This window comes from Taudactylus pleione, unplaced genomic scaffold (genome assembly GCF_031769625.1).
Source record: "Taudactylus pleione unplaced genomic scaffold, aTauple2 ptg000502l, whole genome shotgun sequence".
In the NCBI taxonomy this organism is placed as follows: Eukaryota; Metazoa; Chordata; class Amphibia; order Anura; family Myobatrachidae; genus Taudactylus; species Taudactylus pleione.
Window position 1 is genome coordinate 6,689,239 of NW_028284904.1, and position 530,762 is coordinate 7,220,000.

Consider the following 530,762-nt stretch of genomic DNA (forward strand, 5'->3'; position numbering starts at 1 on the left):
ACAACGCCACCAATATTGTGCGGGCATTACATCTGGGCAAATTCCAGCACGTCCCATGTTTTGCTCACACAATAAACTTGGTGGTGCAGAATTTTCTGAAAAGCGACAGGGGCGTGCAGGAGACGCTTTGGGTGGCCCGAAAAATTTCTGGCCACTTTCGCCATTCAGCGACTGCGTGCCGAAGACTGGAGCGCCAGCAAACACTCTTGAACCTGCCCCGCCATCACCTGAAGCAAGAGGTTGTGACGCGGTGGAACTCAACCCTCTATATGCTTCAGAGGATGGAGGAGCAGCAAAAGGCCATACAAGCCTATACATCCACCTATGACATAGGCAAAGGAGGGGGTATGCACCTGACTCAAGCGCAGTGGAGAATGATTTCCGTGTTGTGCAAGGTTCTTCAGCCCTTCGAACTTGCCACACGTGAAGTCAGTTCAGACACTGCCAGCTTGAGTCAGGTCATTCCCCTCATCAGGCTTTTGCAGAAGCAGCTGGAGAAAGTGAAGGAGGAGCTAAGACGGAGCGATTCCGCTCGGCATGTGGGACTTGTGGATGAAGCCCTTCATTCGCTTTGCCAGGATTCCAGGGTGGTCAATCTGTTGAAATCAGACCACTACATTTTGGCCACCGTGCTCGATCCTAGGTTTAAAGCCTATGTGGTGTCTCTCTTTCCGGCCGACACAAGCCTGCAGAGGTGCAAAGACCTGCTGGTGAACACACTGTCAGCTGAAGCGGAACGTGACACGTCAACGGCTCCTTCTTCATTTTCTCCCGCAACTGGGGCTGCCAGGAAAAAACTTAGGTATCCTAAGCAACCCGCTGGCGGTGATGCAGGGCAGGCAGGACCAAGTTTGGACATCTGGTCCGGACTGAAGGACCTGGCAACAATTTCTGACATGTCTACTGTCACTGCATATGATACTGTCACCATTGACAGAATGGTGGAGGATTACATCGGTGACAGCATCCAAGTAGGCATGTCAGACAGTCCATACCTGTACTGGCAGGAAAAAGAGGCAATTTGGAGGCCCCTGTACAAACTGGCTCTATTTTACCTGAGTTGCCCCCCCTCCAGTGTGTACTCCGAAAGAGTGTTTAGTGCAGCCGGGAACCTTGTCAGCGAAAGGCGTAGGAGGTTGCTTCCACAGAATGTGGAGAAGATGATGTTCATCAAAATGAATTATCAGCTCTTCCAGGGAGACCAGCCTCCAGAAGGTACAGAGGGACCTGTGGTGGTGGATTCAAGTGGGGACGAGTTAATACTTTGTGAGGATGAGGATGTACACACTGAAGAGGGTGAGGAATCGGTGGATGAGGAGGATGAGGATGACATCTTGCCTCCGTAGAGCCAGTTTGTGCAGGGACACATTAATTGCCAGCTTGTTTTGTGGGGGCCCAAACGAACCAATCATTTCAGCCACAGTTGTGTGGCAGACCCTGGCGCTGAAATGATTGATTTGTTAAAGTGTGCATGTCCTGTTTATACAACATAAGGGTGGGTGGGAGGGCCCAAGGACAATTCCATCTTGCACCTCTTTTTTTCTTTGCATTATGTACAGTTTGGGGCCTAGTTTTTCTAACTGCCATCCTGCCTGCCACTGCAGTGTCACTCCTAGATGGGTCACGTGTTTGTGCCGCCCACTCGTGTCGCTTAGCATAGTCATCCAGCTACCTCGGTGCAACCTTTTGGACATAAAAACACTATTGTGAGGTGTGAGGTGTTCAGAATAGACTGGAAATGAGTGGAAATTAAGGTTATTGAGGTTAATAATAGCATAGGAGCAGAAAAACCTACAAATTCTGTGATTTTAGCTGTTTTTATGCTTTTTTTCAAAAAAATACAGATCCAAAACACAAAACCCAGAACCCAAAACACGGAAGGGTGGTTTTGGCAAAACCAATCCAGATCCAAAACACGAAGAAAGATCCAGATCCAAAACCAAAACACAAAACACGAAAAGTGGCCGGTGCACACCCCTACTATGTATATCAGGGATTCTCCCTGACAATGAGGGAAAGTTGGCAAGTATGGGTTGTAAGGGGGTAGCAAACAGATCCTCATATGCACACAGCAGAGTGGAGGGCTGTGTAGGTGACACAGAAGCATCACTCGCCTTCCTCACACCCCTTCCAAATCTGCCAGATATGTAACAGAGGTTTGGGCTAGAACTGAGGGCACATAAACTTCTAGTCAGGGATAGAGGGGTTTAATAACGTTAAATATATTTGTTTATTGTTTACAGTAAGTAGGCAGATGTGATAAGGTGAGAGGTAAGGGGCGTGTTATGTGATAGGGTGTGGGGAATCTGATGTTGTAAATCTGCCTCTTTGAATTTGTTCTGCGACAAGGGAAGTGCAGTTCTTGGCAGATCTGTTTTTTGATTGTTTTCTGACCTTTTATTTTTCTTTATTTCATACTTCTTTCCTCTTTCCCTACTCTAGCTCTATCCCTACCCTAGCTCTCCCTACTATAGCTCTGTAGTTGTATATAACAAAATGCACCGTCCCCAACATGCACACTCTGTGCCCGCCTGTTTGTCAGACGGTACCGGGTCCGGCGCGCCATATGTGGGCCCCCCTGCACAGCCGAGCCTGCCCTCCCAGCGGTCTGGAGGGTCAGGCGCGGTCTCCTCACCTGCGTTGAGTGCTGCGGGGGCATGGCCGTGGCGGTGCAGTGAGCGCACTCACCAATTGCCGCCGCATGCCCTTTGTCCCTCGGTGCTCGCCAGTATTAGCACAACTAGGGACCGGGGCCAACGGGGATCAGAAGTGGCCAGAAAACTACAGCACCTACTGGAGTCTCATGCACGAGTTCCATCCCTTGTCCCCGGTGGCCGCCCAGCTCGGGTCGGCTGATGTCCAGGGGCAAGGGCGATGAAAAAGGCCACATAAGCGTGCAGGCCTGACGCCTGTCATGGCGCCGGCTTGCACGCAGGCCAGTGTAGAGCCAGATGGGTGGTGGAGATTAAGTGGGCGGAGCCAGTGTCGGCATAGTGACAGGCAGGTTAATCCTCCCCCTCTTGTGCTGCCCTCTTTTAATAATGGTAATAGCGATTCAGACATGGGTTCCCCCATGTCTGTGGCCACCAGCTCCTCCAGGCCTGGGGTGTGGCAACTGCGCAGGCGATTGCTATGTATGCAGGGTCTGTGGCACCTGGGAGTGCTCCCTTGTTGGACACTGGTGCCATTGCCGGACTGCTGGTGTCTGTAGTAGGTGCACTGACGCTGCTTTTGACCCAGCAGCCTGGAAACTCTGCTGACACTGGAGGCCCTTCTGCATCGGCTTGGCCCTCTGGTGCAGCAGTTAGGCAGAATTTGCGGACTCTCCCTCTCTCCTATGCCCGCAGCTCCCTCTGTCCCTTTCGCTTCCTCTGCTGTCTCCCTTCCTCAGCCCAATCAGGCTGCGGACACAGTCAGTGCACACAATGCTGCCTCAGTCTCTTATTTTACAGACGACAGTCTGGAGGAGGTACCAGTGGTCACAGCCCTGTCCAGAAGCGTGGTGGCTGACATTATAGCTAACGCAGGTACTGGAGTCACCGATGCCATTGTCGGTCCTTCCGGTGAGAGTGCCAGTTCATCTGACTGCGGGTCTAGTTCCATTTCCTCCTCCTCTTCAAGCGATAGTTCGCAAAAGGCTAGGCATAAAAGGGCATGGAGATATTCACTCGCGTCGTCGAAGGCATTCTAGCAAACGGTCCTCAGGGAGTAGTACCAGTGTAGATAGAGAAGCAGGTCCTGAGGATGTGGTACACTGTGCTAATACAGCAGTCACTTGAGGTATGCTTACCAGGGTTAAGGAGCGAATCAAAAAAGGGCGCTACGTGGACATGTTCACCCTTACAGCTACGGCAAAAAAAGCTCTTGCGACCGCAAAGGCAAAAGAGGGTATTGGGCTGGAGGCCTATAAGTCCTACACTAATCGGATATCTGGGGTTTGTGTGTTTTCGGCTTGCTATCTTAAAACAAGGCCTTCCGGGTACCTTAACATGATTCGGCATTTGCACCTGATACACGGCCTATTCAAGTCATCACGGGGTACGGCGTGGCATCAATATGATGAGGAGTTTCATCACAAACTGGATCGGGTCAGGGTCATGGACCTGGGTTGTAAAGATGTTGAGGTGTGGATGGAGGTGACGCAACATACACGCGTCGTTTCTGCTCAGTTCTCTGGGTGGCCAGTTCAACCCTCATCCCCCTCAGCACCAAGGACAGCCAGTGAAGGGCAGAACAAGTGTAAGTGTTACGCGTACAATATTGGGAATTGTACCCTGGGAAACAGGTGTCGTTTTAGACACCAGTGCCTCCGCTGCGGCACAACACACCCCAGTAAGAACTGCTCCCGTAGGCCAGGAGGGGCTCAGGACACCGCCACAACACCCACTGCCAATCGGGCAGGGGGTGTGAATTTTAAGTAGAGCAGCAAGTCCCATCCGTCTGGATGCCATGGGAAAATGGCTGGACTGGTATCCTGTGTGTGATGATGGCACTTTTTTGAGTAAGGGCTTTGCAGGGGGGTTTTCGCTTCCAATCATTCGGTCTATGGGTTCCAGGTCCCCTAGGAATTTACGCTCGGCCTACGATTTGTCTTATGTTCTTAAGGACAAGGTTATGAAGGAGGTCTGGCTGGGTCGCATGATTGGGCCTTTCATGCAACTTCCGATACCTGATCTTGTCCTCTCACCTGTGGGTGTTGTCCCCAAGAAAGCCCCGGGGAGTTGCCGTTTAATTCAGCACCTGTCACATCCGTCAGGTAATTCGGTTAATGATGCCATAGAAGTTTAGGTCTGCCGCGTGCAGTACCAGTCCTTCGACTCTGCATTAGCATTAGTTCACACAGCAGGCCGGGGTTATTTGATGGAAAAAGTGGACATTAAGTCCGCTTTCAGATTGTTGCCCCTGCATACTGAATCATTTCATTTCATGGGTTTCCAGTTGCCAGATGGTTATTACCTGGACAAATGTCTTCCTATGGGATGTTTAGTTTCCTGTTCATTCTTCGAGCATTTCGGTTCCTTTCTCCATTGGTGTGTCGCAGTGGGGTCTGGGGAGATGAGCATAGCAAATTACTTGGACGACTCCTTGTGCGTGGGTCCAACCAGTTCGGATCACTGCAATTGCCTCCTTTTTTCATTGCAAGCACTCTTCGCGGAATTTGGGGTTCCTATTGTGAACGACAAGACTGAAGGCCCCGCTACTAAGTTGGTTTTCTTGGGTATTGAAATTGATACCTTGGAGGGTTTTTGCCGGCTGCTACCGGACAAGGTGCATCGCTTGCAGGATGCAAACTCCTCCTAGCGTTGGCAGGGGGGAAAGGTAACACTTCGTCAAGGTCAATCCTTGCTTGGACTGTTTAACTTTGCGTGTCGCATTAACCCGATGGGGAAGATTTTTTGTAGCAAGCTACAGAAGGCCTTGGTAGGACTGCGACAACCGCACCATTTTCTGCGGCTGTCTTGCTGAATTAAAACTGGACCTGGTGGTTTGGGAGACCTTTCTGGGCGATTTCAACGGAGTGCATGTCTGGCCTGCGGTGCCTCAGCCTAATGCTTGCCTGTAGCTCTTCACGGATGCTGCAGGATCCTCAGGTTTTGGATCTTTTTTGGGTGGTGATTGGTGTTTTTCGGCTTGGTCGTCGGAATGGGTGCAGGCAGGACTGACCAAGAACTTGATCCTGCTGGAACTGTTTCCCATAGTGGTGGCATTGGAGCTATGGTGTCATCGGTTGCATGACCGTTGCATCGTGTTTTGGTGCGATAACCTGGGAGTAATACATGCGATCAATAACCAAAGATTGTCATCACTACCAGTGCTGTGTCTCCTTGCTTGGCTAGTCCTGCGTGCTTTACAATTTAACATACTGTTTACAGCCCATCTTGTGGCGGGGATTTTCGTGAATTTGCACCGTACATGGCATTGAGTGGTGAGCCTAGTCCATTTCATTGTTGGCAGATCATCAAACCGGAATGGAAGATCTTGCACGTCTGTCCGTGGTCCCATGGATGTTGACTGCCTACCAGACATCTTGGCAACAGTGGGAGATCTTTTTTCAAGGATGGTGTTCATCAGGTAGATCTCATTATGCTAATATGGTCGCTTTTGTATAGTCTTTATTGAATTCCTGCAGGTCGCAGGCTTATGTTGCCCAGAGACTTGCCGGGATTTAATTTTTTCTGCGTATGGCGGGACAGAGAGACATCACTAAGGGTTTTGTAATACAAAAGGCCCTTAGGGGTTGGTCTCGCACCATTCCTACCATGGATGATCATCAGCGTCGTCCTATTGGTCCTAATTTGTTAGCGTATCAATGTGACAGGTCATTTGTTTCACGCAGTTCGAGGTTCTTTTATTTCACCTCGCTTTTGTGATGTCCTTTCACAGGGCTTTTTGCATCAGCAAACTGGTCATAGCTTCGCATCACGCTCAACCCCCTCTGCTTTGTTCCCACATTCTGCTGCGCAATATGATGTTGTGCATTCTAAGACCGATCAGATGGGTAGGGGTCACCGGGTGTCCCTGGAGTTCTGTCCTGATGACAGGATTTCTGCGGTTCACTTGGCCTCCGGGGGTTTGGCTCATGCATGAGGACGGATCTCCTCTGACTAAATTCCAATTTCAATCAGTCTTCCATCGCTGCATACGGCAGCTCGGGCTTTCCCCTTCGGAGTACGGTATCCATTCTTTTAGAATGGGTGCCGCAATTTTTGCGGCCTCTTCGGGTCTTTTTCCACAGGAGATCCAGGCTCTCGGAAGATGGAAATCCAATGCCTACTGAAGATATGTTTGTGTGGAACCATAAATTGTTATACTTTATTCGTTTTGACTTGAGTGCCTTGGCCAACTCGTCGCCTTTCCGGTGGGGGTCCCGAGAGATTTTGCACTGTTTTTTGCCCTGCTTTGGACATTGATTGGTTAGCTTAAAGTAACATTAATAGTGAATAAATAAAAGAAGATATAAAAGGAAAATGTTTACAATAGAAAAGATCCAGCAGGTTTTTTGTAGGTTTTCACCTCGGGTCAAGTCTTCCTCCCGATCCTCCTTTTATGATTTGACATGTTTCATATATACGCATCTATTATATTTCTGTATATTTACAGGTTTCCAGGACGCTAGGCCCATTTGTTGTATTGGTCACTCTTTTATATTTTGGGCTGGGCAGTCTCGCTTTGCAACAGATGCCTCGGTGTTCCCTCGTTGGGAAGCTTTGTTGCGCAGCTTACACAGGTCAGTGGCTGAATTCGGAGCCCCTAAGTGTTAATTATTCATCTCGGAGGCAATGATTTGGTTCAGCAAACTTCTTTAGAGCTGCGCCACGCGATTGTTCGCGACTTGAGGGAGGTGGTTCGGCTATAGCCTGACTGCCTGTTGGTATGGTCCTCTATCATCGCCATGCTTTCCTGGTGCTATTGTTATGATAGTGTGGCTTTGGACAGGTCCAGGAGGAAAGTGAACAAATGGGGGGCTAGGCATGTGCTGGAGTGGGGAGGGCTAGTGGTGCATCATCCTTTAATTCGGATCCAAGATGCCCATCTTTTTCGTAGGGATGGTGTACATCTCACTGAGGAGGGTCATTTTTTTGTTTCTGGAAGGCATATTTGCGGTATTAATGGGTTTGGTTAGTTAGTATGAGAACCGTTGTGGCGGGAAAGACCGGCAATATTGAAGCGTCCATCTTGCGGCAATAATAGCGGTGCGCACCCTTTCAATGCACTGATTAGGCTGATTTCACCCTATTGGGGTCAGTGGCACATCTCGACCGAGCAGGATGAATAGTGCATTGGTATGGGTGTTGGTCACTTGCTCTGAAAGGGATAGTTGGCCCTTGCAAGTTTATTAAGATCACACTTGCCCTTGTCTGGGATAGTTGGCCCTCACAAGTTGTGATATACTTTTGGCCTAAGACAAGTGGATGCTAGTTGTTTGCCATTCTTTCTCCTGCCACCATACCTACCATTGTAACTAAATAAAGCTGACTAGTTAATTTAAAAGGCATAACTTGGTCTTGTGTGTTTATTTTAGTTAAGTTTAGTTTAAGTTTATGGGTCACATTTATCATCTGATGATAGAAAGTTTATTCATATTCGGCACACTTCCTACCAGGTCTATAGTTTTGTCCCAGACTAAGCGTAGCATGGGCCCATTTATCGTGATATTAGCGCCCATGACAGCATTGCAGTATGAGATAATAGCGCCCAAATGTATTAAATAGCATAGACAGTGTGCGATGCCTTTGGTGTGAAGTGACCACATCAGTGTTCTCATCCCTCCTCCATCGATTCTACTGCGCATGAGCAACCTACAGGCCACGCCTGTGCAGCTAATGCCATCTTCACATCGGAGATATCTGCTGTAGTCCCTCCTTGACACATTGGGGTGATATTTAATATTTGCAGGTATCCCCTGAAAATGTGTGTTTCCTGGGAATATGTCACAAATATTTAATGATAAATAGGCTTCTATGGGGCCTATTCATCAACACTAAATTCATGTTTTTAAGGACATTTTCCTTAAATAACGTTATTTTAGTATTCATGATGACACTTAGCACAGGAGATATCACTGATATCTCCTTGCTAAGCTCCTATGCATTAATTTCCACACTCCCCATACATTATTATGGGGATATTTAAATTATGGTATTCATCAAATTCCGAAAATTATGAATTTTCGGAATTTGATGGAGGTACTATCAGCCACTGTGAGGTGGCGAATAGCAGGTGAAACTTACCTGCTTCCAGCTGGACAGGTCTCCCGGCGTCTCCCTCCGGCGCTCTGGTGCTTCCTCTGGCTCTGGAGGCTGGTCGGACACTGTGTTTTCTAATCTGTACTGTGGTCTGCTGGGAGACCACATGGCAGACCAGTAGGACGGAGCCGGGGGCTGCTGTGCGGACAGGTAAGTCGGGGGGAGGTGAGCGGAGGGGAGAAGGGGAAGGGGGGTACACAAAATTACCACAGCACTAAGTAGTGCTGCGCATGCGCTGGGTTTACAATTGTAACAGCGCATGCGCAGCACGGATTCCAGCTGCGGTAATGCAGTGTAGTGAGGGAAACTATTTCCCGAAAAGCTGTCATCGCAAAAATGACAGCTTTTTGCAATAGCTACTTATGGAGAGGAGGAATGATGAATTCCTCCTGTAATTAGGTAGAACTCCATGCGATTTCTAAACCTAATTACCTCCATCGATTTTTATGTGTTAATGAATAGGCCCCTATGTGCCTTCTGGCCGTGTGCTGTGTCTTCATAGTGTAAAATACTGCCAGACTAAATACTGATCAGTGACAGTCCGGAATAAGCTAATGATTACAATGTATTACTTGTCTGATGCTTATATCAGGGCTGGAGCGCAGAAAACACTGTAAATATCATCCAAACATTAATCTTGTATTTCAATTTATTATTTATTGACTAGAAAGTTCAGCCATTGATTTGTTTTACTACTCACCAAAATATATAGGCTATTATATAATCTAAAATAAAAGCTGCTATTTTCACACAGTTCTGTAATGATCCCTGAAAAATTTTCATCCTGATCGGGTGCATCTTCCTATTCCTGGTCACTTATATCACATAGCATGGATTCCCATAGACCAGGGATGGGGAACCTGAGGCCCGGGGGCCGTATAAGGCCCCCAAAATCATTTGTTCTGTTCCTCTGAGTTTTTTTTCTGATAACCACATCTGGCTATCAGGGTGTCTAGAATGGCACTAGAATCTCTGCAGCAGTGCCATCTGGAGCATCCTTAAGTTGCTTCAGTAGGTCAAATCACTGCCCTTATAGTTCGAGCATCACTTTTATCACCGGCGAAAGTGGCCCGACCCCATGTGACATCACATGAAGGGGGCATGGCCTGCACCGGGCCCACAAATAATATTATATATATCAAAATGGCCCTTGGCAGAAAAAAGGTTCCCCACCCCTGCCATAGACTGCTGCAGGTTTATGAGCAGGAAAATGGTTCCCTTCTACAGTATGTGTCAGTCTTTTAATATCATTTTTGGGTTGTATGGAGGCCTCATACTTGTGCTCTTGTTTTAATCTGTTGAGTTTCTGCTAAGGTAAAGTTCAACCCCATTTTAGGGCCATATAAAGCAGTATATTACCAGGGCCAGTCATTACCAGGGGCAATCATTACCAGGGACAGTCATTATCAGGGACAGTCATTACCAGGGGCAATCATTACTAGAGATGTGCGCCAACCCCCGTGTTTTGGTTTTTTGATCTAGATTTTTTTCTTAAAAAATCATAAAAACAGCTAAAATCACATAAAATGGGTCTGTTTTTGTTCCTACAGTATTATTAACTTCAAATATTTTTTTCATCCAGTTTAGGCCCAAAATTTGCACCAAGCTAGCTGGCTGACTGAGCTAAGCGGCAGCAGTGGGCGGCACAAACACGTGGCAGTTCAACTTCCAACATGGCACATCAGGAAACAAATGTTTTAATTATTCAAGAGAGGCCTGAGGGACTGAGGGAGTGAGGGAGTTGGAGTATGTATGTAAAAAAATATTATACTTATTCACATCAGTCCTTGCCCCAGAAGAATCCTTGAGCTCCATGCCTGCTGCTTCTGGGAGTGTATTTTCTCATCCCAGAAGGGGACCAGGAAGACTTCTAGTAGTGCTTTCCAAAACTATTGACTATTAAATAATCCTTTGCAAAGCTTACACATGAAAAAGCATTTCCCAACCTGTACAGGGACATTAAAAAAAACATAGTTAGTTAGTAGCCTCCAAACTGCCACTCAACCAGCACAGATATGTGGACAATGCAAGATTTAAGATTAATGGGTAAATTTTTACAAGTGAGTATTAGAAGTGATGTTGCCCATAGCAACCAATCAGATTCTACTTAACATTTACCTAGCACTTTCTAGAAGTTAATAGTTAGAATATGATTGGTTGCTATGGGTAAGCAACTTCACTTCTAAAACTTACTTCTAAAAACTCTCACTTTAGTAAATTAAATTTACCCCTTAAGGTCTTACATTCTTGAGAATCCTGCGCCAACTTCTGCTGCTAGGAGTTGATTTTCATCCCAGAAGAGGACCAGAAAGACTTCTAGTAGTGCTTTCCAAAACAATTGACTGTAAAATAATACTTTGCAAGCTTCCACATGAACATTTCCCAACCTACACAAGGGCATTAAAAATAAACATAGTTAGTTAGTAGCCTTCAAACTGCCTTTATTCCCATTGTCCACTTAACCAGAGCAGATATGTGGACAAGTGGAACAGAGCAGCAAATGCAACATTTCAGATTTAAAGTTTAATTTTTACGTTGTGTATTTCTTGAGAATTATTTAGTGCCATGCCTGCTGCTAGGAGTGGATTTTCATCCCAGAAGGGATGAAGACATTATTTCGTATTCACAATGGACACATCTGAAGAGATGTTCTGTAAATGACTACTGGCAGGACAAAGAGGCAATTTGGAGGCCCTTACACAAAACTGCCTTTTCTTTACTTGAGCTGCCCACCTTCCAGTGTGTACTCAGAAAGAGTTTTCAGCACAGCCGGGAACCTTGTCAGTAATCAGCCAGAGACTGCTTCCCCAAAATGGAAAAGATGATGTCCATCAAAATGAACTACAAATTCTACGAGAAAGACCTTTACCATCAATTACGTGCAAATATTATAGAGGCACTTGTAATGGTGGATTCCAGCAAAGACAAATTAATATTGTGTGAAGAAGATGATGTATACATCACTCAAGCATATATCGTCATCCCATCCTGTGTTGTGTATAAATTACAGCTGCGCTCCCTGTTAGGGGATTCATTGTCCACTTTAGTGGATGTGAACTCCATTTTAGTCCATATCATCACCACACCCCATACACATCTTCTGACCTGGTCTACAGGAGGAGCAGCTGCACTCTGGAATACGGTTGCATGGAGTTGGCCCTCTGACTCGCTCAAATTCTGGTAGAGGTGCCATGTGTAGGGACTGGGAGTAGGGACACTATAATCAGAGTACGTAGTTTTAGCTGCTTTATTCTATGTTTTAAACCATATCCTATATTTTCACCTTTTGAAAATGTTTATGCAAATCTCAGCTGAGGCGTTTGTGATGTCATGGCTAATGCATACACACAAACAGAAAAAAAAACACATTGATTGATTCATTTCTTTTGTTGGCACTTGGGAGGGAGAGCACCCCTGAATGAGGCAGCAGCCCCTTGATAAATGACACAGGCAGCACCCCTGCACAGACACGTTGCTGGTGATAAGTGTGGCTGACGCACACATACACAAAAAACACATTGATTTATTTATTTTTTTTGTCACTTGGGGGGAGAGCACCCCTGAACGAGGCAGCAGCCCTTTGATAAATGACACAGGGAGCACCCCTGTGCAGCTACGTTGCTGATAGGTATGGCTAACATACACACACACACACACAGAAAATGTGTAATTTTATTTTTTTTGCACTTGGGGGGGGAGAGCACCCCTGATGGACAGAGCACCCTCTGGACAACACAGGAGCACCCCTTAAGGACTGCAGTGACACAGCTCTTAGTATCAGTGGAGTAACTTCATTCCAGGTGCCCAGAGGCATGATAAATGTTGGTGCCCCCAAATTAAAATGTACCACCCCCCAGTACCTATGCCAGCCCCAGCTGCCGCCGCCCCCCTATATAGTTCCCCCAGTAGTGGTCCCCCTATGCAGTGCCCTCAGTAGAGGTCCCCCTATGTAGTGCCTGCCTATGTAGTGCCCCCCAGTAATGGTCCCCCTATGCAGTTCCTCCTGTAGAGGTCCCCCTATGCAGTGCCCCCAATAGTAAGGCCCCTGTAGTGCCCCCAATAGTAAGGCCCCTGTAGTGTATGATTCCCCCAGTAGTAATGTCCCCATATGATGCCCCCAGTAGTAAGGCCCCTGTAATGCCCCCATATGATGCCCCCAGTAGTAAGCCCCCTGTAATAAGTCCCCAGTAGTAAGCCCCCTGTAATGCCTCCAGTAGTGAGCCCCCTGTAATGCCTCCAGTAGTGAGCCCCCTGTAATGCCCCCAGTAGTAAGCCCCCTGTAGTGAGCCCACTGTAGTTGTCCCCAGTAGTGAGCCCCCTGTAATGCCCCCAGTAGTGAGCCTCCTGTAGCTGCCCCCAGTAGTGAGCCCCTTGTAGTTGCCCCCATTAGTGAGCCCCCTGTAATTCCCCCAGTAGTGAGCCCCTTGTAGCTGCCCCCAGTAGTGAGGCCCCTGTAATTCCCCCAGTAGTGAGCCCCTTGTAGCTGCCGCATGGTAGTAAGCCCCCTGTAGCTGCCCCCAGTGGTGAGGCCCCAGTAGTGAGCCCCCTGTAGTTGAGCCCCCTGTAGTGAGCCCCCTGTAGTTGCCCCCAGTAGTGAGCTCCCTGTAGCTGCCCCCAGTAGTGAGCCCCCTGTAGTTGCCCCTTGCACGCACACATGCAAAAAAAATATACCTTAAACCCTGCTCCAGTGCTGCTGCCATCTGTCCCCGGCACCCGCTCCTCAGCACTATGGGAGTGACGTCACTCCCATAGTGCACTGCAGGACCTGGAAGACGGCATAAGCTCCGTCCTCCGGCTGTAACCGGGGGTTTGAATAGGAGCAGGGCACCAACTGGTAACACACTCAGCGGGCGACCGGACCCCCTGCACCCTCTGTAGTTACACCATTGGGGGAGGAGCGTTGATCAACAGCGTTCCTTCACCATGCAGCTTCGGGGGACAATGTGGAGCCAGGTGCCCCCTTCAGGGCTGGCGCCCGGCGGCAAGTGAATCCATTGTCTCCCGGAGTTCCGCCACTGCCTAGTATATAGAGTAACACAGCCCTTATGTACAACAGGCACAGCACAGCCCAGCACAGCAGCCAGCCCTAGTATATGGATAAGACGGAGTGGACAACAGCCAGCCAGCCCCTATGACAAGTGACAACAGCGAGCCAGCCCCTATGCAGTATGGATATTAAGCAGCCAGCCACTGACAAGTGACAACAGTAGCCAGCCCCTTAAACTAGGGCGTGCGCCGGCCTATTTTCGTGTTTTGTGTTTTGGTTTTGGATCTGGATCTTTCTTCGTGTTTTGGATCTGGATTGGTTTTGCCAAAACCACCCTTCCGTGTTTTGGGTTCTGGGTTTTGTGTTTTGGATCTGTATTTTTTTTTTAAAAAGCATAAAAACAGCTAAAATCACTGAATTTGTGGGTTTTTCTGCTCCTATGCTATTATTAACCTCAATAACCTTAATTTCCACTAATTTCCAGTCTATTCTGAACACCTCACAATAGTGTTTTTATGTCCAAAAGGTTGCACCTTGGTAGCTGGATGACTATGCTAAGCGACACGAGTGGCCGGCACAAACACGTGGCCCATCTAGGAGAGACACTGCAGTGGCAGACAGGATGGCAGTTCGAAAAACTAGGCCCCAAACAGTACATAATGCAAAGAAAAAAAAGAGGTGCAAGATGGAATTGTCCTTGGGCCCTCCCACCCACCCTTATGTTGTATAAACAGGACATGCACACTTTAACAAACCAATCATTTCAGCGCCAGGGTCTGCCACACGACTGTGGCTGAAATGATTGGTTCGTTTGGGCCCCCACAAAACAAGCTGGCAATTAATCTGTCCCTGCACAAACTGGCTCAACGGAGGCAAGATGTCGTCCTCATCCTCCTGATCCACCGATTCCTCACCCTCTTCAGTGTTATGTACATCCTCACAGAGTATTAACTCGTCCCCGCTTGAATCCACCTCTGTACGTTCTGGAGGCTGGTCTCCCTGGAAGATTTGATAATTCGTTTTTCTGAACATCATCTCCACGTTTTGTGGAAGCATACTCCTACGCCTTTCGCTGACAAGATTCCCAGCTGCACTAAACACTCTTTCGGAGTACACACTGGAGGGGGGGCAACTTAAATAAAATAGAGCCAGTTTGTGCAGGGGCCTCCAAATTGCCTCTTTTTCCTGCCAGTTCAGGTACGGACTGTCTGACATGCCTACTTGGATGCTGTCACCGATGTAATCCTAAACCATTCTGTCAATGGTGACAGCATCATATGCAGTGACAGTAGACATGTCAGAAATTTTTGCCAGGTCCTTCAGTCCGGACCAGATGTCCAAACTTGGTCCTGCCTGCCCTGCATCACCGCCAGTGGGTTGCTTAGGATACCTAAGCTGTTTCCTGGCAGCCCCAGTTGCGGGAGAAAATGTAGAAGGAGCTGTTGACATGTCACGTTCCACTTCAGCTCACAGTGTTCTCACCAGCAGGTCTTCGCACCTCTGCAGGCTTGTGTCGGCCGGAAAGAGAGACACCACATAGGCTTTAAACCTAGGATCGAGCACGGTGGCCAAAATGTAGTGGTCTGTTTTCAACAGATTGACCACCCTGGAATCCTGGCAAAGCGAATGAGGGGCTTCATCTACAAGTCCCACATGTTGAGCAGAATCGCTCCGTCTTAGCTCCTCCTTCACTTTCTCCAACTGATTCTGCAAAAGCCTGATGAGGGGAATGACCTGACTCAAGCTGGCAGTGTCTCAACTGACTTCACGTGTGGCAAGTTCGAAGGGCTGGAGAACCTTGCACATCACGGAAATCATTTTCCACTGCACTTGAGGCAGGTGCATACCCCCTCCTTTGCCTATGTCATAGGTGGATGTATAGGCTTGAATGGCCTTTTGCTGCTCCTCCATCCTCTGAAGCATATAGAGAGTTGAGTTCCACCGCGTCACAACCTCTTGCTTCAGGTGATGGTGGGGCAGTTTCAAGAGTGTTTGCTGGTGCTCGAGTCTTCGGAACGCAGTCGCTGAATGGCGAAAGTGGCCAGAAACTTTTCGGGCCACCCAAAGCATCTCTTGCATGCTCCTGTTGTTTTTCAGAAAATTCTGCACCACCAAATTTATTGTGTGAGCAAAACATGGGAAGTGCTGGAATTTGCCCTGATGTAATGCCCGCACAATATTGGCGGCATTGTCAGAGATATCACAAATCCCCAGGAGAGTCTAAGTGGGGTAAGCCACTAGGCGATGATTTCCCTCAGTTTCTCTAAGAGGTTGTCGGCGACGTGCCTCTTACTGAAACCGGTGATACACAGCGTAGCCTGCCTTGGAACGAGCTGGCGTTTCTGAGATGCTGCTACTGGTGACGCTGCTGTTGTTGCTGCGTAAGGTGATACATTTACCCAGTGGGCTGTCACAGTCATATAGTCCTTAGTCTGTCCTGTTCCACTTGTCCACATGTCCGAGGTTAAGAGGACATTGGGTACAACCAAATTTTTTAGGACACTGAGGACACTTTTTCTGACTTTTCAGTACATTCTTGGTATCGCCTGCCTAGTGAAGTGGAATCTAGGTGGGATTTGGTACCGGGGACATACTACCTCCATCAATTGTCTAAATCCCACTGCACTAATGGCGGATACTGGACGCACGTCTAACACCAACACAGCAGTCAAGGCCTCAGTTATCCATTTTGCTTCAGGATGACTGCTGTCATACTTCATCCTCCTCGCTAAGAGCTGTTGGAGGGTCAATTGTTTAGTAAGAGTAGTGGTGCTCCTTCTTCCTCTCTGGGATGAAGAACAACTCCCAGCAGCAACAGTAGCAGTGGCAGGAGTAGGCGTAGCAATGCAGGATTCTCCGGAGGAATCCCAGATAGGAGAATCAGTCATGTCATGGCCTGCAGGGCTACTTCCGATCCTGACTAAGGAGGAAATTGATGAGAAGGGAGTTGACAGTGTGGTTTGCAGGCACTTGGATACAACAGGAAAAAGGGATATAGGTGTCCCTGGACTGCTTACAGTCTTAGCCAAAGTTTCTGAACTTGACAGTAACTTTTTATGAACGCGCTGCAGGTGACGTATAAGGGAGGATGTTCCTAGCTGGTTAACGCCCCTACCCCTACTTATTTCACCTTTACATAGGGTACATTTGACAAAACAGTTGTTGTCTGGATTTGGATAGAAATATTGCCAGACCAAAGAGGTGGAATGTTTGGTCTTCTGCCCAGGCATGACCGTGTTGGGCTTTTTCATCCCACGGACAACAACTGTCTCCCCCGGAGCCTCATTTAAACCACCTCACCATCAGAATCCTCCTCGTCAACTTCCTCCTCAGCGCCAGCTACACCAATATCTTCATCCTGTTGTACTTCAACAGTGACATCTTCAATTTGCATATCAGCAAGTGGACTGTGGGTGCTCCTTCCAGCACTTGCAGAGGGCGTGCAAATGGTGGAAAGAGCCACCTCTTCCCGTCCAGTGTTGGGAAGGTCAGGCATCGCAACTGTCGACACACTTGGACTCTCCTTGGGGATTTGTGATATCTTAGAATTAGAAAGCACATTTCTTTGCTGTGCTTTTGCCAGCTTAACTTGTTTGATTTTTATGGTGGGAGGAGGGCTTCCATCGTCATGTGAAGCTAAACCACTAGTAATGAACATAGGGGAATACCTTAGCCGTTCCTTGCCACTCCGTGTCGTAAATGGCATATGGGCAAGTTTACGTTTCTCCTCAGATGATTTAAATGCTTTTTTTAAGAACTTTGTCCTTTGGGATTTTATATGCCCTCTACTATGACATTGGGCATCGGCCTTGGCAGATGATGTTGATGGCATGTTATCGTCTATGTCATGACTAGTGACAGCAGCTTCAGCACTAGGAGGAAGTGGTTCTTCATCTTTCCCTATATTATTTTTATCAGAGAAAGTTTGGTCCTCCATTTATGTTATATTGATATATACGTGCGGCTAAGGTGCACACAAACACAGAAAATATATATATTTTTTTGTTCTAGTGTACTTTGGGGGTTACACCACCCTTTAACGGACAGACGCACGCTTGGCGCTACTGGGATGCACGTACAGTGCACACAATTCACAAACACTGAAAAAAATATATTATTTATTTGGAGTGCACTTTGGGGGTTACAGCACCCTTTAACGGACGAGCCATCTGGCCCTTTACTTATGACACAGGCGCACGCTTGGCACTGTTGCTTTGAGGATGCACATACAGTGCACACAATTCACAAACACAGAAGAAAAAAAATATTATTTATTTGGAGTGCACTTTGGGGGTTACAGCACCCTTTAACAGACGAGTCACCCGTCCCTTTACTTATGACACAGGAGCACGCTTGGTGCTACTTTGTTGATGCATGTCTGGCTTCTGCGCACACAATTCACAAACACAGAAAAGAAAATATATATTAACACAGAAAAAATATATATTCTTTTGCACTTGGGGGGAGCACCCCTGAAGGACAGAGCACACCCTGGGCAACACTACAGCACCCCTTTAGGACTGGGACACTGCACAACACAGCCCAGCCAGCCCCTATAGACTTTGGAGTGGACACAGCCCCTATGGACAACTGATGGCACAACACAGCCCAGCCAGCCCCTATGGACAACAAACTGCAAAACACAGCCCAACCAGCTGACATCACGTCACTGCCCTCATGGTTTAAAGCTTGTTTGTGGGCCTGTCAATTCACTAAGAACCGGTAACATCCACTTGATAACAGTTTTATCACACTAAGGGGGGGAGGTATATCAAATCTTGAGGGGGCAGCCTGCTGAGGCTGCATTGGAGAGTGGGCATACAGCTCCCTATATTTTCTGTGATCAGCCTGTGGTTTATTCAGACACACAGGCTGATCATAGTTGCAAGCTTCTGAAATTATTTCATTAGTACATTTGAACAGATCACATTTCCCATTACAAGTTTGGTAATTGCGATCTTCTTACTAAAAGAATACAAATTTAATTGCTTGGAGGAGTTTTTTTTTTTTTTACAAAAGCTCTTTGATACATTTGTATAAAACTAAAATAATGTAAAAAAAGGGTGTGAAAACACCCGTTTTCACATTATTTTAGTATACATTGATAAGTATACAACTTAGGGGTAAATTTACTAAATTTAAATCTACTAATTTACTAAAGTGAGAGTTTTTAGAAGTGAGTTTTAAAAGTGATGTTGCCCATAGCAACCAATCAGATTCTACTTAATATTTCACTAGCACCTTCTAGAAGATAATAGCTAGAATCTGATTGGTTGCTATGGGCAACATCACTTTTAAAACTCACTTCTAAAAACTCTCACTTTAGTAAATTTACCCCTTAGTGTTGAACTGAAGTGCCACAATATCCTCTTTTTTTTTGTTTGTATATTTGAGGAATATCAAACGTTGATTATAATTATTGTTAGCTGCTGGTAAGCAATATTTATTATTTTGTGGATATTGGAATAATTGGCACCTGGAATAGTTTTCCTTCGTCATGAACCTAATTTGCCCAAAACATGCCCCAATAGGACAGACCCCACCACTGCAGGCCATGGACAATCAGAACTGTGCAGCAAACAATGGCTTTATTGTGGACTAGACCATAACAAATAATTAGATATCCAATTACCTGGCTTCTTCATCTGCTGGTAGAGGATTCCATATACTGGAGGAAATAAAATTGCACAACAATATAAAAATAAATGACAAATCTTCCCAGAGCTGCAGACAAAACATTATTAGGATATCAGAGGCTTAACTAGTCCATACACTAATGAGTTAGACTGACTCATTATTAATCCGCCAGATGCAGGCCCATTAATATCGCAGGGCCCGGTGCAATGCACCGGCGGCACCGTCACTAGATCCGTCCCTGAGAAGGGGGCACCCGCAATCAAACGCGGTAAGGAGTGAACCCGGGGTTAACAGCACTGAAGTTATGCCGCTGCCTGTCATAGCTTAACAGGTGCAGCAACAGTGGATACTGGATAGCAGCAGAGTGGGGAGAGCACCTCTCCAGCTGGGCGCCTCCCTGCCTTGCATACTCAGCTGAGCACAACGCGCCAGCCCTGAGTGCAGCATCTTGTATCTGGAGTCGGGTAGCGAGGCAAATGAAGCTTACCTGCACCAGGATCGGTGAGCGGTGAGCTCCTTCTCTGTAACCAGTCAGCTAATCTGTGCAGTCAGCTGAAGTCCTGGCCGGCACCTCAGCTGACCGAACAGATCAGCTGACCATGGGTCACAGAGAAGGAGCTCACTGATCACCAATCCTTGGGTGCAGTGGGCAGGAAAGTTTATTTTAATATTTTCTATCATTTAACTATTTATACTCTCTGTGATGAGCTTATTGCAGAGCACAACGGAGCATGGGGCACAGGGGCACTGATGATCAGTCTGCACATGCAGAGATCAGCATATTTGTGTGAACTATTTTCCCCTCCTTGCACTTTTAGTTTAGTTCGCATAGCATTTTGGGGCACAATTCCGGCAGTGATGTCGGCTGTCACAGATCACTGCAGGGGGGTCCGGTGACTCAGAGGAGATCTGTTCTGCACTTTTGTAGAACTGATCTCCTCTGCAAAAGCTGGGGGACGCAGCAGGGCAGTGTGGTCTCATGTGATGCGACCTTGTCAGAGGAAACACTTTTGGCTCCAGTCGCGTTATATGCAATGTCACCAGTTAAATGGTTCAGGTGGATAAAGTTGAATCTGCCAATGATATAACCAAAGTTGCTAAATGTCCCTATTTTCTAATTTATGGAAAAATCTTTTTTTATACACCATTTTGGTGAAACTCTTATCCTACATTCTTATTTTATGGTTTATATAAGAAGAATATTTATTGAAGAAGGATATTTAAAACGTAAAAACAGACATTAGCAAATGAGGAAGCATGAACATTATGGTGATTGTAGTTCTCCAAGATCCACAGAGACAGATCCAGTATGACTGCATCAAACTATATATAGTTTATAGTGATTAATATTGTACATTTCTAATTACAGTACCGTTAGCAAAGAAAACTATTGCGGCCACGTCATAGTGATCCCATTTAGGCTCCAGAGTGGAAACAAAGAACAAATATGTATAATGATTGAATGTGACGAGGCTCTCTTTCTGAACGCTGCGTTGGAATACAATGGCACCGTAAATGTTCTATATAATGGTGACCATGCTAAAAATTTTCAATGCAAGGAATTTACAGTAAGTGCTTTTCGATTCACATTTTAACATGCATGCAACCCACAGATCCTGGGCAGCTTTATTCTTACACTGCAACATACTTGTGATATGGGGTAGTTACGGCACTTCTTGGGGCCACAGGTGTGTATTCCCTTGCCAATATTTTAATTCCAAGATATGCAAAATAAAAATAAATGATAGAATATAGTGTAATACTGTGGTGGTATTTTCTTTTATCTTAAAATTTCGATGTATACTCACCCTTTAAAGGTGATTCTTGCGCATTGGACACTATTGACACCGTGGTCCTACAGTGATTGCGCTATGCAACGTTGGACCTCCTGTCGTGGTCCTCAATAGCTTTATATGGAGAGATAAACGTAACAAGCTTCCATAGTGTGGATCAGTATACCCATATCAAGTTAGTATTATAAATACATTATGCTCACCTTGAATGGGATATGTTATATGCTTTGGACATTCATTTTAACATCCGGATGTCCGTCGGTAGTATGCTCCCGGTTTTTTGGATTGTAGCCCAAAAATAATTAATTGACAGCTTGTTGAGCCTACTTAAAAGGACATTAAAACAGAAAATATCAAGGGAAAATTTGAACCTGCATAATTGGAGTTTGGCGCTCCCCAAGATCATCATCCCATACATATATATGATGGCTGCAGTGGGAGTAATGGCACCATGAGGGCCCATCCAATTAACTTTTTAATCCACCAGCTGTATGATATTGAACAATTGTATACACTTTGTACCATAAAGAGATTCATTTACATCACTTTTCCCTTCTCTCACCACCCGTGTTGCTGAGGAACCCTACCCATCAATCAGAGCTGTAAAAGGACATTTTAGTAACCTCAGGGAACACTGTCCATTTTTCTTGGTGGGAATAATGGTAGACACTCCCAGAGCACACATGGCCAACCTACTGTTAATAGCGAAAACCAACCAGGTTTTGTCTTTTCAAATATTTGAAATATTTCAATCCTAGCAGATAAATTGCCGAAATCTTGTAGCTGCCTGCAACTCACAGACTATTAAACTTAACCCACAGGCTCTTTGAGTGCAGAAGTGTGGGTCGCAACAACCTTCCCCAACACTAGCCAGTAATGCCCCATGGGGAAGAGGTGGGACAATCTCATGTATCCATGGAGTCCTCGATGTTGCAATTCAACACAAATCGCATCATTGGCTGCCTGTACCGCCCACTTCACTCAGGAAGTGGGCAGCTGCGGCAAGGTGGTGGGTGGCTATGGGAGACTCGCCCACTTCTGGAGAGAATGCAATTATGCATCAGCCCACACACACATTACACTAACACTTTTGCAAACATAACTTTGATCAATAGTACATACAGTACAATAAGGTGGCTAGTCCCAAGAGATCTGACAGCTAGAGTATCAGGAAGTACAGCAAAGTCTGTAAAAAAAAAAAGGACTAAATAAAGGACACCTGGTATTCCCACATCTGCGGGCATCATAATAATCAGAGTGACAAACTGGCCCCGAGCGACTGCTTACTCACATTTGAGTTGCCTCCTAACTCAACTTTGCACCTGGCATAGTGGCACATGCTGCACCACCCTTAGGTACAGCCCAGCACTACCATCAGCTAGCCAACTTTCAGTGTCTGCTTTTATCCATTCCTGTTCCCACATCATAGCACCACTCTTGTAACCTCACTAACAGATGATCACATGATCAGTATAAATCTGAGATGAGGTTGTTCGCTTTTTGAATCTTGGGATATATGGATGAGCAGTATTTTAATATTAATTCCTAAATATGTGCAGATCTTCCTGAAAACCCAACTGAACAATTACAGTGCAGGTCAATGTATACATGTATTTCCATTGCATGAAAGTACACTAAAAGCTTGTATACACATTACATGCACGTACCAGATGACTTTGTACTTACAGTATGTTTATTGTCTTAATATTTGAAAATGCCAAGAACAAAATGAAGCTAAACATGGTCTTTACTACCTCTACGCAGGTGCCCACAGTTGAGTCACCACAATTAGTCTTTCTGTCATTTTCTGCTAAAGGAACAACAGTTGCTAAAACGGAACGCAGCACTCTAACCATTGACAATCTGCCGGATGTCTGCACTGTCCAGATGGAGAAACCCATTTACAAACCAGGGGACACCGGTGAGTGACTACTGAGCAATCAGTCAAAGTGCTCCAATATCTCTGAATGCTATGGGTCAGGAGAGACTCAAGCACCAGACCTGGCAGAAGAGGCTGTAATGTGACTGTTTAGGTGGCTAAACATGGTACGATATTTTAACTGTTATTGTCATTTCCGACCAATTGATACGACAAATCGTTTACAATCTGCCGTGTGTAGTCAGATCTTTATGAATCATAGGGGTAAATTTTATAAAATGAGGGTTTTTAGAAGTGGAGATGTTACCCACAGCAACCAATCAGATTCTACTTAACATTTATCTAGCACCTTCCTAGAAAATAATAGTTAGAATCTGATTGGTTGCTATGGGCAACAACTCCACTTCTAAACACTATCACTTTAGAAATTTACTCCATCATCTTTGAATACCAGGGTAATGTTACAGTGCAAGTAGCAGCCATTGAAGTATCATTACTCCAAAGAGAACAGACTATCTGACCCTCTTATAGTTACTGCAGTGTGTGCCTTCCTGAAGCTGTAGAGAGATATAAAGCAGTGAGAGTATTGTCTCACTCTATTAGAGTACCAAGAATGGGGAGGATGGCTGAGATTGAATGTGTCAGTAGGGATATGGGTTCTCGTGTGTGTCTCACTCATAGCGGCATATTCAATTGGGTGCGAGGTTTATCAAGGTAAAAAACATCGTGCCCCTCGCGCCCAATTTTGGAATACCCACGGTATCCAATTTTGAAAAAGTGGTCGCGGGGTTATCCGCTCTGAAAACCCTGCGCCGCGTAAAAAAAAATTCAGCACTTACCTGCCTGGGGATCTCCGCAGCTCTCGGTGGCCTCCCCTCTATCTTCTCACTGGAGAGGGGGCTGCCTTGAGTTCTGGGTGCTGCTGGGAGGCTCCAGGGGCTGGTGGGAGGGGCAAGGGCTGCTGGGAGATGCAAGGCCGGTGCTTCCATTTGGCAGCCTTAGGCAGCTGCCTAAGGGTGCCGGGCTCTGATGGGCAGCCCATTGAGGCTGCCTTCTACAGTGGGCATGGTCTTGTCTCTCCCCACCGGAAGCCATTTCACCCGGTAATGGCTGCAGTGCTTACCCAGCGGTGGGCACCCGTCAACACCCTCCCCCCTTCATGCAGCTAGACTAAGAGCCGCAGGAAGAGCTGTAGCCTGCAGCACCTAGTCAAGTTACGGTGACATCACTCTAGTACCGGCATGAGATGTTCCTTCTCCGCCCAGTGCGGTGTCTCTGGCAGTGCTCTCACCCGACCTGTAACTCGGACTTCCCTTGCTTCCTCCCCCGGCGGTGACGACGAGTCGGAGCAGTGCCTGCGCAGTTAGGTCTAGACTATACTGCTCTGATGGACCTGTGATGTCACACCCATGCGACCCGGCCTGAAAGGGGGAGGGGCGGGGATGCTAACGGGGGACCAAAAGTGTGGTGAGGGTGGTTTATTATATATATATATATATATATATATAAAATGGCTGGGGGTGAGGGGGGTTTATTAAATATATATATAATGGCTGGGGGTGAGGGGGGTTTATTAAATATTAGGGGTGTGCACCGGGCACTTTTCGTGTTTTGGTTTTGGATCTGGATCTTTCTTCGTGTTTTGGATCTGGACTGGTTTTGCCAAAACCACCCTTCCGTGTTTTGGTTTCTGGTTTTTGTGTTTTGGATCTGTATTTTTTTTTAAAAAAGCATAAAAACAGCTAAAATCACAGAATTTGTGTGTTTTTCTGCTCCTATGCTATTATTAACCTCAATAACCTTAATTTCCACTCATTTCCAGTGTATTCTGAACACCTCACACCTCACAATAGTGTTTTATATCCAAAAGGTTGCACCGAGGTAGCTGGATGATTATGCTAAGAGATACGAGTGGGCGGCACAAACACGTGGTCCATCTAGGAGTGACACTGCAGTGGCAGACAGGATGGCAGTTTGAAAAACTAGGCCCCAAACAGTACATAATTCAATGAAAAAAAAGAGGTGCAAGATGGAATTGTCCGTGGGCCCTCCCACCCACCCTTATTTTGTATAAAAAGGACATGCACACTTTAACAAACCAAATATTTCAGCGCCAGGGTCTGCCACACGACTGTGGCTGAAATGATTGGCTCGTTTGGGCCCTCACCCTCTTCAGTGTTGTGTACATCCTCATCCTCACAGAGTATTAATTTGTCCCCACTGGAATCCACAACCACAGGTCCCTCTGTACGTTCTGGAGGCTGGTCTCCCTGGAAGAGTTGATAATTCATTTTATGAACATCATCTTCTCCACATTTTGTGGAAGCAACCTCCTACGCCTTTCGCTGACAAGGTTCCCGGCTGCACTAAACATTCTTTCTGAGTACACACTGGAGGGGGGGCAACTCAGGTAAAATAGAGCCAGTTTGTACAGGGACCTCCAAATTGCTTCTTTTTCCTGCCAGTACAGGTACGGACTGTCTGACATGCCTACTTGGATGCTGTCACCGATGTAATCCTTTAACAGACAGACGCATGCTTGTCGCTGCTGCTTTAAGGATGCAGGTGCGGCTACAGCCCACACATTTCACAAAGACAGAAAAAAAAGAATTTTTTTATTGTTTGTGGAGCGCACTTTGAGGGTTACACCACCCTTTAACAGACAGACGCACGCTTGTCGCTGCTGCTTTGAGAATGCAAGTGCGGCTACAGCCCACACAATTCACAAAGACAGAAAAAAATGAAGAATTTTTTTATTGTTTGTGGAGTGCACTTTGAGGGTTACACCACCCTTTAACAGACAGACGCATGCTTGTCGCTGCTGCTTTAAGGATGCAGGTGCGGCTACAGCCCACACATTTCACAAAGAGAAAAAAAAAGAAGAATTTTTTTATTGTTTGTGGAACGCACTTTGAGGGTTACACCACCCTTTAACAGACAGATGCACGCTTGTTGCTGCTGCTTTGAGGATGCAGGTGGAATCTAGACAGGATTTGGAACCGTGGACACACTACCTCCATCAATTGTCTAAATCCCACTGCACTAATGGCGGATACTGGATGCACGTCTAACACCAACATAGCACTCAAGGCCTCAGTTATACGTTTTGCTTCAGGATGACTGCTGTCGTACTTCATCCTCATCGCTAGGGACTGTTGGAGGGTCAATTGTTTAGTAAAAGTGGTGGTGTTCCTACTTCCTCTCTGGGATGATGAACAACTCCCAGCAGCAGCAACAGCACTAGGAGGAAGTGGTTCTTGATCTTTCCCTATTTTATTTTTATCGGATAAAGTTTGATCCTCCATTTATGTTATATTGATATAGACGTGCGGCTAAGGCGCACACAAACACAGAAAATATTTTTTTATTTTTGCTGGAGAGTAGTGCACTTTGTGGGTAACACCACCCTTTAAGAAATGAGCCAGCCGGCTCTTTACTTATGGGACACAGGCGCACGCTTGGTGCTGCTCCTTTGTTTATGCACGTGCAGCCACAGTGCACACAATTCACAAACACAGAAAATATTTATTTATTTGGTTTGGAGTGTACTTTGGGGTTTACAGCACCCTTTAACGGTCAAGCCAGCTGGCCCTTTACTTATGACACAGGCGCACGCTTGGCACTACTTTGTTGATGCACGTGCGGCTACTGCGCACACAATTCACAAACACAGAAAATATTTTTTTATTTGATTTGGAGTGTACTTTGGGGGTTACAGCACCCTTTAACGGTCAAGCCAGCCGGCCCTTTACTTATGACACAGGCGCACGCTTGGCACTACTTTGTTGATGCACGTGCGGCTACTGCGCACACAATTCACAAACACAAAAAATATTTTTTTATTTGGTTTGGAGTGTACTTTGGGGGTTACAGCGCCCTTTAATTGTCAAGCCAGCCGGCCCTTTACTTATGACACAGGCGCACGCTTGGCACTACTTTGTTGATGCACGCGCGGCCACTGCGCACACAATTTACAAACACAGAAAATAATTTTTTATTTGGTTTGGAGTGTACTTTGGGGGTCACAGCACCCTTTAACGGTCAAACCAGCTGGCCCTTTACTTATGACACAGGCGCACGCTTGGCACTACTTTGTTGATGCACGTGCGGCTGCTGCGCACACAATTGACAAACACAGAAAAAATATTTTTTTTTAGCACTTGGGGGGAGCACCCCTGATGGACAGAGCACCCCCTGGACAACACTACAGCACCCCTTTAGGACTGGGACACTGCACAGGATTTTGGAGTTGACACAGCCCCTATAGACAACTGACTGCACAACACAGTCCAGCCAGCCCCTATGGACTTTGAAGTAGTGGACACAGCCCCTATGGACAACAGCAGCACAGCGCAGCACAGCACAGCACAACACTGCTCTGCACAACCCAGCCAGCCCTAACTCCCACCCTCCCTCTTCACTGTCCACAGCCGAGTGAGAAAATTGCACTGACGCGGGTACCTTATATAGGATCCAAAACCCGCGAGACCCGGAAGGTGGGATGATGACGTTTTGCCTCGATTTCCGATCTGTCTGGCGGGAAAAGTCGAGCCTGACTCGGATCGGCCTCGGATCGGGGGAGCTCGGGGGGGTTCGGATTTCAGAAATCCAAACCCGCTCACCCCTATTAAATATATATATATATATAATGGCTGGGGCTGAGGGGGGTTTATTAAATATATCTTAAAATGGCTGGGGGTGGGGGGTTTATTAAATATATCTTAAAATGATTGGGGGTGACGGGGGTTTATTATATATATCTTAAAATGGTTGGGGGTGAGAGGGGTTTATTAAATATATTTTAAAATGGTTGGGGGTGAGGGTGGTTTATTATATATATATATATATATATATATATAATGGCTGGGGGATGAGGGGGTTGTATTATATATATCTTAAAATGGCTGGGGGTGAGAGGGGTTTATTAAATATATCTTAAAATGGTTGGGGGTGAGGGGGGTTTATTATATATATCTTAAAATGGCTGAGGGTGAGAGGGGTTTATTTAATATATCTTAAAATGGCTGGGGGTGAGGGGGGTTTATTAAATATATATATAATGGCTGGGGGTGAGGGGGGTTTATTAAATATATCTTAAAATGGTTGGGGGTGAGGGGAGTTTATTATATATATCTTAAAATGGCTGGGGGAGAGAGGGGTTTATTAAATAAATATTTTAAAATGGTTGGGGGTGAGGGGGGTTTATTATATATATCTTAAAATGGCTGGCGGTGAGAGGGGTTTATTAAATATATCTTAAAATGGCTGGGGGTGAGGGGGGTTTATTAAATATATATATATAATGGCTGGGGGTGAGGGGAGTTTATTAAATATATCTTAAATTGGCTGGGGGTGAGAGGTGTTTTTTAAATATATCTTAAAATGGCTGGGGGTGAGGAGGGTTTATTAAATATATCTTAAAATGGCTTGGGATGAGGGGGGTTTATTAAATATATATAATGGCTGGGGGTGAGAGGGGTTTATTAAATATATATAATAGCTGGGGGTGAGAGGATCATTAAATATATAAGGGCTGGGAGTGAGGGGGGATCATTAAAAATAAATGGCTGGGGGTGAGGGGATCATTAAATATAAATGGCTGGGGGCGAGGGGATCATTAAATATATTCTGGCTGGGGGTGAGGGGGGTCATTAAATATATAATGGCTGGGAGTATCATTAAATATGGAATTGGTATGAAATACCGGCGGCCGCCTTGCCACCATTCTCATTAGCGACAGCGGCAGCCCGAAAAATGCAGAGTTCCCGCCAGCGCTGGAAATCCCGATCGTCCCTAGGTAAGTATTGACTAACCTAACTAACCCCTCTAACCCTAACCCCCCTTAGGGGTACCGAACCCTAACGTCCCCCCAAAGTGCCTAACCTTAATCCCCCCTCTAAGTGCCTAACCCTAACCCCCCCTTCCCCACTGACTAAACCTAAGTTCCCCCCGGGGGTGCCTAACCCTAAGTCCTAAGGGGGGGTGCCTAACCCTAACCCTCCCTCCCCCTAGCCTAACCCTAAACCTCCAGGTGGGGTGCCTAACCCTAAGTACCCCCAGGTTCCTAAACCTAACCCTCTCCTCCGCGTCTGTGCGCTCGCTGTGCCCGGCATCCCTTCGATCGGGATGCCGGGTGCCGGTGTCCAGGCATCGGGAAAATGACCGGCATCTAGATATAGACGCCGGTCATTTAACCCACACCGGGAGAATGCAGTCGGGAAGCCGGCTGTCTGTATTACGGCAGCCGGCTTCCCGACTGCATACCTTAAATATAAATGGCTGGGGTTGAGGGGATGATTAAATATTTAAGGCTGGCTAATTATATAGATATATATATTGGGGTGTGCAGCGGCCACTTTTCGTGTTTTGTGTTTTGGTTTTGGATCTGGATCTTCCTTCGTGTTTTGGATCTGGACTGGTTTTGCCAAAACCACCCTTCCATGTTTTGGGTTCTGGGTTTTGTGTTTTGGATCTTTATTTTTTTTTTAAAAAGCATAAAAACAGCTAAAATCACAGAATTTGTGGGTTTTTATGCTCCTATTCAATTATTAACCTCAATAACCTTCATTTCCACTCATTTCCAGTCTATTCTGAACACCTCAAACGTCACAATATTGTTTTTATGGCCAAAAGATTGCACCGAGGTAGCTGGATGACTATGCTAAGCGACACGAGTGGGCGGCACAAACACATGGCCCATCTAGGAGTGACACTGCAGTGGCAGACAGGATGGCAGTTTGAAAAACTAGGCCCCAAACAGTACATACTGCAAAGAAAAAAAAGAGGTGCAAGATGGAATTGTCCTTGGGATATGGTTGTATAAATAGGACATGCACACTTTAACAAACCAATCATTTCAGCACCAGGGTCTGCCACATGACTGTGGCTGAAATGATTGGTTCGTTTGGGCCCCCACTAAAAAAGCTGGCAATTAATGTGTCCCTGCACAAACTGGCTCTACGGAGGCAAGATGTCGTCCTCATCCTCCTCATCCACCGATTCCTTGGATAAAACAGGAAAAAGGGATTTAGGTGTCCCTGGACTGCTTACGGTCTTAGCCAAAGTTTCTAAACTTGACAGTAACTTTTTATGAACGCGCTGCAGGTGCCGTATAAGGGAGGATGTTCCTAGGTGGTTAACGTCCCTACCCCTACTTATTTCACCTTTACATATGGTACATATGGCAAGACAGTTGTCCGGATTTGGATAGAAATATTGCCAGAACAAAGAGGTGGAATGTTTGGTCTTCTGCCCAGGCATGACCGTGTTGGGCTTTTTCATCCCACGGACAACAACTGTCTCCCCCGGAGCCTGATTTAAACAAACCACATCACCATCAGAATCCTCCTCGCCAACTTCCTCCTCAGCACCAGCTACACCAGTATCCTTATCCTGTTGGACTTCAACAGTGACATCTTTAATTTGCATATCAGCAAGTGGACTGTGGGTGCTCCTTTCAGCACTTGCAGGGGGTGTGCAAATGGTGGAAAGAGCCACCTCTTCCCGTTCAGTGCTGGGAAGGTCAGGCATTGCAACCGCCACTACACTTGGACTCTCCTTGGGGATTTGTGATATCTTCTTAGAACGCACAGTTGTTTGCTGTGCTTTTGCCAGCTTAACTCGTTTGATTTTTTTAGCGGGAGGAGGGCTTCCATCGTCATGTGAAGCTGAACCACTAGTCATGAACATAGTTAAAGACCTTAGCCGTTCCTTACCACTCCGTGTCATAAATGGCATATTGGCAAGTTTACGTTTCTCTTCAGATGATTTAAATGTTTTTTTTAAGGTCATTTTCCTGAACTTTGTCATTTGGGATTGTATGTGCCCTGTGATAAGATCACTGGTAAAGTGGTCTGTGACAGGGACATTTATCCAAGATTCCTGTCCTATGTGTTTAAAATCCCCAGGAGAAAGTCTGCAGTGTAGCAGGCTTGAGTCTCGGTTTTTTGAAAAGCCGGTTTGGGACTTGGGGGTTGTGGGTGAGAGGAGAGGGAGGGCTCCACCCACGGCCACTCCAGGTTTTGGTTCTCGCAGCCTGGTAACAGGCTTGTTAGTTTTCCACCTGAGAGTGGCCAATATAAGCCTAGTTTGTTTAGGGCTGATTGTCTCACCTGGGAGAGCAGACAGGGAGTTTGCTCAGAGACACTTGAAAACCTAACTGTAAGTGTTGTGCTGTGCCCTTGTTGCAGGTGAGGGCATTAGGCCCTGCCAGGTTCTGGTAGTGAGGGAACTACCTGTGAAGTTAGTGCCCCGACAGGGCTAGGATTTTTGTTTATGTTTTCTTTATGTTGTTTCTGACATTGTACAATAAAGACTGGCGCCGACCAGCTTGTACTTGCATCCTGTCTGGCGTACTGTTTCCCAGCTGCTGTTTGTGAAAGGAAGGAGTCCTCTACCCAGGAGAGGGACCCCCTAACCTAACTGTGTCACAATATGGTGGAGAATGCGGGCACCCACACACACTGAAGTTGCAGCGAGAGGAAAACTTTCCGTTTAAAAATTAAAGGGACAGACACCCAATTTGTGAGTGTGGGAATAACACTGTGTCCTTGGAGTCCCATAGGGGAGACGTCAGCCAATGCTCAGAGAGGCAAGGTTCAGCATCCAACCTACACCCCAGGACAAAATGGAGGACATTATTAAGGCCTTGCTTCAAGCTACAGCAGCTCAGCAGGAGACAAACAAAATTCATCAGGAATCTACCAGAGCTCAGCAGGAATCTACCAGAGCTCAGCAGGAGACTAACAGACTTCAACAGGTCGCCATTGAGGAAACCCGCCTGGCCTTAGCGGAAAACAGCCAGGCCATAAGAGAGGTGGAACAGCACCTGGTCGCCCGGACCAGAGATGTTAATACTGGTCCTCCCACCACCACTCACTCCGTACGAGCCAGTCACTTCCTCCAAAAGATGACTTCGGGCGATGATGTGGAGGCCTATCTCACCACATTTGAAAGAACGGCCAAAAGGGAGAGTTGGCCCAAGGAGCAGTGGGCAAGTCTGGTGGCACCTTTTTTGTCTGGGGAGCCACAAAAAGCATATTTCGACTTATGCCTGGCTGATGCCAAGGACTATAAAAAACTAAAACAGGAGATCCTAACTCGCTTGGGAGTCACCACCTTTGTTCGTGCCCAACGGGTCCACCGCTGGGAGTTCCATATGGACAAGCCTCCACGTTCACAGATGCATGACCTCGTCCATCTGTCCTCAAAATGGCTACAGCCCGAGGCGCTGATGGGGACCACAGATCGTGGAAAGGGTCGTGATGGACCGGTACCTGCGATCGTTACCTGTGACTCTGCGCAAGTGGGTGAGCCATGCAGACCCTAAGTCCGCGGACCAGTTGGTTGAGCTGATGGAGAGGTATGTGGCGGCAGAGGAGCTGAGGAGTATGTCCCACCGAGCCCCGATGGCGCACCGGCGAACTCCCACAGACACTGGTAAGACTGTTCCAGGGGAGAAGGGTGCTGGGCGGTGCGATGTACCTAAGACTGAGGGTGTAGAACCTGGAGACAGGCCTGCCAGGCCAGGAAGGTTCTTGCCCCGTAAACGACTAGACATTAATATGATTCAGTGTTTCCGGTGTGGTGACTTCGGCCATATTTCCGCTAATTGTTCACTTACAAATGAACCTATGCAATTTGATACTGCTCATGTCTACCGCAGGGGGTCTTTCTTTGCACAGACAGCCTGTACGGCTGACTGGCAGGCTGAGACTGATAAGCACATGTGTGTACTCACTGTAGATGGCAACCGAGTAGAGGCACTGTTAGACTCTGGTAGCTTGGTGACACTTATAAAAGCTGAGCTGGTGAACCCCTTGAGGCATACAGGGAAAACTGTTGGTGTGACCTGCATACATGGGGATACTCGATATTATGTTACTGCCGAGGTGAACATTGAGACACCATGTGGCTCTGCTATAGTTTCTGTGGGTTTGGTGCCTGGTCTGATGTGCGATGCAATATTTGGGAGAGACTTTGCTCACTTCTGGAAATTGTGGGAAAGCCGTTTTGTTCCAGAAGTGAACAACCCCGGTCCACTTCAGAAGGTTGTCGATATAGTGGAGGAGGGAGTTTCTTCTGAGTCAGAGTTATTCCCTTTTCCTACTATGGTTGGCGAACTAGAGAATGTGGAGCGTGATGGTGGCCCGCCAACTGATGTGCCTCCCATAGAGGTGGGAAGTGTTGTTGGGCCAGTGGATCGTCTGCCTGATTTAGAGGTCAGAAGAGAGGTCTTTGCCATGGAGCAGTTGAATGACCCTACTTTGGTAAAAGCCAGGGAGAATGTAAAAGTAGTTGATGGTAAACCCGTAGACCCTGATTGTCCTTTGTCCTATCCCCACATGGCAATGTATCAGGATTTGTTATATCAGGTGACTAAGAAGGGGGAAGATATTGTGGAACAACTTATAGTTCCCAAAGCCTACAGAAGAACAGTGTTGGATCTGGCCCATGGTCATATAACGGCAGGCAATCAAGGGGTAGAGAAAACCACTGAGCGAATAATGCAGAGGTTTTTCTGGCCCGGGCTTCATAAAGACGTATCTGACTTTTGCGCATCCTGCCCTGAGTGTCAGTATCATGCTCCCAGACCATGTTTTAAGGGTCCACTAGTTCCTTTGCCTATTATAGAGGTGCCAATAGTGAGAGAGCACGTGAAACAGGCTCAACAGGCACAGCAGAGGGTATACAACCACAATGCTCTGTTACGCAGCTTTGCTCCTGGGGACAGAGTGTTAGTGTTGGTTCCCACTGTGGAAAATAAACTTTTGGCTAAATGGCAAGGCCCCTTTGAGATTTTAGAAAGAGTGGGACAGGTCAATTACAAAGCTGGTTTGGGACCTGGGGGTTGTGGGTGAGAGGAGAGGGAGGGCTCCACCCACGGCCACTCCAGGTTTTGGTTCTCGCAGCCTGGTAACAGGCTTGTTAGTTTTCCACCTGAGAGTGGCCAATATAAGCCTAGTTTGTTTAGGGCTGATTGTCTCACCTGGGAGAGCAGACAGGGAGTTTGCTCAGAGACACTTGAAAACCTAACTGTAAGTGTTGTGCTGTGCCCTTGTTGCTGGTGAGGGCATTTGGCCCTGCCAGGTTCTTGTAGTGAGGGAACTACCTGTGAAGTTAGTGCCCAAACAGGGCTAGGATTTTTGTTTATGTTTTCTTTATGTTGTTTCTGACATTGTACAATAAACACTGGTGCCGACCAGCTTGTACTTGCATCCAGTCTGGCGTACTGTTTCCCAGCTGCTGTGTGTGAAATGAAGGAGTCCTCTACCCAGGAGAGGGACTCCCTAACCTAACTGTGTCACAGCCCTCTACTATGACATTTGGCATCGGCCTTGGCAGACGACGTTGATGGCATGTTATCGTCTATGTCATGACTAGTGGCAGCATCTTCAGCACTAGGGGGAAGTGGTTCTTGATCTTTCCCTATTTTATTTTTATCGGAGAAAGTTTGGTCCTCCATTTATGTTATATTGATTTGATATATACGTGTGGCTAAGACGCACACAAACATAGAAAATATTTTTTTATTTTTGCTGGAGAGTAGTGCACTTTGTGGGTTACAACACCCTCTAAGAAATGAGCCAGCCATCCCTTTACTTATGGGACACAGGCGCACGCTTGGCACTGCTCCTTTGTTGATGCACGTGCAGCTATAGCCCACACAATTCACAAACACAGAAAATATTTTTTTATTTTGTTTGGAGTGCCCTTTGGGGGTTACAGCACCCTTTACCGGTCAATCCAGCTGGCCCTTTATTTATGGGACACAGGGGCACGCTTGACACTACTTTGTTGATGCACTTGCGGCTACTGCACACACAATTCACAAACACAGAACATTTTTTTTTATTTAGTTTGGAGTGCCCTTTGGGGGTTAAAGCACCCTTTAGCGGTCAATCCAGCCGGCCCTTTATTTATGGCACACGTGCGCACACTTCGCACTACTTTGTTGATACACGTGCGGATACTGCGCACACAATTCACAAACACAAAAAAATATTTTTTTTTATTTTATTTGGAGTGACCTTTGGGGGTTACAGCACCCTTTAGCGGTCAATCCAGCCGGCCCTTTATTTATGGGACACAGGCGCACGCTTCGCACTATTTTGTTGATGCACGTGCGGCTACTGCGCACACAATTCACAAACACAAAAAAATATATTTTTTTATTTGTTTGGAGTGCCCTTTGGGGGTTACAGCACCCTTTAATGGACAAGCCAGCCGGCCTTTTACTTATGGGACACAGGCGCACGTTTGGCGCTGCTCCTTTGTTGATGCACGTGCAGCCACAGTGCACACAATTCACAAACACAGGAAAAAAAATATTTTTTTGCACTTGGGGGGAGCACCCCTGATGGACAGAGCTCCCCCTGGACAACACTACAGCACCCCTTTAGGACTGGGACACTGCACAGGACTTTGGAGTGGACACAGCCCCTATGGACAACTGACTGCACAACACAGTCCAGCCAGCCCCTATGGACTTTGAAGTAGTGGACACAGCCCCTAAGGACAACAGCAGCACAGCACAGCACTACACTACACTACACAGCCCAGCCAGCCCTAACTCCCACCCTCCCTCTTCACTGTCCACAGCTGAGTGAGAAAATGGAGCTGACGCGGGTACCTTATATAGGATCCAAAACCCGCGAGACCCGTAAGGCGGGATGATGATGTCTTGCCTCGATTTCAGATCCGAGTCAGGCGGGAAAAGTATATCTCTGTATATATATATATATATATATATTAGGGATGTGCAGGCTCGGATAGGTTCGAGTTTGCACGTGGAGTTCGGATTTTTCCCTCCAAAAAAACGGAACTCAGAACGAGGCAAAACGTCATCTTACATGGACGAACATCATCATTCCTGGTCTTTTGTCCAGGAATGATGATGTTCGTCCATGTAAGATGTAATTTTGCCTCGTTCTGAGTTCCGTTTTTTTGGAGGGAAAAATCCGAACTCCACGTGCAAACTCGAACCTATCCGAGCCTGCACATCCCTAATATATATATAAAGTCAGAAATCCACTGCACTCGCCACTCCTAGATTTGGGGTGCAGACCTGCACTCGCCATTCCCAGGACTGGGGTGCAAGTGGCCTGTGACCACATTGCTTAAATAAATAAAAACAGAAAACCCAGCACTCACCACGTTTAAACACTCACAATGATGTATAAATAAGTAAATAAATAATGGGGATTTGGTTCATGGATTGATCAATGCATTTAAGCCCGCAGCCCACATCACGGGACCCCACTTTCTGCAGGTCCTACACTATCCGTCTCACTGATGGAAACCTGGTAGCTGCTATCATATAGTTTAGACTGAAAAAATGTTACCTGGTTTAAAGCTCACCTGCCAGCTAATGACTTTTAAAGGTAAGGCAGTCACCTGACATAGCTTCTATCACACTACCAAAAAGACAGCAGACACAGGATAATATAAATGAGTTTGCACATGGGTTGCATGAGAAAGCTATGATCACAAAAGGTTAATAAAAATTAACCGCATAAACAAAGTCAGAAATCCACTACACTCGCCACTCCTAGATTTGGGGTGCAGACCTGCACTCGCCATTCCCAGGTCTGGGGTGCAAGTGGCCTGTGACCACATTGCTTAAATAAATAAAAACAGAAAACCCAGCACTCACCATGTTTAAACACCCACAATGATGTATAAAAAAGTAAATAAATAATGGGGATTTGGTTCATGGATTGATCAATGCATTTAAGCCCGCAGCCCACATCACGGCAGGATGATGACGTTTTGCCTCGATTTCAGATCCGAGTCAGGCGGGAAAAGTCGAGCCTGACTCCGATCGGCCTCGGATCGGGGGGGATCGGGGGGGGTTCGGATTTCAGAAATCTGAACCCGCTCACCCCTAATATATATATATATGTGTGTGTGTATATATACAGTATATCTCTGTATATATATATATATATATATATATATATATATAATATGCACCTGCAGTGCTGGTAGAACCAGCAGTGCTACCTCATTGAAGTGTGGGGGTAGGATGCGTCCACAGCCAGAGGAGGTGGTGCAGAGGGCCCCCCTCTCTTAAGTGCCCTGGGCCCCCCGAAGGCTTAATCTGGCCCTGCCGCCATGATGCCATATAATTTGCACTTTCGAGCGGATATTGGACATTAGAGCGACCCTATGGTTGCTCAGAATATCAGATGGTATATGGCCATGGAACAGCGTCTTTCGACCAACATGCCCACCGTTGACAGTCACTCCCCCAGTCACCGCCCAGGAATGACTATCGGAGTTGCATGGATCGCCATCCAATTCGAATCTGTTTTCCCTGGTGGTAACCATTAGAACATATGCACAGTGCATGTGCAGACGCCCAGTGTTTTAAATGTGTCCACCTCTGAATCGGGCTCTATCTATCTATCCTGCCTGTGTCCCCTGACTACACTAGAGACTGTCTGGGTGTACCTTGAAATGTCGCGCATAATGTTTTTTTACATTTTTATTTTTAGGAGGGGGTGTTTCTCCATTTAACATAGCGGCTTTGAAACATTTAATACCACACCTCCACACTCACCTGAGAGGCTAAAATGTGTGTGTGTGTGTATGTTTTGGCGGGGGGGGGTAGGCAGAAGTTTTGCCTAGGGTGGCGAGAAACCTTGCACCAGCCCTGGGGAGATGTAGTTCTCCCATTCCGGGGGGGCCACACATACACTGGGGGGGCCACACAAACCGGTGGTCACACATGCACACACTCATACACACACATTCACTCATACACACTTACAAACAGTAATAAACACTCACACACACTGATATACTGAGGGGGGGTACTGGGTGGGTACTGCCGGTGTTTTTTCCTAAAATTACCTATTTTAGAAAAAAAATCACACTTGCTCTGGGGTGAAAAAAAAACTCCCGGTGCGTAAAAAAAGAAAAAATCCGCAGCCATTTGAATAGCAAAAAACTCGCACCTGCAGGAAAAAGCTTGCAGGTGCGGGTTTTTTTTGCTATTCTCGCACCCAATTGAATATGCCCCATAGTGCTTCCACTGTGCCGTGAAAGGGTAATGGCGGTAACTGACAGTCCAGTCTCAGCCACCGCAGAAAAACATTTAAAACTATTAGCACATTGACAATTGGGGTTGGCTCAATTTACCAGGAAAGATCGAATTTTTTATTTTTATTAAATTAATATGTGAAGCAAAATATAAACATATTTCTGACAAGCTTTTTTAACCACTTAACTGGTGCAGTCACATGGTGTCATACATAGGTGTCTGGGTTCCTGTACAGGGTCTGGCGGCATCACCTTATTACATCTGTGTCTCCGCTTGCCACCTGTGGCATCCCTGAGACCTGTGGTCACTCATATGTAAACTTGCAGCTCCTGCTGTTCTGTATCATGGGCTCTGCTTTCTTGGAAAGTATCACATGATGAGCCTTAACAAACTTGTCTCCAGCAACTCCGGTCACATTGTGTGTGTGCAGGTGTTGATACTGCAGAGTTATGTAGACTCACACTATGAACAGCCCAGTTACTTAACCAGTGGTGTTGGTTTTTTGAAGGATAGTAGTACAGCCGTACTCACTGTTACATGTAACACTGGTACTAGAGTGGAGCTTGACCGAAGTGGGGTTCTATACAGCTCACCAGCCAGTGTGTTACTGTATATGCTGCAAATGGGTAGTGGTGTAGGGATCTGAAACAGCTTTATATGCAGGCATTAACCAGGTCTTTCAGAGCTAAGTAGGAGACATACTTTTCCTACTGTGTCACTCTCCACAGTACAGAAAAGATGGCCCCTATACATGCTCAGTAGTGAGCTTGGTGGCCAAATTGGGAGAGGACATGAAGCCTCCCTGAAGAACAGGAACACTGGTCTGTGCAGCAGCACACTCCTCTTTCAACAACCAGCCTACCATTCTAAGGGTGCCCAATTTAAACCAGCAACTGCTCATTGACAGTACAACTTCTCTCCCTGAAGATCAGTTTTGCATAACTGCATTCTGTGTCAGTTACCTGCTTCAGTATTTGCTTGGCAGCTGAGTCATTAGCAGATTTTTGCAAGTCCAATGCAAACAGGATCGCACCAGTGACGGGCATTTCGTTCATCTCTGAATCAGGCCCTCAGACCATACATGCCTACCCTCCACGATTTCACGCAAGGCTCCTGATTTTTCGGGTAAGCCCCCGCACCCCCGAAAGGGTAGGCACTTTTCCCACATTCTGCCCACTTCCTAGTGAAGTGGGCAGAATGGGGAGGATATTAAAGGGGATCGGCTGTTCTGAGCATTGGGGGCGGGGCCTAATGACACGATTATATGAGAATCACATCATTTAGCCCCACCCCCTATTTTAATTATGCATAATCGTGGTGAATTCCATCACAGGGCGGGGCTTAATGATGCAATCCCACCAGCCCCGCCCCCAAATCCGCCTACCTGCTTCACCTCCCCGGGGAGGAAGATTTATTAGTTGGCAAGTATGCCTCAGACTCATGGGAGCAATTCCAAGAATAGGGATGATGTCATACACCCTTAAAATACACATAGCGGATAAATAGACGCACTTGTGTCGTACTTGCCGACAGTCTGGCTGCCCGTTCATCATCTCGGCACTGTCCATGGTTCACAATGCCTAGATTACCGACATTGTGCAGCAGGGGGCGGGACCACAATGTGAATCACATTTTCCATTCCCTCCGGACCGCAACGATCAACAGGGAAGCTTGGTAGATGCCCAGTACTACAGAAATAAAAGTAACCTCACAAGAAACCATATACTGTATACTGTAATGTATAATTCAATTATGCATTTCTAGATCAACCAGCTTTTTTCATTATTCTATTCCGCACAATATACTGTATCCTCCACCAATATACCGTGTGACAGTGATGCTCCTTCAGTCACCAGACAATTTTACAAAACTTGGCGTCGGGTGCTGGTTTGCACCAGGTGACTTTATAGATTAAAGCCCCATCTTCATGTTCATTGATCCTAATGCTAATATGGATAGCCAGGAAATTAATTACTGCAAGCATGAAAATCATTTTCACTTATTAATCTTGTTCATTATTATAATTTAGAACCTATCAGTCCTGCATTAGTCCTTCTTGGGAATATGAATGTATTACGCTACGTATGAACTGTTACTGTATTGTGCTTTCCCCGCAGTGCGATGTAGACTGGTTTGTTTAACTAATGAACTGAAGACTGTTGATTACGTCGTAAGTAACTATTATCTGATTATTCTTCAATGCAGAGAAAAGTACTTTGTGTTTTAGCTAATACGTCCCCTCTGCATTGAGTGAGTGGAAACATTTATATAAAGACTAATAAAAAATGACAAAGTTAGGGTTAAAGAGATTTCTTTATTTCTCCTTGATAAATAGTTATTAATTATGGGGTATATCTCAGTTATAGCTTTCCTATGCATTATTGCGGTGGCTGAGGGTCTGATCCAAAGTTGTACACTAACGCTGCCGCCACCGCAAATGTGTGCGCAGCTGCAGTGCAAAAATATGCAAATATTGCAGCCGCCGGAAGATGTATTGTGACACCCACCTGCGACTTTCCAAATCTGAGCATCTGCGTGAAATGTCACCTGGTCGTAGATCTTTTGATTGTTGCCGTCCTGAGTAACCCTATGGTCCCGCAGAATGGCTGTGGAAACTGAGCCATAATTATTGGGTACGCGATCACAGTCACATGCTGTAAAAATACCTTGAAATGGTTGTGACATGCTTGTGTTCTTTGCCGCCACTCCCCGTTACCTCCCCCAAACGCTCCCTGCCTGTAAATCACACTCTGAGTAATTGGTTGCTGCGAGTGATAATGTACCTTGACGCTTTCGCAATGTGACTTAGGTGCATGTGCAGATTGTCGTTTACTGCTCAACTGCTCAACTATCGCAAAAATATCGGCATTGCATACACATGTGAAGTCTCGGCAGCACTGGCTGTGTTCCCTGCTGCCGGTCAGTATTTTTGTGCTGTATAGCTCCCAAAAACATGTTGTGTTTGGTCCTATTTCATAAATAGACCTTTTAAGTTGTTGAGAAACAAACGACATCTCATATGACACTGGCTGTTAAGTATAAGTTACCTGTCACGTATTTGCTTGAGTAATGTCATTGCGATGCACTTTATTATTATTATTATTATTATTATTATTATTATTATTATTATTATTATTATTACATAGTTTTGCTCTGTTACATACTTTGGATACACTTTTATCCACAGATAATTTATTTTGTTGCTTCCATGGGTAATGAAAAAAAAATAATAAAAAAATAAAATTAATAATAATAATAATAATAATAATAATAATAATAATAATATTGCCTACATAATATAAAGGTGCCAGTTAAACACTAGACCCAAAGCCAGATTTATAGGACAATGTATTTAAAAACGTTTACAAAAAAACATGAACAATACAATACTGTACATTGAAAGTTGTCTGTTAAACATCTAATTAGTTTTGTATAGTGTGAAAATGGAAATTATTACTGTGTCTTTGGCTCTATATTGGGGTCCATATTTGTGTCCTGTGTAATAATTTTGGCTTTTTATTTTGCAGGTCACAAACATCAGCTTTATGGTAAGATAATAAAAATGTTTCATAGCTGATACTACTATGGGGGGAATGCAATCAGCTGTGACAATTTACCATGATCCCCCGTCTCTATGCAATTAGCCTCGAAGGCAGCCCCAGGGGCTGCAATTAAGTGAGATTTTTTTCAAGTCTGAATAGGCATAAAAAGAAATCCCCAATAAATAACCTGTTTTCGGGTGCCGCAACCATGATAAAACATAGGTCCGGGAACTTGTCCCAGATTCTGTGCGTTATCAGTTAATTTACTAGGCATTGGGATGCCCATTGCTGCCTCCTCATATACGTCTGATGACCTGTAACAGTGTAAACATCGGTAACATCGATGCTGATCGAGCAGTCACACAGCTTGTTAGTGAAGTCTGACATGTCTCAAACACTGCGTCTGTCCTGACTCGCTGAGTGCTCTTGTGCTGCAAGGATATTGCAATAGCTAATTTATGCATGCCCATGAGACGGCATTTAAATGGTCCCGACAGGCCTGCGTTTGCCTAGCCCCCCCACCCCACATTACCTCCCTCCTAAAGCTGACTACCTGTCACTTGCTTTGCGAGATAATCCTCTGTGCGAGCACGATCACAATACAATTGCTGCACGTGCGCAGTGCGGCATTTACACATGCGCAATGGCTAACAGTCACTCAATCTGCGTAAATATCAGCATTGCGTGAATCTCAGAATCAGACCCCATGTCTAAAATAAAAATAATTTTGGAAAATGCTGCCAGGACAGCTAAGAGCGTTATGTATTTGATAGCAAAAAAAAGGCAGACGCTCTAAAGCAAACAATAGAAGCTTTGTACTATCAATAAATTAATCTTGGGGTTATAGCACATATAGAAATCAGCTCATCTATGACTTATATATGACCTGCAGGAGCCGTCTGGTGCTTGTATAGCCCAGGTACAGAATCCAGAGACAAAGAATGGCGTTGTTGAAGTGGAATTCGTTCTCGCACTTCACGCAAATCCTGGATATTACCAGATCAAGTTTGAAAAAAAAAAAGGTTCTCCCTACAACCAGTGGCTTCAGGTGGAGATAGACAGTACGTCCTAATTACATCACTCGTGTAACTGATATACAGTATGTACTGTAGGTATGATCGGGGGCATTTATCAAAGCTCTAGCACAGGATATACCAACTGCTCTCAGTACTAAATAAAGGGATATTACCATGGTGATGCTAACTGATACTTGTCCCGATGATAGAAAGCTCTCTGAAACTCTTTAATGGATTTAAAACTTAATAAAATGACACAAAAAAACACATATTTTATGCCTAATGACTTCAGAGACAGTCCCTGCCCCCGGACATAGCTACTGCACCCAGAGAGGAGATGGAAAAAGTAGGTACAAATGTTCTTATCCCCTTAAAATACACAGGCAATACTGACTACAGTATTGTTATATGTACTGTACCCGGAATTTTGGTGGAAAAGGGGTATAATTAGACCCCTTTTACATCGGAGCTAAAACCCGGGTTTTTGGAGGGTTAACCCGGGCAGCTCCCTGGTGTAAAAGGGGAGAAGGTTGGATCGCCGGGTCGAGTGACCCGGCAATCCAACCCAGGTAAATAGCAGGGTTTAACACGGGCGTAACCTGTGAAACCCTGCTGTGAGAACAGCGCACTCCGGGTCACGATGACCTGGAGTGCGCTGCTAGCCAGCCGATTGGTCCGGCTTCAGTGGCGCTTGGAGATGACATGATCTCCGAGCGACCACTTTCACTCCGGAAAAGCCGGGTCTATGCAGACCCGACTGCGGTGTGAGCGACGCCGACTCGGGAATATCCCAAGTCGGCGCCGGCAAAATTCCGGGTCTGATCTGGATAGGAACTTTGTTGCAACTCCGGGTCAGACCAGGAATTTAGGAGGAAAAGGGGTAGAAGTTGTGCTAAAAGTAAGCTAAAGAGGGTAAATCTGCACCTCAGGTAATCCTCAGGGGTTAGTGTCATCACTGAACTTAAATAAAACTTAATATTAGCTTCCACAACAGGCTTCTATCCACTTGGGAGAGTTAAACATTAACCCCTCACTGCTGAAGTTTTGTCACCCCTGTGCAGAGGCTTTTTTCTGATGTTAGCACTCATTGCATTCCAACATCAGTATCACAGATTTTTTAAGGTAGTACCAACACGGCTTATACACTACCTTTTTTTTTTACACTTTATATTTTAGGAAACTACCATTATTCTTTTTGCTCATTCTAAAACAACAGATAAAATTCAACAAAAGTGAAAAATATATATATATTTTAAAATTAAATTTCAACTAAAAAAGATGTGGATATACCCAACTAAATGCGTTGACGATAGCACCTGCTAACTTTTACATCACATTTGGGAAAAAAGAGCACCAGCCCTTGTGTCACTTTGATTGCCGCTGCACGGAATTATCTCCCTATTGCGGCAGCAGCTGACATAGCGGTTACTAAGAAGATTAGTGTCCTTCCACCAATATATGGAAAATGTCTATTTTCTGTACGGCAGAGTAATATTGTCAGGACCTGGGGGGGGGGGGGAGTTGGACTCAGGATGGAATCAGGAGTCGAAGCAGGAACGGTCTTGTTAAACTGAAATGCAGCTGGTTTAATGGGAGTAATTAGATTCATGGAATTAAACAAATATATATATATACTGTAACAAAAGTCCATGGGTGACCTGAGGATAATATCTGGCAGGAATTAATAGTCCAATTGCTGTGGAACTGCCAAACAAGAGTCTGATAATAAAATAGATCCAATAGAAGCAGAGAATCAGGTGTCTGGTAATGAATAAGTCCAATTGATGTGAGACAGAGAAACGGGTGCTTGGTAATGAGCTGACAGGGAAGAAATTCCAATAGAGGTATGCTGAGGATCAGAGGTCTGTAAACTGCAGTGGGTTCTCCGTGCGTGCGGCTGGTCAGTAACCAGTGGAGGGTGAGACGTGGGGGTATAGCTGGTGCAGGAATCCTGGGAACTGCCTGGAATGCTGACAGGGAGCAAACGAGACACTGCTGAGACTGCAATATACCAAGGATAGGGAGCACAGGGAACTCTCACACAGCAAGGCTGAGAACATATTGCACTGGCAACTAGAGGGTGTGCTGAACACCCTTAAGTACTAGAGATGAGCGGTTCGGATTCTATGGAATCCGAACCGCTCCGAACATAGCGGATCCGAGTCCACCTGAACCCTGTTTGGGTGTTCACCGCCTGACTTGGATCCCCGTTCGGGGCCGAACGGCGGCTGCCTGATGTCGGATTCTCGCTAGAGAATCCGACATCAGGGCTCCTATTGTGTAGGGCAGACCGCTGTGATAGATGTCTGCCCCACAGAGACACAAACACAGCCACCAGCGGCAACTGTGTTTGTTACAGCAGCCGATAAGAGTCACACAGACTCTCATTGGCTGCTGCACGGACGGAGCCGGCTGGAGCTCACTCATGAGCTCCGTCTTCCGGCTCCCTCCTCAGCGTGTGACAGCAGAGCGGACGGCGCGAGAGTGGGGATTCAGGTAAGTTTTTTTTTTCATGTGTGTAAGGGCCGGGGGCGCTACTGGGGGGGGTCTGCGACTGGGGGGTCTGCTACTGGGGGTGCGGGGGGGCATTACTACTGGGGGGGCCTGCTACTGGGGAGGTCTGCTACTGGGGGGGCCATACTACTGAGGGGCCATACTACTGGGGGGGCCTGCTACTGGGGAGGTCTGCTACTGGGGGGGCCATACTACTGGGGGGGACCTACTACTGGGGGGGCCTGCTACTGGGGGGGCCTACTACTGGGGGGGCCTGCTACTGGGGCAGCCTACTACTGGGGGCCATACTACTGGGGGGCCATACTACTGGGGGGCCTGCTACTGGGGCAGCCTACTACTGGGAGGACAATACTACTGGGGGGCCTACTACTGGGGGTGCCTGCTACTGGGGCAGCCTACTACTGGGGGCCATACTACTGGGGGGCCATACTACTGGGGGGCCTGCTACTGGGGCAGCCTACTACTGGGAGGACAATACTACTGGGGGGCCTACTACTGGGGGTGCCTACTACTGGGGCGGCCTACTACTGGGGGGGCCATACTACTGGGAGGGCCTACTACTGGGGGGGCCTGCTACTGGGGCAGCCTGCTACTGGGGCGGCCTGCTATTGGGGCAGCCTACTACTGGGGGGGCCTGCTACTGGGGGCCATACTGGTGGGCCTACTACTAGGGGGGCCTACTACTGGGGGGCCTACTACTGGGGGTCATACTACTGGGGCCCTGCTTATTGGGGCATACTACTGGGGGGGCATACTACTGGGGGCCAGCTAATGGGTGGCATACTACTAGGGGGGCATACTACTGGGGGGCATTCTACTGGGGGGCATACTACTAATAGGGGCACTGCATAGGGGACCCTACTACTAAGGGGACTGCATAGTTGGCACCACTGCTGTGGGCATTGTGTAAGTGACACCACTACTGTGGGCATTGTATAAAAGGGTCACTACTGTGAGCATTGTGTAAAAGGGGCACTACTGTGTGTCGTAACATAAATAAGAGACACTACTTTATGGTGTAATGTGAATCAGGCCCTATGTGTGGTGTAATGTGAATAAGATTGTGCACTGTAACTCCTTGGGCCGTAGCCCACTATGTAAACAAGTACTGTGACTCTGCTGGCCGTACCTCACTGGGTGGGTGCACTACTTTTCATTTCTGCCACTGCTGTGTGGCAATGTGTCATAGATGTGCTTTATACTGTGGCGTCTGTGTCGTTGTGCTGCTGCTTTGTTGCTTAGTAGCCAGTCAGCTCACTGCAACCTTTGGCCAATAATGTTGAAAACAATATTATAAGCTGTGAGGTGGTCTAAATTGACTGGAAATTAATGTTATTGAGGTTAATAATACTCTAGGAAGAAAAAAAAGACCAATTTATGTGATTTTAGCTTTTTTTGTCAATTCTTAAAAAAAAATCCAAATCCAAATCCGAAGCCAGTCACCGCAGTTTGGCAAATCCAAATCCAAATCCAAAGCTGGACGACGAATTAGAACCAAATCCAAATCCGGCAAAAATGGTCCGGTGCACATCCCTATTAAGTACCATGGGAAGGTGCAAGATAGGCTGCTGAGAGTCACATGCAGAGCTCCAACCTGATTGGCCCATTCAGATCACATGCCCATAACCAAGATGGTGGCGCCCAGCAGTCTGCAGCATGGAGAAGCTGCCAGTCTTACCTGTAACAGCATGGCCTGTTCCCCCAGGACCTCCTCACGCCAACCTCCAAAAACAAGCAACCCCACCGGTAGGACCGCGCCAGAGTGCTCGCACAGGCAGAGACCGCGAGTCAGCAGATAAGGATGCTCTGGTCGTGACAAATATTGTCAAATGAACAACAGACAATAGCTAGTAGTGGGCCACGTAACTTGAAAGAAAGGCTCCCAGGTTTGGTACCCACATGGTTGTAGGTGTCATTATGGGGGTGATAGTCACAAGTGATAACCAGATAATAAATATGAGGGACCCATCATTTAAAAGAGGGACCCCCCCCTTCTTTCTAAAATGGGTTCCTCTTAACATGGGCATAACTACCATAGGTGCATGGGGTGCAGATACTTTGGGGCCCAGAGCTGAGGGAGACCATCTTCCTTGTCAAAGTTACACATGCTATATACATTTTTTTACCATTGGGTGGTACATAGGGGCCCTTAAAAACTTTTGCTATGGGGCCATCAAATACTTAGTTATACCCCTGCCCCTTAATTATTGGTAGCCTGCTTGTAACAGATCTTCACCCATGCCTGAACTACATCATGTTTCTGTAGTGTAGGGGATTAAAGTCGGGTGATCCGTGTGATCACCAGCCACTAACTTTTAAGTGGGTACACCGTTTAAAAGATGTGATTCCCCACTTTAAAATCAGGGTAATCCCATCTGTCTCCATTAGATGGTGAAGGAGATAGAGGGACTTAGAGTCCCCACCTTCACCATCTTCAGTGATGGCACTTCTGGATCTGGCAGCACAGACAACTCTCACAAAGCTCCCGACGTAAAATTAGTTAATGCCCGGGTGCCTACTTAATCAACGGCCAAGCAATAAGGAGCCCTTTTCTGGGAATGGTGGCTTGGCAGCCAGTTTCCTGTGGTTTTTAGTTTTATAATCCAACAGTTTGTACCTGGCCAAAAGTGAGCCAAGGAGCAGTAAATTAACAATATTGCCATTTTATAAATGTACCTCTTGGAGGTAATTACTTAAACAGAAAAAGGAAAAGAGCCAGTCTGCTGTCTGTACATATTCCCACGTCATCACAAGGCCTCTCACTTTTCTTTCATTCAATTAAATGGAAAACTACGAAAGTGAATTCTATGAATTACTGAACCCTCTTTGTCTCTCTCGGTTAAACTTTAACAGGACTTCTGATTTTATTTCAGTGCTACCAAGGTTTGACTCAAGTGTCAGTTGTCCTAGTACGTTATCTATTGTGGAGAAAACGGCAAAGATCAATGTATCAGCTCAGTGAGTAAGATTCAAGTTTATTGGCAACACACCCATAAACCCACACACCCACATAACCACACACTCATACTTACCTACTCTCATGTAATGTCCAGAAGACTCTACAATCTCGTGTGGCTCTCCTGGCTTTGTATGGCCCCACCTGACTGCCCCATGCCCCAGCACCGCCAACCTGGCTGCACCAAGTCCTTGCACCTCCCACCTGGCTGCACCACATCCCCTCCACCTCCCAGCTGGCTGCACCATCCCCCCATACCTTCCACCTGGCTGCACCATGCCCCCGCACCTCCCAGCTGGCTGCACCATGCCCCCATACCTCCCAGCTGGCTGCACCATGCCTCCGTACCTCCCAGCTGGCTCCACCATGCCCCCGTACCTCCCAGCTGGCTGCACCATGCCCCTGCACCTCCCAGCTGGCTGCACCATGCCCCCGTACCTCCCTGCTGGCTGCACCATCCTCCGTACCTCCCAGCTGGCTGCACCATACCTCCGTACCTCCCAGCTGGCTGCACCATCCCCTCATACCTTCCACCTGGCTGCACTATGCCCCCGCACCTCCCAGCAGGCTGCACCATGCCCCCGTACCTCCCAGCAGGCTGCACCATGCCCCCGGACCTCCCAGCTGGCTGCACCATGCCCCTGTACATCCCACCTGGCTGCCCCTCCCGAAAGGGGTTGCTGAAATACCAGCAAGTATTCAAGCATTTTGAGGGAGGGTTCAAGCGGGCATGATAACACTTTACAAAATGTTTAGAAGCATAGAAATCAGGTTCAATGTATATAATTTTCTATGATAAAAATGTGTTCTATTATATATCAGAAATTCATCCCTGACTATGGGGTCTATTTATTAAGGTGTTTAATGCCAAAAACCTTTTGTGGAACGGGGCATTTAGTTAACACTTTATCGTATGTCACTGCTACAGTTTCTGTTTACATTACCCTGAAACTACATCCCTGAATAGCAGTGATAATGCAGGTTCATTGCTATGCAGACTCCAGTCATCATCGTCAACTTGATGATGATTGCTGCTATTTTAATTGAAAGAAGTCAAATACGGTATCATTACTGTTACTGTATATAGCGCCACCATATTACGCAGCGCTGTACAGAAATTACTTGTCATTTACATCAGTCCTTGCCCCTTTGGAGTTTACAGTCTAACATACATACATTCAGAGGGTTAATTTTGGTCAGAAGCCTACTTACCTAACAGTGTGTTTTTTGGAGCATGGGAGAAAACCCACGCTAACACGGGGAGGAAACTCAACTTCCATATTAATATGGATCTGGTTGGGAATTGAACTCGTGACACCAGCCCTGTGAGGCAGCAGCGCTAAACACTGTGCCACCATGCTGTCCATAAGTTAAAGATACACTGCTCAAAAAAATAAAGGGAACACTTAAACAACACAATGTAACTCCAAGTCATTCACACTTCTGTGAAATCAAACTGTCCACTTAGGAAGCAACATTGATTGACAATCAATTTCGCATGCTGTTGTTCAAATTGAATAGACAACAGGTGGAAATTATAGGCAATTAGTAAGACACCCCCAATAAAGGAGTGGTTCTGCAGGTGGTGACCACAGACCACTTCTCTGTTCCTATGCTTTTTGGCTGATGTTTTGGTCGCTTTTGAAGCTGGTGATGCTTTTACTCTAGTGGTAGCATGAGACGGAGTCTACAACCCACACAAGTGGCTCAGGTAGTGCAGCTCATCCAGGATGGCACATCAATGGAAGCTGTGGCAAGAAGGTTTGCTGTGTCTATCAGCGTAGTGTCCAGAGCATGGTGGCGCTACCAAGAGACAGGTCAGTACATCAGGAGACGTGGAGGAGGCCGTAGAAGGGCAACAACCCAGCAGCAGGACCGCTACCTCCGCCTTTGTGCAAGGAGAAACAGGAGGAGCACTGCCAGAGCCCTGCAAAATGACCTCCAGCAGGCCACAAATGTGCATGTGTCTGCAAAAACGGTCAGAAACAGACTCCATGAGGGTGGTATGAGGGCCCGACGTCCACAGGTGGGGGCTGTGCTTACAGCCCAACACCGTGCAGGACGTTTGGCATTTGCCAGAGAACACCAAGATTGGCAAATTCGCCACTGGCGCCCTGTGCTCTTCACAGATGAAAGCAGGTTCACACTGAGCACATGTGACAGACGTGACAGAGTGTCGTGACATCAAGGAGAACGTTCTGCTGCCTGCAACATCCTCCAGCATGACCGGTTTAGCAGTGTGTCAGTAATGGTGTAGGGTGGCATTTCTTTGGGGGGCCACACAGCCCTCCATGTGCTCACTAGAGGTAGCCTGATTGCCATTAGGTACCCAGATGAGATCCTCAGACCCCTTGTGAGACCATATTCTGGTGCGGTTGGCCCTGGGTTCCTCCTAATGCAAGACAATGCTAGACCTCATGTGGCTCGAGTGTGTGAGCAGTTCCTGCAAGATGAAGGCATTGATGCTATGGACTGGACCGCCTGTTCCCCAGACCTGAATTCAATTGAGCACATCTGGGACGTCATGTCTCGCTCCATCCTCCAACGCCACGTTGCACCACAGACTGTCCAGGAGTTAGCAGATGCTTTAGTCCAGGTCTGGGAGGAGATCCATCAGGAGTCCATCTGCCACCTCATCAGGAGCATGCCCAGGCATTGTAGGGAGGTCATACAGGCACGTGGAGGCCACACACACTACTGAGCCTCAGTTTGACTTGTTTTAAGAACATTACATCAAAGTTGGAGCAGCCTGTAGTGTGTTTTTCCACTTTAATTTTGAGTGTGGCTCCAAAACCAGACCTCCATGGGTTAATAAATTTGATTTCCAATTATAATTTTTGTGTGATTTTGGTGTCAGCACATTCAACTATGTAAAGAACAAAGTATTTAATAAGAATATTTCATTCATTCAGATCTAGGATGTGTTATTTTAGTCTTTCCTTTATTTTTTTGAGCAGTGTATTTAGCATGTATTCCTGTTTGCACAATTGCAGAACACAAAGAGCATAGTGTTCCTCCAAAATAAATTGCAAGCAGCACTGGGCATGCTGTCATAGGTAGGTAACCTGCAGTGTGTGGGGTCCCTCTGTTATAATGTCTGCCAACCCTAGCCTGATAAGCATGGGGCTGAGCTTGTTTCTACTGAAGCACTAATGGGTGTTTGGTTTATAAATAGATAAAATAGCCATTATTTTCCTAAAGTGCTACTGGTCCTAGCCAAGGTTTTGTAGGTGATGGTGAGAAATCTGAATGGCATAGTATAGGTAATGCACTGCATTTACATACATATTTATTCTGCCTACATGCTGTGTGCAGACAATAAACACACTTTAAATGGTATGCATAGTCTTTAACCCATTTTCTTTCAGATATATATATAATAAGCCAGTACCAGGCAATGTCATAATGAGGTGCTGCAGAAGACCCCAATATACCTATGGTAGAGCGAGAAACTGTTACAGGGGACTGGAAGAAATTTGTTTGGATTCCACTGGAGAGGTGATTATATTAAGGGAAGAAAATTACATTCTATGAGTATGATTTATATTTGTTGTTTTATACATTTTCAATAAAACTGGTAAAAAAATAGATGAAAACTATTCGGAGCAGTCAAAGAAGAATTCCAATTATACATTTATCCTCACCGTTCAAACATGGAGATAGGGATAGAAGAGCATTACTATTTGCTGATCTTAGGGCCTGATTCAGACCCGCTCGCTAAGATGTGGATGCACGCTATTGGTGATTGTCGCCCATCTGCGCATGCGTCTAAATATGTATATGCAAACCAGTCATTGCGGCCGGGAATCATGTGCTCGTAGTACGCAGACTGGACGCTACTTTGAGTGACAGTGCCATTTGTGGGTGGTAACAGGGGAAGGTGCTTGTGAACGGGGGAGTGGATGTGTGAACGCAGGCACGTCAGCATCAAAACAGAGTTTAATGGGTGTGCATAATTAGCAAAGTAGCGTCATTGTACATGTCACTGGGTTGTTTTTTAGCCAGCAATGATTGCAATGTTGCGGTGGGGTGGGGTCTACCTCAAGCGCTGCGTGCAGCTCCGATGGCACTCGATGTTCACGATTAATCACACACTTCCTGCACATGACGTGTGCTAAGTAAGAGAAATGGGCGTCTTTATTACGGCGTGCGTTTGCACTGCCATCGCTCTCTAAGACATAGAAGGCGTCCTTACACCAGACAGTGCGATCACGGCATTTGCATACCTGGCCCCTTTTGGCAGCGAGAGAGCGCAGCTTAGCGTCCATGTCTGAATGAGCTCCTTAGCCCACTAGTGCCTCTGGAATGGTACCTTGTGAATGTAAGCACTCGGATACTTATTATCCTGAGAGCACTGGCTGGAAGATGTCACCACCATCTCCCCATGGATTAAACACCAAAATTAACTGAGGTGTCATACTGGACAGAGTAGAAGGGAGGAATATTTGGATACTGTCCTTCTACCATTTTGCTGCAGTAGTTGAGGGAGCATGGGTGTAGCTATAGTGTGTGGAGGGCGTGCCATTGCTATGGGGCTCAGAGGCTTAGGGGGGCCCAGATTTAGGTTATATAGTTGAATACCAATTTCCTGGATTTGCCTGCTAAGCAGTCGGGTCCGACCTGTTGCCCAGACTGCATGGGGAGACATTCTATTTTCAGTGAGAGATTTGTGTAGTTGATGTTATAATGCTTAGGGGGGCACTGTAATGTAATGTGACATAAACTAAACTGGGGGGCACTGTAATGTGGCATAATCTGACCTGCTCATAGTAATATGGTATAATATGAACTGGAGGGTACTATAATGTGCCCTCCAGGTACCGCCGAGGAACACCCATGTTTGTGCACTGCCAGTCTATTTTAAGTGACTCTGGGCCTGATTTAGCAGGGGACACAGGGAAGCCTTTCACACAGATTCCTGATCGTGAATCGGTGCGTGCACCGGAGTCACACTGGTCTGCGATATCGCTTGCAGTTCGGCAGCAGACTGTCAGTGATTGACAGTCTGCTGCCATTTTGGGGTGGGGAGGGGGCGGTGAAAGCCTCTGTTTCCCAAAATGGAGGCATGCTGCCACCATTGTGGGGGTGTGACGAGTCCAGGATTTCCTGGCCCCATGGGTCACTTAGCCAACCGATGGCATCGTGTCACGGCCAGGGTATTTCAGCATGGCGCTAGGCGAGTGTTACCTGTGAGGTCATTGTGGCGCGGGCTGTCTGGTGGCGGAGCTGGTGTCTGGCAGGGGGCTTTGGCTGCGCGCGTTGTCGTGCGTGCCTGTTGTCACTCTGCGCTGGTAAGGCCTGGCGGCGTCTCCGTTCCATTTGGCATGGGCGCCGCCATCTTGCCTTCTGGCCATGTGATGCGGCTGGCCAATCCTGGTGAGTCACATGTTCCCTCCGGCCAGTAACAGCACGGCATGGGGTATTTAGGAAGGGTCAGTGCCTTCCTTCCTTGCCAGTGCAACGTGTTCTCTGTGCTTTCCTGTTCCTGTGAATTCGCTGTCTGCCAGTCTGCCTGTCAGCTCCTAGCTCCCACTGGACTACCCCGCTTCCTCCATCACCCTTGCCCATACCTGAGTGCCTGAGCCTGCTGACATCCTGCCCTTCAGTTCACTACCTGCAAACCTGGCTTGTTTATTTTCAGTTCACTATCTGCAAACCTGGCTTGATTATTTTCAGTTTCACTACCTGCACACCTGGACAGCTCTAATTGTTTCTATTTGGACATTAACCCTTTTGCTCCCACCACAGAACTCTTGTGCACATTTATATATTCCTGGACTTTTATTTACTGCCACATTATATGTCTACTCAAGCACTTATTAAAGATCCTAGTTTTATTTTCAAATCTGCTTCTGTGATCGCTCCTGCTACCACCCCGGGTCCACAAACAACCCAGAACATCACACATCGCAGATGATCGGCTGTTGCGTTCTAGAATGTGACTCGGATCAGTAATGCATGCAGGAAGTATGATGCCTCCTGCTACATTACCATATTAGACCCATCACAGCTGCTACCATGTTAGCATCTGCGATAGCTAGTGTTTACACAGCTGAATCAGGCCCTCTATTCGCAACAGCGGTTTCTGTGTACACTCTGTAGAATACATGCGCCGGTGGAGTTTCCAGGACTTTTCGCACATGCACAATAGCCAATAATTGTTCAACTGCACAAACATCGACATTACATCCACCTCTGAATTAGGCCCAATATATAGTGCAGACACTCGTCTCGCTTCTTCTGCAAAACCCCTGAGATGTCACTAAATTACCCCTATGGTTGTAATAGGATGTAGCTATGAGGTTGGTGGTCGCGATGCCGCTGGTCTCAATACCGACATCAAAATCCCGACAAGGAACTTAAGATAGGCGTCAAAATACTGATGCCGGAACGATGAAGGATGCCAGCCCAACAAGGTAGGTCCGGGGTGCACTTAGCGTTAGCCGCAGGGGGGGGGAAGGATAGGTTTAGGGAGAGTAGTGGGGTCAGGGTTAGGTAATTTTTTGGAGGAGGATAGGGTTAGGCACACCTAGGGGGTGGATGGTTATGATTAGGCACCACTAGGGGTGCTAGGCTTAGACACTAAGGGCAGACTTAGGGTTAGGTACCCCTAGGCGGGATGGTTAGGGTTAGGCACTAAGGGGGAGGGATAGGTTTAGGCATGAAGTTGGGGGTTATGTTTAGCACTAATGGAGAGGGTTATGGTTAGGGTGCAGGGTAGGGAGGGTAAGGTATAGGCTACAAGAAGGGAAGGTTAAGGTTAGGGGGCGAGGGTAAGTATACTTACCTGACCCCTGTTGGGATACCAACCATCAGGATGCCGCTGTCGGTATTCTGACAGGAGGCATCCCGACAGCCGGCATTACATACCCATTCCGGTTGGAAAATTACATTTTCTTTCTTGTACAGCAGCAGGGAACTTCACAGTAAGGAAAGTGCAACTTTGTGACAGGTGTAAGCAGTTTTTTGTATTTGGAGACGTGTTGTGTTCAGTTCCCAAAAGAAAATCCTAGCAGGAAATCTGAGGGTATAGTGACGCATTTCACATCATCATGGCTGATTGTGGATATTACATGTCATCTCAGCTTTCCACTTATATAAATAAGGTGACAGAACCTTTTGGTGGCTTGCAATGTACATGTAGTTTACAATATAAGACATACTTTCCTATTATGCCAAAAAGTACAGAAATGTTACATTTTTAAAGTACAAACTCTCATATTTCTATATCCCTACAGCTGGATGCTAATGGTTCTTACAGCAACAGGATGCCCCTGGATATCTTTATACTGCAGTTATCTGGACTTGACAACAGCATTAATTGTGATATCACTGTGGAAGAAAAGCGAACAGGTACTAATATGCACATATGTATTTATGGACAACAAATTAATTTCACTCTTACCATCTTGTTAGATCTTAACTATGTCACATTTCATGGGGAAATTCCCCTGTGTGTGTCTAAAACTGTAAGTACACAAGCACCACAGAATAAAGTGAACTGAAGGCTTTACTGAGCACACACAGGGGAGTGCAAGATGAAACAAGTTATAAGTGGGCTAACAAACAGGTAAACTCTGTAGCAGATAGCTCACTGTAACATTAAGCCCATGGATCAGTGAAGTGGAGTACACAGGAAACACTGGGATGTAGCAGGTAACTCACAGTAGTATAATGTCCATGAATCGGTGAAGTGCAGCACATTGATGCTCTGGCAAGGAGGACACTGTTGAGCAGGTTTAACTTAGCAAGTCACAGGTGCAGCCACAGCTGCTAAATCAATAAATAACACTAAGGGGCATATTTATTACAATCTGCATCTCAGAGAGTTGTGATAAATTTGCCCAAATTTGCATTGCAATATTTGAATACATCGCAAGAATCTATCAAATATTGTATGCAGGGACATAGCTTGTGAGAAAGCTATGTTCCTGTGAATCTCTCCTCTACACTTCTCAGGGTACTTCTTGCAATATACCCCCCTGCGAAATTTTACTTGTGATACTAAAATAAAACACCCATTTTCACCTAATTTTAGTAAAAATAATATAGATAAATATGCCCCTAAGTCGATAATGTGCTGGAAGCACCACCAGTGAAAAGCAGCACTAGTGGTAGGATGTGGTACTGCAATTGTGACAAACTACTGTAATTATGTCATTTTAATGGACCAGTGTTTGTTCTTTTAACATAAACATATACTTTGATGACAGAAACAACTAATTAGTCTGTATCTTTTGTAATATCTAGCAAGTGAGAAATGTAAACTTAAGTCAGAGACAAGCAGAGGACATACTCTAGCAGGGAGTAGTACTAAGTATAACAATCACCGCAGGCAGCTAATCAGAGTAGAGTTATGTCTCCCTTTCTTGCAGGTTTGCTTCCAACAAACTTATCAAATAAGACAAGGTAGTGAAGCAATGTTAGTACCACTTGTGGATGTTTTAAGATGTGTCAGTCAGGAATGAATACACCTGTGTTCCAGCAAGGAGATGTGTGCTTCTACCTACCCCCCATGACTACCTCTACTTGTCCCCTATACCTGTCTCTGCCTGTTCACCATATGTGTCCCCACATGCACACTCTGCTCACCCCATGTGTGACTTTACTCATCCCCCAAGTGTGCCTCTGCTCATACATATATGCACTTCATCCTGGTCATCTACCCTACTTTCTATTTGTGTCTCTTTCCCCCCTTTCTGCCTCCAACTCTCTCATATGTGCCTCTGTCCACCATCCCATGTGTGTATTCATACAGCCCTCATATGTGTCTCTGCCTGCCCCCCATGTGTGCTTCTGCCAACCTTTCCATATGTGCCTTCACCTCTTTCTCATATATGCCTCTGCCCATACACCCCCACGTGTGTCCAAGCTCGCCTTCCCATATGTGTAACCATACAGCCCTCATATGTGTCTCTGCATGCCCCCATGGGTGCTTATGCCAACCTTTCTATATGTGCCTTCACCCCTTTCTAATATACATGCCTTTGCCCATACACCCCCAAGCCTGCCTTCCCATACGTGTAACCATATAGCCCTTATTTGTGTCTCTACCCGCCCCCCAGGGCTGGCATCAGAAATTGTGGGGTCCAGGACTGACATAATAAGAAGAAACAACCCACCCTTCCCCTCCCATCCCCATCTTCCTTACCTACAGTATATGGTGGTTTCTCTGCAATGAGGAACCTCTGGTGAAATTGATCTTCACTGGGCAGATGGTGACTTCAGTTTGTATCCAATAATCATGTAGGAGATCACATGGTCCAGAAGTTGCCTGTTTGCATAGGAATATAACCAGTGTCATCATTATATAATAGAGGTTCAACCAGCTAATACAAAGTAACAAAAGTGTTGGTGCAAAATGTGAACTTCCCTGATTAAACAATTGTATATAATTAAACCGTACTTAATAATTTGGTATTACATTTGTATCAGTACTATGGTTTCTTTAGAATGTGTGCCTTAATCCTTCAGCCTCATTGCCCTGTGGGCCTGATTCAGACCCGGTCGCAAGCGCTTACTGCTCGCAACCAGGTCGAAAGTTGCCCACTGGGCATGTGCACGACAGAGCCGGCTCCGTCGTGCGCATGTGCGAGACTCAGCTAGCGAAGGGCGCTCTGTCGCTCCGGGTCTCGCACCAAAGGGGGAGAGCTGTTCATGGTGATTGACAGCTTGCCCCGTTTGGTAGGCGGGCAGGGGGGGTGGCTGGCCAAACGGAGGCGTTCCTTAAGGAACACCTGCCATTTGGGGGAGTGGCCCCACTGACATCACTATTTACAGCCGGAAGCTCACTGGGGCTTGCGGCAACGAGACCCTACCGCAAGGGTCTCATCGCAAGCCCGATGGTCGGGATGGTCTTGACCATCGCGACCATCAACCTGGCCACTCGCAATAGCTGTGGGTGGTCACCCACAGCTATGCGAGCGGCCAGGAGGCCGCACGAAGAAAGAAAAATAACACGCCCTGATTCAGAGCGAGTGTTCTGTCACATTAATGTATTGTCGACATTCTAGTGATTATGAACATGTTCGCTTTTTTATCCATTTTTGAATGTTGACATTTTTCTTGTAGACCTTATGTCCATGTCAAAATTCTTACCAAATACCTATTTCATGATATGTATGGCTTGGCATATACTGTAGGCAGAATTACACTATTTGTATGGTGAATATAGGCAAAATTACACTATTTGTAGGGTGCATATAGGCGGAATTACACTATTTGTATGGTACATATAGGCAGAAGTACACTATTTGTATGGTACATATAGGCAGAATTACACTGTGTATGCTGCATATAGGCGGAATTACGCTATTTGTATATTGCATATAGGCGGAATTACACTGTGTATGGTGCATATAGGTGGAATTACACTATTTGTACTGTGCATATAGGTGGAATTACACTATTTGTATGGTGCATATATGTGGAATTACTCTATTTGTATGGTGCATATAGGCAGAATTACACTATTTGTACGGTGCATTTAGGTGAAATTACACTATTTGTATGGTGCATAAAGGTGGAATTACACTGTGTATGGTGCATATAGGTGGAATTACACTATTTGTATGGTGCATATAGGCGGAATTACACAATGTATGGTGCATATAGGTGAAATGACACTGTTTGTATGGTGCATTTAGGTGGAATTACACTATTTGTATGGTGAATACAGGTGGAATTACACTATTTGTATGGTGCATATAGGCGGAATTACACTATTTGTATGGTGCATATAGGTGGAATTACACTATTTGTATGGTGCATATAGGTGGAATTATACTATTTGTACGGTGCATATAGGCGGAATGACACTATTTGTATGGTGCATATAGGTGGAATTACACAGTGTATGGTGCATATAGGTGGAATTACACTATTTGTATGGTGCATATAGGCAGAATTACACTATTTGTATGGTGTATATAGGTGGAATTACACTATTTGTACGGTGCATAAAGGCGAGTATGGTGTATATAGGCGGAATAACACTATTTGTATGGTGCATGTAGGTGGAATTACACTATTTGTATGGTGCATACAGGTGGAATTACACTATTTGTACGGTGCATATAGGTGGAATTACACAATTTGTATGGTGCATATAGGTGGAATTACACTATTTGTATGGTGCATATAGGCGGAATTACACTATTTGTATGGTGCATATAGGTGGAATTACACTATTTGTATAGTGCATATAGGTGGAAATACACTATTTGTACGGTGCATATAGGTGGAATTGCACTAATTGTATGGTGCATATAGGTGGACTTACACTGTGTATGCTGCATATAGGCGGAATTACACTATTTGTATGGTGCATATAGGCGGAATTACACTATTTGTATGGTGCATATAGGTGGATTTACACTATTTGTATGGTGCATATAGGCGGAATTACACTGTGTATGGTGCATATAGGTGGAATTACACTATACGTATGGTGGATATAGGCGGAATTACACTATTTGTAAGGTGCATTAGGTGGAATTACACTATTTGAATGGTGCATATAGGCTGAATTACACTATGTGTATGGTGCATATAGGCGGGATTACGCTATTTGTATTGTGCATATAAGCAGAATTACGCTATTTTTATGGTGCATATAGGTGGAATTGCACATTGTCTATGTTGTATATAGGTGGAATTACACTATTTGTATGGTGCATATAGACGGAATTACACTATTTCTACTTTGCATATAGGTGGAATTACAATATTTGTATGGTGTCTATAGGCGGGATTACACTATTTGAATGTTCCATATAGGCGGAATTACACTATTTGTATGTTGCATATAGGTGGAATGTTTATGGTGCATATAGGATGAATGTGTATTGTGCATATAGGCGGAATTACACTATTTGTATGGTGCATATAGACGGAATTACACTATTTCTACTTTGCATATAGGTGGAATTACAATATTTGTATGGTGCCTATAGGCGGGATTACACTATTTGAATGTTCCATATAGGCGGAATTACACTATTTGTATGTTGCATATAGGCGGAATTACACTATTTGTACATTGCATATAGATGGAATTACACTATTTCTATGGTGCATATAGGTGGAATTACACTATTTATATGGTGTATATAGTTGGAATTATACTATTTGTACGGTGCATATAGGCAGAATTACACTGTGTATGGTGCATATCGGTGGAATTACACTATTTGTATGGTGCATAAAGGCGTAATTACACTATTTGTATGGTGCATATAGGCGGAATTACACTGTTTGTGGTGCATTTAGGCGGAATTACACTATATGTATGATGGATATAGGCGGAATTACACTATTTGTATTGTGCATATAGGTGGATTTACACTATTTGTATGGTGCATATAAGCGGAATTACACTATTTGTATGGTGCATATAGGTGGAATTACAATATGTATATGGTGCATATAGGCAGAATTACACTTTGTGTATGGTGCATATAGGCGGGCTTACACTATTTGTATGGTGTATATAGGTGGAATGTGTATGGTGCATATAGGTGGAATGTGTATGGTGCATATAGGAGGAATTACACTATTTGTACGGTGTATATAGGCGGAATTACACTATTTGTAAGGTGCAATTACAATATTTGTTTGGTGCATATAGGTGGAATTACACTATTTGCATGGTGCATATAGGTGTAATTACACTATTTATAGGGTGCATATAGGTGGAATTACACTATTTGTATGGTGCATATAGGCAGGATTACACTATTTGTATGTTGCATACAGGTGGAATTACACTATTTGTACATGTCATATAGATGGAATTGCACTATTTGTATGGTGCATATAGGTGGAATTACACTATGTATATGGTGCATATAGGCAGAATTACACTATTTCTATGGTGCATCTAGGTGGAATTACACTATTTGTATGGTGCACATAGGTGGAATGTGTATGGTGCATATAGGTGGAATTACACTATTTGTATGGTGCATATAGGCAGGATTACACTATTTCTATGGTGCATATAGATGGAATGTGTATGGTGCATATAGGATGAATGTGTATTGTGCATATAGGCGGAATTACACTATTTGTATGGTACATATAGGCAGAATTACACTGTGTATGCTGCATATAGGCGGAATTACGCTATTTGTATATTGCATATAGGCGGAATTACACTGTGTATGGTGCATATAGGTGGAATTACACTATTTGTACTGTGCATATAGGTGGAATTACACTATTTGTATGGTGCATATATGTGGAATTACTCTATTTGTATGGTGCATATAGGCAGAATTACACTATTTGTACGGTGCATTTAGGTGGAATTACACTATTTGTATGGTGCATAAAGGTGGAATTACACTGTGTATGGTGCATATAGGTGGAATTACACTATTTGTATGGTGCATATAGGCGGAATTACACAATGTATGGTGCATATAGGTGGAATGACACTGTTTGTATGGTGCATTTAGGTGGAATTACACTATTTGTATGGTGAATACAGGTGGAATTACACTATTTGTATGGTGCATATAGGCGGAATTACACTATTTGTATGGTGCATATAGGTGGAATTACACTATTTGTATGGTGCATATAGGTGGAATTATACTATTTGTACGGTGCATATAGGCGGAATGACACTATTTGTATGGTGCATATAGGTGGAATTACACAGTGTATGGTGCATATAGGTGGAATTACACTATTTGTATGGTGCATATAGGCAGAATTACACTATTTGTATGGTGTATATAGGTGGAATTACACTATTTGTACGGTGCATAAAGGCGAGTATGGTGCATATAGGCGGAATAACACTATTTGTATGGTGCATGTAGGTGGAATTACACTATTTGTATGGTGCATACAGGTGGAATTACACTATTTGTACGGTGCATATAGGTGGAATTACACAATTTGTATGGTGCATATAGGTGGAATTACAATATTTGTATGGTGCATATAGGCGGAATTACACTATTTGTATGGTGCATATAGGTGGAATTACACTATTTGTATAGTGCATATAGGTGGAAATACACTATTTGTACGGTGCATGTAGGTGGAATTGCACTAATTGTATGGTGCATATAGGTGGACTTACACTGTGTATGCTGCATATAGGCGGAATTACACTATTTGTATGGTGCATATAGGCGGAATTACACTATTTGTATGGTGCATATAGGTGGATTTACACTATTTGTATGGTGCATATAGGCGGAATTACACTGTGTATGGTGCATATAGGTGGAATTACACTATACGTATGGTGGATATAGGCGGAATTACACTATTTGTAAGGTGCATTAGGTGGAATTACACTATTTGAATGGTGCATATAGGCTGAATTACACTATGTGTATGGTGCATATAGGCGGGATTACGCTATTTGTATTGTGCATATAAGCAGAATTACACTATTTTTATGGTGCATATAGGTGGAATTGCACATTGTCTATGTTGTATATAGGTGGAATTACACTATTTATATGGTGCATATAGACGGAATTACACTATTTCTACTTTGCATATAGGTGGAATTACAATATTTGTATGGTGCCTATAGGCGGGATTACACTATTTGAATGTTCCATATAGGCGGAATTACACTATTTTTATGTTGCATATAGGTGGAATGTTTATGGTGCATATAGGATGAATGTGTATTGTGCATATAGGCGGAATTACACTATTTGTATGGTGCATATAGACGGAATTACACTATTTCTACTTTGCATATAGGTGGAATTACAATATTTGTATGGTGCCTATAGGCGGGATTACACTATTTGAATGTTCCATATAGGCGGAATTACACTATTTGTATGTTGCATATAGGCGGAATTACACTATTTGTACATTGCATATAGATGGAATTACACTATTTCTATGGTGCATATAGGTGGAATTACACTATTTATATGGTGTATATAGTTGGAATTATACTATTTGTACGGTGCATATAGGCAGAATTACACTGTGTATGGTGCATATCGGTGGAACTACACTATTTGTATGGTGCATATAGGCGTAATTACACTATTTGTATGGTGCATATAGGCGGAATTACACTGTTTGTGGTGCATTTAGGCGGAATTACACTATATGTATGATGGATATAGGCGGAATTACACTATTTGTATTGTGCATATAGGTGGATTTACACTATTTGTATGGTGCATATAAGCGGAATTACACTATTTGTATGGTGCATATAGGTGGAATTACACTATGTATATGGTGCATATAGGCAGAATTACACTTTGTGTATGGTGCATATAGGCGGGCTTACACTATTTGTATGGTGTATATAGGTGGAATGTGTATGGTGCATATAGGTGGAATGTGTATAGTGCATATAGGAGGAATTACACTATTTGTACAGTGTATATAGGCGGAATTACACTATTTGTAAGGTGCAATTACACTATTTGTTTGGTGCATATAGGTGGAATTACACTATTTGCATGGTGCATATAGGTGTAATTACACTATTTATAGGGTGCATATAGGTGGAATTACACTATGTGTATGGTGCATATAGGCAGGATTACACTATTTGTATGTTGCATACAGGTGGAATTACACTATTTGTACATGTCATATAGATGGAATTGCACTATTTGTATGGTGCATATAGGTGGAATTACACTATGTATATGGTGCATATAGGCAGAATTACACTATTTCTATGGTGCATCTAGGTGGAATTACACTATTTGTATGGTGCACATAGGTGGAATGTGTATGGTGCATATAGGTGGAATTACACTATTTGTATGGTGCATATAGGCAGGATTACACTATTTCTATGGTGCATATAGATGGAATGTGTATGGTGCATATAGGATGAATGTGTATTGTGCATATAGGCGGAATTACACTATTTGTATGGTGCATATAGGCGGATTTACACTATTTCTACTTTGCATATAGGTGGAATTACAATATTTGTATGGTGCATATAGGCGGGATTACACTATTTGAATGTTCCATATAGGCGGAATTACACTATTTGTATGGTGCATATATGTGGAATTACTCTATTTGTATGGTGCATATAGGCAGAATTACACTATTTGTACGGTGCATTTAGGAGGAATTACACTATTTGTATGGTGCATAAAGGTGGAATTACACTGTGTATGGTGCATATAGGTGGAATTACACTATTTGTATGGTGCATATAGGCGGAATTACACAATGTATGGTGCATATAGGTGGAATGACACTGTTTGTATGGTGCATTTAGGTGGAATAACACTATTTGTATGGTGAATACAGGTGGAATTACACTATTTGTATGGTGCATATAGGCGGAATTACACTATTTGTATGGTGCATATAGGTGGAATTACACTATTTGTATTGTGCATATAGGTGGAATTACACTATTTGTACGGTGCATAAAGGCGAGTATGGTGCATATAGGCGGAATAACACTATTTGTATGGTGCATGTAGGTGGAATTACACTATTTGTATGGTGCATACAGGTGGAATTACACTATTTGTAGGGTGCATATAGGTGGAATTACACAATTTGTATGGTGCATATAGGTGGAATTACACTATTTGTATGGTGCATATAGGCGGAATTACACTATTTGTATGGTGCATATAGGTGGAATTACACTATTTGTATAGTGCATATAGGTGGAAATACACTATTTGTATGGTGCATATAGGTGGAATTGCACTAATTGTATGGTGCATATAGGTGGACTTACACTGTGTATGCTGCATATAGGCGGAATTACACTATTTGTATGGTGCATATAGGTGGAATTACACTATTTGTATGGTGCATATAGGCAGAATTAAACTATTTGTATGGTGCATATAGGCGGAATTACACTATTTGTATGGTGCATATAGGCGGAATTACACTGTGTATGGTGCATATAGGTGGAATTACACTATATGTATGGTGGATATAGGCGGAATTACACTATTTGTAAGGTGCATTAGGTGGAATTACACTATTTGAATGGTGCATATAGGCTGAATTACACTATGTGTATGGTGCATATAGGCGGGATTACGCTATTTGTATTGTGAATATAAGCGGAATTACGCTATTTTTATGGTGCATATAGGTCGAATTGCAAATTGTCTATGTTGTATATAGGTGGAATTACACTATTTGTATGGTGCATATAGGCGGAATTACACTATTTGTATGGTGCATATAGGTGGATTTACACTATTTGTATGGTACATATAGGCGGAATTACACTATTTGTATGGTGCATATAGGTGGAATTACACTATTTGTATGGTGCATATAGGCAGAATTAAACTATTTGTATGGTGCATATAGGCGGAATTACACTATTTGTATGGTGCATATAGGCGGAATTACACTGTGTATGGTGCATATAGGTGGAATTACACTATATGTATGGTGGATATAGGCGGAATTACACTATTTGTAAGGTGCATTAGGTGGAATTACACTATTTGAATGGTGCATATAGGCTGAATTACACTATGTGTATGGTGCATATAGGCGGGATTACGCTATTTGTATTGTGCATATAAGCGGAATTACGCTATTTTTATGGTGCATATAGGTGGAATTGCAAATTGTCTATGTTGTATATAGGTGGAATTACACTATTTGTATGGTGCATATAGACGGAATTACACTATTTCTATGGTGCATATAGGTGGAATTACACTATTTTTATGGTGTATATAGTTGGAATTATACTATTTGTAAGGTGCATATAGGCAGAATTACACTGTGTATGGTGCATATCGGTGGAATTACACTATTTGCATGGTGCATATAGGTGTAATTACACTATTTATAGGGTGCATATAGGTGGAATTACACTATTTGTATGGTGCATATAGGCAGGATTACACTATTTGTATGTTGCATACAGGTGGAAATACACTATTTGTACATAGCATATAGATGGAATTAAACTATTTGTATGGTGCATATAGGTGGAATTACACTATGTATATGGTGCATATAGGCAGAATTACACTATTTCTATGGTGCATCTAGGTGGAATTACACTATTTGTATGCTGCACATAGGTGGAATGTGTATGGTGCATATAGGTGGAATTACACTATTTGTATGGTGCATATAGGTGGAATTACATTATTTGTATGGTGCATATAGGAGGCATTACACTATTTGTATGGTGCATATAGGTGGAATAACACTATTTGTATGGTACATATAGGCGGAGTTACACTATTTGTATGGTGCATATAGGTGGAATTACACTATTTGTATAGTGCATGCATATAGGCGGAATTACACTATTTGTAAGGTGCATATAGACGGAATCACACTAGTTGTATAGTGCATATTGGCGGAATTACACTATTTGTATGGTGCATATAGGTGGAATTACACTATTTGTACGGTGCATATAGGTGGAATTAACTATTTGTATGGTGCGTATAGGTGGAATTACACTGTGTATGGTGCATATAGGTGGAATTACACTATTTGTATGGTGCATATAGGTGGAATTACACTATTTGTATGGTGCATATAGGCGGATTTACACTATTTGTATGGTGCATTTAGGTGGAATTACACTATTTGTATGGTGCATATAGACAGGATTGCACTGTGTATTGTGCATATAGGTGGAGTTACACTATGTGTATGGTGCATATAAGTGGAATTACACTATTTGTATGGTGCATATAGGCGGAATTACACTGTGTACGATGAATATTGTGGAATTACACTATTTGTACGGTGCATATTGGCGGAATTACACTATTTGTATGATGCATATAGGCGGAATTACAGTATTTGTATGGTGCATATAGGCGGAATTACAATATTTGTATGGTGCATGCATATAGGCGGAATTACACTATTTGTATAGAGCATATAGGCGGAATTACACTATTTGTAAGGTGCATATAGGTGGAATTACACTATTTGTAAGGTGCATATATGTGGAATTACACTATTTGTACTGTGCATATAGGTGGGATTACACTATTTGCATGGTGCATATAGGTGTAATTACACTATTTATAGGGTGCATATAGGTGGAATTACACTATTTGTATGGTGCATATAGGTGTAATTACACTATAGGGTGCATATAGGCGGAATTACACTATTTGTATGGTGCATATAGGCGGAATTACACTATTTCTACTTTACATATAGGTGGAATTACAATATTTGTATGGTGCATATAGGCGGGATTACACTATTTGAATGTTCCATATAGGCGGAATTCCACTATTTGTATGTTGCATATAGGCAGAATTACACTATTTGTACATTGCATATAGATGGAATTACATTATTTCTATGGTGCATATAGGTGGAATTACACTATTTTTATGGTGTATATAGTTGGAATTATACTATTTGTACGGTGCATATAGGCAGAATTACACTGTGCATGGTGCATATCGGTGGAATTACACTATTTGCATGGTGCATATAGGTGTAATTACACTATTTATAGGGTGCATATAGGTGGAATTACACTATTTGTATGGTGCATATAGGCAGGATTACACTATTTGTATGTTGCATACAGGTGGAAATACACTATTTGTACATAGCATATAGATGGAATTACACTATTTGTATGGTGCATATAGGTGGAATTGCACTATGTATATGGTGCATATAGGCAGAATTACACTATTTCTATGGTGCATCTAGGTGGAATTACACTATTTGTATGCTGCACATAGGTGGAATGTGTATGGTGCATATAGGTGGAATTACACTATTTGTATGGTGCATATAGGTGGAATTACATTATTTGTATGGTGCATATAGGAGGCATTACACTATTTGTATGGTGCATATAGGTGGAATAACACTATTTGAATGGTACATATAGGCGGAGTTACACTATTTGTATGGTGCATATAGGTGGAATTACACTATTTGTATAGTGCATGCATATAGGCGGAATTACACTATTTGTAAGGTGCATATAGACGGAATCACACTAGTTGTATAGTGCATATTGGCGGAATTACACTATTTGTATGGTGCATATAGGTTTAATTACACTATTTGTACGGTGCATATAGGTGGAATTAACTATTTGTATGGTGCGTATAGGTGGAATTACACTGTGTATGGTGCATATAGGTGGAATTACACTATTTGTATGGTGCATATAGGTGGAATTACACTATTTGTATTGTGCATATAGGCGGATTTACACTATTTTTATGGTGCATTTAGGTGTAATTACACTATTTGTATGGTGCATATAGACAGGATTGCACTGTGTATTGTGCATATAGGTGGAGTTACACTATGTGTATGGTGCATATAAGTGGAATTACACTATTTGTATGGTGCATATAGGCGGAATTACACTGTGTACGATGAATATTGTGGAATTACACTATTTGTACGGTGCATATTGGCGGAATTACACTATTTGTATGATGCATATAGGCGGAATTACACTATTTGTATGGTGCATATAGGCGGAATTACAATATTTGTATGGTGCATGCATATAGGTGGAATTACACTATTTGTATAGAGCATATAGGCGGAATTACACTATTTGTAAGGTGCATATATATGTGGAATTACACTATTTGTAAGGTGCATATATGTGGAATTACACTATTTGTACTGTGCATATAGGTGGGATTACACTATTTGCATGGTGCATATAGGTGTAATTACACTATTTATAGGGTGCATATAGGTGGAATTACACTATTTGTATGGTGCATATAGGTGTAATTACACTATAGGGTGCATATAGGCGGAATTACACTATTTGTATGGTGCATATAGGCGGAATAACACTATTTCTACTTTGCATATAGGTGGAATTACAATATTTGTATGGTGCATATAGGCGGGATTACACTATTTGAATGTTCCATATAGGCGGAATTACACTATTTGTATGTTGCATATAGGCAGAATTACACTATTTGTACATTGCATATAGATGGAATTACACTATTTCTATGGTGCATATAGGTGGAATTACACTATTTTTATGGTGTATATAGTTGGAATTATACTATTTGTACGGTGCATATAGGCAGAATTACACTGTGTATGGTGCATATCGGTGGAATTACACTATTTGCATGGTGCATATAGGTGTAATTACACTATTTATAGGGTGCATATAGGTGGAATTACACTATTTGTATGGTGCATACAGGCAGGATTACACTATTTGTATGTTGCATACAGGTGGAATTACACTATTTGTACATATCATATAGATGGAATTGCACTATTTGTATGGTGCATATAGGTGGAATTACACTATGTATATGGTGCATATAGGCAGAATTACACTATTTCTATGGTGCATCTAGGTGGAATTACACTATTTGTATGGTGCACATAGGTGGAATGTGTATGGTGCATATAGGTGGAATTACACTATTTGTATGGTGCATATAGGCAGGATTACACTATTTCTATGGTGCATATAGATAGAATGTGTATGGTGCATATAGGATGAATGTGTATTGTGCATATAGGCGGAATTACACTATTTGTATGGTGCATATAGGCGGATTTACACTATTTCTACTTTGCATATAGGTGGAATTACAATATTTGTATGGTGCATATAGGCGGGATTACACTATTTGAATGTTCCATATAGGCGGAATTACACTATTTGTATTGTGCATGTATGTGGAATTACTCTATTTGTATGGTGCATATAAGCAGAATTACACTATTTGTACGGTGCATTTAGGAGGAATTACACTATTTGTATGGTGCATAAAGGTGGAATTACACTTTGTATGGTGCATATAGGTGGAATTACACTATTTGTATGGTGCATATAGGCGGAATTACACAATGTATGGTGCATATAGGTGGAATGACACTGTTTGTATGGTGCATTTAGGTGGAATTACACTATTTGTATGGTGAATACAGGTGGAATTACACTATTTGTATGGTGCATATAGGCGGAATTACACTATTTGTATGGTGCATATAGGTGGAATTATATTATTTGTACGGTGCATATAGGCAGAATGACACTATTTGTATGGTGCATATATGTGGAATTACACAGTGTATGGTGCATATAGGTGGAATTACACTATTTGTATGGTGCATATAGGCAGAATTACACTATTTGTATGGTGTATATAGGTGGAATTACACTATTTGTACGGTGCATAAAGGCGAGTATGGTGCATATAGGCGGAATAACACTATTTGTATGGTGCATACAGGTGGAATTACACTATTTGTAGGGTGCATATAGGTGGAATTACACAATTTGTATGGTGCATATAGGTGGAATTACACTATTTGTATGGTGCATATAGGTGGAATTACACTATTTGTATGGTGCATATAGGTGGAATTACACTATTTGTACAGTGCATATAGGTGGAAATACACTATTTGTACGGTGCATATAGGTGGAATTGCACTAATTGTATGGTGCATATAGGTGTACTTACACTGTGTATGCTGCATATAGGCGGAATTACACTATTTGTATGGTGCATATAGGCGGAATTACACTATTTGTATGGTGCATATAGGTGGATTTACACTATTTGTATGGTACATATAGGCGGAATTACACTATTTGCATGGTGCATATAGGTGGAATTACACTATTTGTATGGTGCATATAGGCAGAATTAAACTATTTGTATGGTGCATATAGGCGGAATTACACTATTTGTATGGTGCATATAGGCGGAATTACACTGTGTATGGTGCATATAGGTGGAATTACACTATATGTATGGTGGATATAGGCGGAATTACACTATTTGTAAGGTGCATTAGGTGGAATTACACTATTTGAATGGTGCATATAGGCTGAATTACACTATGTGTATGGTGCATATAGGCGGGATTACGCTATTTGTATTGTGCATATAAGCGGAATTACGCTATTTTTATGGTGCATATAGGTGGAATTGCAAATTGTCTATGTTGTATATAGGTGGAATTACACTATTTGTATGGTGCATATAGACGGAATTACACTATTTCTACTTTGCATATAGGTGGAATTACAATATTTGTATGGTGCCTATAGGCGGGATTACACTATTTGAATGTTCCATATAGGCGGCATTACACTATTTGTATGCTGCATATAGGTGGAATGTTTATGGTGCATATAGGATGAATGTGTATTGTGCATATAGGCGGAATTACACTATTTGTATGGTGCATATAGACGGAATTACACTATTTCTACTTTGCATATAGGTGGAATTACAATATTTGCATGGTGCCTATAGGCAGGATTACACTATTTGAATGTTCCATATAGGCGGAATTACACTATTTGTATGTTGCATATAGGCGGAATTACACTATTTGTACATTGCATATAGATGGAATTACACTATTTCTATGGTGCATATAGGTGGAATTACACTATTTATATGGTGTATATAGTTGGAATTATACTATTTGTACGGTGCATATAGGCAGAATTACACTGTGTATGGTGCATATCGGTGGAATTACACTATTTGTATGGTGCATATAGGCGTAATTACACTATTTGTATGGTGCATATAGGCGGAATTACACTGTTTGTGGTGCATTTAGGCGGAATTACACTATATGTATGATGGATATAGGCGGAATTACACTATTTGTATTGTGCATATAGGTAGATTTACACTATTTGTATGGTGCATATAAGCGGAATTACACTATTTGTATGGTGCATATAGGTGGAATTACACTATGTATATGGTGCATATAGGCAGAATTACACTTTGTGTATGGTGCATATAGGCGGGCTTACACTATTTGTATGGTGTATATAGGTGGAATGTGTATGGTGCATATAGGTGGAATGTGTATGGTGCATATAGGAGGAATTACACTATTTGTACGGTGCATATAGGCGGAATTACACTATTTGTAAGGTGCAATTACACTATTTGTTTGGTGCATATAGGTGGAATTACACTATTTGCATGGTGCATATAGGTGTAATTACACTATTTATAGGGTGCATATAGGTGGAATTACACTATTTGTTTGGTGCATATAGGCAGGATTACACTATTTGTATGTTGCATACAGGTGGAATTACACTATTTGTACATAGCATATAGATGGAATTACACTATTTGTATGGTGCATATAGGTGGAATTACACTATGTATATGGTGCATATAGGCAGAATTACACTATTTCTATGGGGCATCTAGGTGGAATTACACTATTTGTATGGTGCACTTAGGTGGAATGTGTATGGTGCATATAGGTGGAATTACACTATTTGTATGGTGCATATAGGCAGGATTACAATATTTCTATGGTGCATATAGGTGGAATGTGTATGGTACATATAGGATGAATGTGTATTGTGCATATAGGCGGGCTTACACTATTTGTATGGTGTATATAGGTGGAATGTGTATGGTGCATATAGGTGGAATGTGTATGGTGCATATTGGAGGAATTACACTATTTGTACAGTGCATATAGGCGGAATTACACTATTTGTAAGGTGCAATTACACTATTTGTATGGTGCATATAGGTGGAATTACACTATTTGCATGGTGCATATAGGTGTAATTACACTATTTATAGGGTGCATATAGGTGGAATTACACTATTTGCATGGTGCATATAGGTGTAATTACACTATTTATAGGGTGCATATAGGCGGAATTACACTATTTCTACTTTGCATATAGGTGGAATTACAATATTTGTATGGTGCATATAGGCGGGATTACACTATTTGAATGTTCCATATAGGCGGAATTCCACTATTTGTATGTTGCATATAGGCAGAATTACACTATTTGTACATTGCATATAGATGGAATTACATTATTTCTATGGTGCATATAGGTGGAATTACACTATTTTTATGGTGTATATAGTTGGAATTATACTATTTGTACGGTGCATATAGGCAGAATTACACTGTGCATGGTGCATATCGGTGGAATTACACTATTTGCATGGTGCATATAGGTGTAATTACACTATTTATAGGGTGCATATAGGTGGAATTACACTATTTGTATGGTGCATATAGGCAGGATTACACTATTTGTATGTTGCATACAGGTGGAAATACACTATTTGTACATAGCATATAGATGGAATTACACTATTTGTATGGTGCATATAGGTGGAATTGCACTATGTATATGGTGCATATAGGCAGAATTACACTATTTCTATGGTGCATCTAGGTGGAATTACACTATTTGTATGCTGCACATAGGTGGAATGTGTATGGTGCATATAGGTGGAATTACACTATTTGTATGGTGCATATAGGTGGAATTACATTATTTGTATGGTGCATATAGGAGGCATTACACTATTTGTATGGTGCATATAGGTGGAATAACACTATTTGAATGGTACATATAGGCGGAGTTACACTATTTGTATGGTGCATATAGGTGGAATTACACTATTTGTATAGTGCATGCATATAGGCGGAATTACACTATTTGTAAGGTGCATATAGACGGAATCACACTAGTTGTATAGTGCATATTGGCGGAATTACACTATTTGTATGGTGCATATAGGTTTAATTACACTATTTGTACGGTGCATATAGGTGGAATTAACTATTTGTATGGTGCGTATAGGTGGAATTACACTGTGTATGGTGCATATAGGTGGAATTACACTATTTGTATGGTGCATATAGGTGGAATTACACTATTTGTATTGTGCATATAGGCGGATTTACACTATTTGTATGGTGCATTTAGGTGTAATTACACTATTTGTATGGTGCATATAGACAGGATTGCACTGTGTATTGTGCATATAGGTGGAGTTACACTATGTGTATGGTGCATATAAGTGGAATTACACTATTTGTATGGTGCATATAGGCGGAATTACACTGTGTACGATGAATATTGTGGAATTACACTATTTGTACGGTGCATATTGGCGGAATTACACTATTTGTATGATGCATATAGGCGGAATTACACTATTTGTATGGTGCATATAGGCGGAATTACAATATTTGTATGGTGCATGCATATAGGTGGAATTACACTATTTGTATAGAGCATATAGGCGGAATTACACTATTTGTAAGGTGCATATATATGTGGAATTACACTATTTGTAAGGTGCATATATGTGGAATTACACTATTTGTACTGTGCATATAGGTGGGATTACACTATTTGCATGGTGCATATAGGTGTAATTACACTATTTATAGGGTGCATATAGGTGGAATTACACTATTTGTATGGTGCATATAGGTGTAATTACACTATAGGGTGCATAAAGGCGGAATTACACTATTTGTATGGTGCATATAGGCGGAATAACACTATTTCTACTTTGCATATAGGTGGAATTACAATATTTGTATGGTGCATATAGGCGGGATTACACTATTTGAATGTTCCATATAGGCGGAATTACACTATTTGTATGTTGCATATAGGCAGAATTACACTATTTGTACATTGCATATAGATGGAATTACACTATTTCTATGGTGCATATAGGTGGAATTACACTATTTTTATGGTGTATATAGTTGGAATTATACTATTTGTACGGTGCATATAGGCAGAATTACACTGTGTATGGTGCATATCGGTGGAATTACACTATTTGCATGGTGCATATAGGTGTAATTACACTATTTATAGGGTGCATATAGGTGGAATTACACTATTTGTATGGTGCATACAGGCAGGATTACACTATTTGTATGTTGCATACAGGTGGAATTACACTATTTGTACATATCATATAGATGGAATTGCACTATTTGTATGGTGCATATAGGTGGAATTACACTATGTATATGGTGCATATAGGCAGAATTACACTATTTCTATGGTGCATCTAGGTGGAATTACACTATTTGTATGGTGCACATAGGTGGAATGTGTATGGTGCATATAGGTGGAATTACACTATTTGTATGGTGCATATAGGCAGGATTACACTATTTCTATGGTGCATATAGATAGAATGTGTATGGTGCATATAGGATGAATGTGTATTGTGCATATAGGCGGAATTACACTATTTGTATGGTGCATATAGGCGGATTTACACTATTTCTACTTTGCATATAGGTGGAATTACAATATTTGTATGGTGCATATAGGCGGGATTACACTATTTGAATGTTCCATATAGGCGGAATTACACTATTTGTATTGTGCATATATGTGGAATTACTCTATTTGTATGGTGCATATAAGCAGAATTACACTATTTGTACGGTGCATTTAGGAGGAATTACACTATTTGTATGGTGCATAAAGGTGGAATTACACTGTGTATGGTGCATATAGGTGGAATTACACTATTTGTATGGTGCATATAGGCGGAATTACACAATGTATGGTGCATATAGGTGGAATGACACTGTTTGTATGGTGCATTTAGGTGGAATTACACTATTTGTATGGTGAATACAGGTGGAATTACACTATTTGTATGGTGCATATAGGCGGAATTACACTATTTGTATGGTGCATATAGGTGGAATTATATTATTTGTACGGTGCATATAGGCAGAATGACACTATTTGTATGGTGCATATATGTGGAATTACACAGTGTATGGTGCATATAGGTGGAATTACACTATTTGTATGGTGCATATAGGCAGAATTACACTATTTGTATGGTGTATATAGGTGGAATTACACTATTTGTACGGTGCATAAAGGCGAGTATGGTGCATATAGGCGGAATAACACTATTTGTATGGTGCATACAGGTGGAATTACACTATTTGTAGGGTGCATATAGGTGGAATTACACAATTTGTATGGTGCATATAGGTGGAATTACACTATTTGTATGGTGCATATAGGTGGAATTACACTATTTGTATGGTGCATATAGGTGGAATTACACTATTTGTACAGTGCATATAGGTGGAAATACACTATTTGTACGGTGCATATAGGTGGAATTGCACTAATTGTATGGTGCATATAGGTGTACTTACACTGTGTATGCTGCATATAGGCGGAATTACACTATTTGTATGGTGCATATAGGCGGAATTACACTATTTGTATGGTGCATATAGGTGGATTTACACTATTTGTATGGTACATATAGGCGGAATTACACTATTTGCATGGTGCATATAGGTGGAATTACACTATTTGTATGGTGCATATAGGCAGAATTAAACTATTTGTATGGTGCATATAGGCGGAATTACACTATTTGTATGGTGCATATAGGCGGAATTACACTGTGTATGGTGCATATAGGTGGAATTACACTATATGTATGGTGGATATAGGCGGAATTACACTATTTGTAAGGTGCATTAGGTGGAATTACACTATTTGAATGGTGCATATAGGCTGAATTACACTATGTGTATGGTGCATATAGGCGGGATTACGCTATTTGTATTGTGCATATAAGCGGAATTACGCTATTTTTATGGTGCATATAGGTGGAATTGCAAATTGTCTATGTTGTATATAGGTGGAATTACACTATTTGTATGGTGCATATAGACGGAATTACACTATTTCTACTTTGCATATAGGTGGAATTACAATATTTGTATGGTGCCTATAGGCGGGATTACACTATTTGAATGTTCCATATAGGCGGCATTACACTATTTGTATGCTGCATATAGGTGGAATGTTTATGGTGCATATAGGATGAATGTGTATTGTGCATATAGGCGGAATTACACTATTTGTATGGTGCATATAGACGGAATTACACTATTTCTACTTTGCATATAGGTGGAATTACAATATTTGCATGGTGCCTATAGGCGGGATTACACTATTTGAATGTTCCATATAGGCGGAATTACACTATTTGTATGTTGCATATAGGCGGAATTACACTATTTGTACATTGCATATAGATGGAATTACACTATTTCTATGGTGCATATAGGTGGAATTACACTATTTATATGGTGTATATAGTTGGAATTATACTATTTGTACGGTGCATATAGGCAGAATTACACTGTGTATGGTGCATATCGGTGGAATTACACTATTTGTATGGTGCATATAGGCGTAATTACACTATTTGTATGGTGCATATAGGCGGAATTACACTGTTTGTGGTGCATTTAGGCGGAATTACACTATATGTATGATGGATATAGGCGGAATTACACTATTTGTATTGTGCATATAGGTAGATTTACACTATTTGTATGGTGCATATAAGCGGAATTACACTATTTGTATGGTGCATATAGGTGGAATTACACTATGTATATGGTGCATATAGGCAGAATTACACTTTGTGTATGGTGCATATAGGCGGGCTTACACTATTTGTATGGTGTATATAGGTGGAATGTGTATGGTGCATATAGGTGGAATGTGTATGGTGCATATAGGAGGAATTACACTATTTGTACGGTGCATATAGGCGGAATTACACTATTTGTAAGGTGCAATTACACTATTTGTTTGGTGCATATAGGTGGAATTACACTATTTGCATGGTGCATATAGGTGTAATTACACTATTTATAGGGTGCATATAGGTGGAATTACACTATTTGTTTGGTGCATATAGGCAGGATTACACTATTTGTATGTTGCATACAGGTGGAATTACACTATTTGTACATAGCATATAGATGGAATTACACTATTTGTATGGTGCATATAGGTGGAATTACACTATGTATATGGTGCATATAGGCAGAATTACACTATTTCTATGGGGCATCTAGGTGGAATTACACTATTTGTATGGTGCACTTAGGTGGAATGTGTATGGTGCATATAGGTGGAATTACACTATTTGTATGGTGCATATAGGCAGGATTACACTATTTCTATGGTGCATATAGGTGGAATGTGTATGGTACATATAGGATGAATGTGTATTGTGCATATAGGCGGGCTTACACTATTTGTATGGTGTATATAGGTGGAATGTGTATGGTGCATATAGGTGGAATGTGTATGGTGCATATTGGAGGAATTACACTATTTGTACAGTGCATATAGGCGGAATTACACTATTTGTAAGGTGCAATTACACTATTTGTATGGTGCATATAGGTGGAATTACACTATTTGCATGGTGCATATAGGTGTAATTACACTATTTATAGGGTGCATATAGGTGGAATTACACTATTTGCATGGTGCATATAGGTGTAATTACACTATTTATAGGGTGCATATAGGCGGAATTACACTATTTCTACTTTGCATATAGGTGGAATTACAATATTTGTATGGTGCATATAGGCGGGATTACACTATTTGAATGTTCCATATAGGCGGAATTACACTATTTGTATGTTGCATATAGGCGGAATTACACTATTTGTACATTGCATATAGATGGAATTACACTATTTCTATGGTGCATATAGGTGGAATTACACTATTTTTATGTTGTATATAGTTGGAATTATACTATTTGTAAGGTGCATATAGGCAGAATTACACTGTGTATGGTGCATATCGGTGGAATTACACTATTTGCATGGTGCATATAGGTGTAATTACTCTATTTATAGGGTGCATATAGGTGGAATTACACTATTTGTATGGTGCATATAGGCAGGATTACACTATTTGTATGTTGCATACAGGTGGAAATACACTATTTGTACATAGCATATAGATGGAATTACACTATTTGTATCGTGCATATAGGTGGAATTACACTATGTATATTGTGCATATAGGCAGAATTACACTATTTCTATGGTGCATCTAGGTGGAATTACACTATTTGTATGCTGCACATAGGTGGAATGTGTATGGTGCATATTGGAGGAATTACACTATTTGTACAGTGCATATAGGCGGAATTACACTATTTGTAAGGTGCAATTACACTATTTGTATGGTGCATATAGGTGGAATTACACTATTTGCATGGTGCATATAGGTGTAATTACACTATTTATAGGGTGCATATAGGTGGAATTACACTATTTGCATGGTGCATATAGGTGTAATTACACTATTTATAGGGTGCATATAGGCGGAATTACACTATTTCTACTTTGCATATAGGTGGAATTACAATATTTGTATGGTGCATATAGGCGGGATTACACTATTTGAATGTTCCATATAGGCGGAATTACACTATTTGTATGTTGCATATAGGCGGAATTACACTATTTGTACATTGCATATAGATAGAATTACACTATTTCTATGGTGCATATAGGTGGAATTACACTATTTTTATGGTGTATATAGTTGGAATTATACTATTTGTAAGGTGCATATAGGCAGAATTACACTGTGTATGGTGCATATCGGTGGAATTACACTATTTGCATGGTGCATATAGGTGTAATTACTCTATTTATAGGGTGCATATAGGTGGAATTACACTATTTGTATGGTGCATATAGGCAGGATTACACTATTTGTATGTTGCATACAGGTGGAAATACACTATTTGTACATAGCATATAGATGGAATTACACTATTTGTATCGTGCATATAGGTGGAATTAAACTATGTATATTGTGCATATAGGCAGAATTACACTATTTCTATGGTGCATCTAGGTGGAATTACACTATTTGTATGCTGCACATAGGTGGAATGTGTATGGTGCATATAGGTGGAATTACACTATTTGTATGGTGCATATAGGTGGAATTACATTATTTGTATGGTGCATATAGGAGGCATTACACTATTTGTATGGTGCATATAGGTGGAATTACACTATTTGTATAGTGCATGCATATAGGCGGAATTACACTATTTGTAAGGTGCATATAGACGGAATCACACTAGTTGTATAGTGCATATTGGCGGAATTACACTATTTGTATGGTGCATATAGGTGGAATTACACTATTTGTACGGTGCATATAGGTGGAATTAACTATTTGTATGGTGCGTATAGGTGGAATTACACTGTGTATGGTGCATATAGGTGGAATTACACTATTTGTATGGTGCATATAGGTGGAATTACACTATTTGTATGGTGCATATAGGCGGATTTACACTATTTGTATGGTGCATTTAGGTGGAATTACACTATTTGTATGGTGCATATAGACAGGATTGCACTGTGTATTGTGCATATAGGTGGAGTTACACTATGTGTATGGTGCATATAAGTGGAATTACACTATTTGTATGGTGCATATAGGCGGAATTACACTGTGTACGATGAATATTGTGGAATTACACTATTTGTACGGTGCATATTGGCGGAATTACACTATTTGTATGATGCATATAGGCGGAATTACACTATTTGTATGGTGCATATAGGCGGAATTACACTATTTGTATAGAGCATATAGGCGGAATTACACTATTTGTAAGGAACATATAGGTGGAATTACACTATTTGTAAGGTGCATATATGTGGAATTACACTATTTGTACTGTGCATATAGGTGGGATTACACTATTTGCATGGTGCATATAGGTGTAATTACACTATTTATAGGGTGCATATAGGTGGAATTACACTATTTGTATGGTGCATATAGGTGTAATTACACTATAGGGTGCATATAGGCGGAATTACACTATTTGTATGGTGCATATAGGCGGAATTACACTATTTCTACTTTGCATATAGGTGGAATTACAATATTTGTATGGTGCATATAGGCGGGATTACACTATTTGAATGTTCCATATAGGCGGAATTACACTATTTGTATGTTGCATATAGGCAGAATTACACTATTTGTACATTGCATATAGATGGAATTACACTATCTCTATAGTGCATATAGGTGGAATTACACTATTTTTATGGTGTATATAGTTGGAATTATACTATTTGTACGGTGCATATAGGCAGAATTACACTGTGTATGGTGCATATCGGTGGAATTACACTATTTGCATGGTGCATATAGGTGTAATTACACTATTTATAGGGTGCATATAGGTGGAATTACACTATTTGTATGGTGCATATAGGCAGGATTACACTATTTGTATGTTGCACACAGGTGGAAATACACTATTTGTACATAGCATATAGATGGAATTACACTATTTGTATAGTGCATATAGGTGGAATTACACTATGCATATGGTGCATATAGGCAGAATTACACTATTTCTATGGTGCATCTAGGTGGAATTACACTATTTGTATGCTGCACATAGGTGGAATGTGTATGGTGCATATAGGTGGAATTACACTATTTGTATGGTGCATATAGGTGGAATTACATTATTTGTATGGTGCATATAGGAGGCATTACACTATTTGTATGGTGCATATAGGTGGAATAACACTATTTGTATGGTACATATAGGCAGAGTTACACTATTTGTATGGTGCATATAGGTGGAATTACACTATTTGTATAGTGCATGCATATAGGCGGAATTACACTATTTGTAAGGTGCATATAGACGGAATCACACTAGTTGTATAGTGCATTTTGGCGGAATTACACTATTTGTATGGTGCATATAGGTGGAATTACACTATTTGTACGGTGCATATAGGTGGAATTAACTATTTGTATGGTGCGTATAGGTGGAATTACACTGTGTATGGTGCATATAGGTGGAATTACACTATTTGTATGGTGCATATAGGTGGAATTACACTATTTGTATGGTGCATATAGGCGGATTTACACTATTTGTATGGTGCATTTAGGTGGAATTACACTATTTGTATGGTGCATATAGACAGGATTGCACTGTGTATTGTGCATATAGGTGGAGTTACACTATGTGTATGGTGCATATAAGTGGAATTACACTATTTGTATGGTGCATATAGGCGGAATTACACTGTGTACGATGAATATTGTGGAATTACACTATTTGTACGGTGCATATTGGCGTAATTACACTATTTGTATGATGCATATAGGCGGAATTACACTATTTGTATGGTGCATATAGGCGGAATTACAATATTTGTATGGTGCATGCATATAGGCGGAATTACACTATTTGTATAGAGCATATAGGCGGAATTACACTATTTGTAAGGTGCATATAGGTGGAATTACACTATTTGTAAGGTGCATATATGTGGAATTACACTATTTGTACTGTGCATATAGGTGGGATTACACTATTTGTATGGTGCATATAGGTGGCATGTGTATGGTGCATATAGGTGGAATGTGTATGGTGCATATACGTGGAATTACACTATTTCTATGGTGCATATAGGCGGAATTACACTATGTATATGGTGCCTATAGGTGGGATTACATTATTTGTACGGTGCATATAGGTAGAATTACACTATTTCTATGGTGCATATAGGTGGAATCACACTATGTGTATGGTGCATAGAGGCGGAATTATACTATTTGTATGGTGCATATAGGTACATATGCATTGTGTATGGTGCATTTAGGTGGAATTACACTATTTGTATGGTGCATATAGGTGGAATTGCACTATTTGTATGGTGCATATAGGCGGAATTACACTATTTGTATGGTGCATATAGGGGAAATTACACTATTTGTATGGTGCATATATGTGGAATTACACTATTTGAATGGTGCATATAGGTGGAATTACACTATGTGTTTGGTGCATATAGGCGGGATTACTCTATATGTATGGTGCATATAGGTGGAATGTGTATGGTGCATATAGGCAGAATTACACTATGTGTATGGTGCATATAGGTGGAATTACACTATTTCTTTGGTGCATATAAGTGGAATTACACTATGTGTTGTCAAAACTGGATTATTAGCTGAGACAAGATCAGTTTAAAATTCAAGTGTGCGCGACGCCATCTTGCAAATGGCAGCTAGACTCCATTTTAGAAACAAGAATCTGCAAGACGCCATTTTATGTCCAGCGTCATTTCAAGTTACACACAACTCAGGTGCTAAGAACAGATGGCAATGTTTTTGTTAATCTACCAAGGGCAACTGGAAGAACAAGCTTTCTGAGTAAAAGTAAATAGAATAGACAATGGGTATTTTTACATACAAATTGGGAATCCCTGGATGCAGATAAAGTATAGTTGTGGCAATTGTAATATAATCCAGGCATTGATCTACACAATTGGATTTGTCTGAATCCTAAACAGGGCTTAGCCCCACACACAGACAGGATGGCCACAACTTCACAGCTTGATTCACAGTTCACACAAGAATCTGGGAGAACAAAAGAGGTTTTTTTTCCTTTGAACACAGGACAGGTGGGGGCCTGCTGACAGAGGGCATGTGGAACTACAACCGTCAGCAATCCACACTGCTGGATGTTCACTTCTTGTATGAGAAATTATGCACTTAAATCTCACCCATTAATAACTAGCGTCCTTATATCAAACCCTGAATACCCACACATTACATATTCACACATAAGGTTCAATAAGCTCTATAGTGTATGATTTAAGTTGGTTCAGTTAGTTAAATGCTGAGAAATATAGATATTTGATAACTAAGGTATTATACATGCTTAGCAATTCGTGTTTAGAGTTGTTCTGATGCGCATTCTTTTTACAGTATTCCGGTGTTATCAGTGAGGAGATCGCATCATGCATTCTCGAGTTATGCATCGCAGAGCCTACAAGCAACAAAATGTATATTTTAGGAACAGCTGTTAGGATGTTGCAGGGGGCGTGAAGAGGAAGATTCCCAGCTGTTAGAGGCAGGGAGAATCTGTTTGAACCAGCCTGTTAAATGTGCTGTAACAGATGCTTCTCCCCTGGGAACCAATGATATCAGCAACAGACTTCCCTATTGTCCTGTTTATTCTGGGGGGGTATAAATATGAGTGCACGAATGCTGGTTCCCAGTCTTCATGCTGAACGCTGTATGACTAGGGGACTCTTGCTGATGCCTATCTCCGGGTCTGGAAGCGCCTGCATATGTATACTGTACTTGGGGTCTGTATAATTTCCTTTTGCACCTAAATTGTGTATCTCGCTCTCTTTCTGTGTCTCTCTCTCTGTGTCTCTCTCTCTGTCTGTGTCTCTCTCTGTCTGTGTCTCTCTATGTCTGTGTCTCTCTCTCTCTGTGTCTCTCTCTCTCTATGTGCCTCTCTCTCTCTGTGTGCCTCTCTCTCTCTCTGTGTTTCTCTCTGTGTCTCTCTCTCTCTCTGTCTCTGTGTCTCTCTCTCTGTGTCTCTCTCTCTGTCTGTGTCTCTCTCTCTGTCTGTGTATCTCTGTCTCTGTCTGTGTTTCTCTCTCTCTGTGTCTCTCTCTGTCTATGTGTCTCTCTCTCTGTGTCTCTCTGTCTGTGTCTCTCTCTCTCTGTGTCTCTCTTTCTCTGTGTCTCTCTGTCTTTCTCTATCTCTGTGTCTCTCATTGTATTTTGAAGTTTAATCATGTATATGTATATCAACTGAACCTTGCGACTTTATGATTTATTTGCGCTTATTGTACACACATCATAGCGTGTAACTGACTGTACTTTTACTTGAATAATACTTTGTGCTTCGGAACCACATGTTCTGAGTCTGATGTCTCTATTTATTGTATGACTGCGTACGCAAATTAGCGTCATCCTTAGAGGTTTATAGGAAGGGTTTTAGAAGGTACAGGTAGGGGTATATAGAGGTTCATGTTAATATCAACATATTGGGGCTCATTGAGTGAAGTCACTTACCTGCTCACACAGTACATACGTCTATCGATATTTCAGCAAAGGGTGGAGTGGCCACATGCAGGGTTTGCCTGCAACCGCTTTGTTCTTAAAGGTCGCTATCCATCTCCATGTGAATCAAGAAAGCTGACTAGAATCCAGGGACAAGAGAGGAAAAAGTTTGTTTTCCTCTGTTGATAGAACCTTATGTTTAAAGGGGTGTCGCAGTACTGAGTACGCGGCTAAGTCACCGGTTTGCGCATAGCAAAGATGCACTTTTGCGTGTGCAGTTAAAAAGTCATTATACGGTTGTGTGGTAGTAGCATTATTTTTTATGTGGCTGGTCACACAATAGCATATACGTACTTCCGGTTGTGCTGCCATGGTGTTTAAACAAACCCATTGAGGTTTACATTTTTTCTATTACCAATATCTGGGTTAACGTGTATTTTTCTGCGCAGGAAAAAAGTGTGTAACAGTGAATATTTGTTGAACAAAGTTAAGGGTATCATATGATCCTTAAAGGCTAGGTGCAAGGATTAGTCTAGCCACTCAGTAAGCAGCTTTACCGTTCTATACACAGTAGCAGGTGTAGAGAGGTGCGTGAGAGTAGCCGACATATAAACTCTCATAGGTGTGGAAGTTGCCTTACTAAATCTTATCCGGGTGTGGAAGTTGCCTTTTTCAAATCTTATCCAGGTGTGGAAGTTGCCTTACTAAATCTTATCCATGTGTGTGGGCGCCACCGACTTAAATCGTCCACAGGTAAGTGAAAGTGTCTTGATTGTCTTTCACCGATCTAAATCTTTATTGAAAAGCGTAGGAGTTGTCTCAGAATGGGAGCCACACAAACAGTAGAGATGTTAGGCAATGATGTGCTGTTAATGTAGGCGCCAATCTGATCGGCTCATCGTATCATGCATACCAAGTACGGTACTTATGCAATAAGGTATTGTGATTTATGGTTTAATATGACGAGGAAGAGTGTTAGACTGTTTCCCAGAATTGGTAGTTTTGATAAAAATGTGATAGACAATGTCCGGGATCACATCAGTTTGATGCTCTCCCGAGTGAAAAAGGTTAAATATGTTTAAAACTGTGGCAGCATGAAGGGGATGCGTGGCTTAACAATGTGCAAATGATGCAAACTAGTGTCGTGAGCACATTGCCAGAAAATACATCCGCGATGCTGAATTGCAATACGGGCAAGCCGCAAAATGGCACGCATTTGCGGCAAGGTAGCGTCGTGGAGAGTTTTGCCAGCAGTTCACGGTCACCTCCCCCACCCTATGTGGATGGAGGTGCAAGTACAGTTACCAAAAATACCCATAAAAATGTTACAAGCAACTTGTACCCTCTCTTAAGCAACTATAAAGAAAATGTTCATGATGATGAGCCTATTGTAATGTCTGCCATTTCCCATGCTGTGCAGATGATAGATGCTGCATCACCACAATCACGGGTGGTGCCGCCATCTCCATCGGTAACAGCAAGGGAAGTGTTAACACACTCTGCACCAGTAGAGGAAGTTGTTAATACCATATGTAGCAGCAGCAGATTAAACCCCCTGCCAGGTAACCAGGTCAGAGGTAGCAACGCTACTGGTCTGCATCCCATTCGGACAATAACTGTTCCAAATGGAAATGCAGACGCGAACGGTGTAGTGCCCATGAGGGAAGTAGTAATGTATTTTCCTTGGACAAGAGCAGAACTAAATTCCATCATAAATTATTTCCCCGATCCCAAAAAGGAATTAGCCAAATGTCAAAGATTTTTGAAAAATTTGGGTATTTCACATGAGCCCACTAATAAAGATTGGCGTGTGGTGTTAATGGCCTGTCTGCCACACAATACCAACGTGACAAAATTTATCACGGATTGTGTATTGGATGGTGACGTTCCCTTAACAGACCAAGTAAACCAAGGTAACATTTCCCGCATTGTAACTCAATTGGGTATATATTTTCCAGTAGTAGTTAACTGGAACAAATTTTCACCATTAAGCAGAAAGAGAGTGAGACTGCAGAAGATTGTTGCGAACAGGCTCTGCAGGCTATCACCCAGTACACTGGGATAGAGGCTATTAAAGATAGCACTCACCAACGGGGGATGATAGTCACAGTACTTGTGGACAGTCTGAAAGAGAGTTTAAAAACTCGGGTTCAGACCTCACAGCCTGGCTGGCGGGGACTCACAATAGATACCCTCATAGAAACCGCCATTGAACATGATAAAAACATCTCCAAAAAGAGAGAAGCCCAGAGCGAAAAACTAATGGCTGTCAGTATCCAAGCTCTGGAAGGAATGACAATAACATCACAGCCAACCGACACACCTGCACCCACACACACACCTACACCTGAACAATTACACGTCCTCACCAATCCCACACCACAGCAAACACATCCTTACCCCACATATCATACACAACCACAGGTCCCATACTCATATCCCTCACAATATCCTTACCCTCCCTATCCTTACCCATACTCTCTTGCTTAAATCTCACAACAATGAATCCACCCCGTTCAAAATTATGTTTTAACTGTCACAAAGTGGGACACGTAAGTAAGAACTGCAAAGTGAAGAACACCACACAGGAACACGGGTTTCCCATGGGTTCATAGGTAACCCCAGTATCTTCTCCCAGGCCTTATATGACTGCTTACAATCTTTTTCAACCTGCCAATGTATCTGTTCTAATGTAAAATGTGGACGATTTATTGTTGTATTTTAGGTCATGTTTAAATGATATTAAACTGTTGTGCTTTATCTCCCACTCATACGACGCAAGGTTGCTAAGGATAAACGGCAGCCATGCCAGGCTGAGGTCGACTACTCGGAATACTATCTAACCCAGTGGCACAGGCATTATTTAGAGCAGTAGCTATTAATAACAAGATTTAATTGCAGGAACCTGTATGCAGATACTATATCCCTAGAATTATTAAAAATGATAGGGGGACTTATTTTACAGGTGACGTTTCCAGGAACATGTGTGAGATGATGGGTAACAACACTAAGATTATCCCAGACTGTCTTTTCCTTTATTTGCCCCCCCTTTGAGATACTGTTTAAACAGGCAGCCTCATGTGAAAATCTGATAATGAGGTTACTGTACAGGGTCTCACGAAGAAGAATGAGAATAACCGAAATTGAAAGTGTTATTAACTAACATGTCTAATGCAACCTGTCATGATGTCAAATCTGGAAGAATTTGTTATGATCCAAATTTTTTTTAGCTCAGGTTGTTTGACTGATCGATGGAAAGGTCCGTATCTGACGATACAACATCCTCAAAGGGTGGCTGGGGAAGATACGTGGGTCCATTCCACTCTCTATAGGGAGGTTAACCAACCAGTGGAGATACAAGGCAGAGACAAGGCCGATAATGTGGACCTGTCGATTGCGAGCTTGTGCCGGAAGGATTAAAAAGGTGACGGTGAGATACCTGAGCTAAAGAAATGTGTAGATCAGTGCTTTCAGCAATGGAGTGGTCTGCTGTGGTCATCCTAGTTCTTTATCTTTCCAGAGTTTTGTCATGATGATCTGTTTGTGGATACTCAGTGTCTGTGATGGAGGACCGATTGAGGAAATGGGAGCTGATGGCAGTGCTGATGGAGTGGAGTCAGGAGGAGTGCAATGCCAATCAGGGGAGTGCCTGACCAATTTTAGTATTGTAATTTTTATGTTATTTGGGAAGAGTAGTCCCAGAAGTTATGACCCTCACACATGTTGAAATGCTGGGTATACATAAAATCACACCATCACCATATCTTCACACACAATATGAACACAGAGACAAAATAAATATGGTACCTGGTGATATACATAAAGCCACTCAGTTAATCAGTGAGACAACTGGCTTTCAAGTTCTGGTTGCATTGGACCCCACCAGGATCGCTCGGGGTACATTACATTTTAGATATATCCAGGAACTTGCTAAATTAATAGCTAATATCACCGAGATGTACGATGACACATTCAGGTATACAGGGAGAAAATTGCAAGCGTACAAGAAAGAACTGGTGCAACACAGGCTAGTGTTGAATTATTTAACTGCTGTTACTGGAGGGTATTGCATAACACTGGCCACCCAATTTGGAGTAAAATGTTGCACCTATGTCACCAATGATACCAGCGACCCAAAGGAGGTGATAGACCGGAAAATGGATGAAATTCTGCAGCTAAAGTGGGAATTTCGCATGAACCATAAAGCTTCAGTGGCTGAAATAGGGGAGAAGATAGAAACCTGGGTTTCATGGCTAAACCCAGTGAAATGGTTCTCAGGTCTAGGGGAATGGGTCCAGGAAGTGATCGCCAGTGTAGGCAAATTCTTAATCCTTATACTGATTGTCATCATAATAATTGGCATATGCGTCCAGTGTGTTCCTATTGTGTTGAAGTGTGGAAAATGTAAAACAGAGTGAAACGAAAGAATGAAACTATGATGGTGGTCAGTAATGACAATATGTATACCGAGGTAAATATAGAACTGCATTACAACCCTGAACTAGGAAATACAATCATTTGATGTATTATATTTAGACATGCATAGAATGTATTATTGAAATGTTATTCATAGAACACCTCAGATAATGTAAAGTCTCAATTCCCCTTCAAGACTGCTTTTATAAGACTGGTGCATTTCCACACCTTTCACATGATCTTTCAAGATCCGTGGTGTGCGTATAATAGTACTTTTATGTCCCCACCCAGAGACACATTATTGATGGACTAAGAACCACCTTGTGCCATCCCATACTAACACCAAAATAATATGTAAATGTAAGCCTAAATTAAATTCTAATAGCAGATTGTTATAGCATGTTGTTCGCTATCAAAGGGTGGACTGTCAAAACTGGATTACTGGCTGAGGCAAGATCAGTTTAAAATTGAAGAGTGCGCAACGCCATCTTGCAAATGGCAGCTAGACTCCATTTTGGAAACAAGAATCTGCAAGACGCCATTTTATGACCAGCGTCATTTCAAGTTACAACTCAGGTGCTCAGAACAGATGGCAATGTTTTTGTTAATCTACCAAGGGCAACTGGAAGAACAAGCTTTCTGAGTAAAAGTAAATAGAATAGACAATGGGTATTTTTACATACAAATTGGGAATCCCTGGATGCAGATAAAGTATAGTTGTGGCAATTGTAATATAATCCAATCATTGATCTACACAATTGGATTTGTCTGAATCCTAAACAGGGCTTAGCCCCACACACAGACAGGATGGCCACAACTTCACAGCTTGATTCACAGTTCACACAAGAGTCTGGGAGAACAAAAGAGGTTTTTTTTCCTTTGAACACAGGACAGGTGGGGGCCTGCTGACAGAGGGCATGTGGAACTACAACCGTCAGCAATCCACACTGCTGGATGTTCACTTCGTGTATGATAAAATTATGCACTTAAATCTCACCCATTAATAACTAGCGTCCTTATATCAAACCCTGAATACCCACACATTACATATTCACACATAAGGTTCAATAAGCTCTATAGTGTATGATTTAAGTTGGTTCAGTTAGTTAAATGCTGAGAAATATAGATATTTGATAACTAAGGTATTATAAATGCTTAGCAAGTCGTGTTTAGAGTTGTTCAGATGCGCATTCTTTTTACAGTATTCCGGTGTTATCAGTGAGGAGATCGCATCATGCATTCTCGAGTTATGCATCGCAGAGCCTACAAGCAACAAAATGTATATTTTAGGAACAGCTGTTAGGATGTTGCAGGGGGCGTGAAGAGGAAGATCCCAGCTATTAGAGGCAGGGAGAATCTGTTTGAACCAGCCTGTTAAATGTGCTGTAACAGATGCTTCTCCCCTGGGAACCAATGATATCAGCAACAGACTTCCCTATTGTCCTGTTTATTCTGGGGGGGTATAAATATGAGTGCACGAACGCTGGTTCCCAGTCTTCATGCTGAACGCTGTATGACTAGGGGTCTCTTGCTGATGCCTATCTCCGGGTCCGGAAGCGCCTGCATATGTATACTGTACTTGGGGTCTGTATAATTTCCTTTTGCGCCTAAATTGTGTCTCTCTCTTTTTTCTGTGTCTCTGTGTCTCTCTCTGTGTCTTTCTCTCTGTGTCTCTCTCTGTGTCTCTATCTCTGTGTGCCTCTCTCTCTCTGTGTGCCTCTCTCTCTCTCTCTCTTTGTCTCTGTGTCTCTCTCTGTGTCTCTCTCTCTCTCTCTGTCTCTCTCTCTCTCTCTCTATCTCACTGTGTCTCTTTCTCTGTCTGTGTCTCTCTCTCTCTGTCTGTATATCTCTGTCTCTCTCTGTGTTTCTCTCTCTCTGTGTCTCTCTGTGTCTCTCTCTGTGTGTCTCTCTCTGTGTGTCTCTCTCTGTGTGTCTCTCTCTCTGTGTGTCTCTGTGTCTCTCTGTCTGTGTCTCTCTCTCTCTGCTTCTCTTTCTCTGTGTCTCTCTGTCTCTCTCTCTGTGTCTCTCATTGTATTTTGAAGTTTAATCATGCATATGTATATCAACTGAACCTTGCGACTGTATGATTTATTTGCGCTTATTGTACACAGATCATAGCGTGTAACTGACTGTACTTTTACTTGAATTATACTTTGTGCTTCGGAACCACATGTTCTGAGTCTGGAGTCTCTATTTATTGTATGACTGCGTACGCAAATTAGCGTCATCCTTAGAGGTTTATAGGAAGGGTTTTAGAAGGTACAGGCAGGGGTATATAGAGGTTCATTTTAATATCAACAGTGTATGGTGCATATAGGCGGAATTACACTATTTGTATGGTGCATATAGGCGGGATTACGCTATTTGTATGGTGCATATAGGTGGAATTACACTATTTGTACGGTGCATATAGGGGAAATTACACTATTTGTATGTTGCATATAAACAGGATTACGCTATTTGTATGGTGCATATAGGTGGGATTACACTATTTGTATGGTGCATATAGGCGGGATTACACTATGTGGTGCATATAGGTGGGATTACACTATTTGTATTGTGTATATAGGTGGGATTACGCTATTTGTATGGTCCATGTAGGTGAGATTACACTATTTGTATGGTGCATATAGGCGGGATTACGCTATTTGTATGGTGCATATAGGCGGGATTACGCTATTTGTATGGTGCATATAGGCGGGATTACGCTATTTGTATGGTGCATATAGGTGAGATTACACTATTTGTATGGTGCATTTCTTTTAATCCAATTATTTAGGCTCATTTTGCTGCCAACTGGTAAACTTTGTAAAACCTTAACATATTATAAACAGATGACCCAAAGCAGCACCACACCCCTATCTGTTCCCCACCATAACAAACACTGATCTCATCGTTATTATCCTACGCCTTGCATGATGCTGTAACCCATAACGACAAGACATTATACTTATTGTAGTATGAGTTACACTACATCATGGGGTAGTAACACCTGATTGATTTCCCAATGCTTTTATCATTTATTATAATACTGACTTATACAATGTGTGTCATGTTTTCCCTCTGGTCCTCTCTCTCTTTCCCAGGGATCCTGGTTAAAAAATCCTGCTATATGTTGGTAACCAGCCAGCCCATTAATGTCCAGATTGAATATACCCCTTCTAACCAGTATTACAAGCGTGGCCTCGATTTACACTGCTCAGTGAGTAAATACCACACATGTTATACCAGTCTGGTCTTCTATTAAGTTACACATATTGCAAATTACAATTGCAATGAAAGAAAAGTGATAAACTCTTTGTTATATAATTTAATTTATAGGACCCCATTTAACAACATATTTTATTACCAGCAGAATATTTTTTGTAGTATCACAGAGATACTAACGAGTATCCCATTGGTATTCAACATTACTTACCCCTCCGGCTAGGTTCAGCAATGCCCCCCTCCTCGGAGGCACCCTCCGCTCTGTTACTGGCAGCCTACCACTGCCAGAGACATCGAATCTGCACATGACGCTCTCACCTGTCAGGGACCCGTCACTGCCTGTATGGTTTTGCTGAAGCCAGAAAGGTTGTTGCCGGGTCTCTACTACCGGCAATGGGGACTGTATAGCTCTTGCTATCTATAGAAAGAGTAAGCGATACAGTGAAAAACAGTGGTAAACTCAGTTTACCACAGTTTGTTAAATATTGAAAGGAGGACATAACCCTTTTTGCGAGCGCTAAAGGGGTTATGTTTCATTAAATGGGGCCCTTAGTACAGGCTTGCCTACCCTCCAGATTTGGCCGGGAGCCTCCCGATTTTCGGGTGCTGCTCCCGGCCCCCCCGGAAAGGCAGGCAAGCCTCCCGACTTTCCCCAACCCTCCCGACCTCCCCTCAGAATACATTAGAAATCCCCGCAGCAGGGGGGGGCGGTGACGCGATTCACGCTGAATTGCGTCATCGTGGCCCAGCCCACTGCTTCACAGTGCCAAAAATAAAGGCATTGTGAAGAGGGGGCAGGGCCACGATGACATAATCACACGGCCCCATCCCCGGATCCGCCCCCATCGTGTCACAGATGTCCGGACACGGCCCCCGCTGTTATCCGACAATCAGCTCCCTCCCGGAAGCAGGGGGCTGATTGTCGGCAAGTATGTGTTAGTATGATGTTTATTTTCATAAGGAGAATTTAGTTGCATCATTGCATGATGTCTTTTCTTTGAGAACAAAGCGATCAGCACATACAGATCAGTTCTCTTACACTTAGGGATAAATTTACTAAGAATCGTGTCTGGTGGAGATTGCAATCTCAGGTGAGTTTAACCATTTTCACCAACTCGGAAATGTACTGAAGGCAAACTCAGGAGTTATTTCTCTATTTAGACTGAAAATTTCGGGTGAGAATGCAATCTGTAAAAAAAATAGTAAAGAGCGACATGACACACACACCATAGAAAGTAAAAGTATATTATATATCTAACACACTCATGCAAACAGTACTTACCTTCTGCCAGATGTTCCCGTCCCCTTCTCCATTAGGAATACAATGGTTTACCTGTAAAAATAAATCCAATACTCACCTACTTCCTGGTGTGGGATATGTCCCCTTCTCCAGTAGGCTCCATGGGTCTTCTTAAAACAAAAAAACGAGTACCACGGACCATATCGGACATGTAGAGATGCATCTGTGAACACATACATCTCTGCCCGGTCAATGATGGAGACCGCGTGGCTTCTGTCAGTAGCCGGGCCCACCAGCCAATCTACAGTTAGCTGCCGCTGATTGGATGTGACCCTCGTGGCAGTCGATTGACAACCATGAGGGTCACAGTCAATCAGCGGCCATAAACTTTAAAAATAAAATATTTTCATAAGGCGTCCATAACTTTATTGCAATTAAAACACAATATATAACAGCTTACACTAACTTATACTAAAAAGAAAGACAGGACACGGACTGCTTTGGTTAAATGGTCATAACTCACTTTCATTAAGGGTATTACCCTGAATTATACTTTCATTATTGAATTTAATTTATTGGGAGGCAAAGAAGAATGCTACAACCAATCAGCTCCAGCCATATGATCTTAGCCAATATTAGTGAACGACTGATACGCCCCCATGTGGCCATTGTGACCAATATTAGGGAGCTACTGAAACGCCCCCCCTGTGATCATTGTAAGCTAAGCTGCGAAGACTCACAACCCCTATGATATTGCATAGTACGAGCGTGTCCGCAGAGACAGGGACCCGAAGTCCTCCCACAGAGGTAGGCCATATTACGACCATTTAAAGGATATGTGCTCCACAACGAATATTCTTACACTTTACGTGGCCGCTGGATGGTAGCACCTTCTCGCCACCGCCAGGTTCCAAAGAACCGCAGCCTGCCACCCAAACCAAAACACTAGACCACATCCAAACAGGAAAAAACATCACCCAAAAACACCTAACCCCAAATCTGATAAATGCACCCCATCAGGGCGAAAAAATGGAGCCTGTTCCAAACGTAAACTTGGGCACCGAACCACCAAACCACCTTACCTGGAGACAAAACGACAAACAGCCTTGTTAATCATCCTGCGAGCCTTATCCAAAGCCAACAGGTCCCTCGAACCCCTCCATACATGGCGAGGGATAATTTCCGACCAAACCAAGTGCACCTCAGGCCACCGGGACTGAACGGCGCACAAATCAGCCTGCATCTGCAAGATCAGATCTATACCCTTAGACTGCCCCACATCATTGCCTCCGAGGTGAATCCCAAGCCATGCCGGGCGCATCTCCTGCTGAAACAAGTATTCCAAGAGAGCTGGCCACCGCATGTCCCTGACTCCAAACCACTGAACCTGACTCTCCCCTAACAACAGGGATGCCCTTTTTGCCATCGCATGCCTTTCAGCCCAATAAATAAATGAATGGCCCACAAGCCACACTTGCTCAGAAGACATGGGCATAGCTGTAAAAGAGCAAAAAGAACTAAAACGTCAGTAATGGAACATTATATGAAGAGGATAGAGTGGTAACTTAGGAGGAGGATGTTAGTAACAATGCCCAGATGAAGGAGAAAATTCAAAAAAACCTCCTTTTATATTTTTTGTTTTCCATGAGCCGTGTATAATAAGACAATTGAATTACGGACCTTTTTTTTTGGAGGAAAAATTAAAAAATCCCTTCACATCCTCAATTTTTGAATGCTAGCTATTCAAAAACTGGCAGGTAAACTACGTTTCTGGGTGAGAAAAACACAACTTAAAGCTTATCACATCTAACATATGATTTATAGGCGGACGACCTCCATCTCCCAATCGCTTGAATGACAGATGGAGGCAACCCGCTAGCCGCTGCACAAGTAGCCGTGCCAATACAGAAAGATTGAGTACCGTAATGCACAACATCCAAACCCAGCTGACCCAAACAGCACTTAAACACAGCAGCAAACTGAAACTTAGTCAGAGGGGAGGAGTCAGCATGTAATAACCATTGCGAGCCAACTGACGGGCGCAGACCCGCATATATCCCAGCCAAGCGCAAAGGGCAAATCTCAGAATTAGTATGAGGCTTGATAGTAACCCAACGCCCCCGCCCTAACTGATCATTTTTAGAATGGTGAATTCTGCACAGGATAGCCCCGGCCTGGATTACCACATTCTTAAATAATAGCCCGGAATCAGCAGAACTCTTACTAGACACCACAAGCTCACTGATCCAGAATGCGCCAAATAAGCCAGCGCAAACGCTAATTGGAACAAAAAAGATTCAAATTCGGAAGAAGTAGTCAACAAAACTACCCCTACCAGACGCTGCAGCAGTGCCAGATCTATTGGCCGGCGAGAATCAGCTACCATGGGACTATTTCTAGCCCAACCCTTAAGGGCCTTAGACAGCACAAAAGACTTTGTGGGATCATGACCGCCGTGAAGGCAAGAGAAAAAGGCAATACCCGCAAGGGCGGAAGCCATGGCCACCTTAGATCGGCCCCTCTGATAATGGTCCCACACAAACTCAACTAAGCGCTGATCTACAGACTTACCCTCAGCAGGATACCTAACCCGATAAGCCTCCCAGTCGAGCCAAGCTGCCTCGTAAACCCGCAAGGTTGACGGAGCCAGGGACCTCCGGGCCAGACCAATTAATCCGGCTCGACAATCTGCTTGACAGAAGACGGACAAGTCATCCCAATCGGATTAGCCTCAGGGGCCAACATCCGAAACCTATCAAATTGAAAGCGGGATAGTGAATCCGCTATCCCGTTTTCAATGCCCAGGATGTGCCACGCCCTAAAGACAATATTTGCCTTCAAACATCTCAAAACTAAAAACCTTAAAAGATGCAGTGCCATAGGAGAAGAAGAACGCTGATTATTAATAGCGTGCACCACGCCCAGGTTGTCACACCAAAAATTATGCTCCGGTTAGACAACTTGTCAGCCCACAAATCGACAGCCACTATTATTGGAAAAAGTTCCAACAACAACAGGCTGTACTGCAAGCCACGAGATAACCATTATGCAGGCCATGGGGCGGCGCACCAGTCCCCCTGAAAAAATGCTCCGAAGCCAGTTGAACCTGCAGCATCGGTGAACAACTGCATTTCAGCATTGTCGACCGGCTGCAATGGCAAAATCAACTTCAAATTGAAATCCAACAAAAACAAAGCCCACACTCGGAGGTCATCTAGGATTTCCCTGGAAAGGCAGACACTAAAATGCGGGTTGGAGACCCCTGCAATGGCCCACTCCAGTTTACGGCAAAACACCCTCCCCATCGGAATGATCCGGCACGCAAAATGAAATGAACCGAGGACCGACTGAACCTGGCGCAATTTAACCCGCCGTTAATCTAAGCAACATTGAAGCTGACCTAGCAATCGCTGCACCTTATCGGCCGGCAACTGGCAGCACCCAGCAACTGTGTCCACTTCGATACCTAGGTAAGACAAGCAAGAGGTCGGACCCTCCATCTTATCTGTGGCAACCGGCACACTGAGTACCCGAAAAGGGCCTGCACAGAAAACAAAACGTCCCCACAAACTGTGCCATCAGATGTGCCGACGAACAAAAAGTCATCCAAATAATGTGCGATGCCTGCATGGCCAGTACCAGCCTGGATACCCCAATGCAAGAAAGTGCTAAACTTTTCAAAATAAGCACACAAGATGGCACAGCCCATGGGGAGGCACCTGTCAACAAAAAATTGGCCATCTAACTTAAAACCCATAAAACGTAGGAACTCAGGGTGTAACGGTAGCAGGCGGAAAGCAGATTCCACGTCCAATTTTGCCATCAAAGCCCCAGGACCAAAACCCCTAATCATCGCGAGCGCCTCATCAAAAAACTGGTACTGAACCTGGCAAAGCGAGTGGGGGATCGCATCGTTCACAAATCCCCCATGAGGGTACGATAAATGCTGGATCAAATGGTATTTACCCTGGACTTTTTGGGGCATGACTCCAAGAGGAGAAATGCATAGATCCTGCAAAGGAGGTGAGGGAAAAGGCCCGGACATACGGCCTAAAGCCACTTCAGCAAGGACTTTCTATCGTGCCACATGGGGAAGCTCTCTGGCCGAACGCAAATTCCGGGAGGAGACTACATGCAAAGCACCAGCTACGGGTAACCGGAAACCTAAACTAAAACCATCCAGCACAAATTGGGAATCCTCCCGCAAAGGATACCAGCCCATTTATCTAACTCATCTAGTGCCACCGGAGAATAGGCCTTACTTGTCAAATCCGGTAACATCAGACTTGTCCCCTGAACCGCCCTTTGATCCTGACTTACAGTCTTTGGCAGGGTGACTGTCATTACATATGCGGCAGGAGTGACGAAAACGACACCCTGACCCCCGGGGACACCGAGAATCATTATAAGCAAAACACTTCCCCTTACCGAGCACGCTCACACCAGCACGCAAAGGGAGGGAAGCCTTCCTACCCTGTGCCCCTTCTGCAGGCGCTTTAGCCTCCTGGGTAACAGCTAACCAGACCTCAACGTCCTTATGGCCCAGAGGCATAACCAGCTGACCATCCAGCTTCCTACGAAACTGTTTGTTGTAATCTCTCCAAACAAAGCCCTTGGATTTGACAAAAATATTGTGCACCAAATGAATATACTTAATTACATTATGGTGCTCTGTTGGGTGTGTTTCGAGGTAGCAGGCCGAAAAAAACAGTATACCGCTAAGCCAGTGTTGAAAGCCACGGCAATAGTCCTCGCTGCCACCCCCAGGTTTTTTGGCTTTGTCTAAAGCTTTCTTCATGTCATCCGTTAGAGAAAAAACATCCACAAACTTACCCTTGCAAATCTTGTCCCTAACTTGCTTTCTCAAACCCCTGTCCACTGCCGCATTGGCACAGTGAACCATACCAGCATCCTCAACAGGAGCTACAATAGCAACTGGAGCTGACTGACGCTAAGCTGCTTTCCTAACCAAACGCTGCGCAACCAGTTTAGCTAATTTATGCAGGCGCGGTGGAGAACTATACGAGGAGCTACTATCACTAAACTCTAAAGATTCTGTATCAAACAGCAAAGACGGGACAGCAGACTCACCACCAGCCAGTCCCGACAACCCGCCACCGACAGCGTCAGGCACTGCTACATCAGGGGCAATGATCACGTCACCTGTAGCAGGACCAACCACAGCGCTTCCACTCGAGATCCCAGCACCACCAGAAGCCATCACGGGAGCACTAGGCGAAACACTGTGCCGAGACATAGATGATGTTAAATCTCTGGACACCCCAGCGGGGGTACTATGAACTGTCACTGGGGGAAACACCATGACAGGGGGAGAAGGAGGTAAAGGGGGAGGGGCAGCGCAAGCCGCACTGTGAGAAGGCACTGGTGGGTGTAGGGTGGGACCCTGTGGGGGAGCAAAATGCTGTGACCAAGATGGGGTGGAGGCAAATACCCGGAAAAACTGGGCACAGGGTAATGAGGGGAAGGGTAAGGCTGGGCAAAAGAGGGGTGCCAGTAAGGAAAAGGGGCCCCCGCTGGAGAATAAAAGGGGGGAGGGGAACCTTGGCCAGGAAAAGGAGGGAAAATAGATGGTTGGGAAACTGTAGGATAAACAGGGGAGGACCATGCAGGGATGGAAGTAGCAGTTGAAAAAGCGGGGAAAGAAGGATGGGCAGCTGAAAGGGGGAAGGGAGGGAGGGCAGAAACAGGCTGGGGCTGAAGGCTGGAAAACAATGAGGGGGGGAGATAGAGCGAGGGAGCTGCCCCCCAATGGAAAATGTGGGGTGCTGAGGGAAGGAACCCCCAGCAAAATTGACCCCCAAGGATACGGGGGCTGACATGTGGTGCAATGGGGCGGGGCCAGGGGGCAAAATGCCACTCGTGCCGGGGGGGGTAAGGCAGCGCTAGAAGCGCAGTAAACTGGGCCCCCCGCAGCTTGATACAGCATCGCAGGGGGGGCACCCGGCAGCGAGTGGCTGGGGAAGGCCTGAAGCAGTGGGAGCCGTGGGAGGGAGTGCCGAGAAGAGGAAGCCCGCGGGCGCCGGAAGTAACGCCGCACCCGCGGGAGCATGCTGGGAGGATGCCGGAGCAAGCGGCGACCTCGCAGGAGACGGGGACTGCTCGCCCGAGTGTGGAGAGGAGCTGGAAAGAGGACGCGGGCAGGGAGCAGCGGGGGGCGTGGTCAAGCACCAGGCAATGGAAGAAGATGCCTCGGCCGTGCTCAGCAGTGAAGGTAAGCTGAGGCGGCGCCGGGTAGAGAAAGGAGCCAGGGCTGGGGAATCCATGAATTGAGGGGGGATGGGGGGGCGGAGCGCTTAGGTCGGGGCATGAAACGGGGGACAACTGGGGGGAGGGAGAGATGGAAAAAGGGGGGTGCGGGGGAGAAGAGAAAAGGTTTGGAAATATAAAAATGGGAGAAGCAAAGGAGGAAAAGAAAAGACACAAGGGACATACACAGGAGAAAACAACAGGCAGGGAGGATATAGCAGACAGGAGGATACAACAAGCAGGGAGGATATAGCAGACAGGAGGATACAACAAGCAGGGAGGATATAGCAGACAGGAGGATACAACAAGCAGGGAGAATACCACAGACAGGGGGGGGTACAAGTATGAATGTCACCGGATACAGGTCCAGGGATGGCACCAAGGGACAAACACCGTCCAGAAAAGGAAGTTGCTGGTCGTACACCAGCCTTATAAAGTTCACCAAGCCACTCCCATGAGCTCCCACATGGTCAGCGACCAACCAACCATGATAGCCCCCCCAAACTACTCTACCTAGCAACTGCTGACAAATTCCAACCAATTACAAAAAACTAAGGACTCTTATATAGATTTAAACTTAATCAGTTCTCATCTCTTCATAACACCTGCTGCAATCCTAAAACACCTGTCCCATCCATACAGTCCCCCAAAATAGCTGTCCCAGTACTTTAGGCACATTTAACTTTATCGCCCCAAAATTGACATGACTTTTTTGGGGGGTATTTTCGTAAATTTTTAAAGTTTATTTTGCCATAATTGTTGTCCTAAGGCTTCTGGATCAATTCCCACCATTTTTAGCCCAAAATAGGGATTTTGCACTTCTTTTCTCCTGCCTTTGGGTGGAGAAACTTTTTCGCCTGTTTTAGCCTATGGAGTTTTGTCACATGTGAAAACGTACCGGAATTGAATAGGACGATACTTTGGAAAGTGGCGAAAACATCGCATCGGCAAAACTTTTTCGAGGATCACGGCTTTTCGCCTCTTATTGAATACGGGCCTCAGTGTTGATAGTCACTAGTTTTCTGGTGCAATATTTGTATTGTACACTGCACATAGCACACACGCTACTAATTGTTCCTCTGGACAGTAATACTATATATGGGTGCACAGTGATATGACACATGGATGCACAGTAATATGACACATGGATGCATAGTGATATGACACATGGATTCACAGTGATATGATACACGGATGTACAGTGATATGACACACGGATGCACAATGATATGATACACAGATGCACAGTGATATGACACATGGATGCACAATGATATGATACACAGATGCACAGTGATATGATACATGGATGCAAAGTGATATGATACACAGATGCACAGTGATGTGATACATGGATGCACAGTGATATGACACAGTAAAGTGTTTCCTGTTCCTGATAACGCAGTGTTTTTGTGTTCCAGGCTAGGCTAACAAATGAGAAAGCAGAACCATTGGGTGGAAGAATAATTACTGTAGAGGTCGATGGAAAGTTTATTAAGACCGCAACAACAGATGCCGATGGGAGGGCCAACTGCGGAATAGAAACCTCATCCTACTTTAAACCGAATATTACTATCCGTGTACGTATACTATCCATACCTAAGATAACTTTTATCAATCAATGGAATTTCCGCTGTTTAAACAGTCTAATGTCTCTCTGCTATCTTTATGTAGCATTACTGTAGGAAATGATGTGTGCAGGTGTTGATATTGCAGAGTTATATAGGCACACACCAGCGGATGACTCACACTATGAACAGCCTAGTTACTTAACCAGTGGTGATGATTTATTGAAAGGTAGCAGTTACAGCTGTACTCACTGTTACATGTACACCGGTAATCAGGGCCGTTTCTTGGGGGTTCGACCAGTGCGGTTGAACAGGGGCGCCACCCATAGAGGGCGCACACCTCCCCAACATCCCGATTTGAAGTGTCCCACGGGTGGTCAAATTGGGAGGTTGGGCACCCCCACCGCTGCAGCTGTGTGGCGGCATCCATTCAGTGTCGGGAGAGGGCTGGGGGAAGCCCAGCTAGTGATGGAGTACTGGGCTTACCCCCAGCCTGACATTACATGGGAGGTGTGCCATGCGGGCACGCCCCCAAATAATGTAATTTAGCAGGTGTGGCCTATGATAATTAGGCCACACCCCCATTACCGGTCGCTATTACCGCGTCTGGCACAGTGCGCGGCTAACCCTGGAGCTGGCCCTGCTGGTAATGGAGCGAAGCTCGAGCAGAACAGGTTCTTACTGTATACAGCTCCCCAGCCAGTGAGTGTTAGGTGCTTGCAGGTAGTGGTGCAGGATCAGCTTTATGCAGGTATAGACTAGGGTCTCTCACATGGAGCTAAGCAGGAGACTTGTTTCCCACCTTGTCATTCTACACAGTACTAATATGGCTGCAGTCACATTGGCAGAAGCACATAAGGTTGGAGGATGGACCTCCCAACAGACTCTGGGTCCTAGTGCCCAGCATTTATGCATAATAAGTCTTACTTATGGCGTGTACACACGGTACGTTAAAAATGCACGATATGAACGATATTGATCATATCATTATCATTCATATCGTACATTTTTGGATCCCTTCCAACCCTCCAATGACTTACGATGCGCGGGCACATATGGACGATAAAAATATAATTCATCGCCCGTGCATGCAGGCCAATCTGGTCGATATCGGCCATCGTTGGCGGGTTGGTGGTGTGCTGTATGTTCGATATCGATCATCCAGGACACTGGGAGGGTGCAGGTCGATCAGTCAGGGATATCGTTATCGCTGACTGATCTTACTGTGTATACGCACCATTAAATTATATTTTTACCTACAGTACAAGATCACTTTACTAGTTTGCACATGCCTTCTCCAACTCTTACTAAATGCAATGCTTTCATTGGCTTTCGCATAGATTTATTGTTCAATTATTTTATATCACCACCAGAATTGTTTATTTTTGCTACACTTGAATGCAATAAAAAATTGTTCTGTTGTTTTCTGTTGCGTCCAATACACAGCTGTGTTGTAGCGAAGGTCAACAGTCCAATGCTGGTACTTTTATATACTGTAAACCTAGGGTCTTATTCAGATATGTTTTGGCTCAAGTTTCTTTTTTTTAATGCACACGCATGAATGTTTGAGACCACGGCTGCAATGGACAATGGGGTCTTGGACAATAGGCGTGCAGTAGCGGGCAGTCAGCATGCAGTCAAAATACAGTAATGGGCATATTCACTTGGGCATGATATTTAGAGAGGTAATAAATCTTGTGCCCAATTTTGGATTACTTCAGGTATGTGCGCTCCCCCAATACCCGCGATATCCAATAAAAGTGGTTGCAGAGTTTTCAGAGCTAGAAACCCTGCGGCGTGTAAAAAAAAAAAAAGACACTTACTTGCCCGGGGGTGTTGTGGTCTCCGCAGCTCCCGGTGGCCTCCGCTCCATCTTGTCAATGGGTAGGGGGCTTCTGGGAGGCTCCCAGGGTGCTGGGAGGGGCCTACTGGGAGATGTAGTTATCCCTGCATCTGCCTCCGTGGGGGAGGGGGGGTCACACACACATGTTCACTTGCACACACTCACTCACATACTTATATACACCGACACAACATACTTACACACACTGCTGCTGCAGGAGACTGGGTCCTAATGCTGGAGGCAGAAGACAGGTGAGTATTATTGAATAATTAAGCAATTGGAAGTTTTCAATTAGCTCAATTAGTCATTAGGAGGGGTTCCACTGGGGTCCCAGAGCATTTCCCAACCATTTATCCTAAAATTATGGATTTTAGGAAAAATTGGTTGTGCTCTGGATGAGCGCAAAAAAAAACTCCTGGCGCTCAAAAAATAAAAAACCCAGCACCTAATTGATTTGCAAAAATCCTGCACCCAGGTGTGGGATTTTTGCTATTCTTTCGCCCAATTGAATATGCCCCTAAGGGTTATATTTACTAAAGGTTGTTTTTTAGCGCTCTCAATTTAACAAACTGACCATTTACTAAAGGCAAAACCAATGGAAAACCAAAGAAATTAGCAGACTGTAGAATACTTTATAATATCAAATCAACAATTGTTTTTCTTACATAGACTAGAATAGGATATACAGATTTACTAATGTTGGTTTTAAAAAGATCAAAAACTAACCGCAAATCGACGGGAAAATGGGGTACATTGCGTTTCTCCAGGTGTGATACCTCCCAGTTTCATCAGAAGGCATCATCTGATGAAACCGGGAGGTTTTACACCCGGAGAAACGCATCAAGGATACTCTGGACCGTTGCCAAGTCCTATTACTATATCAACATTAGGAATATACCTGCTAGCTAATCTGCCTGATCACCTCTGCTGATCTATGGGTCTCCGCTCAACCTCGGATACCTGCCATTGGCGGCCGCTACACCCAAATCTCACCTGCAGTCCAACACCGCTGCTGGGGATAATACAGGGACAAAACCAGCGTGGACAATGAGAGTGCCTAGAGCGATGTAAGTGCTACTGATGGGACATTGCTATTACTGGCGTTTCCAGTTACCGGTTATTTGATAACATACAGTAGATACATTCCGGCTTTTCATGGAGCACCAGCGGTCAGTGTAATTTCCTTGCAGAAATATTGGTCATGAACATCATTGGAGTGGTATTAATGAACAACTAAAAAGGACACCAGACTATCCTTTCTAAATTGAAGTATGCCCTTTTATTTACCACCTGACCAACTGCCACTTTGGATCTTAGTGTTGCAAACCACAAACGTTACTGTGTCTCCATTTGCAACATATGTGTTTCTGATAACAGAATCTGATTAAAACCTGTGGGACTCTCTGCAATACCTACACGAACAGGTGGAATACCTGATGAACGTTTTAGAGCTATATACTCATATATTGTTGATTCTATGCACCTATGCTGAGAATTATTCTTTAAGTTTATTGATTGTATTTTGTGGGAACATAATATTGGTCTTTTAGATGTGCATTGTTTATACATGAAATTACAAATAAATGTTTTAAATGAGTCATCTAACTACTTCTGGCTAAGCGCTGCACTTCTTCATTTTATTGTTGCATTATTTAGTGGGGGGCAGATGTACGGTATGTGGAGGCTATTACATAATTTCTACACACAATACCCCATAATGACAATGTGTAAAAAGTTTTTTGGGAGATTTTTGCAAATTTAGTTAAAAAAAACAACTGAGAAATCACATGTACAAAATAATTCACAGCCTTTGCCATGAAGCTAAAAATTTCTACTGATCATCCTTGAGATGTTCCTACAGCTTAATTGGAGTCCACCTGTGGTAAAATCAGTTGATTGGACATGAAAGTCATACACCTGTCTATATAAGGTCCCACACTTGACAGTGCATGTCAGAGCACAAACCAAGCATGAAGTCCAAGGAATTGTCTGTAGCCCTCGAGACAGGATTGTCTCGAGGCACAAATCTGGGGAAGGGTACAGAATATATCTGCTGCTTTGAAGGTCCCAATGAGCACAGTGGCCTCCATCATCTGTAAATGGGTGATTGTTGGAGAAGGGCCCTAGTCAGGGAGGTGACCAAGAACCCGATGGGCATTCTGTCAGAGCTACAGCATTCCTCTGTGGAGAGAGGAGAACCTTCCAGAAGGACAACCATCTCTGCAGCAATCCACCGATCAGACCTGTATGGTAGAGTGGCCAGACGGAAGCCACTCCAGAGTAAAATGCACATGGCAGCCCGCCTGGAGTTTGCCAAAATGCACCTGAAGGACTCTCAGACAATGAGAAACAAAATTATCTGGTCTGATTAGACAAAGATTGAACTCTTTGGCATGAATGGCAGGCGTTATGTTTGGAGGAAACCAGGCACCGCTCATCACCAGGCCAATACCATCCCTACAGTGAAGCATGGTGGTGGCAGCATCATGCTGTGGGGATGTTTTTCAGCAGCAGGATCAGGGAGACTAGTCAGGATAGAGGGAAAGATGAATGCAGCAATGTACAGAGACAACCTGGATGAAAACCTACTCCAGAGTGCTCTTGACCTCAGACTGAGGAGATGGTTCATCTTTCAGCAGGACAATGACCCTAAGCACCAGTGGCGTTTCTAGAGGGGAACGGTCCGGTGTGCAGTCTCCGACACGGGCCCCCTCCTCTCTGCCCGGCGGCTAGCAGCGCACTGAGCTGTGTGCGGCCAGCGCGGGAGTTATAGACTATGGGCACTAGAGTGCACCCAGAGTCTATAGAGGATAAGCTGGTCACCGGGAAAATGGCTGCGGTGGCCATTTTCCCTGTACTGCGTATGCGCAAATGATGGGAAAATGGTCGTGGCGACCATTTTCCAGTCGTTTTACAGTGCAGGACCCCCGCGCTGTCGTGGGACTCTGGAGAGGTAAGTAATAATATTGGTGCAGGGTGTGCGGTGCGGGACCCCCCTGGATCCAGGGGCCCGTGTTCCCCACACACCCAGCACCCATTATAGATACGCCCCTGCTAAGCACAGAGCCAAGATATCAAAGGTGTGGCTTCAGGACAAATCTGTGAATGTCCTTGAGTGGCCCAGCCAGAGCCCAGACTTGAATCTGATTGAACATCTCTGGAGAGATCTGAAAATGCCTGTGCACCGACGCTTCCCATCCAACCTGATGGAGCTTGATAGGTGCTGCAAAGAGGAATGGGGCAAAACTGCCCAAAGATAGGTGTACCAAGCTTGTGGCATCATATTCAAAGAGACTTGAGGCTGTAATTGCTGCCAAAGGTGCATCAACAAAGTATTGAGCAAAGGATGTGAATACTTATGTACATGTGATATTTTTATTTTTTTTTTTAGTTAAAATTGCAATAATATCAAAAAAACTTTGTACACGTTGTCATTATGAGGTATTGTGTGTAGAATTTTGAGGACAAAAATTAATTTATTCCATTTTGGAATAAGGCTGTAACATAACACAATGTGGAAAAAGTGAAGCGCTGTGAATACTTTCCGGATGTATTGTATGTTAGATTAGCTTTCATGTGTTTATTTGTTTTCTCTGTCTCTTCTGCAGGTTAGTTACCAGGATAATGACCAGTGTTACACGAATGACTACTACGGTGTCGATTATCCACATGCTGAACTCTTTGTATATCGGTTTTACTCTCAGTCTAATAGCTTCTTGCAAATAAAGGCTCCCCCTGGACAACTGAGCTGTTTCCAAAACCACAGCATTGAGATGGAATACATAGTGAGAGGAATGGAAGTGGAGGAACCCACCACTAAATCCTTCTATTACATTGTAAGTGTGACAGAACCAGAGGAATACAGGAGACACAAGGGATGACCTACAGTCAGGGACGTAGAGAGCCGCCCCGGGCCCCATTTCTAGTGACCTAATCATGGGAGGCGTGACCTAATCACGGGAGGCGTGGTCATGCCACTTTGGAAAACATTTTCCAAAAACCCTAACTTACTTTGTGGTGCTGCATGCTGGGAGAGGGTGTTGCTATGAGCCCCTCAGCCCACTGGAAATCGTGGCAGGGGTGCAATCAGTGTGATCGTTCCCCCCCATAGACAGAGGAGAGGAGACTGCTTCTGCTGCACAGTGGCAGCAGTGAGCAGTGCCAAGGGTCTCCCACTGCAGCCCAGCACATAGTAGCATATGCTGGGCTGCTGAAGGGCCCCTCCAACAAGCGTCGGCCTGGGTAATTAGTACGCAAACCCCCCCACCCCTCTTGGCGCCCCTGCATACAGTCATGCATTGTCCCATACAGAGCAGATGTCACACGCTGCCCTGGAGACCCCAGAATCAGACCCCATTGCTTAACTTTGCGGGCACTGACCCGCGCTGTCTTCCGGCTCCCGCGCTGTGCGCTGCTTCCTTCTCTCTCTGGCCGGTCTCCGCTGTCCTCTGGAGGGTCCCGCTGCTCTGCTGCTCCCATGCTGGCTCCTGCTGGTCACTGGTCCCAGCTGACTTCTTCTGAGAAGCGCTGTCCTCTGGTCCATGGGCACAGCCATCTTGGATTGCCCATGTGACTCCACTACCACCAATGAGGAGTCTTCTCCTTCTCTCACAGCCTGTCAGCTCCCAGCGACCACTATAAAAGGTTCCCCAATGCTGACACAAGTTGCCAGTGCAACTAGTTTCCTAGATTACTAGTGAGCTTTCCCACTGTGCTCCAGTCGCTCCACGTAGCTTCCCTGCTAAAAACATCTCCCCACGGCTATCCAGCCCCTCCATGTAGCCACCCAGCTACCAACGTCTCCGCACGGCTACCCAGCCGCTCCACATAGACACCCAGCTACCAACGTTTACACACGGCTACCCAGCCGTTCCACGTAGCTACCCAGATACCTACGTCTCCACACGGCTACCCAGCTGATCCATGAAGCCACCCAACTACCAATGTCTCCACACGGCTACCCTGCCACTCCACGTAGCCACACAGCTACCAACGTCTACCCACAGCTATCCAGCCGCTCCACGTAGCCACCCAGCTACCAACTTCTACCCACGGCTATCCAGCCACTCCACGTAGCCACCCAGCTACCAATGTCTCCACACGGCTACCCAGCCACTCCACGTAGCCACCCAACTACCAATGTCTCCACACGGCTACCCAGCCACTCCACGTAGCCACCCAGCTACCAACGTCTCCACATGGCTCTCCAGCCGCTCCACGTAGCCACCCAGCTACCAATGTCTCCACATGGCTACCCAGCCGCTCCACGTAGCTACCCAGCTACCAACATCTCCACATGGCTACCCAGCCGCTCCACGTAGCCACACAGCTACCAACGTCTACCCACAGCTATCCAGCCACTCCACGTAGCCACCCAGCTACCAACGTCTACCCACGGCTATCCAGCCGCTCCACGTAGCTTCCCAGCTCCTAACGTCCACTCAAGGCTATCCACTCTTCCAAGTGGCTCCCAAGCTAGCATGCTACTTCTATATTACTCAAACTCCCTCTCATGCGGAGGAACTTTATTAAACCAAGTCTCCTCCAGCGAGCGTCTGCGCCAAGTAGTGCAGGTACAAGACCTAGTCTGGATACACAGCCTTTAAATCCCACGATTGTGACAGTTTACACTGGCCGGATGGACTCGGCAAGTGGTCAAGGATCTGGGGTAGATCCCATTGCAGGATGTACTATCTTGTCTGGAAAGATAGGAGACCTCTCAGGCCCAGGCGATCCAGTTCATCCAAGATATGTCATCACGCTTGGACAACATTCAGTCCTTATTGGCTCATCCCGCTCCCACTGGCTCCCAAGCCGCCTCTCCTCCTGTGGTGTCACCTGCTCCCCTGCTTCTACCTCCTGCTCATCTTCAGCTTTCCCCTCCGTGCAAGTTCGATGGCAACCCCAAATTATGCAGGTTTTTTTTAAACCAATGCAAAATCCAGTTCGAGCTACAATCCGCCAATTTTCCGACAGCCAGAACCAGAGTGGCATATATCATCTCTCTGCTCTCTGGCCAAGCACTCGACTGGGTCTTACCCCTTTGGGAAAAGTCGGATCCTCTGCTCTCCAACTACTCCGAATTTATTTCCACATTTCGCAAGATCTTTGATGAACCTGGAAGAACCACTTCCGCATCAGCTGATATTCTATGCCTCCATCAGGGTAGCAGGACCGTCGGTCAATATGTAGTCCAGTTCCAAACTCTGGCCTCTGAACTCAATTGGAATGAGGATGCTCTCATCGCTGCTTTCTGGAGTGGCCTTTCAGAAAGACTCAAAGATGACCTAGCTTCCCGTGACCTTCCAAACAACTTGGAAGATTTAATTTCCCTTTGCAACAAGGTGGATCTTCGTCACAGGGAGCGTGCCTTGGAAAGAGGCAGACTTGATCGCAGAAGGCCATGTCCAGCTTCCCGTTTACCCTCTCCTCCTATGGGTGAAGAACCCATGCAGGTCAACCGCTCTCGTCTATCGGCTGAGGAGTGACAGAAAAGGCAGAGACAGAACCTCTGTATGTACTGCGGATCTCCTCAACATTTAGTTAGATCCTGTCCCATCCGTCCAATTCGTCCGGGAAATGACTCCTCCTAACTTATGACAGAGAGGTTAAGATAGGAGTTGCCATCGAATCACATAGGAAGTCTGATTCCACCATCCAGGCTCAGTTAAAGCTTCCTCGAGGTTCCAAAGCTGTATTAACTCTTCTGGATTCTGGATCAGCAGAGAACTTTGTCACTACGGACTTTGCTCAGAAACATCAAATCCCCATAGAAGAGTTGCCTAGAGTCATCACTTTAACCGCCATCGATGGTAGTCGCATTACTAGTGGAACCATCACCCATCGTACAGCACTACTTAGACTTACCATTGGGGTGCTTCATACCGAACAACTGTCCTTCCTAGTGATTCCCAAAGCCTCTCATTCTTTAGTCCTCGGGCTACCCTGGCTACGGAGACATTCACCACAAATTGACTGGACCACCATGCAAATAACCTCTTGGGGTTCCAATTGTTTCAAAGGCTGCCTTCAGTGGGTAGTACCTGTCTGATCTTCCATCATACAGGATTCTACAGACCTACCCAAAGCTTATGATGGGTTTTTGGACGTCTTCAGCAAACAGAGCGCAGATCTATTACCTCCCCATCGTGATTGGGACTGTCCCATAGATCTGATTCACGGGAAGAATCCTCCTAGAGGCCGAACCTACCCTCTATCTCTCCCTGAGACTCAAGCCATGTCGGAGTACATTAAGGAAAACTTAAGTAAATGCTTCATTCGACCTTCCACGTCTCCAGTCGGGGCTGGATTTTTCTTCGTAAAAAAGAAAGACGGTGGGCTGCGCCCGTGTATAGACTACCGGGGTCTTAATGAAATAACTATTAGGAATCGCTGCCCTCTTCCTCTCATAACATAGTTATTCGATAGAGTCAAGGGAGCCACAGTTTTTACCAAACTCGATCTAAGAGGGGCCTATAATTTAATTCATATCCGTCCAGGCGATGAATGGAAAACGGCCTTCAACACAAGGGATGGGCACTACAAATATCTCGTTATGCCCTTCGGCCTCTGTAATGCTCCAGCTGTCTTCCAGTTTTTCGTCAACTAAATCTTCCGTGTTCTTTTGTACAAGTCCGTGGTCGTTTACTTGGATGACATTTAGATTTTTTCTCAAGACCTCCAAACTCATCGAGACCAGGTGAAAGAAGTCCTTCTGAGATTGCGGTCCAATCAACTTTTTTGCAAATTAGAGAAGTGTCTGTTTGAAGTCTCAAGTGTACCATTCCTGGGGTACATTATCTCTGGAACAGGCCTTCAAATGGATTCTTCAAAATTATAAGCCATTCTTGAATGGCCTCTTCCTTCTTCCTTAAAATCCATACAAAGGTTCCTAGGATTTGCCAACTATTATCGCAAGTTTGTGAAAGTTTTTCAACACTGGTAGCTCCTATTACAGCCCTTACCCATAAGGGAGCAGATCCAACTAAGTGGCCCGTCGAAGCTACCTCAGCATTTCAACTCCTTAAGCAAGCCTTCATCTCCGCTCCCATCTTAAAGCAACCGGATTCCCCCGGCCATTTATCCTGGAGGTGGATGCATCCTCCGAAGGTGTCGGTGCTGTGCTCTCCCAGCGGGTTGAAGATGAAAAACTTCATCCCTGTGGTTTCTTTTCCCAGAAGTTTTTGCCTGCAGAAAAGAACTACACCATCAGAGATCAAGAGTTACTCGCCATGAAACTAGCCCTCGAAGAATGGCGATATCTTCTAGAAGGAGCTCACTACCCCATTACTATTTTTACAGACTACAAGAACCTGCTTTATCTTAAATCTGAAAATTGCTTGAACCCTCGTCAAGCCCAGTGGGCCATGTTTTTCTCCAGATTTAACTTCAAACTCTCCTATCGTCCCGGCTCACAAAACTCAAAGCCGATGCACTCTCCCATTCCATGACGAGCGACCCTGATCTACCCATGGAACAGCCCCAACCAATTCTGAATCCAGCTTTCTTCGCCTCTACCAAATTATCTTCTATACCCCCGGTTGGGAAGACTTTCGTCGCTCCAGAACTCCGCAAGAGGTTACTGCATTGGGCCCATGCTTCCCGGTTCTCTGGTCACTTGGGTATGGATAAAACCCTTGAGTTCATACAGCGGTCCTATTGGTGGCCTTCGATGAAAAAGGACGTCAGGTCTTATGTGTCGTCATGCATCAAATGTGCCCAACACAAAATACCTCGGCGGCTTCCACACGGTCAACTCCAGCCTCTTGCAATTCCATTTAAGCCATGGACTCACCTCTCTATGGATTTCATCTCTGATCTTCCTCCATCTCAGGGCCACAACAAAATTTGGGTTATCGTGGATTGCTTTTCTAAAATGGCTCATTTTGTACCTCTTACTGGGCTTCCGTCTGCACCTCTACTCGCCCAGAGTTTTATAAAAGAGATCTTCAAGCTCCACGGCCTTCCTCAAGAGATCATCTCCGACAGGGGAGTACAGTTTGTAGCGAAGTTCTGGAGGTCACTCTGCTCAGCCCTTCAAATAAAACTCAAATTTTCTACTGCTTATCATCCCCAGACCAATGGTCAGACTGAAAGAGTCAATCAAGACCTGGAACAATTCCTGCGCACTTTTGTCTCCTCCTCCCAAGATGACTGGATTGAACTTCTTCCTTGGGCTGAATTTGCTCACAATAATCATTCTCACACGTCCACCAACTCAACTCCTTTTTTTACAGTTTTTGGTCATCATCCTCGAGTGCCAGATTTCCCTCTTCTTCCAACATTAGATGTGCCCGCGGCCAAGATGTCTCCTCAAAGGTTCTCCAAAATCTGGGAAAAGGTTCGTTCCTCTCTGACTAAAACCTCAGCCCGGTACAAGAGATTTGCTGACCGCCAAAGACGAGCGGTTCCCAATTTCCAACCTGGGGATATGGTCTGGCTCTCTACCCGAAACCTAAGACTCCGAATTCCCTCAATGAAATTTGCCCTGCGGTACATTGGTCCATTCCCAATCGTCAAAGTCTTGAATCCTGTGGCCTACAAGCTAAAACTTCCTCCATTTCTTCGCATTCCAAGTTCTTTCCATATTACTCTTCTAAAACCACTGGTCTTAAACCGATTTCAGAAGGTCCTTCCCAAAGTTTCTAGTGTTCAAACACAACAAGGAGAGGAGTTCGAAGTTGACAGAATCTTAGATTCCCCTTGTCGATACAATCGTCTTCAATACCTCATCGACTGGAAAAATTATGGTCTGGAAGAACGAATCTGGATAAATGCCTCCGATGTCCATGCGCCCAGTCTGGTCAAAGCGTTCCATATGAAATTTCCTCATAAACTAAGGAAGTGTCTGGTGGCCACTCATGAAGAAGGGGGTACAGTCACACGCCACCCTGGAGACCCCAGAATCAGACCACGTCACTTACCTTTGTGGGCGCTGACCCGTGCTGTCTTCCGGCTCCCAAGCTGTGCGCTGCTTCCTTCTCTCTCTGGCTGGTCTCCGCTGTCCTCTGGAGGGTCCCGCTGCTCTGCTGCTCCCACGCTGGCTCCTGCTGGTCACTGGTACCCGCTGACTTCTTCTGAGATGCGCTGTCCTCCGGTCCATGGGCGCGGCCATCTTGGATTGCCCATGTGACTCCACTACCACCAATGAGGAGTCTTCTCCTTCTCTCTCAGCCTGTCAGCTCCCAGCATCCACTATAAAAGGTTCCCCAATGCTGACACAAGTTGCCAGTGCAACTAGTTTCCTAGATTACTAGTGAGCTTTCCCACTGTGCTCCAGTCGCTCCACGTAGCTTCCCAGCTACCGACATCTCCCCACGGCTATAAAGCCGCTCCATGTAGCCACCCAGCTACCAATGACTCCACACGGCTACCCAGCTGCTCCACATAGCCACCCAGCTACCAACGTCTCCACACGGCTACCCCGCCACTCCACGTAGCCACCCAGCTACCAACGTCTCCGCACGGCTACCAAGCCACTCCACGAAGCAACCCAGCTACCAACATCTCCACACGGCTACCCAGCCACTCCACGTAGCTACCCAGCTACCAACGTCTACACATGGCTACCCAGCCGCTCCATGTAGCCACCCAGCTACCAACTTCTACCCACGGCTATCCAGCCGCTCCACGTAGCCACCCAGCTACCAACGTCTCCGCACGGCTACCCAGCTGCTCCACGTAGCCACCCAGCTACCAATGTCTCCACACAGCTACCCAGCCGCACCACGTAGCCACCCAGCTACCAACGTCTACACACGGCTCTCCAGCCGCTCCACGTAACCACCCAGCTACCAACATCTCCACATGGCTACCCAGTCGCTCCACATAGCCACCCAGCTACCAACATTTCCACACGGTTACCCAGCCGCTCGACGTAGCCACCCAGCTACCAACGTCTACCCACGGCTATCCAGCCGCTCCATGTAGCCACCCAGCTACCAACGTCTACCCATGGCTATCCAGCAGCTCCATGTTGCTTCCCAGCTCCTAACGTCCACTCAAGGCTATCCACTCTTCCAAGTGGCTCCCAAGCTATCACGCTACTTCTGTATTACTCAAACTCCCTCTCATGCGGAGGAACTTTATTAAACCAAGTCTCCTCCAGCGAGCGTCTGCTCCAAGTAGTGCAGGTCCAAGACCCAGTCCGGAAACACAGCCTTTAAATCCCACAATTGTGACAGCAGATGTCTTTGCTTTACAAAGAAAATGGATCTCAGACTGCACACTCTGGACATATATATATATATATAATTGGAGGTGCTACCTGTGGAGACCATTGATATATACACAAAGAAGAAATACAGGTGCACAACTCCAAATTAACTGATTATATATAAATAAATACTTTTTGCAGTAAATACAATAGAGGTTTTTGGCATAATCTTGGCCAAGGTTATGGGCCTGCCCACCATATCTGGATTTGAGCCCTAGTATGTGAGGGACCTGCCCAACAATAGGTTACCCAGATATGGAGGGCAGGCCCATAACCTTGGCCAAGATTATGCCAAAAACCTCTATTGTATTTACTGCAAAAAGTATTTATTCAGAGTTGCTTACCTTTGAAGATCTCTTCCTGGGAGAAGCCTGGGTAAGAGAAGCAGGAGGGAGGCAATGGGGGGTGGGGCCTGATGATTCACATCATTAAGCCCTTCCCCCTCGTGGTAAAATTGCCGCGATTGGCTACAATTTGCATAGGGGGCGGGGCTAAATGTCATGATTCATGTAGAATCACGTTTTAAGCCTCGCCCCCTACACGGAGACCCGCGATCATCGTGGGTATTCTTCTCATTCTGCCCACTTCACTAGGAAGTGGGCAGAATGCAGGAGAAATGCCTACCCTTCCGGGGGTGCAGGGGGAAACCTGAAAAATTGGGAGCCTCCCATGAAAACCGGGAGATTAGGCATGTATGTATTTATTTATATATAATCAGTTAATTTGGAGTTGTGCACTTGTGTTTCTTCTTTGTGCAGATATCTTTGGTGTCAGCACGGCTGCCAAGAGCCGGGCCCAGGCAAAGGGGCGTGGCTTAATAGTGAGAGGCATGGCCATGTCCTCTTAACAAAAAACTACATAGTTGCAGCGGTGCTGCACTGGGGAGGGGGGCGCTGTGAGCCCGTCAGCCAATGCACAAATCCAGGTGGTGGGGCGCGATCAGGATGACCCTACCCCCACAGGCAGAGGAGACTGCTGCTGGCCTCTGAAACAGTATATTAGGGATTTAGAACACAGCAATGTTTCCAGACACACCCATGACATATGAAAAAGAAACACTATTGGTGTTGCGCTAATAATTAATAAACAGCAACCAGATATGGCAGAAATAAAGGATTCAAAACACCAAAAATAGCATGAAAATGGTCAATATTTATACAATATTTATAATCGTATGACAATAAAACATGTGCTAAATATTATTATTCAAATACATATAAAAAATGTCCCAATTGGGATCTAATTAATAGAACTGACTATGGTGATAACCACATAGGACTGTCTTAGTGTAAGGCATACAAGCTCACCTGATTGTAATCTAAGAAAAATGAATAGATGAAGTAAGTGAGACAGTTAGGTCCACAGTTTTCACTTGAAAAGCACAAGCATAGAAAGATGCTATCCTCTGAAGGTACTGTCCGAAACTTCTCTATATTCAAGACACCAAATATAATTTAAGGGATAATGGGGTAGATGTATGAAGCCCAGAAGCGGTATCAGCGCACGTTTTGTGCGCTGATATCGCTTCTCCCTGATGTATGGTCGGGGGTCCTGGCGGCAAATGACAGGGGCGCTGTGCACCCCTGTCATTATCGGCGCTGCTATCTACAAGATAGGGCCTGATTCGGAGCGAGCGCTCACTTTTTGTGAGTGGCTCTGAATCAGGCCCTGAGCCCATAGATCTAACACATTAGAACTTATGTTGAGCAGCTGGATTTGAGCTTACAGTATTTACTTTCAAACATCTCATATATAGTATATGGTGTTGATGAGAAGACAACACGAGGGTCAGCTTACCAAACCTGCATCCGTGCCATCGTATTGCCCGGGCATTCTTAGAACAGAAGCTGCTGGCGTCTGGTGAGCGCTGCAGCTATATTACATATCCCGTATAGGAAGTATTAGCAGTACTGATGCTTTGGAAACAACTGGTTGCTTATGAGTAAGTTCTCTTTATAGGTGAAAGGAAGGAAAGGCATTGTGGTGTACGGTCACCAGGAAGTTGTGCTGACAAACAGTGAGTACATTTTATGGAAACTTAGAGCTGCAAGTTACCACCAAGGGCACAGAGTTAGTACAGTATAGATGTTTTCTGAGTTTGCACTGCGCTAGGACATGGTTATATACCATACATGACAGTAACGAGACATATTAAACTCCCCATCATCTGATATGAGCTCCCTCCTACCAACATGAGTAAAACATCTTAACACTTTAACCCTAATGAAATAAAGACATGGAGACTAACTGAAGGGGAAATAAAGGTCAGCTTTATTGAATTATAAATGATTTAACTATTTAACCTACTATTTAGGTTTTAACTAAGTAAAGGTAGAAGAAGGAAAGAATTAGGGGTGTGCACCGGACACTTTTCGTGTTTTGTGTTTTGGTTTTGGATCTGGATCTTTCTTCGTGTTTTGGATCTGGATTGGTTTTGCCAAAACCACCCTTCCGTGTTTTGGGTTCTGGGTTTTGTGTTTTGGATCTGGATTTTTTCTTAAAAAATAAAAAAAAAACGCTAAAATCACATAAATGGGCCTTTTTTTGTTCCTACGCTATTAATAACCCCAATAACATTAATTTCCACTCATTTCCACTCTATTCTGAACACCTCACACCTCACAATATTGTTTTTAGGCCAAAAGGTTGTACCGAGGAAGCTGGATGACTATGCTAAGCGACACAAGGGGGCGGCACAAACACGTGGCCCATCTAGGAGTGGCACTGCAGTGGCAGACAGGAAGCCAATCAGCGTTATGGTGCCCATTTGCATGTAGCACGAACCCGGGAGATCCGTGCTACATGCATCTGTGTGATTGGCACAGAGCAATGACAGGTCCGTGAGACCCGTCTGTGCTGCTGTGGTAAAAAAAAAAAAAAAAAACCTGTGTAAAAAAAGAAAAAAATGGCGTGCACCCCCCCAAAAAAGAGCAACCAGCCCCGGGCATTAGTAACCCAGTGCTGGGTGTGCTTAAATACAGGGGACAAATGACGTAGGGGTCCCCTGTACTTAAGCACAACCAGCACCGGGCTAGTCAGAACCAGCGCTGGTTGCCAAAATACGGGGGACAAACGACGTAGGGGTCCCCTGTATTCTGCGCAACCAGCTCTGGGCTCTGATCCGGTCCTGGTTCTGGAAATATAGGGGACAAAAAATGAGTAGGGTTCCCCTGTATGTTCCAGAACCAGCACTGGACTTTTTCTAGCGGGGGGCTGATGCCACAGCCAGGGGAGCCCTTTCACCGGGCCCCCCAGCCGCAGCATCAACCCTGACCGCTAGTCAGCCCAGGCCGGGGATCCCTGGAGAGCTGGGGACCCCCCCAATAAAGGGGTCACCCTCTCCAGGGCACCCCAGGCCCAGGCTGATAGCCCGGGGCTATCCCCGCCACCCCTGGTGGCGGTGGGTGGCGGGTTGATTGTGTGGTGTGGTGTAAATAAAGAATATCAAACATTGTCTTTACAAGTAGAACTGCAAGTCCCAGCTAGCCTGCCCCGCATGCTGGTACTTGGAGAACCACAAGTACCAGCATGCAGGGCATTAAGGGCCCACTAGTACCTGTAGTTCACCTGTAAAAAAAATGTTTAAAAAAACACAGGACACACACACCGTGACAGTATAAGTTTATTAAACATACATAGACACACACACATGTACACATACTCACCTATGTAACCTGTAGCATCGGTCCACTTGTCCGGTAAAGTATCCCTAGGGGACCTGTGAAAAAAAACATACTCACCATCTCCTATGCGAGGTTCTGTCCTCTTCGTTCCAAAGTAGGCATCCCCGGACTTGGCAAAAAAAAAAAAACGAAAACGTGATCCACGAACTTAGTACCGTTCTATAGAACGGTACTTCCCGAATGAGAGCTTAGCGGCGGGGTATCACCATGGAAACCCCGCTGCTAAGCGTTCATTGGCTGAGAGAGGTCATCTCCCGTCTCTCAGCCAATGAACGGCTCCCTCCATTGTAGTCAATGGTGGGAACCGCAGGGTAAACTTTAATAACCTTGCGGCTCCCAGCATTGACTACAATGGAGGGAGCCGTTCATTGGCTGAGAGAGACGGGAGATGGCCTCTCTCAGCCAATGAACGCTTAGCAGCGGGGTTTCCATGGTGATACCCCGCCGCTAAGCTCTCATTCGGGAAGTACCGTTCTATAGAACGGTACTAAGTTCGTGGATCGCGTTTTCGTTTTTTTTTTTTTGCCAAGTCCGGGGATGCCTACTTTGGAACGAAGAGGACAGAACCTCGCATAGGAGATGGTGAGTATGTTTTTTTTCACAGGTCCCCTATGGATACTTTACCGGACAAGTGGACCAATGCTACAGGGTTACATAGGTGAGTATGTGTACATGTGTGTGTGTGTGTGTGTGTGTATGTATGTTTAATAAACTTATACTGTCACGGTGTGTGTGTCCTGTGTTTTTTTTAAACATTTTTTTACAGGTGAACTACAGGTACTAGTGGGCCCTTAATGCCCTGCATGCTGGTACTTGTGGTTCTCCAAGTACCAGCATGCGGGGCAGGCTTGCTGGGACTTGCAGTTCTACTTGTAAAGACAATGTTTGATATTCTTTATTTACACCACACCACACAATCAACCCGCCACCCACCGCCACCAGGGGTGGCGGGGATAGCCCCGGGCTATCAGCCTGGGCCAGGGGTGCCCTGGAGAGGGTGACCCCTTTATTGGGGGGGTCCCCAGCTCTCCAGGGATCCCCGGCCTGGGCTGACTAGCGGTCAGGGCTGATGCTGCGGCTGGGGGGCCCGGTGAAAGGGCTCCCCTGGCTGTGGCATCAGCCCCCCGCTAGAAAAAGTCCAGTGCTGGTTCTGGAACATACAGGGGAACCCTACTCATTTTTTTCCCCTGTATTTCCAGAACCAGGACCGGATCAGAGCCCAGAGCTGGTTGCGCAGAATACGGGGGACCCCTACGTCGTTTGTCCCCCGTATTTTGGCAACCAGCTCTGGTTCTGACTAGCCCGGTGCTGGTTGTGTTTAAGTACAGGGGACCCCTATGTCGTTTGTCCCCTGTATTTAAGCACACCCAGCACTGGGTCACTAATGCCCGGGGCTGGTTGCTCTTTTTTGGGGGGGGGGGCACGCCATTTTTTTCTCTTTTTACACAGGTTTTTTTTTTTTTATTTACCACAGTAGCACAGACGGGTCTCACGGACCCGTTAGTGCTCTGTGTCAATGACACAGATGCAAGTAGCACGGATCTCCTGGTCCGTGCGTGCATCTGTGTCATTGAAATACACAGCAGCACAGACGGGTCTCACTGACCCATCTGTGCTCTGTGTCACTGTCAATCACACAGATGCATGTAGCACGGATCTCACGAGTCCGTGCTACATGCAAATGAGCACCATAATGCTGATTGGCTGAGAGCCGTGACAGACGGCTCTGTCAGCCAATCAGCACTTTGCCCATTAAAGGCAAAGGCATTTTTTTTTAAATGGCCGCTCGAGGCAAAACCTCGAGATCCGACAGCAGATCTCGAGGTTTTGCCTCGGGAGAGGGATCCGGGGCAGACAGGGAGATCCGAGCTTGGGCTCGGATCGCCCCGGATCCCCGAAGTTCGGGTGGGTTCGGTTCTCAGGGAACCGAACCCGCTCATCCCTAGAAAGAATAGACATAGTATGGTGGCGCAGAAAGAACGGCCCCACTAAGCAATATCACTATCTGCACACTCATTCAGATCTTCCAAATTGGAGGCGAGAAGCCAGCCCATTACCATCCTCAAGGTATCCAGCTCCCACCCCAATAACACAACATAAGGCCCACCTGGTTAGGTGGTTGCTGCTGACACCTATTGAATCCTACTAATTGTTACCCAATTGCTTAAACCTGAAATGATCGCTGTCCAGACAGTAATTGTGGTTCCAAAGCACAAAAATTCTTATTGCATCAAAAAGAAAATTACACGCTTCAATCTAGCACAATTAGCGCAAAGAAAAGGTTACAAGGTTACAGCCGATACATACGCTAGTGCACTGGTCCCAGTTCCCGGCATCAATCCAGGAAACCTCCGTCACCATTCGCAAAGAAAGAATGACTGCCGGGCTGGCTGGGAGCACTAGCATATACTGTATATCCTAACATAGATTGGTCCTAGACAATAGCAATGAGTTGGCATAATTCCATTGGTTCTTGGTCTTGGTCACTTTGGTACAGTGCAGGTCATAGGTCAGTTCATCCTGAGTCACCAGAAGAAAGTTCATCCCACCGGAGACCCTTTGTGTAACTTTCCCGCCTAGGAACAAGTCTAAACTGGCTACGATAACACATTTACAGACATTAATTCTAAATCATCACTTTCTATAATACGCAGTTTGCGAATGCATCATGCGATCCATCCACCGATGTTACCAGAGGTCTGCGGAGACAAGGGGATTTAGAATAATAAAAAACATGACAGGTCCACTATGTTCTAAACCTTGGATCTTAAAAACAGTCATTTTGTAACATGCTTGCTGAGCGAATAAAACCCCTAATAATAACCTTAGCGCTGTGGAACCTCTTTAGTATTGTGTGTATGAGTGTGTGTGAGAATGGAGAGAAATTACGCTAGTGTGCGATGTGTGTTTACAAGTCTGTGGTGCATTAAATGAAATGTTCTTGGCAGGAATGTTTGATTTATATGTATTAAAAAATGTCAGTGTGTGTTTTGTAAGGACTTTTAACGGTGTTCTATTACGTAGGTAATGCACAATGCTAAATAGCAATATTGCGCTGTACATAATAGAACTGTGTGGGATTTGCAAAATGGTGCTGTGCTACCATTCGCAAAATGGCATTGATATTGATTTAACAGATTCTGTCTTAGCCAATCATCCGGCTTCACCAGTCCACCCTTTGATAGCAAACCAAGTGCTATCACAACCTGTCCTGAATCTATTTAGCCATGCATGGTAATGTACTGTTTAGTGTTATATATGGTATGACACAGTTTGGTCATTTGAACTGTTAAATAATGCGTCTCTGGCAGGGACATAAGGCAGCCCCTTATCCGCACACCGCATGGACTCTAAGGGGAGGACCAATGAGGAAAGATGTGGGGATGCATCAATCCTATAAGAGCAAGCCTTGAAGGGGGAATGAGACTACATTATCTAGGATGTTAAAATAACACTAAGAATACATCAATGCATGACCAAACTTGATCCATATTCCATCACCTGATGGTACACTAATTCAGGGTTGTAATACAGTTCTTCCTTTACATTGATATCCATACTACCATGACTGACCACCATCATTATTTCTGTTTTGCTATTTGCTTTTGTACGCTTTCCACACTTCAGTACAGCAGGAACACACATGACACATAAGCCAATTACTAAGATAACAAACAGTATATGGATCAGGAACTTGCCTATGCTTGCAACCATCTCCTGGACTCACTCTACTAGACCAGAGAACCATTTCACAGGGTTCAACCACGAGAACCACTCTTCTACCTTTTCTTCTACTTCAGCCACTGAGGCATTATGGTTCTTCCGAAATTCCCATTTCAGCTGCAGAATTGCATCCATTTTCTGGTCTATCACCTCCTTGGGGTCACTAGTGTTATTGGTGACAATGTGCAGCACTTGACACCAAATTGGGTGGCCAGAGTCACACAGTATCCACCAGTAACAGCTGTTAAATAATTCAACACCAGCCTGTGCTGCATAAGTTCTTTCTTGTAGGCCTGTAACTCCTTACCTGTGTACCTAAACGTGTCATCATACATCTCGGTGATATTATCTATCAATTTGGCAAGATCTCGTATATATCTAAAATTTAAAGTACCCTGAGCGATCCTGGTGGGATCCAATGCTACTAAAACTTGAAAGCCAGTTGTTTCACTAGTCAACTGTCTGGCTCTATGTACATCACCAGGTATCATGTTTCTTTTGTCGTTGTGTTCATACTATACATGAAGATATGGGGATGGTGTGTTATTATGGATATCAAGCATTTTGCCATGTGTAAGTGTCATAACCTCTGGGAATACCCTTCCTAGGTAACATAACCCTTCTGAACTCAGAGAGAGCCACTTATACACCTTCCTTCCACATATAAAATAAACATTGTTTGGGAGAACGTATGGGATTGTATGCTGCATAATCATTAAACACATCTCTCTAGCAAATAATCCGACTCAGGTTATCCCATTTGTCTAATACATGTTTCTGGTTGTATAACCTCAGCACAGTACCCTTCCTATACCCTACCAACCATCTCCTGGGTGACACCACATGTATACCTATACTGGGAGTGTTTTCCACTTAATTTAATTGTGCATAACAGTTCATAATTCATGGGTTCTTTATCAGCTCTGAGTGAAAAGGTAATTGTCTGGTTTTTCCCAGTCACCTCCCAACTCCCTGGTTTGTTGGAGTTGGTGACATTCAAACACAAAAGTGATTTATCAACTTGGTACTGGTGGAGTTTAAAATGGGGTTGTTTGGACATAAGAAATTTTCCATCCAGCGGCTTCCCTTTTTGCAGTTCTAAAACCTCAGAGACATTTAATGGAAATGGTACTAACCCTACATTATGCTGTCCCTAAGGCAAGTGAGAGGACACCCAACAGTCAGTTTGGTTTAAAACTTTGCCCACCATGGTATGATAATCCTCTAAAGGATGCCCACCCCCATACGGGTTATACATAGGCTGGCACCATCGGATGCATCTCTCATCGACTAGGGACCCACAAAACTCACAAATACAATATTCCTCAGATGATAACCCTTCACACTGTCTCCGAGTTTCCAGGCTAACAGTTCTTTTCTCAACCCCTGAACTAAGGGCCTTATTCAGAGCCGGACGCTCTGACCAGAGCACTCGCTCTGAATCAGGGCTGGCCTAGCTTAAAATGGAGCGGCCTCCTGGCCGCTCGCATAGCAGTGGGTTACCACCCACAGCTTATGCGAGTGGCCAAAAAGATGGTCGCGATGGTCAAGACCATTGTGAACATCGGGCTTGCGATGAGACCCTGCGGTAGGGTCTCGCTGCCGCAAGCCCAGGAGTGTTTTTGGCTTTATCAGAGCCAAAAGCACTCCCACTGACATGACTAGTGATGTCAGTGAGGCTGGACCCAGATGGTAGGCATTCCCATGGGAATGCCTCCGTCTGGGCAGCCACGCCCCTGCAACACCCACCAAAGGGGGCGTGCTGTCACTCACCATCGACAGCATGCCCCCTTTGGTGCGAGACCCCGAGTGACGGTTTCTCCGTCGCTCGCCGGGTCTCGCGCATGCGCATGACGGAGGTGCCTCCGTCATGCGCATGCACATTTGGGTAACATTGACCCGCTTGCGAGCGTACAGTGCTCGCGAGTGGGTCTGAATGAGACCCTAAGTTCAACCATAGTTGGCCCTGATAACCATATCGTATCCTCCTCCGACTCCATCCTGTCGATACTGCTGTCAGCCTCTCCCTCCATTATCTGTCCTTCAACACAGAAACGAGACATCCCGAAACACATCAGCAAAAGTAGAACTCTGTGGAATAAGGGACAAATGAACACAGTTACCAACTCAATTTCTTAAAATGAAGAAAAACCCTGCACTTGTTTTGGACTCAGGTGCTGTCACTGCAGTCTTTAGGTTTCCCGGAACAGGCTCTCGATTGACAGGTCTGTATTATCTGTCTCAACTCCGCCTTGCACCTCCTTCGGATAGCCGACTTTCCTGCAGTGCGTGAAATGGACCCACGTATCTCTCTCCGCATCCTTTAGAGATGTTGTACTCATTATCAGCACCTGGTATGGACATTCCCACCGATCAGTCAAACACCCTGAACGTAAGAAATTTTGTATCATTACATAATCTTCAGGTTCAACATCATGACAACATGTTTCAGGCATGTCAGTCAATAACAATTTTAATTTCTGTTGCTGCGATTTTAACTGCTTGCTCATTTTTATAAGATACTGCACAGTGACCTCGTTGTTATTCTTTAAATCATCCTATGGACTTATAATTAAATGAGGTTGCCTACCAAACAGTATCTCAAAGAGGGACAGATTTAGAGGCGGCCTGGGGGTGGTCCTGATACTATGAAGGACTAGCGGCAAAGCTTCCAGCCACCCCAAGCCAGTTTCAACCACGATTTTACTTAGTTTGTTTTTAATAGTGCCGTTCACTCTCTCCACATTTGCACTGGCTTGTCGTCGATATGGGGTGTGAAGTTTATTATTAATACCCATCAACTTACACATGTTCTGGAAGACATCACCTGTGAAATGAGTACCCCTATGACTCTCAATAATTCTAGGGATACCGTATCTGCATACAAACTCCTGTACAATCTTTTTAGCAGTGAATGCAGCAGTATTATTGGCAGCTGGATATGCCTCTACCCAGTTAGAAAACACATCTGTACAAACTAATACATACTTAAGGTTCCTGCAGGGTGGTAATTGGATGAAATCAATTTGTATTACCTGAAAAGGTCCATCTGTTGGAGGGATGTAAGATGGCTCGGTTGGTAATGTTTTCCCAACATTTTTCCTCAAACAGGACATAGCAAAATAATCGGTAACATCGGACGCATACGTACAGTTAAGGCAGGATCAGTCCTCACTCAGGAATTGCTCACTTCAGCGCACGCTATGAGGCCTCTGGGTGTGTATGGTTTTGCAGTGGCGTTGAAACACACTGGCACACCTGTGTTCCCCGTCATCACCCACAAACGACACTTCCTGACAATCACTCTGCAATGGGTCTGCGTAGTCACTGCAATTGCAATCCCGATCGCAGCGTCTAGTTCGCTCACATGCACTGCGATGCGTCTGCATGTGCAGAGGGATATAATCGACCGATTACGTGCATATTAGCAACTGCGATCCTTGCAAATTCAGGCCCTAAGTTTAGTTGTATCAGGATCTGACCCTCATTGGCCACTTAACAGGTATTCCCAATGTTTTTCTGCTTTTTATGTGTGTCTGATATTACAGGGTCGGGGACTTTAACAATTACAATCTCAGTACTTTGACTACTCCCCAGATCAAATAACCATGATGTCATTGTAATTATTAGCCTCAGGTGTACGTCATCCATTCAATTACTGGACTGATTGAGGATTAGTGATTGGTAACAGGCGCTTTATGAGGTGTTCAGCGGCCCTTAAACATTATAGCATTCAGCCTGTCTGATTGTTGGTCTCGCTCTAAAGCTGTGTACACATTTGCCCGACCAAGCGCCAATCACACTGACCACGCACCTGATTTGGTAAACTATACTCATACACACTTAATAATTGGCAACTCTATATGTCTGGCCAGACATCACACGTTGTGATGTCAGTGCCGTTTGTCCCTTGCGGCCAGTGTACTGTTGGTTCGTGGTTTGCCCGTACACACATGCAGATGTACTGATATACAGTATCTGCATTCCCATCTTGATAAGAGAATGAAGTACTGTAACATCTCTGGATGAGCCATATTGGAGAATGCACATTTAAGCTATTACATTCTGACACTCCCCTCGCTATAATCTTCTCCTTTTTACACAGACTCAGAAAAATGAAGCTCTCATGTAGCTATCTGTAAGAAAGGTGAGGTTAGACACATATAAGAACATTATCATAACAAATACCTTTGGTTTGGCCTCGACAGGTACATCAGCAAGACTCATCACACTGACAGCATAGACCTTGTCAACAGTCTTTTGACTCACAAACTTTTGACTGTTGTCACTGTGACGACTCTAGATATCTTTTGTACTTTTGACTCCCACATCTTGCAAGTTTTTCCTACATTGGACTTACGCTCACACTAATCAGTCTTTGACTATGGCTCACAAATATCTAATTGTTCTTTAAATGCAGTATTTAAAGGGCCTCATTCAGCTTGGATCGCAGGTCTGTGTTCGCACGCACCCAGTAAGTTTGCGGTCTGCGCATGTGTATGCACCGTGTGCGAACCGGCCACTGCGATCGCGAATGTGAACGCAATGGATACGCAGTGGCACGGAGAAATGACTAAAAGTAAGTGCCGTTTTGCCCTTCTGTTCCAAGGGAGGTGTCTGTCCTCCCTGAGCTCACCTTAGGACACCTGCGTTATGGTTTGACATGTGTACCGTGTTTAAACGCCATTACAGGGGCATGCATAATTAAGCCCCTGCCCAGTAGCCAAGCATGATCCACTTTACTGATTTTGAATCCAACTTGCGTCTTCTGTTTTTTGGTGACATATGACATAAGCAGTACTTCAAAAGTTTCTTAGATATTTCACACTTGGTTTTCTCATTGCCAAGGCTTCAATAGGTGTTATATCTTTTAGGGCAACTGTGCGAGAATGTTTTTTAAGTTAAACTGCTGTGGACACGGCTCCCACACAAAATTTGTTTCCGGTATCCTTCAGCATACATGTACTCTCTTAACTAGTGTATGGTTTGCTTATTCACTAACACCGTTTTGCTCAGGAGTATAGACAATGGTCAATTGATGTTCTATTCCTTATTTTCTCAAGAATTGTTCCACCTCTCTGTTCAGATATTCTCCACTGTTATCAGATCTCAGCATTTTGAGTCTGTGGCAAGTTTGGTCTTCTAGAAGTCTCTTGTAATCTACGATTTTCTGTGTTACTTATTTTATGAAGTGCACATATATCATTCTTGTGAATTCATCTATAAATTTCATGAGATATCTGTATTCACTAACTGACTTTACCGTACTTCCACTGGATCACACATACTGTATCTGAATGTACTATCTCAAGTGGTGCTGTAGCTCTGCTTGTTGACTTAGGAAATGGCTGACAACTCTGGTAACCAAATATGCAGCTTTTACAGGAATGCATTTATCATGTAGACCATGACCATCAACCTGTGACCATCCTGCTCTGTGGCTTTTGACCACTGTCATGTAAAAGGTGACAAAGATTTCTATGCCAGACATTCCATTGACTGTGACTCATCATTGCGTAGCAGAGCTGTGTATCATAGACATACAACTGCTGACACCTTGTACTATAGCGATAATTGTCCCACTTTTGTTTTGCACAGTGTATTTGAACTCTGTGACCTCTCTTTTCTAGGACACTTATGGAGATAAGATTTTTCTTATTTCTGGGACACAAAATACATTTTGTGACATTTGTTCTGGATCCTATTCTCAAGCAAGATTTAATTATCCCAACTTTTGTGGCTGTCAATTTTTGATTGCCATTTCCTTTGTGTCATAGGGCAATGAGTCATTACAGACTACCCTTGCAGGCTCAGCTGATAGTACAGGATAACAAGATAGCAGGCTTAGTTTGCAGAGCAGTCCAAGATAGCTGGCTTGGTTTGCACAGCAGGATAACAAGATAGCTGGCTTGGTTTGCACAGCAGGATAACAAGACAGCTGGCATGACTCACAGTGCAGTATAACCAGTTAGCAGGTAATCAGGCTGCATGATCACAGACTAGCCAGTGTGGAATATGCTATACAGACCTCAGGCAGAGAGCGACACCAGAGGCAGGGAGGAGGAATTGCATGGATCATAACACTGATTGTGATAGGGCCACACTCAGCTTGGTGAACCACTCCTTATTGGAGCTGAAATGTCTTGTTGCACCTGAATCAATATACTAACAATCCTTTCTGTAGCTATCTGTAACACTAAGGGCTGACTCATCTTTGTCAATACATTTCTGCACCGGATTCAATTGTCCTTGCTTACAGTTAATGGCTTAGTGACCTACAGATGCATCCACTTACATCATTGCCATGCGGCTACATATACTATGCTATGGCATGCACTGTAATCACACCATGCAATCCTATGGGGTCGCAGGTGCACATAACCATTCACGTGTGCGAGACTCATACCATGTGTGGTGCGATTTACTGCACAAACAGCAAAGATGTAACTGGGCATATCTGGATTTTGTGACAATTATAACACTTGAACTGAAGGTGTGCAATTGAAAAATGGGTGTGGTCTTGCAGGGAAGGGGCATGGGCTCACAACGCATAGGGTATCAGTAGCGCCTTAAAATGCAGAGAGCATTCCAGTGAGCGCCCTATAATGCAGAGAGTGTCACAGTGGGTACCATATAGTGTAGAGAACATCAGTGACCCACATATAAGTTATAACACATAATATGAATACATGCCTCACACACTTATACATGGAAAGGGGTGTGTGACACGGGGTTAGGGAGAGGGGTCTTGGGTGTGTGACTGTAGAATAGACAGAGAGGAGGGGGTGGGGACTCAGGGGAAGATGCTGGTCTGGGTCTCGAGCAGTCTAGTGACATGTAGATCAAGGATAAGTAGGGGAGGATACCCCTCCTCTCCTCCAGCTGGGCCACCTCCTCTTTAAATACAGCTCATGGACGGCCACAGACTACTGCAATAATGAGTCAGTTTGACTCATTATTAGTACTTCCCAGCTGCGGGCACCTTCATTGTTGAACCACCAATAGTTCTGCTCCTGTGGCTGTTGCTGTTTATTTGTCATCTACTTGTACACCAACATTCATTACCTGCTGAGAGACAGAGATCATCCGGTCTATATAATAACTCATACGTAATTTACTGCTGCCTTCATGTAACTTTGGCAGTCTATATAATAGCAAGATGTCACCACACATGCTCAGTAGTAACTCTGTTGGCCATCTTGGTAAGGGAATGTAGCATCATCCCTGGAGGAGCCATATAGAAGAATGTGCAGTAATGTTCTCCCATTCTAACACATTTGCCTTGCCCTTGGATTGTCCTTCAGTAGCATTACCACAGTGTTATACTGTTATCTCACTGTATACAGTTTTTTTTTTATATTTTTCATATGGTCTCAAAAAAAAGAAAAACCGATGTTATTATCTGTACCAGAATCTTGAAAACTTTTACTTCCTCGTACATAAGACCTGGGAGAGCCAGTGAGCAGATAACGCTCCAGGGAAATGGAGGCTATACATGTGGACCAGATGATTGCTTACACAACAGCTGAGCATAGTCATCATAACCATGGTGCCGAGGGGGGTGGGAGAGTGGCTACTATTTACCAGAGCCCGGGCTTGCCAGAGGGGCCCGGTGCCGCACTCTCTTCCTTCTTTCCCTCCCTCACAACACCTCACTGAACGGAACATTGTTGCGTGCACTACTAGCCACCACCCAGGAAAGCCCATCACTTCTCTGCCACATTTCTAATACCGTCTGATCGCACACTCTGTGTAATGTATGCACCGTTGGGGTTCTCAAATATGTTCACGCATGTGCTGTAGCAGAACATCGCTAAACTGTTAACATCGGCACTGTGTGCACCTCTGAATCAGGCCTTAAGCCTCTGTAAACAGGGTCAGAGAACTGGTGCCATCTTCTGGGGTAGATGGCAGTGTGCAGCAGCTGAGAAATGACACAAAGTCCTTTGGTCTGGTGCAACTGGCCTCAGCCAGTTTTATTATGCAGCAAAACAAATAAACAGAAATAAACACCTTGCCATCTGGCACTAACTAAACACAAAAATTATCCTAGCTCACTAATAAAACAAAGTACAAAAAGTTTTTACCAGACAGAGTTCACCTGGTTTCAGTAACCTGTTTCTCTCACAGAGACTCAAAAACTCTCCTTTCCCCAGGCAGTCTCCCAAATGATCAGTCTGACAGCCTTAAGACAAACATACACAGCGGCAAGCCCTAAATAGCCTCCTGTGAGGCAAAAAAGACCAAAAATCAGTACTTGGCCTAATGGATGTAGAACCCGCCCTCTCTTCTCACATTCAACCCCAGGACCCTAATCCGGTTCTTACCAAAAACTCAACAGCTCTCAGCTGAACCAACAATACTCCTGGGGTTTTAAGACACATATGTGAGAAATCTTGTGCAAATATACCTGCCTTCCATCACTATACCAGCATACCTCCCAACATTTAGGTATCATGATTAGGGACAGTTTGCTCGCGGAAGGTGCGCAAGTCCGTAAAGGTGGTGGGGCTTTCGGGAAAATGGGTGGAGTCTATGGAAGACGGAGTTTCCCCCGTTTACATCACTGTGGGGGTGTGCCCAGCACTCTTCGAGATGCTGGGCTGCCCCCTGGCTCTCCGTACACAAGTGAACAGATGCCGTGCACATGCGATCTGTTCTTCTCCTGCTTATCCGCTGCTCTGCTATGGGACAGTCCCGCTGGATGTGGGACAGTTGGGAGGTATGTACCAGTGATCTTGTCACACCTCGTTCATCACCTCCAACACTGACTTTTTATTTCCAGCAAAGGCATATGGAGTATATGTACAGCTATCCATCTCTCTCTTTTTATTAATAGATGAAATATTATTGCTTATATAGAGCCTAACTGGATAATATAGGCAATATATATTTCATCTATTAATAATTGCTTCTACCAACAAGCTTATAACTTTTAAAGAAAGTTCAAAGGATACAAGTGAAATGTGCAAATAATTATTTTATTATTTATTAAGTGGCTGGAGAATATGGAATTTTAACTTTCTACTAGGGGTGTGCACCGGCCACTTTTCGTGTTTTGTATTTTGGTTTAGGATCTGGATCTTTCTTCGTGTTTTGGATCTTGATTGGTTTTGCCAAAACCACCCTTCTGTGTTTTGGGTTCTCGGTTTTGTGTTTTGGATCTGTATTTTTTTTTTAAAAAAGCATAAAAACAGCTAAAATCACAGAATTTGTGGGTTTTTCTGCTCCTATGCTATTATTAACCTCAATAACCTTAATTTCCACTCATTTCCAGTCTATTCTGAACACCTCACACCTCACAATAGTGTTTTTATGTCCAAAAGGTTGCACCGAGGTAGCTGGATGACTATGCTAAGCGACACGAGTGGGCGGCACAAACACGTGGCCCATCTAGGAGTGATACTGCAGTGGCAGACAGGATGGCAGTTTGAAAAACTAGGCCCCAAACTGTACATAATGCAAATGCAAAGAAAAAAAAGAGGTGCAAGATGAAATTGTCCTTGGGCCCTCCCACCCACCCTTATGTTGTATAAACAGTACATGCACACTTTAACAAACCAATCATTTCAGCGCCAGGGTCTGCCACATGACTGTGGCTGAAATGATTGGTTCGTTTGGGCCCCCACAAAACAAGCTGGCAATTAATCTGTCCCTGCACATACTGGCTCTACGGAGGCAAGATGTCGTCCTCATCCTCCTCATCCACCGATTCCTCACCCTCTTCAGTGTTGTGTACATCCTCATCCTCACAGAGTATTAACTCGTCCCCGCTGGAATCCACCACCACAGGTCTCTCTGTACGTTCTGGAGGCTGGTCTCCCTGGAAGAGTTGATAATTCATTTTTATGAACATCATCTTCTCCACATTTTGTGGAAGCAACCTCCTACGCCTTTCGCTGACAAGGTTCCCGGCTGCACTAAACACTCTTTCGGAGTACACACTGGAGGGGGGGCAACTCAGGTAAAATAGAGCCAGTTTGTACAGGGGCCTCCAAATTGCCTCTTTTTCCTGCCAGTACAGGTACGGACTGTCTGACATGCCTACTTGGATGCTGTCACTGATGTAATCCTCCACCATTCTGTCAATGGTGACAGTATCATATGCAGTGACAGTAGACATGTCAGAAATTGTTGCCAGGTCCTTCAGTCCGGACCAGATGTCCAAACTTGGTCATGCCTGCCCTGCATCACCGCCAGCGGGTTGCTTAGGATACCTAAGTTTTTTCCTGGCAGCCCCAGTTGCGGGAGAAAATGAAGAAGGAGCTGTTGACGTGTCACGTTCCGCTTCAGCAGACAGTGTTTTCACCAGCAGGTCTTTGCACCTCTGCAGGCTTGTGTCTGCCGGAAAGAGAGACACCACATAGGCTTTAAACCTAGGATCGAGCACGGTGGCCAAAATGTAGTGGTCTGATTTCAACAGATTGACCACCCTGGAATCCTGGCAAAGCGAATGAAGGGCTTCATCCACAAGTCCCACATGCCGAGCGGAATCACTCCGTCTTAGCTCCTCCTTCACTTTCTCCAGCTGCTTTTGCAAGAGCCTGATGAGGGGAATGACCTGACTCAAGCTGGCAGTGTCTGAACTGACTTCACGTGTGGCAAGGTCGAAGGGCTGGAGAACCTTGCACAACACGGAAATCATTCTCCACTGCGCTTGAGTCAGGTGCATACCCCCTCCTTTGCCTATGTCATAGGTGGATGTATAGGCTTGAATGGCCTTTTGCTGCTCCTCCATCCTCTGAAGCATATAGAGGGTTGAGTTCCACCGCGTCACAACTTCTTGCTTGAGGTGATGGTGGGGCAGGTTCAAGAGTGTTTGCTGGTGCTCCAGTCTTCGGCATGCAGTCGCTGAATGGCGAAAGTGGGCAGAAATTTTTCGGGCCACCCAAAGCGTCTCCTGCACGCCCCTGTCGCTTTTCAGAAAATTCTGCACCACCAAGTTTATTGTGTGAGCAAAACATGGGACATGCTGGAATTTGCCCAGATGTAATGCCCTCCCAATATTGGTGGCGTTGTCAGATTTCACAAATCCCCAGGGGAGTCTAAGTGGGGTAAGCCACTGGGTGATGATTTCCCTCAGTTTCTCTAAGAGGTTGTCGGCGGTGTGCCTCTTACTGAAAACCGGTGATACACAGTGTAGCCTGCCTTGGAATGAGCTGGGGTTTCTGAGATGCTGCTACTGGTGACGCTGCTGCTGTTGCTGCGCAAGGTGATACATCTGCCCAGTGGGCTGTCACAGTCATATAGTCCTCAGTCTGCCCTGTTCCACTTGTCCACATGTCCATGGTTAATTGGGCATTGGGTACAATGGCATTTTTCATGTCACTGAGGACACTTTTTCTGTCGTTTCTGTACAGTCTCGGTATTGCCTGCCTAGTGAAGTGGAATCTAGACGGGATTTGGAACCGGGGACACACTACCTCCATCAATTGTCTAAATCCCACTGCACTAATGGCGGATACCGGAAGCACGTCTAACACCAACATAGCAGTCAAGGCCTCAGTTATACGTTTTGCTTCAGGATGACAGCTGTCGTACTTAAAGGACTGTTGGAGGGTCAATTGTTTAGTAAAAGTAGTGGTGTTCCTACTTCCTCTCTGGGATGATGAACGACTCCCAGCAGCAGCAACAGCAGCAGCGGCAGCAGGAGGCGTAGCAATGCAGGATCCTCCGGAGGAATCCGGGATAGGAGAGTCAGTCATGCCAGTGACATGGCCTGCAGCACTACTTCCGATCCTGACTAAGGAGGAAATTGATGAGGAAGGAGTTGACGGTGTGGTTTGCAGGCACTTGGATACAACAGGACAACGGGATTTAGGTGTCCCTGGACTGCTTATGGTCTTAGCCAAAGTTTCTGAACTTGACAGTAACTTTTAATGAACGCGCTGCAGGTGCCGTATAAGGGAGGATGTTCCCAGGTGGTTAACGTCCCTACCCCTACTTATTTCACCTTTACATATGGTACATATGGCAAGACAGTTGTTGTCCGGATTTGGATAGAAATATTGCCAGACCAAAGAGGTGGAATGTTTGGTCTTCTGCCCAGGCATGACCGTGATGGGCTTTTTCATCCCACGGACAACAACTGTCTCCCCGGGAGCCTGATTTAAACAAACCACATCACCATCAGAATCCTCCTCGCCAACTTCCTCCTCAGCGCCAGCTACACCAGTATTCTCATCCTGTTGTACTTCAACAGTGACATCTTCAATTTGCATATCAGCAAGTGGACTGTGGGTGCTCCTTTCAGCACTTGCAGGGGGCCTGCAAATGGTGGAAAGAGCCACCTCTTCCCGTCCAGTGCTGGGAAGGTCAGGCATCGCAACCACCACCACACTTGGACTCTCCTTGGGGATTTGTGATATCTTCTTAGAATGCACAGTTCTTCGCTGTGCTTTTGCCAGCTTAACTCTTTTAATTTTTTTAGTGGGAGGAGGGCTTCCATCGTCATGTGAAGCTGAACCACTAGTCATGAACATAGGGAAAGACCTTAGCCATTCCTTGCCACTCTGTGTCGTAAATGGCATATTGGCAAGTTTACGTTTCTCTTCAGATGATTTAAATGTTTTTTTCAAGGTCATTTTCCTGAACTTTGTCATTTGGGATTGTATGTGCCCTCTACTATGACATTGGGCATCGGCCTTGGCAGATGACTTTGATGGCATGTTATCGTCTATGTCATGACTAGTGGCAGCAGCTTCAGCACTAGGAGGAAGTGGTTCTTGATCTTTCCCTATTTTATTTTTATCGGAGAAAGTTTGGTACTCCATTTATGTTATATTGATATATACGTGCGGCAAAGGCGCACACAAACACAGAAAATATTTTTTTATTTTTGTTGGAGACTAGTGCACTTTGTGGGTTACACCACCCTTTAAGAAATGAGCCAGCCGGCCCTTTACTTATGGGACACAGGCGCACGCTTGGCGCTGCTCCTTTGTTGATGCACATGCAGCCACAGTGCACACAATTCACAAACACAGAAATATATATTTTATTTTGTTTGGAGTGCCTTTGGGGGTTACAGCACCCTTTAACGGACGAGCCAGCCGGCCTTTTACTTATGGGACACAGGCGTACGCTTGGCGCTGCTCCTTTGTTGATGCACGTGCAGCCACAGTGCACACAATTCACAAACACAGAAATTTTTTTTTATTTTGTTTGGAGTGCCCTTTCGGGGTTACAGCACCCTTTAGCAGTCAATCCAGCCGGCCCTTTATTTATGGGACACAGGCGCACGCTTGGCACTACTTTGTTGATGCACGTGCGGCCACAGTGCACACAATTCACAAACACAGAAATTTATTTTTTATTTTGTTTGGAGTGCCCTTTGGGGGGTTACAGCACCCTTTAGTGGTCAATCCAGCCGGCCCTTTATTTATGGGACACAGGCGCATGCTTGGCACTACTTTGTTGATGCACGTGCGGCCACAGTGCACACAATTCACAAACAAAGAAATATATTTTTTTATTTTGTTTGGAGTGCCCTTTGGGGGTTACAGCACACTTTAGCGGTCAATCCAGCTGGCCCTTTATTTATGGGACACAGGCGCACGCTTGGCACTACTTTGTTGATGCACGTGCGGCTACTGCGCACACAATTCACAAACACAAAAAAATATATATTTTTATTTTGTTTGGAGTGCCCTTTGGGGGTTACAGCACCCTTTAGTGGTCAATCCAGCCGGCCCTTTATTTATGGGACACAGGCGCATGCTTGGCACTACTTTGTTGATGCACGTGCGGCCACAGTGCACACAATTCACAAACACAGAAATATATTTTTTTATTTTGTTTGGAGTGCCCTTTGGGGGTCACAGCACCCTTTAGCGGTCAATCCAGCCGGCCCTTTATTTATGGGACACAGGCGCACGCTTGGCACTTCTTTGTTGATGCACGTGCGGCTACTGCGCACACAATTCACAAACACAAAAAAATATATTTTTTTATTTTGTTTGGAGTGCCCTTTGGGGGTTACAGCACCTTTTACTGCAATAATGAGTCAGTTTGACTCATTATTAGTACTTCCCAGCTGCGGGCACCTTCATTGTTGAACCACCAATAGTTCTGCTCCTGTGGCTGTTGCTATTTATTTGTCATCTACTTGTACACCAACATTCATTACCTGCTGAGAGACAGAGATCATCCGGTCTATATAATAACTCATACGTAATTTACTGCTGCCTTCATGTAACTTTGGCAGTCTATATAATAGCAAGATGTCACCACACATGCTCAGTAGTAACTCTGTTGGCCATCTTGGTAAGGGAATGTAGCATCATCCCTGGAGGAGCCATATAGAAGAATGTGCAGTAATGTTCTCCCATTCTAACACATTTGCCTTGCCCTTGGATTGTCCTTCAGTAGCATTACCACAGTGTTATACTGTTATCTCACTGTATACAGTTTTTTTTTTATATTTTTCATATGGTCTCAAAAAAAAGAAAAACCGATGTTATTATCTGTACCAGAATCTTGAAAACTTTTACTTCCTCGTACATAAGACCTGGGAGAGCCAGTGAGCAGATAACGCTCCAGGGAAATGGAGGCTATACATGTGGACCAGATGATTGCTTACACAACAGCTGAGCATAGTCATCATAACCATGGTGCCGAGGGGGGTGGGAGAGTGGCTACTATTTACCAGAGCCCGGGCTTGCCAGAGGGGCCCGGTGCCGCACTCTCTTCCTTCTTTCCCTCCCTCACAACACCTCACTGAACGGAACATTGTTGCGTGCACTACTAGCCACCACCCAGGAAAGCCCATCACTTCTCTGCCACATTTCTAATACCGTCTGATCGCACACTCTGTGTAATGTATGCACCGTTGGGGTTCTCAAATATGTTCACGCATGTGCTGTAGCAGAACATCGCTAAACTGTTAACATCGGCACTGTGTGCACCTCTGAATCAGGCCTTAAGCCTCTGTAAACAGGGTCAGAGAACTGGTGCCATCTTCTGGGGTAGATGGCAGTGTGCAGCAGCTGAGAAATGACACAAAGTCCTTTGGTCTGGTGCAACTGGCCTCAGCCAGTTTTATTATGCAGCAAAACAAATAAACAGAAATAAACACCTTGCCATCTGGCACTAACTAAACACAAAAATTATCCTAGCTCACTAATAAAACAAAGTACAAAAAGTTTTTACCAGACAGAGTTCACCTGGTTTCAGTAACCTGTTTCTCTCACAGAGACTCAAAAACTCTCCTTTCCCCAGGCAGTCTCCCAAATGATCAGTCTGACAGCCTTAAGACAAACATACACAGCGGCAAGCCCTAAATAGCCTCCTGTGAGGCAAAAAAGACCAAAAATCAGTACTTGGCCTAATGGATGTAGAACCCGCCCTCTCTTCTCACATTCAACCCCAGGACCCTAATCCGGTTCTTACCAAAAACTCAACAGCTCTCAGCTGAACCAACAATACTCCTGGGGTTTTAAGACACATATGTGAGAAATCTTGTGCAAATATACCTGCCTTCCATCACTATACCAGCATACCTCCCAACATTTAGGTATCATGATTAGGGACAGTTTGCTCGCGGAAGGTGCGCAAGTCCGTAAAGGTGGTGGGGCTTTCGGGAAAATGGGTGGAGTCTATGGAAGACGGAGTTTCCCCCGTTTACATCACTGTGGGGGTGTGCCCAGCACTCTTCGAGATGCTGGGCTGCCCCCTGGCTCTCCGTACACAAGTGAACAGATGCCGTGCACATGCGATCTGTTCTTCTCCTGCTTATCCGCTGCTCTGCTATGGGACAGTCCCGCTGGATGTGGGACAGTTGGGAGGTATGTACCAGTGATCTTGTCACACCTCGTTCATCACCTCCAACACTGACTTTTTATTTCCAGCAAAGGCATATGGAGTATATGTACAGCTATCCATCTCTCTCTTTTTATTAATAGATGAAATATTATTGCTTATATAGAGCCTAACTGGATAATATAGGCAATATATATTTCATCTATTAATAATTGCTTCTACCAACAAGCTTATAACTTTTAAAGAAAGTTCAAAGGATACAAGTGAAATGTGCAAATAATTATTTTATTATTTATTAAGTGGCTGGAGAATATGGAATTTTAACTTTCTACTAGGGGTGTGCACCGGCCACTTTTCGTGTTTTGTATTTTGGTTTAGGATCTGGATCTTTCTTCGTGTTTTGGATCTTGATTGGTTTTGCCAAAACCACCCTTCTGTGTTTTGGGTTCTCGGTTTTGTGTTTTGGATCTGTATTTTTTTTTTAAAAAAGCATAAAAACAGCTAAAATCACAGAATGTGTGGGTTTTTCTGCTCCTATGCTATTATTAACCTCAATAACCTTAATTTCCACTCATTTCCAGTCTATTCTGAACACCTCACACCTCACAATAGTGTTTTTATGTCCAAAAGGTTGCACCGAGGTAGCTGGATGACTATGCTAAGCGACACGAGTGGGCGGCACAAACACGTGGCCCATCTAGGAGTGATACTGCAGTGGCAGACAGGATGGCAGTTTGAAAAACTAGGCCCCAAACTGTACATAATGCAAATGCAAAGAAAAAAAAGAGGTGCAAGATGAAATTGTCCTTGGGCCCTCCCACCCACCCTTATGTTGTATAAACAGTACATGCACACTTTAACAAACCAATCATTTCAGCGCCAGGGTCTGCCACATGACTGTGGCTGAAATGATTGGTTCGTTTGGGCCCCCACAAAACAAGCTGGCAATTAATCTGTCCCTGCACATACTGGCTCTACGGAGGCAAGATGTCGTCCTCATCCTCCTCATCCACCGATTCCTCACCCTCTTCAGTGTTGTGTACATCCTCATCCTCACAGAGTATTAACTCGTCCCCGCTGGAATCCACCACCACAGGTCTCTCTGTACGTTCTGGAGGCTGGTCTCCCTGGAAGAGTTGATAATTCATTTTTATGAACATCATCTTCTCCACATTTTGTGGAAGCAACCTCCTACGCCTTTCGCTGACAAGGTTCCCGGCTGCACTAAACACTCTTTCGGAGTACACACTGGAGGGGGGGCAACTCAGGTAAAATAGAGCCAGTTTGTACAGGGGCCTCCAAATTGCCTCTTTTTCCTGCCAGTACAGGTACGGACTGTCTGACATGCCTACTTGGATGCTGTCACTGATGTAATCCTCCACCATTCTGTCAATGGTGACAGTATCATATGCAGTGACAGTAGACATGTCAGAAATTGTTGCCAGGTCCTTCAGTCCGGACCAGATGTCCAAACTTGGTCATGCCTGCCCTGCATCACCGCCAGCGGGTTGCTTAGGATACCTAAGTTTTTTCCTGGCAGCCCCAGTTGCGGGAGAAAATGAAGAAGGAGCTGTTGACGTGTCACGTTCCGCTTCAGCAGACAGTGTTTTCACCAGCAGGTCTTTGCACCTCTGCAGGCTTGTGTCTGCCGGAAAGAGAGACACCACATAGGCTTTAAACCTAGGATCGAGCACGGTGGCCAAAATGTAGTGGTCTGATTTCAACAGATTGACCACCCTGGAATCCTGGCAAAGCGAATGAAGGGCTTCATCCACAAGTCCCACATGCCGAGCGGAATCACTCCGTCTTAGCTCCTCCTTCACTTTCTCCAGCTGCTTTTGCAAGAGCCTGATGAGGGGAATGACCTGACTCAAGCTGGCAGTGTCTGAACTGACTTCACGTGTGGCAAGGTCGAAGGGCTGGAGAACCTTGCACAACACGGAAATCATTCTCCACTGCGCTTGAGTCAGGTGCATACCCCCTCCTTTGCCTATGTCATAGGTGGATGTATAGGCTTGAATGGCCTTTTGCTGCTCCTCCATCCTCTGAAGCATATAGAGGGTTGAGTTCCACCGCGTCACAACTTCTTGCTTGAGGTGATGGTGGGGCAGGTTCAAGAGTGTTTGCTGGTGCTCCAGTCTTCGGCATGCAGTCGCTGAATGGCGAAAGTGGGCAGAAATTTTTCGGGCCACCCAAAGCGTCTCCTGCACGCCCCTGTCGCTTTTCAGAAAATTCTGCACCACCAAGTTTATTGTGTGAGCAAAACATGGGACATGCTGGAATTTGCCCAGATGTAATGCCTTCCCAATATTGGTGGCGTTGTCAGATTTCTCAAATCCCCAGGGGAGTCTAAGTGGGGTAAGCCACTGGGTGATGATTTCCCTCAGTTTCTCTAAGAGGTTGTCGGCGGTGTGCCTCTTACTGAAAACCGGTGATACACAGTGTAGCCTGCCTTGGAATGAGCTGGGGTTTCTGAGATGCTGCTACTGGTGACGCTGCTGCTGTTGCTGCGCAAGGTGATACATCTGCCCAGTGGGCTGTCACAGTCATATAGTCCTCAGTCTGCCCTGTTCCACTTGTCCACATGTCCATGGTTAATTGGGCATTGGGTACAATGGCATTTTTCATGTCACTGAGGACACTTTTTCTGTCGTTTCTGTACAGTCTCGGTATTGCCTGCCTAGTGAAGTGGAATCTAGACGGGATTTGGAACCGGGGACACACTACCTCCATCAATTGTCTAAATCCCACTGCACTAATGGCGGATACCGGAAGCACGTCTAACACCAACATAGCAGTCAAGGCCTCAGTTATACGTTTTGCTTCAGGATGACAGCTGTCGTACTTAAAGGACTGTTGGAGGGTCAATTGTTTAGTAAAAGTAGTGGTGTTCCTACTTCCTCTCTGGGATGATGAACGACTCCCAGCAGCAGCAACAGCAGCAGCGGCAGCAGGAGGCGTAGCAATGCAGGATCCTCCGGAGGAATCCGGGATAGGAGAGTCAGTCATGCCAGTGACATGGCCTGCAGCACTACTTCCGATCCTGACTAAGGAGGAAATTGATGAGGAAGGAGTTGACGGTGTGGTTTGCAGGCACTTGGATACAACAGGACAACGGGATTTAGGTGTCCCTGGACTGCTTATGGTCTTAGCCAAAGTTTCTGAACTTGACAGTAACTTTTAATGAACGCGCTGCAGGTGCCGTATAAGGGAGGATGTTCCCAGGTGGTTAACGTCCCTACCCCTACTTATTTCACCTTTACATATGGTACATATGGCAAGACAGTTGTTGTCCGGATTTGGATAGAAATATTGCCAGACCAAAGAGGTGGAATGTTTGGTCTTCTGCCCAGGCATGACCGTGATGGGCTTTTTCATCCCACGGACAACAACTGTCTCCCCGGGAGCCTGATTTAAACAAACCACATCACCATCAGAATCCTCCTCGCCAACTTCCTCCTCAGCGCCAGCTACACCAGTATTCTCATCCTGTTGTACTTCAACAGTGACATCTTCAATTTGCATATCAGCAAGTGGACTGTGGGTGCTCCTTTCAGCACTTGCAGGGGGCCTGCAAATGGTGGAAAGAGCCACCTCTTCCCGTCCAGTGCTGGGAAGGTCAGGCATCGCAACCACCACCACACTTGGACTCTCCTTGGGGATTTGTGATATCTTCTTAGAATGCACAGTTCTTCGCTGTGCTTTTGCCAGCTTAACTCTTTTAATTTTTTTAGTGGGAGGAGGGCTTCCATCGTCATGTGAAGCTGAACCACTAGTCATGAACATAGGGAAAGACCTTAGCCATTCCTTGCCACTCTGTGTCGTAAATGGCATATTGGCAAGTTTACGTTTCTCTTCAGATGATTTAAATGTTTTTTTCAAGGTCATTTTCCTGAACTTTGTCATTTGGGATTGTATGTGCCCTCTACTATGACATTGGGCATCGGCCTTGGCAGATGACTTTGATGGCATGTTATCGTCTATGTCATGACTAGTGGCAGCAGCTTCAGCACTAGGAGGAAGTGGTTCTTGATCTTTCCCTATTTTATTTTTATCGGAGAAAGTTTGGTACTCCATTTATGTTATATTGATATATACGTGCGGCAAAGGCGCACACAAACACAGAAAATATTTTTTTATTTTTGTTGGAGACTAGTGCACTTTGTGGGTTACACCACCCTTTAAGAAATGAGCCAGCCGGCCCTTTACTTATGGGACACAGGCGCACGCTTGGCGCTGCTCCTTTGTTGATGCACATGCAGCCACAGTGCACACAATTCACAAACACAGAAATATATATTTTATTTTGTTTGGAGTGCCTTTGGGGGTTACAGCACCCTTTAACGGACGAGCCAGCCGGCCTTTTACTTATGGGACACAGGCGTACGCTTGGCGCTGCTCCTTTGTTGATGCACGTGCAGCCACAGTGCACACAATTCACAAACACAGAAATTTTTTTTTATTTTGTTTGGAGTGCCCTTTCGGGGTTACAGCACCCTTTAGCAGTCAATCCAGCCGGCCCTTTATTTATGGGACACAGGCGCACGCTTGGCACTACTTTGTTGATGCACGTGCGGCCACAGTGCACACAATTCACAAACACAGAAATTTATTTTTTATTTTGTTTGGAGTGCCCTTTGGGGGGTTACAGCACCCTTTAGTGGTCAATCCAGCCGGCCCTTTATTTATGGGACACAGGCGCATGCTTGGCACTACTTTGTTGATGCACGTGCGGCCACAGTGCACACAATTCACAAACAAAGAAATATATTTTTTTATTTTGTTTGGAGTGCCCTTTGGGGGTTACAGCACACTTTAGCGGTCAATCCAGCTGGCCCTTTATTTATGGGACACAGGCGCACGCTTGGCACTACTTTGTTGATGCACGTGCGGCTACTGCGCACACAATTCACAAACACAAAAAAATATATATTTTTATTTTGTTTGGAGTGCCCTTTGGGGGTTACAGCACCCTTTAGTGGTCAATCCAGCCGGCCCTTTATTTATGGGACACAGGCGCATGCTTGGCACTACTTTGTTGATGCACGTGCGGCCACAGTGCACACAATTCACAAACACAGAAATATATTTTTTTATTTTGTTTGGAGTGCCCTTTGGGGGTCACAGCACCCTTTAGCGGTCAATCCAGCCGGCCCTTTATTTATGGGACACAGGCGCACGCTTGGCACTTCTTTGTTGATGCACGTGCGGCTACTGCGCACACAATTCACAAACACAAAAAAATATATTTTTTTATTTTGTTTGGAGTGCCCTTTGGGGGTTACAGCACCTTTTAGTGGTCAATCCAGCTGGCCCCTACTTTCTACTAAACATTATCAAAAATCGGATGACCAATAACCGATTGATAAGTTAATATATGCTGTTGTGGTATTAATAAATAAGTTTTATGTGATAAATTGATGTTTATTATATATAGTTGTACTATTAACAAATAATTTCCATATGTTATTATATGTGGTTTATTTACAATGGTGATGAATTTTAGATGTTGGATAGCGCAATAAGTGCTTAAATAAATGGATTATTATTCCTACTAGCTGAAGAACGCTTCTTTTTTTTAGGTTAAATTGACTTGAAAGTGTGTTATTTTCAATACACACAGGGGGTCATTCAGACCCACTCGCGAGTGGCTGGAGGCTCGCAAGCGGGTCGATGTTCCCCCACTGCGCAAGCACACGATGGAGGGAGCTCCGTCGTGCGCATGCACGAGACCCGGCGAGCGACGGGCTCTCCATCGCTCTGGGTCTCGCACCAAAGGGGGCGTGCTGTCGATGTTGATTGACAGCACGCCCCCTTTGGTGGGCATGCCGCGGGCGTGCCTGCCAGACGAAGGCGTTCCTATGGGAACGCCTACCGTCTGAAGCCGGCCCCACTGACATCACTAGTGATGTCAGTGGGAGTGATTTTGGCTCTGAAAGAGCCAAAATCACTCCAGGGCTTGCGGCAGCGAGACTTTACCGCAGGGTCTCCATCGCAAGCCTGATGGTCGCGATGGTCAAGACCATCGCGACCATCATCATGGACGCTCGCATATGCTGTGGGTGTTCACCCACAGCTATGTGAGCGGCCAGGAGGCCGCTCCATTTTCAAGGAGGGCCCTGATTCAGAGCGTTCAGCTCTGAATTAGGCCCACAGACCCATTTGGCCCTTCCCTATTTTCATAGCAGCCTTCTGGGAAATGTAGTTTCTCTCACTGAAATGCTTAGTACTGAGGCAAAGGTAAAGTAGTCCCTGGGTGCTGAGGACCAGCTGCAGTATCCCCAGGGGTTACATAAAAACAAAAACATTTTGCTGCTAGACAGAATTCAACAACAATACAAGTTCAACTTCAAATACATGATAGAAAATGGAAATGCATTTATTACTTATTCATTCAGAAATATAATAACATTTTGGAGTATTCTTTCATTTCTAATTAAAGGTGATTTACACTACAGGATCGGCCATGTGTTGTGTGTGTAATAATCTTTTCATCCTTACAGATATGAAGGGCTCTTATATCGTTACAATCTCTGCAAACGGCCAACTCGCACCCAACGCTAATCTAATGGTGTTCACAAAGGTGGATAATGAACTCATTGCAGATAGTCTGTCCCTGGACATGCAGCCATGTTTTGACAATAAGGTAAGTGCAATCTTTTTTTTTTGACAGTGTTTCAGGCATCCCAACTTAATTAATCTGCTCAGCAGCGCTCCTCACAGTGACTAGGGACATGTATCAAGCCTTGAGGGGGATAAATTGGAGAAGTTCTCCAAAACAACCAATCAGCTTTTATCACTTATCTAGCACAGTCTTTGAAATGACAGTTACAAGGTGATTGGCTCCTTTGGCCAATTATTCCACTTTATCTTTCTCCAATGCTTGATACTGTGCATCTCCCCATGCCCATGTAAGCAGGTGTGACATCTCCTCCTCACACTCATGCCTTACATGCAGCTGAGATCCTTCCAGTAGGGTTGATGCTGAGTTGGACAGGATTGCACCTGGAAAAATATGCAAATTTGTTCTGCACATGTGTATGAAAAAGACATCCATTATCCCCTAGTGGCAGCAGGTCATCACAGCAGGGGGCAAGGAGGCAGCATAGGTGGGTGGTGCAGGGGAGTGGCAGCTTATTTGCATATTCGCAGACCACCCCCAAGATACAATGCTGAGATTATCGACATTGTAAAGCAGGAGTAGAGCTGCAATGATGCGATGCAGGGCAAATTGCGTCATTCAGGGGCAAACACAGGATTTTTATTGGGTGGTTTCTATATAATGTATGTATGTATATATATATATATATATATATATATATATATATGTACACACATATATACATATACACACATATATATATATATATATATATATATATATTCCATAGACAAAAAACCTTATGGTTTCATATGTCCCATTGAGGCTGCTTAGACATGATCTGAAAATTCACAAAACCTATTGATGTTATGACACTCAAACTTCAAAAAGCAATGAAATTACGATCATTAAGGCTGACACCTTAATGGACGTGTTCCTTGCGCAATACAGATATGGTATGCCATCACACCCTGTGGTTAACTGCAGATTCAGCACTCTCACAGAATGAGATTGCAGTCACTTACAAAATGGTGGAGCTGATAATTTACAGAATTGTGTGCTCATTGGAATACACACATGCAGTCTATGCAACTGAGGTCAAAGCAGTTATGTGGCTCCCACATCCCACTCAGTGCCCACAATCTTCCCATTTGATCAATAAAAAAAATCTCACTGGCTTCCAACATCCTTATCACTGCATACATTTATCTAATTTAGATAACATCTTCAGCTCCCTTATTTTTAAAATTATCATGCTCTGTCTATGAACACTTTCTTCCCCTATATGCCTCCATGCTGCTATATATTCCCCAATCCCTACTGCTGTGTGGTTTCCCAACTGTGATAGTCTGTGTTCCCTCATCCGCACCAATGTTTTTCAACAGCCGCACCGTCCTGCATCCGTGCCTTCTCCATAGCCACGTTGCGGTATTTCTCTCATCTGTGGCACTCTTTGTTCCTCCATCTGCACTACTCTGATCCCCCCAACCATGCAACTCTGTCTCCCCCCACCACCCGCACCACTCTGTCTTCCTCCCCATCCACACCAATCTCTCTTCCCCAATCCCTACTTCTGTGTGGTCTCCAAACTATGGTAGTCTGTGTTCTCTCATCCGCACCAATCTGCCTTTCTCCATCTGCACCGCCTTACATCCGTGCCACTCTGTTTCCTTCTGCACCACTGCCTTCCCATAACCCACGCCACTGTCTTACTTTCCTCTGTGGCACTCTTTCTTTCTCCATCTGCACCACTCTGTCCCCCCCAACTGTGCAATTCTGGCTCCTCCCCCCACCTGCACTAATCTGTCTTCCTACCAATCCACACTAATCTGTCTTCCCCAATCCCTACTGTTGTGTGTTCTCCTATTTGTGCTAGTCTGTATTCCCTTATCTGCACCAATCTGTCTTTACCCATCTGCACTGCTCTGTCTTCCCATGTCCATGCCACTCTCTTCCCCCATCCACGTCGCTGTCCCCCCAAACCGTGCCACTCTGTTTCCCCCCATCCGCACCACTGTTTTCCACCCATCTGCATTACTTTGGCAACTCCCCTCTGTACTGCTTAACCTTCTCTCCTCTACACACCTTTGTGTCTCACCTATCCATGCTAGTGTGTCTCCTCCCCCCATCCACACCACTTTAATCCCATCTGCACAGCTCTATTTTCTGCTTTGACCTCAGTTGCATAGACTGCATGTGTGTATTCCATTGAGCACACAATTCTGTGAATTAGCAGCTCCACCATTTTGTAAGTGACAGCAATCTCATTCTGTGAGAGTGCTGAATTTGCAGTTAACCACAGGGTGTGATGGCATACCATATCTGTATTGCGCAAGGAACATGTCCATTAAGGCGTCAGCCTTAATGATCATAATTTCATTGCTTTTTGAAGTTTGAGTGTCAGAAAATCAATAGGCTTTGTGAATTTTCAGATCATATCTAAGCAGCCTTAATGGGACATATGAAACCGTAAGGTTTTTTGTCTATGGAATTTCTTAGCTTTTTTAAAATTTATTAACTATCAGGGTTTGGATGAGCAAACTGGGCCACCTGCAGGGGAGAAGGGCAACACAATGGTACACTAACGCAGATGGAAGAGGGGACAGCACACAGGAGGTTGGTTTGGGAGGTTCAGAGTGCGAGACGGCTGTAGGCATGGGGGGTAGCAGCAGAAGCGGTTGTGCAGAGCAGTGGCAGCGGTGCAGTGCAAAGGGGGCATCAGTGGGCGACAGAGGGCTCATTGGTAGTGCGTATGCACCTGAGAAAATCAAATCAATAAGTCATAGATGCACGAATGCAGCAGTGAGATCCATCTATGCATCTGTTAAAAATTTAATTTGTAAAAAAAAAAAAGTGTAGCCCCGCCCCCTAAAAGACAACCAGCAGCGGGCTTTGGAGCCGCAGTGCTGGTTGTGCTACATACAGGGGACAAATGACGTAGGGGTCCCCCGTATTAAGAACAACCAGCACCGGGCTTTTCAGAACCTTTCCTGGTTGCCTAAATACGGGGGACAAATGACGTAGGGGTCCCCTGTATTTAGAGCAACCAGTACAGGGCTCTGAGCTGGTTCTGGAAATACAGGGGGAAAAAATGCATAGGACCCCCCTGTATTTCCCAGAACCAGCACCAGACTTCTTCTAGCAAGGGGGTGATGACACAGCCAGGGGAGCCCTTTCAACGGGTCTCCCAGCCGCAGCATCACCCTTGACCGCTAGTCAGCCCAGGCTGGGGATCCATGGGGAGATGGGGACCCCCCAATAAAGAGTTCCCCCTCCTCAGGGCACCCTAGGCCCAGGCTGATAGCCCGGGGCTATCCCCAGCACTCCTGGGCGGTGGGTGCTGGGTTGATTATGTCAAGTGTGGTGATATGAAAATATAACTATTGGCTTTTACTGTGGAACTACATTTCTCAGCAAGCCTCCTCCGCATGCTGGTACTTGGAGAACCACAAGTACCAGCATGCGGGGCATTACGAGCGTGCTGGTTGCTGTAGTTCCACAACAAAAGCAATATTAATAAAACACACCATAGAAAAGTACAATTTTATTAAAACATACATGCACACACACATGCACACACTATCTCACATACTTACCTAGTATCCCTGAAGCCAATCTGTCCTCTTCTCCAGTAGAGGGGAAAAGGGGAGAAGGAGTTGTATCCGCACAGAAAAGATATTAGTATGTATCCAAATTTCGTTTTACCAACATTTACAAAGAATTATTAATGTCCAAGGCAACTTGGATCCTGAAATAACTCGTGCTGGCGGTGCTCCCCAGAGCCAAAATACACTTGTATTCAAAAGGAGAGAGAAAAGAAAGCTCTTTTTGTGGGGCACTCTTATATATGATCAATGTCGTAATAAAAAATGTAACTTTTATTATAATCCTTTAAAATAAATTCCCAAGATGTATATACAATTTATGTACTGTGTAAGGCGCTGCGGAACCTTTGTGGCGCCTTATAAATAAAGGATAATAATAATAATAATAATAATAATAATACAAACAACACAAATAAAGTCAAAGCTCGTGTGTTACAAGGTAATCATACTGTGTATTATGGAGACTGTAATAAATTCTAGAGCATATGAGGTAGAAATATAGCATCTAGTATGTACTACAAGGGTCCAGTAAGTCTAGAACCCTCCTCTAGATTATTACAGTTTAATTCCATAAGGTTACCCTACACACAAAAAATTATGAAAAACTTTTTTTTAGATAATGGCGAAGGGCGAAAATATTGTGGAAAATAATGTGGAACACTCTTGCCTAGTGTTTATAGGTCTCAGATGTGCAACCCTATATTGGGTACGTGGGGTAAATATTTGGCTCAACATTAATAGCTGTTATGAGAACATTGATATATAGGACATCGCATATGGTTATACATGCCCATGTCAGACCAATATATGGTGATGTAGTATATGTCCCACACACTAGTTTATCTGTATATGTGATTATAGTTGTATATTATACTAGTGTCCTTGGAAAGGAAATGGAAGATGACACAAATGCTATATATCACCTCTCACTGGAGAAAACGTTGTGAAATAATACTGAGTATCACATAGAGCCAGATCTTCTCAGCAATATATTCCTAGGGATATATATGTGTGGAGATAGAAAAATAAATAAAAAAAAAAACACACAGACCGACAGACAAACAACATCCAATGTTTTATAATATTATGTAATGAGTAGAGCTAAGCATCACTAGCCACACACTATTTGTCAGCGTCTGATTTTGTCTTTACATATGTGACAATAAGCCCATAAGTGCATCCACCTTGATATTACTTTATACAGAGTTTATGCAGGCATAAATATCTAAATGCAGTCACGCTGTCTCTAATCAATGTGTTAATACAATACCCTCATATCTCCACATCATAAAGGAGAAACAGAGAGGCAGCAGACTGTGTCACAATATAAGGCACAGACACGGAGGTCTGAGGGGTGTGATACTGTATTACCCTTCAGTAGACATCCAGATGAAGAGAATTGGTCGGCGTGTGCACCAGCCGAACCATGATCTTGGGTGTCCTTGGACGCGCATTTCGCCTGTTATGGGCTTGTTCACCATTCTCCAGTAGGTAATCCAAAGGTGTACCTGTAATAAAGATTCCATACTCACCTCCTCCTGTGCGTAGATCTGTCCTCTTTGTTCCAAAGTAGGCAAATCCTGGGTCTTTGCAAAATAAAAAAACAAATTACCCGGTCCGATGGACATTAGTAGTGTCCTCTAAGGACACTATTACCTGAATGACAGCTACGATTTGGGGGATTTTCTTTATTTACACACAGGGGTAGGAGGTACAGGGTGACACACAGGGGTAGGGGGTCCAGGGTGACACACACACACATAAGGGTATGGGGTACAGGTTGACACACACACACACAGGGGTAGGGGGTCCAGGGTGACACACACACACACAGGGGTAGGGGGTACAGAGTGAAACACACAGGGGTAGGGGGTACAGGGTGACACACACAGGAGTAGGGGGTACAGGGTGGCACACACAGGGGTAGGGGGTAAAGGGTGACACACAAACACAGGGGTAGGTGGTACAGGGTGACACACACAGGGGTAGGGGGTACAAGCTGACACACACACAGTGGAAGGGGGTACAGGGTTACACACACACAGGGGTAGGGGGTACAAGGTGACACACACAGGGGTAGGGGGTACAGGGTGACACACTCACAGGAGTAGGGGGTACAGGGTGACACACACACAGGGGTAGGGGTTACAAGGTCACACACACACTGGGGTAGGGGGTACAGGGTGACACACACAGGGGTAGGAGGTACAGGGTGACACACACACACAGGGGTAGCGGGTAAAGGGTTACACACACACAGAGGTAGGGGGTACAGGGTGACACACACACAGGGGAAGGGGGTACAGGGTGACACACACAGGGGTAGGGGTACAGGGTGACACACACATAGGAGTAGGTAGTACAGGGTGACACATATAGGGTTAGGGGGTACAGGGTGACACACACATAGGAGTAGGGGGTACAGGGTGACACGCACTGGTGTAGGGGGTACAGGGTGACACACACACAGGGGTAGGGGGTACATGGTGACACACACAGGGGTAGGGGGTACATGTTGACACACACAGGAATTTGGGGTACATGGTGACACACACAGAAGTAGGGGGTACAGAGTGACACACACACAGGGATAGGGGGAACATGTTGACACACACAGGGGTAGGGGGTACAAGGTGTCACACACAGGGGTAGGGGGTACAGGGTGACACACACACAGGGGTAGGGGGTTCAAAGTGACATACACACAGCGGCAAGGGGTACAGGGTGACACACACAGGGGCAGGGGGTACAGGGTGACACACACACACAGGGGTAGGGGGTACAAAGTGACACACACACAGGGGTAGGGGGTACAGGGTGACACACACACAGTGGTATGGGGTACAGGGTGACACACACACACAGGGGTAGGGGGTACAGGGTTGCACACACAGGGGTAGGGGGTACAGGGTGACACACACAGGGGTAGGGGGTACAGGGTGACACACACAGGTGTAGGGGGTACAGTGCTTTTCGTCCACCCACCGCTCTTTTCTCCGATCCCCTCGGGGGGAGTTGCAGGGTGTTGGTGAGGGAGGCCCGCAGACCCAGGGACAGGCCCATTGCAAAGAAGAAACAAACAAACAAAAAAAACCCATAGTTTACAAAACACCCTGCGCTACCCTGGCTGTTAAACACTTAGCTACCCCCACCCACCCACCGCTGCAGCCCAAGTGTGCTACCGGCTACATATGATCTCCCCGCCCGCCTGCCTCCCCTGCTGCCACTGTTGAACCACCATCTCTGAGCCCCCAGTGGCTGCTTCCCAGCCCCCCTGCCCCTGGTTCACACTTACCTGTGCCTGGACCGGCAATCCGCGATCCTCTGACCAGACAATATTTTGAAGACTGCTGTCAGCTGAGATGCAGTAAAGCACCGGCCGGCACTTTCCTGCATCTCAGGTGACTGCAGCATCAGCTGATCGTCTGGTTAGAGGAGATCAGCGCTAGGACTCCGGTACAGGTTACTCTGAACCAGGGGAAGCAGCCACAGCAGTAGGGGATGTGGAGGGGGGGTCAGAGGAGGTGGGCAGTGGTGGGGGGGGCTGAGGTTTCAGAGCTGGCACACTCGGGTAGAGGTGGCGGTAGCAGTGGGGGGAATGCTTTAGCTCTGGGGGAGATGAGGGAGCAGCAGCAGTGGCGGGGGCACATGCGCAGTCACCTTATCACTGCCTGAGAGGACACCATGGGATACTGTCATGAGAGGACACCACGTGGATTTGTGCCCTGGAGCGGGAAGCCAAGCTCTGCTTCACACCATATGGCGGCTGCTGGCACTGCTGGGGGGAGGGCGGCTCAGATCTCTGGCATCACCTGCTCTCTCCCCAGATACAGGGTCCTCTGTGGGCAGCGCTCCGGGGTCACTAAGCAGGGGTGCTGGGCTCCTGTGGCCCCTGGCGGGGAGCGGTGGGGGCCCTTTTCTCAGCTCTCCGGCCCTTCAGACCTGGCCCTGTATAGCCCCGGGGAGTCCGCTGTCATCTCCTCCAGGAAAAATCGGCATCAGGGGAGGAAGCATCTATTCCAGCTATAGGGCAGCCATGTTTGTACACCCATGTGAAGCCACAGTACATACACCACCTGCTGGAGGCTCCTACTGCGGCTGCGCAACAAGTTGAAAAGTCCTATCTGTATAATGGCGCATTCTTGAGGTAAAAGTTTAAAAACTGTAACTTTCTAATTTACCTGAACCCCAAAAGCACATAACCTGGCACAATAGCTACCTCATAGAATAAACCCCAAGTCTAAATTCCACCCCTACCTTGAGTTTTGCCTTCCCAAAAAGCCCCCATAGACTCCAACAGAAAAGGGTTCCTATATTCAGAAAGAACTGATAGTTGGAGCTTAAGATTACTCCCAAATCCTAATTTTTTATGTTTATGCCCTGAAATTTGGCATGCAGCACTGTGCGACAGTTCTTCCCGCCCCTACCAAATTTCAGATTCATCCCTCCTAGAGTTTTTGAGGTGCAGCCCTGCCCCCCTCCAGAATTCTCTATGGAGAAATCTGTTTTTTTTAGATGTAGCCTTAATACAGTATAAGGGCACAACTGTATATATATATTGTGATAGGATCGCTGGTAAAGTGGTCTGTGACAGGGACATTTCTCCCAGATTCCTGTCTCATGTGTTTTAAACCCCCAGGAGAAAGTCTGCAGTGTAGCAGGCTTGAGTCTCAGCTTTTTCAAAAGCCGGTTTGGGACCTGGGGGTTGTGGGTGAGAGGAGAGGGAGGGCTACACCCACGGCCACTCCTGGTTTTGGTTCTCTTAGCCTGGTAACAGGCTTATTAGGGCTTCCACCTGAGAGTGGCGAAGATAAGCCTAATTTGTTGAGGGCTGATTGTCTCACCTGGGAGAGCAGACAGGGAGTTTGCTCAGAGACACTTGGAAACCTAACTGTGAGTGTTGTGCTGTGCTCTTGTTGCTGGTGAGGGCATTTGGCCCTGCCAGGTTCTGGTAGTGAGGGAACTACCTGTGAAGTTAGTGCCCCGACAGGGCTAGGATTTATGTTTATGTTTTCTTTATGTTATTTCTGACATTGTACAATAAAGACTGGCGCCGACCAGCTTGTACTTGCATCCAGACTGGTGTGCTGCTTCCCTGCTGCTGTGGGTGTGTGTAAGAAAGGAGTCAGAGTTATTCCCTTTTTCTACTATGATTGGCGAACTAGAGAATGCGGAGCGTGACGGTGGCCCGCCAACTGATGTGCCTCCCATTGAGATGGGACGTGTTGTTGGGCCAGTTGATCGTCTGCCTGATTTAGAGGTCAGAAGAGAGGTCTTTGCCGTGGAGCAGTTGAATGACCCTGCTTTGGTAAAAACCAGGGTGAATGTAGTAAAAGTAGTTGATGGTAAACCCGTAGACCCTGATAGTCTTTGTCCTATCCCCACATGGCAATGTGTCAGGATTTGTTATATCAGGTGACTAAGAAGGGGGAAGATGTTGTGGAACAGGCTCAACAGGCACAGCAGAGGGTATACAACCGCAATGCCCGGTTACGCAGCTTTGCTCCTGGGGACAGAGTGTTAGTGTTGGTTCCCACTGTGGAAAATAAACTTTTGGCTAAATGGCAAGGGCCCTTTGAAATCTTAAAAGAGTGGGACAGGTCAATTACAAAGTTCACCAGCCGGGGAAAAGAAAGCCGGAACAGATATACCATATAAATCTGTTAAAGCCCTGGAAAGATAAAACGGTACTGTCGGCCGTCCGAGCCCCTCCAGTAAGTCCAGGGCCCTTAGTTCCCGAAGTGACAGTGGCAAAAACCCTGTCGGCAATTCAACAACAAGAGGTCAAGGAGTTTCTGGTCAGAAATAGGGTGCTGTTCTCTGACGTACCTGGGAAAACCTCGGTCGTTAAACATGACATCATCACTGACCCAGGGGTTAAAGTGAATCTAAAGCCCTATAGGTTACCAGAAGCACCAAGAGAATCGGTGTCGAAAGAAATTAAAAATATGCTAGAGTTAGGGGTTATTGAAGTATCACATAGTGAATGGTCAAGTCCCATTGTGTTGATTCCAAAGCCCGACGGGAGTGTGCATTTCTGCAATGACTTCCGAAAGTTGAACAGTTTTTCAAAATTCGATGCCTACCCGTTGCCACAGTGGAGAAGGAGGCGTTGGCCATAAAGTGGGCGTTAGAGGCTCTCAGGTACTACTTGGTTGGTAGAAAGTTCAAATTGATCACTGACCATGCCCTTTGAAGTGGATGTCCGAAAATAAGGACAGTAATGCGAGAATTACAAGATGGTTCTTGGCATTACAAACTTTTAAATTTTCAGTGGAACACAGGCCAGGGGGCCTGTTGTTTAATGCAGACGCATTGTCACACGTTCATTGTTTGCTGGCTTCAGTTGTTCCGCCCCATAGGTCGAAACAAAGGGTGGGGATATGTGATAGGATCACTGGTAAAGTGGTCTGTGACAGGGACATTTATCCCAGATTCCTGTCTCATGTGTTTTAAATCCCCAGGAGAAATTCTGCAGTGTAGCAGGCTTGAGTCTCGGCTTTTGAAAAGCCGGTTTGGGACCTGGGGGTTGTGGGTGAGAAGAGTGGGAGGGCTCCACCCACAGCCACTCCAGGTTTTGGTTCTCTTAGCCTGGTAACAGGCTTATTAGGGCTTCCACCTGAGAGTGGTGAAGATAAGCCTAATGTGTTGAGGGCTGATTGTCTCACCTGGGAGAGCAGACAGGGAGTTTGCTCAGAGACACTTGGAAACCTAACTGTGAGTGTTGTGCTGTGCTCTTGTTGCTGGTGAGGGCATTAGGCCCTGCCAGGTTCTGGTAGTGAGGGAACTACCTGTGAAGTTAGTGCCCCGACAGGGCTAGGATTTATGTTTATGTTTTCTTTATGTTATTTCTGACATTGTACAATAAAGACTGGCGCCGACCAGCTTGTACTTGCATCCAGACTGGTATGCTGCTTCCCTGCTGCTGTGGGTGTGTGTAAGAAAGGAGTCCTTCTACCCAGGAGAGGGATCCCCTACCTTGACTGTGTCACAATATATACACACAAACATATGTCCCACATACCTTACACACACAAACATGTGTCACATACATTACAAAAAACCTTACCTTGCAGTAGATCTGATAGGGACAGGGTCTAGCAGGCTGGCAGCATGTTCTTTAGCCCTGCCCCCTCACGGCAAATGTAATCCAGAGGGGGGCGGGGCCAAATTACTAGAATCTAATTAAATCGCTGCATATTGGCTCCGCCTCATCCATATTGACCCGTGAATCGCGGACGGGGCTTATGAACATGTTGCCTGCACTCCAGTCTGTCAGGGGGGGTTTCTTGGTACTCAGAAACCCCCCCTGTGTGTGCTACTGTCATTGGTTTCTCTCTGGACTGTCAACTTTCACCAGGTTAGTGAGGGGAAGTGGGGAAGAGCGGCGGTGAGTTGTGGGGGTGGATGGGGTAAAGTCCGGTAGACTTGCCCTCTCTTGTTGGCGGCTTGGAGCTCCACATGATTTTCGGGAGCCTCCTGGGTGTACCGGTATAGAGAGTAGGCAAGTATGGATTAATGGATTAGTGTAAAGGATTGTCCTACACAGATATAATCTTAATATTCTTTATTATTCATGTTTTGTATTTTGTTTTTTTTCCTTTACTCCAAAGCTCTCTGAGAGATTCGCTCAATCCTGACACTTGCGGTTGCTTGTAACTAAAAAGACGAAATGGTACAGTAGATGGAAGGAAAGGGAGTTTGATGATGGCCGAGCACATTAAGGGGGCATTCAGGAAACTGCCAATAGGGATGCAAAGCTGTGTCTGCAATGATGGCACTAGCAAGATGCTGTGCCTGTATTACAAGGTTTTGTGAGGGTATTATAGCAAGAGTTTTATTTTTGTTTTTCGGTACATGGGAAAGAAAGTTGTACTGAAGCGGGAAATGCAGCATCCTAAACACTGCAATGCAAAAGCACGCATACTGAATTACGAATGCAAATGTGCATGGACACATAGTCTAGTTTGGGTTTCATTTGTACATGCATTTACTTGTCATCCGCAGTATCTAAACGCCATCGGATAATTGTCTAAGGGTGGAAATGTCTTCTGAACTACTGTTCATAAAGTATTATACTGGAAGAAAAATAGATGCTTGAAATTCAGAGTTCTCGGTGTGGGTGCAGTTGAGATATTATTTGCTACAGCATAAGTGTGAAAAATCCTGGACACCCCTAGGGTGAATGCGTACCACTGAGTGAATGCAGAGACTGCTGTTGCATTGGGAATCGCTCCAATTTCAGCTGGCAGAGGAAAGCTATGGGCGTTCCTGTGTGGTGTCTGGGAGGTGGGCTGAAGTGAACATAAAACATGGCTGTCTCCTGGGCGTGTTATGGGAGTGTTATGTGGGTGTCAGACCATCCGTGGATGTGGCTGTGTTCATGGTCACCCAATAGTACCCCCAAATCAAAGCATGCTATACAGTAGTGCCCCTTACTCACATTACACTGCATAGTGTCACGCCACACAGTAGTTACCCAGATACTGACACTGCTATGTGATTCTATCCCCTGTCCGCAAGCTGCACTGCCCTTCCCAGCTAGAGCCCTTGGCAAGTGTCATCCTGGCCAAGGGGTAGATACACCCCTGGGCACTGTCAGTATTACCAGACCACTTCAATTCCTGATGTATGGGTTAATTACACAATCCATAGTTGGTATAACTTTCTATTACTGGTAACTGCCATTACAGAGAAAAAGGCTACTGATCCTTTTCCTAATTACAGTATGATGCAACTCTGCATCAATTAACAAGACAATTAGTAAGCCCCAACCATTTCTCATAATATTACAGTATCAACACAACTCTTCTCAGGGCCGTAGCTAGGGTAGTGCGGCCGGTGACATCTCACAGGCCACCACAGGTCAGGGGCGCTGTTTGGGCCTGGTTAATTTCTTTTTATTATCATTCTTGCTTGTAGCTTCCTCTTATTTCATCCCCAGCATCTCCTGGCCTCTCCTATCTCTTTCCTGGCCCTTCCCCATGAAGCCATGGCCCTTTATGGGGCGGTATTATGTCCCTTTGAAAAATGAGGGGGGCGCCAATGCTCTTTCTGGCACGAGGCACCAAAAAGTCTAGTTACGGCTCTGACTCTTCTACACAGACTAGAGACCCGGCCTCCATCAGGGTGTAGGGGGGATACCGGTGTATGGGGTCCAGCTGGTGCTGATGATCATAGCTGCAAGCTGCTCCTTATTCACAGGCAAATGCCTTCCTGTGAATAAGCATCAGTTTTCAGGTCCAGGATTATCTACTTCAGTGTTGCTCTGTCAGATTGTGATCATTGGAGCAGGCTCAGATTAGACATGTACTCCTCTTCTCCCCGCAAATTAGTCAACCGCGGCTCACACACTGCAATCTGCCACTCAATAGCCAAGCCCTCTCCAAAGCACTCAAGGTGGCTCTCCATGTGACTAATGGCAGCAGAATCTTGTTGACATTGCTCTCCTTCTCACTCGACTGGTCGCTGATCATGTTCACTACCGCCTTACCGTGGTGGCACCACCTGGTCGCGCCCCCCCTTGGCAAGATATGCCCTGGCCTGCACAGAGGCCATGTTTAGAGAATTTTCAGAAGCAGACACTGCGCAAGTCATAGGGTGTCATAAGATTATGGGCCTCATTTAGTAACGAGTTTTATCACCAAAACGAGTGATAAATGTCACAACATATGATAAATGGTGCTCCAGCCAATCAGCTCCCAACTGTCAACTGCTAGAAAAATAACATTTGCTTATTACCTTCGCAGCTACTCTGCAAAATCGCACATCCGCGCATGCTAGTGCGCACCTCTGAATCCAGCCCAATGCTCCAGTATAGATATTTGGCAAAACAAGTGTAAAAGCACTGATAGAGGCTTGTAAATATTCTGTACAAGGAATAAGGGGGAGATGTATTAACGCCGATATCGCCGATGCAGTACATCCCCCCTGACTTCGCATACATACTGCATTTCATTACCACGGTATGTACCAAGGATTTCGCAAAGGACAGCTCTCTCGATGAGAGCTGTCCTTTGCGATGCTGCCAGGCAGAGGGACTTCCAGGTTTAACACCCAGGACGTGGGCCGCTGGGGCTCATGGGAGGGATCCGTTCGGATCCCTCCCAGCCCCGAGCGTCACGTTAAGAAGCCCTGGTAGGTCTTTATCTGCTGTGAATATCCTCTGTCCTAAATCTGAGATGAGAAAGATCTACAGGACATGAGCAATACAGTCTATTATGTGTTGTGGTGGAGTGGGTTTACTATTTAATTTTTTACTTTCTATAATTTTTTTTTTTAGGTTTCTTTGAGAGTCGATAAACCTGTTGTGGCTCCTGGTTCCGAAATTGAGTTCCATATAGAGGCTGCTCCAGCTTCATTGTGTTTCCAAAGAGTGATTGATGCCAAATTAAAGATACTAAATTTGTATGACCCCTTCAACCCTACTGCTGTAAGTGTCTCTAGCAGAATAAAGCTGGATAGGTTGTGTCTACAGTACACAGGGCTCCCAAGAGCTGTGTCGGGCTGGGTGAAGGGGCGTGGACTAATCATGGGACATGTGACCACGCCCCCTTAAGAAAACAAAAGGAAAGAAATACTGTTGCAGTGCGACAAAGTGGCGTGGCACGCTGTGGAGGGGGTGCTGCGAGCCCCCTTAGCCCACTGCAGGAAGGGTCTGTAGAAAATAGACACCTCCTTGCTGCATCTGCGATCCCAGCGCTGCGACCGCAGCCTGGCCAGGTCCCGGTCACTTGCGAGGCCAGGGAATCTGCCAGCCACCACTTGGCCGGGTCCAAACCATCATTGTGTATTATCTCTTTCGTGAGCAAGTGTCCTCTCATCTTGTTAGTTTTTTATGTTGTGAAATTTTACAAGCACTGGTCATGGAAAAGTTCTTCTGATAATCTTTGACTGCGTGTATGATGCTTGAACAAAGAAACATATTCTGCAACATTATAGTAATGTTCAGACTTCAATATAATGATCTTGGGGGGAGGGGACATCACTTTGATTATTAAAGTTATGCAGAGCAAAAATGTAGTGTAATCTATGACAAAATCTGATTGGTTGTTATGGCTTTCCATATAGTACATGTACCTTGTATAGGCTATAAACAGAAGTCTAACTATATAGTATGTACGGTTGTTATTGAAATAGAGTATAAATAGTATCCAGCTAGATCGACAATGTAAAGGCCGACAGTCAATGTATATCAACATGTGGTCGACATGTAATCGTCGACAGGGACAAAAGGTGGACAGATACAAAAGGTTGACTGATAAATGGTCGACAGTGCCAACAGGTTCAAATGGTTGACAACACAAAACTGGTCAATACTTTTCTTTATGGTTTTTCATTAGGATAGGCTCTTGGGGGCAGAGGTGTAGCTAGCAGCCATGGTGCCCGGCGCAAGGGTATGTCATGCCACCCCCTCACCTGTACTGAATTAGGGGTCAACATGTAGGGGTATATAGAAATATGTTTTATATATATATATATATATATATATATATATATATATATATATACATACATACATACATACACACCAAAAGTATCAGCAGCACTCCTGGACTTATATGAATAATCAATATAGTTTATTGCATGTCTGTTAGTATAAGTGAAGGCACACTGGCATAAATGTGATTTACACATCAAGTGCCGGTTCAGAATTGGACTGTGTGTGTGTGTATATAATATGTGTATATATATATATATATATATATATATATATATATATATATATATTTAAAGTCAGAAATCCACTGCACTCGCCACTCCCAGATTTGGGGTGCAGACCTGCACTCACCATTCCCAGGCATGGGGTGCAAGTGGCTTGTGACCACATTGCTTAAATAAATAAAAACAGAAACCTCAGCACTCAACAATGTTAAATCACTCACAATAATATATAAATAAATAATGTGGTTTGGTTCATGGATTGATCAATGCATTTAAGCCTGCAGCCCTCATCACGGGACCGCATTTTTCTGCAGGTCCTACACTAACTGTCATATTTATGGAAACCTTATAGCTGCTATCACAGAGTTTAAACTGAAATGGCGAGTGCAGTGGATTTCTGACTTTGTATATTTGGTTAATTTTTAATTAACCTTTTGTGGTCATAGCTTTCTCATGCACCCTTTTGCAAACTCATTTATAACAATCTGTGTCAGCTGCCTTTTTGGTAGTGTGATAAAAGCTATGGCCCTCATTCAGAGCCGTTCGTTAACCGTAGTACGCTCGTTGCGTTCCGATGTTGACTAACCGCGCATGCGTCGGTGTTACACTGCGCATGTGCGTACGGCAGATTGCGAGCTTTTTTTGACTCGTTCGTAAAATAGCGTGCAGGAAGTGACATGTCAAATGTGATTGACAGAACAGGGTGTTTTTGGGTGTTGACGGGGGTGGAGATGGAAAAACGCAGGCGTGGCGAGGCGTTTTTGGGGCGTACATACATTAGCAGATGCGAACGGAAAATGTGTTCGTACCGACTCATACGTCACTGGATGATCCTCTTTCCCTTCAAAATGCTCGCACAGCTTAGGGTCTGGATTACTCGACCACATTGGCGATGGCCTTCTCCTCCGTCCCGGCACTCCACGATGTAGCATCGATTAATCGTGGGTGGTCAGAAAAGCAATTAGTGTTGGATTGAAAACCGGCTTGGTATGTGTTTTGAAATCAGTTTTTTGGGTTAGCACAAAAGCGTACGTAGGTGGAAATCATAGCTGCTAATGTCAGGATTACACAATCAATTTGCGTACATTTGTGGGGGTTTATTTTGGCCTCAATTTGTTGGATTTGGCCTATTGTAACAATAATGTCATCATGTTTTTTTAGATTTTCCCATTTTCTTTTGGCCAGGTGAATTTGCATCGTTATGTAAATTTTTAAACGTTCCTTAAAGAGCCCTTTTTTTAATTCATGTAAAATGTGGTTTTTCCACATTTTTGCCTTGTGGGCCAGGATTAAATGTAACCCATTTTGACAATAATGTCAGAATACAATTTCAAACTTTTTTGGGAATTTTATTGCTCCAACAAAAAATAAAAAAAACAACAGATTTTACAAAAATATTTTTTGCAGTGTTCATTCCCAAAGTTAAAATAATTGTGCCAACATAAAAGATTTTGGAAACGTAAAACACAAAATTAAAAACAATTCACAAGAAAGGAGAGGGAAGTTTTGGCCAGAAAGGAATATGAGGCAAGCACAGAAGGAGTGTGGGAAAAGTAACCATTGCTGTCACCGTTTTTTCACCCGTTTGGCTGGGGGAGGGAGGGCGCCAGACCGGGTCCGGGATGTCATCGGGCTGGCCTGTCCAGAGGCAGATGTTGTGGCCTCTGGACTAGGCACAGGGCTAGGCACATTTGGAGGATTGGCTGATGTTGTGCCAGAGGTGGAGGATCCCGATGTTCCGGCAGGAAGGGAGGTCGGCTCCACCATGTGCTGGCGAACGAGCTGATCCAGGGCATTGGCGATGCGGATGTTGAACCTGGTATTTTCCGCCAGGGCCTGACCAATGGTCACGTTGGCCGCAGCATTTTGCTCCAGGGCCTCAGCCACCCATACCAGACTGGCGTCCATCCTCTGCAGAATCTCTGTATGGAAATCCGATTTTAAATTGAGTTCTGTGAGGAGGGACACTGCCTGCGAGGGGGATTGCCCTGGACTGTCTTCTGCAGGGTCCTCAGCCGGATGTACTGGTTCCTCCCCTGCAGAGCCAGCAGAAATACAGCGGCCAAGGCTCCCCTCTGGAGAAGACTCATCCGCCTGTGTCTCTGTTGGAAAAATGAGAAAAGACTCACATTAGAATCTACATATTGGTCCAATAACATTTCAGAGTTGGTGACATCACAATATTTACCTTGGACAACATGAGGAGCTGCAAAGTCTGGCATGTCCGTATCCATGTTGGACACGCCAAACACCTCCACAGCCTGCACACACCCCTGTGCCAGCTCTTCTAAATCATTCAACTCCAATGACACAGGGGTGGGACCCCCACCTGTCCCCTTTGCATGCCTAGCCCTGTCTGCCAGTTTTTGTTTCAGGCGATATTTGAAGTCTTGCCATCTGTGGGTGAAAAAGTAGACATTATTCATGCATTCTTTCCCCAAGTTTTTTTGGGTGGTCAAGTTTTTACTTACCGCCGTTTGACATCCCGGGCTAGACGGACATAATCACCCACCCTATTGACAGCAACGGCTACCTCATCCCACATTCTCCACTTCTGGCTTGTACTCATATTCCTGTCTGCCTGTGGCAGGATGTCCACACACTTCTGAACCAAAACCTCCATCTCCTTTCTTGTGAATTGTGGCTGCCTTTTCTTTTTTCCAGCTTTGGCCGGAATACTGGGCCCAGCAGCCTCTTCCATGTCATCCTCCTCACCTATTTGTTTAAATTTTGAGAATTGTAAACTTCACAACTTCCACTATATTATTTTTCAAATTAATCATTGTTTACAAATGCCTGAAATACTTACCGCCAGACTGTTGCCCATTAGTTTCCCTGGTCTGTAGCCATGTCTTAACTTAAAACAAGAAATACACCAGAATTTTGGGTTGGGCTCGTGACGTATTTATACATGCGTCCGTATTTTGCGGCCGCATCATTGATTGTGCGTTCCTATGATCCCTCCTTAATTTGTGCCGGAAACTAAACACTATTTATGGCTTTGGGCGTCTCGAGCCGAGGTGGCGTTTTTGGATTGTTGGAGGTTACCTTGGTCGGAGTTTCTTGTTGCCGGATTTTGGAGTTGGCGTTGTTGGGAGTTTATTTTGTTTGCTATATTTGCGTTTTTATTTTCCGTTCGCATTTTTTCTTGTGTTTTTTTTTTGCTCGTTTCTTGATTTGGTAAGTTTTTGGAAGTCTAACTTTGGTTCAATTTGTGTCTCCTTCTTTTTCTGATTTTTCTAACGTTTTTTTTGCGTAATTTCATCTCTGTTAGGTTTTTATTTGGCTCTGCCCCAAAGACCTTTTGATCGGGAATCTTATATATTAGCGCATTTTTATCTGTTTGTATAGTGACTTGTATTTGCGAACTAATTAGCGCATTTTTATCTGTTTGTATAGTGACTTGTATTTGCGAACTAATTAGCGCATTTTTAAATGCTTATTCATCCTGTTAAATTGTTTGTGTTTTCCCTTTAGCATTTGTTGCTTACATTTGGCCCCAATTTGACGTACTGTGCGCAATGTCGTTTTGCTCTTTGGCCAAATGTGTGTTTCTCCCCTTTTATGTTTTGTTTTGCACCAAATTTTAAAACATAAATGCACAGACTAAACTGTTTTATTTTAATATTGTGAATATTTACAGTTTGCACGTATCATGACAATACCCCGGCATGTAAGCAGCAATGGAGGGTATCATCAAGCTAAGTTGTTTTTTTTTATTTTGGGGTGGGTAAAAAGCCTTACATTCAAATCTTGCCATTTCAGGTTGATCTGGGTCGGATTGTTCTGGCCATGCTCCCGGAAGCCGACCAACCTCAATCTCATCCCAGGAGTAGGCATCGTAGGCGTGCAAGGCCCCAGATATTTCGAACACGTGTCACCCTTTTTGGAATGCCCGATGATGAGGTTTTAAGACGCTACCGTCTTCCTCCCCAAATCATCATAGACTCTCTCTCATTAATAGAGAGTGATCTTGAGCGGCAAATTGACAGTCCTACAGCAATACCACCATTTACGCAATTTATGTCAGTGTTACATTTCTGTGCCTCAGGATCGTTTCAAACAACGGTGGGAATAGTGGCGGGCATCTCACAATCCTCCTTTTCCCGGATCCTGAGGGCAGTGATGGAGGCACTTTTCAAGCACCTCCATCATTTTATTCAAATGCCTTTGGATATGGGTGCCCTTAGTGTGGCCAAGGCCAATTTTTACCAAATAGCTGGCTTCCCACACATCATAGGGGTTGTGGATGGTACTCACATACCACTTCAGCCTCCAGCACGGCTGGAGGCCATATTTCGCAACCGTAAACACTATCACTCCCTGAATGTAATGGTGGTATGTGATGCCTCCCTCCAGATCCTGTCCCTGAATGCAAAATTACCAGGAAGTGCACATGACTCATTCGTCATCCGGCAATCAGGGATATGGCACAAATTAACCAACCTACAAGCTGGTGATGCGTGGCTTCTGGGTAAGTGGAGACCTTTAGTACATAACAATGTTAAGCTTGATACACAGTGATCCTGATGTTGTCTATTCTTTTTCACAGGAGACAGTGGCTACCCTTGCATGCCCTGGCTGCTCACTCCTTATTTGGCTCCCATACCAGGCCCACAAAGTGAGTTTAATGCCGTTCTTACAGCCACAAGGCAAGTGGTGGAGCACTGTATCGGCCTCTTAAAAGGCCAATTCAGATGCCTCCACTGCTCTGGTGGCGAGCTCATGTATTTGCCGGATATGGTTTCGAAAATTGTGGTCCTGTGTGGGATATTTCACAACATCGCCATAAGGAGTGGTGTCCCAATGCAGCCAGAGGATGCCTTACCTGAGGATGGCCCCCCCGAGGTTGGTCGGAGGTCAGTATGTGGGGAGGCCATACGCGATGATGTGGTGGCCAGATATTTTAGGTAATTATTGTCAAAACAACAGTGTTTATACCCAATGTGGTACGGTTTGTTTGAGAACATCTATTTTTTTATTAATTTTTTCCCCATCTTCTGTTTGTTTGCATAATCTTTGGCACTCCCACGATGACTACTTCCTGCTACCCTTCAAAAACCTTTATGTGGAAACTTGTGGAATATATTATGTAACCCATATTGCAATGCCATATTTGTGGAATCATGTTGGAATGGTCCTTCGTCAACCAGTTCTTTATTTGTTGTGTGTTTGTTTCAAGTTTTTGGTATGTTGTGTATTTATGATTATCAGTGTGTGTTTTGTTTGTGAGTGACCACTTTGTTTTTTTATTTATGTTGTGAATAAATTTATTGAGAGTGTAATTTGGTTCCTTTTTTTGCACGTTAGAAGCAAGTGTAACCAGGCTCACACACGTTACATTTGCCTAAGGGGTAACCCAGTAATGAAGCAAGTTGAGCTAAAATGTAATATGTTTTCGGGGTACAAACCAACACACCAAGGAATCCTGTACAATCAGTTGGCTTTGTAATATCGGCCTAAGCAGCTTGCCCACCAAATAGGAACCTGTAAAATGTAGTAAAATATAATTTGGCCAACACCAAAAAAGGAAAATGACATTGGCACTGGTAGGTGTTTCTTGTGCCTGTTTGCCTTCAAAATACAACACACAATCTTAGTGAGAATAATTGCCAATCCTTGCTACTTATGTCAGTGTAAAGAATCTTGGATTTACAAAAAACGCATGAGACAGAACGTTAATTAGAAATGATTAATTTATAAACATTTGGAAAAATAATCAACAAAAATCTACTTCCTAAGGAGGACCGACAGATGGTCAAGGACCAGCAGCAGACCGGTGATTTGCTCCCGCATACGGGCCACACAGTCGCCGATTTCCTCCCGATGCCTCTGTTCCTCTGTGGGTTAGAAAAGTGTGGGGATTAATACATCAATAATGAACCCACATTCAAAAACAACACAAAACAAGCAAACCAAAAATTTAAATATTGTAAAAAAAAGCATCATTACACCGATAAAACCCAGCACCCCAAAATGGTGTAGGACAAAAATACAAGGCCAAAAAAAAGATTCCCACAGGAGTGATATGTGTATGGTGAAATCAGCAGGAACAGGTAAAGACAACCCCAAAAATCTCAAAAAGTCTACAAAAACTCCAAAAAAAAGGGGAAGACACATGATTACATATAAACAGTTTGTGGTGCCAAAAAATCAAAAGCCAAAACATACCGTTCACCAAAACACCAGATCGAGAAGCCACTCCCTCGACCTCCTCGGAGGTGGCTCCATTCCCCAAACCTATGGGCAGGGTGTTGGCAGATTCCGGGGAGGGGGTATTTGGTGGAGGGGTGGTTGGAGGAGAGGGGAATTGGGATGGAGGGGAAGGAGCCCCGAAATCTCCGCAACAGGGTCTTGCCAGGCTGGGGAGGAGGGGGTAATGGAGGAATTGGGGGTTGGCGAAAGTGGCCGTGACCGGTGTCTTGTGTGATGATGACGCCGTAGTCTTTGCTGTGCCCCTAAAAGATGTGATAAAAATTGTGGTTAGTTTCAACATAAATCCCAAAAAAACACTATTTTAAGACAACACAAATAGGAAAACATGGCCATGCAGATATGAGTACAATGAATAAATAGTCAGACATGAAAACATGCACACGCAGATATGAGTTCAATGAATAAATAGTCAGACATGAAAACATGGCAATGCAGATATGAGTACAATGAATAACTAGGACAGACATGAAAACATGCACACGCATTTAGGGCCACCAAGATAAACATGAAAACCACAGTCCATAAAACTTACTTTCCGCGATCTGCATGCGAAAGCATGCCAGCAAGCAGGGCGTCCGCCGGTGCAGGTCCGACCACCTGCGCTCCAGCTGGCCGATATGTCGGCGTGAGCCGAAGGAGCGCAGGCAGCGACGTACCTCCGCATATGCGGAACGCTTTTGGTGATTGGTGATGGGTGGAGGCTGGCTGGTGATCCGCCTATCCATCACCTCCGTTAGCACCAGCAGCTCGCGCCTGGTGAATGCGGCGGCTCTCATGATGGCAATGGTGTATTTTTAAAAATTTATTTTTAATAAAGCACCCAAAAAAATTTTGATTGGCTAATGTATTTTGATAATTAACAGGACCAATTCTATTGGTTAGGGTATGAGTCATGTGTTCGACAGGGCCACAAATCTCTTGAGAGTTATGATAGGCTTGATGCAGTGACATGCGTAAGCAAATTTAAATAAAGAAATGAACCCCGGGAAATATGCGGGGATCAAAACAAATAGAACAATTGTTTAATTGGGGCTAACATGTATTTTGACCAATAAAAGCGAAGGTTTAAGCCGTACGTATTCTGCGGGTAAACACAAACACGGACAAGATTAAAGTTTATTGCATTGTGTTGAAAAAAAAAACAATTAAGCTAATTGATACATTGATTGGCATGATACGATTGAGGGAGGTAGGCAGAATAAACGAGCAGGTAATCGGAATCGGACAGGCCCACTTCCGGTTTGTACTTGTGCGTGCGTTCCCTTCAAGCCATTTCGGGGATGTACGCTCGCTATTTGGCACGCTCGTTAGTTAGAGGAGGGGTCTGTTGAGTTTATGGAGGATTTTTATCTGCGTTCGAAAATACAAGCGAGTGCTTGAATTTACATATTTTTTTACGAACGCCGAACGTACGTACGCCTACTTGCGTCCGGGTCTGAATCAGGGCCAATGTTTGGTGACTGCCTTGCCTTTAAAAGCCATTAGCTGGCAGGTGAGCCTTAAACCAGGTAAAAAATTTCAGTTTAAACTCTGTGATGCAGCTACCAGGTTTCCATAAATATGACAGATAGATTTCTGAAGAGAAATTGGGTCCCATGATGAGGGCTGCAGGCTTAAATGCATTGATCGATCCATGAACCAAAACCCCATTATTTATTTATATATTATTGTGGGTGATTTAACAATGGTGAGTGCTGAGTTTTCTGTTTATACATTGATACCTAAAAGCTGTGCGAGGCACTTGTAGAGAGACAGCACACAGAACAGACCAAGGGGTATATTGACTAAAAAGTTTAATATATAATTTTAAGGCAGTTAACATCTAATGAAATGGAATCAAATTGAAATTTAATTTTACTTTTCAAATCCCACATTTACTAAAATTAAATTTTGAGTTCAATTCTAAAATCAAATTCGATTTTGATCGATTTGGACTAGGAATCGCTTACTTGGTTTTCAATGTAGAATTCAAAATCAAATTTAATATGACACATAAAATTGAACACAACATCCCCAAATAATAGACCTGTTTCAGCTTTGCATGAGTAGCCTGAGCAGGTGCACGTTACACAGAAGCATGCATAGATCAGTGAGATCCGTGCATGCTTCTATGTGTGTAAAAATGGAGAAAAAGTGATAAAAAAAAAACATTATGCGTGGTCCCCACCTAAAAGCACAACCAGCAACGGGCTTTTCTGAGCCGGTACTGGTTGTGAAAATACAGGGGAAAAAGACACATTGTGGTCCCCCATATTTTCATTAACCACAACCAGGCTCAGTAAGCCAGTCCTGGTTGTGGAAATACGGGGGACAAAATGAGCAGGGATTCCCCGTATTAGCCACAACCAGCACTGTACTCTTTCTACCAGGGGTGTAATTCCACAGCCTTAGGACCTGCTTCACGGAGTCCCCCAGCCAAAGCATTAACACCCCATGCTAGTCAGCCCAGGCCAAGGATCACTGGGGAGTTGGGGACCCCCCAATAAAGGGGTTCCTCCTCCCCAGGGCACCCCATGCCTGGAATGATAGCCCAGAGCTATCCCCAGCACCCCTGAGCAGCGGGTGCCTGGTTGATTGTGTCAAAAATAGCTTAAATAATATTGTCCTTTATAGGGGAACTATAGGTCCCAGCAAGCCTCCCCAGCATGCTGGTACTTGGAGAAGCACAAGGGGCATTAAGGGCCCACTGGTACCTCTAGTTCACCTGCAAAAGAAATATAAAAAAAGACCAGACATACACCGAAGGTTTTATTTTACTACACATGCACTCTCTCACTCAGCCTACATACTTACCTTGTCCCTAGCGCTGGTCTGTCCTCTTGTTCAGTAGAATCCTGATTGGGACATGTTATAAAAAAAAAAAAACATATTCACCTACCCTTTGGTTCTGGTCCTCTTCCTTCCATCTAGGCATCCTTGTTCTTAATATAACAACCTGAAATAACGCAGGGTTACTAGAAAAGCTGAAAGCTCGACCCCCAGATGAATTTCGGGAGATTCTAGGTACTGTTAATAGACCTTCATCAATGGATCGCAGTAATCGAGTGGGACGGTAAAGAATCAGAAGCTGCTTTAGGTACCTTGGGCATGGTCATGTAGGACTTTGTAAGTTAGTAAGCCAATCTTGAAATCAATTCGCCATCTGACAGGCAGTCAGTGAAGGGAGTAGAGAGTGGTTGTTATGTGGCTGGAATGGGGCTGGTTAGCTAATAGCCTGGCAGCTGCGTTTTGTACCATCTGCAAGTGGTGCATTTCTTTTTCTGGGAGTCCAAGGTAGAGGGGGTTGCAGTAGTCTAGGCATGATGATATAAATGCATGTATGACTTTAGGCAGATCTTCTGAGGGAATTAAGTGCTTGATTCTTGCAATGTTCCTCAGATGAAAGAATGAGGAATTGATTGTGGCTGATACCTGATGTTTATGTGTCAAGCCACTATCCAGGACAACACCAAGATTCCGGACATGTTCAGTGTTTTGTAATTCTGATCCCCCAAGCGTAAGTCCTGTTGGTTGGCTATTCTGTAGCCCTGACTTGTGACCTATCCTAAGGACCTCTCTTTTCTTAGGGTTCAGTTGCAGCCAACTGGCACTCATCCACCCCTGAAGCTCAGCTAGGCAGCCATTTAGGGTTGTTATGGGGTCCTTTGTACCTGGAGCAAAGGACAGGTACAGTTGTGTATCATCTGCATAGCAGTGGTAGACCAGGCCATGACGTCTGATTATTTCACTCAATGGTAGCATGTATACTACAAAAAGAATGGGAGATAGTATAGAACCGTGTGGGACACCACATGGAAGTGGCACTGGTGATGAAGAGTTTACTCCAGAAGAAACTCTCTGTGACCAGCCGGTCAGAAAGGATTTGAACCAGCTAAGGACTGTGCCAGAAATTTTTCAGGTGCTCAAAGTTTTGACACATTTTCTCCCCTGAATGAGGTGGGTATAAGAGTGTGTTTTGGGGTTCTTAACTACAGATGCTAGTGACCGCACAGGATATTTATTACATCTTGGAGGGACATAAAATGGAGAAGTTGATTATATCAAACAATCAGCATCTGTCATTTTGCAGGCTGCACTAGTAAAATGACAGTTGGAAGCTGATTGGTTACTACTGTATGAGCAACATCTCCACTTGACTTCTCTCCAAGATTTGTTGAGAGACAGAGAGAGACACAGACAGAGACAAACAGAGACAGAGGACCTCATTCAGAGTTGATCGCTTGCTGCAAGTGATCGCTCTAAATGAGGTCGGCCGCTTACTTTTTTAAGTGCTGCCTCCTGGTCGAACGCTAAGCTGTTTGTTACCAACCACAGCTCTAGCGACCGACCAGGGTGATGGTCGCGACGGTGAAGACCATCGTGACCATCTGGGCTTGCGACGAGACCCTAAGGTTGGGTCTCATCAACCGCAAGCCCCAGGGAGCTTCCTGCTCTGATCGAACAGGAAGCTCCCCACTGACATCACTGCTGATGTCAGTGGGGCTGCCCCCAAACGGCAAGCGTTGCGTTGGGAATGCCTTCATATGGCCAGGCATGCCCCCTGCTCGCCTCCCAAATGGGGCGAACTGTAATTCACCATCGACAACTCGCCCCATTTGCTGCGAGACCCCTAGCGACAGAGCACCCATTGCTAGCCGGGTCTTGCGCATGCGCATGACGGTGCCGGCTCCGTCGTGCACATGCCCAGTGGGGCAACATCGATCCAGTTGCGAGCGCTCAGCACTTGCGACTAGGTCTGAATGACCCCCAGAGAGAGACAGAGAGAAAGAGAGAGGGAGAGAGACTGTGTTGCCAACTGGATTAACAAGGCTTGGGTCACAGATAAGAAAGTTGCAGAGTGAGAGGGGAAAGAGTAAAGGAGTCTATTTACTAAGCCTTGGATGGAGATAAAGTGAACGGAGATAAAGTACCAGCCAATCAGCTCCTAACTGCCATGTCAGGCTGCATTTAAAAAATGACAGGTAGGAGCTGATTGGCTGGTACTTTAACTCTATCCACTTTACCCCTCCAAGGCTTAGTAATAGCCCCCAAAGTTACTCATATTGTATTTACACATGATCCATCGTGGCACAAAACTCTACTTTCATAACATACTCACCCAGTCTTGTGTGACAGAGAGAAGGGACTGCACTAAGGGCCTGATTCAGACCCGCCCGTAAGCGGCCGCTCGTTCGCTCTGAGCGATGGTCTCACAACTGCGCATGCATATGGTTCGCAATGCACGTGCGCAAACCAGTCATTGCGTTCAGAAATTGTGTGCTCGTAATACACAGAGGGGCCGCTATTTTGAGTGACAGAATGTGGCGTTTTTGGGTGGTAACAGGGGAAGGTGCTTGAGAACGGGGGAGTGGAGATTCGAACGCAGAAGTGCCCGACTGTCAAAACGGAGTTTAATGGGAGTGCATAATTAGCAAAGGAGCGTCATCGACCACATCACTTGGTTGTCTTTTAGCCTGAACTGCTCGCAGTGATTGTGGGAAGTAAGGCCTACCTCAAGCGCTGCGAGCAGTTCAGATGCCTCTCGATGTTCCCGATTAATCTAATAAATACCGGAGATGATGTGTGTTGCGAACGGCAAAGGGGCGTCTTTAAAAATAGCAAGCGCAATTAGCGGCCGCTCGCTCAGACATAGAGGTGTCCTCACACGGCAAAGAGCAAGCGCTCAATTTAAATATCCGGCCCCTTTTTGAATGCGAGCAGCCGCTAATTAATAATAATAGTATCGTAAAGGATAGCTCTTGCGATAAGAGCTGCCCTTTGCGAAGCAACTGACGTCGGGTTTGGGGGTGTCCGTGTGATTCCGCTCCCTTCAAGTCCCGGGAACTTCCTACTAGTGACCTCTGCAAGAAGTCCCAGGCTCCTCCTCCTCCTCCTTCCTGCACCCAGAAGATTAGGAGGAGGAGGCGGTGGAGGACCCAGGAGGAGCACGGGCCAGCGACCAGGAGACTCAGGTAAGTGGGGCCCAGGGCCAGGTGACTGCGGTGCGGCGAGGCGGCGACGAAGCGTCAAGTGTAGGATGCCGTAAGAAGCCCATAGGCTTCTATAGGGTAAAGCCAGGCTTTTCTGGTGTTACCCTCTGCACCAATAATAGGGCAGCCGGGGCTTAGTACATATGAAAACAGGGTTTTTACCGCATTTTTCCTTTAGTACATCCCGGCCCTAGGGCTCTATTTATTTACTTTATCTTGACTAAAATAAAGTGAAAAAGGGTGTTTTCACACCCTTTTCACATTATTTTAGTATCACCTATAATTATTACAGGGCAATTTGAGTAGAATTCGTAAAATTCTACTCCAACCCCTAAGTATCACTTATTTTTAGTAAGCAGATCACATTTCCCATAATTGTAATGGGAACTGTGATCCGACCAGAGTTACTAAAAATAAAATGTGAAAAAATATCGGGGAAAGCCCTGTGATAATAACGCCAGGTGGCGTTGTCCAGGGTCTCCCCCGGTTACCGGCCTCCTGCCCTGCTGTAACAGGGAGAGAAGAGCCGGGAGTCGGTCCCAGTAATCAGCTGTGTGGTCTAAACAGACCGCAAGCTGATTACTGTAAAAAAAAGATTACAAAAAAATAGTAAAAAAAAAATTCACTTACCTGACTCCAGGGACCGGTGATCGGGCCTCCGGTGATGACTCCCCTCCGGTCAGCTGGTCTACCATGGTGCTGCCCGTTCATCAGGTGATTGGGTCCCAGTGCAGTATGGGAGATCACCTGACCGGAGGAATGGAAAACATCACCGGAGGCCCGGAACATGCAGGTAAGTGTAATTAAGGGAGGGGGGTCGCGGGGGGTCCTTGATCGCAGGGGCGGGGCTTAGCGCCGGGGGGTGGTAGCAGCCGCGACCGGTCGGCTCATGTGTGGGCACTTAATCCTGGTATATCAGCAAAAATACCGTGATAAGGCTCCGAAGGGGATTTTGCAGGGACAGAGCTTTATCGCAAGCTCTGTCCCTCTAAGGGATTTGTAGTAAATCCCTGTGATATTGCCTGAATTCACTCGGTAATATCACACTACAATTGGCATTCAGTATGCGGATTGTAGTAAATAGAGCCCATAGTGAGAATGATCCATTTTAATTTATTTTCTTCTATTTTTTTCAATATGAGACAATGATGTACTGCCTGGTGAGTAGGCACAAGAGAGTTTGTAAGGTATAAATGCATGTACAGTAACTTGTATTTATCCGCATTACAGATGTATGATATGTTCAGACGTTATGAATATGGTTACCAATCTGGTGAATTTAATTTTGACAAGCCAAACTACCCCTGTGAGGATCCAAACAATGTATACTATTGCCATGGACTGTACTTACGGCCTGCTAGCAGCCCAACAGATGGAGACTCTTACAATTACTTCAGGGTAAGTACAGGGAGATGCTGACTATAGCACTGTATGGGGATACATCTGTGTTTTACGGTATGTTACATTATTTGCATGGATATGCCACAATTGTGTTAATAAAAGGTACATATTATGATAACTCTTCCGCTATTCTCTTCACCACCTTGGGCTACCTTTTCCATGTCAGTTATTTTTTTAAATACTATGGTGCATATTTATTAATTAGCATTTTTTATCTCTAATAATTATAATTTCTTAATGCCGCTTATTGCGGCAATAACATAATTAAGGATCAACAGCATCTACAGTATTTAAAAACATCCAGGGACAGGGATTCCAGAATAGACCATCTTCAATGTGTTAGAAGTAAAGTGATCACTAATGTGCTATTGAGCATGCGTGGTCACCAGACTGCACGTGTGCGAGTGGACATTGCTTTGGAGTAATCCTTTAGATTCCTCTCCCGTTAAATTGTGCAGAATGTAGTTCATAGGCTACAATGGCTAACAGCATATAAAGACAACTGGGGCCAAGTAAGTTGACACTTTAGCAGCCCCCATAGAAACCTCCGATATCTGCTGCCATCCTCCCTATATACAGCAATGCTTAATATGTACTGGTGACCCCCGAAAACGGGATTGTTGGAGGATATCCTGTAACTATTTTTGATATATATTCCCCAATGGGGCCTATTTACGAAAAATCCCATTGAATACGGCCCGAATATTAACAGTCATACCTAAATATACTGTATCTCAGCGGTTTGGAATGGATTTGTAGGCATTAGAGATACCAGGACATGGGGTCCTATAGGCATTAGAGCTACCGGGCCATGGGGTCCGATAGGCATTAGATCTACTGGGACATGGGCTTCCATAGGCATTAGAGCTACTGGGACATGGGCTTCGATAGGCATTAGAGTTACCCGGACATGTGCTCCAATATGCATTAGAGCTACCAGGCCATGGGGTCCGATAGGCATTAGAGCTACTGGGACATGTGCTCAAATAGGCATTAGAGCTAATGGGGTATGTGCTCTGCTAGGCATTAGAGCTACTGGGACATGGGCTCCAATAGGCATTAGAGCTACTGGAACATGGGCTCTGATACGTATTAGAGCTACCGGGACATGGACTCTGATAGGCATTAGAGCTACTGTACCAGGACATGGGCTCAAATAGGCATTAGAGCTAATGGGATATGTGTTTTGATAAGCATTAGAGCTATTGTACCAGGACATGGACTCAAATAGGCATTAGAGCTACTAGGACATGGGCTCTGATAGGTATTAGCGTTACTGTAACAGGACATGGGCTCGGATAGGCATTAGAGCTACTGTACCAGGACATGGGCTCGGATAGGCATTAGAGCTACTGGGACATGGGCTCTGATAGGCATTAGCGCTACAGTAACAGGACATGGGCTCGGATAGGCATTAGCGCTACTGGGACATGGGCTCGGATAGGCATTAGCGCTACTAGGACATGGGCTCTGGTAGGCATTAGAGCTACTAGGACATGGGCTCTGATAGGCATTAGAGCTACTGTAACAGGACATGGGCTTGGATAGGCATTAGAGCTACTGTAACAGGACATGGGCTCGGATAGGCATTAGAGCTACTAGGACATGGGCTCTGATAGGTATTAGCGCTACTGTAACAGGACATGGGCTCTGATAGGTGTTAGCGCTACTGTAACAGAACATGGGCTTGGATAGGCATTAGAGCTACTGTAACAGGACATGGGCTCTGATAGGCATTAGAGCTACTAGGACATGGGCTCGTATAGGCATTAGAGCTACTGTACCAATACATGGGCTCTGATAGGTATTAGCGCTACTGTACCAGGACATGGGCTCGTATAGGCATTAGAGCTACTGTAACAGGACATGGGCTCTGATAGGTATTAGCGCTACTGTACCAGGACATGGGTTCGTATAGGCATTAGAGCTACTAGGACATGGGCTCGTATAGGCATTAGAGCTACTAGGACATGGGCTCGTATAGGTATTAGAGCTACTAGGACATGGGCTCATATAGGCATCAGAGCTACTAGGACATGGGCTCGGATAGGCATTAGAGCTACTAGGACATGGGCTCAGATAGGCATTAGAGCTACTAGGACATGGGCTCTGATAGGTAGTAACACTACAGAGACATGGGTTTCTATAGGCATTCGCTAACACTGACAAGCTGTTAGAGCTAATCAGAGCTTGTTCAATAGCCCCATAGCAGCAATCCCAATAGATAATTATGTGGATGGCTGCAGTGAGCGCTGTTAATTAGAAAACAGGAGATTGTGTTCTAGCCTTGCTATATAGCTCTGATACTTCCTCATTACATATGTAAAAGCAGCCATTTCCATGTGTTTCAAGCATAAAGAGACAAATGCAAGTGCACACTGTAACTATGCTGAACCTAATAATATAACTGCTAAATAGCATCAAAGAGGTTCTTAGCATAATAATGGCCATAATTATGGGCCTGCCCACCATGTCCAGATGACCTCTATCAGGCAGGTCCCTAACACTCCTATGGAACAATTATAGACCAACCCAGCAGAACCGCCCCATGGCATCACACTAGTGTGAGATTTAAAGTGAGGGTTAAAGAATACTAACGAAAGCCTATGTGTTAAGTCCTACATAAGTAGGAGGTTATAATAAAAAGTGTATAAAGTGCTACATATATAAATAACAAACTAAAGAAGTGAAAAGGTGTACATTATGATGCCATGAAACAGTCCAGCCACACCAGCCCAGAGACACCCGCACACCAATACCAGTCCCAAAACTGACACAGCATATAAATAATAGGTCTTACCCTCAGTGTGCCTCATGTGCAGTCTTGGGGTGCAAGGACTACTTGCTAATTAAAAACACCCAGGAACAGGTGGGAGGGGTGCTAATCGAGGTGGAAGGAGTCTCGTCCTTCCAGTGTACATACTTTATACACTTTTTATTATAACCTCCTACTTATGTAGGACTTAACACATAGGCTTTCTTCAGTATTCTTTAACCCTCACTTTAAATCTCACGCTAGTGTGATGCCATGGGGCAGTTCTGCTGGATTGGTCTGGGGGGTCCCGTGCCCTATAATTGTTCCATAGGAGTGTTAGGGACCTGCCTGATAGAGGTCACCTGGACGCGGTGAGCAGGCCCATCATTATGGCCATTATTATGCAAAGAACCTCTTTGATGCTATTTAGCAGTTATATTATTAGGTTCAGCATGGTTAGAGTGTGCACTTGCATTTGTCTCTTTATGCTTGCAGCACTACAAGTCTCAGCAGGTAGCACCTCACATTTTGCTTAGGGTGTGCAATCTAGGGCCCCTCCCCCTATGTATTTCCATGTGTTTTAAAGACAGAATTTCATTGATAAATAAGGCCTCAAAAGAAAACTAACTGCTTGTCTCTCTTAGAAGTACAGTGGCCCTGCACAGTAGTTCCTAATGAATATATTGTATGTATATAAATAAATTGAAAACGGCATTGCAAATACATTTGAAATATAAAAATACCTGTGTTGGTCGGCTTGGCAGAGTACAGATGGGAACAATATCTGCAAGCTGCGCCTACATTCTGTGGAGTATTCGCTACGTGTCGTCCAAAGTGGCCCTTCCCAACCTCATTCCAGTCCCTTTTTCCATTTGAGCTGCGTTCTGTCCTATTGAAGTTGAAGGTGGATTAAGGGTCTGGTTTAGAGAAGGACGCTAACGTGATTGCAGCAGCGATTTCACACGAACAGCAGCTGCTAAAATATATTAACAGTTCCAGAGCTTACCCGGGAATAAGGACGCCCATTGCTGCCTTCTCGTGCCAGCGTAAAAATTGGTAACATTGACGCACATCGACCAGCCATGCAGCACTTGTGGCTGGTCTGACCAGTCTGAAATACAGCGGCTCTCCTGACACACAGAGAGCTGCATAAGATATTGCAATGGCTAAATGATGTACACCCATGTAACGGCATTTAAACGGTTAGACATGCCTGTGTGTTTCTAACCAACCAACCCATTACCTTCCCCAAATGCTGACTACCTGCCTTTCACTTTGCAAATGGGTTCTCCATGCGGTATGTAGTCAGGAAGCCATCGGTCGAAGTGCCGACCGCCAGCTTCCCGACAGTGTAATCCCGCATGGGACTAATGATAGGCATCTAAATACCGATGCCTATCATCAGCCCCACACCGAAATCCTTATGGCCGGCATACTGATCGTAAGTAAGCCGGGCATCGGGTGGATAGCCGCAGGGGGAACGAGGGTCAGGGACCCCCCGGGAGGAGGTTAGGATTAGGCACCCCCCGGGAGGTTTAGGTTTAGGGTACCGTGAGGGAGGCTTAGGTTTAGGCACAAGGGGGAGAGGTTAGGGTTAGGCACCCCTAAGGAAGGGTTAGGGTTAGGGGTGGGAGAGGGTTAGGAATAGCCTTAATTCTTAACTTATCAGGAGCTCCATCTGCCGGCCTCCCGGCGTCAGTATTTCATCTGCCAGGCTCACGTCCAGTGGTATAACTTACCGATTCCCTCCATACTTGCGACTTTGACACATTCACAATAGCAAATTGCTCGTCTGTGTAAATTCGCCTTTGCATACATCTCTGAATCAGGCCATAAATGCCCTTGTGCACACATCCTAAAGCAGATGTAGCTCATGCTAGTACATAGAGTCTGAGTGAAACAAATTTGTACTTCTAATTATAACCAAATGCATTACCATGAGTTAAAGTTGTGGTACTAAATACTGTATAATCTTGTAGTGACTTCACATCTTTCAACTATGGTAATCCCAAATTCCGCCTTTGAAGTATGCCACAGAAAGTTGTGTGGGTGGGGTGCAGCTGGTGGCATAATACTGGTCAAGGAGCCCCCGCACTGTTCTTCATAGCTGCCAAATGGGGGAGGGCGGACTGCAGGTCTAGAGGGTGTGGCCAGACATGAGGAACATGGCCCCTCCCCATTGGATGCCCTGTTTGCATTGGCAAATGCCAATGAGGGCTTGGGGTGCGCCATTCTGGGGTCGTGGTTGCGCCTCCCTGGCTGGCCTGTGCCCCAGAGAGGTACAGCCCAGATACTTTGCACACTTATTAGCTTGTTCATTGTACAGTATCAGGGAAATTTTATGAAATACTTTGCTTTATCTTTCTGATGTCCTTTCATGATTTTAGCCATGTCTTTACATCAACACAACAGTTATTTATTTTGTTGCACTGTAGTATGATACATATGTGTTGTGGTTGGATACAGTTAAATCAATAGAGTAACTTTGGGCTCTATTTATTAACATTATTTTTACTAAAATAAAGTGAAAAAGGGTGTTTTCACACCCTTTTCACATTATTTTAGTTTCACTTGTAGTTATTACAGGGCAATTGGAGTAGAATTAGTAAAATTCTACTCCAACCCCCAGTATCACTTATTTTTAGTAAAGCAGATCGCATTTCCCATAACTGTAATGGGAAATGTGATCCGACCACAGTTACTAAAAATAAATTGTAAAAAAATACCGGGGGAAGCCCTGTAATAATAACGCCACCTGGAGGTGGCGTTATCCAGGGTCTCTCCCGGTTACCGGGCTCCCACTCTGCTCTAACGGGGAGAGCAGAGGCGGGAGCCGGTACCAGTAATCAGCTATGTGGTCTAAGCAGACCGCAAGCTGAATACTGTAAAAAAAAAGTAAAAAAAAATTAAACATTTTTTTTTTACTTTCCTGAATCCAGGGACCGGTGATCGGGTCTCCGGTGATGGCTCCTCTCCGGTCAGCTGGTATCCCACAGTGCACTGGGGACCGGTCATCAGGTGATCGGGTCCCAGTGCAGTATGGGAGATCACCTGATCGGGAAGCCCGGAGAAGATCACCGGAGGCCAGGAGGATGCAGGTAAGTGTAATGAAGGGAGGGGGGGTCGCGGGGCGGCCGCGGCGGGGGAGGGGGGGGTCGCGGGGGTCCGCGATCGCGGGGGGCGGGGCTTAGCGCCGGGGGCGGGGCTTAGCGTCGGTGGGCTCTTAGTCGCGGTATTTTTTCCGAAAATACCGCGACTAGAGTGCGGATTGGATTCGCAGGGACAGAGCTTTATCGCAAGCTCTGTCCCTGCAAGGGATTTATAGTAAATCCCTGTGATATTGCCTGAATTCGCAATGCGAATTCACTCGGTAATATCACACTACAATCCGCATTCAATATGCGGATTGTAGTAAATAGAGCCCTTTGTGAGGTACACTATTCTAGGTAAACTATAAAAGAACAATGACATTGCATGGTGATATAAATGACTGAGATGACAGAAAAAAAGTAACATTTATCAGATGCTATACACAAGCTAATAAAGTAAATTCATCTAAAAGGTGAAAAACTGCTTTAATATACTTGCCAGCAATGTAAAATTGAAGCAATTGTATAGAGTGGTGATAACCCTTCTTTTTTGCTGATTTTGCTGAAATAAGGGGTTATCGCTGCTTCTCTAAAGTATATTCTAAGGTTGTCCATGGAGAAATCAGATATGTGGTTTCTCTTAATATCGTTGCCGCCATAGCTGCTTATGATGAAAGGGTCAGTTTTTTGTGTCATCAATGGTCCATGTTCATGTGCATTTCGCTTGTATTGATGTCTTCAGTGGTGTAACTAGGCTAATTAGCGCCCTGGCCATGGTTGAAAATGGCGCGTCCCCCCAACTGTGTGGGTCATGTCGTCTCTCCCTTCACCCATCTGCGGGAGCCAGAAGTCTTGGCTCAGGCCTGCTGCGAGATCTGAACTCCGATTTAAGAACTGAATCTCAAGTTTTGGATTGCATGTAAACAGGTCAAAATTACGTAATTTTTGCTGTTTTTATTAATTTATTATGGATTTTTATTGATTTTAAAGGGATTTAAAGGGGGTGGTGACGGGGGAGTGGTCGGAGAAATGTTGGTGTGCCTGTCCGTTGGAATGTCGTTGCATGGGCGTGCATAAATTAGCCACAGCGATATGCAGCTTGAGTACTCGCTGTGTGCGACGAGACTTGCAATTTCTGAGACAGGTCAGAGCTGCTGTAATTCTGTGTGATGGGCCGATGTTACTCGATGTTACCGATGTGTACACAGGACTGCAAGGTCTTACGAATGTGAGAAAGCGGTAGTAGACGTCTCTATGCTGGCTGAGCTGTGGCTGATGTTACATACTGTATGTATACACAGAACTGCGAGGTATTACAGATGTGAGATAGCAGTAGTGGGTGTCTCTATGCTGGCTGAGCTGTGGCTGATGTTACTGATGTATACACAGGACTGTGAGGTATTACAGATGTGAGATAGCAGTAGTGGTCGACTCTATGCTGGCTGAGCTGTGGCTGATGTTACAGATGTATACACAGGACTGTGAGGTATTACAGATGTGAGATAGCAGTAGTGGTCGACTCTATGCTGGCTGAGCTGTGGCTGATGTTACAGATGTATACACAGGACTGTGAGGTATTACAGATGTGAGATAGCAGTAGTGGGCGTCTCTATGCTGACTGTGCTGTGGCTGATGTTACAGATGTATACACAGGACTGTGAGCTATTATAGATGTGAGAAAGCGGTAGTGGGTGTCTATATGCTGGCTGAGCTGTGGCTGATGTTACAGATGTATACACAGGACTGTGAGGTATTACAGATGTGAGATAGCAGTAGTAGGTGTCTCTGTGGTGGCTGAGCTATGGCTGATGTTACAGATGTATACACAGGACAGTGAGGTATTAGAGATGTGAGAAAGCGGTAGTGGGTGTCTCTATGCTGGCTGAGCTGTGGCTGATGTTACAGATGTATACACAGGACTGTGAGGTATTAGAGATGTGATATAGTAGTAGTGGGTGTCTCTATGCTGGCTGAGCTGTGGCTGATGTTACAGATGTAAACACAGGACTGTGAGTTATTGCGAATGTGAGAAAGTGGTAGAGGGCGTCTGTATGCTGGCTGAGCGGTTGCAAACATTAGCATATTGATCTGCGTGCGTAATCGCAGCTGCGATTGCAATAGCCATCCGTAATGAATCTGGCCCAATGTCCAGCGCAGGTAGTTAGAGACAGGTATTTGTAGCGGCAGGTGCGTTTTAAGAGAGGAGGGGGCCCGTGTGCAGCCTCTGTTTGGGCCCCCTCCTCTCCGTCAACGGCTCTGCGTGGGACTGAGCGCTGTAGATTCTGGCTTCATGCAAGAATCTACAGCGTATGCGCGGGTTTCCGGGAAAATGGTGCCCGTGCCTACTTTCCCGGGGACATCTTTTCTGCGCATGCGCAAAACACTGGGAAAATGGCCACCGCCATTTTCCCAGTGTGTGTTTGCTGCTCTGCAGCACCAGTCCGGCGCTGTGGAGCAGAACTTCGGGAATCGGCAGAGGGGTAAGTATTATTACCTATGGGTGCAGGGGGTGAGGTGTGGGCCCGTGTGCACCACACACCTTGAACCCATAATAAAGACGCCTATGTATAGCGGGTTGGGTATGAAATCCCGGCTATTGGGTTGCCGCAGGTCACAATACCGACAGCAGCATCCCAATAGCCAGAATCCCGACACCCATTAGAAGATGAGGTAAGTTTCTCCCTAACCCCTATACCAACCCTCCCTCCCCGGTGCCTAACCATAACCTAACCCTTTAGTGCCTAAACCTAACCTCCCCCTCCCCGCTCCCTAAACCCAACACCTCCTCCCCAGTGCCTAAACCTAACGTCCCTCTTAGTGCCTAAACCTAACCTCCCCCTCCTCACACCCTAAACCTAACACCCCCTCCTCGGTGCCTAACTCTAACCTACTCCCCTAGTGCCTAAACCTAACCTCCCCACACCCTAATCCTAACCCTCCCTCCTCGATGCCTAGCCCTAATCTTCCCCCTGATGCCTAACCCTCCCCCTAATACCTAACCCTGCTAACTAACTCTAACCTCCCCCTAACACCCCAATACTTACCTTTGGGGTGCCAGCGATCGGGATACGGGTGCCGGGATCCCGACCTGTCAGGATTTCGGCATCGCTATGCTGACTATATCCCTTTATAGCACAAAAAAATGGTATTGTATTATTCACTTCTGAAAAGCAGGGACAATACCAGGTACAAATCATTAAAACATGACTGTGCCTGGATATTAGAGACAGCTGTTTACTGCAGTACCTGCAAGAGCTAGAAATCTGCCCGTCTTCAGTACACCTAGGATGTTTGATGGTAGCATCATTTTAAATGTAATTTGAATATTTAATATCTCTAAATATTTCATACTAGTATTTTGGACAGAGTATATTTCTATTGAGCAATGTGATTCTATAAGTATTTAAGTTAAACAGTTGACTAAACTAAAACCTACATTTTCTGTGAAATTAAACACCCCCGTCTCCTCTTTGCATTGCAGTCCCTTAGTATAGTCTGTGCGACAGATCTCCGTGTGCAGAAGCTGGTTGTGTGCGGTGAGCAGACTGAACCGATCATCCAACCTTTAATTTCCACAATGCAATTTAAATCCGGTAAGATCATCTTCTGCTACAAAGATTGAGGCTCATCCTATGAAATCAAACATGCTAATATGTCAGGAACTCGGTATTTAAGATTAGACTGTGACCATGAGGTTGACAATTATAGTACAACTACAAACAAAAAGAGCCCCTTGTGAATATTTACCAGATACAAAGGGGCATATGTATCAATCTTTTAATAGTTGTTATTACCTTAATTTCTCATTGTTTTAGTTTCACATAAATGTATCACAGGGTTTTTAGAGGAGATTTCATAAAAATCTCCTCCATGCCCTAAAATTTGCATTTCAGATAGGACACAGGATACATGCAGAAAGAAAATAAATGCTTATAATAGAAAATAAATAAAATAAAACTTTACTGTACCCAGGGATCTCTGATCAGTGGGCTGCTGTTGTGGGAAGTAGTCGGGAAGCCGATGGACGGAATCCTGACCGCCGGCTTCCCGACTGTCTAATCCCGGCAACGGATAAATGACAGGCATCAAAATCCCGACGCCTGTCATTTTACCTACGCCTGGAGCCTGACACCCGGCATCCCGTTTGAAGGTAAGCCGGGCGCAGACAGCCACCGGGGGGGTTAGGTTAGGGTACTTAGGGTTAGGCACCCCACTGGGAGAGTTAGGTTCCAGCTAGGGGAAGGGGGGAAGGGGTTAGGCACCAATGGGGGGAGGTTAGGGTTAGGCACCCCCCCCGGAAGACTTAGGTTTTGCACTGGGGAGGAGGTTAGGGTTAGGCACCCCTAAGGGAGGGTTAGGATTAGGGGGGGGAGATTAGGGTTACTTACCTTAAACACCGTTCGGGATTTTCACCCATGTCGGGCTGCCATGAGCGGCGGTAAATCATACCGATCCCGCTGTTGTACCCCATTAATTTAAGCTGTGTTGTCAGCTGAGGTACAGTGAATGTCCTGATCACACAGATCAGCTGAAGCAGCCAGCCAATCAGGATCCCTGTGTGTTTTATTTTATTTATTTTCTATTATAGACATGTATTTTCCTTCTGCATGCAGCCTGTGTCCTATCACTCACAGGCTGTATGTTATGTCTGCACTCTGCACTTCATTACTGGGCATGTGCAGCAATGTGCCCCGGGAAGTGAATACTGTCACTATGGCAGAAGCCTTATGCGGACACATCGCTGGGGCAGAGCTATCTCACAGTCTCTGTCCTGCCACCTTTATTATTATACATTCCTGTAACAATATTAAATGTTGCGTTATTAATAGGTATTATTGGATCACAATCGCATTTAAAATGCAAATTTTGATAAATATGCCCGAACATCATATCATTTCCAAATATAATATTGTTCTTCATTAGTCTAATAGTAGGTTTTTGTGACATGCCCTTGCACTGGATCACGGCAAGCTTGTTGTATCAGGTGTTACTGTAGAAACAAGAGGTGCACAAGCAGCAATAAAGGTCATGTGACCCATAGCAACCAATTAGACATTTGCGTTCTTTTTTAAAAAATTAATGAGAAAGATGACATCATCTGGTTGGTTGAAATGGGAAAAAAAACACTTTCTTTCACAGTTAGTTTTGAATTATGTTATTATATTAGTTATTTCAACATTTTTAGTGCGTTATACTATATGTTTGAGCTATGTAGAAGTTATAGTGAACAAATAGCAAACAAGTAGATCTCTAACTGTGTCTGCAAGTCTTAGATCTTTTTTTTCTAATTTAGACCATCACTATCACCTATTAGTTTAAAATCAGTTTCTCCCACCACTAAAATCAACACAACAACACTGCTATTTACCATGGAAGACTTGTCCAAAAGTCCTAGAACAAACAGCTGGTGGGATCATTACAGTATATGCTGTGGCCAACAGCCTCCCTGTATCCCATCACTCTATAATACTACGTAATCTATTCACTGATTATTATTCTGTAGTTACATAGAACCACTTTATCATGTAGCACTGATTATTATTGTGTAGTTACATAGCACCACTTTATCATGTAGCACTGATTATTATTGTGTAGTTACATAGAACCACTTTATCATGTAGCACTGATTATTATTGTGTAGTTACATAGAACCACTTTATCATGTAGCACTGATTATTATTGTGTAGTTACATAGAACCACTTTATCATGTAGCACTGATTATTATTGTGTAGTTACATAGCACCACTTTATCATGTAGCACTGATTATTATTGTGTAGTTACATAGCACCACTTTATCATGTAGTACTGATTATTATTGTGTAGTTACATAGAACCACTTTATCATGTAGCACTGATTATTATTGTGTAGTTACATAGCACCACTTTATCATGTAGCACTGATTATTATTGTGTAGTTACATAGAACCACTTTATCATGTAGCACTGATTATTATTGTGTAGTTACATAGCACCACTTTATCATGTAGCACTGATTATTATTGTGTAGTTACATAGAACCACTTTATCATGTAGCACTGATTATTATTGTGTAGTTACATAGCACCACTTTATCATGTAGCACTGATTATTATTGTGTAGTTACATAGCACCACTTTATCATGTAGCACTGATTATTATTGTGTAGTTACATAGAACCACTTTATCATGTAGCACTGATTATTATTGTGTAGTTACATAGAACCACTTTATCATGTAGCACTGATTATTATTGTGTAGTTACATAGAACCACATTATCATGTAGCACTGATTATTATTGTGTAGTTACATAGCACCACTTTATCATGTAGCACTGATTATTATTGTGTAGTTACATAGAACCACTTTATCATGTAGCACTGATTATTATTGTGTAGTTACATAGAAACACTTTATCATGTAGCACTGATTATTATTGTGTAGTTACATAGAACCACTTTATCATGTAGCACTGATTATTATTGTGCAGTTACATAGCACCACTTTATCATGTAGCACTGATTATTATTGTGTAGTTACATAGCACCACTTTATCATGTAGCACTGATTATTATTGTGTAGTTACATAGAACCACTTTATCATGTAGCAGTGATTATTATTGTGTAGTTACATAGCACCACTTTATCATGTAGCACTGATTATTATTGTGTAGTTACATAGCACCACTTTATCATGTAGCACTGATTATTATTGTGTAGTTACATAGCACCACTTTATCATGTAGCACTGATTATTATTGTGTAGTTACATAGCACCACTTTATCATGTAGCACTGATTATTATTGTGTAGTTACATAGAACCACTTTATCTTGTAGCACTGATTATTATTGTGCAGTTACATAGAACCACTTTATCATGTAGCACTGATTATTATTGTGTAGTTACATAGCACCACTTTATCATGTAGCACTGATTATTATTGTGTAGTTACATAGAACCACTTTATCATGTAGCACTGATTATTATTGTGTAGTTACATAGAACCACTTTATCATGTAGCACTGATTATTATTGTGTAGTTACATAGAACCACTTTATCATGTAGCACTGATTATTATTGTGCAGTTACATAGAACCACTTTATCATGTAGCTCTGATTATTATTGTGTAGTTACATAGCACCACTTTATCATGTAGCACTGATTATTATTGTGTAGTTACATAGAACCACTTTATCATGTAGCTCTGAACACAGAACTATAGAATTGAAACATTTCTAACTGCGCTCTGCCCTTTTCTGGTATTTATGTATTGTATAAGTACAGATGACTGAGAGGCTTTATTAGGACTGATCATAATTTATTCATGTGTTACGTTAGACAAGTGTTCTCAAATGGTATTAGTACTTAAAAATCAGCATTAGATAATGTACATTGTGTTCTCATGTTGCCATGACTACACAGTGTACAATTTAGTGTCAAACAGATGCCAAATCAACAATAGGAAAGTTCTGGCTGTGGTGTATCCACAGTTAGTGTAACTGTCTAATGTCCTAATATAGTCTCTGCAGGTACCTTACAGTAAATCTAGAACGCAGTTAGAAACGTTTCAATTCTGTACTTCTAGGTCAGGGGCGACCTACTCTATACTGCAGCACACCATTAAGCTGGCCACAGACATAGCAATATCCCTTGAAAACTCTCCTCGGCAGCTCTGCACACGATTTGGTGTTTGCAGTGTCCAATCTTCAAACGATCCATCGTGCATTCAGACTTTTCTCCAGTGCATTTGTATCCCAGATTGGCAGATCTGCCCTACAGCAGGGCAGATCTGACAATGCGATGTACGACCAGCAGGGACGAGCATCGCATCGTGATCGTGAGTGGGGACTCACGATTTTCTCACGATTTGGCCATATTTTACACGATCTGTCGTTCCAATGCGTCGGAATCGGTCAGATCTGGTAAAATATCGCTATGCGTGTTGCCAGCTTTAGACTTCGATGCAGTGTGCAGGGCTCCCCACTTTATCTACATTGAACACAGAAGGGCCAGTTCACATCACTCTCACCCCACTCGCCCTGTAGGGGGCGCAGCCAATATGCAGAGATTCTATAAGAATTGTGTCATTTTGGCTCGGCCCCCCCTCTTTATAGACCCACAATTTACATCGTGGATTGTAAGAGATTGGTTGGTCCACGGTAATGGAGGGGGTGTGTAACCAATTTCAGGGGCTATGCTCTATCAGATGTCTTCTGCATAAACTGGGAACCAAGCGGGTAGTGTCCACAACATCTAGTGGTTGTGGTTATTCAAGAGAGAGGCTTTGACCAAGGTACTTTGTACACCCTTACAGGGCACATCAACTTGTGCTACAGTATAAATGCCACACTTAGCAGACCACTAATTTCCAATACTGTATGTTGGTAGTGCAGTCGCTAGAAATGTGCATTGGCTGGGGCACATTCACTTCTTACTTTTTCCTGGGGAAGAACTTGGATGATTGCATGCACCTGGAAAAGCAGTTGGCTCACAAATGGGTGCACTTGAGCCATTGAAAAAGATGGTTGGGCGTATGATACATTTATTTGTGGTTGGGAAATGTGACATCTTTTTCATTTTTCTGCAGATGCAGTTGGAGCTTCTGGAAGTAGTAAGTAAACCAATATTATATAAAATAAACCTAATGGAACTTTATTGTTATCATGAATAACAACAATAGCAAATAATAGGGTGGTGGGACAGAAGCCCAAAGCCGAGGCTGGTGCTGCAAACCAGTTGCTTAACTGTTACCTCCCTTCTGAACTTGAACATTTTAGCTGGTGCGCCCAATGCAGCCCTGCTGTGCAAATGACACAGAGCGAAAATAACATATGATACCAGCAGCTTCTACCATATTACAAATAGGGAGCTAAGGAGCCCGTACATCAGCAACATACTTGTCTACTCTTCTGGAAGTTGCGGGAGACACCCTATTTGTCGTGTAGCTCCCTCCACCCCCAGAAGAGTGGTCGGATCTCTTGCATCCTGTCCAGTTCCTACTGGGCAAAATGGAGGCGATAAAAACTTTAATTTCAAGTCCGTATAAAGAGGGCCGGGCTAAAATGGCACAAAACCGCATCATTTAGACCCGCCCCCTCTTCACGGACCAGCAAATTCTATCTTTTTTTCTGCATTGGGGGCGGGCCTAATTACATCAGAGCCTGGTGCTGCCCCCAGAAGTAGCAAACTGCATCTATTCTCTGGAGAGGAGTTTAAAAAAGTAAGTAAGTATGATCAGCAATTACAAAAAAAAAAGATTCACAGATTCCATGATTTTTCCCCAATTTAAAGATTTCCCAATCCACCGATCTGCACCCATACTGTACATTGCAGATATTTTTCAGTGATTTGCAGATCATTTTCAGGAATGACAGATCTGCCAATCTTGTAAGACTCATCACCTAATATATATAAGTCACCTATTGGTTTTATTAATACACCTTGATACTAAACCTGAACACTAGAAATAACGACACTGAGACAGTAAATTGGATTAAAGGGGTCGCAGCCAATGACTTTATTGATCATATCAGAATTAATAATTATTATTATTATGGTGGCAGAAAAAGGCAGCGCTACCTCCCAATAGATACATTTTAATAATGTGGGGCAGATCGCCGCCCTAGCGCAAACTGGGTTAGGCAGTACCACCTCCCTCCAATTGGCCTAGCAATAGCCCCCCATAAGATGGAGACCAGGTCCCCCCCTGAGGTAGTGACCAACTCACCGCTCTCAGTGGGGAAATGCCACCGAACCACTCTTGCATCCAAATAGGCTGCCGAGGAGCGCTGCTTTGCGAAGTGCTGCACCACCTTCTGTTGAGAATTATCATATTGCAATTAAAATTCCAACCACATTAAACAATATACAAACCATAGAAGAGCCGGATGGGTGAGAGGGGATCCAAAACTGGAAAGAGGGAGAATGCTCTTTGAATTGCCTATTTATATACCTAAATAAAGCCCCTCCCATTAACTACAAACAGAAAATGGCAGCTGCTCAATCAATCTGGCAGTACTCTACAGGTGCATGAAAGGGAGGGGTCATACCAAGTAGAAAAAAGTGGGGGATTTTAACCCCCTATTGTTCCTCAGCACACTGAATTGTCCCTGCAACAATACATGAAGACTATATGGTGATAGAAGTTCAGAGATATTAGTTGCATGCATATGCAAATCCATGGGAAGCTGCTAGGCCACATCAAGGCTTCTCTGTTACTAGCAGTTCCTAACACTAAGGGGTTCATGTCGGGGGCAAAGTGCACCCCAAAAAACATCCAGCCCAGGACACCCCCAAGGCATCACATGAAAAAAGGAAGAAGGGTGAGAGTGAAGTGTAAAGTATAGATGTGTAAGACTAATTAATAATTGTTGAAAAATATTTAATATATATGTGAAAAAATTACATGAATCAAAAACAAACATTAAAGGTGATATGAAAAGTAACTATGTGTATTAAGTGGTGATGCCCTGAGGAGGCGCAGCTAGAGTAGCCCCGGGGACCCTACGTCCAAACGATCACCCCAAAGGTAATATATTTACCAATTAACCTCCCATTAACTATCTTATAAGCTAAAGATGCCTGGCTGACATATAATTCCACTCTGCTAGCAACAAACATTGGGCCTGATTCAGACCCACTCGCGAGCAGCTGTCCGCTCGCAAGTGGGTCGATGGTCTGCACTGAGCATGCGCACGATGGAGGGAGCTCCGTCGTGCGCATGCGCCAGACACGACGAGCGAAGGACTTTCCTTCGCTCGTTGTGTCCGATCAAAGGGGGCGTGCTGTCAATGTTGATTGACAGCACGCCCCCTTTGGTGGGCGTGCCGGGGGCGTGCCTCCCTGACGGGGGCGTTCCCACGGGAACGCCTCCCGTCAGAAGCCGGCACACTGACATCACTCGTGATGTCAGTGGGAGTGATTTTGGCTCTGATAGAGCCAAAATCACTCCGGAGCTTGCGGTTGAAAACCTCAACCGCAGGCTCCGGCTCGCAATTTCGATGGTCGCGATGGTCATGACCATCGCGGCCATCAAAATGCACGCTCGTATAGCCTGTGGGTGGTGACCCACAGCTATACGAGCGTCCAGGAGGACGCTCCATGAAAATGGAGCCCGACCCTCATTCAGAATGTGCGCTCTGCTCAGAGCGTACGGCTCTGAATGAGGGCCATTATCCCTTACCAAACCGTGCCAAATATTCCTTAAAAAACTATATACTTGTATATCATCAGACTTTTAAAGTCTTCATATACTTTAAAGTCCCTTAGTCAGCTCAGGCAGATAATAATCCCAATCCTTTCCATCTTTAGCATATTCTTTAAAGTTTTGTTAAACCTCTACATTAATCCATCAGTCTGAGGGTGATACACAGAGGTCCTCATCTGAGTACGCTTAAACAGGTGGCACAACTGCTTCATGATTCTTGGCATAAATGGGGTACCCTGATCCATAAGGATTTCTTTAGGCATTACCACTCTGCTAAAGACACATACAAGTTCCCTGGCAATTGTCTTTGTTTCCATATAGCGCAATATTGTTGCTTCCTGGTATCTGGTAGCATAATCCAAAATAAACTGATGACCCTGGGCAGACTTTATTGGAGGTCCAACCAAATCCATAGCTATTCTCTCAAACGGGACCTCAATAATGGGTAATGGGACAAGCATACTTCTATAATGTGCCTGTGAGCATCATACTGACACTCATGGCAGGATGCACAATATTTAGATACATCTTTATGGACCCCTGGCCAGAAAACTAGAGCAAGAATCTCTTAGAGTGTTTTTCTATCTCTAGATATCCTGAAGGTTGGTGACCATGAGCCAGGTCTAACACCGTTCTTCTATATGTCTAAGGAACTATCAATTGTTCCACAATAACTTTTACTTTCCCTCTAGCCTTTACCAGAGTAGGATCTTTTAACTGTTCTGAGGCAAAAATATATTTTCTCTCTTCAAGATCAGGCATACAGTCAACTGGTTCAACAACATTGTATGCTTCCGCAGGAGGTACATCATTCTGTGCCCCACTGCTGCTCTCATCATTTTCTGACTCCCCAATCATGCTTGGAAAAGGGAACATTTCAGTTTTGGGGAACATTCCTACTGCCACTGTATCTGTAACATAATCAAAAGGGTCTGAGTTATTTACATCTGTAACCAACCGGGTTCCCTATAGCTTCCAGGAGTGGGAAACTTCTCTTCCCAATATAACATCAAATATCAAAGAAGGAACTAATCCCACAATGACTACAGGGGGACCACACTGTGTTTCTATATTCACTTCAGCAGTATCATAATACTGACAGCCATATTCAATTTGGAGCGAAAAGTTCGTGCTGGACTTTTTGCTCCACATCAGAGATTTTCCTGGGATAAAGTATCGGGCGCGCGCCCTCTTTATCCCGGTATTCAATGTATAAGCTACAAAAACGGGACCCGGCGAAGTAGGATCGGCGAAAAAAAATGGGATTTACTTGGAATAAATTGTAGGACCCCCCTAAAGCTGTCCAGACATGGGGGATTACTATGGTTAGCCCCTTTTTTGCCTGCAATAGAAAGTCAGAGTTTTAAATAGCCGCGACATGTGGTTTTTCCCCGACATTGAAGAAGTGATGCAGAAGAGCACTTAGGTTATTTTTTAAATTTTTAAGTGGTCCCATCAAATTTGGGGTACATGAAAATGGGTACTAGCATATTTTTAAGTCCCTAAAGTGTTTTTTAAAAAATTCAGCAAAAATGCACCTGCCGCTAATAATCTATTCTAGAAAACAACTGCTGCATATTTGCAGAATAGCCCTGAACCTATTTCCCTATTTTTAAATATTTTTTTTCCTTTTTTTTTTTTACCCCAAATTTTGAAATTATTTTTTTGGGGTGTCCCTAATTTTTTTTTTTTTTACTTTTTTTGACACAGTTTATTTTGAAATGGCATACCCAGGGGTGCAGGCTATTTTTTTTAAGCCTGCACCCCTAAACCCCATTTCTGCACTTTTTTTCGCCATGTAAAACTTGGTGAAAAGTTATCCCCGTTTTTTTTCAAAGACTTTTCGCACCTGCGAAAAGTATCTGAAACTGAATACGGGGATAATTGACATCGGCGACAATGCCGAACTTTTCGCTCCAAATTGAATACCCCTGTGAGTATCCGCATGTATACAGGTTACACCAACATTTGTCTCCTGTATGCAAATAATGCGATCATTCTTTGCGGCGTAAGGATGCCCTCTATGTCTTAGCGAGCTACAGCATGAAGCGTACGCTAGTATATAAAGACGCCCCTTTGCCACTCGCAACACATGTCATCTCCGGGAAATGAAGGATTAATCTTGAACATCTGGAGCCATCGGAGCTGCTAGTATCCCTTGGGGTTGCCTTTCCCTGCCACAAGCACTGCGATCAGAGTGGCGTGAAATACAGGCAGGTCACATGTTCAATTACGCTACTTTGCTAATTATGCACAGCCAATAAACTCCGTTCTGATGTTCAGACATGCCTGCGTTCGCACATTCCCTCCCCCATTCACAAGCACTTTCCCCTGTTACCACCCACAAACGGCACTGTCACTCAAAGTAGCGTCCTGTCTGTGTACTACGAGCGCTCGATTGCACATCGCAGACACTAGTTTGCGCACGCGCACTGCAACTTATACGCATGCGCAGATGTGCGATTATCGGCAAGAGCGAGGGAACGCAGCTTAGCGACCGGGGCTGAATCAGGCCCTAATTACCAAGCCCAGGATTGATGGAGTGGCCTGGTGGGGGCCTGGGTCCGCCAACTCACCTGTCAGCATTAGTCTGTGTCTCCTCAACCCAGCACAAGCTGCTGTGTGCTCAGCTGTTGTGGGACCATGGAGGCTGCTCCTATGGTGCCAAGATTCCATCTTATCCAGGGAACCAAAATGTTTAGTTACATCTATACTGAGTGCTTGTGTAATGGTGCTGCAATGCAAGTAATACTGTACATAACCTAGGCCCACCTCCAATGCACTTACAGTGCACTTATTAGTCTCTAACTTTTAGTATTTGCATCTTAGAAATATTATTGACTACAATAAGGGATAGTATTATCCTTTAAAATAATTTTAAACTGAATTATTAAAGCCCCTTATTTTCTATTCTTATTACATTCAGATGGGGCTGTCAAAGTTCAGAGCAAGTTTGATGAGTCTTTTGCGTGGAAATCAGTAATGACAGGGTAAGTCTATACACCAAATAATATATTATGCAGTGCTGAAGTTTAGCGGGTATGTTCTTGCAGCAGCATGAAAATTGTGTTATATTGGGTTTATTTTATTTTTTTGCTTTTTGTGTGCTTTGTTTTAAGCAGGAGTGTATTTAGATCTGATGCTCCCCTAGACAATATAAGTGATCACACTGTACTCTATATCTGGGTTTCTCAAATCCAGCCATTGGCACACACTAAAAGTTCACGTTTTCCACATCTCCTTGCTGGTGCACAGGTGAATTCATCACTGATACATTTTAAAAGATCCACAGGAGGTTCTAATTATTTCACTTGTAATTCTGTGAGGATACTTGGAAAACATGCAATGTTATACCCCCTTTATACTTTCATGGTTGGTCACATATGGGATTTTGTGCACGCGTCCATCCCGGCTGAGATCCCTTTCAGACTAGTGGCCTGACCCGGCAATAATGCTGGGTCAGTGAGGTCACCACTGTCACTCACTGAGCGGGTGCTTAGAGATGAAATCATCTCCATGTGCCTGCTCTTCCAACGCAGTCAATAGGACCTGGGTCGCATCAACCCAGCTTACCAGTTCACATTGCATCACGAGCCAGGTTGAACCTGTGTTCAACCCTTCTCGTAACCAGGGATGAAATGCTGGGTCACAGGACCTGATTTTATTTCAACCGTCCCCTTTTACACTGTACAGTAGCCTGGGTTATTGCAGCTAGTGTGAAAGGGGTATCTGTGTGTCCTGGGGCCTGGATTTGAGAAGCATTTAGGTTAAAGGGGGTAATTCAGCATTGCAGTTGTCGGGAATCTGTGCGTGTGCTGGACCCGTTTTGCAAATGTATGGAACAGGTTCCAGGTGAACGCACGCAGCCCCTGCTATGCCTCAACCTGATTGACAGGCAGAGACATTTTAGTGCGGGGGTAAGCACTGCTGGCATTCCTGGAACGAGTGTGTCGGCCCCATTTCCAGGGAGTGGCAAGGCCAGGGACTGCATCCATGGATGACCCAGAAGCCCCTCCAACATGCGCAGAAGGACACGCGTGAGGCGGTGGTTGCTGGGAGGAATCCGATCAGATCCCTCTTACAGAACTCTGCAGAAAGAAGCCCATAGGTTTCTATGAGTAATGCCATGAGGAAGAAGGCATTACCCACTGCAATCACTTGGCATTAGGGGTGTGCACCGGCCACTTTTCGTTTTTTGTGTTTTGGTTTTGGATCTGGATCTTTCTTCGTGTTTTGGATCTGGATTGGTTTTGCGAAAACCACCCTTCCGTGTTTTTGGTTCTGGGTTTTGTGTTTTGGATCTGTATTTTTTTTTTAAAAAGCATAAAAACAGCTAAAATCACAGAATTTGTGGGTTTTTCTGCTCCTATGCTATTATTAACCTCAATAACCTTAATTTCCACTCATTTCCAGTCTATTCTGAACACCTCACACCTCACAATAGTGTTTTTATGTCCAAAAGGTTGCACCGAGGTAGCTGGATGACTATGCTAAGCGACAGGACTGGCCGGCACAAACACGTGACCCATCTAGGAGTGATACTGCAGTGGCAGACAGGATGGCAGTTTGAAAAACTAGGCCGCAAACAGTACATAATGCAAAGAAAAAAAAGAGGTGCAAGATGGAATTGTCCTTGGGCCCTCCCACCCACCCTTATGTTGTATAAACAGGACATGCACACTTTAACAAACCAATCATTTCAGCGCCAGGGTCTGCCACACGTCTGTGGCTGAAATAATTGGTTCATTTGGGCCCCCACAAAACAAGCTGGCAATTAATGTGTCCCTGCACAAACTGGCTCCACGGAGGCAAGATGTCGTCCTCATCCTCCTCATTCACCGATTCCTCACCCTCTTCAGTGTTGTGTACATCCTCATACTCAGAGAGTATTAATTCGTCCCTGCTGGAATCCACAACCACAGGTCCCTCTGTACATTCTGGAGGCTGGTCTCCCTGGAAGAGTTGATAATTCATTTTATGAACATCATCTTCTACACATTTTGTGGAAGCAACCTCCTACGCCTTTCGCTGACAAGGTTTCCGGCTGCACTAAACACTCTTTCGGAGTACACACTGGAGGGGGGGCAACTCAGGTAAAATAGAGCCAGTTTGTACAGGGGCCTCCAAATTGCCTCTTTTTCCTGACAGTACAGGTACGGACTGTCTGATATACCTACTTGGATGCTGTCACTGATGTAATCCTTTAACAGACAGACGCACGCTTGTCGCTGCTGATTTGAGGATGCAGGTGTGGCTACAGCCCACACAATTCACAAAGACAGAAAAAAAAAGATTTTTTTTATTGTTTGTGGAGCACACTTTGAGGGTTACACCACCCTTTAACAGACAGATGCATGCTTGTAGCTGCTGCTTTGAGGATGCAGGTGCGGCTACAGCCCACACAATTCACAAAGACAGAACATTTTTTTTTTTTTATTGTTTGTGGAGAGCACTTTGAGAGTTACACCACCCTTTAACAGACAGACGCACGCTTGTCACTGCTGCTTTGAGGATGCAGGTGCGGCTACAGCCCACATAATTCACAAAGACAGAAAAAAAAGAAGAATTTTTTTATTGCTTGTGGAGCACACTTTGAGGGTTACACCACCCTCTAACAGACAGACGCTCGCTTGTCGCTGCTGCTTTGAGGATGCAGGTGGAATCTAGAAAATGATGAGAGCAGCAGTGGGGCACACTACCTCCATCAATTGTCTAAATCCCACTGCACTAATGGCGGATACTGGATGCACGTCTAACACCAACATAGCAGTCAAGGCCTCAGTTATACGTTTTGCTTCAGGATGACTGCTGTCGTACTTCATCCTCCTCGCTAAGGACTGTTGGAGGGTAAATTGTTTAGTAAAAGTAGTGGTGTTCCTACTTCCTCTCTGGAATGATGAACAACTCCCAGCAGCAGCAACAACACTAGGAGGAAGTGGTTCTTGATCTTTCCCTATTTTATTTTTATCGGAGAAAGTTTGGTCCTCCATTTATGTTATATTGATATATATGTGCGGCTAAGGCGCACACAAACACAGAAAATATTTTTTTATTTTTGTTGGAGACTAGTGCACTTTGTGGGTTATATCACCCTTTAAGAAATGAGCCAGCCGGCCCTTTGCTTTTGGGACACAGGCGCACGCTTGGCGCTGCTCCTTTGTTGATGCACGTGCAGCCACAGTGCACACAATTCACAAACATAGAAAATATTTTTTTATTTTGTTTGGAGTGCACTTTGGTGGTTACAGCACCCTTTAATGGACATGCCAGCTGGCCTTTTACTTATGGGACACAGGCGCACGCATGGCGCTGCTCCTTTGTTGATGCACGTGCAGCCACAGTGCACACAATTCACAAACACAGAAAATATTTTTTTATTTTGTTTGGAGTGTACTTTGCACCCTTTAACGGTCAAGCCAGCCGGCCCTTTACTTATGACACAGGTGCACGCTTGGCACTACTTTGTTAATGCACGTGCGGCTACTGCGCACACAATTCACAAACACAGAAAATATTTTTTTATTTGGTTTGGAGTGTACTTTGGGGGTTACAGCACCCTTTAATGGACATGCCAGCTGGCCTTTTACTTATGGGACACAGGCGCACGCATGGCGCTGCTCCTTTGATGATGCACATGCATGCACAGTGCACACAATTCACAAACACAGAAAATATTTTTTTATTTGGTTTGGAGTGTACTTTGGGGGTTACAGCACCCTTTAATGGACATGCCAGCTGGCCTTTTACTTATGGGACACAGGCACACGCATGGCACTGCTCCTTTGATGATGCACATGCATGCACAGTGCACACAATTCACAAACACAGAAAATATTTTTTTATTTGGTTTGGAGTGTACTTTGGGGGTTACAGCACCCTTTAACGGTCAAGCCAGCCGGCCCTTTACTTATGACACAGGCGCACGCTTGGCACTACTTTGTTGATGCACATGTGGCTACTGCGCACACAATTCACAAAAACAGAAAAAATAATTTTTTTTTTAGCACTTGGGGAGAGCACCCCTGATGGACAGAGCACCCCCTGGACAACACTATAGCACTCCTTTAGGACTGGGACACAGCACAGGACTTTGGAGTGGACACAGCCCCTAGGACAACTGACTGCACAACACAGTCCAGCCAGCCCCTATGGACTTTGAAGTAGTGGACACAGCCCCTTAGGACAACAGCAGCACAGCGCAGCACAGCACAGCACAACACTACTTTGCACTACACTGCACTACACTACACAGCCCAGCCAGCCCTAACTCCCACCCTCCCTTTTCACTGTCCACAGCCGAGTGAGAAAATGGCGCAGACGCGGGTACCTTATATAGGATCCAAAACCTGCGAGACCCGGAAGGCGGGATGATGACGTTTTGCCTCGATTTCAGATCCGAGTCAGGGGGGAAAAGTCGAGCCTGACTCAGATCGGAATCGGATGGGGGGGGCTCGGGGGGGGTTCGGATTTCAGAAATCCGAACCCGCTCACCCCTACTTGGCATATATAAGAAATACGGTAAAACCAACATTTTCAGGGTTTATCTGCATTTCTCACCTTGCTGCATCCCGCCCACTGATACTTGGGTGGAGGCACTAGTTAGTAACCTAAGTTCCCTATATTGAGGTTAGAGGGGGGTTATAATAATACTGTAATAAAAGCAAAGTGCGTTTTGCATTTAATATCACTGCCTTTTTAAATCCTGCGGCCAAAACCGTCAACATATAGGAGCAGCTTTTTCTACACGGTTTCCACCTTTAGAATTTACACAGACACTCACATTTCCCATATTCTGGTTCCGTAGTCAGCCAAATAAAATTCCCAGATAGATGGCATTCATGTGCCTTAAGTACTGTGGACAAATACCGGGTAAGGTCACCAGTTTGAGCAGAGAGGTGGAGGTCTATCAGGTCTGTATCCTCCTCAATACCAACGCATTTCGTGACAACCCTTTATCAATTTCTCCATAACGCTTCTTTTTGAATCTATAGACTGTTCATCTGATCTACATTGGACTAAGAGGCGCCAGATAAAGACTCTCTCACCTTTTGTTGTATTCTATACTTTTCATTGGCTGTACTAGTGATAATCTTTTAAATGAATAACATTTGCAAATTGACTTAATATTTTATATCCTGTGTTTGTACCACCTGTAGCTCAGATGGAAGAGCAGAAATAACAGCGACACTCCCAGACAGTATTACCGTGTGGGACGCCGATACGTTTTGTACATCGGAAGAAGCTGGTTTTGGCATGACCATCCAGCCTACCAGCACCACTGCAATCGAGAAATTTAAATTCTTCTTGGAGTTTGAGGCACCTGATATTGTTGCCAGAGAAGAAGAGGTCGCTATAACTATTAAAATTGTTTACAACTATAAGCACTGCTTGAATGTGAGTAACACTGCGTCCATCATCGACTGCAAGGGTTCCCAACCACAGTCCTCAAGGCACACTAACAGTCCAGGTTGAGCACAGGTGACTTAATTAGTACCTTAGTTATTTTGATTTAACCATCTGTGCTGAAGCATGGATACACTAAAACCAGGACTGTTAGTGTGCCTTGATGACCGAGGTTGGGAATCATTGATCTACTGTTTTATAGATCCGAATACTTCAATACGTTTGAGGACAGATAACCACCCTGTTTAGTGATGGAATATTGCTAGCTCACCAGGGGTTAAAGGAGAGGAGGGGGCGTAGCCAGAAAAGTGCCCATCAAAATAGCAGCCTATGGCAGTAATAAGGGGCAAGGCCCCTACTATTCATTATAAATAGTCTGGAGGGGAGCAATCTTCCTCTTTTCCAGTTTTTGAACCAGGCTGGGCTGAGTATCACAGTTTCTGATTTATTTTGCTGTCATCTGCTCCACTGTATTCTTGCTAGCTGTAACTTTACTAACCTCTTCCACATCCAGCCTTACCCCAGTGTAGCAGCACCTTTCTGCTCACTCCCCCCTCCCTGCTTACAACCCCAGCATTCCCCCCTCCACCATGCCCCGGCACACCCTGTTCCAACCACCGTGTTCTTTTCAACCCCAGCGCTCACTCCTCCACCATGATCCAGCACTGCTGTCCCCCCCCCACTCCCTTCCACACTGCTTATTACCACCTTACTGGTAGCTGAGTCCCCTCCAGGCGAGACACACGTCTCCGGCAGCCCGCGAGCCCACACCTTCCCCCTGGCGCGTGCCTTCCTTTTCTCCTGGTGCGCGCGCCCGGTCCTCAGGCTCTCCGCATCCCCTCCTTCACCCAGCCTGGCCGACGAGGGGGCTTCAGAGGCCGGATGCTCACCCTCCGCGGGCCGCACCTGTCTCCACCCCCTGCATGTGCCGGGAACCACGGTGCTGCGAGTCCCTTTCACTGGCGCCATCACACGTGGGGGCTTCATAAGTCACTTGGGCACCCCCCGCCGGGCCGCGCATCTCCCCCAGTTACAGCTCCTGCCGGGCTATATGCCACAGCCTGGCCCTGCCCACGAAACCCCAGCAGCCATTTTAGCCTCTGTTCAGCAGCAGAGAGCGCCCTGTTGGCCTCTGCTGTTTAATCACCATCCCCCACCGCATTAAAGCACTGTCTGCCCCCCTTCACTGCAACACAGTTTTTGCCCCAGGGGCCAGGCCTTTTGGTCCCTCGGGACCCTTGGCATGCCGCTGGGTCCTCTAAAACCCAATCAACCCAGCCAGCCCCCTCTCCCCCAGACTGACATAACGTCAATGCGGACAGTTATGCTATCATGCAGCCACTACCAGCCCCCACCCATTGCAGCATACTGGTTAATCATGCAGCATCAGTCCCCCCCTTCAGCCACCCTGCATTCCAGCGCAGTTACATACACCCCCCACTATGGTCCTGCTACCATTGTTCCGCCATCTGTATCAGCTGAAAGAGGTCATGCCCCATGCTTCCACCTCACGTGTTTTATTTCAAGTCCTCAGGTTATTGTCTTGAATTCTACCAAACTTCCACATGAGGGATCTTCTGCTGTCCAGGATGGTCAGATGGCGACTAAAGTCATGGTGTGTGCACCGCGCAGGCTTTATCCACTGGATCAAGTGAGCATATTGTTATCTTTTTATTCAGCATTTTACTCTTCTTTGCTGTGTATAGTGATTCTTCCACATACACCGTAGGCACAGTTTAAGGGGTGTTTGCGCAAACGCTTAAGGGTAAGCATGAAAGCCAAAAGAGATCTAATTCTATATTAGCACCTAGGGTCCTGGTTGCAGCGGGGGATGGGGTCCATTGTGCAAATGCAGCTCAGCTTAGGTGATTTGCGGTGTGCAATTGTTATACTCACATGTACTCTGGTTTCAGGAAGCAGCTTAGGTAAAGCAAGTTGGTGGGCATGTTTGCCAGTACGGCAGATGCTAAATGTAGGAACGGCAACAAGATTGGCGTAGTGGTTAGCATTCCTGCCTCACAGTACCGAGGGTTCAGGTTTGAATCCCAACAAGGTCCTATCTACGTGGAGTTTGTACGTTCTCTCTGTTTGTTTCGGACGAAGGCCTTGTTAGCATTTTGGGGTCGGTTACAGTCAGTCATCCCTGATTTGGTTAGCCGGCTTGTTCGTATTCGCAGTTTCATTTCGGGATCCAACAATGTGGAGTTTTTTGGTTGAAGGTTACTCGGCAGTCCTGCATATCTATGGGTTTTCTCATTGGCCTGGAGGCAGTACCATCCAGCTGGTCCAAGTACCTCAAGTAACGGGCGCGGTGAAGGCTATGCGTTAATTAATGCCCAGTGTAATAGAAAGTTGTACGTAGGTGCATGCTGTATGGTGACGGCCATCGGACAGAATATAGCTGCATTGGTGGTACAGGAGTGGGTCATGGGGATATCAGAACGAATAGCGAGGGGGTATTACATAATGTTAGGTGGTTGTGAATTTGGGTTTTCGTTTGTTTTTAACACACACTATATATGTCGTATTCCCAACGGAACCGTCAACCCATACGCAATAACCCAGGATTTGATAGGAGTAGTTTGGTAGCAGAGGTTGGGGCACATGTGTGGCCCTTTATCATCTTGCACTTCGCCATTGGGGTTTGTACCTATGATGGTGATGGGCAAGTTTAGATTTATTCTGCAGCTTTTCTACCCAGAACGATGATCCATCAAGGACGCGTTAGTTCGGCAGTTTGCCATGAATTTTATCAATCCTCGAGCAAGGAACTGGAAGGGGTGCAAAGTCTTTGGAACGAGCTCACCTAAATAAAAATATATATAATAAAAAAGTGGGAATATCGTATACTTTTTGTTTATTGCCGCTTTCTCGCCGTATCTTTTCTGTGTTCGGGAATTTTGAGTCGCTGGAAATTATTCTGTGGATAAGTTCTTTCCAGTGTCAAATGTGGCAGCTCAATTTAGCAATGGTGCGGGCAAGCACGTGCATGTCAGGGCAGACCAAGGCTTAGGTTGCTTAATTGGTAGTGGGGGCACTCGGTGATTTTTTAGCTAGCAAGAATTACTTTTTCTTTACAGGCGGTTTGTATCGATTCTAGGTGTACCGATTTCTCGCAACGTAACTGAAGTTTCTGTTTGAACGTTCGTCCTATCCGGGGATAGATATCGACAATTTGGTACAGTAGGTCTTTTCCGATTGCCTTTGGTTTAAAGTTGGTGAATTGGGGAATTATTGTGGAAGCGTCTCTAAAGCAATTGCAATAGTTTTTTAGGATAAGAACGTTGATTGTAGAGTAATACCCATGGGCAGGAAATTGGCATCATTTGCACCGCTCCATAGCCAGGGGTTAAAATTTCACCATTTTCGCTTGTCTCAGGACTTGTGGGAGGTCCAGCATGTTTGGTGGTTTATGTTACGGGAGTTCACTGGAGTTAGAATAGACTACCTGCTCAGGTTGACAATTACAGGTTTCATTTGTTTAAGGATGCGTCTAGCTCCATAGTTTATGGGAAGTTGTCGGTGGGGACAGTGCGCGAGAATTTGGCAGGAAACATGTATGTGGTAAGATATAGCTGCCAGTATGCATTTTTTCACAGTTGTAGCCAAAAAATCCGAGCTACCAGGCTCGGCAGCAGTAGGATTAGGTTATGCAGCGATATTTAGGTAGTTCATGCTATCAAAATTTACAGGGCTGAGGACCTCATTCAAAGTTGGTCTTTGCGGCCGCACGGTCGTACGCCACCGATGTTCGCTGAACTGCGCATGCGTAAAGTTCGCAATGCGCGTGCGTAAACTAGCTGCTACAATCAGAAATGTCTCTCTCCTTGAACACAGCCAGGTCGGTAGTTTGAGTGACAGAATGAGGCGTTTGTGGGTGGTAACAGGGGAAGGTGCTTGAAAACGGAGGAGTGGAGATCCAAACGCAAGCGTGCCTAATTATGCGAACGGCGTTTTATGGGAGTGCATAATTAACAAAGTAGTGTCATGGCACATGTGACATGGGTGGTTTGTACACTGACCTGATCGTAGTGCTTAAGAGAGGGTATGGTCAACCTTAAGCTCTACGACCAGCTCCGATGGTTCCCGATGGTCTAGATTAATCCTTATATGCCTGGAGATGACGTGTAATGCGTACGAGAAGGGGGCGTATTTTTTTCTCTTCTGGCCGCTTCCTCCCCTTGGTCGGCCAGCTAACGATCCGATCTTAAGGACGCAACATGCGAGTGTATCATTTGCATATCCGGCCCCTTTTCCCGTACGACCGTGCGGCCGCAACGACCGACTCTGAATGAGGTCCTGAGTTCCTTCCGGCTTTGCGTTTTTTGTTTAGGCGTTTTATCACCTGGTTGTGTGTTTGAGCCCGAGCATATATGTGTAGGGCACGTCACTTTTCGGGAGTGGAATACGGGGCAAAAGATGTACTTGTCTCATGGTTCATGGATTGGGTTTCGGGGGCTGGCCTTCCCCCTTTTTTTGCTGAGATACACGGCTTACTCTGGTCCTGTTAATATCGGCTAGTAGTTTTGTTTTGACGTCCTTGGCTCCGCGTACACTGTAGATTTAGTTGACGGCTCGTTATGTTATAAAGGGTTTCTTGGCTTACGAGGGTAAAGGAGGTTCGCCAATCCAGGCATACCTGTTTGAATCGTTTGGAAATGGCACGAGCTAAGTCGTTGCGGTGCATTCACGTCGGCAGCTCAGTTTAGCATTTTCATATTTCGCAAAGTTTCCTGGTACGCCGGTGGTGAGCTGATGGTTTTTTATTAGATAAGGTAGAGAGAGGTCAGGAGTGTAGCGCCTTGTTCTAAATGATTTCATGAAGTCCTATTGAGCTATCAATTTTAAAGGATCCGTTAGTCACAGGGTCGAGTATCGCAGTGGCTTAGTAAGAGGCACAACTTTTTAATTTGACATTGTGGTTTGCTTATTTAGGGATCGTTATAATTGGTGGGTTGTTTCTCAAAGAAGATGAGTTAGACATCAACGATTTGTTGTTTGAGAAGGAAGTTTTCAGTAAAACCTATATTTGTGTCTTATTCATGGATTGTTAAACTGTTCGGTTTGCTAAAGGGCACTGGACCTCTATTCCAGCTAAAGCTCACCCTTTCACCAAACCTAGTCGGCTTGGCCGTACGTTTAATGGGTTACGGTCCCCAGACAGTGCATGCTGGCTCATCCACACCACTCAGACGACATTATCTAGGTTTTACTTCACAAAGGTTTTTTCACAACTTTTGCTGCTTTAGAATTGCCGCTAGATCAGTTTGGCACATATTTTCCAGGATTGGGGTGGCAATCTGCATGGCAGCTGCATGTGCTTCCGTTGACGCCTTAAAACATTTACGTCAATGGTAGTAGTCGGCCTACTGGTAATAGTTGCACGGCGATAAGTTGCATAGTTAGTAGCGCTTCTTGCGAGTTTGTTGGGAAACCCAAGGGCCTTATGCCTACTGCCGCTAGAGATTTTGAAGGGCTTTTCAGCTTTTGCCCTCAAAAGAGATTTTGCTGTTTTTCACCTTCATATGGGTCCCCCAACTATTGTTTTCCTTCCCTTGGCTAGGCTGTTTTTCTATAAATTGTATTGGCCTATCCAGGCGTGATGAACCTTTATTGCAGGTTTATAAGAATGCTAGCGGTCGAGTGTGGGTCATAGGACATTCATGTATCTATTGGACTTATGAGCATCCTTTAGCATTTCAGGCCCCACATTTATTAGGTACTAAAAAGACTCAGTGGTTAATTTTTAGGGGCAAGCAATGAGGTAGCCTTTATTAGATGTTTATGGACAGCAATAGCCAGGTTTGGGCCCCCGATTTGAGGGCAAGGATCTAGGTACTGGCAATTGCATTGCAATTATACTTGCTATTAGGAAGGACTTGCAAATAGTATATTAGAGATGGCCAGCAGTAGGGTAGGCTGGCATGTAATATCTAGTCCGGTCACTAACGGATGGATGGTTACATTGGCACCTTCAATTGCCTTACAAGGAGAGGATTTTTATAGGATCAATGGGTTACACCTCACGGGCACAGGTCTAGAGTCTTGCATTAGTAACATTCCTGTCTTCCTTGGTGTGCAATTATTTCTTGATGGGTGTCGGTGCTCGGCTCTTTGAACTGAGCTTTGGCGGTAAGCAGTGCTCCTGGGCAGCCTATTATAGTGTAATAGTGCCTGGGTAGCACTTGCCTTTTGATAGAGGCGAGTGGTCATTTACCTTAGGGAGGGACTGGGCCATCATCTTAGGGAGGGGCCAATACTATGCCAAATAAGGGTGAATGGTATTTCCTCAGACCAGTTTGTGCCGGGCGGGGATCCGCCTTTTATTTATTTAGTCACATATAATTGTCGGGCTGTGGCCTTTGGAGCACTGCTTTTTACTGCCACCATCTTTCTAATTACAAATTGATCAATAAATTCTGGCTGTGTCCTCTTTTGAATCCACATAGGTATTTGTGTGGTTATTTCTAGTTAGTAGTTAAGTGAGTGAATTAGCACAATGTAAGATTCAAACAATGGGTTGCTTATGTCTAAAGTATGGCTGCTAATTATACCTGTCAATTGGGAGGTTAAAGGCCAGATTCAGAGGTGGACGCTATAGCAGCCATGACTATGTTTTTTTTACGCAGCGTGACTGCGTCTTTATGCTAATCTGGCAGCAAAAGGATTTCGTCCTTAATGCCCACCAACTACTGTGCTAATCCACCACTGTGCCTACAAAGACCCACCACCAGTTACACCTTCGGAATTGTACCAGCCTCTCTTGGCGGTAACCATAGTGGCGCATGCGCAGTGCGGCTCGGACGCATGTGCAGATGGAATACATTGGCCACTGGCGTGCAGCATCAATGGTACATGCTCCTCAGAACCAGGCCCTAAGGGTGACGTGGTGCCATGCACACCGCCAATGCTCAATGCAGACATTTTTGTCATTAAGCAGCGGGGATGGGGTCAAGATGATACAATTCACAGTAAATCGCAGCACCTTTATAGGTTTATGGATCACACAGAAGTGAACAACAGAAAAGGTGCAATGCTATGTTTATTACACAGTATAAACAATAACAGAAGATACCTTTAAAGCACGTTTGAGGGGTAAACTTTACCGTGGTGTTCCCAACAGCAATAGAGATGTTAGGTCGGTAACTACTCTACTGCTGGCTGTGGGGAATATTATTAACTTAGGGCCTGATGGACGCTAATGCGGTCGCAGCTGCGATTTCGTACGCATCGAAAATATGGTTATGGTTGCAAAGCTTACCCGAGCACAGGATTGCGCCCACTGCTGCCTTCTCATATGTGCACGCAGAAGTGAACAACAGAAAAGGTGCAATGCTATGTTTATTACACAGTATAAACAATAACAGAAGATACCTTTAAAGCACGTTTGAGGGGTAAACTTTACCGTGGTGTTCCCAACAGCAATAGAGATGTTAGGTCGGTAACTACTCTACTGCTGGCTGTGGGGAATATTATTAACTTAGGGCCTGATGGACGCTAATGCGGTCGCAGCTGCGATTTCGTACGCATCGAAAATATGGTTATGGTTGCAAAGCTTACCCGAGCACAGGATTGCGCCCACTGCTGCCTTCTCATATGTGCACGACATCACTTATGTGCATAAATATCGGTAACATTGACGCACATCGTGCAGCAATTTTATGTACGCCAATGTAACAGCGTTCAATCAGACAGACACACCTGCGTTTTTTAGACCACGCCCCCCCTCACCACCCCCCAAATGCTGTCAGCCGGTCATTCACTTTGCATCAGATTTATCTGTCCATCCATACTCACAATGCAATCACTGCACGCACGCAGTGCAGCTTAAACGCATGTGCAATGGCCAGCAATCGCTCAATCTGCGTCCGTAATCGCCACTGCCTCCAGCTCTGAATCAGGCCCTTAATTCAATAAGACTCAGATGGTGAGAGGTCTGGAGAGGATAGGAATATTTAGTTAATGGAGATTCTGGTGGTCATCCAGACCCGTTCGCAAGCGCCAATGCGCTCGCAACCCGGTCGATGTTCCCAACAGAGCATGCGCACGACGGAGCCGGTGGGTAGGCCCATAACCTTGGCCAAGATTATGCTAAAAACCTCTATTGATTCAAAATTTTATTGAATTTATATATAATCAAGGAGTTGTGCACCTGAGATTTGTCTGTGTTTGACCTGGGAAATGTGTCAGTGAGTAATGAATACACCTGTGCACCTGCTGGGTGACCTGGGAAATGTGTCAGTGAGTAATGAATACATCTGTGCACCTGCTGGGTGACCTGGGAAATGTATCAGTGAGTAATGAATACACCTGTGCACCTGATGGGTGAACTGGGAAATGTGTCAGTGAGTAATGAATACACCTGTGCACCTGCTGGGTGACCTGGGAAATGTGTCAGTAAGTAATGAATACACCTGTGCACCTGCTGGGTGACCTGGGAAATGTATCAGTGAGTAATGAATACACCTGTGCACCTGATGGGTGAACTGGGAAATGTGTCAGTGAGTAATGAATACACCTGTGCACCTGATGGGTGACCTGGGAAATGTGTCAGTAAGTAATGAATACACCTGTGCACCTGCTGGGTGACCTGGGAAATGTATCAGTGAGTAATGAATACACCTGTGCACCTGATGGGTGAACTGGGAAATGTGTCAGTGAGTAATGAATACACCTGTGCACCTGCTGGGTGACCTGGGAAATGTATCAGTGAGTAATGAATACACCTGTGCACCTGATGGGTGACCTGGGAAATGTGTCAGTGAGTAATGAATACACCTGTGCACCTGATGGGTGACCTGGGAAATGTGTCAGTGAGTAATGAATACACCTGTGCGCCTGCTGGGTGACTTGGGAAATGTGTCAGTGAGTAATGAATACACCTGTGCACCTGATGGGTGACCTGGGAAATGTGTCAGTGAGTAATGAATACACCTGTGCACCTGATGGGTGACCTGGGAAATGTGTCAGTGAGTAATGAATACACCTGTGCTCCTGATGGGTGTCCTGGGAAATGTGTCAGTGAGTAATGAATACACCTGTGCACCTGCTGGGTGACCTGGGAAATGTGTCAGTGAGTAATGAATACACCTGTGCACTTGCTGGGTGACCTGGGAAATGTATCAGTGAGTAATGAATACACCTGTGCACCTGATGGGTGTCCTGGGAAATGTGTCAGTGAGTAATGAATACACCTGTGCACCTGCTGGGTGACCTGGGAAATGTGTCAGTGAGTAATGAATACACCTGTGCACTTGCTGGGTGACTTGGGAAATGTGTCAGTGAGTAATGAATACACCTGTGCACCTGCTAGGTGACCTTTTACATTTATATGTGAGTAATGAATACATCTGTGCACCTGCAGGGTGACCTGGAAAACGTGACCTGTGTGGGGTCCGGAGGACCGAGTTTGAGAGCCACTGTCCTAATGTTTAACTAATGGAGCTTAGAAAAGCTTGGTAAATGGGGCATAGAAACCTATGGTTACTATATTGTGACTAAACTGGCAATTGTAAAGACGGGTACCTTAGCAAATAATTCTGTTCCCGCTGCGGCACCCCTTAGTTAAATACCCATGATGTTCAAAATGTCCAACTTGTTTTGGATTTGATAAAGAGGCCCCTAAGGGGCCTCTTTAAAATAAAAAAAAAGAATATATGGTTTTTTTTAACAAGGTGCCAGGACAAGGAGCGTGGCTCTGTCCCCTGACACCCATGAAGCTACGCCCCCCGGTTCTGAACATAGAACAGGGATCACCATCGGTTGGTGAAACCATCGATGGTCATCCATAGCATAGCTGGTAAGCATCGATCGTCACTTGTTATTTTGCCATCGATGATGACCATACCGATGGCCATCCCTATCTCCATCTACTCCTGCTATTTGTCTGAGCAGGCGGGGAGATAGGTCTGGGCATGATCACTGGATTGTTCCATATGGTAACTGTTCTAATCTTAATAACATAAACATGTATTGGTTACAGCAATATTGCATATGGACAGTGGCGTCCCTCCCCACGGTGACACCCGGTGCGGGGAGGGATGCCTTGAGCGCGGCGGAGCCCGCACTCCGCCGAAAAGGGGGCGTGGCCTCGACTTAGGCGGGGGCGTGGCTTCGCGTCCCGAGACAGACAGTACTTAGTTATCAATGGGGGTGCCGGAGGTGCGGGCAGTGCAGGCTCCCTCTCTGTGACAGGGGCCGAGTGCTGCACATGATGTTACAGTGCAGCACTCGCCTCCTGTCACTGAGGTGAAGCCTGCACCTTGGTGTCACCCCTCGGCGGGTGACACCAGGGTGCGGCCCGCACCCCCCGCAACCCCCTTCTGACGCCACTGCATATGGAGATGCTATTTTATATATTTCTGAATACACACATAAGGGTAAATGCAAGTTGGGGTCATCTATGAGTTTTCACTGTGAGTGCTAAAGTAAATGTGGCTGCCAGTCAACCTCTGTCTTTCTGTGCGCTCATTCGCCAAACCCAACAACAGATCTCTATGTAATCTGTCTCACGCAGTCTAAAGCCGGGTACACACTGGACGACTTGCAAATGATGCAAAATCGTCAACAATTTCCCAAATGATCTAGTGCATACACACTGTGCAATCTAACAAGCGACCAAATGATATATCTTCCATTGTTTGGTGGTTAAATCGTTAACTATTTAATGTAGCCATATCGCCTGGTCGTTCGGTAGTGCGTATAGACTGCACGATAAAAGGGGAATCGTTAATAAGACTGATAGATCTTCCTGCATGTACAATAGATCTGAAGATGCCACGAATGACACCGAGGGAGCGCGCATAGTGTGTACACACTTGACGATTTCAACGATTTGTCGTTCCGATGAGTTGGAATCGGTCAAAATATTGTCTAGTATGCAGGGGCTTTAAGAGCCAAATGGCCAGATCTAGGGCCCCATTTACTAACGAAAAATAACCCCTTTAGCGCTCGCTAAAGGAGTTTATACCATCTTTCTGTATTTAGTATACAGCGGTAATCTTAGATTACCGCTGTTATTACAACATTGCTCTCGACATCTATCAGATGGCGAGAGCGATGCGGGCCCCATTGCCGGCAGCGGAGACCCCATGGTGCCTTTCCGGCTTCAGCGAGGCCTTCCAGGTACTGCAGGGTCCCCGTGTCATGCACATGCGCAGACGGACCATTGCGCATTTTATGTTGCCTACTGTAGCTTTCCTTCTCCAACCAGCTGACATTCTGTGTGTGTGTTCATAGGTCACCATTCTCACTAATTTCATGGACTTCCAGCATACCTATAAGCCTGAGAACCTAGATGAAGATGGGCAGCTACTTATATGCCCAGGGGAAAATGCCGTTCTGAATTTTACCTTCACTTTTAAGACACTTGGTAAGTATATGTGATTACTATGTTTATTACTGTGTGCCTATCAGCTACGTAGTGCTTGAAACCATTCTAACCAAGTCGACACTCCTGTTAATCAACTTTCACCTAAATGTCCTTCAAAGGCTTTGTCAATCTCACGGTCTTGGCTGGAGTAGTTAAAACTTCCGATAAGTGTGGTGGACTGAGTGACACCTCTCAAAAGCTCCTCAATTACACCATCACGCGAAGACTTCTTGTAGAGGTGAGAATCCGTCTCATTGTATCATGAAGCATTACTAGCGAAACATTACAGAGGACCTGTCTACAGTAGTTGTTCTTTGAAGGTATAGAAGCTCTCTAAATTTGCCCAGCAGGGGAATAATTAAGGAGCACACTGCGGCCCAAATGTACGTAGCAGCCTGCTAGCTGCAGGCACTAGTGTGATTTCGACAATTAAGATTTAAAGAGGCAATAATTTGAAATCCAAAACCAGCGTGTTATTTTTTCTTTTATATAATTGCCACTTTAAATCGAGTGACTAAGGGCCTGATTCAGAGGCGCTCGGTATTTGCGAGTGCTCGCTCTGAATCAGGGTGTTTTTTTTTTCCCGCCTCCAGGCAGCTTTTGCGTGCATTCTGGTGATGGTCACGATTATCGCGACCATCAGGCTTGTGTCGAGACCCTTGTGGTAGGGTCTCGCCTACAGCAAGCCTGAGTGGACTTCCTGCTCTAATAGAGCAGGAAGCCCACTACTGACATCACTGGTGATGTCAGTAGGGTCACCCACAAACGCCTCTGTTTGTGCATCCACCCCCCCAACCTGCCTACAAATTGGGGCGAGCTGTCGATCAGCCGCCCCGTTTTGTAGCGAGTCCCGGAGCGAGTGAAATCCTCACTCGCTGTGGGGCTCGTGGCACGCACAATGGCCCACCACCGACATCCAAGGTACAGGTTGAGGCTCCCATATCCAAATATTGCGAAATACGGAATATTTTTAGCATGACTGAGATAGTGAAAACTTTGATTTTTGATGGTTCACTGTACACAAACTTTGTTTAAGGCACAAAATTATTAACAATAAAGCATAAAATGACTTATAGGCTGTGTGTATAAGGTGTATATTACACACAAATGAATTTCATGTATGTACGCAACTTTGTTTGAGCCACAAAATTATTGAAAATACTGTATAAAATTACCTGCAGGCTGTGTGTATAAGGTGTACATAACACATAAATGCATTCTGTGTTTAGATTTGGGCCGTATTCCTAAAACATTTCAATATGGTATGTAATTATTCCAAAATACGGAATATTCCGATATCCAAAATACCCCTGGTCCCAAGCATTTTGGATGTGGGAGAGTCAACCTGTACTGTAAATTAAACAATTTGAAAATACTTACACAATATGGCAGTTATGTTTGCATTGTAATATCCAGTTTAAGTAAAACCTTTGTTTAGGAATTAAAATATATAAAAAAAAATCACTATATATAAAATGTATTGCTTGAATGTAAATACCTTATCTCTGTGATTTCTCTGCAAGCCTGAGGGAAGGAAGAGAGAAGTCACTTTCACCTACCTGGCCTCTGTAACAGGAGGTAAGAATACAACTAAGGACAATTCTGATAATTCTAGTAACTGATGGCGTAACCAATAGCACTCTCTGATTTCTCTAGTACACTTTAGGAAATGAAAGCAAATATCTGATTGGCATACAGTATGTGGTATACCGGCACCTTTTTCAGTTGCAGTAGCTGTGCTGCTGTTTTCATTCCTGTGCCCCCCTGTATACCGTATCTCCTAATCTCACACAGATGTGCAACACTTAACATTTTCACTGCCAATTCAGCAGATATATATCTTCTATTTGTATTGATAAATGAGTTTTTAAACATTATAGGGATATAAGAAAGGAAAAATATGAGTGTGCTGCAATGAAATCATCAATACTGTTAAAATAAAATTATTATGTATCGGCCTATTGCTGACAGACTCAGACAATTACAGTATAATATTTGTCTAATGGTGCGTATACACGGTACGACTTTTATGAGCGATTTGAACAATATCGCTCATATCGTTATCGTTCACTTTTTTGCAGTCACCAACCTGACGACGACCAACGATGCGCGTTCCCGCATGAACGATAACGATCTCTATGGTCTTTCATGCATGCAGGCCAACTTGGACAATTTTGTAAAGATTTGCCTGTAAAAAGATAGCTTCACTGACTTATACATCATAGATATCTATCAGTGTGTACTAGGGGTGAGCGGGTTCGGATTTCTGAAATCCGAACCCCCCCGAGCCCCCCCGATCCGAGTCCGATCCGAGTCAGGCTCGACTTTTCCCGCCTGACTCGGATCTGAAATCGAGGCAAAACGTCATCATCCCGCCTTCCGAGTCTCGCGGGTTTTGGATCCTATATAAGGTACCCGCGTCGGCGCCATTTTCTCACTCGGCTGTGGACAGTGAAGAGGGAGGGTGGGAGTTAGGGCTGTGTAGTGTAGTGTAGTGTAGTGTAGTGCTGCTGTTGTCCACTACTTCAAAGTCCATAGGGGCTGGCTGTGTTGTGCTGTGCTGCTGTTGTTAATAGGGGCTGTGTCCACTACTTCAAAGTCCATAGGGGCTGGCTGGACTGTGTTGTGCAGTCAGTTCTCCATAGGGGCTGTGTCCACTCCAAAGTCCTGTGCAGTGTCCCAGTCCTAAAGGAGAGCTGTAGTGTTGTCCAGGGGGTGCTCTGTCCATCAGGGGCGCTCCCCCCAAGTGCTAAAAAAATAATATATTTTCTGTGTTTGTGAATTGTGTGCGCAGTAGCCGCACGTGCATCAACAAAGTAGTGCCAAGCGTGCGCCTGTGTCATAAGTAAAGGGCCGGCTGGCTTGACCGTTAAAGGGTGCTGTAACCCCCGAAAGTACACTCCAGTCCAAACCAAAAAAAAATTATTTTCTGTGTTTGTGAATTGTGTGCGCAGTAGCCGCACGTGCATCAACAAAGTAGTGCCAAGCGTGCGCCTGTGTCATAAGTAAAGGGCCGGCTGGCTTGACCGTTAAGGGTGCTGTAACCCCCGAAAGTACACTCCAGTCCAAACCAAAAAAAAAATTATTTTCTGTGTTTGTGAATTGTGTGCGCAGTAGCCGCACGTGCATCAACAAAGTAGTGCCAAGCGTGCGCCTGTGTCATAAGTAAAGGGCCGGCTGGCTTGACCGTTAAGGGTGCTGTAACCCCCGAAAGTACACTCCAGTCCAAACCAAAAAAAAAATTATTTTCTGTGTTTGTGAATTGTGTGCGCAGTAGCCGCACGTGCATCAACAAAGTAGTGCCAAGCGTGCGCCTGTGTCATAAGTAAAGGGCCGGCTGGCTTGACCGTTAAGGGTGCTGTAACCCCCGAAAGTACACTCCAGTCCAAACCAAAAAAAAAATTATTTTCTGTGTTTGTGAATTGTGTGCGCAGTAGCCGCACGTGCATCAACAAAGTAGTGCCAAGCGTGCACCTGTGTCATAAGTAAAGGGCCGGCTGGCTTGACCGTTAAGGGTGCTGTAACCCCCGAAAGTACACTCCAGTCCAAACCAAAAAAAAAATTATTTTCTGTGTTTGTGAATTGTGTGCGCAGTAGCCGCACGTGCATCAACAAAGTAGAGCCAAGCGTGCGCCTGTGTCATAAGTAAAGGGCCGGATGGCTTGACCGTTAAAGGGTGCTGTAACCCCCGAAAGTACACTCCAGTCCAAACCAAAAAAAAATTATTTTCTGTGTTTGTGAATTGTGTGCGCAGTAGCCGCACGTGCATCAACAAAGTAGTGCCAAGCGTGCGCCTGTATCATAAGTAAAGGGCCGGCTGGCTTGACCGTTAAGGGTGCTGTAACCCCCGAAAGTACACTCCAGTCCAAACCAAAAAAAAAATATTTTCTGTGTTTGTGAATTGTGTGCGCAGTAGCCGCACGTGCATCAACAAAGTAGTGCCAAGCGTGCGCCTGTGTCATAAGTAAAGGGCCGGCTGGCTTGACCGTTAAAGGGTGCTGTAACCCACAAAGTACACTCCAGTCCAAACCAAAAAAAAAATTATTTTCTGTGTTTGTGAATTGTGTGCGCAGTAGCCGCACGTGCATCAACAAAGTAGTGCCAAGCGTGCGCCTGTGTCATAAGTAAAGGGCCGGCTGGCTTGACCGTTAAAGGGTGCTGTAACCCCCAAAGTACACTCCAGTCCAAACCAAAAAAAATATTATTTTCTGTGTTTGTGAATTGTGTGCGCAGTAGCCGCACGTGCATCAACAAAGTAGTGCCAAGCGTGCGCCTGTGTCATAAGTAAAGGGCCGGCTGGCTTGACCGTTAAGGGTGCTGTAACCCCCGAAAGTACACTCCAGTCCAAACCAAAAAAAAATTATTTTCTGTGTTTGTGAATTGTGTGCGCAGTAGCCGCACGTGCATCAACAAAGTAGTGCCAAGAGTGCGCCTGTGTCATAAGTAAAGGGCCGGCTGGCTTGACCGTTAAAGGGTGCTGTAACCCACAAAGTACACTCCAGTCCAAACCAAAAAAAAAATTATTTTCTGTGTTTAGCCGCACGTATATATCAAATCGATATAACAGAAATGGAGGACCAAACTTTCTCCGATAAAAATAAAATAGAGAAAGATCAAGAACCACTTCCTCCTAGTGCTGAAGCTGCTGCCACTAGTCATGACATAGACGATAACATGCCATCAACGTCGTCTGCCAAGGCCGATGCCCAATGTCATAGTAGAGGGCACATACAATCCCAAATGGCAAAGTTCAGGAAAATGACCTTGAAAAAGACATTTAAATCAGCTGAAGAGAAACGTAAACTTGCCAATATGCCATTTACGACACGGAGTGGCAAGGAACGGCTAAGGTCGATCCCTAGTATGTTCATGACTAGTGGTTCAGCTTCACATGACGATGGAAGCCCTCCTCCCACTAAAAAAATCAAAAGAGTTAAGCTGGCAAAAGCACAGCGAAGAACTGTGCTTTCTAAGAAGATATCACAAATCCCCAAGGAGAGTCCAAGTGTGGTGGTGGTTGCGATGCCTGACCTTCCCAGCACTGGACGGGAAGAGGTGGCTCTTTCCACCATTTGCACGCCCCCTGCAAGTGCTGAAAGGAGCACCCACAGTCCACTTGCTGATATGCAAATTGAAGATGTCACTGTTGAAGTACAACAGGATGAGGATACTGGTGTAGCTGGCGCTGAGGAGGAAGTTGGCGAGGAGGATTCTGATGGTGATGTGGTTTGTTTAAATCAGGCTCCGGGGGAGACAGTTGTTGTCCGTGGGATGAAAAAGCCCATCACGGTCATGCCTGGGCAGAAGACCAAACATTCCACCTCTTTGGTCTGGCAATATTTCTATCCAAATCCGGACAACAACTGTCTTGCCATATGTACCATATGTAAAGGTGAAATAAGTAGGGGTAGGGACGTCAACCACCTAGGAACATCCTCCCTAATACGGCACCTGCAGCGCGTTCATAAAAAGTTACTGTCAAGTTCAGAAACTTTGGCTAAGACCGTAAGCAGTCCAGGGACACCTAAATCCCGTTGTCCTGTTGTATCCAAGCGCCTGCAAACCACACCGTCAACTCCCTCCTCGTCAATTTCCTCCTTAGTCAGGATCGGAAGTAGTCCTGCAGGCCATGTCACTGGCATGACTGACTCTCCTATCCGGGATTCCTCTGGAGGATCCTGCATTGCTACGCCTACTGCTGCCGCTGCTGCTGTTGCTGCTGCTGGGAGTCGTTCATCATCCCAGAGAGGAAGTAGGAACACCACTACTTTTACTAAACAATTGACCCTCCAACAGTCCTTAGCGAGGAGGATGAAGTACGACAGCAGTCATCCTGAAGCAAAACGTATAACTGAGGCCTTGACTGCTATGTTGGTGTTAGACGTGCGTCCGGTATCCGCCATTAGTGCAGTGGGATTTAGACAATTGATGGAGGTAGTGTGTCCCCGGTTCCAAATCCCGTCTAGATTCCACTTCACTAGGCAGGCGATACCGAGACTGTACAGAAACATCAGAAAAAGTGTCCTGAAAAATGCCGTTGTATACAATGTCCACTTAACCACGGACATGTGGACAAGTGGAACAGGGCAGACTAAGGACTATATGACTGTGACAGCCCACTGGGTAGATTTATCACCTTACGCAGCAACAGTAGCAGCGTCACCAGTAGCAGCATCTCAGAAACGCCAGCTCGTTACAAGGCAGGCTACGCTGTGTATCACCGGTTTCAGTAAGAGGCACACCGCCGACAACCTCTTAGAGAAACTGAGGGAAATCATCGCCCAGTGGCTTACCCCACTTAGACTCTCCTGGGGATTTGTGATATCTGACAACGCCACCAATATTGTGTGGGCATTACATCTGGGCAAATTCCAGCACGTCCCATGTTTTGCTCACACAATAAACTTGGTGGTGCAGAATTTTCTGAAAAGCGACAGGGGCGTGCAGGAGACGCTTTGGGTGGCCCGAAAAATTTCTGGACACTTTCGCCATTCAGCGACTGCGTGCCAAAGACTGGAGCGCCAGCAAACACTCTTGAACCTGCCCCGCCATCACCTGAAGCAAGAGGTTGTGACGCGGTGGAACTCAACCCTCTATATGCTTCAGAGGATGGAGGAGCAGCAAAAGGCCATACAAGCCTATACATCCACCTATGACATAGGCAAAGGAGGGGGTATGCACCTGACTCAAGCGCAGTGGAGAATGATTTCCGTGTTGTGCAAGGTTCTCCAGCCCTTCGAACTTGCCACACGTGAAGTCAGTTCAGACACAGCCAGCTTGAGTCAGGTCATTCCCCTCATCAGGCTTTTGCAGAAGCAGCTGGAGAAAGTGAAGGAGGAGCTAAGATGGAGCGATTCTGCTCGTCATGTGGGACTTGTGGATGAAGCCCTTCATTCGCTTTGCCAGGATTCCAGGGTGGTCAATCTGTTGAAATCAGACCACTACATTTTGGCCACCGTGCTTGATCCTAGGTTTAAAGCCTATGTGGTGTCTCTCTTTCCGGCCGACACAAGCCTGCAGAGGTGCAAAGACCTGCTGGTGAACACACTGTCAGCTGAAGCGGAACGTGACACGTCAACGGCTCCTTCTTCATTTTCTCCCGCAACTGGGGCTGCCAGGAAAAAACTTAGGTATCCTAAGCAACCCGCTGGCGGTGATGCAGGGCAGGCAGGACCAAGTTTGGACATCTGGTCCGGACTGAAGGACCTGGCAACAATTTTTGACATGTCTACTGTCACTGCATATGATACTGTCACCATTGACAGAATGGTGGAGGATTACATCGGTGACAGCATCCAAGTAGGCATGTCAGACAGTCCATACCTGTACTGGCAGGAAAAAGAGGCAATTTGGAGGCCCCTGTACAAGCTGGCTCTATTTTACCTGAGTTGCCCCCCCTCCAGTGTGTACTCCGAAAGAGTGTTTAGTGCAGCCGGGAACCTTGTCAGCGAAAGGCGTAGGAGGTTGCTTCCACAGAATGTGGAGAAGATGATGTTCATCAAAATGAATTATCAGCTCTTCCAGGGAGACCAGCCTCCAGAAGGTACAGAGGGACCTGTGGTGGTGGATTCAAGTGGGGACGAGTTAATACTTTGTGAGGATGAGGATGTACACACTGAAGAGGGTGAGGAATCGGTGGATGAGGAGGATGAGGATGACATCTTGCCTCCGTAGAGCCAGTTTGTGCAGGGACACATTAATTGCCAGCTTGTTTTGTGGGGGCCCAAACGAACCAATCATTTCAGCCACAGTTGTGTGGCAGACCCTGGCGCTGAAATGATTGATTTGTTAAAGTGTGCATGTCCTGTTTATACAACATAAGGGTGGGTGGGAGGGCCCAAGGACAATTCCATCTTGCACTTCTTTTTTTTCTTTGCATTATGTACAGTTTGGGGCCTAGTTTTTCTAACTGCCATCCTGTCTGCCACTGCAGTGTCACTCCTAGATGGGTCACGTGTTTGTGCCGCCCACTCGTGTCGCTTAGCATAGTCATCCAGCTACCTCGGTGCAACCTTTTGGACATGAAAACACTATTGTGAGGTGTGAGGTGTTCAGAATAGACTGGAAATGAGTGGAAATTAAGGTTATTGAGGTTAATAATAGCATAGGAGCAGAGAAACCAACAAATTCTGTGATTTTAGCTGTTTTTATGCTTTTTAAAAAAAAAATACAGATCCAAAACACAAAACCCAGAACCCAAAACACGGAAGGGTGGTTTTGGCAAAACCAATCCAGATCCAAAACACGAAGAAAGATCCAGATCCAAAACCAAAACACAAAACACGAAAAGTGGCCGGTGCACACCCCTAGTGTGTACACCTATTGTCTATCATAGATATCTATCAGTGTGTACACCTAATGTCTATCTTAGATATCTATCAGTGTGTGCACCCTATGTCTATCATAGATATCTATCAGTGTGTACACCTATTGTCTATCATAGATATATATCAGTGTGTGTACACCCAATGTCTATCATAGATATCTATAAGTGTGTACACCTAATGTCTATCATACATATCTATCAGTGTGTACACCTAATGTCTATCATAGATATCTATAAGTGTGTACACATAATGTCTATCATACATATCTATCAGTGTGTACACCTATTGTCTATCTTAGATATCTATCAGTGTGTACACCTATTGTCTATCATAGATATCTATCAGTGTGTACACCTATTGTCTATCATAGATATCTATCAGTGTGTACACCTAATGTCTATCTTAGATATCTATCAGTGTGTACACCCAATGTCTATCATACATATCTATCAGTGTGTACACCTATTGTCTATCATAGATATCTATCAGTGTGTACACCTAATGTCTATCATAGATATCTATCAGTGTGTACACCCAATGTCTATCATAGATATCTATCAGTGTGTACACCCAATGTCTGTCATAGATATCTATCAGTGTGCACACCTAATGTCTATCATACATATCTATCAGTGTGCACACCCAATGTCTATCATAGATATCTATCAGTGTGTACACCTATTGTCTATCATACATATCTATCAGTGTGCACACCTAATGTCTATCATAGATATCTATCAGTGTGTACACCTAATGTCTATCATAGATATCTATAAGTGTGTACACCTAATGTCTATCATAGATATCTATCAGTGTGCACACCCAATGTCTATCATAGAAATCTATCAGTGTGTACACCTATTGTCTATCATAGATATCCATCAGTGTATACACCTATTGTCTATCATACATATCTATCAGTGTGTACACCTGTTGTCTATCATAGATATCTATCAGTGTGTACACCCAATGTCTATCATAGATCTCTATCAGTGTGTACACCCAAAGTCTATCATAGATCTCTAACAGTGTGTACAACCAAAATCGTTTGACCTGCACTACAGAAAATTGGAGGGAGATCTATCAACGATATCATTCGTTGTTCAAGTTGTTCCGTGTGTACGCACCATAAGGCAGAGATGGGACAGAAAATGAAAGTGGAGCGGTACGGAGGTAGGACAGAGGACAGGGGTCAAGGATGGAGGAGTGAAAGTGGGCGGAGCAGGGAAGGCCCATCGTAGGACGGGTTCACATCTGGTGGTATATAATAATGTTGTATATAGTATATGCTTTGTAGAAATTAGGGGTGAGCGGGTTCGGATTTCTGAAATCCGAACCCCCCCCCAGCACCCCCTATCTGAGGCCAATCCGAGCCAGGCTCGACTTTTCCCGCCTGACTCGGATCTGAAATCGAGGCAAAACGTCATCATCCCGCCTTCCGAGTCTCGCGTGTTTTGGATTCTATATAAGGTACCCGCGTCGGCGCCATTTTCTGACTCGGCTGTTGACAGTGAAGAGGGAGGGTGGGAGTTAGGGCTGGCTGGGCTGTGTAGTGTAGTGTAGTGCAGTGTAGTGTTGTGCTGTGCTGCTGTTTTCCATAGGGGCTGTGTCCACTCATCCAAAGTCCATAGGGGCTGGCTGTGTTGTGCTGTGCTGCTGTTGTCCATAGGGGCTGTGTCCACTCCTCCAAAGTCCTTAGGGGCTGGCTGGACTGTGTTGTGCAGTCAGTTGTCCATAGGGGCTGTGTCCACTCCAAAGTCCTGTGCAGTGTCCCAGTCCTAAAGGGGTGCTGTAGTGTTGTCCAGGGGGTGCTCTGTCCATCAGGGGTGCTCTCCCCAAGTGCAAAAAAAATTAATATTTTTTCTGTGTTTGTGAATTGTGTGCGCAGTAGCCACACGTGCATCAACAAAGTAGCGCCAAGCGTGTGCCTGTGTCATAGGTAAAGGGCCGGATGGCTTGACCGTTAAAAGCTGCTGTAACCCCCAAAGTGCACTCCAAAAAAAATAAAAAAATATATTTTTTTGTGTTTGTGAATTGTGTGTGCAATAGCTGCATGTGCATCAACAAAGTAGCGCCAAGCGTGCGCCTATGTCATAGGTAAAGGGTCAGCTGGCTTGACCGTTAAAAGGTGCTGTAACCCCCAAGGTGCACTCCAAACCAAATAAAAAAATATTTTCTGTGTTTGAGAATTGTGTGCACTGTGGCTGCATGTGCATCAACAAAGGAGCAGCGCCAAGCGTGCGACTGTGTCCCATAAGTAAAGGGCCGGCTGGCTTGTCCACTAAAGGGTGGTGTAACCCTCAAAGTGCGCTCCACAAAAAATTTTAAATTCTCCTTTTATTTCTGTCTTTGTGAATTGTGTGGGCTGTAGCTGCACCTGCATCCTCAAAGCAGCAGCGACAAGCGTGCGTCTGTCTGTTAAAGGGTGGTGTAACCCCCAAAGTGCACTCCAACAAAAATAAAATATTTTCTTCTGTGTTTGTTAATTGTCTGCACTGTACGTGCATCCTCAAAGCAGCAGCGCCAAGCGTGCGTCTGTCTGTTAAAGGGTAGTGTAACCACCAAAGTGCACTCCAACAAAAATAAAACATTTTCTTCTGTGTTTGTGAATTGTGTGGGCTGTAGCTGCACCTGCATCCTCAAAGCAGCAGCGACAAGCGTGCGTCTGTCTGTTAAAGGGTGGTGTAACCCCCAAAGTGCACTCCAACAAAAATAAAATATTTTCTTCTGTATTTGTGAATTGTCTGCACTGTACGTGCATCCTCAAAGCAGCAGCACCAAGCGTGCGTCTGTCTGTTAAAGGGTAGTGTAACCACCAAAGTGCACTCCAACAAAAATAAAACATTTTCTTCTGTGTTTGTGAATTGTCTGCAGTGTACGTGCATCCTCAAAGCAGCAGCACCAAGCGTGCATCTCTCTGTTAAAGGGTGGTGTAACCCTCAAAGTGTGCTCCACAAAGAATAAAAAATTCTTCTTTTTTTGTCGTTATGAATTGTGTGCACTGTGGCTGCACGTGCATCAACAAAGGAGCAGTGCCAAGTATGCGCCTGTGTCCCATAAGTAAAGAGCCGGCTGGCTCATTTCTTAAAGGGTGGTGTAACCCACAAAGTGCACTAGTCTCCAACAAAAATAAAATGTTATTTTCTGTGTTTGTGTGCGCCTTAGCCGCACGTATATATCAATATAACATAAATGGAGGACCAAACTTTCTCCTATAAAAATGAAATAGGGAAAGATCAAGAACCACTTCCTCCTAGTGCTGTTGCTGCTGCCACTAGTCATGACATAGACGATAACATGCCATCAAGGTCGTCTGCCATGGCCGATGCCCAATGTCATAGTAGAGGGCATATACAATCCCAAATGACAAAGTTCAGGAAAATGACCTTAAAAAAAACATTTAAATCATCTGAAGAGAAACGTAAACTTGCCAATATGCCATTTACGACACAGAGTGGCAGGAACGGCTAAGGTCTTTCCCTATGTTCATGACTAGTAGTCCAGCTTCACATGACGATGGAAGCCCTCCTCCCGCTAAAAAAATCAAACGAGTTAAGCTGGCAAAAGCACAGCGAAGAACTGTGCGTTCTACGAAGATATCACAAATCCCCAAGGAGAGTCCAAATGAAATGGCGGTTGCGATGCCTGACCTTCCCAGCACTGGACGGGAAGAGGTGGCTCTTTCCACCATTTGCACGCCCCCTGCAAGTGCTGAAAGGAGCACCCACAGTCCACTTGCTGATATGCAAATTGAAGATGTCACTGTTGAAGTACAACAGGATGAGGATACTGGTGTAGCTGGTGCTGAGGAGGAAGTTGGTGAGGAGGATTCTAATTGTGATGTGGTTTGTTTAAATCAGGCTCCAGGGGAGACAGTTGTTGTCCGTGGGATGAAAAGGCCCATCACAGTCATTCCTGGGCAGAAGACCAAACATTCCTCCTCTTTGGTCTGGCAATATTTCTATCTAAATCCGGACAACAACTGTCTTGCCATATGTACCATATGTAAAGGTGAAATAAGTAGGCGTAGGGACGTTAATCACCTAGGAACATCCTCCCTTATACGGCACCTGCAGCGCGTTCATAAAAAGTTACTGTCAAGTTCAGAAACTTTGGCTAAGACCGTAAGCAGTCCAGTGACACCTAAATCCCGTTGTCCTGTTGTATCCAAGCGCCTGCAAACCACACCGTCAACTCCCTCCTCGTCAATTTCCTCCTTAGTCAGGATCTTGCCTCCGTAGAGCCAGTTTGTGCAGGGACAGATTAATTGCCAGCTTGTTTTGTGGGGGCCCAAACGAACCAATAATTTCAGCCACAGTTGTGTGGCAGTCCCTGGCGCTGAAATGATTGGTTTGTTAAAGTATGCATGTCCTGTTTATACAACATAAGGGTGGGTGGGAGGGCCCAAGGACAATTCCATCTTGCACCTCTTTTTTTTCTTTGCATTATGTACAGTTTGAGGCCTAGTTTTTCAAACTGCCATCCTGTCTGCCACTGCAGTATCACTCCTAGATGGGTCTCGTGTTTGTGCCGCCCACTCGTGTCGCTTAGCATAGTCATCCAGCTACCACGGTGCAACCTTTTGGACATAAAAACACTATTGTGAGGTGTGAGGTGTTCAGAATAGACTGGAAATGAGTGGAAATTAAGGTTATTGAGGTTAATAATAGCATAGGAGCAGAAAAACCCACAAATTCTGTGATTTTAGCTGTTTTTATGCTTTTTAAAAAAAAAAATACAGATCCAAAACACAAAACCCAGAACCCAAAACACGGAAGGGTGGTTTTGGCAAAACCAGTCCAGATCCAAAACACGAAGAAAGATCCAGATCCAAAACCAAAACACAAAACACGAAAAGTGGCCAGTGCACACCCGTAGTAGCAATGTTCTTGACAAATAAGAAAGGTTTTATTTTATGAAACAGTCTACATTACAGTACTCGATACATTTAAACAAACTAACAATGACCTCAGTGCTCTTAGCTGCACAGGTTCCAATGCTGTCAGCGAATCAAATTTCTACTCTTTCCGCTGCGCTTGGTTCTGCATAACTGCGCCTGCCATTATCTCTCAAACAGCACATGTGAGCAGTTCTTTCCCTTCTCCAGCTCTCTATTGTCTCCCAGCTCTCTCTCTCTCTCTCTCTTCTTCACACTTGGGGAATATTTACTGATATTTGCTGCTGGGGGTACTGGCTATTTCCGATTGGAAAATTAGACCTGCTAAACTGTCAGAACAATTTTATGTTGCGCCCTCCCTCCTCAACATAAAGTCGTTCCGATGCCCCTTTTTTCACCCCATAACTGTGGCTTCTGTGATTGACCTCTACTTTTATATGGATGGAGCAGTTTTAAAGAAATCTAAAAGTACAGTGGCTCAGGCCAATCACAGCAGCTACAGCTCTTGGACGGGAAGCCGATCATAGTTCCTGTGGATGTACCGTATTCACAATTTAAACCTAAACTAGGGATGTGCGCCGAGTCCCGTGTTTTGGTTTTGGATCTGGATCTCCCCTGGTTTTGGATCTGGATTGGTTTTGACAAAACCTTACCTCCGTGTTTTGTTTTCGGGTTTTGGTTTTGGATCTGGATTTTTTCTTAGAAAATAAAAAAAACAGCTAAAATCACATAAAATGGGCCTTTTTTTGTTCCTACTGTATTAATAACCTCAATAACATTTATTTCCACTCGTTTCCAGTCAATTTTGACCACCTCACAGCTCACAATATTGATTTTTTTTTCATCTAGTTAAAGGGCCAAAAGGTTGCATCCAGCTTGCTAGCTCAAAACTGATTGATATAATTATTAATAGAGTTGAGGACTGTGCAAAGATGATGGTTGGGATACCCTTGAGGATTGAAGAATTGATACAGTAGTTGATAGTTGGTGCATCCCCTGACTGTAAAATTGATAACAAATTAATTATTATTTATTTTATTTATTTATTAACAGTTTCTTATATAGTGCAGCAAATTCCATTGCTCTTTACAATTTGAATCCACTTTAACATTATACTGGGTTGTAAAAAACATATATACATAAAAGACATACATAAGGGTAAGAGGGCCCTGCTCGCAAGCTTACAATCTCTAGGGTAGGTGCTACATATTGCAAATTGGTCCAGCCCGATCGCAGATGTTCTTGGCAGGCTGTATAATCCAATCACACTGGAAAGTTGGCCCAGGGTTAGGAGGATGTAAAATTGAAGAAATAGAAGATGTGATAGGTGTTTACTATAAGAAGAGAGTTAGATAGGGAGCTATAAAAGGTTAGGTGGGTGGTCCTGGAATCTGATGTGCTTGTCTAAAGAGGTGAGTTTTCAGAGAACACTTGAATATTTGGAAACTAGTGGAAAGTCTTATTGTGCATGGGAGGGCATTCCACAGGGTGGGTGCAGCCCAAACAAAGTCCTGTAACCGTGCATGGGAACAAGTAATGCGGGGGGATGAGAGACGCAGATCTTGTGCAGAGCGGAGATGTCGGGTTGGAAGATAATTTGAGATAAGTGTAGAGATGTATCTTGGTGTGGTTTGGTTAATAGCTTTGTGTGAGTGTAAGTATTTTACATTGAATACGGTAGAAGACCGGCAGCCAATGGAGGGACTGACAGAGTGGATCAGCAGACACTGAACATTTGGTGAGAAAGATCAACCTCGCAGCTGCATTCAAAATGCATTGTAGTGGGGAGAGCCTGTTTTTGGGAAGACCAATAAGGAGACTATTGCAATAGTCAATGCGGGAAATAATGAGTGCATGTATTAGAGTTTTTGCGTAAGATATAGTCAAATTTTGGCTATGTTTTTTAGATGTATGTAACAGGATTTAGAGACAGATACAATGTGGGGAACAAAAAACAGTTCAGAGTCAAGGATGACACCTAGGGAGCGAGCTTGTGGCGTGTGGTTGATTGTCGAGTTGTCAACAGTAATAGAGATATCAAGTTGGTAATTACTGCTGGCCGGTGGAAATATAATTAATTTTGTTTTGGATATATTAAGTTTGAGGTGGCGAGATGACATCCAAGATGAAATGGCAGAGAGACATTCAGTGGCACGGACCAGCACAGATGGTGACAAATCTGGGGACAATAGGTAAATTTGAGTATCATCCACGTACAGATGATACTTAAAACCAGTTTGCCAAGAGAGGTGGTATATATTGAGAAAAGCAGAGGACCTAATACTGAACCTTGTAGTACTCCAACTGATAGAGGTAGCGAAGTGGAGGTAGAATCAGAAAGGCAAACAGTGAAAGAGCTATTAGATAGGTAGGATGAGAACCAAGAAAGGGCTGTGTCTTGAATACCTAGGGATTGTAGTGTTTGTATGAGAAGAGTGTGGTCAACAGTGTCAAAGGCAGCATCGAGATCTAGAAGAATTAGAAGTGAATAATGGCCTTTAGCCTTGGCAGTGACCAGATCATTTACTACCTTAGTCACTGCTCTGTCAGTGGAGTGTTGAGACCGAAAACTTGACTGAAGTGGGTCCAATAAGTTGTGGGCATTAAGAAAGTTTGTGACGCAAGTGTAGGCAAGTCTTTCCAGTAGCTTGGAGAGGCAAGGTAGCTGGGAGATAGGATGGTAATTTGAGAGAGAGTTATGGTCAGAATTTTGTTTTCTCAAAATGGGAGTGATCACTGAATGCTTGAACAGTGATGGAAAGATACCAGTAGAAAAATAGAGATTACAAATTTTAGTTAAGTGTCGAATGAGCACAGGAGACAGAGCTTTACTGATTTGTGAGGGTATATGATCAAGAGGAGAGGTAGAGTAGGAGGATGAGGAGTGTAGATACTTCATCTTCATTAGTAGGGTCAAATGATGAGAATGTGCCACTGGGTTCTGGTAGGGAATTGAGCAGGTCACTGGTTGAGGAAGATCATACCATTTCATTTCGGATATTATCAATCTTGTTCTTAAAATAGGAAGCAAGATCTTGTGCACTGATAGTAGCAGTTGGGTTCAGTGATGGAGGGTTAAGAAGTGATTTAAGTGTATTAAAAAGCCGCTTGGGGCTAGAGGCTTGGGCAGAGATAACAGATTGGAAATATGTCTGTTTGGCATTATCCAGTGCATTATGATACGATTAGTAGATCATCTTATATGTGAGGAAGTCACTTGGAGTATGAGACTTTCGCCACTGATGTTCTACTTTACGTGAGAGTTTTTGTAGGTGTCTTGTGAATTTGGAATGCCACGGTTGACATCTAAGTCTACGTGGAATGTGATGGGTAGCTGGAGCTACTTCATCGAGGGCCAGTTCTATGGTCTGGTTCAAATGTGATACAGCAGTCTCAGGAGAAGTGAAATTAGAAATGGGTAAGAGTGATTTTTGCAGAGAGGTGGATAGTTGTTCAAAATTAATAGCATTAATATTTCTGCAGGTTTGAGGAGGTTTGGGTGATTTGTTTGGCATTGAGGTTGACATAATGGAGTAGAGTGTTTAGGTGATAAGGTAATGATCTGAGAGATTAAAAACAATTCATTGGTGCAGCCCCTGGATGTAATATTTATAAATAAATTAAAAAACAATTCATTGGTGCAGCCACAGGCTGAAAAATGAATAATAAATATAAATTCATTGGTGCAGCCCCTAGCTGTAAAATTGATAATAAATTAATAAAAAAAAAATCATTGGTTCCTAAACCAACCATAACATTAATTTAAAATGTCAGGCAGCAATGCCCCAACCAGCACATAATGGAAAAGAAAAAGGTGCAAGATGGAATAGTCCTTGGGCCCTCCCACCAACCCTTATGTTGTATACGAAACAGGACATTCACAGTTTAACAAACCAATAATTTCATCGACAAGGACTGCCAATTGTGGCTGAAATTATTGGTTTGATTGGACCCCCATAAAACAAGCTGCCAATGTGCATTGGACATGGAAATGAAAATGATCCCATACACAAACTGGCTTTACATTACAAGTTGCTGTCGTCCTCATCATCCCCATCAGTGTGTACATCCTCTTCTTCACACAATATTAATTTGTCCCTGTTGAAATCCATAGGCGCCTCTGTAATTTTTTTGATGTAATTGTTGGTAGAGGTCTTCCTCGTGGAATTTGTAATTCATTTTTATTGAACATCATCTTTTCCACATTTTGAGGAAGTAAACTACGCCGATCACTGACAAGGTTGCCAGCTGCACTGAAAACTTTCAGAGTACACACTGGAGGGTGGGCAACTTAAGTAATGCAAAGCCAGTTTGTGTCTGGGACTCCAAATTGCCTCTTTTTCCTGCCAGTACTGAAAGGGACTGTCTGACATGGCTATTAGGATGTTATCTCTGAAATAGTCCTCCACCATTCTGTGAATGGAGATTGTATCACACATAGTCACGGTAGACATGTCACTAGTAGGCAGTTCTGTCAGGCCCAACCAGATTTCATTTTTTGCTGAACGATCTGCATGACCAGCAGGCATTATATAAGGAAAATTTAGTTTTTTCCTGGCAGCTGCAGAAACTGAAGGAGGAGATGATGGCGTTTCACATGCGGCTGCAGCTGACAATTTTTTTTACATAATCTTTTCCACATTTTGAGGAAGTAACCTCCTACGCCGATCACTGATAAGGTTGCCAGTTGCACTGAAAACTCTTTCGGAGTACACACTGGAGGGTGGGTAACTTAAGTAATGCAAAGCCAGTTTGTGTATGGGACTCCAAATTGCCTTTTTTTCCTGCCAGTAGTGAAAGGGACTGTCTGACATGTCTATTAGGATGTTATCTCTGAAATAGTCCTCCACCATTCTGTGAATGGAGACCGTATCACACATAGTCACGGTAGAAGACATGTCACTAGTAGGCAGTTCTCTCAGGCCCAACCAGATGTCATTTTTTGGTGACTGATCTGCATGACCAGCAGGCATTCTGTAAGGAAAATGTTGTCTTTTCCTGGCAGCTGTTGAAACTGAAGGAGGAGATAAAGGCGTTTCGCATGCTGCTGCAGCTGACAATTTTTTGACCAACAGCTCTTTGCATAGTTTTAGATTTCAGTCTGTTGGAAAAAAATCACAAGGTAGGACTTTAACCTAGGATCTAGAATGGTGGCCAAATATATATTTTTCAGATTTCAATAGATTGATGAGTCTTGGATCCTGGTGAAGTGAATCAAGGGCTTGATCCAGTCCCACATACCTTGCACAATCGATATGTTTCAGCTCCTACTTCAGTTTCTCCAGCTTGCAAAAGTCTGATGAGGGGAATGACCTGACTCAAGCTGGCAGTGTCTGAACTAACTTCATGTGTGGCAAGTTGCAAGGGTTTGAGAACCTTGCACAACACGGAAATTATTCTCCACTGCGTTTGAGTAAGGTGCATCCCCCCTCCATGGCCTATGTCATACTCCATTGTATAGCCCTGGATGGCCTTTTGCTGTTCCTCCATCCGTTGAAGTATATATATTTTTCAGATTTCAATAGATTGATGAGTCTTGGATCCTGGTGAAGTGAATCAAGGGCTTGATCCAGTCCCACATACCTTGCGCAATCGATATGTTTCAGCTCCTCCTTCAGTTTCTCCAGCTTGCAAAAGTCTGATGAGGGGAATGACCTGACTCAAGCTGGCAGTGTCTGAACTAACTTCACGTGTGGCAAGTTGCAAGGGTTTGAGAACCTTGCACAACACGGAAATTATTCTCCACTGCGTTTGAGTAAGGTGCATCCCCCCTCCACGGCCTATGTCATACTCCATTGTATAGCCCTGGATGGCCTTTTGCTGTTCCTCCATCCGTTGAAGTATATAGAGCATAGAATTCCACTGAGTTACTACCTCTTGCTTCAGCTGATGGCAGGGCAAATTTAACAGTACCTGCTGGTCATGCAATCTTCAACAAGTGGTTGCTGACTATCTAAAATGTCTGGATATTTTGTGGGCCACCGAAAGCATCTCCTGCATGCCCCTGTAATATTTTTAAAATGTTGAACCAGAGTTGCACTACAGTATATAACTTGTAGGACTTACCTAGAATTGCGCACAATTCTAGGTAAGTCCTACAAGTTATATACTGTAGTGCAACTTTGGTTCATTTTTGGGGTGTGGGTCCCCCTGGATTGCTTTGGTTGATCTGGTTCAGGGCACCGCATTATAACACATTTTTCTTTTATAACACATTTTAAGCCTTAATCCTGGTTGATAATCTAGTAGCGCACCTGTGAAATTTATAGCTGCTTCTGTTGTTACTATTCGAAATAGTGTAAAAGAGGTTAATGCAAGAAACGCTTTTTTTTTTTTTTTTGGATTTGTATTTATTAATTACTATTGATACCTGCTGGTCCACAAAAAAATAAAAAAATAATCAAACTGCAAACCAAACGAACAAATAAAAAGGAGGTATGTAAATACTTAAATAAAATAAAAAAGAAGATAAAGAAGAAGAAAATTAGTTACTTTGACTAGAAATGAAGATGAAATAAAAATAAAATCAAACAACAAAAACGAAATGTAGCTAGTGCAAAATTAAATGAAAATGATAAAATACCAGTGATATTTGAGCATTAATGTTTACACTCCTTTTGTGGGAATGATAGGTGCCCGCTGCTTTGGTGCTTTTTTGGTGCTTTTTTGGACTTCTACAAGGACATCATTTAATTGCAAATCTATATTGAAAAATTCTTCAGAGTTTATATTTCTATATTTGTGCGTAATATCTGACATGGTGCAGGGTGGTGCAGCTGGATTATTTGTGTATATTAACTATACACTGCAAAAATAGTCCTGGTTGATAATCTAGTAGCGCAACTGTGAAATTTATAGCTGCTTCTGTTGTCACTATTCGAAATAGTGTAAAAGAGGTTAATGCAAGAAACGCTTTTTTTTTGGGATTTGTATGTTCTAATTACTATTGATACCTGCTGGTCCACAGAAAAATAAATAAATAAATAATCAAACTGCAAACCAAACGAACAATTAAAAAGGAGGTATGTAAATACTTAAATGAAATAAAAAAGAAGATAAAAAGAAGAAAAAGAAGAAGAAAATGAGCCCAGACCACTACACAAGCCACCAGCTACCTTTCATCAATAGAGCCAGAGGCCAGAAAGATTGCCGGAGGCACAGCGGAGATCGCTGCATGCTGAGCTGCAATCCCTGCTAACAGACTGGGTACAGTCTGCTGACAGCAGAGTGGGAGCGAGTACAGCATCAAGCAGCACATGTTCACCAACAACAAAGGACAACGCCGCTTTTAGGAAGATAGGGACAGTTACCCGTTTGCACTGTACCAAAGCAGCAGGCACCTATCATTCCCACAAAAGGAGTGTAAACATTAATGCTCAAATATCACTGGTATTTTATCATTTTCATTTAATTTTGCACTAGCTACATTTCGTTTTTGTTGTTTGATTTTATTTTTATTTCATCTTCATTTCTAGTCAAAGTAACTCATTTTCTTCTTTTTCTTCTTTTTTATCTTCTTTTTTATTTTATTTAAGTATTTACATACCTCCTTTTTATTTGTTCGTTTGGTTTGCAGTTTGATTATTTATTTGTTTATTTTTCTGTGGATCAGCAGGTATCAATAGTAATTAGTACATACAAATCCCCCCCCCCCAAAAAAAAGCGCTTCTTGCATTAACCACATTTTAACCCTTCCCTGTTTGTTTATTATACATGTACTTCACTTTTTTATTTTCATTCTTTATATGCAACTGTGGCTGCTATTAACTATCTCTTTTACACTTCACTTTTCTTACGATGGCGGTGCCCTGGAGCGGCTTGGCTGGGCCAGTTTGGGGGTGTCCTGCACTCTAGATTTGAAACCTAGTATGTTAGGGACCTACCCTAAAGAGGGTACCTGGATATGGTGGGTAGGCCCATAACCTAGGCCATGATTATGCTAAAAACCTCTATTGATTGCAAAATTTTATTGCATTTATATATTATCAAAAATTTGGAGTTGTGCACCTGAGATTTGTCTGTTTCTGTATCATAAATAAAGGCCAAGGCCTTATCCTTTCCTTGCCACTTCGTGTAGTGAATGGCATATTGCCAATTTTTTGTTTATCTAAAAGCAACTTGCCTTTCAATTGTTTTTTCTTTACTACAGTAAAAGTAGCTTTCCCATATCCATGATGTGACTTAAACCCTTGGGCATGGTCCTTCATAGAGGACGAGGAAGTTGACGGCCTTGCATTATCATTATGACTGCTGGAGGCAGCTACAACATTTGGTTCTTGGCCTTGCTCTCCTGTCATGTCATAGCCCTCCATATTTTCTGCGGTCTTGAAGCAGTGTCACAAGCACCAATAGTGTAGCCAAGGTGTGGTTACAAAATTCACACTCGTGCAGTCGTGTGCACACAGAAAAAAAATAGACAAAAGACACAATTTATTTGTTTTGTTTTTTTCGGATCCAGAACTTTGGCCCAGAGCACAGATTGATGACGACTGGAGGCTTGTGTTGCTGTATCTTGTGTGGCTAAGCCTAACATGCACACACAGAAGAAAAATAGACAAAAGACACCATTTTTTTTTCGGGCCCAGAGCACAGATTGATGTCGACTGGAGTCGGGCAGCACTAGGTTGCATTGCTGTATCTTGTGTGGCTAAGCCTAACACGCACACACAGAAAAAAAATAAAAAGACAATATATATATATATTTATTTTTTCGGTTCCAAAACTTGGGCCCAGATGGATGCAGCAGACAACACAGCACCAGCCCAGATTGATCAGCACCAGCCCAGATGGATCAGCAACAGCCCAGATGGACACAGCAGACAGCACAGCACCAGCCCAGATGGATCAGCACCAGCCCAGATGGATCAGCAACAGCCCAGACGCATCAGCACCAGCCCAGATGGACACAGCAGACAGCACAGCAGTGACAGCACCAGGTGGATCAGCAGTGCACCAGCCCTGGACACAGCAGACAGCACAGCACGGCACCAGCACCAGCACAGGTAAGTACTACCTCTCCCAGCCCTACACTACCCACCCTCCCTGTTCAGTCTCCACAGCCGGAGTGAAATGGTTGCCGCCACGTGGTCCCTTATATACATAAAGACGAAACCTTGCGAGCCGCGAGATTTCGTCTCTATGGTTTTGCCTCATTTTGAGATCTGGGACCGGCGGGGGAACCAAACGCTTGTTCGTTTTTCACCCTGGATGTCAAAATTCGGGTGGGTTCGGATCTTTGAGATCCGAACCTGCTCATCTCTAACCTAAACTCATTGGCTGCAACTCTGCATGCTCCATATTATTGATCAAATCACTGTTTCATAGGCTTTCATGAGTGACCTAAAACAGCTGCCGTTAGCTCCTGTTAAACCATGTGTGTCCGGGGCTGCCTCCCTTAGAGCCCGAGTAGCATACTGAGGTCACAGTGGTATCCAAAATGCATTTGGTATGGATTCCCAGCTGCCGCATGACCGGCAGTGCGAATCCCCGGCAGCGGCAGCCAGAAAAAATAGCAGAGCCCGGCAGCAGAAGACCGACAGCGCTGGAAATCCCGATCGTCGGAAGGTAAGTATTCTCTATAGTATACTAACCCCCTAACCCTAACCCTCCTTAGGGGTGCCTAACCCTAAACTCCCCCCCAAGTGCCTAACCCTAACCTCCCCCCTCTAAGTGCCTAACCCTAACCCCCCTTCCCCGCTGCCTAAACATAAATCCCAGGGGGTGTGCCTAACCCTAACCTCCCCCCGGGGGTGCCTAACCCTAACCCTTCCTCCCCCTAACCTAACCCTCCCAGGGGGTGCCTAACCCTAAATCCCCCCCGGGTAGCCTAAACCTAACCTTCCCCCCTGCAGCTGTCCGCTTGCAGTGCCCGGCATCCCTTTGATCAGGATGCCGGGCGCCGGTGTGCCGGCATCTGGAAAATGACAGGCATCTGGATTATAGTCGCCTGTCATTTAACCCTAGCCGGGATTACGGATTCTAGATGCCGGCGGTCGGGATTGCGACCGCCGGCATCTTAAACGTATCCCTCCTAAACATCCCCTAGTCACATGTGATGTTACTACAGTCATACAAAGTTGAATAATAAATGATGAAAAACCTTTTATGAATAGTCACCTACAGCCTACACATAGCTTCATTACTCCTGCCTCCATAACAACACCTTACTGACCTGATATTAGGCTACATACCTCTAATGATTTAATTATTATTTACTTTTATTTATAAGGCACCACAAAGTGTCCTCAGCACCCTGCATTTCACAGTAACAGAGTATAAGTAAAATGCACTTTGCTTACAATCTCTTTAAAAGCATTTTAAGGGGCCTATCCATTAGCAGATGTTTTCTGAGAGATGAAAGACAAAAGATGTCTTTTGAAAATTCTGGTGGCTGTGCTGAACGATATCTCTCATGTACATGACAGATTTTGGCGAACGATGACATAATATCATTCAGGGAGTGGAATTTTTTTAAAAATTGTATGAATATTCATTGAAAATATCGTTCGTCATTCATTGTTTACCGCATATAAACTGCCCGATATTTCTAATATCTGGCAGCGATATGTGATAATTGACCAACATGTTGGAGAGATGAAAGATCCAATTTATCAGCCATGGGGGTGCGCATCTGTCATCGTTCATGGCCTATCCATAGCAGATAAATTGAATGATATATCGTTCAATCGTTCAATTTATCTGCTAATGGATAGGCCCCTTAAGCCTTATCGGTAGTTATTACAAATGAACAATGCAATTAGTCATGGCTAGACATATTTTTCCAAATATTGATTAGTTAAGGAATTGTGAATAAACTTTCAAACTAAATAACAGACATTTTAGTAATGTAATGATAAAATAATATTTTTATGGTGAAATGCGTAGGTCCCAAACTATGGTTTATCCGCTTTTCTGTATCTATCTGCACAGTTCAGTAGATGTTGCTGTAGTTGGTGGCTCTTTTTCAGCAACTACAACAAAACATATTAGAACATGATCCTTTCTATTTTGTGCCACTGGTAGCTGGTTGTATTTAATGATGTCCCGTAACGTCTGTCAATCAATAAGATAACAGAGATACATTGTATCTAGCTTTGGCTATAAAAACTTTCTGATTGTAACTGCATTTGTAAAAATTTAAAGGATATGAGTTACTATCAATGCCACTATGGATTTCCATTAACGGAACTGCTAATAAGTGCATTATTCAAGGTATATATTTATCCCTAGTAGGAATTCACTTTTAGTATCCATGGAACAGAGGTTTTATTAATTAACGGATTGATCAGCTTTAATAGTATTGGTGATTAGAGCACACAGCTGGTGTTCAGTCTTAAATCGTTTTATATGTACATGCTGCCAACATTTTATTGATTCACTGTAGTGAATACATTGCTACAATTGTTTCAATTTATATGCTACTTATATATGTGTCAATAAATTCACTATTGATTATTGGTGTGTCTCCTGGGTCCACTCAGACTTTTATGCGCTGTCTCATTTTTCTGTAATATGTCTGTTTACTAAGCCTTGGATGGAGATAAAGTGGATAGAGGTAAAGTACCAGCCAATCAGTTCCTAACTGCCATTTTTCAAACATAGCATGGCAGTTAGGATCTGATTGGCTGGTACTTTATCTCCATTCACTTTTTCTCCTTCCAAGGCTTAGTAAATAGACCCCACAATATTCTGATTAGCGATGTGCACGGACCCCCGGTGTTTTGGTTCTAAATCATCATCGTGTTTTGGTTTTGGCAAAACCACCCTCAAGTCTTTTGGTACAGTTTTGGATTTTTTAAAACATTGATCAAAATGGCTAAAATCTGTTTCTGTACCTATAGTATTATTAACATCAATAACATTAATTTCCAGTCATGTCCAGTCAGTTTTGACCAATTTTGGCAGCTGAAAGCACGAGGGAGGGACTTACATGCCATCCAAAACATGCGAGATACGGTTTTTAGATCTGAGATTCAACTTGCGGGAAGACCTGACTTGGGACTTGGTTCGACTCGAAACTCCAAAGTTCGGGTGTTTTCGGTTTTTAGCAGAACCAAACCATCATCTCTAATTATTATGTATTATTATTATTATTATTATTATTATTATTATTATTATTATTATTGGAATTGTTGTTGTAATAATTATTATTATTATTATAATTATTATTATTTTAACAGATTCAGTCAGTGAGACAAAAATCAACATACCGCGCCCAGACAATTTGGTGCCGGGCGTAACTACAGTGACCATACAAGTTGTGGGTGAGTTTGTTTCATTGTTCTTTAGGCACTTTCAAAACTAATACTATATACGTTTGTGATGACGGAGCACGTATTTATCTGAATTTTGTAGGAAAATCGCTAATGAAGAAAATTTTTGCCATTTTATATAGTTTATAATATATACATCATGCAGTAACCCATAACAAGCAATCCAGCATTTGATTTCATTGTCTTTATTGCACCAGATCACTTAATAGACACGTTGTGGATGATTTAATAAAGAGCAGTTGGATTTTTGGGGGCTACATGTGCAGTTTTTATAATGTTTGGTCTAATTATGGCAAAACTGCACATGAAACCGATTTATTGCAAAGTGCCAGTTCTGAAACTGCTTATAAAATATCACGTTAGCAGTACAGCATCGAGCTGCAGTTTTTTTTAGACGTGATTCGTATAAACAACTTTGCTTAAATCGTACGTTTCCGCTATCCCGTCTGTCAGAACAGAAGAGGGTAAAAAATCATTTAATGAATAATAGTCAATGTTAATAAATAAGGAGTCAATATAAAATTATTTTATTATTGGGCAATATCACTGAAATATTTTGTTACTGCGACAATATAAATGTATTATTTTATTATTGGGCAATATCACTGTATTATTTTGTTACTGTGACAATATAAATGTATTATTTTATTATTGGGCAATATCACTGTATTATTTTGTTACTGCGACAATATAAATGTATTATTTTAATATAGAGGCAATTTAAATCTATATATTTTTTTTATTATGGAGGCAAAAACTATTTATGTATGACCGGGCAACACTTAATATTTTCTGATGTGTCAAACATTTCGGACCTTATTCAGAGCCTCGTGCAACGCTGATGTACTTAGAGTCGTGCGATATTTTGCAACTGCGCATTAGCGGAAATTCTCTAAAAACTCGTGTAGCGCATGCATTACATGGAGTTTACGCACAAAGACGCTGTTGTGATTGTGACGCGCGGTATCAGACGTATCTTGGAAAACTGCTGGGCGTTCCCGGGGCGATGACTGGGCGGTCGCTATTTATTCAGGCGTGCAAAAATGGACATGTAGTGTGAGTGCCATGGGCGTGTCCCTAAAGTGTTTGTGTATCCAGACGCTTCATTGCTCACACTGAAGATGGAAAATCTGCACTGGCCATGGGGACTGGTACAAGTCTAAAGAGGTGCCAGGCGGTATTGCAGGGTCTACAGGTGCTCATAGTGGGCGTCTCAGGCCTTGCACATTTAGACGCACGGATGTACACCGGGGGAAGGGCTTTGTTGCTGCATTTGCATAAAGCCGCAGACGACGACTACCGAAAGACACAGCGCGGTCGCGTCTGCATTTACTTCTGAATCAGGCTCTTATAGTACACACTTGTAGCACTACAAGTGCAAGCATGCACTTGCACCTATGTATTTTTTTTTTTGTGCCCAAAAAGTATACACCAAACATTTAATATTATAATGGGGGAATATTTACTAAAATAGTAGGAGTTTTTAGAATTGGAGATGTTGCTCATAGCAACCAATCAGAATCTAGCTATTATCTTCTAGAAGGTGCTAGATAAATGTTAAGCAGAATCTGATTGGTTGCTATGGGCAACATCTCCAATCATAAAAACCCTCACCATAGTAAATATACCCCTTCGTCTTCCTGCAAACATTCTTGGATTGAACTTGGTAATAATAGCTTAGAAAGATGTACATGTAAGTGCATCCTATAAAATGCTCATAAACTATAGTGTCAAAAGAAAGCTCTGTCCGGGAAAAAATAACTCAGCGTTTGCTGGGATAGTGTTAAAAAAACCTATTCTTTTAAAAAAAAAACCACCTACTGTAGCCAGAAAATACAGAAATTAGTGAGGATTCCGGAGGGACCATTTTGGCATAAACCCCTGGAAATAAAAGGGTTGATATGTGAAAACAGACGTACGCATGTGTTAATACGAGGACCGTCATGCCATGGTTACATGTTATTCCTGTATTGTGCCTCTCTCTCTCACATGCAGGTGATGTTGTAGGGATTTCAGTGAAGAACTTGGACAACCTGATGGAACTGCCAATTGGTTGCTGTGCACAGAATCTGGCAGCTCTTTCTCCCACTGTAGACCTATTGGAATACATGAACTTCACAGGACAATTAACTGATGAACTTTTGGAAAAAGCAAAAAATAAAATGGCTCAAAGTAAGAAAAACCTCTCTGATATTTACACTGTAACCAGCATAAAATGTGACATAGAAACTCCAACCTGCGCTACTTAGCTTGAATAACTACCAGAGCTGGATTTATAGTGAACACTGCACTAGACATTATGGGGCTTATTTTCCATCGGACACAACCAGAGTAGCAAAATGCATCTAAATGTTTTCTTAGCACATTTTTGCTACCTATTCAGTCACAGATTCTGTCCCCTTTGCAAGTCTGTAGCTACAGCTCCCTCCCCTGCACGTACCTGGGTGTGATCCGGCTGAAGTATAACTGCTAGACATCATATTACACAGTGGAAAAAACATTAGTTATTACAGTTACTGTATTGGCCGGATAGTACAGATAATAGGCACCCAAGTGTGTTAGAGCATTGAAATGCTACTGTAAGTGAAGCACAAGCAAATAGGCCATTTTTATAGGACACTTCAAATATATATGTGCAGGCATCTCCTTCCCCAATTCAGAATGAGTCATTATTTTGTTGTGCAAAAAGTGTGTGGACTGTAATGTAAACTGACTTTTAAATCACTGTTGCAGCCATTTTAGTGATGTTGCATAAATGGGAGTGTTTTCAGCGTGTGTGACCAATCAAACTCAGTCACCACCCATTGTGCAACTTACACCAGGGTTATAGCAATCACAAATCAGACCCCTCCAAGCAACTACGTTGTGACTTTTCTCCATCCATTTTAGTTACACATACAGTCAGGTCCATAAATATTGGGACATTGACAGAATTTTCATATTTTGGCCTCTATTCACCACCACAATGGCTTTGAAATGAAACAAACAAGATGTGCTTTAACTGCAGACTTTCAGATTTAATTTGAGAGAAATTACATCCAAATCAGGTGAGCGGTGTAGGAATTACAACGGTTTCTATATGTGCCTCCCACTTTTTAAGGGGCCAAAAGTAATGGGACAAACTAAACAATCTTAAATATAACTTTCACTTTTTAATACTTTGTTGCAAATCCTTTGCAGGCAATTACAGCCTGAAGTCTGGAACGCATAGACATCACCAGACGCTGGGTTTCATCCCTGGTGATGCTCTGCCAGGCCTCTACTGCAAATGTCTTCAGTTCCTGCTTGCTCTTGGGGCATTTTCCCTTCAGTTTTGTCTTCATCAAGTGAAATGCATGCTCAATCGGATTCAGGTCAGGGGATTGACTTGGCCATTGCATAACATTCCACTTTTTAGCCTTAAAAAACTCTTTGTTTGCTTTTGCAGTATGCTTCGGGTCATTGTCCATCTGTACTGTGAAGCGCCGTGCAATGAGTTCTGAAGTATTTGACTGAATATGAGCATATAATATTGCCCAAAACACTTCAGAATTAATTCTGCTGCTTTTGTCAGCAGTCACATCATCAATAAATACAAGGGAACCAGTTCCATTGGCAGCCATACATGCCCACTGATGAGGTGGTATGTTTTGGATCATGAGCAGTTCCTTTCCTTCTCTTCTCTTCCCATCACTCTGGTACAAGTTGATCTTTGCCTCATCTGTCCATAGGATGTTGTTCCAGAACTGTAATGGCTTTTTTAGATGTTGTTTGGCAAACTCTAATCTGGTCTTCCTGTTTTTGTGGCTCACCAATGGTTTGCATCTTGTGGTGAACCCTCTATAGTCACTCTTGTGAAGTCTTCTCTTGATTGTTGACTTTGACACATATACATCTACCTCCTGGAGAGTGTTCTTGATTTGGCCAACAGTTGTGAAGGGGTTTTTCTTCACCAGGGAAATAATTATTTTGTCATCCACCACAGTTGTTTTCCGTGGTCTTCCGGGTCTTTTGGTGTTGCTGAGCTCTCCGGTGCGTTCTTTCTTTTTAAGAATGTTCCAAACAGTTGATTTGGCCACACCTAATGTTTTTGCTATCTCTCTGATGGGTTTGTTTTGATTTTTCAGCCTAATGATGGCTTGCTTCACTGATAGTGACAGCTCTTTGGATCTCATATTGAGAGTTGATAGCAACTGATTCCAAATGCAAATGTCACACCTAGAATCAACTCCAGACCTTTTACCTGCTTAATTGATAATGAAATAATGAGGTAATAGTTCACACCTGTCCATGAAATAGCTTTTGAGTTGATAGTCCCATTACTTTTGGTCCCTTAAAAAGTGGGAGGCATATATTGAAACTGTTGTAATTCCTACACCGTTCACCCGATTTGGATGTAATTACCCTCAAATTAAATCTGAAAGTCTGCAGTTAAAGCACATCTTGTTTGTTTCATTTCAAAACCATTGTGGTGGTGAATAGAGGCCAAAATATGAAAATTCTGTAAATGTCCCAATATTTATGGAACTGACTGTAGGTAATACATGCCAAGTCCACATCTTTACTGTACTTTGGCTTCAGCTGCACACCATCTGCCTGTATCAGCCCATTCCATTCCTATTCCAAGCCCCTAAGTCGTACACAGTCTTATGTAGGGCATATAGCTGAAAAAAAACTGAGCATTGCAAAAAGAAAAGTATAACTTGTATCCAAAAAATGTTTATTATCCATTACCTATCCCTCTATCTATAGAGTATTTTCTTATAAAAAGCACTAGACTTCAGGTAATCTGCTGAGAGGCTTGTCTTAGCCTCCCTGCCCCCCTGCAGTATAATGCTGTCATTCTCTGGAGAATTGGGCGAGAACCTTCAGAGTTGTATGCTCTCCTGGTAGTCCAAAATTTGTGAGTCTCTTGTACATTTTGTTAGAGGAGGCAAAAATGCTTGTAGTCAATCATCTTATACCCATACAGCAAAATTGTATGCAATGACACAAGGATCAGATAGTCTGTGCCCAGGGTCTCTCTAAGGGTTCCAGTCACCCTATGCTAATATACTCTCAGAGCCCCCACCAATGTTTATGTTTGGAGTCATACAGCAGGCATGTTATGGACTTATATACAGTTTAGAAGCATTCCAGAGATTGATATACAATACAGAGAGCATTCCACAAATTCCACACAATACAGAGAACATTGAAGAGATTGAGGTATAATACAGAGAGCATTCCATAAACTGCCATACAAAACAGGGAGGTATTCCAGAGACAGCCCTATAATAGAGAGCATTTCAGAGATGGATATACAGTACAGAGAACATTACAGAGACAGTTGTATAACAGATGGCATTTCAGAGAATTATATTCAATACAGAAAACATTCCATTGACCCCAATACAACACATAACATTCCAGACATTGCTATACAATAGTAAGAGCATTCAAGAGTCTGATTTACAATACAGTTATCATTTCAGAGATCAGTTTTCAATATAGAAAGCATTCCATTGGCCCTAATACAATACAGAACATGCCTTAGATTTATTTACAATAGGAAGAGCATTCCAAAGTTTGCAGTACAGTACAGTGAGCATCTCAGATCATTATACAATACAGAGAACATTCTATACATGAATCCATCAATTAGTACCCTGGCATTACATTAGCTATTAGAAAGCAAATCAAAGGTGCAGCCAAGGTTCAGTCCTGATAATCATCTCAACAGCAGTGCCCTCCAAGTCCTTTTGCCCTAGGTTGCAGCCTGATCAGCCTATTGGTTGATCAGGTACTAGTTATTGCTTTAATTTCAAAGTTATGGAAGTTAGCCTAAGTGGATTTTCAATAAAACAAGACCTTGCCCGTGACATCTCATAATTCATGTGGGCTAATATATATATATATATATATATATATATTTATATATACATATATATATATATATATATATATTTATATATATATATATATATATATATATATATAGTATATACGCCTGTTGGGCACGGTGGCCCAGCATTTAATTTAATAAGATGGCAAGTTAAAAAATTTATAAAGAAATAATAGCCCCACTAGTAAAGGCGCAAACAGTGAGTGACCCAGATTTATCAATGAGTGATATCCTTGTATTCAGTTGTTACTAATCTTAAATACTGCTCCAACCAATCGGCTCCTAACTGTCATGTATTTGAAAAATGACAGTTAGGAGCTGATTGGTTGGAACACCATTGAAGATTAGTAACAAGTGATAACAAGAATATCACTCGTTCATAAATCTGGGCCACTGTGCTGGTGTCTCAAGTTCATAACTGAAAATCAGCTCCTTGTGACTTCTGGCGAGCTATGTGGCCTTAGCACGAAAGACTAGAGTGTAAGCTCATCTGGCCAGAGCCACTGCTTCTAACAAACTGTGTATAATAATTATTGCTCTTTTTACATACTGTATATACTTTTCTATGGGCCTGATTCATTACCGATCACAACTGCGAATATGCACGCAATCAGCCGATTGTTGCATTCGGCTAAAGCGTACGCATCACAGTGTTCACGCAGACCCATTGCAGAGTGACTGACAGGAAGTGAGCATTTGGGGGTGTTGACGGGGGGTGGTCAGCGAAACGCACGTGTGCCAGTGCCCTGTAACGCAATTACAGGGGTGTGCATAAATTAGTCACTGCAATGGCATACGCAGCTTGGGCTTTTCACTTCGTACCGTAAGTTTAGCAATTGTGCGTGAGGCTCTTATTTTGTTTTTTCTTGTTACATGCTGGATAAGACTGCAGAGTGTTACTTAGAACAGCTGCTTAATTCAGTCCATGAGTGTCACTACCTTTATATAGGGATATTCAGCGCCCATTGTTTTTAGTGATATTCTGGATTAGCATATTTTAGCAGTGAGACTGTGTGCGTAATTGCAGCTGAGATCGCAGTTACGATCCGTAATGAATCAGGCCCCTATGTATTATACTTTTCTATGTTATTTTGTCATTTATATGTATTTCTATTTGACACTGTTAGATTATTATAAATATTTGCATGATAAAATAAAGATCGTTTTGTACTGTATAAAATATAATTTCAAAAATACATTATGCAGTCCTGTAGTAAGTACAGGTCCATATGCAAACAACCCCCATACTTTATTAATGTAAATAATGGTCTTCTCTATTTATAGGTTATGGCAGACATATGGCGTGCAGGAGGTCGGGTGGATGGTTCTCTGTGTACTTTAGGACAGATGTCAGGAATTCTTGGTAAGGGCAGAGTGAAAGTATCAGAGTAATGCCAGTATACTGCTGCAAAGGATATGCAAATATTATCCCATTGTGTTTTAGGTCAATAGTGTTAGCAATAAATACCATGGCCGGTCTGGCTGCCTGAAGGCCTGGATGAGCGGCTCCGCCTCCTGGTGCTCTGCTTGGCTTGCATGCTGAGACGGGGTGTGATGGTTAGTCATGCCCCCATGATGCGTAGCCATGCCCACATGATGTGTGGCCACGTCCTTGTGATGTGTGGCCATTCCCTAATGATGCATGGCCAGTCCCTTGTGATGTGTGGCCACGCCCTTGTGATGTGTGGTCATTTCCCCATGATGCATGGCCAGGCCCTTGTTATGTGTGGCCATTCCCCAATGATGCATGGCCAAGCCCTTGTGATGCATGGCCATGTCCCTATGATGCTCTAGGGACAGCCTTGTTGGAGTATCCATTGATGGTTACCATCGAAAGGACCATCAGTAGTTACCATCGGTGAACCATCAATGGTTTGCACTATCTCTAGGGCCACCTCTGCTCAGGGATGCCAGGATGAGGGCCAATTAAATAATGGGGATGGGACTTAGCGGCCACTGAGAGGCAGGGCTAATCTCAGAGGGAAAAAAAAGTAATCAGCTCCCAGTCATCCATTAATGACAGAGAACCATTGCTTCTCTGCCATCGATGTGGAAACTAGTCAACAACAACCAGCCACCATCAATTTTTAAAACATTAACGGTCGATGGCCATCTCTATGATGCACGGTCTTGTCCCTTTCCCCCATGAACATACGCGCCTTTGCGTACAAAAAATGCCGGGTCCGATTCTTACCTCCAGTCAGTCCCTAATAACATCACATCAGCTGTATGAACTTCAATCATAATGAAGTGCAATTGTCCCCGTTCTTTATCTGCACCAGTTTCATAGGACAAATAGATAAACAAGAAATAAAATAGGAACAGCGCTGAGTTCATACAGAATGGTATACAGCATAAGTAACAATGATGTGCTTAATGCTAATAGAGAATATTGCTGCAGATATGATAAAATAAATACAGTTTTATCATATCATTCCTATTCAATAAATAAAATGCACAGAGAAAATGATAAAGAATATAAAGATGCTGTAATGTTATAAACCAATGAATGTGAACACAAATTGATACATGGGAGGAAAAGTGCATCCACCAGCCGGGACTATAGCTAATTGCGGCATGTATCTAATTCACTAAAGGGGAGATGCACTAAGCCTTGGGGATAGCTAAAGTGGTAAAGTAGCAACCTCTCAGCTCATAACTGTCATGTTAAAGGCTGTGTTTGAAAAATGACAGTTAGCAGCTGATTGGTTGGTACTTTATCTCTCTACTTTATATTTCTCTCCAAGGAATAGTACATTGTCTAAATAGATTCAATAATACTTACTTAAAAAGCAGCATGATGAATAATGCATGTCCTAGAACCCTTCAAAGCTGCATATGATGCGCTGGTGGAATGTGATAAAAAGATATTAAGTAGCTCAAACACAGAGGCCTAATTCAGAGACATATGTAATAGTGAGTTTTACGTAGATTGAGCTGTTGTTTGCATTTGCACATGTGCATTAGCCGCATTGCCACACGCTGCGATTGGTTTGCGATTACGCACTCACAGAGGATCCATTTGCACAGTAAGTGACAGCCAGTCAGCATTTGGGGGAAGTAACTGGGGGCGGGGTTAATAAAACGCAGACGTGTCTGGTCATTTAAACGGCGGTATATAGGCGTGCATAAATTAGCTCTAGCGATCTCCTATGCTGCGTGCGAGCCTTCTACACGTCAGGAGAGCTCCAGTGTTTGCAGCTGTTAGACCTGCCGCAAGAGCTAGATGGCTGGTCAATGGGCGTTGATGTTAATGATGTTTATGCTGGTAAGCCACGTCGTAGGCAGATGAGAAGGCAGCGGTACTCGGGTGATCTTTGGAACCATTAGTACATTTTCTCAGTTGCGTTCCGATTGAAATTGCAGCTGCGATCACATTACCATCTGTCTCTGAATAATGCCCAGAGCCTTGTGCTGTATAATAACAGCAGATGGAATCACGTCAGATTCATTAAGATACTAACGTTCTGCACACTGATGTCTCCATATACTGACCCCTGCAGTTTTTCTATCTGATAATGGGCTTCTGTGTGAGCGGTCATGTGTCTGTGCACATAGCCACGTTCCCTGACACTACCATAAGACAGATCATCTCCTTACATTCACTAAGACACCTTCCTGTCACCCCTCAGGAGCGCACAATATATTTTTAATACGCTTCTCCCTGCACGCTCCTGAAATTAGAGCTGTGACTCTCCAGGGATAGAATTGGGATCAGGGCCGGATTATAGGCAGGGCGACAGGGGCGGTCGTCCAGGGGCCCCCACACATAGGAGGCCCCCACACCCTGTCCCCTGCCACTACTGCCCTTCCAATCCTAAAACCAGCGGAGTACAGCATTTAGCTGTCTCCGCCCAGGTCCTCCTCGGCAGTCACCGGTGACTGCAGGCGGGCAGCGATCACTGACCACTTTGGATCAGAGCGCAGCGCTGCTTCGGAAAGCGGGCAGGCTGCGCGGTGAGGCTGTGCGGCACTGCAGGCGTGACGTCAAAGGTCGCGCTGCGCAGCCCCACGCCAGCTGCATCTGAAGACCGCGGATGTGAAAATACAGGACCTGCAGCTGCTGCCCCGGGTCTGCTGCTGTGTGATTGCCCTGGTGTGGAGTCAAATAATGTTTTTTTTATATGTGTGGTGGTGCTACTGATTGTGGGGTTGGGCAGGCACAATATTATATATATATATATATATATATATATATATTATACACCCACTGTGTATGTGTTGTGTGTGTGTGTGTGTGTGTATATATATAATATATATATATATATATATATATATATATATATATATATATATTTAGTGTGTATGTGTTGTGTGTATATGTATGTATGTGTATATATATATATATATATATATATAGTGTATGTATATACTGTATATGTGTGTATAATGTGTGTGTGTGTATATATATATATATATATATATATATATATGAATAAATTGGATCAGTGATAGGGCCTCCGGTCAAGTTTATTGTCCAGGGGCCCCCACAGACCTTAATCCGGCCCTGATCGGGATGCATACACAGTAGCAGAAAAACTGCTTCACTACATCTGACTTCGGTAGTGTGCACATTCCCGTGTGTGGCTGTGACCATTCCAATAATCTGGTCGGCTACAAGATGTGCCACCTACTGACACATTGTGGGGTTGCAGGAGTTGATTACAGAGTAGTATATGTACAGTAATAGCCTGCGAGTTGCAAGCAGCTGAGAGATGTTGGCGATTTACAGTAGCTACTAGATTTCAAGCGACAATTGTTCAAAAGGCAAAAACCAACCCGGTTTTATATTTGAGAGAATTGGTGCTTAATATCTAGCAGCCAAATCACCAACATCTCACGGCTGTCTGTAACTTGCAGCTTATTACATACCCCCGTATATGACAAGGTGCTGAGACCACCTTAATTATACATACAGTATCTCTGTAAATTGACAGAATATAAATTGTATCTCAATATCAGATGAAGATACAAACTCTAATTTGTCTGAATGCATTAAGTAGCTATGATATTGCATAGTGTCAGTTGTTATACTTATTTAGAATTAGCATTGCTACAATGTATATACTGTAGGCTTACTGAATATTTTATCATTTTTATCTTTCTTTTAGGCTGGACATTTCCACGTTCCAGGCAATGTGCAAAATACAGAAATACACTTATGTTGATCCCAAAATTTTCACAGAATTAGTTCGTGTACTGTCAAATCTACAGAATCTGACCTCTGGCTGCATAAACCCTATTGGATGCCCATTTACCAATCAGGTGACTATGGCATGGATACCACTAGGCATTGTGTACATGTTTTATTTGCTAGTAACATTCACAAATGGAAATGTCCCAATTTCAGGATCATGTCAGAACAGGAGTCATTAGAGATACTGGGGCTGGTTCTGAGTTAGATGGATCTCTGCACGGGCGCAAATGGCGAGTTCTTGTATATAGCGCCTGCGCAGTTGTGATTTTATGCATCTTTGCAAATGTCCATTCATTGTTGCCGTGGTTACTAGGGTTAACAATTTATTGAAACACTAACCTTCATTTGCTAGGAAAAGGTATAAAACCACTCATACAGTCACATTTACCTATTGTGCATTCATTCCTTCTTCTGGGCAGTTATACTTCCCCTGTCCCTACTGCAGGTACAGAATCTGTTGCACACTTAGGGGCATATCCAAATGCAGGTGATATTTAAAAAAAAACTCCAATATAATTGCCTGCAAGAAAATCAGCCGTGGTAATGCCTACAGAAATACATGCTACTTTTTTCTCACATCCTAAGAGCAAGTAACATTTTTACTAAAATCATTATTTTAAGGAAAAATTGTCAGGTCTTGCTTCAGAACGCCTAAGACATCCGTCCCCCTAATGGCTACTTAAGCAATTTTCACTAACTTGTGAAAAAAGACTGAGGAGCGATATGAGTGAGCCGTGCTATTATAGGGCAGGTAGTGTATGTCCTGGGAGAGCGGGCGCACTGGCCTATGTCCGGGGGAAATACGGTAAGTTGGTTTAGCCTATGCTCGGTGATGTCATGACTGTCACCAGCACTCAGATAAATCATAAAAATAATTGTTACAGCGAGACAAAAGACTAAATGTTTCTTAATGCAAAATTGTGCTCACATTAAGTAATTGCTACAGTATTTATTAATATAAAGGTGGATATATACATATATATATATATATATATGTATATATATATATATATATATATATATATATAGTGGTCACAAGGAGGCACTGTGCAGACTTTTTTCAAAATAAAACAATGTCATTTATTCCATTCCTACAGCGTTTCGGGGTGACCCCCCGTCTTCAGGGACAAGCAATACAGACTGACACATTACATACACAAATATATACACGACACACATGCAATTAAAACACCATTATCATACTAACCTGTGACACGCTGCCGCCTGAGGATCCGCTTCCTGCTCCGGCTCGTGTGTCCGTCACGTACCCGGTGACGTCATCGGTAGCGCGGCACAGGGAAATGATGTATGCTCTCTGTTGCCAAGCAACATGAGTACTACAAAAACAAAATTCAACAAACAAGTTAAAAACAACGGCACTGTGTGACTGTTATTCTTAGCATAGTGAAGAAAAAACACTGTATATACAACTTAACTACAACAACAAACCATCAATGTGATACCATATATTCTACCAACAGCAGACTTTATCACTACTGATGATGTTACAGAAAAAATATCAGACAAATTTGTAATGTGTCAGTCTGTATTGCTTGTCCCTGAAGACGGGGGGTCACCCCGAAACGCCGTAGGAATGGAATAAAGGACATTGTTTTATTTTGAAAAAAATCTGCAGAGTGCCTCCTTGTGACCACTATTTATATAAGGGATTCATCTCCCTGGATGGGCACCGCAGCAGGACATCAGTCATTAACCTTTGGAGTGCCGGACACATTGGGCTATATATATATATATATATATATATATATATATTACATTTAGACTAACAATACATTTGAATGCATACTGTACATGCTTATTCCAATGTACATTGCATACGTGTATGTTCATAAATGAAATATAATCGTGTAGTAAAGAGTAATAACACATACATGAGTGGTTACAGCCTGACAGGGCTTTGGCTCTCATGCCTTTTAGCACCCCCATTGTATGATGCTACCAAATCTTTTGGTGCACAAGGCAGCTACATACAGTATGCTGCCTATCCTTTGTCCCAGCCAGGGAAGCGGCTGGCGGCATTGATACCCCAAGGTCTCGGGCTGAGCCCCATGAACACAGTATGCTGGTTATAATATTTTGTCTTGTTTTTTTCTCATAGGCTAGGATAAATGATGTGTACCGCTTCACAGCTACTGTAGTACTAATATTGTCGGAATGCCCTTCAATCAGCATTGGGGTAAGTAATTAATTTATTCCACTGCATCCAGATCATAACCGGATCCTACTAGCAGACACACTGTAGAGGAATTCTCTGTCGCTGACACCTTGGGCCATATTCATTTAGTTTCACACCAGCAATACTTTTCCGCCTGCCGGACTTTTCGCCTATATCGCGTGTTTTGGACACGAAAACTTTTAGTGTGCGCCCCCGCTATTCGCTGTATTCAATTGCAAAGGACGTAAAAACTTCCCGTAGTGTCCCGGCGAAACTCAAACATGCGAAAAGTGCTGTCAAAGATGGAGTAATCAGCCAAACACCCCCAAAAAGATGCACTAAAATTGGGGATCAGTATAGATGTCCCCGAATAGCCCCCCTGAAGCTATTTGGGGTACTTAAGTGCTGTCAATTGCCTCTAATTAGCATCTTTGCACAAGTGGTGAAGAATAGCATTAAGCAGTATTTTTTGGAGAAAATAAGTAGTCCTGTCAAATTTGGGGTACTTGAAAATGGGTGCAAGCATGGTTTAAATTTGCTAAAGTGAAGTTTTAAGTGATGTAAAAAATGCACCTGCAATCAAAAAAACACCTACCCCTACTTGCAGACCCCCCAAAAGACTATTTTGCTACTTCTTATGTGTGTACCCCCACTTTGTACTTTTTCGCCCCCATTTTCAAAGTAATTTTTTGGGGAGTTCCTTTTTTTTTTTGACACAGTTATCCTTTGGGAGGCTGCCCCAAGGGTGCAGAGTGTTTTCCGCACCTTTGCACCTCAAAAAACAATTCTCCATTTTTTTCCGCCTGCTATTCATAGGCAAAACTTTTTTGTGTATGCGAAAAGTCTTTGCAGTTGAATACGGCAAAAACTTTCCGCCTGGAGAAATAACATCATCTGTGATACTTATTAACGGATTCCGACTTTTCGCCACTAATTGAATGCGGCCCTTTGTGTGTTAAAAGCGCCGATTGAATGGCTGCTGCAGTTATTCGACCAGTACTCTCATTACACAGATGTCAGCAAGGAGACATTCACAAATATCCTCAAAAACCTGGTCTCCTTTACTGACATGCAGGGAAGCCAGAATCTCAGCAGCTACAGGGGATCCCGTCACTTAAATACCAGTTATTTTACTAGTCCTCAGTAGGGAGGATTAATCTTTCAATATTTAGTATTGCAATATATTTTTGAAAGTTTTTGTGTTCATTTACTGTATGCATATGGTTTGTTACTTTGGAGGATAAAGTACCAACCAATCAGCCCCTATCATTTTTCAAACACAGCCTGTAACATAGCAGTTAGATGCTGATTGGTTACTGCTTTACCTCTCTCCAAAATTTGTTAAATCCCCCCTTAAATTTTTATAAGCCTGTTTATCTTTCTTCTAGGCAACAGTGGTAAATAGCGCCTTACAGTGTCTTGAAGCTATCGATTTTGAAGGACAGGATACGTGTACCCAAGCTTACATATTCCATGTTGCAGCTATAAATAAACAGTCGGACAAGTGTGAAAGCATGTTTGCTATATTAAAGGGAAAAGTCATCATAGAAGGTATTATTCATGGCTCTTTCTGTGATATTAATATAGTTTGATCCAAAGGGAGCAAAGTATAAGTAATTACAAAGCCCATTTCAAATAGGATATAGAGTCATCACATTTGAATTTATTTAATTCATTTGATAGCAAATACAGTATATAAAGGTAGAGGCGGAGTTTGCAGATGTTCAGATATTCTTTCAGGTGCCAGAACAAACTGATGATAAACATTCAGGACCCTTTATAAAGCTTGTACAGCTTGATAAAGGGTCCTGAGCAGACCCGAATCATTCCTGTTTCTTGCACCAAATAAACTAGTTAATGCATAAACTGTATCCAAAGTGCTGTACCTTTCTGCATATATATTTGTGCCAAAATAAATATACACACACTTTTCACACTTTGTATGTGAATGAATGTTGAAGAACAGAGGGCTGGAATAAGCCTGATGGCTATTAAACTGCAAGGTCATTACAGGCAGTGTGTTAAATGACATATTGACGTTGTGGTTCCAATTTGGGGTGGAAATGTTGTTACCATTTTATTGTACTATAGCTGTAGGGAGTAGGGATCTTGGGGTGGGTCTTGTTAGTTTATAATGGGTCGCTGGCTTCAGATCAGCCTCTTTGTTTCCTGAAATTTTATGCCTCTACCTAACTCCCCTTTATGTAGTTTGTCACATTGTCAGCTTATTGAGCGGTTGATAGGAAAAAATAGAAGTCCAATAGCCATCTTACTGAATTGATGAGGTTATCTACCCTTAAATAAACTGAGCAGGTTGACTTCACTGTGTTGGGGTCAGCAGCACCTGTGTGTGCCTTGCACAATATATTGGTATAGAAGTATTTCAGATTAAATTGAGGAGGTTTGTAAGCCTCGGATAAAAGTTCCGTTCCATGGAAATTTGCATCACTCAATTCACTGTCAGCAGATCACATTCTAATGTGGGAATAGTCCCCCAGGAAGGATACTCTGGTTGCACGATTGGCCAAGATTGGTTGGGTAGACACTCAAGGCACAAGATGCCTGAGAACTTAGTGCATGATGGGGTGGCTTCCGACCAATCAGGGACAGTTGGATGAGGTCCTTCATGGACTGTTGGGTGTTAGAGATCACAGAATGTCATTTACCTCAAGGGTCTCCACCCAGGAGATTTTTCTCCACTGCCCTTCCAAAGGAAGACATAAAGAGAGCAGCTTTTGATCTCTTCTCTCAGATGGGGTGATTGTACCAGTACCAGGGGATCTGCTGGTTTTACTAAAACCTCTTCTTGGGTCAGAAGCTGGACAGGTCGCTTTGGTCCATCTTCAGCCTCAGAGCCCTCGAAGCAAAGGCTTTTGGTTGATTGGTTCAAGATGGAATATATGAGATCTATGATATGTGGCATGGAGGTCAAAAATATTTTGGCCTCCATAATGAGGCCAAAATATATCTCCACATCCCTATATGGGAGAGACATAATTTGCTCCTCATATTCACTGTAGGGGGTCTTGCACCAGCTCTGCAATTTTTAACTAAACTCATTATAGTAATGGTGTCAATGTTATGGAAGATGGGTATTACAATTGTACCCTACTTAGATGATCTCTTGGTAAAAGCAGACTCTCCTCCCTTGCTGCGCAGTCACTTTGACTAGACAGTTCAATACTTGCAGGAACATAGTTGGATTCTGAATTTCAAGAAGTTTCATCTGGTGTCCTGTCAAAGCATGCTGTACCTGGGTTTGATCTTTAACACCAATCTTTAGAGGCTCTTCTTTCCAGAATATAAGGTCTGTTCCCTTTAGAGTTTGGTCCAAAAGGTGCTGGCCTTTGATTGCTCATTGGTTCTATTGTGCATTAAATTGATGTTGAAGATGTTTTTTACCTTCAAGACAATACTATACACCTTGTTCTACTCCCCGGAGTTTCCCTGGGAAATTCTGAAGGGTTGGTTAGGGTCCAACGATCATCTGGCCTAACAGCTACTCACTTTCTCTCTGAGTACTTGTCTTGCCTGCAGTGGTGGCTGGTCATGGAGAATCTTAGCATGGACAGGTCTCTGCCCTCTTCATCCTGGGTCCTTGTGACCATGTATGCCAGTCTTCTGGGTTGGGGCATTGACTTTATACCTTCACCTGTAGGGACTTTGGACCCACATAAGCCCACCCTTCCCATAAATCTTCTAGAGCTCTTTGCCATATTCTTTGCTCTGTCCAGTGCTCAGTCTGTTCTCCGGGCAAACCAGTCAGGATGTAAGCAGACAAATATGAAGGGGGCACCCAGACTGCCAGTGTAATAGTTGAAGCTGATTAGATACTGGTGGAGTGGAGTCATCCGTGTTGGTGATCTAGTCTGTGTCCAAACTCGCAGTAAACAATTAAGAACAAGATCCTGCTGGGGAAGTGATATCTTCACCCAGAGGTCTCCCCTAGCATAATAAGCTGTGTGGCTGCCAGAGGTGAATCTAATGGCCTCTTTCCACAACTGCATTGTTCCCACAATTTGTGCCCAGTCCAGGGACATGAGAGCCTTTGAGATTAATGCCATGACTGTTTTTGGTCTTGGGTATCTCTTTTCTCAGTTGCCAATGTTGCCTCGCATGGCCAAGAGAATCAGGACACAGGGAATGCTGGTTATCCTAGTGGCTCTAATTTGGCCCCAGTAGTCCTGGTACACAGATGTCCTAAAATTACTTTAGTTCCTGGTTCAGGTCTTCCCTTGCATCCAGATATATTGCAAAAGGGTCCATGCCTACACCAGGACATTCCTCAGTTGGCTTTAATGGCATGGCTATTGAAGCCAGTCTCTTAAAGGCTAAGGTGTTTTCTTACAATATGGTGCAGACAATGCAGGCCATAAACCTGTGTTGGCCTGGAACCACCACAGGCTGTGGAAGATCTACATTTTGTGGTGAGAGAAACAGGGGTACCATACTTACTTTTTGTCTTTCACATTTCTTTGCTTTCTTTCAGGTTGTTTTGGAGATTGGCCTCCACTGGGGTTATCTCATGATGCAGTTCTCAGCGCTGTTCCTTTGTTTAGCAGTTGGCCCTTATTCCAGAAGTTTGTACTCTTTTGAAGAGCATTTTGCATGTTCACGCATCTTTGTTCTTCCCATGGCTCCATTGGATCTAAACATGGTTCAATCTTCTCTTACAGGGCAACAGTCAAGCCCTTGGACACTCTTGAGCTGAAGGTTTTGACAAGACTTCACAGATGAACTCATGCACTGGCCTGGTGGGTCTCCAAATTTGGAGCCTTGTCTTGCAATGAACCTTTCATTGTCTTGCATGAGGATTGGGCAGTATTACATATAGTTCCATTGTTCCAAATGAAAGTTGTGTCGACTATCCACATCAATCAGGAAATTAGTCTTCCTGTATTTTGGCTTTCTTCTTCCTCTGAGGACATTGGCTTTTTGGATGTGGCCCGGTCCCTTTGTCTGTATTTGAATGGGACTTCCTCAGTTAGGTGGATGGATTCTCTACCGGTACTTTATGATGTGTGTAAACATGATTGGCCAGTGGGAAACAGACTATTGTGCAGTGGATCTGCTCTGTTATCCTCCAGACTTTCCCCAGTGCAGGGCAGATAGCTCTGGCGTGCTCTAGCAGGGCAGTGAGTGCTTCTTGAATTGCATGGAATAGGGCCTCTGTGGGGCAGTTGTGCCAGGTGGCCAACTAGTCCCCTGCTCACACTTTTACCAAATTATACTGGTTTCAGGTGTTTGCTTCAAGGGATACCAGTTTCAGACGGAAGGTTCTGTCTTCATGTTGTTTGAGCGTTCCCTCCTCTGAGGGTGGCTATTGAATGTACAGTGTTCCCCAGATTGGATGCAAGAGATTCCACCGGGGAAATACTATATTCCCTCCCTTACTCTCAGTTTAGTGTTTGTTGATTGGTTCATGCTGGTTTACAAGTTCCATTACATTGTTTACCTTAGGTTTAGGTCTATTTTGATGATGTACTGATGAGCAGGGGTTGCAAAAGTGAGGAGATTATGTATGAAAGTTATAGTAGTCTAATAAGTACCAGCTCCTTTGAACCCCTCTAGCAACCTATGGTGAGCAAAGAAAGGGATCAATGGTAAGTACAAAAATACTGTTTTTGTATCTTGTGTTTTTGTTTTTTAAAACCGAAATAAAAAACATTTTGAATCCTATTGGGAGATAAGTGCAAAATAAATAACATTTATTATTATTATTATTATTATTATTATTATTATTATTATTAATCCCAAATCTAATTTTCACACCCACAGGTGGCATGGCTCACTGGCAATGTGACTCCACCTCAGAGAATGTGGTTGTCACAGTGAACATATTTTTGGCCATCATGAAGTGTTTTGAACTGACTCAGGAAATAAAGGACTTGCTTGGACAGATAGCCATATACTTGACTTCACGGATGAACTCATATGGTGGTTTCCTGTCCTCACAGGTACTCAAGGGCTATGCAATATATATATATATATATATATATATCTTATGTTTATTATTACTTATCACTTCATTCTAATAACAACTTATTCTCTTTCTACCAGGATACAGTAGAAGCTATTAATGGACTGACTCATTATGGGCGACTGCTAAACTATAAGAATGCTGAAGTTGACATGTACTATGAAGATGTACTAATTGCCCATTTAACTGTCAAAGAAGAAAACAAATTCCTGGTCCGGTCAGAGCAGTATAATGGTAGTCTAAATGGGACTTTCATAATATACGTCGGTGGGAATGGAAATACTCTGGTACAGGTGAGACTTCCCAGGGACGTTAATGATACATTCAGGGCTGTCATCAGGAATTGTGGGGCCCGGGACTGACTAAATAGGCAGGGCCCCTGGGCCCCCCTCCCCCTGCTACCACCAAGTCATGACTTACCTTATTGCCTTGAATAATGCTCCTTCTGGCTTCTTCACCCCTCACGCGCTGCGGCTCCTCTGACTTCTTCCATTCAGCGACGTGTCATGAAATTACGGGCGCCGACTCCAAAGGGGAAAAAAATTATTGAACAAAACTAGGGGCAAAAGCAGGAGGGGGTGGGGGTGGGGGTGGGGTGTCTAATGTGTATATATGTATAATATATACAGTATATATAAATATATACATAACATGCATTTATTATATATAACACATATATTCACATTATCACATAAATACACAATAGCACATATACAGTATACACAATAACACATATATGCACACTAACATACATATATCCGCACATATACAGTATACACAATAACACATATATGCACACTAACATACATATATCCACACAAACACATACATACACATATATCCACACTAACATACATGCATACACATTTATCCACACCAATATATACATAATAGCATACATACACATATATACACTTTAACACATACATACACACATACCGACACATACATATGCTAAAACACATACATACTACTTACACTTCTGATGCAGGTTGCTAATGGGGGCGTACACCTGCATTATTAGGCCGCATTAGCTCCGCCTCCATTGCGATCGTAGCGTGAGACTGAACTCAGGGAAATCGGCCCATGGTTGTTGCGGGAGTGGGTAGTGCAGGGCTGGGCTGTGCAGCGGTGGTAGGAGCGGCCACGGGCCCCCTCCCATTCTGCAGTGTCCGGGCCCGGGACTCTAGTCCTGGCAGTCCCCCCTGATGGCGGCCCTGGATACATTCATACTGTACGTGAATGCGGAAGCTTTCCAATAATCCAATAAGATCCCATTTGTCCAGCCCTTTTCTCTGGCCCCATAACAAAAGCACTTCCATGACTGATAGATAATTTTGTCTTGTACTCAAGATTGTGAATATGCGTAAAAAGACGGAGGCTTTGATGGCACAATGAAATATGCTAGTCACTGAGGGATTGGAGCTATCTATAGATGTGGTTAAGTGGGTCCACCGTCTGTAAAATTAAAAATAAAACACAGAGAACAGACTAAGGAGCCGACAAAAGTGATGAGTTAATAACGTGCACATGGCTTGGGGGTGACACTGTCACTGCCCCATGGCACCTGCATTTGGCTTGCAAGGTGCCTGTAACAGTTCCCAGAAATCAATAGCTCTGCTGCAGAGCCGTCTGGAGACTGTAGAGCCATCAGAAGCATCCTAAGTACACTATGGGCCGTGCTCTACGTCCTAGTGCCGATGGCCCCGTCCTCTTGGTGTGATGTCATGATTGGTTTGGGGCTCAGGACTGGCATCTCTCAGCCTAGAGCCCTGCTCCAGCCATTTGTCTAAGATTGTACAAACTAGGGATGTGCGCCGGACCATTTTTGCCGGATTTGGATTTGGATTTGGTTCTAATTCGTCGTCCGGCTTTGGATTTGGATTTGGATTTGCCAAACTGCGGTGACTGGCTTTGGATTTGGATTTGGATTTGGATTTGGATTTTTTTACAAAAATTGACAAAAAAAGCTAAAATCACATAAATTGGTCTTTTTTTTCATCCTAGAGTATTATTAACCTCAATAACATTAATTTCCAGTCAATTTAGACCATATCACAGCTTATAATATTGTTTTCAACATTATTGGCCAAAGGTTGCAGTGAGCTGACTGGTTACTAAGCGACAAAGCAGCGGCACAACGACACAGACACCACAGTATAAAGCACATTATGACACATTGCCACACAGCAGTGGCAGAAATGAAAAGTAGTGCACCCACCCAGTGGGGTACGGCCAGCAGAGTCACAGTACTTGTTTACAAAGTGGGCTACGGCCCTAGGAGTCACAGTGCACAATCTTATTAGCATTACACCGCACATAGGGCCTGATTCACATTACACCATAAAGTAGTGTCTCTTATTTATGTTACGACACACAGTAGTGCCCCTTTTACACAATGCCCACAGTAGTGACCCTTTTACACAATGCCCACAGTAGCGGTGTCCCTTACACAATGTCCCCCAGCAGTGGTGCCCCCTATGCAGTCCCCTTAGTAGTACGGTCCACTATGCAGTGCCCCCAGTTGAATGCTCCCCAGTAGTATGCCCCCCATTAGCAGGCCCCCCCAGTAGTATGTCCCCCATTAGCAGGCCCCCCCAGTAGTATGCCCCCCATTAGCATGCCACCCAGTAGTATGCCCCCCAGTAGTATGGCTCCCCCAGTAGTAGGCTGCCCCAGTAGCAGGCCCCCCCAGTAGTAGGCTGCTCCAGTAGTAGCCCCCCCTGTAGTATGGGCCCCCCCTGTAGTATGGCCCCCCCTGTAGTAGGCCCCCCCAGTAGTATGGCCCCCCCCAGTAGCAGGCCCCTCAGTAGTATGGCCCTCCCAGTAGCAGACCCCCCCCAGTAGTATAGCCCCCCCCAGTAGCAGGCCCCTCTGTAGTATGGCCCCCCCAGTAGTATAGCCCTGCCCAGTAGCAGACCCCCCCCAGTAGTGCAGACCCCCCCAGTAGTATAGCCCCCCCCCAGTAGCAGGCCCCTCTGTAGTATGGCCCCCCAATAGTGCAGATCCCCCCCAGTAGTATGGCCCCCCCAGTAGCAGACCCCCCCCCAGTAGTATAGCCCCCCCCAGTAGCAGGCCCCTCTGTAGTATGGCCCCCCCAGTAGTATTGCCTCCCCCAGTAGCAGACCCCCCCCCAGTAGTGCAGACCCCCCCCCAGTAGTATAGCCCCCCCAGTAGCAGGCCCCTCTGTAGTATGGCCCCCCCAGTAGTATAGCCCCCCCCCCAGTAGCAGACCCCCCCAGTAGTGCAGACCCCCCCCCCAGTAGCGCCCTCGGACCTTTGACAAGTAAAAAAAAAACAAAAAAAAACTTACCTGTATCCCCGCTCCCGCGCCGTCCGCTCTGTCACACGCTGAGGAGGGAGCCGGAAGACGGAGCTCATGTGTGAGCTCCAGCCGGCTCCCTCCGTGCAGCAGCCAATGAGAGTCTGTGTGACTCTCATTGGCTGCTGTAACAAACACACAGCTGCCGCTGGCGGCTGTGTGTCTGTGTCTGTGTAGGGCAGAGCGCTATCACTGCGCTCTGCCCTACACGCGAGGAGACCTGATGTCGGATTCTCTAGTGAGAATCCGACATCAGGCGGCCGCCGTTCGGCCCCGAACGGGGATCCGAGTCAGGCGGTGAACACCCGAACAGGGTTCGGGTGGACTCGGATCCCCAATGTTCGGAGCGGTTCGGATTCCACAGAATCCGAACCGCTCATCTCTAGTACAAACCCTTGCTAACCCCCCTAAAAGAAAACTTACTCAAAACTATATAATATATATATAATTCAAATCAGTTTCAGGTATTTAGAATTAGAATTTAGAATACTGTTTATTCATATTAGGCCTAGTTATCTAATAGGAACTCACAGCTGAATACTGGTGGTAGACTAAAGCACAAGCAAACAGTTAAAGTCGCAATAATATGATCCAATAACCATCATCACACACTATGGAGATTATAACTCTCACCCCTGTACGTCATGGTCGTCAACAGAGTGCCTGCCCCCTTCACAAATTATATGCCTGAGGTATCCACACATCTCATGCAGGTAATATCTTTCAATTAAAATGCTCCACAGTGCACACGGCCAGACATGCGATAATGGCTACTGTTTGCTGCTCTTTACTGCCCTGATAAGCACAGACCAAGGCAACACAAATCATCAAAACATATAACACAAATAGGAAAATGAGTCACACGGGAGGAATTTTAATTCATGAAAAGAGGCCTAAATCCTCCCTCTTGTCTCTAAATTAAACTATAAAGGCCCACATCTTTCCCCTAGCTATGGGCCGGCTATCCAAATTAACCCAAACCCCTAATTCTCCCCATCAACAAGTGACATCCCATATCTGCCCGGCAACAAGTGACATACCCTATGCTTACTGGCTTAATTTTATTGTCAGCACAGACGGTGTAATGGTAGCATTACTGCCTCACAGCACTGAGGGCCTGATTCAGAGCCGCTCGTAAGTGGCCACTTGTTCGCTCCGAGCAATGTTCGCACATCTGCGCATGCGTATGGGTTGTAATGCGCATGCGCCAACCAGTCAGTGCGGTCAGAAATCGTGTGCTCGCAAAATAGCGAATGCCTGCTAATTTGAGTGACAGGATGAGGCGTTTGTGGGTGGTAACAGGGGAAGATGCTTGAAAACGGGGAGTGGAGATCCGAACGCAGGCGTGCCAAACGGCCAAAACGGGCATTTTAAGGGTGTGCATAATTAACAAAGCAGCGTCATCGACCACGTCACTTGTTGTCTTTTAACCTGAACTGCTCACATGATTGCGGTAGGAAAATGCTACCACAAGAATAGCGAACAGGTCATACGCCTTTCGTTGTACTCGATTAGTCAAATAAATAGCGGAGATGACGTATGATGCGAGCGGCCAAGGGGCATGTTTACAAAATAGCGAGCGCATGTTTCGGACGCTCGCTCAGACATAGAGGCATCAACAGACCACAAAGAGCGAGCGCTCAATTTAAATAGCCAGCCCCTTTTTCTGAACAAGCGTCCGCAAATAGCGTCCGGCTCTGAATCAGGCCCTGAGGTCGTTGGTTCGATACCCACTTCGGCCCTAACTGTGTGGAGTTTGTATATTCTCCCTGTGCTTGCGTGGGATTCCTCCGGGTACTCCGGTTTCCTCCCACACTCCAAAAATATACTGGTAGGTTAATTGGCTCCTAACAAAATTACCCCTAGTGTGTATGTGCATGTGGTAGGGAATATAGATTGTAAGCTCCACTGGGGCAGGGACTGATGTGAATGGCCGAATATTCTCTGTAAAAGCGCTGCGGAATATGTGTGCGCTATATAAATAACTGATAATAAATAAATAATAAATTGTCAAATAAGGTCCTGCCATGTGGGCTTAAGTCACCTCTTGCGCATTCAGTCCTCATTTATTCCTAAATTTGAATAAGCAAACATTTTTTTTTCATTTAAGTTTAAGAGGCAAATGTATTATTTATGTTCAGCTTTTGGAAGTTTTTAAAACCACAGATGCAGCAACTTTGCCTTTCAGATCACTGGATTTACTATGCAGCTGTATGGAAGGTTAAAACAGAAATTGCTGGACATGTGTGGTGGTGTAAAAACCCCTTTGCCACATGTGGTTTATGGAAAACCACTGTCATACAGAAATGTCCATCAATCATGTTCATGTATAAGGAGTGTGTGGGCATCCAGCATTACAGAGGAGGGTTTTTTTTTTTCATTCATTTTTATATATTTTTTTATCATGCCGTCAGGCAGGAGATTTGCAGGTTGAGCTATCTCTCCTGTCACAACCACATCTGTGTTTCGGTGGTTGCTCTGACCTGTCTTCCTGTGGTTTGCTAAACCGCAGGTTAATATATCCGGTGGTTTGTGTCTTTAATGTCAATTTGCAACATGATTTTATGGTGGCTCTGCTTTAATAAATCTGTCAATTTTGAACCAATCAAAAGGGCAAAAAGATTTTACAAAATTGATGCTTGGACAATTGTGCCCTTATAAATTTAGCCCAGAGTGAAATACAGTACTATAAATTATATTCCAAAAATGTCTCTCTAATATTCTGTGAAGTTTATCAATTCCTGAACCATCCTCTTAAATCACATTACACTGTTGTACCCTATTACAACTTTTTTTACAGTTCACACAAAACTTACATTTATTCTGTAATCTTTTAATTTTTTTAATAGAAATAGATAATAAAATAATTCTAAAAAAAACATAATTTAAAACAAAAATTTTGGTCAAAAGTGACTTGTACCGATTACTATAAATGCTAAAAGGTGTCAGATCATTGACCGTCTCTTTCTCTCTGCAGATAACACATAAATACAATGAACTGGTCTCCAAGGAAAAAGCTCCCTTCTCACTGATTGTTACCACAAAGGCTGACTGTTTTGGAGAGGTCGCTGTTGTCCTTGACACCACAGTCTGTATCAGGTAACTCACTGCATAACCGTGTCTCAATGTATATTTGTTATATTCCTCAACCCTTGTGATGTATCAGTTAGCAGGATTTGCAGGCAGGGAAACCTTGGTCACGTTAGCTCGCACCCGAAAGAACACACAAGTGAGATTTCCTGTACTGTGACAATCAGAAATCTGCACAGGAGCCAATAGCATGGGGAAACCATCACATGTAACCACCCTCATTGCAAGGTTACCTTTCCACTCTGTATAATGCATTCAATGGCTGCCAGTAACCTTCTCTCGTCTGACAAGACGACTGGTCAGTGCATGACCAGATATTCATTACATTCTCACTTCATTACTGTGCATACATCCTATTGCTAATGTTGGAGCAGAGATAAGGGTTATATCATGGAGGGGGTGTGATAAACTGGAAGATTTTTAATGGCTAGATTAAATTATGCCACAACATAGCGTTTTAATTATGATTTCTTTATATGGCTTCTTTTCACCTCTCCTTATATCAGGAGCAAGGTGACATGGGCCCGCTCCTCTCTGTCCGGCGGCCGGCAGCGCACTGAGCTGTGTGTGGCCAGCACCGGAGTTATAGACTCTGAGCACTAGAGTGTGCCAGGAGTCTATAGAGTATGCACAGGTCACCGGGAAATTGGCCGCGGGGGCCATTTTACAGTCGTCTTTACACCACCGGACCCCCGCACCGATGTGGGACTCCAGAGAGGTAAGTAATACTATGGGTGCAGGGTGTGTAGTGCGGGGCCCCCCTGGACCCAGTAAGACCGTCACCAGTGAAGATCCCGATGCCATGTAAGTACTAACTAACCTAACCCCCCTAACCCTAACCCGCCCTTAGGGATGCCTAACCTCCCCACAATTGCTTAACCCTAACCCCCCTGTAAGTGCCTAAAGCTAACCCCCCCTTCCCCGCAGCCTAAACCTAACCCTCCCGGGTTGGTGCCTAATCCTAAGTCCCCCCCAGGAGCCCCTAACCTAACCCTCCCCCCAGCGGCTGTCTGTCCCGGTGCCCGGGCTTACCTTCGATCAGAATTCCGGGCGTTGGGCTCCCGGCATAGGTAAAATGACAGGCATCGGGATTTTGATCCCTGTCATTAGACTCTTGCCAAGATTAGACAGTAGGGATGCCGACGGTCAGCATTTAGATCGTCGGCATCGCGACTGAATAACTGACTCACGTGTGAAGGCAACAAAAATTACCTTCTGAGGTGCTCAAATGTCTGTTACATGAGCAACTAATTGGAGGCATGTGTAGACTTGTATGTGGCCTCTTGCTCTGTTGCAGGATATTATATAGGAATGACTAGTCAAGGAGGTAAAGGGTAGGTGCTGTCTCCTGAAAGTAGAAGAAACAAACTTTAGAAAAGTGACCAAACTATGGGCCGTATTCAATTAGTTTCACACCCACGATACTTTTTCACAGTCCACACTTTTCGCCGACTTTGCGTTTTTTAGCCTCGGAAACTTATCGTGCGCGCCCCCGCTATTCACCGTATTCAATTCCAAAGGACGCGAAAACGCGTCCCAGTGAAACACTAACAAGTTAAAAGTGTTGGCAGAATTGGGGAAATCAGACTGACACCCCCCAAAAGATGCACTAACATTGGGGAACAAAGTAGATGTCCCCCATTAGCCCTACTGAAGCTATTTGGGGTACTTTAGTGCTATAAATTGTTCCAAAATAGCTGCTTTGCACAAGTGGTGAAGAATAGCATTAAGCAGGTTTTTTTGCTGAAAATAAGTAGTCCTGTCAAATTTGGGGCACTTGAAATGGGTGCAAGCATAGTTAAAAATCGCAAGAGTGAAGTTTTAAGTGCTGCAAAAAATGCACCTTCAGCAAGCACCTGCAATAAAAAAACACCTCCCCCATACTTGTAGACCCCCCCAATAGTCTATTTCGCTAGTTTTTGTGTTTGTACCCCCACTTTGTACTTTCTTACCCCTATTTTCAAAGTGTTCTTTTTGGGGTGCTCCTCTTTTTTTTGTGATTTTTTGACAAAGTTATCCTTTGGGGGGCTGTCCAATGGGTGCAGAGTAGTTTCCGCACCTTTGCACCCCAAAACCCCAATTCTGCACTTTTTTCCGCCAGGTATTCATAGGCGAAACATTTTCGCCTATTAAATTGCATTGACTTTCCGTGTACACAAAAAGTCTTTGCAATTGAATACGCCGAATAGTTTTCGCTGATCACGGCTTTTTGCACCTAATTGAATACGGCCCTATGTCTGGGTTTGAATGTTTTGTTAATGCAGATGCTTCACAGTATCCAAAATGTGTAGAATTACAGCTAAGATAAACTGGTTCCAATATATTAGGAAAAGATCATGATTCAGCTGCATAATGAGAAATATCCTAATATACATTGAGCTTTTTGGCAACTGTGTGGATAGTAATACAAACACATGCAAAGTCATGTAAACTTTCTGTAGATATCTTATTTCTTTCTTAAGCTCACACAATTCAATCTTCTATTTAGATACATAGGAAATCGAAATGTTACCAACATGTTACTTGTTGACTATAAATCACTTACTGGGTGTACAGCTGACGGCTTCTCATTGAAGAAGGTGGGTGTCAAATCAAAACATGATTTTGTGGGCTACTTTAAAATCACAATGGCTCAATACTTATGATTATTCACACATTGTATCAACATTGTGATGTTTGGCACATTAAATTGGTGGGTTGGTATTTTGGAGAACATGGTGGAAATGGGTTGGGCTGTTTATGTAGAGGGTTGGGATGTTTGTTAGTCACGTTGGAGTAGCTTAGGGTTTATGGAGAGCAATAAAAATAGTGGAATATAATAGAATATTTTCAGATCGAATGGGAGGGATGTCGGTATAGTAAGGTTATATCTGTATAAAAGTACTGGACAACTGGACTAATTTCACAGTGTGTGACTGTCAAAAATCTACCACAAGGCCCAATAATAAACTCAAAATTCAATCAGAAATTGATTGGATCACTGAAGGGCATTTTAATAGATGTGGTTAAGAAGATGATCCCACACAAGGGCCCAAAGTGGTTACTTAATAGGGGTTGGGTACGGGATGAATGCTCTCGGGATCCTAGTGGTCAGAGTCTCTGATTCAGAGCCGGACGCTCTGACAGAGCGCTCGCTCTGAATCAGGGCCGGGCTTTTGTTTTTGTTTTAAAGGTCTCCTGGCCGCTCGCATAGCTGTGGGTGACCACCCACAGCTATTGCGAGCGGCCATGATGATGGTCGCGATGGTCATGACCATTGCGACCATCGGGCTTGCGACGAGTCCCTTGTGGTAGGGTCCCATGGCCGCAAGCCCCAGAGAGATTTCGGCTCTAACAGAGCCGAAATCTCTCCACTGACATCACTCATGATGTCAGTGGGGCCGCCCCCAAACGGTAGGCGTTCACATGGGAATGCCTCCGTTTGCCCAACCATGCCCCGGCTACCAAAGGGGGCGAGCTGTCACTCACCATCGACAGTTCGCCCCCTTTGTTGCGAGACTCGGAGCGACAGAGTGCCCGTCACTATCCGGGTCTCGCACATGCGCACTGGCCCACCATCGACCCGGTTGCGAGCGCACACCGCTTGCGACCGGGTCTGAATCAGGCCCAGAATCCCAATGCCGACATCCCAACAGGGTTAGGATACCGACAGCTGTTGGTCAGTATCCTAACCGTCCCTCCCCGGTGCCTAAACCTAACCTCCCCACACAGCTACATACTGTACCGAATGAGAATAGAAAGTGAGCTTGTAATTAGTGAAACAGATGCCGTGATAGACATACAGTAAGCTTACTTATGGCGCATCCGATGTTTTGTGTATTTATAAAAATATATGTATATGCTACAGCATCAATAAATACAAAATATTGTAATAAGCCAAACTCTTTCCTAAAAAACCAACACACCTGAATTTAGGGGTTCCGAGGCAATTCAAATCCCAGCTTGGATCACTTTTGGGGTTCCGAGTAGAAGCGAGTCCTGGCTGCAGTCTGCTGACAGTTCAGAACTCGGATTTAAAAAAACAAACTCAGGTTTCGGATTGGATGTAAACAGGTCCTATGATTTTAGCTGTTTTTATCAAATTTTTTATAGGATTTTAAAGAAAACAAAACCAAATCCAAACCAAAACACTTGAGGGTGATTTTGCCAAAACAAGGGGGTCAGAGCACATCTCTATCTATACAAGAGAATGTTTAATTATAGAGCTAACTAAATGTCTATTATGTTCTTCTTTCCAGCTGTTGGAAGACAATGTGATCAGCCATTATCAAGTGACGGATAATCATGTGTATATTAATCTAGAACCTGTGAGTGATATCGTCCTGCTGCACCTCTCTCTGTGATCTCCCCGTCTTCTCTTCATCTCCCATCATCTCTGAGTAACATCTCCCTCTCTGGCTTTCCTCCTACAGCTCCCCGTGGATGTAGAGCGCTGCGTCACCTTCTCCTCGTACGTGCAGCACCGAGCGTACACCCTGCAGAGCAGTTATGCCACTGTATATGACTTATATGAAGGTAAAACGGCTGCCACTTGTGTTTGTCCTAATATATGGCCTGTTCACCATCATCCATTTTTTATATACATTCTTTGTGGTCACCGAGGCTGTCATGGACCTAATACTAACTGACTCTTAGTAACTGCAGAATTTGCATTCACTGAGTTTTAAATTTCAAGACAAATAAATTATTCTGAGAAGCTCTGTATAATATGAAATGTACAGTACACAGGTTTCCATTACACAGTCTGTGCTCCTAATAAGAGGAAAAGTACTAGGTTGTGTTGTGTTTATTCAAATATAATTCAGCATTTGTTCTGTGACAGAATTACTAATACCCAAGTCAATCTGATCTACTACAGGTCTGCAGTGCTTATAGTTATACCATACACGCCTACTCTCCCGATTTGGCCGGGAGCCTCCTGAAAATCGGGTGCCGCTCCCGCCCCCCTAGAAAAGTAGACAAGCCTCCCCCCCACCCCCGCAATGCATGCCCAAACACCCGCAGCGGTGGGGCTACTTATTATGCGATTCTCACTGAATTGCGTCATCATGACCTCGCCCCCTGCTCCACAGTGCCGTAAATAACTGCATTGTGTAGTGGGGGGTGGGGCCAAAAAGATGTGAGTATATGTCTCCACCCTAGTCCTGCCCCTAAATGGTGTGCCACGCCCCCTTTTATAATGGGGATGTGATGTTACGTCTATGGACACTGCACTCGGGGTCGCAGATGGCGGCAGGAGGCATTTGTTCCCTACAGAAGTCTCCTGCTGCATTTGCGTTTTAGTTGTAGGGTATTGTACAGCTGCTTCCTTGTACTTCCCAGCGCCTGTGAAATGCCTCACAAATCAGAATTAGGCCCCTAGTCTGCAGCGCCGTCATGCTTTGCAAGCATATAAGTCATTATCTATATTAATAAACAATTCTAAACATGCAATATACAGTAGGTAAAGTAAAATAAAGTATAACATAGATAAAATGTACAGTACCCTACATGCAGTGACAAGTAAATGTGAAATAAGGTGCAGATCATTTTGCGCAGCCAATCAGTTATGTGGCCAGAAGATGTCACAAATTCTCTGAGCTCCATTTAATTATTTCATTAGGAAATACTTCTATTTTCCATTAAAAAATGATTATGTTCTGTGGGCCTGACTCACCTGAGAACGCAGGGAAGCTTTTTATGCAGGTTCCCGATGTTCGTGAATCTGCACTGCGCACGGTCAGTACGGGTCTGCGATATCACAGTTTGGCAGCAGACTGTCAGTGACTGACAGTCTGCTGCCATTTTGGGGTGGGGAGGGGGCGGCCACGATGGTCTCAGTTTCCCAAAACGGAGGTGGAGGAATGATGAGGCCAGGATCTCCGTTGGCTGGAGATTTCCTGGCCTCTTTTTAACATCTGTGATGACCGGCTAGCATGAGCCCATAGGTCACTCAGCAGGCCGATGATCCGATGTTGCATTCTAGAACGGTACTCATGTCAGTAATACATGCAGAAGGTGTGACACCTCCTGCTGCATTACTATATTTCAGCTATCACAGCTGCTAACATGATAGCTAGTGCATCCTCTGTTGAATCAGGCAGGGCTGTAGAGAGCCGCCCCGGGCCCAGATAAGGTGGTGTGGCCTAACCTCGGGAAGCGTGGCCACATCCCCTTAGAAAAACAAAAACCTCTTTCGGCGATGCACACTGGGGAGGGGGCGTTGTGAGGCCCTCAGCCTGGTGCAAATCAAGACAGTCTCCCACTGCAGTCCAGCACACAGCAGCTGGGAAGGGGCAACTAAATTGTGGGGGCCACCACCAATAAAATTGACAAAGATCCCCCTGCCACTATTATGCCCCTGCATAATAGTAGTAATAATATAGACATGGACATACCAAAGATGGTACTTTTGGGAGCAATAGGGCCAGCGGGGAGGGTGGTCTTGGGGCAGCAAGGTGCCACCTTGCTGTGCCAAGTTGCCGACTGGAACCCCTCATCACAGCCGCTTTTGCAATGGGCAGGGGGAGGGCAGAGTGTGTGTGTCAGGTTTGGGGTAGTAGAATCCCCTACTGAGGGGTTGTGGTCTAGATTTGGAAGAACTCGGGGTGAGAGGCCTGGATACAAGAGCTCCCCGTCCACGGACCTTGGACGTTGGTGAGACCTGGTCAATGGTGCGGAGTCTAACCTGCAGGGAGGTGTTAGCCGGTGACCCCTCCAATTGGGATATGGGCTTAGCTGCACCCTGCAGGTAGGTCACGGTCCTTTGACCAGGTATCCAAGATCTGTGGGAATAGAGACTCGAGATATCAGTGTCCTGGGGAGAGTGCCTAACCATGGCACTGTTACACATAGGGATGGTACTTGAGAGTATTCCTGGAATGAAGTACTGATGCACTACACAACTAGATGGCATTTGAGGAATACACAAGAAATACTGTGTAGATGCACTTTAGCACTGCGAGGTGGCACACGAGGGAAACACAAGGAGTGGCGTGCTGATGCACTTTTGCACCACAGGGTGCGACTTGAGAGAGACACTGGTATATATGATGTGCAGATGCACTTCTGCACCACGGAGTGTGATTAGAGAGAGACACTGGTATATGATGTGCAGACGCACTTTTGCACTGTAGAACGCACAGGCAGCACACAAAGGAGAAACACTAGGAGAGGAGTGCAGATGCACTATAGCACCACAGGTAGATCCACAAGGGACACACTGTGGATGGCGTGTGGACGCTCTTCTGCCACACGGAATGGCACAGGTGGTAAATATACAGGCTGGGATGTAACAGCTCTGTAGCTCACAGGAGATGCTGGAGGCAACATACACAGGCAGGGATGTTGGACGCACTGTGGCTCACAGGAATACACAGGAGACTAGAGACGAGCGGGATCGGTTGCCAGAGAACCAAACCCACCCGAATTTAGCATATCCGAGTCGGATCCAAGCAGGCTCGGAGGTTCCCACCTTACTCGGTTCTTGAAACCGAGGCAAAACCATAGAGACGGAAATCTCGTGGTTCGCGAGCTTTCGTCTCTATGATCAATGTAGTATATAAGGGACCATGCGACGGATGCCATTTCCACTCCGGCTGTGTAAAGTGAACAGGGCGGGAGGGTAGTGTAGGGCTGGGAGAGGTGCTGGTGCTATCTGCTGTCTCCTGGGCTGGTGACTGCTGATCCATTCTGGTCTCTGGTCACAGTGCTGTCACTGTGCTGTCTGCTGATCCATTCTGGTCTCTGCTCATGGTGCTGTCACTATCTCTGTGCTGTCTGTGCTGATCCATTCTGGTCTCTGGTCATGGTGCTGTCACTGTGCTATCTGGTGATTCATCTGGGCTGTCTGCTGTGTCCTGGGCTTGTGCTGTGTCCATCTCTGGGCCCAAGTTCTGGACTCCAAAAAAAAAAGTAAAAAAAAAATCAAAGTGTCTTTTTATATTTTTCTGTGTGTGCATGCGTGTTAGGCTTAACCACAGTAGCGCACAAGAGCCAGCCAGCAACGCACATTGCAACCTTGTGCTGCCCGACTCCAGTCATTCTTAAAAAAAATAAACAATGTGTCACTGTCTTATATATTTTTTTTTCTTCTGTGTGTGCGTGGGTGATAGGCTTAACCACATTAGCGCACAAGATCCAGCGACTACAGTCATGTTCAATAAAAAAAGAAACAATACAAGTGTCACTGTCTTATATATTTTTTTCTTCTGTGTGTGCGTGGGTGTTAAGCTTAACCACATTTCGGCTTAACCGCAGTAGTGCACAAGATCCAGCCAGCAACACAAGTTGCAACCTTGTGCTGCCCGACTCCAGTCGTTATCAATCGTTACTCTGGGGCCAAGTTCTTCTGGAGCTGACAAAAAATATAAATCATCATTTGTTGTTTTTTCTAATATTTTTGTGTGTGTGCTCGACTGCACGTGTGTGAATTTTGTAACTGCACCTTGGCTACACTATTGGTGATTGTGACACTGCTTCTAGACTGCAGAAAAAATATGGAAGGGTGTCACATGACAGCAGAGCAAGGCCAAAAACCACATGTTGTAGCTGCCGCCAGCAGTGCAAGGCTGTCAACTTCCTCGACCTCTAGGAAGGCCCATGCCCCAGTGCTTAAGTCACACCATCGATATGGTAAAGCAGGTTTTACTGAAATTAAGAAAAAAAATTTAAAGGATATTTGTCTTTAGATGAACAAAAATTTGGCAATATGCCATTCACTACACAAAGTGGCAAGGAAAGGATAAGGCCTTGGCCTTCTTACTTTATGAAGAAGACTGCTGATTCTGATAACCCTTCTGCTTGTAGTAGTAGTGGTGGTGGTCCAATTAAAAATGTGAAAGTTGTTAAGACAGCTCCGGAAAAACCAACTGTGTGCCCTGAGAAATTGAAATCACAAATCCCCGAGGAGAGTGCAAGTATTTCCGCGGTTGCCAAGTATGAGCGCAACCTAAATACTAGTGTACTGGAGGATCCTCCAAGTTCCAACATTTGTGTGCCCTCTGTAAATGTGGGGAAGGGCAGTCAACATCTTGCACACGTAGTCATTGAGGATGCTTCTATGGAATTGCACATGGTGGAGGAGGATATTTTGGTAGATGAAGGCGCTAAGGATGTTGATGATGTTGGTGTTAGTGATGAGGATGTTGATACCGAGAATGTCCTTTGTGTAAGTAAGGCAACAGCTGTTGCCCATGGTTTGAAAAAGCCAAACCCCATTGATGTCATGCAGGGACACAAGACAAAAAAATCTGCTCACGTGTGGAATTATTTCCATCCTGATCCGGACAACAGTTGTCAAGCCATATGTGCCCGTTGCCATGCAAGAGTGAGTAGAGGGAGGGACCTAAACCACCTAGGAACCTCCTTGTTACGTCACTTGGCAACGTACACTTTGATATTTGATGAATTCACTCCAAGTTCCAAAACTCAAAACGTAACAAGTCCAGTGTCACCAACCTCCTACCTCTCTGTGAGATCCAAGCGCCTTCGATCTCCAACACCAAAACCTGCATCAGCAACATCCTCATTCATCATCGGGAGTAGTCCTGCTGCATCCAATGTTGGTGTTCCAAACATGATTGACTCCTCTCCTATCCGTGATTCCTCAGAAGGATCTTTGATGACTACGCCTGTTGCTGCTGCTGTTGTTGTCAGTGGATCTTCATCCCAGAAGGGGACCAGGAGGAAGACTACTTGTAGCGTATCCTCCAAAAAGCAATTAACTGTTAAACAATCGTTTGCAAGGGCAAACAAGTATGACAGCAATCACACATTTGCACAGCAGATTACTGATGCCATAACAGCTATGCTGGTATTAGATTTGCATCCAGTATCCGCCATTACTGCAGTGGGTTTTCAACAGTTAATTCAGGTCCTCGCTACCAGATCCCTTCTAGATTCCACTTCGCTAGAAGAGCAATTCCAAATCTGTACAAGGACATTAAAAAAACCTTATTAATGTCCTCAGAAATGCTGTTGTACCCACTGTTCAGTTGACTACTGACATGTGGACAAGTGGGACAGGGCAAACTAAGGATTACATGACTGTGACAGCCCACTAGGTAGGTGTATTGCCTACAACAGCAACAGCAGCAGCAACATCTCCTAAAAGACAGCTGATACAGAGGCAGGCTACTCTTGGTATAACTGGTTTTACTAAGAGGCATACCGCTGAGAACCTTTAAATTACTTGCCCTACTTGGACTCTCCTCGGGATTTGTGATTTTGGACAATGCCACCAATATTGTGAGAGCATTACATCTAGGCGAATTCCAACACGTCCAATGTTTTGCTCACACAATTAATTTGCTGGTGCAACATTTAAAAAAAAAATGACGGGCATGCAGGAGATGCTCTCGGTGGCAAGCAAAATATCTGGACATTTTAGACATTCCGTGACTGCTTTTCGAAGATTGCATGACCAGCATGTACAGTTAAATTTGCCCTTCCATCAGCTGAAGCAAGAGGTAGTAACTCGGTGGAATTCTACCCTCTATATGCTTCAGTGGATGGTTGAACAGCAAAAGGCCATCCAGGCCTATACAGCGTACTATGACATAGGCCGTGGAGGGGAAATGCACCTTACTCAAGCGCAGTGGAGAATAATTTCCGTGTTGTGCAAGGTTCTCAAACCCTTTGAACTTGCCACACGTGAAGTTAGTTCAGACACTGCCAGCTTGAGTCAGGTGATTCCCCTCATCAGACTTTTGCAAAAACAGCTGGAGAAACTGAAGGAGGAGCTGAAACAGAGCGATTGCGCAAAGTATGTCAGACTGGTGGATCATGCCCTTGATTCACTTCACCAGGATCCAAGAGTCGTCAATCTATTGAAATCTGAAAAATATATTTTGGCCACCATTTTGGATCCTAGGTTTAAGTCCTACCTTGAGAGTTTTTTCTCCAAAAGACCAAAATTTAAAACTATGCAAAGGGCTATTGGTCAAAAAATTGTCAGCTGCAGCCGCATGTGAAATGCCTTTATCTTCTCCTTCAGTTTCAACAGCTGCCAGGAAAAAACTAAATTTTCCATACAGAATGCCTGCTGGTCATGCAGATCAGTCACTAAAAAATTACATCTGGTCGGGCCTGAGTTACTGCCTACTCGTGACATGTCTTCTACCATGACTATGTGTGATATGGTCTCCATTCACAGAATGGTGGAGGACTATTTCAGAGATAACATCCTAATAGACATGTCAGACAGTCCCTTTCACTACTGGCAGGAAAAAAAAGTCAATTTGGAGTCCCATACACAAACTGGCTTTGCATTACTTAAGTTGCCCACCCTCCAGTGTGTACTGCAAAATAGTTTTCAGTGCAGCTGGCAACCTTATCAGTGATCGGCGTAGGAGGTTACTTCCTCAAAATGTGGAAAAGATGATGTTCATTAAAATGAATTGCAAATTCCATGTGGAAGACCTCGAACAACAATTACATCAAAAAATGACAGAGGCGCCTATGGTGGAATCCAGCGGGGATGAATTAATATTGTGTGCTGAAGAAGATATACATACTGATGCGGAGGACGAGGACAACGATGATGACAACTTGTAATGTAAAACCAGTTTGTGTATGGGATTATTTTCTTTTCCATGTCCAATGCACATTGGCAGCTTGTTTTATGGGGGTCCAAACAAACCAATCATTTCAGCCAAAATTGGCAGTCCTTGTCGCTGAAATGATTGGTTTGTTAAACTGTTCTGTTGCATATACAACATAAAGGTGGGTGGGAGGGCCCAAGGACTAATCCATCTTGCACCTTTTTCCGTTCCATTACATGCTGATTGGGGCATTTATACTAATGTTATGGTTGGTTTATGATCAATTTTACAGCCAGGGGCTGCACCCAATGAATTGTTTTTTCATTAATTTCTGGTCAATTTAACAGCCAGGGGCTGCAACCAATGAATAATTTTCTTTATTAATTTATGATCAAATTAACAGCCAGGGGCTGCAACCAATGAATTGTTTTTATTAATTTATGATCAATTTAACAGCCAGGGGCTGCATACAGTGAATTGTTTTTTATTTAATTTATTATCAATTTTACACCTGGCTGTCACTGTCATCGGCATAGCTGTGCAGGGGTGCTGTGCTCCTATCTGTCAAGGGGCTACTGCCCAAAATAATAAATAAACAATTTTTTTATGTGTGTCTAAGCCACACCTGTCGTCGGCATAGCTGTGCCAGGGTTCTGTGCTGTTGTCTGGCAATTGGCTGCAAGAATATTGCAATGAAAACTTTTTTTTAAGTTATTGGGTTACAAAAAGTTTTTTTGTTTTAATCTTAAACATAGCAGAAATGTAATCCTAACAGCTTATAAAGTTATATGCTCTAAAAAACTAAAGCCTATATTTATTATATTTGTAAAAAACCAAAGCCTAATTCTGCCAAAAGAGAGACTGACACCACGGCTAAACATAAGTGTCACCTTCTGGATGTGAATTGTCTCATTTGCATGGGGTAAACCCAACCCTCAGATGAGATGGATCTCAGCCAGTGGACAACATTGAAATCACAATTAAAAAGTCACAATGGAAGACTACAGTGTGGAGAATCTTTCTTCACAGTCAGTAGAGGCCTCAGAGAACATAAAAAAGATGCTCTAGGTGCTGAACTTCTAGGGATTTCTCCATCATGTTCTGCAATATGGAAAGGTTTCATTCACATGTTTTCTATAAAGCAGTTCAAAGTTACAGCCTTCAAAGTGTCTGGCTATAGCACCCACCTTTGCCAGGAATTATCAAAGATTATTAAAAGCAAAGGATTCATCTGTCCGGAATCTGTCTGGGAATTCATGGATCGTATTTAGCCTGAATGCACTAAGACATCCAGTGATTCTGTCACTGTGTTCTGTAGCCCAATAGTTAATTCCTACCTGAATGGCAAACTGAAATACGGAATAGTAAGCACAGACAACATGCAGGCTTTTGTTATTCCGCTGCCTGCATGTCAACTAATACCTTCCAGACTACACCCACTGGGGGGACCAGGTCTTTATAATGACCATCCCCATCTGTTGCTAGGCCTTCTTCTTCCAAACCATCCATGCTGGACTTACTGTCCAAAAAGGGTAAGTAGGGTACAGAAAGAGGAGCTAGATGTCCCCAATGACATTTGTTTTCTTCTATCATAGATGATGTGGAGAGATAAGAGCTTGAGATGTTGAATGTACAGGGGCTCCCACCTATTTGGCTTCCCTCCAGAGAAAAGAGCTCTGTTCCACTGATAACCAGCCTGATCCCTTAACAGCAACATACTCCATATGGCCAACTCATCATAACATGACACCCAGTTTGCAGCCTCCTCTTCCTTATGACATTAATTCAGTTGCCATGATTGCTCCAGTCCAAGATTAAGTGGAAAGTAGGAACAATGGCAATTTGAAGGCCACTGACTAACTCTGTTTTTTTTTATGTCCCTTTACAGGTTGGAAAAATTCTGTTACAGAACAGAAGAATTATTTTTGGAAATCACGCTTCCTGGTCCCCTTATGGGATGAAAAAAAATGCCAGCAAGCAGGCATGGCGCAGCCACACAACGTAATACTTAAACCTTAGGTACGAAATGTTGCATTTGCAGCTCAGTTCCGCTTGTTCACAATATATCTCATATGGTTAAGTGGACAGTGGGAACAACGGCAGTTTGAACTAACTATGTTTTTTTATGTCCCTCTACAGGTTTGGAAATGCCAGTTTATAGAAGATTTGTAAAGCAGTATTTAAGTCAATTGTTTATTTTTGGAAAGCACACTTCCCGTTCCCCTTGTGAGGTAGTCAAAATTGGCTGGAAACGAGTGGAAATAAATGTTATTGAGGTTATTAATTACTGTAGGAACAAAGAAAGGCCCATTTTATGTGATTTTGGCTGTTTTTTTATTTTTTAAGAAAAAATCCAGATCCAAAACCAAAACACGAACAAAACACGGAGGTGAAGTTTTGGCAAAGCCAATCCAGATCCAAAACCAGGGGAGATCCAGATCCAAAACCAATACCAAAACATGAGGGTCGGCACACATCTCTACTTAGAACACAGGCAGGGATGTTGGATGCACTGCGGCTCACAGGAATACACAGGAGAGTTGGAACACAGGCAGAGATGTTGAGCTCTATTGCTCACAGGAATGACACTGGAGCCTTGGAACACAGGCAGGGATGTTATAGCTCTGCTGCTCACTGGAATAACAATGGGAACTGAACGTGGAAGCCAAGGGAACCTGGACCAAAATCAACTAGTGAACTAGGAGTGACAACTGTTGATCAGACAACTTCCTGGAGTTCAGGAGATGAATTTATACCCATGGGTAGCAGATGATTGGAGCACAGCATCAGCTGACTGAAGATCATGCTACCACAGGTTAAGGGGACTTGCACATGATCGGAACTGTCATGGCGGTGCCCGTGCTGAGAACTCCGATCCTCAACACACACAGCCGAACATGGAAGTCCGCAAATGCACCTAAGGCAGAATACTCAGCCTCTCGTCCATCACTGCACCAGATGTCTGACCACAAGGAAGTCAGGGGAATCCGGCACGGAGGTGAGAGGCAGATCCTAGGCTGAACCCTGACAGCGTGCACACACACACACAGTAGAGGGCCTAGAATTGGGCGCCAGTGCGCTACCTTTTCAGGACCGTGGTCTGGTGGTCTCGATCTTCATTCTGCTGGAGCACTCACCAGCTGTTCACAGAGGAGAAGCAGCAGCAGCCTTTGTTGGGAGAGCAGAGTGCAAGGCAGGGGAGCCAAGCACCTATCACATCCATTCTGACTGAGCCTCAGAGTTAAGAGGAGAGGGCTTTTGCAGTCAGAGAGACTGCAATGCCGCCAGGAGGTAGGACCTGGGCAGGCCTGGGAGGGTGCATTGTGACCAGGTTGGAGCAATATGTGGGGGCCCCTGGATGACCACCCCGTCCGCCCTGCCTATAATCCGGCCCTGGGCGGCTTCGGACCTTGGCCTACACCGGGTCCCTCCAGAAAGCCCAGTACTTTGTACTCACTATCACCCCTCTTGGGACCCCTGGAATCAGGCCCTGTGTCACTTTGTGGCGTACGATGCGGTCAGTGCATCCGTGACCAAACATAATAATAATTATTCAACATCAGCTTTTTTTTGACAGATAAATACAACTTTGTCTTGCAAAGTACAAGTAAAAAAAATGCAAAGATTAGATACAGGAACAATATTAATTGTTTTTTTTTTTTACTGTGATGCTTTGTTTAAAAATTATTAATTTCTGAAAACAAACAAAAACACTGTACTATGGGGCTGATTCAGAGCCACTCACAAGCAGCTCGATTTCCCCACTGTGCATGCACCACGTGCGCGAGCCCCAGCGAGCAACTGAACTTCAGTCGCTCCGGGGCTCACTACAAGACGGGGCAGCTGTCGATGGTGAGTGACAGCTCGCCCCGTTTTGTAGGCGGGGAGGGGGGGTGGCTGCACAAATGTCTGGCTTTTGTGGGAGGCCCTACTGACATTACTCATGATGTCAGCAGTGGACTTCCTGCTCTATAAGAGCAGGAAGTCCAGTTGGGCTTGCGGGAGCCGAGACCCTACCACAGGGTCTTGTCACAATCCCAATGGTCACGATAATCGCGATGGTCTCCAGCCTACTCACACATGCTGTGGGTGGGAACCCACAGCTTAGCGAGCAGGCTGTAGAAAAAAAAATTCCCACCCTGATTCAGAGTGAGCTGCTGGCGAGCGACTCTGAATCAGGCCCTATGTGCTAACATATTACTAACATGACATCTGATTCAGAATTGCGCTCTGCTGCGTCCACTTTAGTCTCTTTTACCATAGTCACTTTTGCGGCTTTATGCTAATGCTAGTACAAGCCGTCCCCTGGTGTACAAGTGCACGTCTGAGTGTGCAGAGGCTGAGATACCGGGCCAGGTGCAGATTCTCTGGCAGAGTCTGGTCTCCAATGTATATGATTACGCAACTGAGATCACAGCCAGGTGCACGATATACCTGCGACACTCCCATAACACAACCATAAGACAGTGCATCTCCGTGCCTCACTGCCCAGGAACGCCCAGCACATTTCCAGTACATACCTCTCAATCCCTACTGCAACTCTGCGTGTACACACCATGAAACACATGCGCTGTGCTGCATTGTAGCTACTTAGACCCATATGTGGTTGAAAAACATCGACCGTTAGTGTGAACATCGGCAGTGCGACTCAGAATTGAATCAAGGGTGTTTAATAAAATATATTGACAAAGAAAGAATTATTGTTATTTGGGAAGAATGTGTTCTCTGACTGTTTTTTGTCTCTTACCCCCACAGTGAGTGAGTCTGCATCTGCTCAGCATAGATACCCCTGCAATTAATAAGGTAAGGAGAGATTCGCTGCAGCTCACATCTTCCTGGTTCATGATGTGTTTTTCTGTTTCAGAGTTTATAAACCAAACTAAATTGTAAATACGATCTCAATGGGGTGAATGCTTCTTTCCCACACAACTTTATGGATTGTTGACCATGAATGCTATTAACCAAGTACTGATATACAAACACACAGACCTCCATCAGCAAGCGTGATGTTGATTCCATAAAGTGAATCTGTCACCTAGGGGATTATGTGGGTATCCTATTTTTATTTTCCCTATATATTCTGGCTATAAAATGTTTGAAAGTAAAAATTGTTAGAAGTGAAGGGCACTACTGTGCAGGCTCCAACAACATGGCTCCTCTTGGTGATACTGTACTTCATTTCCTAACCAAGATGGCTGCTGATAGTGTACTGTATCTACACATGAGCTGCGCCATCTTGCCACTGTATATGAGTGACATGGTGGAGGACAAGCATCCTCCTCTTAGCTCCTGAGACCTGTGAGTTCGCCCTGCTATTACTGCTGTGCCAGAACCCTGCACAGCTTCCTTGTACCGAGGCGACTGTCACCAGCTGGTGAGCTGTCTGCACCTCGCTCCGCTCCCTCTGCTTCCAAGCTGTGTAACAGTGAGTACGGCTGTACAATCACTTGTGCTAAATTAACCACAAAGCCAGGTTAAACCACCGGACTAGTTGTTGCCTGAATTAGAACTGCTAGTGTCTACAGTACTCTGCTAAACCAATAAACTGCACACATTTCCCAAAAAAATAAAGTACCCCATGGTAGGATAGGATCCTCTAATAATTCAATATTCCAATCACTGTATGCTACAAATGCTGGGCTCCAACTTTAACTGTTTAAGAATTACTTTGCACATGTACAAAATCGCATTTGAAGCACAACAGAACTTGGCATCAGAAAAAGCCACATCCGCTGCATTGTTACACTTCGTACACAGATTCAGACTCATTCGCACACAAATGTCGCACATTAGATTGATCAGTGTAAGATAGCAATGTAGTTTTGTCGCTCTCGGTTGTTTTATTTCAGCAAGAAAGTCGCCCATGGTCTGGTGCTCTGAATGGGGCTATTTAGTGAGTTTTGAGCAACAGAGGATGAGAACACATCTGTATAATAAGTAGAGATGTGCGGGTTCAGGGCCTGATTCAGAGCCGGACGCTCTGACAAGAGCGCTCGCTCTGAATCAGGGCTGTCCTACCTATTATTGGAGTGGCCTCCTGGCCGCTCGTATAGCTGTGGGTGACCACCCACAGCTTATGTGAGCAGCCAAAAAGATGGTCTCGACCATCGCGACCAACGGGCTTGCGACGAGACCCTGTGGTAGGGTCTCGCTGCCGCAAGCCCAGGAGTGCTTTTGGCTCTATCAGAGCCAAAAGCACTCCCACTGACATCACTAGTGATGTCAGTGGGGCCGGCCCCAGACGGTAGGCGTTCCCATGGGAACGCCTCCGTCTGGGCAGCCACACCCCCGGTGAGGCCACCAAAGGGAGCGTGCTGTCACTCACCATCGACAGCACGCCCTCTTTGGTCTGAGACCCATAGCGACGGTTTGGCCATCGCTATTCGGGTCTTGCTTATGTTTACGACGGAGCTCCCTCCGTCGTGCGCATGCACACTAGGGCAACATCGACCCGCTTGCGAGCGCTCGCGAGCGGGTCTGAATCAGGCACTCAGTTTCCAGAAAACTGTCAACAACCGAATTTAGTCTGACCAAATCAAAGTACAGAATCACTCGAGTCCTGACTCGGTTTCACGGTCAGCTCAGAACTTGGGGCTTGAGTCAGACCCACTCGCTAGATGCGTTCGAACGCAGCCGTCAGCTGCTAATATATGCAAAATCTGTGATCGCACCGTAAGACATTAGTACGCCCACTATGTGCTAGCGTGCAATCGTGGGCTGTATGTAAGATGCCCCTAGCCAGTCATAAGACGCCCACTTTCCCTTATTGCACACTTCCTGGAGATGACATGTGCTACTATCAGTAACATTGAGTAGCATCGGACACGCACGCAGAACTTGTGGCTGACCCTACCCTGCCGCAAGCACAGCAATCGCTGCAGTGTGAAACACAGCCAGGTGACATGCACAATGACGCTCCTTGTTAATTATGCACGCCCCTGAATCGCCGTTAGAATGCACAGGCACGCCTGCATTCGAACCACCACTCCCCCGTTTTCATCTACCTCCCCCTGTCACCACCCACAAACGGCTCGTCCTGTCACTCAATGTACCGAACACTACATGCGATCGCTTCCCGATCAGAGTGACTGGTTCACGCACGCACACGGTGACTTATACGCATGCTCAGATAGCAAAAATCAGCCAGCTGCGTGAGAACTGGGGTCTGAATCAGGCCCATTGTTTTAAAGCCCAAACTAGGGTTTTGGATTGCATGTGAACAGGTCAAAATTACATGATTTTAGCTGTTTTTTGAGGAATCCAAAATTTAAACTATCGAGCTAAAAATCCAAAACCAAAACATTGGAGTCAGCGCACATCTCTAATACTAAATAATATCTAGTGCCATAAATAAATAAAAAAATACCTTTCAATAGTCCTAATTTTGTTGGAGTGTTCTCGGATTACAAAAAGTTTTTTGCAAAGTGTGTGTGGATTGGTGGGCATGTGAGCATGGCTGGGTGTGTCTCAGTAGAGTTTTTATTGTCCAGATTTTGATATCGAAAGGTTTTTCAATGTGTGTACATTATTTATTTGTTGTCTCCTAATGGACTGTTCAACTCCCTGGATCAGTCATTTTTGAGAAGCATGTACAGACGTCATGGTGGAGGACAATGTTGGCCTGTTAGTAAGTCTCTATTTTCTTTCTACAGGAATAACCCTGGTGGCACCAGTAAATGAAAGAAGCATCATTACAGTCTAAGAAACATGAAAGAAACTCGCTTACAGTCTAATACATTAGATCTATCTCTTCAGCTTTGAGACAACTAATCATTGGAAATTGCAATACTGAAATCTGTAATACATAAGCTGATGTAATATAAAGGATATGAGACAGTGAATGTATCTAACCATACAAAAAATATATATATTTTACAATCAGCAACCCATATTTAAGGTTACATAAAATTGTTACCTTGTGCTTTGAATAAATTAAGTCAACTCTTATTTTTTTGACAACAAAAACATTGTTCATTTGACACATTTTCACCCATTCTCCATGTTCAGTAGATGTCACTAGTCACAGTCTCTGTCACTAGTGTGTATGTTCCCGGTGTAGCTCATGCTATGTAATTACAGGAATTCTGACATTTTCTCTGGTAATATTTGCTTATGAAACAAAAATAAAATCAATTATTCTGTAACACTGTGTCCAGACAGTTATTCCAGTATCACAGTCCTCCATAAAGAGTATTGGACAATGTAGGATTTTATGAGATCTCATTTAGGTTCTTATGTGCTGCCAAATACTGTATAATATAATAAGTGCCAAAGTCCTGGGTCCCTTGTGCACAGAACACCCCAAAAGTGGTTTGGTAACATCGCATTCGATCTCATATTTTTCGATGCCCATTTTTCACCTCTTAGTGTGAATACACAACCATACATTTTCTCATAGTGCACTTTTACTGTATAATATACATATTTATATTTTGAATATATGGGCTCATTTGCAATGTGTCAATGTGATTTCTGGTTTCATACATTCCCACTTATCAAAGAAAATTGCCCCTTTTCCTGTGCACCTCTATGGGGTACAAAAAATAATGAGTGAAGGTACATCCCTACAGAGTATCTTCACGACAAATCCGGAGACACATCAATACTGTAGAATTGAATTGGTTCAGATGGATCTTCATCTAGTTTAGTCTACAGTACAAAGTACATTGTACAATCAATATTTGAATAGACAAATCATGTACTGTACTTTCACCTAGTGGCAATATTCCTTGGCGTGTAAGAATCCAGTTACATACTGTATAATCCCCAGTTATATAACACTTTCTGCTGCATTGTCGGGAATTTTTGCTTTAGCTCATGCAATGGCCGTTTCTATGGTGTGTGGGCAACAGGTTCTATAAGAGTAGCTATGACAGTGGGAAAATGCATACAGTAGTTTTGGGCATCTTTTTTTATGGATCAAAAATTAACACTATTATGTTGGGCATGGAAGTAAATATCACTTATCATGGCTTTTCACAATGTACAGCCATGGCCAAAAGTTTTGAGAATGACACAGGTCTTGGTTTTCACAAAGTTTGCTGCTTCAGTGTTTGTAGACCTTTTGTCAGATGTTACTATGGTGTACTGAAGTAAAATTACAAGCATTTCATAAGTGTCAAAGGCTTTTAGTGACAAATACTGTACATTAAGTTTATGCAAAGACACAATGTATGTGTTAACCCTTCTGTGACCAGACGCCTTTCGCCTAGGCCGGCCCTGGTCACGGGTTAGCACTTTCGGAATCCCAATCACCGTCAGTGACCACCTGTCACTGACTCCGCCCACTGCGCCGTGGGCATGTAATGATGTTGCCACCACCAAACTCTACCATTGGCATTAGGAACTGCTTTTTACGTTACCCTCAGACTCCTGCCTCGGTACCTGGAACCGCTTCTGCTGTGTATCGTTTGATTAACTGCAGACACACCCCCTGATTGGTGTCGGCTGATTCCTCCTGATCCCTCGCAGTGGACCAGGTCTGCACGGTAACTTGGCAGAGGGCTTGAACTTGGAGACGCTGAGCTCTTACCCAGAACAGCAGGAGAACGGAAAAGTGTTTTGGCGCAATTCTGTTGGTCGCAGGATTGAGTCAATTGAAGTAAAGGCAAACGGCATTTATTTGCTCAATGTCTTAAAGAAGACCCACCCTTTGGATTGAAGGGGAATATCAGCATACATAAGATGTCACAGGAATCAAACAGCAGGTCTCCTCCACAGAGGATTGTCAAGGATGTACAATTTTACCATGCACGAAGCCTCCTTTTATGCCACTCTAATACACATTTCCGCAGGGGGTGAGTCCGCCCTGTGTTTTCCAACCAATCATCATAAGTGCATGATCTGTGCATGTGCTAGCCACATGCATGTTTAAAATTGTCCCTTATGGCAAGGGGAAGTGGTGACTCCCCTGTGCCTTGGCTCAACCTCGGAGCTGGGCATCGCCCATGGCTCTGCTCCATCTGGACACAGTCTCAGAAGATAAGGATTTCCCTCCGAAAATGGACTTCCAGGAATCTGCTAAGGGACCAAGCTTGCTACTCTTGCCCGAATCTGAGCTCCTTAGGTGGGCAAGCAGGGTCCCTGACAGAGACTCCTGGCCATGGAGGAAAGTCCGTTTGGAGCTCACTGGAAATTCTTAGCTGGCTGCATTAGCCAGCTTCCTATGCACCTCCTCATCCCACTTCCAGGCATGAGGCCACATAGGAGGATACTTTATTTCCCAGGATGGGCTGGAAGATCCAGCAGCCCACTGAGGACTCTGGATCCCCATAGCCGTCAAGGGAAATCACAGGTAAGTGCACTTTACATAATTTATACATTTAAAATACATTGTATATTCTTTACACTGCCCAGTGCTCAGCGCTGGGCTCCTCTAGCCCTGCAGTCCTGGATGCTGGGGCTCTCTGCTGTATCCTGCTCACAGCGCTGGGGGTCCAGGGAGCTGGCTCTCCCTGTCCTCAAGCATGCAGTCACTTGGCCATGCTGCTGGGGCCGCTGGGAGCTGTGCTCCCGGTCCCCAGCGCACCCTTTAACACTGCACAGGGAGTCGGCAAGCCCAGTCCCCCTGTGCACCCTATCTTGGCCAGTCAAGATGAACTGGGAGCCAGCTTCTCTGGTCTCCCAGTGGGTGGTCTCTCTGCGCTGGGGTATCGGGAGCCAGAGCTCCCGACCCCCAGTGCGCGCCCATTGCAGTTCTCCCCTCGGTGCAGTGCACCGAGGGTTAACTGCTGGCCGTTTTTCTGCTGTGGGGCAGGGGCACCGGTAACTAGGCTCCCAGCCCCCAGCGGCAGCAAACTGTGCTCCCGGTTCCTTGCACCGGGGGTTAACCAGCGCCGGGCAGGGAGCCGGCTAGTCCAGTCCTCCCTGCCTGTGGTGCTTAGCGCTGCTGTCCAGGACACTTGTCCTGGTGGCAGCGGCTTCCTGCTGGCCTGGAGCACTGGGGTGCCGAGAGCTCTGCTCCCGGTCCCCAGAAGCCAGCACCTAGCTCTGCCATTTCCGGAGGCTGCCCGGGGTCTGTAGCGCAACACACAGCCCCCGGCCCTCCGATGCAGAGCACCTCGCCGGGCAGCTGGGGCGCTGGTAGCTCAGTTCCCAGCCCCCTGCGGTCGGCATCCCGCCCTGCCCTCCGCTGCCTGGCCGCAGTAAGCAGCCGGCACGGTAGGACCAGCGGCGTCCCTGTGGAGCTGGGACGCCGGGAGTCACACTCCCGGGTCCCAGCGTGGAGCGCAGAGTGGCTCCCTGCACTCCAGTCTCCCCTGGTGTGGCACACCGGGGGTTACCTCATCCCTGCCGAGCCCGCCAGAGCGGTTACGGACCGCGGCTGAGACATATATAATTAATACACTCGGCACCTAGTGCCACTATAACATTTTAAATATAGCGCCCATTGTCCATTTAAAAATGGCGCCACAGCACAGGGGTTAACCCCATCAGTGCCAGTCTCCGGCCACACCTTCTTTTTCAAGACATCTGCAAACCACCCTGGCATGCTGCCAATCAACTTCTGGGCCACATACTGACTGATGGCCTAATCAATGCTTGGGGTTTGTCAGAATTTGTGGGTTTTTGTGTGTCCACCTGCCTCTTGAGAATTGACCACATGCTCTCAATGGGATTAAGGTCTGGGAAGTTTCCTGGCCATGGAATAAAAATTTCGATGTTTATGACAAGTTGCTACATCATGCTGGAAAAGGCATTGTTAATCACCTATCTGTTCTTGGATGGTTGGGAGAAGTTGCTCTTGGAGGATGTTTTGGTACCATTAATTATTCATGGCTGTGTTCTTAGGAAAAATTGTGAGTGAGCCCACTCCCTTGGCTGAGAAGCAACCCCACACATGAATGGTCTCAAGATGCTTTACTGTTGACATGACACAGGACTGATGGTAGCGCTCACCTTTCCATCTCCGGACATTTTCCAGATGCACCAAACAATCTGCAATATAACCTCTGTACCTTTTGAAGAATATCAGTATGTCCCTTATGTTTTTCATGGAGAGAAGTGGCTTCTTTGCTACACTTATTGACACCAGGCCATCATCCAAAAGTCTTCATCCTGTGTCATGCCAACAGTAAAGCATCCTGAGACCCAGGGGCATATCTACCCATTGGCCAGGATCGCACTCGTCAAGGGTGACAGCCAAGGGGGGGCGCCATCCGGGGGTACCAGGGGGTAGAATCTCGACAGGGCCACCAGGACTGCAGTCCCGGGTTTGCCCATGGTTACTAGATGTCAAGGTCCGGGCAACCACCGTCGCTTGCCGGTGGCTGCCTGGTACATAGAATGAAGGGGAATGAATAAAGCTTCTTTTTTTTTTAACAAGGCACGCTTGACGTCATGACATCATGTGTGCCTCCTCACTGCTGCTGCACTGAGGAGCCGCCAAGCCGCAGGCTGAAGTTGGTAAGTATTTTTGGGCTGCGGGGGGCCGGTGGAAGGATGGTGGGGCCCAGGATCTGGAGATGGTGGCTGGATGGTAGTGGCAAGGGACAGGAGCAGGGGGTTGGATCCGGGGGGTCAGGGACTGGAACCCCACATTACAGGCAGGCAACATAGTATATGCCAATTACATTTATTATAATATCAGAAAGGGGAAATTATTAAAAAAAGTATAGTAGTGGCTGTAACATCAGGGAATATATGGCCATACTGACATGAAACTGACAAGCCTTAGCTTTCAGCCTGCCCCCATGAAGTGTTGTAACCTGCTTCTGTTGGAGATGTACTCATAAAATCAACACCACAATGACGACCATTATGACATCAACATTGTTGAAATGTCAATATCAACCATGGGGAGACTGAAGGGGGATGGCTTGGGAGAGTGAAGGCGATGGCTGGGGAGACAGGAGAGGGGTGACTTCGGGAGATAGAAGTGGGATTGTGGGGAAGGTGAGACAGGAGGTTAATGACTGGGGAGACAGAAGTGGGATGGTGGGGCTGGGGAGACAGGAGAGGGATGGCTGGGGAGACAGGAGGGTGATGGTGGGGCTGGGGAGACAGGATCGGAATGCTGGAGAGACAAAAAGGGATCTGCCTGAAGAACAGAAGGGGGTGCTGCTGATTCCGCATGTAAAGAACACCAATAAGTGTCGCTGGAATGTACCAATATTCTTAGTAGAAGATTTCGGAAATATCTTCTGCTTTCTGTCCACCAGGCTCAGCAGCGTCCGTCCCATAGTTTTCTATGGGGACAGTATTTTACATTTTTGAATTAAAGAAGACTGTTCATATAAGCTAATTATTATTTATGCAATTGGTATGGGGGCAATTCATATATGCTGGAAATATTCACTTATGGTATTTTATTCAGCTGTATTGCTCACACCCTTCTTATACATAAAATTAATTGGTCTGTTTGTCTGTCTGTAAAGCTATGCTTTCGGACACCCCTGCACCAATTGGGATGAAACCAATGCGAGGTGATCCACTTGTGTCCTGGCCAGGTTTTAGTGGGGTAACAGACCTGGTTGGACCTCTCTTTGGTGTACGCTGGGCAGAACTTTGACCGAGGAGCCTGTTCTCAGCCTTCCACTGGATGTATTTAGACAAAAACTTCACAGAGTGGTAACATTGGATCCCAGACAACATACTAGGGAGGTAAGGTACCAGTTGGACCTCCCATAGGTGTATGCTGAGCATAACTTTAACTCAGGGCGACGCTGGGTAGAACTTTGCACCATGGAACCTGTTCTGGGCCTTTCACTAGATGGATTTGGATGAAAACTTAACAGAGGGGTGGCAAATGGTCTGGGATGCCTAACTTAATAACTTGAAGATTTAAACCTGGACAACACCAGGTACTTCAACTAGTTTATATATATATATATATATATATATATATATTTCATAAAATACTTAATTAATTTACTTAATAATCTTTGCTGAGTTTCTAAATAAGAAACTTTTGGCACTAGAGTGCCATGAAAAAAAATGCAGATACTTTAGGGTGCAGTGATTCAAGTAAGTTTGGTTTTACTGCCATGTTTTGCCGACATGCACCACATGGTGGCAATAACAAGCAAAGAACAGAGTGTGCATAGGAATTCACATCCATTGCAAAATAGCATTGTCAGTCTCTTTCTACAGTATATGCCAGATATTAAGTGTAAAATAAACCCATAAAACACTAAAACAAACATACATAGCACTAGGGTCCATCTCTAAGTCTGCAAAGTTATGTGATCCAGATGATAAAATGTAACTTTGAATGTGTTCTGGCTTTTGGTTTTATATACACAGCAGATACTATGGTAACACAGTCAGCTAAAAGCAAGTCAAAGAGTTAATACCTCGATTTATGGTATTGACTGGACAACATAAAAACACTGGTTTTGCCATTTCTCACCAACTTTTAACACCCACAAAACATTTCTACTATGACCAAAGGGCTGATAAAACATTGATATCTCATATGTCTGAACTGCAACGGCCAGTAGACTTGCCCCCACTCTTGGGGGAAGGGGGGGCTGTGAGTACCACCTAATTTTCGGGAGGCTCCCGCCATTTTGGGAGAGTAAGCAAGTATGAGCATTTGACTTGTACTGTATATGTCAGATATAAGTTGTAAATTCACACACACACACACACACACACACACACACACACACACACACACACACACACAAAACAAACTACATAGCCTTAGTACTGTGGTCAATTTTTAAATCTGCAAATTGATTTAGTGAAACAATATTGTAACTTTGAAAACATGTCTCCCATCAGCAACAAAGTTGTTTGTAACTTTCGTTATGAGGTTCACCAGCTATAAAGATTGTCTTCTGAATTTTGGCCACCAATCTATAATAAAAATAATTTATCCAGCTATATTGACGTTTTTACCTCAGAGAAAAGCAGCACAGTGGTGCAACAGTTATCTTGGTACTGGACCTCACAGCACTGAGGTCTTGGGTTCAACTCCCACTAAGGCCCATCTGTGTGGAGTTTGTATGTTCTCCCATTGTTTGTGTGGGTTTCCTCCACTCTCTACCACTATCCAAAAACATACTAGTTGGCTTCTCACAAAGAAAAAGTAACTCACTTACATAGTATGTATGTCCACGTGAATAGATAGAATAAATACTCGCTGTAAAGTGCTGCTATATGTGTGTGTGCTATATAAATAAACTTATAATAATAAAGCAGAAACTTGGCAGGCAATTAACCAAGGTTGCCAGTTTCAGAATGGGAAGAACTTCACTCACTCTGCGCATACACATGGCCTCAGGGTTGCAATGCATTACTATTAAGGATCGGATATGAATGTGTGTTAACCCTGTAAAGCCTGACATACTGAATCAAGTAAAAGTGAGAACATTAATACTTTTTGGAATTTGAAGTGTTTTTTTACTTTTTTAAAAAATGTATAAAAAATGTAAAACATTATTTGCATATATGATATATTATTTGTATCATATTTGATGCATCAGACATTTATGGCTAAATCAAAATGCTGTAATTTCCAACATTATCCACTGGGGCAGGTGGGCTAATCCCCTCTCCACCCTGGTGCCATTAAGTCTGGGCTGGCATTATATAAAATCAGATGTAAAAACAATTTACAGCAACACTTAGGCGGGAAGTTAATGGAGTGTGAGTTGGTCAATCATTGAATTTCAGTGTTTTTTTCTTCACTTACAAATCAATGGATGTATTAAAGACAAAAAAAACCCTGGAAAATTAAAGAATAGTCCGAATTCTGAAACAAGTCGCCATAAATCACCACCTCAATTTCTTTGAAAGCCTCTGCCCATGATTGCATAAACTGATGTTTCCGTGACATGACGTTTTCACTGTACACTCTGACAAGTTTGCGATGAATTTCAGCTGCTGATGTGCCCTTTGGACACAGAAGTCTGAACACACTATGCACCTCAATGTTTGGCTATGCTTCCGCCATCTTACAACTGATGTTGGGACAGTATGACTGATCTGAGGCACAGTATAATGGCCATGAGGGGAAGCAGTGGTCTACCGGCTGTGGCCTGGTGGAAAATTAGAATGAAAAAGAGAAAATAACACGTGAGCGGTCTTGTTACCATACTTGCTAAACCACCCTCGTATTTGCTGCCTGTGAATAGCAGCTACTTGTTGAGAGCCCCCTGTATTTCTACACCTTGCCCTTTGGCATTGCGTGGGTAGTGATATACCCATCTGCACATTGGTGGAATCACTCATGTATGTCTGTGCCTGTTTAATTATTAAATTGTCAGTACACAGTGACAGTGATGTCACAAGGGGGATGTGGGCCACACCCAGGCATCACCCACCAAGGGATGATGCCAACTCCTCCTCAGTGACAGGAGCTGGGTGCTGCACTGTAGCAATAAGAGCAGCACTCAGCTCCTGACACAGCGAGGGAGCCGGCACTGCACACAGGGCAGACCGCACTTCTGGCAACCCCCCACAACCACCCCTGGAGCCCAAGTGATAAGAACAGGGGATCAGCCCATGAGGCAATGCCACTTCTGCTGCCCCCACACAGTGGATCTGGAAGTCCACCTGATAGCAATCAAAATAGAAATATAAAAGAGAAATGGGAGCGCTGACAGTGGCTGCTGGTTTAAAAAATTATTTTAATAATTTTTATATTGCATATAACACTAATCCCAATACATTTAAAACAACAAAATATGGAAATGCAGATGGAAATAATTAATTAGGCTTAAATGCCACAATTTTTTAGAGCATGGAGCCGGCTCCACCATATAATAATAATTATTAAAAACATTTTCCTCCAAAAAACTTATACAAGATAATCTTTCTATAATACACACATTAGGATGAAATGGAGCATATGTAAAAGTCACTGGTCACAACTTATCAGCATAGATTTAGTGGCTTGTTAATGTTTGTATCCACTTATACCCAGTTAATAGAGGGGAAATGAATGTGAAGATAGTAGCGCAGCTCTTTTAACACCAATTGAAATGTTAGTATTGCAGCATTAATATTTGGGTAGACAAAGCAAGGTGCAATGCGGCAGTTAACCTCTACCCCGATCCCAGGGGGAGGAAGCTCATACAATTGTTGCCTGCTCACATATGTTGAAGCATAAAAGCCAAAAAGTTTTAATACTTAGTACCAGCACTAAGTGGTAAAACTTTTTATATACTGTACATTGGCCCATAATACTTATCATCTCTGCCCATCTTACAATGAACATTCTAATGGAATATTGGGTGTGTTACCTTACTAAGAACTATTCAACTATACCTTAGTAGCCCACTGCTCCGCTAATGCCAGCGCTAGACACAAACAGAAACAGGAAAACAAATACGTAATGTAAGCCTCTTAATAATGTCCTGTTTGACTTAAAAGGTTACTGTACTCCATTCTTAGAAAGTATGTATAGTTAAGAACTGTACAGATACAAGTCCTCACTGGGGCCTAAAACAGATACTAAAAATGCAAGCCATTTAGAAATCAAATCGTTAACCTTATGATGACATTCAACAAGGTACTGCCATGGGCACTTAATTTGCACCCAGTTTTGCCAACTTTTATATAGGCCATTTAGATAAATGTTACATATAAGGTGGCTCTTAAATGGTGCTCTATGGCAGATAAAACACAAACAATTAATAGATGGCGCTAATGTCCAACAGCAGATGATCAACATAAAAATACATTTAATGAATACACATATACAATATAAATAAATGATCCCTAAATGGAATTCCTAGAAAGGGTATGATACAATACTAATAAACATGCAACATACATGATATTAAATAAATTATAATATGATACATACAAAATATTAAATATCACTCAAACAGCCAGTGGATAGTGATCTCCAATACCCCTATAATATGGAGTGCCAATATTCCTTTCCAAATCAGATGATAAAATCAGATGATAAAAAACTGTGCACAGTGGTAGTTCTGCATGCAATTGAGTAATTGATGAACTTCCAAGTGGCTAAAGCAATATGTAACAGTCATGCCACGGACTGACAATAATGGCAACACTTGTATCAAATCACAGTGCACTCGAACTGAACCTCAGGTGAAAGAAGTGCTGATAACAGAGCAGTACTGGAGCATCAGTGTGTATATGGACTCATCAGTACTCACAATCCTCTTGTAATAAAAGCCACTCCGGCAGTGATCAGTCTGCAGCCTCCGTGGATTCCGACAGTGCCACCGGAGATGGGAGACGATGCCAAATTCCCAACAGAGTCTCCTTCTCTCTGAACTGCTCTGGCTGTAATCAGTATGCGGCATCCATGGCTGCTGTTAATGCTTCCAGAGATAGGAATGGAAAAGATCATCTCTCGGCACTGATGGACTCATGGCTCATTTCAGCTGCCTCCCTCACGTGTGTCTCAGCAATGTGCTGTATGAAGACCAGCAATATTGCTACTGAATAGGGGAAAAGACAGGCAGGCATCTCATAGCTGCAACAGGCAATGGGGGATGGAGTCACACCATTGGCAAGCACCTCCGTACCCTCAACGCATTTCTCCACACTAGGTGACTTTTTCAAGAGGCGGATGTATATACAGGGTCAGTCATGACCCAAACTTATATGGCTGTCAATCAGAGATTTCAGGTGAATTTGAATAATCAATTAAGACAAACACCACTGCTCCCATCAAATCTAATGATACTGCTAATAAAATGGGGAACATAGGCATATAAGCATGATTGAAGTCAGTAGTCATATTCACCCAAACATACTTATAAAATACAATACAATACAACATATAAATTGATAATTACAATACAAAAAAATTGTAAAAAATATATAATATAAATAAAAAATAATAAAAATAATCAAGAACATGATGTGCTATATTACCTAACTAATTCCATAATTAGGAACAGAGGAACAACCTCAATGATCAAAAAAGGAGAGGCTAGAGTACACCATACGTTCTAAGAAAAGGTTAAAAGGTAAAAATTAAACCCATAATACCCTCCCTCCATTAAAAATAATATTAATATTAATAACAATACCACCTCCCTAATAACCATCAGCAGATGACAAATAAAACAAAAAAAGTCACATGAGCAAAAATAAGAAAAAAAGGAGAAGAAAAATAAAAAGTTTCTAAATAAATTCAATATCAATTGTTTCATTCAATCCTTGTGGTTTTAATGATTGAAGTTTCAGTATCCAAGCTGCTTCTTGGCGACATAGTGTTCTAAATCTGTAGCCACCCAAATTGGTAATAGGTATGTGTTCTAACCCAACCAATCTCAGACCAGAAGGATCACTTTCATGTTTTTCTTAGAAGTGCCTGGGAACACTGTGATTTGTACACTTATTTAGAATATTTCTCCTGTGTTCCATGAATCTACACTTTAAATTTCTCACGGTGTGCCCCACATAATATATGTTGCAAGAACAATATAGCAAATAAACAACAAAGTCTGTATTGCAGTTGATAAATGCATCTATTTTAAATTCTTTCTTAGATTGACTGGAAAGCACAGTCTTTTTTATTTGCTACTTGTAAACATGTAGGGCATTTACTATGATTACATCTGTAAAAACCACAGATGTTTATACCAGTGATGGTCCTCTGTCTAACTGCAGATTTCTGATTCTGGGGATTATTGTAGAAACCGGGAGCCAGCATACTTCTCAAGTTTCTTACCTTCCTAAATACAACAATCGGTTTCTCCTTCAGACACTGAGCCAGAAACGGATCCGTAAATAGTAACATGATTCTTCTTTATTATGTTAGTAATTTTGTTAGCTGAAACATTATATTTAGAAATAAATGTGGGACCAGACCCAAGGTCACCCCACTGCTTCGATTTAGGACCGGATCTATCAGTAATGCCAACATCAATGACAGCATCAGTCATAGTCCCATTGCTAATCTCAGAGTTATCTGTTTTACTGAACTCAATTGTAGTTGTATGCCCCATAGGAATAAGACTAGTTTGCTGTGTGATGACTAAACCATCCCCACCTTTCTTTGATTGTCTACCTCTCAAAATGTTACTTCAATCTAATGCATTAGAATATTCCAAGGCTTCATGAAGTACCTCAGATGGGTAACCCTTGGTTTTACATTCTTCACTCAATTCAATAGCCTGTACTTTAAAGACTTCATCCGAAGTACAGTTCCTGCGGATACGCTATAGCTGGCTTTTAGGAACATTTTCAAGCCATTTTTTCTTATGATTGCTAGAGAAAGGGATGTAATTACAAACAGTACATCAACAGGCTTTTTGTACGAAGAAACACTCAAGGACTCTTGTATCACCTCCACCGTGACATCTAAAAAATGAATACGAAGTGAATCATGCATGCATGTGAAAAATAAACCAAAAGAATTAGTGTTAAGATAATCAACAAAATTACTAACTGAATCCACATCCCCATCCCAAATAAAAACAGGTCATTGATATAGCGACAGTAGTGGATAATATTCGCATCATATGGGCTGTCCCATGTATGATGTTGCTCAAGGCGGCCCATATACAGGTTCGCAAAGCTCAGTGCGAATCAACTACCCATCACTGTACCGAGGACCTGTCTGTAGTGTATGTGATCGAACAAAAAAGAATTGTGAGATAAATAAATGCAATAGAAGACAAAATGAAGTCCCGCTGTCTCCCAGAGATCCCCATATCATGAAGAAGAAACATCTCCATGGTTTCAATTCCTGTGCTATGTGGAATATTGCTATAAAGAGCTTGTACATCACACATCACTAATCGGTACATTGATTCCCACTTTAGACCCTCAATTTGGGTGATTAATTGCATGGTGTCATGAATGTGGGATCTCAGGGAGACAGCGTGTGGCTGCAAAAAAAAAAATATATAAAAGGACAAATTCGATGTGAGTCCCCCTATACTCGAAATAATGGTGCGCCCTGGTGGATCATGCAGTGCTTTCTGAATCTTTGGGAGGTGATAATAAATGAGAGTGATTGGGTGGAGGTGATACAAGAAGTCAAATTCTCCCTTTGTGAGTACCTCATCAGAGACAGCATTACTCAATAATTCCTTCAGTTCTCTCTGATACTCTTTAGTTGGATCTCTAGGTAAGATGTTGTAAAATCGTTTATCTGTCAGTTGTCTGAGGGCCTCTTTTACATAAGCAGAAGTGTCCTGCATCACCACCCCTCCCCCTTTATCCGCAGCCTTTATAGTAATTTGGGAGTCCTTGGATAATGATTTAAGTGCTTGGTCTGATATTCACAATCACTTTGAGCACAACACAAATTAAATTCCTGGATATCATCCTCTCTGTTGTTGATGGCAAGATTACTACATATGCCTTTTGGAAAGATGTAGATACTAACAATTATTTGATTTAATCCAGTTGTCAAAATAAAATGGAAGGACAAGGTTCCTAAAGGCAAGTATTTAGGAGTGAAGATACTGTAGATTGGTTAGTTCAGAAGTTCCCAAACACGGTCCTCAAAGCTCCCCAACAGTTCAGGTGTTAGAGATATCCTTGATTGAGCATAGGTGACTTAATTAGTACCTCAGTCAATTTGATTTAACCACATGTGCAGAACCATAGAACTCTCTACAACCTGAACTGTTGGGGAACCTTGAGGACCGTGTTTGGGAACCTCTGGTTTAGATGATAAAAGCCTTCAAACTGATTATCTTACTACCATCTTTGTCGAACATGGTTATCCCTTATTTTAGAGAAATCAAGATTCAAGGTTATTAACATCAGTAGCCAGTTCCTACTTGTACCAAGAATACAACAGAACACTGCTGGTGCACAGAACAATAATGTAACCCTTCAATTTATTTCCAAATTTAATGTTTGCTCAGATAAGATTAAGAAAATTATCAAAAAAAAATGTTTCTATCTTGAAATTAGACTGTCACTTTGTCTGGAAGGTCTGAAATGGTCTTTAAAAAAACATGAAACCTTATAAACACATTGGTCCCTAATTTTTTTTGAGCATTCTAAAAATAATAATAGTAGTGATGGTGATTTGTGTGAAGTATGTTCCCTTTGATAGAGATTTGTAATGGAACATCTTATTGTTTCTCGACATTTGTAATCTACTTCACTTTCCACAAATGTGGAAAATAGTATGTAGGTATAAAGACATGGGGCCAAATGTAATAGGGTAAGAGTTTAGAAAATGTGAGTGTTTAGCAGTAATCTCTCACATTGGTTGAGTTTTATCTTTAAAATGGGAAAACATCTGAATGAGATTTTAAATCGTGAGTTTTTTAAGTCTAAAAAAACATGCAAGTTCGCTCTGTTACTTTGTTTTTGGACTCTATGACATTAGCAAAGTTTAAAAAGTGTCAGAAACTCTCACTTTTCTAAACTCTCACCCTATTACATTTGGCCCATGGAGTCTTAACACAAGGGGGGTCATTCAGACCCACTCGCGAGTGGCAGTACGCTCGCAAGCGGGTCGATGTTCCCCACTGCGCATGCGCACGATGGTAAGAGCTGTCCATTGCAACAGAAGGACATCCGGGTTTATGACCCAGAAGTCCTTCTGCACATGCATCGAGTGATGCATGCACCACGTAGGGTGCTGGGAGGGATCTGATTGGATCCCTCTCAGGTGGACTTGCAAATTGAAGCCCAAAGGCCTCTATTGGGCAACACCATCTAAAGATGGCGTTACCCACCACAATCAAGCCCCAGACTGTATTGCATTCCGGAGTTTGGGGCATATGCAGTAAACGGCTAAACCTCCAAAAACATAATTTTCGGAGGTTTGACCACAGAATATGCCTTGATGCATCCCGCCTCAGATCCTAGGCATAGAACACCTATGAGCGCTGTTACAACTGGTCGGCGCACATATCATACACAAAGAACAGTGATTGTTGTTATTACCGGTCATAGAAAGGAACACCAACACCGCTCATCAACAATTGTGATATTTATTACACAGACCACGAACATCCACGGTGGAACCAACAGTGTATATTTACCGGAGGCACTTTGTGATACTGAAGGAATCCAAACACATTTCTAGCCCACTGACATATAATTAATTCCACAGTTCCATAGAACTTCATTTAATTTTAATTTTGCTTGGCCATTTTAGAGGAATACTATCTATTTATGGGCCCTCATAAAGCTTATAAAGCTCTATCACTTGCAATTTGCTGCACACAAAACTTTACCAATCCTGTATCTCATGGGCTGCGTGCATAATTATGTAGCTATTTTTAATATGATTTCTGGTTCTCAACAGTGCAATACTGGTTGATAATAGGTTGCATTTTTCTTGAAATTGTTGCAAAAATGTTGATTTTTTATGTGATGTTGTAATAAACAATTTATTGTATCTTTAGAGTCAATTAATTTATATCACCATTTATATCTTTATTATATGTTCTCAACAAGACAACAAGACATTATATTACTGGTTTTGCTAGTGGAAACAAATTACACTTTTTAATGATAAAAAGGAAAAACAGCATAAACAGCAAAAATAAAAAAAATATATATAACTCTGTATAATTATAATAAGCAAATTGTAATATAATGCTCTGATTATGAAATTAATTAGAAATAATATTTTTAGGGGTAGGCATATCAAGAAATAGTAGATAGCTTTCATATGAATTTGGATAAATACTAATATACCGATGTAATAAAGTTGGGCACTAATTATGATAATGTATCAGTTACTTTGTATCACCCCAGTCAATATATCAATAGCTGACATCCTCCCACATCCCCCAGCATACAGGGTGATTGGTGTAATGATAATTTGAAGGTGCCCACACACATAGCGATCTGTACACAATCCCACAATGTGTGCGATTTCCCCTGAATTCTCCCCTGGCAGCTCTACACACGATTTGGAGTAAAAAAGCATCCAATCTGACTTAAGATCTATCTTTTTATTTATTTTTTTCCAATGTTTGTGAACCAGATTGTCAGATCTGCCCCACTGCACGGCAGATCTGAAGATGTGATGTGAGACCAGCAGGAATGCACATCGGCATCATGATCATGAGTGGGGACTCACGATTTGGCCATATTTTAAATGATTTGTCGTCACGATTCATCGAAATTAGCCAAATCGGGTAAAATATCGCTATGTGTGTGGGCACCTTTAGCACTGCTGTTGCATTACCTGGTGCTGACCTAAAGCTGGATACACACTGGCAGATATATTGGATGATCAATTGAATGGTCAATATATTGGGTGTCCCCTTTGGCCAGTGTGTACCAGCAGTATGTCTGTGAACAATGTAGTTCAGAGACATAGCACATTGCCTCTGCTGCAGAGCTGATGGACAGATATATCTACAGATACTTCTGTCCTTCAGCAAGTGTGTACAGGTGGTCAGTCGATCAACCATACACATACAGCGGGAGCTGTGGGAAGGGGGTCATGCCGTGACCTTCAGCCAGTGGGATCCGCAGCTGCCTGGAAGATGATGGTCATTCAGTGTACTTAATATGAACGACCATCATTGTTCATATACAGATCACTTGATCTGCAGATACAGTATATCTGTGCAGTGTGTCCTCAGCATTATGCTGGGTACTCACTAGACAACCCAGCAATCTTACCGATGGTCAGTGCGAGTTACCTTCACCCCAGACCAAGATAAATTGCCGGTATACACTAGAAGATTTAATGAACAACTGAACAATCACTCGTACCATCTTTCATTAACCTACACAGCCCCACATGCAATATCTTCAGTTCTGCCTGCACATCAGAAGATGCAATGAATGAAACACAGGTGTGCGCAATAGTGTTTACACACTATACCATGTGGATAATTTGTCTTTCCAATTCATCTAATATTATCAAATTGTCCAATTTATTGTCTAGTGTGTGCTCAGCTTAGGTGCTGGTCATAGTTTACCTAATAATGATAAATAAGAGTCATATGTTAATAGTGACAATTGAACCTCTTGATTGTCAAAGATAGGAATGATGAGACCAATAGAGACAAAGTTATAGCTACTATAAATACTTGTGAAATAACCTACACAATCTTTAAAAAGACTAAGGCAAATGCTTTCAAGTAAATAGCAAAGTGTCTGAGCAATGGCATATGCTAGGAAGCCAGTCATCTCATACGTGTGCCATGGACAAGTTTGTGTCATAAATTAATGCAATACAGTTAATTATCAACAGGTGGCAGCACTGCCCACACCATAAACACAAGCGCCAGCAGCTACTGGCATCCTGCACATTAATATACTGCAATATCCTCAGGTTTTATATCACAGCAATCAGGGCTGAGAATCTACAGTACATCCAATTGAAGCACATATATTCTTCATTCAAAGCCAAGCTTTGCATTAGCAAGACTTGATTATGACATTGACTTGTTTAGAAATTCAGCCATGGTCGGGAAAAATGTGGTTCTGTCTGCTATCCTGGCGGCTACATTCCAGTCTGAGCTCTGCCAAGAGAGTTTTGCCATAGTTGGATTCAGAAGTATCAATCATAGATCCCTGCAGAACTGTCCCTCTGCCTTGGTGTTCAGTTTCAGCTCTTCTGCTGTGAACTACCTTGAAGCCTGTCTGTTACTAACCAATGACATCACACACTGGCCCCTCCTACAATGCTAGCTTGCAGGTACTGACAAACAGTACTTGCAGACAGTGAGCAGCACACAAATAGAAAGTATACTGGTTGCTAACATCAGCTTAATGATTTTGCCCAGGTGCTTCTAAAGGGCGGGGTTTAACCTGAACCACAGAAAAAAAGGGATATCCCTCCAGCACACTGCAGCAAAATTAGCAAAAATAGTTGAATCCTATATGATAATAGAAATTCAGAGGTATTAGTTGCATACATTTGTAAATATATGATTAAGCGCCAGGCCAGCATCAAGGCTCCTCTACACTGGCGTCCCTAACATTAAGGGGTTCACATCTGAGGCACAGGGCACCCCAAAAGAATCCAGCCAAGGACCATCCCCAGGGCATCACACGAAAAAGGGAAGAAAGGTGATAGTGAAGTGTAAAGTATAGATGTGTAAAGATAATCAATAAATGTTAATGTAATGAGAATGAGTTTAACCTGAACCACAGAAAAAAAGGGATATCCCCCAAGCACACTGCTGAAATATTAGCAAAAATACTTATATAAATAATAATTAATTTGGGGTGAGTGTTTGGGCGTGGGGCCCCCGGAGTTGCTCTGGCTGGGACTTTTTCGGAGCATCACCACTTAATTCACATAGATACTTTTTCATCACCTTTCTATTTGTTTGTTTATTATTTATGCAATTTAAATTTTTTCTCATTATATTAACATTTATTGATTATCTTTACACATCTATACTTTACACTTCACTATCACTTTTCTTCCTTTTTCTTGTGATGCCCTGGGGGTGGTCCTTGGCTGGATTCTTTTGGGGTGCCCAGCACCTCAGAAGTGAACCCCTTAATGTTAGGGACATCGGTATAGAGGAGCCTTGATGCTGGCCCAGCTCTTAATCATATATTTGCAAATGTATGCAACTAATACCTCTGAATTTCTATTATCAGGTAGGATTCAAGTACTTTTGCTAATATTGCTGCAGTGTGCTGGAGGGATATCCCTTTTTTCTGTAGTTCAGGTTAAACCCCGCCCTTTACAAGCACCTGGGCAAAATCATTAAGCTGATGTGAGCGACCACCATACTTTCTATTTGCAGTTCTGAGAGGCATGAAGGGAGACAGCATCGGGAGGATTTGCTGCTCCGTATAGTGCCATTTGATGGTTTCTGGGCTACCTCCTAGGTGAGTCAGCTCTCGGCTTACATAAGTGCTGTTATTATGCAGTACCATAATTGTAATTATAGGACCCAGAGTGGGTGCTACTATTATGTAGCAATAATTATTTTGGGGTGAGAGTTTGGGCGTGGAGTCCTCGGAGTTGATCTGGCTGGGCCTTTTTCAGAGACCATCACCACTTAATTCACATAGATACTTTTTCTTCACCTTTCTATTTGTTTATTTAATATATATGTCATTTTAATTCTTTCTCAATATATTAACACTTATTGATTATCTTTACACATCTATACTTTACACTTCACAATCACCTTTCTTCCATTTTTCGTGTGATGCCCTGGGGATGGTCCTTGGCTGGATTTTTTTGGGGTGCGCTGCTCCTTGGACGTGAACCCCTTAATATTAGGGATGCTGGTATAGAGGAGCCTTGATGCTGGCCCGGCCTTAATCATATATTTGCAAATTTATGCCACTAATACCTCTGAATTGCTATTATCAGGTAGGATTCAAGTATTTTTGATAATATTGCTGCAGTGTGCAGGAGGGATATCCCTTTTTTCAGTGAGCAGCACACATTCTACCTAAATGGAATCAGTTGTCAGTTTTATTTGTTTTTGCAATAAAATCTGTGAAAGTTTACAATGTACAAAGTTTGTGAATTAATCAGTATAATCACTTTCCTGAATAGTAATCAAAAAGGCTGCTGTATACACCAAATTAATAAGAGTTTATATTCACATTTTACAGTGCATTCGGAAAGTATTCACAGCGCTTCACTTTTTCCACATTTTGTTATGTTACAGCCTTATTCCAAAATAGAATACATTTATTTTTGTCCTCAAACTTCTGTACACAATACCCCATAATGACAACGTGTAAAACGTTTTTATGAGATTTTTGCAAATGTAATAAAAAAAAAACTCTAAGAAATAACATGTATATAAGTATTCATGGCCTTTGCCAAGAAGCTCAAAATTGAGCTCAGGTGCATCCTGTTTCCACTGATCATCCTTGAGATGTTTCTACAGCTTAATTGGCATCCACCTGTGGTTAATTCAGTTGACTGGATATGATTTTGAAAGGCATACACCTATCTATATAAGGTCCTACACTTGACAGTGCATGTCAAAGCACAAACCGAGCATGAAGTCCAAGGAATTGTCTGTAGACCTATGAGACAGGATTTTCTTCAGGCACAAATCTGGGGAAGGGTACAGAGAAATATCTGCTGCTTTGACGGTTCCAATGAGCACAGTGGCCTCCATCATCCATAAATTGAAGATGTTCGGAACCACCAGGACTCTTCCTAGAGTTAGTCAGCCATCTAAACTGAGCGATCGGGCGAGAAGAGCCCTAGTCAGGGAGGTACCAAGAACCCGATAGTCACTCTGTCAGAGCTACAGCATTCCTCTGTGGAGAGAGGAGAACCTTCCAGAAGAACAACCATCTCTGCAGCAATCCACCAATCAGGCCTGTATGGTAGAGTGGCCAGACAGATGCCACTCCTTAGTAAAAAGCACATGGCAGCCCACCTGGAGTTTGCCAAAATGCACCTGAAGGACTCTCAGACCATGAGAAACAAAATTTTCTGGTCTGATGAGACAAAGATTGAACTCTTTGGCGTGAGTGCCAGGCATTATGTTTGGAGGAAACCAGGCACCACTCATCACCAGGCCAATACCATCCCTACAGTGAAGTATGGTGGTGGCAACATCATGCTGTGAGGATGTTTTTCAGCGGCAGGAACTGGGAGATTAGTCAGGATAGAGGGAAAGATGAATTCAGCAATGTACAGAGACATCCTGGATGAAAACCTGCTCTAGAGCGCTCTTGACCTCAGACTGGGGCGACGGTTCATCTTTCAGCAGGACAATGACCCTAATCACACAGCCAAGATATCGAAGGAGTGGCTTCAGGACAACTCTGTGAATGTCCTTGAGTGGCCCAGCCAGAGCCCAGACTTGAATCCGATTGAACATCTCTGGAGAGGTCTGAAAATGGCTGTACACCGATGCTTCCCATCCAACCTGATGGAGCTTGGGAGGTGCTGCAAAGAGAAATGGGCAAAACTGTCCAAAGATAGGTATGCCAAGCTTGTGGCATCATATTAAAAAAGACTTGAGGCTGTAATTGCTGCCAAAGGTGCATCAACAAAATTTTGAGCAAAAGCTGTGAATACTTATGTACATGTGATTTCTTTTTTTTATTAAATTTGCAAAAATCTCAAAAACACTTTTTACACATTGTCATTATGGGGTATAGTGTGTAGAATTTTGAGGGCAAAAATGAGTTTATTCCATATTGGAATAAGGCTGTAACATAACAAAATGTGGAAAAAGTGAAGCGCTGTGAATACTTTCTGGATGCACTGTATATGCAGTATATGATGATAATGATTATTTTATTTAGCATTATTTATAAACATTTAATTATATAGTGCTAGCATGTTGCTAGCATGCTACTAGCATATACATTTAGGAACAAACACATTAATACAATGAGGCTGGATAACAGAGATGTAATAGGGACCCATTTAAGATTATAATCTGTAGGGAAATATGAATTTGATATCCAAATTGCAATGGGAAAAAGTTGTTAGTTGGCTATATAATCACGTCACTGCAATTTTGGTCTGGAGTCAATGGGTTGTTTGAGTATAGAGAGAGAACATCTGCAAGTATTATGTGAACTGTGTAGAGGGTTGTTAATTGGGTAGAACAGTGGCTGTCAACTCCAGTCCCAACAGGTCATCCCCACTGCTTTCACAGACTGAAATCCTCAAAACATGACCTATTGGGGGGTACTCGAGGGTTGGAATTGGGAATCACTGGGGTAGAATAATTTATGAAAGTTAAGTGGGTAGTTCAGATATGTAATAAGTCTCCCCAAGAGATGAGTTTGGGGTCCTGAGGATGAAATTTGAGAATTTATGCTCTAAGTTTGGAGGCTATAGGAAAGTCTTATTGTGCGAGGGAGGACATTCCACAGAGCCTGGAAAAGATCCTGTAACCATGAATGGGAGCAGCTAATGAGATGACAGATAATGGATGACAGATGCAGATGTTGTGTAGAGTGGAGCTGGGAGATATTTTAACACCAGAGAAGAGATGTATGTTGCTCTAGATCCTGCACAGACTCATAGGTAACATCCAGGGTCCAGTGCTGTCACACAGAGTACTCAGCCCTGTGGGCAACACTGCCACTGCCCCCAGGGTGCTTACATATGGCTAGCAGGGTACCTGACACAGCAACCTTCCACAGGGGGAGGTAAGTAACGCTGTTACTTCTGCAGCAGTGTTACTAATCAAAGAGACAGCTGCTTTTTGGAGCAGCTGTCCCTGCACTGGAGCAACGATGAATGGATTCGGTGTTAAGTATCCCCCACGGCGAGGTGAATGCTTTATCATGATGATGACTATGCTCCTGAGTCTGAGGTGCTAAGAGGACATCAAAGATGAAATGACAGATAGGCATTCAGTAACATGGGACGACACAAATGGTGAGAGAATTGGGGAGGATAAGTAAATTGAGGTAGTTATACATATCGATGATACTGAAATCCAACTGAGTGTTGTTGAATTCGTAAATAAACCTTTTAATACATTCCTACCTATAAACCTCTAAGATAAGACCTGCCTATACCTTCTAAAACCACAAGATGTCGCTAATTAGCGCTATGTTTGATTATACCATTAATGAAATACTGAGACAGTTGAATAGCGGTCCAAAGCGCTAAAGATTATTATTCAGGTAAAAGTACAGATGTTACAGCGCTATGATCTAATAATGAGCGCAAATAAATTGTACAAACATTAGGTCAGAAGGTACAGTTAATATACATGAAACAGTTATTAAAGATCAAAATACAATGAGCAATATGAGACAGAGAGACAGAGAGAGAGAGAGAAAGAGAGACACATCAATGTCTGCTGAGAGCACATGTTCAAGATGGCTGGTGATGGTGTGTGTGTGTGTGTGTGAGAATGCTTCCTGCCCTATTGTCCAAACCGCATGGTCTACAAACAAACTCCATTATGAAGCTACCTCATTGAAATCTCCCATAATGCCATAGTTAATTAAATATGCAAGCTGAATATCATATGCCAACACATCAGGCAAACACTGCACCATTTAATATTCCAACATGTACAACACAAGCTGATTCCAATATACAACAATACCATTCTACAACAGACCTCATCCAGTACCCACTAGACCGTGGGGAGGGGGAAGGGCTGAAGCACATGCTCTTCCTTTGTTTGCAAGCCTCATGATCCCTAGGCAAACTCCAATTTGAAAACTCACATTAAGTTGTTACTCTGTAAATCATACATCCATCAATGATCACAATTATAATAAAGACAATATACCTATCTGACCCATACAACACCATAACTGGGTAGAATTATAATTTCCTTTGTTCACCCAACATGGAAGTAGCCATCTCTAATAAACTGCAGACAATATACCTATCTGACCCACACGGCAATTACTTATGACCATTCAAAGCTGTTATTAATTCAACTTCCATAATATATAACTGATACCACCCTATGATTACATTCATGAGTACACAACACATAACAAGCCTATCTCTCCCAAGCAGAGATATTGTTCAAGCACATGGGAAGGCCCTAACACCGAGCACATGGGAAGGCCCTAACACAGAGCACATGGGAAGGCCCTAACACAGAGCACATGGGAAGGCCCTAACACAAAGCACATGGGAAGGCCCTAACACAGCTCACCAGAGGATCTCAATCAACCAGCATCAATCATTTACAAATATTACAAAAACTCCATAATCAATCCCTTTCCTGCTTGCTGATAACAGAGTATTGTACCCTACAGTGTAGATGAAAAGTACAGATTAGATAACATATCATCCACTGTATGCTAACACAGACACATGAATATCCTTAGAAAACTATAAACCACAAACCATGCTAAGCTAATAACAGATTAACACCAAAAATAGCTACAGACACCCAAATAGGCTAAATATTGCACAATTTATACTTAGCTATAACCCAGGGGAACTGAGACCCATTTTCCGTTGTCTTGTGAGGGAGGGAACGTCTCTCTCTTCCAAAGATCTGCAAGTGTGTCTGCTTGCTTGTGTGTTCTCAGAATGTGCATGCTATGTTCCCGCCCCCTTTTACCTGTGAGGTCATCAGAAAGGGAGTATCCTTTTTGGTTACCTTAACTACTGCTAATTAAATCCTAGTCCCAGTTAGCTATCTCTATTGATTAGACTGGAATAGCCAGTCCTTTGGACAAAAATGTAAACAAGCCTACACCATGTCATTGTCTTTTGGTAAGGGTTAGAAATCTGTTACAGGGCATTTATTGGACAATTTCAAATGGATACAAAAGGTCTCCAACCTCCCTTTGCATCCCCCACATGCAAATCTAAGCTGCCATGGCTTACAACATTTCAAATAGTTATTCTCTCTAACATTCATATTTCATAGCCGCATGTTCTGATCTTCATGATGATGTCACCGGAACGCTGTGGAAACAGAGTAGATCAGTACTTTTCCAAACACAATCCAATTGTCATTTACTAAGCCATAGTTACAGAAAACATTCATTTCTTTATATACTGACATTGCGTTTAAACCAAGTAATTATCCTTTTTGCGTTACGGGACCATTGCTTTTAAATGTATGTATGCGGGGAAAACACCACTGCTTTGCTGTTGCTCAAATATAAGTCTGTGGTGATTTTAATGTGTTGGAAAGTTATTTTATGTATTCTGAACACTGTCGGTATGTGTTTGGGGAAGATTGTTAAAAAGCTGTTCCTGCTACATTTAGCAACTTTGCGCTGTGGTTTGTGTACTATGTATTTTTGACAAAATGGCGCTTGTGTAAGCTTTCTTTTCTAAAATGGAGTCTTGCTGCCATTCACAAGATGGCATCGTGCAGGTTTTCCTGATTGCAAACAGATTCTGTCTTACCCAATTATCCGGTTTCGACAGTGTATTTGAATTTTTTGTACAATGCAGCATATTCATAGCAACAATGCTATAAAGTCAAGAACTTTCATGTTGTGTTTCACTATCAGCCGTATAACGTGATGGCTTCAGGCAGTGTTTCTCAGGGCACCCTACCAGGACATGTTGTTCCGGTCTCATCAGAGATTCACAAGTGAAATAATTAGTACCAGCTGTGGATCTTTTTAAAATACTGTATGACAGTTAGTAATGTGCTCCAGCAAGGAAATATGGAAAACAAATACTGTTAGGGTGCCTTGAGGACTGGATTTCAGAAACAATATGGAGATAGCTGTCTATTCTCCTAGACTCCTGAATAACTGTAAAGAGGAGATTTCTCTGACCCAAAATGAAAATGCTCTTTTCTAGCAAGGTCTATTTCCTGTCTGCATGATGACATGCCGTGATAATACAGCCCTGCTTACTTTAATGTAAGATAAGTTACAGATAACAATGTATGATCGTTAAACACATTGGTCCTGCTTTGGTATTCCTAGATGAAGGAAGTGAAGCTCAGAGTAGAGACTGAGATAGTTGTGGAGGTACATTTCTGTAAGTAGTATTGATTGGAGTACTGTAGGTTAAACTCTAGAGATGAGATTTTTTAGAGAGGAGATTTGAAGGGTGTGTGAGTCTGACCAGTCATGGTAAGGGATTACATAAATTGGCAACAGCATAAGAAAAGTCTGGTTGGCAGGGATTGAGAGGTGGTTATGAAGATGAGGCAAAGAACAGGTTAGAGTTAAATCTAAGAGGGCAAGAGGGAGAGTATTATGAGTTGAGATGTATGAAGTAAAGATGTGCACAGATCCCCGTGTTTAGGTTTTGGTTATACATCTTTGTTGCATTTTGGTTTTTTGCAAAACCACCCCCAAATGTTTTGATTTCAGATCTGAATTTCTTTAAAAATGTATAAAGACATCTAAAATTATGTAATTTTTACCTGTTTTTCTTCCACCGCATTATTAACATCAATACCATTTATTTCCAGTAATTTCCAATCAATTTTGATCACCTCAGCTCACAATAATGTTTTCAACAATATTTGAAAAAGCTGCAGCAAGCTTGCTGGCTAAACTAAGTGACAGTGTCTTCAACACATAGCAGTTGAAAAAAGAATATAGCACATTTATGAAACAGTAGTGGCACTGCAGTGGCAGACAGGATGGTAGTTTAGTAAACTATACAACCCTATAGAATGTTTTATTTAATCAATAATTGGATCAGAAGCCCAAGACCAATACAGGTAAATGGAGGTTGACTATTTATGTAGTGGTAGCCAGGTAAAGCATTGATTGATTGATTACTAGCAGTATAACTATAAAAAAGTATATTAGAGACATGTAACAAACCATTAAAAAACAAGCTTCCAAAATCCCAAAGAGATATTTAAAATGGAAACTGAATCCATATTACAGATTTCAGAACATTACAAAAGATTCAAAGCAGTTTAACAGCCTAGTCAAATATGATGTGGATATTGATAAGATAATAATAGTAGACCATCAACAATGCCCCAAAATACATTATTTTATGATTCATTTTATAATTCATTATACACTGCCTGTCAAGCACACACAAAAGAATAAGAAGGCAGAGCTGGTGATGCATGGCCTTGCAAGAGACAGAACACCTACAAAAATGTCCCAGTAAAATACAGCCCATAATGAAAAGAAAAATGGTGCATGATGGAATAGTCCTTGGGTCCACTCACCCTCACTTATGTTGTATATTAAAAAAGACATGCACAATTTAACAAAGCAAGCACTTCAGCGACAGGGACTACCACTTTTGTGGATTAAGTGATTGGTTTATTTGGGCACCTACAAAAGAAAATATCTAGGTTGTTTGGTTAAATAAAAACATTCAGTGGACATAAGGAAGCTAAAAGTGTTATAATTATCATCACATTTCGAAGATGTCATCATCAGACTCATCATCACCAACATCACTGTTTTTAATATCTTCATCACACAATATTAGCTTATCCCCACTGGAATCCACCATTAGAGATGATGTCTCTGTTTGTTGTAATTGGCGGTAAAGATCTTCAACATAAAATTTGCAGTTCATTTTGAAAAATATTAGTTTATTAACATTTATGAAGTAGTCTACTATGCCACTCGCTCACAAGGTTCATTCCAAGTACACACTGGTGGTTTGCATCTTAAGTACACCAAAGCTAGGTTGTATAAGGGGCTGCAAATTTACTTTTTATTCTACCAGTATTCAAAAAGTCTGTGATGACATTTTGTAATTGATAATTAAAGTAATCCTCTTGCATTCTGCATAATGTATTATATTAAGTCACAGTAGAAGCTTCTATATATGTAGGCAATTCTTTTAAGCCTCTGGTTGAGTTGACTCATCGTCATTATCATCATCATCATCATCATCATCATCATCATCATAATCAGTGGGTCTCTTGGAAAAGGACAATTATTTCCTGGCAGCAGTATTTGCAGGAGAAATTGAAGCTTGACACATCATGTCATGTGCTCCTTGAGCTGACTACTTGCTTGCAAGGAGCTCCTTGCTTCTTTGTGCCAGCTGGCATGAAAGGCATTGCATAGGACTTAAATCAGGATTAAGCATGGTTGCCAAAATGTACTTATCCAAATGCAAGATATTGCAATCCATTTCATCCTGGTGAAGTAAAAAAAGTCAACAAGTCCAGCATACTTAGCGGAATCACTTAGTTTAATCTTCTCCTTCAGCTTCTCAAGTAGTTTTTCCACTAGTTTAATTACTAGAACGTGGCAACTACAGTTTAATGCCAAAAAATGCAAAATCATGCCCTTGGGTCTCAAAAATCCAAAGGCTAAATATAGTATTAATGGCACTATACCGGAAACTACTGAAGAGGAAAGGGATCTAGGAGTCACTATTTCAGGTGACTTAAAGGCAAGCAAACATTGTAACAAAGCAATAAGGAAGCCAAGTCAGATGCTTGGTTGCATAGGGAGAGGAATCAGTAGCAGAAAGAAAGAAGTGATAATACCACTTTCTTGATCACACAGTGGCATAAAGTAGCATAGAAAGTAGCATAGAAATGTATATAGAAATGCCAGGTGGTGGGAAGTTGTGGATAATGTATTGAATATTGAGCATTGAGCTAATGAAGATTAAAATATATATATATATATATATATATTCAAAGTCTTGAACCCGTGGAACAAGTAGATAGGTGAACCAGTGAGACTAGGCATTAGCCCTTCTAGGCCACACGGTTCACTCATTAATACGGTTCACTCATTACTATGGTAGTTTCCTGTGGGACAAGAAGATGGAAGAAGCAGTGAGGCTAGGCATTAGCCCGCTAGCCCACATGCCTCTTCCTTACTACAGTAGTTCCTAAAGTCATGAAATCACTACAATGTCAAAGTCTGGGACAGCACTGACATGCCAACATTGACACAAGTTTGCATTTTTTTAAACGCACAGTTTGTAATGCCTTACTTTTAAATAGCCCGCTACTAGTTTCACTATAGTGTCCAGAGCCAACAGTGCCAAAAAAATATTCTTTTCCAGAGATCGAACCCGGGACCAGCATTGTTGCAAACAGATCACCTAAACACTAGCCTACAAGGCAGCTATATTAAGAACCGCACATAGCAGTAATCAATAAAGTATAGTCTGGGATGCAGTGTGTGACTCCAGACACACTGGACATGTGCAGTAGAAATACTCTTACGCCATAGTGCGACTAGGAAGACCCCTATCTTGAGCACACAGTGGCATAAAGTACTGTAGCTTAGAAATGCCAGATGGTGGGAAGTTGTGGATAATGTATTGAATATTGAGCTATTGAAGATTTAAATAAAAAAAAAATTATATACCTTCAAGGTATTGAACCCGCGGTTTCAAACAAAAAGATGGATGAAGCAGTGTTAGCTAGGCATTAGCCCCCTAGCCCACACGCTTCAAGCTGATACTACAGTAGTTCCTAAAGTCATGAAATCACTACAATGTTGAAGTCTGGGACAGTGCCGTCAGTACTTACATTGGCACAAGTCTGCAACTTCAACCGCACAATCAGTGTGTAATACAGAGCTAATGATTTCAAACTTTATTAGACATTCTTCTACAGCTTTATTATACATTCCTGATACCATGTGGAAAACGCTGTACTACTGTATAGTGTTCCGAATCACAGCTTCTGTCAGCCAATCATTGGGCGGTGATACAGAACATGCATTGGAAATCAGACGCATGCGCTGTGTAGTTTAGGAAAACTGACACCTGGTGGACAAAAAGTTGTATTACACATTATGATATTTTTCCAGCACCACGCCATGCTACATTATGAAACTTTCTGTGTGGCGCGACTCATGGCATGGTGTGTGGCGCGCCATGCATGGCGCGACTCATGGCATACGGAGCAACAAACTAGCTGGGCACATCTATAGTTGGTTACAATTTGAAATAGTTTCAGTAAAACTGAGAGTATTGTCCACTTTTTTGAACTGAGGTAACTTGCCCTATGGCAAAAAGAACCCTTGTTACAACTGTTGCAATCCTCTACATGTGGTTGCTAAATGCTAAAAATGTCAAGAAATGTTTTGAGCCACAGACAGCATGTCTTGCTCCTGTCAGTTTTTAAGAAATTCTGAACCACCAAAATTTTGATTGTGCAAAACATTTGTAATGCTTGTATAATGGTACTTGCATTATCAGAAATTACAAATCCTGAGGAGAATCTTAACGGGGTAAGCCAGTTTGCTATCACATCCCTGAGTTTTTCCAAAAGGTTAACACCAGTATGCCTGTTAGTGTAGTTAGTGATACAGAGAGTAGCCTGCCTTTGAACTAGCTGGCATTGTGTGTTAGATACTGCTGCTAATGAAGGTGCTACACCGACCCAGTGGGCTGTCACAGTCATGTACAGTAATCTGTAGAGGATAGTCAGTACAACGGTATTTTCTAGGCCAAGAATATCTTTCTTTAATGTCCCAGTACAAGTGAGGAATTGTGTTCCAGTGAAATGGGATTGAGAGGAAATTTGGTTGCTCGGGCATATGTCCTCAACTAATTGTCTAAAACCAGATGCTTTGATGGAGGATATTGGATGCAGATCTAATGCTAACATAGCGGTCATGGCTTCTTTGATCAGCTGTGCAACAATATGGAAGTTGTCTTACCTGTTTCCTCTTACAAATGCTTGTTTCACAGTCAATTGTTATTTGAAACTACTAGTCTTCTTGGTCCCTTCTGTGATGAAGATTCACCCAAAGCAGCAGCCCCAGTGCACAAGTATTCTTCTTGGTAATCAAGGAAAGGTGAGGGGTCAGTTAGCCTTTTCAAATTGGATGCAGGAGGACTACTGTACCTCTGATCATTAATGAGGAAGTTGATGATGAAAGTGTTGACAGTGGAGATTGCATGTGCTGGGATCTATCCATGCTGCTGGTAGCTAATGCTGGACTGCTTGTAATTTTATACAGTATATATTTCAGATTTTGATAAATAATTTGCATGAACTCGCTGCAAATAATGTAACAGGGAGAAGGTGCCTAGATAGTTAATGTTCTTACTTCCACTTAATTTGGCATCACAAATGGTACAGAAGCCTTTGTGTAAAAATATGTCCAGATGGAATCAGTGTCTATAAGAAACTTATTTGCTTGCAAAAAATATTTTGGGGTAAAGATGATGGGGATATCGCCACACACCGTAAAAATAGTAATATATGCAGTGTCTCCAAAACACACACTTCTATTTAAATTAAATTTAGAAAAGACTGCATGTTTTTTTGCAGAATTCTTTTTATATATTTTTTTTAATAACAAGAATAGAGGTATTATTTGGGGGCTATTTCACTTAGATACAACACAGTATTTTTTTTCGTACAAATGATCCTGAATTCAAACTTTCTCTGCCCTTATACACAGTGTTTTTTAGATTTATATTTATAATGTATTATACAGATATCCTTGTAAAAAAAAAAGTAAATTTTTTAACAACCAATCATGGCCGAGAGCCTGTTTGCAGTGCCACACAGTAGCCTGGAACTAGTGTGTTTGTTAGACACACTAGTTGCTAGCTAGTGTGTCTGACAAACAGACACACAAAGGTCACCCTTTCTACCCACTATATAGTGTCCTAATGACATACTAATGATGTTTTTCTATGACTACCTACAGCCCACAGCCTCCTTCTACACTCTCCGGTGCAAAATGGGGCCTGATCATGAGGGAAGGACTCATACTGTATTCAAGCCAAAACAAGCAAGAGCTGACATTTCAGGGAAAATTAAGTTGTGCCTCGATCTGAAATCCGAACGTGGTGGGCAGACTCGAGCAGGGACTCTGATCCCCTTGTAAACACCAAGTTATACTGTATATAATGGTTAACTAGGTGTAGTAGTTTAAAAAATACAATTGTATAAAAAAACTAAATGGGAAAATATAAGTAGAGGTGTGCTCCTACCAGAGCTGAGCATAAATGCGATTGTCTGTGTTATCTTATTAGGACATAAAATACCAGGAAACTGCAATTTGGTCTTCAACAGTTTTTCCAAATGATATTTAAAAAGTAGCAAACAATAGTGCAGTATCATTTAAAAGTAAATTAATTGACCAATAACAGAGAGACAAATAATGTGTACATAAAAAATATAAAATCCAGCTATTCTTAATAAACCCAGGTAGGGTGTCTCGAACAGGAAACAGCAGTTGGTAGAAGCATCCACTTCCCCCGATGCATTTCGTCCAACAGGGACTTCATCAGGAGGGTGCTGGTAAAGCAAACTAGAGAGGTTTAAATACCTGACAATGTAACTGTAATGACGCTTTTTATAATTTTTGGTTCCAGGTATAGACACCCTACCTGTGGTCATTAAGAGAGCTTAATTTGATATTTTTTATATATACAATTTTTTTACCCCTCTGTTATTGGTCAATTAAATTACTTTCAAATGATACTGCACTACTGTTTGTCACTATTTTCATTTAATTCATATACATTTGAGATGACCATATTGCAGTTTCCTGGCATTTGATGTCCCATTATAAGGATAACACAGATAAGCAGATTTATTCATAGCAATGGTGTGAGCACACCATCTTCTATATAAAATTCATTGGTCTGTTGGTTTGTCTGTCCGGTTATGGATTCGGACACCCCTGCACAATTTGGGATGAAACCAATCCGAGGTGGTCCAGTTGGATCCTGGCCAACTTTTAGAGGGTTAGGGTCTTGGTCGGACCTCCCATTGGTGTACACTGGGCAGAACTTTGACCTGGGGAGCCTGTTTTGGTCCTTCCACTGGATGGACTTGGATGAAATCACATAATAAAACTTAATAACTTAAAGATTTAAACCTGGGCAATGGCGGGTGCTTCAGCTACAGTAGTTATTTATATAGCACCATTATATTTTCTAAAATACTATACCTAGTAGGAGCCTTTGTCTCCCCACCTTCACAGATGCACAAGCCAGGATTACAGCTGGAATTCGGAGACTGGCTGATATATATATATATATATATATATATATAATAGGTCACAAATCTTATAAGTTATGACCTATATAAGTAAACCTAAAGTGCACTGTGAAGGGCACTGGGCTAGCTGATTATCTGGGGCCAAGTGCCGAGCCTTTTGTAATAGGAGGTCTGCTTCAGACGGATCTTTTGCACCCAACATGGGGAGGGGGGAAGTGAAGATACTACTGATAAAGTTTGCGGCTGCGGATGTAATAGCAGTGGGTGGGACTGGCTCCCACATGCAGACACATAACCGGGCAGATTCTCCCATTGGCATAAAGAAGTAAGTAGCCTACCGCAGCCTCGGGTGCATCTGACTGAGAATCAGGCAGCCGTTGCAGTAGAAAGTATAATTGAGGACTTTGAAAGTGAGGGTCTATGGCTTTGGCTCCATCTAGTGTTGCTTTCGGTGGTAGCAAGGGATAGCTATGAGTAAGCAGCTACACAATTCCAAATAAACAGACAACCAAGTTGTATAAGTGATTGTTGATTAATCTGGAAACAGGTCATGTAATCATTGTCTTAGGAGTATTTGAATAAGATATTTCACAATATATTATGGTGACATGGAAATCGGTGCGGATGAAACTGTCTTGTACCTCACAAAGAACAATGACAGCTATTGAAAAATATCTAAAATAAAATATACAGTATAATTTGGGATAAAGAAAACCATTTAATCATCTTGTAACAATGGGTCGGATTCTGAGTCACAGTTCGCAAAGCTGCTGGAAGTGTGGACGGCTGTGACATCTAGATTTACTCATTTAATGCCAGTATACGTACAACTTCAAGCGCAAAGACGTAGCACCCACTGTTTTTCCATCCATAGCTGTAATCATTAATATCGGCACTTGCACCTGCCTCATGTTGGGTCCAACATATCCGTCAGTGGACAGTGACCCTGATTCAGAGATAGTTGGTAATGCAGCTGCGATCACAGACACTCTCTCAATAGCGGTTGCAGGAATATGCAAATGCCATTTATGTGCGGGAGGGTGCGATGGAGTGTATGAGTGATGTGACGCCCAATTCAGGCTGCGTGTTCTGTGCATTTGCGATGGATAATTGTAATCACTCCAAAATCAGTTGCACCATCAACACTTGCAGCAGCTTAGGGTCTACTCTATTTACTCTCCTCTAATCCAACTAAACATGGCCTCTGAAACTGCAGATTTGTGATTGGGAATGCAGCAGCGTTCCCAGACATGCCCGTGACACCCCCGTGACACGCCCATGAGACGGCCCCTTTTTTGCAATCACTTTAGATCACCTCCCAGTCTGCACCCTGCCCATTCTCTAGTGTTAGCAATGTTGTGCGCAATTGAAACACCATCCGACACTTGGGTTCGCGCTTTCGCAGTAAGTGTTTCCGAGACTTTTCATCCGTGCACAGTAGCAAAACATCACTCAATTGCATAAACATTAGCACTACGTCCATCTACGAATTAGGGGCCTGATTCAGCAAGGATCGCTATACTGCTAATACATACGCAACGCAGTTGCTAATATCAGCGGTGATATGTAAACGTTTGCATTCACAGCCTGACATAAGGACGCCCACTTCCCCTTACTCACATCCGTATACTTTGGCAACATAACAAAATAATCTGTAACATCATGTAATATCGGACCCATTCGCACAGTTAAGGCAGGTCAGACCTCACTCAAGAATTGCTAACTTCAGGTCACACTATGAGGCCTCAGGATGCACATGGTATTGCAGTGACTAATTTATGCATGCCCATGCAATGCCGTTGAAATGCACTGGCACACCTGCATTCACCCGACCAACCCCCCTTTCCACCACCCACAAATGGAATTTCCTGCCAATCACTCTGCCATGGGTCTGCATAGCCTCTGCGATTGCCCGATCGCAATAGGTAATTTGCGCACTGCGATGCATATGCATGTCCAGAATGCAAAAATCGTCAGATTGCGAGCGTATTAGCAACTGCTACCCTTGCTGAATCAGACCCTAGGTCCAGAGCTTTTTCCTTGTGGAACTTAGGTGTCCGCAATACAACACTTTTTTTGTATCATTTTCAGTTTTAGAACTAGAAAACAAGAAGAAATCAATGATATAATATCAGAAATTAATAATATAAGTATTTGAGTATTGACCATGTAACTTCCTTAACCTATATGTTGAGCAAATGTTTGGAAATATGTAGATGAGACGACATCAATACAGACGTGTCACAGTCCTTTTGCAGTAGTTGCAATGATTTGGCTGCAATGCTTGGACGTATAATTTGCACCCCCATAGTACAGGTGCAATGTTCGTTGGGATGACCAATGTTTGGGCGATGCTGGGTGTTAATATGCACAGCAGTGGATAAACACGGCAGTTGGTGGGCATCTCTGTACAAATCGGCTGCAGTCGTGCAGTGGTAAAATACACAGTTGAATCTATATTAGCGCACAGCTCTAACTCAGGCTTAGAACGCAGACTGGCCTGTCAGCACCATGGGTGTCGAGAGGGGGGGGTGGCGGGTACATATTACCAGGGCCCGGGCTTCCTGAGGGGCCCGGCGGGGGCCTGGGTCTGGCGCCACTACCCCTCACTCACAGCAGCTCAGCACACAGCTTTGAGCAGGGCTGAGGGGGCCCAGAGCGCCCCCCCTCCCCAGCACACAGCGACGCTTCGCGGCGATACAAATATTTTTTTCTATTCTTGAAGGGGGCGTGGCCACGCCTCCCACAATTAGGCCACGCCCCCTATTACCCGAGCCCGCTGCGGCTCTCAGCGGGCATGGTCAGCACTATAGGTTCCTCTACTATGACAGGTTGCCGGGTGCTGCAGGAGAATGTCACACTGTAGCACCCTGCTCCTGTCACTGCATTGGAGGCTGTATTTTGGTGTCACCCTCGGCCCGCACCCCCCTCATGATGCCACTCTGGACAGACATGGCCAATCAGTTAATTCCCTGACATTTTTATTTTATCATGACCTGGGTAATGACCATTATTGGTAAGCGAATGTGCAGAACAGGTCTTGCATGATCACACGCAGCCCCTGCTATGCCTCTGCCTGATTGACAGGCAGAGGCATTTAAGGGGCAGTGTGGTGTCGGAGAAGGCCGGTGTTCCTGGAGTGGCAAGGCCTGGGGCTGCATCAATGAATGCAGTTTCCTGGCCTCTCAAGCTGGCCATCCTGAGTAAGTTGAGGTTTACTCAGTTGGCTGGCACCCTGGCGCCGTCCACCATCATGACCAATGGTCATGATGGTGATCCCAGCCTGCGACCCCGATCGCAGTGCTGGGATCGCAAATGCAGCAGGGAATGTCATACACCTCCTGCCATAGGTGTCTTTATAATGGATGCAAGGTGTGCGGGGCAGATAGACCCCTGGGTCCAGGAGGGCCCACACTTCACACCCATAGTTAGTAATACTTACCTGTCCGCAATTTCCGGTCCAGCGCTACAGAGCAGCAATAAATCACGCTGCATGCACAGAAAATATGTCCCCGGGTAAAAGGCACGGGTGCCATTTTCCCAGAGACCCACGCATGCACAGTAGACTCTGGCATGAAGCAAGGATCTACCATGCTCAGGGGGCGATTCAGACCTGGACGCAACAAAGCGCACTTTCGCAGCCGCCAGGGGCCGGGTATGTAAATTTCGCGATCACACGGCAAGGCTTAAGGTCGTCCTCTATGTATTAGAGAGTGAAAGCAGAGTGAACGCACACCAGTATAAAGACGCCCACTTTTCTTTCTTAGCACACGTCATCTCCAGGAAGTGTATGATTAATCAGTAACATGAGAGCCATAAGCTACTCGCATCCCTTGAGGAAGACCCTACCCCACCGCAAGCACTGCGAGCACTGCATTCTGAAATACAACCAGGTGACGTGTACAATGACGCTTCCGTGCTAATATGGACTAGAAATGAGCGGTTCGGATTCTGAAGAATCTGAATCGCTCCGAACAGGTGGAAACCAAGTCCACCCGAATGCAAGTTCGGGTGTTCCCGCCTAACTCGGATTCCACCTTGAGGCCGAACGTCACGCGGCCAGCGGCAGATTCTCGTGAGACCTTGGGAGACTGGTGATATTCGCCCGCTTTAAAAGGCTTGGCGCCCGGGACTTGGCGTCATTTCACAGAGGGAGTCAGAGCAGGTCAGAGCAGAGCTGAGGACACACTTAGGGCCTGATTCAGAGCCGCTAGTAAGAGGCCGCTTGTTTGCTCCGAGCGATGTTCGCACATCGGCGCATGCGTATGGGTTGTAATGTGCATGCGCCACCCAGTCAGTGCAGTCGGAAATCGTGTTCTCACAAATTAGCGAATGCCTGCTAATTTGAGTGACAGGATGAGGCGTTTGTGGGTGGTAACAGCGGAAGGTGCTTGAAAACGGGGAGCGGAGATCCGAACACAGGCGTGCCAAACGGTCAAAACGGGCGTTTTAAGGGTGTGCATAATTAACAAAGCAGCGTCATCGATCACGTCACTTGGTTGTCTTTTAGCCTGAACTGCTCACATGATTGCGGTAGGAAAATGCTACCACAAGAATAGCGAGCAGTTCATACGCCTTTCGATGTACTCGATTAATCTAATAAATAGCGGAGATGATGTAGGATGCGAGCGGCCAGGGGGCGTTTTTTAAAAAATAGCGAGCGCATGTTTCGTTCGCTCGTTCAGACATAGAGGCGTCAACAGACCGCAAGGAGCGAGCGCTTTATTTAAATATCTGGACCCTTTTTCAGAACGACCATCCGCAGTAGCGTCCGGCTCTGAATCAGGCCCGTAGTTAGTGTTAGACAGTGTAGACACTAGACAGTGTAGTAGTTCTTCTGGACGCTGGTCTCCCACTGCTCCATGATTGGGGCACCTGGGCTATTTAAAAGCTCTGTGACTGGGCATAACTCTGTGACTTTACTGGGCATTAGCCTACAGTGTGTATACAAGGCTTACAAGCCTCATGACAGGGCATAAGCCCACCGTGTGATACAAGCTCTGTGACTGGGCATAAGCCCACAGTGTGTATACAAGCCGACAGGGCATAAGCCCACTGTGTGATACAAGCTCCGTGACTGGGCATAAGCCCACAATGTGTATACAAGCAGACAGGGCATAAGCCCTCTGTGTGATACAAGCTCCGTGACTGGGCATAAGCCCACAATGTGTATACAAGCCAACAGGGCATAAGCCCACTGTGTGATACAAGAGCAGTGACTGGGCATAAGCCCACAGTGTGTATACAAGCCATTAGGGCATAAGCCCACTGTGTGATACAAGCTCCGTGACTGGGCATAAGCCCACAGTGTGTATACAAGCCAACAGGGCATAAGCCCACTGTGTGATACAAGCTCCGTGACTGGGCATAAGCCCACAGTGTGTATACAAGCCAACAGGGCATATGCCCACTGTGTGATACAAGCTCCGTGACTGGGCATAAGCCCACAGTGTGTATACAAGCCAACAGGGCATAAGCCCACTGTGTGATACAAGCTCCGTGACTGGGCATAAGCCCACAGTGTGTATACAAGCCAACAGGGCATAAGCCCACTGTGTGATACAAGCTCCATGACTGGGCATAAGCCCACAATGTGTATACAAGGCTTACAAGCCTCATGACAGGGCATAAGCCCACTGTCTGATACAAGCTCCATGACTGGGCATAAGTGTGCATGTCCTTTTTAAGATCCAACATAAGGGTGGGTGGGAGGGCCCAAGGACAATTCCATCTTGCGCCACCTTTCATTCCTGCCACTGCTGTGTGGCATTGTTTCATACATGTGCTTTAAACTGTGGTGTCTGTGCCGCTGCTCTGACGCTTGGTAACCAGTCAGCTCACTGAAACCTCTGACCAATAAGGGTGAAAACTATAATTTTAGCTATGAGGTGGTCTAAATTGACTGTAAATGACTGGAAATAAATGTTATTGAGGTTAATATCACTCTAGGAAGAAAAAAAAGCCCAATTTATGTGATTTAAAAAATCAAAATCCAAAGCCGGATGACGAGTTAGAACCAAATCCAAATCCGGCAAAAGTGGTCAGGCGCACATTCCTATTATGGATCCCCATTAAACACCGTTTTGACGCCCAGACACGCCTGCGTTCGCAGCACCACTTCCCCTTTCACAAGTACCTTCCGCTGTTAGCACCCACAAACGGTGCTATCTGTCACTCAAAGCAGGGTCCAGTGTGTACTACGAGCGCACAATTCCCGACTGCACAGACTGGCTTGCGTATGCGCATTTTGCCGCAGTCGGGCTACAATCACCCATAGCGAGCAATCTGAATCAGCCCCTCAGTGCATTGACAGAAAGGAAGGGCCCAAATGGAGACTGCACACGGGACCCCTCCTGCTGCATTTGCATATTAGTAAGGATGGAATTGCAAAGCTATCACCCCCTCCCCCCTGGATAAGTAAAGACAAGGCACTCGGTACAATTTTATTAGTCATGCTATAACTAGTATCATTGCAAAACTATCTGCATGAAACTTGCTGTACATGGTTTGCGCACTGAATAATTTGTATACATAAGGAATTATTTTTTTTTCAATGTCTTGTGCAAATATTTAAAACTAGCAGTCAGTGTACTCACAGGGGGTCGATTATGAAGTGAAAAATGTCTGCTTTGCAATGAAAAGTCAGCTTTGGACCTGCCATGCACATTCCCCCGCCCTCACATCCCTTCCTCCTAGCCATGCCGGTCGCACAGGGGTTCTCTCTAACAAACCCAGGCCCAGGATATTAGTACACGCCTCCACCCCCCCTTCTCGTTGCCCATTTTTGGACCTGCCATGCACATTGAAAGTGGGGACTGAGAAACTGTGTTCAGGTTGAGTCTCCCTTATCCAAATATTCCGAAATACGGAATATTTTTAGCATGACTGAGAAAGTGAAACCTTTGCTTTCTGACAAATAATTTTTCCAAAAACCGCTCCAAAATTGTCGGTTTCTTTTATGATTGAATCAGGTCACAAACATAATTTTAAACTTATCCATCACTATTATATTTGAAATTTTTTTTTTTTAAAACACAGTATACCATAAAAATATTTTTTTTTATGTTATACTGTAGTGATGGCCATTGATGTCTGTGCCGTCGATGGTTCAACCATCGTTACAAGCCATCAGTAGTTACGCGATTGGTCGAGGAGATCTGTGTAGACCACAACTGCCGATGTCTCCTAAACATCGATTGAGGGTTGTCATCGATGGAGTAACATTGATGGCAACCAGCAATGGCAAACCCACATGTGTTCAGTCAGACCATCGATGGTTTGCAAAGCATCGATGGTCGTTTGCCATCCCTAATCAGAGGCTCTGCAATATCCATCGATTGAGATATATATATATATATATATATATCTGCTCCTGCTTACACACACCTGTATATATATATATACACACACAAACACACACACATATATATATATATATATATATATATATATACATATATATATATATATATATATACACACACACATATATGTGTACTGTATTATATATATATATATATATATATATATATATATACACACATTATATACTTATGTATATATATATATATATTTATATATGTATACACTGTATATATCTATATATACATGTCTATCTATATATACATATCTATATATAGAAATAATATCGGATGGCACTCCGGGTCTTGTATTCAATGTAAAAACTGCTACCACACGCAGTCAGTCCAACGTTTCGGTTTAATACCTTTGTCAAGGTGTTAAACTGAAACGTTGGACTGACTGCGTGTGGTAGCAGTTTGACTACAAGACCCAGAGTGCCATCCGATATTATTTCTATATTATACGATCATCTCGTTTGGAAGGGCACCCAGGCAACCTATATGCTATACACTAGAGTGCCGGTTCTGGTTGCTGTCATATACATATATATATATATATATATATACATATATATATATATATATATATATATATATATATATGGAAAAAAATAATTAGTGCGCTTAATTCAGATTTTAGAACAATACCAATGTCCAGGGAATGAGTCCCACAAGTGATTGCACAAACAGTGTCTTGTAACCAATTCCTCACATATGAAAGTGGGATTGTGAAGCAGAGATCAACTTTCTTAAAGAAAGTATAAGTATCTGAATACCAATGAATATAATCTGAGTTTCACTTCCAACTTCCAAGAGAAAAAGATTGAGTTTTTAGATTTAACACTCAGTACAGAAAATTGTAAGAATAAAAAAGTTGAAACTTATACTATCTTTAAGAAAGTTGATAGTAACAGCTATTTAGATTCCCGGAGTTGCCATCACACCAAATGGAAAAAGAATTTGCCCTTCTCGCAATTAGTCAGACTGAGACGTAATTGTAGTACCCTGGAAAAATATGATGAGCTTTGTGAAGTATACAGAACAAGGTTTTTGGAAAAGGGCTATTCTGGTTCTCGCATTAATGCAGCCATATCAAGAGCAAGGCTGCTAGATAGAAATAATTTAATTATATACCAAAAAGAAGATTCAAGTAAACAAAAGGAATCAGAGCATATGAAGTGTGCTTTTATCACGCAGTTTAATAATTCTCATAATGAAATCCAACATGTGCTGGGTAAATATTGGCATATTATTAAGATGGATCCAATTCTATCTCCATTCTCACCGGAGAAACCAGAAGTCATTTTTAAAAGGGCAAGAAACCTAAAGTCTTATTTAACGCCTAGTATATTACCTGCTTTAATGGAGGAAAATAGGACTCCTTCATTTTTAGATACTAGTAATGGTTTTTATATCTGTGGTAAATGTAAGGTATGTCCACATGGGCTTAATAAGAAAACATTATTTCATGATGGAGGGGGTAAAGAGTTTAAAGTGAAGGGATTCATAAATTGTAACACCATGTTTGTAGTCTATCTAATAGTGTGCAGATGTGGAAAGCTATATATTGGCAAGACCAAAAGGCCTTTGAAAATAAGAATTCTCGAGCATCTGCAAAATATTAAAAATAAGGTAGATAATCACAGTTTACCAAGACATTTTAAAAAATTTCAGCATAGCAGTCCCGCAACTTTAAAATTTATGGGGATAGAGCATATCAAGGTGGATAAAAGAGGTGGAGATCGGGAGAATGTATTGACACAACGGGAAACGTTTTGGATTATCACCTTAAATACTCTGTCCCCTTGTGGTTTAAATGAGGGATTTGAGATCACCCCCTTTTTGAAAAAATAGATTATATAGGTGATTCCCATCCATCCTGTGTCCTTACATTTATATGTTTTTTTTGTTTGTTTGTTTGTTTTTTTGTTTTATGTATTTTTTATGTATTTTTACTGTACATTTGATGGCTGTTATAGTATTACAGGTTTAGCATTTTTCCAACTTATGTGCATGTGTTTTCAATTATATATTTTAAAATGTATTTTTTCTTGCAGGATTGCAACTGATATGCATTTGTATCTGAGGTGTATCAATGTTGTTTTTCACATTTTATGTAATATATTAACACTGCATGTATTAATATTCTGAGATCCAGATGTATAAATTAGGGGTGAGCGGGTTCGGATTTCTGAAATCCGAACCCCCCCGAGCCCCCCCGATCCGAGTCCGATCCGAGTCATGCTCGACTTTTCCCGCCTGACTCGGATCTGAAATCGAGGCAAAACGTCATCATCCCGCCTTCCGAGTCTCGCGGGTTTTGGATCCTATATAAGGTACCCACGTCGGCGCCATTTTCTCACTCGGCTGTGGACAGTGAAGAGGGAGGGTGGGAGTTAGGGCTGTGTAGTGTAGTGTAGTGTAGTGCTGCTGTTGTCCACTACTTCAAAGTCCATAGGGGCTGGCTGTGTTGTGCTGTGCTGCTGTTGTTAATAGGGGCTGTGTCCACTACTTCAAAGTCCATAGGGGCTGGCTGGACTGTGTTGTGCAGTCAGTTCTCCATAGGGGCTGTGTCCACTCCAAAGTCCTGTGCAGTGTCCCAGTCCTAAAGAGGTGCTGTAGTGTTGTCCAGGGGGTGCTCTGTCCATCAGGGGTGCTCCCCCCAAGTGCTAAAAAAATAATATATTTTCTGTGTTTGTGAATTGTGTGTGCAGTAGCCGCACGTGCATCAACAAAGTAGTGCCAAGCGTGCGCCTGTGTCATAAGTAAAGGGCCGGCTGGCTTGACCGTTAAAGGGTGCTGTAACCCCCGAAAGTACACTCCAGTCCAAACCAAAAAAAAATTATTTTCTGTGTTTGTGAATTGTGTGCGCAGTAGCCGCACGTGCATCAACAAAGTAGTGCCAAGCGTGCGCCTGTGTCATAAGTAAAGGGCCGGCTGGCTTGACCGTTAAGGGTGCTGTAACCCCCGAAAGTACACTCCAGTCCAAACCAAAAAAAAAAATATTTTCTGTGTTTGTGAATTGTGTGCGCAGTAGCCGCACGTGCATCAACAAAGTAGTGCCAAGCGTGCGCCTGTGTCATAAGTAAAGGGCCGGCTGGCTTGACCGTTAAAGGGTGCTGTAACCCCCAAAGTACACTCCAGTCCAAACCAAAAAAATTTTTATTTTCTGTGTTTGTGAATTGTGTGCGCAGTAGCCGCACGTGCATCAACAAAGTAGTGCCAAGCGTGCGCCTGTGTCATAAGTAAAGGGCCGGCTGGCTTGACCGTTAAAGGGTGCTGTAACCCCCAAAGTACACTCCAGTCCAAACCAAAAAAAAATTTTTTTTCTGTGTTTGTGAATTGTGTGCGCAGTAGCCGCACGTGCATCAACAAATTAGTGCCAAGCGTGCGCCTGTGTCATAAGTAAAGGGCCGGCTGGCTTGACCGTTAAAGGGTGCTGTAACCCCCAAAGTACACTCCAGTCCAAACCAAAAAAATTTTTATTTTCTGTGTTTGTGAATTGTGTGCGCAGTAGCCGCACGTGCATCAACAAAGTAGTGCCAAGCGTGCGCCTGTGTCATAAGTAAAGGGCCGGCTGGCTTGACCGTTAAAGGGTTCTGTAACCCCCAAAGTACACTCCAAACCAAAAAAATATATATTTTCTGTGTTTGTGACTTGTGTGCACTGTGGCTGCACGTGCATCAAAAAAGGAGCAGCGCCAAGCGTGCGCCTGTGTCCCATAAGTAAAGAGCCGGCTGGCTCATTTCTTAAAGGGTGGTGTAACCCACAAAGTGCACTACTCTCCAGCAAAAATAAAAAAATATTTTCTGTGTTTGTGTGCGCTTTAGCCGCACGTATATATATCAATATAACATAAACCAAACTTTCTCTGATAAAAATAAAATAGGGAAAGATCAAGAACCACTTCCTACTAGTGCTGTTGCTGCTGCTGGGAGTTGTTCATCATCCCAGAGAGGAAGTAGGAACATCACTACTTTTACTAAACAATTGACCCTCCAACAGTCCCTAGCGATGAGGATGAAGTACGACAGCAGTCATCCTGAAGCAAAACGTATAACTGAGGCCTTGACTGCTATGTTGGTGTTAGACGTGCGTCCGGTATCCGACATTAGTGCAGTGGGATTTAGACAATTGATGGAGGTAGTGTGTCCTCGGTTCCAAATCCCGTCTAGATTCCACCTGCATCCTCAAAGCAGCAGCGACAAGCGTGCATCTGTCTGTTAAAGGGTGGTGACACCCTCAAAGTGTGCTACACAAACAATTAAAATATTGTTCTTTTTTTTTCTGTCTTTGTGAAATGTGTGGGCTGTAGCCGCACCTGCATCCTTAAAGCAGCAGCGACAAGCGTGCGTCTGTCTGTTAAAGGGTGGTGACACCCTCAAAGTGTGCTACACAAACAATTAAAATATTGTTCTTTTTTTTTCTGTCTTTGTGAAATGTGTGGGCTGTAGCCGCACCTGCATCCTTAAAGCAGCAGCGACAAGCGTGCGTCTGTCTGTTAAAGGGTGGTGACACCCTCAAAGTGTGCTACACAAACAATTAAAATATTGTTCTTTTTTTTTCTGTCTTTGTGAATTGTGTGGGCTGTAGCCGCACTTGCATCCTCAAAGCAGCAGCGACAAGCGTGCGTCTGTCTGTTAAAGGGTGTTGTAACTCTCAAAGTGCTCCAAAAAATCAAAAAAATTTTTTTAATGTGTTTGTGACTTGTGTGCGATGTAGCCACACTTGCATCCTCAAAGCAGCAGCGACAAGCGTGCGTCTGTCTGTTAAAGGGTGGTGACACCCTCAAAGTGTTCTACACAAACAATTAAAATATTCTTCTTTTTTTTTCGGTCTTTGTGAAATGTGTGGGCTGTAGCCGCACCTGCATCCTTAAAGCAGCAGCGACAAGCGTGCGTCTGTCTGTTAAAGGGTGGTGTAACTCTCAAAGTGCTCCAAAAAATAAAAAACTATTTTTTTAATGTGTTTGTGACTTGTGTGCGATGTAGCCACACTTGCATCCTCAAAGCAGCAGCGACAAGCGTGCGTCTGTCTGTTAAAGGGTGGTGACACCCTCAAAGTGTGCTCCACAAACAATAAAAATATTCTTCTTCTTTTTTCTGTCTTTGTGAATTGTGTGGGCTGTAGCTGCACCTGCATCCTTAAAGCAGCAGCGACAAGCGTGCGTCTGTCTGTTAAAGGGTGGTGACACCCTCAAAGTGTTCTACACAAACAATTAAAATATTGTTCTTTTTTTTCGGTCTTTGTGAAATGTGTGGGCTGTAGCCGCACCTGCATCCTTAAAGCAGCAGCGACAAGCGTGCGTCTGTCTGTTAAAGGGTGGTGTAACTCTCAAAGTGCTCCAAAAAATAAAAAACTATTTTTTTTATGTGTTTGTGACTTGTGTGCGATGTAGCCGCACTTGCATCCTCAAAGCAGCAGCGACAAGCGTGCGTCTGTCTGTTAAAGGGTGGTGACACCCTCAAAGTGTGCTACACAAACAATAAAAATATTCTTCTTTTTTCTGTCTTTGTGAATTGTGTGGGCTGTAGCCGCACCTGCATCCTTAAAGCAGCAGCGACAAGCGTGCGTCTGTCTGTTAAAGGGTGGTGACACCCTCAAAGTGTGCTACACAAACAATTAAAATATTGTTCTTTTTTTTTCGGTCTTTGTGAAATGTGTGGGCTGTAGCCGCACCTGCATCCTTAAAGCAGCAGCGACAAGCGTGCGTCTGTCTGTTAAAGGGTGGTGACACCCTCAAAGTGTGCTACACAAAGAATAAAAATATTCTTCTGCTTTTTTCTGTCTTTGTGAATTGTGTGGGCTGTAGCCGCACTTGCATCCTCAAAGCAGCAGCGACAAGCGTGCATCTGTCTGTTAGAGGGTGGTGTAACCCTCAAAGTGTGCTCCACAAACAATAAAAATATTATTTTTTTTTTTCTGTCTTTGTGAATTGTGTGGGCTGTAGCCGCACTTGAATCCTCAAAGCAGCAGCGACAAGCGTGCGTCTGTCTGTTAAAGGATTACATCGGTGACAGCATCCAAGTAGGCATGTCAGACAGTCCGTACCTGTACTGGCAGGAAAAAGAAGCAATTTGGAGGTCCCTGTACAAACTGGCTCTATTTTACCTGAGTTGCCCCCCCTCCAGTGTGTACTCCGAAAGAGTGTTTAGTGCAGCCGGGAACCTTGTTAGCGAAAGGCGTAGGAGGTTGCTTCCACAAAATGTGGAGAAGATGATGTTCATAAAATGAATGATCAACTCTTCCAGGGAGACCAGCCTCCAGAACGTACAGAGGGACCTGTGGTTCCAGCAGGGATGAATTAATACTCTGTGAGGATGAGGATGTACATAACACTGAAGAGGGTGAGGAATCTGTGGATGAGGAGGATGAGGATGACTTCTTGCCTCCGTAGAGCCAGTTTGTGCAGGGACAGATTAATTGCCAGCTTTTGTGGGGGCCCAAACGAACCAATCATTTCAGCCACAGTTGTGTGGCAGACCCTGGCGCTGAAATGATTGGTTTGTTAAAGTGTGCATGTCCTGTTTATACAACATAAGGGTGGGTGGGAGGGCCCAAGGACAATTCCATCTTGCACCTCTTTTTTTCTTTGCATTATGTACAGTTTGGGGCCTAGTTTTTCAATGCCATCCTGTCTGCCACTGCAGTTTCACGCCTAGATGGGTCACGTGTTTGTGCCGCCCACTCGTGTCGCTTAGCATAGGCATCCAGCTACCTCGGTGCAACCTTTTGGACATAAAAACACTATTGTGAGGTGTGAGGTATTCAGAATAGACTGGAAATGAGTGGAAATTAAGGTTATTGAGGTTAATAATAGCATAGGAGCAGAAAAACCTACAAATTCTGTGATTTTAGCTATTTTTATGCTTTTTTTCAAAAAAATACAGATCCAAAACACAAAACCCAGAACCCAAAACACGGAAGGGTGGTTTTGGCAAAACCAATCCAGATCCAAAACACGAAGAAAGATCCAGATCCAAAACCAAAACACAAAACACGAAAAGTGGCCGGTGCACACCCCTAGTATAAATGCTTGTTTAATATAGCAGTGTTTTCTATGAGATATTTTCTATGAGACATTTTATATTTGTATGTTGCCATTTGAGCAGAGTGAAAGTATTAATTGTAACAAGCTACAGCTGTGAATCATTAAGTGTTGTGATGAATTTAGAGATGTGAGAGCATTGATACTATTTAAAGGATGACTGTAGAAACGCCAGCCAGCCTCCTGATGAAGTCTTATGACGAAACATGTAGTGGCGTGGCTTGGCGTTTTGAATTGTGCAGAGGAACCAGTTCCCGGAGAAGTCCTTGGAGACGTCCAGGTTACAGACCGGGTGACTGCCTCTGCTTATTATTGTGCTGTTTACGCTAGCGGTGGCTCTGACCGCTTGTTCTGGTACGAGCATTGTACATATATTGCCGGTGCCCGATCACTGTGGACACATGGGGATGGGGAGGCGGAGCTGAGGCCGGAAGAGTGGGCGGGGGCGCCGGGGTACATGGCAGCAGCCGCGGCTACCAGAGCCGCTGCTGCTGCTCCTACACAGTGATCTTACTGATCACTGTGTTCCGGAGCCGCAGCAGGAGGGTATCCCGCTAGAGGCCTGGAGACATATCGGCGGCGACTACCAGAGACTCCGCTGCTGCTGCTCGTACAAACACAGTGATCTCACTGATCACTGTGTTCCAAAGCCGCAGCGAGGGAATGTCCCGCTAGCGGCCCGGAGACATAGCAGCGGTGGCGGCTACCAGAGCCACCACTGCTGCTGCTCGTACACACACAGTGATCTCACTGATCACTGTTCCGGAGCCGCAGCAGGTGGGTGTCCCGCTAGCGGCCTGGCGACATATCAGCGGCAGCAGCTGCCAGAGCTGCCGCTACTGCTTCTGACGGTCTGGCTACCCGATCACTGCTGGCCACAGTGATCAGGTCACAGCAGCAGCGGTGGCTACATGAGCCATGGCTGCTGCTTATAGGGGGGTAGAAAGGAAAAGAGGAAAAGAGAGGGCTAGTCGCTGGGGCACTCTAAATGACAAATGTCCACTTTAAAGAATATTTGCTAGTTAATTATTTAAGATGATAACAAATACACCCTACATAGCACAAATATTGCACAACCATATATAAGCTGCAAAAAGAAGAGAGGTAGGTAATTTGAACACATTAACAATGGATAATCCAGCAAAATTCCTATCATTAAAAATTAACTTTTAATCAAAGTTGTATTAAAATTTATAAATCAATATCCCTTCAGAAAATATAAAAATGATCAATTTTACTGCGAAAATATTATGTATTGAATAATAAAATCCCAACATGTATTCATATATACATGTGGATAGGTAAATACCCTGGTCGTAGATAGAATAATAATAGTGATACCAATATCCTATTATCTGGATATATGTAGATCGTAATAATGGTACTGAGTTACCACTCTGCTGAGTTACCAAACCATCCCAATCCACCTCCAGTATTAGTAACCTACAGCACCTGGTATTCCCAAGTGGTCTCCCATCCAGGTACTAACCAGGCCCATATCTGTATAGCTTCCAAGATCGGACGAGATTGGGCATATCCAGTATGGTATGATTGTAGATAATTACCCGACTGGGGAGTGTGAATGCCCCGGTACACACAACGTAAGAGTGTATGTAGGACTACCTCACCAGAGAAGTCCACTTTGTTAAATAATGCACAGTATCAATGAAAGTATTGCATGAGCATACTTTAATTGTATTCATACAAATGATCACATGTTTAAACATATGTCGTAGAACAGTCAAGTATAATTATCTGACTGATTAATTTATTCATATAGCAGTCAGACAAAATTATCTAATTAGCTGTTATTCATTCTGTTGTTCATATAACAATAACACATTAATGATGATCTAAATGACAGTGATGCACTTATGACGATCTATATAATAGGTGATTCAATTCAATCCTACTGATAGGCAATTACTGATAATGCATTCTAACAGCTATGATAATCAATGGTTTATATGGCAGCCAACATACAGTGATGCATATTGAAATAGGTCTCTGACCCCCCCACAAGGTTCATTAAATAAGTAAAATGAGCTGCCAATGTTATGCTAATCTTTCCACACACTTGACAACTAAGTGTAAGTAGACAGCAGAGTGTGTGCTGTTCTTGTTGATAAGTAATAGACGCACCAATATAAACTCTAACAATCATACAAATAATCGATTTATGTGGTAATCAGCGTTGCTAGAATCTTACACATCAAAGTCTTACTCTAACCCCACCCAGCTCATTGGGAGAGTGAAGATAATAAAATAAAACAGTTTAAATGTGCCAGTACTGTAAATAGATGGCAAGATGTATGCCAATCTAGGATTGGGAAAAAAATCCCCCTAAATAAATCGACAAAGAAATAATGTAATCACAATGAGAGCTCTACGTGTTGCTCATGCAAAAAATGTCTGTAATGACACAAAGGTCTGTTACAGGCTCACATATAATCCATTGTAAAGATGTCTGTAGTGTCGCAAAGGTCAAGTACAGGCATACATACGATCCCAGGGTAAGGCTACTTGGAGTCCGGTCACTGCATAAGTCGGATATCCAAGAAGGAAGAGGACGTGCGTTTCGCCCAGTCAGGGGGCTTGTTCACCTCACAAGTTAACTTCCAGCATGCTGCCCACTGTGTGTTTCTGACTGGTCGTATCAGATACGACCGTGCCAGGCAAGTGGTTAATGTATACAAACTTTGTTTAAAGCACAAATTATTAAAAATATTGTATAAAATAACCTTCAGGCAGTGTGTATAGGGTGTATATGAAACATAAATGAATTTCATGTATGTACACAAACTTTTTTTATTGCACAAAATTATAAAAAATATAGTATAAAATGACCTTCAGGTTGTGTGTATAAGGTGTATATAACACATAAATGCATTCTGTGTTTAGATTTGGGTCCCATTCCAAAGATATTTCATTATTTTATGCAAATATTCCAAAATACGGAACATTACGATATTCAAAATTCCCCTAGTCCCAAGCATTTTGGATATGGGAGACTCAACCTGTAATAGTTGTTGTCACAGGCTGCCCCAGTTGTCAGGCCAGCCGTTCAATCAACACATAAGATGGCATATTCACTTAAAGTCAGTTTGCATAAAAGTTCTCTGCAATAAATATCTCACATGTGTTCTCTTGTTTGGCACAGACGTAATCTTGTTCACTCATGCCCAGAGGCATGAGTGACTGGGGGCAGCCCAGCAGCTTCCCGAGCGCTGGGCATGCCCCCAGAGGGATGAGAAACAGGGCAGTTGGCCACACCCATCTCTGACCACTATTTCTACCTTTTACCAGCCCCCAGCTTGTCTCGGATGTTTGTCTCTGCCGGATCAGCATTGCCAAGGAGCTGAGAATTGCTCAGCTGCACCAGCTTAATCTTTTAATAAGTGATAGATTTCATATTTGCTAACAAATCTCCATTATAAATGCATTTTGATCAGTGGCTGTTCCAGAGTTGGGGCTGCAGCGCAGTCCAAAATTCAAATAGGGGAGCCGCACCAACTGCCACCCCAAACAGTGCCAAACATCCCCAGCTGGGACTCACTGGCAGTTGGTGTGACTCACCTATTTGAATTTTGGACTGTGCTGCTGCCCCACCTGTGAAGTTGCCAATGATTTTTGTAAATAGTGGTTTTGTGGTTGGCTTCATGCAAGCATAACATTTTGCTCTCCAACTATTTTGGAACTAGTTGGAGAGCAAAATTCCAGTTTGAAGTCCCATCAGGACATGCTGTGCTTTGTAATTCCACAACCCTGAAGTGCTAGAAGCACAGATAAAAGTAGAGTGTTATGGAGTCCATCCACTTGGGAAGCTTGGATGATACAGTATACAAAGTAAATATGTTATTTAAAGGTACTTTATAAATACCATGCTAAAAAAAGACACAGAAAAAGTAAAAACCTAGATTTTAAAAAATAATTAATTATTTGTATTTTTCTAGCAACATTATTTCGGTTATTTTGCTTTTTATTTCTGCTAAATGCAATAGATCCAATTCAAGATATAGGAATCTATTATCATGAACAGCCCCTCTGTGACAGTATATAGCTAATCTTTCTATACCCGCTTATGAAGGCGATAAAAAAAAATGTCCTTATTGCCAATATATATCATAAGAGGGGAAGCAGAGAGGTGAAGAAGGGAGAAAAGGAAAATGTAGAGAGAGAGAAGGTGAAGAAAGCAGGGGATGGAGGGCTAAAACCACAGAGGAGGAAAGAGACACAGGAAGCAGCAGAGAGAAGATAAACAAACTTCTAGTTTTTATGTGTGATGTCAGGAGCAAGCGAGTGAACAAGCCCTTATAAAAGATAAACATACTCACCTCCACCATGGGAGAATTCTGTGCACCTGAGGAACCAGCCGCCACCACCAAGAAACCTTTGCAATGTCCATCCATTGCTCACACAGAAGGGCGTGTCTAGATAGACTGACAAGGCTGTTTCCAAGGTAACTGCTGCGCTGCTCATTGGACACTCCCAGAGTGACGAAATAGATCTCTATTTAACCTAAAGGAATGTACTCCATTCTGTATTCAGCAAACAACGGGGGTTATTTGATGCACTGATGTTTTACTCCAGAAACTGGTAATGTTCATGAGTCAGAGGGAAAATAGCGGTTGGGTACAGGATGCCGGCGCTCAGAATCACGGTGATCAGAATCCTGATGCCGGCATCCCAACAGGATTAGTATATGGACACATATCAGTCGGTATCCTAAGTCTCCCCCCCTCCCTACCCCTCCCTTACCAATGCCTAAACCTAACCTCTAATGCCTAACCCTAACCTTCCCCCTAACCCCACTACTTACCTTCGAGATCCCGGTGATCGGGGATGCCAGCGCCAGTATTCTGACCGCCGGAAACATAGCAATCGGGATTATGACCACAGCCCGAAAATAGAGACTGATATCTTTTTAGGTTAAAACTAAAATTATCAGCAATGGGCCAAGATGAACATTTGTCAAAAGATATTTGGCTAGAGTTAGTGATGATTATTATAACTCCTGCACTACTAAGAGCTAGTCAGACTTGCAGTACATGTAGAGAGAAGGGAGTGAAGAATACATACACATAAAAGGAGAAATGTGGTGCAAGTCAGTTCAGAAGATGCCCCACAAGTTACAGTAATCCCTACTACTGTATGTAAACATTATCCATTTTTTATTTTGTAGTTGAATACCAAACATGATTTTGTTCCACTATTTTGATACTTATTGGAAACTTTTGTACTGTACATACCTGTAAAGGGTCACAAAAGAATTAAGGAGCTCATTCAGACGCTAAGCTGCACTCTCTCGCTGCCAAAAGGGGCCAGGTATGCAAATACTGTGATTCACTGTCTGGTGTAAGGACGCCCTCTATGTCTTAGAGAGCGATGGCAGTGCGAATGCACGCCAGTATAAAGATGCCCACTTCTCTTACTTAGCACACGTAATGTCCAGGAAGTGTGTGATTAATCGTGAACATCGAGTACCATCGGAGCTGCACACAGCGCTTGAGGTAGACCCCACCCCACTGCAAAATTGCGATCAGTGCTGGCTAAAAAACAACCCAGTGATGTGTACAATGACGCTACTTTGCTAATTATGCACACCCATTAAACTCTGTTTTGACGCTCGGATACGCCTGCGTTCGCACCACCACTCCCCCGTTCACAAGCACCTACCCATGTTACAACCTACAAACGCCACTGTCACTCAAAGTAGCGTCCAGTCTGTGTACTACGAGCGCATGATTCCCAGCCGCAGTGACTGGTTCGCGCATGCATATTTAGACGCACGCGCAGACAGGCGACAATTGCCCATATCGAGCGAACGCATCTTAGCGAACGGGTCTGAATCAGCCCCTAATTGCAATTTGTAAAATGACATGGCCTGAAACCACAAAGTATGACTCCTGATTCAGTAAGGAACGCAGTTGCTAATACGCACGCAATCGGCCAATTGTTGTGTTCTGCGCATGCGTATTCACCACAGTACGCGAACCGGCCCCTGCAATTGGTACTGCGATCGCAGTGACTATGCAACCCATTGCTGAGTGATTGACAGGGAGTGCCATTTGTGTGTGGTGATGGGGGAGTGATCAGTGAAACGCAAGGGTGCCACTGAGTTTGGACGCCGTTGCATGGGCGTGCATAAATTATCCACTGCGAGGGCCTACGTAGCTTCAGCTCCCATAGCGTGCGATTATGTTAGGAATTTCTGAGTAAGGTCTGACCTTGTGCAAGTGTGCGTGAGGCACCGATGTTACTCGATGTGTGGTAATAAAAATACTTCAGCAGCAAAGTGGTTAGCAAAATGCAACTTTACTTTTCAATCTTGCTGTAAAACTCCATATTGCACTAACACAGTTCTTAAAATAGTGAATGTACAATGAAATGCAAAGCACAGTACCGCAGTATACAGGAATATATATAGTATACACAGGATTAAATTCATCAGCAAGGTCTATTTGGAAATCATGATTGTGAAGGATTATGGAAACTACTAAAAGAATCCCCATAACATTGGTCTGATGCTCTTGATGATGTTGCTGACTGAAGGTAAGGACTCAGGCCCTCATTCAGAGTCAGTCTTAAGATGCAAGCAGTTGCTCTGAATGAGGGCAGCCAATTGCTTCTTGAAGTGCGGCTTTCTGGTCGCTAGATAAGCTGTGTTACCACCCACAGCTTAGCGACCGAACAGGGTGAGGGTCGTGATGGTCAAGACCATTGCAACCATCAGGGCTTGCGACGAGACCCTAAGGTTGGGTCATGGCAAGTGCAAGCAAGCAGGAGCAGGAAGCTCCCCACTGACATCATTGCTGATGTCAGTGGGGCCGCCCTCAAACAGCAAGCGTTCCGTCGGGAACACCACCATTTGGCCGGCCACCCACCCTGCCCGCCTCCCAAATGGGGCGAGCTGTCATTCAACATCGACAGCTCGCCCCCTTTGGTGCGAGACCCGTAGCAACATAGCACCCGTTGCTAGCCGGGTCTCGCGCATGCGCATGTCGGAGCCGACGTGGCCATGCCCAGTGGGTCAACATTGACCCGGTTGTGAGCGCTCAGCACTTGCGACCGGGTCTGAATGAGACCCTCACTATGCAACTAGTGGTTGATGATTGTCCATGTAAGATCTTGGGGCAAGTGGTGGTTTTCAAAGCCAGAACGTGTCCTGCAGTTTTGCCAGCTGAATTTAAAGTGGCAATAATATTACATACAGAACCTGTCATGTTTCGTATTTAATATTATTGCCTTTTTAAATCCAGCAGTCAAAACTGCCTAATATGTGTTTGCTTTGAAAACTGTTGATTAGTAAACTTATCCCCTGGAGTCTAATTAGGAATCAGTCTTCACAAGGGATTCCTGTGAAGTAATAGTATACACCTGTATAGGTCGCAAGCTCAAGACTAACCAGACAACAGTTAAATTGATCACAATTGCACAAGACACAGATACAGTCAGGGACAGGCCAGGAATTAGGATGAGCAGCACAGGTGTGATGTTCAAATACAAGTTGGGGTCATGAATAAAGTAAACAAGCTTGGCGGAAATAGGCTGTATAGTCAGTAATTAGATACAGGCCATTTTCATCTGTTTTCTGGCATTTAGGAGCAAATTGCTGATCATCAGTTACTCCCATACCTTACCAGACTTTCATTCCTACCAATCAACAAGTTGGCTGGTTGGACAGATAATCTTTAGATGTGTGGCCAGCTTTACTCCTTCTCCTGATGATTAATACACATGCACAAAAGAAAAAAAGTAGGTATGTGTGCAGGGCATATTATGACATACATACATTAAATATTTAATATTTAGGTTATATTGTCATAGTGTATTGTAAAATGTGCACTAGGTTCTCCCACAATGTAAAATAAAAGTAGCAAAATAAAATTGTAGATAAAGAGGTGTTAAAGTAAATAGGAAAGGTGACTAAAATACGGGGAACTACAGTATACTGTTTATAAATTGGTCACTTTAACCTTGCTTCAATCTCTAGAAGGTGTGTATCTCACTAGCCAAAGGGTATTCACAAGATTTCCAAATTCACAGAAACCAGTGCACAATGAGAATTTATATGGGTATGTCACCTAGTAAGGGACTCTTGGCGGGCCTTTCTCTAGCATCCTTTCGACGCATAGGGCTGGCAATACCATTAGGCACCTTTAGGCAGCTGCCTAGGGTGCCAGCCACCAGAGGGCGCCGCACAGTCCCCTCAGTAAAAACAAAAAAATTATAATGTCCTTCATTTATATGGCATTAGTGCCGGCTGCAGTTCTTATCAGCCGCAGCTGCCGTTATGCCTGACCCCACTGTAACCCATCACCCCACACTGCTCTGCCCTTAGCAGTGCCATCTTGAGCAGCTGTTACCGTGCTGGAGTCCACTGTGTAAGCACTGCAGCCAGCGTGGGCGCCCTTCCTCAGTAGCTCTTCTCCCCTCACATGATTGCCAACAAGGAGACGGAGCCAACTGCAGGACGTGAGGATGCAATGGTGCTCGTACACCTGGCATGTGCTAATGTAATTGTGTATGTCAGGCATGTCAAACTCGCAGAATTAACAGAGAAGACACACCAGTGCAAAACTAGAGTAATGGGAATAAAGTATTGATACAAATTGATAATTATAATAATTTATTCCCATTGCTCTAGTTTTGTGCTGGTGTGTCTTCTCTTTTAATTCTACATTTCCTATTGGGGTCTATATAGAGAAAACCCCCAGGCACGAATAGCTGCATATAGTGAAGCGCAGGTTTCTAAAAACCTTTTTTCCATATATGTCAAACTCACAGCCCGTTGGCCGCATGTGGTCCAAAGAAACAGTTTATGTGGCCCAACAGTGTGGGCACTGCTAAGGGCAGTGTGGGCCTGCCACAACTGGGCCACAACTGGGCCACATAATATTTGTGTTTAAACTTGGAACGCTGGTCTCTGAAGCGATCACAGAAGCCTCTGATTGCTTCAGAGGCCAGCGTTCCCAGTGATGCAGTTCGCGGTTGCACAGCTATAGCGAGTGGCCAGGAAGATGGTCGTGATGGTCAAGACCATCATGACCATCGGGCTTGTGACAAGACCCTTGTGGTAGGGTCTCATTGCCGCAAGCCCCAGATTGCTTTCGGCTCTAACAGACCCAAAAGCACTCCCACTGATATCACTTGTGATGTCAGTGGGGCCGGCCCCAGACGGTAGGCGTTCCCATGGTAACGCCTCCGTCTGGGCAGCCACACCCCCGGCCCACCCACCAAAGAGGGCATGCTGTCACTCAACATTGACAGCATGCCCCCTTTGGTACGAGACCCGGAGCGACGGATTGCCCGTCGCTATCCGGGTCTCGCGCATGCGCATGATGGAGCCAGCTCCATCGTGCTCATGTGCACTGGGCCACCATTGACCCGCTTGCGAGCGCATATCGCTAGCGAGCCGGTCTGAATCAGGCCCAAAAATCCTCTGTCTAATAGGGTCACATACACATGCGGCGTACCGCTGGTGTTGTGTGCCCAGGATGGAGTAAAGTACCTTTGGTTCAGGCCCAGAGTCTCCCAGGTACATAACCTACAAAACTTGCATTTGAGCAAAGGGATAATGCACTATTGCTCCTCTCTCATTTTTTAATTCCATGTTTAATGAATTGATATGGCAGACTATGATTGTGGACACCGGGTGTGAACCTATCCTATCCCACTTCATACAAAGTGGCTGTGTTTGCGTGAAGCTACGGAATCCGGATTTACTACCTTTCGCTAATGTGAGTTTCTACAGGGCTAATGTGAGTTTCTGCAGGTCTAAAGCGAGTTGCTACAGGGCTAATGTGAGTTTCTACAGGGCTAATTTGGGTTTATACTGGGCTAATGTGAGTTTCTGCAGGGCTAATGTGAGTTTCTGCAGGGATAATTGTGAATTTCTGCAGAACTAATGTTAGTTTCTGCAGGGCTAATGTGAGTTTCTGCAGGACTGTGAGTTTCTGCAGGGCTAATGTGAGTTTCTGAAGGGCTAATGCGAGTTTCTGCAGGGCTAATGTGAGTTTCTGCAGGACTAATGCGAGTTTCTGCAAGAGTAATGTGAGTTTCTGCAGGGATAATTGTGAGTTTCTGCAGGGCTAATGTGAGTTTCTGAAGGGCTAATGCGAGTTTCTGCAGGGCTAATGTGAGTTTCTGCAGGACTAATGCGAGTTTCTGCAAGAGTAATGTGAGTTTCTGCAGGGATAATTGTGAGTTTCTGCAGGGCTAATGCGAGTTTCTGCAGGACTAATGCAAGTTTTTGCAGGGATAACTGTGAGTTTCTGCAGGACTAATGCGAGTTTCTGCAGGGCTAATGTGAGTTTCTGCAGGGCTAATGTGAGTTTCTACAGGGCTAATGTGAGTTTCTACAGGGCTAATGTGAGTTTCTGCAGGACTAATGCGAGTTTCTGCAGGGCTAATGTTAGTTTCTACAGGACTAATGTGAGTTTCTACAGGGCTAATGTGAGTTTCTGCAGGGCTAATGTGAGTTTCTGAAGGACTAATGTGAGTTTCTGAAGGACTAATGTGAGTTTCTAGGAAAGATTCCTGGACTGCACACCCTGAATATATATAATGAGAGGTGCTACCTGTGTGAGACTTTTATTGTAGGCACAGAAACAGACAAATCACAGGTGCACAAGTCCAAATTACTAATTATATATAAATACATTTGCAATCAGTAGAGGTTTTTAGCATAATCATGGCCAAGGTAATGGTCCTACCCACCATATCCAGGTAACCTCTGTAGGGAATGTCCCTAACATACAAGGGTTCAAATACAGAGCGCAGGATACCTCCAAACTAGCCCAGCTAAGCCACTCCAGGGCACTGCCATAATAAGAAAAGTGAAGTGTAAAAGAGACAGTTAGGACTAATGTGAGTTTCTGCAGGACTAATGTGAGTTTCTGCAGACTAATGTGAGTGTCTCCAGGACTAATGTGAGTTTCTGCAGGACTAATGCGAGTTTCTGCAGGACTAATGTGAGTTTCTACAGGACTAATGTGAGTTTTTGCAGGACTGATGTGAGCTTACATATGGCTTCATTAGGGAAGCTGCTCTGCCACTGTTTTTTAGTCCACAGCCACAATCATCATCATATGTATTGACTCTTACACTAGCCCCATGCTTGGTGCAAGAATTCCATCAGTAAAGGCACACATCCACTAGACGATTAAATTGAGTGATTGAGTGATAACGATATCGTTATCGTTCAATCGTTCGATGATCGTTCAATAATTGTTTGAAAATCATTTACAGATTGTTTAAAATATGTCTAAAGCAACCAGCGATGGGCGCTCCCGCTGGTTGTTTAGACATCTATCATCGTACAAATATGTTGTACAACCTGATGATATCGTCAGGTTCAAAATGTTTGCAGATGATTGTTGTGCCTTCACTTAAGGACTGCTCGTTCAGTGGCCCTCATTCAGAGCCGTTCGTAAGTGGTCGTACGCACGTAATCATCCGATGTTGTTAAACCACGCATGCGTTGGTGTAACAGTGCGCATGTGCGTACGGCTGATTGCGATAATTTTTTCAGTCGTTCGTCGAATAGCGAACAGGAAGTGACATGTCAAATGTGATTGACAGAACTGTTCGTTTTGGGGTGGTGACGGGGGTGGAGATGGGAAAACGCAGGCGTGCCGAGGCATTTTTGGGCGTACATAAATTATCTAATGCGAACGGCCAATGTGAACGGAAGAAGGGTTACGTCACTGTCTGATCCACGTTCCATTCAGACTGCTTGCTCAGCTTGTGGTCTGGTATTCTCTACCGCAATGACGATGGTCTCTTCGTTCTTCCCGAGGCTCATCGATGGTTTCCCGATTGATCAATTGAGGCCCCAAAAACTATCAGTTTTGAATTGCAAAAATGCTTGTAAGGTGTTTAGCCAATAGTCTTTTTTTAGTAGTAAAAAAACGGATGCAGGTGAACTACACAGCTGATAATTTCTGGGTTAGACAATCAATTAGCTTACAAATTTATTTTACATTTGCGTGTTTTTGACAAATTTTTTTTTTTTTTTTTAGGGCAACAATATTGTACACAGGTTTGTTGTTTTTCTTAATTTTTTAGGGGCCAAGAAAACAATCGTCCTTTTGTTTTTTGCGAAGTGTTAATTAAAACTCATAAATTGTTTTTAACCCTTGGTTTTTTTTTTCATAAAAAATGTTTAGATTTCCATTGTATTGTTTGTAATGTTGTTTGCGGGATTACCTTTTAACCAGCTTTGGAATAATTTAACAATAGAATTGTGCAGATTTTCTACATTATTTTATTTTTTATTTTTTTTTTGTAAAAAAAATTTGGGGAAATAAAAAAAAATTGATAACGTAAAAACAAATAACAAATGATTTTAAAAATACACAAACAAAATAAGTGGCATTTGAAATCCACAAACAAACACAATTAATAAAAAATTCACAAGAAAGGAGAGGGAGGTTTTGGCCATTAAGGAATATGGGGCAAACACTGAGAAGGATTGTGGGAAAATTAGCCAGTGCTGTCATCGCCTTTTGGCCCGTTTGGCCAGGGTAGGGAGGGAGCCTGAACGGGTCCGGGATGTCCTTCTGCTGGCCTGGCCAGAGGCAGATGTTGTGACCTCTGGACAAGGCATAGGGCTAGGCACATTTGGAGGGATGGCTGTTGTTGTGCCAGAGGTGGAGGGTCCTGATGTTCCAGCAGGAAGGGAGGCTGGCTCCAACATGTGCTGGCAAACGAGCTGCTCCAGGGCATTTGCTATTCGCATGTTGGCCCCAGTATTTTCCGCCAGGGCCTTAGCAATGGTCACATTGGCCGCAGCACTTTGCTCCAGGGCATCCGCCACCCATAGCAGATTGGCGTCCATCCTCAGCAGAATCTCGGTCTGCTGATCCGTTTTAATATTGAGATCAGTGAGGATGCCCACTGCCTGCGAGGGGGAATGCCCTGGACTGTCTGCCACAGGGTCCCCAGCCGGATCTACTGCTTCCTCCCCTGCAGAGCCTGCAGAAATTCTGCGGCCAAAGCTCCCCTCTGGAGCAGACTCATCCGCCTGTGTCTCTGTGAGAAAAAAGAGAAAAGAGTAACAATATAATCTTGATATTGTCCCAAACACATTTCTGAGTTGTTAACCTTACAACATTTACCTGGGGCAACATGAGGAGCCGCAAAGTCTGGCATGTCGGTATCCATGTTCGACACGCCAAACACCTCCTCATCCTGCACACACCCCTGGGCCAGCTTCTCCAAATCTGTGAGCTCCAGTGACACAGGGGTGGGACCCCCACCTGTCCCCCCTGCATGCCTAGCCCTATCATCCAGTTTTTGCTTAAGACGATATTTGAAGTCGCTCCATCTGTGGGCTAAAAAGTTGGCATTATTCCGGCAGTATTTGGACCCGTTAACACTTTTTACTAAAATGTAGTTTTTACGTACCGGCGTTTGACCTCCCGGGTTGAACAATCAAAATCACCCACCCTATTGACACCACTGCTATGTCATCCCACATTTTCCATTTCTGGCTTGCACCCATATTCCTTGCTGCCTGTGGCAGATTGTCATTGCAAATTTGCACCAAAACCTCCATCTCCTTTCTTGTGAATTGTGGCTGCCTTTTTTTTTTGTTTAGTTGGCCTACTAGGCCCTGCAGCCTCTTCCATGGCATCCTCAACACCTTTTTTTAAATGGGATTAAAATTTATAATGTAAAACTTTCCCAAAATTATTGTTAAACAGTATCCTTTTGCCCAAAAAAGAGAAATACTTACCTGGCGCCTTTTGGCCAGTGCTTTGCTGCTTTTTAGTCATTTTGGACTTTCAGGTCTCACTACAGCAGACCGATTTGGCTTTTCAGTGATGTTTTTTATACATGCGTCAGCATTATTGGGCCGCATCATTGACTGTGCGCTCCTATTGTCCGTCCTTAATTCGTGCGGGAAAATAAAGACTATTTATGGCTTGTTGTGACTGGAGTCGATGTGGCAATTTGTTTGTTGGAGGTTTGGTGTAGGAGTATTTTTGAGGTTTTGTGGTTGACTGAGTAGAAGGAGGAAATTTTCGGTGCTTTTTTTTCTTTATTTCTAGCTTCTTTATTTTCCGCTGTTTTTTTTTTTTTATTGTTTGGCAATTTTTTTGTGATTTTTTGAGTAAGTATTTTAAAAATCCACCGTAAAAAATAATAGTAAATAGTTTACAAATGTTTTTAATATTTTTTTTTTTGGTTTACAGTTATTTTGGCATTGCCCCAGTGAAAATTTTGAACTTTGGGATATTTGTCTGTTTTTGATAAGTGTTTTTGTTTTCATGATTTTACAAATTAGATGTGTTGTTCTTAGCATATGGTTCGCAAAGTAATGTTGTTAATTTTCTGGGAGCAATCATGTCTTACCTCTAAATGTAGCGCACTATTTAGTGAACTAATGTGTCTTGTTTTAACTGTAAAAGTAGCGTACTATTTAGCGAACTAATGTGTCTTGTTTTAACTGTAAAAGTAGCGTACTGTTTAGCGAACTAATGTGTCTTGTTTTAACTGTAAAAGTAGCGTACTATTTAGCGAACTAATGTGTCTTGTATTAACTGTAAAAGTAGCGTACTATTTAGCGAACTAATGTGTCTTGTTTTAACTGTAAAAGTAGCGTACTATTTAGCGAACTAATGTGTCTTGTATTAACTGTAAAAGTAGCGTACTATTTAGCGAACTAATGTGTCTTGTTTTAACTGTAAAAGTAGCGTACTATTTATTGAACTATTGTATCTTGTTTTAACTGTAAAAGTAGCGTACTATTCAGCAAACTAATGTATTTTGTTTTAACTGTAAAAGTAGCGTACTATTTAGCGAACTAATGTGTCTTGTTTTAACTGTAAAACTAGCGTACTATTTAGCGAACTAATTTTTTTAATAATTTACAGTGTAAAATCATGTCTTAACACTAAATGTAGCGTAGTATTTTCTGAACTAATGTGTGCTCCCTTCTTTATTTTTTCACGAAAACAATTTGTTTACAATCATATTTTATTTAATGAATCTTAAACATATTTTATACTTTTGAAATGTAGGGTGTTTTGCACATGACACGTCCCAGGCGTGTAAGCATCTTTGGATTTCTGAGAAAAGATAAGTATATTTTTCTTAACACATTTGTCTAAAACAATAACTACCTGGCATACCATTTCAGGTTGATGTTGGTCGTATTATCTTGGCCATGGTTCCAGAACCCGAGCAACCTCAACTTCGTCCCTGGCGTAGGCCTCATAGGCGTGCAAGGCCCCAGATATATAGAATGCATGTTACCCTTTTTGGAATGCCAGATGATGAGGTCTTAAGGTGATACCGTCTGCCGCCACAAATTATCATAGACACTCTCTCATTAATAGAGAGTGATCTTGAATGGCAAATTGAAAGTCCTACAGCAATACCACCACTTACACAATTAATGTCGGTGTTACATTTCTGTGCCTCAGGATTCTTTCAAACCACTGTGGGAATAGTTGCGGGAATATCCCAATCCTCCTTTTCAAGGATCCTGAGGGCAGTGATGGAGGCCCTTTTCAAACACCTCCATCATTTTATTAAAATGCCATTGGATATGGGTACTCTTAATGTGGCGAAGGCCAATTTTTACCAAATAGCTGGCTTCCCACACATCATAGGGGTTGTGGATGGCACTCACATACCACTTCAGCCTCCAGCAAGGCTGGAGACTATTTTTAGGAACCGCAAGCACTTTCATTCACTGAATGTAATGGTGGTATGTGATGCCTCCCTCCAGATCCTGTCCCTGAATGCCAAATTCCCCGGCAGTGCACATGATTCCTTCGTCATCCGGCAAACAGGGATTTGGCACAAATTAGACAACCTACAAGCTGGTGATGTGTGGCTTCTGGGTAAGTTGACACCTTCTGTTGCAACCAATGCAAAGTTTGTTACACAATGGTCCTGTTGTTTGTTTTTGTTTTTTCTCAGGAGACAGTGGTTACCCTTGTACGCCCTGGCTGCTCACTCCTTATTTGGCTCCCACACCACAAAGTGAGTATAATTCCGCACTTACAGCCAACAGGCAGGTGGTGGAGTGCTGTATCAGCCTTTTAAAAGGCCGATTCAGATGCCTCCACCGCTCTGATGGCGAGCTCATGTATTTGCCGGCTATGGTTTCAAAAATTGTGGTCCTGTGTGGGATATTTCACAACATCGCCATAAGGAGTGTTGTCCCAATGCAACCAGAGGATGCCTTGCCTGAGGATGGCCCCCCCAAGTTTGGTCGGAGGTCAGTCTGTTGGGGGGGCCATACGCAATGACATTTTGGCCCGATTTTTTAGGTAATTATTTTTAAAAAATCAGTTAATTGACACAATGTAGACATGTAAGATTTTAATGGGCAATTTTAATTTGTGTTTTCTTGTTTTTTGTCTTTTATTCCATAAAATTAACCTAGAAAACGATGCCTACTACCTGATCCAAAAAATTGACTTCATGGGACATATTGGATATAGCTTCGGGAATAATGATTTCTTCGCCTCATTTGTGTATTCATGTTGGCATGCTACTTCTTCAAACAGTTCTTGATTGTTGTTGTTATTTTGTTCTTTTTGGCATTGGTTGTATTTTTGTCTGTGCTTTCACTGTGTGAAATGATTGTGCCAATTCACTTTGTGTTTATTATTTGTGTGTATTAAAATTATTTTTAACGTTAAACAAACATTTCCTTCTTAAATTACAAGCAAGTGTAACCTGGCCCAAAAAAGTCAAACTTGCTTAATGGCTAATCCTGTAATGTGTTAAATCGTACATTATTTTACACTGCTTTGTGGCTAAAAACAAACAGCAAAGGTATTATGGTGAATCAGTATGTTTTCTAATCTATCCCTAAACAGGTTTTATTTACTTTTTACATTACCCACAAAAACATTTAAAAAACATTTGCAGTTAATTCTACAAACCAATTGGCATTGTTAGGTGTTTAATGTGCCAGCTTGCATACTTACTTGAGCTTTCTACAATCTAATTTACATTACTTAAAAACTCATGCTACAATAGTCGACTTAGGTAAGGTTCAACAATCTAATATTTCCAGACAAGGAATGAGACTTTAATAAATCAAAATAAATTTTATTTTTATAAACATTTTCTCTGTGGAAACTCAAAAAAATTAGTGGCACAGGAGCGCCAACATATGATCAAGGACCACGAGCATGCCTATGACATGGCCCCTCAACCTCTGCAAGCCATCCAACTTGCCTCCGCCTCTGGTCCTCTGTGGGTTAAAAAAATGTGTGGATTACTAAAATGACACCTTAATTTATATGTTACCAAACAACTTAAAAAGCAAACTATACAAAAACAAACAAAACAAACAAAAAAAACTAATAGGGACAACTACGCAAAAATACTACATTTGTTGGTACCGTAAACAAGAAAGACATAAGTGTGAGTGTTTGGACATGTGTCATATGTGTAAGGGGAAAACATCCTAGAGATTGTTGCATGAATATATATATCCAAAACATTAGAAAAACTTGACAATTTGGAACAGCACTGGCAAAAGGACAACATCAACAAAAAAGCAAACATTTCAAAAGCAACCATAGTTTAAAAGGGAAACATACCGGTCATTATGCTGACTGGGCCAGGAGCCCCGATATCATCCTCCTCAGAGGTGGGCCAGTGCTGGTCAGATGGAGGAGGGGTAATTTGGCTGGAGGTTGAGGGTGAGGAAAAGATAGGGGGGGTGGAGGGGAGGGTGATGAAAAGATAGGGGGGGAGGAGGGGAGTTTGAATTTGGAGGGATGGGAATCGGATGAGAGGGAGGGGTATCACTGGCTGCCAGGTCTGGGGTGGAGGGGGAATTTGGGGAAGGTTGTGGAGAGGATGTTTGGGAGGGAGTGGGGGATAGGGGCCGAGCCAAACGTCATCTATTTTGTTGACGGCGAAGTCTGCGCTCAGCCCCTAAATGAGTTGTACAAATTTATATTAGTACATATTTATTATTTTTTGCCCAAAAAAAGACACACCAAAATTTTTTTTTTTTAAAAAGGCTATAAGGAAAACATGCACACGCAGCTATGGCCAAAATAAAGAAACAGGGCTATACGGAAAACATGCACACGCAGGTATGGCCAAAATAAAGAAACAGGGTGAAACGGAAAACATGCACACGCAGGTATGCTTACATTTAAAATGTTAAAAATACACTTACTTTCCTGATTTTGCACCTGCAATTTTGCCAAGAGGCGTGGGGATCTGCGGTGGAGATCTTACCACCGCCTTTTCGAGCTGGCCGATATTGCGGCGGTAGCCCAAGGTATGCAGCCGGTGTCGCACCTCCGCATAGGCTTGCCGCTTGCGGCGGTTAGTGATGGGGGCCGGATGGTCGGTTATTCTCCGGTCCATCACATCAGTGAGTTCACGACGACAAAATGCTGCGGCTCTCATGATGGCAATGATTTTTTCAACACAAAACAGTTTTAATAAAGGTCCCAGAAAAAATTTGATTGGCTAATGTACTTTGAAAATTAACAGAAAGCATTGTATTGGTTATTGTATGAGTCATGTGACTTACACCCTCACAAATATAATGTGAGTTATGATAGGCTTGATGCAGTGACATGTGTAAGCTAATTTAAATAATATTAATAAAGATTAAAAATCTGCATATAAACTAACGCAAAACAATAGTGGCATTCAAACAAACTTTAAACTTTGAAAAACCATCCCCTTGGTACAAACGTACGTATTCTGCAGAAGGAATGACACACACGAACAATAATAAACTTTATTGACATTGTAAAAAAAAACGTATTGCAAAGATGAGAATACCAATTAAGCTAATGAATATACTGATTGCTATTAATCGATTCAAGTATGTTGGCAGAATGAAATAGCAGGCAATCGAAAAATGACAAGGCCACTTCCGGATTTGACTTGTGCGAGCATTCCCTGCAACCAAAGAGGAGACGGACGGTCGCTATTTTGAACGTTCGCTAGCTAGAGGAGGGGTTGGGAGACTATGGGGTGGAAGATTAGCTGCGAGTGAACATACGAGCGAGCGCTTGAATTTACATTTTTTCGCTCGTACGCCGAACGAACGAATGGCCACTTGCGTCCGGGTCTGAATCAGGCCCAGTGTCTGCACATCACAGAAGGACAAATGACTGTATGATTACAATGTCGTAATCATGCAGTCTTTTGCCTGTCGTCTAGTGGATGTGTGCCTTAACACTCGCAATTTGCATTCATGGAAAAAAATGCGTCCGACTCAGAAACATGCCTCGTTATCTCTAGCTATTTATTTAATTGATGGGTTTATTAACTTAAATGGAATTCACCTTACATATTTATTATGGAGTGCTTATTTTTTTGTATATTTTATACATACAGTAACTCTCAATGACGGTGTGGTGGCACCATTGTTTGTACTGTAATTCTGCTGGAAGTCAGCCTCTTTGAGCTAAGGACCTCATTCAGAGTCTCTCGCAAGTAGCCGCTCACTCGCTGTGAGCGATTTTCTCCCATCTGCACATAATTCGCAGTGTGCGTGCACAAGCCATGTGTTGCGATCACATTTTGATAGCTCGTAATCCACTATCAGGTCGCAGCTTTAAGTGACAGATTGTGCCGTTTGTGGGTGGTAACATTGGAAGGTGCTTGTGAACGGGAGAGTGGATGTGCGAATGCAGGCGTATCTGACTGTCAGAACGGCGTTTAATGGGATTGCATAATCAGAAAAGTAGCGTCATTGCACACGTGACTAGGGTGTACTTTAGCCTGAACTGCTGCTTCGGGAGGATAAGGTCTACCTCAAGCACTGCAAGCAGCTCCGATGGCCTTCGATGTTCCTGATTATCCAGACACTTCCTGGAGATTACGTGGGCTGCGAGTGAGAGGTGGGAGGTTTTGTAGTTCAGCGTACGCTCACTGCCGTCTCTCGCTAAGACATAGAGGCCGTCCTTGCGCCGCAATGAGCGATCGCTTGATTTGCATACCCGGCCCCTTTTGGCAAGTGACCAATCGCATTTTGCGAGAGACTCTGAATGAGGTCCTAAGTGTGATGGCACCCATAGACGTTCAGCAGGGGTGTGTGGGAAATACAGTTATAATGTTGGCTGGGGGGGAGGGAGAATGGGATGTGGCATGTGTCTACAGCACATGCACTGGGGTAAACAGGGGCAGTAGAGTAAAGCTTTGCCTACTGCGCCCAGAAGCCTAGCACTGGCCCTGTCCATGCCCCTTCTTAACCCTTATTTACCACATTACTCTGTCTCAGATCATAGTGCAGGCTATGTAATACTAACCTTCTTATATTACTAACCTTATTATATTATAACTTTTTCATTTCTGTATGGTAAATCACATAAGCACATAGATATCAAACCAGAGCAGCAAAGTTATCTGTTGTCACTGAGCTGTCCTCCAAAAATCATCACCGCACATCCAAGGGTAGAAGAGAGGAGAGAGGTCACCAGCATGGAGCTACGCAGCAGCCTTTAATAGTACATTATAATATGACATAGACAGATAGGAGTAATTACACTATGATCCGAATACTGTTGGTGTCAGGGAAGAATGTGGGAGCTCCAGCACTTGCTCACTGAGTATGGCAGCCTACAACCAGTACTCAGGGCAATAAGAGCATACGGTTTAGCATTGGGACATTGTTATAGCCAGTGTGCATCATTAGAATAAGCTGCTCTTGAAACTTGGTAGATAAATCCTATAAAACCTTTTTAAATTGTATTTTGAGGGAATCAGACAGCCAATGCAATTACAGCATTGGTATAACGATCAAGTATTTGTGTTAAACAAGTCCTACATGACATGTATAACCGCAATTAGTCTTCTCGTAATAAGTATGTTCTAATTATAGCTCACATTCTTAGTCACTGTGGAATATTAGCTCTTAAATAACAAGGTTTATTAGTCACTGTTTGTGATGCTTAATAATTATATGTTATAGTTATTTGTTAACGTAAAGAGAAATATAGATGTGGCAATGTTTATTAGATAATTTGCCCTTGTCACAGTTAATGGCTTTAAAAATTACAGGAATGAACTAAGTTTATTCATTTCAAAACACTGTTAAGTTTATTGCATAAGACTAGCTGAATCCCCAGAACAAGACAAATGAGGTCTTCACCTATAGCATGCCCCAAAGAGTATTTATATATAATCAGTTAATTTGGAGTTGTGTATATATCAATTGTCTCCACAGGTAGCACCTCCAGTTTATATATATATAATCTGCCCTTTTGTCAAGATTTGCCCGGAAACGTTTGTCTAAAAAATGTTTATCGACTGATTAAGACCTCCAGTGCCGCTAACTATCGGGACTATTGCACAATTTTATAGAGGGCACGGAGGCAGCATTTTTTGTATGGGAGTAGTGCCGGACCATTTGGACTTTATATATATATATATATATATATATATATACACACACATATACATATATATATATATATATATATATATATATGGGATGAGCGAGTTCTGATCCGAGTCAGGAACTGAGTCCGGCTCGGGTTTTCCCGCCTGCCTCGGAACTGAAATCGAGGCAAAACGTCATCATCCTGCCTTCCAGATCTCGCGGGTTTTGGATTCTATAAAAGGTCCCTGTGTCAGCGCCATTTCTCACTCCGGTTGTGGACAGTGAAGAGGGAGGGTGGGAGTTAGGGCTGGCTGGGCTGTGTTGTGTAGTGCAGTGTAGTGTTGTGCTGTGCTGTGCTGCGCTGTGCTGCTGTTGTCCATAGGGGCTGTGTCCACTCCTCCAAAGTCCATAGGGGCTGGCTGGGCTGTGTTGTGCTGCTGTTGTCCATAGGGGCTGGCTGGACTGTGTTGTGCTGCTGTTGTCCATAGGGGCTGGCTGGACTGTGTTGTGCTGCTGTTGTCCATAGGCACTTGCTGGGCTGTGTTGTGCAGTCAGTTGTCCATAGGGGCTGTGTCCACTTCAAAAGTCTATTGGGGATGGCTGGGCTGGGTTGTGCAGTGTCCCATAAAGGCTGTAATCCTAAAGGGGTGCTGTAGTGTAGTCCAGGGGGTGATGTGTCCATCAGGGGTGCTCCCCCCAAGTGCAAAAAAAACATTTATTTCTGTGTATGTGAATTGTGTGCACTGTAGCTGCACGTGCATCAACAAAGGAACAGCACCAAGTGTGCACCTGTGTCATAAGTAAAGGGCCGGCTGGCTCATCTCTTAAAGGGTGGTGTAACCCCCGAAGTGCACTTAAAAAAATAATAAAAAAATCTTCTTTTCTGTGTTGTGAATTGTGTGCACTGTAGCCGCATGTGCATAAACAAAGGAGCAGCTCCAAGAGCGCGCCTGTGTCATAAGTCTGTTAAAGGGTGGTGTAACCCCCAAAGTGCAATAAAAAAAAATTCTTCTTTTCTGTGTTGTGAATTGTGTGCGCTGTAGCCACATGTCCATCAACAAGGGAGCAGCGCTAAGCATGCGCCTGTGTCATAAGTCTGTTAATGGGTGGTGTAACCCCCAAAGTGCACTCCAAAATTTTTTTTAAATTCTTCTTTTCTGTGTTGTGAATTGTGTGCGCTGTAGCCGCAAGTCCATCAACAAAGGAGCAGCGCCAAGCGTACGCCTGTGTCATAAGTCTGTTAAAGGGTGGTGTAACCCCCAAAGTGCACTCCAAAATTTTTTAAAAAATTATTATGATGGAAGCCCTCCTCCCGCTACAAAAATCAAATGAGTTAATCTGGCAAGAGCACAGCAAAGAACTGTGCGTTCTAAGAAGAAATCACAAATCCAATAGGAGAGTCCTAGTGTGGTGGCGGTTGCGATGCCTGACCTTCCCAACACTGGATGAGAAGTGGCTCTTTCCACCATTTTCATGCCCTTTGCAAGTGCTGGAAGGAGCACCCACAGTCCACTTGCTGATATGCAAATTGAAGATGTCACTGTTGAAGTACAACAGGATGAGGTTACTGGTGTAGCTGGCGCTGAGGAGGAAGTTGGCGAGGAGGATTCTGATGGTGATGTGGTTTGTTTAAATCAGGCTCCGGGGGAGACAGTTGTTGTCCATGAGATGAAAAAGCCCATCATGGTCATGCCTGGGCAGAAGACCAAACATTCCACCAAACATTTGGTCTGGCAATATTTCTATCCAAATCCGGACAACAACTGTCTTGCCATATGTACCATATGTAAAGGTGAAATAAGTAGGGGTAGGGATGTTATTTCATCTGGGCAAATTCCAGCACGTCCCATATTTTGCTCACACAATAAATTTGGTGGTGCAGAATTTTCTGAAAAACGACAGGGGCGTGCAGGAGACGCTTTGGGTGGCCCGAAAAATTTCTGGCCACTTTTGCTATTCAGCAACTGCGTGCCGATGACTGGAGCACCAGCATACACTCTTGAACCTGCCCCGCCATCACCTGAAGCAAGAGGTTGTGATGCGGTGGAACTCAACCCTCTATATGCTTCAGAGGATGGAGGAGCAGCAAAAGGCCATTCAATCCTATACATCCACCTACGACATAGGCAAAGGAGGGGTTATGCACCTGACTCAAGTGCAGTGGAGAATGATTTCTGTGTTGTGCAAAGTTCTCCAGCCCTTCGAACTTGCCACACGTGAAGTCAGTTCAGACACTGCCAGCTTGAGTCAAGTCATTCCCCTCATCAGGCTTTTGCAGAAGCAGCTGGAGAAAGTGAAGGAGGAGCTAAGATGGAGCAATTCCGCTCAGCATGTGGGACTTGTGGATGAAGCCCTTCATTCACTTTGCCAGGATTCCAGGGTCGTCAATCTGTTGAAATCAGACCACTACATTTTGGCCACCATGCTCGATCCTAGGTTTAAAGCCTATGTGGTGTCTCTCTTTCCGGCCGACACAAGCCTGCAGAGGTGCAAAGACCTGCTGGTGAAAACACTGTCAGCTGAAGCAGAACGTGACATGTCAACAGCTCCTTCTTCATTTTCTCCTGCAACTGGGGTTGCCAGGAAACAACTTAGGTATCCTAAGCAACCCGCTGGCGCTGATGCAGGGCAGGCAGGACCAAGTTTGGACATATGGTCCGGACTGAAGGACCTGGCATCAATTTCTGACATGTCTACTGTCACTGCATATGATACTGTCACCATTGACAGAATGGTGGAGGATTACATCGGTGACAGTATCCAAGTAGGCATGTCAGACAGTCCGTACCTGTACTGGCAGGAAAAAGAGGCAATTTGGAGGCCCCTGTACAAACTGGCTCTAATTTACCTGAGTTGCCCCCCTCCAGTGTGTACTCCGAAAGAGTGTTTAGTGCAGCCGGGAACCTTGTCTGCGAAAGGCGTATTAGGTTGCTTCCACAAAATATGGAGAAGATGATGTTCATAAAAATGAATTATCAACTCTTCCAAGTAGACCAGCCTCCAGAATGTACAGAGGGACCTCTGGTGGTGGATTCCAGTGGGGATGAATTAATACTCTGTGAGGATGAGGATGTACACAACACTGAAGAGGGTGAGGAATTGGATTATGAGGAGGATGAGGATGACATCTTGCCTCCGTAGAGCAAGTTTGTGCAGGGACAGATTAATTGCCAGATTGTTTTGTGGGGGCCCAAACAAACCAATCATGTCAACCACAGTCATGTGGCAGACCCTGGTGCTGAAATAATTCATTTTTTAAAGTGTGCATGTCCTGTTTATACAACATAAGGGTGGGTGGCAGGTCCTAAGGACAATTCCATATTGCACCTCTTTTTTTTCTTTGCATTATGTACTGTTTGGGGCCTAGTTTTTCAATCTGCCATCCTGTCTGCCACTGCAGTGTCAATCCTAGATGGGTGGTGTAACCCCCAAAGTGCACTCCAAAATTTTTTTAAAAATTATTATTTTCTGTGTTGTGAATCATGTGTGCTGTAGCTGCACGTGTATCAACAAAGGAGCAGCACCAAGCGTGCGCCTGTGTCATAAGTCTGTTAAAGGGTGGTGTAACCCCCAAAGAGCGCTCCACAAAAAATAAACAATTCTTCTTTTTTTTCTTGTGTTTGTGTGTGAAATGTATGCGCAGTGGCCGCACATGCATCAACAAAGGAGCAGCACCAAGCTTACGCCTGTGTCATAAGTAAAGGGCTGGCTGGTTCATCTGTTAAAGGGTGGTGTAACCCCAAAAGTGCACTCCAAAAAAAAAAAAAAATTCTTCTTTTCTGTGTTTGTGTGCGCCTTAGCCGCACGTATATATCAATATAACATAAATGGAGGAGAAAACTTTGTCAGATAAAAATAAAATTGGGAAAGATCAAGAACCACTTCCTCCTAGTGCTGAAGCTGCTGCCACTAGTCATGACATAGATGATAAAATGCGATCAATGTTGTCTACCAAGGTTGATGCCCAATGTCATAGTAGAGGGCATATAAAATCCCAAATGACAAAGTTCAGGAAAATGACCTTAAAAAAAATCAGTTAAATCAATGGAGGAGAAATGTAAACTTGCCAAAATGCCATTTACGACACGGAGTGGCAAGGAATGGCTAAGGTCTTTCCCTATGTTCATGACTAATGGTTCAGCTTCACATGACGATGGAAGCCCTCCTCCCGCTACAAAAATCAAATGAGTTAATCTGGCAAGAGCACAGCAAAGAACTGTGCGTTCTAAGAAGAAATCACAAATCCAATAGGAGAGTCCTAGTGTGGTGGCGGTTGCGATGCCTGACCTTCCCAACACTGGATGAGAAGTGGCTCTTTCCACCATTTGCATGCTCTCTGCAAGTGCTGGAAGGAGCACCCACAGTCCACTTGCTGATATGCAAATTGAAGATGTCACTGTTGAAGTACAACAGGATGAGGTTACTGGTGTAGCTGGCGCTGAGGAGGAAGTTGGCGAGGAGAATTCTGATGGTGATGTGGTTTGTTTAAATCAGGCTCCGGGGGAGACAGTTGTTGTCCATGAGATGAAAAAGCCCATCATGGTCATGCCTGGGCAGAAGACCAAACATTCCACCAAACATTTGGTCTGGCAATATTTCTATCCAAATCCGGACAACAACTGTCTTGCCATATGTACCATATGTAAAGGTGAAATAAGTAGGGGTAGGGATGTTAACCACCTAGGAACATCCTCCCTTATACGTCACCTGCAGGCCGTTCATAAAAAGTTACTGTCAAATTCAGAAACTTTGGCTAAGACCATATGCAGTCCAGGGACACCTAAATCCCTTTGTCCTTTTGTATCCAAGCACCTGCAAACCACACCGTCAACTCCCTCCTCGTCAATTTCCTCCTTAGTGAAGATCGGAAGTAGTCCTGCAGGCCATGTCACTGGCATGACTGACTCTCTTAACCGGGATTCCTCTGGAGGATCCTGCATTGCTACGCCTACTGCTGCCGCTGCTGCTGTTGCTGCTGGGAATCATTCATCATCCCAGAGAGGAAGTAGGAACACCACTACTGTTACTAAACAATTGACCCTCCAACAGACCTTAGCGAGGAGGATGAAGTACAACAGCAGTCATTTTGAAGCAAAATGGATAACTGAGGCCTTAACTGTTATGTTGGTGTTAGGTGTGTATCCAGTATCCACCATTAGTGCAGTGGGATTTAGACAATTGATGGAGGTAGTGTGTACCCGGTTCCAAATCCCATCTAGATTCCACTTCACTAGGCAGGCAATACCGAGACTGTACAGAAACGTCAGAAAAAGTGTCCTGATTGTCCTAAAAAATTTGGCTGTACCCAATGTCCACTTAACCATGGACATGTGGACAAGTGGAACAGGACAGACTAAGGACTATATGACTGTGACAGCCCACTGGGTAGATCTGGGAACAACAGCAGCATCACCAGTAGCAGTATCTCAGAAATGCCAGCTCGTTCCAAGGCAGGCTACACTGTGCATCACCGGTTTCAGTAAGAAGCACACCGCCGACAACCTCTTAGAGAAACTGAGGGAAATCATCGCCCAGTGGCTTACCCCACTTAGACTCTCCTGGGGATTTGTTATAATTGACAACGCCACCAATATTGTGCGGTTATTTCATCTGGGCAAATTCCAGCACGTCCCATATTTTGCTCACACAATAAATTTGGTGGTGTAGAATTTTCTGAAAAACGACAGGGGCGTGCAGGAGACGCTTTGGGTGGCCCGAAAAATTTCTGGCCACTTTTGCTATTCAGCAACTGCGTGCCGATGACTGGAGCACCAGCATACACTCTTGAACCTGCCCCGCCATCACCTGAAGCAAGAGGTTGTGATGCGGTGGAACTCAACCCTCTATATGCTTCAGAGGATGGAGGAGCAGCAAAAGGCCATTCAATCCTATACATCCACCTACGACATAGGCAAAGGAGGGGTTATGCACCTGACTCAAGTGCAGTGGAGAATGATTTCTGTGTTGTGCAAAGTTCTCCAGCCCTTCGAACTTGCCACACGTGAAGTCAGTTCAGACACTGCCAGCTTGAGTCAAGTCATTCCCCTCATCTGGCTTTTGCAGAAGCAGCTGGAGAAAGTGAAGGAGGAGCTAAGATGGAGCAATTCCGCTCAGCATGTGGGATTTGTGGATGAAGCCCTTCATTCACTTTGCCAGGATTCCAGGGTCGTCAATCTGTTGAAATCAGACCACTACATTTTGGCCACCATGCTCGATCCTAGGTTTAAAGCCTATGTGGTGTCTCTCTTTCCGGCCGACACAAGCCTGCAGAGGTGCAAAGACCTGCTGGTGAAAACACTGTCAGCTGAAGCAGAACGTGACATGTCAACAGCTCCTTCTTCATTTTCTCCTGCAACTGGGGTTGCCAGGAAACAACTTAGGTATCCTAAGCAACCCGCTGGCGCTGATGCAGGGCAGGCAGGACCAAGTTTGGACATATGGTCCGGACTGAAGGACCTGGCATCAATTTCTGACATGTCTACTGTCACTGCATATGATACTGTCACCATTGACAGAATGGTGGAGGATTACATCGGTGACAGTATCCAAGTAGGCATGTCAGACAGTCCGTACCTGTACTGGCAGGAAAAAGAGGCAATTTGGAGGCCCCTGTACAAACTGGCTCTAATTACCTGAGTTGCCCCCCTCCAGTGTGTACTCCGAAAGAGTGTTTAGTGCAGCCGGGAACCTTGTCTGCGAAAGGCATATTAGGTTGCTTCCACAAAATGTGGAGAAGATGATGTTCATAAAAATGAATTATCAACTCTTCCAAGTAGACCAGCCTCCAGAATGTACAGAGGGACCTCTGGTGGTGGATTCCAGTGGGGATGAATTAATACTCTGTGAGGATGAGGATGTACACAACACTGAAGAGGGTGAGGAATTGGATTATGAGGAGGATGAGGATGACATCTTGCCTCCGTAGAGCAAGTTTGTGCAGGGACAGATTAATTGCCAGATTGTTTTGTGGGGGCCCAAACAAACCAATCATGTCAACCACAGTCATGTGGCAGACCCTGGCGCTGAAATAATTCATTTTTTAAAGTGTGCATGTCCTGTTTATACAACATAAGGGTGGGTGGCAGGTCCTAAGGACAATTCCATATTGCACCTCTTTTTTTTCTTTGCATTATGTACTGTTTGGGGCCTAGTTTTTCAATCTGCCATCCTGTCTGCTACTGCAGTGTCAATCCTAGATGGGCCACGTGTTTGTGCCGCCCACTCGTGTCGCTTAGCATAGTCATCCAGCTACCTCAGTGCAACCTTTTGGACTAAAAACAATATTGTGAGGTGTTCGGTATTCGGAATAGACTGGAAATGAGTGGAAATTAATGTTATTGAGGTTTATAATAGCATAGGAGCAGAAAAACCCACAAATTCTGTGATTTTAGCTATTTTTATGCTTTTTTTAAAAAAAAATACATATCCAAAACACAAAACCCAGAACACAAAACACGGAAGGGTGATTTTGGCAAATCCAATCCAGATATGAAAAAACACGAAGAAAGATCCAGATCCAAAACCAAATCATAAAACACTAAAAGTGGCAGGTGCACACCCCTAATATATATATATATATATATATATATATATATATATATATATATATACACAGAAATAAACAACTCCGGAGTGGAGTCCTTGACTGCTAGATTGTCTGAATATATTGAATTTTTTTTTTTAAATTATGTCCCGCTCCTAGACTCATATGTCAAAGATTCTACGAATGTATTACAGATAGTAAATGATTTGGAGTGGAGAGATAATTATAAATGGGGTACAATTGACGTTCAATCGTTGTATACGTCAATCCCACATAATAAAGGTTTGGAATGTATTAAATTAGTACTGGAAAATGACCCTGATATGCCCCCTCTTAAAATCGATTTTTTAGTTAGTGCCGTTAAATTTGTTATGCAACACAATTATTTTACATTCTTGGCTGATTTCTATAAACAGACATGTGGCGTTGCTATGGGGACGATTTGCGCTCCGACTATAGCAAATCTGTTTCTGGGAGAATGGGAGAAACAATATATCTATTCAAATAATCCATTCACAGCAAAAAAATGGTTTTATTTAAACGCTACATAGATGATCTATTAATTGTGTGGTGTGGTTCAGAAGTGGAATTTGATAGTTTTGTCCAATATTTAAATAAGAATGATTATAACTTGAATTTTACCTCGGAGTTTTAGCCATTAAAAATAACATATTTGGATTTATTATTAGAGGTTAATAACAGTCATGGTGTGAATGAGGGTATTAATACATCAACTCACTTTAAAACAGTTGATAGTAACAACTACTTAGATTTCAATAGTTGTCATCTTAATCGATGGAAGCGAAATCTCCCTTTTTCTCAACTGTTGAGGCTGAGACGAAACTGTTCTAATATAGAAATATTTGATGAACAGTCTAAGGTTTATGTTGAAAGATTTGTTGAAAAAGGTTATCCTAAAAAATTAATAGAAGCTGCTATAGTGAGGGCAAAAAATCTTGATAGAACTACTCTTTTAAAATATAAGAATAAAGAGGTTAAAGAGAAAACTTTTACATGTCCTTTTGTCACCCAGTTTTCTAGCCAAAGTGATGAGCTGAGAAAATTTTTTAATAGACCCTGGCACATTATTAAAATGGACCCAATTTTGTCTTCTTTTGTGTCTGATAGACCAGAATTGGTTTTCAGGAGAGCAAAAACATTGAAACATGGTGTGTCCAAATTTATTACCTGTGTTAAAAGATTCTAAAGATTCTTCTTTTTTGTCTGTAAATAAAACGCAAGGTTTTTTTACATGTAATTCATGTAAAGTGTGTCAGTATGGTTTAAAAGGTAAAAAGAGTTTTACAGGTAATGAAGGCTCTAAAGAATATAAAATTAGGGGTATTATTAATTGTAATACCTCCTATGTAATTTATATGGTTATTTGTGGCTGTGGGTAGAAATATGTGGGAAAAACTAAGTGTCCACTAAAAATTAGAATTCTCGAGCATACTAGAAACATAAAGAATCTAATAGACAATCACAGTGTCCCTCACCACTTTAAAACGTGTCAAGCCAGTAAATTAGATAATCTGAGATTTATAGGTTTGGAACATGTTACAGTAGATCAAAGAGGTGGAGATAGATAAAATTATTTATCCAAACGAGAGACGTTTTGGATTATTACTTTGAATACATTACACCCTGTAGGTCTTAATGAAGGTTTCGAGATTACACCTTTCTTGTCATTAATTATTTCTTGTTACATTTTAATATATAGTCTATAATGAATTTTTAATCTTTTTAAATTATTTATGTGAACTTGTATATGTGTATATTATATAGTATTTGGTTTGAATTATTATGTCCTATGTATATGTATATTTTTTTGTATATGATCAAATTTTGATTGTTGTATCTGTAAGTAATGGATGTTACCATGTTTTTAATATATGCCGTGTTACAATGTATGTTTTAATATATGTTGTGTTACATTGTATGTTTAAAACGCGTATAAATGCAATAATGTTCTGGCACTGCTTGAAATAGTTAAACGTGATGTGGCAAAGTGATTGGCTACACTTTGTATATATGGGGAGTTCTGGTTACGCTAGACCAGCCCTCTGACAAAGTCCTGAGTGACGAAACACGTAGGGGCGTGGCCTAGCGTTGTTCTGTGATACGAGGTCTCCGACGAGTGAACTTGGTGTTCCCGGAGATGGAGGATCAATTCTCTTTATGTGCTTTACACTTGCGGTGGCTTGACCGCTATGTCTGGTACGTCATTTAAGACATATGTTTTGTCTGATATGTATTAATAAAAGTTGGAAGATAATGCACTAGTGGCGCCCTTCTATCTTTCTTTTAGAAATATATATATATATATATATATATATATATATATGTTCAGGGTGTGCAGTCTGATGCCCATTTTCTATGTAATCAAATCATTGCATTGCTTTGCACACCCAAAAGTTTTAGACACTTTCTACTCAGACTAGCACCCCTACTACATTTGTTTAGAGCATGGAGTCTGGCATTGTAATATGCACACCAGTCAAAGGCACAAAATAGATAAGTCCTGCAAATATTTAGACTGTGTAGTGCAGTTTTGGTTAATTTTTGCGGCGTGGGAACCCCTGGGTTGCTTTGGTTGATCTGCTTCAGGTCACCACATTATAAACACAATTTTCCTTTATAACACATTTTAGTGCTTCACTGTCTGCTTTTTATATACAGTATGTAATTCACTTTTTTATTTTTATTCTTTATAAGCAGCTGTGGCTGCTCTTAACTATTTCCTTTACACTTCACTTTTCTTATTAGAGCGGTGTCTTGGGGTGGCTTAGCTGGGCCAGTTTGGGGGGTGTCCTGCACTCTAGATTTGAACCCTAGTATGTTAGGGACCTACCCTGCAGAGGTTCCCAGATGTGATGGGTAGAACCATAGCCTTGCCCAAGATTATGTCAAAAACCTCTATTAACTGCAAAATGTATTTATTTATATATAATCAGTTAATTTGGAGATGTGCACTTGTATTTCTTCTTTTTGTATATATGCCCCACAGAGTGCAGTGTGCTTACTGGTACTTGAATGCCTCCGGAATTCAAGATCATAGAAGTAGGCATGTAGTTAGCAGACCGCGGATGGCAATCTGCCAGTCTGAATCCTGACGGTAGAAGCCCGACACGGAACTTAAGATAGGTGTCGAAATACTAACGCCTATCTTAATCCCGGTGCTGGAATATAGACAGGTGCCAGCTGGAATGAGGAAAGTTGGGGGCACCATAGCTGTTAACCGCAGGAGTGTAAGGTGTAGGCAGCATTACAAGGTTAGCATTAGGTTTTGCGGGGGTGAGGTTAGGTTTAGGCACCCATAGGGGGGGTAGGGTTAGGCACCACTGGGGGACGTTAGGCACTAAGGGTGAGGGTTAGGTTTAGGCATGAAGGGGAGTGAATTAGGTTTAGGCACTAACGGGTAGGGTTAGGGTTTAGGTGTGGGGTGGTAGGGTTAGGGTTAGGCTACAAGAATGGAGTGTTGAGCGGAGGGTAAGTATAATTACCCAACCCCTGTCAGGATACTTACCATCAAGATGCCACTGTCTGTATCTTGACAGGAGGCATCCCGACTGCGGGTATTACATACCCATTCCGTTGAGTCATAAGGGGTATATTTACTAAAGTGCAGGTTTTTAGAATTGGAGATTTTGCCCATAGCAACCAATTAGATTCTACATATCATATATTTAGTAGCTTCTAAGATAACAGCAAAAATCTGATTGATTGCTATGGGCAACATCTCCACTTATAAAAACCAGAACTTTAGTAAATATACCCCCATACAGAGAAACTCATAGGGCTGATGGTGAACAATAAAAAAATATTTTGGCATCGTCGTTTCTGTGACTTTGGGCTAAATGTAATAGGGGGAGAGTTTCGAAAATGTGAAAGTTTAGCAGTAACCTCTCACATTGGTCGAGTTTTATCTTCAAAATGGGAAACCATGTGGATGATAGTATAAATCGTCAGAGTTTTTTGAATCTCAAAACATGAGAGTTTGCATGTTCTCTGACTCATGTATCCAAATTTACAAGGACTGAGACACCCACTTTGCAGCATCTATAGATGCTGTATTACTGTCTGATGTGTCTTTAGATGCACCATTGGTCGCACCATTGTCAATTGCACCAGCACTATCATCATCAGTGTCTATAGGCACTGCAAGTGGGTGTTAAGTTCTTGCAAATTGTAACTGCATTAGGGTCTTGCAGCTGCATTAACATAAAGTTGCGGGCACAACTACGGCAAAAGATGCCAGGATCAGCAGCGATTACAGTATGTCTGACTCAGAATCTGCAGTATTCATATAATTGTGCTTATATTAATTAGCATTTTATACTGATTGGTCCTACATCAAATCATGTGACATGAGGCTGTAATGCTCATTATCAGCAACCTGAATAACATGCAGAGGGATAGCAGCAGCAAAGTGCACATTTTATAAACAGATACACCATAAAGCTGGCAAAAGCTCATCATGTAACATTATGCAAAACTATCTATGGATGGGATTGAAATGCCGGTGGCCGTTTAGTGGTTCAAGTCTTGACAGCGTCAGCCCTAGAGAAGGAAATCCTGACAGTGGCAGGTAAATCACCTAACTCTCCTATCTCCTTTCTCCCCCTCAACCCTCCCTTAGGGGTGCCTAAACCTAACCTCCCCCGGTTGTGCCTAACCCTAACCCTAATCCCCTCCAAAACTAATGCAAACCCCACTAGAGTCCCTAATCCTAACCCTCCCCGCCAGTGGCTAACGCTAAGGGCACCCCAGACTTATATTCATTCAGGGTGGTGTCCTCAGTGTTCCGGCATTGGGATTAACATAGGCGTCTGTATTTTGATGCCTATGTTAAATCCCTTGCTGGGAGTCTGCTGTCGGGACTGTCGGATCCCCTATGGATGGATTTTGTGGCTGAAGTGCATGGTTTATTTGGGACCCCACAAAAGACAACATTATGGTCTTTACTCAGCACCCTCATCCTCATCACTGATTTTACTATAATCACACAATATTAGTGCATTTTGAGGAACATTTGGTTTTTAATTTTTTTGTAAGTAGCCTCCTATGACGATTGCTTACAAAGTTTCCTAATGTGCTAAACCCATTTGCAAAGTACACACTGGGCAGTACTCCATAGCTAGCTGTCACAAGCTGCCGCTGTGTCTTTCAGGCCCGTTGCAGGGAACGTGGACCCCCATGCTGCTAATCCGTGATGTCGTCCAACCTGGCTGCTCTGCCATCTATGATTTGACTGGATTTGTTCCTCCTCCTTTTTCTTTCCCGCTTGTGCATTGCTCAGATGCCAGTGATAACATCTTACGTGTGTTTCTGGTTCAATTGTTTTGGTATCTCTTCTTCTGTTACTCCAGCATCTCCTGGCTAGGCCGTGTTTGTTCTTCCAGGTAACTCTGCAGCATCTGAGTGGACTCAGCCTAACACCGCGGCTATCACCGCTGCACTGTGTCTCCAGTTATCTCAGCTGCTGTATTACATTCCAGCAGCATCAGCTACACTGCAGCATGTGAGTGCTCTCAGCTATAACACCCTGGCTATCTCCACAGCTCTGCATCTCCAGTCACCTCAGCTCTTAACTACATGCCGGCAGTATCGGCCACACTGCAGCATCTGAGTGCTCTTAGCCATAACATCTCAGCTACCTCCACTGCTCTGCATCTCTAGACATCTCAGCTATAGTACTACATCCCGGCAGTATCAGCCGCACTGCATCATCTGAGTGCTCTCAGCCTTAACACAGGTTTATCTCCTCACTGGATCCAATATCCTCAGTTGAAGTTTATCAACAATATTGTGTCTGGCTGCAACATGGCCACAAGGCCACATCTCTGCCAAACATCTTCACCCTTCAAGGCTGCATCTTGGCCACAAGGCCACATCCCTGCCAAGCATCTTCAGTCCTCAAAGTTGAAACTTAGCCACAAGGACACATCCCTGCTAAGCATCTTCAGCCTTCAAGACTGCCACTTGACCACAATGCCACATCCCTGCCAAGCATCTCCAACCCTCAAGGCTTCAACTTGGCCACAAAGCCACATCCCCGCCAAGCATCTCCAGCCCTCAAGGCTGCAACTTGGCCACAAGGCCACATTCCTGTCAAGCATCTCCAGCCCTCAAGGCTGCAAGTTGGCCACAAAGCTAAATCCCTGCCGAGGATCTCCAGCCCACAAGGCTGCAACTAGGCCACAAGGCCACATCCCTGCCAAACATCATCAGCCCTCAAGGCTGCAACTTGGTCACTAGGCTACATTAATCAGCCCTCAAGGCTACAACTGGACTACATTTTCAGTTGTCTCCATCACTTCATATAATTCTCAGCAATATTGCTTTAAGCGAGGGCTATCCAGCCTCACTCCTGACAAGGACTACCTTTTCAATTGTCCCCATCAGTTCATTTATTCCTCAGCTCTATTGCATTAGTCAGTGGTGAATCTTACCCTAAAGTCATAACATTAGCTTGTACATGGCCTCCAAATTGTATTTTTTCTCCCAGAATTCAAGATACTGTCTGAGATTATTATTTCTACACATTAATGTAAAATCCATTATTTTACTAATACAAAGTGGATCAGATCGAGATGAGGCAGATGTGTCACAGTATTTGGACATTTCTTGTAAGCATGAACAGATGGCACGATCTTTCACATTGGTGCTCTGTACTGGCTTAACATCATTGTGACTTTCAATAAAGTTGTGCAGTTTTTCTGGCAGTAGCTTGTGTAAGAGAAGCTGAAGCCGGGGGCATGTCACATGCAGCTTACATCTTTTGGGAGCACATGAAGGGTCAAGGATGGTTGACATAATGTATTGATCCTGTTCCAAAATGTTGCAAACCCTAGGATCCTGACAAAGCAAATACAGAATGCTATGTGTAGTGTTTAGATGTCTATAGAATATTCTGTGTAGTGTAAAGATGTCTATAGAATGCTCTGTGTAGTGTATAGATGTCTATACAATGCTCTATGTAGTGTACAGAGGTCTACAGAATGCCATGTGTAGCATACAGAGCACTATAGAATGACCTGTGTAGTGAACAGAGGTCTACAGAATGCCATGTGTAGCATACAGAGGTCTATAGAATGCTCTGTGCAGTGTACAGAGGTCTATAGATTGCTATGTGTGGCATAAAGAGTTCTATATAATGTTCTGTGCAGTGTACAGAGGTCTATAGATTGCTCTGTGTGGCATAAAGAGGTCTATATAATGTTCTGTGTAGTGTACAGAGGGCTATAGATTGCTCTGTGTAGCATACAGAGGTCTATATAATGCTCTGTGTAGTGTACAGAGGTCTATATAATGCTCTGTGCAGTGTACAGAGGTCTATATATTGTTCTGTGTAGCATATAGAGGTCTATATAATGATCTGTGTAGTGTAAAGAGGTATAAAGAATGCTCTGTGCTTTGTAGATCAGTCATTACAATCGCCTCTGTGTTGAATACTAGTCGGATGGGCATGTTTTGTACTTGACTATAGCTCATTGACTTAACAGTTTTTCATATATTTTACTGGTTACGTACAGCACACCCGTATTAGACAAACAATGAAGCACTTTTTATTCATTGTGGTGCACTGGTGGAAGAGCCTGGGCCACTTGCTTGTGTTTGCCACCCAGGCTAAAAGTTGCCAGACAGCTCCTGATTAGGTAAATCTGCTAGTGCTACTTCCATGAATAGGCAGTTTCTGTAGAATTTACATCTCCTGAACATCCAATAAAAAACTTTAAATAATTATTGAACTCAAACAAGAAACTGGCAAAGGGTGTTGGGTGGATAAGGTCCCCATGGGGACAACTGACGCAGTCCAGGTGGTGGTCTGGGGGAGGAAGTCACCCTACAAAGCTGACACTTTATGCAGACTAGAAAAGAAGAATGGTAGCTCTCCTGAATGTTAAAGCTATTTAGTTATGCAATGCTAAATATAGTCAACAAAACACAATTTTTGCATAACTTGTACAAAATATTGAATTTGCCAGTTTATGTAAAATTCCATAGAACTTGAATTTAGTGCTCAGTGTTCTTGTAGTTTATTTGTGAGACAACACTCACAGTATATTCACTAAAGATAGATATACACTAAAGATAAGGGGCCTGATTCAGACCCACTCGCGAGCGGCTGTCCGCTCGCAAGTGGGTCGATGGTGCGCATGCGCGAGACGTGACAAGCGAAAGACTTTCCTTCGCTCGTTGTGTCTGATCAAAGGGGGCGTGTTGTCGATGTTGATTGACAGCACGCCCCCTTTGGTGGGCGTGCCGGGGGCGTGCCTCCCAGACGGGGGCGTTCCAAAGGGAACGCCTACCGTCAGAAGCTGGCCCACTGACATCACTAGTGATGTCAGTGGGAGTGATTTTGGCTCTGATAGAGCCAAAATCACTCCAGGCCTTGCGGTTGAGAAACTCAACCGCAGGCTCCGGCTCGCAGTGGCGATGGTCGCGATGGTCAAGAGCATCGCGACCATCAACCTGCACGCTCGTATAGGCTGTGGGTGGTGACCCACAACTTTACGAGCGTCCAGGAGGATGCTCCATAATTATGGAGGACGGCCCTCATTCAGAGCGAGCGCTCTGCTCAGAGCGTCCGGCTCTGAATGAGGGCCAAGGTTCTTTCCATCGTCACAACTCAAAGTGCATTTACTGACAGAATCAATATAACAAGTACTATGCTTATAACTTTACCGCTGCTATCACTAGGTCCATGTGGGTGTGTACTCTGCTAAGGGGCTCAAATGGAAACAAGTGCAGTGCAGAAAGGTTCCTACTGGTGCGGTGCTAGAATGCTGTAAAGGAGTGATGTAGTGCTGCAGTCCAATTCATACATAGGGGTTTATTTACTAAGCATTGGTTTTGAATTCAATTCAAAACTGAAGGGCACCGGCAGGCAACCACAGGGTTATGTTGGGGCTATATTTACTAAACTGCGGGTGTTTAGAAGTGGAGATGTTGCCAGTAGGAACTGGTGCAAGCTGGGCTGGAAAAATCTTCAGACAAGACCCCTAAAGCAAACTAACACCTGGAAGAGATGCTGCAGCTGAGATTCTTAAGGGAATAGTAGCATTTGAGCCAAAATGCAGCAAAACATCCACATGCAGAGGCATTAAAGGCCAATTAATCACACTTTATGCTGTATAAATTACAATTACCAGTGGTTGTCCACAGCCATAGAGGCACAAACTATTGCCATTATTTGGCTAAAAGAATCCCAAAACTCTGCATTTATGAGACTGCAAGTAAGTGCTACAGGCACTACGCATGAGGCACACTCTAATGCTTCTAATGCTATATGTGTATTAGTAATAATACAGCATCTTTCCACTTCAGAGCACAGCACTCAATCACACAGCTCAGCACCATCAACTCCACACAGACGTGGCCTCTGTATGCAGAAATCCTAATTATACTTAGCGCACCACTTACCTACTAAAAGATCTTTTAAACATTAAGATTCTGTTTTTTATATTGTTGCTGTTTATAAACTGCTGATATTTTATATATTTTTTAAAAATACTGATATTTTACCTTATATTTTATTATATATTTTTAAGGATTATCCCTCTTTTTTAGAACTTTTCACTATTATACAGTATATACAACTTTTCTTTGTAAGAACATTGGCATTTAGTAACCTTTGTATGTCTGGTTGCCCCACATGCAGACACTCGGATGACCCATCCCCTGCATCATTTCCTAAATGGAAAAGATACATTTGTTACATTATATTAAGGTTTGCTTTGCACATACTTACCAGTAAAATGTGTGTTGTTTGCTTTAATGGATCTGTGAACAAAATGTTTACATGAAAATAAATTATTATGAAACCCACATCAAATTTGGTATAGTGGTTATGTTAAATATTTTCCATGATCTGTTTAAACTGACAGAGTAAAACCTTGTTTCAAACATTTACACTGTTATTATATTACTAAACAATGGCCAATGCAAAAATCCATGAAACACCTATCCTATATGACGTTAAATTACATTACTGTATTTTAAGTTGTTAATGATTGTTTGAATAAACTGCTTTCTACTGCCTGTGCTCAGAGAGTTGCTTAATGGTAACAAGAACCCTACCTGCTCATTGTCTATTGCAAAATCTGGGGAAGGAGGTTAATGTATTGCCAGCTTGTGCGATAGACAGCAACAGAGCACAAAGTCAGATGGAATCAGTATGATTTACCGTCGGACACATGTTCAAATCCCAACTGCGGCAGCCCGACAGAGGAGGAGATCCCGATTGTCAGAAGGTAACTATTGACTAACCTATTCTACCCCCTAATCCTAACCATCCATTAGGGGCCTAACCTCCCCCCCAAGTGCCTAACCCTATTCCCCCCTCTAAGTGCCTAAACATAACTCCCCCTTCCCCGCTGCCTAAACCTAAGTCCCCCAGGGGGGTGCCTAACCCTATCCTCCCTCCTGGGGTGCCTAACACTAACCCCCCTTTCCCTAGACTAACCATAACCTCCCTGAGGGGGGTGTCTAACCCTAAGTCCCCCCTGGGAGCCCTAAAACTAACCCTCCTGCCTGCGGCTGTCCACTCGTGGCGCCCGGCATCACTTAGATCGGGATGCTGGGCGCCGGTCTCCTAACTTAGGTAAAATGACAGGCGTCTAGATTTTTACATGCCTGTCATTTAACCCTTGTGGGAACTAAGTGGTTGGGAAGCCGGTGGTCGGCATTGCGTCTACTGGCTTCCTGACTGCATACCCATCAGACACCATGCTTGGATTATATAACAAAATTCCACCAGATTTATCAAGACACTTAAACCTAGATTTTAAAAGTCCAAAAGTGAGCTCCATCACTAATCTAGAGGATTTGTGGGCATTATTATAACTCAGCAGGAGTCTGTGGAAGTGACAAAGGAGTCAGAAGCCATGAGCAACACCCATAGCCAAAATCCTCAAGGAAAAAGATGTGTTCAAAACAAACATTGATCATATTTTGTTTATAACTTTAAATTTAACAACATTACAGATTTTCTTATCCAGCAGCCATCCTTAAGGTATTTCTTCCACCTTTATATTTGCATAGAGGGATGAGTGTCTGAGGATAAAGGCATCATAGCACAAACCAGGATAACTAGCTAAAAAACTCATTATTTTTTGTTTTGCATCACATACCACCTACACATTCAATGAATAGGTGTGGTGCCTATTTATAGAAATATTGTCCCAATCTGTGTGAAGTCTATAGCTTCCAGGGCATGCCTGCAAGACTATAAAAAGCTATCCTGGGTTCATACCACTGTAACTCTTTGCTGGGAAAGCAGAATAGGTATAGGAAAGGGTCTTCAAGGCTGCCTTAACCTGGGTGAGATGGTGGCTGAAAGTAGCCTGTGATATACCCAGTACTATATAGGTGACTGACTGGAACAAACAAATGGCAAAAAAATGCAGAGCACACAGCAGCATGTGCAGGCCTGATACAGTATATGACCGTGCAGAGTCTGGCTCAAGCTGATCCCTTACACCATCAGACACTGCATTGAGGTTTAACCACATACATAAGAACTTAACCCTGCATAGGCCCCGAGGTACCTCATGAAGCTGCTGTTGGTCCTCTGTTTCTGCCTCCTGGCTTCTCTCAGTCAGGTGGTGATGTGCTGCATCTCTGAGGTATGTGCTGAGCACAGAGTAATTCATACAGCCAAAGTGCACCACATAGTTGTGTCCCTTTTTATAGTCATCATGATGAAGCTTTCTCAAATAGAATGTGTTTTTAGTACTCAAACATGCCTCTCAGTTGCTAGCCTATTATTTGGGTATTTTGGCAATATGTTTTTGGTTGGTTTTGGTCGGCTTTGAAAAACTATGCTTAGTAAATCTGCGTTTCCAATACTGATTCAGAGATGTATGCTAATGTCGCTGTGCAAAATTATTCAAAAGTCGTAGGAGGTGTCTTTAGTAAAAAGACAAACTTCTGGCTTCTCTTATCTGCTGCTGCATCCAAAGACACAGCATCGGATCAACTGCGTTATCATCGGACATTTGATTAACCCTCAGGTTAAAGAGGGCACAATCGCGAGGCAAAAATGTGACCTTAACAGTGGACAACCCTAGGATTCCAACATTCTTTTTACTCCCAAAGGTCCACAAAAATCTGGAAGAACCCCCTGGGAGACCAATTGTCTCAGGGATTGGGAGTATCACTGAGAAAGCGAGCATATTAATTGACACAAATTTAAGACATCATGTCACTGATCTTCCCTTGTATGTGCAAGACACTACTGACGTACTTAAAAAAATCAATGATATCAAGTTACAGGACAACAATTTATTGGTTAGCATTGATGTTGAATCACTGTATATAAACATTGACCACAAAGAAGGGATAGCAGTAGTGAAATACTTCCTAACTATGGAAGGCCAGAGTGATTTTCAATTCTTTCTACTAAAGCTTCTCAATTTTGCCCTTTACAAGAATTATTTTACTTTTAATGACCAATTTTTCTTGCAAATAAGAGGAACAGCCATGGAGGTGGCCTGTGCCCCCACGTATGCCAATCTATTTCTAGGGTGGTGGGAGCGTGATATAGTTTTCTGTGAAGACAATAATCAATATACCAAGCATATCATCACCTGGCTTTGGTATGTTGACGATATTTTGATAATCTGGGTTGGCACCAAAGAACAACTGGAAAAATTCATCCATACCCTAAACAAAAATGATGTGAACCTCAAACTCACACATAAAATCAGTCCCACCACCATATCCTTTTTGGACTTAAGAGTGTACAAAGATAAAGACAACATGATAGCCACGGAATTATATAGGAAAAATATGGCTACAAATAGCCTTTTTCATCATTCTAGCTCCCACGTTCCTCCTACCTTGGAAAATATACACAAGGGAGAATTTTTAAGGCTGCGGAGGAACTGTTCTAAAAATACAAATTATCAAATTAAGAGTGCAGATCTGACTATTCGTTTAAAGGAAAGAGGTTATAGCGGCAAAACCATTAAAAAAGCTTATAGATTTGCTTATCAAACCACACGAGACAGCCTGATTTACTGTATGGATGAACAAAATCTGTAAGCTCCAAGAAATCAGACAATATCAGATTTGTCACTAATTTCCATCATAATTGGAGAGAGATAAAGAATTCCATCCAAAAATACTGGCCTATTCTCCTATCAGATCCAGACCTTGCTAACAAATTGTACAACAAAGTTGCCATGAGTTGGAAATGATCAACCAATCTAAGAGACCAACTAGTGAGGAGTCACTACTCAAAATATCTGGCAAGAAAACCCATTAGAACAGGAACTTATCTCTGTGGGTCATGCAAAATATGTGACCACATCATCAACATTAAGAAGATCAAAGATACACCGATAAGCTCTCTTCACATATTTTGAAGGCAGCTCGATGTCTAATTGCTAGATACTGGTAAGATATTGACTCTCCTCCTTGCCAACAACTTATAAATAAATTCTGGCACGTGGCGGCCATGGAGAAAATATCAGCTTATATCCACAATACCTCTCCTAGGTTCCTCATGGTTTGGTGACTGGTTTCTCTACAACAACACCACACCACATGGGACCCTGCCCTCAGGCTTTTCGAACTTCCTACTCTAACATTCATAATTAATTTATATTAGTTATTTGTTTATTTTCTCTCCATTTTACTATGGCGACTTCTATTTAAGTTTTCCAAATATACAATATAGACTTGGATTCGGCCTCTTTCCCCCTTACCCTGTCCCCATCTTATTCTTCCTCTTTTTCTTCCTTTTCTTTTCTCTTTATTTCTCCCTTCTCTCTTTTACATGTTTTTCTGTTTCCTACTTGTTCTCTTGTGTATTTTGTACTATTATTTACAAACTATTTTGGATATGTGCTATGATATATAGCAATCTTTTATCTTCTATGTTTCATCTGTTTTCAGATTGGTTTATTGCTATATGTGTATTTTGAATACTTTACTATCCTATATTTCTGTCTCTGTAATATGCTAAATATTTCTCTTATCCATGCACATACTGTTGTACCTTATTTATGTAAAATTCAAAATAAATTTTGATAAAAAAAAAAAGAAAGTCATTAAGAAGATAAAAGATAAGTATGGGGAAGAAATCCATTTGAAACATTACATCAATTGTGTGAGCAAAAATGTAATCTATTGCATTATGTGCTCCTGTGGTATGAAGTATGTTGGCCTGACGACTCGCATGTTGAAACAGAGGAAACTCGAGCACATGAGTAATATTCAACATGCTGAGTCAGATTTGAAGAAAATGACACAACTGACCACAGTAGCGCGTCATTTTCATAAAAAAACATGGTAACTCAACAAAGGACTTAAAAGTTTTTGGCCTAGAAACCATTAATTTGGGTATCAGAGGAGGAAATATTACAAATGATCTTCTTAACAAGGAAAGTTCTTGGACCTTTAGATTGGGCAGCATTGCCCCTAATGGAATGAATGAAAACATCAATTTCAGTGCCTTTTTATAAATAATTCTTCTTCAGAACTGCAAAGATACTATTACCTGCTTTCTAAATTCACATTTTGCTATCCCCATATAAGATTAGGATGCATTTTTTCATATACTTAAGTTAATGGTCTTTTTCACTTTACCATTTGGTCAAACATCACCTGTTTGTTTTCACTAATACCCCTTTTACACCGGAGCTAAAACCCGAGTTTTTGAAGGGTTAACCCGGGCAGCTCCCTGGTGTAAAAGGGGATAGAGTTGGATCGCCGGGTCGAGTGACCCGGCAATCCAACCCAGGTAACTAGCAGGGTTTAACACGATTGGTCCTGCTTCAGTGGCGCTTGGAGATGACATAATCTCCTAGCGACCAATTTCACACCGCAAAAGCCGGGTCTATGCAGACCCGACTGCGGTGTGAGCGGCGCTGACTCGAGAATATCCCGAGTCGGTGCTGGCAAAATTCCAGGTCTGATCCGGATAGGAACTTTGGTCCAAATCCGGGTCAGACCAGGAATTTAGGTGGAAAAGGGGTATAAATCACATCCTACATATACACAAACACTCCTCACCATCCAACAGAAGCACATTCACATTGCATTTCATACTATATTAGCACATTCACGTTAACATTTTTCACCTCTCTAGATAGGTAACAGGAGTTCCAATCAGCTCACAACCTTTTCATAGTCATCATAGATCACAATGTTCACTTCACTAATTATCTCATCACCTACACACAGGGTCACTATAATGACCCCATTAACAGCACCACCCTTATCCTAGCATAGCATGTTCACTTCACCATTCATTATTTACTAACAGGGTTACTATTATGACCCTATCAACAGCACCACTCTGATTCTAGCACTATGGGTCATAGCAGTAAGTTTTTTGAATACCACATCATTATCATTGATTATATAAGGATTAATTATGGAGCAAATTTGATGCCTCATTTTCAATTTGATGTGATATCTGACAATCAAGATCCTATTTACAACACAACTGGGTCATGCAATAGTTAATTTGTTGTATATATATATATATATATATATATATATATATATGTGTGTGTTAAATTCACATTAGAGAATCCATGTTATAAAAATTTTACTGGATCTTCATGTCAAAATTGTTTTCATGTGATGCATGAAATTGGCATTATGATTAATGTCGTTCAACTAGTCTGTTTGTCAATAATTTTATTACCCTTTTTAAATAACATCATTATATAAAGATTAATTTCTAGATTATGCATCATTATTTACACCATGTATGCTTTTATGGTATAATTAGGATAGCATTAACACTATAGCTTTTTAAAGTCACACTGTTTGGCTCAGTTGCTCTTGGATACATGATTCCAGGGAAAGGCGTTGTGATTGGATACACACTCTGTCAGTCAAGTATGCTAAACCAATGTATATCTATTATACTCCAATACCTCTGATTGGCTTACTACTCTGCCAGTCAATTGAATGAGGATTACTGTTGGCTATGGACAGGTCTTAACCAGGGCATGCTGCTAGAGGATTAGGCAGTCTGTTTGGGAACAAGCTTTTACGGCGAAATGTACGTCAAAAACCCGCACTTCTGGTTGGATCAGCGGACCGGTGGACACTCTCCGGCTCACACATCTGTTACTCACCCGAACTGGCTCTGAGGATCCCGGGTTACATGAGTAGATGTGGAAGCACATGCTTCTAAAAGCAGCATGTACATTGCAGCTTTCAGCGATACATTGCTGTTTATAGGGAGCATACCGACCCACTGTGGATAAACAGCTAATATAGGTATGGTGTGACCACACAGACAGGCATATAATTATTCTATCTCTTTCAGGTGGTAGTCTGATTGACCTGGGCAAATCTGGCCCCTGCAATGCATATTGCATCAGGATCCACCTAACACCCATGGACGAAACTGGTCCCTGCAATGCTATTTAGCACCAAGGTCCACCTAACACTTGTTCACAGGTCTTTAACATCTAACCACCACACTTTACTTTCATGACACACCAGCTCTCCCACTCTCTCATTACCTGTCCAATACTAGGCAATGTACAACGGGCAAAAGTAGAAGTTGGGGACACTTGGGACGTCTTACTATCTCTAAATAATTATTAGGTGGTAACACCATAATACTACTGCTCTGCTACTAAAGGGATAAATGTGATATACAGATGGGAATACGATCTGGATATTGTTTTATGTCCTTACTTACTTACTTACAATTTTTTAAGTTACTTAATAATAATAAATGGTATATTTTAAACTTCATAATCATATCACATACATTGAAGTTTTCAAATAAGAGTGCCCCAAAAATGAATATATTTTCTTTTTTTTGCAAAACATTAGTATTCGTCCTTTATTATGGTAATAAAAGGCTCTTACTTGCTTTGGGGGAAGGGACCTGATGCACTGTGTGTGTCTCCCGACCCACTGGGCATGTACATTACTACTCGATGAGCAGAGCCGGCCCTAGCCATAGATATTCAAAACAAATACCATTCCAGGGCTCTGCCCCCCTCTCCTCTGTGACGCTGCTGGTGCTGCTGTAGTCAGGAATTTTTTTTTTTCCTGCTACACAGTCTGGCTCCGATGCATGTCTCCCCGGCAGCCATCCAAAGTCCCACGCACTTAATCATCGGTGGCACCCCCCATTCAGTTGTCAGTGTGAGTGTCCACATGAAACACGTGACCTCTCTCTGCCGCAGGTCCGTGGCTTGTGTAAAATCTCCCCCCATCTCCTACATCACCCAGCTGGCCGGCCCTGACCTCCATCTCTCTTACTTACCAGTACACTGTGTGTGGGCTGTGGCCGCCGGCGGAGGTCGGATGGTTGCATGTTATGCACGGCGTCATGACATCATTCTCATGACGCTGCACCGGCCCTCCACCCTGGCCTCCTTTGATGTCTACCGAGGAGTGGGTGCCGGGATCAACAGTGAGTCCAGCTGCCTGGACAGGACTCAGGAGGAGCCACTTAATCACCGACACACCCTACGCCGCCCGGCACACAGAGGGTATGGCTTGGATGCACCGTCCTGCCCTGGTCCTACATTGTGCACTGTTTGTCCAGTAAGTCAGTATTCATTTTTAGTAAGTAATTTTTAGTGTGCCCCCCTAATTACACATATACAATTTCTCTTTTATATATATATATATATATATATATATATATACAGTCAGGTCCATAAATATTGTGACATTGACAGAATTTTCATATTTTGTCCTCTATTCACCACCACAATGGCTTTGAAATTAAACAAACAAGATGTGATTTAACTGCAGACTTTCAGATTTAATTTGAGGGTAATTACATCCAAAGGAATTACAACGGTTTCTATATGTGCCTCCCACTTTTTAAGGGGCCAAAAGTAATGGGACAAACTAAACAATCCTAAATCTAAGTTTCACTTTTTAATACTTTGTTGCAAATCCTTTGCAGGCAATTACAGCCTGAAGTCTGGAACGCGTAGACATCACCAGACGCTGGGTTTCATCCCTGGTGAAGCTCTGCCAGGCCTCTACTGCAAATTATCTTCAGTTCCTGCTTGTTCTTGGGATATTTTCCCTTCGGTTTTGTCTTCATCAAGTGAAATGTATGCTCAATCGGATTCAGGTCAGGGGATTGACTTGGTCATTGCATAACATTCCACTTTTTAGCATTAAAAAACTCTTTGGTTGCTTTTGCAGTATGCTTCGGGTCATTGTCCATCTGCACTGTGAAGCGCCGTCCAATCAGTTCTGAAGCATTTGACTGAATATGAGCATATAATATTGCCCGAAACACTTCAGAATGAATTCTGCTGCTTTTGTCAGCAGTCACATCATCAATAAATACAAGGGAACCAGTTCCATTGGCAGCCATACATGCCCACGCCATGACACTACCACCACCATGCTTCACTGATGAGGTGGTATGTTTTGGATCATGAGCAGTTCCTTTCCTTCTCTTCCCATCACTCTGGTACAAGTTGATCTTTGTCTCATCTGTCAATAGGATGTTGTTCCAGAACTGTAATGGCTTTTTTAGATGTTGTTTGGCAAACTCTAATCTGGTCTTCCTGTTTTTGTGGCTCACCAATGGTTTGCATCTTGTGGTGAACCCTCTATATTCACTCTTGTGAAGTCTTCTCTTGATTGTTGACTTTGACACATATAAATCTACCTCCTGGAGAGTGTTCTTGATTTGGCCAACTGTGTTGAAGGGGTTTTTCTTCACCAGGGAAATAATTATTTTGTCATCCACCACAGTTGTTTTCTGTGGTCTTCCGGGTCTTTTGGTGTTGCTGAGCTCTCCGGTGCATTCTTTCTTTTTAAGAATGTACCAAACAGTTGATTTGGCCACACCTAATGTTTTTGCTATCTCTCTGATGGGTTTGTTTTGATTTTTCGGCCTAATGATGGCTTGCTTCACTGATAGTGACAGCTCTTTGGATCTCATATTGAGAGTTGACAGCAACTGATTCCAAATGCAAATGTCACACCTAGAATCAACTCCAGACCTTTTACCTGCTTATTTGATAATGAAATAACGAGGGAATAGCCCACACCTGTCCATGAAATAGCTTTTGAGTTGATAGTCCCATTACTTTTGGCCCCTTAAAAAGTGGGAGGCACATATTGAAACTGTTGTAATTCCTACACCGTTCACCCAATTTGGATGTAATTACCCTCAAATTATATCTGAAAGTCTGCAGTTAAAGCACATCTTGTTTGTTTCATTTCAAAACCATTGTGGTGGTGAATAGAGGCCAAAATATGAAAATTCTGTCAATGTCCCAATATTTATGGACCTGACTGTATATATATATATATATATATATAGATCTAAACAATTTGAGAAATACAGCACTCACATCCCTTAGTAAAGTCAATCAGCAGGGTGCTCCACTAGGGAGAAAGGCCAAACAGGTACTCCAATAAATATCCAAGGAGGCTAAAAAAATAGCCAAATGAGGGCACTCACCGCTTTTTTTTAAAGATTCAATCGGATTTATTCAAATAATGATATTCCACCATCAATATAGTCGATGTTTCGACCCCTAAAGGTCATTATCAAGACACATCAGCACTGACAAATATCCAGCATGTTGACAAAAGGCATACTGGTTATACCCCATGAGCTCACTTATAAAGCCTGGAGGATCAGCAATAGTTCAATTACACTAATTATAATGAAATTCACCTGAAGTACTGCATCACACTCTACAACAATGTAGGTACACACCCGTTAGCTGAGAGGGCAGGAACAAAGAACACCTCCCCATTGGCATTAGGAGCGCTGTCTCAATAGCAGCTAATGACACACCACATGTGATACCACAAGGCTGCATCGTTAGGTAAAACACTGAACCCAGAAGTTTCCGCACACGTCAGACACTCATATGGCTGTGTAACTAGGCAACCAATCAAGCTTGCGGGTCAAGCGGCTTGCATGCATGTCACATATCCGGAAGAGTCTGCACGCGCAGTAGCCATGCTCAGATAGTAGTACCACTTGGCAATACATCTTGGTAGCCAATTGAATAACAGCACATCCCTGACAACCATCATCATGGATCTGTAGCTGAATAAACTATAAGGCTAACGAATCAGGCAACTTACATAAGTATCGCATTACCAAAACTATCAGCGCACACTGAGGCTCAATTAGTGTTATTCTGTTGCTAAGCAACATATCAAACTGGCCAACCAAGCGACTGTCAAACCTAAAAATACCAATAGGTGTCCTGCCATCTAGTTGTGCAATAAACCATAATATATCATAAATATTTTTCTACAGCTGCATAATTAAACTATTGATCCATGAAACCAGACTTAATGGGATCGTATAGTGTGTACTATAGTTTTCACAAACCCACGTTTCAACATATTTTTTAATATTCTAAAAAATACAACATAAAATTAAACACCAATATAGTGAAAAAAAGAAAATATACACTAAAGTGAAAATAATAAAAAAATAAAAATTAAAGAATTTCACAGTCTATAAAACATACACAAAGGAGAAAATATCAAAAATCCAAAAAATCCCCAAAAAATATAGCTTAATAGCATAACCAAAATTAAAATTAAAATCAGCATAGCAACAAACCATGAATACATTGTGTTCCATATTAGTATTCAATATAAATATACTGGCAAGAAGGAAATGAAAGCTTCAGAAAAAAAAAACATCATTTTAGGAATATTTTCAATGGATTATTCTCATTTAAACTGCAGGGAACTGTCATGTTCAGATTATAGATCCATCGTGCTTCCCGTTTTCGAAGTATTAATTCCCGATCACCACCTCTAATCACGTGGACTGTGAGAGAAAGAATGACGGTACACAGGTCTTCGATTAAATCAGCATTGGCCAAAAGATCTTCGGACCAGCCGGTGGCACGTCACTTTTTGCAACAGGGTCATACGGTAGCCTCTCTCCGTCACATGGTCATTGACCATGTCCCGGTGTCTATTCGGGGAGGAGACAGAGCTGGGAAACTATTGTTCCTAGAGACTAGATGGATCCATCAACTGGGCACAATTGCCCCTTTGGGACTTAATGAAAAAATTAATTGGAATATGCTTAAGATATAATCATGATATTATTTTTGTATTGAGTTCTTGTTAGGACCTACATTTTGCTACTTCTTGTTCTTGTTTATTATTGTATGATGTGGGTGCTAGTCTGATTGTGATCTGTTGTTTGTCATCTTTCGGTGGTTGTGAGAGACTCTTTTGTGACTCCCCTCGGTTCTTTGTGATTAGTATCGCATGCAGTATTGGTGTGGGTACTATTGTGTTCAGCTACACCAACTGAGATAAGTGCCTTTAATATTATTCCTATCACCTTTATTAGGTACTGCTTTTCGTGACTTTGTATATTCCACCATGTTTATCTTTAGATGTTTATCTTTTGATGTGTCTCTGTTCTGCTTTTGCAGACCAGGGAGACTCTTCCGGCAATAAGCGGGTTGCCACGGCAACCCGTCAGCGCTGTGACGTCTTCACTCAGGGACGTCCAGGAACACGTGACGGGCCCCTCTCCCCGGTCTGCAGCAGATGAGCGTGATGCTTTGCCTACTTAAGGTAAGATCGTTTATGTGCATTTGTTTTATGACACACTGTATGTGCCTTGATAAAAAGGCCTGAAGGCTTTGAAACGTCGGCTTAAATACAGCTTTATTGATTTCACTGATCTTGGAGTGCCGCAGCTCTTTTGTTCTAGAGAGATATATATATATATATATATATATATATATATATATCCAACAACCGGCAGCACTCCACGGACTTGATAGAACCATAATACACAGCGAGGTATAACCGACATTTCAGATGTTTACTACATCTTTTTTCAACCATCTGAAATGGCAGTTATACCTGGCTGTGTATTGTGGTTCTTTCAAGTCTGTGGAGTGCTGCCAGTTGTTGGATATGTGCTAGTGTGTACCCGCCATGTTGCTGATGAAGTGCGCTCCCACGCATCGTCGGTAACATCCTCCGTAGGCCCTGCATGCAGGTCCAATGGGCGGTATAGTTAGCAGGGGCCATGCTGCCAAATGCAGCATGGCCCTGGCAGTCACTGCTGGCATCGGCAAGGGGTCGGGGTCGAGGGGGGGCCATGAGATTTCTGAGTAACGGGCCCCAAGAATTCTGTGTCCTGCCCTGCCCGTACCTTCCCTGGATCCTGACAGTGAAAGTCCCCTTGCTCACTGGCCGCAGTGCAGACCTCAGGCAATAATGTCATGACGCTGCCATCTGACATCAGCAAAGACGATACCTGGAGGAGCGTAACGGCACCCTACATTACAGGGACAAGTGGCCACTTCCATGACACCTGGCAGCAGGATGACCTAGAAGGCAGACTGGCCCCCTTACCCTGCGTCAGACTGGCCCCTTCACCTGGCTTCAGGATGGCCCCTGCAGGAGGTAGGCTCTGGCACCTGGCAGCAATCATTTACTAACGTAAATTTGGCTGTCTGGTGGGGGAGGCCAGCTGCTACTACTACTACTACTACTACTACTACTACTACTACTACTTAAAGCTGCCCTTCTATCTACCCTTACCTCCTTCCTAGCACTGCCTACCCCTAAAATCTTCCTTGCCCCCCCAGTACTACCCCAGCTGCTATTGACCAAAGATCTCTCCCTACCTCCAGTACTGCCTGCCCTAACCCACTCCTTGCCCCCCCAGTACGGCCCCAGCTGCTCCCTACCCCCTGCATTGCCTGCCCCTAACTTCTTGCCCCTAGTATTGCCCCAGCTATGATTACTTACCCCCTCTCTATGCCCAGCACTGCCTGCCCCTAACACCCTCTTTGCCCTCCAGTACTGCACCAGCTGATATCTACCCTTACCCCCTCTCTATCACCAGCACTGTATATATATATATATATATATATATTTATATATATATAATAAAATAATGATGTGGTTAACGTGCTCTAATCAATGACACTACTGTAATATATGTAGCTATTACAATTGGTGTAATCAAGTACACAGTGTAAGCACTATTTTAGAAAACATGCTAATAAAGGCACGCATACACCTACCGACGGATTGCCGGATCCTGCGATGGGATCAGAAACTCCGATCCGTCAGTCATCGATGTTTTCTGATCCGTTGGAGGATCAGTGACATAATATACGTTAAATATCACTGCTTTGCAAATCATAATCATATTTTGATCGTGATCAGCAAATCCGTGAAATACAACATTTTGGAGTTCATCCGTGAAATCCAACATATTGGAGATGCCAGGTTACCGGGTCACAGGAAGGCGGTGATCTATTGCTAGTGTATGGGTGCTTTTTGGCAAAACATCAAAAACGACAAAGATTAATACCACTTGCGCACACTCATACACACACAGTTGTAGAACGGAATTATATAATGGGAAGAGTGGGGAACAAACAGAGGTAGAGGGAGAAATTGGGGACAAACAGAGAGAGACAGGATGAGAGGGGACAACCAGAGAGAGACAGTAGAATAGTGGACAAATAGAGAGACAGGAGGAGAGGGGACAAACATAGTAAGGTAGGGAGAGCTATAAGATTTTTAAGTTTAACTTACCAAAAGGTCATCCTTGTATCTTAGCTCGGACTGGGGCAGAACAGGGAAGACAGGCTGGCTTGCAGGACTTGGGGGTGCAGGAAAGGCAGGCTGCTATAGTAGAATGCTGGGCTGAACTTGGGGAGGGCATGGAAAGCAGTTTGAATTGGGGGGGCACAGGAAATGCTAGATGGACTGGGGGTGGGGAGTAGGGAAGGCTGACTGGACTGGGGCAAGTAAGAAAGGGTGGGTGGCTGGATTGGTGTTAGGTGCAGGAATGGTAGCCTGGCTGGACTAGAGGGCTGACTGGACTGAGGGAGAGGGAGGCGAGCAGGGAAAGCTGGCTGACTGGAGTGGAGGGTGCAAAGGCAGGGTTTGCATACCTGATACCATGCTTAGAGAGAGAGGGGGCCTGAGTGGAAGCGGTACATGCCCCCTCTGCAGCAGGTGTAGTCAAAGCATCTGCCCTGCGGCATTTGGAAATATAGATGGAGCCGGCCGCTGGCCAATCACAGCTGCGGAACGGCAGCCAAACAAGAGCTCCTGATTGGCTGCTGTTCCGTGAACTGTGATTGGCTTGCGGATGGCTCACTATTTCAATCAAGTGCAGTCTAAGCTCCTCTGTCTCCTGTAACTGTCAGCCTGGCCACCCGGTGCACTGCATTGCGCACCACTGCCACCCAGACGCCATCTCCAGGACTGGATTGTTGGCAGTACCCCCTGATGGCGTATCTGCCGGCGAGGGCAGGTGGTCAGAACCGGAGGATGCTGCTCCTCTGGGTCTGGAGGTTGGAGGTGGTCAGAGCAAAAGGGCGGAGGCTGCTTGCTACACTTTGGGAGGTAGGTGGTCGGAGCCAGAGGGAGGGGGCTGTAATGGAGAGGGAGGATTACAGGAGGGGCTGGCTGCTTGCGGTTTGGCAGGAAGGGGCACTGCTGGCTAGATGCTGCTAAGAGGCACTGGCTACGCTACACCAGGGAGAGAGGGGGGGCACGCGGAGGAGACCGGCTACACTGGTGTGAATGCAGCAGCTCCCTCTGACTTTGTGGCTCTGGATTTTGAGGGGTGGGGGGACCCGGCCACGGGCCCGTTTGAACCTGATGGGCCCTAGGCGAGTGCCTAGGTTACATAATGGTAAATCAGGCTCTGCCTCTACCCCAGCTTTACCCCAACTGCTGCCTGCCCTCATCCCCCATAACATGTAAAGGGACCCAGAAATAGTGGAGTAGGACCCCAATTTTTTAAAGCGAGGGCTCCTCACAAACATTTCTGTTCTGCACAATCTCTGTTTGTATTTACATATATATATATATATATATATATATATATATATATATATATATATACACACACACAGTCCACGAATCTGGAACTCCCTGTTAATCAAAGAAAACTTTACCCTGTTGCCAGCGTGAGCATGACAAAATGCTCTAATAAACAATCAAAGTAAACGCGGCACTCAGGGGTTTCAATAAGACTCGTAACACCAAATTTCCTGGGGTCAACGTTTCAATGTCTGTCCTGACAAAACTGCACAGACATTGAAACTTTGACCCCAGGAAATTTGGTGTTACGAGTCTTATTGTAACCCCTGAGTGACGCGTTTACTTTTCTTGTTTAAATATATATATATATATATATATATATATATATAAAATGTATGCATATATATGTGTGTGTGTGTTTATGATGCGGATGATGAGCCTATTGTTATGTCTGCCATTTCCCATGCTCCACCACAACAAGCACAAGTGGTGCCGCCATCTTCATCAGTGATAGTACAGGAAGTGCTAACATCCACTGTACCCATAGAGGAAGTTGTTAACCCTATACATAGCAGTAATAGGTTACATCCCCAGCCTGGTAAAAAGGTCAAAAGTAGTAGTGTGACAGGTCTGCATCCCATCCGGACAATAACTGTTCCGAATGGGAATGCAGATGCAAATGATGTAGTGCCCACAAGGGAGGTAGCCATGCACTGTCTTGGACAAGAGCGGAGCTAAACTCCATAATTAATGATTTCCCTGACCCAAAAAGGAATTAGCCAAATACCAAAGATTTTTGAAAAATTTGTGTAGTGCTCACGAGCCAACCAATAAAGATTGGCGAGTTGTGTTAAAGGGCTTGTCTTCCACGCAATACTGATGTGAAAAAATTTATCACGGATTGTGTATTGGATGTAGATGTTCTCTTAACAGACGAAATTAACCAAGGTAACATTTCCCACATTATAACTCAATTGGGTGTATATTTTCCAGTAGTAGTTAACTGGAGCAAAATTTTCACCATAAAACAAAAAGAGAGTGAATCTGCAGAGGATTATTGTAACCGAGCTCTGCAGGCTATCGCCCAGTACACTGGGTTAGAAGATATTAAAGATAGCACTCATCACAGGGGAATGATCGCCACTGTGCTTATGGATGGTCTAAAAGAGAACCTAAAGACCCGAGTTCAGACCTCACAACCTGGCTGGAGGGGAGTCACTGTAGACACCCTCATAGAATCTGCTATTGAACATGATAAGAACATCTTTAAAAAGAGAGAGACCCAGAGCGAGAAGCTAATGGCTGTTAGTATTCAAGCTTTACAAGGAATGACTGTAACATCACAGCTGACAGACACACCTGCACCTGCACAGCTACATGTACTCACCAATCCTGCACCACCGCAAACACAGCAATATCCCACTTATAACACACAGCCACAAAACCCATACTATCCACAACCACCATATTTCCCTCAATATCCTTACACACACATACCATCTTTCCCTTCCACTCAACCCACACAGCAATCCTTTCACCCACCCCACTCACAGAAGAGCTTTAACTGCAATCAAGTGGGACATGTAAGTAGGAACTGTAAGGTGAAGAGGGTAGGACCCCCTAACCAGGGAGTAGCTGGATATCCTCTTACGGGATATAGACAGAGTACAGGAACCCCACAATTGTGGCCGTAAATGCTGTTCTGGAGAGTGTGAGTCAATGCTAGGAGTCAGGTCATACCTGTAGTCTACAGATAGTCAGGTTAACGGGAAGTACTAGGGAAGAACCAGTAATGATGGTTGATGTAGCTGGTACTAAATATCCTTTTCTTGTAGACACAGGGGTGATGAGGTCAGTGATAAAATCTCCTGCTAACTTACAGGTAACCGACACAGTACCAACAATGGGGGTAACGGGTAAACTGCAACATTATCCTTTAACCAAATCCACAGAGGTCACTATCGGGCCATTGCATACCAGACATTCTTTCCTCCTGGCAGAAGTGGCTCCTACTAACTTACTGGGAAGGGATTTGTTATGTAAGATGGGATGTGTCATATATTGTACCTCTGATGGTGTATTTCTAGATATCCCAGAGAGAGTAGCGCATGAGGTGAGGGATATGTTGGACACTCCCCAAAGGATAATGTATCACTCTATTGGTTTAAGTGAAAATCCATCTCAGGTAGATCAAATGTTATCCCAAATTCCAGATTCACTTTGGACCAAGTATGGACAGGACACTGGATTAATGGCAAACGTAAGTCCCGTAATGGTAACTGTAAAAAGTGGTAGGCAAGCTAATAAAATTCCCCAGTACCCATTAAAACAGGAGGTAGAATTAGGGGTTTATCCCATAATTGAGCGATTGTTACAGCAGGGAACTTTAGTTCGTACAACAAGTGTAGCCAACAGTCCCATCTTTCCTGTAAAGAAGAGTGTTGGGAGGGGTTATCGGCTGGCACAAGACCTTAGAGGGGTTAATACGGTGGTAGAGAGCCAATTTCCCATAGTGCCAAATCCATCTGTCATTCTTAAGCAGATCCCACCCAATGCAATCCATTTCACTGTCATTGACCTCTGTTCTGCTTTGTTCTCTGTACCTCTTCATCCTGACTATCAGTACCTATTCGCCTTTACATACAGGGGTGTACAATACACATGGACACAATTGCCCCAGGGTTTCATAGACAACCCCAGTATCTTCTCCCAGGCCTTACACGACTATTTACAATCTTTTCAACCTGCCAATGGATCTGTTCTAATACAATATGTGGATGATTTATTGTTATGTTCTGATTCATTTATGTCATGTTTAAATTATACTAAACTTTGTTGCTTCATCTCTCGCAAACAGGACACAAGGTTTCTAAGGACAAACTACAGCCATGCCAGTCCAGGGTTAAATATTTGGGACACTACCTAACTCAGGGGTTACGACATCTCACACATGACAGAATCCAGGCCATACAGAACATGACACTGCTGCAGAATCAACAGCAAATTTGTACCTTCTTGGCAATGTGTGGAAACTGCAGAATGTGGATCCCAGGTTTTTCTATTTTGGCCTTGTCATTACAGGACTTAGGACCTCATTCAGAGTCGGTTGTTGCGACCACATGGTCATAGGGGAAAAGGACCGGATATGCAAATGAAGCGATCACAAGTTACGGTCCTAAGATGAGATCGTTAGCTGAACGACAGAGGGTAAGCAGCGGCCGTAAGACGAAATCACGCCCCCTTCTCGATCACAACACATGTCATCTCCTGGGATATAAGGATTAATCGCGACCATCGGGAACCATCAGAGCTGGTCGTAGAGCTTAAGGTTGACCATACCCTCTCTTAAGCACTACGATCAAGTCAGTGTAAAAACCTCCCATGTCACATGTGCCATGACACTACTTTGTTAATTATGCACACCCATTAAACGCCGTTCGCATAATTAGGCACGCCTGCGTTCGAATCTCCACGTCCCCGTTTTCAAGCACCTTCCCCTGTTACCACCCACAAATGGTTCATTCTGTCACTCAAACTAACGACCTGGCTGTGTTCAAGGAGAGAGAAATTTCTGATCATAACAGCTAGTTTGCGCACGCGCATTGTGAACTTTATGCATGCACAGTTTAGCGAAGATCGGTGGCGTACGACCGTGCGGCCGCAATGACAGACTCTGAATGAGGTCCATAATCTCTTCCTCAAAGCCCGATCGTGTCATACACATGGAGGAAACAGTGCAGGCTTTCCTTAATCTTAAGGATAATCTGCCAAGAGCACCTGCATTGGGAATACCTGATTATGAAAAATCTTTTGATTTGCATTGTACGGAAGCCAATGGTTGTGCAGCAGGTGTCCTGACACAAAAACATGGGGATGTCAGTAGGCCCATAACATACTACAGTGCACAATTGGACACTGTGGCAAGATCACTCCCAATGTGTTTAAGAAGTGTGGCAGCAACTGCTCTATTGGTCAGTAAGAGTGAGGATGTGGTACTAGGCCATGGTATGATTTTCTATACTCCCCATTCTGTATCTGCTTTGCTAAACTCTGCCCAAACCAGCCATGTCTCCTCAGCTAGATTCACAAAATGGTAACTAGCCTTAATGGCACCTGCAAACATCACCATCAAAAGGTGCAGTACGTTAAACCCAGCTACGTATTTACCATATGTGCAACATGATGCACAAAGGGTGGAGAGAGGTGAGCCGCTGGCAACAGGTGAGTTCTGCAGGTATATTGATGCACATGATTGTATGGAATATATGAATCAGACCTTTACTGCAAGACCTGACATATGGGATACACCTTTAGAAAATGTAGATGTGACATTTTACATGGATGGGAGTTGTCATAGACAAACTGACACTGGAGAGTTATGTACAGGTTATGCTGTGGTAAATGACGAGGATGTTATAGAAGCCAAACCATTAGGACCACCACTCTCGACCCAAGTGGCGGAACTGGTGGCAATAAAGACAGTGTGTGAATCAGCGAAAGGTAAATCTGCTAATATCTACACTGACTCTAGGTATGCCTTTGGGGTAGTACATGGTTTCGGTGCCTTATGGCAACTGAGAAAATTTATGACAGCAGCAGGCACACCAATTGCACATTCCAAACATATAAAAGGACTATTAACAGCAATCCAATTGCCAAAGGCAGTGGCAGTAATTAAGTGTAAAGCCCATACATGTGAGGATGATCCGGTATCACTGGGCAACAACAGGGCAGACGAAGCTGCAAAATGGGCAGCAGGGTTAAATCGATTATTGGTGTTATATCAGCAATACTAATATATCTACAGCTGCTACTGCTTGTGAACTGACGCATCCTTCTCTCTCACCTGCAGGTATTTGACTACTGCTCCCAGCATATTCTTGCTGCAATTGTAATTATATGTCCCTGCCTCAGCATTAGCAGTAATGTTAAATTAAGCAGTTTATCAATGCATATTATCTGTAGCTGATGGTTTGGAAATTTTTTTTCTTTTTGTTTGTCTTTGTGTCCTTGTTAGCTTTTAGTTATATAGACCCAGATGCTAGCTTAATGGTATGTGCTATTTGTTTGTTTAAGGTAATTTATTGCTGGCAATACTAGTGGGAGTGTTTTGGGGGTAGTTAGTAATCAGTGGCCTCACATGCCAGATCTCCTATGTAAGGTTCATAGTAAGGCTGGTTAGCCTTTGGCTGGTGCCCTATCTTAGAAGTGCCCGATTTAAAAGTGCCAATTAAATTTTAAATCGATTATCGGCGTTATATCAGCGTTAAACAGAAGTGAAACAGAGGGAAACCCACTGATCGACAATCAAACAGCAAGCCAAATATTACTTGGACAAAGTGGAATGAACAATTGTGAATTCACATTCTCCATACTACTAGCTCCTGTGGATACATAACCAGGACTTTCACCACTGAAATCCCAGTCTGGTGGCTGCATAAACCTGGTGCTTCCCTTCCTACTATTGCTGCTGGGTCTGTGCTTTACATATATTCCTAATGTAAACTTATCTGTGTTATGTCAGTTTACCTCTATGATAATGTACTTTTACCTTAGCTCTGTTTCTAAGTCTTATATCATCTAGCTCCAACCACTGTATATTTTATTATTTATCTTCCGCTCCCACCAAATCTCCACTTTTATTATACTCAATAATAAACTTCTGTTTTACATATACACTTTTCCCACACTGTACTCTTACTTACATTTCTGGAAATCTGCTCTCTCCTACATTCTTTCGTCATTCCTACTTTCAACTTTTTCTTCCCTTATTCACATCATCCTTACTATTACCATGTTTTCTTCAACTCCCACCTTCACTCAGTGTCTACCTCATCTTTTGTTCTGCCCCTTGCTTCCACCTTTATGCTTTCCCCCTTGTCTCCTCCACTTCCTCTTCCCCTTATCTCCTCTCCTCTGTATACCTTCCTCCCCATCTTCTCCCATTACTCCACTTTCATTCTCTTGTACTCCACCGGGGTCCTTCTACCTCACTGCTAATCCCTCCTCCCACCCCCCTCTCCATGTCACTTCACCCCACATCCATCCACATATCATTAAGCTCCCTTCCTGCCCACCTTCTGCTTGGTCCCCTTCTAGCACTGGAGACCGCACCATCGCAACACTCTATTCATCTCGGTCCCCCAAACTAATCTCACCTCCATGCTATAGCAACCCTGATAATCTCATCCAAATCTCTACAACAAACTCTGTCCCTCTATCCTGTGCCCTCTGGAATGCCAGGTCAGTCTGTAATAAACTGGTCCCAACCCATGACCTTTTCATCTCCAACTCCCTGAATCTCTTAGCCATTACTGAAACCTGGATTTTACCCTCTGATACCACTTCTCCTGCAGCTCTCTCCTCTGGGGGCCTCACCTTTTCCCACACCCCACGACCTGGGGTCGCCATGGTGGTGGTTTTGGGGTCCTCCTATCCCCTGGTTACACATACCAACCCATACCCTCTGAACCATCTCTTACATTCTCTACATTTGAAGTCCATGCTTTACACCTCTTCCACCCAGTACTGTCATTTACCATCCCCATGGCCCTCCCTCCGAGTTCCTTGACAACTTTGCTTCCTGGCTCCCTCATTTTCTCTCCTCAGACCTTCCCTCCATTATCCTAGGTGACTTCAATATTCCAATTGATATCCCCACAGAATCCTCTGCCTCCAAACTACTCACCCTCACATCTTCACTTGGTCTCTCCCAATGGACCTCCTCACCCTCCCATGTGAGTGGCCATTTGCTTGATCTGGTCTTCACTCACCGATGTGATATTTCTGATCACTCCAATTGCCCTTTCCCACTTTCTGACCATCACCTTCTCTCTTTTAACCTGTCCCTCTCTCCTTCCCCTTCTCTTCCTCCAAAAGCCACCATCACTAAGCGTAACATTGATGCTATCGACACAGTTTCCTTTTCTTCCCTGCTTGACTCACTTCTCTCACCTATCCTCTCTCTCTCCTGTCCTGACCAAGCCACTTCCCTATACAATGCCTCCCTTACTTCTGCTATGGACTCTGTTGCTCCGGCGATCACTAATCACACTCGCAGATCTACTCCTCAACCCTGGCATTCCAAATGCACCAGATACCTGCAAAAGTGTTCACGAACCGCCGAGCGACATTGGAGAAGATCACGCTCTATGGCAGATTTTCTCCATTTCAAATTTATGCTCTCATCCTATAGTGCTGCTCTCTCCCTCTCTAAACAGTCGTATTTCAAGATCCTCATCTCCTCTCAGTCCTCTAATCCCCAGCGTCTCTTCACCACTCTCCTCCTTTGCCCACCCCCTCCTCGTCTCCCCTCCTTGCTCTCTGCCCTTGACTTTGCTACCTACTTTACATCTAAAATTGATTACATATGTCAGGACATCATATCCAACCAGTCCCCCCAGGCTCTCCACCTCCTCCTTTCCCAGATCACCCTTCCCAATCAACTTTACCAACTCTTGCATCCTTCTCCCCTGTATCTGGAGAGGAAGTCATGGCCCTCATCTGGTCCTCCCCCTCTTCCACCTCCCCCCTTGTTCCTATCCCCTCCCACCTCCTCCACTTCCTCTCTCTCTCTGCCTGCTCCCATCTTGCCCACCTCATTAACCTCTCCCTCTCATCAGGAACTGTTCATTCTGCATTCAAGCATGCCCTTGTCTCCCCCATTCTATAAAAACCTACCCTTGATCCTAACCTTCTTTCAAACTACCGACCCATCTCTCTCCTCCCTTTTGCCTCCAAACTCCTTGAGCGGATTGTCTACAAATGCCTTACCACTTTTCTTTCCTCCCACTCCCTCCTTGATCCTTTTCAGTCCGGCTTCCGTTCTCTCCACTCCACTGAAACTGCCCTCACGAAAGTCAGCAATGACCTCCTTGCTGCCAAATCCAAGGGCCACTACTCTCTTCTCATTCTCCTTGATCTCTCTGCTGCTTTTGACACTGTGGACCACCCTCTCCTGCTGCATATCCTTCACTCACTTGGTCTACGTGACACTGCCCTCTCCTGGCTGTCATCCTACCTCTCTGACCGATCTTTCTCAGTTTCCTCTCATAACTCCTCTTCCCCCCCACAGCCTTTTACAGTAGGTGTTCCTCAAGGTTCTGTTCTTGGACCTCTTCTATTCTCCCTCTATACTTCCTCTCTAGGTGAGCTCATCAGCACTTTTGACCTCCATTATCATTTCTATGCTGATGATACTCAAATCTACTTTTCCTCCCCTGATCTCTCCCCCTCTCTTCTGACTCGTATCTCCAACTGTCTCTCTGCCATATTTTCCTGGATGTCCCAGCGATTTCTTAAACTTAATTTGTCTAAGACAGAGCTGATCGTCTTCCCACCCTCTCACATAACCTCACTTCCCACTATTTCTTTATCAATTGATGGTATAACTATCTCATCTAGCCCCAAAGTGCACTGTCTTGGAGTTATCCTGGACTTGTCCCTCTCTTTCAAACCACATATCCAGAACCTTTCACAGTCCTGTCGTTTCCATCTCAAAAATATTTCTAAGATCAGACCCTATCTTACCCAGGATGCTACAAAAACCCTCATACACTCACTGGTCATCTCCAGATTGTACTGTAACTTCCTCCTATCTGGCCTCCCAAAATCCCATCTCTCTCCTCTCCATTCTATCTTTAATGCTGCTGCATGGCTTATATTCCTTTCCAAACGCTCTACATCTGCCTCCCCTCTCCTACAAGCCCTCCACTGGCTCCCCTTCCCTTTTAGAACCCAATTTAAGGTTCTCACGCTCACTTACAAAGCCCTCACCCAATCTTCCCCCATATACATCTCTGATCTCATCTCCCTTCACTCTCCTCTCTGCTCTCTTCGTTCAACTAATGCACGCCACCTTTCATGCCAGCTGATTACTTCCTCCCACTCCTGCCTCCAAGATTTTGCCTGCACTGATCCCCACCTCTGGAACTCTCTCCCACTCCCCATCAGACTCTCCACCTCTTTGCAATCCTTCAAACAGGCTCTCAAGACCCATTATTTCATCAAAGCCTTCCAGCTGTCATTCTAACTCCCTGATACATATACCTTCCTCCCCATCTGTGTCACCCCTGTATGTCTTCCCCTCCCCTTTTAGGAAGTAAGCTCTAATGACCAGGGCCCTCTAACCTCTTGTACTTCTCCCTACTTTAGTTTCATCTACTTCTTACTCACCACTAGGGCACCTAACACTTGGCTGCTTACGCTCTGTTGCTTATCTGGGTGTTATGGTCACTAATGTAGCAATATATATTATCCATGTCCTGGTCCTGTATTGTATTGTTCTGTAAGTCGCTTGTCTACAACTTGTTTATGTGCTTTGTAAGGTGCTGCGGAACATTTGTGACGCCATATAAATAAATGATAATAATAATAATAATAATAATAATAATAATAATAATAATAATAATGTACCAACTGAACAAATCATGACTTTTCAAACAATTGATATGCTGAAATTAATTGAGATGCAAAATTTGTGTTCTATCCAGGAAAAGTCAGTCTGGAGGTCCAAGGGATGTGGGCAAGAGCCCTCTGGACTCTGGAGTGACAGACAAGGCAAGCCAGTGGCTCCCAAGGCATACTACCCCAGCCTGGCTGAGGCAGCGTATGGTCTGACTCATTTGGGAAAGCAAGGTATGTGCAAATTGGTGAGAGCATACTGGTGTGCACTGGGTTTTTCTTATCAAGCGGAAAAGAGAGCAATGTCCTGTCTGACCTGCTTGAGGAAAAACATTGGGCAAACTATCCCTACCAAACCATGTCACATTCCTCCGACTGATGGGCCTTTCCAGGTAATATAAATTGATTTCATGCAATTACCACCCTGCAGGAATCTCAAGTATGTATTTGTGTGCACTGATGTGTTTTCCAATTGGGTTGAGGCATACCCAGCTGCCAGTAATACTGCTGTGTTCACTGCCAAGAATATTGTTCAAGAGTTTGTGTGCAGAAACGGTATCCCTAAAATTATCGAGAGTGATAGGGGTACTCATTTCACAGGTGATGTTTTTCATAATATGTGTAAACTAATGGTATTAATAGCTGACTTCATACCGCAAGCCAGTGCCAAGGTGGAGAGGATTAACGCTACTATTAAAAATAAATTAAGTTAGATCATGGCAGAGACTGAACTAGGATGGCCAGAAGAATTACCGTTGGTCCTACATAGCATAAGGACCACTCCTAGACCCCTTCTAAATCTGTTCCCTTTTGAAATACTGTTTGGTAGACAACCTCATTTGATTATAAGTCCGCAGGAAGATCTGAAAGCTAACAACGAGGTAACTGTAAGGTATCTTATATCAATGAGTAAACAGTTAAACAGCAACAGCAGAAACTGAAATTGTTGTCCCATGATATGCCTGAAACAAACTGTCATGATGTTGAACCTGGAGAATATGTTATGATCAGAAATTTCTTGCATTCAGATTGTTTGACTGATCTTTGGGAAGGTCTGTATCAGGTGTTGCTAATGAGTACCACATCTTTGAAGGTGGCCAAGAGAGATACCTGGGTCCATTCCACTCACTGTAAGAAGGTCAACCAACCGGTGGGGAAACAAGGTGAAGACAAGGCTGATAACATGGACCTGTCAATCGCAAGCTTGTTCCGGGAGGGTTAAAAGGTTACAGTGAGATATCTGAACTAAAGAATTTTGCAGGTCCTTGGTACAGCAATGGGCTGGTCTGCTGTGTTCATTTTTGTATTGTCTTCCAGAGTTTCCATCATCCTGGTTTGTTCGGGGATCTCTGGCTTCTGTGATGGGGGACTGATTGAGGAGATGGGAGCTAATGGCAGTATTGATGGAGTGGAGAGTCAAGTCAAGAGGAGGAATGCTATGGCAATCAGGGTAGTGTCTGACCAATCTTAGTACTGTAATTGTTAAGAGATCTGCTATTTTGGATACTCGGAGACAGTGTGAAGGTCTATCATCTGAGGATTATTGTTTGTGTGAGTTCTGTGGGTCCGTAATTGATGAGAATTGCATCCAAAGGTGTCAACCTAAGTATAATCAGTATTGGGGTGGTTATCCTTTAGAGGACTGTCACACCATGGTGTGATAAACCAAACTGACTGTTGGGTGTGTTCTCACATGCCCCAAGGACAGCATAATGTAGGATTAGTGCCCTTCCCATTAAATATCTCTGAAATCCTAGAATTGCAAAAAGGGAAGACATTGGATGGAAAATTTCTTAATACCAAACCACCCCATTTTAAACTCCATCAGTACCAAGCAGATAAAGCACTTTTATGTTTATACATCACCCACTCCAATGAACCGGGAATAATTAGACGATGACCTTCTCACAAAGAGCTGACCGTGAGCCTATGAATTATGAAGTGTTACACACAATTAGGTCAGGTGGAAGACACTTCCGGTATAAATATACTCTGAGTAACACCAAAAAAATGGTTGGCAGAGTATCTGAAGGGTACTGTGCCAGAGTTATACAACCAGAAACATGTATTAGACAGATGGGAGAATTTGAGATAGGATAATTTGTTAGGGAAATGTGTTGGATGATTATGATGCATTCTATTCCTTAGCGTTCTCTCCAATGATGTATATTTTATATGTGGAAGGAAAGCATATAAGTGGCTCTGTCCAAGTTCTGAAGGTTTGTGTTATTTGGGAGGAGTAATTCCAGAAGCTATGACCCTTACACATGGTGAAATGCTTGGTATTCACAAAGATACACCATCACCATATCTTCACACACAGGATGAACACAAAGACAAAATAAATATGATACCTGGTGACATGCATAAAGCCACATAGTTAATTAGTGAGACAACTGGCTTTCAAGTTTTAGTAGCTTTGGATCCCACCAGGATAGCTCTGGGTACACTACATTTTAGATATATTCAAGATCTTGCTAAATTAATAGATAATATCGCCGAGATGTATGATGACACATTCAGGTATACAGGTAGGGAATTGCAAGTGTACAAGAAAGAACTGGTGCAACACAGACTAGTTTTAAATTATTTACCAGCTTTCAATGGAGGGTATTGCGTAACTTTGACCACCCAATTTGGAGTAAAGTGTTGCACTTATATAACAAATGATACCAGCGATCCCAAGGAGGTAATAGACCAAAAGATGGATGTAATTCTGCAGCTGAAATGGGAATTTCGAATGAACCATAATGCTTCAGTGGCTGAAGTAGAGGAGAAGGTAGAGGAATGGGTTTCATGGTTGAACCCAGTGAAATGGTTCTCATGTCTAGGAGAGTGGGTCCAGGAAATGATTGTGAGCATAGGTAAACTCCTGATCCTCATACTGGGTGTCATCATAGTATTTGACATATATCTGTCAGGTGTGTTCCTATTGTGCAGAAGTGTGGAAAATGTAAAGATAAGTTGAATCAAAGGAATTAAATCATGATGGTGGTCAGTAGTAACAATGTGAATACTGAGGTAAATGTAGAACTGCATTACAACCCTGAACTAGGAAATACCATAATATAGTGTATTATATTTAGACATGCATACAATGTGTTATTAAAATGTTATTTAAAATAATGTAAGTCCCTATTCCCCCTCAAGACTTCCTTTATTGGATTGGTGCATCCCCACACCTTTCCCATGATCTCCCAAGATCCGCAGTGTGTGTACAAGGGTAGTTTTATGTTCCCTCCTAGAGACACATTATTGATGGATTAAGAACCACCTTGTGCCATCCCATTATAACATTAAATAATATGTCATAATGTAACCTTAAATTAAATTTAAGATCAGTGTATGATAGCACTTGGTTGGCTATCAAAGGGTGGACTGTGGAAGCTGGATGATTGGCAGACAGGGTTTGCGCGACGCCATCTTGCAAATGGCGACAAGACTCCATCTTAGAAATAGGTCACACAGCGCCATTTTGTCAAATCTACATAGTACAAAAAATACAACGCTAAATTGCTACTTAATAGCAATTCAAGACTTTTAATTATCTTCCCCAAACACATACCGACCGTGTTTAACATACATAAAAATGACCTTCCAACACATTAAAATCACCACAGACTTAAATATGAACAGCGCAAAATAGCAGCAAATTAGTGGTGTTTTCCCTGCATTCACATTAACACATACACGCGATGTTAAACAGTGCACAATGCAAAATAGCTAATCATTAGCATTAGAACACTTTTATTAATCCATCTCAAAATCATACTGTCAGTAGTCAAACCAGCTAAGGATAACATTCCAGCACATTGCAAAACTTACACAGCGCTAGTTAGAGCTGTTCTCCCTGTACTCTCAGTAAAACACCTAGCCGCGAGGTTAACACAAATCTCATAGCGCAGAGAGTGTAATATAGTTAAACTGTGCTGTGCATCTGAAACTCATTAGAACACTTTATACAATCCCTACACAACCAATACTGACTTAGGGCCTGATTCAGACCCACTCGTGAGCGGCTGTACGCTCGCAAGTGGGTCGATGGTCTGCACTGAGCATGCGCACGACGGAGGGAGCTCCGTCGTGCGCATGCGCCAGACACGACGAGCGAAGGACTTTCCTTCGCTCGTTGTGTCCGATCAAAGGGGGCGTGCTGTCAATGTTGATTGACAGCACGCCCCCTTTGGTGGGCGTGCCGGGGGCGTGCCTCCCTGACGGGAGCGTTCCCACGGGAATGCCTCCCGTCAGAAGCCGGCCCACTGACATCACTAGTGATGTCAGTGGGAGTGATTTTGGCTCTGATAGAGCCAAAATCACTCCGGAGCTTGCGGTTGAAAACCTCAACCGCAGGCTCCGGCTCGCAATTTCGATGGTCGCGATGGTCACGACCATCGCGGCCATCAAAATGCACGCTCGTATAGCCTGTGGGTGGTGACCCACAGCTATACGAGCGTCCAGGAGGACGCTCCATGAAAAAGGAGCCCGGCCCTCATGCAGAGCGTGCGCTCTGCTCAGAGCGTACGGCTCTGAATGAGGGCCTTAGTCCCACACACTCAAAGATACCTTTTCAGCCTAGCGCTGCTCGCAAAGTACCCCACAGACTCCTAGACACACAACGCTATTTAGCATTGTTTTCCCTTGCATACATACACTTAAAGCAATAGTTCCGTAGCGCAAAAGGGTTATTATTACGCGATTCATTCACAATGCCAGCATGTAAAAAAATGATTGTTTTCTGCAACTAAGGTTTAGTACATAATAAGTAGATCATGTTTGGTGCCATTCTGATCCGCTGTGTATTTGCAGATCTCCGATTCTATCGGTTGGGAAATTGCTACAAGCATCTGCAAGTTATGAATTATGGGGAATTTAGTGATAGAATGTGCATTGTATGTAGTGTCCATTACTTAGTTATGCGGTGGGAAAAAGTACACAAAGAGCCACTTGGAGGCTGAACGTCTCAAGTTTGAATGGACCAATGGACTGTGCCATAACGAAAGACTCAAGAAGAAGAAACAATGTGAAGATGCCAGCTCATGCCTATTGTGTTGCTTATCCCTGTTCAGGTACATAACCAGGCTCTCTGACCTCAGTCAAGAGTCTTCTTGCTGTGCTGTTGACGGAGGTTTCTATCGCTGATGCCAGTATCTGGGACCAGAGCGCATGCATATGTTAGAACTGTACCTTTGGTCTGTATGATTTATTTGCGCTAATTGTATCTAGCTCACAGCATGTAACCATCTGTTTTTATTGAATAATATCTTTTTGTGCTTTGAACCACATTCAAAGTCTGAAGGCATATATTTCTTGTGCAACTCATTACGCTGAATAGCAACAATTTTAGAAAGTATAGGAAGGAAGATTGTTTAGAAGGTATAGGCAGGAATCAATTGTTAGAAGGTATACTGTAGATAGGTAGGCATCGATACTATAATCAGTCACAATAAAAGAAGCAATCCCTTTGTTAATATAATTGCTACAGTTAAAGTCTCATATCTTTACCAACCCAAAGGGGAAGGATGTTAAGTCAGAGATAATTAGCTGACTCCCCAGCGTCTGTATCACAACCAAAAACACTGGGTCTCTGTATAGTGTTTAGGAGATCCCGTGTACACAGTCAGTGCATATACCCCTGACTCTGGGGAGTCAGCTAATTATCTCTGACTTAACATCCTTCCCTCTTCGGTTGGATACTGCTACCATGTGTTTAATATTTATATATGATGCTGATTTTCAGCCTAATAAATCTATTTCATTTACTGATGTTAAATTTACTGGTGTCCCAGCACAGACAATAGAGTGCAGTTTCTTTTTGCATAGTTTCACTATAGTGTCCAGAGCCGACAGTGCCAAAAAAAATATTATTTTCCGTGGCTCGAACCCGGGACAAGCACTGTTGCAAAGCGATCACCTAACCTCTAGCCCACAAGCCAGCCAAATTTAGAACCGCACATAGTGGGCTCATCCTTTTGCACTCCACCCACCCGCTGCTGCTTTTACTAATAAAAAATGTGTCTTCCTTTAAAAATATTATACACACAGTACCCCACCATTAGAGAAAAATTCATCCCATCTCATTAATCTACAGTATCGGTTATACCATCATAACAACACAGCATTTACACTACTGTACAGTTACTGTATGTATAGTATGTGTACTGATTTGCATCCTGTGCTAAGAACTTATGTGATATTAAAAAGATTTTTTGTGCGAACATGCAAATACTGTACAGTGCTTTTAACTGATATCCATCCAATTTAACAGAATGATAATCATTACAAATTACAACAGTGGAGCACTCGCCACTCAGTGGTTAAGCACTGTATTACATGCCATAGCATTTCCTTCATTGAAGAATACCATGGTACACCAAAGTCCAGCCATTATGTAACATTCCATGGTGCGACACAGAGCCTGAATGGCGTGCCATGAGCAACAAACTAGCTGGGCACATCTGTTGGTGTTCAGTCGCTGGGAGTGGAGATGAGTGGTGACTGAGTATTCTCCCTAGGGTCTGCTAGGGCTTTTGTGCATGCGTTCTGGTTCCCGGGGTGCCAGGCATGGGTGCAATCATGTTGATTGCCTCTCCTGACTAGTCTCTCCCAATGGTAGTCCTGTGGTCATCAGCTAATCTTCTGATCCAATGACCAGCTACCCAGGGGTATTTAGTCTGACTCCAGGAACAGGGAATTGCTGTTCAACTTTGCTGTTCCAGTGACTGTGATACTCACCAGTGTTTCTCCATGTAATGTCCTTAGTGTGTTGCCTCAGCCTTCTCGCTGTCCTCCAGTATTATTTATATCAGATCCCATGTTGACTTCCAGTGTGTCATTTTTGTTCTCTCAATGAACTCCAGTTCTTTACCTTACTGCTCTTGAGTTGTTATTATTGTGCTGTTCCCTAGCTGCCTCCTTGTGTTACTGTGGTGTCAGCTTTCATGCTAATTACTAGTTAGCTCTCAGCTGGATCTATAGCAATTCCTAGTACATGCTGTGTTACATTTCCCTGTGTTCTCAGTGCAAATCAGCGACTAGATCTTTAACAATTCTAAGCACATTCCTGTGTTCAAGTAATCAGTTCATATGTTGGTCTCCTGTGTTCAAGTATTCAGTTCATATGCTGATCTTCTGTGTTCAAGTATTCAGTTCATACGCTGATCCCCTGTGTTCAAGAATTCAGTAAATATTCTGATCTCCTGTGTTCAAGTATTCAGTTAATACACTAATCTCCTGTTTTCATGTATTCAGTTCATACTATAATCTACTGTGTTCAAGTATTCAGCTCAAATGCTGATCTCCTGTATTCAAGAATTCAATTTATACATTGGTCTCCTGTGTTCAAGTATTCAGTTTATATGCTGATCTTCTCTATTCAAGTATTCAGTTCATACGCTCATCTCCTGTGCTCAAGTATTTAGTTCATATGCTGATTTCCCATGTTCAAGTATTCAGTTTATACGTTGGTCTCCTGTTTTCAAGTATTAAATTCATACGCTGATCTCTTGTGAGCAAGTATTCAGTTCATATGCTGATGTTCTGTGTTCAAGTATTCAGTCATATGCTGACCTCCTGTGTTCAAGTATTCAGTTCATACGCTAATCTCCTGTGTTCAAGTATTCAGTTCATAAGCTTATCTCCTTTGTTCAAGTATTCAGTTAATACGCTGATCTCTTGTGTTCAAATATTCAGTTCATATGCTTATCTCCTGTGTTCAAGTATTCAATTCTTACACTGATCTCCTGTATTAAAGTATTAAGTTCATAAGCTGATCTCCTGTGTTCAAGTTTTCAGCTCACATGCCGGTCTCCTGTGTTCAAGTATTCAGCTCATACGCTGGTCTCCTGTGTTCAAGTATTCAGTTCTAGCTGTTCCTTTGTGTCCTTGTTATTTAGTTATTATGTAGACCTCTAATGTTATTACATTCCTAGGGTTCCCAGTGCTAATTCTTTCTAATATAGTTCCAGTTTCCTGCCACTCCCAGGTACCTGTCCAGAGGGCCATGACCTGCTCACTTGGTGCAGCAAAACCCATATCTCAACTGGAGGGGTCACTGGTGAAGACCACCAAATGAGTTAGACTCCATGCCTCTGGGCAGGTCTATCCAAACCTAGGGTTAACCACAATAGGGAGACAACAATGACACACCTGGTCATTCTCTAATCGCCCTAACCCCCTGGCCTTTGTCTTTTCCCAAGGAACTTTCCATACAGTTCCTGACAAAAACCTACCTAAGAATGTGGTTTTTGTCCCTCATCAAAGGACCGGAAGACATTGTTCAAGTGTACATACTGTGAAACGCCTATGTGCATGGCTCACCAAGCAATGTTTTGACTGTCTGTGATCTTTTACTATTTCCTCTCTGTGGATAATTCTCTTGAGTTTTAAAACATGTGTACATTATTAGAATAAATATTAATTGTTTAGTGTGGGTCTAAATAGTTGGGTCTATCAGACCCATGGTTAAGGCCCCCATACATCAGCAATCGATTGTGGCAATTCTGAAATTTGCAATCGATTGTGTATAAAAATCTGCAATGTATGGGCTTCACAGATTGCAACCAAAAAGTGATTGGAATTGTTAAATCAGATTGTCCAACATATTGGATTTCACAGATGGATTGGGGCTGTAGATTGATAGTGTATGGACATGATCAGTTGATTTGCAGACCGTTACCAGCAAAAGGATGGGCCTTTCAGATCTGTGTTTGCTGCAATCGACCTGCAAATCACTGAAACAGATTGCTAGATTGGGAAATCCTAACATCGGGCAATAAATATTCAAATTGCTCAATTGTGGTTTTCAGATTGCTGATGTATGGGGACCTTTAGGGATAACATTATTTTCTTTTAAAGGTTAAGGTGTTCCAGGATTAACATGCTCTCCATCCTTACATAAAATGGCCACAGAGTGCAGGCAAAATCTTCACAGCAGAATCTTTGACCATCAGTGTCTAAAAACCTAATTAGTGTTAGAAGTATTTTGATAGGTGCACTCCGGAAGCAAGAGTGAATCAATTTACTTAAAAATGAACTTTAATTTGAAATAGACACAGTGCTCAGAAAATAAAATGTTTTAAAAAAGGGTTCGCTGCTGTGTTTTATTTGTGCATTACTCGAATATATTTATTTATTGTCTTCATGCACTTTAATATTAAAATAGATCAATTGCATCCAAATACTGTATTTTGGATATTTATAGTAAAGATCACTTATCAGAAATGATATAGGTGTTTGGGTACATGTAGTGTTTTCAATTAAACACCCCCATAGATTGCTCTAGTTTGGTAATAAAGTAAATTTTATAATAACCACTTGTAGACCTTGAATAAATATTTCACCCAGGACTTTTGAACGTCTACTTATTATTTATTTCCTCTTAGTGATATAGATTTCTAGGGATAATTAGCAGATTTCACTGAAAAAACTATAATAAATCCTTTTTCAGGAAAAAGGAATCAGTGTTAGGACAGTGCTGTACATTTGGTGAATTGAATTAGCAGTTGAAAATATAGCATATGACTTGCTGCTTATTTTTAGATGATTTTAGTAATCCATGTAGCATTGCAGGGGTCTAGCATTTAGTATGTTGCCCAACAATGGCTTATTATTGTAGAAGAAACTATGTAGGTGTATTGGTATTACTGCATTTCATATATTTAATTAACAATTTTATTCTACTCACAGTAGTTTAGTTACATATCTTTACATGTTGTCCTCAGGGTATAATTACTGTAGCATTTAGTGTGCTTCCCAAGAACAGCTTATTATTGACACTTGGAGCATACAAAGAACTATCTAGGTGTATTTATATTACTGCACGTCATATATATATTTAGCAGTTTTATTCTACACTCAGTACAGTAGCAGTGGTGGAACTTCCAGAGACAATGGAGTCTTTTTCCGCCGGGCGCCAGCCCTGAAGGGGGCACCTGGCTCCAATTTCATCCGGCCACTGCTGAGGATGCATGGAGAAGGAGTCCCACTGATCGGCGCACCACCTCCAGTGGAGTAACTACGGAGGATGCAAGGGGTGCGGTCGTATCCCCTGCACCCTCCATTTGCCGGGCGCCTGCTGAGTGTTACCAGTGGGTGCCTGCACATTCTCTCCCCCCCCGGCACCAGCGGCAGCAAGAGCTCCCCACTAAGCTCTGGTTCCTGCAGTGCACTATGGGACTGATGTCATGACATCACCCCGTTAGTTCCGAGGAGCGAGCACCGGGGACGGACGGCAACAGCACTGAAGCGGGGTTGAAGGTAAGTTTTCTTTTTGTATATGTGTGTGTGTGTGCCCGCGCGTTGGGGGGCACAATACTGGGAGCACAATACTGGGGGCACTACAGGGGGCTTAATTCTGGGGGCATTACAGGGAGCACAATACTGTGGGCACTACAGGGGGCTTAATACTGGGGCATTACAGGGGGCTTAATACTGGGGGCATTACTGGGGGCATTACAGGGGGCACAATACTGGGGGCATTACATGGGGCCCAATACTGGGGCACTACAGGGGGCTTAATACTGGGGGCACTACAGGGGGCTTAATGCTGGGGGCATTACTGGGGCACTAAAGGGGGCTTAATACTGAGGGCATTACAGGGGGCTTCCTACTGGGGGCACTACAGGGTGCTTAATACTGGGGGCATTACTGGGGGCACAATACTGGGGGCACTACATGGGGCTTAATACTGGGGGCATTACTTGGAGCACTACAGTGGGCTTAATACTGTGGGCATTACAAGGGGCTTCCTACTGGGGGCACTACAGGGAGCTTACTACTGGGGGCATTACAGGGGACTTACTACTGGGAGTAGTACTGAGGGCTTACAGGGGGCTTACTACAGGGGCCTTTCTACTGGTGGCATCATATGGGGCACTACAGGGGACATCATATGGGGCACTACAGGGGACATTACAGGGGCCTTACTACTGGGGGCACTACAGGGGCCTTACTACTGGGGGCATCATATGAGGGCACTACAGCGGCATTACTACTGGGCCATCATATTGGGGCAGTACAGGGGCTTTACTATTGGGGCACTGCATAGGGGGACCACTACTGGAGGTACTGCATAGGGGAAACACTACTGGAGGCACTGCATAGGGGGACCATTACTGGGGGGTACTACATAGGTGGCCTCTGCACAGGGAGACTTCTACTGAGGGCACTGCATAGGGGGACCACTACTGGGGGCATTGTATAAAAGGGAATGCATGGGGGGGTGGTGGAAGCTGGGGTGGTGGTCAATTTTAATTTGGGGGGGGGCACCAAAATATATCTTGCCTCCAGGCACCTGGGATGAAGTTACGCCACTGTACAGTAGTATAGTTCAATATCTTTGGATGTTGTCCTCAGGGCATAATTAGCAGAATCTTACTGCAACAATATAGTGAATCCTTTAGAAAAGATAATATATAATAAGGTTGAGGTTAGGCACTAGGGTACGGTTGGGGTTAGGCACTAGGGGAAGGTTGTGGTTAAGGACTAGGGGGAGGTTGGAGTTAGGCACTAGAGGAAGGTTAGGTTTAATCACTAGGGGGAGGTTGTGGTTAGGCACTAGGGGGAGGTTGTGGTTAGGCACTAGGGGGAGGTTGTGGTTAGGCACAAGGGGAAGGTTGGGGTTAGGCACAAGGGGAAGGTTGGGGTTAGGCACTAGGGGAAGGTAAGGGTTAGGCACTAGGGGAAGGTAAGGGTTAGGCACTGGGGAAGGTAAGGGTTAGGCACTGGGGAAGTTAAGGGTTAGGCACTAGGGGAATGTAAGGGTTAGGCACTAGAGGGTGGTTAGATTTAGGCTGCAGGGAGAGGAGTTAGGGTTACGCACTAGGGGGAGATTGTGAATAGGCACTAGGGGAAGGTCGGGGTTAGGGGATGCAGTCAGGAAGCTGACGGTCAAAATGCTGACCACCAGCTTCCCAAATGTCTAATCCTGGCAGGGGTCTAGTTATAGGCATCGAGATCCCTGTCATTATACCTACGCCGGGAGCCAGGGGCTCCTGTGGGGATAGGGTTAGGCACCCCCCTGGGAGGGTAATGTTTAGGCTAGGGGTAGGAGGGGTTAGGGTTAGGGCACCCTCCATGGAGATTTAGGTTTATGCTTTGGGGAAGGGGGTGTTAGGTTTAGGCACTTACAGGGGGGTTAGGGTTAGGCACTTGGGGAGAGGTTAGGGTTAGGCGCCCCTAAGGAAGGGTTAGGGGGGATAAGTTAGTAATAGAAAAATACTTACCTGTTGGGATCTTCACATGCATCCGGTGGTATTCCATACCTATCCCAGGGTTAGGCACTAGGAGGAGGTTGTGCATTGACACTAGGGGGAGCTTGTGGTTAGGTACTAGTGAAAAGTTGAAGGTCGGGGTTAGGCACTACGGTTGGTTAGGGTTAAAAGGGTTTGGCACTAGAGGGAGGTTGTGGTTAAGCACTAGGGGAAGGTTGGGGTTAGGCACTAGTGGCAAATTAGGGTTAGGCAATACAGGATGGTGAGGGTTAAGCTGCGGGGAGAGGGGTTAGGGTTAGGCACTAGGTGGTGGTTAGTGTCAAGATGTAGGGAGAGGGGTTAGGATTAGGCACTAGGGTGTCAAAATCAAATAATTGGTTATGATCGTTGTACAATTAATATCTGACGAGGTAGTCATCGATAGTCTGATGATGTGTAAAATGGACGCAGGCTCTGCGTCAGTGCAGACTGATTGCAGCACAAATGTGTATTTGTGTCTGTAACAGGTTAATTAGAATGTAGCACAGTCTAAATGTAAAATTAAGAGTCATTGTCAAGTACCGGCAAGTCATTGGCAATTGTGTGCCTTTGTGTTCAGTACTATTTTATTGCAAAGGAACTGGCATTTAGACTTTGAATAGATAGATGAAAACCTTTGAATTACTTGACAAGACTCTGTGGCAACTAAAAGCAGCTGTTGCTCTCTCTCCCCCCTGTTTAGAAATAAACTCCCATTGACACCTTAGAATTGGTTCAGGCAATGCTTGGATGTTAATATGTTAGAAATGGATAATATAAATTAGGGGTGAGCGGGTTCGGATTTCTGAAATCCGAACCCCCCAGAGCCCCCCGATCCGAGGCCGATCCGAGTCAGGCTCGACTTTTCCCGCCTGACTCGGATCTGAAATCGAGGCAAAACGTCATCATCCCGCCTTCCGAGTCTCGCGGGTTTTGGATCCTATATAAGGTACCCGCGTCAGCGCCATTTTCTCACTCGGCTGTGGACAGTGAAGAGGGAGGGTGGGAGTTAGGGCTGGCTGGGCTGTGTAGTGTAGTGTAGTGCAGAGTAGTGTTGTGCTGTGCTGTGCTGCGCTGTGCTGCTGTTGTCCACTACTTCAAAGTCCATAGGGGCTGGCTGTGTTGTGCTGTGCTGCTGTTGTCCATAGGGGCTGTGTCCACTACTTCAAAGTCAATAGGGGCTGGCTGGACTGTGTTGTGCAGTCAGTTGTCCATAGGGGCTGTGTCCACTCCAAAGTCCTGTGCAGTGTCCCAGTCCTAAAGGGGTGCTGTAGTGTTGTCCAGGGGGTGCTCTGTCCTTCAGGGGTGCTCCCCCCATGTGCTAAAAAAAAAAAAAATGGTGTGTTTGTGAATTGTGTGCACTGTGGCTGCAGGTGCATCAACAAAGGAGCAGCAGCAAGCATGCGCCTGTGACCCATAAGAAAAGGGCCGGCTGGCTAATTTCTTAAAATGTGGTGTAGTAACCAACAAAGTGCACTAGTCTCCAACAAAAATAAAAAAATATTTTCTGTGTTTGCGTACGCCTTAGCCGCACGTATATATCAATATAACTTAAATGGAGGACCAAACTTTCTCCGATAAAAATAAAATAGGGAAAGATCAAGAACCACTTCCTCCTAGTGATGAAGCTGCTGCCACTAGTCATGACATAGACGATGACATGCCATCAATGTTGTCTGCCAAGGCCGATGCCCAATGTCATAGTAGAGGGCACATACAATCCCAAATGACAAAGTTCAGGAAAGTGACCTTGAAAAAAACATTTAAATCATCTGAAGAGAAATGTAAACTTGCCAATATGCCATTTACGACACGGAGTGGCAAGGAATGGATAAGGTCTTTCCCCATATTCATGACTAGTGGTTCAGCTTCACATGACGATGGAAGCCCTCCTCCCACTAAAATAATCAAAAGAGTTAAGCTGGCAAAAGCATAGCAAAGAACTGTGCGTTCTAAGGAGATATCACAAATCCCCAAGGAGAGTCCAAGTGTGCCGGCGGTAGCTATGCCTGACCTTCCCAGCACTGGACAGGAAGAGGTGGCTCTTTCCACCATTTGCACGCTCCCTGCAAGTGCTGAAAGGAGCACCCACAGTTGGCGAGGAGGATACTGATGGTGATGTGGTTTGTCTAAATCAGGCTCCGGGGGAGACAGTTGTTGTCCATGGGATGAAAAAGCCCATCATGGTCATGCCTGGGCAGAAGACCAAACATTCCACCTCTTTGGTCTGGAAATATTTCTATCCAATTCCGGACAACAACTGTCTTGCCATATGTAAAGGTGAAATAAGTAGGGGTAGGGACGTTAACCACCTAGGAACATCCTCCCTTATATGGCACCTGCAGCGCATTCATAAAAAGTTACTGTCAGGTTCATAAACTTTGGCTAAGAACGTAAGCAGTTCAGGGACACCTAAATCCCGTTGTCCTGTTGTATACAAGCACCTGCAAACCACACCGTTAACTCCCTCCTCGTCAATTTCCTCCTTGGTCAGGATCGGAAGTAGTCCTGAATGCCATGTCACTGGCATGACTGACTCTCCTTTCCGGGATTCCTCTGGAGGATCCTGCATTGCTATGCCTCCTGCTGCCGCTGCTGCTGTTGCTGCTGCTGGTAGTCATTCATCATCCCAGAGAGGAAGTAGGAACACCACTACTTTTACTAAACAATTGACCCTCCAACAGTCCTTAGCGAGGAGGATGAAGTACGACAGCAGTCATCCTGAAGCAAAACGTTTAACTGAGGCCTTGACTGCTATGTTGGTGTTAGACGTGCGTCCGGTATCCGCCATTAGTGCAGTGGTATTTAGACAATTGATGGCAGTAGTGTGTCCCCGGTTCCAAATCCCGTCTAGATTCCACTTCACTAGGCAGGCGATACCGAGACTGTACAGAAACGTCAGAAAAAGTGTCCTCAGTGTCCTGAAAAATGCCGTTGTACCCAATGTCCACTTAACCACGGACATGTGGACAAGTAGAACAGGGCAGACTAAGGACTATATGACTGTGACAGCCCACTGGGTAGATGTATCACCTTACGCAGCAACAGCAGTAGCGTCACCAGTAGCAGCATCTCAGAAATGCCAGCTCGTTCCAAGGCAGGCTACGCTGTGTATCACCGGTTTCAGTAAGAGGCACACTGCCGACAACCTCTTAGAGAAACTGAGGGAAATCATCGCCCAGTGGCTTACCCCACGTAGACTCTCCTGGGGATTTGTGATATCTGACAACACCACCAATATTGTGCGGGCATTACATCTGGGCAAATTCCAGCACGTCCCATGTTTTGCTCACACAATAAACTTGGTGGTGCAGAATTTTCTGAAAAGCGACAGGGGCGTGCAGGAGATGCTTTGGGTGGCCCGAAAAATTTCAGCCCACTTTCGCCATTCAGCGACTGCGTGCCAAAGACTGGAGCACCAGCAAACACTCTTGAACCTGCCCCGCCATCACCTGAAGCAAGAGGTTGTGACGCGGTAGAACTCAACCCTCTATATCCCTCAGAGGATGGAGGAGCAGCAAAAGGCCATTCCAGCCTATACATCCACCTATGACATAGGCAAAGGAGGGGGTATGCACCTGACTCAAGCGCAGTGGAGAATGATTTCCGTGTTGTGCAAGGTTCTCCAGCCCTTCGAACTTGCCACACGTGAAGTCAGTTCAGACACTGCCAGCTTGAGTCAGGTCATTCCCCTCATCAGGCTTTTGCAGAAACAGCTGGAGAAAGTGAAGGTGGAGCTAAGACGGAGCGATTCTGCTCAGCATGTGGGACTTGTGGATGAAGCCCTTCATTCGCTTTGCCCGGATTCCAGGGTGGTCAATCTGTTGAAATCAGACCACTACATTTTGGCCACCGTGCTCGATCCTAGGTTTAAAGCCTATATGGTGTCTCTCTTTCTGGCTGACACAAGCCTGCAGAGGTGCAAAGACCTGCTGGTGAAAACACTGTCAGCTGAAGCGGAACGTGACACGTCAACAGCTCCATCTTCATTTTCTTAGGTATCCTAAGCAACCCGCTGGCAGTGATGCAGGCCAGGCAGGACCAAGTTTGGACATCTGGTCCAGACTGAAGGACCTGGCAACAATTTCTGACATGTCTACTGTCACTACATATGACACTGTCACCATTGACAGAATGGTGGAGTATTACATCGGTGACAGCATCCAAGCAGGCATGTCAGACAGTCCATACCTGTACTGGCAGGAAAAAGAGGCAATTTGGAGGCCCCTGTACAATCTAGCTCTATTTTACCTGAGTTGCCCCCCCTCCAGTGTGTACTCTGAAAGAGTGTTTAATGCAGCCGGGAACCTTGTCAGCGAAAGGCATAGGAGGTTGCTTCCACAAAATGTGGAGAAGATGATGTTCATAAAAATTAATTATCAACTCTTCCAGGGAGACCAGCCTCCAGAACGTACAGAGGGACCTGTGGTGGTGGATTCCAGCGGGGACGAGTTAATACTCTGTGAGGATGAGGATGTACACAACACTGAAGAGGGTGAGGAATCGGTGGATGAGGAGGATGAGGACGACATCTTGCCTCCATAGTGCCAGTTTGTGCAGGGACAGATTAATTGCCAGCTGGTTTTGTGGGGGCCCAAATGAACCAATCTTTTCAGCCACAGTTGTGTGGCAGACCCTGGCGCTGAAATGATTGCTTTGTTAAAGTGTGCATGTCCTGTTTATACAACATAAGGGTGGGTGGGAGGGCCCAAGGACAATTCCATCTTGCACCTCTTTTTTTTCTTTGCATTATGTACAGTTTGGGGCCTAGTTTTTCAAACTGCCATCCTGTCTGCCACTGCAGTATCACTCCTAGATGGGTAACGTGTTTGTGCCGCCCACTCGTGTCGCTTAGCATAGTCATCCAGCTACCTCGGTGCAACCTTCTGGACATAAAAACACTATTGTGAGGTGTTCAGAATAGAGTGAAAATTAGTGGAAATTAAGGTTATTGAGGTTAATAATAGCGAGGAGGAGAAAAACCAAAACATTCTGTGATTTTAGCTGTTTTTATGCTTTTTTTAGAAAAAATACAGATCCAAAACACAAAACCCAAAACACGGAAGGGTGGTTTTGGCAAAACCAATCCAGATCCAAAACACGAAGAAAGATCCAGATCCAAAACCAAAACATGAAAAGTGGCCAGGGCACACCCCTAATATAAATATGAATCCATCATAAATATACTGAATTGCATAACATACACACATAGACTCACAAGCATAGATATACGCACATTAAATAAAACATAAAAATATACAAGACGCACAGAGCTCATTTTTGCTGTTTATCAAAGCACTCTACACATAAATGCACCATGAATATTAGTGACTTTACACAATATTCTCACACTTACACATACCAAAGCTTATAAAAAGGTTCCTCCACATTAAAAGCTTAATATTAGAAGTTTTAATAGCAAATACTTATGAAATGAAATGCATGTATTTGATATTTAAGGTACCTAGCTAGTAGACATATCATGTTTGGTACCAATCTAAATCACTGTTTATTTGCAGATCTTCGGTTCGACCCGCAAGGAGATTGCAGCAGGCGTTCGCAAGATATGAATTATAGGAAAGATTGAACTTTGTATGAAGTGTTTGCTTATTAGTTCTTCGGAGGGAAAAACTACACAAAGGAGCTACTACAAGATCAAGCCATACCTCTAATGACATCATTTGAACTGTCCAATAAGAAGGTCATTCTGGAACAAGAGCCAATGAAACAGTGTTTGTCTGACTCTATTGTGTTGTCATTTCTTGTAAGAGTATATATTATTGCGCCCATGGGCAAGACCTCAGTCGTTACCTGTTTGATGACCACAGACGTCTGGATTGATCGGCTGGGACCTGGAACTGGGGCGCAAGCATATGTATTTTGGCTGTATCTTGTATTTTAATTGTGATTTGCGCTCATTGTCTAGATCAAAGTGTGTATTATTTCTTTTGCTGAATAATATAACTTTTTGTGCTTTGGAAACACAATTGGCTGGACTGCAATTATTACTGTGTGCAATGCTAAATAGCGACTTTAGGGGTATAAAGATTATGAGGTATTCATAAGGGGAAGGTTGGGGTTTGGCACTAGGGGAAGGTTGGGGTTCGGGACTAGGGGAAGGTAAGGGTTAGGCAGTAGGGGAAGGTAAGGTTTAAGCACTAGAGGGTGGTTAGATTTAGGCTGCATGGAGAGGAGTTAGGGTTACACACTAGGGGGGAATTGTGAATAGGCTCTATGGGAAGGTTGGGGTTAGGGGATGCAGTCAGGAAGCCGATGGTCGAAATGCCGACCGCCAGCTTCCTGAATGTCTAATACTGGCAGGGGTCTAATGACATGCATCGAGATGCCGACGCCTGTCATTATACCTATGCCGGGAGCCAGCGCCCGGCATACTGATCGAAGGTAAGCTGGGCACCGGGTGCGAACAGCCACGGTGGGGAGGGTTTTAGGTTAGGGGCTCCTGGGGGGACAGGGTTAGGCACCCCCCTGGGAGGGTAAGGTTTAGGCTTGGAGAAGGAGGGGTTAGGGTTAGTTGCCCCCGGGGGGAGGTTAGGGTTAGGCACCCCCCCTTTAGGTTTAGGCTGCGGGGAAGGGGGGGTTAGTTTTAGGCACTTACAGGTGGGGTTAGGGTTAGTCACTTAGGGGGAGTTTAGGTTTAGGCACCCCTAAGGGGTTAGGGTTAAGGGGGATTAGGTTAGTAATAGAACCCAATCCCCCCCTATCCCCTTAGGGTTAGGGGGGATTAGGTTAGTAGTAGAAAAAATACTTACCTGTCAGGATCTTCACATGCATCCAGCAGTATTCCATACCGATCCCAGCACTAGGAGGATGTTGTGCATAGACACTAGGGGGAGCTTGTGGTTAGGTAGTAGGGAAAAGTTGAAGGTCGGGGTCAGGCACTCGGGGTGGTTAGGGTTAAAAGGGTTTGGCACTAGAGGGAAGTTGTGGTTAAGCACTAGGGGATGGTTGGGATTAGGCTCTAGTGGCAGATTAGGGTTAGGTTCTACAGGAGGTTAGGATTAAGCTGCGGGGGGAGGGGTTAGGGTTAGGCACTAGGTGGTGGTTAGGGTTAAACTGTAGGGAGAGGGGCTAGGATTAGGCACTAGGGGAAGGTTGGGGTTCGGCACTAGGGGAAGGTTGGGGTTAGGTATTAGGGAGAGGGTTATTATTAGGCACTAAGGGGAGGTCAGGGTTAGACACTGGGTAGGTCAGGGTTAGGTACTAGGGGAAGGGTATGGTTAGGCACTAGGTGGAGGTTATGGTTAGGCACTAGGGGTGGTTAGGGTTAAGCTGCAGGGAGAGGGGTTAGGCACTAGGGTGAGGTTAGGGTTCGGCAGCGGGTAGATTAGGGATAGGCAAGAGGGAGAGGGCTAAGGTTATGCACTAGGGGGAGGTTTGGATTAAGCACTAGGGGAGGCTTTGAATAAATATTCCACCCACAAGGACTTTTTGCACACATCTACTGATTATTTGTTACCTCTATAGTGATATTGATCTCCAGGGATAATTAGCAGATTTCACTGCAAAAAGTACAATAAATCCTTTGCAGGAAAAGGAATCATTGTTAATACAGTGCTGTACATTCAGTGAATTGAATTAACGGAATTTGTAGTCCGAAACCAGAAGTGATCATGATGTTGATAGGGTATCTGGGAAATGTAGTTTAATTTTAATTTTTTTTTTTCTCAGGCGTGCGTAGTTCTTCAGGTCGACGTGACCTCTGGAAACGGAAGTTCGATACCGGATGTGGTCATAATATCAGATGGTGCTCTGGGATTTGTAGTTTTCACAGGTAGTCCATTGAACTTAAGGGAGTTTCTTATAATCATTTACATATAAATGAAGTTATTTGATGGATATACTTAAAAGAGGAGATGTTAAAGGAATTTGTTTCTGGAGTAGACACTATATAATTGGTCTTCTGGGAAGAAAAGAACATTTAGAATCTACAATTTGCATATATATGCAATTAGAATATATTTAATCTTTTAAAATAAGTTATAAACATAAGAATATATAAAATATAAATATACTAGGAGTAACTTTTATATGAACTGGGAGCATTATATATAAATAAAAGGCATTAAAGTAATTATTAATTATTATAATAGTGATGGTATATAAAAAAAATATAAATAAAAAAATACAAATATAAAATAAAAAAAATATTTGTACATATGAATAAATATTCCACCACCAAAGACTTATTGCATGTGTCTTCTGATTATTTGTTCCCTTTATAGTGATATTGATCTCCAGGGATAATTAGCAGATTTCACTGCAAAAAGTACAATAAATCCTTTGCAGGAAAAGGAATCATTGTTAATACAGTGCTGTACATTCAGTGAATTGAATTAACGGAATTTGTAGTCCGAAACCAGAAGTGATCATGATGTTGATAGGGTATCTGGGAAATGTAGTTTAATTTTAATTTTTTTTTTTTCTCAGGCGTGCGTAGTTCTTCAGGTCGACGTGACCTCTGGAAACGGAAGTTCGATACCGGATGTGGTCATAATATCAGATGGTGCTCTGGGATTTGTAGTTTTCACAGGTAGTCCATTGAACTTAAGGGAGTTTCTTATAATCATTTACATATAAATGAAGTTATTTGATAGATATACTTAAAAGAGGAGATGTTAAAGGAATTTGTTTCTGGAGTAGACACTATATAATTGGTCTTCTGGGAAGAAAAGAACATTTAGAATCTACAATTTGCATATATATGCAATTAGAATATATTTAATCTTTTAAAATAAGTTATAAACATAAGAATATATAAAATATAAATATACTAGGAGTAACTTTTATATGAACTGGGAGCATTATATATAAATAAAAGGCATTAAAGTAATTATTAATTATTATAATAGTGATGGTATATAAAAAAAATATAAATAAAAAAATACAAATATAAAATAAAAAAAATATTTGTACATATGAATAAATATTCCACCACCAAAGACTTATTGCATGCGTCTTCTGATTATTTGTTCCCTTTATAGTGATATTGATCTCCAGGGATAATTAGCAGATTTCACTGCAAAAAGTATAATAAGTCCTTTCCAGGAAAAAGGGAATCAGTGTTAAGACAGTGCTGTACATTCGGTGCATTTGAATTAGCAGTTGAAAACATAGCATATGACTTGCTTCTTAATTTTAGATGCTTTTAGTAATCCATGTAGTGTTGAAAGGGTCTAGCATTTAGTATACTGCCTAAGAACTGCTTCTTATTGTAGAAGAAACTACATGTATTGGGCTGGACTGCTGGGAGGGAGGGAGGGTAGTGCCGGCCCCTCAAGCAAGCCCGGGCCCGGGTAAATAGGTTGGGGTTAGACACTTGGGGTGGTTAGGGTTAGGCTGCATGCAGAGGGGTTAGGTTTAGGGAGAGGTTGTGGACAGGCACTAGGGTAGGTTGTGGTTAGGCACTAGGGGAAGGTTGGGGTAGGCACTAGTGGTGGATAGGTTTAGGCTGCAGGCAGAGGGGTTAGGTTTAGCCACTAGGGGAAGGTTGGGGTTCGGTAAATAGGTGTTTGTGTCACCTGACAGTCCCTCACCCAGTGGTAGCCTTGGCAGCTCAGCTGACTCATCCAATGGATAGCTACCTAAGGGTATATACCCGGACTCCAGGAACAAGAAGTTGCCTGAACAACTTTGCTATTTCTAGTGACAGTTTATGGTGACATTGTTCCAGGCTCCATGCTGTATCTACCTGTGGGTATACTACGCTATTTGTTAGTGGTTACTCCCATGTGTTCTTCTATTGGTTTTGCTAGTATTTCTCTCCAGTACTTTAATTGAATTTAATTAGAACTTATATACATCTGTATGTACATGTATTTTACATGGTAAATGCAACTTAGAATGTATTTATTATTAACACTATCCAGACACAGACAAACTGTCTAATGCATGAGTTTTGTACTGGTAGTAGAGGTGTGCGGGTCCGGTTCTCAGAGAACCAACAACAACCGAATTTATGGGTTCCAGGTCAAACCACTTTGTGGTACCAAGTCGAATTGAGTCCTGGTTCTGATCTTCTTGTGGTTTTTTTACATTATTTTAGCACAAAAATGCATAAAACTGTATTAACCGCATTTTGTCATCTCTTCACAATAGAAAATGTAAATTTGGTTTCCCAACTCTGTATGACAATGATGATATTCCTCTATTAATCTACATGATTACCACCAGAAGCCTTGTTCCTATGACCAAACTTTGCTACCCACTGTATAACTTCCACAATCTGGCTTCAGTAAAAGACTTTATTAAGAATTTGAATATACTTTAAGGAAACAGAAATAATTACACATGCTGTTTGTGTTGGCAGAATAAGTAAGTGATGAAGTTTACACAAGGAGACCTGGCAGAGAAAGACATTAGGAAGTTCTTCGGCACTTAAGGTTTTACTTCTAAGTTAGAACTTAGAAGCAAAATACTGCACCTTATCAACATGTAGGAAAGGGTTAATGGGCAGAGTACAGTAGGGGGCATTCATGCTGTTCAGGCACAGATTTGCATATGAGGCCATTTGGGCATGCTTGCTTACATTTTAAATTTCACGCTTACTGTATGTTATAACGTTCACGCCTCTTGTAACGTTTACGCCTATGTTAAAACTAGAGACATGCAGGTCTGGTCTCTAGGAAAGAAAACACCAAAATTAGGGTATCCGAGTAGATTAGAGTGTGGGCTCAGGTCTTTCCATCAAGCTCGGATCCTGAATCGAGGCAAAATGTCATCTTCCATCAGAACTCGCAGGTTTAGATCTACATATAAAATCTTTCCCTCATGATCGGGTGCCATTTCACACTGGAGACCGGAGGGAGATGGTGTGGGACTGGACTGCAGACAGTAGGGGACAGGGGCACTTACAGTAAAAAAAACAACCCACAAAAAATAATCATTTATCCATTTAGTAGAAAAAAAGACAATAGGAGAAAAAAATGGCACTGCAAAAAAAGACGTCAGCCTATCCACACCGAAGTGGCCTATCCCTCAAAGCCTAACAGAAAATCAACACTAACACAATAGGTATGAATAACTGGTGCTGTCTTTTGTATAACAAGTGAAATACTCAAGGAAAAAATACTTATCTCCTGATGATACAGATAGTATTTTATGTTCTTATTTTGTGGGTATTTCACTTGCTTTCCCTCCTTCCATTCTTCCGACCCAGGTCATGTATACATGTATAGAAAATGAAAGTACAAAAGACTAAAGATGTTTCTCCAAGCTGTAGTCTCTTAAATATATAAAAAATATAAATAGAAGCTGTGATGGATACTCCTCCCATTATTTATCTGGGGGATAAATTTATCATATCTATTAGTCTAATTTATGTGTTCCCTATAAATGGTGGGGAATGCACCCGGATACTATCCAAAAAGTGCAAGAAAATAAAGTGTCTGGTGCTATCTTAGAAAGGTGGGATAACTGTGTAACACAGACAGATCCTCCAAACGTCAAGATAACGCACCTAACTTACACGTGTAAGCTGCAAGCGAATACTTGTAAACGGTTTCTTTAGTTCTTTAGTATATTATTTCTAAAACACAGAATAAAGCTGAGGACAAATCTTTCCAGCATCAGGATAACACACCTAACTTACGTGTGTGTGGTGCAAGCAGAAATCTTGTAAATGTTTCTTTATCTTTTAAATGCAAAACTTCTAAAACATGCAATAAAGCTGAAGACAGAATATTCATATGTATCACGTACCCATGCTCACACTCTGTGTTGTATGGTAAATCCCATCTAGGTATCTTTGTGTTTTCTACCAAGTACAGAAACAGGAGTCCCAATGAAGGGTAACAAGATATATTTATTCACTCTCAACAATAAAACACCATATGTGGTGTGTAAAAGACATATATATATATATATATATATATATATATATATATATATATTTGCATAAAATGGTTTTAAAACATGCAACAATATGCAAGGGGGAACTGCACCTGAACAAAAACATTTTGGTTGTTTTGTTGATAGAGGTATGTGCAAAAAAAAGGGGATAATGTGGATGCTGGCTCCTATATGTCCCCTGATGGTAAGTTTTGAAGTGAGCTCTCTTTTCACTGTTAAAACTCATGTGAGATTGCAAACTCGAAAAAACACACCATCAGCCAAATTAGCAAGGACTTTACATTAAAAAAATGCAACTCTAAGAATCGAGTTTCCAATCTTTTGTGAGATTGTAGCAAATTCACTGTGAAATTTAAGTTTCAAATAGACCACCTCTTAATCTGCGAGTTTTGCAGAAATATACACAGATCAGTTTGAATTGTGTATGTTTCTGCCTATATACCTAATATAAAGTGTTTTAATTAAAAAAAATGACACAGGGTCCGCCCCCCCCCAAAGCCTAACCAGCTTTGGACTTGCTAGGCAGTCCTGGTTCCTAAAATTATGGGTAACAAAATGAGTAGGGTTCCACAGTAAATTAGATACCAGCACCAGGTTGCAGGGCAAGTCCTGGCTTTAATTATATGGGGAAAAAATGCATAGGAGTCCCCTATAATTAAAACCAGCACCGGATACAAAATGACCGGGGTGTAATGCCACAGCCCGGAGACCCTATTACCTGGTCTCCAGGGCCAAAGCATTCTCACTCCAAGTCACTCAGGCCAAGCTGGGGATCTCAGGGCAGGTGGGGACACACCCAAAAAAGGGTTCCCCCCTCTCCCAAAACCCCAGGCTTGGTCTGAAGCCCGGGGCTCTTCCTCACACCCCTGGGCTGTGGGTACGGGGGTAATAAAGTGGAGAATCAAAGTAAACAATTGTATTTTACAGTGGAACTACAGGTGCCAGCATGCCTGCCCTTTTGCACTTGTGGAACTACAAGTTCCAGCAGGCGGCCGGCACCCATACCTCCACTGTAAAATAAATAGTTAAACGAAGACAGTACATACACCGTATACAGTAAAAGTTTAATACACACATACCTCTCTCACACATACTTACCTGCTGCCAGATTTTCCATGAAGAAATCCGTGAGGAATGACCTGCAGAAAAAATCCTATACTCATCTCCATCCTCGCGCTGGTGGTCGTAGCATCCAGGGGGGTTTTTGCATAAAAACAAACCGAGTACCCAATTAATGCACTTACCATTAGTGGTGAATTTGTGTGACCACGTACACCGCTAACTGGCTCCTGACTCTTCAGTGAAAATTGTCAGTAGCTGCCAGCCAATTAGCACCCACTAACTGTAGTGTAGCCGCTGATTGGCTCCGGCTCCTGACAGTTCCCACATGGGCTGTTCAGTGAGTCTGAAGCCAGAGACAATCAGCGGCGACTCTACAGTTAGTGGCTGCTGATTGGCTTTCGGCTCCTGACACATTGACCAGCCCATGTGGGAACTGTCAGGAACCGAAGCCAATCAGCAGCCACTAACTATAGAGTGGCTGCTGATTGGCTGGTGGCTCCTGACAGTTTTCACTGAACAGTCGGGAGCCGGTTAGCGGGGTATGTGGTCACACACATACACTGCTAATGGTAAGTATATGGATTGGGTACTCGGTTTGTTTTTTGCCAAGAACCCCCTGGATGCTACGGAGATCAGCGCGAGGATGGAGGTGAATATAGGATCTTTTTTGCAGGTCATTCCTCATGGATTTCTTCATGGGAACACCTGGCAGCAGGTAAGTATGTGTGGCTGTGGCATTACAACCAGGTTGTTTTAGGTTCGGTGCTGGTTGTAATTATAGGGGGACCCCTATGCCGTTGTATTCCCCCTATAATTAAAACCAGGACAGGCCCTACAGCTTGGTGCTGGTACCTTAATTACTATGGAACCCTACTCATTTTGTTCCAATTAATTTTAGATACCAGGACAGGCTGACAAGTCTGAGGCTGGTTAAGCTTTTGGGGGGGACCCTATGTAATTTTTTTAAAATATATTTTAACCCATTTTTTACAGGTACAACACACAAGCAGCTTACACATATCTCAGTGGTATGTGCAGGCTGCTTGTTTGGGTGAGTTAGCCAGAGAGAAAACACTGCAATCTCAGGTGAGTAATCTCATCTAAATCTCAATCTGCTTCAAAATCGGAAAACTCACTTTCAGCTAAACTCACTTCTTAGTAAATTTGCGAGTTGTTAAAGGGTAAACTCACCCAAGTTCCAGTGAAGCAAAGAGAGTTTAAATAAATAAAAACTCGACCAACCTCGATTCTTATTAAATTTACCTTTAGGTGTGTCATAGATGCGTTCAGCGAACCAGGTGCTGCCAGTGGATGTCAGCATAGAATATGTTAGAGTAAGAGGACCTGATTCAGCAGGTGACACACTAGCTATCACACCTGCAAACACAGTTGCAGCTGCGATAGCTCTAATATGGTAATGCAGCAGGAGGCATCCTTCCTCCTGCATGCAGTACTCATCCGAATTGCGTTCAATAATGCAACATCAGATCATCCTGGCATACATCGGTCAGATATGTGACCCATGGGATCATGTAAAAGAGGCCAGGATATCTCCATCAGCCAGCGGAGATCTTGGCCTTGTCACACCCCTACAACTCCTCTGTTTTGGGAAAAAGAGTCTGTTGCCACCCCCTCCCCACCCCATAAAAGCAGAAGACTATCTCACTGACAGTGCAGGGATTCAGCAAATGCATATACACAGATTGCTGAATATCAGGAATCTGTGTAAAGAGCTTTCCTCCATATTCTGCTGAATTAGGCCAAGAAAGTGCTACTGAGCGTACTCATACAGGGAGGCTTCAAATCCCTAACCAAGATGACCCCCAACCCTATTACTGTGTATGCACAATGCATATTGTCATATTGTGTTAGAGCTCCACTGTGGAAGATGGACATCATCCACTTCGCTCCATAGAGACCTGCAACTCTCACCATTTTACATCTCCAGAGAGCTGCTACCACCACTAGAGAGCCTGGTACTACTTGCAACCTGTACCATTAACCAGACACAGTCAACAGATGGTGACCTGTATACCCCTCTCGAACTCCACTTCGTACAACCAGTGATATGTATGCATAACTGAGTACAGATATATAATCACATTGCTAATAAACAAACCACCACACTAGTTAAATACTTGGCTGATCTTGTCTCAGGGCATTCACTGGTGTGTAGACTCACCCTGCCATACCACGTTTACCTGTGCACACATATTCCAACTGGTTATAGGACCAGGCATACAAGCTACAGGTATACAGGCCCCAAGCTTCTAGAAAGTCCAGCAGCACACAGGTGCCATCTTAGACACCTGCAAGCACAGAGTGAAGCCATTACAGAGAGTTTCCAGCACAGTGTGTCAGCAGAGAGGCTAAAGTAGCTAGAGCACAGAAGCTACATAATTATGCTTTTGAAAGCAAACACACAGGAGATACACCAATACTGGGGTTTATCAAACTGAAAGATGCAGTAAATAATATCACATGGAAGTTTGCTATGCAAATGCAATTAAAGTGTTAACGGTTGTGGAAAGTGACAGTAAACTTTGGTGACAGTCCAAACCCAGATGATGTAGAGAGAGCCATGGGTACAATTGTGTGTGTATTATTGTCATGTGTATTATTCAAAACAAAGTAATGTGAATGCAGTAGTATGAGTGACTACATTGACAATATTATTTTCTCAGTGACTATTGCCTGTAGGAGTGTAAATAGATGTGACAAAACTTAACTCCTGAGTTTGACTTTCTACTTATGAAGTTGAAATCAAACACAGCCAAGTTAACTACAGATACAGTCAGAGCAAAGCTACTGCAGTTTCAAGAATGCATGCCATGTGAGTCAAACGCGGAGATTACTGCATTACACACTGAGTGAGAAATTTTAGGTGCTACTAATGTTACAAAATAGGTCATGAATCAGTTGAGTGCAAGTAGAAAAATGTTAATGATATGCAGAATAAGACATGCAATGGCAAAGATGAGTCAGCCTTGAGTGGCACAGATAGCTTCAGAAAATATTGTTCATATATATCAATTCAGGTGCAACAAGGCATTTCAGCTGCAATAAGGAATGATTCACTACATTAGCCACATGTGATCCTATCACAGTCACAATAAGTTTAAATAAAGTGATTACAGCTAGAAAGTTGGAACAATTAAAGCTTACTTGAATATTGGTGACTAAACCTAAAGTCTCAGAAATCCAAGATGTGCTTTATGTACCAGAATTGGGAACTGTTATAAATGGAAAACTTATAGCCATAAGTATCCTAGAGTGAATAGGTCACAGAGTTCATTTTGCTAGAGGATAGTGCATCATGTGTAATAGAAAAGGAACTATAATAGCAACATGCACCTGGTGTCATCAATTGTATGCCCTTGATACACAATATTGTTACTCAATGATGACAACTGAGTCACAGTCACTAAAACTCTGGCACAGCAGATTTGGTCACAGTGATGTCAGTGACTGATACAGAGAAACATATATGTGAACCATTTCCAAAGTTAGCAAGAAAAGCTAAAGTACCATGAGAATTAGTACATACATATGTGTGTGGTCCAATGGAAGTCAAATCAATAAGTGGTTACATATACTTCATATTGTTCATTGATGACTTCACAAGGTTGACACACATATACTTCATCAAAGAGAAGGACTGTATGAAGTAGTAAATAAAATTGCAGACTACAGGAGACTTGTAGAGAATCAAACCAGTCACAGACTCAACCCCTTGAGATCAGATAATGGCGGAGAGTATCTAAACATAAAGGTAGAATTCTTCTTAAAGAAATATGGAATTGAGCATTAATTGACCATTGCCTAAACTTCTGAACAAAATGGTGTAATTGAGAGAGCAAACTGCACACTAGTGGAGAATGCTAGATGTTTGTTGAAGGACACAGGCCTAGACAAGCAGTTTTGGGCATATTACATGTCCATCGCAGTTTACCCAAAATATTATTATCCCACAGTATTGCAGCATCATCAAAGAGAAAACTAAATGTAAAGCATCTTAGAATTTTTGGAAATGACTGCCTATGTGTGACTACAAAAAGAAAAGAAGATGCAAGCTACAGTAGATTCAAAATCTATGCATCATTGTTAGGATCCGCAGCAGTGGATCATCTTGGTGGCAGGTCCCAGCCGTAGTTGCGACTGAAACACTGCATCATGTCTTGATCCATGTTCCAGCTGTTGCAGGCAGCTGGAATCCTGTCTTGTCTGTATGCAGCTCATTGCTGCATTCCTGCCTGTCTGTCTGTGTTTGTGCAGAGCCCAGCTGCATACTATCTGGTCATAAAGAAGGCTCTCTGCAGGGATTGCTCTGATTGGTCCCTGCTCCTGATAAGTTACAGCCAGCCCTACACTTCATGCTGGTGATATTGACTGACATCCACAGTATGTTTGTCCTGTGCTTGGAAGCCTGAGTTCTAGCTGGTCTTTCCTAGTTCTGCAGTTCCTGTGTCCAGTGCCTGTCTGCCTGATCTCTATCTGCCTATGTGTTATCTGCTATGGTTCCATCTGTTCATATCCTTGCTGTTTGGACTTCCCGGAGCAGTAATATATGCAGCCATGGTCTACCTCTTTGCTGTCTACAGCATTTCCATACCGCAGCCCAGTCAAGCCATGTCAGTCTGTTTCCAGCCAATTCAAGCCTACAGTGTTCTCAACATCACTGCCTCCAGCCTGTGTTCCTGTTGTGCCTGACTACACCTGTCTGCCGTGTTGTTCTTGATGCAACCCGCCCCTCCAGGTCAAATTTTCTTGTTCCTGTTACACTTTGGCCCTCAAGGCCACATCGTGTAGTTACAGTCACACCTCAACCCTCAAGACCACTCTATCTTGTTCCTGTTACTTCTCGGCCCTCAAGGCCACTCTGTCCTGCAGTTTCATAGTCTCGTCACTCCTGCCTTGCAGATGTATTCATTGTCTGGCTGCTCCTTGTCTGGTGACCCAGCTGCACCATAGTCCCAAGACGTACATGAGACCATATCCATCTGTCACTGCTAGTGTACCTGTCCTACTACCATTCTTCTGCAGCCTCACTCCAGCTAGTCCTAGTTGTGGAAGGACTGCCACTCTTCAATTCAACCTTTGCTTCTAGTCAGCAGTCCTGCGGTTTCTCATCAGTTGTGTAAGCCTCTACTGCCTGAGGCATAAATCCAGGCAGCCAACTAAGCACTAAGGGAACAACAAGTGGTTGTTATTGGTGGATGATCCTCTCCTTGGCTATAGAGGTCTTACACAACCGTGTGAAAGTTGTAAACAATCATGCTTAGCTATTGCCATGAAAGTAAAGGTTACAGATTATGGATTCCAAGTACCAGACAGCTTGTCAAGTCAATCCAAGAGATGTCATATTTAAAGAAACAGCACAAATCACATACAATCTGGAATTTGAAATGCAGAGCAAGTATGTATCACTGGATATGCCAGCAGGTGGAGAAATATCTAAACCAGAGACTACCAAAATGGACATCCAACCACAGAAAAGAACTTCTGCAATGTCAAATATAAGGAACCACCAAAAAGATATGTTGATGAATTCACAAATATTACATTCATGGCCTCATTCAGATGTGGACGCAATGCCAATATTTATGCAGATAGAGCAATTGATAGCCATTGTGCATGTGTGTAAGCCATCCTGCACATGCACAGCTATTGAACTGCAATAATGCTCACACAGAGGATTCATTCACAGAGTGAGTGACAGGTGGTCAGTGTTTGGGGAGGTAATGGGGAGTAGTTCGCAAATTGCAGGCATGTCAGACCGTGCAAACACTGTGTTCTGGGAATGTATAAATTAGTCACTTCATTAAAACTCCCAGCAGTAGAGCCCTATGTGTGTCTGGAGACATGCTATGCCTGTTATCTGTTTCTGGTTTTGTGCATGACCAGCGAATGTGAGATGCTTTCAGTGGCTGTCTCTAAGCACTAGACAGCGAGTGTTTCATTAGCATATTTGCGCAATTGTGAACTGTGAGAAATTGCAGGTGCAATGGCATTTGTATCCACATCTGCATAAGCCCCTTAGAGAGCCTCAAGGCATCCAGAAATCAAGTCAAGAACCAATTTGTGTGAGTGGAAGACCAAGATGCTGTAGGCAGAGAGACTTTTTCAAAATTCTAATTTTGACAATTTAAGGAGAAAAGAAAGCCCTTTTGTCAGGGGCGCTGTGTAATATATAACATGTAACCTTTAATTAGCTGAAAAAAAGGACTCACAGACAAACAAAATACATGAGATGTAAAAATTGTATTACATGAATATATATTTTTACTTAAGACAGAGCATAAATAAATCAGTAGAGATCCATATGTGTATGTAAATCTCAAATATACCATCAGACCACTTCAAATGTCCTGTATATTCCATCAACCCCACCACATACCCCATAGATTCCATTAGATCCCACCACATGCCCCTTATATGCCATCAGATCACTACACATACCCCTTATATGCCATCAGATATCTACACATGGTCTTTATATGCCATAAAACCCCTCCACAAGTGCCATAAGATGCCTCCAAATACCCCTTTTATAAGCAGGTTCCCTTTAATAACATCCCCTGGCAAGTAATACTGTATTTTCCTGGTGTGGATGACATTTTGAGCATCAGAAAAAATAATTACAGTAGATTTTTTTTTTCGCACACCAAGAGAATTTATCCTTCTATGCATTCCCCATATTGCATTTTACCTTGGAAGAATAAATAAACACACCATCCAATTAGTCTCTGTGCAGTGGAAAGACAACTCATTTAATTGTCAGTCCATCGTGAAGAGGATCATGATAAGTAAGTCTATATTTTTGTCCCAGGCCAGGAGATTATGTGTGTGTGTGTGTGTGTGTGTGTGTACTGGTGGTCTTGCTCAACCTGAATAAGGTACACAATGTTCTTACTATACCTTACATACAGCAATCTAACAGTGCCACTGGAAAGTTCTATTCATTCTTCCTACCTACCTATATACAGTATACCTTGCCATCAGATGTGAGGGACCTTACAGGATCCTGGTAAGGTAAGTTGATCTCATACCTCTTATAGATAGCTATTCAGCAATAACTGATCCATATGTCATTGTCTCCCACTCTTCCCTGCTGGTTGGACCCCAGTACATATGTATTAAGTATTCCATAGTTATATGAATTATCTTCATATTTTACTAATGTTTGATATAGCAATTAAGGACCATGTGTTCAGTAGCCTACATTTGTATTATAGTGTGGCAAATCAATGTGTTACAGCTAGGAAAAGTAGGAGAGTGCAAAACTTACTCTGCTACATCAATATTACAGAACATTTCATACAGTAGTCAGCAAACAGTTCTATGCAGCACTAATCCAGTACTCAAGCAGCACTGATGCAATACAAAAATACAGCTATTATACTGTATGGATCTAGACCAGACATGTCAAACCTGCAGCCCACGTGCCATATGCTGCCCCAAACACATTTTTGCAGCCCCGCATTTGCTATTGTAAAACAAGTGGAATGCAGTTCACCGGGTGAGTTCCTGCTGAGTTGGCTCACTCCCACTGCTCTGTGGCCGGCTTCAGGGCCGACTTAAAGGGGGGGCAACTGGGCCCCCACATGTGAGGGGCCCCCACACCCATTGGGGTTAGACTGGCCAACCTAACCCCGGCGCCGCAGGGGGTCTTCATATGCCAGGTGCCCATTGAGATTGTAACCAATGAACGCCCGGCTTCCTCCAGCACTGGCAGCCGGAACTGAAGGCTGGAGAGCTCCGGCTTATGGCTCACACAGTGCACTAAGGGAGAGACGTCATGACGTCTCTCCCATAGTGCAGAGGTGCAGCCGAGCGGAATGGACATGGATGGAAGAGGACACGGGGCTTATGAGAATTTTTTATTTTTAGTTCAAGCGGCTTACTGGGGTCATTACTTGGGGGGAAACATTACTACTGGGGGCAGTACTTGGGGGTGGCATTACTACTGAGGACATTACCTGGTGGGGAGGCATTAATTGGGGGGTATTACTACTGGGGGCATTAGTCAGGGGGCATTACTACTGGGGGCATTACTCAGGAGGGACGCATTACTACTGGGGGCAGTACCTGGGGGGCATTACTACTGTGGACATTACTCAGTGGGGAGGCATTACTTGGGAGGGCATTACTACTGAGGGCATATCTACTGGGGGTTCTACTACTTGAAGGTGGGACATTACTTCTGGGGTTTTACTACAGAGGGAGCATTACTATTGGGGGCACTAATAAAGGGGCATTACTATGGGGGCATTTATACAGAGGACTCTACTAAAGGAGGCATTACTATTTGGGCCACTACCACATGGGGCATGACTACTGGGGTTATTACTATTGGGTGCACAACTACATGGGTATTACTAATGGGGGCATTTATACAGAGGGCATTACTATTGTGTGCACAACTACAGGGGTATTACTACTGGGGGCACTACTAATGGGAGTATTGCATAGGGTGCACTGGACAAAGGGCACCACTACTGTGGGCACTGCATATGGGCAATGACACTACTGGGGGCTCTGCATAAGATCCCAATTGCGCATACCCCTGTTCGTCACATTTAATAGGGGCCCCCACATGTTTGTTGCCCAGGGGCCACAACAGACCTTAATCCAGCCCTGGCTTGCTGCCATGAATGGAGTTCAGCTCAGATCTGGCAGCATTCACCATTCTGCCTGCAGAGGAAGCTTCTGCACATGCTCAGAAGCTGTATGTAGAGTAGGGGTGAGCGGGTTCGGATTTCTGAAATCCGAACCCCCCCGAGCCCCCCCGATCCGAGTCCGATCCGAGTCAGGCTCGACTTTTCCCGCCTGACTCGGATCTGAAATCGAGGCAAAACGTCATCATCCCGCCTTCCGAGTCTCGCGGGTTTTGGATCCTATATAAGGTACCCGCGTCGGCGCCATTTTCTCACTCGGCTGTGGACAGTGAAGAGGGAGGGTGGGAGTTAGGGCTGTGTAGTGTAGTGTAGTGTAGTGCTGCTGTTGTCCACTACTTCAAAGTCCATAGGGGCTGGCTGTGTTGTGCTGTGCTGCTGTTGTTAATAGGGGCTGTGTCCACTACTTCAAAGTCCATAGGGGCTGGCTGGACTGTGTTGTGCAGTCAGTTCTCCATAGGGGCTGTGTCCACTCCAAAGTCCTGTGCAGTGTCCCAGTCCTAAAGGAGTGCTGTAGTGTTGTCCAGGGGGTGCTCTGTCCATCAGGGGTGCTCCCCCCAAGTGCTAAAAAAATAATATATTTTCTGTGTTTGTGAATTGTGTGCGCAGTAGCCGCACGTGCATCAACAAAGTAGTGCCAAGCGTGCGCCTGTGTCATAAGTAAAGGGCCGGCTGGCTTGACCGTTAAAGGGTGCTGTAACCCCCGAAAGTACACTCCAGTCCAAACCAAAAAAAATTATTTTCTGTGTTTGTGAATTGTGTGCGCAGTAGCCGCACGTGCATCAACAAAGTAGTGCCAAGCGTGCGCCTGTGTCATAAGTAAAGGGCCGGCTGGCTTGACCATTAAAGGGTGCTGTAACCCCCGAAAGTACACTCCAGTCCAAACCAAAAAAAAATTATTTTCTGTGTTTGTGAATTGTGTGCGCAGTAGCCGCACGTGCATCAACAAAGTAGTGCCAAGCGTGTGCCTGTGTCATAAGTAAAGGGCCGGCTGGCTTGACCGTTAAGGGTGCTGTAACCCCCGAAAGTACACTCCAGTCCAAACCAAAAAAAAAATTATTTTCTGTGTTTGTGAATTGTGTGCGCAGTAGCCGCACGTGCATCAACAAAGTAGTGCCAAGCGTGCACCTGTGTCATAAGTAAAGGGCCGGCTGGCTTGACCGTTAAGGGTGCTGTAACCCCCGAAAGTACACTCCAGTCCAAACCAAAAAAAAAAATATTTTCTGTGTTTGTGAATTGTGTGCGCAGTAGCCGCACGTGCATCAGCAAAGTAGTGCCAAGCGTGCGCCTGTGTCATAAGTAAAGGGCCGGCTGGCTTGACCGTTAAAGGGTGCTGTAACCCCCAAAGTACACTCCAGTCCAAACCAAAAAAAAAAAAATTTTCTGTGTTTGTGAATTGTGTGCGCAGTAGCCGCACGTGCATCAACAAAGTAGTGCCAAGCGTGCGCCTGTGTCATAAGTAAAGGGCCGGCTGGCTTGACCATTAAAGGGTGCTGTAACCCCCGAAAGTACACTCCAGTCCAACCAAAAAAAAATTATTTTCTGTGTTTGTGAATTGTGTGCGCAGTAGCCGCACGTGCATCAACAAAGTAGTGCCAAGCGTGCGCCTGTGTCATAAGTAAAGGGCCGGCTGGCTTGACCGTTAAAGGGTGCTGTAACCCCCAAAGTACACTCCAGTCCAAACCAAACAAAAAATTATTTTCTGTGTTTGTGAATTGTGTGCGCAGTAGCCGCACGTGCATCAACAAAGTAGTGCCAAGCGTGCGCCTGTGTCATAAGTAAAGGGCCGGCTGGCTTGACCGTTAAAGGGTGCTGTAACCCCCAAAGTACACTCCAGTCCAAACCAAAAAAAAAATAATTTTCTGTGTTTGTGAATTGTGTGCGCAGTAGCCGCACGTGCATCAACAAAGTAGTGCCAAGCGTGCGCCTGTGTCATAAGTAAAGGGCCGGCTGGCTTGACCGTTAAAGGTTGCTGTAACCCCCGAAAGTACACTCCAGTCCAAACCAAAAAAAAAATTATTTTCTGTGTTTGTGAATTGTGTGCGCAGTAGCCGCACGTGCATCAACAAAGTAGTGCCAAGCGTGCGCCTGTGTCATAAGTAAAGGGCCGGCTGGCTTGACCATTAAAGGGTGCTGTAACCCCCAAAGTACACTCCAGTCCAAACCAAAAAAAAAATTATTTTCTGTGTTTGTGAATTGTGTGCGCAGTAGCCGCACGTGCATCAACAAAGTAGTGCCAAGCGTGCGCCTGTGTCATAAGTAAAGGGCCAGCTGGCTTGACCGTTAAAGGGTGCTGTAACCCCCGAAAGTACACTCCAGTCCAAACCAAAAAAAAATTATTTTCTGTGTTTGTGAATTGTGTGCGCAGTAGCCGCACGTGCATCAACAAAGTAGTGCCAAGCGTGCGCCTGTGTCATAAGTAAAGGGCCGGCTGGCTTGACCGTTAAAGGGTGCTGTAACCCCCAAAGTACACTCCAGTCCAAACCAAAAAAAAATTATTTTCTGTGTTTGTGAATTGTGTGCGCAGTAGCCGCACGTGCATCAACAAAGTAGTGCCAAGCGTGCGCCTGTGTCATAAGTAAAGGGCCGGCTGGCTTGACCATTAAAGGGTGCTGTAACCCCCGAAAGTACACTCCAGTCCAAACCAAAAAAAAATTATTTTCTGTGTTTGTGAATTGTGTGCGCAGTAGCCGCACGTGCATCAACAAAGTAGTGCCAAGCGTGCGCCTGTGTCTTAAGTAAAGGGCCGGCTGGCTTGACCATTAAGGGTGCTGTAACCCCCGAAAGTACACTCCAGTCCAAACCAAAAAAAAATTATTTTCTGTGTTTGTGAATTGTGTGCGCAGTAGCCGCACGTGCATCAACAAAGTAGTGCCAAGAGTGCGCCTGTGTCATAAGTAAAGGGCCGGCTGGCTTGACCGTTAAAGGGTGCTGTAACCCACAAAGTACACTCCAGTCCAAACCAAAAAAAAAATTATTTTCTGTGTTTAGCCGCACGTATATATCAAATCGATATAACATAAATGGAGTACCAAACTTTCTCCGATAAAAATAAAATAGAGAAAGATCAAGAACCACTTCCTCCTAGTGCTGAAGCTGCTGCCACTAGTCATGACATAGACGATAACATGCCATCAACGTCGTCTGCCAAGGCCGATGCCCAATGTCATAGTAGAGGGCACATACAATCCCAAATGGCAAAGTTCAGGAAAATGACCTTGAAAAAGACATTTAAATCAGCTGAAGAGAAACGTAAACTTGCCAATATGCCATTTACGACACGGAGTGGCAAGGAACGGCTAAGGTCGATCCCTAGTATGTTCATGACTAGTGGTCCAGCTTCACATGACGATGGAAGCCCTCCTCCCACTAAAAAAATCAAAAGAGTTAAGCTGGCAAAAGCACAGCGAAGAACTGTGCTTTCTAAGAAGATATCACAAATCCCCAAGGAGAGTCCAAGTGTGGTGGTGGTTGCGATGCCTGACCTTCCCAGCACTGGACGGGAAGAAGTGGCTCTTTCCACCATTTGCACGCCCCCTGCAAGTGCTGAAAGGAGCACCCACAGTCCACTTGCTGATATGCAAATTGAAGATGTCACTGTTGAAGTACAACAGGATGAGGATACTGGTGTAGCTGGCGCTGAGGAGGAAGTTGGCGAGGAGGATTCTGATGGTGATGTGGTTTGTTTAAATCAGGCTCCGGGGGAGACAGTTGTTGTCCGTGGGATGAAAAAGCCCATCACGGTCATGCCTGGGCAGAAGACCAAACATTCCACCTCTTTGGTCTGGCAATATTTCTATCCAAATCCGGACAACAACTGTCTTGCCATATGTACCATATGTAAAGGTGAAATAAGTAGGGGTAGGGATGTCAACCACCTAGGAACATCCTCCCTTATACGGCACCTGCAGCGCATTCATAAAAAGTTACTGTCAAGTTCAGAAACTTTGGCTAAGACAGTAAGCAGTCCAGGGACACCTAAATCCCGTTGTCCTGTTGTATCCAAGCGCCTGCAAACCACACCGTCAACTCCCTCCTCGTCAATTTCCTCCTTAGTCAGGATCGGAAGTAGTCCTGCAGGCCATGTCACTGGCATGACTGACTCTCCTATCCGGGATTCCTCTGGAGGATCCTGCATTGCTACGCCTCCTGCTGCCGCTGCTGCTGTTGCTGCTGCTGGGAGTCGTTCATCATCCCAGAGAGGAAGTAGGAACACCACTACTTTTACTAAACAATTGACCCTCCAACAGTCCTTAGCGAGGAGGATGAAGTACGACAGCAGTCATCCTGAAGCAAAACGTATAACTGAGGCCTTGACTGCTATGTTGGTGTTAGACGTGCGTCCGGTATCCGCCATTAGTGCAGTGGGATTTAGACAATTGATGGAGGTAGTGTGTCCCCGGTTCCAAATCCCGTCTAGATTCCACTTCACTAGGCAGGCGATACCGAGACTGTACAGAAACGTCAGAAAAAGTGTCCTCAGTGTCCTGAAAAATGCCGTTGTACACAATGTCCACTTAACCACGGACATGTGGACAAGTGGAACAGGGCAGACTAAGGACTATATGACTGTGACAGCCCACTGGGTAGATGTATCACCTTACGCAGCAACAGCAGCAGCGTCACCAGTAGCAGCATCTCAGAAACACCAGCTCGTTACAAGGCAGGCTACGCTGTGTATCACCGGTTTCAGTAAGAGGCACACCGCCGACAACCTCTTAGAGAAACTGACGGAAATCATCGCCCAGTGGCTTACCCCACTTAGACTCTCCTGGGGATTTGTGATATCTGACAACGCCACCAATATTGTGCGGGCATTACATCTGGGCAAATTCCAGTACGTCCCATGTTTTGCTCACACAATAAACTTGGTGGTGCAGAATTTTCTGAAAAGCGACAGGGGCGTGCAGGAGACGCTTTGGGTGGCCCGAAAAATTTCTGGCCACTTTCGCCATTCAGCGACTGCGTGCCGAAGACTGGAGCGCCAGCAAACACTCTTGAACCTGCCCCGCCATCACCTGAAGCAAGAGGTTGTGACGCGGTGGAACTCAACCCTCTATATGCTTCAGAGGATGGAGGAGCAGCAAAAGGCCATACAAGCCTATACATCCACCTATGACATAGGCAAAGGAGGGGGTATGCACCTGACTCAAGCGCAGTGGAGAATGATTTCCGTGTTGTGCAAGGTTCTCCAGCCCTTCGAACTTGCCACACGTGAAGTCAGTTCAGACACAGCCAGCTTGAGTCAGGTCATTCCCCTCATCAGGCTTTTGCAGAAGCAGCTGGAGAAAGTGAAGGAGGAGCTAAGACGGAGCGATTCCGCTCGGCATGTGGGACTTGTGGATGAAGCCCTTCATTCGCTTTGCCAGGATTCCAGGGTGGTCAATCTGTTGAAATCAGACCACTACATTTTGGCCACCGTGCTTGATCCTAGGTTTAAAGCCTATGTGGTGTCTCTCTTTCCAGCCGACACAAGCCTGCAGAGGTGCAAAGACCTGCTGGTGAACACACTGTCAGCTGAAGCGGAACGTGACACGTCAACGGCTCCTTCTTCATTTTCTCCCGCAACTGGGGCTGCCAGGAAAAAACTTAGGTATCCTAAGCAACCCGCTGGCGGTGATGCAGGGCAGGCAGGACCAAGTTTGGACATCTGGTCCGGACTGAAGGACCTGGCAACAATTTCTGACATGTCTACTGTCACTGCATATGATACTGTCACCATTGACAGAATGGTGGAGGATTACATCGGTGACAGCATCCAAGTAGGCATGTCAGACAGTCCATACCTGTACTGGCAGGAAAAAGAGGCAATTTGGAGGCCCCTGTACAAGCTGGCTCTATTTTACCTGAGTTGCCCCCCCTCCAGTGTGTACTCCGAAAGAGTGTTTAGTGCAGCCGGGAACCTCGTCAGCGAAAGGCGTAGGAGGTTGCTTCCACAGAATGTGGAGAAGATGATGTTCATCAAAATGAATTATCAGCTCTTCCAGGGAGACCAGCCTCCAGAAGGTACAGAGGGACCTGTGGTGGTAGATTCAAGTGGGGACGAGTTAATACTTTGTGAGGATGAGGATGTACACACTGAAGAGGGTGAGGAATCGGTGGATGAGGAGGATGAGGATGACATCTTGCCTCCGTAGAGCCAGTTTGTGCAGGGACACATTAATTGCCAGCTTGTTTTGTGGGGGCCCAAACGAACCAATCATTTCAGCCACAGTTGTGTGGCAGACCCTGGCGCTGTAATGATTGATTTGTTAAAGTGTGCATGTCCTGTTTATACAACATAAGGGTGGGTGGGAGGGCCCAAGGACAATTCCATCTTGCACTTCTTTTTTTTCTTTGCATTATGTACAGTTTGGGGCCTAGTTTTTCTAACTGCCATCCTGTCTGCCACTGCAGTGTCACTCCTAGATGTGTCACGTGTTTGTTTGTGCCGCCCACTCGTAGTCATCCAGCTACCTCGGTGCAACCTTTTTTACATGAAAACACTATTGTGAGGTGTGAGGTGTTCAGAATAGACTGGAAATGAGTGGAAATTAAGGTTATTGAGGTTAATAATAGCATAGGAGCAGAGAAACCAACAAATTCTGTGATTTTAGCTGTTTTTATGCTTTTTAAAAAAAAAATACAGATCCAAAACACAAAACCCAGAACCCAAAACACGGAAGGGTGGTTTTGGCAAAACCAATCCAGATCCAAAACACGAAGAAAGATCCAGATCCAAAACCAAAACACAAAACACGAAAAGTGGCTGGTGCACACCCCTAATGTAGAGATGGTAAAATGTCCACGGGGGAAGGTGCTGCACATGCCTAGCTGCAACAGCTACTCCCATGGACCTTTTGCAGTTCCATCTCCAAAAACCTTTGCACCCCCTCTGCATCAGGCCTGCTTAGGACCAGGAGCACTAATGACATCATGCTGTCTGCACCCTCAGTGTGTGCCTGCTGCCCACAAAGAGCTAGAGGATTCACCTGCATTCTGCAAGGAAGAGGAGCAGATGGCTGTCAAAGCAGCAGGGAAATTGGAGGAAGCAGGCACAGGGGTTGGAGGCCGAATAGACACAGGATAGGAGGCACAAAGAGCTTGTGGCTGGAGGGGACAGAGAGAGCAAGAGTGGACACAGGGGGCATGTGGCTGGAGGGACAGAGGGGGCTGGAAAAAATACATATTCCACATTATAGAGAAATAATCATATAGGTAAGCCTTACCTATTTGATGGCTTCTCTCTAACGTGGAACATGTGTCCCTCCAGCTACATGCCCTCTACCTGAGGTAGCACTGGCAGGAACGGTAAATTGAGGCAGTATTCATTTAATTATCAACTCCCGGAAGACACTGGTGGGATGTAGTTAACATGCCTACACCTGGCATCCCGGCTGATAAAATACCAGTTCCGGAATGCAACTACTCAGCCGGAAGACCATCGCCAGAATACCGACAGTAGTGGACATCCTGACGCCGGAATCCCAACAGCCGAGATGCCGATGGTAATAATAGCGGGTTAGGTTTAGGCATCACAAGGGGGATTGGGTTAGGCTAGGGAAGGGGGAGGTTAGGGTTAGACACCATTGGGGCAGGGGTTAGGGATAGGCACGAAGGGGGGGAGGGTTAGGTTTAGGCACCAAGGGGGCTGGGTTAGCTTTAGGCACTAACGGGGAGGGTTAGGGTGGGATGTTAATGTTATGACAGGGGTGGATTGGGTAAAAAAACCAACCTGGGAAATTTCTGGAAGCAGCCCTAATGGAGTGGAGTCTATTGAGGGGCGGGGACTGTCAAGGGGCAGAGTCTGGTGACGGAGCAGGATGCTGTCCTCTCAGAATCAAGAGCTTTGCCAGAAAAGTAACCCGCTATTGTTTGTTATATGTATATACATATATATATATATATATATATATATATATATGAGGTAGTAAGGTGCGGCACTTGGTGTGCAATAACAGGCATAGACAAATGGATATGATCAACGTTTCAGTGTTAGTAACACTATCATCAGAATAAAAATGTGGGAGCAGGGTGTTGGTGGTCAGTCTAGTAGAGTTTTACTGGGGCTCATAGACCTCCACTTACACCCCTAGGAAGCGTCTTCCATTATCAGTAAATTGGTTACAAATCGGTAATGGAATCAGTATGATGTCCAAATCCCGGCAGCGGAAGCCCGGCAGGGGTGAAGATTCTGAACGTCAAAATGTAAGTATTAACTAAACATATTCTACCCCCTAACCCTAACCCTCCTTTAGGGGTGCCTAACTCTAACCTTTCCCCCCAAGTGCCTAACCCTAATCCCCCTTCCCCGCAGCCTAACACTAAGTCTCCCGGGGGGGTGCATAACCCTAACCTCCCCCCAGGGTTGCCTAACCCTAACCCCCCCTTCCCCTAGACTAACCCTAACCTCCTGGAGGGGTGACTAACCCTAAGAACCCCCCGGCAGCCCCTAAACTAACCATCCCCCTCCTGCGGCTGTCCGCACCCGGCGCCCGGCTTACCTTCGATTGGTAAGCCAGGTGTCGGGCTCCTGGCATAGGTCTAATGACAGGTGTTGAGATTTCAAATGGATTTGGAGTTGGATTTGGATTTGACAGTCGGGAAGCTGGCAGTTGGCACTGCATCCCAATGATAATGGGGGATAGTCTCTATTTGGATCTTCTATAAGAATTTGACCTCTACCTAGTCTGTGCCTGGTGGGATGGCTGCCTCCTAGAGTAACACAAACTACCTGGAACATTTGTATCAGTAACACATACAAAAAATAGTAATAACCGACAGATAATGTAGAGTCACAGTGACTGCCAGATAATGCAGAGACCATCAATGACCCACATATAACAGATAATATGAAAACACCCCTTACACACACAGAAACACAATAATTATACCCACGCACATACACTGATACACCATCCCCAGCATAGACAGTATTACCTCCCCCAAGTAAAAAAACAAATACACCCTTCCCCAATTAATAAGTACAAGACCTGACGAGACCTCTATTGATTTATATTATAAACTTCTGAAACTGAAACGGAGGGAGATTGACCTTATCATACATGGACAATTTCTCTCTGATTATTTCAGAAACAAAAAAATACAGAGGGGTTTCCATGTTAATAATACTCCAACCATTGGGAGGAATAATCTTGCATTATGCACCAAATGGTGTGGCATTTTAAATAAATGTTCATTCGACCTCATTCTATTGGTAGTAGAAGAGGTGGGAACTGAACTGACTAAAGTGCATAAAGAGATTTTAACATTTAACAACAGTTATTTGTTGACTTTGACTAATGACAAAACCGATGACTTGATTGACAAATTAAGAGAACAGGTCAACACATATCAAAAGGATCTCAATGCATTTAAACAGAAAAAATTAAATATGGTTAATGCAGATTATTCCAACATTCAGGTGTATAGATGGTTAAGGCGTGAGTCTAGACACACCTTCACCAGAAGAAATCCTTCGTTTAGTTCAGAACACAACATCAACTTGACACGGCATCATCCCAGTCCAACTCTGACAGTGAGATTGCTGAGAATAGACCCCCCAGTGGTGCCGCTTATTTTTTAGGCAACAGAACCCAGACACATATAGAACCTATAAAAAATTGAGAACTAGATATCCCACGAGGAGGGGCGGTTCCAAAAAGAAGAGGCAGAGGGAGGATACAATAACTACAGTATTTAATTTATCAGGGTTTCCACTTTCTGATGCTGAGAATACTCTTTTGAGTTTAGGACTTTCTTTTGTCCCAACTGTCAGACATGATAAATTTAAGTGGTCTGTGGACCATTTTAAATTTGGGAGAAAATTAAGATTGCGAGAATTTTTCTCAGATGAACAAGTTTAAACTGTTATTACCAAAAATGATTTCACCAAACCTAGCAGTTTTTACCCTCAATCCTCTAATGCCAGTATTAGAACTATTTTAAGGATGATTGAAACCGAGATGGCATCCAAATCCACTACTTGTAAATATGACAATCTTACAGCTGCACAAAGGTCGGCACTCAAAGGTTTAATGAATAGTGATAAGTTGGTCATCAGACAGGCCTATAAAGGTGGTGCTGTCATAGTACAAGATTGGCATGCTTATGATCGAGAGATTCGTAGGCAATTATCTGATGACATGGTTTACACTAGATTAACACATAATCCTATGTATGACATTAAACGATGTGTCGATCTATCTATCGACTTGGCGGTTCAACACAACTGGTTGGATATCGGGATTGCTGAGTTCTTGCGGGTTGAGCACCCGATTTGCCCTATTCATTATACACTCCCAAAGGTTCATAAAAGTTTGGTTGACCCGTCAGGTCGACCCATTATCTCGGCTAGGGGATCAGTGTTGCAGCCATTGGCTGTGTTCTTGGATAGTTTTTTGCAAACCTATGTCCATGGGATGCATAGCTATATACGAGATACGACAGATTTCCTTGAAAATATTTCTACACTTGTTATAGTTCCGGATTCCATGTGGTTAGTAACAATGGATGTGAATTCCCTTTACATGGTCATACCACATGAGGATGGTATTGACATTATACACAAGGTGTTAATTGAGGGTTCCTACTGTGGCCCACCAGTGGAATTTTTGCTTGAGCTGACAAGATTGTTCCTTATGATAAACCATTTCATGTACGGTAATCAATTTTAAATACAATGCACGGGTACTGCCATAGGGTCTAATCTTGCTCCAATGTATGCAAATTTATACATGCAGTATTATGAAAATACTGTTTTGCTCCCAAAATTTGGGGACAAAAATAATTTTTTTTGGCGATATATAGACGACCGTTTTTTGATTTGGAGTGGTACAGATCTTGAGTTCAGTGATATGATTAACTATCTTAACACGCTTGACAATCCAATACATTTTACACATCATATTGACAAATTATCAATGAATTTTTTGGATGTCACTATATAACGCAAAAAAGGGAAGCTGGAGTCTAAATTATATCGAAAAGATACAGATCAGAATACGGTGCTCCATGCAAGAAGTCATCATCCTAGCAGTGTGAAGGAGAGTTTACCCATATCACAATTTATGCGAGTATTGCATAATAACACCTCAGCAGTGACAGCGGAGATCCAGATTGAGGAAATGAGTCAATGGTTTTGAGCCAGAGGATTTAATAATTCTACCATACAGAGATGCCTTCTGATGGCGAGACATAGGCACTCCTAGGTGGTAGGAAGACTTAAACATAAATTGGATCCAAAAAGGATGATCACTACTTTCACTTTTGATGTAGCCTCATATCAAGCTAAATGGGCATATACTAAGTTTTGGCCTATTATCACATCAGATGCAACATTTAAAGGAATAAGCTCCAGTCCTCCAATGTGTTCCTATTGCCGTGGCGCTAATCTTAAGCAACTTTTGATGAGACCTACTAAACAACCACAGATGACACAGACTTCATGGTTGCAGTCCCGTAAAACTGGTTGCTTTAGGTGTGCAGACTGTACAACATGTCGGTCTATGTTGGTTGGTTCCCACTTTTCACAACCGCATAGTGGCAAAAAAATAAAAATCCAACATAAATTGCATTGTACTTCAGATTTTGTGATCTATTTGATTATTTGCCCTTGCGACCAGTATTATGTGGGGATGACCACGCTCAACTTTAGAGAACGAATGGCCAATCACCGCTCTTCTATTCAGGCTGCTTTGTCCAATAATGATTCAGACAAACCAGTGGCTTTGCATTTTGCCAAAGAGAGACACTCTGTATCAAGTCTCAAGTGTATGCTAATAGACCATGAGCCTATTTTCCCTCGTGGTGGTGATAGAGCTAAGATATTATGCCAGCGTGAAGCTAGATGGATCTTCGAATTGGATACAGTGGCCCCATGGGGTTTAAAAGAATCTAATCCATATAATATTTTTTTGCGCTGAACATTTTTGGACTTTATGCTATGGACACACCTTTTTAAAAAAATAAAGATATATTGTTATTGGATTTTCTTTTCTTGTAATATTTTTCCCTACATTCTTTTTTTGTTTTTGTTTTTCTTTATTGACTGTATATTTTTATATACATAATAACTTTTTTTGTTGATTTTAATAATTTTTTCAATCATTATATGTTGTGTGTGTTTCTACTCCATCCTTAATGGCTACAGATATGAATTTGATTTAGGTTATCAGCAGATTTGTGCTGTTGATATTGCATTGCTATGATATTTATTTGAGTTGACATACAGTAGTGGTTATTTGAACCTTCCCCTGGTAGACTGATACAGTCTGTTTGGTGCTATTAGACACCCTGGTTACTATGATGGCTTGTCCTAAACGAGACACATCTTTGAGACAATTAGGTCCTCTCCTAAGCAACATGATATATTTTTGAATGTGCGTACTCTATTGATTCATTCCACCCATTTTCTGGGTTCCTAATATGTTACATGTATATTGACTAACAGTCTTTAAACACTGAGTCACTTATTCGTGCACTTATAATGTGATGCCAATATTGGGCATAAAGTCCCATGTGTGCATTTTTCAATAATCCCTTGCAGTAATAGCAAGGTTTCTCATCTGGTACACTGACATTTCAGTGTCTGAGTTTATAAGTTTATAACTGTAAATAATGAGATTGTTGTGTGCACGATGGTGGGGGTGTGCCTCTCACATGACATGCATGAGGCTGTCTGTGGAACGCATGATGCTGTGAGCCATCTTGGAGGTGGCATGGTATTTTACTGTATTGCTAAATGCAGGCTTATGGGCACCATCTTTGATGTGGCATGATCCTGTTTATGTTGTTCATTTACTCTCTAATTACGCATGCCATGGCGCTGTATTTTAAGGGTATTACACATTGTTAGTGAGTACATCTACTGGTTATAAGATTTGTTTAGCAGCTTTATTATTTAGTTGCTTTTGAGTAAATTTCTGTTTCTGAGTGCATTCGATTGAGTCATCACAGAGGCAGGGTTCAATAGTATCCTGTATGCTATTTAAGGTGGCTCTCACACAGCGTTGATCAGTGGTTGTGGAGAGACCTGTTTGTTTATGTCCTAAAGACGGTCCCAAAGTGGATTGAAACATCGACCATAATGTTTTAATCAAGATAAGTAATAAAGATGTGATTTTAATTTTTTACTACCATACCTGGTGAGTGCCCTCCTTCTCTGTTAACCACGCACATACATTTATACACCATCCCCAGCATAGACAGTATTACCTCCCCCAAGTAAAAATACAAATACGCCCTTCCCCAATGAATAAGTATATTATCCCCCTAGGTCTGATGGACAATGTCCCTGACAAAGCGTAGGAGTATGCCTTGTCAGTGACATAGCGAGTACACACTGGCTGATGTGCCCGATATGTATATATCTTTAGTGTGTACCTGGCATTAGGTTTAGGGAGGTTAGGTTTAGGCACTAGGGGGAGGGTTAGGGATAGGCTCTAGGGGGGAGGGTTAGGGATAGGCGCTAGGGGGAGGGTTAGGGATAGGCACTAGGGGGAAGGGTTAGGGATAGGCACTAGGGAGAGGGTTAGGGATAGGCACTAGGGGGAAGGGTTAGGGATAGACACTAGGGGGAGGGTTAGGAATAGGCACTAGGGGGGAGGCTTAGGGTGCGGGGAGGTGGGGAGGTTAGGTTTAGGCACTAGGGGGGAGGGATAGGGATAAGCACTAGGGGGGAGGATTAGGGTACATGGAGGGGAGGTTAGGTTTAGGCAATGGGGAGAGGTTGATAGGGGTAGGGAGAGGGTAAGGGTTAGGATTTTGACTGCCAGAATCCTGAGCATGGGATCCTGTAAACAAACCAAAGGAAATGCTAGGTTAGGTAAGCAAGACATAGTAATGGGGAAAGTGAATGAAAACAGTACTCTGCACAGACCAGGCAATGCGAATAAGCCATGAAGTTTATATATATAAAAAAAAACCTGACAATATTTCTTCTCAAAAAGCAATTAGAGATTTAGTTTAGTTAACTTGGTCAAACATTGCACAACTACCATAAATAGGGAGACCCTTTGACTGAAATGTCATAGCCATATGAAAGATAAAGGATAAGGAGAACACAGCCCCTGTGGGCACAGGTCTAATGGACACACACACGATGACAGGTAATGCTCCCCCCCCTCACTGAAATATGTACTTTCCATTACACCCATACTGAACATTCATAACACTATTACTATTACTATATAGAAAATAGTTACTGTGCTGCTGCAGACTAGTTCTGTCTCTCTTCTCTACATTCTCTCAGACTAGTGCTGTCTCTCTTCTCTACATTCTCTCTGAGGGAGAGGTCTCAGGGGTCACGCTGGGAACAAGCAGGGACAGTGTACAAACTACTAGCCACTATTCAAGTGTAATCAACACTGTTTGAATACACTTGTAAATTTGCAAATGTTTGCAGACTGTCCCTGTTTGTTCCCAGCATGATGATCTGTCAGGCAGGGAAAGAGGTTGGAGTGACTCACTGAAGAGAGGAGGAGCAGAAGCTCAGCTGCCGTCCACCCCGGCGGTTTCAGTTCAGGGTCAAGCTGATCGTCTTACAGTAGGTAATCAGCCCCCTGCCTCTGGTGCCCCCTCCATGGATGGGGCTGTATGAAGAGCGCTGCTCAGCCGCACTTTTCATTACAGTAGGCTTGTGCTGGCTGTCTCAGTGTGACAGGCGCAGCAGCAGCCGACAGCAATAACAAGTGTCTCAGCAGCTGCTGCAGGGAAAGCGCCTCTCCAGCCTGGCACCTTCCTGCCATGCTGGACTTGTTCAGCGGGTTGTGCTGGCCTTGCCAAAAGGTAGCAATGTGGCCGGCCAAGTGGGAAACGGACCGGCATCCCAGCGGCCCAATCCACCCCTGTGTTACGATACCGAAAAGGAGGGTTAGGGGGAGAAGGGGGGACGGTTAGCTTACTTACCGCACCCTTGTTGGGATCCTGAGCATTGGGATGCCACTGTTGGTATATTGACAGCTGGCATCCTGAGTGCCAGCTGAGTGCCGGGATTTCATACCGATTCTCACACTGATATGTGGTATTATTATTTTATAGAGGAGAGGGGACCGTACAGTCATATAAGAGAGGGAATAACATAGCTCCCAGCTCACACTGACATGTGGTGTTATTATTATATAGAGGAGAGGGACCATACAGTGATATATGAGAGGGAATAACATAGCTCCCAGCTCACACTGATATGTGGTATTATTATATAGAGGAGAGGGGACCATACAGTGATATATGAGAGGGAATAACATAGCTCCCAGATCACACTGACATGTGGTGTTATTATTATATAGAGGAGAGGGACCATACAGTCATATAAGAGAGGGAATAACACAGCTCACAGCTCACACTGATATGTGGTGTTATTATTATATAGAGGAGAGTGGACATTACAAAATTGCATATAAGACTTTTTCTAGCGCCCCATATAAAATCTTAGACCTTGATTATTTGGCCCAATTGGGATTTTGAGTGTGACATGTCTGGTCTAGACCATGCAGAGCACATTGAATATTGCCAGGAGAGGCAATATGTCAGTTGCTAGGGAATTTTTTACACCAGATAAACAATGATAATAATAATTCACTAACATTGCATTTAAGTAAAAAGGTTGCCCTAAATGACAGCAGCTAATAAACCCCCTTTGCCCCAACAATCCCTCTCAACACATTAAAAACTCGCATTCTCCAATTGGATTCCTGCTTTACCTCTCAGCCAAGTATCTACATAATCAAACAAATGTTTATTCTTGTTACCATGGGATACAGTACATAAAGTATTTGCTCTCTGGGTACTATTGGATTCCAATGCAGAAAATATGGTAACATATGGTAAATAAATAAACAGCTTTCTGGTGATATAAACACCTGGCTGGAAAGTAAGAAATATACAGTAAACTCAATATACGTAGTAAAACTTACAAGCAGGTGAATTAAAGTCATTTGAAAATGGACCACTGTAACTTTTGGAAACAAAAAATGTATACTTTATATATAAAAGGCTAACGCTTCTCCTCACTTCTATGGGGGGAATTCAAGTGTGTTGTGTGCCAGCGGCCACTAGATGGCACCTGACGGAGCAATGCAATTGTTGCTCTATTAGGGCACGCACAGCCACCGGTATTGAAATTTCTACTTGCAGCCCCCCGAGCTGCCGAACAGAAATTACTAAAAAGTGACCCGTTTGAGCGCTCAAATTGGACTTTTCACATGTGCGGCAATATGGCAATCACGGCTATTTTGTTTGCTTACTGTTCTCGTTTGTTATTTACCTCTGCCCCAAGGTTTGCAGTGTTCTTCTAAGAAATCAAATAATTTTAAAATTTGATTAAAAATATCTGTCCATCCTATTGTATTCTTTTACATCCGGAACACCGGCTACTTCTCTTATTGACCATACATCATACTTGGCAAAGATTACTATTTGTAGAGATGCCAAAATTAAAGTCACTGCCTTAAACAAATCTGTCATGTGATGCAGTGCCAGTACCTATAAAGCACTACTGGGGAGTTCATCTATGTTGTGGTCTATAGAAGTGCAGAGCATTTATTGGACACGGAGCATCCTACAGTATCTCTCATCACTATCTGCCAGGATGTTGTGGACAAGGATTCTGCTGAGTGTATCCCTCCTGTATCTCATTACTGGAGGCAGATCACAGCTGTAAGTCACAAATTTATATATGGTATTTACAGGGAGCTGTACTAAGCTTTAGAGGGGTCTATTCATGATGTTAATTATCAGTGTCCGAACGGATCCCGATAATTAACATACTAAGGGTCATATTCAATTAGACCCGAAAAGTCCATTATCAGCAATAATTTATCACCGATTACGTCATTTTCAATTATCCCCATATTCAATTTCAAAGACTTTTCGCCGGTGCGAAAACTCTTTGTTAAACAACGGGGATAAGTTTTCACCATGTAATACATGGCAAAATAAAAGTGCAGAATTGGGGTTTAGGGGTGCAGGCTTAAAAAAATATAGCCTGCAGCCCTGGGAGGGTCCCCTAAAAGTAATCTGTGCCAAAAAATTTTTTTCAAAGACACCCCAAAAATTTACATTAATTATGGGGTTAAAAAACTAATTTAGGGGAGCAAAGTTTTAAACTACTGAAATTGATTCAGGGGGGTTCCCATATATACGGCAGGTGTTTTCTAGAATGTGGCTAGTAGCGGCAGGTGAATTTTTGAAGAATTTAAAAAAAAAACTTTAGAGACTTAAAAATATGCTTGCACCCATTATCATGCACCCCAACTTTCATGGGCATACTTATTTTTTCCCAAAAAAAACCTAAGTGCTATTCTTTACTACTGGGTTCCATTTTCACTGGATCCTAATTGAATACTGGGATAAGCGGGCACGTTCCCGATACTTTATCCCAGTATAAAATGGTGATGATGGCGAAAAGGCCGACCTCTGACTTTTTGCCCCATATTGAATATGGACCTAACTCGCAGCGTGATCTGAAAATCAGCTGTCTATGCCAGCAGCTTCACTGCTCCATTCGGAGCTTGATGATTTATGTCCCCATGTATGGGGACTAGTGTATGGGGACAGCAGGCTATTCTGCGAGATGAAGGAAAGAGGAGATATCTGTGATACTAGTGTATGGGGACAGCAGGCCATTCTGCGAGATGAAGGTAAGCAGGAGATATATGTGATACTAGTGTATGGGGACAGCAGGCCATTCTGCGAGATGATGGTAAGCAGGAGATATCTGTGATACTAGAGTATGGGGACAGCAGGCCATTCTGCGAGATGATGGTAAGCAGGAGATATCTGTGATAAAAGTGTATGGGGACAGCAGGCCATTCTGCATGATGAAGGTTAGCAGGAGATATATGTGATACTAGTGTATGGGAACAGCAGGCCATTCTGCGAGATGAAGCTAAGCAAGAGATATATGTGATATCTCCTGCTTTACCCCTTTAATGAATGGCCCAATAACTTAATTTCTAAAATTGCTGGTGAGAATGTTCATTTTCACCTGCTTTTGTAGAAATTAAGTGATGATGAATAGAATCCAGACAGACATAGAGGGGTATTCAATATGGGAGCGAAAACATCATTTTTGCGTTAATATCGGAGCTATGACGTCATTATCGGAGCTTTTACTTTTACACCGTATTCAATTTTCACAATTTTGAAAAGTCTTTGATAAAAAACGGGGATAACTTTTCACCATTGAATAGGTGTCGAAAAAAAGTGCAGAATTGGGTTTAGGCGTGCAGGCTTAAAAAAAATAGCCTGCACCCCTGGGAATGACATTTAAAAAGAACTGTGTCAAAAAAAAAAAAAATAGGGACACCCAAAAAAATTTAATTAAAAATTGGGGTGAAAAAAAAATGGGAAAAAATTGATTAACAATAGGGAAATAGGTTCAGGCTATTCTGCAGGTATGCGGCAGGTGTTTTGTAGAATAGATTTATAGCGGCAGGTGAAAAATTGCAGAATTTTTAAAGACTTACTTTAGGGACTTAAAAATATGCTAGTACCCATTTTCATGTACCCCAAATTTGATGGGACCACTTAAAAAAGCGAAAAAAATAACCTAAGTGCTCTTTTGCAACGCTTCTTCAATGTCGGGAAAAAAACACCTGCTGCGGGTATTTAAATCCCCGACTTTCATTTAAAGGCTAAAACGGGGGTACCCATAGTGACCCCCCATGTTTTTACAACTTTAGGGGGGTCCTACAATTTTTTTTAAGGAAAAATTCGTAACTTTATACAAATCCCACTTCGGAGGATCCCGTTTTCATTAATTTTACATTGAATACGGGGATAAGCAGGCGCGCGCCCGATAATTTAACGCAAGTAAAAACTCTGATATGAAACGTTAACTTCGACAGTGAAGTTAACGTTTCATATTGAATACCCCTCATAAAGTAGAGAGAGATAAAGAACCAACTAATCAGCTCCTAACTGCCATTTTTCAAACAAAGCAATTATAGGGAAAAGGGTAAAGGGGAGACCCTAAGCACTGGTACCAATATTGGTTCAATATGTTATATTGAAGGCAGAAAAAACTCCTTAATCAAATAATCATAATTGGGTAATGATGCCCAATACCAATAGAAAGTTGGAGGTGCACCCAAAAGAGTAAATTACATAGCAAAAAGGAAAAGAGAAAAGTACTCTCTATTGTAGGGGCACAAATGTCTGCTTGTAGTAGAATAAAACTTAATATTTATTGGAAATATCAATAAAATAAATCTCAGGACAGACAAAAAGGACAGACAACATATAAACAAATATGCAGAATACCTATTATAAAAGGGATAAACTAGATAAATTGGAAAGTTGTATTACCATCCGATGGTAACCTGCAAGCAAATCATAAATGTATTATAAGTATGTACAAGGGATCTCATACATCAAGAAATGAGACCATCTAATGAGGTAAGTGTGAATCTCATACAACAGTATTCAAACACTAGAGATCAAAGGGAATCAAAAATAAATCACAGTTTACAACTTATAATACTCTTGGTACGTAGTGGATCTCTATAGCATCCTGTAGGTCTCTAATAATAACATCACATCATAAATTTGTACAAACTCATAATTATATATGATAATAGCCTGGGTGAAAAAAATCTAAGCCTGGATGAAGAAAATCTCATATGGGTACAGTTCAAATTAAGATGCTGAAACAAAACGCTGCTACAGCTATACACTGAGGTAGAATGTATCTACCAAACAGGTTCCCTCTGTGTGCCAATATGCTCAGAAACATTTGTTGTCCAAAGAAATTGCAACATAATATATCCTAACACATCATAAAGTATCAGTGTAAATGATCTGTGCACACAATAGTGTGTCAAAAAAACCACATCACATAAAATATCAGAGTATTGTAAATATGAATATGAAAAACTCTGTGGAGGTTTGAGACAGAAAAGGAACATATGGTAAATCAGGTATTTAATTATAGTAAATAAAATAATGAAAACAAAGTAATCACTCACTTAACAGTAAGGGGTAGGTGGCTGCTGTGTACCATGTACAGGATGCAGTGAATGGAACATGAGCGGACCTAGCACATATACCATGAGGGTAAGAAATATAGTTTAGTAGGTATCCAAAAAACTCCCTTGTCTAATCCACAAATAGCCTGGTATGTAAAATGCAGGCTACTAGGTGGGACAGTGAGAGAGTGTTAAAACATGAGCAGAGATCTAGTAACCAATGGTAATGGCAGAGTAATGTGGTACTCCTGGTGTCAGAATCATGAGAGGGATCTCCCAGTTATAAGCTCACCAGTACCAATAAAACTCCTGCATATACCAAAGAAATAAGAAAAAAAGGAGGAAAAATAGCACCGGGTCTGCAAATGACACAACACACCCCTCTGATGTGAAATCACAGTGCAGGGGGAACATTTTATGAGGCGGTGCAGCCCGGGTGTCTCTCAAAATCATAGATACCTGATACAGTGAATAGCGGTATGGCAGCAGTAATGTCCAGACAGCAGACCGGAGACTACCGGGTAGTAAGACGCTCATTTCACCTGACTCGGCTTCATCAGTTAGGCTCCGTGACATCACAAATGCTGGCCATCTATATAGGTAGTGACGGCCACTCGGATGCACATCAGTGTGTGCATTTGACCAATCCTAATCTATAGTAGGCGGGTGCAAGATTACCTAGGGGATCAAACTCTAGTATAGTAAAGAGGAAATGTAATGTCACCAAACATAGTAAGAAGCATAATGGTAGAGGAATTATATACTCCAAAATAAACCACTAATAGTATATTTTAACACAAATAGGAAAATCAATATTGTTGCAAATAAATTCAATAAAATAAATATTATATTTCGATTAAACATCATAATTTATCAATAAAATATAATTGAAATTAATATGAAATAGAGTTTGAGAAAAATGAAATTAAATAGTGTTTTATTAAATAGTACGGTGCTAGTGAGTGAGTGAAAGTGCAAATTGATAAGTAGGTGAAAGAAAAAAGAAATATATATAAGTTATTTAAATTGTATACTATATTGTTAATGTGAACGAAGGGTTATGTATACACAAAATTATTGGATGAAATGTAATAAGACTCTAGTGCGATAAAGTATAATGATATACAAAGTACATTGACAGTATATGTGTAATAAAAATAGATATGAAAGATTACAGAAATAAAATAAAATAATGTGAAAAAGTAATATTGATAAAATAAAATGAAATTGAAAAAATAAGAAAAATGAATATGAATAAACACAATAATATTAAATAAATTAAAAGCAAATATAAATATAGGTATAGTAAAGAAACAAATATGTGTTCCTAATAAAAATATAAGAGAATAAACATGAAAACATTTACATCCTAATGTAAGTACCAGAAGAGGTCTTAGGTGCAGAAATAAAGGTTGGCTACCCAAGGAAAGCTGTATAGTTGATATTTTCATTAAAACCAAAAGGGTTCACAATTTGAAGTCTAAAAGTCAACTGACTCTCCATCTGTAGGAGAACCCTGGTCAGGTCTCCTCCTCTGATCCCAAATCTCACATGTTCTAGGTCAAAGGCTTTGAGATTCATAGTGGACCCCCCATGTTTCTCCAAAATGTGCCTGGCAACTGATGTAATTTTCTTCATGTTTTGAGAATTACCTGAAGTGTTTCTGATGTTGCCCACATGTTCAAGTAGTCTATGTTTGAATTGTTGTGTGGTCATTCTCACATATCTTTTGTTACAAGGGCATTCCAAACAGTAAACTATCCCTATGGCATTAAAATTAAAAAATTGTCTGTTTCCCAGGGTATAGTGATATCTATCCTTTATTGTGTGCATCCTGGTCATATATTGACAGGCCTTACCCTTCCCACAAGGGGAGGTGCCCTGAATTTTACTAGTCTTCCTGGGATTAGAATTCAAATGACTCATAGTCTGGTTTACCTTCAGGTTTGCTGATCTCCGTCAACTGAAGGATGCTTGTTGTTCCAGTTCATCCTTCAAATCTGATTCTAATAGTAGAATGTGCCAGTGTCTATTCACAATTTTCTGTAACTGCCGCCATTCATGGCAGAAGTTCCCCACAAATCGTATCTTATTAGTATTGGGGTCATTCTTTTTACTGGAGAAGATAAGATTTTCTCTCTCCATCTTGGATACCTGATATTGGGCATGCTTAATGGAACACTTACTATAGACTCTGCTGATAAGTCTTTGGGATAACTCCACACTTTTTTCTCTGTATGTATTTCTCTTGGAGCAATTCCTCCATAATCTTAAAAATTCTTCCTTAGGGATATTCCTCACTGTTGGAGGAAAATGTGAGCTGTTATGGTGGAGGACACTATTTGTGGATGTGTCTTTCCGATAGAGTTCAGTCACAATGCAACCCTCGTCATCGATGATGATATTAAGAGCTAAGAAATGTACTTTTTTTTGCTGATATTTCTTGTCAGTTTTAAAGTGAGATTGTTATGATTTAAAGTATCAATGAATCGATGTAGATCCACTTCTGTCCCCTGCCAGATCATGAAGATATCATCGATATATCATTGCCAAGTTGTTTATATGTTGTCTGTCCTTTTTGTCTGTCCTGAGATTTATTTTATTGATATTTCCAATAAATGTTAAGTTTTATTCTACTACAAGGAGAGATTTGTGCCCCTGCAATAGAAAGTACTTTACTCTTTTCTTTTTTGCTATGTAACTTACTCTATTGGATGCACCTCCAACTTTCTATTGGTATTGGGCATCATTACCCAATTATGATTATTTGACTAAGGAGTTTTTTTTGCCTTAAATATAACATTTTGAACCAATATTGGTACCAGTGCTTAGGGTTTCCCCTTTACCCTTTTCCCTATTATTGCTATGATACAGTCTGGAGTTTCCAGATTTATTTCACCCTGACACACGGAATTTATACCATTATTAGGTACTATATTAAGAATTCATATTTCCTATAAATATGGCATTTAGCCTCAAAAATTAATTAATATCCAAACGCAGGACAGTAGAAGAATTGGATGACATTTTCCCTAGTAAGGTCTCTGATTATTCACACAACACAAACTAGGGGGAGGATTTTAGGAAACTTAAATCCCTATTACAAAGACAAGTAAAAGTAAGGTGGGATGCCACTACAATTGAGAACTATATTAAACACAAAATAGTGCTGAGAGGCCTTAGGAAAAAGGTATTCCCTACCTTTGAGTTGGCTACCCAAAATCGCAAGGAAGAATGGGAAACTGCTCTCCTCAAATGTTCTAATGATCTTCTGAATATATTGAACAAACATGATCTGTTAATTCTTGAAGAGGTGGAAAGAGAAATTGAACAGTTGGGTAAAAAATCAAAGGATTGGGAAAAGGATGTATATTTCCAAAAGGGTTTTGAGAATCACAAAGAGGATCTCCTCATCTATGAACAAACAATTATAGAAAGGAGGAGAGGCAAATTTTTAAGGGACAATTGGGACTTCTCTACAGGAACCATATTTAAGTGGAACACCACTAGGAGGGAACAAGCAAGATCACACAAAACATAATTTAGCTCCTCAGAAGCAAAGTCCTCTGGGAATGAAGATCAATTTTCACCACCTTCTAAATCTCAGTTGACTTTTTTAGAAGAAAGTACTACAACCAGAGCAACAAACCAGAATCCAAAAGGATGACACAGAGGAGTAAACAAAATAGGGGGAGATCCGAGATCCTGGCTATCCCCACAACCTCAATGTCAGTCCTTGAGAACACACATAAAGTACTAGTACCTGAGGACAATCTGAAAGTTATAAACTTATCAGATAGAAATCTCTCAGATATAGAAATTTAGTCTACTTAGTAAGGGATTGTCCTTTTCCCCGACTGCACTATTTAATAGATTTGATTGCGAGAAGGACCTACGACTCTTTGGCAGAAAACTATTCATAAAAAAATTCTTTGCTAATAAGAAAAAAGAGAATAATACAATGGCATTGGATAATCCCACATCGATCCCTCAAACGGAGGATGAATTACAGGCCTTAGATGCCTTGGAGGATCTTCTTAAAGAAAATGAGCCTGATTTATGCCAGACTCCAATGATGAGAAGACATCTTTGTAAGAAAAAGTCCACATTTTCCCCTCAGGAAACAATATGCCCAGAAGTAAAAATCTTTATGGATCTAGTATCCAAAGATATGGATCAACTTTACTCTAATAAAAAAGCAAACTTTTTACATAATAACAACTTGAATCAAGATGAAAGAATAGCCCTGAAACAATTGAGAGAATGGAACGAGGTTGTCATTAAACCATCCAACAAAGGGGGTAATATTGTCATTTGGCCTGTTGATATGTATCTACAAGAAGCCTACAGGCAACTTAATGACAAAACATGCTACAAACAACTCCTTTTTAATCCTACAGACAATTACTTATATTTCTACAATAGGATGATTAAAGAGGTGTATGACAAAGGAACCATCACAAAGGATGATAATATCTTCCTACAGGTGGAGCATCCAAAAACACCCACCTTTTATTTGTTGCCTAAGATACATAAGAATAAAGCCAATCCACCAGGGAGACCCATAGTCTCAGGAATTTCCATCTTACTTGAGCAAGGTAGTATATTTTTGGACAAACATCTAAGACATCATGTTACCAGTCTTCCATCATATCTTCAAGATACATCAGATTTACTGAGAAAACTCAATGATGTCCAATTGGAGGATAACAACTACCTTGTTACACTGGATGTAGAATCACTATATACCAGTATAGACCATCTACAGGGCATAGAAGCTGTGAAATATTTCCATAAAATGGAAGGGATTAACCCATTTCATAAATTTTTATTGGTACTTCTAGAGTTTATTCTCAATAGAAATTACTTCACGTTCAATGATAATTTTTTTCTGCAGACACACAGTACTGCAATGGGCGCTGCTTGTGCGCCCATGTACATCAATATATTTTTAGGATGGTTGGAGGAGGAGCATGTCTTTAATGAAAAAAATTAGATTTAAACATGCCATATAACAACTTGGCAACGATATATCAATGATATCTTCACATCAATTCATTGATACTTTTGATCATAACAATCTCAATTTAAAACTGACAAGAAATATCAGCAAAAAAATTGTAAATTTCTTAATTCTTAATATCATCATCGACGACGAGGGTTGCATTGTAACTGAACTCTATCAGAAAGACACATCCACAAGTAGTGTCCTCCACCATAACAGCTCACATTTTCCTCCAACTGTTAGAAATATCCCTAAGGGAGAATTTTTAAGATTACGGAGGAATTGCTCCAAGAGAAATACATACAGAGAAAAAAGTGTGGAGTTATCCCAAAGACTTATCTGCAGAGGCTATAGTAAGCATTCCTTTAAACATGCCCAATATCAGGTATCCAAGATGGAGAGAGAAAATCTTATCTTCTCCAGGAAAAAGAATGACCCCAATACTAATAAGATACGATTTGTGGGGAACTTCTGCCATAAATGGCGGCAGTTACAGGAAATTGTGAATAGACACTGGCAATTTCTACTATTAGATTCAGATTTGAAGGATGAACTGGAACAACAAGCATCTTTCAGTTGGCAGAGATCAGCAAACCTGAAGGATAACCTGACTATGAGTCATTTCAATTCTAATCCCAGGAAGACTAGTAAAATTCAGGGCACCTTCCCTTGTGGGAAGTGTAAGTCCTGTCAATATATACTGTATGACCAGGATGCACACAATAAAGGATAGATATCACAATACCCAGGAAATTTGACAATTTTTTAATTGTAATGCCTTAGGGATAGTTTATTGTTTGGAATGCCATTGTAACAAAAGATATGTATGGATAACCACACAACAATTCAAACATTGACTACTTTAACATGTGGGCAACATCAGAAATGCTTCAGGTGATTCTCAAAAAATGAAGAAACATACATCAGTGACCAGGCACTTTTTGGAGAAACATGGGGGTTTCTCTATGAATCTCAAAGCCTTTGGCCTAGAACATGTGAGATTGGGGATCAGAGGAGGAGACCTGACCAGGGGTCTCCTACAGCAGGGGAGTCAGTGGACTTTTAGACTTCAAACAGTGAACCCTTTTGGTCTTAATGAATACATCAACTATACAGCTTTCCTTGGGTAACCAACCTTTATTTCTGCACCTAAGACCCCTTCTGGTACTTACATTAGGATGTAAATGTTTTCATGTTTTATTCTCTTATATTTTTATTAGGAACACATTTTTGTTTCTTTATTATACCTATATTTATATTTGCTTTTAATTTATTTAATATTATTGTGTTTATTCCTATTCTTTTTTCTTATTTTTTCAATTTCATTTTATTGTATCAATATTACTTTTTCACATTATTTTATTTTATTTCTGTAATCTTTCATATCTATTTTTCATGACACCTATACTGTCAATGTACTTTGTATATCATTATACTTTATCGCACTAGAGTCTTATTACATTTCATCCAATAATTTTGTGTACACAAGACCCTTTGTTCACATTAACAATATAGTATACAATTTAAATCAATTAGATATTTTTGTTTTTTCTTTCACCTACTTATCAATTTGCACTTTCACTCACTCACTAGCACCATACATTTAATATTTAATAAATCACTATTTAATTTAATTTTTCTCAAACTTTATTTCAGATTTATTTCAATTATATTTTATTGATAAATTATGATTTTTCATCGAAATATAATGTTTATTTTAATGAATTTATTTGCAACAATATTGCTTTTCCTATTTGTGTAAAAATATACTATTAGTGGTTTCCTTTGGAGTATATAATTCCTCTACCACTATGCTTCTTACTATGTTTGGTGACATTACATTTCCTCTTTACTATACTAGAGATCTATTCCCTAGGTAATCTTGCACCCGCCTAATATAGATTAGGATTGGTCAATTGCACACACTGATGTGCATCGGAGTCAGGTGAAATGCGCGTCTTGCTACCGGGATGTCTCCGGAGTACACATGGAGACTCCAGCTGTCTGGACATTACTGCTGCCATACCGCTATTCTTTGTATCAGGTATCTATGATTTCGAGGGACACCCGGGCTGCACCGCCTCATACAATGTTCCCCCTGCACTGTGAATTCACATCAGAGGGGTGAGTCATGTCATTTGCAGACCCGGTGCTGTTTTTCTTCATTTTTCTCTTATTTCTTTGGTATATGCAGGAGTTTTATTGGTACTGGTGAGCTTATAATTGGGAGATCCCTCTCATGATTCTGACACCAGGAGTACCACATTACTCTGCCATTACCATTGGTTACTAGATCTCTGCTCAGATTTTAACACTCCCTCACTGTCCCACCTGGTAGCCAGCATTTTACATACCAGGCTATTTGTGGATTAGACAAGGGAGTTTTTTGGATACCTACTAAACTATATTTCTTACCCTTATGGTATATGTGGTAGGTCCGCTCATGTTCCATTCACTACATCCTGTACATGGGACACAGCAGCCACCTACCCCTTACTGTTAAGTGAGTGGTTACTATGCTTTCATTATTTTATTTACTTTAATTAAATACCTGATTTACCATATGTTCCTTTTCTGTCTCAAACCACTATAGAGTTTTTCATATTCATATTTACAATACTCTGATATTTTATGTGATGTGGTTTTTCTGACAAACTATTGTGTGCACAGATCATTTACTCTGATACTTTATGATGTGTTAGGATATATTATGTTGCAATTGCTTTGGGCAACAAATGCTTCTGAGCATATTGGCACATAGAGGGAACCTGGTTGGTAGATACATTCTACCTCAGTGTATAGCTGTAGCAGCATTTTGTTTCAGCATCTTAATTTAATATATATAATTCTGATTTTCACATAACTGTACCCATATGAGATTTTCTTCATCCAGGCTTAGATTTTTTTCACCCAGGCTATTATCATATATAATTATGAGTTTGTACAAATTTATGATGTGATGTTATTATTAGAGACCTACAGGACGCTATAGAGATCCACTACATAACAAGAGTATTATAAGTTGTAAACTGTGATTTATTTTTGATTCCCTTTGATCTCTAGCATTTGAATACTCTTGTATGAGATTCACACTTACCTCATTGGATGGTCTCGTTTCTTGATGTATGAGATCCCTTGTATATACTTATAATACATTTATGATTTGCTTGCAGGTTACCATCGGATGGTAATACAACTTTCCAATTTATCTAGTTTATCCCTTTTATATTAGTTATCCTGCATATTTGTTTATATGTTGTCTGTCCTTTTTGTCTGTCTTGAGATGTATTTTATTGATATTTCCAATAAATGTTACGTTTTATTCTACTACAAGCAGAGATATGTGCCCCTACAATAGAGAGTACTTTCCTCTTTTCTATTTTTCAAACAAAACCTGTAACATGATAGTTAGGAGCTGATTGGTTGGTACTTTATCTCTCTACACTTTATCACTCTTCAAGACTCACTGCATCTCCCCCTTTTAGTATGAAAATGAGCTATGAGACCGTAGTGCCCATCTAATTACTGTCTATTTCTTACTTTCCAGCAATTGGGCATATTCAATAGGCTGCGAGAATAGCAAAAATCCCGCATCTGCGAGGTTTTTCCTGCAGGTGCAGGTTTTTTGCTATTCTATTAGGTGTGTTTTTTTTTTTTAAACACGCGACGGGAGGTATTTTTCCCCGCACCTCCTGAGAAAGAGTGATTTCACGTAAAATCGATGATTTTTGGAAAAATCACTGACACTTGCTCTGACACCCCAGTGGCACCCCTCCTGATGACTAATTAAGCAATTGGAAGTATCCAATTAGCTTAATTAGTCCCTAATTGCATACCTCCTGCAGTGCTGTCATCCTGTGTCGGGAGCCGACTCTTCTGCAGCAGGATCAGTATTTCAGTGTGTGTGGTGTATGTAAGTGTGTGTGTATGAATGTGTGTGTACCCAGGGCTGTAGAGAGCCCAGCTGGACCCCGGTAAAGGAGGGGGCATGGCCTAATCGTGTGAGGAATGACCATGCCCCTTGACAAAAAAAAAATTAATCATTTATGCAGTGACGCAGCGAGCTGGGGAGGGGGCACTGTGCCCAGAGCTAAGTGCGATCAGTGTGATCGCTCCCCCACAGCCATAGGAGACTGCTCTGGCTGCTGCAGACAACAAAAGCTTGGCTATAAGGTCTAAGCTTTTATTTATAATAAATTAATTAACCTAACCAGGGTGGCAAAGAGATGCTGCAGACTCAGTTCTAGCTTTTACATTGCTTAAATACTCAGGGAACGACTGAAATGTCCCCCCTCTAGATGCACTAAAGTTGCGAGGGTCTTCCACTTCCCTCCTGAGCCAATCCGAGACGCCTTCGTACAAAAATGCCCGAGTCCCCCCGCACAAATTTTCCAGGTTCATCGAGGGCAAGTACCCCCACAATGTATCTAGCACCACATAAAGCCACTGAGCTGCAGCATACTCCCTCCATGCTGCGCTTTCCCTAAATTGGGAAGAAAAGTTTAGTGTGACAAAACAAAAACAGTAACGGGTGGGATGGTGGATTTCAAAGATCCAGAAAAAAGAGGCTGTCTACATACAAACTAGCCAATATATACTGATCATCTGACCACTCCCTCAAGCATTATCATTGGCTCACCCAACCAGCTGACCAGACAGCCTTATAATCTGCCCAGCAACAAGGCTGTCATCAACAGCCATACAGCAAAAAACATAGTCATTTTAGTTATTCTCACGCTTATCCAGCCTTCACCTACTATAAGATATACATTGGTTTATTGCTTCTAACCCTTAACAACCTTGTCTAGCTTACTTAACTTAAACTAATAAATAACGACACAGACAACAAGAGATTGGCTATGAGCTTCAGCGTACTCCTGCCAAAGCCAGACTCCAAAGGAAACCCAATATGACCTAGCCCAGAACAAGCATTCCTTAATAAGCAAACAGATCAAAGTCATCAAGATGCCCTCCATCAGGATTGAAAATGCTGGGTTAAATCACCAATTAAAAGCTATGACTCACAACCAAGCCACCCAGTCACACAGCATGACAGGCTTCTGACACATTCACCTTCTTCCTGTCTAACGCATCATGCTTACACACCACTCTCCAAGTCAAACTGGGCACCATTACAGATCACACAATCCTTCCATTCGGCCTCTATCCCAACAAAAACTTCTCACCATGAACAAAAACTCCACACCTTTCAACTGCAGCACATCGTTGCTCCTGACAGGCAACACCTCCTAATCAGACACATCCTATTTAGCCACCAAGGACACAAGAAAATCAAGCACAAAACTCTACATCAATCCTCGCACATCCTCACACATCATTCTAAATCCAAACTGTCAACTGCTACAATTCCAGTGAGTAACAATGTTCCGTACCATGAGTACCACACCAAACCCAACCATCCCGACACAACTTTTAGAAGAACATAGCAACTAACTAGCAGGGATGCATAAGAGGGGAAACAAGTAACCTGAGTGTAGGGTAAAAACTAAAAAACCTACCTGTGAACCAAATTGGACCAGATCAAGGCTCCTGGGAGGAAAAATTAAAAAATCCCTTCACCACCCCCCAATTGTTGAACGCTAGTCATTCAATGATTGGTTGGTAAACAATGTTTCGGGTTGGCGCCAGGTGCGCAACTAGCTCCAGTAGCAACGTGATATATGTCTCATAGGCAGCCGCTTTCACACCCTAAACTCTGCAGGAAATGCCCCCACAATCGCTGCACCAATAGGTGCCCCAATTTGAAGGAAATGAGTACTAGAAGCTGAAGCATAGAAACAACCCAAACCAAACCTTGACCAAAACGGCAGAGAACTGAAATGTGGTATGCAGGGTGAGATTGGCATGTAAACCACCCTTGTGTACTAACTGAAATGTGGTAGGAAGGGTAAGATTGGCATGTAAACCACCCTTGTGTTCTACTAGCAGGATGCCACATCTATAATGCACCGCAAGGCATATCGAGCAAATAAACCTCTGGATTTTTAGAAAAGTAAACTATCCACCCCCACCTGATTGGTCTCTACTGACCAACAAAACTTACAAAGCATCACTGATCTCTTAATCATATAATAATAATATTGCTAAACAAAAGCCCTGACGATGAAGATGCCTAATTGACAGCCACCAACTCACTAAAACGAAACATTCCAAAAATTGCAGCTAAAAAGTTCAAATGTAAAAGAGAGGCCTCACTCCCGTCAGAAGCTAGAGAGGCCTCACTCCCGTCAGAAGCTACATGACCCGTAACCACAAGCAACGTCATCAAAATCTGCATATCAAAGGGCCGCAAGGAGATGACGGAAGCGGGGAACCCCTTCACCCAACATGTAATAAATAACTGGGTTTGTTCATAAATACCTTTAAGCTTACAAAAAAATGAGATCCCCGCTGGCACTGCCACCACAGAGGCTTTGGACCCACCCTGCTACGAATGGTTCCAAACAAAGAAGTAAACCAAATTTTGAAAAATGTACCGTCCATAGATGGCTGAGCACCATAAGCTTGCCAAAATTGCCAGGCAAACGATTACGTCTAGAGTATCATTGGAACGAGAGGCAGCAGCGCAAAATTGTATGTACGTAATCTAAAATTCAGTACCTAACACACAAAACTAAATGATGAAGCAAACACAAAAGGAACGAGCTTCGGTTGTTGATGGCATGAGCTAAACCCAATTCTGTCACCTGGAAATTAATTAATCCACAACTCAGTCTCACTGACCGGATTTATATGGCCAAGAAAATACTCGTAAGACCTGCATCGAAACAAAACTAGGGCCAATGACACATGCAGAAAAATTTTCCTCAAACTGAAAGCCAAAAAATCTTGCCAGCAAGCCGCATAGGTAAAAAGTTGCAGCAACCAATTGCCACTGAAGGACAAATTAGTTCACCATTAAATTGAACCAGAAACCTGGCCCAACAATGAAGTGCTCACTCAAATTGTGCAAACCTATAAACAACCTGCAATTTAAGCAAACAACTTACAAACCCAGTCACTTTTTTTTTCTCTTTATTAAAGTGTATCCATTGAAACTCAAACCCTACATGTCTAGTGTGATATGCAGTACATTTCCCACTACGCTACAAAACCTACCAAACAACCATAACCTGCTATCGCGACTATCTCGATCTCCAACAGTCAAACAGGACACAAAACCTACAATCATGTTGTGTGCAACTGGAACCCCAAAAACACAGAAATAAAAAGTAGACTGCACAGAAATGGGGAGGTCCGAAAAGATGTAACTCTTTCCTGCGCCCATGAAGAGAAATCAGTCCAGATGATGTACTAAAACCGACCTGTTCATTACCGGCAGGAAAACACCAATGTAAAAGAAAATGGATTTCTCAAAATAGGTGCCGGAAACCGCAACGTCCGAAGGCAAACATTTATTTGATAATTCACCTGAAACCCACTCAAATCCCATGTATTTCCTGTGCAAGACAACAAACGAAAAGCTGACCCAGAATAAAAGTATCCAGAAAGTCACCATAACCAAAACTGCAAACTAAAACCAAAAAACTCGTCAAAATGTAGAAACTGCTCTGAAGGACCTATGGGGATGGCATAATTAACGGAACTCCACAATGTATAGGATACCACCATATATAGGATGCATGATGCACTAATCGAAAATCACCCGCAACCTGCGTGGGGCCACCCCATAGGAGAGATACAGAGATCCTGCAAGGGGGGAATGAGGAAAAGCACCTCCATTCACCCCAGCAACACCCTTGCGACAACCTCGACCAGCAAACCTCAGTAATAAATCCGGACAGAATGCAAAATTTGGGGTGTCCTGTCAAGGAGAGGCTATACCAATGTCCAATGCTAATGAATGAAAAACCCTACAACCACAACAAAATTCTACCTACCAAATTAGCTATAACCACCGAGAAAAGCAGTCAAACAAAAATGGTGACTGAGCCTTAACCAGCCCCCTCGGAGCTAACCCCTAAGTCGGGAGCTAAACCCCCCATATTCACGTCAGCTATCCTTGGACAGGAGCTCATCTGCGCTGATGCCACATGAGGGCAAATGGCAGCTCGACCCTCAAGGGTATCGGGAATCATAACGGCAAAATATATGTCCTCTGCCACCTCCTAAACCAGGCTTACCCACATTTTGAAGAGGTAAAGCAGGAATGCCCTGTTACCAAGGGGGGGGGGGGGTTGATGCTGCTACGTGACGAATAAACAAAACTAAACTTCTTTTGCTCCCAAAAGGCATAACCACCCTACCGAATGGTTCTGTCCATATTGGGCATCAAAATCACCCCATGACAAATTTCTGGACTAGACAAACATGACAATCACAACACAGATGTATTACCAAAACTACCTATGCTCTGCAATCTGCTCACCAAATAGCCCATGGCAAAGCTAAATACAAATTACAACCAAATTATTAAATTCACAAAAATTGCGACACTCGTCTATGTAACTTGATTCCACCCTATGACATTTCATAATGAGCAAGAAAAATCAAGAAATTTACTTATGCGGATCCTTATTCACTGAAGCGCAAAGCGCACAGAGAAAGCTGAATTCACAGAATGTACAGTATCCTTGTTTCCTAAACCCTACACCTGCACCATAAGCCTCCCTGTAGTTATCACCTAACCCCCTGTCTAACTGCTGTGCAACCCTCCTGTCAATCTTACGTGGGCGCGCCAAGTAAACGGAAGATGACTGACAAAAACTGGAGTCATAACAAAAATTGTGACACAATCATACTCACCAGCACCAGGTGATCCCAAGACCTCCTCTACAATGCATCTGCGAGGTTCCATCTTCAATGTTTTCACACGGCAGAGTCACCAGCTTGACCGCCATGGCTGTCAGAACCCACACAGGATTACTAGCCACCACATTGGAATAGTAGCCGCATGTACTACTGCATCATCTTGAGGAGCCCGCGGAGCCAGGCCAAACTGTAACTAAAGGAAAAAGGTGAGCAGGAGAAGGGGGTGCAGGCACGGAGGGGGGTGCGCAGGGGTGCAGACAGGGAGAATACATGGGACCAATGAGGGTGGTAGTGTGATGGATAAAGAGGAAGATGGGGTACAGGAAGCAGAGCCATAGAAGAGGGTCAGGGCACAATCAGAGAAAAATATTATAAGGGGCAGGGATGAAGGTGCATGGAAAGTTAGCCAGAGGAAGGATGGGCAGCAGGTAATAATTAAAAATGGGGGGGATGTAAGAGAAAGGAACACAATAAACCTTAGCCCGGGGGTGGGGGAATGAGGGGACAGTAAAAGGGGGAGAGAGGGAATGATAGAGAAGGGAGTAGGGGATAAGAAAAGCAACAAAAAAAAAGAAAGGGGCAGGGGCTGGGCTGAGAGCAGCTGTGTAGTTAAAGCTGCCAGTGCAGCTCAGGAAAAAGCTTAAGGCTAAATGTTGGGGCTGAATGTTGGGGCTGAGGTCCCACTACAAAAGCGGGACTCAAAATGGCCACCATGGAAAATGGCCACTGAGCCTGCCAGATGCTAGCAGGGCAGATGGCTAGCTGCTGGGAGGAAGAAAGGGCCCCCAAGCATGGGGGACCCGGTCACCGGGGATGATTGACAGGTGGGCGGGGTTGGAGGGAGCCGGACTCGCGGCAGGGTAGGCCGGCAACCGTCGAGAGATGCTGAAGTGATCACCCCCGCCAGAGGAGATGACAAGATCACCCCCGCTGGAGGGCAGGACAAACTAGCACCAGTGGAAGCCACGGAAACGGGAACTCCCACTGGCGCAGAGAGGCGCTTGTGCTGCCGGGGACTAAGCACCGGCAGGAGACGTGGGAGTGCTCTTCTCCGCCTGAGGGTAAGTGAAGGAAGAGCTGGAGGGCCAAGCAAGGGAGCACCAGCGGAAGCGGGAGGAGAGAGGTGGCGGGGGCTGAGAAGTACTCATGCTGCCGGGGGCTGAGCAGGGGATCTACAGCCACGTGGGAGCCCATGCAAGTGGAGAAGGAGGGGGGGATGCCCCGTGCAGGTGTTGCGTGGTGCGTGTGTGTTAAATAAGCCTGGATGCAGAGGAGGGGTTGGCAGAACGGCATGGACTGGACATATATGGAAAGGAGGAATAAGAGGGGGGCAGGACGGAATGTACAGGGTATATATGTATATATATGGATGGCACCAGTGGGAAGATATACAAGGTGGGGGGGATGAAAGGCATGAAACTGGGAATGCAAAGGTAGAAGGAATATACAGAAAAAAGGGAAAAGCTACTCAGCCTGATACTGTTTCTAAGATCCAGAAAAAAGAGGCTGTCTACATGCAAACTAGCCAATATATACTGATCATCTACTAATAATGTGAAGTAAATTACTTTGTGGATTTTATCTCATATGACTTAGGAGCATATTCAATTGCCGGCGAAAAGCCGGAGCTGGAGCGTCGTTGACCACGTCACTTGGTTTTATTTTCCCAGAACTGCTCGCAAAATAGCGGTTGAAAAAAACAACCACAAGAATAGCGAGCAGTTCATACACTGTATGATGTACTCGATTAATCAAATAAATAGTGGACATGACGTATGGTGCGAGCGGCAAGGGGGCGTTTTTGCCAAAATTAAAACCGCAAGTTTTGCTCGCTCGTTCAGACTTAGAGGCGTGAACAGACCGCAAAGTGCGAACGGTTCATTTGAATAGCCACCCCTTTTTATAAAACGAACGACCGCAAATAGCGAGCGACTCTGAATCAGGCCCTAAGTCTTTATATTTTATGTGTAAGGATAATTAAAAGTTCAGTTTTAAACTACTTAGCAGTTAACAAAAGGATAAATATTTCTTAAAAAGAGTGCTTCAAAAGGAATCAATTCTGTCTTTCAGAATCATTTGCTAAATCATTTATCACTCTCTATATGGGCTAGTGAACCCTCTGATATCCTTGTAATGTTTTGTGCGAAGCTCTGGGCACATTTGTCATTTATTACAATTTTGCTGCAATTTTATTTCTTCCAGTTTAAAGAAACTTCTACCAGTAGACAAAGGTGAAGCAGCCAGGTAATTAGAGATCTTCTCTTTGGTTCCCTCTCATTGTAGTCTATTCCACAATAAAGCCATTGTTTGCTGCACAGTTCTGATTCTCCATGGTCATCAGTGCTGGGGTCTGTCCTATTGGGGCATGTTCTTGGCAAATTTTAGGCATTACTGTGTTCATGACAAAGAAAACTATTCCTGGTGCCAATGATTCCAAAAAACACTAAGTAATTAATATGGCTTTTAAGCAGCCAACAATAACCGAGGTTTCCAATTCCTCACATATACAAAAAAAAGAGAAAAAAGAGGATACAGTAGCACTTAAAAACCAATACAACACTAATAGGGGAATTTGGAGCAAAAAGTCAGAATTGCCGATGACGTCATTTTCGCCAATTTTCATTATCCCCGTATTCAATTATATTGACTTTTCGCTGCCGGGAGCGAAAAGTCAATGTAAAAAATGGGGAGAAATTTTCGCCTGCCTTTAGCAGGCCAAAAAAATGCAGAATTGGGGTTTAGGGGTGCATACTTAAAAAAATTAGCCTGCACCCTTGAGAATGACCCCTTAAAGTGATCAAAAAAAAAATGGGACACCCCAAAAAATCTCTTTGAATTTGGGGGGGAAAAAAAAATGTTAGGGGAGAAAGTTAAAAACTAGCGAACCTGACTCTGGGGGGGTCCCCAAGTATACCCCTTGTTTTCTTCATTGCAGCTGCTTTCGGCAGTTGAGTTTTTCATGATTTTTTCAACTCACTTTAGCAACTTTAAGATATGCTGCTCCCCATTTTCAAGTACTCCAAATTTGCTGGGCATAGTTATTTTTCCATAAAAAAACTTCTAAATGCTCTTCTGCATCACCTTCTTCAAAGCCGCATTTATGAACCTGCCACGGCTATTAGAAACCCCGACTTCCTTCAGCAGATAAAAATGGGGTACCCTTTGTCATCCCCTATGTCTAGGCATCTTTAGGGGGCTCCCTGCTATATTTCCCGAAAATTCCCATTTTGATTATACTGTAAAAAAACGGAATAAAAATTTATAAAAAAAATGACATAGGGTCCCCCCCCAAAAGCCAAACCAGCCCCAGGCTTGCCAGCCAGTACAGATTTCTAAAAATATGGGGAACAAAATATGTAGGGTTCCACTGTATTTTAGAAACCAACACAAGGCTACAGGGACTAGTGCTGGTTTTAAATATAGGGGGTAAAAGAGATGTGGTGTGCCCCCTTATGTTTAAGACCAGCACCAGACCCAAACGACTGGTGCTGGTCTTAAGTATGTGTGAATGGGTAGGTGTGTAATAAAGTTATACTGGACATGGTGTGTGTGTTTTATCTTTTTTAACTATTTATTTTACACTGAAGTTACAGGTGCCGCATGTCTGCTGGCACTTGTAGTTCCACAAGTGCAAAATGGCAGGCATGCTGGCACTTGTAGTTCCACTTTAAAGTAAAATAGTTTTTAATTTTTTGCCCCCACATTACCACCAAACCCACCGCTCCAAGTTCTTTCAAACCATATTTTCTCAAAAATAAAGACACAGACCAAGTTAATGCCATTTAAAATAATAGGTCAGCTTTATTTATTTCTAACAATGAGTATGGTGCCAGAGGAAAGAACAGTAAACAACCAGCGCCAGTTTGACTTAGGCAAAAGGCAAAAAATGTCACACAACTTACCAAGGCCAACTATCCCTTAATGGTAAATGAGATACTTGCAAGGGCCAACTCTCCCTTTCTAAGCAAGTAAGACACCCATGCCAATATAAAATACTTGCAAGGGCCAACTCTACATTTCTAAGCAAGTAAGACACCCATGCCAATATAAAATACTTGCAAGGGCCAACTCTCCCTTTCTAAGCAAGTAAGACATCCATGCCAATATAAAATACTTGCAAGGGCCAACTATCCCTTTCTAGCAAGTGAGAGGTATCCAACACCGATACCAATGCACCATTTTGGCCCTCCTGGACGAGAGGCGCCACTGATCCCAGTAGGGTGAAACCAGCATAACCAGTGCATTGAAGGGGTGTGCACAGCTCCTACTGCAGCAATATGGACACTTTACAGATTGCTGGTCTTCCCCTGCCATGAAATAAAGCCGACACAAGACACAATAGGGAAGGGAGGGTGGGAGATTAGAATCAAAGAGGCTGAATATCCTGCAGATATTTCTGATAAGCCCAGTAACCACTCCCCCTTAACAACAAGCAACCTATCCCTGTGACTTAGCAACTGTCAATCCTAAATTACCATTCCTTTCATTTTATTAGCCCCATCCATCCCTATCTAGAGGTTTATATGCCCTCTGTTCTATGCAAACCTCGGTTATTTTAAACTCTCTATTGACAGATGATGGCTGTAAGCACAAGATCTTTCAAACCATATTTTCTAAAAAATAAAGACACAGACCAAGTTAATGCCGTTTAAAATAATAGGTCAGCTTTATTTATTTATAACAATGAGTATGGTGACAGAGGAAAGAACGGCAAACCACCAGCGCCAGCTTGACTTAGGCAAAAGGCAAAAGATGTCACACAACTTACCAGGGCCAACTATCCCTTAATGGTAAGTGAGATACTTTCAAGGGCCAACTCTCCCTTTCTAAGCAAGTAAGACACAAAGTGATCAATACTGGCACAAATGAATCGGCATTATAGTCCACAATAGTAGGTCAATTATAAACATAAATTCCAAGGCAGTTTTTCGTTAAGCCCACCAGGGGATACTGTGTTCAAGGAAAAAAATCCAACGTGCTTCCCTGATTGAGAGCAATTTCGCTCTATCTCCTCCTCGCTTCAATGGGGGTATGTGATCGATGATTTTGTAGTTCAGATCCCTTAATTGATGCTTTGCTTCACTAAAGTGTCTGGCCACTGGTTGCTCACTTGCTTTACCCTTGATGGCCGCTTTGATAGCCGACCGATGGAGGGCCATCCTCTCCTTGAACATTCTGATAGTTTGTCCGATATAACACAGGCCGCACGGGCAGGTTATCATATATACTACAAAGCGAGTTGAACAAGTGACCACATGTTTGATGTTAAACACTCTACCCGTATGTGGGTGTTTGAACGAGGAACCCATCTCCAAATATTTGCATGTGGTGCATGAAATGCACCTATAGCATCCAGGTTGTTTTGTAGAGGTGAGTTCATTCTTCCGTTTGAGGGGAGTTATGTCACTCTTCACCAAAATGTCTTTAAGGTTTCTGCCCCGTCTGTAACTTACCAGAGGATATTTATTGGATAGACCGGGTAAATCTTTATCACTCCGGATAATTGGCCAGAGTGCCCTTGATGCTCTAGGGATCACCGAGCTAGCCAACGTATATTCTGTAATCAGAGGGATCTTATCCCTAGTGTCATGTATTGTCATACTGTTCAATAAAGTAGACCTTGACATTTGTAGTGCTTCTTTTTTTTGTTAGAGTAATGTCTGTTTGTTATATCCTCTTTTTTCAAACTTAGTGACAATCTCATCAAGTTCCTTTTCCACATCACTGTTTTTGCTGGTAATTCGAATTGCACATATCATCTGGGACCTAGCTAGTCCCTTTTTCAATGCCGGATGGTGAAAACTGCATGACATGAGTAACGTGTTACGATAAGTGTCCTTAGTATACAGTGATGTCTCAAATTTATTGTTGACTATCTTAATAGTAACGTCCAGATAATTTATAGATGAAGTACTAGACTCAAATGTAAATTTAATCGGAGTGTTCTGGCGATTGACACTAGATATCATAGTTTTAAAGGATAATTCATCCCCTTTCCAGAGCAGGAACAAGTCGTCTATGTATCTCACATAGAAACTAATGTTTGCTGTGATGGCTGGATCAGTAAAGAAAAAGTATTCTTCCTGGACAAACATATATATGTTGGCAAAGGCCGGTGCCACATTATTGTGGGTATTGATTTCTTTATATCCCTGTTGGAACTTACCTTGACTAGAAATTATTTTTTATTCAATGGTGAGTATTATTTACAACTAAGCGGATGTGCTATGGGCTCTAATGTGGCACCGGCCTTTGCCAACATAAATATGTTTGCCCAGGATGAATGCTGAGTGCCGCCTGCTCCCTGGGGTACAGGGGTCTTCCCGTGCATGCTTAACTTATGGATGGCACCCCGGCATTAAACACGATAATGCGAGTGCCCCTCTACTTGCATCAATATATATATATATATATATATATATACACAGAGATGTGTTCTCCCTCCGGGGATGAAGAGCACTGCACGGCACTACAGGTCTTGAAAAAAAGTCTTTATTACCACGACATTTTGGGGTCCGCAACCCCATCCTCAGGTGAATATACAGATAAAGAGACAAACAAATAATGCCTACCTCATATCCCTCACCACGCTATGTGATTTGCTCCCACTCTCCGTCCAGGCTCCGGACTCCAGCGAGCTTCCGGCGGGCGGCGGCCGATGATGACGTCACCCGTCCTCAGGAAGACAGTTGCTATGCAACACCAAGCTGGAAACTGGAACCCAGCGGCTGTAGGATAAAAATACAAAACACCATAAATACACTACTCCAAGTAGTAAAGCCCAAGAGAATACAATGATAATAGATGTCAATTCAATTATATAAAACCATGTAGAGAGCTCATTGTTAAATAGGCTAAACAGGGAGTACCTGAAAAAATGGCTATGTGAAAAGGAGATAAACAGGGAGATCCGGAAAAGTAAACTAAAAAAATACATATACCATATATCATTAATCATAATGAGAAATATTATAGATCACAATAAGGTATTCCAAGAAATACGTTCATTGAGTCCCCTGGGGGCTACTGTGTCAAGTTTGTAAATCCAAGAAGCCTCTCTACGCAAGAGAGCTTTTGATCTATCTCCACCCCTGATGGATTCCGGAATATGGTCTATAATTTTGTATCTTAATGATGTAAGTTGATGGCCATGCTCCTTGAAGTGAACTGCTACTGGCTGTTCCATATTTTTGCCCGCTAATGCTGCTTTTATAGCGGACCTATGGAGTGCCATCCTTTCTTTAAATTTACGAGTAGTCATACCCACATAGTATTTTCCACAGGGACAAATAATGATATAAATAACAAAACGAGTGTCGCACGTAAGTACGTGTTGGATATGGAAAATTTTCCCTGTGTGTGGATGTTTAAAAGTTGTTCCATTAATAAGGTAATTGCAAGTCACCCAATTGGGGCATTTATAACACCCAGGAGGTTTTCTACTGACTCCAGGTGCACACATCGTTTCCATACCAGAAATGTCAGTTTTGACTAATAAGTCCTTTAAATTTCTTCCACGTCTGTAACATGCCATAGGTCTCACTGAACGAAGACTGGGTAAGTCCTTGTCCGAAGCAATTATCGGCCGTAAGGCTCTGCTGGCTTTTGGTATTACTGGACTTGATGTGTTGTACGTAGTAATCCAAGGAAATGTTTGCTCCGTTTTATTTTTAGAAGAATTATCAGACTTCAATAAATCATCTCGATTCTTCTTCAGAACTGTTTCCTTTATTTCCAGTAAGGATGTCAATTTATAACCTCATAACCTGTGAAAACAGCCGTGACATCTAATCACCCATCCAGGAACTGGTGCCACTGCGCACCTGTTCTCGGCAGGGTCAGACTGACCAGTGGTGGAACTAGGACTGGTGGTCCCAGGTGGAAGAATATTCATTAGGCCCCCCTATACAGTGCCCCCAGTAGTCGTCCCCCTATGCAGTGCCCCCAATAGTGCCCCATATACAGTGCTCCCAGTAGTGGACCCTTATGCACTGCCCCTTATACACTGCAGCCAGAAGTAAACCCCCCAATGCAGTGCCCCCAGTAGTAGTCTCCCCTACACAGTGCCCAAGTAGTAGTCCCCCCTATGCAGTGCCCCCAGTAGTAGTCCCCCTATGCAGTGCCCCCAGTAGTAGTCCCCCTATGCAGTGCCCCCAGTAGTAGTCCTCCTACACAGTGCCCCCAGTAGTAGCCCCCCCAATGCAGTGCCCCCAGCAGTAGTCCCCCCTATGCAGTGCCCCCAATAGTAGTCCCCCCAATGCAGTGCCCCCAGCAATAGTCCCCCCTATGCAGTGCCCCAAATAGTAGTCCCCCCTATGCAGTGCACCCAGTAGTAGTCCCCCTTTGCAGTGCCCCCAGTAGTAGTCCCCCCTACACAGTGCCCCCAGTAGTAGTCCCCCCTATGCAGTGCCCCCAGTAGTAGTCCCCCTTACACAGTGCCCCCAGTAGTATTCCCCCCTATGCAGTGCCCCCAGTAGTAGTCCCCCTATGCAGTGCCCTCAGTAGTAGTTCTTCTTATGCATTGCCCCCCAGTAGTAGTCCCCCTATGCAGTGCCCTCAGTAGTAGTTCCCCCTATGCATTGCCCCCCAGTAGTAGTCCCCCCTATGCAGTGTCCCCAGTAGTAGTCACCACATGCATTGCCCCTCGTATGGTAGTCCCCCTATACAGTGCCCCCAGTAGCAGCCCCTCCATACAGTGCCCCCAGCAGCAGCCCCCCTATACAGTGCCCCTAGTAGCAGCCACCCCTCATACAGTGCCCCCAGTAGTGCCCTCCTATGCTGTGCCAGTGTCAGTTCCTGTGCCCCCTTACACACACACACACAAAATAAAAACACAATTTACCTGAATCCCCACTCCTGATGCAACCGCCGCTGTCCATTCCTCCTGGCCCGCTCTTATGCACTATTGGAGAGACGTCATGACATCTCTCCCATCACCCACTGCGGGGGGAGCTGGAAGGCAGAGCTCATGAGTGAGCTCCAGTCGGCTCCCTCCATGGATGCAGCAGCCAATGAGAGTCTGTCTGATTCTCATTGGCTGCTATAACAAACACAACCGCCACTGCACTACACTTGTGGGGCTCGGGGGACACTATCAGTGGGTGCAGCGGTGGCTATGGGCCCCTGCACCACAGCAGGCCCTGGTGCAAGCCACCGGATGCACCACCGCTAGTTCCACCACTGACACTGACCCTGTGTGGGGGCAGCCGCCCCTGTCGCTCCCCCTTAATCCAGCCCTGACAATCAATACCAGGGACAAGTCTGTAAAGTCTGTGACGCTTCTGTAAAACAGGGACAGCTGCCAACTATGCAGCTCCCCTCCAGCTTACAGGTTTATTCCACATACCATAACACTAATGCCGGTATCCAATTAGCCCCGATATATATATATATATATATATATATATATATATAATCCCTGTTTTTTTATGATTCTTTTTATCATGGTATTCTATCTGTTCGGACAAACAAATAGAATTATTCATCCGAAAACACATCTTGTTTTTGCCATGGTGAAAATATAGCACTTTTCGAGGGAATTCTTTGGGACACATCAGGTATTGAAAAAAAATCCACAACTAGTGTCGGACTTCAGGGGTAAATGAATAGCCCCATGTGATCCATTAGCAGCTGTAATTTACAGCTGCTAATTGGACACTAGCGTTTGACATAAAATGACCACTTTGTGGTGGAATAAAAGATGATAAAATAGCCCTCAACAATCCTACAAACCTCTACCAGCTGACATCATGTCACTGCTCTCTTGGTTTAAAGCTTGTTTCTGGGCCCACAAATATGCAGCCTATCAATTCACTAGGAACCGTTAAAACTAATATGTGTTATCACACTAAGGGGAAGGTATATCAAATACAGATGAAATTCATTACCAGGGGGCAGTCATTACCAGTGGCAGTCATTACTAAGGACAGTCACTACCAGGGGCAATCATTACCAGGGACAGTCATTACAATGGGCAGTCATTACTAGGGACAGTCATTACCATGGGCAGTCATTACCATGGGCAGTCATTACAAGGGGCAGTCATTACCAGGGGCAGTCATTACCAAGGATAGTCATTACCAGGGACAGTTACTACCAGGGGCAGTCATTACAAGGGGCAGTCATTACCAAGGACAGTCATTACTAAGGACAGTCACTACCAGGGGCAGTCATTACAAGGGGCAGTCATTACCAGGGACAGTCATTACCATGGACAGTCATTACCATGGGCAGTCAATACCAGGTACAGTCATTACCATGGACAGTCATTACCATGGGCAGTCATTACCAGGGACAGACATTACAAGGGGCAGTCATTACCGGGGACAGTCATTACCGGGGGACAGTCATTACCGGGGGACAGTCATTAATAAGGACAGTCATTAATAAGGACAGTCATTACCAGGGACAGTCATTACAAGGGGCAGTCATTACCAGGGACAGTCACTACCAGGGACAGTCATTACAAGAGGCAGTCATTACCAGGGACAGTCATTACCAGGTACAGTCATTACCAGCGACAGTCATTACCAAGGACAAGTTTGTAAAATCTGAGATGGCTTCTGTAAAACAGGGACAGCTGCCAAATAGCTTCATAATCTCCTCCAGTCTACAGGTTTTTGACTCATACCATAACACTAATGTCGGTATCCAATTAGTCCCAATATTTTTTTGGGTGCGAAAAAATAGGATTATTCATCCGAAAATACATAGGATCAGTGATAATTTCACGGGCATATGTGTTTTCACCATTGCATTGGTGAAAACACGGTACTTTTTGGGGATTGTTTTTAGAAACATAAGGTCCTGAAATAATATCCCCAAAAAGTGTCGTTGTTGGGATGCACTACAGGGCAATTTGAATAGCCTCCGGGGGATCCATTAGAAGGAGTAATTTACAGCTGCTAATTGGATACTGGGTTTGAAGGAAAATGATCACTTTGTGGTGGAATAAAAGATGACAAAAAGCCCTCAACAGAAAATTCTACATACTATGTTACAATAAGTCCTGCTGGTCCTACACCAGCTGACATACTGCCCTCTTGGTGTAAAGCTTGTTTGTGGGCCCACAAGATAGCAACTTATCAATTCACTAGGAACCGGTAACATTCATAAATTTTATCACACTAAGGGGGAGGTATATCAAATCTTTGAGAGAGATAAAGTGGGGGACATAAAGTACCAACCAATCAGGTACTGTAATTTTACAGATGGTTTTCAAAATATGAGAGGAGCTGATTGGCTAGATCTTTATCTCTCTCGAAGCACTGATAAATCTACCCCTAATCCATATGTAAGTAATCTAATACATACATGCCTACTCTCCCGGGAATTGTGATAGGCTAATGATTTTTTGGGTAATCCCTCAGGTACTACAAGTAGCATAATGTGTGGGCACTACAGTGGGATAATGTGTGGGGACTATAGTGTGGCATAAAAATGTTTGGACACTGTAGCTAGACAAAGTGTGGTAACTACTGGTGGCATAATCTGTGGGTACTACAGTGACATAATTTGTGGGCACTACAGTGTGGAATAATGTGTGGGGACTACAGTGTAGCATAATGTGTGGATACTAGAGGTGGCATAATTTGTGGACACTACAGTGTAGCATTATGTGTGGGCACTACAGTGTGGAATAATGTGTGGGCACTACAGGTGGCATAATGTGTGGGCACCACAGTGTGGCATAATATGGGGGTTACTACAGTGTAGCTTAATGTGTGGGCACTACAGGTGGCATAATGTGTGGGCACCACAGTGTGGCATAATGTGAGGGTTACTACAGTGTAGCATAATGTGTGGGCACTACAGGTGGCATAATGTGTGGGTACTACAGTGTGTCATAATGTGTGGGTACTAGTGTGGCATATTGTTGATATTCATCAATTTCTTAATGTATCCTTATCTTTGGCTATACTGTACTAATGCATATGCTTTAAATAAAAAAAAGTGAAAATCTTCTATCTCTGTACCACCTGCAGCCCAGATGGCAGAGCAACAGTAACAGCTACAGACCCAGACAGAAATACCAAATGCAACTCTGATATAGTTTATACATCGGAGGAAGCTGGTTTTGGCATACCCATGCAGCCTACAAATATGACCGCAGCCCAGGTAATATTTTTTTGCTGTTGCAGGAGAAAAGCTTGTGCTAACTACTGAATCAGATATCTACCTTTACAACTGCTTGCAGGTGACTAACACTGTAACCATTATCTATGTGTCTTCTAGTGTTTATGTACTCCTGATAAGAATATACTCACTTATTTATGGCTTTTAGAAACTAAATGGTTGCCACTATCACATGCTTATTTCTGATGGTTCATTTTAAGGCTGCTGTCATCCATTTTACTGTGTACACCAGCATACCTCCCAACATGACCCTCTCCAGGAGGGACACAATGCTCTGGTCCTGGACTTCCCTGGTAAGAGGCGGGGCTGAAGCACAGTTTAAAAATCAAATAGGGGAGCCACACCAACTGTCATTTCACACACTGCCAATCATCACTGGCTGGGACTCACTGGCAGTTGGTGTGACTCCCCTATTTGAATTTTGGACTGTACTGCAGCCCCACCTCTGGAGCCGCCACCAATCATAAATTACAAGGGAAGTCCAGGACCCTCCTGGAGAGGGTCATGTTAGGAGGTATGCACCAGGGTTAAATGTCCCCATCAAAGCACCAAAATTGCAAATGCAAATAGGTGTCCACTACGCATGCTCCCAAATCAACAAGGACGGCTGTAATTGCCCACAGGCTCTGTGTGATTTGGAACTCCTCCCCCTTTGGCCGGATAAGGGGGCTTTACCTAACAGGTTGTTCAGTGATTAGTTTTCCTCTTGTACACCTGTGCCTAGTTTTTTTTCTTGGCTCTCAGAGTGGTTTTGCTGGACATCTTGGACCTGCCTCTACCTGTATCCTTCAAACACCTTCCTCGATACCTTGAAATTTACCCTTGGACTGTATTTACCCTGCTCCTGTCTGTACCATTAACTGGCTAATACTATTTCTAATAATGCCCCAAAATTGTAAATTTTTTTAATTATCAAATTATGTAAAGAATGGCTAACTAAGCCTGATTTAGTATTCTTTTAACAAACATGCAGATTTAGGGGCAGATATATCAAATCTTGTAGAGAGGTAAAGTGGAGAGAGATAAAGTACCAACCAATCAGCTCCTAACATCATTGTCATTTTATAGGCTGTGCTACAAAAATAGTAATTACTGTAGAAACTGATTAATTGCTAGGGGCAATTTCTCCACTTTATCTCTCCAAATTTTATAAATATTTCCCTTATTAAATAACAAAATCATGTTTAATCAAGTTGACGTAGATATTGTTTATGCATTTTGAGCTGTGGACAGCAACCTGCGGCTGCCCTAAGCTCTATGAGCTCAGGCAGCAGGAAGATTATCTTCCATAAGGTTCACCACCCTTCTGTAGCCTGCCCTCAGGATGGAGCTGTGGTTTGGTTGCTGTGGCAACCAAGGGGCCAGTTGGGTGGGATGAGCCTGCCAGCTGGCGGAAGATTAGCTTCCAGCTGTCCACCGTTAGGTTGCAGTACATGCTACCGTGTCGAGAAACCTCAGCTTGATTTGGTTGATTTGGTCGTATATGATGCCATCAGGCCAGGGAAGTGGTTAAGCACCTTGCTTGATAACTGGAAATTTCACCTTGAACTACATATAATTATCTGGTTCCAGGGACATTTTAAGAGTAGAGGGGGCCGGTGTGCAGCCTCGGTTTGGGCCCCCTCCTCTGTGTCAGAGCAGTAGTTTCTGGCTTCATGACAGAATCTACTGTGCATGTGTTGGTCTCTGGGACAAAGGCGACTCCACATTTTTCCCAGGATCATGTTTTCTATGCATGCGTGAGTCTTCGGTAAAATGGCCGCCGCCATTTTCCCAGTGACTATTGGCTGCTCTGAAATACTGGTCCTTCACTGCAGAGCAGCACATCGGAGTCTGTGGAAAGGTAAGTTTAACTAAATATGTGTGCAGGGTGTGTGGTGTGGGGCCCCTTGAATCCAGTGGCCCATGTGGACCACACACCCTGCACCCATTATAAATACGCTCTTGTCTGCTACTGTCTGTGTCCTTAACTCCTTTCCTTCTGAGGGTTTTTTCACCTTTAAGCTGAGGTATTTTTGCTCATTTGCATTTGTCACATTCCAAAATATAACAATCATTTTTCTATGTGGTGCCCGAAGAAATTATATCTTGTTTTTTTTTCAGAAGACTTTTTTATTTTCCTAAAATACCATAATTCCTTTTACTCATTCTGACAGGTCAATTTTTTTTTAACCCAAATGTACAAAAAGGGTTTTTTTTAATTAAAATTTCAAGAATCAAAAGCAAATGTGTTTTTTATTTCTTATTATAAACAACATAACTAAATACTTTGTGGTTCTTGTTTTGCCAATCATCTTTCTAAAAAAGTAAAAATGCATAGAATGAGAGGAAAAGTTGGGGCACGCATGGACTGATTAGTGCAGGTTACACCTATATAGAGAGGGTGCTTATTAGTTTACCTTATTTTAATACATTTATTTGGCTAGAGCTAGGTTTACTTCACAGTGTTAACATTGGAACCCAGAAGACATAATAGGGGTTAGAGTTCTCAGTCAGAACTCTCGTTGGTGTACACTAGAAATAACTTTGATCTGGGGACATTGAACAGAACCTTGGCTTGGGGAGCCTATTATGGGCCTTACACTGGATGGATTGGATGAAAACTTCACAGCGGGGTGGCAATTGGTCTGGGATGCCTAATGGAGTGGTTGGGGTCCCTGTCGGACCTCACAGCAGAGTGCACAGGGAAAACCTTTGACCCAGTGTGCTTGTTCTGGGCCTTCCACTGGATGGGTTTACATGACATTACATAATTTAGATGAAAACTTCAGAGTGGTAATACTGGATCCCATAAGACATACTAGGGGGTTGAGGTCCCTTTCAGATCTCCCCCTAGTGTATGCTGGACAGATCTTTTGCATGTTCTAGGCCTTCCACCACATGGATAAGGATGAAAACTTCACAGAGGGGAGGCAATTGGTGTGAGTGCCTAAGGGCTCTATTTATTAACATTATTTTGACTAAAATAAAGTGAAAAAGGGTGTTATCACATCCTTTTCACATTATTTTAGTTTCACCTACAGTTACTAAAGGGCAATTGGAGTATAATTAGTAAAACTCTACTCCAACCACTAAGTATCAATTATTTTTAGTAATCAGATCGCATTTCCCATAATTGTAATGGGAAATGTGATCCAACCAGAGTTACTAAAAATAATTAGTGAAAAATATACCTGGGGAGTCCCTGTGATAATAACGCCACCTGGAGGTGGCATTATCCAGGGTCTCCCCCAGTTACCGGGCTCCTACTCTGCTCTAACAGGGAGAGCAGAGGCAGGAGCAGGTCCCAGTAATCGGCTGTGTGGTCTAAACAGACCGCAAGCTGAATACTGTAAAAAAAAGGAAAAAAAAAGTTTTAAAAAAAATTACTTACTTGACTCCACGGACCGGTGGTCGGGCCTCCGGTGATGTTCTCCCCTCCGGTCAGCTGGTCTACCATGCTGCACTGCTGCCCGGTGATCAGGTGATCGGGTCCGAGTGCAGTATGGGAGATCACCGGAGGCATGGAAGACCTCACCGGAGGCCCGGATCAAGCAGGTAAGTGCCATTAAGGGAGGGAGGCTGCGGGGGTTAGCAGGGGGAGGGGGGGTCACAGGGATCCGTGATCGTGGGGGTGGGGCTTAGCACCAGGGGCGGGGCTTAGTGTCGATGGGGGGTAGCAGTGGCGGCCGGTCTGCGCATGCGCGGGCACTTAGTGACTAGTGTGCAGATGGGAATTGCTGGGAATGAGCTTTCTAGCAAACTCTGTCGCTGCAAGGGATTCATAGTAAATCCCTGTGATATTGCCTGAATTTGCAATGCGAATTCAGTCGGTAATATCCCACTACAATCTGCATTCAATATGCGGATTGTAGTAAATAGAGCTCTAATTGAGTGATTGGGGTCCCACTTGGGGTCACAGCAGAGTGTGCCAGGAAGAATTTTTACCCAGGGAGCTTGTTGTGGGCCTTCCACTGGATGGATCTGGATGACATCACATAATAATAATTAATAACTTGAAGATTTAGACCCGGGTAATGCCAGGTACTTCAGCTAGTTCATTATAAGGTTAACATAGGAGATATCACGGATATATCCTTCTTACCTTCAGCCCTGTTGTGCCCCGTCATCCCCATATACTAGTATGGGGACTTATACTTTAGTTTTGCTTATATCTATTTATACATTAGGAGTGTGCCCATGGTGTACTGCTTCTTCTTCTGCAATTTTTCTCTAGGAGTACTTTCTTTACTATTTATCCCAATATAGGGATTATGGTCACCTTTTATAGTTAGCATACTATTATCTCCCTTGAATATATCCAGGGCCAGATTAACAATGGGGCAGGTGGAGCTGCAGCTCCAGGCCTCCCCATCAAAATAGGCCCACAGGATCTGCGGTAGACAGGAAAAAAATATTTCCTGTTATAACCAGCAAGCTGCCGTCAGACCGAAGCCCAACCGCCCCCTCCCCATCTCCAGAAACTCTGCAGTTTAATCAATGGGTATACAGCCACAGCAGAGTAGCTGTGCCCCTCGCTGCTCTGCATGGTGTCATGTGCTGGCGCCTCCTCCACTTCACGTGACGTTATGTATAAACCTTCCAAGCACGCATCAGCAGTACTACTAGTACCCACATCATCCTACTGCAAAAGATCAGTCTGCCCGTCTGGTGCGCGCCGCTGTTACTATGGAGTGGGGAGAAGCACACAATCACACTGCAGCCGGAGGTACCATCTCACACTGCCAGAGCACAGCTTTAATAAAGCCTGCACTGCTGAGACAGCACTGCAGACACCAGCCCACACGCAGCACCCAAACTGCCGAACAGCAGTGACTCTTACAAACAACCCCCTAGGACCCTCATCTCCACCGCATCAACCCCAATCTTCCGCTACTGCCAGTACCCACTTCCCCCTCCCATTCCGCACACGGAGCTGTTCCTGTCTGCTCACCTTTTCTCACCACAACCAACGTTACTGAGTGTTACCTATTCATTGTATTCACAAATTGTTTGACACCCCTGCCAGACTCCCTCTGACATAATCTAGATATAAGAGCTATCAAACCCTTATATTGAGGAATCGGCTGAGAATAATATTTCAACCCCAGTCATATCTACTATAGTATACTATTCCTGCTACTATTCAGCTCTGTTTAAACTTTAAATTAATTTGAATAAATTACAATTTGTTATTATACATCTCATTTGTCACTGTACATGTGTATTCTACCATTAGCTATTGTGTCTTCCACAACACACATCGTCTACCCTCACACACCCCCCCCTTGGCTCATCGCGGGAGGCATCGGCAACCCCGCTTGTTGATGAAAACACACTGATACTGTTCAAGAAATGCATGTAGCCATAGGGATCATTGGGCCTGATTCAGAGCCGCTAGCTAGATGTGATCGCTCGCATGATGTGTATGCAAATTGCGTAGCCAGTGCTAATGCATAGCAATGCAATAGCACATCCAGTATATCTGAGAGCGATCACATAGTGTATGCAGACAACCACCAGCCTGTTTTAAGATGCCCACTTGTGCACGTCATGTCCAGGAAGTGTATGCAACGATCGATACATCAGATTCTATCTTAGTGCTTGAGGTTGACCCAGTGGCATCCCTCCCCGTGGTGACACCCGGTGCGGGGAGGGACGCCATGCGCGTGGCACCTGCTGAAATGGGGGTGTGGTCTTCAGGAGGGGGTGTGTCGGGGGCATGGCCTCACATGTCAGACCTTCGGGAGGGGCGTGACCTCGTGGCGCGAACCCGGCCCGTGGCCATGGTAAACAAAATGTATGATACATTAAGTATCAATGGGGTGGTGCCAGCGGGGGGTGCAGGAGGTGCGGACATGGGCAGTGCAGGCTCCCTCACTGACAGGAGCCGAGTGCTGCAATTAATGCTATAGTGCAGCACCCGGCTCCTGTCACTGAGTGGGATCATGCACCTTGGTGTCACCCCTCGGCGGGTGACACCCGGGTGCGGGCCGCCCCCCCCGCACCCACCTTGTGACGCCACTGGGTTGACCATACCCTGCCGCAAGCACTGTGAGCTCTTCAGTGTAAGAACAAGCCAGGTGACGGGTCCATCATGAATATCAGCTCCAGGCCCATGTGAACCTTTCTCTGGCACTGAATATATCTATTACTTTTCTGACTCACAGAGCATGCTCCAGTGCAGCCTCATTTGTTCCCCTTTTTTCCTGCCCTTTCTATTACATTGAGCTACTCCAAGTGGTATAGTGTACCAACCTTTATTTAAATTTTTGCATCTATTTCACATTGCAGATTCAGAAAAACACCACTCTCAGTGACCCAGAGACGATGGTCTGCAACTGTAACTGCACAGGGATTAGTTTTAAACACGTACAAAATCACAGATTAAGGGCATGGGTCCGGGATGAATGCAATGCTGATATGTACGGAGATTGAGCGCTTGTCAGCAATTGCATTTTGTAGTTACATTGCAATTATGACTCCCAGAGGATTCACTCACAAGTTCAGTGAAAAGTAGATAGTGTTTGGGGCAGGTAATAAGGGGGTTACAAAAACGCAGGCATGTCTGACTGTTTAAACTCGGGTTTCATGGGTGTGCATAAAATAGCCATTGAGATGGTCTCCTTCACAGCCTGAAAGCTCACAGAGTGTCAGGAGAGACGCAGTTTTTAAGACTGCACTCAGAAGCTGGGTGGCTACCGATGTCCATCAATGTACCCGATGTTTATGCTGGGGCACGTTGTCAGACAGATATGAGAAGTGGGAATCCCTATGCTCTGGTTTGAAGGCATTAGCATATTTTAGCAATTGCAAACCGTGAGGGTTCGAAGTTACGATTGCATTTACTGTACTTAAATCTTGGAATCCGGCCCTAAGCACAACAGAACTTGCCATAAAATTACATAAGATGATAAAAATAAGTTTATAAAAAGGATAAATAGGCGAGTCCTTAAATCCGAAGTATTACATTTTATTGTCTATACAAGTGAAAACTTTTTTACAGCATACTGTATAAAAATGTGTTTGTCCATGACCATACAGTATATCTGATAAAAGCAATTTACACCCATTACTGGATCTTCCTTTTTACATCTGGCTAATCTTTGGTGAGTAATAAGGTCTGATCCATTTTTTTATGTTCCGTTCCATACTGGAAGCAACTCTTAAGACCATATGCAATTTGAGACAAAAAGTCCATTGATGATGACATAATTTTCACCTATTTTAATTATCCCCGTATTCAATTTCAAAGACTTTTCACTGGTGCGAAAAGTCTTTGTTAATGAACAGGGATAACTTTTCTCCATGTAATACATTACGAAAAAAAGTGCAGAATTGGGGTTTAGGGGTGCATGCATAAAAAAAAAGCCTGCATCCCTGGGAGGGTCCCCTAAAAGTCATCTGTGTAAAAAAAAATTTCAAAAATCCTCAGGGCACCCCAAAAATGTACATTCATTTTGGGGGCGAAAAAAAAATGGAACAAAGTTTTAAACTAGCAAAATTAATTCAGGGGGGTTCCCATGTATGCGGCAGGTGTTTTCTAGAATGTGGGTAGTAGCGGCAAAAAACCTAAGTGCTATTCTTCACCTCTTCTTCTAAAGCCGCATTTATGCACCTGCCGCAGCTATTAAAAACCCTGACTATCTTCAGCAGCCCAAATCGGGGGTACCCATTGTGATCCCCCATATCAGGGCATCTTTAGGGGGGTGACAGGAACATTTTCCAAAAATTGAATGGATTTTATGATACTTACCTTCCCGCTGGCTCCTGTTTTTGCTGGATCGTAATTGAATACTGGGATAAGGCGGGCACGCACCCCATACTTTATCCCAGAAACAGCAGCGATGATGGTGAAAAGTCCGACCTTGAACATTTCACCTGTAATTGAATACCCCCTTATTCTATATAGCTCAGCTGCATTTCTGAGTAAAAACCTGTCCTTCCCATTAAGTATGTCACAGACACATCTCCTGTAAGCTGTATAGCTCAAACCCAATGGCTTAGGATTTGCATGGAGGGTAATCATACTTTTCTCTTCTCTCCTACAGGGTGCATTTTCAGTTGAACCTGGGGGAAAATATGGTGGGTTCAGGAGGGGTGGTGCAGTGGGTTGGTAAGGGGATGGGGCTATTTGGGTCCAAGGGTGGGAGAGAACAAAGGGGTAGCTTAGGGGGATGAGGGGAGAAACATATGAAGTAGAGGGTGAGCAGTAGGAATTGGGGGTTGATCTGAACCACATAGTGCCCCCTCAAGCTGGCCTTATATAATATACATCCTGCCCCAATATACATCCTGCCCCAAGACTGTGATTCAACGAATGTGGGCAAGTTATTTTGCTCTTACCATTTTCACTAGATGAGTTGCATCAACTGATTGTGGACACATTTACCATACCCAGACATTGGGGCATATTTATCACAATATGCATTTTTTTATGCGGACGTGATGAATCATTTTTGCTCAAACTCACAAAGTGAAAATGAATATTTTCAAGTGAAATTACTGTTTCTCTTGTCAGGAGATGGGCTCCAATAAGAGCTGTCCTGGCGAAGAGCTGGAAGCAGTATGATGGTGTAACATATATCACACTGCTACCTGGTTTTGGTCCCCGGCAGTCAATGTGAAGAAGTATGATGGTGTAACACTATCACACTGCTACCTGGTTTTGGTACCCGGCAGTCAATGTGAAGCAGTATGATGGTGTAACACTATCACACTGCTACCTGGTTTTGGTCCCCAGCAGTCAATGTGAAGCAGTATGATGGTGTAACACTATCACACTGCTACCTGGTTTTGGTCCCCGGCAGTCAATGTGCATGGGCGGCCATCAGACGATGCACACATAACCAGGGCCAACGGAGAGGCTCCCTGTTTGGAGAAATTTGCTACTTAGTGGCCCATAGCTACTAGATGGTAACACCATCTGGAGATGGTGATATACTATTGGGGCCAAGCTTGGTAAATCTGACAGCTTCTCAGCCATGTAAACCTATGGAGGCTGCGGCTGATGTCGAAAATGGAGGGATCGCAGCAGATGTCTGCTACAGCTCCTCCATGATACATTTGGGCTATACTTAATATTTGTGTATCCACCAAAAATGTCTGCTTTGGGATTTTTTCAAGCTGAATGTGAAAAAATCCACAGTTGTGGTTGAAACGCATCACTGTCCACATCAATTGGTGTCCATGCTACTGTTTGTTCCATTCCTATGGTGAGCCAAGGAATTGGGACTATTCTTCTTTATCAAACAGCACTGACCAAAGTCAGGATATTGCTTGAAATTATACCGGACTTGGAAACCAGAGGGTTGTGCACCGCGAGCATGACGCTTAGAGAATGGGAATCAGTTTGTGACAGGTGCTGGTAAACTCTCTGAGGGTCCTGCAGTTAAAGCATGACGTCTTATGATTGGAGACCAGAGCAGCTAAAATCCATGACAGCCGCGTATGCACTGCACTGGAGTCTGGACTCAGGGCCTGATTCTGTAAGGATCATAGTTGCAAAGCTGCACGCAGGCTATAGATATGATGTATGCACGTAGGCTATAGATATGATGTATGCATGCAGGCAGCTTTGCATTGTGATCCTTGCAGATATAGTAATGCAGCAGGAGGCTTCACGCCTCCTGTGCATTACTTTACTGAGCTGTGTTGTCCTATGCAGCATCGGTTAATCTGCGTACCATCGGCCGGCTGCATTGACCCATGGGGTCCTGCAGCCAGCCACTGCAGTTTAGAGGAAGAGGCCAGTATATCTCCATCACCCAACGGAGATCCTGGCTTCTTCCCTCCCCAGCAACGGTGGTGACATGTCTCCATTTCGTGAACCGGAGGGCATTACCGCCCCCTGCCCCCTCACAAACGGCAGCAGACTGTCAATCACTGACAGTCTGCTGCCATTCTGTGAGCGAGTTAGCAGGACCCATTCCGCACACTCGTAGAATGAGTCCTGTGCCTGCGCAGATTCCCAAACATCATCAGGCATTCAGTGCAGTAACAACAACATACAGTCATCCAGCATGTTATCAAGCACATAACTGGTTCTCCCTTTTTGGCTAAATAAGGAGCAGGTAACCCATTCAAACTTATTCAGAAATGTTTACGAAGAAATATGGTCATCTTAAGGGAATATTTTGAATAATTTTAAGACATTGGACCATATTTTGATTCTCATCCAATTGAGATATTATTTAGATTTTTTATTAGGTTCCTCAATACATGTGTTGAATCCATTAAACTGGGCAGCACAGATGGTGTAATGGTTAGCATTACTGCGTCACAGCACTTAGGTCAGGGGTTCGATTCCCACCACGGCCCTAACTGTGTGGAGTTTGTATATTCTATTCTCCCTGTGCTTGCATGGGTTTCTTCCCACACTCCAAAAATATACTGGTAGGTTAATTGGCTCCCAACACAAATGAACCCTAGTGTGTATGTGTGTGCATGTGATAGAGAATATAGATTGTAAGCTCCACTGGGGCAGGGACTCATGTGAATGGACAAATAGCCACCTCCGTATTGACTCCCGTCACCTCAGAAACAAGGAATGCAGTATCAGGATGAAAGGGACACCATGTAGCAGTGTTAGGTAAGAGAAGCTTACTTACCAGGGTGTAGTGACTGCTGGTCCATCTTCTTACTGCGACCTTCTCTGTCGTGTGTGTAAGTGTGAGGCCCAAATATTTAGAAAAACACACTGAGACTTGTAGTTAAAATGGTAGACAAGCTATTTTAATTGCAAAAAGTAATTAAAATTAAAATAAAATATGCAGTAAAGGACATAACAATTATGTCAGATATGTGCATAGGTTTGTCAGTGGTCCCAACGCGTTTTGTCCCAATATGGGACTTTATCAAGGACAAATGGTAGTGTGTATCACCTTACCATCTTTTATACAGTACTCTGTAACAACATCCTGCCTAAAGTTTTTGCCGAGCTGTATATCCAACATATGGGACTGACTTTCCCCTTTGGGATTTAATATGCTATAATTATCGGTTTTCATTGATTTCTCGGATTTACTTTTGAACATTGCTATACAGCATCTAGCCTAAAATTATTGCCTACCTGCAATGTTTATCAACTATTCACCACCTGTTTTATTTGCATGGTTCAAACATTGATTACCAACACTCAGCCTCAAGTTTTTGCCCACCTGTTTCATTATTTCTTCTACTTCATGTACAATACACTAGGACATTCTTCTTGAGTTCCTCAGAACCATATTAATCATTGAGAATATCACTGTTTTTATTTTATTTTATTTATTCTATCATATCTGTATTAATATATCCATCACAATTCACGCATTAGTTTTCCCCACACATATAGATACCACAGAGCGCTTCCTCTTGAATTAATTTACCTTTTTATACTACAATAATAAGACATATATAGAAAATAAAACATATTTAGAAAAAAAAATATGTATAATAATGAAATAAGAAAAATGTTGTCTTTGTGATTTTTCTACAAGCCTGAGGGAATACCGAGAGAAGACACTTTCACTGACACGATCTCTGCAAACGGTAAGAATACAACCAAAGACAATTATGACAATTGTTCCACTGATAGCTTGTAGCGTAACTCCCTGGTTACCAAACTAGGTGCTGTGGTTCCCTGCTTTGCAGTGGATTGGTCCATATGATACCTGTGCTGGTGACTGCCAGTCATACCATTTGTGGACAAACAGAAGCACAACCCTGTGCACCCCCACATAACTGACCTTAACGACATATACTGTAGGCACAATTTAGCTAATTTAATTTTTTTAATACATTTCTCATTGGATCTAGGGGTGGCATGAAAAAAATACTGATATTCTAGTGTGCTGTAATTCAAGAAAGTTTGTGAACCGCTGGCATATCTAATAGTAACCAAGTACTAGTTGTGATTTCTTTGGAGTGTATAACTCAGAAAGCATCAATACCACTGGCATCACTAGGGGGGTGCGGGCCACACTGGGTGACACCATCCGAAGGGGGAGACATCAAAATAGCAGAGCTGATCTGCTATTTTGGTATCACCACATCGGATGGTGTCACTGTGAAGCCGGGACATGGAGAGAGGCAGGGAGAGACTGTGGGCTGCCCCAGCAGCTGCAGGAGCACTGGGGAAGCACACTGTGTGCTACGAATGGTAGGCGCTAATGCCCCCCAAGATCAGCACACATAAGATGGCATGGCTTCGCGGGATGCAGCCACGCCCCCTTCCCGTGAAGCCATGCCCCTTTTGGGAGCATACTAGCGGCGCGCAAATGGTCTCGGTCCAGCGGTACCAGGTGTCACCCAGGTAGGTGACGCTTCTGTCAATACTTACTTCATTTAGCAGATTCGTATAAAAATGCATTGTACTGTACTGAACTGGTTCTTCTGAGAATATATAGCAATGTTGCAAAAGGTGTATGTTTGAAGAATTGTTTTTGACAAATAATTAAAAAAACAGTAAAAAAAAAATAAGCTTTGTTTTATTCATTTTTTTCCCTCTCTCGAAATAGTTTCAGCACTTTTTGCTACCTGATTAGCTTTAAAACACTACTAGGTATATTTACTAAAGGGTGGGTTTTTAGAAGTGGAGTTGTTACCCATAGCAACCAATCAGATTCTTGCCATTAATTTCTAGAAGGTGCTAGATTAATCTGATTGATTGCTATGAGCAACATCTCCACTTCTAATAACCCACCCTTTAGCAAATATACCCCTAGGAGCAGATTTATCAAGGTCCAAAAAAGACTACTTGCAGAAATGAGTACTTCTTTTTGCGCTATATGTGTAAAGTGTTACAGGTAGCATAACAATGCCTTTGATGTGGGTACTCATTTTCCAAGCACCATAACTGTTCTGCCACCATACTAGAGGCCCCATTTACAAATGAAGGGATATACCAGTGGCAATTTTCATTTAGTATCACTCTGATACAAGCAAAAATTCCACTGGTATTTAGTAACACTTACCCCTCCGGTGAGGTCCTCAACTGGGCTGATGGCAGCCTGACACTGCCAGCGATGGGGCTCCAGTGTCATGCTCATGCACCACGGTCCGTCTGCGTATGTGCATGACAAGGAGACCCGGCAGTACCTTGAAGACTTCGCTGAAGCCGTTGCCAGCAGTGGGGCCCGCATCGCTCTCTCCATCTAAAAGATGGCGAGAGCGATGCTGTACAAACAGCGGTAATCTAAGAGTACCACTGTTTACTAAATACAGAAAGATGGTATAACCCCTTTAGCGAGCGCTAAAGGGGTTACTTTTCATTTGTAAATGGGGCACTAGCTCTGTTAATGTTAACACATCTTCATTGATAAAATTGAACTATTTTTAAGAATGAATGGGGATATAGGGTCGTTAGAGGCAAGCGGTCGCTCTGAATCAGGGCGGCCGCCTACATCCTGAACGGCCGCCTCCTTGTCGATCGTTAAGCTGTGGGTTAACACCCACAGCTCTAACGACCGACATGCGTGATGGTCACGATGGTCAAGACCATCGCGACCATTGGGGCTTACAACCAGACCCTAGGGTAGGGTCTAGGCACTCGTAAACCCCAGGGATCTTCCTGTTCTGATTGAGCAGGAAGCTCCCCACTGACATCAGCAATGATGTCAGTGGGGCCACCCCCAAACGGCAAGCATTTCGACTGGAACACCTCCATTTGGCCGGACATGCCCCCAGCCCTCCCAGCAAACAGGGCGAGCTGTCACTCAACATCGATAGGTCGCCCCATCTGCTACGAGACCCCTAACGACGGTGCACCTGTCGTTAGCCGGGTATCACGCATTCGCACGACGGAGCCCGTACTGTGCACTGTGGGGCAACACCGAGTCGGTTGTGAGCTCACAACAGACTCTGAAAGAGCTCCATTACCCCATGCATAAAACATAACAATTGTTTGTGGGGGGGTAAGGGGTAGTGGTAGATATAATGGCCTGATTCTGAGTTTCGTGTTCATGGATTTCAGCTATTTTTTTGCTACTGTGCGTGTGTGCGAAAATCCCTAAAAACCCATATGTAATATGCACTAGATTGTGTATTCATTACACACAGAGGGCAAAATTTACTAAGAGGTGGTTTGACGGTGGTTTCTACTCTATTCTAAACCCTGGGGGTTTTGGTGGCGGTTTTGCAGCAGTTTCTAAATGACAGCCCTGTACTATTCTATTCTAAAATGTGTTTTGACTGTGGTTTGGCGGCGGTTTTGCTATCTGCAGATTTACTAAGGCCAAAACCGCTGCAAAACTGCCATCAAAACACACTTTAGAATAGAATAGAACAGGGCTGCCATTTAGAAACCTCTGCAAAACCACCACCAAACCGTCGGGGTTTAGAATAGAATAGAAACTGCCACCAAACCGCTGGGGTTTAGAATAGAATAGAAAACACTGTCAAACCACCGCTTAGTAAATATTGCCCAGAGTCACAGTAGCTATTGAGGTACATGGTGTGTGAAGTGTATTGGTAGTCTGTTGGCCTTTCCGGGGTGGTGACTTCGAGGTGGCATGCAGATACATAGAGAAGTTATGAGTGTCTCACAGCCATGTTATATGGAATACCTCAGCAATACTGCTGCTGGCTGTTAACATTACTCTGGGAGCAAACCTGTCTCCTCTCTAGTGGCACCAGTAGCTACTGTGTGCAAGGCAACATTTGAGCCGAGCAGCAGTCATATCTTCAGTCAATAGTTTGACTCCAAACAGGACCCTATCTGTGTGTAGCTCGTGTGTTCTCCCCATGTTTCTTCACTCACTCCAAAGACTGATCGGTAGGTTAATTGGCTCCTGAAAAAATGAACCCTAATCTAACAGTCTGAAATCAGAATGAATGTCCAATAGCTGAAAGGGAATGCAGAACAAGACAGGCTTACTAGAATAAAGACTGGTCAGAGGGTTAGCTTTTCTTAAGTACCAGTTGACACATCTGTCCATAGAGCATTATCAGAGCAAACTCCATTATGCAGGCAAATTATCTTGTGTTAAAGTCCCCTCCCCCCCACTCCCCCCAATCATCTAGAGCCTTGGTAGTGATACAAGGGGAGCGCTGCAATCATCACATCTGGACGCAAGTATCATCAGTATGAATAAGAAGACAGACCACCTCCTTTGTTGTCTGTATTCCCATTCATCACTGTGCTCCTGTCCCATGCCCTTAGGTGACTAAGCGGTTTTGGCTTTTTTATCTACAGTGTCATAACTTACATTGTGATACTCACACACCTCAACCAGGGCCAGATTAACAATGGAGCGGATGGAGCTACAGCTCCAGGCCTTCACACAAAAATAGGCCCATCAACATGACAGCATGATTACCAGCTGCCTAACTGGCCATACATTTTAAGTATTTAAATAGTTTTTTCTAGTCCCCCTGCTCCTTCCAAAAAAAAATAAATTATGCAATTTTTCTATTTTTATGTAGTTAGGGAGAAATTGGGTTCATAGTTTATGGGGTGTGTAAACCAGGGTGACTCTGACTACACCCACACAGCACCTACCACAGCTCTTCCCCTTCTCAGTATAGGCCCTTGAACATTCAGCTCCAGGCCCATGTGGGTCTTAATACGGCCCTGACCTCAACAAAGTGTCACTTGTTCAGTCCTTGATAGGACTTAGCTTTTTCTGTGTCTGTTGTTGCACATCTCTCACTGGGGCAGATGTATGAAGCTCTGAAAAGTAATAAAGTGCTGAGTGATAATCAACCAACCACTCAGCTCCCAACTGTCATGTTACAGGCTGTGTTTGAAAAATAACAGCTGATTGTTTGGTCATTTATCACTCTGCACTTTATCACTTCCCAGAGCTTCATACATCTGTCCCAGTATACCCTATCTGTGACATCATGTGCTCCGCTAGACAGTGGTATAGCAGTGTGGTAAATGATAGGTATACTGTATAGTGGAAGAAAGATGCACCCTTTAATATCTATATAAAATGCACAGTTCATAATAATAATAAGAATGTCACAAATCCAGGAAGTCCACTACACTGTGTAAACTACAAACTCCTAATTTACTGTTTCAATTAATTATTCTCTGTTTGAACCTATTTTATGGAGTTAACATCAAAGTGAGTGTCAGTCACTGGTGCCAAAGATTCATTTTAAACAGATAGTAATTTTCAGATAGTGGGAGTGGGGTTAAAACCATTGGAATTGAGTATTATTTTATAGATGCAAACAGTGAGATTAAAATCGACATACAGCCCCCGCAATGCTTGCTTTCGGACTCAGCTTCGATGACCTTAGACCTTGTGGGTGAGTAGTGTACAGTAGCACACATGTCTTTGTTTGTACCTATGTTATGGAGTTACCATCAAAGTGCATGTCAGTCACTGGTGCCACTGATTCATTGTAAACAGATAGTAATATTCAGATAGTGGAAGTGGGGTTAAAACCATTGGAATTGAGCATTCTGCTATTTTTGAGTGATAATATATGTATTATTGTTATTATTATTATTATTATTATTATTATTTTATAGACACAAACTGTGAGATTATATTCAACATACAGCCCCTGGAATACTCAGTGTTGGTGACCATAGACGTTGGGGGTGAGTATTGTAGCACACCTGCCTTACTGTATGTAGCATTTGTTTCATTATTCCTTACTCAAAAAAATATATATATTTTTTATATGCTTTTGTGGTGATACAGCAAATAATTACCTGAGGAGACATTGAATAAGATTTACTAAAGAGCGATTTTCCAAAACCAACTGGCTTTATGAACCACAGCCTGACGTGGTCACAGCAGATGTAACCACACCCTGACATGACCTCATCTGATGCGACCAGTCAGAAATGCCCACTTGGTGGCTGCTGGAAGTGAATCTTCCTACAGCCGCCTATATCAGAGGCCCCCTGCACCCGTCGCTCACCCTCCAGTGTGTCCTGACTACTGCTGGCCACAGTGGTCAGGCAACCAGTAGGATCCCCTCCTGATACACCTGCTGGCAGCCATGTTTTCAACAGAAGCAGCAGATGTGGCTCCTGGTAGCAGTGAATGCTGCTGTGTCCCGATCACCTGAGCCGACCCTAGGCATAGGCAAAATAAGCTAATGCCTAGGGGTGACTTGAATGCCTAGGGGCATTCAAGGCTCTGCCGTTGCCTCCCACATGCTGCTGCCGCGATCGGAGCTCCGCTCTGACCTGGCAGCGCACCTGTCAGCCGTCAGATGACTTTGACTTGTCAGAATGAGCTTCTGCACAGAAACTCATTATGGCTACAGGACAAAGGCGGAACTAGCGGCGGTGCAGCCGATGCCTTGCACTGAGGCCCGCTGTGGTGCAGGGACCTGTGGCTGCTTGCATCCGGCAGCGCTGCTGCCCGCAGACCTGGTCCCCATTATTTAAATGGTTGAAGTTGGAGCAGGCCCACTTTGGCCCCTCCGGCTCCACCAACATAACAGCCACCCGCCGTGATCTGGCCCCTTGATATGACACGGCAGGCGTGATGTCATGCGCGCCATGTCATAAAGAGGGGCCAGGCTACTGGAAGGAGAGAATCGAGAGGAGCCGCGAAGAAGAAGCAGCCAAGGTAAGTGGTGGCAGATGCGCTGGTATGGGATAGGGAGTTTGCAATGCTGAGTCACACTCTGGGGCGTGGAGGCTGAGACACACACTGGGGATAGGGGGCAAGGCTAAAACAAACACTGGGGCAGGGGGGGAAGGCTGAAACATGCACTGGGCTGGGGGGGAAGGCTGAGACATGCAATGGGGCTTGGGGGAAGGGCTGAGACACGCACTGGGGCAGGGGGGAAGGCTGAAACATGCACTGGGCTGGGGGGGAACGCAGAGACATGCAATGGGGCTGGGGGAAGGGCTGAGACATGCACTGGGGCTGGTGGAGGCAGGCTGAGACACGCACTGGGGCAGGGGGGAAGGCTGAGACATGCACTGTGGCTGGGAGGGCAAGGCTGAGACACGCACTGGGGCTGGGGGGGAAGGCTGAGACACACACTGGGGCTAGGGGGAAGGCAGAGACATGCACTGGGGCTTGGGGAGGAGGCTGAGGCACACACTGGGGCTGTGGGGAGAGAAATAGGCTGACACCCTGGGGTTGGGAAACATGCTGGAGGGGAGAATGTGGCTGACACAGTGGGGGAATGGTGCCAAGAGACACACTTGGTCTAATGGAATGGGGCTGAGACACTCACAAGGTCTGGGGGAATGGGGCAAGTGGAACTGCAAGGTGGGGTGACGGCCTTTTATTACACACATATATATATATATATATATATATATATAGACAGATAGATAGATAGACAGATAGACAGATAGATTATATATATATATATATATATATATATATATATATATAAAATAATACTAGGGGGCATCAGCCAAAATTTTGCCTAAGGTACCGAATTGGCTAGGGATGACCAGAGCCGGATTTAGACCCCATGGGGCCCTAGGCAAGATACCAGTTTGGGGCCCTCCTCCCTCAAACAATCCATAGCACTTTATTGCATTCCTGATTCATGCAAAGCATCCCTACCCTAACGCAACCATAAGCTCAGACCTGACCCTAACCATAACCTCTAACCCTAATACCCTAACCGCTAAACCCTACTCCATCCCTAATACCCCAACTCAAACACCTAACCTGACCCTAATACCCTAACCCAAACTGATACACCAACCCTAATACCTTATCCCTAATGCCATAACCCAAACTAAACCTAATACCCTAAGGTTATACTCCTCATTATCCATTAAATACATCACATAAGCCTGAGGAGTGCTAAGGATTAGAAGGTGGCATCTGCAGTGGGGGTTGTGGTGTGGACATGCCCAGTATTGTGTGTGTGACTGTGCTCAGCTGAGTACAATGATGGGGAGGAGTCATCACCATTACACCCCCCCCCCTTTTTTTAAAAGTACACTATAGGATTTATTTTTGTAATGGTAGGTGGGGAGTGGACAGGATTGCATTATAGTATAGTATATTACAAGTACCTAACATGAAAATACCATCATCCTGGATTGATGTACTAATAATACTAAAAATATCATGATCATCATAATGTATATTACTATATGCTTGTAATATAAGGCAGTCCTGTCCACTTGCCAGACCCCATCTACCATAAAAAATAAATCCTACATAATTCAATCTATATTACAGTAGTTGAGAATAGCACAGTACTGTACCCTACCTGCCTGGCTGCTGTGATTCCCTGAGATCTGGATCCTCGGCCACTGTCTCACTCAGCCAGACTCTGCCTTGGTCTGTCCCTCTGCTCCTCACTGGGTGCCACCGATGCGTGCTGCTGGTGGCAAGTTGCAAGCCTGGCAGTCAGTGGCAGACACTGCTGTGCTAGGGGTGGGCTGGAGCTGGAAGGGGCTGGTCAGTCTGTGACAATGCAGACAGTGGTGCCACAGTGGGACTTTATAAGCGATTCCTCGTGACATCATGATGTCACGCGGTACTCGTACAGTGCTCCTCTGGGAGCATTTTGACTGGCCAGATTTCTTGGGGAAAAGGGTCCCGTCTAGGGCCCCATGAGTCAAAAGGGGCCCATCCATGGGCCCCTTGGGAGTCGCGGGGCCCTAGGCGAGCTCCTAGGTTGCCTAGTGGGAAATCCGGGCCTGGGGATGACTATGCTGATCAATGTGATCAGCAGGGATCGGGCAGCGTGCATGTCTACCATCCTGGTTGCTGAGCAGCTTTGAACTCGTTATAAGCAGTAGCTGTGGTTGCTGTTTTTTCACCAGCCCGGGCTGCCGGTGGTATCCCGAGCCACTCCTCTCGGCATGGCTGTCCAGCTGTGTCCCTAGCAGCAAGCGCACCCCCACCCATCCTCCCAGCATGGCAGCCCTGCTCTATACCCGGCCCCTTCCTTCCAGTTACAGCTCTGTCTCTGTTCCCCTATGTGTCCTGAGCATCGCTGGACACAGTGAACTGCTGTTCCTTAAATGTATATGTATTTATATTATTTTATAGGCAGTGAGGATGAAGTCTGCAAATGTCACGCAGAACACTTGATTCCGAGAAGATATACGATTAGCTTAACACATGTGGGTGAGTAGTGTAGCACACCTGTCTTACTGTATGAAGAATTTGTTTCATTGTTCCTTATTAAAAAAAAAATATATAATATAGTTTTATATGCTTTTGTGGTGTTACAGCAAATACTTACCTAATGTACTAGGAAAATCACCAATGAACAAGTTTTGTTGCAATGATTTAACTGTTCTAACCACACCAGATTACTTAATAGAGATATTGAATAAGATTTATTAAAGAGCAATTTTCTAAAAGCAACTGGATTTATTAACCACTTGCCTGACATTGTCGCATCAGATGCGACCACACCAGACTGGGCTTCCCCTGACATGGCCACATCTGATGCCACCAGTCAGAAATGCCCACTAGGTGGCTGTGCATAGCTGATCTTCCAACAGCTGCCTATATTAGAGGGACCTGCTGGTCCTCCTGCACCTGGGCTACCCCTCCAGTGTGTCCTGATCACTGCTGGTCACAGTAGTTGGGCACCCAGTGAGAATTTTAACCGGTGCATCTGCAGACAGCCGTGTCTTCAATAGAAGTAGCAGATGTGGCTCCTGGTAGCAGTGGATGTTGCTGTGTCCCGATCACTAGAGCTGGCCCTAGGCATAGGCATAACAAGCTAATGCCTAGGGGTGACTTGAATGCCTAGAGGCATTCACGACTCGGCCGCTGCCTCCCACACACCGATGCTGCGATCGGAGCTCCGCTCTGACCTGGCAGTGCACCTGTCAGCCGGTCAGGTGACTTTGACCTGTCAGAATGAGCTTCTGCACAGAAGCTCATTCTGGCTACAGGACAAGGGGCGGAACTAGCAGCGGTGCAGCTGGTACCTTGCACCGAGGCCAGCTGTGGTACAGGGGCCCGTGGCTGCCTGCATCTGACAGCACCGCTGCCCGCCTACCCGGTCCCCATTTTTTAAATGGTTGGAGTTGGAGCAGGCCCACTTTGGCCGCTCTGGCTCCAACAACATAACAGCCACCCGCCGCTGCCCGGCCCCTTGATATGACATGGCGCACGTCATGCGCGCCGTGTCATATCAAGTGGCCGGGCTGATAAGGCAAAAACTACACAACTATTTCCAGCGTGCTGGAAATGTGTGTAGTAGACACCAGCGCACCCTGCCTGTTGTGCTAGAAGGATATAGCCAATGGTGTGTGTACAATACTGATAATGACAAGAAGACTTATGTGGGGAAAATGCAGTCTTTTATTGATAAAAGCAACTTGCGGGTGTTAGATTACTGGCTATCCTGTTCCAGACGTAGCCAATCCTGACAGACACCGCTGTTTGTCAGTCACCTTCTGGATATATACACTGCTCAGATGTCTATATATCTGTATGATGCAGTGTGGGCGGTGATGCAAACACAAGGAAGGGGGGGGATGGGGGTTGGAAGTTCTGGTAGGTGCGGTGAGCCCCGCGACCTCAGGGGCTGGGCTGAGAGTGACTGTAGTTAAATATGAGTGCTACGCGAGGTGTGTGAGTAGTGTTCTGGAAGGGCGGCGTCCCGACTCCCCCAGGTGCACAGTACTCACCCTCAAGCGTCCTCTATGACCACCTCCTGGTGGCCTCTGGTGGATGTATCGGCTGTCTTCCTCTTCTGGTCCTTGAGCTCTCTGGCGCGGCGCACCCTCCTAGTGCTAACGAAGAGAGGGAGCTGTACGCTGCTGTGGCGCGAGACTTCCGGGTCCCGTGATCTTGCGAGATCACGTGGTCTCTGGGCTGTACCAACTAGTGCAGCGGCTCAACTCAGAGGGGGGAAGGCTGAGGAGACTGATGGACAGTGCTTAACAGGGGTAATGAGTTGGTGTGGATCCAACGCGTTTCTGCCTTCTTGGATCCACACCAACTCATTACCCCTGTTAAGCACTGTCCATCAGTCTCCTCAGCCTGCCCCCCTCTGAGTTGAGCCGCTGCGACACGCACTGGGGAAGGCTGAGACACGCACTGGGGCTGGGGGGAAGGCTGAGACAAGCTCTGCGCTGGGGGGAAGGCTTAGGAACACACTGGGGCTCGGAGGGAAGGGGAGAAATGCACTGGGGCTGGGGGGAAGGTTGAGACACGCACTGGGGCTGGGGGAAGGCTGAGACACGCACTGGGCTGGGGGAATGCTGAGACATGCACTGGGCTGGGGGAAGGCTTACGAACACACTGGGGCTTGAAGAGAAGGGGAGAAATGCACTGGGGCTGGGGGGAAGGCTGAGACACGCTCTGGGGCTGGGGGTGAAAGTCTGAAACAAGTACTGGGGCTGGGGGGGAAGGCTATGACATGCACTTGGGCAGGGGGGAGAGGGCTGAGACACACACTGGGGCTGGGGGGGAAGGATGAGAAATGCACTGGGGCTGGGAAGATAGGCTGAGACATGCACTGGGGCTGGGGAGGAAGGCTGAGACATGCACTGGGGCTGGGGGATATCTGAGACACACACTGGGGCTGTGAAGGAAGGCTGAGACATGCACTGGGGCTGGGGGGAAGGCTGAGACATGCACTGGGGCTGAGGGGAAGGCTGAGACATTCACTGGGGCTGGTGGGAAGGCTGAGACATGCACTGGGCTGGGGAAAGGCTTCGGAACACACTGGGCTTGGAGGGAAAGGGAGAAATGCACTGGGGCTGAGGGGAAGGCTGAGACATGCACTGGGGCTGGGGGAAGGCTGAGACACGCACTGGGGCTGGAGGGGAAGGATGAGAAATGCACTGGGGCTGGGAAGATAGGCTGAGACATGCACTGGGGCTGGGGGGGAAGGCTGAGACATGCACTGGGGCTGGGGGGATATCTGAGACACGCACTGGGGCTGTGAAGGAAGGCTGAGACATGCACTGGGGCTGGGCTTAAGGCTGAGACATGCAATGGGGCTGAGGGGAAGGCTGAGACATTCACTGGGGCTGGTGGGAAGGCTGAGACATGCACTGGGCTGGGGGAAGGCTTAGGAACACACTGGGGCTTGGAGGGAAAGGGAGAAATGCAGTGGGGCTGAGGGGAAGGCTTAGACACGCACAGGGGCTGGGGGGAAGGCTGAGACACGCACTGGGCTGGGGGGAAGGCTAAGACATGCACTGGGGCTGGGGGTGGAAGGCTGAGACACACACTGGGGCAAGGGGTGAAGGCTGAGGCATGCACTGGGGCTGGGGGTGGAAGGCTGAGACACACACTGGGGCAGGGGGGAGAGGGCTGAGACATGCACTGGGGCAGGGGTAAAGGCTGAGACATGCACTGGGGCTGGGTTAGAAGGCTGAGACATGCACTGGGGCTGGGGGGGAAGGCTGAGACACGCACTGGGGCTGGGGGTGAAAGTCTGAAACACGTACTGGGGCTGGGGGGGAAGGCTAAGACATGCACTGGGGCAGGGGGGAGAGGGCTGAGACACACACTGGGGCTGGGGGGTATGATGAGAAATGCACTGGTGCTGGGGAGGAAGGCTAAGACATGCACTGGGGCTGGGAAGGAAGGCTGAGACATGCACTGTGGCTGGGGGGAAGGCTGATACATGCACTGGGGCTGGGGGGAAGGCTGAGACATTCACAGGGGCTGGGGGGAAGGCTGAGACATGCACTGGGCTGGGGGGAAGGCTTAGGAACACACTGGGGCTCGGAGGGAAGGTGAGAAATGCACTGGGGCAGGGGGGAATGCTAAGACATGCATTGGGGCTGAGAAGGAAGGCTGAGACATGCACTGGGGCTGGGATGGAAGGTTGAGACATGCACTGTGGCAGGGGGGAAGGCTGAGACACGCACTGGGGTTGGGGGGGAAGGCTGAGACATTCACTGGGGCTGGAGGGAAGGCTGAGACACGCCCTGGGCTTGGGGAAGGCTTAGGAACACACTGGGGCTTGGGGGGAAGGGGAGAAATGCACTGGGACTGGGGGGATGGCTGAGACATGCACTGGGGCTGGGGGGAAGGCTGAGACACGCACTGAGCTGGAGGGATGGCTGAGACACACACTGGGGCTGGGAGGGAAAGGGGAGAAATGCACTGGGGCTGTGAGGGAAGGCTGAGACATGCACTGGGGCTGGGGGGAAGGCTGAGACATGCATTGGGGCTGGGAGGGGAAGGCTGAGACATGCACTGGGGCTGGGGGGGAAGGCTGAGACATGCAATGGGGCTGGGGGTGATATGCACAGGTGCTGGTAGTGAAAGGCTGAGAAATGCACTGGGTCTGGTGGTGGAAGGCTGAGACACACACTTGGGCTGGGAGGGGAAGGCTGAGACACACACTGGGGCTGGGGGGAAGGATGAAACATGCACTGGGGCTGGGGGGGGAGGCTTGGACATGCACTGGGGCTGAGGGGGAGGCTGACACATGCACTAGGGCTGGGGGGAAGGCAGAGACATGCACTGGTGCTTGGGGGGAGAAGGCTGAGACACTCTGAGGCTGGAGGGGGAAGGCAAGGCTGAGACACACTCTGGGGCTTTGGGGGAGATTGAGGCTGACATGCTGAGGGTGGGGGAAAAGAGGCTGACACACTGTGGTTGGGAAACATGCTGGAGGGGAGAATGAGGCTGACACAATGGGGGAATGGTGCAAAGAGACACACTGGGTCTAAGGGAATGGGGCTGAGACACACACCAGGTATGGGGGAATGGGGCTGGTGGAACTGCAAGCTGGGGTGCCGGCCTTTTATTACATATATATATATATATATATATATATATATTTATATATGGATAGATATAATATATATATATATATATATATATAATACATGCTAATTGGCATCAGCCAAAATTTTGCCTAGGGCACTGAATTGGCTAGAGATGGATATGCCGATCACTCTGGTCAGAAGGGATCAGGCAGCATGCGTGTCTACCCTCCTGGTTGCTGAGCGGCTGTGAGCGTGTTATACGCAGTAGCCGTGGCTGCTGCTGTTTCACCAGCCCAGGCTGCCGGCAGTATCCCCAGCCCCTCCTCTCAGCATGGCTGTCCAGCTGTGTCCCTGGCAGCAAGCGCACTCCCAACCCATCCTGCCACGCGTCTTCCCTGCTCTATTCCCGGCCCCTTCCTTCCAGTTACAGCTCTATCTCTCTTCCCCCATGTGTCCTGAGCATTGCTGGACACAGTGACTTGCTGTTCCTTAAATGTATATGTATTTATATTATTTTATAGACAGAGAGGATGAATTCCACAAAAATTACACAGAACTCTTCATTCCGAGAAGATATACGATTAGCTTAACAGGTTGGGGTGAGTAGTTTAGCACACCTGTCTTACTGTATGAAGCATTTGTTTCATTGTTCCTTATTAAAAAAATAATATAATATAGTTTTATATGCTTTTGTGGTGTTACAGCAAATACTTACCTAATGTACTAGGAAAATCACCAATGAACAAGTTTTGTTGCAATGATTTAACTGTTCTAACCACACCAGATTACTTAATAGAGATATTGAATAAGATTTATTAAAGAGCAGTTTTCTAAAAGCAACTGGATTTATTAACCACTTGCCTGACATTGTCGCATCACTTGCGACCACACCAGACTGGGCTTCCCCTGACATGGCCACATCTGATGCCACCAGTCAGAAATGCCCACTAGGCGGCTGTACATAGCTGATCTTCCAACAGCTGCCTATATTAGAGGGACCTGCTAGTCCTCCTGCAACTGGGCTGCCCCTCCAGTGTGTCCAGATCACTGCTGGTCACAGTAGTTGTGCACCCAGCGATAATTTTCCCCGGTGCGTCTGCAGACAGCCGTGTCTTAAATAGAAGCAGCAGACGTGGCTCCTGGTAGCAGTGGATGCTGCTGTGTTCTGATCACCAGGGCCGGCCCTAGGCATAGGCATAATAAGCTAATGCCTAGGGGTGAGTTGAATGCCTAGAGGCTTTCAAAGCTCTGCCACTGCCTCCCACACGCCTATGCCACGATCGGAGCTCCGCTCTGACCTGAAAGTGCACCTGTCAGCTGGTCAGGTGACTTTGACCTGTCAGAATGAGCTTCTGCACAGAAGCTCATTCTGGCTACAGGACAAGGGCGGAACTAGCAGCAGTGCAGCTGGTGCCTTGCACCGAGGCCCGCTGTGGTACAGGGGCCCATGGCTGCCTGCATCCGACAGCGCCGCTGCCCGCCGACTCGGTCCCCATTTTTTAAATGGTTGGAGTTGGAGCAGGCCCACTTTGGCCGCTCTGGCCCCAACAACATTATAGCCACCCGCCGCGGCCCGGCCCTATGATATGACACGGCGCGCGTCATGCGCGCCGTGTCATAACAAGGGGCCGGGCTGCTGGAAGGAATGGATTGAGCGGAGCTGCTGAGAAGAAGCAGCCAAGGTAAGTGGCTGTGGCTGTGCTGGTATGGGATGGGATGGGGAGTATGCAATGCTGAGATACACTCTGGGGCGGGGAGGCTGAGACACACTCTGGGGAGGTGAGGCAGAGACATGCACTGGGGCAGGGGGAGGCTGAAACACGCACTGGGGCTGGGGGGAAGGCTAAGACATGCACTGTGGCAAGGGGGAGAGGACTGAGACACACACTGGGGCTGGGGTGAAGGATGAGAAATACACAGGGGCTGGGGGTGGAAGGCTAAGACATGCACTGGGGCTGGGGGTGGAAGGCTAAGACACGCACTGGGGCTGGGAGTGAAAGTCTGAAACATGCACTGTGGCTGGGGGGGAAGGCTAAGATAAGCACTGGGGCAGATGGGAGAGGGCTGAGACACACACTGGGGCTGGGGGGAAGGAAGAGGAATTCACTGGGGCTGGTGGTAAGGCTAAAACATGCACTGGGGCTGGGGGTGGAAGGCTGAGACACACACTGGGGCAGGGGTTGAAGGGAGAGACACGCACTGGGGCTGGGGGTGGAAGGCTGAGACACACACTGGGGCAGGAGGTTGAGGGCTGAGACACGCACTGGGGCAGGGGGGAAGGCTGAGATATGCACTGGGGCTGTGAAGGAAGGCTGAGACATGCACTGAGGCTGGGGGGGAAGGCTGAGAAACGCACTGGGGCTGGGGGGAAGGCTGAGACAGGCACTGGGGCTGGGAAGGATGGCTGAGACATGCACTGGGGCTGGAGGGAAGGCTGAGACACGCACTGGGCTGGGGGGAAGTCAGAGACACACAATGGGGTTGGGGGGGAAGGGGAGAAATGCAGTGGGGCTGGGGGGAAGGCTGAGACACGCACTGGACTGGGGGAAGGCTGAGGCACAGACTGGGGCACGGGGGGAAGGGGAGAAATGCACTGGGGCTGGGGGGAAGTCTGAGACATGCACTGGGGCTGGGGGGAAGGCTGAGACACACACTGGGGCTGATGGGGAAAGGGGAGAAATGCACTGAGGCTTTGGTGGAAGGCTGAGTCACGCACTGGGGCTAGGGGGAAGGCTCAGACATGCACTGGGGCTGGGAGGGGAAGGCTGAGACATGAACTGGGGCTGGGGGGGAAGGCTGAGACATGCAATGGGGCTGGGTGGGAAGGCTGAGACATGCACTGGTGCTGGGGGAGAAAGGCTGAGACACGCACTTGGGCTGGTGTTGGAAGGCTGAGACACGCACTTCGGCAGGGAGGGGAAGGCTGAGACACACACTGGGGCTGGGGGGAAGGGTGAATCACGCACTGGGGCTGGGGGGGAGGCTTAGACATGCACTGGGGCTGGGGGGGAGGCTGACACATGCACTAGGGCAGGGGGAAAGGCAGAGACATGCACTGTTGATTGGGGGGAGAAGGCTGAGACACACTGAGGCTGGAGGGGGAAGGCAATGCTGAAACACACTCTGGGGCTTCGGGGGAGATAGCGGCTGACATGCTGGGGGTGGGGGGAAAGAGGCTGACACACTGTGGTTCGGAAACATGCTGGAGGGGACAATGAGGCTGACACAGTGGGGGAATGGTGTCAAGAGACACACTGGGTCTAAGGGAATGGGGCGGAGACACACACCAGGTATGGGGGAATGGGGCTGGTGGAACTGCAAGCTGGGGTGCCGGCCTTTTATTACATATAAATATATATATATATATATGGATAGATAGATAGATTTTATATATATATATATATATATATATATATAATACATGCTAATGGGCATCAGCCAAAATTTTTCTAGGGCACCGAATTGGCTAGAGATGGATATGCCGATCACTGTGGTCAGCAGGGATCAGGCAACATGCATGTCTATCCTCCTGGTTGCTGAGCGGTTGTGAGCGTGTTATACGCAGTAGCCGTGGCTGCTGCTGTTTCACCAGCCCAGGCTGCCGGCAGTATCCCCAGGCCCTCCTCTCAGCATGGCTGTCCAGCTGTGTCCCTGGCAGCAAGCGCACCCACTCCCCATCCTCCCACCGCGGCAGCCCTGCTCTATTCCCGGCCCCTTCCTTCCAGTTACAGCTCTATCTCTCTTCCCCCATGTGTCCTGAGCATTGCTGGACACAGTGACTTGCTGTTCCTAAAATGTATATGTATTTATGTTATTTTTTAGACAGTGAGGATGAATTCCACAAACAGTAACCAGAACTCTACATTCCGAGAAGATATAAGATTATCTTAACAGGTGGGGGTGAGTAGTTTAGCACACCTGTCTTACTGTATGAAGCATTTGTTTCATTGTTCCTTATTAAAAAAAACATAATATAATATAGTTGTATATGCTTTTGTGGTGATACAGCAAATACTTACCTAATGTACTAGGAAAATCACCAATGAACAAGTTTTGTTGCAATGATTTAACTGTTCTAATCGCACCAGATTACTTAATAGAGATATTGAATAAGATTTATTACCAATTTTCTAAAAGCAACTGGATTTATTAACCACTTGCCTGACATTGTCGCATCAGATGCGACCACACCAGACTAGGCTTCCCCTGACATGGCGGCATCTGATGCCACCAGTCAGAAATGCCCACTAGGCGGCTGTACGTAGCTGATCTTCCAACAGCTGCCTATATTAGAAGGACCTGCTGGTCCTCCTGCACCTGGGCTGCCCCTCCAGTGTGTCCTGATCACTGCTGGTCACAATAGTTGGACACCCAGCGAGAATACCCGGTGCAGCTGCAGGCAGCCGTTTCTTCAATAGAAGCAGCAGCTGTAGCTCCTGATAGCCATGGCTGCTGCTGTGTTATGATCACTGTGGCCAGCAGTGAGTCGGCAGCATGTGCGACCGCCTCCTCCCAGCCATAAGCTCATTATAACCAGCAGCCGTTGGCATACCCATATACAGCAGGTAAAATATGTATTGAACATATGAACATCTTTGTCAGTAAATATATTTTTTATGGGGATATTGTAATAAAATGTTCACCAAATGTCAGCAGCAACCCATGAAATCCACTCACGAAAATAAATCAAACCATAGATGTCCATAAATTAAGTTGCAGTATGTGTAATAATGTAAAATTACACAGGGAAAAATAATTGAACACGGTTACTGAAATGTATTTAATACATCATAAAAAAGCCTTACTTGGTAATGACAGCTTCAAGATTCCTGTATGGGGAAACTAGCGCAAACATTGCTCGGGTATAATTATGCCCCATTCTTCCACACAAACAGTCTTCAAATCTTGAAAGTTCTGCGGGCCCCTTCTATGAACTCTGAACTTTAGTTCTTTCCATAGATTTCAATTGGATTCAAGTCAGGTGATTAGCAGCTTTATTTTCTTTCTCTGAAACCAATTGTTTGTCCTTGTGCAGTTAAAGCACATCTTGTTTGTTTCATTTCAAAGCCATTGTGGTGGTGAATAGAGGCCAAAATCTGAAAATTCTGTCAATGTCCCAATATTTATGCACCTGACTGTATATATATATATATATATATATATATATATATATATATATATATATATATATATATATACAGATTGAGTCTCCCATATCCAAATATTCTGAAATACAGAATATTCCGAAATACAGTATTATTTTGGCATGACTGAGATAATGAAACCTTTGATTTTTGATGGTTCGATGTACACAAACTTTGTCTAAGGCACAAATTATTAAAAATATTGTATAAAAAAACCTTCAGGCTTTGTGTATAAGGTGTTTATGACATATAAATTAATTTAATTTCTGTACACAAACTTTGCTTGAGCCACAAAATTATTGAAAATATTATTGAAAATATTGTATAAATTACCAGCAGGCTGTGTGTATAAAGTGTTTATAACACATTAGTGCAATCTCTGTGAATATTTGGGTCCTATTCCTAAGATAGTTCATTATGGTATGCAATTATTCCAAAATACGGAATATTCCGTTATCCAAAATACCCCTGGTACCAAGCATTTTGGATATGGCAGACTCAACCTGTATGCATGTATATGTATATATATATATATATATATATATATATATGTATATATATATATTTATATATATAATATATATATATATATATATATATATATATAATATATATATATATATATATATATATATAACAACCACAGATGGACGGCACTCATGACTGTATACAATGTAATAAATGAACATGCTGGGACAAGCACTAGATGATCAACATTTCAGAGTCTCAGCTCTTTTATCAAGGCCCTTGTCCCAGCATGGTCATTTATTACATTGTATACTGTCATGAGTGCCATCCATCTGTGGTTGTTATTATTGAATTTAATAGGAGAGGCACCGGGCGGAGTTGTGTTGCTGTACACAGGAGTGCCAAACAAACTGGAATATATGTAATGCCTGTTATTACTAATTGATAGTGCCTCCACCTAGATTTGTATTTGATAATGATATCTAGGCTAACCGGGGAAAGCCTAAAAGGATACTATGTGAATAGATGTAATAATGTACCATATAGCAAATGTCAGTGTAGAGCATAACAATACAATTAAATTTTGGTCTTATACTTATCACACCCTAATTTTCTGTTCCTTGCTCAGAGTTTACCTCTGACAGAGAACACAGGACCTATCTTTATAGTAAGTGATCACAATAGTAAATTTCAGTGACTAGTTTATGGGAAGAAGAATAAACACACACAATTGCACCAGTACTTATAATCTGTATGATACTTGTTGAGATTTCATTGAATACAGTATCTCATTCCATATACATATTTTACCATGCAATGCTTATAACTACATTTAAGTTAGTTACATCACGTTCTGAGAGTATAATTAGATTCAACAAATCGCCTTCAATGTTTCAGCAGGTACATAAACCTATTCTGTATAATAGTTCAACAGAAGTCCCTCACTGCTTTATTTCATATGCAGTGGCCCAGTCTATGTCTTCCCAGCAGTGAAGCAGTAAATATTTCAGTCCTTTGTTAGTGTGTCGGTGTCAGTACCCAGAGTTTCTGGGTGGGATGCCGGTGTCGGGATTCTGACCACCGGGTTCATGAGTGCTGGCATCCAGTACCCAACCCATATGTATATATATATTTATATATACTGTGTGTACAGTATGTATGTATATATATATATATATATATATATATATATACACACAAACACACAGCAGTGTTAGGAGACAGTGAAAAGAGATAAGGTACTATACCAACCAATCAGCTCCCAACTGTAATTTTTCAAACACAACCTTGAAAAATTACAGTTGAGAGCTGATTATTTGGTATAGTACCTTATCTCTTTTCACTGTCTCCTACCACTGCTTAGTACTTTACTGTGTAGATACAGTATATACTGTATTTGATTGAATATATACAGTACTGTATTTACTGTTGAAAAAAACACTAAAAACAACCTTTAAACTAAAACTGAAAGTACAGTACTGTACAGTATACTAAAAGTAAAATTATCCTCGTCAAACTGTAGTTAATGAGTGATGCAGGAACTGAGATCTTGAAGAAAAATAGCCCTGCCCTTTTCACACAGAAAATACTGTAGCAGAAAAACCCTGTCTTTATCCGGCATTTGAAGCACAGGTTTATTTGATGGTCCCGCTTTGTACCCCTTTTGGCACAGACAATCAAATTACTGGGCATACAGTACAGTAGTAATTTTACCCAGTGTTTTGCAGATAGACACGAGCATTTATTCTGTGTGAAAGGGTAAACCTACTGTACATCGACCCAAGTAATATGTAAGGTCAAAGTGACCCTTTCACACAGTAAAAATCTCTGTTCAACAGCAATTTACTGCACCAGGTACAGTAAAGTGATTTACTGTAACTGCTACAGTAATTAGCTTTTCTGTGTGATAGGGTTATTACTATTACTGGAGTTGTATAGAGTACAGTAGCAGCACATTCTTGAAAGTACAGTACATACAGTATGAGTTCTGTAATTGTTTACAGTGCTGTAATGTGAAACATTTATATTTCCAATATTTTGCTTAATATTGTATTTAGTGACTTTATTATACTTGTGTATTTCAGCGTTAACCAAACTGGCTACCATTGATCATTAAAAGACAGTGGCTTATACAATCAATTACCACTGGATTGGAGTTTTGTTATATAAGCTGTATCTTCAGTAGGAATTATTATAACTTTTCAAATATCATTATTGGTTTATACAGCCAGAGGCAATCAATCTACTTGGAAATAACATCATTCTAAGGAGGCATTTCATTGAAGTGAAATTTCTTTAAAATATTAACAGATGATACAAATGTAACTAATTGCATGGGATAAAATTATACAGCTTTATAGTTGCTGATTTATATGATCCTTTGTTTACATGTTTTTTACATGATCTTAATAAATTGTGATATTTTATGTAAAATTGATCTTTAAGTCTACATGTAAGTGCTCCCTAGAGGTGACCCATGTTTTGATTCACCTCTTACATATTATGCAATTAACTGATGAACTTATGAAAAATGCAACAAATAAAATGGCTCAAAGTTAAAAAAAACCTCTCTGATATTTACAGTGTAACCAGCATCAAATGCCTGTGACATGGAAACTCCAACCTGCGCTACTTGTCTTAGCATGAATAACTACCAGAGCTGTATTACAGTATTTACCATCGGACACAACCAGAGTAGCAAAATGCATCTAAGGCCCTCATTCAGAGCCGTACGCTCTGAGCAGAGCGCACGCTCTGAGCAGAGCGCACGCTCTGAATGAGGGCCGGCCTCCATAACTATGGAGCGTCCTCCTGGACGCTCGTATAGCTGTGGGTCACCACCCACGGCCTATACGAGCGTGCAGTTTGATGGCCGCGATGGTCTTGACCATCGCGACCATCGAAACTGCGAGCCGGAGCCTGCGGTTGAGGTTTTCAACCGCAAGGCCCGGAGTGATTTTGGCTCTATCAGAGCCAAAATCACTCCCACTGACATCACTAGTGATGTCAGTGGGCCGGCTTCTGACGGGAGGCGTTCCCTTAGGAACGCCCCCGTCAGGGAGACACGCCCCCGGCACGCCCACCAAAGGGGGCGTGCTGTCAATCAACATCGACAGCACGCCCCCTTTGATCAGACACAACGAGCGAAGGAAAGTCCTTTGCTCGTCGCGTCTGACGCATGCGCACGACGGAGCTCCCTCCGTCGTGCGCATGCTCAGTGCTGAACATCGACCCACTTGCGAGCGGACAGCCGCTCGCGAGTGGGTCTGAATCAGGGCCTAAATTTTTTCTTAGCACATTTCTGCGACCTATTCAGAGTCACAGATCCTATCGCATTCACAATTTTGTAGTTGTGGCTCCCTCCCGTGCACGTACCTGGGTGTGATACAGCTGAAGTATAACTGCTAAACATCACAGTACACATTGGAAACACATTACAGTTATTACAGTTACAGTATTGGCCATATAGTACAGATAATATGCACCCAAGTGTGTTGGAGCATTTGAAATTCTACGAGAAGCAGATGCAAATAGGATATTTTGTGTTTTCCATGACAACACTTCCAATATATATGTGCAGGCTTCTCCTTCCCCAACTGAGAATGAATCATTATGTATTTGTGTATAACGAGTGGGCACTGCAGTGGAGAGTGCCTGTTAAAACACTGTTGCAGCCATTTTAGTGATTTTTGCATAAATGGGAGTGTTTTCAGCATGTCTGACCAATCAAACTCAGTCACCTCCTTATCATTGTGCAATTTACACCAGAGTTATAGCACCCGCAAGTCAGACCCCTTGGAGAAAATACTTTTTTCCACCCATTTTAGTTGCAAATCGCTAGTACATGCCAACACCACACCTTTACTGTGTTTTGAGTGCAACTGCACACCAACTGCCTGCATCTGCTTGCCCACTCCAGCCCCAATCCCAGCCCCTAAATCATACGTTGTGTCATGATGACGACTGAAAAAAATATAAAATGAGCATTGCAAAAAGGTGGTCATGCGCAGTGGTGTCACAAGGGGGGTGCTGTCCACAACCGGGTGTCACCAGGCGAGGGGTGACACCAAGGTGCAGACTCCCCTTGGTGACAGGAGCTGGGTGCTCCACTGTAGTATTAAGTGCAGCACTCAGCTCCTGACACCATGAGGAAGCAGGCACTGCACACAGGGGCACGCAGTCCGCACCTCCTACATCCCCCAGGGGCACACCGAGTAAAAAAGCATGGCAGTTGGGACTACGGGGTTTGGGCCACACCCTCTACCTGTCTGACCATGCCCCCTTCTGGCATGGCCATGCCTCCTATCTGTGAGGCCATGCCCTGCAATCACAGCATCCCTCACTGCACCAGGTGACACCGTGGGGTGGGACGCCATTGGTCATGTTTCGAGTCATAGAGCAGGCATGTTATGAACCTATACAATATATAATTCAGAAGCATTCCAGAGATTGATATACAGTGAACATTGCAGTGCTTGAGGTACAATTTATAGTAGGCGGAGGCTGGATAAGCGTGAGAATAACTAAGATTACTATGTGTTTTGCTGTATGGCTGTTGATGTCAGCCTTGTTGCTGGGCAGATTATAAGGCTGTCTAGTCAGCTGGTTGGGTAAGCCAATGATATTGCTTGAGGGAGTGGTCAGATGATCAGTATAAATTGGCTTGTTTGCATGTGGACAGCCTCTTTTTTCTGGATCTTTGAAATAGTATCAGGATGAGTAGCTTTTCCCTTTATCTGTATATTATTTCTACCTTGTTATTCCCAGTTTCATGCCTTTCATTTCTCCCCCAATTCTATACCTTACCACTGGTGCAATCCTTTTACATACTGTATATACCCTGTACAGGCCGTCCTGCCCCCCCATCTGCCTCCTTTCCATATATAGCCCATCCATGACATTCTTCCACCCCCCCCTGCACCTGGGCTTATTTCTCCCACCTGCATCGTGCACCCCCCTCCTCCTCCACTTGCTTGGGCTCCCCTGTATCTGCAGGTCCTCTGCTCAATTCCCTGCAGCACAAGTGCATCCTCGCACCACCTGTAGCTTTGGCGGTCCCGCTGGCGTTCCTTTGCATGACCTCCAGCCCCCCCTTCACCTCCCCCCTCCGGCAGGGGTGAGCGCTCCCGCGTCTCCCGCCAGTGCTCAGTCCCCGGCAGCACAAGAACCTCCAAGCACTGGCGGGAGCTTCTGCGGCTCCCGCTGGCTTTCCTTTGCCTGCCCTCCAGCCCCCTTCACCTCCCCCTCTGGTGGGGGTGAGCGCTCCCGTGCCTTCCGCCGGTGCTCAGTACTCAGCAGCACAATTGTCCCTCTGTGCCAGCGGGAGCTTCCACGGTGCCTGCTGGTGCTACTTTTGCCCTCCTCCGGTGGGGCTGACCACTCCTGTGCCTACCGCTGGTTTTTGTCCTTCCCGCCGTGAGTGCGGCACCTTCCAACCCCTCCCAACTGCCTATCCCCCTGCACTCTTGAGTCCCCCATGCTTGGGGGCCCTTCCTTCTCCACAGCAGCTAGCCACCTTCCCTGCTTGTTCGGCATGCCCTGTGGCCATTTCCCATGGTGGCCATTTTGAGTCCCACCTTTGTAGTGGGATCTCAGCCCCAACATACAGCCTTATGCATTTTTCTGAGCTGCGCTGTCAGCTTTAGTTCCACAGCTGCTTTCAGCCCGGCCCCTTCCCTTTTTTTGTTCTTTTCTTATCCCCTGCTACTTTCTCTAGCCTTCCGCTCTCTCTCCCCCACACCTCCTTTCTTCTTTTCACAGCCCCCTCATTCCTCTACTCCCGAGCTCAGGTTCATTGTGTTCATTTCTCTTCCCCCCCATTTTTTCTTATTACCTGCTGCCCATCCTTCCTCTGGCTATCTTTCTTTACTCCTTCATCCATGCCTCCTAATAATAATTTTCTCTCATTGCGCTCTGCCCTTCTTCTTGGCTCTGCTTCCTGTACCCCATCTTTCTCTTTATCCATCATCCTTCCACCCCTTTTGGTCCCATGTACCCTCCCTTCTACACCCCTGTCCTCCACCCCCTCCACTGCACCTGCACCCCCTTCTCCTGCTCACCTTTCTCCTTTAGTTACAGGTTGGCCTGGCTCTGCGGGCTCCTCAAGATGATGCAGTAGTTTGTGCGTCTACTATTCCAGTGCGGTGGCTAGTGATCCTGTGCAGGTTGTGATGGCCATGGCGGTCAAGCTGGTGGCTCTGTGTGTCAAAACATTGAAGATGGCACCTCACAGATGCATTGTAGAGGAGGTTCTGGGACCACCTGGTGCTGGTGAGTATGATTGTGTCACAATTTTTGCTATCACTTCAGTTTTTGTTTCTCATCTTCTGTTTGCCTGGCGCCCATGTAAGATTGACAGGAGGGTTGTGCAATGGTTAGGCAGGGGTTTAGGAGATAATTTCAGGGAGGCTTATCGTGTAGGTATAGAGGTTATGAAACTAGGATTCTGTACATTGTGTGAATTCAGCTTTTTCTGTGCGCTTTCCGCTCCAGCGAATAAGAATCCGCAGAAGTAAATTTGCTGATTTTTCTTGGTCATTATGTGATGTAATAGGGTGGAATCAGGTTACTTAGATGAGTGTCACAATTTGTGTGAATATAATAATTTGGTTATATGGCATGCTCAGCTTTGCCATGGGCTATTTGGCTAGCGGATTGCAGAGCATGGGTAGTTTTAGTTTTATTGATACATATGTGTTGTGATTGACATGTTGTCTGGTCCAGAAATTAGGCATGGGGTGATTTTGATGCCCAATGTGGGCGGAACCAGGACGGTAAGGGGGTTATGCATTTTTGGAGCAAAATTTGTTTAGTTTTGTTTATAGTTCTCATAGCAGCGTCGACCCCCCTTGGTCACGGGGCACCTCACATTACCTCTTCATAGTGTGGGTAAGCCTGGTTTTGGAGGAGGCAGAGGACATATTTTTCGCCAGTTATGATTCCCGATGCCCTCGGGGGTCGGGCTGTCGGTTGCCCTCATGCCGCATCTGCGCAGGTGAGCTCCTGTCCAAGGATAGCCAACGTGAATAGGGGGATTTTAGCTCCCAACTGCAGGGTTAGCCTCAAGAGAGCTAGTTAGGCTCATTTTTGCTTTTTCTGTGTGGTTACAGCTACCTTGGTAGGTAGAATTTTTGGTTGTGGTTGTAGGGTTTTTCATTTGTTTTTGAGAACATTGGTATAGCCTCTACTTGACAGGATCCCATAGTTTGCATTTTGTCAGGATCTATTAATGAGGTTTGCTGGTCGAGGTTTGGGGCAGGGGGGTTGCTGAGATGGATGGATGTGCTTTTCCTCGTCCCCCCCTTGCAGGATCTCTGTAACTCTCTGGTGGGGTGGTCCCCATGCAGGTTGTGGGTGAGTTTGTTAGTGCAGCATTCATCCTATACATGGTGGTATCCTATACATTGTAATGTTCCGTTAATTATGCCATCCTTGTAGGTCCTTCAGAGCAGTTTCTGCATTTTGATGATTTTTGGTTTTAGTTCGCAGTTTTGGTTATGGTGACTTTCTGGTTACGTTTATTCTGGGTCAGCTTTTCGTTTGTTATCTTGCACTCGGAGGCCGGGCAACGCATAGGTTTTCAGTGGGTTTCAGGTGAATTAGCGAATAAATGTTTGCCTTTGGACGGTGCAGTTTCCAGCTCCAATTTCAAGAATTCCATTTTCGTTTTTATTGGTGTGTTCGTGCCGGCACTGAAAAGGTCGGTTTAGTGCATCATCTGGACTGATTTCTGTTCATGTGTGCTGTACGGAGTAATGTCTGTTCGGACCTCCTCTTTTCTGCGCAATCTCCTTTTTTCTGGTTTTGTGGGTTCCAGTTGCACATGACATGATTGTAGGTTTTGTGACCTGTTTGTCTGTTGGAGATCGAGATAGTCACGTTAGCAGGTTATGGTAGTAGGTTTTGTAGCACAGTGGGGAGTGGACCGCATATCACACTAGACATTTAGGGTTTGAGTTTCAGTGGAAACCTTTATATAAAAAATAAAAAAGTGACTGGGTTTGTAAGTTGTTTGCTTAAATTGCGGGTTTTTTATAGGTTGATACATTTAGAGCAACTTTGTTGGGCCAGGTTTCCGGTTCAATTCAATGGGGAAGTATTTTGGCCTTCAGAGGCAATTGGTTGCTGCAACTTTTTACCTATGTGGCTGGGTGGCCAGTTTTTTTGGCTTTCAGTTGAGGGGGAAATTTTTCTACGTGGGTCATTGGCCCCAGTTTTGGTACAATGCAGGTTTTATGAGAAATTTGCTGCTGTTGTAGCCATTCCTAATTTTCATGGCCATATAAATCTGGTCAGTCCATCTGAGTTGTGGATTAATTATTTCTAGTGTGACAGTATCGGGTTTAGCTCATGCCATGACCAACCGAAGCTCATTCCTTTTGCGTTTCCTTAGTCATTGCATAACGGTGGGTTTCGTTCTGATCTAAATGAAATAGTACATATGTATGTGACCAAAATGAGTGAGGTACAAATGAACACACTTTATTTACAGGTAAAAAACAAAGAATTAACAAACAACATACATACTGTATACTCAACTTTTGTCTATGTATTCAGATGACACCGGTAATTCATCATCAGCAACATAAGATGTACTTCATCTTCTTCTTAAAATGGGGTATGGTACCAGGGAGCCCTCATTTCTTCAATGCCTGATTTAGTCAATATACATTTGCAGCACCCTACTGCAGTCTCAGGTCTACCATGAGCTAAAGGGTCCTTTGTCTACCTCCTGATTATATACCCTAGTCTGGGGTGGTGGCTGTCCGGATACTAAGCCCATATTAATTACAAACTACAGTAGGTACTGTACCAAGCACTGATTGGTCCAATGTAGCATTAACCAATCTTATCTCTTTTGCACATGCTCCGTAAGCAATAAGATATACTCAAAGAGATACAGTAATGACATATCCTAGTATGTATGGAAATAAACTGTTTCAAAGCTCCTTTGTGTGTCGAATAAGGACATCACTAACAGTTACCCATAATACATAGCATCTCTACACAGCTTACAATGGTCACCTCAATGGAATGTAGCTGCTACTGATAAGAACTTTTAAGGCATGAAAGGCTCATTATACTTCTAGTTGTAGAAATGGCAGGTACGGTACCTCAAAGTGGCCTAGCAAGGGGTATAGGTGTGTGTTACAACTTATAAACTTATATACTTATGTAGAAATTAACTATTTAACCACTGGTTACAGTTATTTCATTTTGTGCATTTAGGTACCGAATTTTAGATTTCGAGCATACAATTTTGTGCTGCGGCCTTTCGTTCCAATGAATCTCTGGACGTAATTGTCTGCCTGGAAATTTTGGTGAGCTTATGGGCTCAGCCATCTACGGAGGGTAAGTTTTTAAATATTGGCTTTAGTTCTGTACTTCTGTGTTTGGAACCATTCATAGCAGGGTGGGTCCAAAGCCTCTGAGGTGGCGGCACCAGCTGGGATCTCATTCTATTGTAAGCTTAAAGGTATTTATGAACTTACCCAGTCAGGTATTACATGCTGGGTGAAGGGGTTCCCCCCTCACATCATCCCCTTGAAGCCCTTTGATTCTCAGTTTTTGATGACGTTGATTATGTTTACGAGATCAATTATGCTTTGCTAGTTTCACTAGGCAGTAGAGACCAAACAGGTGTGGGTGGATAGTAGACTTTTCTCAACATCCAGAGGCTTATTTGCCCGGTACTCCTTGTGGTCATTATAGATGTGGCGTCCTGCTAGTAGAACACAAGGGTGGTTTACATGCCAATATTACCCTGTGTACCTCATTTAAGTTAGAACACAAGGGTGCTTTACATGCCAATCTTACCCTGTGTACCACATTTCACTTCTCTGCTGTTTTGGTCAAGGTTTCGTTTTGGTCGTTTCTATGCTTCTGCTTCTAGTACTCATATTCTTCAAATTGGGGCAGCTATTGGCACAGCGATAGCGGGGGCATTTCCTGCAGAGATTAGGGTGTGAAAGCGTCTGCCCTTGAGACATATATGCACGTTGTGGCTTGAGCTAGCTGCACACCTGGCGCCAACCCGAAACGTTGTTTACCAACCAATCATGGAATGACTAGCGTTCAAAAATTGGGGGGTGGTGAAGGGATTTTTTAATTTTTCCTCCTGGGAGCCTTGATCTGGCCCAATTTGGTTCATGGGTAGGTTTTTTAGTTTTTCCTCTTCACTCAGGTTACTTGTATCCCCTCTTATGCATCCCTGCTAGTTAGTTGCTATGTTTTTTTTTAAAGTTGTATTGGGATGGTTGGGTTTGGTGTGGTACTCATTATGTGGTGCAAGATACGTTGTGGGGAAACTTACCCTCAATGAACCTGGCGATTTTGTCCTGCTATGTGCGGGGGAAGCCGGGCGCTTTTGTACGAAGGCGTCTCGGATTGGCCCAGGAGGGAAGTTGGACCCTCGCAATGTTAGTGCATCTAGAGGGGGGACATTTTAGTCATTCCCCGAGTATTTGAGCAATGTAAAAGCTAGAACTGAGTCTGCAGCGTCTCTTTGCCACCTTGGTTAGGTTAATTAATTATAAATAAAAGCTGTGACCTTTTAGCCAAGCTCTTGTTGTCTGTGTCATTATTTATTAGTTTAAGTTAAGTAAGCTAGACAAGGTTGTTAAGGGTTAGAAGCAAATAAACCAATGTACATCTTAAAGAGCATTCTGGAAACTGCCATACAAAACAGAGCGCATTCCAGAGACAGCCCTATAATAGAGAGCATTTCAGAGATAGATATACAATACAGAGAGCATTATAGAGGCCAGAGCCATAACCAGACATTTTGGTGCCCTGGGCCAGAAAGATCATTGGCACCCCCCCACTCAATTTTTCAAATAGGGACATAAAATGCATGCCTGAAAAAGAAGTGTAGCCTCATGCGGACGGGGGCATGACAAATCTTATTTGTGCCATAGGATGATGAAGAGGTACCAATCCCTTTGTACCACTGTTATCCAGGTGTCACTGTAGAATACAGTGTGAATCCAATGGCTGCATGGATGATGCACAATAATTATGCTGTATAACTCACCAGCTCTGTATATAGGAGAGTGCAGCTGAGGCCGCACCTGTAGCAGGAATTGTCTATTAGAACAGCCGTGCACAAGCCTGGAGCTGGCAGTGTAAATCACCAACTGAAGGTATAGAAAGAGTGCTACTTGTAGTGTATATGCAGTAGCGGCTCCAGGCATGGGCAAGCCAGTCTGTCGCCCGGAGCGCTACTGTTTCCGGAGGGCTCAGGAAATGCCCACCACCTGCCCGGTGGTATAGGACATATTTAAGCACAGGGGGGAGGGAGCAGAGGAGGGAAGGGGTGGAAACACAGGACAGCGCTGGGCGCAGCGCTGCCTAGCGCCGGCCCTGTCTATGTGCAGCAAATATCAGCGGTTGGGAGGACTGGGTGTGAACTCTGCACTGGCAGCTGAACTCACTGGCAAAGGTACTCGAGGTGTGCTGGCAACACAGATCTGGATAAAGGCTTCATGGGTCCCGAGGCACTTAAGCCTGGGGGGGCCCTAAACAGCCAAATTTGGGATGCAGGAATCGGGTTCTCGTGGGCAAGCTTTTGGCACATACATGAAAAGGGAGAGTGATTACACATTACACCCCCAATTCATGTCACTCAGGGTGCATGTATATATCTTCCTCAGCTGCTGGGCTGCCCCGTCCCTTGTATGCACAGCAGGTGAGATGCTCTCCTCCCCGCAGGACAATGCAGCCCAAGGGGGGTTACAGTAGTTGAAAAGCAGGACAGTCCCACTAAAATTAGGATAGTTGGGGGGTATGCATACATATATAGTCATACACTTGCACACATACAGTCACACATATACGTACATGTGCAGAATCAGTGGTAGTCCCCTCCTTTCTGACAGCGCAGTCGTCTTTGGCGCAGGTCTCTGGTAAAATGGCACTTGCTTCTTACTCCCAGGGACATCTCTACTAGGGATGGTCATCGATGGTTGATGTTTGCCAACCATCAATGTTTTTCTTCCAATGTTAGTGTTTTAACCATTCGATGGCAGCATTCGGATGTTTGCTGCCATCTAATGGTAATCATTCTATGGTGTTCTGATGGTGGCTTCTGTTCTACCTAAAAGCTATGCCTCCCCTTTGTGTTGTGTCTCTGCCTCTGATAACCAGTGTTGCCAACTCTGAAATGGAAAACAAGTAACCTATATGTAAAAAAACAAGCCCAAACTAATCCTAAAAATACCAATAAAAAAGCCCAATTTATGGGGGTGTCTCTTTGTCCTCACTCTCTACCTGTCTAACTTCCTTTATTCCCCCTCTTCTCTAACCTAAATATGTTAGTGTGTGCACAGCCTTATCTGCCTATATTGCTTTTCTCCCTCTACACCAGCCTTCATATTTTATCTCCTCCCTCTTTTCATACCTCATTGCCTTGCCAGTCTTCAGCTGGGTACACACTTGCTGATGTGTGTACCAAGTGATGTGACACCCAACCACGCAATATATATTGGGCAGTCGATACATACTGCACGATGTGGGGACCAAACGTCCGATATGTCACCGGCTCCATCCATTATACCAGTGTCGGCATCTGGGTCATTCCTTCAGCCCTACATGCTGCCTCAGACCTGGCCCTCAGTCCCTCCCACCCTCCCCTCTCTGATAGCTCTGATTGGCTCTCTGAGACAGTGACAGCCAATCAGTGTGCACCCCTGGACCCGCAGCAGCTTTCACTCATAGACACACAGAGTGACAGCTAACAACATTTACACCAGCAGAGATGGGGAGTGATTTCTCTGCCTGTGCTGTAAGAGGTTTATTTTTCTTTGTGTTACAAGTATATTTAATACATGTTTTAGACTTCACTTTCTTGTTGCTTTAAGTGCCTACAGCAGCAGCAGCGTGGCAGTGACAGTGTTTCTCATTCTCCTCCTTGTCCTCAGTCAACTCTTACTGCCTTTCCAGGGTTTTTTTTTCTTTTGCTTCATGTCCGAGCCCCTCCTCCAACCCAGCCTCTTTACTATTCATATGAATAGTTTTTAACATTGAATGCTTTTGATGCGATGGATAGTTACCATTGCATCGAAAGATTCAATGGTGGAAGCACTGCTATCATATGATGGTGATCTTCCAATGTCCATCCATAATCTCTACTGCACATGCACAGGTCTCTGGTAAAATGGCGCTTGCTTCTTATTCCCGGGGACATCTCTACTGCACATGGCCATTTACCCTGTGACTTTTGCTGCTCTGCAACACAGCACTTCGGAGACTGCGGAGAGGTAAGTATAACTATATATGAGTGCAGGGTGTGGCACCCCTGGATTCAGGGGACTGTGTGCACCACACACCAAGCACCCATTAGAGATATACCATTGAGTCATGTGCATGCAGACTTACATTTTACACACATATACACATACATACTGTATATAGCCACTAATATATAAAGTCATACACATATTTGCTATTTTTCAAACCCGATTTCTATTATTGCTCAGTGGAACTAATTTTACAAAGACAGTAGAGGCATCTAATATTGCGATGTATATTTTATATTGCAGAAATTGATCACAAAATGTCTTTATAAAAAATATTTGCAGTTTTTCCTTCAGGGATTAACACAAAAAGATACTTGGGGCTACTAACTCATGAGGAAGCCACTTAACTTACACGGTACAGTAACTTCATAAGCTGCCTGATCAGTGCTTAATCTATAGTTCAATTTTTCTGCAAAATAGAACCTGATGAGTTCATGTCCCGCGAATTACAGTATTTTGAAAAGTGTGTGTTAAATAAAGGATGATGTAACTTGTGGAAGTAGCACTTAGAGGGGGAGTCAGTCAAGGAGGAGATAGGGGTGGCCAGGAGATGCTACAAGTGACAATTATTATAAACAGCAAATTGATAGGCACTGCCAAATACCACCCCCTTCCCTGCAGCTCCCTGTGCTGTGGCACATGTCACACCTCCCTAGTTACAGCCCTGACAGAGACAGCTGTATAATAGAGCATTCCAGAGATTTATATACAATATTCCATTGACCCCACAATACATAACATTTCAGAGATTGATATACAATAGTAAGAGCATTCCCGAAACATCTTACAGTACAGATAGCATTTCAGAAATTGGTATGCAATACAGATAGCATTCCTTTTGCCCTAATACAAATGTGTCCTGCTACATATTTGCTATGTACGCAGCAAATCACGCAATGTGGGGTGCAAGGCATGCACCCATGAGCAAAATGCGCACTGCATTTACTCCCGCACCTCTATAAGAATGCATGGTGCAATCGCAGTGTGTGTCATAGCATACCATAGCATATGCTGCTGCGGGCAATCATGTGGCACGATGCTTGCGCATGTTTGTAGCATGATCGGCAAAGATGTAGCAGGACACATCTGTACAATACAGAACATTCCATACATTGATTTACAATAGGAAGAGCATTCCAAAGGCTGTCATACAATACAGTGAGCATCTCCAAGATTATTATACAATACAGAGAACATCCTATACCATTTATTCTATTACGCTGACATTACATTATTAGTTACTAGGGAGCAAATCTCAGTGTCCTTTACTAATGGGACTATTATTACTTATTTCTTATATTTTATAACTTGGTACTGTACTTTATTAAAGTATATACTGGGCCATCGATCCCATGTGGCAAAGTGAGAGCTTATTTTAGCCCAAATAATTTAAGAGGTGTGAGGGGCAAGGTCTTGTTTTATTGAAAAGCTACATAGGCTAAATTCCAGAATTTTGAAATTACAGCAATGGCCAGTACATGATCAACCAATAGACTGAGCAGGCTGCAGCCTAGGGCATCAGAACTTGGAGTACACTGCTGCTGAGATGATAATAAGGGCTGAACCTGGTCTATTAGTGGCTGGCCCCACATTTGTGGTGTCTCAAATTCAAAATGAAGATCAGCTTCTTGTGACTTCTGGTAAGCATTTTCAACTCCCTGTGGTCTTCAGGTCTTATTCAGCAGTGCACGGGAATCTACGCAGGCACCTGACCCATTCTGCGCATCTGCAGAATGAATCTGCGATCCCGCATGCAGACTGGCAGCAGACTGTCACTGATTGACAGTCTCCTGCCATTTGTGGGTAGGAAGGGGGCATCAATGGCCTCCATTTCCTGAAACTGAGGCATGTTGCCACGTTTGGGGGGGAGGGAAGAGACCAGGATCTTCGTTGGCTGATGGAAATTTCTTGGCCTCTCATCTGCGGCAGTTGGCTTGTGTGACCACATGCTGCGTTGGACAATGCAGCTCAGATAAGTAATGCAGCAGGAGGCGTGATGCCTCCTGTGCATTACCATATCTGAAAGGATCGCAATTGCAAAGCTGCCTGCGTGCATTCATCATATATCTAAAGCCTGCATGCATACATTATATATCTATAGCCTGCGTGCATACATCATATATCTATAGCCTGCATGCATACATTATATATCTATAGCCTGCGTGCATAAATTATATATCTATAGCCTGCATGCATACATTATATATCTATAGCCTGCATGCATACATCATATATCTATTGCATCCATCAGGAGAGGGTGTGTTTTGCTGCATCTCCTGGTGAACATAGGTGTGTGAGTGGGAGGGGATTTTCCCCTATGAGCTTCCCCAGGCAAATTGCCTCTGCCTGGGGTAGTGTGGCTGCTACTCTGGGGCAGCTTATTTGGACTTTTTTCGGCTTATGGACTGCCAATTATTTGCTAAAAATTGACTGTACTGGCTGGGGAGGCATAAGGAAATGCCAAAAACACCCAAGAAAAAGAAGTCCGGGGTGCACGTAGCTGCAGGACAGCCCAGTGGTCCGGACAAAGATTGAGAATTATAACCCTGTCCAGTTTTTGCCTGCGGAGGCTCTGGAAACACTGACAGCGCCTGCTATAGCGATAGCGGGGGTTGAGCCTTACCAGGTAGCCCCTGTCATGGATGTGGTGAAAGCGGCATCAGCAGCAGGATGTCTGACGGAGGTATCCACAGACCGTGTGTGACCCAGAAGCTGCTTGTGTGGGTGTGCGTATTCCAGAAGTCACCGGTCAGGTGACTCCGGCTCCGGCAGCTCTGTTACTGACTGGGAGTACTGTGAGCGTAGGGGTCCCGGTGGCTCCCGTGTGGGAGTATGTTTTGGTGGTTACTGGACAGGGGACTCAGGGCCTGATTCAGACCTGGTCGCAAGCGCTGAGCGCTCGCAACCTGGTCGATGGTGGCCCAGAGAGCATGTGCATGATGGAGCCGGCTACGTTATATGCTTGTGCGAGACCTGGATAGCGACGGCAATCCATCGCTCAAGGTCTCGCACCAAAGGGGGGGTGTTGTCGATGTTGAGTGTCAGCATGCCCCCTTTGGTGGGAGGGTCAGGGGGTGGCTGCCCAGATGGAGGCATTCCCGTGGGAACGCCTACCATTTGGGGGCGGCCCCGCTGACATCACAAGTGATGTCAGTGGGAGAGCTTTCGGCTCTGTTTAAGCTGAAAGCTCTCTGGGGCTAGCAGCCACAAGACCCTACCGCAAGGGTCTCATCGCAAGCCCGATGGTCGTGATGGTCTTGACCATCGCAACCATCATCCTGGCCGCTCGCATTAGCTGTGGGTGGCAACCCACAGCAATGCTTGCGGCCAGGAGGCCGCTCCATAAAAAAAAAAGATGCCCTGATTCAGAGTGAGCGCTCTGTCTGAGCGTTCGGCTCTGAATCAGGGCCTCAGGTCACAGAGGACCTCATTCAGAGGCGGTCGCATGGAGCGATTGGATGTAGCGAACAATGTTTTTTTCAACTGTGCATGCATGTACATGGCAGTGTACATGCGCAAGCCTGTCTTCCCAACTGCAATCCTCTTGCTCGCTAGTCACTACGAGGTTGTAGCTGTGATTGACATTTCATGCCGTTTGTGGGTGGTTACAGGGGAAGGTGCTTTTGAAGGGGTGTGTGGTGGTGCGCACGCAGGCGTGGTTGACCTTAAAAAGGGCGTTTTAAGGGTGTGCATATATTACTGAGTGAGTCATCACACACGCCATCTCGTTGCAATAACGACGCTACTGCACGCAGAGCTAAGGGTAGCCCATGGTCTACCTTAATCATTGCAAGTGCTGGTGATGGTTTCTGCCTCATCCGATGTTTGTAGAATTATTAACAATGTAACAGGTGTTAATCGTGCTGACATAGGTTGCGGCCTGCGACCGACTCTGAATTAGGCTGTAGAGATAGGAGGTGTGGTTTCATTGTTGTGGGTGTTTCCACGCTTACAATGTGCATTGCAATCAGAGCCAGTTCTAGGCATAGGCTCTCTAATCAAATGCCTAGGGCAACTGGAATGCCTAGGGGCATCCACGGCTCTGCAGCTCTGCCTCTCCCTGCTGGCACAAATGGAGATCAGCTCCAGTCGGGAAGCGCAGCAGTCAGCCAGTCAGGTGCATGTGTTGACAGCTGAGCCAAGTCAGAATGAGCTTCTGCACAGTAGCTCATCCTGGCTACAGGAGGAGACAAGTAAGACGGCGATGGGAATAGATGAAAAACTGCATTGCTTTTTATGAATTGTATTGTGTATCTTTCAAGTGTCACTCACAGAACATTATTGGCCCTGCGTTTACCGTGGATAAAGATTTTTATGATATCTGTATATCTGCAGTGTACTTGTTATACAAGCAATAGTATTATGTAGAATATGTTCAACCTGGATCGTAACACATTCATTAGCTTTCTGCTTTAGGCAAGTCACCATTACCGCAGAGTTACATATATACAATGTAACATTGTGATATTGCCGTTTCACTGACATTCTATATGTTATTGTATTTTTTTTCTACTATGTATCTCTTTTGTAATATTAGCAAATACAGTCAGGTGCATAAATATTGGGACATTATTGGCCCTCATTCAGAGCCGGACGCTATTTGCGGTCGTTCGTTTAAAAACAAGGGGTGGCTATTTAAATGATCCGTACGCACATTGCAGTGTGTTCACACCTCTAAGTCTGAACGAACGAGCAAAACATACGCTCGTTTATGTGTTAAAAACGCCCCCTGGCCGCACGCATCCTACGTCATGTCCGCTATTTATTAGATTAATCGAGTACATCGACCAGCGTATGAACTGCTCGCTATTCTTGTGGTTGGTGTTTGCTACCACAAATTTGCGTGCAGTTCTGGCTATAAAATAACCCAGTGACGTGGTCAATGACGCTGCTGTTTTAAATATACACACCCATAAAACGCCCGTTTTGACCTTTAAGCACGCCTGCGTTCGGATCTCCACTCCCCATTTTCAAGCACCTTCCCCTGTTACCACCCACATACGCCTCATTCTGTCACTCAAAATAGCAGGCCCTCGCTATATAGCGTACAAAGGATTTTCGGCCGCACTGACTGGTTCGCGCATGCGTACTAAAAAGCGTACGCATGCGCAGATGTGCAAACATCGCTCGGAACGAGCGTACTGCCGCTAACGAGCGGCTCTGAATGAGGGCCATTGACAGAATCTTCATATTTTGGCCTCTATTCACCACCACAATGGCTTTGAAATGAATCAAACAAGGTGCTTTAACTGCAGACTTTCAGATTTAATTTGAGGGTAATTACATCCAAATCAGGTGAACGGTGTAGGAATTACAATGGTTTCTATATGTGCCTCCCAATTTTTAAGGGGCCAAAAGTAATGGGACAAACTAAACAATCCTTAATCTAACTTTCACTTTTTAATACTTTGTTGCAAATCCTTTGCAGGCAATTACAGCCTGAAGTCTTGAACGCATAGACATCACCATATGCTGGGTTTCATCCCTGGTGATGCTCTGCCAGGCCTCTACTCTAAATGTCTTCTGTTCCTGCTTGTTCTTGGGGCATTTTCCCTTCAGTTTTGTCTTCATCAAGTGAAATGCATGCTCAATCGGATTCAGGTCAGGGGATTGACTTGGCCATTGCATAACATTCCACTTTTTAGCCATAAAAAACTCTTTGGTTGCTTTTGCAGTATGCTTAGGGTCATTGTCCATCTGCACTGTGAAGCGCCGTCCAATGAGTTCTGAAGCATTTGACTGAATATGAGCATATAATATTGCCCAAAACACTTCAGAATTCATTCTGCTGCTTTTGTCAGCAGTCAGATCATCAATAAATACAAGGGAACCAGTTCCATTGTCAGCCATACATGCCCATGCCAATACACTACCACCACCATGCTTATCTGATGAGGTGGTATGTTTTGGATCATGAGCAGTTCCTTTCCTTCTCCATACTCTTCTCTTCCCATCACTCTGGTACAAGTTGATCTTTGTCTCTTCTGTCCATAGGATGTTGTTCAAGAACTGTAATGGCTTTTTTAGAAGTTGTTTGGCAAACTCTAATCTAGTCTTCCTGTTTTTGTGGCTCACCAATGGTTTACATCTTCTGGTGAACCCTCTATATTCACTCTTGTGAAGTCTTCTCTTGATTGTTGACTTTGACACATATACACCTACCTCCTGGAGAGTGTTCTTGATTTGCTAGAAGGGGTTTATCTTATAATAATATAATAATTATTCTATCATGCACCACAGTTGTTTTCCGAGGTCTTCCAGGTCTTTTGGTGTTGCTGAGCTCTCTGGTGCATTCTTTCTTTTTAAGAATGTTCCAAACAGTTGATTTAGTCACACCTGATGTTTTTGCTTTCTCTCTGATGGGTTTGTTTTGATTTTTCAGCCTAATGATGGCTTGCTTCACTGATAGTGACAGCTCTTTGGATCTCATATTGAGAGTCGACAGCAACTGATTCCAAATGCAAATGTCACACCTAGAATCAACTCCAGACCTTTTACCTGCTTAATTGATAATGAAATAACGAGGTAATAGCCCACACCTGTCAATGAAATAGCTTTTGAGTTGATAGTCCCATTACTTTTGGCCCCTTAAAAAGTGGGAGGCACATATAGAAACTGTTGTAATTCCTACACCGTTCACCTGATTTTGATGTAATTACCCTCAAATTAAATCTGAAAGTCTGCAATTAAAGCACATCTTGTTTGTTTCATTTCAAAGCCATTGTGGTGGTGAATAGAGGCCAAAAAATAAAAATGCAGTCAATGTCCCAATATTTATGCACCTGACTGTAGGTATGAATATTACAGCATCAGTAGATTCTAGTATATGTACTATTTGTTATTATAGTTTCTATGGTGATGGGCGCACTAGGTGATGTCATCATTATGCATATATTGGCAGTGGGAGCTCAGCCGGAAGTTGTGCCAGAGAATGCAGCAATGTGGTGAGGGGGAACACTTATTTAAGGTCAGTTCATTTTGTATTATGTATGTCCTGATGAAAAAGCTTCTGCATTGAAACTTCGACTTTATTGATGTTTGTGTCATCTCTTTATAGAAAACCCTGAGTGCCGATGTTAATTGTATACAGTGCATGGTGTTTGGAAAAAAATATCCCTCACGGAGGGCAATGGGGTAAGAAATATTATTATTGCAGTGCGAGCCGGATTTTGTCTCTCTCTCTCTCTCTCTCTCTCTCTCTCTCTCTCTCTCTCTCTCCCTCATATATGTTAATATATATATATATATATATATATATATATATATCTGTATATATATTTTGCTATTCTGTGTTAGGAATAGGATGTTAGGGAAAAGTGTTATTCCACACGGATGAAAGTTCCAATTATATAAAAGATATTGTCCTCCTCTTCAGGGTAATTTTCAGCCAGTCAATACATTCAGTTTAAACCACCTCCCAATATATAGGGGTATTCCTTCTATCTTCCAGTTTAGGCTTGTTGTGCTGACACTTTTGCGTTTCTGTTTGACCAAGTTGATCTGCAGGCCTATCACTGCTTTTGCCTCAAATAACCATCCAATCAGTGGGGAGATGTCAATCAGTCCTCCTTCTGCTGATTAATAAGAAAGTGCTGCACTGATTTCCTGGGTTACACGCAGCTGCTGCTCAGCCAATCAGTGCAGCACTTTCTTATTAATTGGGGAGTGAAGGTGATGACTTCAACTAAATATGTGTTGACTGGCTGAAAATTACCCTGTAGAGGAGGACATATTATTTAATAAACTTGGATCTTTCATCTGTGTGGAATAACACTTTTCCCAAATATCCTAAAATAGTCAAGGAATGTATTTTTCTTTTGCATGTATATTGTTTTATGGTTTGATTACACCTTTTGATTTCTTTGGGTGCTCGGGTGTATTTGCACAGTGAAATACCATATTTTGCAAATGGCTATGTATGTCAATGTATGTTATTTTTGGTGTCCGCGTATAACCACTAAGATTTTTGGTGGGATTATCTGATAGGGAGCACCAGCCAAAATGTTGCCTAGGGCACCAAATTGGCTAGGGCCAGCTCTGATTGCAATTGAGCGCTCGTTTTGCATATTTTCGATCACTTTGGGTGCGAATGAGGTCCAGAGTCTCCTGCTCAGGTAGCTTAATTTCAGGCTGTAGAAGCCCTGGTAGAGTCTGGAGTGGGTGACCCTCTATTTGCAGCAGGGGTCCTGGCAGGCCAGGAGTTAATTTCCCCTGTAGATGAAGTGCTGATAGCTCATGGCCAGAGAATTCTTGATGAGGCTGGTCTCTCTTGTCCATTGGTAGGAGAAAGATCCCCAGGACAACAAATTGCTTCCTTGTGCTTTTTTCTCCATGAAATTTGCTGCAGCCGAAAGAAACTACATGAGTTACTCGCTATTAAGTGGTTATTTGTGGATTGGAGATCCTGGCTAGAGGGGGCCAAGCATCAAGTCACTGTCCTGACCAACCACAAAAATTTGTTCTGCATTGACATTCAAGAGATTGAATTCCAGACAAGCTCGGCGGGCATTATTTTTACATGTTTTAATTACATACTGTAATTTCTTTCCAGCATGGGTCCAAAAACACCAAAGCTGATGCTCGCTCTGAGAGCTTCCTTTCTATTCAGCAGTCCACTGTCATTGCTGATACTATAATTCCTGCCTCCCATTTTCATATGGCTCTTACTCAGTTTGGCTGATATCCTCATCTCTTTCCAATCTGAAGCCCCATCTGTAAAACCTTCTGGACTACTGTTTTTTCCTCTCTGGACTACTGTTTGTTACTGAAAGGCTCAGAGAAGCAGTTTTGGTAGACTTTCATTCCAGCAAAGCGGCAGGTCCAAAACTGTTGAGCTTCTTTCCTGTTCAGTATGGTGGCCAACCTTATCCCAAGATGTGTGTGAGTTTATTTTGGCCTGTGATATCTGCACCAGAAACAAGACTTTTCAGGTTGCCCCTACTGGTTTTCTATTGCCTCGTTCAGTGCCTTCTAAACCCTGGGCCAATATTGCCATGGATTTTGTGGTGGATCTTCCTTTTTTCTCTAGTTGTACCATAATTTGGACTGTAGCGGGCCAGTTTAGTAAAATGGTGCATTTCATTCCTTTAGCCAAACTCCCCACTGCTAAAGAACTTTCCACCATATTTATCCAACACATTTTCTTACCTTTGGACATTGTTTCGGTCCCGTGGGACACAATTCATTGCTCGTTTCTGGAAACTCTTCTGTTCATCCTTAGGTATCACTCTTAGTTTGTCCTCGGGTTATCATCCACAATCCAATGGCCAGACAGAATGGGTTAATAAGTCCTTGGAGCAATATCTCCGATGTTTTATCTTGACGACTGGGTAAATTATCTACTGATAGCCAAGTTTGCATTCAATTACTCATGTCACTACATTCCAGAGCTAACTCCTTTGAACCTAATGTCAGAAAGTCATCATCTTCTTCTTCCTCTTCTTTGCTTTTTTGACTTTGCTCTGTTTGGAACAAGGTGCACCAGAGTCTGATCAAAGCTTGGTCTGGTCTGGTTAACCACAAGAAACATCAAGCTCTGTCAACTGTCTCACAAACTTGGTCCTAGATATATTGAACCATTCCAGATAGTGGCCCTTCTATTGCCCAACACTCTTAAAATCAAATAAAGTACTTTCCTGGCTCACCAGCCACACTTTAGCTATCTAAGCCACATCACAGTCTGCAAGACCACACCACAGTCAGTACTTTCCCAGCTCACCAGCTGCATCACGGTCTGCAACGCTGCACCACAGCCAGTACTTTCCCAGCTCACCAGCCTCGCCTTGGCTGTCTAAGCTGCAACACAATCTGAAAGGCTGCACCACAGGCAGTACTTTCTTGGCTCAACAGCCGCACCTCGGCTGTCAGAGCCACACCATGAATTGCAAGGCCGCACCACAGCCAGTACTTTCCTGGCTCACCAGCGACACCTCTGTTGTCAAAAGCCACATCACAGTCTGCAAGGCCGCACCACTGCCAGTACTTTCTCAACTCAGTCGCAACTTGTCTCTCAAAGTCACAGCTGAGATCTCAAAGCTACACCATAGATTATTGGGTTTCAAAGCCACATTTTGGCTCTCCATGCTACATCTTGGCTAATAAGCTACGTCCTAGCTTTTTTCTGATCTTGCCTGGGGTACAGGCTCTCCCTCTACCTCCTCCTGATCCTCCCTACTGTCCGCCACTACAACATCCTCCTGACTGCTTACTTTATCCCCAAACCTCTTCCTACATTCCATCCTGCACCACACAAAGGGCCCAATTCAGACCCACTCGCTAGGCTGCATTCGCACGCTGCCGCTCAGCTGCTAATATATGCAAAGGATGCGATCGCACGGCAAGGCATGAGGACGCCCACAATGGCTTAGCGTGCAGTGGCAGTGCGATCGTAAGCCAGTCTAATGCCGCCCTCTTTTCTTTGCAGCACACATCATCTCCAGGAAGTGTATATAACAATCGTTAACATCGAGAACCATCGGCTGCATACGCAGTGCTTGTGGTAGACGCTACCCTACCGCATGCACTGCGAGTGCTGCAGGGATTTATGCTGCTTTATCTTAATTATGCACACCCTAGGAACACCGTTTTACTGCTCAGACATGCCTGCATTCGCACCACCACTCCCCTGTTTGCCAGGACCTTCCCCTGCCACCACCCAAAGACAGCACATTCTGTCAGTCAAACTAGCGGGCATTCTGTGTGCTCTTGGCGATTGCTTCCCGATTGCAATGACTGGCTTGCATACGCAAAATTGTCCATCTACATATGAAAGCAGCCTAGTGAACGGGTCTGAAACGGGCCCTAAGGACAAACAAACACTGAACACTTATAAAAAAAATTAAGTGCTAACACTTACTAGTACACACCACTTACACAGCTCACACTCACAAATAACACAAGACAACATAACAGACAGATATTAGACAAGGACAGAAAAAGTTTTGCTAAATAAATATATGAACCAAGACAAACAAGAGCACAATGACAACACACTCATAAATCAATATCACAACTCATCACACTTCAAATGCTAAATCACTCAGAGACTTGGTTAGCGTAAAATTGTTAAATAACTCGGACCCTATTACATTTACCCCTATGTATGTTTCTTTTTTTAAATAATAACACTATGGAAAGTAATTATTATCAAATCAGAGGTATACATTCTATATTTTCAATTAAATTTGATTTATACTACATGTATTGTGTAAGTGATAATGTTTATCTATACAGAAAAGAACAGCTCTTTCATCCTCAGCATTTATGTATCTGCCCAACTTGCACCTAATGCTGATCTACTGGTGTTCTCAAAAGTGGATAATGAACTAATTTTAGATAGACTGTCCATGGACATACAACACTGCTTTAATTCGGTAAGTACGATCTTATATGACAGTGTTTCAGGGATCTCATCTTCATTAATCTGCTTAACAGTGCTCCTCACAGTGACTAGAGAGATGTCAAGGGCACATCTATAATGGGTGCAGGGTGTGCAGTGCACACGGGCCCCTGGGTGCAGGGGGGCCCACACTGCACACCCTGCACCCATATAGTTGTATACTTCCCCATCCGTAGTCACCAGCATGCTGCTCTGCAGCACTGGGCTGGTGCAGCAGAGCAGCAAAAATCACTGGGAAAATGGCGGTGGACATTTTTCCGGTAACTCTGCGCAAGTGCAATACTGCTGTCCCCGGGAAAACTGCACAGGAGCCATTTTCCTGGAGACCCGCGCATGCAAAGTAGATTCCTGCACTAAGCCAGAATCTACTGCACCATGGTTGGCTCCATGTGCAATACAGTCTATTATGTGTTTTGGTGGAATGCCTGTACTCTTACATTTTTGACTTTCTATCATTTGTTATTACATATGTTTCTCTGAGTGTTGATAAACCAGTTCTGTCTCCTGGATCCAACATTGATTTACATATAAAGGCTGCTCCAAGTTCACTGTGTTTTCAAAGAGTGAAAGATGCAAGATTATAAATGCTAAATTCATATGATTCATTAAGCCCTACTGCTGTAAGTGTCTCTAGCAGAATAAAGCAGGATGTGTTATATTAATATTTATAGTATACTCCAATATTAGTATTTGTCCATCTAGTACATGTGCAGTGGAGCAAGACAATGGTGTGTGTCTACACCACTTGCCCCCTCTGCACATAGCTCCAACTGACACCAGTGCTGCATGTTACCCACCCTGGGTAATTGGTCACAGTTGCCTAAGGGCCTGATTCAGACATGCTCACTAAGATGCATACTCTCGCTGCTGTCGATGGCATGCATTGTGCGCAAGCATACGCATCGCATTGTGCGCATGTGCATACCTTAGCGAAAGTTCACAATGCATTTGCTCGCTGCACATAGACAGCCCAGCAGAGAGAGTGACAGGGGAAGCTGTTTGTAGGTGGTAACAGGGGCTGGCCATTAAAAACGGGGGAGTGGAGGCATGCCTGAGCATCTCAACAGTGTTTTAGAGGTGTGCATAATTATAAGACAGCATCATAGTACACGTCACCTGGCTTGTTTTTACACTGAAGTGCTTGCAGTGCTTGTGGCAGGGTATGGTCAACCTCAAGCAATGCGATAGCACCCAATGTACTGATGCTTGCACACACTTCCTGGACATGACGTGCACAAGTGGGCATCTTAAAACAGGCTGGTGGGTGTCTGCATACTGATCTGCCCAGCTATTTTGTTGCTCATGGTGTGGCATGCAGGCCTCTGAGTTGCACCATGGACTTGTGGCATGGCGTGCAGGCCTCTGAGTCGCGCCATGGACTTGTGGCATACCGTGGTATTCTTCAACGAAGGATACGCTATGGCATGTAATACAGCGCTTAACCACTGGGTGGTGATTGCTCCACTGTTGTAATTTGTACTGAATCCCTTGTACTGAATGCCATAATGTTAAACTTAAATTGGATGGATATCACATTCACACCATTTGCATGTTCACACAACCAATATTTTTAATGTCACATAAAGTACATACAGTAAGATCTTATAACAGGATGCAAATCAGTGCACATACAGTATAGTACATAACTCAACAGTAGAGAAGTTGCCCAGGTTGTTATCACGATATGACCAATACTGTAGATTAATGAGATGCACGCACAGCTTTCACTAAGATGAGATGAATTACAGTATGACAATTTTTTTTTTAATTTTTGTAGTTAATTAAAAACAGCAGTGGGAGGAGTGCACAAGGATGAGGCCACTCTGTGCGGTTCACTGTAGCTGGTGTGTGGGCTAGTGGTTAGGTGATCACTTTGGAAGAATTATGGTCCCAGGTTCGATCCCTGGAAAATAATATTTATTTTTTGCCACTGTCTGCTCTGGACACTATAATGAAACTACTGTAGTAGTGTTGCACTGTAATACTGTAGTGTTGTTGTTTAAAAGGCTGCTTAAAAGTAAGACATTACAAACTGATTGTACATTTAAATAGTGCAAAACTTTCGTCAATGTCTGTGCTGAGGTGGCTGTAATCTCCATGGGGTTGCAATTGGATTTCTTGCGCATGCCCAGTGGAGTGGTTACAATGGGATCTGTGGCACCAAGCCATACACCATGTAGCGCTATGCCATGGCGTATGCAAGATCATCTGTATTACTACAGTACTGTATGGTATGCTGTTGAATTTTCACCCTTGTACCACTCTGCACTGTCCAAGACTTGTACAGAATAGTCATTTCATGACTTCAGAAACTACAACAGTAGTGTGCTCTGTTTGAGAGGGAAGCCTCTAAATTACAAACTAACTGTGTGTTTAAAACTTGAATTTTGCACCACTCTCTACACTGTCCTTGACTTGGACACAATAGTGATTTCTGTTTTACAAACTTACTGCGCATGTAAAGCGCAAAATAGCGCTACACCGCAAACTTGCGACAATGTAGATGTGGTGTCAGCCTTGCACACTATAGCGATGTCTCTTGAACTGTAACTGAGAGTGGCCTCTGTCTGTGAGAGGGCTCTCTGTTTTACAAACTGACTGTGCATTTGAAACGCAAAATAGCGTTACATCGCAAACTTGCGACATTGTCGATGCTGTTTCAACCTTGCACACTATACTGATTTCTCATGTACTGCAAGTAGTAGCGGGATCTGTATGAGAGAGAGCTCTCTGTATTACATGGTTGGCGCTATGGTGGCTGTCAGCCATCTCCGATGGATTAGAAATGGCATCTCTGGTGGGCGCATGCCCAGTAGGAAGGTTGCAATGGGATTTCTGGCACATGCCCAGTGGGCCAAGAGTCATACACAGTGCATAAGGTCCCTTCCCCCAAAGCAAGCAAGAGCCTCTCATTACCATAATAAAGGATGCTTTGTTAATCCATTGACTGTAAGCAGTCAGCTCTGCCCTAGTGTCCTGAAAAAGGCAACAAATAGTGACCATTGCAAAGGACACCATTCCCCTTCTGCTAGGACAACTAGTGTGCCGCTATGAATGTGTCTGTACTGTATATTAAAAACTGACAGTGCAGTTGAAGTTTGCACCACACAATAGTGATTTCATAACTGTAGAAACTGGTAGTAATGGACTCTGTACAGTATGAGAGAGAGGTCTTTGTATTACAAACTGACTGTGCATTTAAAGCGCAAAATAGCACTACACCGCAAACTTGCGACAATGTAGATGCGGTGTCAGACTTGCACACTATAGCAATGTCTCTTGAACTGTAACTGAGAGTGGCCTCTTTCTGTGAGAGGGCTCTCTGTATTACAAACTGACTGCGTTTGAAGTACAAAATAGTGTTACATCGCAAACTTGCGACAATGTTGATGCTGTTCCAACCTTGCACACTATAGTGATTTCTCATGTCCAGCAAGTAGTAGTGGGATCTGTATGAGAGAGAGCTCTCTGTATTACACGGTTGGCACTATGGTGGCTGTCAGCCATCTCCGATGGATTAAAAATGGCATCTCTGGTGGGTGCATGCCCAGTAGGAGGGTTGCAATGGGATTTCTGGCGCATGCCCAGTGGGCCAAGAGTCATACACAGTGCATCAGGTCCCTGCCCCCAAAGCAAGCAAGAGCACCTCTTTACCATATTTAAGGAAGCTTTGTTAATCCATTGACTGTAAGCAGTCAGCTCTGTCCTTGTGTTCTGAAAATGGCTACGAAAAGTGACCATCCCCCATCTGCTAGGACAACTACTGTAGTGTGACGCTTTGAATGTTACACAATAGTGATTTCATGACTTCAGAAACTTTTCCCGTGCTGCCCACACTACTTTGCCACTAAGGTAATGACTACACTACAGTGCACCATAGACGCCTGCCGTAACGAGAGAAGTAGTGTCGTTGTGCGCCAATGCGCCATACGTTATGCGTTGTGCATTGTGTGACAGGAGTCACTGGCTATTGAAAATGGCTGCGATAAGGGTGAGGAGGTTCTCAGATGGTGAGCTCTTTGTCTTGGTGAAGTGGCGGGACCAACCCTTTGCCACTAACCAAGACAAAGAGCTTGCATACAGAAATGCCAGCAGGGAGATATACAGGCGCTACGGCCTGCACCGCAATGTAAGGTCCCTGCAGCGCAGGTGGTCAGACCTGCTCAGGAGGGACAGGCCTCACCTAGAGTGGATCAGGAGGCATATAAGGTGCAGTAAGTACAGTATTGCTGTATAATCACATTAATTACAGTATACTGTACAATAACAAATACAGTACAATGCACGACTCTGACATACTCTACAGTACTGTATACTGCACTGTAGGATGTTGGATACTACAGTATCTGACGATGACTGACAGTTGTTACTACACACTTACATGACTGGCAGACACTTGCTTGACAGGGTGATTAAATCTACAGTACAGTACTGTACTGTACATGGACTAATGGGTGACACACTATTGGTCGACATGGCTTGTTTGTATAATAAACCTAAAGTAACAAAAGGCAAGTTGATTGATCCACCATTCTAATGCCTGTCGACCAAATCTATGTTAACCCACTGTACACACTATATACAGTATCTGTGCTGGGCCTGCCCCCTTTAAATCTGACATTATTACTGTATGTCACAGACAGATTCATGGGTTTCCAATCAGCTCCCAACTGTCATCCCACAGGATGTGTTTGAAAAATGAAATTTGGGAGCTGATTGGCTGGTATCTTATCACTTCTCACTCTGGGCCCCATTTACAAATGAAGGGAAATACCAGCCGGAATTTTCATTTAGTATCACTGTGATACAAACGAAAATTCCACTGCTATTTAGTAATACTTACCCCTCCGGTGAGGTCCTGCGAAGTCAAAGTCCTCAGCGAGGTCCTCCGCTGGGTTGCTGGCAGCCTAACGCTGCCAGCAACAGGCTCCAGTGTCATGTGCATGCACGACGGTCCGCCTGTGCTGTGCATGACAGGGAGACCCGGCAGTGCCTGGAAGGCTTCGTAGAAGCCGGAAAGGCTCCGCCGGGTCACCATTGCCGGCAAGATTACAGCTGTTTACTAAATACATGAAGATGGTATAACCCCTTTAACGAGTGCTAAAGGGGTTATATTTTTTTTTTTGTAAATGGGGCCCTCTGTCTCCTAACACTGCTTAGTACAGTAAATACTGTAGACCCCCTCAAAAATTTTAAACACCAGGGTTTGCCTACAGTATACAGTAGCATCCAAAGTATGCAAAGGCCAGCAATTCTGGAGCAGGGTGCCGATCCTGGCACCCTGCAATGCAAAAGTACAGCTTGTGGGGTGGCGACAGTGCCGCCCACAGAGCCTCTGTGTGACGTTGCACCACTTGGTCATACAGTAATTTACTGTACTGTATATTTTTTTATATACAGTACAGTACCATACTGTTTTATGTTAGGCCCAATGCCAGCTTCACAGACTACAGTAGTTTTTGTACTACAGTATACTGTATTGGTTTGTATTTTTATCATGGTCAATAGCTAATTCCTTAAGGCCATCTACAGTACTGTACCGTAATCCCTCTCCAATTTGGAATAGAGGTCTGAACTCTTGTTTTCAAATTCTCCTTAATGACGACATGTATTTTCCCCACAGGGCGAGAAGCCCCCCCCTGCCCCGGCAGCACCATCACCACCACCACCGGCATCATCACTACCACCGCCATCACCACCACCACCAGCAGCCGGGTCCAGTTGGCTGTATTGTTGGAGTAAGTACAGTACATACTACTGTACATTGTTCTCTCTCTCTCTTTCTCTCTCTCTCTCTCTCTCTCTCTCTCTATCTTTCATTTCTGTGTTTGTTTTTGGTGTTATGGAGTATCTGGTCAAGATTTGTACAGTTTATTTATTTCAAAATTGCTTTGAGGGAAACTGACAGTACAGTGTACTTTTTCCACAGTCCTATCTATACCTCCACCACCACCTTCGGTAGCCTCCTCAAATAACAGTGGTAATGATTAAAACAGTTACAGTATGGACACACTATTGTCATGCTACTGCCTTTTTTATTTTTTGTATAATATTTCTTTTCTTATACTGTACACACAGATAGACTGGTCATTGATGAGGAGGCTACAGGTATAAGCCCCATGCCACGTAAGTACAGTACACCCCATTTTTTCTACAGTACTGTATATCTCTAATTTTCTTTCCTTGTCAGTCTCTCGACC

The 530,762-nt window shown here is 43.9% G+C and overlaps 1 protein-coding gene and 1 pseudogene across 1 annotated transcript; one reads left to right on the forward strand and one right to left on the reverse strand.

The window, feature by feature from the left end:
• The first annotated feature begins 4,545 nt into the window (after positions 1–4,545).
• On the forward strand, positions 4,546–263,566 carry LOC148501812 (ovostatin-like). Its single transcript, XM_088449994.1, has 36 exons — positions 4,546–4,756; positions 5,042–5,268; positions 7,164–7,228; positions 20,741–20,939; positions 22,929–23,085; positions 40,207–40,259; positions 41,617–41,637; positions 42,524–42,692; positions 48,035–48,119; positions 51,486–51,615; positions 55,356–55,470; positions 92,116–92,231; positions 101,165–101,323; positions 106,763–106,990; positions 116,329–116,386; positions 144,038–144,180; positions 158,023–158,172; positions 172,820–172,987; positions 182,316–182,427; positions 192,950–193,013; positions 198,180–198,417; positions 199,961–200,077; positions 209,473–209,550; positions 209,665–209,797; positions 209,917–210,035; positions 211,321–211,375; positions 235,201–235,284; positions 237,289–237,465; positions 242,441–242,519; positions 246,268–246,421; positions 248,473–248,550; positions 249,918–250,080; positions 254,308–254,486; positions 254,590–254,802; positions 260,809–260,930; positions 263,410–263,566. Exons 1-36 carry the CDS (start codon positions 4,546–4,548, stop codon positions 263,564–263,566), a joined length of 4,776 nt encoding a protein of 1,591 aa, XP_088306120.1.
• A 64,832-nt stretch (positions 263,567–328,398) lies between these two features.
• Positions 328,399–328,517, reverse strand: LOC148501813 (5S ribosomal RNA; annotated as a pseudogene).
• Between the last annotated feature and the right edge of the window lie 202,245 nt (positions 328,518–530,762).

Excerpts from the sequence above, each read along its gene's own strand:
- LOC148501812 (XM_088449994.1), top strand. The coding sequence starts at position 4,546 with ATGGGTTCCAGGTCCCCTAGGAATTTACGCTCGGCCTACGATTTGTCT. Across the intron at positions 23,086-40,206 it reads TTACAAACCAGGGGACACCG|TGCGATGTAGACTGGTTTGT; the intron begins GTGAGTGACTAC and ends CTTTCCCCGCAG. Across the intron at positions 41,638-42,523 it reads TCACAAACATCAGCTTTATG|GAGCCGTCTGGTGCTTGTAT; the intron begins GTAAGATAATAA and ends TATGACCTGCAG.